Here is a 559,283-nt window from a genome sequence, read left to right as displayed (position 1 = left end):
GGCTTCGGAGGCGGCGCGCTGTCGCCCGGCGGCCAGCGGCGCGCGGCTCGTGCTGCCTGCCACAAGTCCAAGCGGCGCCAGGCAGCAGCGGCCGAGCCCCGAACTCCCGATCGCGGCCGCCGCGCTTCACGGCCTGCCCCGCCAGGGGGCGCTGTGCGCCGGGCCGGGCCGTGAGGGGGTGCGAGAGGCCCCGCCCTCCCGCGGCGCTCGGCGCCGTCCCTCCCGCCGTGCCTCACGGAGCCGCCACGGGTGCGTGTCCAGGGAGCGTTGTCGCCGGCCGGTGAGGCCACCGCTTGGCCTCCGCAGGCAGGGCCGAGGCGTGCGACCCGCCTCTTCCCCTCTGGCTGCCGGTGACGGCTCCTCCCGCCCTGCCCTCTCCAAAAAAGCCCCTCAGAAATGCCCGCGGCGCCTGGCGCGACCTGACCAGAGTTCCCCTACGAGGGACGTTCCGCGGGGCGTTAGGCGTTTCTCAACCTTTTCTCCACCTCAGCCTTGGCGCTGCGGCGCGCCGGCCGCCCTGGGGAAGCTGGCTGCTGGCTCTGAGGGGTCCCCGCCGGAGCCAGCCCGGGTCGGTGACCGGGTACCCGAAGGAGGCGCTTGGGCCTGGCAGCTGCCGTACAGCTCGCCCCTCACAGGCCCCGGCCCCGGGTCGTCCGTATCTCCCAGGAAAGCTCCGTATTTCAGGTTCAAGAGGCTGCAGTATCAATAGCTGGGTATATTACTTAAGTAGTGTACGTGTTTCCCCCCTCCTGCGTGAGCAGGAGAGGAAAGAGAAGCCTTTGCTGCTGTGTGCACAAACATGCGCAGGTGCAAACCACACAGCGGGATTTGCAGTTACACGTTCATTGCTCGTGCACGACTTGCAAGTCGTGTATGAAAAGGAGCGCCCCAGGCACCTTTGTATCTCTAGAAGCACTGATGAATGCAGTTTATACCCATGTAAAAGATATTTGCATATTTTTTTTTAGCTCATCCTGGTTCTGAAAATGCAATAAATTTCAGGGAATGAGCTATCTCTACACAGGTGCTTTCTCCAGGGTGCTGCAATTGATTCTGATGTTGATTTCAGTGCAAGTTTAATTAGCAGGTCTTGTGGAGATCTAGCACAGCTTGACTTCATTGCATCAAAGTTGTAATCCCACCTCAAAAGAGGAAAAAGATAATTTTAACACAGATCAGGACCCTAATCCTGCCTACAATGTGGCCCCACAAACTACCCTGCCAGCACAACAAGAAGGGAGGCACAGAGGCCCTCCAGTCAGCAGAGGAGTGGAGACCAAGAAAATGGTAAGCTACCAGGACCCCTGCACGCCCTGCCCTTGGCCTGTAGGGCATCCTGGGGTGTGTTTCTTCCCTTGCTCCACTCTGCATAAATAATTGATTGGGACACAGAGGGACAGAAAGATACCATTTTACAGCTCAATGGTTAGACCGCTCACCTGGAATGTGAAGAGGTATGTCAAAGCAGGAAAGAACTGTACTTCCATCAACTCTGCTTTCAGAAGAGCTGGATAAAAGCAAACTTCACCACTAACAGTAGATGCCATGTTTCCTCTTGGTTCTGCTATCATAGGCTTAACAAGAAGCCTACCGATTGTTATTACAAACCTGCTCTTTTGCCCTTCAAATTGCACTGTAATTGGAAGTAGGTAGTAATGAACTGGGCACCTAACAGGTTCTCTTACTGTTAAGCCCATCTATGATGGAAACAAAATCTACAAACACCTTTGGATATAGCTACAGAAAAAAATCTGGCTTAGTAAATTGGTGTATTCAGAATAGTAGCTGAGCAAAGGGTTTAAGTGTCTAAAGTCACCCAAGTGCTTCTGAGTGAGACCAGCATTTGTTTGACCTTCATTCTAATGTTCATTCTCCACATTCGTGTTGACTGTCTTTTTTACACAACAGGGTCTGACAGAAAATCAAAGTATTTGCTGTATCAAAAGCTAAACTATTATTATTGTTTAAATTAGTTCAGCCACACAATAAAATTGTTTCAGGACTATCAGTTTTTATGTTAGCTTTGGCTTTGATTCTGGTAGATATCACAATGGAGAGCTACCTACGGAATTACATTACATTCATTGCCCTTTTTTTAAAAGGAACAGTAATCTATCACTTAGCCAAACATTAGAATTTTCTGCTAATATACCTCTAGCATGTATTTGGACAGTAGTGCCTGCTTATCTTGAGAAGGAAGTTTCCCATAGTTACTACCTAACGTATCTATAGCAAATACTGCCTTTAAAACCCTTATACTTAATGTAATTGAAGTATGACTGCTTCTTTTTAAGGAATCACATATTATCAGGTTTTTAGTGTCCTTTTCCTTTAGCTTAGGGGTTGGTCCAGCTCTGTCTTAAATTGTCTTTATCTACTGTGGTATTGGAGTTTTGTGGTCATTAGTTTTAATTCTTTCATCTCTTATCAGTGCTACTTTTGTTTTGCATTCCCTTACGTTTCACAAGTCAAACAAGGTTTTGTCTCTGCTTATTCCACTCAAAGATTAGCTTCTTAAATACAATTCTTTTAGAAGCCTACCTGCAGTGTAATATCAGTCTAATACTTGCTAGGCTATGGATAAAAGAAGGAATGCTATATATTAAGAAAGTCTGCAGTTCTGACACTGTATCTTAGTAAATGTAGTTATCATTAGGTACTATTTATCCCTCAGCACAAACACTGTGTAAAAGGGGGGTTGAAATTAAAAGCAGATATCACTAATATAAGGGTAAACACATGAATAATTTAATTATCTCAAAAGCATACTTGTAAATCCCCTAGAAAATTCTGATCAATTCCAGTTACCCTTGAAATGCCTGCCAAAAGTCCACAGACCACTGTAACTCTGTTCTGTAAGCAAGCTGTGCAGTAATTATGGAATTGAACCTAAGAAAGGTTAGTAGTTTTGCCCTTCAATTAGATAAAATCGATTTAAAGTAAACTGTAGTATATTCTACCCTGATAACATCAACAAAATAATTAACATTTAAAGAACAGCAGTAGTTTGAGTCAACTGGTCTAGCACTAAGAATCACTTCTACAGCCAGGAGACATTTATAACAATCAAATAGTTGCAGCAAGTTATATATCAAAAAGAATGTAAATTCGCTGAATAATTTTAATGTTAAAGGTACGTCACTGAAAGTTTCCTGATCTGCTCATCTGACCTTATCTATGGTGTGGTAGAGCTGATGTGGTAGCTAATCACCAGCTAATTTCTTCACATATAATTTATGCACATAACTTCAGTTCTTTTAGACAAGGTATAGAGAATGTGAGGTGTGTTGTGCTGCTATTAAGTACATTTGAGTACAAACAATACTTCATAAATTTAAACCTACATACTTGAACTGATTACTGGAGTACCTGATAAATTATCTGAAAACTTATTTTGTGCTTAAAGAGTGGATTACCTTAAACATGAGGAGGACACATTTTCATACAAAACAAAGCAAAGTAATACCTAAATCAAAAGAAAAAAACTCAAAAACTTTGATCGACATCTCCATTGCTGTATATTTGGCATCTAGTGTCCATGCCAAGACTGGGAAAGTGTTGTATGAGATACTATACAAACCTAGCCTATGCAGAAAGAATTTACAATATAAACACATGTGTTTGCACGAGTGTCAGTTCACCTGGAAACTTCTGTAATTGCAGCTGCCCAGCTGTGCATGCCAGGCTGCAGTGTGTGCACATGTCAAGGCCATCTTCTGTGTAGTTAGCGCTGAAGCATCTTGAGTGGTTTGATTGCATGGGTGGTTGTACAGTCACAAGTGGGGACACCAAAGGGCAAAAGAGGAAAACAAAAAAGAGTATCTTGCTGTATCAAATTATGGGAGAAAACTGAGATGATAAAACAAGATTTTCATGTTCTGAAAAAGGAGCTATAATAGAATGTGCCTTTCTGAAGCAAGTTAGAGGAAGATATCCATCTGCGCTGATACTTAAAGGAACATATATTTTCAGTTGTCATTACAGAAAATTTCTGCTAACAAAACTGAGACTTTTTAGTTTTTTACAGTAGGGGACTCCTGCCTTGAAGTCCTAGAGAGTTCATAGTTAGCTCCATTTTACAGTCCATGCAGTAAGTCCAACAATTCACTCACTACTGTTTTAAGGGACGTTCACTCCTTATTGGTTTCTTCTTACACAAGACAACTTCCTGAATTCCTGACTTCTTCAGGCAAGCTTTTCTTTTTTACAGTGTTTATTGTGGTCTTATTCTCATACTTTGTATGTGTACACTTATGCTTAACTTTACGTTTTGGATTTTTGTTGAATTTTTTAAAATGAATAAAACACATTCCAAAAACGTTCAGCTTTCATAGCGTGGAAGAATGAAACCCTCTTTTTGTGCACACAGTGGGTATGATTTAGAAAACTGCTGTTTCAGAGTCCTAAACTTGTTGAAACTGTGCCTCGCCATTTGAAGAGTAGACAATTTGTGCAATTTAAGCTCCATTCTGGTTCCGTTGGATGTGCAGTCACTAGCAGGCTGCTCCTAAAGGCTAAAGACACAGGAAATGGAAGGGCCAGAACTAGATTGCTTCCCTTACAGGTCACAGTTGTTAACCACTGACCTGAAACACTTTTGTGTGTAAAAAGCCCTGGAAACAGAATTGTCATGGTTCCACTATTGATTGGATGATCCATCCCTGCCACTTAACTTTTAGGTGGTGGTGCACGAGGCGCAGTCTCACATAGGTCAATTACAGATCTTACGTAAATGTTCATATACAAAAGGCCTGTATGTTTAAGTTCTAGGTTGAGAATGGATTCAGCCATCATATCTGCCCTCTTTGTTCCTTTTGGGACTAATTTGGAATATCATTACTAGGAAAACTGTCATTATACCATATCATAATCTGTGATTTCATGGGCACTGCTCTGTGTGGCTCAGTTATTAATGAAGAACAATTCTCCATCAAGTGGATGCCGTTAGCAACAATACTTCAAAAGGCAATTATAGCAGCACTAGTGGCATATGTGTATGTAAATATTTAAACTGACCTGCTTCACGTGGGTGCTGCTTATTTGTTGTTTGTGGAGTGCCTGCCCAAGATGTATCTGATCTTGCCTAGCACCCCTCACAGCACTATCATAAAACTGGCAATGACTAAAATTCCTTGCTATGTGAATTTTTGTTTCAGAAAGTTTCATTCCTTTCAACAGATTTCACTGTGCTAGTTCTTCTGGAATGCAAACATGCCAAGGACAGGCAAAATGTGAGAAATTCATAAAGGGTTATCACTTTCATCTCCTCTGTGTAGCCAGCATGGAGGAAGAAAAGGAAACCTACCTTATTGTGTGGAGGAAAAGTCTGCTTTAAGTCATCCAGCAGCTGTTTCCATTGTACGAAGATGACCTTGCCTGGAGTTAGAAAACACATTCTCCACATACTATGAAAGCAGATGAAAAATATTTCCACAAAATTCTTGGCTTATGAAGAAGATTGAGACATCCTTTTCAGACAGGTCTCTTAACTGTTTTTGTGAAACTCTACCTGCAGTCTTATTTTGTATGAATAAACCAAAACATCACTTTTGATAAATTTATAATCTTTATATTAATTAGGTATTATTACTTTGCCTAGAATGCATCTACGTTGACATTCTTCATTCAGTGTAATACTCTGAGGCTCTTTGTTTAAGAAACATTTCTGTAAAGCAGTTCAGATTATTTCAAGATGATTAAGGGAAGCATAATGTTTTTAAAGACAGTATCATTATTGTTTCCCTCAGCAGACCAATCCGTTCTGGAGAGGAGTGCTTGATTGGAGGTAACCTTTGCAGCAGACAAATGCCATTTGTTGTCCCTATAAAAAAACAGTCCAAATCCAAGTTGAAAACCTCCAGCAAAAATAATTTTGAATTCACACTTAGTCAGTGGCAGGCACTTGATAGCATATGGCAGCTAAATATGCCAAGGATTCTTTAGAGCATACGCCATCACTTAGCAACTCCTAGTTGCCAAACTGCTTGTGCTTGTGACATCCCTCAGGGACCAAGTTCCTACCCATGCCCTCTGCAGACCCTAAGCTGATCCCTTCCTGCAATTTCTCATTTTCATAGACAAGGGACACCCTGACTATAAGAACTCAGTTTCTCTATGTCCTTTGTGATAAGACTGCATCTTCCCTTTTGTGGTCTGTGCCCTCATGTACGTTGCAAGGGATCCACCTTCACATTTGATGGGCTGTCTTGACTCAGACATTTCTAAACACTCCATAACTAGAGTTTTGCACATTCATTCTTCTAATTTTAATGTCACCTTACTTTTATGTGGTTTTCTAAATGTCATCTTAGGTTAAAAAATTATGTCTTGACATACATACTTGTGCTTTTCTCAATCCTCAGACTTTGGTGAAGAAATAACCAGTACTGTAGATGCTGAAATCTTGTGTGAGGCATGACTTGTACAAAAATATGATATTTTTATTATACTAACTGATATATTTGGGAAAAAAAACCCAAACCAAACTTTACAGCCATTTTTGAGCCCTTCTTCAGATCTGAAATAAAACCAGCAACCTTGAAAGACCTTCTAACTTCCATTAACTCAAGCTTATGTTTTATGCAAATTTGTAGAATATATTTTACCACTTTGCCATGACACTCTGTAACCTGTGTCCATATTAAATGCCAACAACACAAAAGAGTCTGTCACGGACTCTGGGTTTAGCAGGTTTTGATTTTAAGTGTTTACCGTTGGTTAAAGCACATACCATGTAAAATCACAGAATCATGGGTTGGGTTAGAAGGGACCTTAAAGATCATCTAGTTCCAAGCCCCCTGCCATAGGCAGGGGCACCTTCCACCAGACCAGGTTGCTCACAGCCCCATCCAGCCTGGCCTGGAACACTTCCAGGGATGGGGCATCCACAGCTTCTCTGGGCAGCCTGTGCCTGTGCCTCACCACCCTCACAGTGAAGAATTCCTTCCTAATAGCAAATATAAATCTACCCTCTTTCAGCTTAAAGCCATTCCCCTTTGTCCTATCACTACCTGCTTTTGTAAAAAGTCTCTCTCCAGCTTTCTTGTAGGCCCCCTTTAGGTACTGGGAGGCTGCTGTAAGGTCTTCCCAGAGCCTTCTCTTCTCCAGGCTGAACAACCCCAGCTCTCTCAGTCTTTCTCATAGGGGAGTTACTCCAGCCCTCTGATCACATCTGTGGCCCTCCTCTGGACTCTCTAACTGGTCCATGTCCTTATGTTGTCCCTGGGACTTCTTGTGTGGGCAAGTTACAGGTACTATCATTCATTCTTTCTGACAGAGAAATGATGGAGGGGAATGTCATGCCGTTAGTCCCGCACAGGAATCCCTATTGAAAGGCATGGAGGGTTTGCATAAAAAGTGCTGGCAGGAAATGGCCACCAGTGATTGCCATTCTTAACATCCCCCTGTGAAGCTATGCAACTCATAGGCAGCCGTGCTCCTTCCAAAACAGAGATCCTGGAATGTTTATTCAGCCTTTTTTTCTTTGTGCTCACATCTTCCCACTAGGTTTATGCACATACAGTCCTGCGACTCTTCATCAGTTCCACTTCCACCAGGTCTCCTAGAATCAATAAAAAACCTACAGGTCATAGTTTTGTGCAAAAGCAAAGGCATCAGACATGTCAGAATTTGTACAGAATAGGTTTTAACAGATCGTCTTTCATAGCTATCACTTGAAAATACCTAGCTGCTGAAAGCAGACATGTATCAGAAGTCAATGGATACATACTGTCATCTTGGTTAAGTCGTTGTTAATATCCCATAAATGAACTATTAATCCAGTAAGTTTCCCTTCATTAGTTTGAAAAGACCAAGGATATAAGTATTGCTCAAAAATGGAAAGAGCCAAGAATATTGCACCTTGCTGTGGCATTACCTTGTAACTACAGCTGTGAATTCTAACATCGGCTGAGTGACTTGTAATGTACAAAATAGGGAAGGATGCAAGATACGGCTCTTACTTAAAGGGATTCTCATACTGACTCTGCAGTACTCTAGAGCTCTAAACTTAAAACTGTAGGGTTTGCTCTGCATTTCTTTTGACCCTCCTTGAACAAAAAGCAGTTGCTTTTTGATGACATTTCTGAGGAACACAGATTTCTATATAAGGTCCTGAGCAGTATTATCTTAGTGACATTTAAACTCAGTGGAAAGAATGGATCAAAGACTGTTCCAGGGTGTGCTGAAATATACCACAGGTAGCTGTCAGTGTGCAGACAGGTTTACACTTTTGTCTGGGTACTTTGACTCTCTACTCTGGACACAAACCAGGTACCAAACACTAGATCAAGGTATGTTAAAATATTTGTTTTAAAGCACCATTGCTAATCCTGCTTACCCGCTCATTTTTGCTCAATTGATCATGATGGCATATGTCAGGCAGGATTTTTCTGCATAGCTTGTTGAACATGCCAATTTGACAGGCTGCTTTAGGGAACGGTTTCTGCTCTTGCTGTTTGGTTTAGCAGATGCTGAGTTGCAGTTCTTTACTCACAGTGTAGGGGATTAAGGAGACAGAAGCATCTCCAGGAGGCAATATGGCAATTGTCCAGTGTAAACCAGCTGCATCCATTAGGCAGTCCCATCAAGGACTGTCCCCAGTTCAGTTACCCATTTGTCAAATCGATTTGGCATCATCTTCTGCTTGGAAAAATAACTGGCCTAGTTCTGCATTCAAGGAATAGGATTAGCTACCACTGAAGATATGACAGAGAGGATTGAAAGAAGCAGGTAACAGTGCAAAGCAGATAAGTATGATAAGATACAAAGGTTCCAGAAGTACTTTGTACATTGTAATTTACTGAGTACAAAGGAAAAAACAACATACAGGAAGTTCCCAAAATAATCAGAAGCCAAGAGAAGCACTAATAAGTAGAAAGAAAACTCTGAAGAGAACCTTAGGTCCTCCATCTGTTACAGAGTAAATAGGTGTTACTGATCACCTACTACATGATTTACACTAAATGCTTTCAAGCATTTCACATCTGTAATTTTCAAATACAAGAATAACTAAACTTTGATTTACGGGAATTACACAAACACAGGCAACTTAGACTTCTGTTCATTCTTTAAACAATGTGCACCAACCAGCAGCACTCAGCTGTACCACAGATACTCAGAAAGTGAATAGAACGTTTTAACTTTAAAATAATAGCTGTCTGAGTTTGGGGGTTTTTTGGAGGGGCTGAATAATTCAAGAAGAAGAGTGAAAAAGCTTCACTGTTGGCTGTAGTTGTGGTTTTACTGTTTCAAATACTGGGTCACAGAAGATACAAAGGTTTTACAGCCTGGCTATAAAACAGCTCTTTATCTTTTCTCCACTAATTCTTTGGTGTCACATTTAACAAAACTAGGAAACTGGAGATAATATGGATGTTTGCAGATTAGATGTCAGGTAATAAATAACACTAATTTCACATACCTACAAATGTAAAGGCACCTTATCACTGTTTAATTTTCTCACTCTTTGTAATGCCTGCCAACATTTTAACCCAGGCAAATTACGGTATTGTTTTTACTGTTTTTTCTCTGGGATAAAACACACACTCATAATATCCTTTTATCAGATTTCATGGTATAAAAGGACTTTGGTGCTTAATTCAAGCTGTACGTTGTTGCCAAAACAATTTCAGAGCTCCTGTTTTGGAAGATGTATTTATCTTACCTTTTAGTCTTCTTTTCTTTCCACAGTGGTCTAAGTACCACTTGCCCAAGAAGATGCAGCTGTGACCCTGCCCAGTCAGTGCAATGTTACAGAGCTACAGAAATCCCCAGAGAGATTCCTTTTACCACCAGGAGACTCTACATCAGTCACAGCAAAATTAAACGACTCCAGGTAGGAAAATATCCAGTAAAAATACTTTCTGTAGTGTGCTCTAGCTGAAAGCTGGGCTTCCCAGAGGGTGGTGGCTTTCAGGTGAAGGGAGAATCTTATTCCACATTCTAAGAACTGTTGAAATGCTGCCAGATCTGCTTTTACTTTTACTTACTTTTTAATATGTAAATATATTTCTATAGTGTTTTCATTATCCTGCAGTCTCTGAACACTAGTCCACACTGCCACAATGATATTTTGTATGCAACTCAAAAAATAGTAATTTACAACTAGGAGCCTTGTTGATTTGTTTTTTATGTGGTCAAATAATCACTGACTTCCAAGTAATTTTTTAACTTGTTAAAAGCTTTTTGCTACAATATAATACTTGTAAATGGAAAGGTTTTATGTAGCTAGAATCATTTCCCTAATGAATGAAATTGCAGTTCTTTTCCCCCTCTGGAATTGCAAGTGTCAGTTACAACTGCTATTAGAAATGCCAGAGGAAATAAGCCAGAATCTAAGGCAGAGTGTGAAATGTCTCTAAAAGCAATGCTTGGCCTATCTAATAACCCATGTAAATGATAGCAGCTTCTAACTGAAGCTGCCAGCTATTTGTGTTTTTAAAAAAGTTTATTCTGGGTTTCTTGAGACATCACTGGATCCCATTATTAAAAGCATGATCAGTTTATGCTCATTTTTCACTGCACTGTTGAATGGTGCTTCTGTTTCCTACCCTGAAATATGTGTATTTAATAAATTCAACTGCTATAGATAGACAGAAGGGAAATACAACCACTTGTATTGTACATGCTTGCTGTATATCAGTTTACTACAAATAATAAGAAATGCTTGATTCAAAAGAGATACATTTTCTCTTAAGTATGCTTGTCCTTTTGCAAAGAATATAACTTGAACTGCTCTGAAATGCATCTTTGATTTTGCTCTCAGAGTTGAATGAAATAGGCTAGAAGGCAGCTTAGAGCTGGGATCTACCATCTAGGATACCTGTGACCTACTGAAAAATAGTAATTTTACAATTCAACTCTGAAGAGTTTAACTCTCTTTTAGCTGCTACTAATATCTCTGGGTTTTTTGGTTTAGCTCCCATACCTACAAGAGTCAAAGTTCACTGGTGTGATTTAGTTGTATTGATGTACTCTAGTTAAACAAAAGATCTGTCAGATGAATTCTTTATTAGGAAATACATTTTCTGTTAAAAATTAATTCTTTATTAGGAAATACATTTTCTGTTAAAAACAAAAACAAAAACCCCAAACACAACAAAAAAACCCACCACAATTATTTTCTTTCCAAGATAAGGAAGATGAACTATTTTTCCTTTCTTAGCGCTAGTTGCCCATACTTGTCAACAACTCTTCAGTTACTAACTAATAAAGAGGCCTTAGGTTCTGACTAGAGCAAAAGACAGGTATTATAAAGCATTTAAATGTTGGATATAAGTGAATGGAGTAGTAGAATAAATGTTTTATGACTTTCAGAACAAATGGTGTGTGAAACCATCTAAGGAGAGAGTTTTTTACTTTATACATTAATTCAGCTGAGCCATCAGTATGCCTTACTTCTACTACTGACTTTGCACTGAAAGGAAGTACTTTTATGCTATCTACCTGTAGTTATGTAGATTGTTTCCTTAACATTAGATTGTTGAATATATTTTTCACTTTTCTTTCCATGCAACAAGATATGCTTCTGAGGTCTTGACATCATAAATACATATGCTTAATTTTACACAGCTGAGCAATTCCATTGGTACATATCATAGCGCTTGTAGAAAAATGTTTTGATTTCTGCTGATAAAGTATGTCTGGAAGCGCTAAAAGAACTCTAGGGGATTTCGTTTTTTGGTTTTTGGTTTTTAAATTCCTTCATTTAGCTAATCTTAGAGAAAATAACGTATTTTCAAAAAGAAGTTGAATGGAAGCCTAGCCTTCCCACAGCTGACCTCCAAGAGACTTTTATACATAAGCATTCACATATACTATCATTTGGCAATCAGCTGCTTCAGAATAAGAAACAAATATTGCTTCAAACTGAACACCAATTACTTTTGGATATTATTGTGCATTAGTTATTACTAAAATTGTAAGGAAATTAAAAAGAAAATATATGTTTGTATGCTAGGTACAATATGTTTTGAGGAAAACCAAGAAAAAAGTACATCTCTTTTATGTAGATCAACTTTTTATTTGACAGGGTTGATCATCAATGAAAACACTAGCTGGGATTTTTGCTTTTGGTATTTTTACAAACTGGAGACTTCCTAATAAAAAACTGGATTCATTTTAGCATATTTTTTCAATAATTTCTGCCTCTTTCATTGGAAGATCAACTACAACCTGTTTACTCTCACTTTAAGATTTGGTTTATTTTAACTATATTAATACATGGGATTTTATCTGCTAAAATAAAATTGTTTATCTGGCCCCCACAATCAGGTTTAAACAGACTGGTTTAAACAGACTGGTTTAAGAAACTGCTTATAACAAAACCCAAAACAAAAATTCTAAAAGAAAAAAAAGCCATAACAAAAGAAAATATTATTAAAATATCAGTATCTTAGATCAATTTTCAGAAGATCTACTTTTTAAAAACTGTATTAGTATCACTTTACAGTCAGTTCAGTTAGAGAATAAAACGTCGCTTCATAGCAAAAAGAGAGCTGATAGGCTTTCAAATCTGTCTTGATCCACATTAAAAAGACTGGGTGGTTTGTAACAGCATGGATAAATGTTTAAGTCTCAAAACAGCATAGTGACAAAGCCTAGAAAAGCATACGAAATAGGTGGAAAATAGAGGCCTAACCATTACAGAATGAATGTCTGTACATTGACCTTCATGTAGCTCTCTGTCACTTAATAAAATGAAAACTAAGTCTCTTAGAGACATACAGCAATCAACTGAGGAAAAGCAGGAAATAGTGCTCTTGAACTTAGAAGAGAAAATGTGTTGAACTTATGAAGGTTCTCAGGAACATCTGAGCTGAGACAAAAGCAAATGTTTTAGAACAGTGTTGAGGTGAAGGAGAAGGTAGGTTTGTTCGCCTTTAGCAGAGCTGGACTTGATGATCTTTATGGATGCCTCCCAGCTTGAGATATTTTAAGATTCTAAGTTTCACATTTGTCTCAATTTCATTAAGACTGTTTTGTCATTTACATACGACTATGCTTTTCTGCTGTTGAGCAATGCAGTTCATTCTTTTGGGACTTCTCACAATAAAGATTTGCAAGATTAGACTCCTAATCATGACCAAAACTGGACATGCAATTCTTTAATTTTTACATAGCAATAGAGGTATATGTTACAAAATTGCATTTATAGAAAAAAAATAGAAAATGGACAACTTTGTTATTTACTGTTGAGAATGTAAGCTTTTTTATGGAAGTACATTCCCTCATTGAACTTAAGTGTAATTGTGGGAGAAACCTGCATCAGTAGAGGTTCCACACCTATACTTTCTCACTAACTGCATCAAATCTTGCAATGCTTGGAAATTACTTTACAAGACAGAATAAATATAATCAGAAGGTAGTAACAACTAAGGATACCAAAGCAAAATGAAATCTGACGACTCTTTCACAGCTGTGTGAGCTGTAATTGTAACAGAAGTTAAAATGCAGAGTTTGTAGCTAAGGTACAGAGATACAACCTAAAACTATGCAAGAGTTGGATAAATGAAGCTGGAAGGAATCTTTTGACAATCACCTTTATAAGCTGATTTCACCTACACAAGTATGACAGCCAAATGTATTCAATCAGGATCACAGAACAAAATTACTACCCAGTATCTGTGCTGCAAAAGAACTTGTACCACCTTTTGTGTAGACTCCTGACTGATGAGGGGTTATGCTGTAGAACATGCTTTATAGCTACTCTCAATGAGAGTAAAATGTGCTGGTAGCTACTAAGCCCTGGGGGAAACAGCATGAAGAGTACAGGGTTAATTTAACATCTCTTACTGAGATGGTACCCCTGAGACCACCCTGTAGTGAGATATTTATTGGACGTAGGAAGGGAAAATGGATGAGGACACTCCTTCCAATTTCTCCCATGCAGAACACCTGATCATCTTGCTCTAAGCTTTCTCAGATTCCCTTATAGATGAATTTTCAAAAATCAAGCACCTAGGTCAATGGGCAGCATCTCCAATAATTTCAGAAAACTACTGTTTAAGCAATTGGTGTGCTCAGAGAACTCCTGGGTTCACCCTCATTGCATGCTTCCAAATATCTCAGCGTGGAGGAATCTGCCAGATTCAATTAAGTTTGCTTCTTAACTTTGGACACAAGATGGCAAGCTTTGTAAACAAGCAGGTTCCAACAGAGCAGAAAAATAATTAAGCAATTAGTATGCCTCTGTATGTTATAGTCACAGTCAACATCCAAGTTCCATTTACCACTGCAAAACATGTTTTATTACCAACTAACAAAACCTAAGTTCCTGTAAAGCAATCTGTTCCACAGAAGTGATTTTCAGACCAAGCTGATCTGACACTATTGGTTTGGTCATCTTAATATGTGAGGTTTTTACTTTACAGAAAAGGAGAGATAGTGGGCGGAGAGAAGAAATACAAGCATTGGATTTTAGTTTCCTGCCAAAACTTTATAGTAGGGAGAGGTGATGATATCCGTGTGTACTTCCTCTGGGGAATATACGCTACAGTGACAATACTGCTGATATATGGAAATGACTGTATGGTGAACTCAAAACTGCTCCAGAAAGCTCCATTGAGTGCAGTGAACGTTAACAACCATATACTCTCTGCAAAGATTTCTGCCACTGGTGATATTAGCTCTCCATTTTATATAGGCTATCCACCAGGCAGAAATAAAAGGAATATTCCTTCTTCAAACATGTGTTTGCTCAAAACCAGACACAGTATGGACTTAAACAACAAAATTCTAGAAAAGTGAATACTGGCAACTCACAGGTACCTATAGTAACACCTCTATTGTTACCATTTCCCTTAGTTTCTAATTCTAAACATACAGTTTTTCAATACGTACTAGCATCCAGGAGTAGTAACCAGTGAGGAGATCCATAAATAGATGGTGTACTATCATATGATTTTTTTTTTTTCTCTTTAAGATTACTGACTTCAGGAGAATGTCAGCCCTCGAAGAACTGGTCCTGTCATGCAGTGGCACAGAATCAATAGAAAACAACACTTTCAAAACTCTGAGCATGTTGAAGTCCCTGGAACTCTACAAAAACCAGCTAAAGCAAATACCCACCTTCCTCCCATCTGGCCTTGAAATTTTAAAACTCGCTGATAACTCCATCAACACTCTGCATGCATCTGATTTTGAAGGTTTAATGAAACTAAGGGTGCTTGATATTCGGAACAACTTGATTGTGACTCTGCCTCCGAGTGCATTTTCCTCCCTTTGCAATTTACAAAGTCTGATTCTTGATGGTAACAACATGGAATCTGTGTCTGCACAATTTAAGCTTCCTAGGCTGAAGTATCTGAGCATGGCTGATAATAAACTGAACTCGTTTCCAACCAACTTCTTTGCATCTTTCCAAAATCTACAGTTTCTCAGTTTAAGGGGCAACTTTCTGACAAAAGTGCCTCTTGACCTACCTAAATCCCTGCTGTCACTAAAATTAGAGAAAAACCAACTTAAAACAATAAGACTTCGAGACATGAAACACCTAGAAAATCTGTCTGAGTTCTTCCTGTCAGAAAATCAGCTAATATCAATAGATGGTGCTCAGCTTCTTCCTAATTTAACAACACTGGAGCTCTCCAAGAACCAGCTCCATGCTATGCCACTCAGGCTGCCCAGCAGACTGCAGAAACTTGACTGCAGCAATAACCTGATTCAAAAGGTGACAGCGCAGGACTTCCAAGGACTACAAGACCTCAAGCACTTGTTTCTTGACAACAATGCTGTTAGAATGTTTGAGGCAGGAGCTCTTCAGCAGTGTGCGCAGCTTTCAAATCTGGCGCTGGAACAGAACCTCCTCATTTCTATTCCGCTGAGGCAAGTAAATCTGAAGAAGCTGGTTCTCAGGTGTCACCTCCCCTTCCTTACATTATGAGAATGAGGGCCAAACTGGGAAAAAACCCCACCTGTATTATGACCCAGTCATGGTAGAAGTCTATCCATACCATAAACCCATTGCCATAACTGATGCTAATTAGCACTCTTGTTAGCAGTCTCAGCATAGAAGTAGAGTTGTTTTCATTACATCTGTGGCTCCCAGTGATTCTACTCATTTCACATCTCTCCTTGCCAGTGAGACTTTCTTTAATTAGCACACGCATAAGAGGAACCTGCTAGGAGAATATAACAGAATTATTACAGAGAAGTTATACTGCTGCTTAGATTTATCTTCCCCCATAACACAAAATTAATAGAGCATTCAATAAAAAGGAAAGACAGCTATTTTAAAGCTGATGTTTCTACCAACCCACACTGAGTTTATTATTGTTAAAATATTAGGATTTCAGGAAATGAGTCTGGTCAAAAATAATATGCTTTTTTCAGTGGATATTAGTATTCCCAACTTCATTAAATTCACACATTACAAAGTATTTGGAATGCATATGAGCTCTCCAGCTTCAGGCTATAAGCAAAATTCCAGTCAAAGGAGCACAGAAGAAACATCCCATGGGCACACTAATGCCCTGCATACAGGTTCTCTTGCATTTATCTGAGTGTTGGTCCTGGCCATTATCAGAGATGGCATATTAAGCCAAATGAAGGCTGGTCTGATATAAAGTGGCAATTTTTTTATTTCAAAAAGCTGTGCAATAAGACGGCATAAAAATAGCAAAGTAATTCCATTAACATCAACTTCTTTAACACAACTGCACTATTAAATTTTATTTTTATGGCTTGTGGACAGGTTTAACTAGCCCAAATAAATAATGCAGTAAAATTTCAATTCATTTACTATCAGGTCCTTTAGCATTTGAATCTATTTGGCAGCAGCTTTATAATCAGAAAGTGATTTAGTGGTGTATAAATATTTGATTTAAGTCTAGCTTGACAGGAATGTTTAATGCTTTCTAGTTACTTTAGTATTGTCTAATCCATCTTATTTTACAACCTTCGCAGTCAAGAGAATTAACAGGAAGGTGCTCTCTATTAGCCTTTAAACAGTACAGCTTTTAAAGGAGATATTGGGGACTTTTATTTTCAACTCAACAATGAATACAGATTTCAAGGGGAGGCTCTAAACATAAAAGAGGGGGAAAATGACAAGGTGTAAAATTTATGTACCTAATTGTCTGATGATCACCAGGTACAGATGGATATACAGAAATAGAAGTGTTATTTCTGACAGTTATCCGAGAACTCGGCCACCAGTGTCAAAGGTTAAAAAATATAGTTAACATGCCACAGTTATTTGGCAGGAATGAGGAGAAAGAAAGCCTCTTTTGGTTTTGGGTTTGTTTGGGGCTTTTTTCTGAGAATAATCCACAAATCCAAGTATTTTCAGGACTTGTAAATAAGAGCCTATATACTCCATAAAATCTTGCAGGGAAGAGTCTGATGATACTCCCTGGAGTGGCAGCAGCACAGTATGGCTGCCATGGTCAGCTCCCATGTGAGCACGGCTTCTCTGCCAGCAGCAGGATCACTTACCACATACTCCAGTGCCATTATTTTCTCAAGATTAACACAGCCTGAAGTAAAAAAATACAGCCATAAAGCCTGAGACTAACATTAGTACAGTACGACTCTTCACAGGTTTAAGGACTTGCTTTTACAAGCCTTTAGACTGTAATCACTCTGGATAAACATCTCAGGTGATACCCTACTGCCTTTGACATTGGTGGCACTAGGGCTTTACCCCAGAGCACCCTTCTGACATTACAGTGTCATATTGGGCAAGTATAATCATCGCCCATGGTTAGGTTTCAAAACAGACTTATTGCAATCACAAGCATTTGATAAGATCAGATTTTGTGACGTGACTCTCCATATCAATGTGAATTTTTTATCTCCCCCAGGAAATACAGCACAATACAGAAGTGCCCTACTCTTGAAATAGTCCCACTAAGTTGTAAGATTTACATAAATATGGCAACCACATTTCAGCCTAGTAAGTCAAACTCAGTTTCATGAAAAAAGCTGGTGAGGGTCACAATGTACCGTTTTTGTAATTTTCAGAGGCATCATATATGATTACATTGAGATAAACTATCACATCAGTCTTTACCAGTTGTGGCATACTGCTGTTTTTTTAAAAATAGCTCTTGATAGTATTATTTATAGTTTCCCTGAGAGTTTCAGTAAAAAAGTTTCCTTTAAATCTCTTACCATAACTCTTTAATTTCATCACCTTGCATACTACTATAGTAAAATGATTTTTAAGGTACTTTCAAATTAATTTTATTAAAAATATTCCATGGCAATTAACTGGCTTTTCTGTTAAGCACTTGTCACTAACTATCACAGGAGGAAATTAGAAGATCATAAATGAGCAAGACTTTTGAAATAACTGTCTTATCATACAGATTTGTAAGATGAATGAAAATAAGAACGATACTGACCAGTCTAATATCATATCCAGAAGTTATCAGCTTTTTTTTTCTTTTAAATGTAACCAGTTCTAATTCTCTATAGTACTATTTAAAAAGATGATCAAAAAGCACTTCTATTTTCCCTGCTGCTTATTCTTAAACAGGGTATGACCAGACAGACTACTTCTGTGATGATTAATGTTTGAATCTGATGGGAGCAGGAAAACAAAACGGAAGAAAAATTCTAGTTTTTTATGAACTGAAAAACCTTTTTAAACAAATCACATATAGAAGTACTTGAAGGAGCAGTGTTTCCACGCTTTTCTAAACTTTTGATCTTTCATGGTGCTGTAATTTGGTCATTGGCATACTTATGGCACTGGAGAGTACAAAATGCATTTTTAAGCTTGACACTCAATTGAACATATAACTTTCTTCATAGTACAATACAGTCGGACTGCTGTTTAGTTCAGTCGCACAAACACAGTACGTGTCAGAACTGTAATTATTTGGGAAAACAGTTTTAAGGGTGCATAGACAGTATTCCTATAATTTAAAAAAAAAAAAATACATGGACACTTCAGAACCACATCTTTTTTGCAGAAGATTGCATTTTTTTGTAAGTGCTAGTTTTATTTTAATATGTCAGAAGTGCCTGGGCAAATACTTGCCATCAAATACCACTTACACAAACTGAATCAAGATGATGAACATAACACCTTGTGTGTATTTTTATTTTTATTCAGACTTCCAGATACCCTTGCTAGATTGGATCTAAAGGGAAATGACATAGAGGATGTTGGAGAACAAGAGCTGAAGGACTTGAAACAGCTTCAAGTTTTAAATTTACGGAATAACAAGATATCTGCCTTGGATCGCAAAGTCTTAGAGTATTTACCTCGTCTTCGTCATCTGTATTTAGATGGAAACCCTTGGAACTGCACCTGTGACCTTCTCAGAACGAGAAGAGCACTGGTGGCCAAAGGAACGGATGTCAGGGGAGGGCAGTGCGCAGCACCAGCAGAAAGCCGAGGAGAAAGTTGGATGTCTTCCAAAAAGATTCTGCAGCAATGTGAAGAGAATTTGTCTTCCATGGAACAAGGCAAAGAGGACAGAAAGAAAATGAAACCCAATGAGGCCTCCAGTGTTGCAGTAAACACAGATGATGATTACTATGATTATGAACTAGATTAACCCCATGGTTAATCTGTGGGGAACCTTAACATTGCTGCCCACTATCACCAGCATCTCTACTGACAACCAGCCTGCTGGTCTGGTATTAGCTTTTCCTTGTTAATTTGTACTATACGAGGTAATAGCTGGTAACAGAAGGGCTATAGTAAGGATACCATTGTAAACTGAAAACCGTAAAAAAAATAGTTTTTTAAAAATGCCATTAGCATTATGTAGTTTGAGGGATGTGAGAATACAAATACTACCTCTTAGAAAAGCAGTCTGTAACTCTGTATGGACCTTTTTATAGTAGAACATTCTTATAATCGCATTAAAAAACCCCATAAATAAAATCTTGCAATACTGCAAGACACTATTACTAGGAGTCTGGCATTCAACACATTTAAACTTACAGTTCTGGAGTTTGAGATGGAGAGTTACACTGATGTGGGCAATTTCTCAGGATTGCTCGGAAATTCTTGCTTTTGAGAACTGAATTTCAGTTTTCCTGAAATATTTGCCTAGACATTTGCTCCAGGCAAAACACAGAAGACTCATCTTCGTCACAGCAAATGCAACAAACAGAAGAATCAGTGTCATGGTTAATGAGATTTAATACTAGTTTCAAAGTTAAATAACAGTGAGGAATGAAAACATCGGGGGCAACTTGAGCCGATTCTGTTGTTGTAAAGAGAAGGGAGATTCTCAGGAAATAGATCTATGCCTCTGACAAATATTTGGATAAGATCAAGTGAGATGAAGTCTTTGGAAGAGTCTATTGGAAGAGCTGAATAGCTAATTGACTACAATATACCTCAAGATGCTGTGTGTATACTTTTGGATTAGGTGTACTTCCCATGGGAGTGCACACTGCAAATGCCTCCCTTCACTGGCAGGAACCTTCCAGACCTCTGCACGCAAAAAAAAAAAGGACTTTATGGTATATACATCAACTCTGATGTATGTACAAATTTTATCAAGCAGTTCCCAAAGTGCCTGAAAACTAAACAAAATTGCATTACTGAGACCACTAAACCCAGTGATCTACAAACAGTAATCTAAGGGGTTTCCTGGCAGTTCATAATCTCAGCTGATAACTGAGGAGTAACACCAGCAAATTGCTTTTCAAAGCAAACAGTTTCTATTATTCTTTATCTTCTGTTGGCATTCAGGAACCGAGTGATCACTCACCTTCGCAGAGGCTGTTCTGTCAGGTGTCAGAACGCAGCTATTTGGTTATGTTGCCTATGCAAATGCAATTGACGCTTGGGTTTCTTAGGCACCCAACACGTTAAGCTATACAACTGGACTAAAAGACCAAAGTTCATTTTTCTTCACAAATTAACTTTTCAGTGTATCACCAGCCACTCGGATATTGGTAGCTTAAGACTTAGGTGGCACAGCACAAGCCTTCCTCATGGTTTGTCTCTCGGTGTTTTTGCTGGCTAATGTTGGTCTGTATTACAAGTCTGGGAAGTAGTTGTTTTTATGAACAAGAAAAACAGAATTTTAAATATTGGCGGATTCTTTTAATGAGAGTGCTTTAAATACCTCCCTCCCTTTGTCTTTTCAGCCCACCCATCGGTCTGACGGCACAGGGCTGGCTTGTTAGCTCTATCTTGTGCCAGCAGTGGGGTTCGTCCCTTCGGATTCGGGGGCCGGTACACGCCGAGGCAGCACACCCTGCAGCTTCCGTGGGCACCGGGGAGATGGGGCGCGCGCCCCCGAGCCTCACCGGCCCGGCCGCCCGGGGCCCTCTCGCGGGCCGCGGGGCCTGCAGGGTGGCACGTGCCGGTTTCACTGACCGCCGTGAGGCCCGGCTGCCCTGCGGCGTTCCCCTTTCCCCCGCCCCGTCCCAAACGCCAGCGCGAACGAGGCCCCACGGCCGCCAAGAAGGCCCTCCGCGGGGAGGGTCCTAAGGCGAGCCCGAGGCCGAGCCCAAGCCGCGGCCCGGCCCCGCCGGGAAGCCCGCACGGAAGCGCTGGGAGGGCCGGCGCGCAGCAACGAGCACCCCCACCCCCGCGTCACGCCGATCCCGCGGCCCCGGTCACCCCCGCGCCTTCCCCGCCCCCGGGCACAGGTGGGGTCGGTGCCAGCGACGGCCGCCAGGGGGCGCGGCTCCGGCCCGAGACCCCGCCCACTCCTGAGGGGCGGGGCGGCCGCGCCCCGCCCCCGGGCCGTTCCCAGCCAGCCCTCCCTCCCCCGCCCCGCCCCGTCCCGTCCCTCAGGGCCACGTCATTCGCTCTCCGTGGCCGGAAGTGACGGCGGCTGCCTGGCGGCCAACCGGCGCCGTGCGTGTGGCGAGGTGAGAGGTGAAAGATCAGGCGGGGCGTAGGAAGATGGCCGCGCTGGCGGCGCTCGCCGGGCGGTGGGCGCGGACGCACTGAGAGGATGGCGGCGGCGCGGCGAGCGGCGCGCTGCGGCTGAGGCACCCCCCGCGGCTCCCCCGGCGGGCCCCGCGCCGCTGCCCCCTGCGCTCCTGTCGGTTGGCGGCGGCGCCGCCGCCCCGCGCCGCGCGCCCCCCATGAGCGGGGCGGGCGGGCTGGCGTGGCGCGCGCTGCACGCCCTGCTGCGCGCCCTGCTCTGCCTGCAGCGCGCGCTGCTGGCCTGCCTGCGCGGCCGCGCCGCCGCCGGGCCCCGCGCCTGGCTCTGGCGCCGCGCCGCCTCCGCCGCCGCCTCCTGCGCCCTCCTGGCGCCCGCCGCCGGGGCTTTCGCCTTCCGCAAGGCGGGCGCGGCGCGCCGGCGGCCCGGGGGCGCGGCGCAGCGGCGGCAGCGGTGGCGCTCGGACGGGCGAGCCCTGCAGAAGCTGCCGGTGCACATGGGGCTGGTGGTGACCGAGGAGGAGCCGAGCTACGCGGACATGGCCAGCCTGGTGGTGTGGTGCATGGCGGTGGGCATCTCCTATGTCAGCGTCTACGACCATAATGGTGAGCGGGAGTGCGGGGGAGGTCGTGCCGCGGAGGCGCCCCGGGGAAGCGCTGCCGGGGCCCGCGGCGCCGCCGGGCTGGGGCTGGGGCCGGGGGAGGGGCTCCCGCACCCGGGGTCTTCCCGAGCCGCGTGCCGGCCTCGCCGTCGGCAGCTCCTTTCCCGTCCCCTGGAGCCGCTTGGCCTCTGCGGAGCTCGTGGCCCTGGTAAGCCGGGGAATGCCCCGAGTGACCTCCTGCCCCAGCTCCTGGGTCAGGGTGACCTGATGCCGCCTGCTCACTGGAGGGGACAGGTGTGGTGGGGCCTTTCAGGAACCTTGTCCCTAGCCCTGGGCTGGCAGGAACCGCTGGCATCTGAAAGCTATGGCCGTGTAGGGTACAGGCTGTTAGTAGAGAAGTTAGAGCTTTAGCTTCAGAGCTTGTAAGAGCGGGTGTTGTGAGCCATGTCTGAATTTCCAGATGTAGATGAACGAGAGCAGTCATCTAATTTCATGTACTCCCTTTCATGTGAAGAGGCAGGATGGAAAGGTGGTTGGACATAAACATGTATGTCCTGTGTGCAGTCTGTATTGTAAAATTAAATTATCTGGCCTGCATGTGGCATAAGGACTACTGCTACTTGATGTTTGAATTAACCCCAAGCCAGTGCTTGTGAAAACTTTAGGTTTTTTTCATATCTACTATGTGACTCTATTCATTACTGGGTCTTGGGTGCAAGACTGAACTCTTGCTCTTGCAGGTAAGTTGATTCCACGTCACTGAGTATCTTAATGATAAGTTCAGGGTTTGGATTTAATGTTCTGTGGAATAATCATGGAACGGATCTGTCTTCCTCACAGCTGTCCTTTCCTGCTGAGGTGGTGAAGCCAGTCATATTCAAGATATTCTTAGGTGAAGCTTTCTGCCTAGCTGTTGAGATGTGATCTCTAACTGAGACTAGATAAGCTATCAGCTCAGAAGGGCTAATAATGCATGAGATGGACTGTGTCTTGAATCTGTCCTCTCTGGAGGAGAAAGCTTCATGCTGGAGATCCCTGTGCTGTTGCTGTCAGTGGTGACACTTGCTTTGAGCTGCTTCTGATGGCTGTCTAGAGATGTCATGCAAATTAGATCAACTCTGTGGATTTATGCCAGGTTAGAAGTACAGTCTATAATAGTTTTCTAGTACTTTTTCAGGAAAAACTCAGCAGTACCTCCCACGTAAGTAGCTGATTGTCATCAAGTGTGCAAAAGCATTTGAGATGTGCAGGCCTTTCCCTGAACATAGGCATTTGTGAATATTTTGTTTTTCTAAACCGCTGCCGTTAAGAGTTCTGTTTCATGTCTGGTCCTTTATATGTGATAAAGGACTTAAATAGCTTGACTTTCACTAAATTCTCTAAGATCTTTTTAAGAAACTGGGCTTAATGCCAGTCATGCAGTTTAAACTGGCCATCTGTTCTGGGCTGTTGTGGAACTTGGTTATGTTGTGTTTCAGTGGGAGAGTATTTCCTCATTTGAAACTCAAGGAATGGCGTAAAATATACGGATAACATCTCGAGGACAGAGAAAACAGTCAGCACCTTCTGAAAAGCCATTTACATGTTGATGTTTTCTTGTTGTCAACTTGGAAAGCATTCAACCATGTTAAATGCTGCAGAGCAAACATTAGTACCAAACGAGAGTGAGACTTTCCCTTGAAGCCTGAAGAGACACATTTTATTGTATGGGATCTCTAGATTTCTGTCAGACCTCAAATAAGTTATCTGCACTATTGCCTAATGTGTTCTGTATGTATGTTTAATTCCTTTTTAGATCCCTGCATTGTGCTGCATAAATGGTGTCAATGAGAACTGAATTGAGGGACAGATACAGCTGAGTGTCATGTTTATTGGTGGTCTTAGTTTTTGGCTTGCTGGCTGTGCAACTGTTCAACACTGGGGAGGGAGGAGGCATCAGCCAATGCTTTGGTAGCCGCTGTCACTGAGATCCTGTCTGACAAGCAGGAGCCAGTTCTGTTGTAGTGTCTTGACACCTTCATTAGGCAGAAGCCACTTCTGCTTTTTCAGCACACGTGTTGAGATCCAGTCAGATCTAAGACTGACTTAAAACCTGTAAATAGAATGACCAGAAATGACAAGGTTATGTCCTTTGAAGAGTAGGGTGGCTTAATAAGCTTGCAGAGCAATTGTCGTTGTTGGCAGCTCAGGAAAAAAAAGTATCTTTGAGATTATTTGCTGCTGTTTCCATACATTGTAGCATTCGTGCTAAAGTTGCATGTTAAGAGGTTTTGTTAACACCTTTGACAACTGAAAGTGTAGCCATGTTCTCATTGCTCTAATATCAAGACAGTGTTCTTCAGTAGTTCGTTCTTCTGTTAGTTCCTTGATACCAGAGTATGCCGGTTTAATTGCCAGCTTGAATTCCAGTCTGTTGGAACATAATTGAAGAATGCAAGATGATGCAGAACAATTAAAATGTTTTAAATGGGTGGCTTTTGCCAAACTTTCAGAGTTGATGAGGATAGGCTGCCATTACACATGGATGTTCTTCACAGGTTTTCTGGGGTAGTAGCCACAACTGCTTTTTGCACAGCGTCTTGTCAGCTGAGCCTTTTAAACTGGTTTCAGAGAGTGAGCAAGTAGTCATTCGTATGGCTTGAGTATGTGCTTCTGGTAACAGCAGATACATTGCCTTTCTTTCGGTGATAAGCTCCTTATGGTGTCTGGATTGAGCATGCAGCATTTCCAGATAGAGTTGTTAAGTAGGATGTTACAGTTGTTGCTAAATCTGGTTCTTGGTAATAGTGATGTCTGGAACCCTTGATGGTAACACCAGTGTAGTGAGGATGAATAAAATTGGGTACAGCTTGCTTTTATCAGTAAGCAAAAGGTGAACCTTAACTACGCTATACACTTGTTTTAAGCTTCTCAGGTAATGAGACTTACTTTTGGCCTGCTGATCTGCTTCAGAGAGGTTTTGTGTTAATACAGTTATACCAACTATTGACTTATCAAAAATAAGTTGTCCCCACTGATGCTGGCTGTGGTGAAGAAGGAAATGCAATGACAAGTGCTCTGAATCTGTGTTAGATGTACTGAGGTATACTTTAGTTTAGTTCCTTTTTTTTTTTCCACTGCATATTTGTGGTATAGAGATTCTTCTCATTGCAACAGGAAACTGATTACAAGAGTGGTCTTCCCTGGTTACGTTTTCTGGAAGAAATACTGTGTCGGTTTCCTGCAGAAGGCTTACATTAAAAATGTGTCCTTAATTGCCCCTTTTGTAGGAGGAGAGGGAAGCATGAAGTACTTTCTTTAAAGAAGTGACAGATAAGCTGTTTATTTGTTTATAATAGTGAATTTTTGTATTTTTAACAAAATTACTAAATAGTAGGTTGTATCTATATTCTTTGGTGTCAAGCTAAGTAGCTGCATCCCTGCTGATGCTAGTGTGTTATAGCAGCTGCACCAGTAACTGTAAAGGGCAACTTGGCTGGAGCCGATTCCTGTGGGCAGTTACAGAACCCAGTATGCTACAAATGTATTGGGTAATACTTGTGGGATGTGATTAGGTACTTGGCTGTCTTCTCTGAATCCATGAAGTATGCCAGAAGCCTGGGGTAAAAAGGTCTTTGCAGAATGCAAGAGGATCATAATGTAAGTAACTGTCTTGTACTGTAATAAATATATGGTGCTATGAGTTGCAGTGCTCAAAACCGATCTTCACCCCTGCCCTAGCAGGCTTGGCGGCCTAAGGTGGCATGCTTTTACTGCATCTGGTGTGTAGGGGCCTCTTTCATTCTCTCAATGTTTATTAATAAGCAGCAGAACAAAGCCAGAATAAACATAATGCTGCTGGCTGCACCTTGGTTATTAAATCCAGATTGACTAAAACGTAAGGGTTTTTATCAAGGATTTTATTTCTGTGGACTTCTGTATTGCCAGTCCTATTACTTGGTAGAAATCCAGCTATGCTGATCAAGACCTTATCTCTGAAGTAATAATGCAGCCTTCCCACAGTCAGAAGGCAGTGATTGTACAATTATATAGTAGCAGTTGGAAGTACCTTCTGGGGAGCAGAAGCCTTTGACCTGTGTCACATGCTTCAGCTTTCTTCTGTTAAAGTTACTTTGCCATTTGGGAGCTTGCTTGAGCATTACTTCTGTACGTCAGTGAAGCTCTCCTGAGATAGTTTGGGATGTGTCTAGAATGCCTTTTGGGAGCTTGCTGAATCTTGGCATTTGAGTAGATGCTTCAGGCTGAAGGTTTCTTAAAAGGCATAGTACGACTGTATTGAGAACTTGGGTTTCTTCATCCGGGGTTTAGCTGTCCAGTGAACTGCTTCTCACCAATTCTCCCTTAGAAATTCTTTGAAAGGATAGAGTATTGCAGTAATCAAAAGAAATTAAAAGCCTACATTCAGGGCTAACAAAATAGTCTCTTCCAAATTACTTGATAATTTTGAAGTTCTAGTCAATTCATGAAACTTTCTGGGCATTCAGTATGTTCGCTTCATTGGGGGAGATAATACAAAATCACAATTTTTGTATTTACCAGAACACTTTTGTGAAATATATGCCATGTGATACTGGTATAGGTCTTCACCCATGTTAAACTTTATTTTCAATGGTTTTATTTTGGTGTTTGGTTGGGAGGAGTCCGCAGACCACATTTATTAAAAGGACTAACGCTGATCTGCAGAAAGTAATCTACTTATAGGTATGGGTGGTATGAAAGCAGTATCCCTTCTCTTGATTGCTGATGAGCTCTTGTTCTCCTGGTACAGAACGTCCCTCCAAGAAGAAATGTGGGAGGAATGGTCACCCATGAGGTTTTAAGTTCTAACTTGTATTCTTAGTGCTAGCTTAAGTAGCTTCAATGGGGGCGAAGCTTAAGTGACCTCAGCCACTTTCAAAGTTGGATTGTATTTTTTCTAGGCTCTTGTATTCTAGCTTTCCATATCCTATAAGGTCCAGTGTAATGCCTGCTTTCCTCTGTTATCAGCCAGCATGATCCAACATGAGGATGTGGGCAGAAGTTGTTCGTGTGTTAAGTTTCTTGCCCATTTGAAGTGGGTTATGATTTGATGTTTCTCAAACTGTTGATACTTTGATGCTTTAAACAGACTTCTTACCTTACGACTATTCCCTTGTTGGCACTGGAGGGGAGCTGAGAAAATACTGAAATGCTGTGGAAATGTATTCTCTCCTATGCTTAACTTTGGTTAAGGTGTTTCCTCGTAAGGAAGAGCCAACTCTTATTCTGTGTTTTACTGGGTTGTGCTGCATTATAATGCAGGGCAAGTGAGAATGTTGAACCTTGAGATGCTACCGAGGCATGAACAGGTGGTGGCTGTGGTAGTCTAGCTGGACAAACAGATGGTTGATGCCAGCTGTGTCAGTTGTTCCCTTCCCAGTTTGCACTTCCTGTCACTTTTGAGCCTTGCTTCTGCTGACCTCGGGGCCTATTAATTACAGAGGGATTTGTCAGTCTCTAACCCTAAAATGCTGCAACACCACAGTTGTCTGCGAAGGGGCATGGCTTGTAACTACTGCAAAACTGAGCAAAAGGCACATGCCCTGGAAAAGACCTCTGTAAGGAGGACTGCTGCAGAAAACTAACCCGCTTCTGGTTTGCCTCTGCTGTAAGGGGAACTAATGATCAATAGCAGGTTTGCAGCTTGTGTTGTAAAAATGACAATCGCCCCTGGAAACAGCTCACAAGTTCTCAGTTTCTGCTGGTGAGTTGTTGGGTTTTTTTTTTTCAGAGCTACTGAAGTTTGTACTCTCTTGCTTTGGGAATTATAGTGCTTAAATATGCATAATTCTTAAAACACTTCATTTACTGGAATATACGCATTTTTACTAGCCTGTAAGGACTCCAGAGTCGTAACTGAACAAAACTGTTTCTGCTTTTCAAAAAAAATGTTTCTAATGAGAAATAATAGTGACAATTTCATGATTGTGTTCCATATTAGAAATAGTAGTTGGGCTGAAATTCTCCCCACTTAACAGCAAACAGCTGTTCTATTGCTAGAATTTATTAGACCTCTTGTCAGGCATTAACTTTCTATAATGTTAAAATCATGTTATGGACTTGCTTTCAACTTGTGTAAGACTGAACAAAATGGGAATGTAGGATTAAATCAAGATTTAAGTCTTGCTGCCTAGGAACACTTGAATTCTGTCAGTGAGTTGATCTGCTCGTGCACTCTTGATTACTCTATCATATATACATTAGCAAAAGCATCTTCCAGAACTAACTTGGATGTATTTTATAAATTTTACGAAATGAACCTTGTAGGCAAATTTGTTTTTGAGATACATAAGGGAGTCTGTGTCTGAGCCACAACTATGCAAAATAATTTTTAAAGTCAAGTGTAAATTTGGTCCATGTATGTTGCTTCTGGCTGGACTTGCCATTGTATGCATTTGTAAGAAAAACTCTTGTCCACTGAGTGAGAGATGAAATGCTGAAGGAGTAAAGTTCCCCAAAGTTATTGGTTTTAAATGAAGATTTCAGTTTGGATGTTTTCTACCTTCTGATGTGCTTCAGGATCATCTCTGCAGGAAAACTGTAGGTGTGTCAAGGTTAGTGGATCAGTTGGAATTTAGGTGTGGAGGTCTTTCCAGGAAAGACTTATTACAATTGTACAGTGATAATACCACAATACAGTGATAACTACAATAGCTTCCAGTTTATGTAAAACTGCTGTTCAAAGAGCAACACAGGACCCAGGTTTGAACGAAGGAGGTGGGTGAAACATGTGAGGAGAGTGAAAGGGAAATGCTGGTGATACTTGGATAAATCTCAAGAACAAATCTAGCATGTCTTCAGTATCCACTGTATGTATTAAAGGACTCGGTCCAGCAAAGGTCCTTATCTGATGCTCTTTCTTATAGAGCAGTAAGCACCTTAGTCTATTCTCCTGCCTGTTATCCTCAATGCCTTAATTTACTTCAGAGCTGGAGTGTGGATTCTTAAATCTGTTCTTCCGACCTTTGATGGGAATAGGTAACAACTTTTCAAGAGAAAAGAATTGATGTCATTTGTGTTGGGTGGGGAAGAAGAGAGCAGCTGTCTGTTTCCAGATTGGGAGACCCTCCTAACTATGCCAACTCATTTTCTGATTATTGAACATCAGGTGTGTTTTTTCTCATCTTGAAAAGTGGACTGAAGTCAAGTGACTCTTAGAGGTGAGGTACATGCAACCTCGTATAGATCTTACTTGAAGATGGTGTGGGATTAGCAATGGCAATAGCTGCACTGATCTTAGGTGTAAGGAAGACAGTGCTAACTCTAGCACAGAACAGACTTACCCGAGCAGAGTTGTATCAGACAGTAAAGCAGCAGTCTCAATTTCTAATACGTATGAATATACACTAATAAGCAGGAGCACAAAGTGTAACAATTTAACATTAGACTTAGTGAAAATCTAACACTTTTTTTCTATCAAGGTTGCTGCCTTACTGAGGTTTACTTGTCAACATGTGAAATCAGTTATAAGCATTGCAAACACTTGTGTAACGAAGCAAATTATTTTTTTGCAGGAAGTGTCCAGGATGGGAGGAAAATCAGATGCTTTACCACCTGTTAAAACATCTAATGAAACCTGTGTAAAAATACTAACTCACTAGGCCTAAAGGCTAGCATATTAAATGAGTTGTATCGCTTCATGTTGCAAACTAACTCCTGATATATTACGTACGGTCTTAACCCAATGCTTATACACTGACCACTGCTGATGTGGAAACTGCTGTTTGTAGCAGTTACTAATCTCAGAATTGCGTTGAGCTGTTGAATAGAGTTCAGTGTTTCTTGTTAGATTGTGTGGGCATTTTTGGACTGGTCAACAGAAGTGCTTGACATGGGATTTCTGAATGAAACCTGAGCTCTTAGTGCCAACCCCTGGATACAATGTGATAAAAGCATTATCAATTCCTAAGTAAATATGGCTAGCCACACTGTTGCATGGTAGATAATTAAGCTGAAACACTTAATTTTTACTGTGGCTTTTAATTATAAATAGTTGTGTCTCAAGAGCTAGGTTTTATTTTAGAATGGGATCCTAAGTATATTTAGTTAGCAGTTTTTTGTAATCTGCTGCACTCAAAATATGTCTGCCATAAACAGGTAAGCATAAAAAGGCCTTGGAGGCTGCATTAATTCCTTGAAATATACAGCTTGTGAAATCCTGTTTTTAGGAAATCTATGACGTTGGCCATAGCGTAAGAGTGCAGTTACTGTGCCTGATACACTGATTTAGTATTGACTTGCACTGTTAGCCTGGGGCTTCAGTAGTAAGACAGTAAGTGGTAGCAGACTTAATCTGCAAACCTACAGCAGCGTGGGCATTAAACAAACTTGATGGCCGTGTCCTGGTAGGGTATTGCTATCTCAAACTATTGCTAGCTTACTAAGGGCAGTAAGTCTTAAACTATCCCTCATGCAATTGCAGCTTGCTACTTAAACCAGCCTGGGTGAAAGAGGAACAAAAGCACATTAATTCTTTTTGCAAGGTCACTAAAGCTAGTCATATGCAGTAGCAGTTGTTTTGGATTCTTATCATACTTGTGAACTCCGGTTTGAAACCAGTACTGACTACCTGATTCTCTTTTCTTCTTGCCTAGTGTCAGATTTGTTTTGTACTACCCTTTGTAGGAGTTGGCTGACATGCACCCTTTTTTAAAGGTATTTTCAAGAGGAATAATTCAAGATTGATGGATGAAATTTTGAAACAGCAGCAAGAACTCTTAGGACTAGATTGCTCAAAGTACACAGTGGAATTTGCGAATCAAGACAAAGCTGATCAAGGTAAGATGAATTGCGCAGAGGGATTGGTATGACTAAATAGCTGTATATAAATCATAACTCTGCTTTTCCTTAAACACAATCCTGTGTACCTTTCCCTTCATTAAGCAACTGATTATCATGCAACCTTCCTGGGATATTAAACTTCCATTGTGCTGCTTTGTTCCTAACTGAAAATACAGTAATGCCCTCTTTCCCATAGTGATGATTACTGGGTAGTCTGATCTTTCCTTTACCCTGACTGTTGTACCATGACCCTTTTAATGCATCAGTGTAGCTCAACGCTATTGTTTCAGTGAAGTGAATTCTTTTGCTGAGAGAGTTGAAAAAGCACTGGAGTAAATGTAAGGGACCTGATGTCAAGTTAACACTTCTATCTTTCCAAACTTATACATCAGAGTGGGAAGGAAGAAGGGAAAGAGCAAAACTGCACATTGTCATGGCAATGTATAATGACACTGGGAAGGTAAAGGGTGTAAGTTAAAAAAAATAATACTCTGTGATAGTAGCTTTTGCATGTAGAAATGAGAAACAGGAATATGCTTCAAGGTTAATGTTCCTTATTCAATATTGTGTGCTGCAAGTATTCATTTATGTATGCTGAGTAACCAAATGCTAGAATTCTGTTCAAAATGTAGTAAGTCATAAGCATGTGCTTACTAAAGCAGGCCTTTGCCTTAGAGGGATAGATTGATACTTACAGCTCTCCTAACTGTGGCTTGTAATATTTAAATAGGTTTCATAATAAAACCCTTGTGTTTTAGGGCAATCATGCTACATAGTTTAAAGACTTAAATGCAGCTAAATGTACTACAGCTTGCGAAATGTAGTTTTTTCTTAAGAGGCTGCTGGCTGCGTTTTGCTTCCTGTAAAAGGGACGATGGGATGGCAAGATCACTTGCACCAGTTTTCCAGCACAGAGTTCTATGTGTTTCAACATAAACTTACCTTATAAGCAACTTAGGCTAAGGTGCTAGCGTTTACATGGAAGCATCCAAGTTTCATGTTATTTCTCTTTATTCCTGTGAAGGTTGAAATAACAAACAGAAAATGGGGTAGACAGGCTGCTAATGTCATTAACTAGCATACTTAGCTGCACTTACCTGAATCAGGATCTTTACATCCAGACTAAATGAACTACTCAAAGACTGCTCAAGACTTGCTGACTGAAAAGGTACATTTAAGTCTCGGGAGCCTTTTGTGAAGGAAACTATGAAAAGCAGAGGTGTTTTCTGCTCTTTTTAGAATTTTTCACTCTTTCTTAGAAGGCTCCACAGTCAGATCAGATGCTCCATACTTTGAACCGAGCAACCTGATATCTGTCCATTTTATAATATTAAACTGCAAGTTTTAACTTTTGAGAAGCAAAATGACATGTCTTCTATTTATGAATACTGTTAGAGAGAGATCCTTTAACATGGGACATGTGACAAATTAAACAATATCAAGGAACAATTATTTTCATTGTGGTAGTTTTGGATAGACTGAGGGTTTTTGAGGTGTTCTTACGAGTCTTCTGACTGTATTCCGTGGTTCTTTACAGTCAAGTTATGCACTTTTAAGAAACACTATTTTGAAGTATCTGATTATAACAACCATAAGTTCTATATAAGTCTCGTACGGCCCCACACTAGTATTTAACCTAGTTACTTCAAGCTGGGTTTAGGACACTCTTGGTAGCCTTCAGCTTTCTTAAGTTTACCTGAGTTACCTAAGGGGTACCTTATCAGAACTGATGATAAAGCAAGTCATGTAGTGTGAGGAGACTCTTGCCTCACCATAGTGTAGACAGTAAGATTGTTGTGAAATGTCGTCTTAAGTCAGCCATAGAGATTAATGGGTCAATTTCATTGCTATTACATCTGGTTCCTAGCTCTCTGTAGCAACCTTAAATCAATGTTGGAACTCTTGCATCAGTTTTGAAATGCTGCTGAAAGATTCTGGGATCATATTTGGGAAGAGCTCCAGCTTAATCAGTGTCACATGAGTGTCCACAGCAGCTGTTGAAACACCTTCCTCTTTTAGGGTAGGAATTAGATCTTTTTTCCCTTTGCAGAAAGATCTGCAGTTCAGGGAGTAACGACTCCCCAGTTTACTGTTTAGGCACTTTCCTCTCACTGCTTTGCCTGACAGTGTAAGAACAAATGCAAGTTTCCTGGAAGACTCCACATGTCAAGACTGACGTTAATTAAACCACTTTTCAGAAGACCTCTCAAAATAATTGCCTTAAATTTGTGTTTTAGTAATACAGCAAATCCAGAAGACTTGACTACTCCTGTAAGAGATGGATCAAGTGTATCCAGTTGTATAATACAGGAAGTAAACTACAAGTTCCTTTCAAATATATCCTGTGACTATCTAAAGCACATTCAAAACAACTATATTTCTGTTGCTTTTAAACTGTGTTTTGTACTTTCAGTTTTAAATTGCCAATCTACATTGAAGGTGCTGTCTCCAGAAGATGGAAAAGCAGACATAGTAAAAGCTGCTCAGAACTTTTGTCAGTTGGTAGCACAGCAGCAAAGAACATACACAGACCTGGATGTGAATGTGTTAGACAACTTATTAAGTAGTAAGTATGACATGGTCTGTGGGGAAGAGGGGAAAGAGTATCAGATTTGTAACAGTTTTGGTTTCTAGTATATTTATTGCTTAGAATGTATGCATCTTGATGCTTAGGCTATCGGGGTAAGTTATGACTTGCTTTCAGGCTTCTGCTAAGAATTTCTTACTGGTCTACTGTCTTTTGAACTTTTTTCTTTAAGCAGAAAAAGGAAACTTTAAGCTATATTGCAGAGTCTTAGCTTTTCAGAGTTTACAGCCTCTGTGGGATGTTGTGCAATGAGTTTTCTGAAAAAAAGTACTGCAGGGATCACTTGAAACTAGACTGTTATAACTTAGGTTAACTTGCAGGCTAGCATGCTGCAAACCCGGGTATGGGCAGAGTCTCTTCTGGATCTAGTTACAGCATTTAAAGCTGTTACTTCTGCCTAACTACTGCCCTGAGTGTAGATGGTAGTGTACTTTACGATCTTTTCCTGCTGTGTAACCCACACTAGCTTAGTTATCTTCATTACTGATTCATGCAGATTGCTAACTCTGCACTGAGGTGCATGGCTACGTGCAATAGCTATGAAAAGGGCAGGGCTGCCCTAATCTCACATCTGGGAGAAGTAGTTCAGAGCAAGCCTCCACTTCCCCAGTGGTGCTATAGAGCTGTAATAGTTGCTCAGCTTTCCTAGGTGGTTCATGCATGTTAATTGCAGCTTAATTAGCTTGGCAGGGTTCAGGTTTCAGATTGCAGACATCCAAGCTGAAGTGTGCAGGCACACTATCTTAAGTGTGGCTTCTGTTAATTGGACTTCAGAGTGATTATTTTTTTTCTTTTAAAATTGGTGGTCGACTGAATTGCTCTGCAGACTGACTGCTGTTGCAGTTTGGACACTTCAATCTCCACTTCAAACTGAATTCTATCCCTGTTGTCAGCATGCGGTTTGATAGCTTCTCACTAACAGAATTATTAAACATATTGAATAAGGTATCTGAACAAGTAACGTAAGACATCTGTCCTGTTATACTACAAAGGCAGTTTAAGGAAGTGAATAATTGCTTCTTTAAAACAGTCACTCATTAAATGAAAAACTGGTGAAAAATTATACCCATGTATGTATTTTGGCCAGTAATGTTTAACTGGAGTTTCTCAGACACTTATGATCTTCTGTCTGTGCATTTAAGTGTCTGGGTATGGTAAAAGTATTAGGTCCAGTCTTACATTGAATAGGATTCTTGTTCAAGTAATGCATGCTAGCTAAGCACAGAAAGAGAAATCTCCTAGACTTTGAAACTGTCAAAAGTGTAAACTTTGAAACAGGCTGCTTAATCTGTGTGGCTAATAACTAAGGATAGTATTTATAACTAGTCCTGCTTATTAATTGGCTTGGTTTTGATGTTTGGGCCAGTTGAAGATGATCTATTCTTTCATGGCTTATTTAGTAGCAGCTTATGAAACTACTTATTTTAGTTGTAAGCAAATTTAGTTTCTGTGCATCCTTAATGGAAAGATATTGAATGTAAACATCTGTGAGTTACTGATGTAAGATGAGAGTGAGTTCTGAAAAGCAGTACTTGAGTAGTTTTATTTTTAGGGTTTGCGTTCATGGTGACTGCCATAAGTTTCTCGTTCTTCATATTTTATTTAAATACCTGATAATGTAGGTTTTTAACTTTATGTTCATATTTAAGATGCAGTTATTGAAGTCTAATGTTGAAATAGTATGGTTCTAGCTTGTCATGTGGCGTTTCTGGTTCTTAATCCACTCATGCTCTAATTCTTACAGCTTGCATTTTCTTCAGTGTAAGAGTACTTTCTTATGAGCAATGCCTCAACTAACCAGCTTGTTTTCAGAAAAGTAGGATTAAAAAAAAGCTGCATTATAATATTGTCTCTACTTGCTGTCCACCTTCCCAGTAAAGAACATGACTATCAATTAAGGCTGTTGAAGTTGCCCTAAAAAAATCTATGTGGAGAAGGGTAGTGCTATCAGCTCTAGAAATTCCTTCATATTCCCCTCTCAGAACTCCTGACGTAGAAGGGATGTTGCCAGTTTCCTGTCCCTTGAGTGTCCAAGCCTTTTGGCTTTTTTTTGTTTTTTTGAGTCAATTCCCAAATCCTTCTATCGTGTGCTAAACTTGGAGAGTGCTGTAACTCTAGCAGCTCTGAGGGAGCTTCCATGTGTGAAGTATCTGTAGTGTTGATAAATTTAGGTAGAGAAATGAATGCAGAGTGGAAAGCTGTGTTTAGAGTAGGCTGTTCTGACAGTAATACTACAGTGTACATTTTCATTTTCCTTCAGATAGGAACCAGAAGGAAGTATTAGCATTAACTGGGCTCTGAAGGTCTTTCCCTGTTTGAAAAGCCATTGCAGTGTTGAAGATCCTGCCGCTGAACTGGCCAGCTGAGGAGTACTCAGCTACTGAATCAGCTGATGAGTAAAGCTGTCCACTTCCTCCAGAGTCCCCACTTCTAAGTATTCACTGCTTCCCTGCAAAGCTCTTTCATACTAACATGCAAGCTTCTGAACGCATAAGTGGCTTTTGCTTTATAATTTTTTCTTAACTTTGGGATGAGATTTGGATGATGGCACAAAGCAGTCATGTAAATACTTCATCCTTCCTCAGAAATACACATGCTTGGGAACATAGCTTCTTTACCTCTGGTAAAAAGATTACTGTTCCGATGATTCAGTGAGGAGGGAGGTTATGAACTTTCTGAAGTCTCCAGCTTCTGTTTCAAAACCTGGGCGGAGTGAAATCTGATAGAACTTTAGTTTCCTGTTCTGTTATTCCCAAAGTTTAACTTCCTCTACAATTAAACTTAGACTTGTAAAAGGCTCTTAACTGGTTTGGGTGTGTTGGTTTTTTTAAAAACAAGTGAGAACTGAGAAATAACATATGAAGTTAGAACAAATGAGCAGTATTAAACTTTTATCTGTTAAAGGTGGGCATTATGCAGTGTAAGCGCTCTTGCTGTTAACTCATAGAATGAGTGGATAATGGAAGGGGTGACAAGAAATAGCATGCAATAATTATGACTAATTGCAGCACTATAGCACAGTAGGGTTATGGCTGCTGGAATGCTTTTCAGATGAGGTAGGTAGGTGCATGAAGAACACCGTACCTTCTTGGGTCCCTTTGGGGTACTGTACTGGTTTTCACATGTTACCCCAATCAACTTGCTAGAATTAGCAGGGAAAGCTGGACTAATACTGTTCTAAGCGTATTGCCTGTCTGTCAATTTTAGCCTGGTCTAGCTCAGGCATGGCAGAAGTTTATGGAAGGGAGACTGTGGTTTGGTCACTGATTTGTCTTCAACATTAGAAGATCAATAGGATGCTCTCATCAGTGCAATGACAGTGACTGGGGTTTTAAGGTATGGGGAGTAGAAGTGTGGGCACCTAGTGAAGTCTCCTTCAGTGTTACCTAGCCCTGCCCTGGGATGGGTCATGCTGTCTGCTTAGTAATGGGAGGGGGGAAAAAAAAATGGCCCTGTCCTTCCTCACTCATCTAACTAGAAAGATTTCACCTGCAACAGCTTGTCTGAAACATTATAGTAAAAGTTGTTTTTAAAATTGTCTGTCTAGCTCCATACTGAGACAGGAGCAATTCATCTGACAGGATTTTTTTTTACAACTTGTTTTCCTAATGGTCTGCAATATCAAGTTCTTAAGTTGTTTGGATTTTTTTGGTGTTAATAGTCCTTTTACTCTACTTGACTACAACTCTGCGTAGTTAGGACTGCAGTAGGTAGGAGTCAGGGTACAGCATGTTCTATGCTACTAAAATAAAGTTTGCCAAGACAAAATTAGAACAAGTCAGGGTTAAGGTTTGCTGTTACTCAGAGCAATGTAAGTGTTCCTATCACTTCCTTACCAAGTCTTTGAAAGTAACCTGACATAAAAATAACAGCCCGGATGGGCCTGCAGTGGGTACCTTAGCTTTTGCTTAGTTTGTCCTGTTCGGGTGGTGCAAGACCAGTCTGTCCTCTTGGGCTTTTAATTGTTAACTTGTCCTTAGGAGGTTCACTTCATTTAAAAAAAAAACCAAAAACAAATGCATTTAAAGAAAAACAGATGCCTTATGGTTTAGAAATAAAACAAGTCTTCTGGTGAATTAAATAAAACCTAATTGAACTTGTTCTTACAGGTACAAATGGATTTCCTGATCCTGATTTAGTCTTGAAGTTTGGTCCTGTGGACAGCACATTAGGATTCCTTCCGTGGCACATCAGGCTGACAGAGATCATGTGAGTTGCGTATAAATACTGTGAAGTGGGTTGGAATAATGACTAACTGTTGTGGTTTAACCCCAGCTGGCAACTAAGTACCACACAGCTGCTTGATCACCCCTTTCCCCACCCACCCTGTTGTGGGGTGTGGAGGAGAATCAGGAAAAAAGTAAAACCTGTGAGTTAAGAACAGTTTAATTGAAATAAAATGTAATAACACTGTAATAATTGTAATGAAAAGGAAGACTACAAAAAGAGAGAGAAATAAAACCCAAGAAAGACAAGTGATGCACAATACAGTTGCTCATCACCTGCTTACCAATGCCCAGCCAGTCCCTGGCAGCGATGGGCCCCTCCTGGCCAATTCCCCTCAGTTTATATACTGAGCATGACATTCTGTGGTGTGGAATACCCTTTGGCTAGTTTGGGTCAGCTGTTCCCTCTCAGCTCCTTGTGCACTCCCTCAGTGGCAGAGCATGGGAAGCTGAAAAGGTCTTGAGTTAGAGTAAGCATTACTTAGCAGCAACTAAAACTTCTTTGTGTTAACATCATTCTCATACTAAATCAAAAAACACAGCACTGTACCAGCTACTAGTAAGAAAATCAATTCTATCCCAACCAAAACCAGGACAGTAGCTTAAGTCTTTGTGACTTTATGGAAAGAGGAGATCTGTCTAAACAAAGGTGCCTGGAGATCGATTTGAGAATATTTAAGAATTGTTAAATGAAACCTGTCAAGCATCCATTGTTGCAGCTTTAGCTATGGTTAGGCAACAGCAGGCTTTATTCTTCGGGCTTAAGGAACAACTTCTGTCACCATCTAGTCTCTGTGGTCCAATCCCAGTTCTGTCAGTGTTCCTTATGTGGGTTGAGTTGCTAACAGGTTTCTAACAGGGAAACTAAGAATATAAGGGAAATAAGATAATGCAAGATGATCATATCTCTGGATAACCTTCCAATTTTGAAAATAGCTGAACTGACTAGAGTTGCTGTATTTCTTAAATCTGAGAGCTTTTATAGGGCACTTAAATGTCTGGGCAAACTTGTGCTTCTGCAGCTCACTAATGTGAAGTGCCCGGTGTGCTCTAATGGATAGGCTTTGTTTTAGAGGGTAACACGGTGCTAACAGCTAGTTCAGTTACTAGAGTTGAGTGATAAGTGTTGTTCTCAGCTTCACAAGGTTACTTAGACAACAGCTTGCTTTAGTGATATCCCTGACTGCCCGTACAAATGGTGCAGTGTTTATAAAAGCTTATTTTGACTCTTCTAACTTGCTTTCTCAGTTCTTTGCCTTCCCACCTGAACATCAGCTATGAAGACTTCTTCTCTGCCCTCCATCACTATGCAGCCTGTGAGCAGCGATGGGGAAAGTGACTTTTGGCTAAGCATGGAGTCAGGCTCTCTGTGGGAAGGAATTGATGTCTGTTTACAAGCACCTGTGACCCATAAGTCTGGTTCATAGTCCTTTCTTAATTTATCAACAGATTCAATAAAGTGTCTTACCTTTCTAGAGAGTCTGTGTGAATGCGTGAGAATCTATGGGGAGGGGAAAATTCACAATTATCTTCATGAAAACAAAGTTACTGTAAGCAAAACTGTTCAGAGCTGAATTACTCTTTTTCATGTCCAAGTGACCAAAAGAACATGCATGTCCAAGTGACCAAAAGAACATGCAAGAATTAAGTCTTGTGAAATGTACAGGACAACATAAATAAGAGTTCTGTGCCCTGAAGGTCCTTAAATCCAAGGAAGAACTTTCATGTCAGTTTGTTTCTTTTTAATTCTATCTATATGGTCAGGTATTCTGGGGCAGATCATCTGGTTTATCTTCAAATATATTTACTATATAATATGTGAATTTCAGAGGGGACCATTTTGTTAACTGAGAATAGAGACTGCTACTTGGCTGTGATGACTAAGCCAGCAGTAGGTAGCAAGTTCTAGAAATACTGAGAAGATTCCATAAAAAGGAATGGCAGCTTCTATGGTAAGTGGATTAGGCATTCTGTGTAGCACTACCCATTTTCTCTCTCTCTTTCCCCCCCACCCCCCCTTGAAGAGGTCAAATCATAGTATTGCTACAGCCCTGAATGAATTTTTTTTTAGCATCAGGTTAGTTTTTCCATAGGGACTAAGCACAAACAGTACTATGTATTGTTTGTATACCTATCTTCCCCATAAAATTCTCACTTAATGTGACAAGCTGGCCGAGGCTCTGGCATCACTTGCTGAAAAACCTGAAAACTGACTGTCCACTTCCATGGCTAATGTGACTTGCTTGTTGTGCTCGTGTACCCAGCAGGGAGTCTGGTTAAGCCTTTTGTTAGGTTTGTTCTGAGCTGTGTGTTGGAAGTTTGAATGGGAGTCTGCAGCAGACAAGAAGATGAAGCTGCACTACAGTATCTCAAAACTGAGATAACTAAATAGATACATTAGCTGAATGGTCTTCATTGTGGAATGCCCCGTTTGAGTTACATTCCTGTTGTTGGAAGTAATTTGAAATTGGAAGTCTTTATAGCAGCATTTGGACAAAGCAATATCTTTAGAGCTGTATTACTGGAGATGAGAATTAATATTGCGGCCTTCCGCCCTACAGGCTGTAGAACTGTTGGACACTTCATTCTGGAAGTGTTTCCTTATATTTTTTTCTTTCCCCTCTTCAAAATGAGTGTTGCTTTATATCTCCTTTGGGATAGACATGTCACTAGGAGGGAAAACAACTGCTTTTAAAAGGGAATTGCCAGATTTTAAATGAATGCTGCTTTGTGAAACAGTATATTTCAACTGTTGTAGCTTCATGTAGTGTTATAAAGCTGATTGTGTAAACTCTTGAGTATGACAAAAACCTGCAGCTAAGATCAGATTGCAGTTACAGGAAAGAGCTGTGGTCTACTTCATCTCATAAAAGAGAAGGGGATGTTTAATCAATTAACTAAGTTTTTGACATCAAATAACATCCTATATGAGCTGGAATGTTCAGAGCACAGTTGGCTGCCTTTTGCAGACTGGTCTCTGATGTTTACCAGTTACTGTGTGGCAGAGAAGATGAACAGTCATGCAGTGTTTCCTGGGTTCTGTCATTGCCATAGGAAAGCTTTCTTGCTGAATGTTAATTGTGGGGAGCCTGTTGGAGGCTACCTGGAGTACTGAAGTTTATCTGTAATATTAATTTTGTTTCTTTAAAATGTAAGGTTGTGTTTAAGTTACCATGTGTAAGTGTTACTGTGTCACTGAAGCAGTTCTGGTGCTGGCAGTAAAGATATAAAATGGGAAAAGCCTAGTTTAGTCCTCAAAAGTAATCTATTTTTTATATGTGTATCAAACTGCCAAAGAATACTTCTAATACCTGAGCTCCCCTCAATCCTCAAACTTCTGCCTATCTCAACTAAAAAGACTTGTTTTCTACTGGAGATGGGTCTCAAGGTCTAATATTTGTCTATAGAGGGATGCTTAATGAAACTAAAATATGATTAGTTCAGCCGCATTTGATTCAACTTAATCAAATCTCTTCTGATGGCTAGTTTAATTGTGAATGAAGTGTTCCTCCTGGAATTAATGTAGTTGAACTAATCCATGTTATCACTTAGTTGGGGTTATTTTACTGTCCCTGTGTGGGCAATCTTCAGTGAGCTGTGCCAAATGCACTGTGCATATCCACAACTTGATCTCTGAATGTATGTCATTGCAGTTAGCACCTCTCCCTGCCTTGTTCTGTGTGAAGGTCTGTGGTATAGCTGTGACATGCTGTATGGCTGTAGTCTCTGGGTACCTGTACATAATGTGTAAAACAAGTTTTTATGATTAGGGAATCAATTTATTGAACTTTATTATTGAAAGTTAAATCTGAATCTGTAAACCAAGAAATCAATAAAAGACTATAATCTTTCTACAGGCTATGGTGATACATGAACGCTTTCGCAGGTTTGACTGAGATGTAATCTTACTCATATTGCTACATCACTCTGGGAAAGTAGAGAACTTAAATGGCGTGCTCTTAAATTGCTTTCTGTGTTGTAAGAACTGGACAGATTGTCTACTACTTCCAACTTCATAGAAGCTAATGTGTGAGCTTTTATGGTAAAGCATTTACTATAAAAATATGATAATAATAATAATAATAATAAAAAAAACCACCAAAAAAACACAAGAGAAAGAAAACCAAGCCCTTTTTGATTGCCCTGGGAACTTGCTAAACTTGTTCCTGGCTACTAAAAAGCTTGCTTCCTGGTGCTGAGTCAGTCCTGAACCTCGTGCTGGGCTTGGCTGGCTGCCAGCTCTCTCCTTTGGAGCATGGTGAAGCTGAGAAACATGGTGTAGAAGAAGCCTCCACAGCCTGCGGGGTGCCTGGGTGCTGAGCATGAACCCTTTTGAAACGGGAAGTTAGTGTTCAGGTAAGTTTTGAAAAAGTACTGAGGGTCATGGTGGGTACCAAGCTGAGCATGAGCCAGCCCACAGTGAAGGTCAGCGGCCTTCGGGGTTGTGTTAAGGTGAGCATTGCTAGCAGGTCAAGGGAGGTGACCCTTTCTACTCAGACCTGGTGAGGAATCTGGAGTGCTGGGTCCAGTTCTGGGGTTCCTTGGTCCAAGAGAGACGTGGGCTGCTGGACCTAGTCCAGCAAAAGGCCATGATTATGCTGGTTAAGGAGTGGCGCTTCAGTTGTACAAGCAGAGGCTGAGAGAGCCTCTTCTAAACTAAACAGCCTGGAGAAGGATCAGGAGGGATCTTGCCAACGTTTATAAATAAATGAGGGAGAGGGAGTAAAAACAGCCTCATTCTTCTTGATGGTGCTTACTGACAGGCTGGGCGGCAGTGGGTGCAAATTGAAATATAGGAGAATCCATGTAAACATCAGCAAAAACTTCCTCTGAGGCTGGTCAGAGAGTGGAGCAGGTTGCCCAGAGAGGTTGGGTGCTGGGCTAGATCATCTCTGGAGGTGTCTGCTAACCTCAGCTGTGCTGTGAAATGGAAAACTGGGGAGGCAAACAAGTTACTTTACAGAGAAGGGAGTTTTCAGCGAATAAATAGTCTGCTGTTGCCAGAATTCAGCATATGATGCTTCCATGCTGGCTTTTAACTGCATATGCTTCAATCTAGAGGAAAGCTCTAGGTGGTGGAGCACTATTGGCAGGCTGGCACACTCCATTCACAACAGTGAAAGAGCATGCTGGGCACGGGCAGTGGTGAGTTTTCAGTAGGCTTGCCAATGAAAAAATCCCAACTATTGACAGAAAAAAATATTCTTTGTTCAGGTATTTTGTGATAGAGGCTCTTCGTTGTCTCTTAGCACATTCTCCAGGTTTTTCTTCCTTCATTCCTTAGCAAGTGCTGCTGGCACTCTGTTTCCTTAGATATGCAAGTTCCTGGTAAGAAAACTCATGTTATTGAAGGTAAATCTTTGGTATGCCCTCGATGATGCCCAAAATTTGTTACCATGCAACTCAGTAGACAGTAAATGCAGAGGAACGAGCATGGCTTTTCACCAAATTGGCTTACACCTAGCTTCACGCTTGCCAGCATTAAGCTGACTCTTGAAAAACTCTTCGGTTGCCTCTGGTGCATGTGGAGTTATTACTTGCACGCATACAACCTGCCTGTAAAGGTTAATAGTAGCTTCCGAACTGGAGCTGGCTCTAGGGCAGTGTTAGGTATGGCGCTGCTGGGGCTCTCCTACCTCAGCTGGTTTTTAATAGAGTCAGCGATGGTGGCTCGCTGCAGTTAATTTGTAATTTCAATACCAAAGACTATTAGAGGTGTCTGGATGGTGGAAAATTCAACGTCACTTGCCCCAGTGTGAGAGCCCCCATTCATGGTAACTACTACTCTCTTAACAAATGATTCAAGTTTCTACATCTTTCCTCTTTTTTTTCCTTTCTGGTGGTGCACAGTAGTCTAGCAAAGGAACCAGATGAGGTTCTGAAATAGTTGCTTTGCAGTGGGGAATCTGGGGACATGGTCGATGCTACAGCTGTTACAGGAATAGGCCTACAAAGCAGCTCCTGAAATTAGAGTGATTTTTAGGACTTCTTTTTGTGAATATGCATTGAGGAACCATACAGCATAGCATGCTGCATTGAGCGAAGACTGGTAAGCAAGCAGAATGCAAAGTAAAGTTCATTCCTTTAAGAAGAAAGTATATTCTTACACACTTACATCTGTAAGTGCTTTCTAAAGTACTTCACAAAAATGACAAAAAAAGAATAACCTGCTGGTTGGATTTCCAGTATATTTCATGAATTCAGCTTGTGTGAAATCGTAACTGCCCTGAATAGTCTCAAGTTTGTTTTTTTTTTTTTAAAAAAAGGATGTTTTTAAGTATAAACATTGGTTGTTTTTCCACTTGAATTAATGTGATGTTAAATGTTTATTCATTGGCACTGAAAGGTAGGTATAACTATAAAAACCAAAGCGTATGTGCAGATAGTTTTAGCCTCTGTCTGCTGATCCCGATGTATCAGCTGCCTTGCAGGTGGGCTTTGCCCCACTTGCCAGCCAGGACTGTGCCGCCCAGGCAGCAGCTTTGGCAGGAGCAGTGCTGGGAACATGGGGACAGGCGCTCTGCTTCTGTGTGGTGCCTTCCATGCTGCCATTCTTTCCGGTGTCACAGCCGCCCAGTGCTCTGCTCACTGGGTGCTTTCTTGGAGGAGGTTCTCACTGCTGCTCCTGAGCACGCAATGCAACAGCAGGAGCCTCGGCTCAGGAGCGAGGAAGGAACTGGAGAATAAGGCTGAATTGCAGCCCATCCTATGCAAAATTTTGCAACTATTCTTGCTGTGAAGGTTACCATTTGTCCAATTTCGACCACACCGTGAATGACTGTAAACAACTTCTAGCTCTCTTCCAGGAGCTAAGCTACTTTTGATAAGTTTGAAATGCTAAAGCAAATGAATCAAAGGCCATGCTTTAAACCCCTACACAATTTCTTTTCCTCAGATTTGCCAAATTAAAAGGGAGACCTGCAAGCCCTTCCTCTGCTGTATGTTTGTCTGTGTTAAATGATGCAAGACCTCCCTGAATTCCACTGAATCACTGCTGAGAGCCATAGGATTATTCCTTAATTGCATCCAAAACAACTTTTTAAGATGATGAATAATATTATGTACTATACAGAAGCATGCCTCAACCTTAACTTTGAAGTGCTTCACAAATTAATATTTAATGAAACCGTTCGCCTTGAGGTTTTTGCTGTACTATCTAACTGGCTGAATATGAACACAAGCCAGGGCTCTTTCATCTCCCTGACAAGCCTTGCTGCTTTAATACAGCATATTTCCTCTGACCGTGTGCAGCCAGTTTGCAGTACTGTTGTTTTCTACACATGTATGCTTGACCTGCAAAAATACTGCCTCTCCTCTAAAAAAAAAACAAACACAACAACAAAACACCCCCCAGCAGAAGACCCTAATGGATTGGTCATATAGAAAACATATTTTAGGAAAATGTTTGATTGAGCTAAACATGACTAGTATACCAGTTTTGAAATATGGTTTACATTGTAAACATTAGAAGCCCGGTAGCTGATAAACTGAAACAACATTTGTCTACTCCTTGGCTGCAAGGATTTATTGTAATTTCAATGGAAAATTTCTCTCTGAGCCAGCTGTCAAAGCTAAAAGCTTCCCATTAGATTTTGTGCCATTTTGTTGGCAGGGTGCCTAATATTTTTTTTTTTTTTGCGAGCATAAAGGTGTCCGAGAATGTCATTTCAAAGGGGCCCTCTCTCTAAATCTGGCAGTGCAAAGATGGTTTTGTTAAACTGATGTCATGAGTCATTCTGCAATTTACAATATTTAAAGTTGAAATCCAAATAAAGTCTCCTTTCTGTCATGACAGAGCAGTCACACTGTTGGAATCAGAATTCCAGGACATACGGGTGTTATGGAAATAACAGTATCTCACACAGAATTAAGTATTGTACTGGCGTGGTGCTGAAAGAAAGCAGAGTAAGATGATGATGAGAATCACAGAATTGCAGGAAAATGTTGCTGGGGAGGAGGATGGCTGGAGATCACCCAGTCCGACCCAGGGTTTGGGTTTTCTCAGTCCCTGCCAAGTCTCGCTTGCAGAGCTGGGCCTGCTGTAACTCAGCACCCTGAACTGGCAACTGCCAAGCAAGAACTCGGGAAGGTTTTGGAGATGAGGCTGAGTGTTTTCTCATGGACACTGTGGGATCAAGACTGTCACACACGTCTGGGGCTGGAAAGGAGACGCCGAGGTCTTTGGGAGCTGCCGTGGGAGGGCCCTGGCAGACACCCCTCTTATCTGCACAGAAGCGGCTGCCGGTCCCGTTTCTTTTAGAGCAGAAGCCTGGATTTTCACAGACTCAACCTGCGGATTTTATGATTAGCTTACATATTTTCAAGTAGTTTGAACCGATCAAAACATCTGTAATTTCTCTTGTGTGTCAGTGCCAGCCCACAAAGCCTGCCTCAGGGGCTGTGGTGGATGCCGTGCGTGCTGCCCTGCGGCAGGGTGGGCTCAGCTCCTTGCCCCGCCGTGGCTTTGGCCATGCCCCAGGACGGCAGGGCTCCCCCCACGCTGTCTGGCAATACCGAGAACATTTCCTACCCCTTGGCTTCATTACTGAAGTCCTGTCCAGACTGCATGAGCCTCTCTGTGTAAGTATATTCTAGAGGCATAAAACAGCATGCCTGATGATGATCACTGCCTTGAAATTCTCTCCATGTAGCTGCTTCTGACCATGTTTTATTTAGCTGGCTGGCTATGGCAATCCCTGACCTGAAAGCCTGCAGGCTCCTCCACTCAAAGCAATTCCAGACACTCCTCTGAAGGTTATCTTGACTTAGTTCTCCAACCGCTTGTGCCCAGGAAGGAGCTGGGCATAGCCTGCCTGGTCCACCTTGGGGAAGGTTGAGGTGAGGGTAGTGCCTGCCAGCGCCGCATCAAGGAGCCCTTCATGGCTATGCCGTGTCTCCCAGCCACAGCTCCCCACCCCAAAACCTCCAGTCGCCTCATCCTCACCTCTGCAAAACCCTGCTCCTCCTGTGTGGGCAGGAAGCCTCTGCCTGGCCCTGCACATCCCTTCGGCTCCCGCATGACTCATGACTTGACAAGAGAATGTGCTGAGGACCAGCTTCTTCCCTTGGAGCTGCCCCTCATCCTGCAGGGTTCCCCCGCGCAGGCAGAGCCATGGGGGAACACTCCTCTCCATGCAGCAGGCTCCCAGCAGCAGCCTGTGGTAGCGCAGCTGCAGCCCTCGCTAGTAAGGCGTTCAAGTTCTTGATCTCCAAATCAAGAAGTCTATCCTCATGAAGGAACTTTTTTTCCCCCAAAATTAAAAGTTGGCTTACTCTGAACATGAGCGTGTGGTTTTATTCTTAGTGAATCTTTAAAATATACAAAATGTGTGGGAGGTGACAGCAATGCTGGAAAATGAGGTTTTAGGGGGACGTTTATTTTCAATGGAAAGGGGAAAGAAAATTAAATTTCTATTTATGCATCATCTCTAGTATGAATGTAAAAGCACATAGGAATGGGAGTAAAAAGCTAAAACTTATACCCACACCAGCTCAGCTGCATTGCACACATTGTATATGGCAAAAGATCTGATTAATACCACAACAGTTGTGCAATAGAATCAGTTTAGTACTGCTGAGATTTATTGCTTCGTGCTCTCCCTCATTTTACTGGTGGTGGCATTTAAATCCTAATACACTGAGTTTGTGTTTACCAAGTTTATCGTACATTTCTATTGAGACCAGGTCAAATAAATCCATCTTTCCTACAGCAAAGACCTGTGATTGTTACTGCAGGTAAGACTCTGCACAGTGGCTTGCCTTTGCAAGGCACATATAGAGATGGGGACAACTGTTGCAACTGTTTGCATTGCGTACAAGCTTGTGCAGCTTGTGGAGAAGGTTGGTGAGACCTGCAGACACAAGAGACAGCAGCTTTCTGCGCAAGACTTTGGCATGTGCATTCAGAGACCTTGACCTCACTTCTGTTTGCATTGTATTCGCAACTACAAATCTGAAACAACATTGCTCTTAATTTCTGCTCTTTTTAGTGCCTGTGAAAGTGCTGGTTTTCTAGGGGACTAGGGAGGTGGAAGTCACTTTGCACACCAAGCTCCTCGCAGTTGTTAGGTTTTCCTATGCATAGACTTAGAAGTAAATTAATTGTCTAGACAATCCGTGAAACAGCTGCTAAAGCCTTGCTAAAACTCTAAATAGCTGAGGCAGTGGACAGCAAAGTTGCAATCCAGTCATAACCCAGAACGCTGCTTTCAGCTATTAAGGTGCTCGACCCCACTTCCCAGCACTTGCTATGCTGTGCTGGAAGTCGAGAGGGCAGGGTAACGTATGAGGGCAGAGGAATATATAAGGATATCTTCACAAGAAAGGAACTATCAGCTCTGAAAAATAAGGCAAGCTTTTAGAAAGCTCCTTGTATGTGATGTTAGCAGCCCTCGGCAAGCCACCAATGCCTTACAGTAACAGCTGCGTCAGTCTATGGAATACTGTCGGGAAAAAGGGAGTGTCTAAGTCTGAGGATCACTTGCGTTTTATTCATAAAGTGAACTCTTTCTCATAGTGTATTAAGGAGGCAAAAGAGAAATAGGGGGCCCATGGGAGACCTGCCTTGGCTTCAGGACAGAGCTGTGCGCTGTGTCTCAGGTGCTGGCATTCAGAGGTGATGCTGAGCACAGCACAGACGAACACAACGCTGTAGCTGAGGGCAGAGCAGGGCTGTGTCCCCCCACCGCCTCCCTCAGCCCTCTGAAGCACAGACCAGCAGGAGCGATGGGAGTGTGCAGCCCCGTGCCTGCGACCCCTCGTCACCAGCTCCAGATGGCTCACCTGCAGCATCACCAGAGCATGCCTGTGGAGCTCTGCTCTCTGGCTGCCCTCCGGCAATGTGTGGCAGGTCAGGTTTAGCCCCCCAGGTGCAAAAGCCAAGCCTCTGCTAACAGAGGGCATGAAGCAGGCTGAGCACAGGTCATCCCCAAACACACAAGGCAGATAAATGATCGGTTCTGAGGATGTGCCACACTTCAAAATGTGCAGAGATCCCAAAAACCAGACAGGTGGTTTTTCTGTACTGATTTATCACAGGCCTTTCTTTGCATGATATCATGAGTTGCTTTTGTTAGAGCAACATGTAGTACAACCCCATGTTTTGGCTGTGCCAGGAGCTTTTTTTCCCTGCAGTATGCAGCCAAAACAGTTCTTACGAAAGTGTAAGTGCTATTTAGGCAAAGCTCACCCACCTCAAACACTCTGCCAGAATCCGTCTGAGCCATCTGTAGTGGGTTTACATGGCAACGTTTTGGTAGTAGGAGGTCTACAGGGGTGGCTTCTGTGAGAAGATGCCAGAAGCTTCCCACATCCAATAGAGCCAATGTCAGCTGCCTCTGACATGAACCCACCGCTGGCCAAGGCCAAGCTAATCAGTGACAGTGGTGGTGCCTCTGGGATAGTGTATTTAAGAAGAGGGTGTGTGGGGTGTAGGGGTGTGTGGGGGGTGTGTGGGGGGGTGGGGGGGTGTCTGTCTGTCTGTCTGTCTGTCTGTCTCTCTCTCTGTGTCTGTGTCTGTCTGTATGTATGTGTGTGTCTGTGTGTGAGAGAGAATCTGCTCAAAAAATGCAATGGAAGAGAGGAGTGAGAACACGTGAGAGCAACCACTCTGCAGACACGCAGGTCAGTGCAGAAGGAGGCAGGAGGTGCCCCAGGCACTGCAGCAGAGATTCCCCTGCAGCCCCTGGTGAAGCCCACGGTGAGGCAGGCTGTGCCTCTCAGCCCATGGAGGGTAACGCCGGAGCAGGTACCCACCTGCAGCCTGTGGAGGACCCCACGCCAAAGCAGGTGGATGCCCCAAGGAGGCTGTGACCCCGTGGGAAGCCCACACTGGAGCAGGCTCCTGGCAGGACCTGTGGCCCCATGGAGAGAGGAGCCCAGGCTGGAGCAGGTTTGCTGGCAGGACTTGCGACCCCAGAGGGGACCCACACTGGAGCAGCCTGTGCCTGAAGGACTGTGCCCTGTGGAAGGGACCCACGCTGGGACAGTACATGGAGAACTGTCTCCCAAGGGAGGAAGCCCACACTGGAACAGGGGAAGAGTGTGAGGAGGAAGGAGCAGCAGAAACAAGGTGTGATGAACTGATCACAACCCCCATCCCCTGTTCCCCTGTGCTGCTGGGGGCAGGAGGCAGAGAAACTGGGAATTAAGTTAAGCCTGGGAGGAAGGGAGGGGTGGGGGGAAGGTGTTTTTTTCTGATTTGAATGGTAATAAACTAATTTTCCCCAAGTCGAGTCTGTTTTGTTCATGACAGCAATTGCTGAGTGATCTCCCTGTCCTTATCTTGACTCACAAGCCTTTTGTTATTTTTTCTCTCCCCTGCCCAGCTGAGGAGGGGAGTGATGAAGCAGCTTTGGTGGGCACCTGGGATCCAGCCAGGGTCAAACCATGACACCGTCACAACCCCTGCTGCTCACTGTGTTGTTGTTTCTGGTTTGAGGGCCAGGCTTATCCACCTTTTCCAGTTTTTAGAAGCTTGCCAATGTAGCTGTGCTCATTCTAATCACAATTTCAAATCACCCTGGAGTTGGTTCCTATTGTTTTAACAACAGCCTCCTGCATCTTTGGGGACAGATCAGATGTGATCCTAAACCTTGGTACAATGAATAGAAATGGTTCTGCCTATAACAAAACTTGTCTTGTTGGCTGGTTGTGTTTTTCACAGTCTTAAGAACAGAGTCTTCCTGAGTATTAATCCCTGTAAGTGTATTAGATGTATTTTGTAGGAGAAATATTAAAAAAGAATTGTTTATTTTTTTTGCAGCTGGAGTTCCATTTCCTCATACCGCATCCACATACTAACAGGGCAGTATGAACTGATTGATTGATGGCCTCGGGCTGCCACCTCCTTACCTGGAATCTCTCAAAGCAAACTGAGTACCTGGGGGAGCAACCAGCCTGGTGTTCCCAGGAAGTGCTGGAGCTGTTGCCTGTGCTCTGTGGGCACAGTTTCTGCGTGGAACAGAAGTGCAACCCCGGCTGCAAGCCTGAGGCTTAATGCACCCTGCAGACACAGGCGCAGTGAATCTTTGCGATCTTCCACAGAAGCATCACACCTATTTCTATTGCCTAAAGACAGTGCCTGGTTTGAATTACTGTGTGGTAGCTCTAGGGAGGAGGTTGCTGGTGCAGAAAAAACAAACAGATGGTGGAAGCACCCAAATTCTACTTGGACAAAATATCCAGAAGAAAAAAGAGGGCTTATTTGGGAAACCTGCGTGAGTAGCCCCAGTGCTACTGTGTCCCAAAAGATCAGCTCTTGCTTTCACCTGAGAACATCACCTCTTCTAGTCCTTAGCATTTTGTTGATCAATGTGGAAGAATAATTCCACCTTTGATTACTATTTTGCAAACAACGCACAACTAGAAAATATAGGTCACTAGGTGTTTTACAGTAAGACATCCACCACCAGATAGCATCAGCTTTGACATTAAATGGGAGACATAACCTACACTTACTCATTTTTATTATGGTTGTAATAAAGATGGCTCAGGTAACTCAAATCCCCACAGCCAGAACATACCATCTGACAACAGGCCCACGAAGGACCTATCATAATATTATTCTGACCTTAAATTGTTTACAATCTTATTCTTCAGGGCATCATGTCAGCTTATCTTGATCATTACACCTCTTGAATTGGGAATCAATTAAATGTTACTTGATCTCTCTACTCCATCGTATGCAGTTTATTTTCGTGCAGGAAATGAAAGCTGCAGCATGATCGTATCATCCTGCACTTTTGATTTCCGCTGTATATAAATCTGAATAAATACTGCTGCTTTGACATGTTTAGAACAATACTTGCCAAAAATACACGGTTATCTTCAGTGGCCTAGCCTAGTTCTCCAGGTGAAAAAAAGCTTGCATTTTTATTGATGCAGAATTGCAATATTCCCAAACAGTGTGATAACATCCTCTTCTTTAATATGTTAGATTGTCAGTCTAAGAAGATTATGACTGAAAAGTCGAAGAGTAAGTTGTTGTGCAAAGAGGTTTGGATTCCTTTATTTTAGGAATTTACTTTGAATATTTGCTTTGCTATGTTAGAGTACATCATGTGTTGAACAAAACCCCAGCTTTCTAACAAAGACCATTTGTGAAGAAAGCGCAAATGCTGAAGGAGTTAATGTGAACATAGGGGGCACCAGCACCCCTCTGAAAAGAGGAAATTCTAGGAAGGCTGTTGGAAACGAATTGAGCAGTAGTACACTAAGAAAAAAGGAGCATTCAAAATTAAAATCTCCACTTTAAATCTGTGCCATTTTTTAATGCACAAGGTTCTGCAGATTCTGTGTTCAGCCAAAAAAAGCATAAACCAGAGGATACAAATGTTTAGGTGTGAAACTTCTGTTATCTGACCTTAGGGAAGAAGCAAACGGCTGCAGAGCATTCACTGCTACTCTGGAGGGAGCAGGATCTCTGCAGAGGTGACTCTGAAGGTTACGGTATTGTTGAACTGCAAGCAGCAAAGTGGAAAGCAAGAAAAGGAAGATTAACAGCATATTGATTGCAGATCATGTTTGGGTTTTTTTTATATATATCTTTTTAGCAGCAGACTGGTGATGAAAGTCCACCTGGGGCTGTCCTGTGGGAATAAGACATTACATGTGTGAGCTTAATTCAATCATCTCTAGGCTTTTGCAGTCAAACTCTACTGTTCTAGGGGATAGTGTCCAGTCCCCAGACTATTATAAAGTGAATCTGGTTTCCACTTCCTTTTATCTTTAAAGCCTCTTTCGTTGTTTGCAGGCTGATAGAAGAAAGTCGCTTGCAAAGGGATGGAGCAGGTTTTTTAACATCAGAAACAAGGACAACAGGAAGACATCCTATACTGCAGAACCTGCAAGCATGCAAAAAATGAAAGTTAGTGATATTAAAAAGAAAAACAGAAGGAGCAGGTTCAAAGCACATTGCTCCATAACATTTTTTTATCAACAAACAGTTGTGAGGGGGATGGGTATGGCACAGTGCTAAGTTTGGAGATAAGTCATAAATTCAAATAAAAAAAGAATGAAAATTTTCTGGCCACATAGAAGCTGCGTGTCTAGTACACTCCACCCCCACTCCACCTCCCATAAATAAAGTGGAAAAAAAACCTAAAAGGCAAGCTTTTTCCATGACTAGTCAGAATACTATTTTTTACTGTTCAGCACAATGCTGAGCTGGCATCCAAAAACCCCCTTAATTGCAAAAAATGAACTTCCAAGACCAACGCATGCTCTCAGAGACCCAGCTTGAAATAAATACAATTTTTTAAAAAGCACTGAGCATCTTCCAGAAGCTCAGGCTTTTTGGGACAGTTAACACTACTGACCACTTTTCAACATTTTGTGTAGAATCTTGTCTGCCCTTAACGCAGTACCTTTACACTGCCCAGACTGGCAGCAAACCCGAAACCACTGGCATCAGGGTGCTTTGGGCTGCACCTCTTCTCCAGGGAGCTGCCAGCTTTGGGTACTGCTACTACAGCTCCTGTGGTTTAGTGCTCAGCCAAGGGCACCGGGGCGCTTTCAGTCAATGAAGAGTTGCAACAGAACAATATAGGGGAAAAATAAAATATTCCATAACTGTAGCAGATTTCAAAGCGATGGAGAATGCATTGGGTCTATAAGGAAGCTTGGGAAATATCTGATCTTCCTGGTTTTTACACTACAATTTCTAACATTATAAATCAATCCTATGATAAAATCGAAGAGTTGCTGTGAGTGTAAAGGAGAATGGAGACTGTTGTTTTGGTGTATCCCTATTGCAAACGCCGAGTCAGAAATTCTGAACTACTCTTCCTACAGAAAAAGGGAGCTGCAGAAACTGGCCATGTGCTCCTACTTCATGCTGGAAAAATTCCTCCAAAGTGGCTTTCAGCTTTCAAAAGCATACTTTCAGAAAAAAACAACTATGGGCACTCAGATACCAAGAGAAGATACCCTTTGCTCTTACAGCCATGCCTTGCCCTAGGCATGTGTATTGTGGTTAGAGTACAAGTTCCACAGTCCAGTGTCATCTCTGAGTCACACAGAGAAGCAATTCTGTTGGCCTTGCTGTACTGGAGCTTGGCCACTCATGGACTTGGGCTTCCTCACCTGGCCTAAGGTCACTGTGAAATTTAAAACATGCCTTCATCTTCTGAACAAAAATACAAGTTATTCCTAGGATGTCTTTTCTAGTGTGTTTGTATTTGGTTGGTGGTGATTTTGTTACACTAGTGTGCTTTCCCGATGCTCAGAATCATCCTGCAGGTGACTGTTTGGAAACTGTTCCCACAAAAGCAGGCTGCCTTGTCTCTGTACCCTCTCAGAAAATGCTCACGCCAGCCCAGGCGGCACAGGCTGTGCATCGCAAACCTGTCACTGCAGCAGGTATGGCAGAGAGAGAACTGGCAGCGCCAAATGTCTGTGGGAGTTTAGAGAAGGAAAATCACAGGAAAAAAAATCCATTAAGAGCTGTTAGATGCAAAGAAAACACCTCTAACTCGGGCTGAATACAAGCAGAGGCTGGAAGGGTATCATATATTGTCACTCAGGTCTTAACGCTCTTCCCTAGTCACCTGCTGCAGGCTCCTGCCAGAGGCAACGTCCTGGACGGTCCTGGGTTTGGCCCAGTAGGGCCATTCTCAGGTTCTTGTTAGAGCAAGTGTAGAAACCTCCTTAAGCCTATTAAACATTTGTCTTGAAAGACCTGGCATATGGTGCTGACATACTCTGCCCCTCAAGAGCCAGAAAAGCATCTCCAGCTCCACAGCTTGCAGAGTCGGTATCATCCTGAAGGCTTTTGGAGTATTTTATTCAATTAGGACAATCCTATCCTCAGTGACTAAACATTTGGTTAATGCCTTCTTTTCAAAAACGTTGAGAGCACATTGCGTTTCCAACACGGGATGAAAGCTCATTAACCATTTGTTATTTTGACCATAAGGACTGAAGTTAAAAGTTTGTGTAAAAGGTGGATGTCAGCGGGATAACAGCTGGATCATTTGGGATGGAGCGGATACATACTGGCTCCTTCAACAACTGCTTCCCAGGTGCACATATGCTTTCTCGAATTTTGATAAGATGTGGAATTTTTCTTATAAAAAGTAATATTTGGTTTGGCTGTTATCTGGGCTCCAGTGGAAAAAAATTAACAATTTTAGCTCTATTATGTTCAGAAATTTATCAGCATCTTTTTCCACTTGAACCTCTTGAATTGAGGCCGTGGAGGAAGGAAACTTAAAAAAACACAGGAAGCCTTGAGCATTATTTAGCAAAGAGCAGCACACAAAATTAATATCCATGTACCTTAGACACTTCATTAGATTGCTTTTCTTATGCTGTATAATTTTGCCTCTAAGGTACCTTCCTCACCTTTCCTTCCATCTACATTAAGCAAAAACTTAGTAAAAATATTTCTAGGAGGTACATCTCTGACAGATGTTCAAGTGATAAATATTTGCAGTCAGGGTAATTAGCAAAACCAGTGTAATTTTGTTGATATAGGATCTTTCTGTATTTTGTATTTTTGTGCAAACACGTAACTCTGGAAAATAAATTTGTCTTAATCAAAGAAAAAGTAATTAAAAAGTTTGTAACTGAAACTGTTGGCATTGCTTCTGAATGTCACAAAAATGGGATCTCAAGCAAGGCATGATGCTTTTCAAATGTACTTAAGATATATAAAATTGATTGAAAATTTCTATGCTTGAAATGATGTATGTAATGGAAAGCATGCACACTGCTTTAATTCACTGCAAAAACTAGCAAAGCAGAAAGGAGAAGAATTATATAGCTAAATCAAACACAGAGAGACATTGAAAGAGATGAGAAGGCAAGACTGCCTTTTAGAAACAGTGCTCTAAACCCAGGAAGACTGAACAACAACTTGCACGTGGAGGAACTGCTGAAGGAAACACACACATCTATTAGGGGATGGGATCACTGCTGTCTCACACTTCTCAGGGCATTTCCAGGCTGGCCAAGCTGCAAATGATGTAAAAAGGAGGTTGCTTTTACATAGAAATTTTTTCATTTTTTTCTTAAACTTACTGTCAAAAAAATGGGGTGTGGGGAGAGAGAACAATATATGTTTGTGATCTTCCTTATAAGAAATAATTAATCCCTGCCTAGATTTTTTATTTTCACTCTTCCTGACCTTCCAGACTTCTGGCTCTAGATTAAGCAGGAGTGATTTACACCAGCTAAGATCTGGGTGGAGAACTTTTACCTGAACCATTGGCTGAAACCTGCAGTGGACCTTATTCGTCACTGATGAGGAGTATTTCCGTGCACTGGAACTGAAAAGACAAGGAGCCTTCCTTTCCAACATTTTGACTTTAAAAAATCTCTCTCCCTTTGGGTCTATTTTCTTCTGGAAAAGCAACCATTGATGGATTCATGCTGTGGGGAAAAGAAAATGTGTTCTTCACCTTTTCCTTGCCAAAGTGCTTGCGTTTAGAAGTGTGCAAGGCCACGCAGGCAGAAAACCTTCATGTCCACCAGGGAAGTGATCCTGCCTCTGCTGTGGGAAGGCTTTCCAGGTGATGGAAATTAATTAAAATCAAGGGGCTAGAAAACCCTGTATTCCTGGCTGCTTTACTACATTAAACAGCACATTTCCCACCTGGCACACCTGATAGGCTACGTGAAGTGTTGTGCGGATGGAAGCGCTGGGTGATGCTGCCCGAACCCTCAGCAGGTGTTTGCAGCAGGAGAGGCTTCGCGCAGGGAGAGCCGGCAGGGCCTGGATTGCTTTGCAGACTATGGATGGCAGGGGAAAGACAGCAAGGAGCTGTGAGAGCTCCTCCGGTTTGTTCCTTTGAGAAGGAAAAAGAAAACTTCCATTTTATAAGGGAGCCTGATCTTGTCTTAGTCTGATCTGGCTGTGCGGCCGCACGTAGGGCTGAGCACTGCACCTTCTGGTGGGTATCTTACGGGAAGGGGAAGAGTACTCGCGTCCCTTCCTTTGAGCAATGTTTTGTCCAGGCCTGCACCTATCCCATAGTCCTGAGGGTGTTGGGAAAATAACATTTTATTCATAACATCTATGTCACGGCTGTGCTTACAGGTCATACCTTATGCTGGGGTTACACACATATACTTAGCCAACGCTAAGAGTCCAAAGGACAAAACAGAGCAAAGCAGGACACGAGACCCATTGCTCTAGCAGGTCTGGAAAGGATGCACTGCTGCTTCTCCAGCACCAAGCTGTGCTGCCCTGCCTGGGCATGCTGAGCTTGCAGCTTGTCCTGTGGGAAGGGGAGGGAGCGTTAGAGGAATGCTTTGGGGGACTGAGACGAGTTGGCATGAATCTTGGTCGGTTTAGCTGGTCCTAATTTGGGGGAAAATTGTCAAAATTGGAAGGAAGGAAAATCTACTCCTTGCACTTTGTTAACCAAAAAGAGTGAATATCTTTTGTGTCTTAGTTCTCAGATGAATTTGTTTTTTTCTGTCTTGTTAGGGCCTAGAACTTTCAATAGCTTCCTGGCAATAACCTCAAAGTATGACGGTATTTGTAAAGACCCGCTTCCTTGTTGTCTTTTCCTTTCCTTCTTTTAGAGGAAAATCTTGTGGTATTTGCAATGAAGATATTATTTGTCCAAATGAGTTCAGTCTTTCGCAGGCACCCAGCACTTGTTCAGTACAGGATTTTTGCATGCATGCAATCAACGAACCCTTTTCAAAATAGCCTCCCTTCATTTCAGCCTTCAGACATAACTCCAGATATTTAATTTCCGTTTCTGCAAATAGTTGCCATAAGACAACCTGATCACATTAAATCAGAATAACATCCCCAGTGTAATTACAGTGGGCACCTGTTCTAAATGAAAAGTATTCCAACCAGGGGTCCCATTGGCACCCTGATTCCTCCTGTAAGTCATGTGTGCTCATGAAGGGTTCAAGTCATGGCAATGCAGGAGGATTTTCTAGTCCCAGATGAAGTGTCAGCACTCTGTATCAGAAGAGCTTTAGTCCCCCCAGGTTGGTGAGTGGAAGTGGAGTTATTTTCACAATAATATTGTAATGATGTTGTTGAGAGTGAAAGCGCTGAATTTATCTGAGGCTGATGGTAAGCTTAAATTTAATTGTTGTTGACATTCAGGCAGAGAAAGTACTGCTTTGGTTCTCTCCCCCGCCCCACCCCCCTGAATTAGAGAAAGAAAACAAAACATTTCAAGTTGATGGTGCAGCTGTTATCCTAGCTTTTCCACTCCTTTCCTCTGAATGAAGAGTGCTTTCTGAAATCAAGTAACCTAAATTTTTCTTGGATTCAATGGAATTTTGGATCCATATCTCTTTCAACAGCACTGAGTTTCCCTCTTGCTCCCACCCAGTCCCTACAAAAGCCAAATATGTTAAAAAAATTTGCTTCTTCTTAAATTGCCTCAAACAGCCCCGCTTAGCCTAGTAAGAATGTAACAACTCTCCATTTATGGGTGCCCATATTATATCTAGCCTTCCTCCTGTACTAAGATATTAAACTTTTCTTTTCTTGATGTGCCTGCTTCAGGTTTTGGTGCTTCTAAGCACTACTGTAGTTATGAAAATGCATTTCTCCATGCACGTCCCAAGGGGAGAATTGTACTGCTGTCTCCACCACAGGTTTTCTACAAATCTCCTAGTTCTTCTTGCTCCCCATCAGGCCCAGTGCTGCCCACGCTGCTGCTGCGTGCTCCTCTTCAGCACTTCAGCTGCAGCCCCATGAGTGCACATGGGGTGAGGAACCTGAAACACACAGTGCCACCAAGCAAAAATGCTCAGGTGCCTGAGAATCCCCGGGGGCTGACCCTGTACCTCAGTGTGTGCTGGCCCTTACGTATGTGAAGAGGACAGCCCTGCTTCAGCGTGCCTCTCTGGGATGCAATCAGCAAAACCTTTTTTAGGAACCAATTGGCATCAAAGCACCTTCAGGATTCCCCGGAGACCAGCTTCCCCCTCCTCTCCCGCTTAGGGCTGCTGGCACTGTGGTCCCTGAGGGACCAGGTGTGGCAACCAGGACTTGTGACGGTGGAGGCTGCAAAGCCAGTGCCAGCGTTTCAGCCCGCATTGCTCAGCTGTGTGGCATTTCAGGGCTGGGCTGGAGGGAGGCTGCATTCACTCTGGCCTGAGAGAAGTGGTCCAGAAGAAACAAAGGGAGGCTCTTACAATTGATGGTGCAGTTTTGAAATCAAAGAGCCGGGTTGCTGAGTACAGGAGATCAAGGTGAGAGTATAATCTGAAGCATTGCTTCAGCATCTCCTGTTAACAAAGAGAAACAGCCTGTCAGTGCTGGCCAGGCGTACGTAAATCACCTGCACCTCAATGAAGCCAAAGCAGAGAAGGCATCCCAACAGGCTGAAAACCACAATTAAAGGTATTTATGCACGCTCGCATTTGGCTTGGGGAAACCTGCTCGTGCCGACGTTCAGACCCAGAGCAATGGGTCTGCAGGGGCACGTCCACCGCCAGCGACACCGCCCTCGCTATCAAAATAATTGTAAGTGCTTTTTGCCCGAGCTATCTGTTGGGTGGTACCTGCCTTGGAGCTGTACCTGGGTTTTCCGAATGCCTCGCAGAAGCTTCGATTCTCCTTCGAGGAGGTGGGAAAAGAGGGTGCAGGGGGGTTTGCCTGGGGGGCAGCCCGGGCACACCTGCCCTGCCGTGCGCTGCCAGGCTGCGCTGGCCACTGCCCCACACCGCCCAGCCGGCCCCGGAGCCCGCTTGGGAAAGCGAGTTGGTCCCAGATTTTCCAGAAGATGGAGCTCAAGAGTCTCCCATGTGAAGAAGAAAAAGGATCTCGTCTGTACCTGGGGAATATGGGAGGTAGACGTTGCCCCTGGGGGGGCTACCTGAATCACAACCTTGTAACAAAAGGCTTAAAATATCTTCTAGGGAGAAAAGGAAGCGCTGCCCCCCGCAGTGTTACTAGGAATGATGCAGAAACAGTGAATTTTGTTCTGAAGTAATATAGAGTAATGACTAAAAATATAAATGGAGTAGAGTTTGCTTGAGAGAGGAACAGAATAAAGTGCAAACTGAGAAGATACCAACCGCTGAAGTAGGACTTGGAACATTAAATGGTATTTCCTGAAGTATTTTTGTGCCCTGCACACCCTCTTTATTTTTTTCACTAGCCAGAAAACTGCCTTCTGTGGGAAAACCACAGAGAAACAAGGAGGAGATTCTTATTTTCTTGGGCCTGAGCCCACCACCAAAAGTCTGTTTCCAGAGTGGATTAAAACGTCTTCCAATAGCTGCAAGAGGAATGGCAGAGGCTGCAGATTGAACCAACTCTTAAGGAGAGAACTGTGCATGTACACGAGGTCAGTAGGAATTTGCAGAGATTAACAACTAAAGCCATCTGCACTCTGAAAAAAATCAAACCCATGCCATATATTGTGTGGGAAATCCATGCAATAACACCAAAATCCCTGGGGGTCCTATTAGTCAGACCACAAGATAGCCATGAGAAAACAGATGAAATGAAAATTATTAGCAGCTTGCTCTCTTTAACAGTCATGTTCAGGTCCACCACAGAGTCTTTTAGTATAGTTTTTGAAATAAAAATATGAGGTATTTCTCTTGTTAAGCTCTTTTGGCATTGATAACAACTTCTCCTGTGCAGTCAGATTTTTATATCACATTTCAGCTGCACAGTTCCATACTTAATCATACACATCCCAACCTAACTGAGACGATGTTGGTGTAAAGCAGTAAATATTTATTTTCAAGGTACTGTTATGGCATCCCTATATTATGTATATTGGTAAAGAAAATGTCTTTAGCTTAATTTTTAAACAGATCAGAGTATAGCTGTGCTAATAAAAGCTGGGGTGAATTCTGCTGCCAGAGAACATCTGAAGGCCAGATACTAGGAGATTTTAAATCTCCTGGCATTCATTTTGATACACATATAGATAGGTAGATTTATAAACCACCATAATGTTGAATTCGCTGCTGTTACTGCCTCGGGGTAGGAAATTCCCAGACTTACTTCAATCCTATTTCCTTTCTGCTGCTAGACTGGGAGAACAGACGTCTCTGACAAGTCTGCCCTCAAGGATTCCTTTCCTCCAGCTTCTTCCACCTTTGGGTTTTCCCGTTATACAAGACCAGTGCAACTGCTTGTTTTCCTCCTTGGAGCCTTTTCAGACAGCACTTTTAGGGTACATAAGGGGATAGGCTGATGGCAAAGACATCTGAATGGTCTGCCACTGTGAACTGGCTCTTGTTGGGAAACCTTTGGGTGGTGGTCCGGGTTCATGAAGTTGAGGGCTTCTTTCCCACTTTTACTGGGACACTTCAAAGGTAGATGCCTAGAATTAAAGTCCAAGGTGAGACAAGCCATGCATATCTTTAAGGAATTAGATGAAGAAGAGGTGGCTTTAATGAATGGAGCGAGAGAGATGATTCTGACCATTTAGCATTGTTTGTGTAGAAACCACTCAAAATTGCACTTTTTGCTGGAGACCTTTTCCTCCTTCCCTCTCAGTTTAGATATGTGAATAATTCTTTGTTATACACTTTTGATTATGTACAAAATCGAGACATGTATGTATATTTGCTCATACTTTGAGCACTCACCAGACCCTCCATTCAGAAGCTGAATTAAATGAAAACAGGTTTCATGATAATTCTGGCAACTGAAACCTGCAGCCCCTCTCCCTGTGGGCCCATTTTTGGAAAGAGGTGTTGCATGTATTACACTAAGTCAAGCCCAAACCTTGCTATGAGGGAAAAACCCCAACATGCACAAAAAACCTGGGTATGTTTTGTTTGTTTGGAATCTGCCACTTCAAGAGGCCTTAGTTAGGTCACTGTCAAACAAAACAGGCAAAATTAATCAAAAAACTTAGGAATTATTTTTTCTGTATGAAACCAAACAGCTGCCTACCAGTATGAAGGGATAACCCAGACTGGCTCAGGCATGCCACAACCCTACTGTGTGATAGGCCTCTCTTTTCAGCAGTATTACCTCCATAAAATTTTTTACTGGAAATTCCTGCCAGATCAGCTTTGCAAGAATACCTTTGGGCTTTTAATATATATCTAGATACAGAAATAGCTAATGGGGTGAATGAAACAGATGTCAGTTATGTCATTGCACGGAGGAGTGCAGACACTGCTGCTACAGAACAAAAAAGTGCCTGAGACTAGGACAGTGAATAGCCCTCTGGAAGCGCTCTTTGCTCAGGGCTGCGTACAAAGAAAGTCCAAAGTATTGATGAGGCAGCCAGCCTTTAGATATTCACTGCTAGTGAACATAAGCCCTTCTTTCCTCATCAGAAATGTTCTTTTCAATGTTTCTAGTACTATTTTTATGATGCACTTTTATTATTGGACCTTTTCTAGGAACCTATTTGATGCAAAGTCAACAAAGACAAATCAGTTTACTTACTTTTGTAACAAATGGCTCATAGTTGACTTTGCCATTAACCTTCCTATTGCAAAATTAGTGTTCAGATGCAAGACTTTCACCAAACTCGTTGAATTGGCTGTTGGAGGCCAACTATTGTGAGTTTATGCAGAGATCAGTCTGCAGAAGCAGACTATTCCTGAGGTATTGAATAAGCAGTGCACTTTCAGGAACACTGGGGAAAGATAAACAAGGCTGAGAGCAAGGAGAAATCTGAGCAGGTTTTTCCCTGCTGAAAAGCAGCTGCTTTAGAGAGTGTGGAAGGGAAAAAAAGTAGAGCAAAAGCATAATAAAATGGGATTTAGTGAATTCCTCTTTTGTAACTTAATGATTAAGTGGATAATACATATAAATCTGTTATCACAGAAAAATTGAAGCATCAGACTAAAATGAGTCAGACACTGACAATGTGGAAAAGCAATTAAATGATGGAACCTTTGCTTTTGTCTACTGGAAAAGGATTTGTGTCATATATTAAAGCACAAGCTCAGCATCCTGCCCTCGTTGTATGGAAGCGAGCCTCCCCCCCACACCCTACACCTGCAGAGTTAAATATATCACTGAGGAGATTTGTAGGTGAAGGTAAAACCAAATTCTGCCATCTTGACCATCTTCACCTGGTGCTAATGGAGAGGTACACGCTGAATGTACTTTTCCCTGTAATCCACAGATTTTGGTTGTAGTCCAGTCACCGAAGTGTAAATTATCTGCCTGAAAAACTGGCTAATTAGACCTATTGGGGCAACTGTGTTTAACTGGGTAAAGATAAAACATGATTCATTACTCTGTGGTAGCTTGTACCTGCAGGAGCTTGCAGTTAACCCTGCCTTTCATGTATGTAATGACAGTAACTTCTGCTCTTTGAACACTTTTCTTTCATTTATTTTCTTTTTCTTCTTTTTTTTTTTCAGTAAAACTTGTGTGGTTTGGTTAATGGCATCCAGATCAATACTCTGCAATACAGACAGATAGATAATTAGATTCCTAACACAAAATATGACAAGCCTGGAGATGGACACATGTAGTAACCCTCCCTGCACAGTGGACATGACAAGCTGTTCATTCACGAGTTGTGCTCGGGGACGTGGAGGTCAGAAGAACAGTATCTTGGACTAACTGCCTCTGAAACTACTTCAGATTTCCTATTAGTGTGTTCAACATGATAGATAGCTCCTCTCCTTTTCAAAATGATGACCTATTTTTCTACTGTCACTGCAGAATACATTATCATAAACCATAGGTTTCACATTTATTGCTCTGGACCATAGTATCATTATTTATAAGAATTATAAGGTTGTCCACATATTTTATTCTCAGCATTAAACATGACTGAAGTTTAGAATGAGGTATTTTCCATTCTTACCTTATTTTATAGACCAGAATGGCCTGTGTGTCGGTGTCAATATACAAGAGGTTTCACAATATTCAAAGTTACAGCATTTTCCAAACTATTTCCGATTAGGCTTTGAAATAAGGGGAAATACCACTTCACATGTATTTACTCTTCTCCTTAAAAAAAAAAAAAAAAAAAAAAAAAGTATTTGCTTTCAGGATGAAATAACTTCAGGCTAGGTCTTTAGGTTGGAAAAGACCCGAATACTACAGCAAAACAGTAATTCTGTACTTTACAAAGTGTTTTGAAAACACTCTTTGAAAGAAGTGTGGCATTTAAACTACACATCTTCATATTCTTGAAGTATCCAAACAACCTTACCTCTGTATCTCTTGCAAGGCCAGGCTCTTTTTCTCCCCTTCAGATATGTTTGCCTGTCATTTGGATTCATGTTCTTCCCTTGCAGGGAAAAGAGCTTTCCCACTGGATGACCTCTAGAGGAGAGAAAACTTGGCTTGGAATTTGTCTTTATTTGCTGAGAACTAATACTAAAAGAAAACCTGAAGGAGGAGTCTTGTTCTTTTCTTGGAAGGAAGTTGAGAAGGAAATACCTAACTCATCCTGGGTAGAATTGTAAAAATACCAGCTGTACAAGTGCAGATCTTAATATTGCTAAAGGAATAAGATCTCTCCATCAGGGGTGTGAAAGGGCACTTGTGGTGTAGGTAGGGTTAGTAGCCTTGCTAAGCTTATCTGACATGTCCAATTAAGTAAAGGCAAGACTCTGAAGACAAACTTCTCACAGATAATCTCTGACTGCTAAGCTTGAGACCCTGGCACCTGACTGGAGAAGTGCTGAGAATTCATGGCTGTCAACAAGATGGAGATGAACTGTGCTCTGGGCACAGGAGAATGGTAAATATTGCTGAGGGCTCTGAAAAGGCACCTTTTAGACCTCTCAGACTGAGCACCCCAATAAATGTCTCTGTGCATCAGTCTTCCAACAGTAAAACCTGACTATCCAGCTTTTTTTCCTTGCACCTCAAGAGTGCTCTAGAAAGATAATTTGCAAAACCATTGAGATTAACCACAGTGAATAAATTAGTAATTCAGGACTAATATGAGCAAAGATTAATGTTTACTAACTAAAGATGAGGGTTTCAACTGCTATTCATGTGAATACTGCCCATCCTGTGTCCTGGGTCCTACATATAGCAAGGGGATCTACGGGAAAGAAGGTGCCCTGAGAGGTCCTGCTGTGGTAGGTTGGGTGAGGTTCATGGGTAACCTTCATGCCAGCCACTCTTCCTTTCTGTGTTCTTCCCCTCACACCCGTATTGCTCTTCTAAGGTTGCTCCTGTGCATCCCGCTCTCAGAGCTGTCACGGTTGTGCTTGGCTTTGCTTGTTGCCAGTGGTGCTCCTAGAAAAAAACAAACAACCAAACATCTCCTCTAGTTCAGTGAGTTCATTTTGAAGCAGTGAGTCAAAGCTGGCCAAGAGGCTTCCTCTGCAGCTGAAGAGAAGGTTTTGCATAGGTGAGACGTGGCATCTTTTGGAAATGCCTAAATATCCATACACGTGTTGGCTAGAGGGGGTGCCTACTAGCTACGAGTAGGTAGGTAAGACAGTGTCTCCTCTTTGCCTTCAAGGTAAGTGAGGCTGATCTGTAGAGTAATAAGTGGTTTTTTCCCCCTAAATGCTATTCCTGTGAGTGAATGAGTGAAGGAAACATTTCAAGATCAATTCTCTGGAGACAAAAGAAAGACAAGTTCAAACCAGTGCTTTGTGGTGGCTGACAGGTACTTTTGTTCTTGGTTGCTGACCAGCTAAATACTATGACCAAGTGAGACGGGCAACATGCCACCAATAGGCTTGGGCTATCGTTCACTTTCACTGAGCATCCCCATGGCTCTGTTTTCTGTACGTCTCGTCAGAAATCCAGGGCTACAGAAAAGTCCCAGACTTACTGTGGTTTTGTGAACCATGCCACTTTTAACTGTCTACATTTTTACACAGAGGCCACAAAGGTTTTTCACATGACATCTAACAAATACTTCTCTGAGTATTTGTAAAGTTTTAAAAAGTGTTTACAAACTATGGTTGAGTAAACCAAATGGTCCTTCAAATGGATCCTGCGTATTGCAGCATTCTATGTGTATCTTCATCCTGTTCATAGTCATGTCCTGCCATGGAAAAAAACATTTCTAATTGTTCCTCTGTGTGTGCCATACTTTGACAGCCTGTTTTTCTGATAGCAGACTTCTTTAGCTAAAGTTAGGTGTTGAAGAGTTGAAAAATATCTGGAGCTCACATACATGCTGTATTTATAAAAATTTAGTAACATTTCAGATTTGTCTCCATTGTACAAATGCTTGAGTAAATTTGATATATTTATGCTAAGAAGAGTTCATATACTCCAAAACACAATCTGACATTTACTCTCATTTATTTTGAAATGCAAATGCATCTAGTTTATTCAGGATTCTTTTGCAGCTTACCATCTTATTAGTGATCATGCTGATAACTTGAATTTCTAAAATGTTGTTGCTAAGCAATGCAACTTCAGGCATGTAATGAGGCTTTCCAGTGGCTACTTGAAGATGAAGAAAATTATCTCAGCTTCACAGGTTGTTTGATCATCAACCACATTATAACGGTTGGGTGATAAATAAGTTTTCAGCTTGCCCTCATTCTCCTGCAGATAATTTATTTTTGTATGGTAACTGAAGATCATACAGTATCAGGAAGAAAGTTGTATATTTTGGGATGCAAAGGCAGAACCAAAGAACTTGCGTAGCTCCTTTGTGTAACTTTCTATAAAAAGAAGATCCCTTCTTACAGCTCATTACTTCAGCGAAGAGTAGAGGAGAACTGGGATCCAAGGATGTCCCAGCAGGACCACCCCCCACACACAAGGTGATGCTGCCCCTTCACCCCTTGCGGTGCATATCTCTTGCTGGTGGGACCTGGTCGAGGAGACCCTCCAGCTGTGCCAGGAACAGGCAGCTGGGCTGGGCAGCATGGTAGGGGCAAGTCTTCTCACATAGGATTTGTTCTTGGGAAGCAAAACTCATGCACCACATTGGGACAGGTTTCTCACATTCCTGTGATGTGCCCCAGCCTGGCGCTCCCCGGCGTGTAACAGCAGCTGATGCCTGGCAGAGCTTTCATACAAGCTCTCCGTGGTGCAGCCGTGCCAGCTGGAGACTGTCTATTCTTGAGTCACCTTTCAATTATTTTTCTTGATTTCTGCAAAGTCCAGTCGCTTAAACCTACTGTCATGAATCTGACGTTCCCCTTTTTCTATAGGTTCATCCTGAGCTCTTTTTTTTCTTTTCCCCTCCATTATAGTTACGATAATACCTGCAGCTGAAGTAGATGGGAGCAATGTCCTGAACAGCTAACACTCTTGTGCATGCTGCTCACAGGAAAGCGGGTCCAGCTGCCTCAGTCAGGCACATACCACCCTGACCTTGATCTCTCAATGCCTCAATCCTCCATGCACCAGAGGAGACAGTATCTACAAGACAGTGCAAATAAACTGGTGTCTGAAGAAGTCAGAAGTAATAATGATGAAGGCTAAAGAAAAGGCCAGGGAAAAATAGACACATCTTTACTCAGAGCTGCTTTGAAAAAAGTCTGCAGTAGACAAGGCCTGGGGCTAAAAAATGGGGGGGAAAGGAAATAAAATAAAATATTGACTATCCGCTCAAAAAGTGCCTTACCTTCTCCCATGCACTTCACAGTGCAGATGACCAAGGGAGAAAGGCTGTGTAAGACTGTGCTGTGACACAGTCATCAAAGTGAATTAAAGTTGTCCAAACAACTGCCACACTACCTCTTCTTTTCAGTGCCTGGTTTTTGCAGCCTAATATTTTTAAAGTAGGTGGGGGTTTTGTGCATGTCTGTGTTATTGGTGTACAGGGCCTTCCTTGAGGATCAGGACTTTTTATGCCCCTCAGCCTGCTAGAATAAAGATGGCTCCTACTACTGAGAGCTGCTTTTGCAAAATTACAGAGCAGTCCTGCATTGAAAAATCAAAGTGTAATGTAAGATGACACAGCTCTTGCCCTGAAGGACTAATTTTTACATCTTTTTTTCTGGAGCAGGTCAATGTTCACAGTGAGGCAGCAGTTTCAGAGGAGTCACCCACCCAGCCAAGATACATTTTCCTGTGCGTGAAGGAGTGATATTTTTCTGCCCTCATTGAGACGAGGTGTTGCCTATTTAACAATTAGCAACTTAAGGATTTAGTCCTGGAAAAGAGAGAATATTTTAAAGGTTGTGGTTTTGAGCATCTTTGATTTTATTTCCTCCACTGTTTCATTCAAAAAGCCACTAAATCCGTACTTACAGTGTGTAGACATGAACCTAATCTAAACATCAGATTAGTTTCCTTATCTGTGGGCAAGCAAGCCTTAAAACACATGCAGCCAAACGTTTATGTAATACTCAGTGCGCTGTTCTCCTAACTGCTAAATGTTTGTGCTCCAGGAGAGATTTCTGTCCGTTTTGCTCCTGCATGTTCTCCAGATGCCACTGGCAATCAGCAGGTGCATTGTTTCCTATACCTTCTCATAGTCACACCCAGCTACCTACTGGCATGACAGAAGGATGGGGGAAGGCTGTGGGGAAAGGTGGGGTGTTGGGGTGTTTTTTACTTTTAAGGAAGGAGGGTAGATTGGATTTTTTTTTTTTTTAAAAAAAAGCTTGATTCAGAGCTGTTGTAAATTTGATACATTTCAACCCTCAGTATGTGCCTGGCTGGGACTCTTAAGCTTCAAGTCCGTATCATGTCCATTCAGATCCAGACCTCTAAAACTCTTCATAAAAAACAGCACCTCTTTTCTTGCTGCAGCAGCACACGGTATTCTTTTACATAAACCCAGCATGAAAGCATATATTTCTGCTTTCCTGTGCTGAGAAAGCCAGCTGAGGGCACAGGCTCTGAGCATGTCCGGAGAAAGTCACCCCCGGGTAGGCAGCGCACCTCGTATTTCATCCCTGCAGTATCAGCGCTGGCCAAGGAGCTCAGTGACTTTGATCCTTGTAATGATCGTTGTTTTATCGCTGCCATTTGCTGATGCAGGAGCAATCAGTTGTTATTGGTTTGTGCAGTTCCCGTCCTCAATGGCACACATGGTTTGTGGCTCTCTGGGAATGGGATTTATTTTCTGTATCTATGAAAAAATGTTTTCGGTTAGGTCATTAATCTTTTAGACTGACATTTAACCCTATACTGGTTCAGGACTTCAGCAGCTGGATTCCTCTGTGTAAAAAGGCTGGCTAATTAAAATCCTCCTTTTCCAGTCAACTAGGAGAAATATATTTTCTAACACAGATATAGCACTGTAAAAAAATAATACAACACCTAATATTCAATGAGAATGAACTGATAATGTAATCAAAGATATCCTCTAGCATGGCAGTTAAAATTAAGCATTGTGAACAGTGCATAACGTTTCCATGTTTTAACAAGTTCATAAGTATCTTAACCCTTAGCAGCCTGGTTAATTCCAGGATGCTAAGCTTGTTTGACATGGCCTAGTCACACACATACAATCAGGAAAAAACAATGCATTTTTTAAAACAAAAAATTTCCTTTCTGTACTGTTTTACACTTTCTGTTTGTTTTTTACTCCCACTACCAGCACCTCTGCATGCTGCTCTGCTCAGGCAGCCTGGGTTGGGGGAGCTCTGGCAGCTGGCAGTGAAGGAGATGGGGCAGGGAAGGTGATGATGGGTGGTAGGATGCTGTTGGTCCCTGCGCTGGAGGCTGTGCTGGGGATGTCTACAGCGTTAATAGGGAGCTGAATATGGGAGGAAATGTAGGAGAGAACCTTGAGAAAAGAAAAGGATCCATAGCAGCCGGAGCACCGAGCTTAGTGATCTGTGTCCTGATACTCCTGGGCCACACAAATGCTTCCTCTGTGCCATATGGGAGGGAGCTACTTAACTGGTTCAGGCAGGTCTTGCTGAGGGCTCCTCATTCATGAGGAAGCTGATCAAAGGAGTCTGGCAAACAGCTTCTAAACTTGGGGTGAACAAGAGGATTTGTATTGCCTGTGCCACCTTCAAGGTCACCGATTTCATTACGAGGTCAAGCTCATACAATAATCAGTCCTCACTGTGTGGATGACAAAGGCTGGGTGGAAGAAAGTTTAGTTTCTGGTCCCCTTGTGAATGGACAGAAATGCTTTTTTGCCATTGTAATTCAAGGATCCACAGTCAAGAAGGAGACGGTGCCTCTAGAAATAAGATTAACAGCTAGTGCACTTCACAAGAGGGCTTGAGTATTGATTAATACACTGCCACTGTAGAGAAGTGCTACATTTCAACTCACCCAGGGAATTGCCAGTGTTGCCTGAGACTAGGGCATGAGTCCATAAACCTCAGATACACGATCTTGCTTGAAGCATTACACGCTAGACCTTGTAACGGGGTGGATGCAGGCAAAGACGTATGTGGGGACAGTGACCCAAGTGAGGTGGGTATAGCCCCAAACATTTAAACACAGCAAGCCTTCAGCTAAGGAAAAGTAATGTGTGCATATGTGTGTATTTCCTTTTGCATAAGTAATTGATAGCTCATTAACAGCCCATTAGAGTGAAAGCTCCTGGGATGAAGAGCATGCTGTCTGTTTTTATTTGAAAACTTCAAACAAATAGAAGAAAAAACCCCAATATTAGAGTCTGCCATAGATGATTGCATCTTTTTCTGACTTCCAACTACTATGATCAGCTCACCTCAGGGAGACAGAGGGGTTTCCGTCCTGACCATAGGAGATCCAGCTCTACCAGGCCCATAACTTTTTTGCAGTGGGCTTTTTCACTGTTTTGCAGTATACTGTCCTTCCTGCACACCCATGGACCAAGGATCTGCTCTTCGTAATGGCATAAAATGGTCAAATTGTTTTCTTCTGGCTGAAAACCTAAGAACAGGTAGAAGGCAAACTATTTATTCTCTGTCAGTGAAATTCAATGTTTTCAAGTACAGACACAAAGGGGAATCACCAGCCCTGCGCTCCCTGTTGTACAGGGCTTGGAGAAGGTTAGGGACTAAGGAAGCAGCAGCCTGAATAGGGAGCACCTAGTGATAATACCATCAGCAAGAGGATGCTCAAGGCTGACAGAGAGAAAATGCTGACCACAAAGCTGTATCCAAAATCCTGCATCTCTCTGGCAGGTGCCTCTATCCACAGGTCGGTGCTGTGCCGTGTATGAATGCTTTACTGACATTTATCCAATGTCCCCGTCCTTCAATAGCACGGTTACTCCTCTCTTGCCAAGGGTTTGGCATAGTCACCAAGGAAATGGAAGATTTAGGTCCAGGTTACACCATGCCTTTACACGCACTAACCATTTTATTCAGTAACTACAACATAAGCTCTGAAATAACACAGGGTAAAGGAACCAAACTCAGCTTTCCCCTCTCCACCTTGCCAGCATCCAAAAGATGGACTGTCCCTATACCCACTCTTCTCCTCTTGCCCCAGCTCCAGGCATGAATGCAGAAAATGTGAGTGCCTTCACAAATACAGCTGTCTAAAGATATTGGGATAGATAAGATACGTTTTCCAAAAAAGGATTAATTCTATTCAGTTATACATCTGACCAGCCAAGGTACCTCATTTGAAAAACATTTGATAAGTAAAGTAGAAAATAATGCTGATCTAAGGTCAAAAGCACTTACTTTGCTCCTATGTTTATTTTGCAGCAGGTCAGGGAATTAGGAGAAGACAGATGGAAGACGAAACAAAAATGTGCACCTTGAAATATGTCAGACAGAAGCTTTGTTTCTAACAAGCCTTGCAATAAAAAAGATCACCATGTCTTCCACTTTTCTGGCATGTAAATCTTTTTCAAGAATTAGCATAAATAAATTTTGCATAAACAGATTTTTTTATTTGGCACTGAATATGTAAGACAAACAAGACATTTAACAATTGTCATAAAATTATTCATTTCCTCTGACAATTTCTAAAATCAAAGGCATGTGTTTTGGAATAATACATACTAACTAGGAAAGTAATTTTAAAAATGTCTTTCACAAATGTTACCAAATTAAATATAACCTTCAATGCTGTTTCTGAAACGTATATTTTCTTATCAGAGGCTCCCTGTGTTCAGTTTATTTTGTTGTGCTCCTTCTACATCACAGCAATGACAAAGAAACAGTCAAAGACTGGAAAATACACATTTATGCAGGAGAAGTAGGTGTATCAACACTTTCTTCCAAGTGTTTAAATGCTCTTTATCATTGTATTTAGCAGAGAAAAGCAACTTCTCATTCATAACTCAGGAAACTTAACAAAAGGCAAGCAGATATCATTGCTACTTGATCCTGCAAAATATTCAAATGGAAATAGTGAGTTGCAAGCAAAGTCAAGAAAATAATTTAATCTCACAAAGAAAGAGAGTATTATTTTTGACAACTGGACCAAACCCAGTAAAACAGGTATTTTGCGAGGAAATGTGACAGCAGAATGGAAAAGGTCAGTGCAAACCGTAGATTGCCTGGATCATTAAACCAGTAGCATTATCTGGGGAAGCCTTAGCTGAGTCCTGCACGACAGGCATATCGGAGCCCGAAGCAAGGCCATAGAGACAAGCCTACGGTGGGCACCTTCTGGCTCTGGAGCCTGACCAAGGATACACACGCAGGAGGAGCTCCAGCTGTACCATCCTGCAGCTGTGTCACAGGGCCAAGGGCAAGAAGTGCTCTTCCTCCCCACAGACAGTTACTTCTTTTGAACCTGTGAAAGATAAATAGAGAATTATTAATGATAAAGCCTTCAGACTACAGGAAAGTGTGAGGGCACATATCCTGGCAAGCTAAACAGCACTGGAGACTTCTAGTGAAATACACGTGGCTGCTTTGCAGCTGTGTACTAGTACTCAAGAGACAAGCAAGACAGACTGCATCTCACCTCTTTCCAGCCAAAGAGCTTTTCTTCTGAAGCCCTCCTGACATACTGAGTACTCTTCTCAGTTACAAGTTTCAGCACAGATTTTGTATTAAGCCTCATCTAATATCATCACCCGCAAAAGCATCTGCTGAGTGCCTGGAATTAGGATGAAATTTCCCTTTCATCGTAAGTAATTCCACATCCATCCATTATTCAACCATCATCTCAGATCAGTTTTGACCCCAGAGACAGATCACCACTCTGATCAAACATGGCAATTTTGATGGTCTTGCCAGTGATGTTAATAGTCTACAAATCACATAGACTTGTTTTTTAAAAGTATTTAGGCACCTAACTTGCACTGCAATAAATTTAAAGGTCTCTGAATAAATTCTTCTGTAAGAAACTCATATTAGGGAAAGAATGCTTGTCTTTCTCACTTAAAATGAAATAAAAGATCTAAAGCCTGCTAATGAGCAGTGATATTCTTGAGTGCCAATTTAAATGGAAAAAAATTGCTTTCATTATGCAGATTTTGATGCTGGCCATGTCATGACACTGCTTCCTCCAGAGGATTAATTTAAGTCCAGTAAAGCAGAAAAGAATCCCCTTGAAAGTGATGAGGTGAACAAGAAGTGAAATTGATTTATGCAAAGTAAGAAAGTCCTGAAAGTGTTGTAGATTATGCAAATGATTAAAAAAAAAACCCAAAAAACCAACAGGACCAAAGTACTTTGAAATTTTGAGGGGAAAAAATCAAATTATATTATAAAAGAAATACTTACTCTTCAATTAAAGGACTTATTATTTGATTTTGTGAATGGAATAAGATAATAATAACCTTAAAAGAAATTAAGAATGCAATGCATATTAAAATGGTGCCAGTCTTTCCCGGGACCAGACCTTTACCAACTTCTGTGGCAGAAATATTGAATAAGAACACCCATGTGTGGTTATTTTTAAATAACATCACTGCCAGCTGGCAGACTGAATTGCACTGCTTTAGAGAGTACAGAAAGAGGAATCTGATTAGTATCTAGTACAAGGTGCAAGTTCAGGCTCATTAGCCAGTGGTGATGAAAGCATTAACGCCCTTCAAGGAGTGCATTTACTCTGAACGCATTTGCTCATTAGGGGGATGAAGGTCTCTTTCTTCACAGTGCATCTGAGCCGTGAAAGAGTCTCAGGAAACTCTCTGCTTTATCAGGAGCTTTGTCTCCTCATGCTGACAACTGCAGGGGGGTACCAGGGCACTGTGGCCGGCGCTGGGACTGATTTCCCCTGGCAGTGTTTCCCACAGGGCAGCTGCCCCCCACCCAAGGTGCCAGCCAGGTTTTCGCTGTGGTATCTAGAAACTGGCACTTCCAGGGCAGGAGTTATTTGAGATGAACTCAGTAGAAATGCCCACTTTAGAAAGAGAAGACTCATTGCCATGGGCCAAAGGGGGGTTAGAGGACCAGTTTGCAGATAGTCATGCACATTACATTTGGGCAGATGAGTTGCAGCCCTTTCCCAGGCACAGAGCCACTGGTACTTTGGTACAGCCATTGGTGCAGCAGAAACTGTTTTACCATGGATCAAGCCAACATTTAAAGCCAACATGAATGGCTTAATTGCAGCTTCCTGCTGCATCCAGCCACAGAGGCAGAAGGAACGACAGAAATCATCAAACACTACTAGAGGCAGTCATGAGTTTCTTGAGAAAATGGCCCAGTCTGTTGCAACAGAAATGCTACTGGTGATAGCAGACATTTAGAAGCAACTTTTGCCCCAAGATGCTTGTTGTCTTTGAAGTAGGATCAAGTTGGACAGCAAAACAGGCAATGAATTGTTCATGGGACATGCTCTTGTTCCTGTCCTCACCCTCCTTCAAATATGGGGCTCTGCTTCCAGACCAAGCTTCGGCTGACTATTCTTTTCATCCTTGTCTTCCAGAAAAAGAATTCAAAAGTTATCAGCAGAACTGTGCTACAGAAAAAGCTCTTTCTTAAATCTTAGTATCACCATATTTAGCCAGAACTATTGTGTTGGTTTTCTGTCACATGGTGGAGTAGTTACACACGGGGAAGAGATACAAAACAAAGGAATTGTTGCATGTTCTTTCAAAGGTACTTAAAATCTCTTTCCCCTCTATAGGCCACTATTGTTCAGGGAAATGTGACATACTGGCACCCCTTGAGAGGAGCATGAATACTTGTGCACAGCTTTGTTAGCCTGCATACAAGCATTTCTACAAAAACCCTAACTGATGAAGAGGGTCAAGATACAGATATGTTTGCTCAGTGAAAGTTTAAAGAAAACCAGAGCAGACTGCAGTCCATGTGCCAAGAAGAAAGTGCTCTTTTTTCCTTAACCCTCTCTTTCACAGGCTTTCAATGTCTTTGATTATAAGATCTTCTCTTCAGACATGATGAACTGCCAGCCATTGTGTTAGTGTTGGGAAGGATTCTGTCTTTGGGTATGTGAGTGTTTCTCATTGTAAGTTCCATTATACATGGCAGAAAAACACATTGTGCAAAGAAAGATGCATATGTATGCAACATAAAATGCCTCCAGTGTACCACACCAAAAAAGGGGAATCCTGATAAGCAAGAAAATGATCCTATTTCCACTTGTACCTTTCATCCTTCTGATCTTCTATTAACTACGCATGGAATATATTAAGGCATTTTATTGTTTTGGGGAATATTAGTTTAATATAAAGTTACGTATTAATTCATCATCACCAGCTGTATATCTACAAAGATGGTCACTTCATGGAAATTGTCACAACAAGCGGTTGCTCCAGTAAGAGATTTCTAATGAAAGGGAATTATACTGATTATTAATGAGTTCCAAATGAATTCAAGTGCCATGGTAATGATAAGCTTAAAATAACACAAAGGCCAAAAATACTAGCTATGGAAAATGGCTGATCTGATCAGAGTTGTATTGAAATGTAGCTTCAAAAAAGTAATCAGCCAGAATTGAGCCAATTCGACTTGCAAAAGCAATTATTTTGCTTATGTCATATTCACTTCCCAAAACTGTTCAAAAAAGGACCTCATGCATCACAAATCCAGTGATTTTCCTACCTTCTCAAGAGGCAAATCAAAAAAAAAAGAAGGAAAAAAAAAGAAAAAAAGAGGCTTGCATATTCTGAAGTGAATTAAAAAGAAAGAGGAGTAAGAGACAACAAAGGGACACTGATCATTCCAAAACCATGTTAAAAGAGAAGAAAGAAAATGCAGCACAGAGGAGGCTGGACATCCCTCAAAGCACCCTAGTGAAGCCGAAGATAAATGCAATGTATTGCTGGCACAATGCTTTGTTCTAAGGGAACTGGTGCCTTTGTGAACCATACGGTGTTGTAGGCACTCGGAGAAGGCAAAGGCAATGGAAATGAAACTATTTCTATTATCTGGTGTTTTGAATAGAAGAAATACTAGTTTTCTATCCTGGGAGGCGACTTCTGGCATTCAAAGATATGCATCACTGGCAGTCCCAGGCACTACTGTTACTGCGAATCCTATGGTATGGAAGCGAGTCGACAAAACTATAGAAAAAATTTTGGCCAAAGTAAAGCTCAAGTTCCTGGTATCTGGAATTTCTTCTTCAGTGCAAAATGGATTTCTGCTGCCTCTGTTTCTGTGCTGCCATGTGAAAGGTATGCTGCCTTCACTGCTAAGCCCTCCCCTACACAGGATGCACCATTGCACTTCAAGTGCCAGGAGCCCTCCTCTCCCTGCAAACAGCTGCCAAGCGAGCTTTAATGACTTGCAAGCAAAGTCAGATAGAAGGAAGGAAAAGGAAGTTTGCTGGAGCATAAACAGGTCAAAAGCAGTCTCTGTAACATCTTCTCACCCGTGCCCATGCTCCATTGGGCCTTGCTAAGGTGGGCGAGGAGCAGGCTGCATCCCTGCCCATGGGTCTCATCCCTTGCAGACACCTGCTTTATGTACATACTTCTTGCAGTGGCAGTGTCACTTAAAGCAGCTTGTGCCCCTCTCCGAGACTCCCTCCCTGTCCCTTGCCCTGCCCCAGCTCAGCCCTTGCAGGTGGGCCAGCAGCAGGACGGGGGCTGGAGCACCTCCTGTCTGAGATTTATTTCTTCTAATGGGGATTAAAAAGTGGATTCTGGTATAGGGATGAATGAAGCCTCTGGATTTTATTTGCTGTTTCTTTGTGTGGCACTTGCAGAGGGAGTGGTTGTGCTGTTTTTCCGATAGTGGATGCTCTAGTCCCCTCTACGGAAAAAGGCAGCTTGAAGAAAACAACAGCCTAAACCAAGGGTGGTGAATTTGGTAGGGGAAGAGACATCTGCCAGCTTAATTACACTCTATGTACCACCTGGACTTCAAAGGGGTAAAGTCACACTGGGGACAGGACAGATTACTGTGGTGTTTAGCACCATGGATAAATTCATTCTTGGGCAGATCCCTTGAAAATTCACTTTCTCCTCTCTTTCCGCTCCTGAGTTACTCATCCAGTGAGCAGCCATGTGAGGCTGGCACACCTTCGGACATGCAGCCGCTGGGCAGATTATAGCAAAAAATGGTATCCAGTAAGTTAGGTTGTTAAAAACAGCATTAATCTCTGTGGGTGACTTAAGTATTCCTGAGTAAGGTGTTGTGTCAGTAAACTTAATCTGTAATTAACAGACTGCACATGCTTTGCTTCTGATGGCGTTCACAATTTGGATTCTAATGGCTTACGAAATACAGGTATGTCCCTTCCTTTTGTAGGAAAGGATATTTCCAGATTGTCATTCCTACTCAGTCTCTTTGAAGTTGTGGGATTTCAAAATCAATCAGATGACTGTCCTGCAAGAAAGCCCCATCTTCCCTTGGTTTCTTAATAAGTGCTAAGATTTTCTTTCATTTAATTGTGGTAGATCATCCCCTTAGTATTACATGACATGCCGAGGAGGAATACTTGTGACTGCTGAATAACACTGCAAATCCAGCTGTCCCATGGGGGATCAGATAGTTTTAACTGTTAGGAATGTGGGAAATGATGAGAACCTGAGCTTTCTGAAGCACACACGATATATGCCAGGACACTTAGCTAACCAATGTTGATGGGTGAATACAATAAATCCTCCAAGGAGTAATGTTGTGCTAAAGCATGTTTTCATTTGCAACCAGCAGCAGTGTCTTTTCTCACCCCCTGGCAGATAAACAAGACATCAGAGTTGCATTTCCTTGTGGTGGTGGCCGGCTTCTCCAGTATTTTGTGTAGTGCTTAACCGGCTGGCACAGCTCATGCTACTGCAGGAACAGTATGACCGTCTTCTTCGTCAGAGGGACACTGGGATGGGGCTAGGATCTGTTCCTGGCTGTGTGCAGTCTCCAGGACTGCCTTACTTATCTACACAATAATGTATCCATCTCCTTTTGTGCTTTATGGCACTACTGAAATAATTAGCCAATATGGAAAGTAAGCCGAGAGGCAAAAGTTTGCAAACTTCTTGGTCTTTACCAGTCTTTTGATATGGGGAGTTTTGTGTGGCTGCCAATGAGTTTTGCAATACCAAGACTAAGGGAGCAATTCAAGTGCCTGAACAGAGGGCAATCATGTCACTTCAGGCACACAAAACACCTGGGCAAGGCTGAAAGCCATGGCGCAAAACTTGCCACACAGTTTGGATCAGCAGCTGGAGACTGGTGTGATGCTCTTCAGCACCTCAGACAGCCCTGCATGGCTATGGTGGAGCCATGTGAATCGCAGCCTTGGAGGAAAACTTGAAAAGACAAGATTTTGCAAACATCAAGCTGAAGTTCTAATATTTCACTCATAATTGCTCTCCCTCTATGTTTTCCCACATTTCACCTCATAATTTGAATTTGTTCCTCTGGGTATTCCCTGACTCAATATCAGCAGGGAAAACTGTGGGCAGTCAAGACAAATTGAGTATCTGCTTTGTGCTTGATAAATTCTTTTTGAAGAAAAAAAATTAACTTACATAAGGAGAAGGAACAACTAGACTAAGAATATGATACTGCATAAGTCCGTTTCCCAGTTAGACTTAGTAGATACTTTACAGTTACCTGTTCTTATATATCTATATGTTTATATAAAAGATTAAATTTTTCCTGATTTTTTAAACTATACTTCTGTTAATAACTTTCTAAAAGCTAACTTATTTTTGTCTTATGCCAGTCTTCTATTACTGAATATGAAATACTAGTAATGGTATTCTTAGAAGTGATTTATTTTCTGTTGTCAGCATTTTATTTTTTTCTTTGGGAAATAAAGCTTTTTCATAGCTATTTCAGAAGCTTAAATTAACCAGGAGAAGACCAGTGATTTTGAGAAATAACAGAAGGAGTCAGAAGGAAATGAAAATTATGAAAGGAAGAGAGTAAGTAAGAAACAGAAAGGAGGATGAAGGAAAGGAGAGCAAGTTAGGGGTGCAGTTTAGCCAATATTTATAAAAATCTGTCTTCTTTCACAGTCTTGTTTCTGCCAAGTGTTATTTTGACAAATAATAAAATGTAAGAAGGGTATGGAGGTCTGGCTTCAGCTCCCCTGTTCATAAAGTATGCAACTGTTTTTTAAAGAAAAGATAGAAATGTCAGCATTTCTATACTTGGGAAGAATTAGAATTAACGAGGTGACTTGTCACAAGATCAGTCATCATTATGACTATCCTGTTTGTATTCTGCAAGCTGTTTCTGAGCTTTGTGTCCATTTTGTGATCAGCTCACACAGAGATACAAACAATTTACTTCATGTGCAGGTAACTCAAACCTTCACAGACTTGTCCCTGTCCCCTCAGCTTCCACCAAGTGATGCTTTATGTGGGAGCTACATCACGTCTTGTGACATACCTGCTCCATGGGTGGGCACTGCTGTTATTTTTGAGCATGCTTAGGAAAGATGGAGTCAGCTGGAGAGAGTTCAGAGGAGCGGGGGTGAATAGGCAGAGAACACGTGGACATCTCAGTGAGCCTGGCTGACCTGGGCTCACTTGGCAGCTGGGCTGTGCTAGCCAGAGGGCAACCACAGGCCAAAGGGGAGCAGTTTCTCCCCGTGGCTGGGCACTTGCAAGCCCACAGCTGGAGTGCTGGCTCTGATCCCCCCCTTAAAAGAGAGACATCAACAAACTGGAGAGGATCTTCTGGGATGGTCAGGGGAATGGAGCGTGTGCCAAATGAGGAAAGGCTTGTGAGGACTGGGTTTGTTAGCCTTTTATTTGCTGTAAGAACCAGGCATTATCATGAAACAAATAATTAGCAAACTATATAAGTAAAATTACAATTAGTTAAATGGGGGGTGTTTTAAAGACTTTTAGATGGCTTTGTAACAGGAACACCCTGAACTTTGAGGTCCATCCCTTCCCTCTTGCTCTGCTGCAAAGCCATCACATTCAATGTGCATGACCCAGGCTGTAGGAAGTATTTTCTGATCACTTAGCACAGAGCCAGTAATGGTGCTTACTGCTTGCACACAGAAATACTGCAACACGAAGCAGGTTCACTACTATCATTTTTCCCCACTTGTATTGTCAGAGCTGGTTTCCACTGCTTCTCAGTGAGGGACAGCTGTTCCCAAAGGGGGATGAGCTGGGACCTGAGGGTGACCCCAGGGCAAGCCATTCCCTCCCCAGCGGGTGCCATGGCACAGGATCTGACCACTGTGGGCAGAGATGACGGCTATAACAAGGTCCATCAGCAGCCTCTGAGATAAAGAGTGAAGAATGGGGGCCAGGGACCACCCAGGGGCTCCCATCAGGAGCTAAAGGAGAGGAGACTGGAGACAGGACCAGAGACAAGGGGTCGTGACTTACGACCAAGGGGTCCCAACATAGAACCAGCATTGCCATGGCATCACTGGGGCAGGGACTGATGGCCCCAGGCTGGGCTGAAATGGGGCTCCTGGCCTCAGGTGGCCCCAGCAGAGGCTGGGCAGGAGCAGCGAGGCCCATGGCAGCCCTCAGGCCCCTGACATCTACGTAGCTCACCCATTAGGAAGCAGGAGAAATTATGAAACCTGCTCAGTAGTTGCTCAGACTGCTGCATGGCTTCAGGCACAACTGGCAGGAAAGAAAAAGAGTAGGTCTTTTCTCTCTCTCAAAGTTTTCCAGTGGATGAAATATGCTGGAACTTATTTTTGGAGGCAATCAGATAATGAGAGTGGGGAACTCGTGTACTCTCTTGTGCTCACTGCATGGGAAACAAGAGAGCAAAAAACAGCCTTAGCTCACCAGATAGATAACCAAGAACATCCATATGTGCTTACCATTTTGTTCACATTTGACCTCAAAAAACTGAAATATCAAATGGGTTTTCTAGACACATCCCTAATGGCTGGGATTTATTTTTGTGAAATTAAAAAAATAAATCATAGTGTTTCCAAAAATGTAATGCCTTTATGTTCCATTTTGCTGCATGTGGCTGAGTGTTGCAGTTTTGAGTTACGGCAGCCAGACCAGGTCTGGCCAGACAGCGATGATGGCTGTGCTGGGGGAAGGCGCAGGAGCAGCACAGTGCCATGGGTGGCTCCCACCGCTGCTGCTGCTCAGCCTGGTGGTATTCTTGCTGGCGTTTATGTGCTCATTGAAGGTGTCTCCACCCGTAGAAGAAATGGGAGACCACAAGGATGTTGAGAAGTTTTTCAGGACACAGAATGATGTGTTAGTGCTGTATTCTAGATCTGCTGCTGCTGCAAGCTCGCTCAGGTTACTGTCCAGTGTGACCCAAGAGGTGAAAGGACGAGGTACTATAAGCTCATCAGAACCCCCCTCTGAAGAAAACAAAATCCCAGATGTCAAGAAAGCAAATGAGAAGAAAGGTGATCAGCCTCCAGAAACTAAAAAGCCCAAGATAAAAGTGAAGAAGGAATATGTATATGAATTCAGAGACAAATTGGCTGAACTGTATGAGAAGTCTGTTTGTGAAAAGGTTGTGATGATTGTTAAATACGTAAGGTATGAAATGTTAAGAAGGAAAAGAAAAAAGAAAAGAAAAAAAAGGGGAGGAATTGTAGGGAAATTATAGGGGAATTGTAGAGGAATGAAGGCAGGTTAACATTGGTAATACACAGCGGTGGGCTTGCTTCAGGGGCAGTGGGCTGGTTGATGTGGATAATGTGCAGCTTTGGCTGGTTCCTGCTAAGTAGTTAAATAGCTCTAAGGGGTATGGAAGAGAAGCACTGGATGAAGAGAGGCCTGGGAGAAGCAGAAGGAGGAGAGAGAGTATGCCCCAGATGTAGGAGAGACAAGGAGAGGCCCCGGGAGAAGCAGAGAGAGAATGAAGGTGACTGGGCTGAGGAGAGGTTGGCTGGAAGAGGAGCTCAGAGAAGGAAGCAATCCAGATGCAGCAGAGAGAAGAAGAAGGGTGGACTGACCTGAAGAGGATGGAGAAACAGCATGGACAGTAGATGAACTTTTGAAACCTTGTGGGGGATTGGTGGCTGTGCTGGGGCAAGGTGTGGGAGCTACTTATTGAAGTTAACCTGGTATGAGATGGTAAAAGCCTTGTTGTAGCTGGCTAGTTTTGATAGTGCTGTGACAGCTGAGGTGCTGGGCAGCTTCAGAGATGTCTGCCATTGACCAGAGCAAAGGAAAACATGCACTCTCCAATTATACCCTGCTACAAAAGTCCCCTGTGGCTGTTCAGCAGCTAGTGAGCCACACCACAGCCCATGCACCCTCATAGCTAGCAGCTGGCATCAAATACTGTGAGTCAGGCTACAGCCTGGCCTCAGACACAGAAGTTGTCTCCCATGTGGAGGTGCTGCAAAGCCCTTTGCAGGACAAGGCATGACTCCTTGTCACGGCATAGCCTGTGCTCCCACTACCCTGTGTTACTCTGCCATGGAAAGGCAGCAGTCTTGCCTAAGCTGGGATCTACAAGACAGTCTTTCCCTGGCAGTCTGCCTGGCAGTCTGCCTGTTTCTAGTTGTCAATAAAGTTACTCCAAACCACGGTTGCTTTCAACCTGAAGCAGACCTACACCCAGGAAAGGAAGGGGGGAAGGCACTGAAACTGGATAGGTGGGTGTCCCTGAACCTCACTCTTCCCCTTCAGATTTTAGGCAGGCCGCACTAAGCACCTTTGCACAGGTGGATGTGCAGAAGCAGTGGATGCTCCTGGTGGCTGCCAAAACCTCACCTCAAGCAGCTGCTGCCCTCTCTTCCCTCCCTTCATCAGCCTCTTCCAGCAGCACAGTGTGTGTCTGGATCTGAGATCTGCTTCTGGAAAAATAAACCTGCTGGCTTAGCTAGTGGGCAAGTAGGTACTCCCCAAAGAATTATGAATTCCCTGCCCTTCCCTGGGACAGAAACCATGTCCCGGCTGTGTCCACAGCCCTGTGCACAGTCGGGGCTTGGCAGGGGCTGCCTGGCACTGGGGCTCAGCCCAGCCTTGCTGAAGCAGCAGGCAGGGGGTGGCACAGCCAAGCTTGGGCTCCTCCTGCCTTTCCATCCTGCTGCACACCAGCCACAAGTTAGCCCTTTGATAGTTAAAATAAACAGAAACCCAGCAGTGACAGGTTGTTTGTTATAGGCTCTAGGCAAGAATCTCTGTTTTCAGGATCACGTGGAAGCCTATGGTAACAAAGTGGGGCAAACTGGGAAAACGCCTGCACAACCCTTTGATTAAAGCTATATAGCTCCTCCTCCCCCCTCCACACTTTTCCTATTGCTGCTTGCCTGAATTTGTAGAGTTAATTGAAAGCGAGCAATAAAGGGCTTGTTACAGATCTGAGCAAGGAAAAGTGAAATAATGACCTGGTTAAGCCAGGCTCAGGTACGTAGCTTCAAAGGAATGAGGATAACAATGTCTGCCTCTACCCAGCCAGGCTGGGAGACTCCTCTGGTAGCCAAGTCTGCTTTCAAAGGAGCCCCTAACACCTCCGAGATTCCAGGAAAGGGCAGGGGATTATGTGAGCTGGGGGAAGCTGACAGGCTGAAGAGATGTTTAAAAAAAAAATATAAAAAAAATTAATCAGGGGAACCAGGCTGCAAGTGTGATAGACAGCTTCCAGTCCTCCATATTGGGGGAAAAATACCTGGTCTGCCTAAGCTCCTGCAAGGAAAGTTAAGTATGAGTACAAATGTAATGTGTAAGGCACCTCTCTTAAATCCATTCTACTAAGAGCTGTGCAGCTTTTTGGCAAAATCAATCATATTTTTCTTTCGGTTAAGCTGCTGTTGCAGCCTGCCAGGAGACCTGCGTTCCAGTGCTGGCAGCCCTGGATCCCAAATTCTGGGATGAAAATTGCAGAATTTCATCCAGGAGGCATCCCAGGGACAGTGGAAGGGAGAGAGGCTGCTTAGAGAGGCCCGGAGCAGGGACAGTAGCCCAGCTAACCCAAAATCACTGCTGCACAGGATTTAAGGTGTCCTGGAGTGACATTGTACATGATCTGCCTAGGTCTTTCCTGTATGGTGCAAGAACTGTCCTTCTAATCCCACATTGTTGACTAAGTGATCATTTTTTCCTTATAAACCAGTCTGTAATTCCTCATAAATCCATCTTGCTGTCTCACAGAGATTGCATTGACTTTTCAGTTTTCACTCCCTGTGGCAGCCTTTGGTTAGAGAAAACACTGTGGTGAGCTGGTCATACTTCAATAGCTCACTCACAAATGGGCTCGTCAATAATTAAATTAATATATTTTCAGACAATGAAGAAAATGTTTTCAGCAGAGCTGTGAGCTAGCAGTGCTCTGCTTTCAGCATATTTTCGACCACAAAGGCCACTGCAAGATCTGAACCTAGTGCAGAAAAAAGAAACAAAAGCAACTGAATTTCCACAGTCTTCATTAATTTAATTTAGCTTGAATAATTCATGTAATGCCTCTCTGTAGTGTATTTTATCTGGAGACGCAAAGGCTCTTTAGAAAGTTGGGCAGCATAATTATCTTTTTACAGGTGAAGAAGCAGAGATAATCTCCATACTCGAACATCAGACAGCAGGCAGGGTTTGCCTGAAGTAGGCACAAAGCCTCTTTCTGCCGGCTGTCATTCTGCAAGAAGACAAATCTGGCCCCATGTGTTAGGGACATAACTCCAGAAATTTGGCTTCTAACCCTGAATGTGACACCAGTAGGAGCTACACTTCTGCAAATGAGGTCACCTCACCGACCTTAATAGTCAAGTATTTAATGTAGCGCCGCTCTGTGTCAACCAAATGAGTAGAAATCTGAAAAACACAAATGATGGGGGATGGCAGCAGGCTCTCTCTGTGCCTTCAGAGTCTGATGGCACCCAGCCCTTTGGCAGTCCTTTCCTCAGCCATGGTTTCATGACATGAAGTCTCCAACAGCAGCACTATTAGCAGCGCTAAGGGGCTGCTGCCCCACTTGCTGCTGCTTGCTCAGGTCCCCTCATGCACCAGACCTTCATGCAAACTGAGCAGACAACTGGCCCAGCTTATAAATGATGCACTAAAAACACCCTCAGAGAGGCTCTGTGGATTCCTTCATCGCATTCAGTGTTGTGGGAACAACCATGCCCGTGCACCTCAGGCAGCTATTTGTTTGAGTGGAGTGGTAGGAAGAGAGGAGATGGTGGGAAAGAGGTGGAGAGGCCATCAATGCCTTGGGCCAGTTCTGCCACTGAAGTCCTTGTGTTATAAAGCCACAAAATCAGGGTCCAATTTTTAACAGCTCCTCCCTCCTTTGGAAACAAAATTTTCAATTGAGCTTACTGGTACAGGATACCCAGATTTGGGGTTGAATTTACCAGTCTAAACTTTTGGGGTCCAGCTGGACTGCACAGTGCTCCAGCTGTATTTTCTTAGATATTGTCAACAGCCCTAATATTTGAGCCTGTGCTGCAGCTATCCACACTGTGCAAGAGATGGTGCCTTCTAAATTCAAACTCATTATTTCTTATGCCCAGCTGGGTACAAAAGAACGGATTCAAGTCTCAGTAACCTCCTTGCTATGAGGTCTGATGACCACTCGTGTTGCTTGCTGTTAGTCTTCTGTCAGCTCTAAAACCCCAACTCTTTGATGGACTACTACAGCTGAGCAGCAAATTACTAGAAGAGAGCTCTAAATACGTTTGAAGATTATTTCTTGGTAATGGCAAACGCTCAGTTTGCTTTTTGCTTTTTGCTTTTTTACCAATCAAAGCAAAATCTTGACAAAACTTTAAATGCATACCACATAAAACTCAAGCTGGCAGCAGTTACATGTGACTTTGCTATGACAGACAAAACCTGTATTTGGCACTGGTGAAGCCGCACCTCAAATATTGTGCTCAGCTTTGGGGCTCTCATTATAAAAAAGACATCGAGGTGCTGGAGCGTGTCCAGAGAAGGGCAACGAAGCTGGTGAAGGATCTGGAGCACAAGTCTTATAAGTAGCAACTGAGGGAACTGGGGTTGTTTAGCCTGGAGAGGAGGAGGCTCGGGGGGGACCTTACTTCTCTCTGCAGCTGCCTTAAAGGAGGTTGCAGGCAGGTGGGAGTCACTCTCTTCTGCCAGATAACAAGTGATGGGACAAGAAGAAATGGCCTCAAGTTGTGCCAGGGGAGGTTGAGATTGGGTATTAAGAAAAATTTCTTCACTGAAAGGGCTGTCAAGCATTGGAACAGGCTGCCCAGGGAGGTGGTGGAGTCACCGTCCCTCGAGGTATTTAAAAGATGTGTAGATGTGGTGCTTAGGGATGTGGTTTAGTGGTGAACTTGGCAGTCCTGGGTTAACAGTTAGACTGGATGATCTCAAAGGTCTTTTCCAACCTAAATGATTCTATGATTCTATGATCTTATCCTAAACTCCATTGCTAAGAAGGATAAAAGAAGCAAATAAGACAAAACAAGAATGCTTGCTAGAAGAGGATGGAGAAAAGTATCGTGCTACTGTTGCAATAGTAGTGGCCAGTAATTCAGCAGTCTAACAAAATGTACTTATTTGTGGGGTGCAGGATAGTGGGCAATCCTGAGGACGTGCTGTGACAGTTCTGTGATTAGGAGAAAAAATGGCTAAGCATGGTAGGAGGGATGTGATACAAATGCAACACTGATGATTTCCTAGTCCTGTCCTTTTCCTTTTATGCCTGTTTTACCAAACATTTGACTTTACTGTTGCTCAAAATCCCATCTTGTTTCTTTTGCTGTTGCTCATAGTCTCTGTGTAGCAATTAGCTAGACAAGACAGGAGTTATTTGCCATGATTTGCTCCTTAGACATCAGACAAGCTCTGGAGAAAAAAGCAGAGTCAGAAACCAGACAGGAATAAGTGGAACAAATAAAATCAGCCCCCCCCCGAGTTTCAGAGATCAGAAGAACAGAAGCAGCTGCATGAGAACATTTGTGTGCTAAAGGGAAATCTTACATGATCTCAGACAGGAAAAGCTGGATTTAAAATTTTGTAGGGCTTGTTATTACTGAGTTTGGAATAGGGTTTTTTTCTGGGAAATCAGAGACTTGTGAAAATTAATTCTCACCCAGAATGAGAAATTGCATGTATACAATCTTCAATAGTTTGTTTTAAAAAAAACATCAGTCACTGAGGTGCCCAACACACCACCACCACCACCACCCCCCCCCCCCCCCCATGGTTTTGGGGCAGGGAAGGAAGGAAAAACAAGCAACAGAGAGCCGCATCTATGTAACATACTCTGTCCTGGTCATACAAATGATCTGTACTCTGAAAGTGGACTGTGCACTAGAGAAGAATGAGACGTTCTTTTGGGGGTTGGGGAATAATAGAGCAAAGATGTTTTCATCATTATGTGGTCTGTACATGAAATCCCCAACCCTTCTGCAGGGGAAAATTCTAAGTTAGCAACATCAGCTCAGTGTCTGATGCGAGCCACAGAGTGGTCACACTGCAGACATATGAACTGCCAGCAATAACGACATGACAATAAGTCAGTGCAATGGAGGGGCTTGAAAATATTTCCTTGGAGGTCATCTGTGGAATACAAAGAGAGGATGATGAAGTGTTCTCATGTAAAGTCGCACTTTGACTTACTGTAACCAATGAGCTTTACAAAACTGCATTTGGTAAAAATGACACTGGTCCCAGTCATAAGCAGAATGTTCTCCATGGGAATGGGCAGGGCTTCACAGCCTACCATTTTCTCCTATAAACATATCAGCCAGAGATCTCTGGTGGACATTTTGGTGTGTCCCAAAATATTCCATGATACAGAAAGTTGTAAATGACAGTCTACTTGGAGGTATTGTAGATAGGCAGCAAAGTTTAGGGTGGCCTAGAGAGTTTAGAAGACTCTTTACAACTTCAGAAGTTCCCACTAATTATCTGAGCTGAGCTAACTGTCCAGGTGCCCAAACTGGTATAACTTTTTAAGTAAAACTCATACACTATATTATACCACCTTCCCCAGAGGCAAGACTTACCCTAAAAACAAGTGGTTTAAAAGGGAAAGTGTTTCACTTTGTGAAAGTGGCCAGCTAAGAATATGCAATGATCACTTCTGTTGTCTCTGACGACAGGCAAGGCTTTTTGCTTTCCTCAGAGGTGACCATCTGCCAGAGCCAAGGGTTACAGAGGTATCGATAATGCACAGGGTTAACAATCCAGGGTCATCATGCTTACTACACACCGCTGCACTGTAAGGGAGATTTCTTCATCCTGAGTAATTTTCTTTTATTAAGAGCACATCCAGCTGTCTTCATACGGCTCCTTCTCCGTGACGCTACCAGTCACTCATCATCTTGAACATGAATGTCACCAGCCACCCTTTTTTATTATTTTAATCCAGTCAATGGATTAAATTTGGCACACTGTAAAGCCTTGCCTCTACCAGAAACGTGAGTCAGTTTAAATTGATTTAAACTTACGTAAATTACTATGATAGATGTTTAACCTATGTTTGTATCGATTTATCTTACATCAGTTCTGCTCCTGCCATGAATGCCAATCATGATTATTTTTTAACCAGTGCACTCATCTAATACTGGCAAAGCACAAGGCAAGGGAAAAAAGTCAAAGCTTAGGTTTTCTTCCATTGCTGAAGCAAAATGGATCTTGATACCATGTTGTGTGCTGTAAAGAGCACATGAAATAGTGGAATGTGAAGGGAAAGAACATGGCACAAAAATAGCAGAAACAGGCAAAACACACACAGTTGGGCAGGGTTTGTTGTAGGAAAGTTTGAGAGCAGAGATGTAATCTCTGTAATCCTGTCTTTTCCATCTCATAAGCACTGCCTGTTTAGCTGTCATTTCTCATAATTAATTTTTACTGTACACAGACAATTCCCCGTGCTGGAGAAACCTTTTCATCTGCTGCAGAAGCAACCCCAAACACCATGAGAGACTCCCTGTGTCAGAAACGTCAGTGGTGATGACCTTCAGGCCTCTGAAAAAAATATGGTCGGGCTTCCAGACTATGCTCAGGGGGTCTCCGGGTTTCATGCCGAAAGCCTACGAAATTGTCACGCTGACATTTTCTGGGTCTGTTTTGCTGCTGTAATGTAGTTTTAAACTCTCCAGACCTTTCAGGAAGCTGCTGCAGCTGCTTACACTGAAGTGTGACATAACCTTACAGCTGGTAAGGGGCCGGCCAAGATTTCTGCCTGCTCTGTGCACAGATCGCTGCTGCGTTACCACTGAACACAGCTCCAGATCTCATGGCCCGCTACTCGGTGTAAACACTTCCTCTGAGTCCTGCAGCCTCGAAGTAGTCTATAAAACAAGAAGACAGTGTCTCACTCTGTCTGAAATCCAGGCCCTTGGGAAGGAGTGGCCCGTAGCTTTTATTTTACTTGCACACTGGTTTTAGTGTAAGTAAAATAACTGGAGTATGTGATCTCTTGTGCTCATTCCCTCATACAGGGATGAATGTCACCCACAGGGACTCCTAGTCCTGCAGTTGGTCCAGCAGGCAGAAATATCATAAGCAACTGTGATGGTATACCTCAAATTGTTTTCAGTACAGCTTTTGTACACTTTTTGCCATGAACTCGGCATGAACACACAAGCTGCTGTCTTGTCATGAGGCATGGTTTGGATATTCAGCTTTTTGAGATGCAGAACATCCTCATCTGGAGTAAATAAGTACCCTATGTGCAGCGATGGCATCGACCACGTATGGTATTTTGACAGGAGAAACAGCTCTATTTTAACCTGAAAATCACTAAACAGCTGACACTCATTGAATGGCAGATGCCATACTGCAGGGAACTCATGGTTTGTTTGCTCCTAGACCACAGTACTGAAGCTCTTTCTTTCATCAGCTCCTCTGCTCTTCCTTGTCATTTCAAAATCTTGTGAAAAATTTCAGAGGGTCTCAAGCACAATGTGGGCCCTGGTTTTGTATCACAGATCTCCCCTCTTTACTGGAAGTCTTTGACGTAAAATTTGAAATGTCTTTATGCATTTCGTAAGCTTTGAAAGGACACTGGCCCTGCAGTAACATTAGCTTTGCTGCCCATTTTTCTTTCTGATAAATTCTTTGGATATGAGGTGGAGGAAGTTGAATCTGAATCTGCAAATGCAGTCTGTGCTCGTCCAAGGAAAAGGAGGAATCAGCAAGCAGACAGACAGTCAGTATCTGGCAGGCTTTTCATACAACAGTAGGCAGCAGTTTACAGGGTTAGCTGTCAGGCAATACATCCTAATGGCTGCAAGTCAGCCTCCAAGTCCAGCTGTGAAATGCTTTGCATGTGTAGCACCCGTCTGGTACGTTGTCTCCAGTACTCCTGTGCTAGGTTACTGAGTCAGAGAAAGCTGAAATGCAGTCCCAGTCATCTCAACAGCATTTAAACTCTGTTACCCGGGCCCTGCTTCCTTGAGAAGGATTTCACACTATGTACAGGAGCACATTATGGTGGGATTTACTTGCTTTTACTTCAACACAGGCATTATATCTGTCTGCTAAGTAGTTCTTATCGCTGAGGATAGCTCTTTCTTCAGTTGGCATGGCAGTTAAATACTCTCCAGAACATGATAGGCATGTTCATTAATCCCAGTGTAGCAAGGAGCAAATCCTGGTTGCTTGTACATCAGGACATCCTTCATCCTGTTCCTCTGCTCTTCTTCCTAAATGCAGAGCAGGGCAGGGCTCCAGCTCTGCAATTAGGTACAAATGTGCACCGAAATAAGAAGAAAGCCTGCATTTCTCAGAGCAGTTTATGCACCTGCAGCAAGAGTCTGGAAACTGGTAACATTTTCACCCAAGTCCTGCATCTGTTGTTTAGCCTGGGAGCTAGTTGAATGTGTTGTGAGAACAAGTTAAAAGGAACAAATAAAAAGGAACTTGCACCCCAGTCAGCAAAAAAAGCTGAATTTGGTCCAATGCTTTTGCCCATAAACTCTGGTTTCCGTATCTCTTTTCAAAATTCAATGTTCGTTCAGAGAGCCTTTATTAACCATTAACATATTCTTACACTGTAAAACTTACTGTAGAGGGTACTGTGGGACATGACTTTTCTGATCATCAAATCTAACCTCTGGAATAAAACAGGATTAACCACTGAAATAATTCCACTTTCTATCTATCCATCTTTATCTTGAACTCCGCTAATGATACTGACCTAATGACCTCATTAGGTGATACCTTCCTAAGCATGAGGCATCCTGTTAATCATGCCTGCTGGTGCTATTTCAGTAATTCGGAACTAAAATAATAAATAACAATTGAATAAATCATAGAATCATAGAAAGGTTTAGGTTAGAAGGGACCTTAAAGATCACCTAGTTCCAAGCCCCCTGCCATGGGCAGGGTCACCTTCCATCAGACCAGGTTGCGCTGAGCCTCATCCAACCTGGCCCTGAACACTTCCAGGGATGGGGAACCCACAATTTCTCTGGGCAGCCTGTTCCAATAAAACCTTGAACCTGATGATATCTTCCATTAATCACCCAAACATTTGACCTATTTGCAAAGTGTGACTAGCAGGTGTGATTTTCTTGCCCCCAAAAGCTATGTATTTTGTCTTTATTAATTCCTTCAGAACACTAGCCTTTGGGCTTGGCTCAACAACAACCACCCCTCTCACCCACTTGCAGAATTACAGTTGTGTCTTGCCAATGAGGCTTGCAAAACAGGGACACATAGAAAAAGATAACATGGAAAGGCACTTTACCCTTTGACAAGTAGATCTTGCTAGTATCTGGAGATCACTATTTATTTTTTAAAAAATTAAGATATTTTGTAAAAATGTACCAGACCTAAAGAATAACTGGAAAACAATAATAAATATCCCCAAATAGAGTTGCTCCTGAAGGAAGTATTCTGAATTCTCTGTTTTTACTAGCTATTACCTCTATTGATGGATACCCTAAATGGCCAGTTGGTCATAGACATTTTGAATCTTGACTGAGGCAACAATCCCAAGAGATGCTCATCTCTCCAGTCCAGAAAGGAATAGGGCAAGAGAGCTGAATCTCTACTATTTCTATCAATGCATTCGAGTAATTAAGAATTTGCATTGGTCAGGTGCTTTGTTGTTGCTTTATTGACACTAATTTTATTTTCACTTTTGTATAATGTCATGTGGGAATAAGTTGCCTTATAGATACTCATCCTTTTGTGTTTTCCTGTAACTTTGTCCTAACAAAATTCAAAATAGTGAAAATGTTACTTCTTCCAGCTATTTCCCTTACTGGAGTTTTCTGACCCTGCAGTTGCACATGCACATACTGTTGAAATATAGCTCAGCACAGCTAAAATAATAATTTGTAGGATAACTCTCCTTGGAAGAGGACTCAGGAAGCTTCTGCTCCAACCTCCTACTTACAGCAAGGTGAGCCATGAGGTGAGACCACGTCCCTTAGGGCTTTTTCCAGCTGGGTCTTGAAAACCTTCAAGGACAAAAACTTTGCATCCTGGGCAATCTGTGCCACTGCTTGATGGAATTAATAAATCACCTGGCAGTTCTTGTTGTAGCCTGTACCCTAAAGATGCTGTGATTTGGTGTCTTTAGAGCATCATCATACTAGAAAAAGAGCATGTTTGTTCTTGTATATCACAGACCAGGGCAGCGTCAAGATGTAACCAAGATCCTGACAGTTCCATGTGGCCTCAGGAAGTTAGAAAGGATAGAAAGCCATTTTTGCTTCCAACAGCCTGCTCTGCCTTCAATATAGCTGATCCAAACACCGTACCAAAAAAAGCAGAAGGAAAGGCAGCACAAAGGTCAGTTGTCTTCACCTGCAGAGTTATCTAAAAGGTCGCTGTGTTGTCACAGATGTACGGATCAGCTCTCAGAAGGTGGCTCTGTGCAGCAGGAGCCATGGCTGGTGGGATTAGATGCACACAGGGCCAGAGAGTGAAGACATGAGAAGTCTGGATCGAGCACGAAGGGCAGGCAGTGCCTGTGAAGATGGAGATGTGGTCACAGCGGTGCCATTTCAAACGGCTGGACCGTGCAGCTGAAATGCAGAGAGAAAAGCTAAACTTGCCAGCACCGTCATGACTACTGCTTGAAAGCATGAGCCCTCTGCTCCTGCCTGCTGCAGCCTGTCCCCAGCCCTGGGGGAGGAGGGAGGGACACACACCGCTCGCCCTGGGCTGGCGCTGGGGTTGCAGTCCCTGGGGTCTTGCTCGCATCTCCAGAGGGTTTGATTTAGGTTTCAGCCCTGCCATTTTGTTTCCCCTGGGAGTTATGACAGTGGTAATTAGAAACCCAGAGGCCTCTGAAAGCAAAGTGTTATTAACTAGGACAAAAGTCTGTCAATGAAATGTATTATAATAACACTAAGGCATGCAATATGTATGGTTGTTTTTCTCTAAAGGTTAGCACATTTGCTGTTTGGGAAGCCCCTTTAATTCCTCCACGCTCTGTCTAATGGCTTTCCTCCCTCACAAAATGAACTCTCGTTCTTCTCCCGAAGTGCATTTCTTTAATGTTGAAAATCTTTTTCCAAATATAATTCTTGTCCAGCAAAACTGCTGGGCCACTTTGCCCTGGAGTCTGGCGGCCTGTCTCTGCCCTCTCACCTCAAGTGTTTGCTTGGATGCCACTAACTCAGAGAGTGCATGGCCAGGAGGACCTCAGGATCACCTTATATGACCTCTTACATATCACAGGCCTCCTCATTTCACTGAGTTATCTCTGTATGGAAATTGTGTGGTGCAGCTGGAGCAGTGAAATGGCCCCTTAGTCCAAGGGCAACCTCACTCTTGTAAACCCAGTCCTCTCCTTGTCAGATTGTTGATTATCTGGCTTGCAAATGGAATAGTAAACCACCTCTGCTGTGAAGTGGGTCTCCCTTCCCATTTTAGCAAGTCAGTCTCTAGTTATCCTCGGGGCAGCACTCCTAATTTGCAATAGGGGGCCTAGACATGTGGACAGCTCTGCATGCAGGAGGGACATGGGCAAGTTTCATACCTCAGGCAGGGAAACAGATGGTCCTGGACAAATAGAATAGCTACAGCTAGTGCATCGGTCCCATGAACATTTCCCAAGTTATGGGTCAAAGCGTGCCTCCCACCTGCTCCCTGAGTCCCCCAGGCAGAGAGCCCTCCTTTGCAGCCTGGCCTTTCCAAGGCATCAGCCAGAGGAGTGCCTTGATCACAGGGCAGGCAAAGGATCTCCCATGTGCCAGCATGAGAGCTAGGGGTGATGCATGAGTGAACAAAGTCTGCAAAACTGAGGGTTTTGTTTTTTTTTAAAAATACAGATAAGTAAAGAAAGCAAGCAATTGTCACATTCCTACTGAAAAGGACTGCTCAAGACTTGTTTCTTCAATCTTAAAAGGAATTGGTTTGGTTTTTCACATCTGTGTATCATGTTTTCTGACTGCTGAACAGTAGTAACAAGTTGAAAAGTGATATTGTTGCTTCATAGAAGAACAGGATTATTTTTAAAACTTGTTATCTCTGGACAAGTAGAGACACTTAAATCAGGGTGTACTGTAGGCTGACATTCAATTATGTAATGAGGAAGGAGAGGAAGCATGACATAAAACAAATAAAAGTAATTGCAATATAGTTTATTGAAAAGAACAAGTAGATTGAAAATGCTACTGGGCTACGTAAAAATACCATCACACGACTATTATAAGTTCATTTCTCTTCTGCTAGCAAATTAGGGACTTCTTCCCGCTTGCTTTATCGGTACTGAATATCAACGAGGGAAATAACAGTCTGCCTCCCTGCAGCTTTCTGAGCTGATGAGCTGTTGTTGCTTTCTTTTGAGTTTCAGCTTTCTTTCCAACGTGAGGGTTTGAGTCTGCGAGTGACCTATGCCACAAGCAAAGCACAAAATTTAATACACCTCTTAATTAACCTCTGTAGGATTATTTATTTTTATGCAAATTAAGAAAAGGACAAGTAGGTAAATATCTGCAGCTGTCTAACAGCTATTGGCGACTGCACGGCTACTACAAACTCTGCTGAAATGATAGCTGTGGCAGTGAAGCAAGTGAAATCTTGAAGAAGAGGCAATCATATGTGAGGCAGCAGCTCTCCCTTTCCTCCTCCAGAGAAACTCAGCTATCCCAGATGTTCCATTTCTGAACTGCTTGTGAATCTTATGCTATTGTAAGCTAAGGCATTTGCAGATTATTTATTGTACTTTTTATTGTGCCTTTGTTGCTCACCTAAGGCGATGGAAATGAATAAATTCTATCTAATTTTACCTTTTCTGTATTGTATAATCTATTTGTTTTATATGGAGTCAGACGCTTGGTCTCAGGCTCCAATGGCATCACAACATAATTCTCCCTGTCTCTCTGTGTGTGTGTGTAAATATTCCCCTAGAAGAGTGAAAACTATTAGTCAGTTGGTATATTCCCTCCTGCAACTAATGAGAAACATAAAATACGTTTATGGTTGATTTGAAAAATTGGCATTGTTACCCACAACCTTCCTCACCCCTTGTGTGATGCAGGTGGGGTGTCTCACCTTGCTCATGCTGCCAGGGACTGAGGAGTCAGTGGGAGGAGCACCTCTGTCTGCATGGCTCCATGCTCTCCTCCTCCTGTTTTGTTAGATGCAGAGCTGCTGTCTAGGAACTGTACATGGGCTGTGTGTTGAGATTCCCCACAGCTATGTTGCCTTTCCATAGCTGTTCATCCACTAGCGTGTATGAATAAACATTTTATGCTCAGATTCAGAACTGCTGACTTCTCATCTCCTAAGAAGTTGACTTGTGAGGCCCTGATTATCTGTAACAACCTGATGGATGGCAACGATGGTGCTGAAATGGGACACTGGCACGTGGAGACTGAGGAATAACATGAAGGTTGTGCCACTGTGCTCTACCCTTGCTTCTTTTTCTCACAGTCTGCCTCATGTGTTGGAAACTTGTGGCTTCTCTGAGTCTTTCTGAGTGTTGGGAGGCGGCTGGACTAGTTGGGCTCTTGTGAAAAAAATTGCCTGAGAAGAGGCTTGGAAAAATTTTGAGTAAAGGGCTTTTGTGAAAACCAACACCTTGTCTCTGTGGCTGTTGCTTGTCCCTCAAAAGCACTGTAACAAATGCTGTCACTGCTGTGCTATGCAGTGCTGCATGTAAAGACACCTGGGCTAGTTATTAACAAGCTAGGCAGCAGCACCACAGCTTCAGGATGGTACTGAGCTCAAACTTGCCAGACGTATGAAAACCTTCTCTCTGGAATGTCATGCAGAAACAACCGGCACGAATCTTGGCTCTGACCTGACATTGATCCATGTGGTGTTGCAGTAGAGCGTGCTAGCAAAAGTTCTCGATCCCTCCAGCTGCAACTACTTCATTCCAGGGATAAAGAAAAATAATATATAATATTTGATTTTTTAGTAATAATCAAGCAATGTTTAGACCAAATAAATGTTTTAATATAAATAAAATGTTATATCAAATGGTAAAACGTAAAAATCAGTAAATCAAAGTGTAATTTTGATATAGAGTAAACAGCAAATACTGAATAGTCATTTAGACAGATGCAGAAGTGATCATGACTCTTCCTCTTGGTAGCCCTGGTGTTTGTTTGAGAAAGGACAGGACATGTCCAGTCTTGGCCAAAGCTGCTTTAGTACCCTGAAAAAAATGTGATGGAAGAGGCTGATTGCCTGATTGCATCCCCAAGAGTAGCCAAATGGCCTTGGGAGTATAACACTGTTCCACATCTTAGGCCAGAGCTGTGACCACTGGAATTTGGGTTTTTTTTCCTGGAGCTGGGAAGCAAGGGATGCTGACAGTACTGCAGAAAAGCAATTTCAGCAATTCCAGGAGACTCATCTGGAATGGGAAAGACTTTTAAGTCTCCAAAATTTGGCTAATCTGAGGTGAGAGCCCAAGTTCCCACATCCAGGGAGAGCAGTCAACCTGCCTGGAGACGGATGTGCACATCTTTATAAAAATTCCTCATTTGTTGACACTATTCCCCTGCTTACAAGTTTTACTGCTGCTGTGTTGTCCCTCTAGTTACTGGTCAGCCTCTGGTGCTGCTGCAAGTCCTGTCAGGTCTTGAGAGGGGTCAGAGCACAGCTACAAACTCAGAACCCCAGGGGAGAACTTCCCCACTTAGCTTAAGAATTGTGCTTCAGGCACTAGCGTGTAGGCTTGAACCAGGTCCCTGGACAGTGTGTTAGCCAGTCAGTGTGGCTGCTGTTGCAACAGCTTTGTGCATCCCCCCGTAACCAAGGGGAAATGGTCAGTGACCTGCTGCACCACTTAGACACACACAAGTCTATGGGGCTGGATGGGATCCACCCAAGGGTCCTGATGGAGCTGGCGAAAGTGCTCCGTGAGCCACCTCCTACCATTTATCAGCAGTGTTGGCTAACTGGGGAGGTCCCAGTTGACTGGAAGTTAGTAAATGTGATGCCCTCTACAAGAAGTTCCAGAAGGAGGATCTGGGGAACTACAGGCCTGTCAGCCTCGGTGCTGGGGAAAGTTGTAGAGCTGATCATCCTGAGCACCATCACACGGCACGTGCAGGACAACTGGGGCACATGCCCAGCCAGTGTGGGTTTATGAAAGGCATGTCCTGCTTGACTAACCTGATCTCCTTCCATGACAGTGACCTGCTTAGTAGATGAGGGAAAGGCTGTAGATGCTGTCTACCTAGACTTTAGTAAAGCGTTTCCCACAGCATTCTCCTGGAGAAACTGGCTGCTCATGGCTTGGACATGTGTACTGTTTGCTGGGTAAAAAACTGGCTGGCTGGCCGAGCCCAGAGGGTGGTGATGAATGGAGTTGCATCCAGCTGGTGGCTGGACCCAAGTGGTGTTCCCCAGGGCTCAGTACTGGGGCCAGTCCTGTTTAATATCTTCACCGACGATCTGGATGAGGTGGTTGGGTGCACCCTCAGTAAGTTTGCAGATGACACCAAGTTAGGGGGGAGTGTGGGTCTGCTTGATCCTCTGCAGGAAGGCTCTGCAGAGGGACCTGGGCAGGCTGGACTGATGGGCCAAGGCCAGTTGCATGAGGTTCAACAAGTCTGAGTGCCACGTCTTGCACTTGGGTCACAACAATCCCATGTAACACTACAGGCTTGGGGCAGAGTGGCTGGAAAGCTGCCCAGAAGAAAAGGACCCGAGGGTGTTGGTCAACAGCTGGCTGAACATGAGCCAGGTGTCCAGGAAGGCCAACAGCATCCTGGCTTGTATCAGAGACAGCAGGGCCAGCAGGACTGGGGAAGTGATCATCCCTCTGTACTGGGCACTGGTGAGGCTGCACCTTGAAAACCGTGTTTGGTTTGGGGCTTCACACTGCAAGAAAGACACTGAGGTGCTGGAGCGTGTCCAGAGAAGGGCAACGAAGCTGTTGAAGGGTCTAGAGAGCAAGTCTTATGAGGAGTGGCTGAGGGAACTGGGGCTGTTTAGTTTGGAGAAGAGGAGAATCAGGGGAGACCTTGTTGCTCTCTACAACTATCTGAGGGGAGGGTATAGTGAGGTGAGTGTCAGTCTCTTCTCCCAGATAACAAATGTCAGGACAAGAGGAAACAGACTCAAGCTGCACCAGGGGAGGTTGAGATTGGATGTTGGGAAAAACTTCTTCACCAAAAGGGTGTTCAAGCTCTGGAACAGGTTGCTCAGGGACGTGGCTGAGTTGCCATCCCTGGAGGTATTTAAAAGATGTGTAGGTGTGGTGCTTAGGGACATGGTTTAGTGGTGAACTTGGCAGTACTAGGTTATTGGTTGGACTTGATGATCTTAAAGGTCTTTTCCAGCATAAATGATTCTGTGATTGTATCAACAGAAACTCAAAAGTAAAAAGGACTTAGTCCCCTGTGAACTCAGGTGGTCACAGAGAGGTGTTTTATTTATGGAAGTCTTTGGTGACCAAAAAGGCTGAGTCAGTTCAGTGCCTTCAAGAACCTGGGTTTAAACTTAAATGATGATTTTGAACCTTAGGCTTAAAACCAGACTTAATACTAGAAGGCAAAACAGTTCTGCAGTGTAAACCACAAGAAAGTGTCATCAGAGTAACTCTCTAGCACGTTCACTTGTTTGTTAATCAGGGGGATGATATGCTTAACAAAAAATAATATTCACAATTTTTAAAATTCTATTCTTATGTTTTGGTAAAATTAATCCAGTTGCAAGTTACATTAATGAAGATGCCAGACGTGACATAGTTGAATGTCAACACACTGAGAAACAGCTACGTTGGAGTCGAACATGCTCAGCACTATGTTTGAAATCAGGCCAAGAGTGCTGAGGCTGCGAGGGATACTAAGCCTCATGAACAGCATCTCGAGTAATTATTAAAATGTTAAAAAATGCTGCTCTCAATCAGTCACTACTGATTGTATGATGCAGTCAACTGCTGATATTACTAAACAGAAGACATCCAGTATAATTGCTCTTCCCAGTAATCATGTCTAATCATGGCAAAAAACCAGCACGGCTAAGCTGCAACATGAAAGGCACAAAGCCGTGGGATGGCGTCATGCTACACATGTGGTGTGAAAGTGACACAAAGTGAAAAGTAATTGGAAACAATTTTGTTGGACACAGCAAAATTTTGGCAACGTATTTATGATAGATCTCTGTGTGCAAGAAATCCATTTGTCACGATGGCAGCAGGGCTATCTGCACAGACTTACAGTTTCTTTCCACATCGGTGAAAAGGGGCTGCCAAACAAGGGGGCTGCCCTGAGGAGAGGGGCTTCCTACAGCCCCTCTGTTTATCAGCAGAGCCCAAATTGGACTTCAGGTATGCATTCATTTGGTTTAATCAGTAGGAATAAAGTTACACAAACACTGTTGTTCTGACCCGCTCAGCTGTCAGATCAGACTGAAATGGCCACTGAGCACCCAGAAGCAAACGTATCTCTTATCTAAATCTTCTCACACCAGCACGGAGAGTATTTGCAGAATATTGGCTGTTGCCATCCAGCCACAGTTTGGAGAAACAGAACGTTTAACAAAGGGCATGGAAATGTTAACAAATAGGTGCTGGAGGTACGTGGGACAGAGATGAGCAGGTGAGCTGGGGGTGCTGCGGCTGCACCCACGGGTGATGGCACACAGCGGCCAGCCCTGCAGCTAACCCTGCACCGCCTGCCACAGGCGCGGGGGCTTTGGAGCCTCTGTCCCTTCCACTTCCAAGAGCTGCCAGGGAGAATGAACCTCATCTTCTCTCCACTTATGGAAACATGTGGTTGCCATGGGGGGAATAGGAGAGAGGAGAATCTCTAGCATAATCCAATTCAACTGAGGTTCGGCTTGCGCTGAAAACAGCTGGCTTTTTGCCCAGAACGGAGAATGAACTTTAGAGGATTTCGAGTGAGCGAGCCCCATCTTCAAAAGCATTCCTCTGGTAGAGCAACATGCTCCACTGGATCTCATCTGAAGACCTGTTAGACTGAGGCTGCTGAGGTACTCAGAGTAAAGCAACATATTAAAAATTAATATTGCCAAAAGAAATAGTCTCAGTAAACAGATCTGACGAACCTGAAATCTAGTCATTAAAAAAAAAAAAAAAGCAAAAGTAATTTTGAGTATTACATCTATCTGATTTCCCTGGGGGACACTCCACAGCTTTATAACCACATTTCCCTGCTTTTTATGAATGTTCCTCTCACCTTCACAGCTTTCTGTAAGGTCCACACAAACAAGAATACAGGGAAAGAATCCTTGACAAAAATAAGAAGGGGGAACAATAGAATGGAAAAGGTGAAATCTCAAATTTATTTCACTCAGAGAACTTTGCAAAATTACCACATAAAACGTTTCAGAGAGACACGATCGATTTCAAAGGTATGTGTACGTTTTACCTCCTCTCAGCCTGATTAAATTTTAAAAGTGACATATCTTACTCTTTCGAAGGAGAAATATTAAACCTGCATTCCTTCCCTCCGTTTTCAGACACAGTCCCCGTATCCGAAGGAGACTAACGCCGGTCTAACCAGCCCTGCCCAGGCATGGAGCGCACCGGCCGTACGACACCCGCCTGGCGCGCCCAACTTCACGGCCACTGCCACTCGCCTCGGTAAGGGCACGGCTGTGCTCACAGGCATGTTTCACGGACACCTCTGCCAGCCCACTGGAGAGAGGCCACGCCGCGTTTCGAAGGACAAACGCACGGCAGCTCCCAGGTGCTCCAGCCCCCAGCTGGGGCAAGTCACCCGGCCAGCAAAAACTCGCCCCGAAGGAAAGCCGGTGGGTGTTTAACGGGGTGAAGCCCTGGGGGTAAGCGACCCCCCTGCTGGCCCGGGCCCCCTCGCGCCCGCCCCAGCGCGCAGCCCAGGCGGGACGGCGGCAGCAGCCTGCGAGAGGGACCCCCGGGACCGCCCCCGCCCCGCTCCGCCGCGCATCCCGCCCGGCTCCCGACGCCCCGCGGGGCGCCCGCGGCTGCGGCGGGGGGGGGGGGGAGCGGGGGCGCTGCCGCCGCCGGCGCCCCCTGGCGGCCCCCGCCGCGCTCGGCCGGCGGCATCGCGGCGCGCAGGGGCGGTCGCCGCCGCACACGGCTCCGAGGGGGCACCGCCGCCGCCGCCGCCGCCGCCGCGCCGTGACGGGCCGGGCCGGGCCGCGGCGGCAGCCGTGAGCTGGGGGTGCGCGGGGCGGCGACGAGCGGGGAACAAAGGGGATCGAGGCGGCGCAGCGGCGGCTCCGCCGGGGGGAGGCACCGGCTGGGCGCGGGGGGTGTGGGGAGGAGGAGGGTCGTCAAACTGCTGCCACTTCGTCGACCGTGAGCGCACTCGCTGGCGGCGGCGGCGGCAGCAGCCCGCCCCTCGCTGCATGGCAGCCCAGTGAGGGAGGAGCGGGCGAGGGTCTGGCGCTGCCCGGAAGCCGAGGGAGCCAGCGCCGGCGGCAGCAGCGCCCGCCGCCCTCCCGCCGGGATGCGCCCCGCTCTCCGCTGAGGCGCAGCCCCGCCGCGATGCTCTCCCCCGAGCGCCACCGCCACCACCGCCACCCCCCGCCGCCGCAGCCGCCGCCGCCGCCGCACCACCCGCCGCAGCCCAGCCATGTCGTGGCCACCATCGAGAACCTGCCGGCGGAGGGCGGCAGCGGCGGCGGCAGGAGCGGCATCTCCGCGCCCTCCTCCAGCGTGCGCCAGAGGATCAGGAAAGTGCTGAACAGGTGAGCCCGGGGGAGGGACCGGCGCTCCGGCGGCGCGGCAGGGCACGGCGCGGCTCGCCGCCTCGCCGCCGCTCGCCCTGGGGCGCGCAGGTCCCGGGGGCGGCCGTCGGGGGAGCCCCGGCCCGGCCCCTTCGGCGGCGTGGGGCGGGGAGGCACGGGGGCTCCGGCGGGGCGGCTGGCCCGGGCTGGCAGCGCCTTTCCCGGCGGAAGCCGCGGGCAGGGGGCGGCGGCGCGGAGTCTCCCCCGGCCCATTGTTGCCTCCGAGGCGCGGCGTGAGGCGCGGCCCCAGCCCGCTCCCTCCCCGCCGGCACCGGTGCCGATGCCGGTCGCACCTGCCCGGCCCGCAGGCACACCCCCCTCGGCGGGGGTCCCCGCTCCTCCCGCCAGCCGCGGCTCCCCGGCCCCCGTGGCGGACCCGCGGGGGGCGGCGGGCGGAGGCAGCCGACCTCCCGCTGCCGCAGCCCGGCCGGTGGCGGAGGCGCCGCCGGGGAAGTTGGAGCGCGGGCGCCGGCCGGGAGGGGCGGCGGGTAAGGGAGGGGGCGGCCCCCGGTCCCGGCGGGGGTCCGCCAGCCGCGGCCGGGCGGGGCCTGGTGCTCCGGGCGGCCGGGCGGCCCCGGGTGGGATTTTTGCCCCATCCCCGGCCAGCTGGCGTGGTCAGGGAGACGCAGGCTCCGGCTGCGGGAGCGGGATGCCGGCGAGGTGCTGGCTGCTCGGTCCGCCGGGGCGGGTGGCTCAGCACTGGCAGTGCGAGGGCAGGAGAACTGCAGGGTACCCGGGGTAAATTATTTCAGCGAACGCACAAGAAACCACTGGAACCGTCTGACTTAAATCCGTGGCGCTCTCATCTTTGCCAGTTGTTTCTTCTGCATTGCATTCGATTAGGGCTGAGGTTTTTGGTACAAAACAAGAGTCTATCCAGAGCCTAACTGGTTGCACTTCTCCAGGAGGGAAGGGGCCTCAGAGCTCCTGTCTGAAAAGCCAGCTGAAGCCATCACTTCTGCCTAGTGACTTTTACGTGCTAAATAGAGCGGTTGCAGCGTTATGAGCAGCAATGGGATGGTGTGCACCAGCACCGGCCTCATTGTCCCCGCTTTAGTTTCGGATACGTGTGGTGTGGATGAGCTACCAAGAGAAACAGCTCTTCTGCCTGGGTATGCTGCTTTTGAAGATGAAGGTCATTGAATCTTTCGAGCTTTTAAACATTAGGAAATCATCATTGTCACTGTCTTTGTTACAAATGCCTGAAGGTATTTGATTGCTCGTAGATCATTGCTATGATATGCAGTTAATTGTTACCATTCTAGGAGGATCCTCAAAAGCACTGGTAAGGGAGGAAATACTTACCCTTTGTTATTCAACCATGAGAAGGATTGAAAAGAAGTCGACACAAGTAAGAGCTGCTTCAGCTCAAACTGAGTTACACCTTTTCTTGTACATTCACATTTGCAACTCTCACTGTAGTAAATTTCACTCAATTTCTCAGCCCAACAGCCTGTGTCATCTTGGGTGTCCTGTGCTTGCAAAATCCTGCTCTCCTCCTGCTTGATCATCCTGATGTGTGTGTCAGTACTGAAATAAGAGACTAGAGAAGATTTCTCAGGGGCAGCAAGAGATGTATGAAGATGCGGTGAGCTGTTCAGATACAGAAGCAGTTGGTACTCCAGTTCAAGGGTGGGTAATAGTGACCTCTGGGGAGCCATCAAATTGGCCACAGTCATCTTGTCTAGGATGTGTTGGATTAATTAGTATAGTTGAAGCAGTTACCATGCTTATGCATATATATGACCCTCAGCCATAGATAAAGAGTCAAATCATTATTTATTGTTATATATTTATGAATGAAATGAGACTATCTTGATGCTCTGTTTTTTGAACGGGGAAAAGGATAGAAATTTACTCTGGTGACCAAAATTCAAATTTCGGTTCTGCTTCGTAAACTTGAATCTAGAAACAAGACCTCCCATTGCCTAGAGGAAAACCCTAACGAGCAGGAACCCAGTCATGGTTTTGTGGACATACCCTTTTCTCCTCCTCAAACAAGAAACAGGAGTAAAATTTTTCCAAATTTCTGTGATTTGTAGAGAGCAAGAAGACTTGTTACTGTGGTGTTTAAAGGCAGCCTTTTCTTTGTGTAAGAGAATCTTTAGCCCACTCCAAAGTCTGTATGGAGGGAAATTTTGCCGGAGTTAGGTTTCCTTTAACTTTACATGCGAACTAATGACTCAGCCCGTGTAATGTCATGGCTTTCATGCAATATTTCTGTTGATGCAGTGAAGTGAATCCTGACACAATGTTTATTTTTTCACCTTCTATAGAAATAATAGCATGTGATGAGTAAAGTAAAGGAAAAAATACGTATGCCAAATTCCTAAAGAAGCAGGAGTCCAGAACGTGCCAAACATTGGTTTCCTCAATGTTTTACTATTGGGAAAGGGTAGCACTTTCTCCATGCTGTGTATACTTTGTGTGCACCATTTGCTTGAGACTCATTTGTGAAAGATTCCTGATTGACTCATTGACTTGAGCTCATGTGATTCAGTTTTCTGCTAGACAGAGTGGGGGCTTTTCAGACAGAGGAACAAAATAAAGTTTGACAACAGCTGGGTTCGCCAGAAACCTGCTTGTAGCTGGTAGAATCATGGAATCATAGAATCATAGAATGATTTGGGTTGGAAGGTACCTTTGAATGTTATCTAGTCTACCTCCCTCTGCAATGAGCAGGGACATCTTCAGCTAGATCAGGCTGCTCAGAGACCCATCCAGCCTGACCTTGAGTGCTTCCAGGGATGAGGCATCTGTTACCTCTCTGGGAAACCTGTTCCAGTGTTTCACCACCCTCATCATAAAAAAATCTCTTAATTCTATCGAGTCTGAATCTACCCTGTTTTACTTTAAAACCATTCCCCCTTGTCCAGTTGCAACAGGCCCTACTAAAAAGTCTGTCCTCAAGGAGGGGACAGGCTCTGGTATGGTCAGGGAGGAGACAAGGCATCAGGACAGTGGGGATAGACACTGGCAGAAACTGAGCATCATTTCTCTTTCGTTTTATATGCAGTAGTTTGGTCACCCAGGCACTTGTTGATTCCAGAATTGCCTTTGAAGGCTTCTCTTTAAATTGCTTTACAAGCTATAGAAACTTACTTTAAGTTCACAACTCTCCTCCCTGTTCACTCAATAGATCCCAAGGTAACAGAGAAACACTGTAACACCAGCACACCTCCCCCCCGCCCCCGGGGTTTGAGAGAGGACATACTGAAAGCAGAACTGGTTGACTGTGAAAATCTATTTCAGTGATCACAGCAAACGCTCCACTCTGAAAAAGTTTCCCATAACAGAAAACCAAAGTAAAACACAAAACTGAAGGGTCAGAATCTCAGAGGACTGGAGATGCTCAATGAAATTGTAGGTTTTACTGGAATAGTTTGGATATAAATTCTGAGCTGCCAATGACAGTGAACAGGACCTGCTGCAACAGGAACAACCTTCCTGCTACCCTGGAAGTCTGGAGAGGGTGACTTGGCATTGCCATTGCATTAAGAGGAAATGTCATGGTGATTACATACTGCAGATATGTTCCTGGACCTGTGACTCACACCTGTGGTCCATGAATCCCATCTGCAGGGCCCTGCCTGGTACCTTCCTTGTGACATTTGCTGAGTAGGTGTCCCTGGCTGACCCTGCCCTGCTATATTTCAGGGGAGAAAAGGAATAATGGCTGCTTGCTTGCTTGCTTGCTTGCTTCCCCAAAGCCTCTGTGAAGCCAAAATTGGACTCCACCGACTCTGCTTGCAGAGGACCACTTAATAAGCAGTGACTCACCTGCTCTGCATTGCCTCCCACCTATAGCGGGAAGCAAGAAAAAAAGGAGAAAGTCATGTGGTTTGAAGTTCTGTGGTTCTCAATGCTTCCATCCCAGCACCTGCATATTTCAGAGATAGCTGTTGGTGAGTATGAACTCGCTCTGTCTGGCTGTATCCCAGCACAGAGGGGTGGCTTGTCTCCCTTCCCTGCATTCCCTGGATGACCTGAAGGGTGAAGAGCAGAGAATCACCTGCAAAATGTTGCCTGTGGCCCCTGAAGCCAGGTCGATCTCACGTTGGTAAAGTTGGTTGTCACCTCTTCAGAGGAACTGGGTGAAGAATAAACATTGCTGAAACACAGGGGGAGCACCTTGCCAAATGATCTCTTTGGGGGATTCTTGCAAGTTATTGATCTAAATGAGAACCAACGAATGATACGAGGACATTATCTCTGTAATCCTAGGCACCAGGACAAGGAGGGAAGATGAAGTTTCTGCAAGGAAAATGAGTTAATACCTTTATATGCTATAGCAAAGCTATTTTACCTAAATAAACATGGTTATTCTGTAAAACAAAAAACCCCATACTGTAGCTGTGTCAATGAACTCAGGCCTCCAAAGTAACATCTAAGGCCCTGCTGTTGTATTGCTTTCCTTGGTGTGGACTTTTTTAGAAAGCTGATGGCACATACATTTTTCTGGGTTTACCCACTTCTACCTTACAGTACTTTCTTAACGAATACTTGCTGTAAAATCTAGCCATGCCTTATCTTGCTGTTTCAAGGATGTCTTCATGAGCTTTTTCTTGCTCTTTGTTGCTAAATGGCGCTTCGTATTTTTCAGAAGATTCCTAAAAATCATGTCAGAATATTAGAGACATATTCAACTTGATATCAGAAAATGGAGTAAGAGTAATTTCAGGCACTCAGTCCCATGCCATCTTTCAAATAGCTTTGTAGTTATGTTCTCAGCTCCAGTGAATTGCAAAAGCTTTCTGTGGAGGAGTGTGAGTCTCTACTTCTTTGCTCACTTATTCACCTAATCAGATAAATTTTAGCCTTGGGCATAAAGCCAGTGTATGGTCTAATTACCACTACCTTTCTTAGGAAAAGGAAATAAAAATAATGTTGCTAATAAGAATAAATCATTAAGCTCGGCAGTGATTTACTGAGCAAAATTATACGAAGAAAAGCAATTTGGATTCTTGTCAGAAAGCCCAGCTGTTTGGGTACAGTCTGAGTAAAACATTTTCCTTTTCCTTTTTTGTATGTTACAGGCTCAATTCATCCCTGATAATGGAGTTGAGGAAGAATTTGGCTTGCTAGCTGGCTACCTTTGAACTTGAACTGTGTGTCAGGGCTGCTAATGCTTCAGAGATGAGAGCTGTTTAAATGACACTGCAGGTATCAAATGCTCTAACCCAAGGATTTTTTTTCCTAGTAACACGTATCCACATAGTAAATCAGGCAGAGGGAGTTTATGTGCCAAAAAGAACCTGAAATTGAATAATAATGGAATTGAGGCAACGTATTTCATTGCCCCAAAGCAATAACGCCTCTCAGTTGACTGAACAGAGAGGAAAACAAACCAAATAATTTATGGCATTTTTCCTTAATGAAAAGCAAGTCAAGGATCAAACGTGTAATTTTTGGAATCCAGAAAAAGAGTGAGTATTCATAACCTTCACTTGCTTTACTTTCTTCTTCAAAACAAAAGGATTGACTTCCTGTGGGATTTTTATCTTCTCAAAGTCCACCCAGAATAGCAGTGACTATAGAAGAATGAGTCTGAGCCCAATTCAGATAGCTGTAGCTTTCCTTTTAGGTAAAAAACTTTATACATTCTGAAGTAAATCAAAGAAAATTAGTTCAGAGCGTAGATAAAGCGATTAGGTTGGCTTTCTTGTACCTGTTAGTATTACTCTTTTTGGTCAGGGAAGTGGGAAGGTTGTATCTGCCCGTCGAAAAGCATCCTGGCAGAGGATATAGAAATCAACTGATGCAAAACTGTCCTCCGTTTTCTTTTCTCATTAGTTTACTTCTGATCGCCATTTTGAAAGCCAGTGACCTCTGTGAATCAGCTACATTCCCAATAATTTGGGTGCATAAGGGAAATACCTCTAAAATGGGAGAAAAAGATGCTTTTCCCCTTGCCCTCCAAACAACTTATTTCTGTGAATGCATATTTATTGGAATGCCATAGCACACTTAAAATGCTTTGATTTAGGAGTGAAGATGAGCTCAGGTACATAAAGCTTCCATGTTTCTGCCTTAGCAGGTATTGGAAGTCTGTCCAGGTATGGTTACCAAGTCTCCGAGTGTGGTTTCCTAACAGGATTTAGACTCAGTGTTGGAAAGCTTTGTCCCCCTTGCCTCACTTTTGCTCCTGAGAATTTGCACCGCAGGAGATACAAGTGATGCTGGCCCTATTCTGAAATAGGAATTGTTTGAAGTGATTTGATATGGTGAAAGTGCACTGTAATCTAAACCTGTCAGCCCACGTACTGATTGGGAAAAGACTTTCCGGGGGGGGTGTGTGGGCGATTTGGCAAGGGGAAATATGTGGGTGTCTTCTGTCTACCTATGACATTCAGAGGGCTGGTACTTACCGCGTGCCTGTCTGTAAGTGGGAATTTTTGACACTGGCTGTGCTGTGGGCTTTGGGAAGGGGTTACTGCCTCTTGAACTAGGGGGGTTTCAAAGGAGCAGCACTGTAAATGGCTCCATAGAGAAAGCTGGAGGAATGGACAGAGTGGCTCTTATGGGATGGACAGAGCAGCTTTAATGTGTTAATGAGGGGAAGGCCAGATGCCAGTAGCTATCAGAAGGGCTCTTTGTGGTTCTGTCGCTGGAGATGGCTGGAGCCTCTGTCCTTATCGTGGTTGTTTCTGCAGGCAGAGGGAAACACTGGGGCTATTAGTGAGGTGTTCCCTTCCTTTATGTCAGCAGATAGCCTTAAAGATCAGCACTTGAATACTGATTAGGGCTAATTACCAGGAAAGCTTAGGAAAAAGAACTTGCTGAAGAAGCTTGACTTTAAAAAACTACAAAAAATTGCTCCCCAAACCCAACAACAACAGAAAAGTCATGCTCAAAGGGTTGTGAGCTGAGCTCAAACTCACCTGTTGCAAGAACAGCTGTATGGGGACTCATAAATTGCTATGACTGTAAAGTATGTAAGTATTGGTGGTCGTGAAGTTCATGTTGTGAACTGCTGCATCTACCTGTCTCTGCTTATTTATGTCTGTCATCTGTCTCTCTTGGATTTTTACTGAAAACACACCAGTTTTGAAGCTTGCCTTTCAGCTTTTCTCTGACTTGCTTTCTCTTGTGATTTAAGAAAGCATTTCTTCAATACATGCTCACTGTCTGTCATTTTTCTCATAGACACCGCATGATTGAATTAGTGGGTTTGACTCCCATGCATCACGTTCTCCTCAGTACGGCTGGAACTAAAGAGCAAGAGACAGAGGAGGGACTGGCCCCACAGCCCGGCCACGCTCGGTGAGAGCACCTGTGCGCAATACTGCGTCGTACTTCTGCAGGGAGTGTGCCTGCTTTTTGGGATGTGCCACAGTGTGTGGCGCTAGCCAAATCATTTCCTAGGTGAGGTAGATGACCCTTGATCTCACCAGAAAGGTCTGTCCACAAATGATGCCCTGTAGGTGTCACTGTAAAAAATAGTGACACTTATTAAGCCAGCCTTCTGTTTGTAGCTGATACAGTCATTGCAGCCCTTAATTTTAGTTTCCCCTTAGTGTGGTGCTCAGTTGCTTCTTTATACTGCCTTTGCCTGCAGTGACGACGGAGTGGTGCTCCACCTTCAGATAAGTCTGAACTGTGGCGATGTGTAGGAACTTAGGAGCCGGATAGCAAATCTTCTCTTTTGCTTTAACAACTTTTCCTGTCAGCAAATGTAGATGAGTCAAAACCTTGGCAAGGAGGATTAGATTTTCTCAAGACTGCATGTTCGGCAGGGTTTCTTGTGTCCAGACTAGATATTTTTGGATGGAGAGTGAGTAAGACTTCATGGTAATCTGGCGATGGGAGTATTTATGTAGGAGACCAGGTTTAACTTTGCTTTGCTGCATCCCTGAGGGCTGCTGTGAACACATGAGATTCTCTTGGGATGAAGAACCTCAAAAGGTCATGGTTTTGTCCTAACGCAAAATGGGAGAGGTTTTGAGAATTAAAAGTTTGGAACCAGAAGGTGCTTTTTTGCCCAACTCATCTCCCAGGGCATTTCAGACTTCAAGATGTTCATTTACGAAAGCACACTATGCTTGGAACAGATTGCTGCATCTCTAATACAGATTAATGAGGTAATTTACATCCAGTAGCAAGACCATAACTATTACCTCCCAAGCCCTAGTGTTAATTGCAACCTGTAAGCCAGTATTAGCCGATGACAGAATGAAAACAAAATTTGAAACATTGATAGTGATGGTCATTAGTTTACTTACCCCTTTTTGGTGTTCATTTGTCAAAGGAGCTGTCACGCCTGTGCCCAGAAGCCTGCTTCACTGTCTTTTATTGGGCTGCATTGAATTTAAAATGGTGGGGTCTTCCATGCCACGTTGGTTCTCATTACTTTTCTTATCTGGCAAGTGTTTTGATGTGACCTAATGTTTTCTGGTTTCCATTTGGTAGAAATGGAGAATGACTTGGGAGGGAACTAAATGTTTCCCCTGTTTGGTGAAATGGAGAGGAAGCAACGTGGGAGGGAGATACCAGAGTCCATTCCTGCTCTGATACCTCTTCATCAACCTTATCGAAGAGGAACAGAGCTCCACTCCTGGATCTCTCCAGCCTAATAACTAAAATCCAGATCCTGAACGTAGCCTTGGGGCTGCCAGCTCAGACTCTTTCAGTGGAAGGGGGAGTTCGAAGGGTATGGACTGAACAAGAGTGGTGGCTACGAGGCAGAAGTGGGGGGACTTGTCTCTACCTTTTTTTTTGAAGAGAGGAGGTAGGTGTCTAACTCTTCAAGAGGAGCCCTGAAGTGAGTCACTGACAGAGGTCTGATGCTCCAAGGTGGGTAAGGCATAAGCTGTACCCTATCCTATGCTTTCTTTTTTTTACCAAGATTTGGATCTTTATCTGCCTCTGTGGCTATTCCAGGGTACATTGTTCTTCTGCGTGGATGTTTGCTTTTTTTCAATCCCTACGATGATTCAAATGCCAGAAAAAACGTAATAAAATTAGATTAATTGCCTTTTGATTATTCTAAGCCCAGATATTTTATTGAGTTTAAGTAGCTCTGTGTTTTCAGTGGCTTCTGCAGCCTGATTTGGGCCATTTACCTTCTGAAATCTCTTCTTACTAGAAGCTGAGTGCCATAATGAAACTGAGCTGGTGTTTCTTTCTTGTTGCTGCTTTCCTTTTCTCTCTCTGCTGGTGCTACAGATATGAAATGCTTTTGATTATGGTTTCTAAACTCCCTGCTGCCAGTATATTGAGGTCTGTAGGGACTGTCCTGGGTAGACTGAAAGTGAGGAAGGACAGCAAAGAGGAGGTAGGTTGGGAAGAGTTGAGCAGGGAGCTGGAAAATATTTTAATGGGTATGAGACTTGATACTCGAAGGAAATAAAACTTTAATATTGTAGATGTAGTTTTCACCACACTGGGTATGAGGATTAAGTACCACCAGGCAGAAAAAGTTTCTAAGCTTCATGTAACATGGTGGGGAAAAAGGCAGCACCCAAATACATGTGATGATCAGACTGAAGTGCCTCCTCTTTCTCTGTGACCTACCTGTCATGCACAGGTAACTTCCAGTCAGATTTCAGATACTAGACCCCTGCTGTTGGGTGCCTGCTGTGCTGAGGGGGATGCTTTGTAGAAAAACAACTGTTTTTCTGGAATTTAGATATCATAATTTGCAGAAGTGCAGTCCAGCTCATCCCAGAGTGGACAACACCTCTGCGTAGCCCTGGAGACCTTGTTCTGTTGCTTTCTCTAAATGTTCTTCTACCAAAGCTGTTCTGCTTTGATTTAGTGCTCACCAGCATTTTTTGACAGCATACTTCAGTACTTTTTTGGGTCCACTTTGTGGTGGGGGTGGGGGAATCATGTCTTTGAAGAGAATCGGTAAAGTCCAGGACATCTGGAGGACTTAAATCTAGAAGCACAGCGGCAGGGTGGTGTTACGGTTGTCATACGTGTGTGAAGGCACTGCTTACAGGCATTGACAAGGAAAATTCCAGATTTTGTCTTATTTAACCAAAAAGATGACATCTTATCAGAACAACTATTCATTAGGAGAAAGGCACTCAAGGAGTGAGGCAGAGTGAGATGCAGTGCCATGTGGTGGTTGGAGGGTTGCCAGAAGTGGAAGAGTTTCATTGCATCTATATTAACTAAGTGAAATCCCTGGGATTCAGAGTTTCTCCTGCTTTAAATAGGTTACTTGAGTTTAAGACACCAAATAATTCCCTAATAATTCACTTGAAAAAAGGACTCTGTCTGTGTGTGTGTTTAAGCATGCAATATCTTTTAGGATGAACTACAAGTTACCTGAATTTAACGTCCCATTATAAATAAATACATTCTAGCACATTCTAACTAGTAGAAGAATTTCTGTTAAATTTGATGCCTGAAATTGTTCATACTCATCAATTGGGTAGCTATTACCTTGTTAATGGAACTTATTATTACTCACCTAGATTAATTTATTAGATTTATTTCTGTACTTTTAGAACCTATAGTTGTATTGAGACATGAGCCCGCAGAATCAATACCAATTTCTTTTCTCATTTATGAATGCACTTACTAACATCCAAAATACTGTTACACTTGAGAGTGTTTAGCTGCAGTTTATTTTGAAGCATACGCTCCAACAATTTTAAATTTGTATTTCTTCTTTGTCCTTTAATGATTATTTTTTTTCCTGTATGTGGGCTCTGTTTGAGCAAAATGCCATGCATTAACCATCAAGCGAGTCATGACCATACTCCAGTCATTCGGACTAGCTGTGCAAGATTAGGGCTCTGAGACCAGACCTAATCTTTGAGATGTTTTTTTGTCTGCTGTTCTGTGTGGCAGGCCCAAAGCAGGAGAGGGAACAAAGGTATGAATGTAACTTACAAGTAAGTTGCCTGCCAAATGTAATATATTTGCATGTTTTTCTTTGAGCAGCGGCGATGCGTGCGTTTATCTTTCAGAAGCAGTGGTGTTTGACTGAGAAGCAGTAGCAAAGCCCAGCTGAAATGGATAACTGATGTGGGGCTTGTTCACTTGCTTTCAAGAGCATGAATGTCAGACAGGATCTGCTGAAGGCTGGCAGTGGGGGGGGAGGGGGGGGCAGTGCAGGTACAGAGGAAGAAAGCTATTTGGTCACCTCTGCCATGCCAGCTCAAGACTGGTAGACAGCTGATGGCAGGGAGAGATCAGTCTTCAGGCAGTCCTAACACTGGCATTTCTGTTCCCATTGTAGCATCAGTTGTGCTTGAAGAGAATCATCCATCCTTCCTTTGGATGGACCAGGAATGTTCTGTAGATCTTGGGAAGAGAATTGCAGGGGTGGGTTGATGTCAGCCCAGCCTTTAAATCCAATCCAGAGCAGCTCACCGTTTCTGTGGAGAAATCTCCACCAGCTGCAAGTGCAGAGATAATGTTTCATCCAGTGGTCTTGTAAGGTGGCGCTCAGTAAAGCTAACTCTTCTCCAGTCAGCCTTTCTTTGTGGTTTTCCAGTAAAAGTTGCCGTATCCACTCCGTGTGCTGCTCATCTCATCACTTTTTGGCCTGTACTTAACTGCTGCTGTAGCTGCTGCTTGTGCACCAGTGCAGTTGCTGGGTATTAAAATCTTAAGCCTGATAAACAAACACCAGCATGCACAAAAGGACCAGTCTGGTGATAAAGGGAAACTGAGGGGAAACAAAACACCCCCAAAACCATCATATATAAGTATGATGCAGAAGCAGACATCAGAGTTAGAAAGCTGGGGAGATGGCCTGTGAGTACTATTTGCCTGATTGAGTTGTGGGGTTTGGGACCAAAGCCAGTGTGATTTCTGTCATCTTGTCTGTGCTTGACTAAAAGTTACAGGAGAGCTGGTGGACAAAAAGCAGCCTGACCAACCCGTTGCAGTGATGGGCAGGGTGGGGTGGGCTTTTGCCTGGTTTTTTTTTAGGAGAAGCTTGTATTGCAGCAATGGATGGGGGGAAATACTGCGTTTTGGAAGACTTGGGAAGAAGTTACATACAGTAGCTCCTGATGTACAGGCCAGGATTGGAGACCAGTTAGTTTTTTGGCCTTGGGCAAATCTCTCAATCTCTCTGGGTCTGGTTCAGCACCTGTAAAATGCGGATAATTAAACTTAACTACCTGGAAGAGTTGTTGATTAGTTAATGCTTGTAAAATGCTATACAGTGCTATAAAATACAGTGTAGTATTCAGAAGCATCTGGTCTACAGTTACTGTAGTGCTTTTCTGAAACTTTATGGGCAAACGTTTGCCAAGAAACAAAATTACTAGTATGTGCAGTACATGTAGGCTTTGGGAGATGAAGGGGCAGCATGTTTTCAAAGGTGTCTAACTTTCCTAAGGTACCTCCTGTCGGAATGCAAGGGGAGGTTTCCCTAGGACACCCGTAGTGGTCTGGCATTGAAATGGGTGTTGGATGAGGTGGGGGCTACAGAGGGGGGGGGCTCTGGCAGGTGGCGGGAGAGCTCCTTGCTCCACTCCCAGCTGCTTGTTCTTATTCTTGTTCCTTTCCCCAGCCTCTTCTTTCTTTGTTGTCCTGGGGGAGCTGTTTGTGTGGTGGCATGGGGAACCAGGCTGGTGGCTTGATCCAGATGGGAAAAAAAATGGAAAAAAAAATTTCTGTAGTTGTTGGTTTGTATTTCCAGATAGCTGTTCTCTCCAGTGTAGTTTGTCATGTGGCTACAAACACATGGACCAGTACAATGCAAAGGCTGGTACAGGGGTAAGAAGAGTCTGGAGAGAAAGTAGGGGTGGGGCTGCTGAAGCTCTCCTGACACTAGAGATGATGCCAAACACAAAAGATGTTGCCATCCCAGAGGTTTGAAGGTGTGTTAGTGAGCTAACAGTCTCGTGTATGGTACAGCAGCATAAGAGAGGTCGTGTGGTGATGAGCTGGTCCTGGCTGAAGCTCACCGTGCTGTGTGAAACTCTTGCTAACAAGGGGGAAGGAGCTAAAGATGTGCCAGAGATGAGCCTGTAATAACTTCTGAGATTAGCACCTTGACACTATTATTTGGGACACTTGTGATGTGAATATATGGCACTGTGAACAATGCACACACACACATATTACTTTGGTTTAATAGGAGACTGTAAAAAAAAAAAAAAAAGTGGTGGTGCTAGGAAAACATTTCCTAATCGGCCAGTCCCGCATTAATACCTAGTTGTTAGGAGAAGGTGGTGATCTCAGACACTTCACAGAACTAGGGAAGGTAAATATGAGCTAAGGCTGAGGACTGAATTTGTTCTTAAGTCAGCTTCAGGGACTGCCAAAAGGAGGTCTCACTTCTGTCTCTTCTCTGCTCCTGGACAATTTAATCCTTCTGCTTTTGCTAGGCCATGTCTGGTTCCTTTCACATTTCACAGTCAACTCACTAAAACAGCAGTGAATTAACCTGCCTGAGAGAGGTGGTTGTTGCTGCTGCTGGGTCTTCAGCTAACTTTTGAGTAGAGTAGTGCCTGGACTGATGAAAGAACTGAGAGCTGGTGAGCAGGGAATGGGGAGAAGCAGGAGCCAAGGAGACAGAGAAGATGGGGACTGGAGGTAAGAGAAACTAGGAAGAAGGAAGGGAAAGTACCTCTTTCTGTGGCCACAAGGTTTTTATTTGGCTCACTATATTTCAATACTGTGTCTGAGCTAACTGCTTGTTGCTAGGGTCTATAGCTTCCTTCTGCCCATGCTGTCCTGTCTTCTCCCTTGTTATAAGCCCTCGTGCTGATGTTCCTGAGGAGAGTGGTGATGACCCCAGGTGAGAGAGACCTGGTGGGTATCAACAGTTGGTAAACAGTCAGCTGTAGCCAATTCCTCACTCAAATGGGGGGGAGGGGGAAATGATGTGATTATACCAGGAGAGGAAGAAGAAGGCAGCCTGACATTTGATTGTGTGAATCTGGATGGAGCTGGTGGAAAAATACAAACTGTTAAGTGCTTGCTGTGCTTTTGGAGGTGGTGGTGTGGTGCAGCTCTAAATGGACAGCAGTCTTCCTTGTTATACCTTCTTTTTATTTATTTTTAGGCAGGGCTGAATTCAGTGGGGATGGGTGTTTGTGCAAAACCTTAATATGAGCATGCTCTGTGTTTCCCTGGTGCTAGAAGATGGAGCAGGAGCCTTATCCCTGGTACAGCTTTTTTCACAGTAACTGAGAGGTGTGTGTTCATCAGGTCTAAAATCACTATATGTAGTGTGTGGCAGTGCCCCTGTGGTCTTTATGACTCACTTCTGCCGCTCTGGCAAGGTGTACAGTAACCTTGCTGCTGCTACTGATTAGGAAAATAGCAATTGATCGGCAGCCACTGAACTGGTTCATCCCGCTTTCCATGACAGCATGCACTGTATTACAGCCTTCTCCTATATGCTGTGCTGTGAATCCTGGTTTTATTTGGCTGATGTGACCTTGGAGGCCTATAGCCATTCCCTGGCCTCTCTTTTTCTCCTGTTTCTCCCTAGAGCCAGCAGCCACGTGATTGCTTTCCCAAAAGCTGTGCCTTTGAGGGAGCACTCTGATCAGCAATCCCATGGCTTCAGTTACTGGAAGAGTTTCTTAAAAGCAGAACGTCCACCAATTTGATCACCTCTGGAGTGGTCACACCAGGGTTCTTTCTGGGTAGGCAAATTGTACTGATATAGAAAGACAGTTTTCTGGGAGCATTTTTTTGTTAGCTCTGCTTCCCAAATCGATTCTGTATCCTCCTAGCATGCTGTTGCATTCTCCCTTGCTGGTGTGAAGAGGGGCTGCACAGTTCCAATGTATCTCTTCACACCTTCTCCTCTCCTGCAGCCTGTAAAGCTGTTGTATTTAGAGCACCAAAAGTGCAGAGGTATGGAGGAAAATGGGTGTTGTAGAAGACAATAAGCATGAAACAGTATGGCTGTATACTGTGCCTGGAGAGAAATAAGGAATTAACAAATCCAGACAGAGAACATCCCCCATTGTTCAGTTCTTCATTGTAATCCTGTTGAAAAAAGGTGGAAGTGATAATAGAAATTCCAGATCAGGGCCTAAAGCCTCTTTAGGTTGAGAATTTCTCCTGAATAAAAAAAAGAAATACATAAAATAGGGGCATTGTGGTTTATCCAGCTTGAGTTTCTTGGCAAGTTCTTTTTATGAGTGGTAGTAGATGAAGGCTTTCTAATATATTAAGTGGAATTTAGGAGGTTTCACTTTTGTGACTTGGGTCAGAAGGTTGTGGTTTTTTTCCGTATGAGGAGCTGAGTGTGTCATTGTTTACAGATCTGGGTGTTAACATTAGTATTTTTTTTGTGACAGTACTGAAAGCAAGTTTGGCCATGGGTCAGCCGTGATATTTTCTTTTATTTTTGGCCTGTGCTCTAATGCAGGAATTTCTCTGGGTTGTGGTTCCCCTGTATCCCCTGGGTTACTGTCCAGCACCAACTCAGATTGTTAGCTGCGGCTGGTCTTGTTTTGGGGAAGCTTAAACCATTAGTATTGCCACATTCCTGTTCTCAGTTAAAGCTTTAACAGCTTGTAAATAAATACAATCCAAGTTGATATCTAATTGATGGTGTGGGGGGGAAAACCTCACCAGTAAACCCACATGACCCATGGGTTGGTCAAGCCATATGTTAGACTGTGAAGGTCTTTATTAGTACAGACTCTGTTGACTTTTAAAGTAAAAAACCCCAAACCCCAACAGAGCTACAGGGCAATATACAGCAGTTCATGGTTTGATACCAAAATGAGTGAGTGGGAAGCCGGGAAGAATCTTCCACATAAATTCTGCTAGTGTTTGAATTCCAGTTGTTGGGAGTGGGGAGGTGCAACATAACAAGAATCTCCATCTCATTTTGTCTCTCTCTGTCTTCTGTGGAATAGGAATAAATTGTCACAGAGGGAGGAAGGACCTGTTTCTATGCCTTTTGGGTGTTCCTGATGATTGTCACTGCTCTGATTTGTGGTAGGCAGAGATTGCCAGGTGGCTTGCAATGAAGTAGCTTGCACATGTGGATACAGTATAAACACATCGGCTGTTTTTTGCCCCCAACCAATGCAGCCCATCGAGAACCCTGTTACCCTTTTGGATGTGTGTGTGGGTAAGAGGGCACGATGCAGTTCTGTATCTCAGCCCAAGTGCGGGTGGTGTGATGCCCTGGTTGCCATAGCAATTAATCGCTGCTTTTAAGGGCTGGTGCCTACTACAAATCCCTGTAAATTGCCCAGAACAGTAGTTAATGCTGCTCCTTAGGCATCTTTCTGGCGTGGGATGGAGAGGTTTTTTTTTTTCCTCTACTCACGAAGAAAGCCATAATAACTTGGTATATGCAGTTGGACTGGCTTTCACCTTCCTGGGCTTGTGGAGACATAGGGAACTTTTGTGAAGAACAAGTGCAAAATAGATGGGGATGTGGTGGCTTCCAGCTGCGTGTATGTAGGCTTCATGTGACCAGCAGAAAGCCCATGGCTGGGAAAGTAACAAGCATAGTCTTTGAGAGATGTGCATGGATTTTTTTTTTTTTTTTAGTTGTTATTGGAAGGTTTACACCAGACAGTTAATGTGTATGTCTTCGGCTTTTCTTTGTGCCTTACAAAGAACAGCTGTGAGTTACTGTGCTGTTTGTATGAATTTATGTAACCATGATGGAAATGAAAACCAGCTACAGCAAGACTGTAGTCTACGTTTGTCTGTTTGAATAGGTAATGGGAGAGAAATAGGGGATGTTTACTATGTCATTGTTCCAGAAACGTGAACGGCGGTGAACGCAGATATTCTTAAAAGTCTTCCTGTAAGTTACAGCCCTGTTCATTTGAAAGGCAGTCTTGATTTCCTCAGTACATTCTTAGAAAGGTTGGAAACACCTGTCCAGAAGTTTGAGAAGTTTTTTTTCTTCCTTGAAGGCATTAAAATCTGTTACCTTTAATACTGCTTCTCAGGAAAAAAAACCTACCAAAAACAAACCCTGTGAAGGGAAACAAGTTTAACGGGATAAGCTATTAAATGCACAGTATTCTCTCTTTGTCTTAAACAAAGTGATAGGTACAATTCAGAACAGCCTTTTTTTTTTTTTTTTTTAAGAAAAATGAATGTTACTATGATACATATACATTCATATACACAACATATGTACATGGAAACTTGCACTTACTTTTATCATGGGTAAGATGTTAGCTTTCTTTGGTATGCCAGATCAGAGTCAAACGTGACAAAATAGATGAGGAAACTTTGATTATCAGTAGGATTAATAGTTGTGCATGCTGAGAGCATGCTATATAACCTGGTTTTGGGTGATTAGTTTAGTCCCACTAGCCACAGATGGGGGAATATATGATTTAGAGAACTACAGGAACATAATATTGGTTTGCTCTATTTTTGATATTTCAGTATTTGAGAAGTATCGTGTACTAGTGTTGATAATTAAACTGTAGTTGAAGAAATAGTTGCACTTCATCTTATGTGTGGCAGATCACTGTGATCTTTCAGGACTGGTCAGACTGGAGCAGCTAGAGGCGAAGTAATCAGAATGGACCCAACCCACAGCATATGGCTTTGCAGCCATTACTCCTGCCCCTTATCAAAGAGCTTTAAGCTGAAAGTGTGCAAGATTGCTGTTCGAGGACTGCAGGCTAAGGTCTTCTTTTATTCAGTTTCCCAGGCAGATCCCCCATGATCAGATTTCCTGTCTGGAAGAATAAGAAGTGGTTAAATAAAGAGCATTCTCTTCTCTTCCTTCCTTCCTTCCTTTTCACGGAGCCTGTGGAAATCCCTTTCCCAGGCCTGCATTGTTCCTGGCCAGCAGTGGCTGGTGAAAGGCCCTGAGGCAGATGGTGTTCTTGGGGTAGTACCTGTCCTCCTTGCCAGCTGTCCTGGAGGTACTAGTCAGAGAAGGTAACATCCTCCAGCCTGGTCTTGCCTGTGACAGTCAGAGCCCCCTCTTGGCATCTGGATTGGGAGGGCTTGCAGGACATGGGGGACAGAGTGAGCTTCAGTCCCTGCCATAGTTGCAGCTCTTCATCCAGGGTGATTCTGATGATTCAGCAGAATGAGGATTTGAACCTGGGTATGCCCACATCCATGCTGTTGCCAGAGCTAGCGGACTGTAGCCTCTTGCCCCATTCTTCCCAAGAAACTTTGTTGAAGCCAGTATATTTTTTTCCAATGCAAGTTTTTCTTTTGTCTTTTTTTTTTTTTTTCCCTTCAATGCAATATAATACTACAATGGTATTTTTTCTTCACTGTAAATATTCCAAGCAGCCCTGCATGCATGAGCAGTGCTTGTCTTGAATATGTCAGTGTGTTTATATGGGTTCTGGTGTCATGCGGTGCATCGTATTCAGCAGTCATCCTGCAGAAGTCCCGAAAGCTTCCTTTCATCCTTCTCTATCTGCTGCAGTACCAGGACACCCCTCTGTGGAAACGGTGGGCCAGGTTCTCAGGGCTTTTCTTAGGTGAAACTCCCCCAGGTCCCAGTGGGACTGTGCAGAGTCTGGTAGGGGCTGGCAGGATATACCCTAATGTGATAGCTGAGACTGCTCTCCAGTTACAGTATCTTGAAGCCCAGCAGAATGGCGTACAACAACTTCTTGCAGTGCCGGCAGAGGCAAAGAGGAAACTTTCCTGTTTCAGAGTGGCAGATGCCATCCAGTCCTCTCCAACCTGTTAACTCCCGGCAGCTTTCGCAGCAGCGCAACCAGCAGGGCCCGCTGCCAGTGCACGGGCTCTTTCAAAACGATGTGTCGTTTGCATCTCTTCTCCAAGCAGGCTGCTTTTTGAGGGGCTTGCTTGTTGACTGTGGTAGAGCTGACAGATACCTGTTGTGTTTTTAGAGAGATGTATGACAGAGAGGGGAAGATCAATGGGTGTTATAAGATAAGGCAATACTCTGGTATGGTGTTGGTGAGCTGGCAGCCGCTCGCTCCTGCAGCCTCCCACCTGCTGAAGCTGAGCTGTGCCGGGGGTGGTGGAGAACGGTGCAGCTGGCAGGGTGGGAAAAGAGGCCTTGGTCTCGTGTGTCGAGTGGTCCATACCTGAGTCTTCCCCACTAAAAGCCCTGGGTCCTCACCACCTCTGGGCCACCAGACAGCTGGCAGGAGCCACCATGGCACGTGCAGGAGCTGCTGCTGCCACGGCCCTGCGCTGCTGCCATGGGATGGCTTCTGCAGCAAGCCCTGCAGCATCATGCCTGCTCTGCCCACCCTGAGCCAGTGCTAAGAAACAATTTTATTTTATTTTTGTCCTTTTACTGCTTTGTTTTTGTGAACTACTAGTCAGTTGTCCCTTTTCCTCTGATCCCTGTGTGGCTGTTGTTCCCTTCACGCCCTCACATGCAGCTTCCCCTTCTTCTCCCCAGCTTGGCCACCTCTTCTTCTTGCCCTTCCTACAGGTATTCTTAGGTGAGGGTCAGATGCTCAGGTCTCTTGGGGTAAGCAGTTGAGGGTTTTGAGACTGAAATAGCACAGCTGCTTTTTGGTGCCTGCTAGCCTGGTATCCTCTCCCCCAGCTTCTCTGGGCTCTCATGGAGGTATTTGGTTCCACTTAAAACATGTGCAGGCTTGAAGGGGCTTTGAGGAGCAGAAGTAAGCTGGGTCTGTTTTCCCATGGCTTTAATCTGTTTAGCATGTCTCATGAAAGCAACATGTCTGATTTCATGTAAGTTTGTATTTACTTTTAGATTTGATTTCTGTGATTGAGGCTGTTCAGTGTGACAATAACCATCTGATTGGAGATGATGTCTCTGTGACAGTAGCTTCACTGTCACCGCGGGCAGGGCTCTGAGGTGCTGGTAATGTGCTCTCAGGGCTGTGGAACTTCCAGCTCCCGAGAAAATCACGTGCAGCACAGCATCCCCTCTAGTGGAAGAGCAATTTTAACTGATTTCACCTATATCCTTGTTATGTTATTTTTAGCTGCTAAGATTAATGCTGTAGTGACATAATTACAATGTAGCGGTCTGAATATAGAACAAAGCTCTTTAGTTTTAACCTATGTTCTGATGTGCAGCCCCTCTCAAGCAAGGCGTTTCCCTGGTTTGCTTCTGGTTTTACCCCCCATGGATGCAGACAGCAGACTTGCATCGGGAGACTTGGGAGTGTTTAATGAAAAAAACAGGAAAGATATTTATAAATGCTTCTAATTTGTGTTGTAAATATAGGCTGGCAAGGGAGTGGAGCAGTCACAGTGAAGGAGAGTAAGAGGCTATAAAGGCTATGGCACAGATATGGAAGAGTCTCTTCCATCTCTCACTGCAGCTCAAGAAAACATAAAAGGGCAGTGTAATTGGGATGCTGTTGAATTATGTATAATATTGGCACTGAGTTCCCCGTTAGTTTCATTTTGGTGATGCTTGCTTTCTTGCCAACAGAATAGTCTCTGTAAATAAGCTGCCTCCTCATTTACTTGCATGGCCTGATTATATACAATTATCCCTTGACTGTTATGACTTCTGAAATTAATACTGAGCTCAGCCAGGTGGGTATTCTAGGACTGCATCTGAAATACTTCACTGCTTTAACTGACCATGTAAGCACACATGCTTCAGCTCCCAAAATGGGAAAAGCCACTCTGCTGACAGCTTCATTGCCTTTCTTTAGGTTTGTTATCATTGGAATCACTTGTCACAGTAAGAATGGCCTCTGACATTATTTTAAAGACTGTATCTTCTTAACAAAGGTAAAATTGAGAGTTAGTAAAGTATATTATGAACGTAGTACTCCTAGATCTCTTATGTCTTAAAGTTGACACGGGAACAGAACTAACAAACCTGGGCAGAAGGCTTTTGTCCAGCCTCAGATCCAAACATGTCTGCAAGTACACTGCCTACTTCACAGCTTGCATCCTTTGCAGCATAACTACATTCTCCTTAGCTTGTGGAAACTTTGGTTCCATTTCTGAGCTCTCTGTCTCTGAGGCATTGGTATCTTTACTGCTTAAGTGGTAGAACACAAATTTCTCTCCTGTCAGCAGCAGAATAGCCATCTAGAAATTCAGTGCCCTGGCCATATGATAGCCAAGTATGTGCATACATAAGCCCAGACAAGGAAAAAAGATTGAGATTTCAGGACACAGAAATCTACAGCAAACAGTGTTACTTGGACAAAGATAAAACTGTTGACAAACTGACATTAACTACAGTTAACAAACCTGAAATTTCAGTCTTAAGTATTTGAAAAAGATTGTCTTCAGCATATAGAAAATAAAAATCAGTGTGGAGTGTGTTAGAAAAACAGGTGTTTACTTGTAAAGGTTACAGAGTTTGGCCCTACAGAAGTAGGAAAAATGAACAATCGCATCTTGTGTGGTATCTGAAGAAGGCAAAGAAATCAGAAAGAATATAATTCTCAAGTGTTTTGGTATCTGTGTAGGGTGGCGTGGCATACTCATGAAAACTAGCTTCAACACAAAACCTGCCTGTTCATCCCGAGCTGTAGTATTAAGCTTAAAACAACCTTTCTTAACTTCCTAAATAAAATACTACTTCTCCATGTGTTGAGCTGAATTTTTCTGGCTGATTTTGGGTAAAAATTAGCCCAAAATACATTGAAGGGAATCTGTACCCTCCAGTATGCCAAAGATCCATTTAGCTCCCAAAAGCTCAAACTTTCTCCTTGCTGTCTTTGCTAGAAGTTTTTGTGTTACTGTCCTTTTCTGTCCTAGCTCTGTTCTAGCTCTGTGTGTTGTCTTGCAGTACGTTCTTAGAAAAGAGGTTATATTCATTTTGGGGTAGGAAGGCTGAAGGGTGTGAAAAAACATGTATAAACTAACCTGTATGTGCTACTCATTTTTATTTCTAAGGGACAAAATCTGAAAGTCTTGTCTTCTGCTACAGCACAGAAAATATTTGGGAACATCTCAGAAAAAACATAATTAGAGCTAATGGGATAGGTACAAAAGCTGGGTAATAGAGAAAAGGAGTTGATGGATATACCTATTTGAATCTGGACTAATCTTTAATGGAAAAAGAGATATCATCCAAACTAAATCACAGAAAGCCCTTCCAAACCTATGTGGAGGAAATCATCCTTTGCTGATGGAAGGATGGAGGCACATGATCTAAAACATCCTTTGTATCTCTGATTTCAGTGATTACTTTTTTTTCTTTTAGCTCTTTGTCAAAGCTGCAGTTTCAGAGTTATTAAAGAAAAGGATGATGGATTTACATTCAGACCTGAGGCTTGTTATATCACTATGATGTGCTACGGGTTATAATTTGTCATGGGCATCCTTCCTGTGCACGGGCAGGGAGGAGACCCTGAGTGGTGGGCTCTGTTTGTCTCCCTGCAGAGCCCCCCATGCCCTTCCCCTCCAAGCGGTGATGGGGATCAGATCAGAGTGGCATCCCAGACTGCAGCTGGTCTCCCCTGCAGGGGTTTCCCATGACGGGAGCAGAGCAGCACCATCCTTCTTGGCGGCTGCCTACGGGTGGGAGAGCATACATGAGACTGGGCACAGCAATAGCTCGCGCTTCTTTGATGTGCTGTTGGGCTGCTTTGTGCGCTGCAGTCTTCTGGTCCCCTCCTTTGTGGCCCCTAAACTGTGATTAAAGCCTCAATGAGTGTCCCTGCGCTAGGCAACGGGGGAGCAGCGCCTGGAATCCACTCAGTTCATTGATAAAACCCGAGCCTGAAAGAATGATGATGCCTTTGTGCGAGTGCATCCAGGCCTCTGCCACAGGCTGGCTGCCGCCGAATTCTGCAGCCCCAGCCCTCTGTCGCTTAATCTGAGCCACCAGGGAGTTGTCTCTTGGGACCCGCTCTGAGGTTTTAAATCTCTTGTGTTAAAATAATGTGTCGGTGCAGAACGTTGCATGAGCTTGGGGGCCCTGACGACTTCTCCGAAGAACTGTGAGCATTTGGAGGCAGAAATGTAGCAGAGACCTGTTGCACAAGGAAGTGAAATGGCATTTGGCAGTCTGCTTTGAAAGATAAAACCCCCAAACAAACAAAAAGAAGTGGTGTGGGTTCCTCCCCCCCAACACAAATGTGAAGCAGTGGCTACACAGTGGCTGTGCCCTGGTAGCCAAACAATAGATAAACTGAGCGTGAGGTACGTACCTCTGCCTGCTGGCCTGAGGGCAAATATTGCATCTAGAATAAATGGGTGAAATTCCATTGAGTTAGTGGAGTAGCACCGACCTGAGGTAGCACTCTCCCCACCCTAATTATTATTTCTTATGGAAGCCCCAGTCACGCTCTGAGGCTGTGAATGAGTGGCATTTTTCTTCTAAGGCAGATAATCCAACCGCTTCACTATGAATGGGGAATGGCATGTCTTTCAAATTACCACACAAACGATGAGAACATAATGATTTTCTGAGATTTACAAGTGGAACTGTTAAATTGGTTTGTGATTTAAAACGAATTTTAGATTTTGCTCCTTTGAGAATTTTCTAGCTGCTTCTTTTTTGTGGACTAAGCAGAAAAATAATGCAGAGCTTGCACTTTCTTTTTTTTTTCTTTTCTTTCTTTTTGTTTTTTTTTCTGCTGTAGTGCCTGAATGCATGATGCTTTGTTTGACCTTCAGCCTCCTGATGCTGATGGATAGAGGCTTGAGAACTCTTCCTTGTAGCTATTTTTTTGTTGCTGTAGATACAGAGCTGTTGTTTCGAGTAGACATCTTCATGCTGGAAAAGAGGAGGAAAACTTCAGTTCCCCAAAGATTAGCCAAACTAAAAAAAGGTCGAGAAGGAAAAAGAGGAGGGGAAACTTATGCTCACTTTTTGGCTATCTCAAGGTGCAGACTGCATCAATTGGCCATCCTTTCTTCTTGGTGCAAATGTTGTGTTTTTCACCTAAGCAGGCTCTGCTATCTGAAGCAAGCTTGTCACAACCAGGAGCCTGAGTTATTTCTGCAAGCTGGAAAGCGTTAAAACATGAATAATTTTCACTGATAAATTGCCAGGGTGATTTTTTGATTTATTTCTTTATTCTTTTAAGCTCTGAGTTTGCACACGTTTAATAAATATGTGTGCTTTTAAAAATTACAAAACTAAATCTTGCCAGTGGGAAAGTCACAGATCGTACTTCTGCACCTTTCTGCATTCTCTGTGTGAGAGCTTAAGTAGCTCTATGCCTTTGCAAAATGGGATTTAGACTCCTAAATGATTTGTGCTACTATTGCCATTTTTGCTCCTAGACTTCAATGATTATTAAGCGTTGCCAGGTTTCATGGACATAGGGTTAAATTGATAGTGAGCCCATGTATAAAGAATAGTTTGTTAATCATAATGTAGATTGGGGTTTGCTTTGCCTGATGTTGGCTGTCTCCGGACTGGGCCTTTGGTAATACATGTTTCCTCTCTGCTCAGTGGAGGGAGGGGGACCCTCCCACAGAATATCTTGGTCTATCTTAACATGGGTCCTTATCCTCTGTATGTGCCTTTCCCTCTTCTTCATGGCAGAGTGAGAAGTGATGACCTGACAGGTAGTTTTTGATGGCTTCAGTTAGGTGGGATGGATTCCACTCCTAAATTAATATTAATAGACTGCTTGCTTTGTCTTTTTGAGAAAATAAAAAATCCTTGACAAACACTACCTGACTGAGACTGTCTATGTCCTCCCCGACACATACACAAGGTAAAAATATGTTATGCAAGAGGGCACTGAAATTAAATGGAAGCACACACACCTATCCAGGAATGTTTGAACAGTGCCTAGAACAAGGTTTTGTTGTAACAGCTGGAATATGGTCTCTTCTGCGCTATTTGAGTCGGCGGAAAAACACCTTGTTTGCTTTAGTAGGAGTATGAAAGGGTAGAATAATGCTGGCAAGGGCATAGGAAATGAGAGAAGATGGGTGTTTTTATAAAACCTTTTAATTGATTTTAATGTGTTGCTTTTAATGGCAGCATTTAAAAGCCTTTTAGTAAATAATCTCTTTGGTACAGACATTTATTTGGAGAAGAGACACCTCCATGAGAGGATTTTAAATGACAGTTCTTCATGCTATAGGTAAATCAACTAAATGGTGTTTTAAATACACATCGATTTCCTTCTCCCAGCCTCTGTACTACTGCTATATTTCATGCTGCCTTGCCGTGTGATAATACTGGCCTGTTACACAGCTAATACAGTTTTACCACTATGAACAATTGCAAAAATAATCCCATGTTTTGCCTCATACTTAGACAATCAGATAATCTGGAGTTCTGCAGAATTATTGCTGATGAGTGAATAGTTGTGGAAAGCTGTCAAACCTAATCCTTGTTGCTAGTACATAATGTGTTCCTTCAGCTTTAATTTCTATCATTTGGGGGTAATTTTAGGTGAGTGTCTGTGTTATGGAGGAGCAGCATTGAATAGTACTTACATCGTTTAATAATTCTTGTAACTTTAATGAAGGCTTCGTACCAGCAGAGCCCTTTAGAGCTTTCAGTGAGACCTTGACGCTGAGCTGGTGTGGAGCCTGAGAGTGCTGGGTCTGGCTGAGCCCCACCACAGCCCTCACAGTGCTGTGCTTGTATTGGTAGCTAAAAAGGTGGTGGTAGCACACCAGGGTTTTGGCTCAGCTGGACCTAATACATGGAGGGACACCACCTACTTGTTTTATGAAAACTTGCTGTAATTTGGCTGTTACACTTCTAACCGCCACCCCCCCAGTCACATACAGATGTCCTGTCATACAGCTTGTGTTTGACAACATGCCAGACTTCAAGTTTTCCTCTAATAAGACAGAGATGTGTCTCCTACGTCAATAATGTACCTCTGCCATGGAGCCACTCAACAGCACACGAGGAGAATGTTGTCTTCCTCCTGCTTTTGCTTTCCACTGTTAATTGTTGCCATCGGGGAGGAGGTAGTGAGCATGGATAGCCCATCATAACCCACAGACGTCATGTCCCAAATAGTCTTAGTTTTCCATATGATCTTAATGCACCGTCACCATTTGATGCCGTCACATTGGTATCTATATGTTGTTTGATAGATGCCTGGCATCTAATGGTTGAGATACAGCCTTCTTTCTAGGAAATGTTTCTCATTCTCAAAAAACCCCACCCCATTTAGTTCAGGCAGAGCATAGGTCACTTTTAAGGATCAAGCATTTAAAATAATGTGTTTTCTGAGTGTCATCTGGAACCCTCAGAAATGTGTTCCCTACCAAGCATTTCAGAGCTCTGTAAATATGCTCCTGTCTTCAGGAACAAGACTTGAGTTTGGGAAATCTGACTTGGAATTGTGGTACCATAAATGTCAGCATGAGAGTCAGAAAAGAAAAATACATTCAGATTTCCCATGGACAAATAAAATGTGTGTGGTGGGTTTTTTTGTGGGTTTTTTTTTTGGGGGGGGGTTTTTTTGTTTTTTTTTAAATGATGAAGATAAAGTTTTCCATAGTGTGACAGTACCATCCACTGGCCTGCTAATGTCTAGTACTTTGCAAATAAGCAGCAAAGTTGCATAAAGAAGATGGCTGCTGTACAGAATGGCTAGATAAAACTAATACAGCTTCTAGAAGAATAAGGCGCATCTTTACCTCAGTGACTTTGCAGTAATTACCTTCAGCTACTGCCTGCTAAGTCTTGGTTAAATCTTAATTGACATACTCAATAATAAAACTATAAATTTGGGAAAGGAAGGACCTCCCTACCTCCCTTGTTTTTAGCTGCAATAACATAGCTAATTCTAATAAGGGTTTGTTATCTCCCGAAATACATTTAGCAAAAGATTTTTCTAATAGTTTAATAACCCTACAAGAAAAAAAAATATGCATAATCTCTGAAAACTATAAACCAAGCAATCAATAAGTCAAGTTAATCAAATTAATTCTGTCAGTCAGTGGGGTGGTGGAGTCTTCTGCTCTCTGGCACTGTACTGGCTGCAAATGTTGATAGCTAAAGAAAAAAGATTTTGCACAGAAGACTCAATGTATGTTGTGGGCTGGGAGCAATTCCCTTTTCGCTCCAGAGAAACCCTGAATTCTCTGGACTCTTTTTGTGCCCCAGTAAAAGTTTCCTCGTTTTACAAATGACATTTTCTTTAATCTTTGATGTAAACAAAACCAAAACCCAACCAACCACAAAACCAACAGTGCTAAAAGAAACCAAACAAACTTAGTGAACAAGTTTAAAGCCTCATTTAAAATTTTGCACAGTGGTCCTGTAAAATAGTTATCATGCCCACCAGAATATTTAAAGTGGCAGCTTCTATCTTTATCAAAATTCAAAACTATTTAGCCTCCAAAGAGGCTTGCTGATATCAACAGCTTTGGAACATTCCCTTGGTTTGGCTATGTGCGGTACTCCTTGCATGTTTTGAGGTGAGCAGCATAACAGACCCTTTCTATGCTATCTACGCATCCCAGGTAAAAAGTTGTGTTTTTCAACAAGGAGAGCTGTAACTTGACCCACTTGCTGGCTCCTGTCTACTGAATACAGATCATACAATGTAAAGTTTACTGTAGAGAAAGTTGTAGAGTGGAAAAACTTTTCTCTGAGGGGAGTAAATAGTGAACTATAGACACCTGGATGTACTCAGTAAATGACTAAACATATTTCTGTGTGCCTGCATACAAGTTTTGGATACTGTAAAGATCACAAAGTAAACCTAAAAAATCCGGTGTAACATTTCGGGGGATCAGCATTCCTCAGAGGAGTTTTTACAGGATGAAACTGGCTGCTGTTTCCGTCTGCACTCCACATGCACGTGCTCTGAGGTGTCTTCTCCAGGCATGTCTGTCCAAGTGGCAACCACGTGTGGCTTTGAACTTCCCTCCAGCTCTTTATGTCTTTTGGCTTTGGCACTTGCCAGTCAACAGGTGGGTCAAAATTTGGGAGTCATGTGCTGCCAGACTTCAGTGCTGGTGTATGGGGTCCAGTTCCTGCAAACAGAACATCACCTCCAGTGCTGTTCAGGAGAGCCGTTGGTGCCCAGTACCTATGGAGGGATGCTGTGATATGAGCAAGTGTGCGCTGGTACAGAGAGAGTAAACCAGTGGGTGAGCACCTGCAAAACCGTTGTGGGCAGCATCCCCAGTAAAAAGCAGTAAAATAACTGAGTGGCCATAGCCTCTGACACAGAGAGGCCATGGGTTATACTGGATTCTGAATCTGATTTATATATTTGCAATTTAAAATAACTTTGCTACAGCTGCTTTTTTTCTTCCTTTTTCTAAATCTCGAAAGGCTACATAGGAGAACAGAGATTCTTTTTACAGAAGTTGGCATCACCCTTTTTTTTACTGCTCTCTACGTGATTTTCCACAACAACCATAGTGGTAGTTTCCAGCTGACTTTCACGTGAACTGGACAGAAGCAGGAAGAAATTCTGTTACTGGCATTTATAGCTGATTTCTTGGCATGGGAAAATGAGACAGCGTGCAGACCATGAACACAGGCAGTATTTCTTGAGATGAGTTTGAACAGCAGCAGCATCTGATGAAGTGGAAAAATGAGCTTTTCTGTTCCAAAGGTTTCATATTTTCTAGGGCAAAGCAGGAAGTGTTCTCGTCCAGAGGCAAAGGAAATTGGAGGGAGGCTGATGAAGCAATATGCATGCTGACAGAGGAATAAAAGGCACATAGTGCTTCTAAGAAATACTATACACCCAAAAGTATATCTTTGTGGAATTTTTTAGTAGTAGAAGTGATTTGTCGTGTTTTTGATGCTATTAAAATGCAATAGATAGCCGTGTCAAAACCAGTTGTAATCTGAAAGGACAATTGTGTTTTCCCCTCATTGTTTATTCCCATATTTAATTTTGTGTTTTGTACCAGAGAAGATAACCTTTGAGCTTTTTAAGCAAGGACTATGTGCGCAGGAAGCGTTTGCTGTGCTGCAGTAGCTGTCAGTAATAAATACAGTATTGCTAGAAACCCTTATGAACTGGATGTTTCTTTTCCTATCCAGTATCCTCCCGCTAGCCTGTTGTCCTGTGAGTCCTGCGAAGCTGTCCTTTGCTCTGGCAGAAATAGTGCTGAATGTTGTTACTTAGCATTGAAGTTATCAGGCGCTGAGGTTGCTTGGTCTGTAGCTAATGCAGGTCTTCAGGCTGCTACAAATCTGAGGCATTGGGATAATCAGCCTGCACCAATGAGGGATGGTGGTTTATTCTAGTTGATAGCTTTTCTGAAGAGTTGGCCTTTCCATCAAAAATCTGTTTGCCTAGATATACAGCGGCATTGGCTCTCTGGATTAGTAGCTAATTATAAAATGCCCTGCAGTTCTCTTTCAAGACAGGATGAATTTAAAAGGGCATTTATATGTCTTATTTTTTGTGCAAGCTAAGAGTTCTCTCAGCTTTGGGACCTCCTGAAGAGGCTCGCAGAGGTGGCACAGCCAGTGCTGTGGGGCGGGCAGCTGGGAAGAGGTGCAGGTCCCATTGGTTGCGCTGGAGCCTGGGGCAGGGTCTGAGTTGGTAGCTTGTTTTTCTTTTGGTTTTCATATTTTGTTCATTGTGTCATAAAGCCACAGGGATCAGCTGCAGTCTTTTCCTTAGCTTCAGTGGGGTTTGGATCCGGTGCAGTGTGATTTGTTCTTCCGTCGGTGACTACAGCATAGGAAGAAGCTATTTGGCACCCAGGGTCCAACCAGGCTAAGTTGCAAGTGCTTGGATGTCCCTTTGTCAGGGTGATAATAAATAAGACTGGGTCAGTCACTTAGGTTCTTAATCTGTCAAAGAAATCTGCCTGCTGAGAGAGAAGCCTGTCCAGTGGCTGGTGAGGAGAACCTTCCCTGGGGGTCCTTCCTGCTCAGTGGTGGGGTGGAGACGATGTGGAGTATCATCTTCAGTCTCTGATTTTTCTTTTGAATGTTGTATCTTTTTGGCCGCCTTGTGGGCTCCCAGTCTTGATCAGTTTTCCATGTGCTCTTTTGCTAGCTTTGCACCCAGCTTCCCGCCTCTCCCTAGCTTGTCTGGTCCTTTCTTTCTAGCATGCTTCTTGACCGCCTCTTATCTTACTTTCACACTTTTCTTGTTTCAGTTACTGAATTTACCATAATCTTGTTACTGTCATACTCCTGCACATCTTCTTGTTTTACCAAAACCAAGCTGGTTTAAGAAGAATAATAATTTCTAAACGAAAAACAATGAACAGTCAGTCTCTTTTGCATCTTTCATGATGCAGATTTCCCATAACTGCAGTACATTTAAAATGCATACAGCGGTATTCTAAACTCCATGTTCTGCGTTTGAAGCATGTAGCTTATATCACTGCAGGTGAGAAAAATTATTTTTTTATTCATCTGGATGATAAATTTGATCCCTGTCCATCTGGGAGCATTCGGAGGCCACCAGCAGCAGCTAGAGCTGTCTCCCACTCTGTGCTCCTGTGTCTTATTAAGGAAGACTGATTATACTTTTAATCATTCATATCAAGTGGGGTTACTCAACATTTTATTGTTTGTAATTTATGGATTTGATGGAAAGGTCACCGGAGGGGCAGCCTCTCCATTTAAGTGTAGAACTTCACTGAGGTTCTCTTTTGAGAGTACTCACACACATGCACACACACGTGCATGCACACACAGAGTTCACACTATTTTTTCTATAACCGTAGGGAGGAAAATGAAAGCAAGTTAATATTGCTGAATGGAGCTTAAGGGCAACGGGATGCATTTCAAAGTAATTGCTGAAGCTGGATTTTGGCCAGGACTTCAAGCCAATAGATAACTGAAGCCCCAAATTACATGGTTTCTTTAATGATCATAAATAATTGGGAGATTCTGTATTTGCATTTTTATCTTGGAGGTGTGTGTTAGAGATTGATGTAGCCAGCTGTCACACAATCCAGCTTCGAAGAATGCTTGTATTTTCAGCCAGCAAGGCATCCATACAACTGGAGGTTTTTCCTATGCATTAAAAAAAATGAACCACCTATCAATAGCATATGACAAAACTTCAGTTTCTTTTAATCTTAGGACTGGCTTAAACTGTGCTTTAGGGAATGTGTGGTAAAAATAATTGGCACACTAAGGTGTTGCACAAACCACAGTGGAAAGCTGATTTACATTGATACAAGTTGCTTGTGAACCTCTCGTGGTATTTTAACCCAGAGGTGAAAATGGTACGTTAAGTATGTGTTCCCATAGTGTTTCCTTTGGCTTGACCTTTTCTTTTACTACCAAAATGTTTCATTGAAGCATATTTCAAATGCATGTCAACTTTCTGTCAAAGGTTGTGGTGAGAAAAGGAAGCAATATATTTTGCAGGAGTACGTGTTTATACATCTCACATCTTGCGGTTGTGGGAATTTGTTGTACATTCTATATTTTACTTGTATTTTATAGTGTTATTTGGATGAAAAGAGGTGGAGAAATGAAGAGCGTGTGTGTGTTTATGTATGGAGAGACATAAAAGTCAGTATTCAATGGAGACAAGATTTTAGCTCCTTCCCTCTGCAGTGGAGTCATCCTTTTACAGACCAACCTTTGCATTGCCTTGGCTTTAAAAACAGAACAGACCTACATTAGATCAAGCCTCATGTTTTCAAATAAACTGTTTCAAGTCATCAATATCTTTCTGTTTTTTCTTTTTTCTGTATGTAATAGAGTTACAGTTTATTCCTCAGAAAGCAGCTAGTTCTCAAACAGTCTGAAGACTTGTCTTTTTCTTTCATAAGGTCTTGCTGACTCGCAGTCTCAGAATGCTGATGTATTTGTAATCTTATTTTTGTCTGGAAGGTAAAATTCTTCCATAACATGTAACTACAAATTAACTTTTCTGTGATGTAAATTTGCCTTGTTATGTGGTTATCTCTGCAAATTTGAGGCCTGGCTATGACTAAATGAAACTGATACGGCAAAAGCTTTGATATGGTGGGCAATGGGATATTTCCCAGCTTCCTCATGTAACCTGAGAAGTGGCATTATTAACTGCTTCAAGAATAAATACTACAACAGCACGTATGTATTTTGATTTTGTCCGTGTTTCATTTTATTGCTTATTTTTATAAGTCACAGTACCAATGGCTAATTGCATAACTAATGAAAAAACAACAACAAAGGGATGAATTTGCTGTTCTGTGTTGTCAGAGTTTGAGGAGTACAGAACAACCCTGTTGTAATAAGGGACTGTCCATTTACTTCTGGAAATGCAGATAATTCTTTCATGTTGCCACCACATTTGCGTAAGAATCCCAGACCTTAAGGCTGCCCTTCAGCTCCCCACCACACTGTTCCAGTGAATGCCCATACTGTTTGAGCTCGGCTCTGCTCCTGCGCCTCGAGCTGTGTTTGCTGTAACTGACACAGAGTATGAAGAGGAAAAGATGAGAAGATAAAGGTTACTTATTAGCAGGTGGAGCTTCCACCAGGCTGGGGCTGTGTGATGGGTTGAGGCTGCAGGTACGCTGGAGTGACCAGAGGGGTGATGTTGCTGGGGGCTGACACCTCTGCCTGTGATGGGGACCTGGCACTGTCACCCTTTGACACGCTGTCTTCTGATGCTCGTTGCTGCCCTGGGGTGAGCCTGCCCTTCCCAGGGTGGCATATTTTTTGTGCCCCAACTCCCCTTTAGATTTGTTTAAAACCAGTTTTACCTCCAGAGTTTGAACTTAAAACCTGAACTGCAAGGGAAGAGGTGCGGTGGTTGTGCTGCCTGTTGAGCTCTCACACTGTAGAATTTGGTGTAATTACGTGGTGTTGAGAAACTGTGGTTAACATATTCTCAGCAGAGTCTTTTTGGGGTACGTTTATACTGGACGTGCTCCAGTCGTGGGCTGACCAGGAGTTACCCATTGGTTACAACCCTGGCTTACGTGAGCTCTCTTGGGGCTAGATTTATGCATCTGAATGGAGAACAGAGGACTCGTCTTCCTTCTGCAGCCTCCATTAGGACTCACCGTGGACCTGGGCTGTGTAGAGGGAGAGGCTGCCAGTTCAGATGTAGAGGCAACATGACCTAGAAGACCAGAAAAAACTGTTTTTTGGAGGATGAGAGAAAGACTGAAACAGACTGTGCTGCTTAAGGGTAATAATTTGTTGGGAAGATTGTATGAAAATGAGAAATCAGAGATGTGGGATGGAGTGGGAAAGGATGGCGACCCAACAGCAGGTTGGAGGAGATGGGGACTGGGCACAGGGCAAAGGTAAAAGTATAGAAGGAGTTATGCTGGCCAAGCGTGGACACAACACATTGCCATGGCAGTACTGTTGTCCAGGTCTGGAAAAAAGGACATGATTTTCCTGGGTCTCACTGCTACTGAGCTTCCAGGTAAGTTGAAATCTCATGGCAGAGAGGGCTTTCTCTTTCCAGTGCTGGTCCACCATGAGAATGACAACCAATGACTAATTCAGTTACTCCAGCAGATCAGTAAGTTCCTACTGTGACAGTGAACCTTGGCAGCATAGCAGGATGCCCAGTGAGGACATTTCTGGGTCCGCAGTTTTTAACTGGAAATCTAAATGATTAAATGGGAACGCTCACAGGGAGAGGGCACTGTTAGGGCTGCATGTGAAGCATATCTCAGTTGCCAGGATGAGAGACTTGCAAAGCCAACATTTGTGGCCTCTTTCTACTGCAGTAGAGCTTCTGATCATACAGAAGGACTTGCTCAGGACGGTGCTGGGGTACTGTATTATGGCTTTGCTGGCGCTGTTGCATCTCTGACCCAGTCCCAGTATCAGAAGCTGGAGAACATACAGCAAGTGAGGGAACTGCAGGATGGCAGAGGAGTATTTTGGCAGTTTGGGGTGTCAGAGGCTGCACTGAAGGATGAGTTGTACAGGATTCAAAGTGACAAGCATTCAAGTGCTTATGGATTTAGTGTTTTAGCTAGTAATACTAAATGCAGAGTTGGGGTGGACATCTGTTAGGCTATTAAAACTTGCTGCTTACAGGCTAAGCTGCTGCTTAAGAATCTGCCTGGAGTGAACATTAAAAAAACCAACCAACCAAACAAACAAAACCCCAAAACAAAACAAAACAAAACCAAAAAGGAAAAAAGAGAAAAGGGAATATATGCCTTCAAGCCACAGAAAGTTAGCTTAGGCAATCAGTAACAAAACATCTTTGAAGTTTCTAAAACCATGGAGGTTAATACTCTAATGGAAGGGAATTTCTGTGCCATTTGTGACATTATCTGGTATTGGAAGGGAAGATAATGAGAAAATTTTATTCTTTGATCAAATTTTATTAATACCATGATTTGAAGCCTGTCAGGACTCCGAGACGCTTCTGGGCAACCTACTGCAGTATTTGGCCACTCTTGCAGTAAAGTTGTCTTATCTTCAGATGTTTCATGTGTTTCAGTAGGTGTTCATTACCTCTAGTCCTGCCAGTGGGTACCAGTGAAAAGAACTGGTACCACCTGCTGGGCTGTAGCTGCTTGCTGATGGGGTTGTGTGACGCACCATTCAGGTTTCAGTGCACTGAATTAGATGATGTTGTTTTCCCTTTTAATGGCGATTAAAATTCAGTCTTAAACCCTCTCCGTCTCATGCATTGCCAGGGCATGCTTACACCATTTTGAAGATTTCTATATTGTCAAACAGGTTGCAAGATTTCAAGGGCAGGTGCAGAATATTTAGACTCTATGAAGAAGCACCTGTCTGATGCTAATTTCATCTTTTTTACTTAAAAGTCACTTAATTCCTTTGGAAAAAAAGTATAGCAATGCTAACTTTCAGAACAGTTATTTGAAATGAGTCCTGTCTCACGCACTGGTGGTGTTTTCTGTTGAAATGGTGGCTTTTCAAGTTGCTTTCTAGCTCGGAGTTGAAGATTGATAGATAGATGAAAGTAAAATACTTTGTACTGACACAGAGTAACATACCCCGTGTAAATAATCACTTGGGTTTTTTTGGGGGGTCTCCTTAGTTTTAAGCCAACTTAAAAAAAATAAATAATACATATATTTGCAGACAAAAAGATGTATCGTGCAGTGTATTGGGTTCATGATGTGGAGGCTGGTGGGCTCCAGCCTGTGAGGTGCTGGTGTTCTGGTCTCCCCTCTGCAGAGCCCTTTATTTTGTGCCAGGCTGGCTGTGCTTAATAAGTACCCCATACTGCCATGCTTTGCTAGAGAGGGGCTGGCACGCTCAGCACCCTGCAGTATCAAGCCCAAAGAAAGTGCTGCATATTAGAGGGGGAAAAAACCTGCATTGTACTCTAAAAATAACTACCTTTTTGCAGGTTGGATTTCCTCTCTCTCTCCCCTTTCGGGTCTCTCTAGTACCTGGTACTATTCAGCAGTGGTAGATAGAAAGGTCTGCTGGACAAGTGCAGTGCTTTTATAGAAAGAGACATTCTGCGATTTCAGATTGCTCAAAGCTTTTTCCCTTCGCTGCACTTATTTGGGGGGGTGGGTAGAATCTAAATGTATGAGGGCAGAAATAATTTCCCTTTTCTTTAACAATTGCACCCATGATGTCAGCTGCCACCAGTAATGTAGAGTGATAAATTGACATTGAACTTGAACAGAATTCATGGCGTGCTGGAGACAATAAGAACCTCTGAGGAAATAATTATTTTGCTGCCAGGAGCTCATGCATCTCAAATTGGTTGGTGCAGGGACTTTAGAGTAGCCTGCTTGCCTATTGACTGGAGTTGAGAGCTGGCGCTGCTGGCTCTGTGTTAGTGCAAGAACTTGGGCATTGTGGTTTGCTCATGGCATGTCAGAAAAAAGAAAAGAGAGTGACAAAGGTCTGATGTTGACCACTTTCGCTTGCTTGCAGAGAGAGAGAGCGAGTATTGAAAACCAAGCTCAGTAATATGCTTTTTCCTGTGAATATAGTGCTTCAGTGCTCTCACAGTGGTACTTACTGCAGACACTTGGGTGCAGCACAGTTTCTAGTGAGTGGGAGGTCACTCACATCGCAGCAGCTGGAATTTAATTTACTGTTCATGTGCTTGATTGGTTTGGGGAGGGCAGAGTTCCTCTGATCAGGTGACCATTGTTACTGATTGGGGTCACAATAATTAATTTTCCATGAAAGTAATTAGTCTGCATTGTACACAACACTTCTGCATTTTTGGTTTTTGTTTGTTTGTTTTGGGGATGGAAGTAACTTAAAAGTCTGATCAGGCTGTTCTCCTCCCTCCCTCCTTGAAGTCGGTTTGAAGGTTGTGGGTGGTCCGTGATGACCCATAATTAAGCTCTTGCTTTTCATTTGAATAAAATGTAAATAACAGTCTAGCACATCATTCCTGTTGACTTTCACTGAGGATTGGGCACCCTGATGCCTTTTCTGCCTTTGGAAATTTCATTCTGTATTCAAAGGTCATGTTCTTGAAGAGAAACAATCTTTCAGCATGTCTTTTTTCCTAGAAAATATTAGTACCTGCAAGGGAAAAGAAGAAAAGATAACCTCACAAAGTCTGTAGCTTTCTTACATCTCAAAGAGATTTCCCGGCTGAGTTTTGACATTTTAAGTTAGGAGATGTTCATTTGTGTGGGTCATAAAGTTTTGGAAGGTTGTAAATTACTGTATTTATTCCCTAGCTAAATAATAAGACTAACCATATATGAGTTTGTGTTTTCATAGAATTATAGAACGGTTTGGGTTCAAAGGGACCTTTAAAAGTCATCTAGTCCAACCCCTGTGCAATCAGCAGGGACATCTTCAACTGGCTCACTTTATTCTGAGCTGCTCTCGTACTTTGCATCACAGAGCATGGATCCCTGAATTCCTCTTCTTTCCCTCTGTATAGCTGTGCCTCTTAGCCCCTGTTTTGGGATTGGCCACGCCTAACAAACTTCAAAAATGTGGGACGTGCAAAATAAAATTTTCATACATGAAAATCAACGCACTGTGGCATCATGCTTTCAGTAATAATAACTTTTAGTTAACAGTAGTTTTACAGTTCTGTATCTTTCACATGTATAATTTTAAACAATGAAATTGTCAGACATCAAGTATGGCGTGAAACAGCAGCTTGGACAATAAAGCTGATGTCAGCTACTGAAATGAGGTGGAAAGCTATGTCTGAGCCACCAAAGGAAGGGTTATCTATTGCTTTGGTGTTCATAGTTTTTCAGTGATGCATCTCTGGTTATATACGCTTTATTTGATCTCATCTGTTACGCTGTTACACTGTTTAGGACTAATATTTTTTTTTTCTTATTTAGGCACGTAGCAGTATAAAATAAAGTTTAATCAGTATTTTCTGTGGTTATGCTCTTGTCACAACAGTTGAGGGCAGTCCCTGGAGTGCTGATGACAAAGAGCCTCCCAGTAAGGCTTGCATCAGGAGGGTGCTGTGTATTTTGTCTCTGACCTCTCTGAGGAGTTCCTTGCTTTGGTGCTTTCAGAGAAGAGTCCTGTGCTCAGTATCCTTCTTGCCTTCCTGCACGGTACTGAGGTGAGGTCTTTAAATACAGGGGAGGTGTTTCAAAGTTTGTTACCTATACCACAGTAAATAGTATAAGTAAATTAAGTAGGTATTTTTTTGTTTGTTTGTTTTTACATTTAACAGTACCTCACCTGCAGGGAATTGGTTTGGCCCGCTGCTGGTGAGGCAACATGAGCTGGCTTGTCTTGACTGATGTAGTGTAGAATCTGATGTTAAGACTTTGAGGCATGAATAAAAATACTTTCACCCAAGAGAAGTGGCCCTTAGTGCTCTTTTTAGGAGGGTTTTGGCCGACCACTGGGGAAGAAGGTTGTGATGCCACTTGTGCTGCAGGGCAGCACTTTTGTGGCTAGAAAGTTTCAGCATCCTGCTTGTCCTATCCATTCTTTCAGCTGAAGCTACAATTCACTTAAAAACTTTAATTGCTGAAAATCTAAATGAGTGCAATCAAAAAAAAAAAAATCTTTCCTGGGGAGCTCCAGTCATTGTTGTAGCAAAGGGGTTTGTCTTCAACCAGAAATTTACTGAAATAGTTATTTCAGAGTAAATAGTCTGGTATAATTATTCCAGAAAAAAACCACCACCCTTTGTAGAGTCTTTACTCTGTAATGAAAGCACAGTTAGAGTTGTGGATATTAATTAATAATAGGCAGATTGGTTTCAGAAAAACAACAATATTCCAAAATAATTATTTCAGATCAGATATTCTACTAAATTGGCAAGCAAATTGCCAAGTACTAAAGCTTTCCACTGCCATTACAAATAAAGTGATCTCTTAGTATTGCTTGAAAGTCTGTGCAATATGTAGTGCATATTTTTTTAAATTATTTTTCTATATAAAGCTCCGTGCAAACACCCTGGTTTGAATTCAACATAGGAGTTTTTAGTCACAATGGGATAATAAGCAGAGAGAAAAGAAGGGCTTGAGTATTATGTACATAACTTGGGTTGTTGCACTAGTTATAACCACTTCTCTTTTCCTTTTAGAAGTATCCTACGTAATGCCAAAGCCATAAAATGGGCCATAAAATGGAAAGGTGAAAGGGTTTCTTGTCCTATATAATTACTAGACCTTAGCTCCTGTTTGTTTGCTCCCATTGTAGGAATGCTTAGTCTCTGGTTCCCTGCACATATTTTTTAATGAATCGCTGGCATTTATACTGAAAACAAAAGAGAAGAGCACTGCTCTTTAAAACCCTTCTTCTATTTTCATTTAACTAGTGCTATTTACAGAAGTAAAAAAAAAAACAAACCCCAAATCTGTGAGGTTTTTTCCTTTTCTGCCCTGTAATAAATGTCTGGGATGCAAGGCACTAAGAGCATTGATGCTGATAGGAAATTGTTAGTTGACTGTTTCTGGTTCTCTGTTCTTTAGACTGCCTGAGATTAAATTTCTGTGGAGCCTCACCAGTGACAGCAGTGTAAAGAGTTTTTGCACACCCCATTGTGCTGACCCGTGGCTGCTGGGTGTCTTGAGTGCGGGAGCGAGCTGGCCGTGCTGAGTGCAGGATTTTTGTCGTTTCTGTAGGGGAGGGAGAACATGTGCTAATACTCAGTTACTTTTTCTGTGTCAGTAAACAACTATCAGTGATGCAGATAATTAAATAACTGAATGAAGAATGTGTCCGTAGCTAGTCTACAAGATATGGATATGAGGTGGAAACCCTGATGGGTTTTGTGTTGTGGCTGAATTCCAGTTGGTCAGAAATACTTTTTTTACAACAAGAATACCAAGTGCTGTGATCATTACACAGGTCACCCAGCTATCAGAGACATGCCTCTTCTTGACTTCTCCAGATCTCCTTCAGCAGTCTCTCCTTACCCACAGCAACCTGGCCTCACCCCTTCCCTGGTGGGAGTCAGCCTGACCTTCTCCCTGCATCCGCTCTTGCTTTATTAGGGACAGGTTTTGATCAGCTACTTGCAGAAAGAGCTTGTTGAAATCAGCTTCTGCTTTGGGAGATTGTTCGTGAGCAGCAGTTCGAAGTCTCTGCTTTGGGATTTAATTTCATCAGGCCTACGTGTGTAACTTCAGTGTGTTTTGGGAACACAGCGTGCATCGATGGTGCTGCTAGGTGGAACTACCCTTATTGCTTGTGTCACATAATGCCGTATTTGGATCTCTGGTGCCAGTTATCATTCAGCATAGTTCAGGTCCCTGAGGGGTCCTAACAACAAACAGAAGCAGTGTAACAACATTAAAATGGAGGATCTCAAATCATAACAGATACCAATGTTTACCTCTTTGACTTTATGGTGTTTGGTTTGCAAAGATATTTTCCTTTATAATGCAGAAAAACCATCTCCACCATAATGCCATTTGAGTGTTTTTTTCACAGAGGAATGAAGGTGAAATTTAACACTAAGGTGGTTCCATGTCCCAGCTAGGGATTTTGAAGTCCCCTTCATTTTTTTTATCTCCTCTGGACAGAAGTTTCAGTTTGAGTTACCAGTAGAGATTGCTAACCATCTGGGAAAGAGACAGCTAGCCGGAGACAAACCAAGTGTTGTGGAGCCGAAGGTTTGATATCTACCCTTGATGTCACAGTCTTCAGTGTTGAGACCTTCATAAAATGCAGGAAAAATAGCAACAGAAGGTAAGAGTAAGAAAAAAGAAGGTGGTCACTAAACTAACATGTATGGGAAAGGGCAGGATTAATGGTAGGCTGGAACTAGTTCAGGATGTTGAATGAGGAAGACTTAATAAAACCAAAAGTCAGTGTATTGTTTTGATCTTGGAAGATAAATCACTTAGCCAGCTGTGCATCACAACCAGGTAATGTGGGTCATTTTTACTCCTGGAGCTGTGGGCCTCCAATTTATGATTGACAAGCATTAATCATTACACTACTTTGCACAGGCTTTGTTATCCCTGAACTGCATCTGGCCAATAAAATTTTGCCTCAGTAACCCCTTTAAGAAATGAGTGCACTACACTTAGGTTTCATTAGGAGGATAGTGTTATAATAGCTGAAGTTTTCTGTGGTGTTGGACAAGATGGAGTGCTTACGGGGTAGTTGACTATGATTTATGACCTGGAAAAAGCAAGCTGCTTGTGCTGCCGATTCTGAAGGTGCTGCAAGTGAGTTTTTTGTAGCAGGAGCCTGATGCTGTGTTTTCATGTAACTTACATAGGTAACAATAGTATAAACTCATTGTTTTTTTATATATATTGGCATAGGGAGTTTTTATTCTTACCTTCCCTTAATATAATGTGACTCAAATTTAAAGCAGTGTTAAGCTATCAGACAGCATAGATAAACATTATCTCTGGGTCAGTGTTCAGGAAATAATGACAGTTTTACCTGTATTCAAGTTGGAGCAGACCAGCAGGTGGTATATCCATATCTGCTGCTTCACTGCCATGTTAGCAGTTAACAGCTGCTCTTGGTGGCTCAGACAGTGTATCATCTGTAGAATATTAAATGTTGTAGTTAATGCTGACAGTCAGGACTAAAGTAGACAGATGTCTTTGTGATTAAGTTGTCCACTGATTAAAACCACTTATAACAATATACATTAACGTAAGGGAGTAGAGTACCTAAGTCCTATTGAGATGTATGTAAATGATTGTCTGAAGCCCTTATGCTTTTTTGAATACCCTGTGATGTGCGTTTTGGCTGACATGCCAGGGAAGCATTTTTTTATTTTTTTATAGGAGGGCAATCAATGTACATGCAGCCAGTTTATGTCTCCAGCTTCACTACAACCAGTATTTCCTCTCAGGTTGGTATGTACCTGGAGCACAGCATAGTTTTCTACCTTTATGTCATTTTGTTAAGCAAAGTTTGTCTAGTGACATCAGTAGCAATATTTATTAGTTTTTCATGGTCTGAGGATATATTTACCTGGGGCTAATAATTTTCTGTGTTTTCATTCCATTTCCATGGCTTCTCTTCACTGCCTCTTCAGTCAAGCCTGAGATTGTATTTTTACTTAGCTTCCTCTTGCTGTATCGACATATTTTTAGTAGAGACCTGTTAATTGAATTTGGGTATCACACTAGCACATGCACACGTATACACTTATGCACAGAGTTTCTGTTAACATATGCTCCTGTAGACAGTGACATTTATTTAATTAGTCATCACAACCTGCAAAAATCTGGTTAGATTGTATTATGGCTACGTGCCATGTGAAAACAAGTGTGTTCACAATTTTGTGTCTTTTGGGTTATTGTAGTCTAGTTAAAAATTAATTTGAGAATATATGCCATGTAAAACACCAATTTTAAAGAAACAGGATGATTGTGTATGTTGCGTTTTATGTCTGTTTAGATATTCAGAGGTTTTAAAATTTTAGTAATATTTATGAACATGTTATCTGTATTCCTTTATTAAATGCAGAGTGTTACTAAACTTTAAATGCTTCAAGTCTATACAGAAGACTCAAGGTGCTAAAAGGATCCTATTAGCTGCTTGCAAACTTGGAACTGGAGTCATCTGGCGAAGTCATGCTGTTAGTTGGCATCCCAGCTTCAAGTAAAGCCATGCCATTCTGCTGTACAGCATCCTTACATTTTCTCCAACTTTTTTCTTGTGGTCATTCTCTTGCACAGTCCGTTTGATCATGGGATTGTGGTGTCCCAACAGTTAGCAAGGTACAAATCCGATATGATCTGGACTATCCGTCTTTTCCTTTCAGTGGAACGGCAATATGGAAGGCAAAAGCTTCATGCTACTGATTATTCTTCAGTTTTTCTTCCTTTTAGGTAGGGTAGACTTGCAAATCTTTAAATACCTCAGTATTGCTAAACCTAGAGTGAAAGTGTCTGGGCTGACAAGAACTTCAGCTGAGGCACAAGTGAAAACATAAAAATCTTGAAAAGGCACTGACTGCATGTAAAGAGCCAGTTCTGAGGTCTGGCTCCTGCTCACTTTTCCTTTACCCCATGCTTGCATAGGAAATGTCTCCAGTGTTGCAGTGTTGAGGCTTTTTTAATAAGAGCATAGGCTGGTTAAAAACTCAGCAGTGTCATCAGGATTTGAGAAATCTTCACTCAGAAGTTCTTTTTCTTTCTCCTGCCCTGTAGCCTGTAAAGGCAAACTGTGGGGTTGTTTTTTTTTTTTTTTTTTGGTTGATTTTGAAATTATCACTTTGAGTTTAAAATTAAGGCTTTTTTTGCAATGCAGAATGTCATAGACGTAGGCTTGTTAGGGCAGGCCCAAAATGAGAGACAAAATCCTAGGATCTGAGGGCTGGAACAGGCAATAACTGGGACAGGCAATAGCTTGAACTGCCTGCTACCCAGTTCTGTTAGCTCTCTTGATAACACTAGGGCAGGTGAAGACGTAACGTTTGTGAAACGTCACCTCCTTTGAATTGATACCTGTGTGACCCCACAGCACTAACTTGAAAGTTCACCAAGTTGTCGAGACGGACAAAAGTCTGAAATGTTTCATAATTGAACAAGCACTTTTAAGTACCGACCTTAGTTAAATTACAGAAATTTGCTGTAACTAATGCAGCTGTAATTAATACAGATGCACTAGTGCTGTAATTAGTATCTTTTTCAGCTATTACTTGTGCTGTGGAAACAAAATACTGTGTACTAGAATTTTGTTTACATTGGATGCTTTGATTTAGCAGTTGTTTGAGGGTGGTATTTTTAGCTGATGATAGGAAGCTCCAATAGGAAGGAATCCAAAAGCCCTTTAAGCATCTTCTTAATTTTAAACAATGTTATTTTATCTATTGCCTTAATTAGAACCACAGTTTTGGTGCTTTCCTAGGATAAGCATAGATTAGCTGGAGTATTTGGGTAGATAGGTAGTATACCTGTTGCATGCAATTGGGATGTAATCACTAAAGTGAACATCTACTGCAAATCTTTTACAATGCCAGTGTGACAAGACAGCCTAACTCGCTGTGTGCAGTGTACGAAGATCTGGGGACAAATGTGTTAGTTCTTTGCCGTGTTCTATAATTGAAGTATGTCCGCTTAACACCTGACCTTATCCTGTTTTGCAGTATTGCCATGTCTGCTTTTTGGTATAGACTCCTACAGTGAATCACATGCCAAAATAAGCAAACAAATAGAAGAATCTCAAACCAAAATGCCTTACTGCAAACTCTGAGTGTCTCAGGCTTGAACATCTGTAACACAGTATTTCTCTGTCATTGTTCTTTGTCTTTTGCTGAGGCACCTAAGTGGCAGATGTGGGATGCACACAACATGTTAACTCCATACCAGCTGTGATGCCGTGTTATATGGCATTGTACTCTCACCGATGTTAAAACCAAAACCAAAACAAACAAAAAAACCCCAAACATTTGTACTTTGTGTATGCTGTTAGAGTTTTCAGTCTTGCTAGGTTGAGTCTGATTGTTAGCAGAAAAAACATTTCCTTCTCACTGTCACCCTAGAAATGGTGTGTTTTAAGAGGCTGCACCTGGAGTGCTGTGTCCAGTGCTGGGCTGCCCAGTTCAAGAGAGGCAGGGAACTGCTGGAGAGGGTCCAGCGAAGGGCTATGAAGATGATGAGGGGACTCGAGCATCTTCCTTGTGAGGGCAGTCTGAGAGAGCTGGGGCTGTCTAGCCTGGAGAAGAGAAGACTGGGAAGGGATCTTATCAATGTCTACAAATGTCTTAAGGGCGAGTGTCAAGTGGACGGGGCCAGGCTCTTTTCAGTGGTTCCCAGCGACAGGACAAGGGGCAACAGGCACAAACTGTAGCACAGAAAGTTCCATCTGAATATGAGGAAAAACTCCATTACTATGAGGGTGGCAGAGCCCTGGGACAGGCTGCCCGGAGAGGCTGTGGGGTCTCCTTCTCTGGAGACATTCAAAACCCGCCTGGACATGATCCTGTGCAACCTGCTCTGGGAGAACCTGCTTTAGCAGGGGGTTGGACGAGATGATCTTCAGAGGTCCTTCCAACCCTGACCATTCTATAATACTGTGAGTATCATAGTATCTAGTATCATAGACTAATTGAGGAAAGCTTAAAATAGTAGCCCTGCCTGGGGGCTCCCACTCTTACTGCCCCCAGGGGAGACCCTGGCCCCTGCTGTGCCCTTCCAGTAAGGAGAAAGTGCTGCTATTTTCCCTGATGTATGTCCCTTCTGACAAAACACTTACTGATTAACCAAACTTTTAGGCCGTAAAGCATTTCCTTCATCAGCTACCTTGCCCTAGCACTACTTTTCCAATGTTTGAGGTATTTTTGGCTCCAGATAATGATTTTTCTGTTCAATCCATATCTGTTGTTGAAGAAATCAGAAAACTTACGGTTGTGGTGGTGGTCTGATTCCTTGATAAGTATATGGGGATGCTTCTGAGTTACGGTTTTATCTAGTTTATATGGATGTCAGTAGTATCTGAAAGAGGATTTTTGTGTTCTGCTGCCATAAGATTTGAAAATAAGGAACCCTTTGTCATATAACTCGACAAAAGTATTGAGATGCAATTTATAATTAGCTTTTGTTTTTCTGTAGCTGCCAGTGTAAGTACTCACATGAATCACTTTTTTAAATCCAAGGCATAAATGAAATTAGAAAATTGCCACAGATGCTCAGCTTCCTTGCTATAATGAAACAGTTTGTGTTCATTTTTTTTCTTCATCTTGGAGAAGATCTTGTCAGAGTACATTTAAAGAGATTTTCTGGATGTTGTAGTAAAACTGCCAAAGCAGATTAGAGGATATTATAGAAACAGCAGTATAATGAAAAAATCAGTTTCTTATTTTCTAATTAATTTTTCCTTATCAGAGGAGCCATCTAGCACTTCCAGGTATGTTCTTGCTCATTTTGCATGTATCTTTTAGAGTAACCTAAGGTTCTAACTAAAAAACACAGGTGCGTGTGTTTGGATTTCACTTTTTTTTTTTGACTGCATTAATCCATGCTTCATTTCTGGTCAAGTAACACAATAATGATGTGACTTGTTCTTCCGTAAAAACTTGTAGAAGCGCACCAAACATCTGCACATAATGAATCCATTCATGCAAAGAAAGCTAAGTGACTTATTTATCCCACTGGATTTGCAACAATTCCTCCTTTTCTGCTGGCAGTTTCAGAAGTTTGCTGCCATTGAGGGCAAAACCCCTCGTCCTGTTCATCTAACAAGCAAGGTACAGGATAGATGCTTAGATAATATCCATCTTGATTTTCAAATTAGCAGGTAAATGTTTACACAGTGAAGGTAAAAAGCGCAAATGTTCTTTGCTATTATTATTTACTGAATTCCTGTGATGGCCACAAAGGACCAAGCACTTCCTTGTGTTGAAGGAAGTTCAACACAACAAGTTCAACACAACGTTCCTCCAGGACGCGGCAGGTATGACTTCGGTTGAAGTAAAGACACCTACATTGACTGTTACATTGTGTACTGGGTGCCTAATGTCAACCCAAAAGGAACAGGAAGGAACGGCTTCCCGCTGCCACCGGTGACTTCTACCCCCTGCAGCATGCCACAGCTGGGAGCAGGCAGGCAGAGACTCTCCCTTTCTGCATCCCGCTCCCGTGGGAGTCTTATAACGTATTCCCACAGGAAAGCAAAAGGGTCAGTATGGTCAGTAAAGCCTAGAGAGCAGTGATTCAGCTGTTTACCGGTATGGGCTCCGTTCGGTTGCCTGAACATATATATAGTGGTATTTGAGACACACTACAGAATCTGGGACATCTTTGTGGGTTGGTAGGTGCCGTACAGGTTTGCAGGAGACCTGCTCCATGCCCTTTTGGACAGGCGTCTGGAAGCTAGGAAGGGTATTCTAGTGAACATAACACTAGACAGCAATGCCTAGTTACTTGTCTATGTCCTGTGTTTATGACAAATGGATTGTACCCTAGATGTTGACTTAAACATGAGTTGAATCACTTTCTAGGCTCCACTGATTGTATTGACTAGATCTGTGTCAGTTATGATGGTAGTGTAGGCAGCTGGTACCTCTGTGGGCACTTATGTGTAGATAACTAAAGGGAAATGTCTTACTCCCTGTACAACTTCCACTCTAGAGAAACATACAGAGTGGGAAGGGTCAGAAAAGATACATTTACATTGCCACATACCTAATATTTTGATTTATACATAATAAAAGTGGGTCTTAATAACAGATTTTAAGTTGAGAAGAGAGAGTAGTGGTCATTGAAATTAGTGAAAGAGGGACTCGATGGATAGAAATTAATCTTCCAGAGAGAAACAGAGCAATGTTTGGGTATGACCTCAATGTGGTGGACCCAACAGAGTGACAACATGGAGAAGGGAAACCTCTAGAGCATACTCGCTGAGGGTTGTTAAAAGTGACCAGAGTGCAGCTAACTGTTAACATGGTAACTTCTGGATAGGAACAGGTTAAAATACTAAGGACAAGAAAAGAAATACTGCTCACTCTCTCCTTGCAGGGTAGATCTTTTTCATTTTTGTGATTTCCTGGTTTGAATAGCTTGCACAGAGTGCCTTGCTGCTCTAGGGAAAACCTCTTGTCTTGACATGACCTCTGATGCTTACCCACCTTCCTCCTTCCTTCATATGTGTGTCTCTTAGATTTGCTTGTCCTGTGGTCTGGGAGGTTTTCCCCAGGTTAGCATGGCCCGTTGCTTTTGGGGAAGGAACAGCTTCCCACTGCCACCGGTGACTGCTACCCTTGCAGCATGCCACAGCTGGGAGCAGGTGGGCAGAGACCTTCCCTTTCTGCATCCCACTCACACAGAACAAAACAGCCTTATAACGTACTCCCACAGGGAACCAAAGTAAATAAACCAGATACCGTTCATCCCAGACTTAATGGGGATAAAGAAGGAAACAGAGGAAGCAGCGGAGAAGTCATGGTGCTTTACAGAGAACTGTAGCAAGAATCATTAGACAAGACTCTGGCACTGAAGTAGCAGGAGGAGAGTAGAAGGTGTGAGTCAGGATGCTGTGTTGATTGTGAACTGCTGAAAGTCATTAATGGGCCAAGGGGGCTGGAGACTTAAGTTGAAGCCTCAAATTTGAAGGAATTGCTGGAGACTTCAGTGAGAACAAAACCAGTAAAAGGGACAGCTGTGAAATTGGTAGGAACAGCAGATGAAGTGCAAGGAGTGAACTGTAGCTTTTCACTGTTGAATTTACCTTACAAATGATGGGAGGAGGGAGTACAAGAAGCAGCTAAGAAGGTAGATTTGGATCAAAGGTGGGATTTTGGTCTCAGCAGACTAGCATTTTAAATGCAGCTCCTCTTGATATATTGAATCTGTGCTAATGCCTTCGCTTGGTTGGCAGCAAAGTTACTAGATTTAGGGTTGTATTTCTCCACCACTTATTAACAAAAGCCTATTCCTGCTGAGTACCAATAGATGTTATTGAAGTCAGTGTCTCAGAGGACTAGGCCCAGAAAGAACAAGGGAAAAGCATCTTTCTGCTTTGACAGAGCTGCCCTCAAGGCAGGGATGGATAGTACAACCCTTGGCACTGTGATAAGAGGTAAAAATTATTTTCTTCTTACTATGTTGGTTGTTTTATCCTTAGTTGCACTAGGCTGTTAAATCTGGTGTGGAAGGGGAGAATTGCTCTATCATAAAGAGTTTTGTTATTGTAGGATTTTGAACACATGGGTAAGTAGCGCAGCACACAAACATAAATTAAATGGACAGTGGCTGCAACCTTTTTCAAACTCCATACATGGGTTTTGAGCAAACCGACAATGAGTGGTAGTGCTACGAGAGCAAGGTTTTGGTCAAAGGAAGCAGCAAGAGTTACTTTTTGGTTATAGTGGTCCCGTTAGCTGCACTGCAGTGCTGTAGCGAAGTGCACAAATAAAAATTAGAGTGCAAAGAGATGGGAATGAAATCAAGATATCTTTCAGTTTGATACGTTGAGGAACATTTGGTGTGCAAGTGCACCAGGAAGCTAATCTGGTTATAGCCTAGGATTTCAGAAAAGAGCAGTGATTTCAGATGCATGAGTTTTTACAGTTCATTAAAGTCGGTCCCTGTTCCCGTATCTCAAGATGGACACCCAGAGCCACCAGTCATTTGGGAGCATTTAGGCATTATCCCTTTATTCTGAGTTCAGTGTCATAAAGGTTGTCTGCAGCCTGGTAATTCACAACAGAAAAAGGAAAATGGGGTTAGGAAAAAGTTTAAGGGATTACTGTTTCATGAAATTGAGGCATTGGTGTTGTCAAACGATTTATGATTTGATGTTCTTTGTTTTCCTTCAGTGTGGCAGATGATTTGAAGAAAGAGCAATCAATTGCAAATTCAGGCAGCATGGGAATAAGTATCAGTAACTATGGAAAATTGTACTCTTCTACGCCAGCATGCTGTGAAATCAGCCAAAACTTCTCCGTGTTCCAGCCACCTTTAGAAGGTTTTATTTCATCACCTCTCTGAGCTGAGGAACACTTGTTATATTAGAAAAGCCGGATAGGAAGGGTAACACATGGTTTAAGACTAGCAGAAGTGTTGGGGAATTGTCAGCATGCAGGTAGACACCTACCTGTGCGATCAATGCATTTCATGCAAAATGAGGAAGAAAAGAAAAATGATTTAATGAATTGTTCCTGAAGAGTTCACTGAATTTAAAAGGTATCTTAAAATAGCTCATGTGTAGTTGTCTCTCCCTTGTCTGACATTTAGCAAGAAAACATTCCAGACTCTGGGAGCCCAAAAGAGCATCCAAGTACAATGTCTGGCTCTTAATTCTTGGCTACTTAAGAAACAGGGAGGGGAAGGCCTGAACTGCTCAACTCCATCGACTTGTTCTCTGTTAACAAGCATATGCACACACATGCTCTATATCTTGACTGCAGGAGAAGAGCACAAAAAGGTGAGATCATATACAACTCTGAACAGACTTACTACATATCAGAAATCTTGAAGCCTTCCAGAAGCTTTGCTGAAAACTGTTGGCTTCAGTGTAGCCGTAGTGGAACATTTGGAACATTATTTTAACTTTTGTTACAGTAGCATCTACAGCATTCAGGAAAATCAGGACTTCACAGCACAAACATGGACAAAATGAACCTATCTCAAAGAATTTACATTTTTTGTAATATATATACAAAATATTGTATATTGTATTATATATACAAATATAAAATATTGTAATATATATACAAATAAATATATTTGTAAAATATAAACGAAGTTTATATTATTCTCTGAAAGAATATAAACTTTAGGTAGTAGTCAGCCACAGAAAACTGCAGGGAAGATTAGGGGTATTACCAGTTAACTAGAGCTCTGCAATAAAAAGTAATTAGATTCAAAGGTCTGATTTTTAAGAATGGATCACTCCTTTTATTCTGGAGACAGACAAAAAGAAAACAAAGGGTCCTACTCGACCTAGTCTAAAGGATGCTTCATAGCACCAGGTTTTGGTGGGCATAGGTAAGATACAACACTAACGATTGAGAGGTCTGTCAGTATCTTTAAAAGCACTAGTGTAACCCATGTGACACATCACTGATGAGCCATGACTTAACCATGAGCATTTATAAGCCCGGAGTTTGGATCTAACTTAAGAGAACAACTTTTACTTGTTGTGTTTCAAGTATTTAAGAAAATACGGTTTGAGAATAATACAAGATGAATAATCTTCAGCTGAAGTCTCGTATAATTACTCATGTATAATGAATGTAAGGGGACTTACAACCTTTGTGCAATTTCTTTGTTATTTAGGGGTCAAAGCTAGGGAAAAGTACATCAGAAGTCACATGTAACTGAAATTATTTTCGGGACACTAGGCAGTATATAATGATGGGAGCCTTGAATGTCCCTATGCTTGATAAAGTTGCTCAAGGCAGTTATCAATAAATTGACTCATGCAGAGCCTTTTTTGTGAGAAATTATATGTATCTCAATATTGATGGAGGTATATACTTATGTTAGCTCACTGTCCTTCAGTTAAATACGCTATGCTTCTCTCAAACAATAAAGCTCAAAGAAAGAAATTCTGTTACATACTCATGAAGTTATGTGAGTAAAAAGCAAAATTTAATGCTTCTTTTTCTCATATAAGGTCTTTTTTTTTTTTTTTTTTTTTTTTTACCCACTGCCCCCTCCTCCCAGCAATGAAAGATTTTAAATGTAAATGGAGATGAAGGCAAATACATAAGTACTTGGTTAACTGTTTTAACACTGGCTGCTTTATCCACTAGTGACAAACACAAATTGGAGAATGTGTATCACTAGCAACAGCTTGATTTTGGAAGACCTTATAGGATGATTGAAATCTTCTGTTGCAAGGGATCTCTGACAGTGCCTAATCTGATGTCCTGCTCAGACTAACTTCAAAGCTGTATCAGGTGGCTCATGGCCTTGTGCAGTTCAAATAAAAAAAATTGACAGAGTGGAGAATCCATAGCCTCTTCAGACAACCTGTTCCAGGGCTTACCATCTACAGATCTCCACTGATTAACACAGAATTCTTCATTTTTGTTTGAAATTAACTGGTTAACATCAGGAGAGAAAGTTGCTAAGGGCTTGATTCCAAACCCTGTTCCTTCTTGGCCAGTAAATGACCCAAGGGGCATTTAAGTCACCATTGCAGAATAACCTATGATAAGTGTATTAATCCGCAGGCTGTGAATTAGCACAGGCCACTCTGCAAGGAAGTTGTGTCTGCTTTTTGAGCAAGTCGTCTTTTGTTTGGGATGCAGAAAGTATCAGCAATGGATGCAGGCTGGTGGCTGAAACATGTGACTAGAGGGAATTGTCTCTGAACTGTTTTAAAATTCTTCTATTTGACAAAGCTGTTCATAGAGGTTTGCTGATTTAATTCCTTGGCAAGAAGAGCCTAAGTGAGGAGAGCTGGGTTATATTTTCACAAACTGCTTTTTCTTTGCAAAGGACTGATTCAAAAGAACAATGGCACCTTGGGGAGCACACCAGTTTTAGCACTGCTTTCCCTAGGAAAGTCTTTTGAAGTGCCAGATAGACTATCTGGTCAAAAGAGAGTTGACCCTTGAGGAACCAGGATGTTCCTCTGAGTGGTGGGTACGGCTGTGCAAGACAAATGAGATGAATAACCCTCTGGAGGTGCCAGTTTTATCCATGAGCTATAGAGCAAGGCCAGATGCAAATCTTAGATGAGATGCTGAACTTCTGCAGAGCTGAAGTCAGAGAGGTGAAGTTCTTCTTTCTCGTATTTTAAAACAGTGCCTATTCCTTTAATGTTTTGTGGATGTAAATAGCTTTGGAAATCTGTGCCAGTTATAGGGAAAGGAAAGAAACTGATGTCATGAGCATCTTAAAGATCATGTGTTGTATAGAGTTCCCCACCCTAGGGAGGGCATAAGCTGACTTTGTTGCACTTTTGTGCCATTCACCAGGCAAAGGATCATTAAGGACCCTGCTGAGCAGATCTGATCACTGTCACCTACCGAGGTAGAACCACTTCTGCTGTTCTGAGCAAATCTTTCATGGAGCAGAGTGTCTTGGCTGTTGTGCTTCTGTGTTACTAAGTTCAGCCCAGTCAGTGGTTAGAGGCACAGAGGCCTCTTCTCCCTCAAGTTCAACTTGCAAACTTTCTAGTAATCTGTGAGTTTTTACATATGCGTGTTCTCACGTGAGACAGCGTCTTTTCCTATGGAAGACTGAGCTGGATTCCCACCTGGTATTGTTTAAATGCAGTTGACAGCATTAAGAGATTGAATATGATTTCTTAGGGATGAAGAACTGCATCACGTAACTACTGTCACGAATAAAGCAACTTTGATGGTTGTTTCATGTAAAACAAAGGTCTTGGAGACTGAATGAGCTCAAGTGCTATTTTAAATTCATTCATGGGCTTCCATGATCTTGCTGACCTTTTAGTCCTGACACCCCTGATGCCAAATAGGGTGAAAAGGCAGATTCTCAATGAAAATGAGATTTTTTCTCTATGATTTAAACTTCCCTTAGTGAAACAAACAGAGCACTGAAGACACTGCCTCCTGAGAAGGAAATGTTTTGCATTTGTATGGACTTCTTTTATTGTTCTCTACAGCCACAGTAGAGCTAGGTGTGTGGACAGTGTAAATTTTTATTATTTTTTTTCCCCCAGATCTTCACCCTTCCATCTTCTCCAAAACCTAAGATGCTGTGAGAACAGCTTCAAAGTCAAGAGGATTCAGAGCTAAACCACAGAATCAATATGAAAGTATTTGTTTGTGGATACGTACACAAACATTTATTTTGTTGTTCAGTACAGAATTAGAGCAACTAGTTCCTGGAGTCACATCTCTTACCTGACCCTGTCTGGTCTCTTGGGAGTGTCCATCTTTCTCCAAACTTTTGCAGTGCAGTTATGTCCTTTTAGAAACCTTTTGTTCATTATTGCAGCAGTAATCATGGAAATAGGACACAGCCTCTTTGGAGTTAAGCTGTTACGTCCCCACAGAGAATGGCACTTAAATATCAATAGTGTAACCGGGAAAACTCGGCAGTTATTTCCCTGTTTTCTGCAATTCAATGAGGAGTTGTTCGATGCAGACCCCATTGCACTCTAGATGAATGGCAGTGATTGTGAGAAAATGATCTCCTATTAATGCAAGATGTCACACTGAGAACAAAGACTAGTTCTTACCATGATGGGATGAGCTCACTCTAATCCCCGATTTGGGAGACTTTGGTGCTTGTCCAGGTGCCAGTTTTTCCATATGTGACGTACCAGAAAAAACTTTTAAAAAATGTTGAACAGGGTAGTGTTAAACTGGTGCATGGCTTCTGAATCTCAAGGTCATATTGGGTGAGAATATCATATAATTACCCTTTTGCCTACCATTTCCCAGGGAACCACCTCCCCTATCAACAGTTTGCATTTTCAGGGTGCTAAGAAACTAGTTAATATTAAATTTACTATCACAAGTAAAGAAGTGCAGACAAACTGTATCCAGTTTGTGCTTGCATAGATGTGTAAAATATGCCAGTTTAATTTAAAACAGCATTGTCTCCAGGTTTTCTGTACTGCAGAACTTTATGTCCCCATCCTGGGATTTTGGTGTGTGGTCCTAGGAGGACTCATTGTGCCCTCCTGATACGCCATTCCTCTGCTTGCATTGCCTACTCATCTGTCAGAATGGGAAGAACCAGAACATCGTGACTGCTTCAATGTGTTATTATGAATGCTGTGATAACTGGAGATTTTTGTATCATTTATTTGGTTAATTTACAGTTTATTTTAAAAATAAACAACCAGCAAAAAAAAGACACTGTCATTGTAGGTTGGAGGTTTAGAAATAGTGAGATGGCCAGTAGGATTTCAAAACCTGATAATCATGTAACTTACAGTTTTCTCTTTCTGGTTCAGTAGTATTTCATGTTGGCTTCCCTATTCCACTAAGAAGCCCATTCTCTTGGTTTGTTATCTCTTTAGCATATTAACTGTCTTTTGTCCGAGATCCTTAAGAAGGCATTTGGAAAGTCAGGCAGCAAGGTTTAATAAAAAAAGACGTGTATTGCTCTAGCAGCCCATCACCCCAGACCTTTTCTCTCATCATCTGATGTAGGTGGCAAGCAGAGGAAGGTCTTGTGAGTGCTGTCCCAGTGTCCTGCACAAGGTTGTCCTCCCTTTGCATCATGCAGAATCTTTTCTTTAGGGAAAGTGCAGAAATAATTCTTATGGTGTATATTCCACTAGGATAAAATGCAAACGGTGCATGAGCAATAGGACCAAAGATCATTAAAAACCTAAAAGAAATGGCATAAAATTAGAAGGTTATTAGGAAGACATTTTTGGGGGTGTGTGTACAGGGTCTCAAGAACAGAAAGTGAACTTCCTGAAGAAAAAAGAAATAAAATATTCAAAATAGTGCTGGAATTGCCAGATTCACATTCTTTAGGGAACAGACGTTTTTGTTCTGTATGCTGCTTTGTAGGGACTAAAATCTCCAAAATTTCTGATTTCAGTCATGAGTTTATTTTAGTGTATGTACGCTATTATGTAAATTAGAAGCAGATCAATTAGTGAAGTAAGGAACTAGGCTGACATGCCAGAAGAATGTAACCGTTAAGATAAAAAACAAAGTAACATTCCCTATACCAGTTAGAGTCCTGTAAAATTTCAGATGGGGCACATTTTGAATATGACAACATAGATTCAGAAGCAGAGAAATCACAGTAAAGACCTAAAAGAAATGTAGTATTTACTTCATTTTTAATTGCAGCTTTGAGTTATGATTTGTGTCTGTATTGACAACATAGATTCAGAAGCAGAGAAATCACAGTAAAGACCTAAAAGAAATGTAGTATTTACTTCATTTTTAATTGCAGCTTTGAGTTATGATTTGTGTCTGTATTATCAAAAGTGTGTGGTTAATGAAATGCTAAAATGAGTCTGGTTGCATCACTGATTTCTGGACTATGCTTTTTGCTTACCCTGGGGACTATTCGTTATTTTTCCTACCTTCCATTAACTCCGGATGCAGAATCTTTGTGAGTTATCATCAGGCTTTGTCTCGAACTTTTCTGAAGATTTTATAATTATCATCTTTAATTAATATTGTTGGAAGGATTGTCAGCATCATCACAATAACCAGGAACCCATGGAATTGTGCAGTTTTCCTGTTCATTGTATCTCTTCCAGGATGCACGCCTTTCTTCTCAGGTGACACGGAAGGAATTTAACACCTGCCATGGTACCAGCCCGTACTTGTGATGCCTGGCAATGTAGCAATACCTCTTGAACAGCCTTGTAAAATATGAGCAAAAATTGCAGTGCTCTTTTTAGAGCACTCCCCCACATCCCTCCCTTCCCATGCAAAGCTTCAGGTCACAAACATAGCTTGCTGGCTGCCGGGTCTCTTAGCAGCAGTAGGGCCTGGTGTGTTATCAGCTAATGAAATCCCTCTGATTTCATACAGTGCTTGGGAGCTCTTCTGGGGCACTCCTCTTTTGGTTACTACAGATTCTGAAATTCATAACATGTCAGAAGCCTAACTGCAAGTGTAGAGGGCCATTCTAAATAACAGCAATTTAAGCAACGCTGTGAAATCGTACTAATTACATTTCTATCATTCATCAACAGTAGGCTTTTTGTGTTAGTCTTAATGTGGAAGTGGTGTTATTTTAGCCCAGTGGTGTTATCTTAGTGCTCTTCTGTAGAAGGTGCTCATTGACTGAAGTGCTTGAAATCAACCCTTTTTTATGTTGCTTTGCTGAAGCTGTTGTAGTCCAAGAAGAAATGAGAGACGTGAGCCACAGCAAGGAACGAGTGGCTACTTGCACCATGAAACTGAAGGCCAAGCATAGTTTAAATGCAGTAGATAAGTTACTGTGTCAGATTCAGAGCTGATGTGTGAAGTGGCGTAAGTTACATGTAACTGAGTGGATGTAAGTGCATCTGACTGAGTCTGAAGGGGCAGAAATGATATCCTGAAAAAGTGCTAATTATAGTACTGTAAGTGATGATAGGACAGTTTTAAGCATTAATCCTGGAGAAGATTAGCTTAGACAACAATATGTAGAAGTTGCATTGAGTTGCTGGGAGAGGGCTGCTTAACGGACATATTAGTCGCTTTTATTGCTGAAACCCTCTTTCCTGGTGGTTTTTTTTTGTTTGTTTGTTTGTTTGTTTTGGTGGGGTTTTGGTTTTTTTTTTGGTTAAGTTTGCAATGCTGCATACAGGGTGCATAGAAGATGCCAAGTTCTGTGCCTTCGCTGTGCCTCGTGCCTCATTAGCCTTGTCTGATGACTAACTTTCCCCTCTGAATGCAGGGCATGTGCTTAATGAATGGGGAAGGCTGCTGCACTGCTTTCAGATGTTCCTGGGGCAGCAGAACAGCAGAATGTGCCCCTTCTTTCATGTGTTCTACTTACATCTCGTTAGCTGTCAACTTGACGTGCTGAGCCTTGCCATTTCTGTGTATGCACTACTGTTGCAGAACATCCCAGCTGAGGCAATCTATAAGACAGTAGATAGTATCTAGAATGTTTTTAGATACAAGCAAGTGTTTTTACACGCAAAATCTTACATACTAAAGAACCACTGGTAGAAAAGTGAACTTAGACTGTGGTTTCATTAAATGAGAGCCCAAAGAGCATAAAACTGCCAAGACCATGCTGTCAATAATTTTATATTGATTGTGTGACCTTAGTAGAAGTTTTCAAGGCTTTGTACATAAAAAAGCCTTTTGAGGCACTGGTTTTCTACCTCACTTAATGTAACAATAATAATAATAGTGTATGGGGATTGGTAAAGTGGTTCTCATCTTATATGCCAGGTCGGACAGCAACATTGTTGTTTCTGCCCCACTGCCCTTCATGTTCTAGTTTGTGCAGAATTATTTGAAAGTCATGTGTACATTAGTTGTTAATACAACTAATTTTCTCTACTTCATTGCTTGACTAAGTTCTACTCTATCATGGCACCAGCATTTGATTAAAATTAGATTTCTTCATGCTAGGGCAAGGAGCACTGAAGAGGTGGTTCTGTCCTAGAGAAACATGTGCTTGTCCATGGACCACTGATGCATTTCATTCATTTGGCAAACTTCGTGTTGGGTGAGTTTGGGGGATGGAGAAAGTTCTTTGACTGCTCTTCAGTTCTGACAGCAAAGACCCAATAACCTTGGCAACTATGGATGCTGAAATACCACTTAAGCCTTACCCATAAGGCAGTAGGGTTTTGCCTATGTAATAAATTATTAAGCCTCTTAGCAAGTGAGTGAAGAAACTATGAAACAAACAGGGTGCTGTGGTTCAGATAAAGTATTCATGCAGCAATTAACTGTGTGGCTAAGCAACTGAAATAAATTTGTTCCGGAATTTACCAGCAAGAGTTTCTTCTATCAGAAAAAATGCTGATTCACAGAAACCAAAACTGTGGGCGAAGATTTTTTTTTTTTTAAGTCTCCCATTTCAAAACAAAACAAGTAATTGTCCAAGTATTTTCTTAACGGAATTTTTTCTATTAGGTAAAATACTGTAAATCTAGCAATTGTGTATTAGAGTTTTTTGGAACAAGTGACTACCTGAGAGAGAACACTTACCTTCTTTCTTGGTGTGTTGTGTTCAGCAGGATGAGCCGGTGGGTCTGAGTTGTTTCACAGCAGCACGAGTGCCAGGTCCGGGGCAAGGGAGGAGGGTGAGAGGAAGGAGTGGAATATCCCCTGGCAACTGCAGCCTCTGCTTGGGCTGGACCGAGTAGAAGGTGCAATCATGCCTGAAGTTAAGGTTTTGCTCTGAATCACCCTTAGAAGACCCTTCCCTCCCACACCACCATTTATGAAATGGAACCTTGGGGAATTAGGTTTAGGAGGCTAAAGTCAGCATTTATGAACATCCTCCCAGGTTTGTTCCAAAGATTGTAGTCACTGTGAACCAATTTCTGTGAATGATCAATCTGGGTTTTAGGGTTTGGTTTGGATTTTTTGTTTGTGTTTCATTGTTTTGTGATTTTTTGTTGTTGTTGTTTTTGTTGGTGGTGTGGTGTGAGGTTTCTTGTTTGTTTAATTTATTTTGTTGGGTTTTAATTTCAACTTTTTGTCTCTGCAGCAGAAGCCCTTAAATCCTCCTGGGCTTGGAACTGTTTCCTGCCCATTCTACATTTATACCCAGAGTAAATAGGAAATATCTTTGATATTTCTAGCAGGGATTTTTTTGTTTATTATCCTGAGAGTCATTCAACATAGTCAAAAGGCAGTAAAGGTTTCTCTATAACCCGGACCTCTTTACAGGGCATGGAGTATAGCTGACTGAACAGCACCATGTGCATGCACAGCCTTTCTTTTACTGCCAGAGCTTCCTGGTAGGCAAGGTTGTGGTTGAAGTTAGGCTGCTGTGGAAGAAATTTTTACAGTATGGTGAAGACAATCTTTCTTTTTTCCTTAAACTACTCATAGATCTGGGGTGGCCAGCTGAATACGTATCAGCTGGTTTGGGAGGGAGGGAGAGGAAGAAATGGTGGTAGGGGCAGGGCCTGGGGCCAGGCCAGGAGGACAAGCTACCCTGGGTGAAGGTGGGGTGGGCAGGAGGTAAGCTGGTGTCTGCTGCCACCACCTCGGCTGTTAGCACTGCTTGCCAAGCCAAGCCTGGGCATGGTGAGCGGGGAGGTACAGGCGCAGCAAAAGTCGTGGGGAGCACAGGCGCAGCAAAAGTTGTGGGGAGCACAGCTTGCAGAGGACAATTTTTAATTGCCAGTTTTGGAGCGGCTAGTTGTAGTGAACCAAGCCCTGTTGTGTGTTGATTTGGCATATATGTATGTGGGGCTGATGCAGGCAGCTAGTTTTTGATAAAAGAAATAATAAATTTTGAAATAAATACTGATATGTTAAAAGGCTTGAGAAAAGTAATTTTTTTTAAGGCTGAGGAATGAGGGACTTTTTCTTCTACTTCATTTTCGCTTCCTTTTTTTCCCATATTGCTGCCTCATTCAGTGATTCCTTAGTTTCCCCTGGTTATTTTTGGTTTTGTTTTGTTTTTATGCTGCTTTCCTGCACAGCATTTGGAAATGTTTTCAGGTCATCTGTAAAGCCCCATTCCTTTGGTATTTCCTGTGTGTATATATACACATATATAAAAGAAAAGATAACATTACAGATCCTGTCGTGTCGTCTTGAAAGGTATTTTCAAGGCTGGAGAACAAGACATTTCATCTTTGTCATGTTGTACACTAGTCCTGCCTTGTGAAGCTAATCCATCTGTGCTATATGTTGTCATTTTATTCCACTTAGTTTTTCTCTTTTAACTATCTAATACGAATGCAGCTCAGCCAAGCAGAGCATATTTAACCTTGCAATGCTTTGCTGTATTAGTTTGGCAAGTTCAGAGAGGATATAAGCAGTCATACGAAAGATTTGCCTCCTGCAGGAAAATCCATCAAAACTTAGCCAAATGTTTTCAGAAGCCAGGGAAATAAAGCTGGGATCTTAAGAGTGGCTAATTGGATCTTGTACTATCCCTGTGGTTTTCCAACAATTGAAAAAAGCATCAGAAGCATTTTTGTATGTTTTGAGTTTCCATGTTGTGCCCCCCCAGATCACTTTCTTGGCATGAGTTTGTCTTAAGAAACAGGATCCAGATGCTTTAGGAAAGGCTAATAGTTCTGCCTAAGTCTGACTGTTTTTTCCATTTATTGTGGTTGAAGGCCTGTCAAGAAAGGATATATCACTTTAAAAGGCTATGCAAATGGAGATGAAGGAATAATTTCACTTTTGTAGATAATAAGTGTTAAAAATAATTTGTGGAGATCAGAAGGCAAAAGATGCTCAAGGATGATTGCGTTGTTATGACAGATTTTAAAAAAAAAAAAAAAAGAATAAGGCTGGAGACGTTCACTGAAATGGAAATCTTCAAAACCTGTTAAGTGAAACTTTCCAGTTGTGCCGTCCATAGCCTGCATGCCCTTTGCTCTCACTTCCAAGATGAGTTAGTGGTGGGAGGGGAGGATTGGAAGTGATCCTTCATGCTCTGCCCTCTGTCCAGGCAGAGGCTCCTTGTTCTTGGGCTGGTTTGGCTGATGCCCACACTGCTGCCTGCACACTGCTGGATGCCTGGAGTCTGCTGCTTAAGTTTTTAGGAGGGCCAGCCAAGGTCGCAGTAGTGCCTCCCTCACTCCTTTGAAGTTTCGGGGGCCAGGAAGGTTTGGTTTACTTTGCTGGCCCAGCCCCAGATTGGTGTGGTTGCTCTGTGTGTAGTTACTTTGCCTTCATACTGGTGTAACTGTCAGGTTTGCAGCTGTGCGAGTCCTGCCCTCACCATCCAAGGGGGTCTTTTCCTCCTCCCCAGTGTGTGTTCAGTGTCTGTTACACTTGTGTTTGCATGGAAAGCTCCAAAACTGTGAGCATTTTAGATTCCTGCTGAACTGAATCCTGCTCTGTTAAATCCTTACATGAGCCATAATGTTAGTTTGTGCAATTGGGATGAGTTAAACAAGTCGGAATCCTTAGGGTTGTCTACAGCAGCACTTCAGGCAAGATGCTGTAGCAGAGAGCACCTGGACTGTAGCATCCCTCATCCAAGTGTATAGTTACATTGGAGATGTTTGCATGTGCAGCGGGAACTGCAGCTTGAAAAGAGAAATTTAAGGAAAGGCAACTAATAAGAAAGCATAGGGTGGCACGGCACTGTTCTGGGGATGCCTTATTTAATGCAGGCAGTTTTGTACTTACTCTATATCTAAGGCTGCCTTTAAGACTGAGTCAGATTTGGTAGGCTTTAATGTAAGCACCGATGCTGGTCTGGGGCATGGTGGTTCATGGTTGCGCTCCTTTGAATGTGCAAGCAGCACTGGTTGGTGTTTGCCCTTTTCCAGCAGGCTTGGTTAGTGGAGAGGGACGGTGCATAATATGCTGAAACACCCCTGATAAACACCCCAGAGTTAAGAAGGAAGCCTGCCAGGCGCCATTTAAATATGGGCCTTTAGCATTCAGCTGTGTGTGCTTGAATAGTAGTACTTGTCCTCCTCCGCCTGGAGCGATGTATCAGTTTGGTGTGTATGATTGCTGTGGCAGTTAGCTTGATTGCAGATTTTTAATCTTATGCTGCAGATCTAAAACATTTTTCTCAAATTTTGCTTTTCTTATAGGAGGTTTGATTTTTTGTTTTGTTTTCTTCTTTGGTTGATTTTTTGGTGTTTGTGATTCTTTGGCTGTTAAAATCAACTCATTTCATCGTAGTATGCTAAGCTATGATTCGGAATTTTGTCATTTTTAACAGAGATTTATTTTGTTTTATTCCATTTTCTGCAGAAAGATGCCTATTTTGTCTCGAAATCAGGGGCTGAAATGAAAACTGGTGACTTCCACGGGCATAAACTAAAATTACAGTTTCCTTGATGGTTGCTTGGACTTCCAATTAATAGAACATTTAAAATGAGCATTGATGCCCATGAATAATAGAGTAAAACATGCTAGAATTAGGCAAAAGGAACATTTGTAGAATTTTAATGAGTTTTGAAGCAGCTTGTGGGTGTATGAAATTTCTGTCTAACTGCTTTCTTTAAATGAAAAGTGACGGGTAGTTATTGTGTCACATAGCAATGTCACTTTGTTCCTACCAGTCCTTCAGTAGGCAGCAATCCTATATTCAGCAAAACCAACCATCGAGGATACAGCCTTATTTTCCTGCACCTATTAGAAAGGCTTGTTGGCTTCCCTCAGCCAAGTAGGATGCGATGTGGAACAGCAGCTGCAGCAACTCAGACTCGACTGCAATGCATTCGGGTGTTAAGATAATGATCCAGAAAGCTCAGAGGGAGAAGCTTCTGGGTGGTTTTCAGCTTGAGGGAAACCAGATCTATTTCACTGGAGCATAGCCTGGCCACTGATAGTGCCTTACTAGAGCAGAGCCACCCAGCAGCCTGGAGGAGGGGCTGCTTCTCTGACTTAATGGTTAGGGATGTTTGTTGTGATGGAGGAGCCAAGATCCAGCTTCTGTTCTTGGTTCTGTCACTTAGCAAATGTCTCCTGCTTTAACTTACACCTATCATATGATCACACTATGCATGCTGATCCTAAAATACTTACATAAAAGTCAGCACTTTTTAAAGTACAAGTTAAACTTGATTGTCTGAATAGTTTTGTCTACTGGGATGCAATGAAAATGAAATATTTGCATTAGGATCTTTCTGTTCCGCATACAGACTGAAGTGTCCCGTTAATTTATTGTGAACTGAAGAAAAGAGGAATTATTGAAACTGGTACTGTCTTTTCTGCCTTCTGAGTATAACTTTGAAATTGCGGAGGTGACTCAGGAACCCAAATAAAACTGAGTATCAGTGAAATTCAGAAGGTCACTTCATAGCTGAACTCAAAAACATTGTGGAGACTCTTGTGTCTTTTTGCTTCCAAAACAAAGACATTAGGAGCAAATCAGTCTTTTAATATATGCTCCTTCTATTTCATTTTCATTGTTTAGTTCTAGAAATCACCAAATCTGAGATAAGAAAATGTAAAATCTTTTTTCTGCCAGTTTTGGAAGTATTTCTCTTACATGTGAGCTTTGCAGCCACTTTCTGCGCTACAGCCACTTGCAGCCAGCTTTCTCCCGCATGCCATGTAGCGTGCAAGGGTGGGAAGGTGACCCAGTACCTCAGAAGAAGTTGCTGTGTTGACACTGGGTAGACCCAGCAGTGCTCCCCAAATGCAGTGCCAGCTAGCTCAGCCCTCCTCCCTTTCCCAGTGTGTCTGCAAATTTCGAAGCCATCACTTACTCCTTCAGCACGAGGGAGGGACTTTGGTAAATACAAGGGTTTTCTTCAGATTGATTTTGGTGCGCATTTATAGACATTGCTTGTGAAATGCTCATGAAAATGAGAAATCTGGAAAGTGAGGGCCAGCATATGGAGCTAGCAAATGAAGATGGGAACAATGAAGTAAATGTCGCTTTGGGGAGGCATGATGTTCAGGATTTGGCTTTTCAGTTTTACAACCTAGACTGTTTAAAGCTAATTTATACTCTTTGACCCAATGATGCCTGTCTTCTGTCTGTTTATTGTAAAGATGAGCGGTTTATGTAGATGTTTTCATCTGGTTACTATGTTGGCAAAAAGGGGTAGTGGATCTCCCCAGAAAACCTGTTGGCTTGCAGTCACTTTCCACATTTTCCTAAGGATACATTAAGTGACTTCTCTGTTTTCAATATATTGGAGTATCTCACTTACATGCAAGATACCTGGAATCCATCATGAGGCCCTTAATACTCTTCATGATATGGACATTGTAAAGTGGTGAGCAAAGGAAAAAGAAAATAACTTTTTTCTTTCTCTTGTTCTAATGTTCAGGTCTTTTTTTCTCTACCGTTCCTCAAGTTTTCTCCAAGTATCAGTAACATTAATGCTGTTGTCTATTTTTTTTTTTAATGGAAGATTGATTTCTTGTACTTCCACTGAAGGAACAAACACTCCCCCTTTTTAATAAAGTGTTCTTCTGCCAAATATTTTGAGTACAGAAATACATAAATCTAACAACACACTTTTGTGGGCAAAATCAGAAAGCATCAGCAGTTGGAGGGGCGTGGGGTGCGTGTGCAGGTGTGGTGGTGGTTGTAACCAAGGAGAAGGAATTAAAGCAGCGGTTGATTGTGTTTTTTTTCAGAAATAAAAAAGAGGTCAAGTCTAAACAAACAAACAAATGAAAAATTGACTTGGTTTTCAAGCATTTTACTGTGCTACTGGTAAGATTGTTCAAATTAATACCACTGAAATACATGATACAACACTATTTCTGAATAGTCTTTCAAAATTACTAAAAGCCTACAATGTCAAGTACTTTTCAAATACTGGGAAGAATGAAAAGAGGACACAAGATTGTGCAGATTTTGAAAATAAAATAAATTTGTTTCCAGTAATAGAACTTAAAGCAACATGCAGGTTTCCAGAAGCTTTATTACGAAGTACTTTTATTGGCATAGTGAAGAAGAATGCATACATGAAGTGTAGGCTTACAAGTAGTTACCTGCCCTAATGTGTAGAGGATAATTGTCTCACACGAGGCTTGTATCTGTTACTGTCGGCTTCTTTGGGTTTCATTAATGATGATAATATCTTTGCAAGGTTTCAATGAGTCACAACATATGGATCTGATAATTGTAATTTAGAAGCTGATAACAATTTAAATCACAGGAGTTTGATTCCAGTCACCACGCCTGCTGAGAGCACTGAGCGCCCATGAAAGCAGCGCCTGGTGGGGCTGGCTGCTCTTCAGGAAGCGTTGTGGTGTGGCTGGCTGCAAGCCTGCCCATCTGAAACACTGCACATGAAATGAAAGAAAAGTCCTGTTTTAAACACTGTGACTTGAGTCTGTCCCCAGTTCTTGGGGATGGGTTATCTGCTTGAGGCCATAGGAAACTTTTCATGTTAAAAGAGAAGAGATTCAGTCACAGGTGAGAGTGGTTGCACTTTTTATAGCTATCTACAAGTTGTGTTGACATTTAGAGTTGGTTTTCATTAACTTCTGCTCAGTGCTGGTTGGTTTCTAGCCAGTGAAAATATTAAATATAGTTCCAGAAAAATCTGTTTTTTTTCTAGTAAAATACCTGAAGCTGCTGAAAGTAAAGTTGATAGGCTTGAGACAAACTCATAGAATCATAGAATGCTTTGGGTTGGAAGCGACCTTAAAGATCATCTAGTTCCACACCAGACCAGGTTGCTCACAGCCCCATCCAGCCTGGCCTGGAGCACTTCCAGGGATGGGGTATCCACAGCTTCTCTGGGCAACCTGTTCCAGTGCCTCACCACCCTCACAGTGAAGAATTTTGTTCTAGTATCTAATCTAAATGTACTCTCTTCTAGGTTTGCCCATGGGTATCGTGGCCAAAACTGATCTCCCCTGAAGGAGACTCTCCTTCTTAAAAAAATAAACAATTCAAATCTACTGGAAAAGGGCCCAGATTGTTTATTCTTGTCTGACTCCTTTCTACTGGATTTTTTTCCGCAAAGGGTTGGCTGCCGTTGTGGCAGTGGCAAGGCTTCTTTCTGCCAGACAGCCCATGTCAAATACTGAGCACTTTTCATGATGTTTTACACCTTTTTGGTCTTAATATTACTCTCCTCACTTCACTCTCAGGATACAGACTGTTCTTCTAGGATCTCTGTGGACAGGATCTAATAGATATTGAGGAGGACTTGCTCTTTTTGCACTCTCTAATGGGCAGCATTGCCAATTGTAAAGTTTTTTGCAGACTCTTCAATCTCTGTGATGTTTCTCTAGTTCTTTGCATTTTGGTGGCTGTTCCTCTTCCTCCCTGCTCCAAAATGGGAGTTATGTTACTTCCAAAATTGCTTCCAGGTATCAGGAAACCAAATATCCCCTTATCAAGCTATAACTATATGCCTGGGAGTGTAACTGTACCAGAGAGAAAGCCAAGCCATGCTACATACAGACCTTTCTCACCTTTACATTTAGTAACTGGTGTTTCAGGAATCTTGAATCAAAAGCTGGAAGGGCTGACATTGTCTGTGGTCAATTTTGGACCAGGCCCAGTAGGGCACAGTCACTGCTGTTAGCCGATCAATATTTTGCAAGAAGTAGTAACAGCAGCATCCGTAAAAGTTGTGAAACTGAGCACAGCCATCCATAAACCGCTGCAGCCTACTTGCAAAGATGTAATGGGCTGAGAATGGTTTGTGCCAATTCCATCTGTTTCTTCAATAGCTCAGGCTTTGAAATAAAATGACACATTTTTAGTAGGCTGGGCACCAGATGACAATAAAAATTGAATCCACTATCTGAAATAGGCTTGATTTTGGGGTTTTTTTGTTTTGTTTTGTTTTTTTTTTCTTAGCCACTTACATGCAGTAAATAGATTTGCTTTCTTTTTTCCTTGTGCAGTACCAGCAGTTTATATACTATATTTTCAATATAAATAATTTGCATTTCATGCTGTTCTAATACTATAGTATTCTCCTTTGCTTTATTCTTACTGTTCTTTTAAGATTCATGCATCTGCTTCATATAGCCCTCATTTAATGCCTGACTCTTTGCAAACTATTACTATGGCATATTTGCAAAGGATTAGTTTTTCACTGGATTCTTCATTCAATTTCATAAATATATTGGAAATAAAAGCAAATCATAGATAAATTGGTTCCCACATGACGCTGTTAAGGATTTTGATGAAAATGTGGCTTACTTTGTCATTCACTGGAAAAAAATCTTAGCAAAAATAATTAACGCTTGTGTCAGCTCTTGATTTTCCTCAAAACTGAGGTTACCTTCCCTTGATCTTGATCTTGTATATGCTTACCTATATAAGAATAGGGCCAGTGCAAGAGGAGGTACAGTTAAATTTAGATCCATAAATCTTCACACGATGCGGGCTGAAGCCCTGTTCTGCTGGTGGCTGAGCATTCCCTCCAAGGGCTCAGCAATGTGCAGCGTGAGTCAGTGGTCAGGAGTGGGGCTGTTTCTGCTGGAGCTGGACCTGCTCAGCCTTGAAGCAGGAGTGATACTAAACTGATAATGTAACACTGAGGTGGAAAGGCAGATCATGAAACATCAGAAAGTTAAAGTTCCAACGAGAATATTAATGTTGCCTCTCTGTATGTACTGCATATTTTACAGTATTTGTTAAATGGTGTAAAATGTAGTATGATAATAAGCTTTATAATTACTGAGAAAAGCAAGATGAAAAATATTAAATATACATAATAAGGCTGAATGAATATTGCTAGTAGAACAATTATTTAAAAGTTTACTTGTAATGAGATTTTGTTAACACTTCATTTTCTATTTAACTTCTAATCAGTAAAAAAACCCCCAACTGTTGTCAGTACTGTGTTTGATGAGTAGAATATTGGAAGAAAAAATAACATACAACCTTACCCCTTTTTAACCAATTTAGATGATTATCCCTCATGTGAGTTCTCAAACTACCGATTGATCTCAAATGATCCAAGCATTTAAAAGACGTGAAGCCCTTGCTGTGACTTAGCTCTTTAGGTCATCCTGAATAGTTAGGGCAGTAATCAGATGATTTCAGGTGGCCTGACTCTTTGAACTACTGTTTGGACTTGCTGGTCTTTGACATAGTCATTTGTCTTTCTGCAGGGTGGGTGCAGAGGATGGATCCATGACCCTGTGTTGTAGAGTGGTGCTGGCAATGGCATATAGGGGCCATGCAAGACTCAGGGTGTGGTGATGGGGGGATGGGCCTGGATGCTTCCTATTTCATGTTCAGTCACACAGGCCGGTAGCAAGATTAACAGGTTTGGCTTTGAGGAGAAAGCCTCAGCATGCCAAGCTTCAGAGGTCAGAAGATCTACAGCTTGAAAATATGGTTGTAGTGTGTTTAGCAAGTTTTAACGGCTTGGAAAAAACCCACCTCCTAACTGTACAGTCTCTCCCAATTTTCAAATAATGAATACAACTCTGAGCAGAAACCAACCGTGGAAACTTTAAATCTGAAACAGATTTCTTTTTGAAATTACCAATAGGAGCACCTAATGGAAATTGCTTTGTAAATGTTGTGTGCCTGCTGAAAGTAATAGCAAAAGTCCAGCTTGTGTTTTATTCCAGTTGTTCTGATGAAATTGAAAAAGACAAAGATTAGCGATAAACCCACTGGAACAGAAAACTTCCATTCTCATGGTACATCAGAAGAAATAATTTTGAATTCACACTTTTGTCTGGGTGGACAGAGATGGTGGGACTGTTACCTGTTAAGTTATAGGACACTTGCATTCCTCAAACTTTAAACTGGTAAACGTTCAGAAATTGCTTTACATAAAAATGTGTATAATACAGTTTCTGTCACATGCCTGGCATAATCAGCCAAGCTGCTGGAAAGTGCAGGAAAGCAGTGATGGAAATAGCGATTATCTGCTAAAACTGATGGATCACTTCATTGCAGTTCATCAACTTACAAGTGTGCTGTTAACTATTTGTATATAAGTTATTCTTTTTGTCTGTGAGATGGGGAAATTGGTGTAGTTATTTTTTATTAAAAAAAGCTGAAATCAAGGTTCTGATCCTGCTAGGACTTTCTCAAACACTTATTTTCATATAGTGTGTATACTTCTGTTGCTGTCTTAAGGGAACAAGAAAGGTCCAATGAAAATCTTTCCTATATCAAGAAAATGTCAAGCTTCCATGGGTAAGCACTTGGGATTAATCAACATCCACTTGTTAGGGTTTTCTAGGGTTGGTGCCGAACTCGTAATGTTGCTCCTTCCTACGTTTTGGATTTTTTTGGAGTAATATACCATCTTCATAATTGTTTCCTGTAGATTGAGCTAGAAATAGGTAAGCATGTAAAAGAATTGATTAATGTCTTTGCAATGTATTTTTTCTATTAGTGAACCTGATGCAGAATTATTTTTCCAGTTAGCAACAGTCCAAGACTAAATCAAATGATGCTGCACGTCCTTGTCGTGAGATGTGTCATTCTCACTCTTAGCAGCAGAGCAGTTCCCATTTTGGCCTCCTCCAGACAAAAAATTCCTCCTCCTGCCTTCTCATTCACAGGCCTGTACATTACCAAGTAATTTTTTCATACTTTGCATTCTAAGACAGGACCAATTTTTCTTTGAGTAAAAGCATATACTCCACTGGTGGCAGATAACTGCATGGCCTTATTAACTCCTGACTCCTGTTGGCTAGGCACTCAAAATTACTTTTTTGAAAAGCTACATGTTCCCATCTTCCTGAAGGCCACAAGTAGGACTTAACTGATTTTTTTTTTTTTGGTCTTGATTACTGTATTAGGACTCCTTACCTATTTATCAATTTTTTTTTGACTTATTACCTTCAGAGTAGCATCCATAAAATGTCAAGTGTGATGGAAGTTGGCAAAGACAACTGGCACTAATGTTGGAGACCATGCTGAGCTGTTCAACATGAGGTGTCACAGAAATGGATTAATGCAGCTCGTTTGTTGTGGGGGGGTTGGCCAAACAGGTGTGTGATAGGTGGATGGCTCCTCGGGAATCAGATTGCAGATACATACAGAGCCTTGCTACTGTTCTCGCCACCCATGTTGTCAACGGGATGAAAAAACATTTTGCTGTAGTGCTTTGGTAGAAAACATACACGGGGATCACTGTTCAGATTGCTACTCAGGAAGGTAGCCAGAAGTCAGGACAAATCTTCATGAAAGTAATATGTGGACGTTGAAGCAAGATTTTTCATGTGATGTGAGGATACTTGAAGACATGTTCTCTATAAGGTTTAAAATATTAATTTGTTTGTTTGCCTGCCTTCCTTTTTGGGTCACCTTCTTCCCTCACCCACTCCCCATTCTTCTTTGAATTTAAAACCAGTGGAGCTGTGATTTATGTTTCCATGATAATTTTGGATGATATATTCATGTCTCCACTGGAGTCCACCAGCAGACTCAGCTGTCTGCAGACTGCAGAAGTCCATGAGATCCCAGGATCTCAACACATCTGGCTTCTTTGACTGAGAATTCAGGTGTTTTTAAAAGTAAGTTTCAGAGACCGTCAGCAAAGTTTATTAGTAAACAAATTTTCTCAGGACTGGGAGAAATACTGTCTGTTAAGCTCTTCTTACCACAGCTGGTTGTCCACATCTTGCAAGACTCAAACCAATAACATCTTACTGACCCAAGGGTTCAAACTTCCTTGAGAGTGATAGGAAAGAAGATGGAAGATGGCATTAGTGAGCCTTGTAGGGGTACCTGCCCTGGGCATAGGATGATGAGGGTTTTCATTACAGTCTGCTAAAACGATGCACAAGAGAGTCAACAGATCCTGGTGAGTTTGCTGGTAAACTAGCCCTTTTTGCATACCAAACTTCCACTATTGGCATATGTTTTCTGTTTTTCTGTGCCATAAATGTCTGCTATGCAAGATGATGCCTTCTGGTGCTTTATGATGCTTTAGACTAGTTTTTCCTGAGTTCCTGGAGCTCTTACATTAAAATCTCAACGTGACCCATTAGCAAGTGTCCAGCTACCCCAACTGAAAGCCTGACAATTGATTTTGATATTTTTGAAGGTATGAACAAAAAGCTTTCAAATCCTTCTAAAATTTCTAAATGTTTGAAGCATTCTCAAGAGTGTTGTTTTGTATCTGAGTTAGTGTCTTGTCTGACATAATTAATTCAGCACAGCATCACCCTGTTGACCCAGGCTTTGCCTGTCTTTATTGAGCTGCAGAAGTGGGTCATGTTCCTGTATAGGTCAAAAGCAGATTTCTGGGTCCCTCTTGTGAAGAGCCATGATACTGGACAAGTTGAGTGCTTTCAGTTCACGATGTCCTTGAAAGCTCCAGTATTTGGTAGCTGAAAAATACCAAAACTGCAGTTTCATAGAGATGTTTATTCTACACTTGGTTTCTCTAGGCAGTAGCCTAATTCAGTATATCTTGTGTTTAGAAAGTGGGGCTGTAAAATACTGACCTAAGGTCTTGAATGCTGTATTTTTCTTTTTATTTTGTGTATTCCATGCTTTCATTTTAGAGTTTCTAAAGGCTGTTGCTCTTTGTCTTAGCTTAATGAAGCTCAGTTCTACAGCCAGATTTCGTACGCTGCAGAAGTGCAAGAGAAGCTGTGTGGTGGCGGTCTCTGGAAGCAGAGCCAGAAGCCTCCTCACCCACTGCCTCCATGGAAAAGCCAGACTCTGCATTTGCGTGGTGCTTTCTGTCGTCTTTCCCTTTTCTATTTCTGCTAGAAGGTGCTGTTAAGCAACTGCTTTGCTAAAGATTTGAATTACTGGTGAGGAAGAGTTGCACTTCAGTAGGTGCGGTAATGTTTTTTGATCTGTAGCAATAAACTTTTCCTGATAGCTTCTCTGATGCAGATGATTGCTTTTAAACTGGGTAATCTTTACTAAATCTACCCTTTACTATTTGCATTGCCTCATGTGCAGGACAGGGCCTGTGCTGCTTGTGTCTGGTGGGGATGCAGTAATTACAGACAGCAGAGGATGAAAAGGGTGCTTTATTGGCTAACCTGGCTGCCCTAAAAACTGTACCCAGCAGCATTTTATTGGTGGGATTAAATGTCAGGTGCCCAGCTTTAGAACTGACTCCTGCTGTGATTTGATGAATACTTGTACTTTCCCAGCACACAATAAAAAAGTGCCTGGAGTACACCAGTCCTTTGAAAACCAATACTTGAAACAGTCTGCAGTATAATGAAACTTTTGTCATATTTCCCATATAGCCCATCTCACCTGAAAGCGTTCCTGCCTTAGAGCAGATTCCTAACGTATGTAAGAAATTAGCTTGAGCTCCACAAAAACAAGCCATGTGTTCTCTGCACAGAGCAAGAACATTTAGGAGAATAAATAAATTCACCTATCTCTTGAACACGGTGACTTTGTAGTAATTGTCATACAAGCAGCGGCAAAGGAAGTTTTCAAAGTTCAGTCTTCTGAAATGTGAGCATAAGCCATAGGGGACAAATACAAGGTGCAGGATTGAGATTTTGATGGTCTCCCCCTCTCTCTCTCTCTCTCTCTCTCTCTCTCTCTCTCAAATGTTCCAGATAGTACTACTCAAAGTGGATCCATCAGGAAATTTGTTTCTCCACTTCCAGCAGAAGGGTTTTGATGATTGATGTGCATTCCACGCCAAAGATCCCTTGATTTCTCCACTTCTACCCCCTGACATGTATTCTCCAATGTAGAGACATAATGACATGCTTGCATTATTTGTGTCACTCAGACGAAGACATAAATCACAAGGTTCACTTCAGTTCCATGCTTGATGTGGTAAACATTTATCAGTCTGCAGTGCGGATACTGTAATTGCAAAGACATAAAATGACATCAGTTTCCAAGTGACTTCTTGGAAAAAATGTGCATCCTGAACTTGTTTGTACTGTATTTCTATTAGATTGATTAGAAGAGCCACAAGGTGAGGATATAATGCCCCAGTGACCTTTTCAGTCTTCTCACTGGTGCATCTTTTAGATAACTAGTATCAGTGACTGATCTTGCTCTGCTCTGTGCCTTGCTTTGTTGTGGATGTGTGGTGAGGTTTTAGGTCTCTTACAGCTGGACTCTACGGGAAGGAGGGTTTTTCCAAGGGTAGGCAGGCACCTAAACAGGCTTATAGGCATAATCTGTAACCCTGTTGCTGATACAGTTACTTTAAGCTTGATGTATAAATTGTAGGCTCAGATCAGCCCAGCTGAGCCTTTTGTCACTAGGTTGCTTTCAGGTATGTATAGCTGCTGTTGCACCAGTTTATGTGTGCAGTTTACTAATGGTCCAGAGTGGTGGGTGAAAAATTTGTGTCTATGAGAGAGACATGCTTTTCAAAAAGAGACTTCTCGATTGTCTTAAGAGACCAGTGAGGAAGATATTTGGTATGTTTTTCTAATGATATAAATGCATGTCACTTCATCACTTGAATTAAATAAAGCTGTGGTCAAATACATACTCTTAGACACACAAAGGTTCAGGTTTGTTGTTTTTCTTGTTTGCTAGGTTTTAAAGGAGTTAGAGTGCATTAATTTAAAATGCTATGAAGCAGCTAATTATTTTACAGACTCTTACCTAATGGATTAGAATGCCTATTTTTTCCTGTGATTGTATCATTACTGACTGCATACTATTAGCAAATTACGGAGTCCAGTTAACAACTGCATTTACATTAGACACCTGACCATGTAAACTTGCATTTGTTCATTATTTGATTTTACTGAGCTGTTGCATATCTAGATGTACACATCACATCTCTAAAATCAATCAGGCATTACACGCATCTAATGAAGAAGACTGCTACCAGCACTGTTATGACACATCTCTCAGAAGGGTCAGCGTCATCCTCTGGAGTCTTATAAAAGAACAAGTGAAGGAAGAAGAAGTTTGACCACCTTTAAAATATAAATATTAAATATGAGTATAAAACAAATGAGAAGTTAACTGTATTAATTTGTTCACTCTTCTTTGCGTAGCCTGTATAGCTTCCATCTATGAATGTACCCTGATAGAATAATGTTTGTCTGTTGGTTTAGATTCTTTGGGATTTTTGGAATCTTCATAACTTTTAGAAGAGTTGCTCAGTATGTGCTGTTATTACTTTCAAAAATATTTTTGCCATGCCCTTCTAATAATCTTTGGATGACTGTCTAGTATGCCAGTCTTTAATGGCTGCAGAAATACTGTGTGACAGGTTTGTCAGATGATAGGTATTTTATGGTTGCTCTATGCATTGGGGCAGTTTGCAGGCTTGTGTAATTCAGTACCACTCTACTAAAATCACTGCTATCATATGAGCTTTTGGGTTTTTTTTACATATCACTTGGCTCATGACAATTCTAGTTGATATTACCTAATGGTTTCAGTTTTAAGATCTTACTTTGAATTGTTTTTAACTACTAGGCTGTAGCTTTTGGGTGGGCTGAAGTGCTCCCATCTGACTGCCTCTGTGGGACTTAATTCTGGGGGTAAGAGGGACCTCTCAGGAGAGGAATACCTGCTTGCTTTACTTCTACAAAAGCCATTCAGTTATATCTTAGGATGGATTTAGAAAAGAAAAAATATTATTTTACAGTTATTAAAAATCCTTGTAATTCTAGGGTCTGGACTAGAAACTTGAAACGGCAAGGATATCACTCACACACACACGTACACCCCATTTTTAAAAGTAATACTTCATGAGTAATTTTGATTTTTGTGAGACAGCTTACCCAATTGGGGAAAAAAATACATTTCAGATCAGCTACAGTGTAATATTTTATTTCCTCACCAAACTGGAAGAGCAAATGGCTTTGGTAAATGTTTAGTTTGACATGTCATGCTTTACCTGTTGCTCCTTTAATGTTGAAAGGAACAGTAAGATTTATCTTTTTTTACAGATACCTTTTTCTTGACAAGCCCTTACAAACATAGCAAGTATTCTTGGCTCAGACACGTTTGCCGTGTTGCCTTTTGCTGAGCAGATGTCATGGTGTGATGTCTGGCAGGGTCACTTGTGAGTAACAGGCAGGCTTTTCTTTCTCTAGATCTGCAACTCTGGCTTACTTTTAGAAGCTTCTAAAAGTGACAAGCAGTATAGGCTATATTATGTATACGCTATATATATATTATATATATAGGATATATATTTATATTTCCTCCTACGCTCTCATAAGATGCTGATGTTTCCATGGTTCTGGTGGCAGAACCACTGTCCAAAGACTGCATCATTATGTGTGGCTCGTACTCCTGGCTCAGTTTTAAAAGAAAGTGCACTATGAAGCACAGTAACAATAACTTCTTTAATTCTCTGCATCTCTGGACCACGCAGAGCAACATCAGAAAGTGGTACCCTGCCTAATGCCCACGGGCTTGTGTACAGCACCATGTGGGCAGCCACAGGCAGGTGCTGGGCAGCACAGGGGCATTGGCAGCACTGCCTGCCCACGGCAGAGTCGTGCCCTGCTGCCAAGGCTCTAGTCTCTGTTTTGGGTGCTCTTTCGGGTCCAGCCTCAGCTTCTCTTTGCTGGCTTTATGCACCGTAGTGAAAGCTGTTGATGTACTGTTTGCTACGCACACATGGAGCAGTGGCAACCTCGCCTGTGCACTGGATTTGGAAAAATATACCTTGGGAATATTCCTGCTGACTAGTAAAACTGTGTTATTTCTGATTAAAACAACATGTATTGGAGCACTGGCGAAGAGCACGCTGGTGTTTGTATTCTTTATAAGTACTGAAGGTGATCCAGGGTATTACAAACTGGTATGCTGTATCTCAGTATCCAGCAAACTGATTAAACTGAAAAAGAAAAAATAAAAAAAACCCACAAAAAACCTGCTATCAAGCAGCTGGAAAATCATGATAAAATGAGGTCAAAATAACACGACTTCTGTAAAGGCAGCCTGTGCTTCACTAGTTAATCTTCTTGAATTGTTTTAATGTAGCAATAGAGGAGCAAATAAAGGGAAATGGTTGGTACAGTTTATGAAAATAAGGGAAGGTCAATGAAGCATAGAGCTATTATAGTAGAGAGCAGAACAAAAAGGAGTGAAGGCAATTACACCAGCAGTGATAAGACTGTAATGTCTTTGATACAGAACACCAACTACCTTGCCTGAAATCTTGTTAAGACTTCCAGATTCTTCCCTATCCATAGAAATTATTCCAATTATTATTACTGATGGTGGTATAAAAAACCCCTCTGTAAACTGTAAGAGGAAAGCTATTTAAAGAAAAATTCTGAACAATTTTGAATAAAAGTATGCAGATGTTCAGAGTGAAATTTGATTTAGTATTTTTAAAAAGTTACATGGAAATGTTTTCCATACTATCACTAGCTTTGATAATATATACCAATGAAAGAATAAAAAGGTACAGAATGTGTGAAGGATGCCTGTATTTGAGATAAATTTTGAATCTGTATTTTTGTGAAGGAGTGGGATTTAGATGCTGTTGGTCTGGTCATTATAGGGAATTTGTGTCATTAGTTGTTGTTCTTTCTCTTTCAACCCTAAAAGATGATGTAGCAGAGAGTTACTATAGCCACTGAAAACTGAAACGTTCACTTTAAAAGCTTTTGAAAAGTTACAGAGATACTTTGTTGTTTGGGTTTTCTTCATCTGATTAATCCATTGAACTGGATCTTACCTGTTCAGGAGAAGTGTGAGACCAAGGGAGTCCACTCCGCTGCCAGTGGCAGCACTGGTGGTGTTTGGGGAGGCACTGCCATGGTGTCTGCTTCTCAGATGAAGAGGTGCTCATCCCAGAAGAGCTGTAAGATGTAAACTCGTGCAATGGCAAACTATTACACTTTGCCAGGTCTTCTCTTTGTGATAGACCAAATTTTTGTCTAGAGTTGGGTGTACCTTCCAGAAGGATGCTCAGCTTTGGCTTGAAGACAGCACAGATGGAAAATGTGCTGCCTTCCTCAGCTGTCTGCTCTAACAGCAAGGTTTTGCACCTTTTTTCCACTCTTTATTTATCTGGCTTTTCTCTGCACTTTCTCAGCTTAATTAAAGAGTACTTTGCCAGACAATAGTTGCTCCTTATAAAAGTATTTATAGACTGTGATCAGGTTTTTTAAACTAAACCAATTACACTTTTGTGATGAGGTGTTTTCAAAGATCTGTAGCCTTTTTACTGACTTTTTTTTAATACAATCTTTTCCATGTTTTCTGTGCCTTTGGAGAAGATAACAATATCCTGGGCTGCATCAAAAGAAGCATGACTGACAAGTCAAGGGGGGCGATTCTCCCCTCTACTCTGCTCTCATGAGAGCCCACCTGGAGTGCTGCATTCAGTTCTGGGGAACACAGTACAGGAAAGACATGGACCTGTTGGAGTGGGTCCAGAGGAGGCCACACAAATGATCAGAGGGCTGCAGCACCTCTCCTATGTAGACAGGCTGAAGAGAAAGGGGGTTGTTCAGCCTGGAGGAGAGAAGGCTTCAGGGACATCTTATGGCAGCCTCCCAGTACCTAAAGGGGACCTACGGGAAAGCTGGAGAGGGACTTTGTACAAGAGCATGGAGTGATAGGGCAAGGGTGGGGGCAACGGCTTTGAAAGAGGGCAGATTTAGGTTAGATATAAGGAAGAAATTCTTCACTGCGAGGGTGGTGAGGCACAGGCTGCCCAGAGAAGCTGTGGATGCCCCATCCCTGGAAGTGTTCGAAGTCAGACTGGATGGGGCTTTGAGCAACTTGGTCTAGTGGTAGGTGTCCCTGCCCATGGCAGGGGGGCTTGGAACTACCCAAACCATTCTATGATGGTGGCAGGATCATTAACCCAACTGAAGTGCATCTACACTAGTGCATGCATGGGCAATAAACAGGAGGAACTGGAAGACATTGTGCAGCAGGAAAACGATGATACAGTTGCCATTACAGTAACATGGTGGGAGGACTTGCACAACTGGAGTGCTGCAATGGATGGCTATAAACTTTGGAAGGGATAGGCAGGGAAGCAGAGGCAGTGGGGTAGCTCTGTATGTTAGGGAGTGTTTCGATGTCTAGAGCTTAATGATGGTAACAGTAGGCTTGAGTGTTTATGGGTAAGAATGAGGCTAACAAGGCAGGTTTCATAATGGGAGTCTGGTATAGACCATCCAACCAGGATGAAGAGGCAGATGAAATATTCTATGAGCAGCTGGGCTAAGTCTCACAGTCACTAGCCCTTGTTCTCATGGAGGACTTTGACTTACCAGTTGTCTGTTGGGAATGCAATACAGCAGAGAGGAAAAAGTCTAGGAGGTTCCTGGAGTGTGTGGAAGATAACTGCCTGACGCAGATGGTGAGTGAGCCAGCTAGGGATGGCACCCCACAGGACCTGTTGTTTGTGAACCAGGAAGGACTTGTGGTGATGTGGTGGTTGGAGGCCATCTTGGGCACAGCGATCATGGAATGATAAGAGTTTTTGATTCTCAGAGAAGTAAGGAGGGGGCTCAGCAGAGCTGCTCCCTTGGACTTCCAGGGGGCTGACTTTGGCTGGTTTAGGAGCCTGGTTGACAGAGTCCCTTGGGAAGCAGTCCTGAAGGGCCAAGGAGTCCAGGAAGCCTGGACATTCTTCAGGAAGGAAATCTTGAAGGTGCAGGAGCAGGCCGTCCCCACGTGCTGAAAGAAAAGCTGGCAGGGGGGAAACCAGCCTAGCTGAACAGAGAGCTTTGGCTGGAACTTGTGAAGACAAAAAAGAGAGTTTATGTCCTTTGGAAGAAGTGGCAGGCAACTCAGGAGGACTACAAAGATGTCATGAGGTTATGCAGGGATAAAATTATAAGGGCCAAAGCCGAACTAGAACTTAATCTGGCTACTGTCGTAAAGGACAATAAAAAATGTTTCCATGAATACATTAGCAGCAAAAAGAGGGTCAAGGAGAATCTCCATCCTTGATTGGATGCAACTGGAAGCATAGTGACAGAGGATGAGGAAGCAGCTGAGGTACTTAATGCCGCCTTTGCCTCAGTATTTAATCATAAGACCAGTTGTTCTGCAGGTACCCAGCCCCCTGAGCTGGAAGGCAGAGATGGGGAGCAGAATGAAGCTCCCATAATCCAAGGGAAAATGGTTAGCAGCCCGCTATGCTACCTAGACACACACAAGTCTATGGGGCTGGATGGGATCCACCCAAGGGTCCTGATGGAGCTGGCGAAAGTGCTCCGTGAGCCACCTCCTGCCATTTATCAGCAGTGTTGGCTAACAGGGGAGGTCCCAGTTGACTGGAAGTTAGTAAATGTGATGCCCTCTACAAGAAGTTCCAGAAGGAGGATCTGGGGAACTACAGGCCTGTCAGCCTGACCTCGGTGCCAGGGAAGGATTTGGAGCAGGTCATCCTGAGTGCCATCATATGGCACATGCAGGACAACTGGGGCATCAGGCCCAGCCAGTGTGGGTTTATGAAAGGCATGTCCTGCTTGACTAACCTGATCTCCTTCCATGACAGTGACCTGCTTAGTAGATGAGGGAAAGGCTGTAGATGCTGTCTACCTAGACTTTAGTAAAGCGTTTGACACTATTTCCCACAGCATTCTCCTGGAGAAACTGGCTGCTCATGGCTTGGACATGTGTACTGTTTGCTGGGTAAAAAACTGGCTGGCTGGCCGAGCCCAGAGGGTGGTGATGAATGGAGTTGCATCCAGCTGGTGGCTGGACCCAAGTGGTGTTCCCCAGGGCTCAGTACTGGGGCCAGTCCAGTTTAATATCTTCACCGACGATCTGGATGAGGTGGTTGGGTGCACCCTCAGTAAGTTTGCAGATGACACCAAGTTAGGGGGGAGTGTGGATCTGCTTGACCCTCTGCAGGAAGGCTCTGCAGAGGGACCTGGGCAGGCTGGACTGATGGGCCAAGGCCAGTTGCATGAGGTTCAACAAGGCTGAGTGCTGGGCCCTGCATGTGAGTCACAATAACTCCATGCAGTGCTACAGGCTTGGGGAAGGGTGGCTGGAAAGCTGCCTGGGGGAAAAGGACCTGGAGCTGCTGGCTGACAGCCGGCTGAACATGAGCCAGCAGTGTGCCAAGGTGGCCAAGAAGGCCCACACCATCCTGGCTTGTATCAGTGTGGCCAGCAGGGCAAGGGAAGTTATTGTCCCCCTGTACTCAGCACTGGTGAGGCTTGAATACTATATTCAGTTTTGAGCCCTGCACTGCAAAAAAGACACTGAGGTGCTGGAGCGTGGGGCAACGAAGCTGTTGAAGGATCTAGAGCACAAGTCTTACAAGGAGTGGCTGAGGGAACTGGGGCTGTTTAGCCTGGAGGAGGCTCAGGGGAGACCATATTGCTCTCTGCAACTACCTGAAAGAAAGGTGTAGCGAGGTGGTGTTTTGCTGATTGACTGGATACCAAACAAGAATGAATTCCAAATCAAATATAGCAATAAATGCAGGGGTTTTATATTACAATACAATAAAATAGCATGCAATATCATAAAAAGAAACAGTACTAGTTATTATGCACAACATGGTAACAGAGCAATAGGAGTGAAGCAACAAATCATTACTGCAAAGCATTATAGAGACTAAGAAAGGATACATCGCCAGTCACCACCTTAACATCATTCAGGCCCACACATTGGCTGGGAAGCCCCGTTGCAGCCAGCACCAGGAGTATATCGGTAACTGGGAAAATTCCTAGGCGGTGCATCCACCCGTAGGTGAGGCTTCTGGCCCAGTCCCAGAGCTTGCCCACCTTTATACTCAGTGAAAAAAAATAATAGTTTACATACCCAGTGTATGTGAACTTTGAAGTTTAGGCTAAGTGCAGGCATATGCTATCTCGTGATTTGTAAGGTTCACACATGCCAGGAATGTTGGCCAGATGGCAACGAGTTACTGTCATGACATAGCTGCACACAGTGTTATCGTCTGAATGGTCCTGCTTGTTCAGGGGGCTCAAGACAAAAGCTACCTGCTCATTAAAGTTGTCCTTGAGCTCCCTGTCCAAGTTAAACAATTCCTAATTAAAGACAAAGACTTTTCCATAAGCAGTAATCAGTTTAATAAATTTTCACCACAGGTGAATGTCAGTCTCTTCTCCCAGATAACAAGTGATAGGACAAGAAGAAACAGCCTCAAGTTGTGCCAGCGGAGGTTTAGACTGGATATTAGGAAAAACTTTTTCACCGAAAGGGTGGTCAAGCACTGAAACAGGCTGCTCAGGGAGGTGGCTCAGTCACCATTCTTGGAGGAGTTTAAAAGATGTACAGATGTGGCACTCAGGGACAGGGTTTAGTGTTGGACTTGGCAGCCCTAGGTTAATGGTTGGACTCCGTGATCTGAAAGGTCTTTTCCAACCTAAACTATTCTGTGATTCTTGTGACATGTAGGAGAAGGATGCACAGCATTCCAGGCCTGGTCACAGCAGTGCCTCTCACAGAAACAAAATCCCCTTTTCCTTCCCGTGCTTAGCCCTGGTTCTGGCTTCTGTTTTATCTCCTCTTTTATTTGTTTTTTTCTTTAGCACTTGGGTGCGTACTATTTGTACGTTTATACCTACCCACAATTTTTTTTTTTCATCCCAGAGGGTCCGTTAATTAAAGATTATGATTACATTGTTGTAATTCTGGATTAGATTTGGAAAAGAAAGATTACTATTTTATGTAAGTGTAGGTTTGCAAGAGCACTGGATTACAAAATGCCTTATTAAATAGAATATACCTTTACAAAGGTTTCTAATATAGGTTTTTATATGTTGACTGTTATTTTAACATAGCAACATTTCTTAGGGTGAAAAGACCGTGCCATAGCCCTAAAGCTGCCATCTAAGCACTCTAAGATTTATATATGCCATGAGGTCTTATGCAGATTCTCTGCAGGAAGGAAGTTAAGGTTTGATGGATATATCATCTTCTTTCTACAGTTCAGCTAAATTACTAATTACAAAGTTAAACTGAAATCCAGAATCATATTTTGGTTTGTAAAATGAGAAGGAGGATTGTCCAGTGCAACTTTGCATCTGTGTGGTGTGTACCAAATGACCTATCATCCACCTGAAGGAACATGCATTGATCATTGTTATTGTTAGAAATTCAGAATTTTTCTACAGCCACAGAAAAGAATCTTCAAACACTCTGGCGTTCCCCTTCCCCTCATCCTTACTGTCAACTTGGGTATTTGTCAAATGCCTAGCATTTGGTAAATCTTACAATTTACTGGTTTGAATTACATCCTAGTACTGAGCCAGTTTTTTCCCTACAGTAACTTCAGCTGCAGCACCGTGATGCAAATAATGTCACAGTGTTGCTGCTGTGCAAAAGCAGCCTAGCATCTTGTTTGATCCCTTCAGGATGAAACAGATACCCTCCAGCTCCCTGGGACCCATGGATGAGGTTGAGTCACTTTCATCTCCAGCCAAGACTCTTTCCCCTCTTTCTCACTTGCTAGAACTGGCAGCTGTTGAAATGAAATTTTGGCTTTTACTCAGAAATGGTGTGGTACAAATGTGATATACAGGTGTTTTACGCTCTGTTTTGTCTTTTGGTTTGCCTGGCTGCCACCACTTGAGAATTTGTGTGCGCTCATTAGAGGCATAACAAGATGATGGAGTACTCCTCCCTGGTGAACAGAGCCCCTCCTGGTAAGGTTTCACTCTAAAGAAGATCTGAAAATGTGACAAATATACTTTGATGTCTTGTTATCTGAGATAGCTATTCCTTCAGAAGCAAGATCTTGCTGTACAAGTATAGACAACTTTCTATTGCTGCTACAGTCAAGTGTTACAATTTTAATTTTACAAATTTGAAAATTAACTTACTTGAATGCTTTCAGTTAAAACTCCATTTCTGATATCAAACCACTGTGTTCTGTCTGAGGACTGTATGTGAACACAGTAATATTTGGTTCATTATTCTCTGATCTGCAGCTTGTAAACTGGTTGTCTTCCTCTGACAGTGATGTACAGTCCGTGGTGTGTAACTGAAGTTAACATTTATATTAAGCTTAGTGATTTAAGTACAGTTAATCTCTTTATTAATGCTTATTAGTACTCTGCATGATCATGTTTTCATTTCTGGTTGACAGAGAAGGAGCATTTGGTTAATTACACGGTGAAAGTAAGAATGCGTCTTTTCACCCTAATTACAACTATTTGCAACAATGACTACTGTTTTTTATAATTCATAACGACAAGAAATGATGTAGAAAAGAGCTATATACACCATTTTAAACAATTAGCGTATATCTCAATATTACCTTAAAGCATGGAACTCTCTTCTGCAACTTCATGGGATATCACTGAAAAACAAGCCGTTGCCTTACTCTGCTCTGGACAATATTCCTGTATGTGAACAAAATAGCACCAGCCCTTCAAGTCTTTGCTCAGTCCTCAACTGATCGTGAGGACCTTGGGATTTCTCCTTGGCCTTTTCAGTGCAGACTGTACATTCAAAGTCTGCTGGGCATTACTGTTCCTGTTTGAAGCAGGTTCCCCTCCTCCATGTTAAGAAGTGGTGTGGAGTGTTTTGGCAAAGCTGCTGAGTCAGTTAAGAAATGCCTTCAATCTTGTCTTTCTTTTTGAAGAGGCAAATTGGTACTCCTAAAAATGGGAGCAAAACCAATATAACATGTTACTGAATGTTAAATTTTCTGTCTGAAGATTTATTAAGTGTGCAGAAGCGTTTTGCTTTGGTTCTGAATATTAAAGTGATAATTGTATTTCTGGAGTTATCTGCATTTGAGCTACAAATTACCAAGTGTTTTAATTCAAGCCAGGTAATTGTGTTGCTTTGATTGATTGCATATTTAAGGCAAAAGAGCAGTTTTTAATCCACGCTGAACATTTTAGTCAGTTCGCTTTTGATTAAAAGTGCCTTGTGGTGACATATTGTCAGAAATAGTTTTTTTCACAATCTTCTTGGCTAGTAAGATGCCACAAAGAAATAGCGCTCCAATGTTTTGCCTGCTTCTCTCCGCAGGAAATGTACCGTGAAAATTGCATGCCCTCCTAAAATGGCCAAAAGGGGAAGCTAGAAATGTCTCTGTATATGTTGCTTTTAGGGGGAGTGTGTTTGCATGTACTTTGAACAGAAATGTCCCTGCTAGCCCGTCACTTGCAGGCTAAAGCATAGCCACGCTGCCATGCAGCGACTGGTAAGAGTCCCAGGCTGTGCCCGTGGAGGGTGTCACTACTGCCAAATTCACCGAGTCTTGCTTTCACACAAGTTTTCTCCTTCTTGATGCAGTTAGTTCTCATTTTGTCTCCCGTGTTAATCTGGATGCATGCACTGTCTTCTCTGGCTGCCGTGTAATGTATGATTGTAATCAGGCGCTGGCTTTGGCTGAGGAAGTTGCATCATTAGCAGAAAGGAGCGGGAGGTTCCTAAGTTGCTTTCTTGAACTGATGGAGCCACAGCATCACAAATCCTGCTGTTGCTAATAGCTAACAGGAAGCACCAAGTGCTAATCTCATTTTTGCAGAGCTTGAGGCCTCGGTGTCTCACATCATGGGCAGTTTAACAGACGCGAGGCTTTAGTGGGTATATGAGATTATAGTGAAGGTGAGAGTTATTGCTGTGGATACAGGACAGACCAAATGAACGAGTAACTGCAAGCCCAGCTGGAGCCAGGCTCAGTGGTGGGTAGGAGAAGCTGAGAGGAGAACTGAATGAACAACCACTGTGTGAAAAACGCCCTATTTGGGAAAAGGGAGCAGTGTGAACAAATGCTGATATTAAAAATAAATAGTTAGAGCAGACACTTTTAGGGAGACATTGATGACCCCAGCAAAGATGGAGGGACTGAACTTCCCCCATGCAAATAATATGTTGTGCTGTGGTAACTGGTGTAGCCGATGTGCCAGGCTGCAAGGGGAAGGCGTTTTCTTTGGCAGAAGCCTGCTAGGGATGGAAATTGAGTGATAAATTTCAGTGGCCAGTCACCTAGTGTTTTCAAATTACAGTTTTTGGCTAATGATCTGTGCCTGACTCCTACTCCTGACTTGAACAGGGTCATCATCCAGAAGCATTTTCGTACCAATATAAATACGGAGTGGTGGCGGTGTTTCAGCCCCACTCTTGTAGTTCAAATGACAAGCCTGCTAGCATAGAAGAGACGAAAGCAACTGACGAGTGCAGGTGCCCAGTGATACAGAGGTTAGCTTTCAGGCTTCGAACACGGTGTTGATCAGCAGAAAGATAGCAGTGTTATGTGGGAGAAAGGTGTGAGAAGAGTAGGGCCTAAGATCGCAGGAGTTACAGTCTAGAGTCTGACAGCCTTTCTATCAATAGCTAGTGAGAAACGATTTCATGTCTCTGCCTCAGCTTCTCCAGACATAGAGTGGAGATGTGAAAAATATTTTCTGTGATGAGGCAGACCATGAGAAGTCTTCCTATGGAGAGGAGTTCTGTGCCGGTGTTTGTTCTTGGCATGGACCTTTTGAAATTTTGAGACAGTGACAGCAAGTGTTCAACTGGATACTTTTTCTGGGATATGGAGATCAACGGTAGACTTTTAATATATATATTAAATATTTTTGCTCAAAAACATTCTCCTTTTTTGCTGCGCGTCTTACCTGCTAACCAAGAGTTGAGTGTTCAGAGGAGATTAAATAGCAGTTCTTGTCATTATTCAAGAAGTTGGATATTTCATGTCTTCCCATTGCTAGAGTTCATTTTATTTCATACATATGGATTTAGCAATAATGTGGTAATTGCATTTTCTGGTGATTAACATTGCCCTGGTGTAAAATATAAGAGCCATAGCCTCCAAAAGCACTGTTTTCCAAAGTCATCCTATCACATGGCCCATTGGCAGAGGCAAATGAAGTTAAGTAATTTAATTAGCTACGATTAGCATTTAAAGCTGTCTACCCAGAAACCAATAAAGAGGTTCACAATTCATCCTGTATTATTTCACATAAAGCTTTAACAATATTAGGTGAAGGTAGCCTAGTTCAGGGAGATAATAATTCAATCATCTTCTCTGAATTCCTGGTTTAAACCAGTAATGAGCAAAGATAGTTGTTATTAGGCAGCAGTTAAACATCTGGTGGCAAGTGAGTAGGTGACAACAGCCCAGTTGCTCCAGTTGCAACTGTATAAATGACAAAAAGCATCATCACAGCTAGCGCTGGGCTGCCACCTGGGTTGGCAGGAGCAGCGTTTGCCCTGGCCGGCCGGGTGCCTCTGGCTGGCATCACATGGGCTGGGAGAAGGTGTGGGAAAGGCTGCTTGCCTCCCACTCCCCTTGTCTGGGCTGCAGTTAAACATGAGTCTGGTTCTCTGAATTGCAAATTTGGCTTCTTCAGAACCTCTTAATTCACTTAGGAAAGCAGACACCCCCCCATCCCACGCCCCGTTGCAACTTTAAAGGACGTGCCAGTTGGGCATGCAGCTAAAGCCATTTATAGTTGGAATAAAGCAGGACCTGGGGTGGCAGTGCCAGGCCCAGCTCCTTTTGAAACCCCAGGAAAGGCTGCCGCAGCGTGGGCGCCTGTCTGTACCCTTTTGTGCATTAACATACGTGCCAACTGGATGAGTGCAGGCAAAGGCAGAGTCTGGCTTAATGTCACACAAAGCAAATGTCAGCTAAATAGGTTTTCTTTATCTTAATAAGTGATGTGATGTTGGCTACGGTACAACCATGCTGGATGGTGTGCAGTGGTTTCCAGCTCTGCTCTCTGCCATCCCTCCTGGCTGGGTGCTGAGGCATCGCTGCCTGCCTGCCTGGGTGTCTCTAGCTGGGGGTGGATCGGTGGTGCCACCCACGCACCCTGTCAGAAACACCCTGGGCTCACTTGGCAAAATTGCCTCCTGGGAGCCTGTTTCACAATTTTCAATTGGGCCTATTACCTGACCCAAATGGCACCTTGATTTTCAAGTTCAAATGCACCAACAACCAGAAGAAAACAAGGTTAAACCATACTTTAACGCTGTTGGGATTTGTCACCCAAAGCAAACACCACGAGCGGAGTTGTCAGTCAAGGTGTTAAACAACTTTTTTAAAGCATTACTGGAAAATCTTATGTGTTTTTAAACACGATTTTTAACTCTCACAGCCCTTCAGAAAGCGGGGAAGTAAAGCAAGCTGCTTCTGCTTCTTACTTTTTTTGCCCCAAGAGAGGTTTCCAGCCCTTTTGGACCAGCTCTGGCTTTTGTTCACCTCCCACCCAGTACAGGGGGACTGGGGACGACGCGAGTGTAGCACAGATGGAGGCTTGGCATATGGGTCACGCCAGCGAGAATTAAGAGGGGGAGTGAAGCGTGAAGACATGTTGCCCCTGACACCTCAGTGAGAGCTGCCATTTGGGGTTGTTTCTCTCTCAGCCTGATTGGCAGCAGTGCAAGGTACAAAGCCTTTCTCTAATTTCCATTGCCTAGAGGAGAAGGGGTTTCCCCCTTAACAGCCTCAGTGCCTTTTTGTAATCCCACACACCTGCCTGAAAACACTTTTGCAGTATCTCAGTGCGTTGTTTTTGTAAGGTCTGTAAGTATCTTTAATAGCTGATGTGCAAAATGTGCTGTTTGTCTTTCTAATAATGCTTTCCTTTTTAAACATGTTCCTCCTTTGCTATTTTTCTGCCACCCCTTGGCAATGTTTCATTTTAGCTCAAAGTAAAAGAACAGCTTCTTAAAATAGATTGTAATCTTCAGCTCTCGTTTGATCAGTTTTAATTTAATTTCAGTGCAATGAAAATATAATGGGAGGCTGAACTCCAGAATGTACAATTCGAGGAAAATCATTGTCAACGTTACTGAATCTGTGACTGACCTTTCAAAACAGCAATGAGGGTCTAAGCCCGGCAGCCCTTTACAGCATGGTCTGCAGCTCTGCAATTACCTGCTCAGGTGTGAGGCATGTTTTTCAATTTTTTTCGAAGTAATCTCTAAATTTTGAGTAGATGCCTTTTGGGATGCTTATGTGAAATGCATTGCGTCTGTCTCTCTGATGGGCTGATTGCCTTTCATTTTCATTTAACAGCAGTGTTCTTTGTCCTCGAGCCTGTTTATCAGCAGGCTTTGAGGATTTCATCAAAAACTTGGCACTTGTCCGGTGTGCTTTGGGTGCAGGTATAACTCTGAGTTCTCTGATTATCAAGACTCCTTTGCTTCTTTCTTCTCTTTTTTTTTTTTAGCTCTGTGTAGGAGAGAAAAAAACGCCTCTCTCTCCCAGACTGCAGATACCCTACCTTGTCGAGGTCCTCTGATTTTCAATAGCGTAGCATTGTCGTGACTACTCTTGTCTTTGATCTACTTGTCCTCCAACTAGCTTTAGCCTGTCTGTTACCCTGTCGGGATTCAAATACCATTTCTTACTCCTCACAGGCATTATTTTTGGAACTTCTAAAATACTGCACCCATAACATGGCGTTCCTGTGCAGCTGCAGGGAGCTGCCTGTGTCAGGAGGATGACTTGGAGGAGGAAAAAGAGGCTACAACCTCCCCGACAAAGCTGATACAATGCTGCCTTTGTATCTGGCCCCTATTCATGCATGACTGCAGCATAAGAAAAAAGCAGCCCTAAACTAGTCCTGCTCTTGGGACAGGTCCAAGACCTGCCTGGAGGTGAGAGCGGGGTGGCCAGGGGGAAGGATTCTTCACCAGTAACCTGTACTCTACCCCCATTTTATGAGTGATTGAAAGTTTTTGCCAGAAGTTGCAAAGATAATGTTTGGAACTGATGATGCTAATTAGTTAAGCCTGATAATAGTCCTTGAGTAAGATGAATGATGGCAGAACACAGACTATTCCTATCTTTCTTTGCTTTCTTTGTTTGCTTTTTGTACAGCTTCATCCAGAGAAGCAAAGATTAGGTCAGATGCTCAGGAAAACTGTTCTTGTGAACCCACCTGTGGTCAGCATGGCAGCCAGGGAAAGTGTCCCTGTCCCTGATGGCCTCAAAGACCTACCATGCTTGGAAATTCTGGAGTAGCTTCTGCTGCCTTCAGTCTGCGTAACAGTGGGACATATCTTGGTGGTCACCAGGTAGACCTAGAAACACCCCTCCATTTTTTTCAGTTGGCCACAGTAGCAGGCTGGGTTCAAGGATGGCTTGTGCTGTTTCCTCGGTTCTTATCTTTGTTAAGCAGTCAGTTGCCTTGACCCCACAAATAGAAATTAATCACCTGTCTGTGAAAAAGACAGATACAGGAATAGCATTGATCTATTTGAGTGGTATCTTTTGGTTCTGGTATGATTTTCTTTTGGGTCATAGAATCATTGAATTGAGTTGGAAAGGACCTTAAAGGTCATCTAGTTCCAAGCCCCCTGCCATGGGTAGGGACACCTACCACTAGACCAGGTTGTTCAAAGCCCCATCCAGCCTGGCCTGGAACACTTCCAGGGATGGGGCATCCACAGCTTCTCTGGGCAGCCTGTGCCTGTGCCTCACCACCCTCACAGTGAAGAATTTCTTCCTTATATCTAACCTAAATCTGCCCTCTTTCAAAGCCGTTGCCCCCACCCTTGTCCTATCACTACATGCTCTTGTAAAAAATCCCTTTCCATCATTCTTGTAGATGCCCTTTAGGTGCTGGGAGGCTGCTATAAGATGTCGCTGAAGCCTTCTCTCCTCCAGGCTGAACAACCCCAACTCTCTCAGCCTGTCTACATAGGAGAGGTGCTGCAGCCCTCTGATCATTTGTGTGGCCTCCTCTGGACCCACTCCAACAGGTCCATGTCTTTCCTGTACTGTGTTCCTCAGAACTGAATGCAGCACTCCAGGTGGGCTCTCATGAGAGCAGAGTAGAGGGGAGAATCGCCTCCCTTGACTTGTCAGTCATGCTTCTTTTGATGCAGCCCAGGATATGGTTGGCTTTCTGGGCTGCAAGTGTACATTGCTGGGTCATGCTGAGCTCGTGCCCCAACACCTCAAGTCTTTCTCCTCAGGGCTGCTCTCAATCCATTCTCGGCCCAGCCTGTATTTGGGATGGCCCTGACCATCCTGATGTGCTTGGGATGGCTCCAACCATCCATGTGTACGACCTTGCACTTGGCCTTGTTGAACTTTATGAGGTTTGCATAGGCCCACCTATTGAGCCCGTCAAGGTCCCTCTGGATAGCATCCTTTCCTTCCAGTGTGTTGATTGCACCACACAGCTTGGTGTCGTTGGCAAACTTACTGAGCGTGCAGTCAGGTATATGTCCAAGTCACAAACAAAGATGTTAAATGGTGCCAGCCCCAATACCAGCCCCTGAGGAATGCCACTTGCCACTGGTCTTCAAAATACATATGTCTGTGTGTGTATATATATATATACACACATACACATACACATACGCAGGTCTTGTAGGATACTGTTCTTCTGAGCAAGATCATTGTTTCTGAGATGCTAAGGGTTTAGGGTGAAAGAGAATGGAAATGAGCTTTCTAAAGCAGAGGCCAGAAATGCTATGTGCTGTTGATGAGGTAGCAGTGATCAAAAACTAGTGTGAAAAAAAGGTAGATTGCAGAAAAATGATTGCAGTCATTTATGATTCCCTGGAAGGAGGCTGTTAGTACACAAGCTGTTGCAGTGTGTGGATCCAGGCACTCACAGGTCTTTTGACAGCAGAAGGTCCTAGAGCCCCGTCTGTAAAAGTCTGGTAATTCAGGGGGTGCAAGCTAAAGTGGGCTGTGTATGTAACCAAGCTGCAGTAACACTTTAACTTTTATTAATATATAGAAGGACCTGGAAGTAAAACGTACTGTAGGATGAGATTACTTCCATAAATTATGCTTGACTACAGCCAAAGAGTACATATGACAAAAAGATGTTTCTCAGCCTGTAAGAAATGTCATAACACTGGAAGAATTAAGATTATACAATTAAAGATTATGGTCCCAATTGCACTCCCTAGTCTAGGAAGGCTGCGTAAGTATTCACTTAACTTTAAGCTTGCACTTATATTTCACTTCAGAGGTATTTAAGCACGTGCTGGAATCATTTCCTGAATGATGTTGTCCAGATACACAAAGGATCAGAATCAAAATTTTAAGACGAACAGTTCTTCACTCTGTGTTCACTAGTGCTGGTTGATTCTCAATGAATTTTTTAACAGAAGATCTTTAATACTATTTCAGAGGTAATTTTATTGTCTGTACATGCAGTGTGTATTGTCTACAGACCCACCCCATACTTAGAAAATCAGGAAGAAGTGTTCTGTCATCTACTTACCAGATCAATTTGTTAACTGTCAACCAGCAGATGTTTGCTCAGTTGGCCAAGCATTGGTGAAGGATGTTTGCCTCTTAAAATTCAAAGAACACACAGAATTTATATGTATTTGCCACCAGTGTGGAGTTGGCCTAGCTTGTACAGGGGAAGGCTGATGTTATCATCGACCACTTTTTCCATTTCAAGGGGGAGTGTAAGAAAGTGTCTGGAATCCGCCTCTGCTCCAGACTGCCTGGAGGCTCCATCAATTGGAATTGCTAGTGTATAGCAATTAGATTTAATGAAGGGAAGCTGCTGATAGCTTCGAGGTGCTGACAGCCCTTCTTTTTATGTTTTTTTAAGGGAATGGATTGTGCAACCTGTTGGTATGTTTTGGTTGGAACTGTGTTTTTGTTTTCATGAATTGCTTTTTTAAAAAATGGGCTTATTTCTTTTGAGCCAAGAGCTCATGTACACAATATTTGTTACAGGTTTACTCAAGATATTTTGTGTTGTGTTTCCTCTTTCTGTGTCCACAAACATGGATTTGTTGGACCTGTTTTGGGAAACACGAGTTGCTCATCCACAACAACTGTCACGCATCCCGTTCCTGACAAAGCTGTTGTGCATCTGCTGGCTTCTCCATACCTTCCCAGCTGTGTGGCTCATCCATCCTTCCTGCTTGCTGTTTTTCCTCTGCTTTGTTGACTTATTCTGGGTGGATGTAGTTTCCTGGCTTGTGCGCTGGCTGTTGGGGTGACACCGGCCACTGGGAGTCAGTAGAACGGCCCGTCCTGAGATCATCTATGGGCTGTGGGTTGCTGCCAGGGGGGGTATGGTCTGGGGGAAGATCACTTGGGGGTTGCACAAAACTTTCTGTAGGATGTTTGGAGAAAGAGTACCAAAGGTGGGGAAAGGGAGGAGCTGGGAGAGGAACCAGCATGGAAAACTAAAGGAAAAGGATATAAAAGAGGCTGGTCACATGTGAACAAGTGGCTGGTAAGTGCTTGTGTCTGGCTAGGCTGTAAATGCTGTTTTGTCTTTGCATCAGTACTGTGTTTGCAATCTGAATTGATGTGTGTGACTGCACACGTGTGTCTGTGTAATGTGTCAATGTGCACCGTTGACCTACTGAGAACAGCTCAGCCTGGCTTCTGCCTGGGTGTGGGGACACATCTTTGGCAGCCTCCCCTCTAGTGGGTGCCAGATTCGGTAAGCCTTGACACCACTGGGACCCCCCCTGCTGCCCTTGGAGAGGCCAGGAACTGTGGCTGAGTTATGAGAATGGTATTCATGGCTGTCTAGTTAGATAAGACCTACCTGGGATTTGTGAATTTCTGCGTGGCAGAGGTTCCCTCTGCTTCAGGGAAAACATCAGGTTTTACTTGTACAGAAATCATAGGCAATTAATGTTTTTTAATTATCAGAAACAAATTAGTACTTCTGTATTTTTTTCTTCTGTCATTGCTTAACTTGGCCTGGTGAGGAAGAATCACTTCTTAAATGTGCCTTTTATATCTTACTTGTTTCATGGAGGCATTTAAAAAGCTGTTCCCCATCCTATTGTTTATTGCATTTGGATACTCAGTTCTTAGGGGCTGCACAAATTTCTCATATTAAGCAGTGCCACTTAACCTTGTACTTCATAGCCAGGAAAAAGATAATTACATTGGGCATCTCCAGATGTTCTCACTTAAAAAAAATGACACGTCTATATTTTCTTTACAACTCTTGACTGAGACTGCTGTGACCTTTCCAAATACTGGAATAGCTTAAAGCAAACTTCTTTGCCGTACATTCTGCCAGCTTTCCTTTCTGCAGAGCCAAAAAGCTTCATTAGCGTTAACAGTGTAAGGAGTAGTCACAGGACCCTCATGTGCTTTCAGGCTCCACAGCTCCTACGGTAGGTGTGACTACATGTTGGTAGAAGATCCTTCCACTGCTGTCATTTTCATCTGTAGTACCAATAACTTGATTATGAATTCCTGGATCTTGTCAACCTTTCAAAGAACATGTGGTTGTTATCCTGAAAACACCAGAGTATCATAGCAGTCTTCGTCGAAGGCACGGCCCCAAATCACCTAGCCTAAATCTGCTAGATTTTAGGATTAACTCCCCACCCTGTCCAACAGGTGTTAAACACCTTAGTCTGCCTGTTTCTTCCTGCCATCCATCTCTGAGGTTCTCTCCATGGGTCTCGTAAAGGTCATGCACAATACAGCAAGCAGTTATTTTGTCGTAAGTGGTGGATACTTATCATCGACCTTGGCATCCTATTTCTCCATCTATCTTTCAGTGTGTTAAAAGCACATTCCACCAGTGTTCTTCAGCTACTGGGGCTGTAACCCACCATCTTCTTGTTAAGAAATAAGAAGAAAACAGACGAGAAAACACAACTGTCAATACCACCGTGGAAATTTTCCATGGAAGAAAATAGTCCAGACATCGTAAAAACCTTGGCTTTATGGTTGTTTTCAGACTATCTCATACTAATATTGGTGAACCTTCCACACTGATCACCAGAGCCTTGCAGTTTGTCAAAATAACCATTTCAGTGCTGAACTCCAGGATATGTGTGTGTGCGAATGAGGAGTGAAGAGCAGATACATGGGTCTACCTGTGCAACCCCGTTAATAACCCTCTCTGTGTCCTCTGCTTTCTGATCTACAAGGACAGCCATTATGGGATAGCGATGCACATGTCTGCACCAAAAACCCTACAGCAACAAGTGGAATGCTGCACCAGGGCATATCTGAGCATATGCTTAGTGCTTGTTTCCAAAGATGTGCTGTGCTGTGGGGTTGGACAGGTGGAAGGCAAGAGGACCAGTATCACACAGCTGATGATGGGCCATCACACATTTTGCTGTAAATCGCTTACTGTGGAGCAGATCTGCAACATGTTTTGGCTGTAGATGTTTCCTTGTATTTGTTTAGTGGCTCAGTAAATAAAGTCAAGAATTAATTTTTAACTACTGACTTATTTCATTCCTGATCATAACAAAATTTCTAACGATAATCCTTAAACTTCTGCAAACAGTTGGTTTTTACAAAAGCAAATAGACCATGGGATTCTCCTCCTTGTTTGAGTTCCTGTATTATCTTTTAAAAAAATATTTATTTAGGAAATTTGAAATATTCAAATGATGTTTCTAATTATGAGAAGGAAAACTAACCATTCAAATGGAATCTTGGCTTTGTTTGTTTAGTGTATTAATGGACAATTTTTATCTGAGTTCCTGAAATTAGCAGAATAATAGCATGTTACAGGCATACCTGTTTTTACATCAGTTTTATTCAGAGATCCTGTTAAATTGAATGTAATAGTATGTATTTATCAATGTGGATATAACTGTCAGAAAGACACATTTGCTAGGTTTTCCTGGTCATGATGAAAGCCTGTGTATTTTAGATATCTCGCTAGAGGTTTATTCAAACATATCTCAATGTGGGAGATTTGCAAATATTGACAAAATCTTTATGATAAATTATGGAAGGCAAATTCTTTGAAGCTCTGCTAAATGTGAACAACGGTAAAACTCCATGACCAGAAAAGTTTTTATCTGAATTTTACCACTTGTTTAAGGAGGTATTATTAGGTTCCTTGGAAGGCACAAGTAGGTTCCTTGGAAGGGTTGTAAGTGTTGTTTAGTTACAGCAGGAACTTCTGTGGGCTGTAGCAGAAGCTGTTAACAATGTTTTCCCTGCAGCTGGACATAGCTTTACCTTTGCACTTCTTATGGACCCATATTATGGCAGAATTATGCTATAAAGGTTTTTATAAGCAATTAGTGAGATGATGCAGACTCTGCTCTCACTTTATACGCTGAGATACACCTAGTTCATTTATAGGGCTTTGCTACAGTCTGGAGCAAAGAAAGCTTTAGACAGAGCAGATTTGCAGGAACACATGAGAAAACAATTTCATGTGTTTATCCTTTTTTTATGGGACTCCAAGGCTTTGCTAACATCTAAAGAAAGCCTGAATTGTCAAAAAGTGAGAAGTTTGGTGTCAATCAGATGGGCTAGCAAGAACATATTCTGGACTCTGAAAAGTCATTTCTCCGAGACCTTGTTGGCTAAAATGGGCAACACATTTATAAGCTACATACAAATGCAGATCTTAAACAGCCCTGAAGAGCTGTATGATTTAACTGTCAGGTGACTACAGTAAATGAAATATAGGGGGAAATGTGCAATCTCTTGTTGGGAAGACTAATTGGGCTTGAAATGGATGTTTTACCGGTAGTTTGCATGCTTCAGACATACCCTTGGATCATTCAAGATAAAAGCTTATCAGTAATAGCATAAGGCTAGAATTCATGGGAAATTTAAAACCGAAACATTTGGGACAACGGAAGCTTAGATTATACCCATTAAGCAGGTTGGTATAATCATTCCAAGTATTATATGTTTCTATCACTGCACCAGCTCAAAGCAACAGTAGATTGACCCAAACACTGAATTAAATATAGCTGCATTTTGGTGAGCACTTTAGTGTAAAGCTAGAGATTTGTTTATTTCTACTTTGCCGGTCACTGCAAGTAATCTTCATTTAATCAAATCACACATCAGAGTATTGAGATTCAGGGAAACTATTATATGCAAAGCTGAGTAAATACCTCTTCTCTGAAAACCCTTTTCTACTTGGTTGTGATACATCTCATCAACTACTTTCTATGGATAAGGATATACATGCCAGTCTATATAGAGGGAAGACTTTAAGAGCAATCTTAAACTAGCTACTGAAGTTTTAAATTGCTACATTTAGATGTTATAAAGATAAGACAGTTCCCACCCAGTTAAAGACATCAGAGCTGGCTTTAACTGGCTATTCTTCTGTCCAGTTGCTGCATTCAAGAAGGCGGTTATGCTTCTTAACTTAAAAAATTATTATTTTATACATTAGCTATAGTTGAAGAGTTAGACTTTTGATTGATTAAAAAAGATAACAAAAAATCAGTATGAACACTTTCAGATTAGTTTCTTAAAAAAAGATCTGTTCGTGTCAGGATGGAGAAAGAATTTCTTGCAACTAATCTGTAACATGGTAAAAGTTAATTGCTGCAATATATGTGATGCCTCTCTCCAATCAAGTAAATACACATAGACTGAATGAGCATAAATGCTAATGAAGTTCTACTAAAAGAGGAGATTGCATATGTTCCTGCGTTAACATTATTAAACTGTAGAGAGTATTGGGATGGGGCTTCAAAATCAGTTTGGTTTCAGGGGTTTCATATAATGAAATACCACAAATTACAAAATACTTCTGTGGTCATTTGTATACATGATGTATTCCATTCCAGGAGTACTCCTAAAAATACTCCCTGCATTACTCAGGTGCACAGTATTATTTTTTTTATTTTAGTGTTTAAGATCCTCAGAATTATCTTTGGGTAGGTATGGGAACTCTTATAATAAATTCCAACACATTTTAAATGAAAAACTTATTTAGAGGAAGCTATGTAGGTGTAGGCCCAAGAGCTGGAAATTCAGAAGCTGTTACTGGTGTTTTTTAAAAAACCCACAGTATATAAAGCCAAAGGACAACCAAACTCGATGCTGAACTTCTCCACAAAGTGAACCCCTCCCTGTCAACCATGACTTAGTGCAATCTTAAAATGTATACTACAAACATTTCTAGTTTACTTTAGGGATCAGGTTAAGCGAGACTACAAATATTTGTAGCCCAATACAAATGGTTGTGAAGAGTTCTGATTTGCTTTTCAAAGATGCTAATAGCATCAGTTAATTGGCAGTCAATTAACTTGGGATTTTAAAATATCCCTAAAGAGTGAACAAGAATATCTCTACAGCAGAAGACCTCAGTATGAGGACAAGCACAAATAAAATTCCCAAAAATGTTATTTGCAAAAAAGGAGAACTTTAGAGAAGCTTCCCCAGGATTGTAAATCATGTTTGGTACCCAGTAAGTACTCTAGCTTTGCATGAGGATTTCCTTTGGCTTTATGAAAAGACATAAGAAAGGAACATATAGAAGGAAAGAAGAAGAAATCTATCTTGGAATCTTTCTCTTTTTAGTGTTTGGGGAAAAGCATTCAAACTAGTCCTGACTCCCCTAATGTCTGTGCATGGAGGAAGGGAGGGATTTGCTTAGTCCCTGTAGCCCCAGTCTCAGGTCCATGTTTGTGTCCCATTTTGAATTTAATAGAATCATAGCATGGTTTGGGTTGGAAGGGACCTTAAAGACCATCTAGTTCCAAGCGCCCTGCCATGGCCAGGGACACCTTCCACTAGACCAGGTTGCTCACAGCCCCATCCAGCCTGGCCTGGAACACTTCCAGGGATGGGGCATCCACAGCTTCTCTGGGCAGCCTGTGCCTGTGCCTCCCCACCCTCACAGTGAAGAATTTCTTCCCAATACCTGATCTAAATCTACCCCCTTTCAGCTTAAAGCAATTCCCCTTTGTCCTATCACTACATGCTCTTGTAAAAAATCCCTTTCCATCATTCTTGTAGACCCCCTTTAGGTGCTGGGAGGCTGCTATAAGATGTCGCTGAAACCTTCTCTTCGCCAGGCTGAACAAACCCAACTCTCTCAGCCTGTCTACATAGGAGAGGTGCTGCAGCCCTCTGATGATTTGTGTGGCCCTTCTCTGAACTTGCTCCGAGGGGTTCATGTCCTCCTTGTGTTGGGGGCCCCAGAGTTGCAGAGCTGCAATTTCTGCAATGCTAGGGACAAACTGAAAACAGCACAGTCAATAAGAAGTGTGTATGTCTGTAAGATGTGTGTAAGTGGTTACTAAGGCATATATTTTGTACAGTGATGGGATTAATTATAATGCATTTTTGCAAGAATGGCTTTGCATGGAACTGGTTACATCTTCCAGATGAGCCTTAAGTAATGTATTTACATTGCATGGGTAAGACCGATGTTGGGTGGTACCAAGGCTCATAGGCAAGAAAGCAAGTTCAAAAGGAATCATTTGCATCCAAAATAGTTTCCAAGTGGTTTTGTTTTGGTCAAGTCTGAGAACATCTCCCTGACATTCTGTCTGGCAGAGGATGATGGTATACACTCATATTGACGAGTGGAAAGTCAGAGATCCAGATATGCTTGAAAGGTTCCTCAGACTGAGCACTCACTGCAGAAAGTAGGATGTAACTGATAAATGAAGGCCACAGAAAGGGGTCAGCTCTCCAAGTTTACATCTGGAAAGACAGAGTATGTGCTGAAATTAGTTCACTAGAGAGACAAGCCCCAAGAAAGAAATCTGCCCAGCCACCACATTGCATTTGAGTTTCAGGTTGATCTCCATAATGGCTTTTGCTGATTTTCCTTTTTTGTAGCTGTTCTGCATTTTGGAGTCAAGTACAAGCTGTTACTCAGCTGTATTTGAGCTGGCCTGTCTTAAACGTCATCTCACAATAACTCCTCTGTAGGCAGGAGGCACTTGGGTAGCAGTGAATCCATGCAGAGGTACACCAAGTACTCTTAAAGCATCTCACCTAGAGTGTGACGAAGTTTAATGGTTTTCCTGTTGTTTGAGTATACCGCCAAGCTTTTAATATGCTTTAAAATGTAAGGTCAAAGCCTGTGTTCCCACCGCAAAGCTGTAGCTGTGCAGCCAGCGTGGTCTGCCTGTGGAGCTGCAGAGGAGGGCTGCTAGGAGCAATGGCCGGCCCCGCGTGTGCGGAGATGTGGCTGTGGAGGAGGAGGCAGCCGTTCCTGAGAAGTCAGCCAGTTGGCCTTGGGTCAGAGCCCAGAAGACCTTAGCCCTGGGAAGAGTTTTGGATTCATTTGACCCTCAGAAACAGGAAGATGAAGGATTAATTTTCTTCCAGGATGCTTTTCTGCAGCTCATTTTTCCTCCCACCTCTGAGCTATAGGAGGTTAGCCACATCCAGAAACAGTGTTTGCCCAGCTCTTCCCTTTCCCATCTTTCTAATAACTAGGGGAGAAAAGTTACTGTAGACAGTAATTTTGTTTGGAAGTATTTTTTTCAAGCTAATTATCTAGTTGTTTCCCCTATAGTTAATTGCTTGAGAGGCTTTGTCTAACCACGGAAATCGTTCTGGTTTTAAAAAAAGGTTGCAATTTATTCCTTTGTATTGTGATTACAAAATTAAGTTCAAGACAGTAATATATAGTATGGATATGATTAAATTTTTTGTTGCCTTTTAAGAGTTCAGCTACACCACTACAGAAGTGTTTTATATACTTCAGCATACAAAAAAAGGGATAACCTGTATTGGTGTGATTGTATCCACAGTATAGAAATTTTACAAATTGAACCCAGCACAAAGAATATAAGTAGACCACATTGCACTTGACCTTGAAATTTGAAGACATATTCTCATGTTATAAGAAATTAAGCTAGAGAAAAAAGTCTAAATGTCAGCTGGCAAAAGGACTTCAACAAATGAAGCCATACATAAAATTTGTTGCTGTGTTATTTCATGGTTGGGACATTGCTCTTTCTTCCTGCCTTGCTGTCAGCTAGCCTGATATATTTTTGTTCTGATTAATAGTGGTACCCTTGCTGATCAGCTAGTCATTGCTAGTGGAGGCTTGCTAGGATGTGTGGCAAAGAAAATTTGCAGAGCAGAGATTGTATGGTATAAGGTGGAGAAAAGGTCATTTCATCAGGGCTGCTGATGACTGATTTAGCAGAAAGTATTTTTTGGTCTGTCAGCTGACATGGCTGTGCTGACTTCCTGTTGCACTGAGGACTGGATGGGAAGTGTCTACAAGGAGAATGGGAAGTGCAAGAAATGTTTTGAATCATCTCCAATATCCTGAACATATAGAGAACTCTTGAAACTCTTGACTGAAAGTTGGGGTTTAGGGGGATTTTTTTTTTTTTTTCTAATTCAGAGTTGCTCAAATCTTTGTTTCATGCTGTCAGTAGACCCCCTTGAGGATCTTCTGGTTACTTCCCACTGAAGATGGTTTTGCTGTGGATAGAGTGGCATGGCTGGGGGGCTGCTCTGCCTCAACGGGAAAGAAGAGGTGCCATTTCTGTTTTCCATTCGTTTTTGGCTTTCTCATTGTGCTTGATTTACGGTGCATAGCTAGGCTGTTTCCAGCATCCATGGGCACAAATCTTTAAGAAGTCCAGAGCTGCCTTTTATTCCTTACACCCTCAGCACCTAAGTAGCATTACAGTAGGTAGTGTGGGAGCTTCAGCCACTGCAGAGTTTGTTCTTTCTCTTGTCTTCATTCTCAGTGGGAGAACTGTGTTGTGGTCCTTAACCATTCCCCAAAGTCTGACCCTTAGACCAGAGCTCAGACCAGGCTGGTGGTGTATATATCTGGTTTTACAGAGGAAATTCTCATCCTTATTCCTTATAGATACTGTAACTATCAACTTACACTCACTGTTTGTCGCATGGACCCCATAAGTTTGCAGGCAGTCTCACATGGCTTGTCAGCTTTCAAAAGTGTTCAGATGGGACTCAAGGGTCTTTGATTTTATTGTAGGAATGTGTGCTTGTGGCGAGTGGCAGAGGGACATTTGGGGAATGGGTTGCAACTTGACATCTACATCAGCAACTAAGCGGCCAGATAATTATCACTTGTTTTCTGCAATGATTTATGCTTCCTACAGCTCTTGTCACAGTACGAAGGCTAACTTAGGGTTTAGTCAAGAAGTATTAAAGGGGATCTGGGCTGCATGCTCCATGCCATGAAGAAGAATCCTACATAAAGCAAATGATGTGTTAGACAAAGGAGTAGCTCAGGGCATCCTTCACTTTACAGCATGGCTGAAGTATCCTGAATTGTCCACAAAGATCTTTTTATTTTCTTTTTATTACTTAATAAAAAAAAACTTACAATGGATAATTTCTCCGGTGCCTTGGGGGTTCTCTTAAATTCTGATATAAAAATGTTAATTCTTAAAAGTGAAAAATATCAAGCAAGACTACGACCCATCGTGTTGAACAGGGCTGTACACTCAGTACAACATCACTGCCCATTTTCCTCCTCGGGTTTGTAACTGTACGTGTCAGGTATGACAGACACCTTCTTCCTTCACTCTTCTCCAGCCTCTGGGGAGCTATGAAGTCCAGCCCAATACAATCAAGTCAGTGAAAAAAGTACGATTTAAATTGGAGGGAAAAGATTTTTTTGTATCTTAAGCCAGATTTCCCAGAACATGGTGATAGTGTGTGTCTCTTGTGCCAATTTAAGGGCACTGATGTTAATGCCAGCCCTCTGATCAAAAATCAGTATTTTATTCAATAAAAACTTTGTTTTGTTATTAATGACACAAGTACATAAACCCTTTAATGAATGGGTAATGTTAATGTGTACAGCCCTGCCCATTTGAAAAAGAATGAGCAATATAGGTAAAGGCTTTCTGTATTCTTGCAAGACTGCATCCCAGACAATGTTAGCTTAAGCCAAACTGTTGAAATAAATTATTGTGATTAAGTCAGCGATGAGAAAATTGTAAATATCAGTGTGGGGAAATGTGATACAGTAAAACAAGTCATATAAAAGCAAATATTTAACAAAAGAGTGGGAGGTGTCACTCTATTCAAGAGTATCTCTAAGTCATCATACACAGAAGGCAAATTTGGAGGAAATATTTGTCATGTTGTCATGAAAAACATTTGGGCTGTTTACAAATGTAAGTGAGGAATCACAGGCTTTGTATGTGGTAAACTAGGTGATAAATCTTTGCAAATTCATATGTAGAAGTAGCTTTTTTCTGCATTTTTTTCTACGAGGCCTTTGTAAATGTGTGTGCAAGCCAAGAAACCATTTCCCATAGTCTCTCTGTCCAGTTTTTTGCCTTTATGTTGTGGCTGATGGATTGTCATGTATTTACTGCCCTGAGCCAATATTTGAGCTTATCAGAATCCGGTTAAGTCTCAGTTTAGTTTTCCACATCCTTCTAAGTTTAATTTGTGAATACTTATATTTTAACAAGTATAAATTTGGATTTAAGTGACACTAACTAAAATATTGTCAATAAAGAAGTGACATCCCAGCTTAGATTTGCACTGTGCCATGGTCGGGGCCTGCTGTGCTGAATTGCTGTGCTCATTTTAGAAGAGGAAGGGGTCACTCTCAAATGAAAATTAGTTCAGCTTGAGATTTTTGGTGAGCTTCAGCAGCTGTAGTTATTTGAAACCAGCTGGTTTCACTAGCTCTGCTTCACAACCCTGGCCTCATGGACAAATGTCAGTATTACACAGTATCAGAAATTACATGGAAAACCAAGCTGGTGACTTAGGTGGCAGTTCCCTGTTCTGTTTGTTGGTTTGTTTTTTTTTTTTTACTGGCATGCAGCCAGTTTGAGAAACTCCAGTTGCCTGGCTTTCCCTTTTCTCTGAGGAGGATTGCTTGTTCCTCCACAACCCTGGCTGTGGGTGCCTGCCCCTTACCCTATGGTGGTTGTATAATTTCTTACCTCAAGCAGAACACTAACCCAAACTCAAACCCTGTTTGTTGTGCACTTGTGGATTAACCAAGGCAGGTACCATGGAGGCAAGGCAGTGGAGGAGGAGATACTGAAAAGTTTTTGTGCCAGAAGCTGTTTTCCCAGTTACTGAAAAGAAACTTTCTTTCTGAAGGATGTGTGTGCAATTGAGAGCTAGAGCAGGGTGATTGATATGCCAGTCCTCTAGGCTTTGAGGCCATTAGGGAAGGTGGAGGTTGGGCAGCTCTAGGAGAAAACAGATAGTGGCTTAGAGCGGCTCATGCAGCACCAGAGACACTGACTGCAGCGTGGGAAATGTGCAGAACAAAGACCTAAGACAGCATCCCTCTCTGGCTGGCAGGGAGCAAAAACACCTTGGTGCAAAAAGGAGTGTTCAGGAAATATATTTAATGTATATTTATTATGTACTTTAGGGAGAGTATTTTAAGATAAGGAGTGTGAGTGGTGAAGAAAGAGGACGTAATGTGAGCAAAGCAGAAGGCAAGTAAGATGTCTATGGAGAAGATCTATAAATACCATAGGCAAGATGTGCGAATTGGAAAGGCCGTAAGGTCAAGAAGTCACATTTGGAAAAGTCTAAACGGGAGCAGATGCTATGTGAGCAGTGAGTGTGGGGAAAGGGTAGATTTTAGACACACAGGAATAAGCAGTAAAAGAAGATAGGTAGGGATGTGTGGAGTAACTGGAATTGAGTGGCTAAGGAGGGTGGAACCTGCTTTCATGGTAGAGGATGAGGAGGTAAACAGGGAGTATCTGCATCCCTCCAGAGCAGAAGCATCCTGGTGTGACTGTGTGTGGAAGTTCGTGCACATGCTCTCCAAGCTGTGCCTTCTCTTGGGAGGTGCAAGACTTGTTTCCTCAGGCTGTTGGGCAAGCTTCCTTACACTTTGTAGAAGGGAACAGGAGGGAGGAGAAAGAAAGAAAAGAAAAGAGAAGTGTCCTCCCTTTATATAACAAATACTCACTATTGGATTATGCATGCTAGAATATAGGCAACATGGATATCTAAAATACCTTCGCGTTCATCAGATGAAACACAGAAGAAATGTAAAACATTCACCGTGTATATTTCAGAAGAAGTGAAAACGCTGTTTTCTTGCTTGGATCCTTCTGGCTTTTTTTGTATTGTGCTGAGACCAGATTGCTCTGCCCTTTGATAGGAAGGAGTGATGCAGTGAAGCTGGCCATGGTCCTCCGCAGCACACTGCTCTTGACTGCTTATGCAGTTGCACCAGGGTAAATGTGCTGGGGTTTTGATACCAGGTATGTTGACGCTGAAGCCCAGCACCAGTTAGAAAGCTTTCACCTTGTAGTGACTTGAAATTACAGATCATGGAAATATTCCCTTTGACACAGAAAAGTAACTGAAGTCTTATTTAATCCTTTTCTTTCAAACACCACCAGAAGAGATTTCATTACACTGGCTCAAACACAATCAGTCAGATTAGAACTGGTGCAGCATTCAGAAGATATTTACTCTCTAAGGATATTTATCATTAGTGCCAATAGTAATTTGGATTCTCCGTTGGATCATACAATGGACTACTGAATGTTAGTTTCAGCAATATAGTAATAATAGAGAAATAACTGCTTAAACCCCCATTAAGTGAAAATGTAATGCTCCCTTCATGAAAAATTTAGTCATTAATTTTATGTTGGTATCTTTTTAACATTATTAAACTGTACACCAGAGACAGTGGTCCCATAAACCACATTTTTCCAGTAGGAGCTATATGACTTAGATGACTGCGGCCCAGTATGCTTTAGAAAGAGTAATGAAAATGTTGGGATGACTAATGCCATAATTAGGTGTGCAAATAGCACCGACAGGAAAACACCAACTAATAGAGTACGTATGTTTGTGTGTGTATGTGTACGTACATTTATAATATACATTAATTTGTATATATGGTTAGCTCCATGAAGCCTCTAAAGTCTAATAGGAGATTTTCTAATGTAATATTGTAATTTAGGTAGGGACTTGAATATTGTGGTGAACTAAGGCCTATATACAGATATGCATTTCTTCTTTATACAGTGGCATGCTTAGCTGAAGGAAAGAAAATAGCAGCATTGCAGTTCACAGGGCAGAAGTGAAAATAGCTTTGTTCTACAATGTATATTGGTTTTGATGGAATTTTTTTTTTTTGTCTGACTGAATGTACTCTCATATGAGTCCTGGTAGATCATTTAAAAAGGTGGCTTCTAGTGCGGTTTTCACCCATGCAAATAAAACAGGCGGAGAAACACATCTGCATTGACCAGAGTTCAGAAGAGCACTGACAGATGATATCTGGGAATTTTAAAGCACTAGTTGGATCTCACTGCTGTCATCAGGCGTCAGGTTTTTAATTTGGTAGGTTTGTTTTTTAGGTTGTCAGTCTTTCCTTTGTTTTAAGTGAGATGGTTATGCCAAAACCCTCTTCAAGGTCAGCAGCCTAGAAGGCTTGTTCTTCAGGTACATTCACTTAGATAGTGATAAAAAAACCAACCAAACAAGAGACAACTATACGGATATTTAAAAAGAGAAGCCCATGTACAGCCAGTCCTAAGTCTAGGCAATAAATGGATTAATTGGTGAGCAACATTACAGCAAGTGCTAGAATTGTCAAAGCTGTTGTTGCAGTGGCTTGGAAGTCTTGTAGGAACCGTGGGCATTGCAGGTTGTAGCTTGGAAAACTGATCTCTCTCTCAAAAGTGTTTTCAGAAGGAAGAAATACGTTGCCCTGTGACCTGGCCACCATAGCTGTCTCACCTGAGAGGACTGTGCTTCTCTTCTGAGTCTTGCTCATGCTGGGTCTGTTATTTACATTGCAGAATCTATATGCAGATATTAGAAGGTGATACCAAACCTGCATATCCCTATTCATTCTGCACTGCAACCTCCATGCCTGTGCTGAGATACAAAATGTGAGGAAGCCAAAGTACAATAAACCAGATACCCACTGGAGGGAGCTATCAAAATTCATGCTGGTATTTTTTCTGATTGATTGATAATGGCTTTTCTGGTCCTAACTGACCTGTTAGAAGCCAAGTCAGGTTTGAAATACCATGGAAGTGCTTGCAGCATATGCTGGTGCTTGCTTTGTAGTTGAAATGGGGACGGAGAGGAAGGTGGGAGGCTCAGTTTGGCCTGGGCTCCTAATCATTTCCATGCCTAAAATACATTAAAGCCTGTAACCAAAGGTTTATACTAAGTCTACCACTCAGCCCTTGCAGTGTTCTTTTTGAATGGGACTGATGAGCTGTTGCCAGCACTTATGGGTATACATTGACTAAAAGCATTGCCATGCAGTAAAACAAAAAAAGAGAGTCAAACTTTGGTAAGAGCTGGTTACACTACAGACAGCACTCTGAATTGTGTCTGGGATATTCAGAGCAGCACTAGTGTACTGCCACTGGAAATTTTGGATTAAATCAATGTTGAGCTCTGGGAGTACAAGATGAGAGTGGTTTTTGTTTGGTAGTGTTTGCTTTCAAGCAGGCGGTTACAGCGTTTCTTAAAACCTTTGCTTGTGTGCATTTGTCTGAGGACACTCTATTATAGTCAGGAAACTTCAGTTTTGCATATGCTGGCATTGTGCTGCTCCTGGGACGTGTGAGCCAGCCTGGTGTGATCTGCACCTGCCTGCACACCAGCTTGCAGAGGGGTTTACCAACAGAAAATCCTTATTCAAGCCTACTAAAAAGTTTTGTAGAAGTATGTCAATGGTATTTAGATTTGTGGAAATAAATTACTTGAATCATTCCTTGAGATTCAGTCAGCACGCGTAAGCTGTAATGTTATGATAAATTATATTACAGTATTTTTTTGTAAAATAAATACTGAAACACATCCATATGAAACACTTCTGTGGGTTCAGAACTGAATATTTTGCAATTACTTGCTGTGTGAAAATTCTGAGTATTCAGTGTTTTTTCCAAAGATTCTAAATCTTGCCATTTTCTGAGGAATAAATATGTTTCCTGTTGGCCAACTATAGTTTCTCACTAACTGCGTTAGTCAGGTGCTGAAATGGGAGAGGTGGTAGAGAAGCTGGACTGCATGATCATAGAGAGTATCCCATCACCACCTTCAGTATTTTTTTCTATAATATATACATACTTTAATGATTTAACAGCTATATTGGTGTTGTGGTTTGCATGGACTACTCTTTTAAGTGTGCTAAGTATTAGCATTCTTGTTATGGATTAGTGTAAACTATTACACTTAGTCTGCTACATCTGTAAGCTGTTTATCTGATTAGCAAAAATTTTAGAACTTAGGAACAACTTTTCTGTTAGTTGGTTATTCTGAAGGATCCTCATTTAGTAGCTCCTTCCTGCTTAGCAGAACACTTAAACATGGACTTAACCTTAGTCATTCACTTGAATTTAATAACAGTAAATACTGGCTGATGTCGAAGGTACCTTCTTGAGGACCTATGATTGTATCATAGACCCAGCATGTATAGGTGACCTGATACACAACAATATCTGTTCTGTTACTAACCAATGAATGTTTTCTTATTCTTGAGAATTTGTAATAATCTTCTCTTAGTTATTTAAAGGAATAGTAATTGTGCCCGCACATGATATGAATACCTGAACGTTTGGTGTAGAAGCAAGAGTAAATTTTGGTTAAGTACAAATTTTGTAAAGAAAACTTCTTTATAAAAGAGAGGGTAGAAACAGAAAAGTGAACAGCATGTATTTGTGGGACATCTGCTGTGACAGACACTACCAAATCTCTTACATCTCTCTCCAACCTCTACCAGGATTTGTTTGAATTATCGGCAGATGTTAGTTACATATTTTTGGAGCATCGTAAATCAGATGAGTTAGTATGCTACTGCTTGCCTCATCTCTTGAGTCAATGTAATAAATTTACTTATTTTAGAGACTTGCGGTAACAGGCAGCTTTTCAATTTGTCCAACGGCATGAAAATAGAAAGTGTAATACCAGACAGGAAAGCAATCACTCCATACCCTTACATGTAAGTAGAACATGTTCTGCGGTTTATAGCTTTACATATTTTGAGAGAGGTATTTATGGTAAGCTTTTTGTAGGGAGGTGAGTTACACTCCCTATGTATTATTACTTCCATTTTTTCCTCGGTATAGTCAGCCATTTCTTCCTTTAATTTGTGTAGCTTCTTTTTAACAAGGTTGAAGAAATTGTAAACGAAAATTAACAGAGGACAAAAGGATCAATGTAGCATCTGAAATCATGTTTCACTCATACTTTGTGAGTGAGACAGTCTCTAATCGATCATGCCTTTTATTTGGTGTGTCAAGGAAGCAAAGGTAATTGCTGAGCTCTCACAGAGCAGAGTAACAGAGAAAATACCATTATATTGTTGAACTGACACCTTTTTCAAACTACTGGTGGAATATGTACATTCTTCTTTTTTTTTTAATAAACACCCTAACACTGTCTTATGGAAGAAAACCCTCCTAGCTGTGATTCCTTAAGATTTTAGTCCCTCTTATTTGGGTTAGTTTGCAGACATACGGACCCAAATGGGCTTAGCTGACATTCTGTTGAGACCCAGCGGTGTTGCATAGCATGCTCCAAAGCTGGCAGGTAAATTCTCTCACTGTCTGCAGCTCCCAGAAGTTCATCCAGATGAGTACCATCTCAACTACATTTCTGTCTGCCGTCCACCCTCCTTTTTTCTTTTAAAGCAACTGCCTCACAAATGGCTATGAAGGTCACTTAAGCTGTGTGTGGTGTTAATGTGAAGAACCTGAGGCCTGATGATGTTGAACAGTCAGTTCTGCTGGCAAAAAGAAAAATGGAAACCCCCTTGTGTTCCATGGTCTGCTTATGCTTGATATTTTATATTATATTTTATTTATAGATTTGTTACTGTTTATTGGGTAGGTTGGTGGGTTTTTTTAAAGCCTTAGCTCCTGGAATACTAGGAGTCAAAGAAGATCTTAGGTTTCATTTTAAAAAATGAAAATGTCTACATCCTTATTTTCAAGAAAACTTGGAAAACTAATCATGAACTGGGCAGATTTTAATTTTTATTTTTAAAAAGCAAATATAACATTCTGAGCTCTGGACTCATCCTTTTTTGTGTGGTTGGAATTTTTCACAAGAAGGCTCTAAGCAATGACCCACTAAACCTGTCATCCTGGTTTTGGGTGGTATAACTCATAATTTGGATGCTTGGTGTTTTAAAAAGACTGTAGAATAAGAAAAGCTGTATCATTCTAGTAGCTACTCTGTCTCTCTCGGTCTTTTATTGAAGAATATTTGCCTACAGGCATTCCCCGTTTCCTTTGCCTTCTTTCTTCTATAGATTTAAAAAATACTACATGTATTCCCGCGGCCGGCTTTGTATTTTTCCACAATCCCCTGTTCAGTGGCAAGGACTGTTTATGGCCTGAATGTCAGAGGGGTGTGCACACACGATTTACCTACTGAGCAAGAGCTAGCTTTCATGGAGTGGCACTTCTGTGTGTAGATTTACTTACACGGGAGACTTTATTCAAATCTCTTTTACAGAATGATTCAGCCAGCAGCAAGTGATAGCTGATAAACCTGCAACAGAAATACTTGACACCAGCTACTCAAAATACACTAATCCATAAAATAAACAAATAACTCTCACGTAAAAGCTTTAATAATCATCAGAAAAAAACCAAAACAATTACACGGTAGTTATTCCAGAGTGCAAATGTAAACTCTGTTGTGACAGCATGGAGGCTTTGGATATATACTGCTAAGGGAACTTGTTGCACTGCCCAGGCCAGTGGGGGCTGGAAGTGACAATCCAGTGCTGCCTGCAGCTTCGCCTGCCATGGCTCTCCTCCCTGTGGGGCTGGCCGAGCCTGTGCCCTGCCATAGCCAGCTTCTTGGCTCCAGCACGACTTCTGGCTCCAGTGGGCTCAGGAGGGAAGGGGGAAACTCAGGGTGTCCCCATGGGTGAACGCTACGTGCAGGCTCTGGGGGGAAGTGCAGCAGTGAGGGCAGTGCAGCAGCGGGGCAGCCACCGATTATACCAGATCGAAGAAGCACTATGGGCCACATGAGGAGGGGCTGGCTCCGATGAGCAGCGAGGCTTGTCACCCACTGGTGGCACAGCCCTGGGTTGTGTGGCTTTCCAGGTCAGGACTAACACGGACAGCTGTGTGATTCTGTGCCCTCAGCCTTGGCCATGCCTGGGACCAGCCTTCTTTCCACTATGGAGGCCTACCTAGTGGTTGCCCAAGTGAGGGTAAACTTCAGAATTCACAATTGCCAAAAAATCAGGACTTTTTAGCTGGCAAGCAGAAATAAAAAAAACCAAAACCACAACACCTGAAAATTACCGTGGCCACAGAAGTGCCTTTTAAAAACTGTTTGGGAAAGAAAGGGCTGACACAAGTATTTATCGTAGCTGAATCTTTTGTAACATAGCTTTAACTCTGACAGACCTTGTGGTTAATTGATATAGACCTCAAGGAAGACCTCAGTTTAGACTCTGCGGTTGTTTCCTATTTCATACAGCTTAGCCTAGAGATGAAACCTGCTTCTGTCAGAGAGTCCTTAATTTTATTTGCTTGGCTCCTGAAAGCCAGTAAAATCTGCTGTAGAAACAGAATTTGCGAATGAGCTCATTCGGCAGAGCGAACATAAAAAACCCGTGCAGGTGTGCAAATGCTCGCAGCTGATGCTGGGATGCTGCTGTATTTCTTGGCACTGAGTTAATGCACAGCCGTTTTTTCTGGCCTGTTCCCAAACCAAGAGCTTAGATTGTGCTGGGTGTTGGGAGGTAGAAGGCAGGGCTTAGTGTTTTTAAAGCTGCCCCCTTCAGCCAGGGCTCACGCAGTCTTGCTGCAGCAGATGGAGGGAATGGTACCAGCCCACGAAGTGGCACCCTGGCACTTGCAGCTGTAAATAGCTGTTTCCAGTGAGCTATGTCACAGATTATAAGTAAGATGTCTCATAACCTTTAGTTAGTGGTGAACATGCTCCACCACTGACTGTCATGCATAGGACAAGGAGATGCACAAGGCTTAGCGCATTTTTCCAGAGTAGTTTCATGTGAAGAAGTCCGGTTGCATAGACCAGAGAAGAGGGAGCGCTGGAAGGCATTTAGGATGGCTGCATGGCATCTGTGAGAAGCTGCTGTGTCAGGGTAAGACAGAGTGTCCTGTCAGGAAATCTGCAATGAGGAGGAGAAAATGATGCTCCTCCATGATCCATATATCCGCTTCCAGAATCAAAGGAAAGTAGGTCTGGAAGAGATTGTCTACTGCAGACGTTCCTGATGCCTCGCCTGCCTGGGGGAGCCACCAGCAGTAGAATCTCTTCCATATCCCAGGCCATACAGTTGCTTTGAAAGCAAAGTAAGTGTCACAATCTGGGGACATCTTTTGCTGTTTTTAATGTGCTCTTAAAAACCTCGAGTGATGAAAGTTCTCTAGCCATCCTAGGAAATCACTCCTGTTGCCTCTCCTTCTTTGTAGAGGAATGCAGGCAGTGAGGTTGATGGGCATTGATGGTATGCAGCTGTGGCCTTGCCACAGCGGCAGTGGGTTGATTCACATGGACGATGTGCAGGTGTAGCTCGTTCCTGCCAAGTGGTTAAATAGCCCTGAGGATGGTGGGAGAGAGGTTGGATGGAGGAGGAGCAGTGTGGTCTGACTTCTGGAGGAAGGAGATACAGCATGGGCAGTAGAATCTGACCAATGGTAAAGCCTTGTTGCAGCATTTTTTCATCGCCAGAAAGTTTTGCTGTTGAATGAATGTGGAGATGTGCCTAGAGGGTACCTGGCTGTGAGACCTGTGGAGGTGGTTCCTGAGGAGGTGCCTAGGACCTTGAACAAGCAATAGGAGGTTGAGAAACTGAGGTTGGCTATGGGAACCTCTATGCGGTATTGAGTTTATTTGCAATTAGCTGGTCAGGTTGCTGTTGTTGCCCCTACTGTGACTATTATTCCCCACCCTCGCTACTCTGCCCCCAGGTTGATCTCCTATCTGTATCTGGCTTCATCAGTGGCAGGGGGAGAGAGCAGGAACTCTGTGCACTGGGGCTTTTTAGTCTGGTAGTGAATGCAGGTGACTGCTGCCGAAGTCCATGTTCTGTCAGCCTTGCCATACCCAACTCACAGCAAGATCATGCTGTAGTCTCTCTACCCCTGTTTCCCCATCTGTAAAAAAGAGATTGTCCAGCCCTAACTGATGGGAGCTTTGCTAGGCTAAGCGTGTTTAACTTCCAAGCCAGTAATGAGGGACCTCTAACTGGTAGAGAGGGGCTGCCTGAGAAAAGGGAAAGGCTGTTTGGCCGCTAAAAAGAGTCTGCGTGGTGGCATCTAGTGCACAACGGGAAGAATTACAGATGTCCAGTGATCCTCCAGCTGAGCTGGGGTTACGGAGAAAGCTGCCTTGCAGGGAGGGGCTGGGAGCCTGTTTCTTCCTCTCCCTGGCTCTCCAGAGTGGAGCAGGGGACCACAAGTTTTAGGACAACTCAGAGCATCACAAGCTGCTACTGTGCTTTTGCCTGTGAGCACTCAGTCATCCAAACGCAGAGTTCTGACAGGAAAAAATAAAGGAAAATCTAGTTCAGGCGTTTATAGAGGAGAAGAGGGTGTTGTCAGTGTTCGTGATGGTGGGAGCTGCTGATGGGCCAGAGAGGTCATAGCTGTTTTGACTGACAGGGGTAAGTGTCCGGGCACTCCAGCAGCACGTGCTTGTCTCTGTCCCTCTTTGAACTGGAATGCACCGGGTGCCAAAACAAACACATCACAGCATCTGGCCTGAGTCTGGACTCAGAACTCCGTGCAATGTCACACTCTTTTTCGCACATATGAGTAACAAAATCAGCATGTAAAAATGGCAAAGGAGAGGAACTGAGGAAGCCTGGGTCAGCATTCTTGACCCAGGGAAGACCAAAAAGGATGGTGATGCAAATAAGAAATGTGAAGAATCACTGTTAGGTACAAATGGAAGTCTGATTCCATTTGATGTTTTGGTTCTTGCATGATAAAGTAATCCTGGTGAGTATCACAGTGTGATTATTAGTGTATGATCATTTTCAGCAGAAATTTGTGAAATATATGTGCACATGCATATATATATACATGTATGCTACATTGTAGTATTTTCATAGCAAACCAAGTAGAGCTCATGTTTTATTAATATCAAGACCTTATGAGGTTATTTTTGTTGGAACGTTTTTCATGTATGAGAGTATTTATTCATATATTCTAGATAAATACAGAAAACTGAGAGAAAAATTTACTGTATTTTGTTTATAATAACAGAAGACTTAATTCTACTTTTATTGAAGTTGATAATCCTTCCATTGTAGTGGTCTGAGCAGAATTGACCCCAGAAAGCTTCAGTTTCTAAATGATTTCATTAATGACAATAGGTCAAGCAAATCTTCTTATAGAAATACTGGAAACTCTTGGATTTTGCCCTAAAGAAGTGGAAGTCAAAGTTCCATCCTAGCAGCATGGATAATCAACCACATCCTTATTCCTTTTCCTTTCCTGTGTATTAGCACACATGCACAGCTTGTAGGTATTGGTTGAAGCCTTTAAATCCCATTGATTCTGGCTCTGGAGGCCCAAGATCCTTAAGCATGCAAATCAGAGCCACCTAACGCTGAAGAGGAAGGGAATAATAAGTTTGTCAGAAATTTAGTTTCAGTTGTCACAAAATGGTTCATTAATTTGGTTGGAATAATCCATTGGATAGTTTTATTTTAGAAATTTATTGTGCTGCAGTTTAGATTGTCAGAGATAGTATCTCCTCCCTTCTGTCTGCTTTTGGTAGGCAGGGAATGGCTGGTGGAGTAGTCAGGCTTCATTTGTTACCCTCCCTGACAAGACGTGACCAAATGTCTCTTAGCTTTCCAAATACCGCTTTATCTACCAAGCTACTAAACATCTCAGGCCCTTTCACACTGTTCCTACAAACACATTATTCGGCCGCCCTGATGTACGTGGCCTTCCTTCCTTTCTGACAGGAGTAAAAGAGTGGAGCCTATACTGAATATTGCTTTAAAACTGTTATTTCCTTGGGCTGCAATATCTAGTTGAAAATCCATTGTCTCAAGACAGAGAATGCTCTAAAGAAGATTGCCCACATCTGTTTCTCTTGTCTGTACACATCTCATTCATCTGATCTGGATGATCCATGGGAATATTTTTTCTAGATGAAAGGGGGATGCAGTGCTTTGGGGAAGTGTCTCTTCATCCAGGATGTACTCAAAGGTGTGCTTTGCTCCTGGAAGCAGAGGAGATTGGACCCAGTTTACTCTGTTTCTTTGTATTAAATGGTTATTAAAATAAAAAGGATTTTGTAGTAAACGATGTATTTCTTTTGAGGTCTTTATAATCCCCTTGGCTAGCATCAGATTGGGTTTTGCAATAGAAATGCTGTATTTATTTATTTATGAAATGGAAGGATGTTTGATGACACTAGCTGCACAGTTGAAATCAGTATCTGGTAGAAACAAATTCTAAAAAAATTTAAAAATTCACACTATGATTGTGAATTGAGGCTTGTTTTTTTTTAAAGCTTTGCTTGAGATCACAAGTAAAACCCTTTAATTTCTCAGGTAGAAAAAGAGCCACAGCTCTGGAAGAACTCAGTTAGCAGTAGCTCTTTGACAAATTGATTTCAGAGCCTGAACAACTCCACTTCGTAGTTACTGCTACTATTTGAAGCCTGTACTTGGAGCGTCTGCAGCTGCCTGTACATTGATTTTGACTGCAGTTAGCTAGGATGAGAAAATTAAGTGATGCTGGATGCTAAATTTGTTATGTGCAAGACTTCTCCTGCTGCCTCCTGGTGTAAGCACCAGTTACTTAACACATTCTGCACCTCCTTTCCAGTTCTTGTGTCTACCACAGGCATGTTCTCTGTTACAGAATAAGATTAATTTTTCATCATTAAAAAATAATGCACTGTTCTTAATACTAACACATTAATTGTTTCAACAAAGAAGCAGTCCAGTTGTGGTCATTCTTTATTCCATCCATCTCAGCCATTAGTAAATTTGAGAAGGGCAGATGTAAGGTAGGGCTAGAGTGTGCACTGCACCAGCAGGGTCAAGCCCAGGGCAGACGTGGAAGGTGCTTGCTGAGCTGTGGAAATGGTCCCTAACAGGAAAGGCCATCTGGCAGGGGAGTCTGAGAGGGGTGGGAAAAGACTTTCCCCTTGCTGGGTAGTAAAAATGCAAACATCTTACATTGTCTGCCCAAATGTGTATTGCCTAGTGATTTCTAGGTTTGCTTTACAATGCCTTCTACTTGGCTGTTTTAATCTTTCTCCTAGTCTTCCATCCTTTTGTAAAGGCATTGTGGATATCAGGGTAGATGAAATGGCTGTTTGAATAGCTCCTGAAAAAAAGAAGTGTGAGACAGAAGTGCTCAGAAAGAACATTTCTCTTATTCCTGTGAAATCGGTCATCTGTGTCTGGAAAATTAAGAGTTGAACTGTAAGGAGATTGCAGATTATAGAGCTGTCCATTTATACAATGCGAGTCCAAATCAAAGCCTTCTAAAATCAGGACAGATACTTGACTACAGTTATGAGAACATCATATGAAGAACCAAATTTTTTGTTAGCATAATCTGATCCTACTCCACTGTTGTTGGATGAGTAATGCCATTTATGCTCTGCATAATGTGGTCTGTAACTGTTTGTCCCCTGACTTTTGTTTATGAAAACTTGGAGGAAGTCTTTCAGCATCAATGAAGTTACAGCTATGTGAAAACAATTTAAAGGTGTGGAAAACCAGTGGTTTTGGACAGACCGTATTGATACTGATGGGGGCAAAGGCAGAAGTCAAGGAGCTGGCAGAGTATCAGTGGGCAGAGAGCTTGTCTGCTCCTAAGGAGAACTCTAACTGCGATGTGCAGCTGAGGTGGTTCCTGATCCCCATCAGAGCAACATAAAGGCACCAGAAATGAAGTAGTCTAATCACAAATTTGCTGCAGGTGTTGTGTGGATTGAGTTAGGAACGAGGCATCACCAGTGTGAATTTAGCTGACCCATGAAACATTGCTATCAGAGCAAACAGCACAGCAGCTTGACTTGTTGCTCTTTGGGTAGGATGATAGTGCAGAGCAGAAGCACAGTTCACACAGTTCTCCTGTGTTTGGGAAAGAAAGGGCTTCGTTAATGCAGCAGTGTGTGGTGTTCGCCATATGATGTCAAAAGCAAGGTTCAGCCGGTTTGTGTTACGGTGAAGAAGTGACAGTCCTAACATGTGGTGGTACAAGAGGAGTTCTGCTAGGGATGTGCCAGTGCCTATGGAAACCACCTGACAGCTGTGCTGCCACCTGTGGTTTCTTTGTCCCTGTTGTTGTTTACTTGACTGATGGCACCTGTCAAGGGCAATATGTGTACAAATATCATGGTTTTTAATGTGGTCACTGACAGTCGTCTGTGATTCTCAGGACCAATGTGCCCAGTCAGTTAAAATGAATGCTCTTTCAGAAACCCAGGGTGTTACCTTCCTAGTCCATCTTTACTTTGTCCTTTTGCTAGACATTGTGTCCCTGCTGTTTGCTGTCAGTCAGTGGCTACTGGATTTTCTACACTGTACGTGATACCCTCTCTTCTGCTGGGTACTGGTAGAGTGCAATCAATTGACTTGGGGTCCATAGCTCAGTGGCTGTTGTCTGTCAGTGGGGCTGTGCTACTGCCACAAGCAGAACTATTTGCATCCTTGCTAAAATAGTGGCTGGGCACCACAACACCTTTGTAAAGGCTTTTTCCTGTTTTTTCTGCTCCAATTTTAACTTTTTCTCTCCTGTTAACCCTGTTGATGATGATGGATGATTGGAAACAACTTCAGCTGCCTTTCTTCCTTCTTTGTTCTTTCTTTTCATTTAGTAGCTCTTTTTTGTGTACTGGGAGAAGCCCAAACTAGCAAATAAAAGAAGATCATGCATTGCATGTATTTTGGTATGTATCTACTGTCAATTCGTATGCAATATGGAAGGATGGGAAGTGGTTTTTCAGGATTCAGCTGGAAGAAACCTTAGTTTGCCTGCAGCTGCTGCTCAGGGTTTCCTTCAGTTTGTAGCTATTTGATTAGAGTGGTTTTAGTCCATGTGCTGCAAATAACCAGTCTGTGGTCCACATTCAAGTATATTTGGCCAACTGCTATTATATTTGAAAAAAACTAGTTTTGCTTTCTAAATACTCATGAACATATAATGTTTTTCCCATACTATGAAAACTATGCTTCTGATAATGTGGAGTGGTATTTGTTGTTGATTTACTTCATTAGAAGGCAGGGCCCTCCCCCATGCCTGCCTACGTGCCAGCTGACCAAAGCAGGCATTTCTGCAGTGTTGACTGCTATAGATTGCTTTGGCTGAGAGATCTTGAAACGGAACATCTCTTGGGTGAGTTGGTTTTGGTTTTGTGGGTTTTTTTTAATTCTATTCTACTGACTAGCCTGAATGCCTGAGTACAATCTGGCTCATCATCAGGATATTTTATCTTGGTGCTGACAAGTGCCATCTTCTGTGCTGTTGCAAGATTTTTCTTTGGGGAATGTGGTGAGAAAATCCAGCCATCTCGGTGAGTAGATGAGGCTGCCAAGTTGCAAATGCTAGAGCTGCTGTAGATGCAGTAGGAGACCGCCAGGCGGGGGAGGAAAGCGGGTCCCTTTTCGTTGCACACCTGTATAACACAATCATGGAAATGAATACAAAGGGCTGTTTTTTAAAGCTCTTTCTGAATAGTGGCAGTGTGTATTGGCCATGAATCTCAGGACCTCGGAGAGTTTGGGCTTTAGAAATTTAACAATAGATGTGTTTAAAAGGCAATAAAACCTGATGTAATGCTAAACTGGAAGTAGGGAGGAATCTGAAAAATAGCTGCTTTCAGGAGAAACCGAAGCAGTGGAGAGGAGCCAAGGTTTTGCATGAGAACAACCGTGATAAAATTTTGGTCTGGGAAGACTTAATGACTGTGCTTTCCTGTTGTTGCTATTTTTTAGTTAGTTAAAAAATACTTGGCCAATGACAAGTGCCTTCTCTCTGTGGTTACTTGTGCAGTGGTGTGTTTAGGGTTGCTCGATGATTATGCTTTGAAAATGAGAGCAACTATGGACTGAGACTGGTACCTTCTCTCCCACAAATAACAGAGATCAGGACATACACCCCAGACCCCTCCTGCCCACCCACCTCTTTCTTAAACCCACTCACAACCATGAATTGGCCAAAATGAAGTTTTCTCACCTGATTCCCTTTTCCTAAGGTTGTGTTATTGCCCAGAGACCCACCACAGGCAGGAATGTTCCTCTTCCTCCACACTCAAGCCTGCCTGCCTGTGGGGACCCCCAGCGCCCCAGGTCTGCAGCCAGACCCCTCCATCCCAGGGCAGAACTGCCACATATCAACAGCCCACAGAAATACATGCCTGGCAGTCCACAGGTGCGTGTGGAGCTCCTGTTTGGCACTGACATGCTTCCCACCATCTTTAGTTTGCTATTGCCCGAAGTGGATCAAAACCCAGCTACCCTTCTTTGCACAGTCAAAAATAATTCAGGGATGAGTAAACCGGTCTGTTGGCTGCGAGCCGGGTTGCTGTGCCCATAGAATCTGTAGTGTTGTCAAGTGCTGAAACTGCAACACCACTGTTCCAGGCAATGTGGGAAGACTGGGTTGAAACTGTAAGGAAAGATTAAGCACTGTGTCCTGTGAAGCTGTTTACTTAGCTGAAGAATCTGGTCGGAGTTTAAAACTTGATCATTGACAGTTGTGGATGCCTTCAGTCTCATCTGCTCAGTTTGAGACTTTCTAGTGGGTTGCTCGGAGAAGGTGCAAGCAGAGAATTTCTGCAGCGATTTCTGAAAGGCTGAGCTGGGCACAACTGAAAAGCAGGCTACCCATCAACTTTTCCAAAAGTGTTGACCCAGTCATTTCTACCCATTGCAAAGGTATACAATGCAAACCTTCCAGTCTTCCTAATTTTTTCAGTGTCTGGTAGATTACTCTTAATAATAGCACAGGAAATTTAAACAGTATTTCTGGACAATTGTAGCACTTCTTGGATGGTTAAAATTTAATATCCTGCCATTTGTGGTATGATACCAATACCCATGGGTATACTTCTGCCCTGTCTTATTGCTTAATTATATCAGTTATGAATCAACCAAAAGAAACAGCAGAATGGATGTGGAATTCTTGATTTAGGTAGATAAAGGGCTAAAGAAAAGAATAAGGCTGGTGCTTAGCTTCTAAAGAAACTGGCTGCTCACAGACAAAATAAAGGGTAGAGACTTCAAAATGACAATTAAACAGTGAGTTAAATGAGGCTACTATGCACAGCTGTCAGTATACTAGTCTTCTAAAGTTAAATCTAACTTCTTGCCTGTCAAGTGTACTTCAAACTGCAGGGTTTTTTTTGTGGTCTGCATGTACAAATAGGATTTCTTGTGTAATATACCAACTATACAAGACAAAATTTAAGATCTCTTGCTACTCAGTTCTTCTGTTATGATATTCTTCCATATCATTGCTTAAGTCTTCATTTCCAAGTTTCATTAACAGGAGAAAGGAGAAAACACATTGTTTTGGAGGCTGGGTAATAAAAAGGCAGTTCAATTTCCTGCAATATGTGTTAGTTAAAGATATGTATTTAGAAAGAAGAAAAAATTGTTTTTGCTGAGAACAGTGCAGTACATGCAATGCCACCTGCAGAGAGGAAGGTTTATAATGATCACATTAAAAGGAATCTCAAATATGGCTTAGAAATCCCACAGTCGTGCATACCCCTGAAATTTTAATGTATCCAAAGGAATACCCTAACCTCCTGTCACTCTGTAAGCTGTCTTATTGTAGTTTTCCCTTAATTGCTGCATCATGCCACAGCCTCAACATAGCATGGTAGAAGCCCATGCCCAGGAAAGAAGGTGCAGCAAAGCTGATAAGGGATCATACTCCAGTCTGTCACATCGTAGATGCATGCTCTAACCTTTAAGTTTTAAATTGCATGTGGGCAACTAAGAAATTAGGGTCTAGCTAAATACAGAACTCGGGTTGCCTAGAGAGCTTTGAAGACAAACAAGGAGGTGGGTGGCCAGCTACGTGAGCTGAGTGGGAAGTGGACTAGGACTTGAGTAGTTTGCATAAGAGCATTCAGTTTTGACTCATCCTGCTTATTAGACATACAAGTATAATTCCTTAGACCCGATCTGGAGGCCCTACAGCATCCTTACTGCATACGCTATCACCTTAAACTTTCTGACCCAAAGGATCTCTCCCCAGACTTTCAGCTGCCCTGACTGCCCTGCTGAGGGAATTACTCCTGCTTTGTTAGTGCCCAGGGCAGAGCTAATGAGCAGCGTCTGCTCCACTGTGACAAGAGAGCCTCTGTGGCTTAATGCAGAATTTCAACACTTGCTAATAGGACAGGTCACCAGGGAAATTGTGCTTCTTTCTTAGAGTTAAAAATCTCTGATTTTGTTCAAGCCTTTCTGTTTCAAACAGGAACAGATGACACCAAAGACCCAAAGATTGTCCTTCTTAACAATAGGGAATCTGACATGGACTTTATTTCTTTCAAATAACATGGCGACTGGAGGAAACATGCGCTTCCTGAGGTCCAGAGCCATCTGCAAATCCTTCAGAGTGCACACACATTTGCAGTGCCTGGAAGAATTATCATTACATTCATCTTTTCTGTGTCAGGATATAAATGATGCCTCTCAAGGAAAATTACTATGTCAACAAAAGTAAGAAAGTATAATTTTCAAGTTAGTTGAAATTGAAATAAGGTACCTAATGGAATGGATCACTTACACATGAAGCCTAACAATCTGGCCTACAGTGTTGTGGTTTATAAACTGGGGGAGGTGGGGTGGAAGCGGGGAGGAAGCCAGCTCTAGGAGCTCTGCCTGCCACCAACGTGAGTGCATCCTTACTGTCCATTGAAATCCATCCCTGAACTGCTCTGAGGGTACCCTAGAGAAAAGACATTTTTTCAGTGTGTGAACTATATATAATACGTATCACAACCATTTTCTCCAGAGCATGAAATTAATAAAAATTTCTACAAATAGTTCTAATTTTTAAAGTGAAATTTTAAAACCATTGTTTGGTCTATTGGCATATTTCAGCTAAGTTATTTTTTTCTTCTATATTTAGTTGTTTGGGTTTTCTTCTTTTTTGGTCCCAGTGTGAACAGAAGTTCATGTTGGTCCTTTTAGTAATGAGATTTGGACTGCAAAACATGGGAAAATTTGATTTATATATAGTGTACATATATAAATACACACATATATATTATATTTGATATCAAGCAGAGACATGACCAAACAAATCCAGAGATTATACAAGATTGGGACAGCCCCCCCGAACAATATTAGCAGGCACATTATATTAGCACAAGGGAGAGAATTTGATAAATAATGGTCAAATAAGCAGAATTTAATTTTATTGCTAGCACATACAAATATTTATTCCTGTCTTGAGGGCTTTGAGTACAGAACTTCAAAGCAGCCAAGGTGACAGTAACTGATAGTGGGGCAGGCAGGTAAGCTGAGGAGTAAAAAGTGGAAACAAATAGGGAACTAGTGGTGTTTTAGCTGACAAAACCCAGGGATATTTATGTGAGCTTCTCAAGCCAGTGTCCCTGTGCAACACATAGGAGATGGTTGTGTAAAGATGGGAGCGTTGACAGACAAATAAACTTTTGTGATTGCTCATTAAGTATGTGTGTTTTTTTGGAAACTGTTTCAAAGCATGCAGTCTGATGCTGGTAAATTATCAAAGGAGAGTTGCTGTATGCAGTAAGACTCAAAAGCAAATCTTCATCCTGCAGACTTCATTCCTCCCTCAGGGCAGAGCATGTAACAGGAGAAGCCTTTCAGGGACTGTGTGCATCTTTCTGTAGGAATAGTTTAACATGTTTCTTTCATCCTAAACTACCGAACAAATAAAAGTGCATGTAGGAAAACCAACCTCCCAGATAAATGCAATGAACCATGAAGAGGAATCCTATTCCCTCAAAGTTATTGAGGATCAAATGTAGATATCTTTATGTCAGATAATGCCTTTCCGTTCTCTCTGAGCAGTCGTGATAGAATAAATGTTTCCAAGTGGCAGTCGCAGTGCCAAGCATGGCAATGCTGTCAGTAACCTGATTGAATCCGGCTCTCATACATTTAGATATAATGTGGTTTGGAAGCACATACTTGATTTAAAATACAAAGCATTTCTATTGAAATAAATGGTGAAGTTAAGCTAACAATCAATGATAGAAAAGATTCCACAGGTTTTTGCATTTCCCTCCTTTTTGCTTTTTACATTATTCACGGTTTCCACATTTCTTTTCCATTTTCCAGTGCATGCATACATGTACAATGAATTACTGTATAGTGTTTTGCTGTATGTGTATTTTAAGATCTTAAAAAATAGATACGCTACTGTACCCTGCTACATTTTCTGAGCTGTCTGTAACACTTCTGGGAATTCATCTTGCCCTTCTGTAAAAGAGATTTACTGTTCCCACCAGGACCTCTGAGGAAAAGAGTGATCCCATTTTTAAAGCAGGTTCTTCACATAGAATAAAGCCCTAAGGAATTGCAGAGCCAATAAAAGAATCTTCTACTTCCCCGCTGCAATGCCAGGCAGTGATTTTTTTATTTGGTGTCACTTTCAAAGCAAAATTATGCTGCAACAGTGTATTATAATAAAATAATTGAGTTTGTCAAATTTGTATTGTAAGTGCAATTTTCCCCCAGTCCCCTCATTTGTTTTTCTCTCCTGTAGGCAGAAATTGCAGTACAACAATATTAGAACATAAACTGTTGTTTGGTGGATATTGAGAAAACTCACATGACAGCTTTGCTTCTGCACTCTGGTTATGGTATACAAGCTGGTATTAAAGATTCAATAAAGGGACAACAGCCATTAAAGATTCATGGGTATGCATAAGTAGGGATGCCTTGGTGCCACCTTTTGGGGAGTTACACCAACTCCTCTGTCGCTGAAGAAGACACAGGCCAAGGCAGGCAGGAGTATCCTGTCATGCATTGCAGCCTCGCTAGCTGAGTTCCCCTCCGGTTCCCGTTGTGCATGGCTGGACATTTTCTCTGCTGTCCAGTTTTCTAACTCTCTCTAGTGCTGTTCAATAGCTTTGAGGTTTCACATTAGAGATGGTTAATGTGAATGGATTCTAATAAAGTGAAGTGATTAAGACTTACATGTATGTCCATCAGCTGTTGCTGAAAGTGTTTTCTGTTTCTGGATTAAAAAATGTTATACTTGCAAACTGGGAAGTTATGTGGGCCTTAGCAATAGGGTGATCTGGCAGTAAAAAAAGAAGAGATGTGCATGCTGGTTGAATGCCATAGGGGAAGAGGAGACCTGGAGCTTCCCGGGGCATGTGGGATGTTGATGAAACAGGGATTTTGGAAAAGCCAGAGCAGCAGGCCTGGCTGTGAGTCCCAGAGCCACATCCACCCACTGGGAGCTGGGCCACAGCTCAGACAGGCTTTTGGTACAGCAAAGGTGACTCAGAAAAGACCCAAAAGAAAGACTGGAAAATATTAAAGGGAAAGATTTGATGAATTTGCTCTGTTCAGTTTAATTTTTGCCTAGACTCAACAAATGCAGAAATTCATAGTCTAAGTGTGGGAGGTACTAGTAAAATTCTGTGGGAGCTTGCAATACCCTTCAAAGGGAAAAAAAAGGGGGGAGGTTTTTTCTTAATTTGTTACCGTACCTGTATGCTGGAAGGGAGAAGCCACAGAAGAAAAGATGATAACTTACTTGGGGACTATCTGTAAGTAGATACCTAGACAGCAGGAAATAAATGGTGGGGAAGTCTTTGGTCTGGCAAGGGTGGGCAGGGTCCAAGAGCAAGTGAATCAAGGTAAATGCAAACTAGAGCTTGGACAAATCTTTCCAACAGTGAAAACAATCAGATACTGGTACAGTTTATGGTGGATGCAGATTACTATCACTGAAAATTTAAAAGTCAAGGCTGGATTATTTTTTTCCCATCAAAATTAAAACCTTTATGTTTGTAATATTGAATTTTTATACAGTATTATCTGCTTGGTACAGATATATCTATGCAGCTTTTGCTGAAACCTTTGTATTTCTTTTTAGGAACCTTGTATACTTCAGAAATGAGTCACTTTTTCTAATTACTTGTAATTAATACTTCTGGTAAATGAATGGCATGTCTGATTATTTTTTGTTTCTTTGCTTGCTGCTTTTTCCAGAAATGTTTAGGAGAGATCTAATGCATTCATTAGCAAGAAGTTAACATTCATTTAATGTAATTACCATACTTTTTCCTAAGTGGAAAGATTCCCTTTTCAGACCAGAAAGCTGTGCTTTGATGAGCGGATCACAACATGGGAAAACTGACTTTGGTGAGGCGAGAGAAGGATGCTGAGAATTGCCTGAGGAGGGGGACACTGGAGCTTAGCATCAACCAGGGAGAAAATGGAGGGTAACACTATATGCAAATACTTCCTTCTTTTAAATATTAAAATGTCAAAGGTGTATTCATCCAGTAAAATAATTACCTTTCACCAAAAGCAAAAGGAAAATTCATGGGTTTGCTCACTGAAATATTGCTGAGTTTCACAAAAAGAGCTGTTGTTGCTCCCCAAAGGAGAGGGCTTTATGGCTGCGTAGGATTCACATTATGCAGGGAGCATTTTAGTTTCATTTGCTAATTCTCACAACTGGCAATTTCCTCAAAAATCTTTTCACTTTTTCTAAGGTGGTCTAAAGCATCCATTTGAAAAGCTAAGCAAAGTCAGAAAGCCGAGGCACTATTCAAATCACACTTAAAAAGTCCATCTGGGTTATAGACTTTGTACACACGGGTCAGTTTCAGTCACTGCTGCTGCTAATTCGTCCAGGACATGGTTAATCAATTGTCCTTTCCACTATGCCTGGTAAGTCACTTCATGTTAGCTTTTAGAGATAGACCCAATGTCAAGAGGATAAAGAAAGGCAGGAATGCACGGCTTGTCTTTCGAAAACATGGGTCATGGCCCCTTTCACAATGATGCTCGTGAAGTGGAGGATAAAGTTCCTGAACTGAAAAAGGGGTTGGAGCAGATAACCCAACAGGACAGGAATATGCCCATTCAGGCTTTGTCCTCCCCTAGTGCTGGAGATTTTTACTGGAAGTGATGAGGCACAGATGACTAAGCTGAGGCCCCATTTCATCACAGCCATTTTAATACCCTTTCATAATATTTGTTGTCTTCATTTTCAACACCTTTCCCAGCATAAACAAAGATTTAACATTTGTCCTGTCAGCATATCTCTTTTTGTTGTCTTTGTTCAGCTCAGGGCTGACCGAGGAAGTATGCTTCTTAGAAATGGTGGACAAAATAGAGCAGGAGGGAATGGCTGAGGAAGGCCTGTCAACCCAGGCTGCTGTGACAAATTCTTTGTATGCATATGTAGCCTTTCAAAAAGCTGAGAGTGTTAAGAGGGGAAATTTGCTTCCCGGGACTGCTGAAATTAGGAATAGAACTAATTCTAATTTCATTCTAAATGATTGCATTATAAGACTTGCATGGATGCCCTTTTGCTCATTTCCTTGCTATTTTTTTTCACCATTTACTGCTAGCCTTGTATACCCTTGTAGCAGGCACAGTTCTCAAAAAGAAGGAAAGTGGGAATAAAGAAGCTCTTTTCTTTTCTCTTTCCATCAGCTAAACTTCCCATAGAAGCTGAACAACATCCTCTTTATCAAGATTATGGGTTTCCAGATCTTGGCATACTATTTCTTTCCTTTAGTGCATGCCAGCAAGCTGAACTAAGAGCTATAAAAGTAGAGAATAAGACATGTATCGGGGCGTGCTTACTCCCGTACATCAAGAGCATTTATGAGTAAGGCAAGTGGGATGTAAGTTGCATTTTGATCTATGAACAAAGCATACCTGTGTTTCAAAAGATGACACATCTGTAGCATTCTGCCTTGCACTTGAAGAAATTGATATTAATCGTAGAAGTCTGCCTGGAAGAAAACAGCTGTCAGTCTTTTGAGCCACTTTAGAACAAATACGGAGCCGAACTCTCCATCTTACCCGTAGCACAGCCCTGACTTGAATTGATTGGGGAATGTAGTGCTTAGACCTTGCTGTTGTGGAAATACGGACTGATAGGCCTTTGCATTATTTGTGCTAAATACATACTGCTGAATCATGAGGAGGCTTTTATGGAAAAAGCCACTAAGAAATGAAGCACTTCATGCTAACAGCCTGAGTGATTTTTAACTCCCATTGACTGATGTAGGAGGGTATGGCAAGCAGTGTCCCGTGACATCAGGCACTGTGTTTGGTTCTAGTACACTGAATGACTCAAACTTTAACGTGAAAAGCAGCGGTAGGACAAGTTGTGACTTGGCAGGTTTGGGCTGGACATTAGGGTGCACTTCTTCACCAGGAAGTGTATATATATATATACTGTAGTATAGGAACAGCTTATCCAGAGAAGATATGAGTTATCTACCCACAGAGGTTTTTAGGTCTAGGATGAGCAAAGCCAAGGCTGATATGATCTGCTGATAGTGATAGTCCTGTTGTGAGCAGGAGGCTGGACTAGAGGATCCCTTTGAATCAACATTTCTATGATTCTGTGGCTTAGTAAAAATATATGAACTATGCAGTCATTTTCAATACACACTCTTTTTCAAAGATCAAAGTATAAGCCATTATTTTTCAGGAAAAGTAAACCAGGATCAACACATATTTTTGTTTGATAAAGTGCCAGCCTTTTTAATAGTGAAAATAAGGTTTATTTCCTTGGATCACTGAAGAACAGTACAACAGATATTTCAGTGAAGCAATCGGGAGAATTATTTTAATTTGAATCCAGCTGTTGTTACAATGAAATTCAAAAGGCAATGTGGGCCATAATAAGGAGCTAAAAACCTGTGGTTCAATAGTCAGTATTGATTTCTCTCTTACTGATTTCAAGGAAACTAAGATTTCATTCTATGGCATGAAGAGCCTCACAAGGCCTTTCCAGCAAGTAATTTCCTTTTAAGTCCTTCTCTGATAGCTCAAACAATATTTTTAAATTAATTATGCTGGTTCTTTGTGCAAAGATGATTTTTTAAATTTGTAATAGATGTAAAGAAGTATAGACTTTTTGCATGTTCAGGTGCAAAACCTCTGGTTTGCCAAAAGAAAACGAGTCTTTTATTACCAGGACAGATCAATTAGAATTATGTAACTCTAATAAGCTTTCTCATGGTTATAAAATTCTTTACCTGCTTGGGGGATTATTAAAAAAGTGTTATTCTTCTCTATCTTGAAAACTAAGTCAGAGCCATAGAAGCCCAATCCCCACTGATCACCATAGCAAGGTATTCATTTGTATGAAAACTGTGTTTTAGAAAACAATATTTAATCCATACAGTGAAAGATCAGGACAGATGGATAACAGTGAAACTCAATTTGATTTGAACTACAGCGAGTTTTCTAGGGATGGAAAATTTCCTGGTATTTAGTGGAGATGAGAAATGCCACTGGTCTTGGCATTACTTGCATTTGAATGGATTTCTCTGATTGAGTGCAAATATTCTTTAGATATTTCTTTGGTCCTCTTTGGTATCTCTTTTTAGTTTATCTGAAAAGTATTTCATAGTGTTTCTTAAAAGAACTCCCACAATATTCTACCTTCCAGTCAGTTGTGCTTACACGACTACATTAAATAATCAACAAAAAAACTTGAAGTGTATAATAATGAAAGAAAAGGAGACCAGGTGGGAATTTATGTGCAGCAAAAGCTGAGGACTGTAGAAGGCATGTGAGAGTAGGAGAGGCAAAAAGCAGGAGGAGAACTGATTTTGCTTTGCTTGGGGGTTTGGTGGTGGTGGTGTCCTGCAGAGACAGGAGGGAGTTGCTTGTTCATTTTGCTTCAAGAGAGACATTGTAAAAGTAGAAGTATTCTGAAAAAAAACCAGGTGGTGTATTGTATGGCAACGATGAAATACTTTCTGTTACAGCAGTAATTAAGGAAGATATAAACTCGAACCTGGATACTTGTAAATGAACAAGCTAATGCAATCTGCATCCGGAGGAGCTCTCTGTGTTGCTAATGCTGGTTTGCAGTGGGGGCGTTCCAGAGAAGAGGAATGAACTAGTGTTGTACTGGTTTATTAAAGACTAAACAGGTGATCCAAATATTCATTCTTCTGTCACCTTGCCATTGATCAGAAATTGCAGCAGATGTGGAATCTGATTAATCAAATATTAAGGAAAGATCAAAATAATTAGCTCTAATCAATGTGCTTTTATGGTTGAATACCTTTTATCAAAATAGCTTTGTGTCTTCTTTGAGGCAGTTGCTAGTTTAGGGACAGTCTTGAAGTTGCATATTTCAACTCTTCTCAGACTTTTCAACTTTTTGATTAAGAAAGTAGAATGATCAAAAATCAATATCGTACACACGTAAATGGTTTTAAAACTGGCTTAATGAAAGTTTCTTGTGTTTCTTGAACAAGCAGGATGGTGAATGTCATGCTGTTTTACATTATTATCAGTGGACGTGGAAGAAATGAGAAAATTATTCCACATAACATTTGCAGATGATGCAAAGTTAACGGGGGTGATAACAGTTAACAGAAAAGTTGCTGTAAAGAGTGGTCTGCCCTGATTGCTGTGGACAAGATGCAAGACAGCATTAAGAGTTTGTATGAGGCCAGGTAAGAGGTTATATGTAGGAATAAATACTGTGGGCCATGCTGACATGATCGTTGGCTCTATCCTAGGAAGCACTAACAGAGAGAGCTGAGACATCACATGTGGAATTAACAGGGTATGACCTCCTACTATGATTGTGTGGTGCAAAAGTGATGATGAGATTTTTTGATATGTGAAGAAGGGAATATTGAGGAGGGAGACTACATTAGCACACATTTTTGTTGTGTGACTGGTATTGGGACACTGTGTCCCATTTTGTTGTTCAAGATTGAAGAATTAACTAGAGAAGCATAAGGGGAGAGCCACAAAAGCACTAAGAGGAAAAATGCTTTATAGTGAAAGCCTGAAGAAACTTGGCCTGTTTAATTAAACAAAAATATGACTAGAGGGTGAGTTGGTAGAGTTTTGTATATGTTAAGCGAAAATTAGTAATAGAACATCAGGAAGCAGTGGTAGACTGAAAGCTGATGCTAGACAAATTCCTCCTAGGAATAATAGACACTGATTTTTAATAGCTAGGCAATTAATCTCTGGAGCAATTTGTCAAGTCTTTCCATTGCTGGACATTTTTAGGACAATATTGGATGCCTTTATAAAATATGTACTTGATTCAAACAGGAATTAATTCCGAGAGGTATCATGGCCTGCATTATGCCAGAGGTCAAACTAAATGGTCATGTGGATCCCTGCTGACATTTTAGCTTATTATATCTATGGTCTTTTGTTGGAACTTACACACAGCTCAAACGAGTCAAATGCAAAAAAAAAAAAAAAAAGAAAAAAAAAAGAAAAAAAAAAGGTTAGAATCAGTACCTGCAGTAATTGTATTCATTTTCGTTTTCTTTTCATACATGTTAGCTGTAACTCTAACAGACAGCTTCACAGGAAAACTCTTTGTTTGCAAAAAAGCGATCTGTGGTAGCTTCCTGACAAGAGGCAGTTCAGCCAGGATGCCAGGTCACACCGAGCACAATTGGTTACACAGTCAGCCAGCTGCTGGTTCCTCATAAAGCTCTTCTGAGAAACTGATTTTCCTTCGGTGTATTTTGAGCTATATTTCCATTTTTTTAGCTAAACTTGAAGGTTATAGCTAGATTTTTTCCTTTTTCTTGTTTTAACTTCTTTTTGTATAATAGATGGCTGACAAAAAATGTAACACGACCTGGTGATAGAAAGTTGAAACTACAAAAATTCACACTTGAAATAAGGTTCAAGTAAGCATTTCTTCAAACAACTTAATTAGGAATTTGACAGGTTCCCATGCTCTGAAGTCAAACAAAACTGGATGTCTTTCTGAAAGAGGCTTTTGTGCAAGAAGTGCTGATTTCAGTCATGGAGTTGCTCTGTGGAGTGTTTTGGTGTTATACCCAGGATTAGATTGCATGAAAGGATTGTTTCCATTTTAATTTTAATATCATAGCATGAAAAGTATCAAGCTGTGTATTTTTCTAAATATCATGTATTGCTCAGATTAGCTATTTGATGTGGAGCTGTCTGAATGATAGAATTGGGGTCAAAAGAATTTTGTTGGAAAAAAATGAAGGAATTCAAACAGGCAAATACTGGACTTGTCAAGGAAGTGACAGATAGGAATTATGAAAAAAAAAATTTACAAATAATTCTGAGGTTGCATTCTGTCTTGTCTACATCTACTCTGTGATGGTTTACTCTTCTCAAAAGTGATTTAGGATTAAATATTGCATTGAACATTGAAAGTTCTGAGATAGTGGAGGAGGGGGGGGCGGAGTTTGAGAGGACTCACTAAGCTGATAGCCAGTGAAAACCTACTGAGATATGAAAATATGGAAACATTACTTCTTGATACTAGATGTGGAGTTAGCTGATGTGTAAAGAAGTTGCTGCTCTGGGAGTTTCTTCTCAAATTGTGAACCCTGTGTACTTCAGGTATGAAATTACACCTGATGGTTTTTTGGTTGATAATGAAACAAAAAAGTGCCGTGGCAATCTATGTTACCATTTTCTGCAGGGAATTCTCAATTACAGGAGAAATGTTTGGCTGCTGCAGCTTTCAAGCTTGACTCAGATTTCACTTTAAAGAATCTGGTTTTCTCTGTGTCCTTTTTCTCTGTGTCCTTTTTCATTTGATCGAAGTAAGAAATAGAGACATAGCATCTCACCTCTAGTGAGGCTGGATGTGCCATCACTGAATTTTGCCAATGTAAATTTATCCTATGAGTTACATTCTGACCTTAGAACCTGTATATTTGTAAGAAAATGTCATCTATGAAACCACGTGTGTGTAGATCATAACTGTATGTTATGTCATACATATGTAACTGTCATAATTGTATCATAGAGTAGAATCATAGAATAGTTTAGGTTGGAAGGGACCTTTAAAGGTCATCTAGTTCAACCCCCCTGAAACGAGCAGGGTAATCTTCAACTAGATCAGGTTGCTCAGAGCCCTGTCTAATGTGACCTTAACTATTTCCAGTGATGGGGCTTCTACCACCTCTCTGGGAAACCTGTTCCAGTGTTTCACCACCTTCATCATAAAAAAATTTCTTCCTTATGTCTAGTCCAAATCTACCCTCTTTTAGTTTAAAACCATTACCTCTTGTCCTACTGCAACAGGTCAGTTGTCTACGGAACAAGTTCACCAAGGTACAGGTTTGCTTTTAAAACACACATTCTGAATCGCATTCAATTCCTGTCCTGAAACACCAGGAGGAAAATGGAAGAGATGAAAAAAATGGACAAAAAGGAGGCTTGAACTGAATGGGCTTCCATTTTAAATGCTCGATGAGTTTTGAGTTTCTTTAGAACTGTTTCTTTGGTCAGAAGCAGGGGAAAATGGGATTGTGAGACTCAGCCTAAGCTGTGTCAACAAAACCTTAGGAGAGGGAAAGCACAAAGCTTCAGGAAACTGAAAATCTATATAAGCAGACAATGAAAGCATTTTTATTACAAAGAACCAAAAGCCATCATACAACACAAGGTTCACTGAAAATGGAGCCAAGGAAAGTTTAAGGCTTTGGCTTTTCCAAGAAAATTGTCAAAAATAAACCACAGTTACAAAGAGACAATGTAATATGCTTTTCTTTGTGGGGCAAGAAGGTCTTTTCCATAAGGAGTTAGGAGGAGTGGAACCACCAATACCACTGGGCATCTTCCACTGGGTTTCCTTGTGGAAACTCTGGTTTTGTTCTGCCTCTCAGTTCATATTCTGCTTCCTACATAGGGGAAGGCTTTCTGGTAGGTGGTGGTCTAATATATGAGAGAGTCCTTTCTCCAAGATTTTATGACCAGACAGACACAGCAGTCGTTACTGGAGAGTAAATTGAGGCAGGGAGAGCTGAAGATATCCTTGGTGGGTCTGTGGTAGAACTGGGAATAGACCTTGGTTAAAAAAAACCCTGCAGGTAAAGACCTCTGCCTTCTTTTCCTTATGCCCACTGCACGGCTAAGACCTTTGGACTAAGTATCATAATTTTCATCCCACAAGCCAGGATGGACTACTGGAGCGCTTCCTCTGTCTGGCTTTGCAAAAATAATCAGGCACAGTAGAAAACCTATCAGATGCTTGTCTCAGAGGATCAGAAGATGCAGGGTAGCATTTTTTTTTAACTGCTTGACACTACTATGACACAAGCTCAGCAGGCAATGTGGCCCGCAGCATGGTTGCTGCTACACCTTTCAATTCCCGGTGTTGGGCACAGGCAGAGGGAGGGCAGGAGTGTTTCAGAGTGAGACATCTTTGCTCCTGTGGTTGTGTGAGAGTTGCTAGTGCTCCCTCACATCCATCCACAACAAGACCTCCTCCACCTGTGGTGGGTTGACTTTGGCTGGCTGCCAGGTGTCCACCAAGCAGCTCTCTCACTCCCCCCTTTCAGCAGGACAGGTGGAGAAAGTAAGATGAAAAATTCATGGGTCAAGATAAAGGTAATTTATCCCAGCCAGCCCCAGTATGACCTCCAAGAACCTTGCAGACAGGTTGTTCTAGTCTTAGAAATTTCCTCCTTTTCTCACAGCAGTGCCAATTCCCTGCCATTCTCATTTCCAGACACTACTTCTGAAATATATCAGTGCACCATCCCAATGGAGCAGTCCAGCAGTGCCCTAAACATTCATTAGAATAACTCAAAGATTAAGCAAGCAATTTAGCAAAAATTAAACAAGCAATTACTTTGATGTTTCTCATTGATTTGATCTCTCCCTGTGCTCAGTCAGCAGCCCCTCTGCAGCCCAAACCATCCCATCTCCGTGTCTGGGCATGAGTTGTTTTGAGCAGGTTGTGCAGACAAATTTATAGGCTTATTATTGTGTACATTTCATGATCTTCATTTGCTCAGAATGTTGTACGTACAGAGCTGTGAAAACATTGACCTTTGTACAAGGTTTGTGTTGAAATGAGCATTAGTGTTATTATTTCTTCCTTCTCAAAGTCTTGTTTGAGGAAATAAATTAAGTTTAGGCTCCCATAAATAGTTTGTTCTACAGTGTAAATTGGATTTTTAATTCTGATCTCTCACTATGAAAAAACATTGTCCATTCTGCCGCTAGTGCTCTTTCTTGAACTGAAATACTCTTCTTGAAGGAGTGGTTTCTGAAGCCACAGCTCTTGAACTGTTTTAAACTAGAAGAGGATAAATTGATGATATAATGAGTCTTCCTAATCTCCAATTTCCATAGTTTGATGAATTTCAGTATAGCACATTTCATTAATATTACGTAAGAAAATGATTTGCAGGCAAATTAAGTGGTTGACACAGGTACTAAATAATAAAAGCATATAAATTAAATTCAAGAACACAATTAATTACAAGATTAATCTCTCTTATCTGGTCCCATGATATCTTTCAAGTATACCTGGATATACATAATCGTATTAGTTGAGCATGAAAATATTTATATGTACACCTTAATGTGATACTGATGATAATCTGTTCCTCACATGGTTGTACAGTACACACAGGTGAAGTGTGATACCTCCCGACAGCATAAACTAAAAATCAGCAAAAAATAGTATCTGGTTCTCAGATTGCTTTCATATTTGAAGGGCCATATACTACCTACATTGTAATGCATAGTAAGATGCATGCACTAAGGAAGCTGTAGCAGCAATGTGGCATGATTTGATGGCCACTGATACCAAAACTTTCTCATTGACTGCCTCTGTTTTCTTCAGATAATTTATCCTGTGAAGCCCTCTGATGTCTGTCCAGGCATTTGGCCTAGTAATCAGACTTAAGGAGCAATAAGAAAGTTGTCACAATGAAAAAAATAATCCTTATTAATTTCATGTGAAGCTGAATATTTGAAGGGCTGTTTTCATGCCAAATTTGGGTTTTGTGGGTAAAGATGCTTTTGCAGCTGCAAACAGTCTTCTGCGATGTCTTTTCCATCTTTTTGAGAAAATAAATCTTTGTAAAGAACAGAATGTGAAAAAGTGAAATGATGTCCTGTTGGGTAAATCGTATTCATTATATTTCACAAGTCTCAACAACTTTTCAGTCTTGTTCTGGATTTCCCTGCTCCTGATTGAGCAGGCCACCAGGATGTCTTGACCCACAGCCAAATTTCCCTGTAGGGAAGTGAGGGGTGAGCATAGTGGCCTTAGGAAGGCACTCTCCCAAGCCACAGGGAGCCCTGTCTTGGCCTCGGGTCACCGGCAGTGGAAGCTTCCAGAGCAGCTGGACCTGCTTAACTCACATACAAACATGGATCTGTGTGTTCAAACTCCGCTTCGTAAACAAAAGCATTTGACTTATAGAGTAATTTAATTGCAATCGAGTTAAATTTTAGTTTAATCCATAAGTAAACCAAGGAAGGAAATCAGAAGCTAATTTCTTTTTTTACATCTATGAAGTATTTAGGTGCTTTGCAACCCCATATAGTCCTTGTCAGGTAATACCTTCCACACATAAATTAACCAGTGCATGTTGCTCAAAAGCCATGTGTAAGGTACCTACGATCATGTCACAGTATGGCCTGCATGCATATAAACCCTTAACCCAGCGTGTGTACTGTATATGATGGGTATGTCAGTGGATTCACTCGGGTGGCTTGCAAGAACATTTCTGCCTTTTCTCTGTTTCTTTTAGTTCTTACTAGGAAAAAAAAAATCAATTGAAAATGAAATGTGTATTGTTACAGTGAAATCCCATTTAATGGCTAACTTCAGTTCCAAAAGGCAAGGAAACGGAGAGCTAAGGCTGGGATTTCATCCTTCAGTTATAATGACAGCCTTAGATGCCTTTCAGAGGGGTGATTTCTAGAGAGCAAATGCTACTGAATAACACAGAAATTCTTCCTCTTCTTTTTAATGCTAACAGTGGGTTTATGCATTTTTTTTCTAACAGTATCTGTGTAAAGCTTTAGAACAGAGCATCTTGAATGGCATGCATGTACAGAAAATTTAGTTCCTGATTTTTCTTCACACTTTTAATTTCAACTGTCAGACTGACCCCCTGCTCCCTTTGCTCCAAGCACAGAGCTAGGCTGTGCTGGGAGGGGATATAAAACACACTTGCCAGCTGAAGGTTGTGACCATGCTTGTAATGGCTGGGAGGTGATAGATCTCTGCTGAAGAAAAGCAGTTGGCCTGTGAGGAAGCCTCTTTGCACCACAGTGGGCTTTTTATTCCAGTTTTGAGAAACCATGATTTTGGAGAGATGCCTGGACTGGAATGGCATCTCCTTCGTGGCTGTTTTCATAGGAGACGAGCTTCTTCAGAGGGCAGTTTCAGCTTGTGCAGGCTGCTCTCTGATCTGTGCACATCAGGGTGAACCAATGTCAGTGCCACCAGTGAAGCACTACACACAGAGCAACCCTGGGGGATAATAGAGGAGTGCCGTTTTCCAGTGCTAGGGATGAGGAGGCTGACACATCTGAAGGATAAAGGGGAGAACAGAGCTATGCCTCCTCTGTACCTGCTGCTGTCAGGAAGTGGTGTGGTGCTGATCAACTTCCCAGCATAAACTGGGATAGCCTCACCTCATGAGGCTGATCTCATTTACTGAAGCTGGACTTCCATTCTGATCCATGTTTTCCTGGTTCAGGAGTGCGTGTCAGCCTGCCATCTCCATGTGTATGAGAAGGAGACAGCATATCAGCTCCACACACTGAGACCCTCAGCGGCCTGGTTACAGCCCGCTTGTCACCTTTGTGTGACTCCATAGTTCAGTGCTGGGAAGACAAAATTGTACCCAAATCCCACTAAGACAATAAGTTGTACATGATTAAGTTTTCTTTTCTTGCATATCCAAAATATAGATACTAATATTGTGGAGACATTGCAGGAAAGCAGCCTGGGAGGGAGGGAGCTTAGGCAGATCAATGCTTTGTCAAAATGTCAGAGACTGTTCCCTGCAAGAGGAGCTTATAGCTCCCTTTTCTTCACAGGTTTCATTTTACTTGAAAGTCATAATTCTTGTCCTTTAGGTCATCGGTGGCTTTGTTTGTACATTTGGCACCACAGCAGTATCCTCTAGGCCAGGAGTTTTTCTGTCCTGACCCTCTAAAAATCTGTGGCTGACCCCCTCCCAGATAACTTCCAATTTTTTCTTTCTTTTTTTTTTTTTTATTTCAAACACCTTGCAATTTTAAACTCTATTAAGACCAGCAAAAATGAGATCAGTGCCCTTATGTTTTTTCAGCTTAGCCTGTTCCATCATTGTGTGTCAGGTCTGCAGTATATTTACAGTGTTTACAGAGGCAGTCATGCTGTTCCACGGAACAGAAAGGAAGAGAGGAAGGGAGAGATTTATCTTGGAGCCAGTAAGCCAGAATCATCACACTCATACCTGAAGAAGAACTTTGTGTTAAAGATAGCTGGACTTTCCATTTAGCAGGAGGTGAATTCTTTCCAGTTGTAATTTCTGTTCAAAATACCTTTTTTTTTCTTTTTAATTTATGTGGAATAGAAATTCAAATGGAGGTGCAGAAGTTTGGACCTCCTGTGTAGATTTGGTGGGGTAATGGCTATCACTGCAGTGTAGTCAGCAAACAGCAAAAGCAAAGAGAAGTACCTGCACTCCACATCCCTTTGAGGAAGCTGGCTTTGCAGCGGCCCCTTTCACCAAGTGCTTTCTTTCCTGCAGACCTGTGGTGTTGCAGAAATAAGAAAGGCAGAGAGGAGCTGTGAAAGTACCTATGGGTTATCACTGCATCAGTTCTGGCCACCCAACTTGAAATGCCTTAGAGGGACCTTGGTTTTAGAAAGGACCAGTAGCACACATAAGAGAAAACTCAACACCTTTCAAGTCATGTAAGCAGGGCACTCAAAACTGGTCCAGCTGGGCCAGGAATAGTGTAGCCTACTGAAACCCCTCATTGCTGCAGCCCTGGGGTAGTTACCTACCTAAACCAGAAATTCGTTCTCCAGCTGTGACTCTGCAGTTCCTCTGGAGCTGGAGCAGAACCTTCTCTTCCAGAAGGTGGTACCCAGCTCTGTGAAACAGTTGATCCCCTAAATCGTTTGTGTAAGTGGCTTCAGTGCTCTCATTCCATGGACTCACACTTATATATTCTACCTCCTGTGGTGTCTTAACCACCAGATTAGTGATAGATCTGATGCGGATGTTTTCTGTTCCTCCTTAATGAAGTTGTTCCACCATAAAACTAGGTATGCAGGGTTCACAGGCAAGAAGAGGGTAGAGAAAGACAGTCACTTGAAAAGGGAAAATCCTGGCCTCTATGCATTAATGAACTGTTGGGGGGAAAAAAAATGCGTAAAATTTTAATGTCCTTGCATTTGTCATAATATCCATGAATAAGCAAATCTGAGCATTACTCCTGCTTCAGGGGCTGCTGAATGATGCAGCAGCAATACTAACCCACACGTGGGAAACAATGAGAGGTCAGGGCCCTGAAGAATTGGAAGTCAGAATGAGCCACAGGCACACGAGCATCTCTCCTTTGAAGTAACTGGAGATTTGGGAAAGTGCGCAGCAGATTAATGCCATCCTCAGTGAAATGCTAATGTGGGTATCCTTTGTCTTTCTGTACCAGGGCTGCAATTAAGAGGCCAATATTCAAGGGCCAATTTAAGGACATTTTTTGTAAGGTTCCTTTGATGTGTTTTAAGCATGTAGACAATAGCTGGAACTTACTGTAAAGAAGATTCAAATTTATGGGAACTATACATGCCTACCTGGGGAGAAAACGCAGCCCTCTGAAGCAGTGATTTTCCAATTCTTCCATGTTTCAATGTCATTGAAAACATCATTGATAATGTCTAGAGAGGTTTAAAAAAAAAAAAAAAAAGTTGTGTTCTGAAGCTTTATATATAGTTTTAGCCAAGCAGAAGATTTTGCAAAATCTAGGCATATCAATTTTATTTTTAAATTAAACTTTTATATTAGATATTAATTACCATCCAGAATGAAGTCATTGTTATGTAATGTCTGCATTTTGCAGATGTGCTGATATATATTAAAAAAAATATCTACATCGTGTAATAATTGAATTAGTAGTTTTAGTTCTCCGAAAGACAGCCATGATCTTCATAGATGTACCTTTGAACTTTCAATATTCATACCTGTCACATTTTAACCTCTAATTTTATTGGAGAAACAAATGAACTATAATTGCTTTAGGTGCATAATTGTGGATGCACAGCCAGTACTCAGAAGTGCATATGCTTAGAGTTACGCATTTTACAGGGACAGAAATACAGGAACAACTTTAGCAATTTTCAGGAGCATCAGGAAAAATCTGAAGTCATCCATCATACTGACTCACATACCATTTTCTAGAAACTACCTAATTTTCCAAGCCCATACTTCTTGTTTCTGACAACACTGAATTAAGTTACAGTAGCATCTATTACTTGAGGAATCTTGAGTCATTTAAACTTGTTTTCCATCAGAGCGTTCCGTCAAGATTGGCTTATCAGTGGCAAGGGTATAGCAGGAGCTATAATGTTTTTCACCTCCTTCTTTATCAACTGTCTCTCAATAGCTGTAAGACTTAGTCCATAAACCACCATCAGTTTAAACTATATTAGCACTGTACAATAATGGCAAGAGAGCAATAAGAAGTGATGTTGTACTTCTTAGCGCACCAGTGAGCTATTTTTCTTGATGCTGGGAATCATCCAGGTCTATTACTGTAGGCTCTCAGCTCCTCTGAGAAAACTGGGAGCTAATGATGATCTTAACAAAACTGAAACTTTTAAAACTGTTTCTCATATTTCTATCACTGTATTTATAATGTCCTGAACCTCAGGCGTAAAAACCACTGCAAGTGAGATGAACTAATAAAATGTGACAGAGAACTTCGTTTTCTCCGAGACGGAGAGCTGTCAGTCCTTCCACATCCCACATGCCTTCCAACAGCTGAAAGCTCAGACTGGTGTATTTGAAACAGAGTAAGAACAAATACCTGTCTTAGAAAAAGACATCTATTTGTGTGCTTTATTCCTGAATTGCAAAACTAATGGTGATCAGGAGCCCAATGGCTGCCTAGCTTTCATTGGCTAAAATGTAGTATTTTCAGCAGCTGTCATATTTCCTATGGAATTCCAGCCTGACAAATTACAGGTCACTCTTAATCCATACTTCAGGACCTTTTTCTGTTTCTAAGACTGGAAATCTCACTTACTGAATTAATTTTTGGAAAATTATAGAAGAAAAGTTACTTGTTTAAAAGTACCATATTCCTCAATTAGTGTTTGTAACTACTTTTGTAAGCTCTCATGTGGAAAGTTAATTCTGTCATTTATTATTCTAATCTACATCAGATCTTTAGATCTAGGAGTCTTAATTTCTCTGGTCGTACTTGGGTAGAAAGTGACATTTATAAAAAGTTATGGGCTGCAGCTAGCTTAAATCGGTTTATTTGGCCAAAATAACCTGAAATACAATTCCATTATTGGAAGTTCATCTAGAATTGTATTTTTGATTCCATCAGAAAGATTGGAATATTTTCAGTCTATCCAGTGCTCCCTAGACAAGGAAGTGGCCAAGAAGTGTAAATAGAGAGACCTTCATTCTTAAAGAGAAAAAGCCTGGGTGCTCCAAGTCCTGTGATTTGTAGCTGAGAAAGCAATAGGAAATTTCTGATTGGAAAGCAGATGGCTGTTTCAAAACTTCGGCGTGTTTTTAGGGTAAACTTGCGCTTTTTTTCTTTGTTGACTTACTGGTAGGATGAAGCTAACTATTGCATCAACACACACCCTGTGCCTCCAGTTTGCCCATAACGATTTACCACCGGACTCTGTCAAGATAATAGCATGGAAATTTTGTGACCACACTTTCCTTTGCTATTTTTTGATGTATTTCTTATTTAAAAATACAAGAGAAGTGCCTTCTTTGCACTTAACAGGTAGTGCAGCAGATTATGTCAGTAGCATCTTGCTAAATAGTAAGTGCAGGGGTAAGTTTTATCTGTGTAAGAATAGTCTTTTAAAAAAATCCAGTTCCTTTGTTATTAAAGAATTGTAAAAGACATATTTGCGAGCACGTGTGTGTGTGTGTGAAATTGGGTTAAAGCTTATTATAAATTAAACCCATTTTCAAGAATTTCTGCAACTGGCAATATGCAAGAGTTGGGAATTTTTTTAGGTAAGATGTCATCTTAAGAAGCTACTCCTGAGACTTGGTGAATATAATTCTGCTTTTTTTTTCATCTGAAGCCAGCAATCTGTGCTGGTCCCTCAAACTGTTACTTAAAAGCAGCAGAACCTGAGTCAGCCACAGCTTTGAGGCAGATGTGCCTAGACCTTGAATTCTAGTGAGCTCCCCAGAAGGCTTTTAAATTCAAGCCCAGTCGTATTTGAATAGAAATTAGAACGTTAACACTTTGAATAGAAAAAACTCAAAGCAATGAGGAAAGCCAAAAGGTGAAGGATAAGAAACATGTGCATCTCTCCCCTTGCCCAGCGTGGCCTTCCAGTCAAGGTGGTGACTGCTGGGATCCTCCAGCTCTCGGGAAGTACCAGCCATGTGGCCAGGTCTGTCTGTCCCTTCCCTTTCCTCAGGGCTGTCCCTGGGATGCTGGGTGAGCTGCAACCCTTGGCTTTGTGCGGTGGCTCTCCTCTGCCTGCCTGGGCCTTGCTATACCCACAGCCTTCTCCCTGTGTTCACCAAAGGGAAAAACAACCCCACTTCCCTCATTGGGGCCCCATCCAAGTCGGTGACTTGTTACAGAAACATCATAGATGATGGGGAACACATAGATACAGCTGATAACATGCAATACAGAGGAAAGTATCTATAAAGTTTGGTCTAGAGCCAGAGTGTGAGTGAATAAGGAGGTGGTGGGGAGCTGGGGAGGTGGCAAGAGAGGGTGATGAGAGCAAGAAGGTGCAGAGGTCCCCTCCGCTCCCCAGATTAAGGCATCAAGTCTTTTAACTGCAGTGAGAAGGAATTAATTTTGTACTCCTGGCCCTCCTGGAAGGGCTCAAAGGCTTGATTTTAGGAGGGTGTGTGGGTGTGTGTGGGTGTTCTTTTTCAGCTTACTTGGGACACAGAACAGAAACCAGATGAGGAACTCACGAGTAGTGTTTTACTCCCCTACTCGCTTTTCTTCACAAATTAGGCCCTAGGGTGTCAAGGCCTGGAGCTTTTCAGACCAGCCTGAAGGTTTGAAATGCATGAAGTCCATAGTACCATCCTAAAGACATTAAAGTGTTCACATTTGGAAAATAAAGAGCTATCAAGATACTGCAGAGAACCTGCATTTCTTTTGAGCATCACTGGGAGGTTGAGGTACCCTGCAACTCACCAGGTAGAAACTTCACGCTTTGTGCCGATACCCAGTACAAAGCCTATACATCATTTAAATGTGACTGAAGATTTCAAAATAATGACTCAGGGGGAATTAAGTGATGGATAGGGTTGGTGTTGCATGGGTTTCACTCTCTGATTTGAAGGTTAATATTAAGAGTTATTCATATTTTAATGCAGTATATGGGTTCAGCTGGGATTCAGGCTTTGGTATTTCACTGTTCAACAATGGCTTGATGCCTATATTCTGAAAATATTTTTTGTTGTTTTGTTCTGCCCTATTAGAAATATATAAAATATCCTTTGTTTAGACCTTCAAGACCATCGTATTTTCTTGAGGCATCACCTAGAATGATCATGGAGAATGTACACTATGGGAGCATTTGGCTAATAGAATAAATGTGGCACACGTGCCAATGATGTTATTATCAGTATATATGTAGGGGAACTTGGTTTCCCTTTACTGCTATGAACAGTTTATTATAGAATATTGTGACTACTTCTGTAAATTGCTCTAAATTTCATGCATTAATTGAACCTACTTGCTGCAATCCTTAACCCTATTGAGAGAAGCAGAGGACAGAAGGCTTGTGTGTGCCAACTTGTAGAATTTCTTTCCCGTGTAACAAGCATGTCAGAATAATGGGAAAATAAGAAAAGATAAGTTTCCATGCAAAATTAGTGTAGAATCTTATTCTCCAGATGCAATTGATTTCAGAGCAGTGCAGGACTAATAGGAAGCTTCATATGCTTAAGACCTATCATAAAATCTGCAGCTTTTGCTTTCAATGAGAGGTCAGTTGATTGCCCTGAAAAGAAGTTTTACCAAATCTTGTTAATTTATTCTTTCACAAGCTGCCTATGTGTGTGTTAAGTGTGAACAGCAAAATGTGGAAGTAATGTCCATGTCCTCATTAAGCAGCTATTCAAATGCAGGGTACTGTGGAAATTTAGGAACTTGGCCACAGTGGAAGCAGCCACATTGGGGCGGTGGTGGGAGATAGAGTTTGAGTTTTTGACATGTATGCTGTTCCTGTGGGAATGTGTGTCAACATTGCTATCGGTAGGTGTATATAATAAGATTCCACATCCACCTTTAAACATTTAAATGAATTCGACTGGATTCTTATAGGGGCATAATTTCAGCTCAGTTTGAATCAAAGTAAAGTTTATAAGACTTTGTTTTATTTTTTCTTGAGCTTTTACAGAAACATGCTAAAATGCACTGAAGTGAAGAAGCTTGGCAAAATCACAGTGTAGTGACAGACATCATCAACTTTGCTATGGCATAGCAGTAATCAGTCTCTAAATGAAGTGTATATGTTTTTTTCTTTTTTTAAATACATGCTTGGAACATTTGGAGCAGTAACTTTGTATAGCAGTCATTACCATCATGGAGAAAGCGTGGTCCTGCCTGCAGGCCCACTTTTAACAGTGCTATGCAGCAGCCTTTACAGATGTGTTCCTCTAGTGAAATCTCAGCTCAGGAAACAGACTGCTAATCTCTCATCTCCTGGAGCCTTTGGCACGCTGAAGGATTAACACACCTCATGCTGAAGATTAAAAGTAGCAGTAGCCTCTGTTCTTTACCCTCTGAGTTACCCTCTAACTGATGCAGTGGAGACCCATCGGTGGAAAGAGACCAAATAAACTACAAAAGAGAGGAGGGAAAGCAATTAAATTAAAATAAAATTGTCATGGAGAGTGCTTTAAAACAGGATTTAGTGTCAGAGTAAAACAGGCCCAAATGTTTAAATCACTTGGCCGCTCTCTGTATGTCGCTGTTTCTCCAGCATACAGCAGCTGTGACTGTGTGGTCCCTTCTGAATGTTGCCCTGCATTTATTTTGTGTTGTGAATGGTGTTTTAATGTTCTGGGGAGGACATGGAAATGAGCTAATAGTCAAAGCTAAATGTTTTAACTTTATGAAAAGTATTAACAGATGAACGTGAGAATAGCTGTTTACTACTTTGTACCACACTAGTGCGTATGTGCAAGCAACAAGCGCTAGCTTCAGACTTCTTTGATATGGGAATGTCTGCCTTCAGAAGTTCATGGTCTTATCATGGCTGATAAACAAGGAGAAACTCAAGTGGCAGAAATTTCTGTATGCCTGGAGGAGCAAGTAAAAATGATGCTCAGCAGCTACCAGCCCAGGCATTTAAACGGAATTAAATGGCTCCCAATGCGAAGATAATGCTTTGTCTTCTGGCTCCTCTTTTAAAGAGGTGATAAAGAATTATTGTTTGATTTCTGTTAGGGTATCATGAAAAACCCATGATAGATGCCTAGCAGTGTGACACCTGGAGATTCAGGACTGATTCTGACCTACTTCTTACTACAAAATACCCATCTGACTCAATAGGAAATGCTGGACAGATTAACTGGCAAGTGTAGCAACAGTGAAATGAATTTGATTGGTTCCAATGCAGGATTTTAATTCAAGCAAAAACATTACTAAAGCTGGCCGTAAATTGATGGTTTAAGGAGAAGAATGTCTTCTATTTGCTCTGTATTAGTGAATGACTATTGTTAAGATGAGAGGAAACAGCCTCAAGTTGCGCCAGGGAAGGTTGAGATTGGATATCAGGAAAAACTTCACGAAAAGGGAAGCCAGGCATTTGAACAGGCTGCTCAGGGACATGGTTGAGTCACAGTCCCTGGAGGTATTTAAAAGATGTGTAGATGTGGCACTTAGGGACATAGTTTAGTGGTAGACTGGGAAGTGCTAGGTTAATGGTTGGACTCAATGATCTTAAACATCTTTTCCAACCTAAATGATTCTGTGATTCCATTTGTTCATGAGATTAACGTTTAGAGACAAGCTGCAAATCTTCCCCTATTCTTACTTAGCTTGAGAAGATGCTGTTGATCTTAGGGAGGAAAAATGGGATTTCTGAAGAACTGCTTTATTTTGATTTAAGTAGAATACAAGTAGAGAAAAATAATAGCTCTCAACTAAAGAGAAATTGGACCCCGAAAATCAGAAACCTTCACTTTTATAAAGCTTTTTATACTGAGACTCTTTTTGGTGCTGTTTGAAGGCCCTGAAACCATATGCTTTTCTTCAAGGTATGAATGAATGTTGCTTCCTCAGTGAATGAATGTACTGCTGAAGCCAGCATGGTAGACCAAAGGCTTAGGGAAGAAACCATTCTTTGTGCTAGTCTGAGTAGTGGAGGGTATGAAAACCAACATGGAAGGTGTTGCAGATAAGATCCATGTTTCGTATTTCAACAGTATTACAGTATTTAGGAAATATACTGAGTGCCAGAGATGACAGCAACGAGTCACTTTTTGCTCTGTCTAAAGAATGAAGTAGGTCTTCCACAGCCACTGAAAGCTTCTTTTCAATGTTTGTTTGCTGCTGCTTCTTAAAAAAGAATATGTATATGATTATTCTTATCCAGGTATTAAAGGCTCAGGAGCTAAGACTCTTTTATTATTAGAAAATTGTTGGCAGGAAAAATGAAATACAGATAATGCTATCAGGCATTTTCTCTACAATTCAGGCATCTTACATTAGTTACTAGGGTTATCCAAACATTATATTATTCTTTGTTGCTTCTGATGTTGTCATTAATTCAAACAAATAATGTAAGATTTTTTTCTACTTTTCTGCTTGGAGAGAGATGAGTTGTTATCTTCCATTCATGCAAGGCAAAAATCAGCATTTTGTTGATCTTGTGCTTTTGTTTCTTTCATACATTCATTTCACCTGTTTTCCATGGTGGTTAGTGTTTGTTGCAACCTACGCTTATGAGATAAGGGAAGCATACCAAGTCTTCTGTGCTGCTATTTGTCATTCAAGTCTGTAATGGACACATTTTTAGGTATGGTAGGAGAGCTTAATGTGGGCATCAACCGTCTTAAGAATAGCTATACTGTGTAAAATGGATCATCTTTGCTTGAAGTCTGTGTACTTCATGGATGTTTGAATTAGTTCTGCTTAACCATCTAACTTATGCTACTCTTTGCACTGATGAGATAAGAATAAGAGATGTATCTTTCTATGTCATACATTGTCTATGAAATGTTTAACTAAGTTCTGACTGGAAGAGGAACACAACAGCTTGATTGTTCTTACATATGAGTTTTCTTACATAGTTAAAAATGCCAAATGTGTGCAAAAATCAGAGACGAGCAGTACTTATTCAGTATCACTTACACAGTCAGTGTTTTGAAAGCCAGTGATGGCTGTACTACTTACACTGGTCTTCCTCAAAGTAGTTTTCTGCATTTTTTTCATTGAGTTGATACCCAAAAGACAATTTTTACTTAAAGGCTGTTTCAAGCTACAAAGATAATACTCTGATCCACATCCAGCCTTTATCTATAGACTTGGAGGTGTTCAGGTTCACAGTCCAGATTCTTGTCCATGTCTACTTTTACTGAACTCCTAACTACCCTTCTTTAATGACTTTAAGTAATACAATATTGAATGGAATTTTTGATGCATTTTGTAATTGACAGAAGACATAGAAAGCTGTTTTAAATTACTTCTTAGGAAGAAGACCATAAAATCTGAATTACCTTGAGTTACCTTCTTGTTTGTATGTTCATGAAATATAAAATACAGAAGCTGAGGACAGGAGATTGTATATGTGTGTGTGTCTATATATATATGTATGTGTGTCTCTCTCTATATATATATGTCAGGCTGTAGATGGCTGCTTGAACTCTTCAGGAAAACTGCTGCTTGTAGATGTGGTTGAATGCCTTGCCAAAGAATTAATTATGAAAAAAGTACATCTGTTTTATAATTGCAAAATGGCAATGACAGAATCAAAATGTACTCCAGAGAGGGCTACAGTTATCGGATACAGCCTTGAGATATTACCTAGGGTTTTTCATTTTTTGTTGATTGGATTTTTAGTACAGACATCGGTACTGCCTGGTTAGGCTTGGTGACATACCTGAATATAGAAAGCTGAGATAAAAAAGTTATGTCTTTTATAAGACCTCATCAAACTTTCCACCAGTCTAAAAAAAATGTAATGATTAGTGATGTCCAACAGCTAACTGCCATATGGAGCAAGGAATATTTTAATGGGAAAATCCTTTAATGACTGAGGATATATTTAGCTTTCTGTAAATCTAAGCAGGATCGAAGAGGCTTCTTTCCAGAACAGATGTAGTCCTACAATGGACATAATACAACATTTACTCGTGGGCATAGCTGAGGTACAGAGAACACCTAATAAAAACCTGCACCTCCTTAAAGCAAGCAACACATTTAGAGATAGATATTTGCAAACATTTAACTTACAAACGAAATAAAACTACAAAAACTGCATTAGGCAAAAGGACAGCCTGCATGAAACTTCATTACACAAGAAGGACCTAGGAAACACTATCCAGCTAAATGAAGAACTGTCAACAAATTTACAAGATTAATATGTGGATTTAAATTGCAGTCACTGTTCAGGTTTCCTGCTTTAGGTCAACAGTATAGCAGGTAATGACAGGAATTGAGGATCCATGGATTTGGCAGTGTTCACATCATAGTCTCAGACATCATCTCTGTTGAGTGTGTTTGTTTCCCATGGTTACGTTTCACAGTAGAGTGAGTAATGTGAAAGTGGAGGCAGCAGTTGTGCAGTCTTAGTTGCTACTTATCCAGCAGTCTGCCGTCAAAACACGGGGTTTAGCACAATAAAGTTTGTACTCTTACTATTTGTGTCAGGCTGTTTGTCAGCGATGTATGTTAGCTGAATATAACTACCCAGACTGCTGTGGTTTCAGTGTCTGTTTGGTTGAATCATGCCACAGCTGACACCCAGACACATTAGTGGGAAGATTGTTTATGAGAAAAAGGGAAACAAATTTGCCATTTGATTTTACCCGGAAAGTTGTTATGGGAGCACAGATGCTTATGGCTGCTGAATATGCCCAGCCGAGGTCAGGGAAATCTGTCAGGGAAAGCAAAGCAGCCTTGAAGCAATTTTTTTTAACCATCTGGCAGAGGAGAACACACATGAAATACTGTTGCAGCTGAGCAGAGTGCTGCCCTCCTTTGTCTACTCCCTTAGGATTGACTAATCCCCTTTCCTCGTACCAGGCTCTGATGAGAAATTGTAGAGTGTGCTCCTCTCCCACCTTCCCCTCTCCTTCGTGGGCTCCCCCAGGGACCTACTACCCCTCTTTTCTGGTACTTGGTGACAGCTGCAGCCAGCAAGGCTTGAACTATCTGTCTGTACCCTTTGGATGTCCTTTTGCTGTCCCTTGCGGTCGTCGTGCTTGCTCCTCTTCCAGGTCAACACTTTTGCATTGCATGCTTCTGCATGGGAAGGTGTAACTGGGGAGCAGGCCTAGTCAGCGTGAAAATACCGACACATGGAGAACCTGGGAAACCTCTTAAGGACAATTAAAAATACACATATTCCTGCACTGTGAGGATAAGAGATAATAATTGGAAAAGGGCAATTGTTTGGACTGAATTGTGCAGCGCAGTTAGACAATAAATTCTGTGAGAAGAGTAAAAGAGATATAGTTGGAAGGGGAAAGGGCTTTCAGATATAGTGGTTTCTTGAAGAAAGATGAGAAAGCTATGGGAAGACAGAGGACATGCACAAAAGGAGCAACTGTCAGAGACCTGTGAGGAGAGAGAATGGGGAACATTGTAATAGGGGAATGCAGAGGAGACTGGAGATTAAAGTCAAGAAAAACAGATTAAAGCAAGAAGCCAAACCAGAAAATACATTTTTAAGAACCAGAAGAAGACAGGAAAGGAAAAAGGGGAACCTCCCACTCCTCCTGAGCAGAAGAGGAAGTAAACAGTGACGAAGATGAAAGAAAAAGTTCATATATTTGCACAGTAGATGGGAAGAATAGTTTGTACAGTGAAATGGAAATTAAGTGAGAGGAAGTAAGTTATATAGTAAATTCATGTTGATGGTGAAACACAATAAATTTTTTTCTCTGCTTTTTCTCTGTGGCTACTAAGTCCTTGAAGAGCTGTGATTCCCACTGTCTGAATGATACTACTAGGTCTTTCTGTTAGGGAAGATGCTCAAAGGAAGCAGTGCTGTATTTTGGTTGATTTAAACTATCATTTATCCTTTGTGAAATGTGAAACGTGAAATTAAATGATAGAGATGTACCATCTGCTGTTGTTTAATATCTGAATAAAAGCTAGTGTGTTTGGGCAATGTTTAAGCCTGTGGTAAAAGCAGAAATAATGGAAACGTTATGTCGGCTACACCCAGCAGATCCCTCATTAACTGAAGCATCGCGTTTCTTCCCATGTCTTAGTCTTCTCACTGTCGAACATGATTCCTGGAGGAGGATGAGCATTTCCTCCTTGACAAGGAGGCTGAGTGTTTTATATCTGTTTTTCTCATTCATTTTAGGGATCTCTTGCTGTCTGTGGCGCTCGGCCAGGTACTCTCCCTCCTTATCTGTGGCATCGGTCTCACAAGCAAGTATTTGTCAGAAGATTTCCATGCCAACACACCTGTTTTTCAGAGCTTCCTCAATTATATCCTTCTGTTCTTGGTCTACACAACAACACTAGCTGTCAGACAAGGTAAGTGCCTCTCTGAAAGTGTTTGATAGAAAACAGTGAGGGTAAAGGCTTTTGCAGAACAAGCAGCTATGTGATTTAGATACATATGCCATTAACATGTTACATATTTATATTACTAGTAATACATATTGGATGAACTGAAAGAACCCCAACAAATCTTCATTAGCAAAGAATGAATCAGTATATATTGGGGATAGTGGTGCTGCCTAAAAGCAGTACTTTTCACTTCCTAACTGTTCTTACAGGAATGCTCCTCTTACACCTGCCTCTCTGGCACCGTAACCACAAACTCAGGGTTCATTTTGGATTTGGCTGCATGCCTTCCTGGGAAATACTACTATGCTTTACATCTTGGATAGGCTAAGGGAGAGCTCAGCTGCAAGCAAAGAAGAGCTTGCTAGTTTGAGTTACTGATCACAGCAATTCAATAGTTCACCAGAAAAAAATGGCAGCCAATTTTTAGCCATTGGGAAGTAGAAGATGAAGAGAGGGAGTTCAGGATGCTGTCTCTGTGGGGTGCTGTGTGGGCAGAGCAGCTCTATGGCCCTGTCACTGTTTTGCAACAGGTCCTGTATAACCAATATGACCTCCAAAGTGAGAAATGCATTATAGTACACTTTGGTACTGTGTCAAATGATCCTCTCTTTCAGAGTCTATATATAATACAGGGAGTTTGTGCCTGGCCCGCCCATCCCTCCTTTCTTTGAGATTTCATGTCTAGAAGAGGTGTGGGAAGTAAATGCGTTTTAAGTACATTTCTCACCCACTCATTTTTTTGTAATCTTTTTTATTTATTCACCTTCACAGAACATGTGGATTAAAAGCAAAATAAAAGAGCAAAAATAACATGTGCTTTCCTGACTCTGCTCTCCTGACATAAGGAGAGAAGGGCTCTATGGATGAAAATAACTACAAAATGTATTAGGCTGTGGTACATTTATCAGCATACTGAGAGGTTCGTGTTTTCTTACAGGAACAAGTATTTTTGGATCGTTCTTTGATGGTACATCTTTTAATGATTTGGGAACAGGCCTGAAGCTTAAGTTCTTCACTCACAGTACAGTCTTGTGATATAATACTATAAAGTGTTCCAAAACAGCAAGGACTTCATTTCCATGCAAAAAAAACCCAGTCAGAAATATACTGCTGTACTGAAGCACAAAACATTTAAATGTGTTACAGCTTCAGTTTTATAAACCATGGTCTCCATTGACATTTTTCAGAAGCGACGAAGGCCAATCTGTAGAGGAAATGGAATCTAAGGAAATCTCTTAGATAGGGAGAGATTGCTCAGGCAGTGTTTCACTGTCTTGGTATTTCAGTTTGCGTAGGGAGAAACATCATCACAGGCTTTGCTCTCCAAAAGGTTTAATGCATGTAGCAGTACCATCTTTCTGGAGAACTGTGTTTAAAATTATTATTATTCTGAGTGCAGGATTGCCTAGATGTTCACTAGTTCTGTCCCAGAAACGTCCTTTTCAGGACTGATTTAGATACTGTGGAAGCCAAGTCCCTATGACTTTTAAATAGATTTTACTTTTTTGAAAATGCTCACTTGTGAGAGGGTATATGGGCCAGCATACTGCTGTGCATTACAGGGGTTTATTTAGAGTGAGGTTTGACATTTCAAACCTGGTACGTATTGACATTTCAAAAATGCTACCAAGCACTCTGTTTTACACATAAAAATGTATTAAAACTGTATTTTATAAATAATTTTATGTTTAAAAATATAGTGGTGGACTAAAGAGAAGTTTGTCAGAGCTATCTGTTGTGCAGGTAAGATAGACTTGGGAAGCGAATAGGGAAAGTGTTAGGGGTACATGAAAAATGGGTGAGGAGGATTGGGGAAGGTGTTTGAACGGGTCTGTGGTTGAATACGGATCACACGAACAACGAGAGCAGAACATTAAGCTTACCAGTGGAATAGTCTGGAAAAGGAGCTGTCAAAAGAAGAAAGATGGTTTGGTCCAAAAAAATCCAGAACAAAATTGGCTACAGACACAATGAAAGCATTGATGCAGGCACTCAGCATAACATTCCTGCTGGATGGTATAGCACTATGCAGCCAACTCATTTAATATTGTGAAGTGATTGAGCCTGACATTGTCTTTTTGCTTGTGTATTTATTAAAATTCATTATCTCTGTTCCACTGAGGTAGTTCTTCTAGCAGCTCCAATCATTCGGCTTCGTTAAGAGATGGAAATCACCTAATAATGATATTAATTTTATATGGGATGATTCTGTTCTGAGTGCTGAGAACGTCAGGAGGCTTTTTTTTTTCATGTGCAATTCTTCTACACAATATGCACGATTTAAGATTCTTCAAATTATCCTCTTTTTCCTTAGGAAATCAAGCCGTCATAAGTTGGCTGGTAGTCAGAAAAAACTGCATCCCTTTATCTTTTTCTTTGCTTGCTTTCTTAATCTCTGGGGTTTTTTTTTCAGAAATGTACTGGCTAAGGAAGTATCACTTGAAATAGCCAAAGCCCCCCTTAATTTGCTGTAGGACTGAAAACTATAATTTCCTGAGACATAAGGAACTCCTCTTTCTTTAGAGACTTCTTCCAAATTTTGATGTACTGTGGATCCTCTTTGACTTAGCCTTCCATCACTGTTTATCTCACCCCTATAAACTCCCTGAGTGATAATGAAAAACTAGAATTTGCACTGGTCTCTGAAAACCATCATTAGCAGATGATGAAAGCTCCTGATTCCTGAGTTCTTCTGGCTAAAGCCTTCTGCAGTGAATAGCCAGCTTCCAGCAGCTAATGTTAGTCCATGGGAACCAGCAGCTTCCACTATATTTTTATATTGTGGATCCAGAATTTATTTCCAAAATAATATCACAGCCCTTTAGTGAGTACAAAGATTAGGACCACCACCTTGCAATGAATCTACATGTCATCAGATAGTGTAGGAGATGCACAAGTCCTGCAGGTGCCAGAATCTCTTGAGTACTTTTGAGCTTCATTGCCACGTCACAAAAAAAAAAAAAGCGAGAGAGAAAAGTTTGTCCTGTAGCTCTAGATGGGGAGCCAGTTTCAAGGCAGTAAAAGTGCACAAGTCCATAGTGAAGTCCATATGAGTAAGCCTTTTCATCTTTAATGCAATTTTGTTCTCCTGACCAAAAATAAGAAGTGACAGAAGTATTAAAGGAGATCTGTACTTGTGAGGTTTTCCCATGAGACTTAAAACGTGGATACTACTCAGGCAGAAGTCACAAAAAGGAAAGAATTTGGCCAAACTGGGATTTTTCTGATGCAAAATCCAACCACCTTTTTCTAGCAGTTGAACTCTAAAGTTTCTGTTAGATTGTGAATCTGGTATCTAGAAAACTCTCTTTTATCCTGGATATTTTAATGCAAATTTTAATTTTTCTTGTTATGTGTAAATTTAAGTTGAACTTACTATTTCCCCAAAGAGGTGAGTACAGAAGGTTCTTCACAGTTAGAAATGCACTTACTCAGACATGCATAGATGGTAGTAGCCACTTAAAAATACATACCCACTAGAGCTTCCAGTCCAATGCTCATTAATGCACCAGTACTGAAGGTCTGAATGTAATTCTGTAGGAGTTTTCTTTGTATGAGGACAGTGCTATAAAATTATTATCACTAATGCGTCATTATAAGGCAATGAATGCCAGCATGTTTTATCTGGCTGAAATGCCAGAAATCTAATAGGTAATAAGGACTTCCTCAGTTCTTCCTCTTGAGGTAACTTCCTCTTGTGCCAGTTGTTTTCACAGCCAAACCCTGTATTCGCCCATGGTAACAGCTCTGAGTTGAGAAGAAGGTTTTAACACCTATTATCTCAGCTCAGTCCCCTCATCAGCAGAGGATTCCGCTTAACAAAATCTTGTTAGGGCACTTCCAGATACTCCTTTGGGTTGTGTGTTATTATTAATCGAGGAAAAGAAAAGCTTTGGCTGTCAGGAAAAGAGCCTTCTATCAGTGAAATGGAGCTATGGGACACAGAGCTGGTGGAGATTAGTTTTAACATCTTAAAAAGCAGTAAGTGGGAAATTGTCCGTAGTGGACCAGGTGTTAATTACTAAACAGTCAACGTGGGTGCAAGCATCAGCAGCTTGCCACCAAAAATAAATTATTTCTAAAAGCCACCTCACGTGTACTACAAATGAAAATATCACATCTACTAGACATCATTAAAAAAAGAAAACATGCTATTTTTTGTTTTTCTAGAAAACAAGAAATGAGGGAGCAGTAAAGATGTATTTTGAACAGAACGGTATCATTAAGCCTTAAGGGCCAGATTCTGTGGTAGTAGGGCTCCACATTGCAAGCTGTTCCTTTAATTTTAGTTCAACAAGTTACCGTGTATTTTCAGCCTGTCATTCATTACTGGGGGCTGGCATTAATTTTCTAGTTCAGAAAAGTTTTTATGAATCTGTGCATGTCTGTATGAGTTCTGCTTCTAGGCTAAGTGATGAGGTTATAGCATATGTCAATGGAAATATGTTTTTCCCAAGAATAACTGTAACGTCTTAGATTTGACATATAATCAAATGTGATCTGTCCCTCTGAGTCAGCTAGAGTCCTGTGAGACTATTAGGGATTGCAGTCCTGTTACTTGAATATCATATTTTAAGCATTTCTATCTAGGATTGGTTTATGACATTAGTATCTCAGTCATATGTAAATTCCTGATTTACCTGCTATTCACCTATGTATCTCCATTTAGATATATGATACCCCCCTGCCCCCACATCATTCCTAATTCCGCTAAACTCACTGAAACAGGCTACTTGAAGGGAAGTAGAGCACTATAGAGGAGTTGCTGTTTTACTGCAGTGCTTGTCAGCTATTTGTTGATTGAAAGGGTAAATGCCTCTTTTTACTCAGTTTCATTGCACTAGCAACGTTATATTAACACAAAGCTGTATTATGTGCTTCACTTAGGTAGACGTACCAGAATTTCTTTGACGTTAACACCTTTTTTGTCAACTGCCAATAAGAACATGCCTGGGAAACAAAGACGGTACATGACTTAAGCTGATCAAACCATATTAGGTATAAAGTAATGGGGAATATGTGTTGTACCATTAAGATGAGATGTCTTCTGGAAAGGCATCGATCCTGTCAGAATTTTCAGTGAGAAGCCTTCAGAAATATGGGACTTTCTCTTCACTGAGGATGACAGGGAGTGATTTTGATTGGAAAAGATGCATTTCACTGTCATTCAGTTTCCTTAAGTACGCTCACGCCTCTACTGTAGAACAAAGCTCAGTTATCCCTCAAATGTGAAACAAAACCTGCACAAGCTGCAGCCAAGCAGCTTCCAAGCAGCTTTATGGTACTCTCTGCCTGCAACAGAGAAGTGGTCCAGGTCCCTTAAGGCAATGGCCCAGCCCACATGCTGGCCTGCAAATGCATGGGAAACATCACAAAGAGCAGCAGCATTCCCCTTGAAGCACAGGGCAGGGGAAGGCAAGCTGGCCCAGCTCCTCCTGGCCCTCCTGCTGCAAGGGGCCAGGCTAACCCTGGGCTGTAAAAGTGAAACACTGCAGCAACTGTGGCTTGGGACCAGTGAAAAATAATGACCTTCTGGTCTTTGGTATTCTCATAGTAGCACTGCAGAGTCTCCCTGCTGCGTTGTGCTTTGCAGTCTGCAGTGCACGTTCTCCTAATTACTCTGGGCTTCTAATTAGGGATGCCAAACTGTGTGGGATATGTTTATTATGAAAATGGTCAGCCAAACAGTCCTTTTGTCTGGGCTTTGAAGAGCCCTTTTCATATTCAGAGGGAATTCTGTACTTTAGGAGAAATGAAACTAGAATGTTGCCTGTTTACAGGCACTTCAAATTGCAGGGATCTTTTTTGTAACGTGCAATTTTCTGTTTTGGACAGCATGCTCACAGGAGCAAGAATTACGATGTGTTATGTGTTCAGGATTTGCCTGTCACCTTTTGAGCGTACCAGCAAGCTATCTAGATAAAAACAGTATGACTAGAGCCAGATTCCTGTTCAGTCCCATTTGCATAATCATTGTCTTTGTGCTTGAATTTTCCCTCTACTTTCAATCGAGTTTTAAAAATGTCCTGCTGTAAAATGCTGAATGCTGCTGCTCTCTCTACTGCATGAATCTAATTTTACTCTGTAGATGGTTACAATTCAGTGAGTTGTCAAACTTTTCCTGTATGTATAGATTCCATAAAGGACCTTGTGATCCTATTCTTTATGCTAGTTTCCGAAAACCACAGGATTTCCTTTTCCAGTCCAATGAAGTCTTCTTGCATTCTTAGCCATAATACAGAAACAGATGCAGTTTCAGCAGAGTATGGTTTATTCCAAATAGCTGGTAAGAAGACAGGGTAAAAAACCATAGACCATATTGGTGATGCAAAGATAGGATTAAAACCAATAGACTTGACCTTTCTGTCTTTTGCTTTGCTTTCTTTTGCTATTCCTAGTGGAAAGGTTGGGTGGGGTTTTTTTTAATCCTCTGAGTTTTTCATTGTCAGCTCTCCCTTTTACACTAACCAGCAGACAAACACTTTCTGCTTTGGCCCTGCTGCTCCTTTCCACCCACACAAGGGACCAGGCATCTCAGGGCATCTCAGGACTTAATTAATTTTCATCAGGTGTGTTTTGCTTTACCAGCTGTTTAACAAGGTACAAATAAACACTACAGAGGGGAATTCTGGGACCAAACATAGTGAAAATATTTTGGCAGCTAAAGGCTCAAAAGAAACCTCAGCCCTTTCTTTCTGGTGTTTTTATTTCTCATTTCTGTGCTCCTGGTTGTTAGGTTAGACACCTGCTATCCAAACTCACAGCACGTGACCTGTGTTATGAAATATCTGTCTTTCTGGTAGTCCTGGCCGAAGCAGCATAGTCTATCCTTTGCATAGTATCGTTGGAATAAATCATGTATATCCCACAGCACATACAAACTGAAAAACGGAAAGCACTGTTCCTTTAGGATGCAGGTGGCAGCAGTTAAGCATGAACATTGTGTGCCATGGTTTAATGATGCAAACACTAATATGCTCATGATGACCCCAAAGCAATAAAGGCCAGGCCTAATCAAGCACCCATGCTGTTGCATTCTCTGTAGTAGTATCTCATGATCCCTGATGCGTTTCATTCAGTCCAGAGATGTCTTTTGTTTTACTAGGTTGCTTTCAAAATAGCTTCGCTGCTCAGAGAAGTATCCTTTGTGCCACCAGTAACACAAGCTGCAAGAGGGCACTGAGTGAAAGAACAGGAACACCTTATTTTTCCTGTGCCTGCTGACGCAGACAACAGCACACACAAAAAGAGGGGATTTCTCTTACCATCCTCTTGATCTAAATGAGGAAAGGGGAGGTCTTGTCCATGAAGAGAATTAAATTTGTTCTACGGTTGCATGTGAACTAGGGGTACCAGTCCTTCTAACAAAGTCCTTGGGGGATTCAAATCAGGCAGTTCAGTGGACAGATGCTCAGGTCACTCTCACTTCAGGAATTTCAGACTCAGCTGTATTTCTGGCTGCCAGGTTTATGCCCTTAACCAGTTTCTTCTAGAAACAGCATCCAGATTTGCACCATGGTTCAAAGACTGGTGCATATTTTATCAGAGCAAACCTTACAGACTTTACATGCAGTGAGCATAAAAGGGATGATAAGCTTTAGGCTGGCCAAAGTCCTGGGTGATGAACCATGTTTGCATCAAGACACTGCACCATCGCTGTAAGGCAATGTCTATACTGAATATACTACTTGACAGTAAGGCAGTTTTACCCTGGAGGTAAATGTACATACAGTTTAGGAACATTTAGCCAGATGTGCCCATTCCATGCCAGTAACTCCATAAATAGAAACCACAGATGCAATAAAATGGGAGGCGATGCAATTATTCAGCTCACAGCTGCAACATCACAGGTAGCTACTGGAATTTTGCAGAATCAAGAAATCATCACAGCGTGGCATTTTGTACTGTTTCTTCATGATTCCAGCATCTAAATCTGAAACTTGGGGCAAATCTGCAACATATATTTGCAAACATTTATGTTTGGATCAAGATTTAGATTTTGTTGCTGAGCCTGGGAAGCTCCCTCCTTGCACACTTTTCCAGCAGCCATGCCAGCCCTTCAAACATGGTGCTAATCTGAACACAAGTCTGTGAGTACCTGTTTAAGAAGATACACCTTGTCACGAGAAGGATGAGTGAGCAGGCTCAAGGAAGCTCTGAGGAAGTGCAGTTTGAACACTTGTGCATCTTGCTGCGTGATTTGGATCCCTATCTCTACAGCTGCCGTTACATGTATTTGTACTTGTACCACAGATTCAGATAGGGGCACAGATGTTGTACGTAAAAAAATCAAGGCTTTTAAGCATGTGGAAAGCCAGGCATTGCATGGTACAGTCCTGGACGTGCTTGGGTATCATGGCAGTGAGCACATACTGAGCTTTGAAATTTGGTCCACAGAATGAGAGTACTGCACAGGGGTGAATGTGGTTCTCAGTAATTTTATCTGAGGATAAAGCAGCTCCCTATCTAGCCCAGATTGCATTACAGTATGCCAAATATTGAATTGTTTCTTAAGGGTGCAGGCTGAATTACGAACAGTTAATTTTCTGTAGAGCTAAGGGATAACTGTCCTTTGTAGTGTTAGTATATGGGCCTGACTCTTCTTAATACATTAACATCTTAAGTGCTGTTTATGAAACTGACCATCCCTTCCCACCACAATGAGGAAAGTTTATGGGTCTGGTAAATTGCGTACCCTTGATCCTGCAACTGTGAGCAGAATGCGAGGGTTGTCTCTTCCACTTCATGCAGTATCAATATTTGCCTGTGATTTATTGAATATTTAAACATTCATCAATTCAAGCAGCTAGCCTGCGTAGCAGGATCCACATTCAGCACACGTAACTCCAGTGTTCATACGGGAGATTTGAAGTGTGGTTACAAGATGACAACTGTATTGCCTGAAGGAGATAAGTCCCGTTCTGCCAGAATGGTGCTTTGTATGTAATTAATGTAAAAATTGAGAGGAATAGAGTTTATCCTTGCGATTGCCTTTCTCATTAAAAAAGAATCATAATGAAAGAACAAAGCAGTCCCTGCAGTAAATGGGATTGCCTTCCTAAGTTTTCATTAAATCAAAGGCTCAGCAGCATCCTGTTTTGCAGAGCCCAGTTGTAAACTGTACACAAGACTTGCAGCAAAGTCCCTGTGACGATCACATCCTATCTGAAGGTTTGGAAGTGCAGTACATGGAAAATAGCCCACCTCTCCATTTTCTTTTTCTGATTTCATTAGCTTCTGTTAACAAGATGGTACCAGTAGAGAGGAAAAAGCAAAGAGTGTATGCAATGCTTCAGGTAACTCAAAGCCACAACTGTAAAACTTAATCTAAGTAAACTGCCTTTTCTAAAATAAGGACTATGAGACAACATGAATCAAGGGAATAAAAAGTTATGTTAGTAGGGAAAAGCTCTCTTTTCAACTTATTCTTCTGACTCACACTTAATACCAAGCTGTAGCAGAAGCAGTAATTTCCTCTTCCTTCATCTCCATTATTACCAGGGTAATCCATATAATTATTGTTACAACTAAATACATCTTCAGGCAGTTTTGGGTCCCTTGCTACAAGAAAGGCATTGAAGTGCTGGAGCATGTCCAAAGAAGGGCAACAAAGCTGGTGAAGGGTCCAGAGAGCAAGTCTTACAAGGAGCAGCTGAGGGAACTGGGACTGTTTAGCCTGGAGGAAAGGAGGCTCAGGGGAGACCTTGTCATTCTCTACAACTAGCTGGAAGGAGGCTGTAGCGAGGTGAGTGTTGGTCTCTTCTCCCAAGTAATAAGCAATAGGACAAGAGGAGATGGCCTCAAGTTGTGCCAGGAGAGGTTTAATTTGGATATTAGGGAAAATTTATTCACCAAAAGGGTGATCCAGCATTGGAACAGGCTGCCCAGGGAAGTGGTAGAGTCACTGGAGGTATTTAAAAGATGTGTAGATGTGGCACTCGGGGTTATGGTTTAGTGGTGAACTTGGCAGAGCTAGGTTAACAGTTAAACTCCATGATCTTAAAGGTCTTTTCCAACCTAAATGTTTCTATGATTCTATGACTCTAAATATCTTATAAGTTTTTCTACCATTTTGTAAGCATGTTTTTTCCTTTATATTTGGCTGAGCTTTAGCCATTGGCATATGTTTGCTTCAAACTCCTGTTGCATTTCTGGGTGATAGTGCTATAATAATTGCAGCTTCATCTGAAAAAATGTTTACAAATTCAGTACTCAGTATGCAAGCTGCAGTTCTGCTGAATGCTCTCCCGTCTGCTCATAAGCTGCCAAGCACAGGCGGGAGCACCAAGTCACTTCTGAAAGATGCTCAGAATTCAGGGACCTGGCGACTCACCTCTTGGCTTAGGTCTCCATTTGGCTGCAACGTTGCTTCAGGAACCCTGAGGATACTTTAGACCCAGGTCGCTACTGAATAGAGCAGCTCAGGGTCATTAACAACTGGCTCTGTTAGAAACCCTCCCTACATTATCTTTCCTGATTTAACATCAAAGAGAAAAGGAGAAGAATAATATATGCTATCTAGCAGCCTCCTCCATTTCTTGCACACGTTTACCTGATGGGAGGAGGAATCTTTGAGGGAAGGTGCGAGCTTTGCTGACAGAAGTAGTGAGCACTCCAAATACATGGGGAGGGAGAGACCATGTGCATATCTCAGAGGAGCACTTATTCTTTAGTTTTCAGTTATATGACAGCAACAGTCAATTCATAGAGATATTTTTATAAGTGTTACAGAGATATAGCAAATGAAGTTCCAAAGGAAAATTATGCATCTGTACCTTTTCTGAATTAAATATTCATGAACTCGCTTTTGTGCAGCTACTAGGATATTTACTCAATATAATTTGTTCATACTTCTCTGATTATCTGTCTGTGATCTGATACTTGGTTTTGTATAATTCTCAAAGAGGTTTTAATACCCCAGGGCAGAGGTGTACTGTCACTGCTTTGATAAAATGGATCTGCGCTGATTTGCGCCATTGATGATATAAGTGAAGGAGTTGCATGTTCAATGACCATAAATTATAATACATTGCTATTTGAAATCTTTTGTATTGAACGTGTTCTTGAGTGTCCTATTAAGATTTCAGCCACTTGGTGTACAAGGAGAACAACTAGTTAGTGCCTTTATTTCTTGCTGACTGTGTAAGAGGTTTGGCTCCATTTTAAAGGACCTGTAGTGGCTTGCCCTCATGGAGTGATCCTAAGAGTTTTTCCATGCACACACATATATATATACACGTATCCAAAAAAACCTAGGTATTATCAGTAGATTTATTTTTAGCATTATTTTATATTACTTATCATCTCAAGATCCCAGTGAACTTCAGGTGTTCCTAAGCTAGGCTTCATGCTTATTCAGATAGGTGTGTGATAAGAAACAGGCCATGGTATAACCAGGAACGTCTCATGTCCACTCACAGCTTTTATAACAGTTCAAAGAGATGAAATACCATAAAGGGGCAGAAGCTTGCCAGTAACCATACTTGCCATGTGAACCAAGTTGCCAGTGAGCTCTTCCCAAGCATGCCCCGAGGTGAATTCCTGAATGCATGGACACTGATGAAGAATCCTGTGGATTCTTTTGCAACAGCATGCTGAAACTGTGGGTTAAATTTTGTGTTAATACAAAAGATGTCTTATGTTAAGACTGTATTCTAAAGCTGAAGAAAGCAACAAAAACATTTGAAGGACTCCAGGGAATTACTGGAGCCAAACCTGATGTAAAAATGCTTGGTGGGAACTGGTCCCTGCTAAAGCTGGAGGTAGGAGGTCTGAGTGGACTTGGTCATTGAGCCAGGTAGTCAGAAGTCACTGGGTTGAAATTGTTGGGTTGAGTGCTTTCTAAAAAAAGCAGCTAGCAGAGGGGGTGGCAGGCTGGCAGGAACTGGAGTTACAGAAGCAGCTTTGCAGAAGTCTGAGGGAGAAACACCTTTTTAGGTGGAGGCTGGAATGGTCCTGCCGCAGTGCACTCCTGAATGCTGATATGTCAGGAACCACAGCATGTCAGGTGGGTAAGGTGGAGAAACCATGTCATGGGAAAGTGGATTTTACCGACAAGTGTATGCCCTGGTATTTTAGTTTAGATGATAATGTGCTTGGTATGTATTGCTATCATGTCCGAAGTGACATGTTCCTCTTCCCAGTGGTGTTTTCCTCATCCTACAGTAGACCACCTCTCTCTGTGGTGGAGTGCCCTATTGAGGATGTATAGGGAAATTAATAACCACTGGAAGTTACTAAGCAGAAGCAAGACTAAACCTTTCCTCAACTTCTCTCCCCACACAACAGCTATAACACTGAAATTGCATGGATAATATTACTTGTGAATGCTTGTTGATCTGCAGTGTGCGATGGTCTGAGATCTGCACACTCAAAACCACCTGCTTTTTCTCTGGTGAATGAAGTATTAGAAATGTGGGAATCCAGTCATTTTTAATTGAGTGAGGATTTTGAATGTTTGTTGCTTCTATTGTTATTTGCTTAGAAAATATAAAAGTCTTTCTGTATTAGAGGACTGTTTCTCTGAAGTATGGAGAGAAATAGAACTGATAAAAAAGAAAGTAGGGTTCTTTTTTCTTTAAAGGATATGGCACACTGCAGGAGAGAAATGTGGTGGTGTTTCAAGGTGAGAAAATTCAAGTCATATCTCAGAACAAGCTGCCTTTAAGAAGGCAAATGACTATGGTATTTATGATAGTATTTTTTCTGATAATATAATGACTGCTGAATAGGATCCTTTTTCACAATAAAGATCACACTCACCAAGAGCTTTTAATGCAATCCATTGAGATAAACTAAGTTACAAGGCAACACAGAAATTTGGAAATGTATACATAACTATTTGCTGTATGTGTGCATTTCCATTAACAGAAATGCATGATGGCAAGGAAGAGCTCCCACATTGTCCGTTAAAGAATTACCGTGCCTTGGTGATAGAAACATTCTAGAAGGGCTGACTCATTTCATGCATAGGTTGTATTTCAGCGACCCTGTCTGTAAGGATTGTATCCATGCCTAAAGACATGTCATCTTTACAGCTGATTAATTTTTCTTTAAAATCATCTGGATGTAAAAATAATCATGTTTTAAAAGCAAGGTGGCTGTTCCATTTGTCAAGCAGTGATAGCCCTCTCCATCGAAAAGGGAGGAGGGGATCTAAAATATAGAAGTGCTGTGTCAATGAACTTGTCTAGAAAAGCGCAGACAGCTTTGTATCAATGGTTATTTCTAAGCAAATGTATGCAACAAGTACTTAAATACATGTTTATAAGTATGTGCACCTGAAATTCCAAGTTAAAGCGTCTAATAAACACAAGCCAACTGACAAAAGAAAGAAAATCCCATCTTTCAAATTTAAGCAGGATGTTTCTTCCTAAAAGTTTCACAATTTCTTCAATTTCTGTTATATGTACCTAATAGTACAGCAGCAACTCATTCTTAATTGGGAGCTGCTTAGTGCAAATTGTCAGATTCTGTCAACTTCCCTTCTCAATTTTCACAAAAGACTTGGTTTTTTAGTCCTTGTTAATACTTTTCATATTTTGTCAGTAATGTGCCAAAATGTCATCTCCTTATTTCTTAATATTTTGAACAGTGGAATAAAAATGGAAATTCATTGTCAGCTGTCTCTGTCGTATTCATTGCAGAGGTATTTCTTTTCATGCCTTTGATAAGGCTTGTGTTTATTTCCATAGTTTTCACTAATCCTACATTGGTGAGGGAACAGTGTATCTTCTGTTAATGACAATATTAAGAGACAATCTGCATGAGTATGTTTATTAAAAAAAAAAAAATCTATCATAGTATTAGTATTTCCCACTGTTGCTATTATTTTGTACTTTCTTGAGCTCTGTTTAATATGTTTTATGGATTTAATCTGTTGTGTACTAGTAGTATTTAATGGACTTGACAGATTATTCGTTATAGATTTAAGCAACACTGAAATGAAGCAGAATTTTTATGAAAACCTGGGTTTTGTGAGAGGGATTATTGACAGGTCTAAAAAAGCTGTAGAATGAAAAAGTAGCAGGTGCCAGGATCAATAGCACTGTTTGTCATTGCCTTTTGCAGTCTCACAGACAAAGCTTTGTATTTGTGAAGTTGGAACTAATTAGTTGTAGAAGCCAAAGTTTGTATCTTTAGTGAAGAGCTTTGAGCAAACTATTGATAGTGATTTTCAACTGAAAATCATATCACTTATCAACAGTTTAGCTGCAAAGTGGCATTCAGGAATAAACCATTCCCTCTCAAGGAATTTAGTAAACTAATTCCTTCATTAAAAATTATTTGTATTACCTATTAACATTGGTAACTTCAAAGCAAGCACAGTAAGGGTTTTAATACATACATTGATAATAAGTATTTCAGAGCTTTAAATGATTGTGAGAAAGAGTTATTGTTTTACCTAGGGTTGTTATATTGCCTAGAGTTATTATATTGCCTAGTGATAATTACGTGATCATAAAAAATAAAAAGACCTCCTAAGTTAAACTTGCAGAAAACACTGTGCAACCCAGTTGAACCACTGCATCACCAATCACCAACTGGTTTTAAGAACAAGTATTAGAAAAATATTTTCTAGAGATAATATATAGATACAAGAAATCACCTTGCAAGGTGTTTGATTAGGTGATTTATATTTCTGTAAATCTTTGGACAAGCACAGAAAATGCTTCCTCTTAAAGAAGGGTACCATCTAGTACGTCAGGAAAATATGCACATAAAGGAGTTCTTGGGACAGTTGTCAGAAATCAGCAAAGTGGGAAAGCTCAGGAAATGCAAATATTTGCTCTGGAAACTGCCCTTGCACCTCAGGAGCATCCTTAAGAGGATGATTTTGTTGTATTGGGCCATTAGCTATGTCGTAAGCACCAGACTGATAGGTGTGTGGCAGACATCTGTGGCTGAGTTGTACAGTCACACAACAGATACCCCACAAATTGTGGTCAGCATTTTCTTCTGAGTAAGGAAAACATAGGAGTGAGTGTTTGCACCAGTACTGTCCAAGTCCCTCCCCAAGACCTGCCTAGGTCAATCTTCCCCTGTAGTGGTCAAGTGTTTCCCAGCTTGGGAAAGTGATAATTAACTGTGTCACTGTGAAAAGGATGTGAAATATCATTGCTGGAGCTTTGCTGTTGCTGGTTTGGTTGACAGAAGGGCTCTGTGAGGGACTGCTGTGGAAAGGGACTGCAGACAGGAGCATTTAAGTGGAATAGTTCCTCAAGGACATCTCCTGGAGAACTGATCTTAGCTTTTGCAACTCAGAATGGCACCAGAGTCACAAAGTGAGGGGCATTGCTCAGTGATCATCTCTTGTAAATGCTGTGAACTGCCACTTTTTCCAGTGGTGAAATGGCCAAGGGGAACAGAAAGGATTTTGGTTCCAGCATGTGGAAGTAGAAACTAATTCCATGATGTGTCTGTGATTTGCCTCTGTCAGACCCAACAACCAGGCACAGGCTGTGATACCTTATGCTCTGGATGTCTGACTTTGCTGATGGCACAGTCTCCAGATGGTTACATGGTGGCTGGCTGTTTGGACAGTCAGGTTTAGGTTTTATTTTGTTACGAAGTGGATCATCTCTGTCCAAACTGCAAATTTGTGGGGTGTTTTTAGCAGTAGCTCAGTTTAAGGACAAGAGTTGATGGCAGGCACCCCTTTCTAACTCCTTGACTCCCTCAGAGAACAACTGTACAGAGAAAAATTGTCTTTTGACCTTGTCCATTTCCAGTTGAAAAGCAAAAAATAAATTAAGGCTGAAATAGAAATGGCCATGAGTTTGAACATGGAAATTAGGTTTAGGATTTGGATGGACTGGGCAAAAGTCAAAGTGCAGCAGAAAGTGATTTATTATTTTAAGTTCAGAACATAAATACAATATGATCTTCTTGTAGCCTTCTAGGCAATTTTGGAGATCGCATACAAAGAAATCTGTGAAGGGCTTGCCTGAACATGCTAACAGACACGTAAATCAAGAAAACAAAGCTGTAATGAGCAGTGGGAGCTGAGACCAAAACACTGATGTAGGCTTGCAGAAAGCTGAGTGAGTCAGCATGCCTGGAGAACAGCACTTCCCATTCTCTGCTTAATTTGAAAGCCTTGCTTTGCATCCACGATCAGAGGAATTCCCTGCTGATTCCATTTTTCCCTGTCATACTGAAATTTTATGCTGCTTGCCCCTGTTGTCAGTGCCATCCAAAACTTTGTTTCTTTTCTTGTTTCGGACATTCTGATTTTCTTTTTTACTGAGTTCTTTTGGTAGTGTTAGGCTCCACTCCCTGCTTCTCTGCCTTATCCTATAAGTGTTTTTGTAATTTTTTCTAAATATTGCCTATAGAGGAAAACGCTTCTCAACTGATCACATCTTTGAAACTATCCTGAAATTATGCATTTGATTCTGAGTCAGGTGTTACCTTCTTTTCTACCTGCTCTATCTTTATATCATATAGATATCATATATCATATCTATATGTCTGGAACAATTTTTATACTCATATAGTTTCATCTAGATGCAACTTGTTTACTGTTTAGGAGGAGAAATGAGATGAACATCAGAGCAGTGGTAGTGGGTTTTACAAGGCATGCTGTTATCAAAAGAAGTGATACAATAAGACCAAATTCTAAGGTAATTTCTCAAGGCCTTTGTCTAAAAGAACATATAGTATAGAGGAGAGGTTTGTAGTATAGAGCAAGAGAAAAAGAAGCTGCATTTTAGAATGAGATGTTTTCTCTGTTACAGAGCTGCATTTTCACGATATCAATAATGGATTACATCCATATCTAAATTACAGACAGAAGTTGAATGAAATTTCATGAGAACTTGATTTATGTTTCAGCTGTAATGAGATTTTTTCATACAGATGAATTTTGAGAAAACAGACTATTTTGAAGTCAGGCATTTTATTAACACAGAAGATTCTCATCAGCTTTTGAATTATGTGCTCTAGTAACACAGAAAAATTTCCATCTCTATCTTTTTGAGTTATAGTAAATATAAAGAGTAACTTATAGAGTTTTGATGATTAAACATTTCCTCACAGATACTGGTGCAGTTAGTCTGAGTGGGATAACCTTTTCATAGCTGCTGCCATGGAAATAAACCCAATGAAGTTATGTTAGAAAGGTATGCCCCTTGTGGTTAGAGTTCAGTCAAGCACAGAGTCTTAAGGAATTTGCAGTTTCAGTGCTGTGTAGCACAGGTTCCTGAAAGGCAGTAAATCACATCAAAAGCATACAGATTATCCATCTGTCCGTCCATCCATCCATTACTGTGGTAGCTGAGTTCCTTTAACAGCTATTTTATTTTAGACCCCGTATTTTCAAATATATTACACAACACATTTAGCGTGTCAAAATTTCTATTTCTGGCTTTGATTCAGTGTATAACACTGAACAAGTTGTTCAAAGTATAATCTTAATCTTGTTTCTCTCCTGTGGACAGGAAAGAAAATCAGCAGAGGCAGTGAACTGGGCCGCCAAAGATTGTGCTTTGTACAGAATAGTGCCAATTTTTGTAGAACACTTCTGTAATTTAAAGGGATTTATGATAATAAATATATGTCTGGTTTTTTCTTAAAACCCTCATTTAGTTTTGTGAACTGAGAATTTCTGCTCTGAGTTTTGTAAGAAATATGTTTCTTACATGGTGGCAAAGAAAAGTGTTCAAACATAGAATCTCAATTTCTTTTTTTTAATCTCAAATTTACTATGTTCAGCATAATGTGATTCTCTAAGCTGTCTCTCAAATTTTGAATGAGATATCTCATTCAAAGAAATATTTAAATGTTTTTGGTTGGCTGTACTGAGAATGGTACATGCCTGAATGACAGGTTCAGTAGTTTGCCACTCTGAACATGAGACTACATTTGCCTGTGCTTTTCTTGGCCAGAGCAAAAGAAAATAGTGACAAACTAGAGAAAAGACTGAACAGTGCTGCTAATATGCCCAGTGCATAGCAGTTTGCCCACTGATCCAAGCTTTTAGAAATATAATTGTACAGCCTTTGCTGAGTGCAGAGGAGACCCATGCAACCAAAAGCACACAGCCTGCTTATGTATTGTTAAAATGGTTATCCTCTCCCTCCGCCTGAAAAAGGAAGAAAGTGCACTGGCATCGGGTACAGAATATGAAGAAGGACAAGATGTTATTTGCCACTTTTGAAGGTTATCTTGTAGAACAAACTCTTAGGAATGTACTGCAGCAGTCATGTTCTCCTGCATGACTACTGTGGGTCGCCTGGCTCTCCTGCTGGAATCTAGTATCGGAAGCCCCTACGGGCCTTGCAGCCTTAGTCTTGCAAAGGGTAATGGGGATGCAGCTATGAGCTGGATGACATGCATTCCCAATGCAATTTAAAAGATCCCTTTCAGTCTTTGGTGGCTCGATGCCCCATCAATGGCCCCAGTTGTTCATTTCTAAAATCAGCTGTAATTACTTTACCATCTCACCCTCCCACTCAGCAGCAGTATGTGGCGATGTATTCCTTCCAGTAACAGATGAATCCTCATTTCCTGATTCTGGATGATCACCATCAATATTTTTCTGTCTGGCCTTGGCAGACTGCCTTTCATCTTCTGGCTCCAGTAAGTGAGCAGCCCCTCCTTCCCTGCTGTTCCCAGTTGCCTTGTGAAATCCATCACATTAGAAAGCTCAGTTGTCGCAGGAACGTGGAAGAAAAGTCACCTGATCAAGAGGCACTCCTGTGTTTCCATTTTATGCTTTCCACTTGGTTCAAATGCCCCACAGGTAACTATAGCTAGCTTGCGGGAAGATTTCTTCCCCTACTGATGAAATAGCAACTATCCACTTTTTGCACGTCTGTTTTGATATGGAAGGTAGAACAGGGTTGAACAAATTCAGATCCTTCTTTCTTACACCATAGAGAAATTTTGGGATTCAGTTCCATGATATTTTGTCTTCACCTGCCTACTTTTACTCAAAGAGCTGAAATAATCTCTAGGAAGATTTATTGATTTGCTAAAACCAAATAGCATCATTCTGAGACTTCTGAATTTATCTGTAATATCACCTAGAGCTTGTGAACGGTTCTACAAAGCAATATCATTAAAGCTGGTGTGTATCCTGCCTAAATGGATCTTCTGCCATTTCTGAGTCTAGATAAAAGTAGGGTCATGTCTCTTTATTAATATGAACAAATTCAGAAAGTAGAAGATTAGAGAATTTTTAATTTTCCAATTAATATCTCAGATTGCTCTTGATGTCTGACAAGGTTGGGCATAGCTGAAGGAACACTTCTGGAATTTTAAATGACCATAGAAATAAGAAAAAAACCTTTTGATCTTTTCCATCTCTAAACAGAATCCAGAGTGATAATGCTTTTCTACTGTAACTGCAGGATTAGACATGACTTAAGTCAGCCCTACAGCCAGGTGGGAATGTTCCTATATCCTATTATCTTCACTAATTATTTATGAATTAGAGCAAAAATAAAACACATGGAGATTGGCTTTGTAACGCCTTTCTTTAGACAAAGCCAGTGTCATGGCATGGTAGTAATAATATTGAAATTTATACCACCCATAAACCTTTTATAGCAGTGTAATTAGTTGGGCTATTAATACCACCCAAGCTTAGCCTTATTTTATTGCTGTGAACACAGCTTGTAATCACATAAATGGTAATAAGTAATAATGCTTAAGGGCACTGTATAAACCTAAGCATTTTAGTCTCTCTAGTGAACAAAAGTAGGGTATCCTACAGATTTCCTCTCCTGTGGGTACTTCTTCCATGCTCTCCTTAGAGGGTTCTGTAATGGAAACTAAGGTCGTAAAATTCCCGTTCCTCTCTCACTTTCTCCAATCTGACTCCACTAACTTCTCTGCTAATACAGGTGTAAATTAGGCAATAAATACCAAGAAAGAACTGGATTCAAAGAGTTTGGGGACTATTTCTGCAAATCAATGTGCTGCTTCTTATAGTGTTACGGTGTTTTCAACAGCAGATTATTCAAATCAGCTTCTTATTGCCTTGTGTTTCATGCTGGTTTATGGAATTAATATTAGTCTATGAAGAGGACAATATTTTGGAGAAAAGAAGATGCAACTTGTTTGTAATTTACAGTACCTTCGTAAGCAGAAAGGAGAAATCTCCCACAGTTAAGGAAAGCATAGTCCACTTGGCTCTGCAGCATGTTTCTAGGTTGGTTTTGTGTCCTGTGGAGAGGAGTCTGGATGGCTACTCCCGTTGTGCATCACTCTGCATCTCTAGCATCCTTCCTAGTTGGGCTACACCATCATCTAATGATGTTTCATGCTGTTTCTGGATCTCTAGTGCAAGTCAGCTGGTCCAACATCAATTCTGTTGTTTAACTCTGGTGAGAACAGGGTGTTCACAAAACCAAAATGGGTTATTTCCTTGTAGTGTTAATAGCCAAAAGAAGATGCACTGTGCAAGTGAGCAGGTATTCGAAACAGGCCAGGAGCTATCTGCTAGCGAATTGGTCAATACTCCAACCTGAATAAAATTAGATTTAATTAAGTGGCTTGGAATGACTGTGTATCAGTCTTGGGCATTCTTTCCACATTAATAATCTAAATACTTTAGGGAGGAAGAAGACTTTACTACTGATTACTCAATTTGAAATGAAATTAAAGGCATGTTTTAACAAAGCTGGAAGGCAAGTGGCAGTAAATGACCCAGTCTGTTACACTGGATCTGATAGCACCCCCCGCTGCAGTTTGGGCAGTAGCAGGACCCCTTTTGCACAAGCCCTGTTAGGGCAGAGCCAAGCTGCAGTTTCAGATGCTGATTTCTGCATCCCTGCCCCAGGGGACAAGGGCTCCCTCACCCAAGGACAGGCCAAGGGAATGCAGCTCCACTGCTCCCTGGGAGCTGGCTGGCTGCTGGCTGTATCTACAGGCTGCTCCACTCCGAGGGCACCCTCAGTTGAGGGGTGGAAATAAAAGAGCTAAGGTAAGCTCCCTTGGAGCCTCCCTAAGCACCCAGGGTCTTTTCTGCTCTTGACCACAGCTCTCACAAGGTGAGATGGCCTTAAGCACAAAACTCGTGTTTAGGCAGTAAATTTCATTTACCCACATTGAGGAGACTGTCTCAATATCTGGACTATTTCTAATACTTTTTTTTGTTTAATCCTTTTGAGCTGAAGCCATGTTTGCCACTAACAGCCAAGTTCTTCTACCTAGTACACTGGAAATTTCAACAAGAACTTTCTTAAAACTTTTATTCCAAGAAAGTCAGGAAGCCAGGACTCTGAAGAAACAAGCAGCTGACTTTCATCTTTGGACATTTATTTAGCAGTTTCCAACATAGTTCCCTCAGGACTGCTTCTAAATCTCCCAGAAAAAAACTCAGATATGTGTGAGATTTCAATTTCTGTTATATTTAAGAGCACCGTCTTTACAGTATTTTGCACAAGGTTGTGATAAATATTAATAGCAAAGGTCATAGTCACTATTTTTCAGATATCTTACTTCTGAAGTTATTGCTTAGTTGCATAAATGCTTTCATGATACTCCTTGTGCCTGATATCTTCTATCCTTGAGGGCCTTTTAGAACCCACCAATCTGTTTAATTTTGTTTGGGTGTGTGAAACTGCTGGTACATGTTTCTTAAGAGCATCATCTCTTCAGCATGATTTGCTACTTGCATCAAAAAAATTAGAAAGCCAAATTCAAAACATAAATATTTTTTTCTACAGTGCTACTGGTCTTCTGAACATCATCATCTGTTATCACAGTAGCATTTGTAAAGAAAAGTTGAATTTTTACTTCAGTGCATTTGCTGGATGCTTGCAGTTAGCACCATTTCTGCCTCTACCATGATGTCTACTGTTCATGCTCTTTCGGTGCTTGTGGATTTAATGAGATTTTTTTTGACAGCTTGTCTAAAGATCAAATTTTGGCCTTCATCTCTATTACCTAGAGTTTCCTAGCTCTTATGGAGTATTGGTTTTGTGCTGGATGGAGGATTAAGTACCCTGCTGTTTTCAAGTTTAATAGTCCTGCTTTTTGGCTTTTACACGGGAACATTTAATTTTAAAGCAATTTTTAGCACTTCTCGAGAAACAAACCTATTCTTGAATGACAGAGTACTCTGCTGCTTGGAAAACATGAAGAAACTTTCTTATTTTGAGGCATGCTCCAAAAGCTTAAATATTTTTAAATTGTCCATTTTTCTGTACAATTTCTGGTTCATTACTACTTAAGCATCCAGAAATTGGTCTCATGCTAAGATATCTTGTAACTCCTCAGGGCCTGCTGATATAGCCAATACCCTAATTGTTTTTAGGCACTTGTGGAAGTTTCCTTGTGTGCTCCAATACAAAAGTCAACAAATTGTGGTTGAGAATGAGCCAGTCAGTTCTGTATGTGAGCTTGTAATGTGGTGCAGATACTCTAAGCTGAGAGATAAAAAGCAGTACAAAAGCAGAGCAAACCAAAGCGGCCCATTTAAGTTTTCCAAGACAAATGCTTATTAAAACTCTATGATGCTCAGACAGGTATTCTATGAAAGCAATTGCTGTAATTGCACCAGATGCGATACAGTTACAAAGAGGAAGTGACAGGCTCCAGGAGGCAGTTGCTCTTGACTTTCAGTTCATCTATATTTGCATTGCAAATAATATTCTGAAACTTTAGTAGGATTATTACTGTTTTGCCATTTGGCAGCTTCTTTTTGGAGTTTAGTTGTAGAATAGCTGCTTAATATACTATGAATTTTTATGAGCACAGAGAAAAAAGCATTTTCTGCTTGTCTGTGTAGTGGATCATTGGACATTCTTAGCTCAACTAGGCGTAAGTTTCTGTGGATAGGTTTCCATTCACAGCTGTCCCATCAATTAAGGCTCTCTGAGATGCAAGCAATAAACATTGCTATCCCCATCTAAAATTTAGATCATAGGCACCTAAGAAGTATTACCTATCAACAGATAAATACTAGAAGTTTAAAAAGTGCATTTGTTTTTGTAATAAAAGTCAAAAGTACTTCTGTGACGAAGAAACTGGAAGTACAGGCACAGTAGTGTTCAATAAAAGGGCTTTACTGCAGCACAGGTTTGAATCCAGAAGCTTTCACATTAAAAGAGTTTCCCAGAAGTTTGTAGCTACATCTGCTGCTTCCCAGCATTGGAAGACAGGAAGAAGATGCCTTCCTTGCAAGATAAGCATCCCATGTCAAATTCAGTATTGCTCTGTCTTTCGTGTTGCTTGCACTTTTCTTCGCTCCTGAAGTCTGGGATCAGCTAAGGTTATTCTTATCAGGAAGAAGTTTCGTCTTCTATATAGTATATGTGTGAGCGGGATCATGCAGTGTGTGGAAGCAGGGAAGAGTCCCAAGGCTGTGAGTAGGCTAGGTTTCATGCATCCTTTACCAGAATGCAGCCTTCACCTTCTAATGGCAGGTCCAATTATCACCTGTTCAGCAGAGAAAACTATCCTTTTTAGGTAACAAAAAAAAAAAAAAGCCTTCAATTTGTTTTTTTGCTAACATTTTCATTAAAAGCTGTGCTGATCATTTATTGATACTAGTTTTCTGTAGCTGCTCTGTTGACAGGGGTTACTCAGAGTTTGGGTTTAGTCACGTTCATTGTAGAAGTGTTACCCTATAAGGATTGTTTTTCCATCGGGTAACAAATAGTCTTGACCCTTGATTTAAAAATCACCTTCAGCCAACCCTTCAGTTTTTTTGCAGTTAACACTAATTACAAGAACAATTTGCACATACTGATTTTTGGAAGCTGAGTTACTTCAGTTCACCTGTTTAATTTACTTCTCTGTGCTTGAATACAATCAGCAGTGACTAGAAATAATTCAAATGAAAAATGCATTGAAGATATAAGCAGGTGTTGCCTTAAATAGCAGCTCCTTCATCTCCTTCTGGTGAAAGCCAAAATTGCTTTTGCAGCTGTATAGGAGAAGTAGTATTTTATAGATCTGCTTGGTTTGTATGGTTTATTAGATTACATTTCAAATTTTATTTATATACCTACAAATTGTTTTTCACTTCTCTCTATTTCACCATGTTCTTTAATTAAAACATGAATTGAAAAACAAACTCTGAACTTCAGGTTTATCTCAGTTGAAAGGTATTTGGGTTTGAATAGAGTTATTTCCCCTGAAAAAGTTCTTACTGGAAGAAAGTTTAATGATATGGTAGTGATCATCCCCAGTGTTCTCAAAGATCATGTTTTCTAGGAAGGCAATGCTTCTTTCTGTTTCTTTTACAAACTTCAGGGTATAATTCATTTATGCAGTAACTCTTATTTATAGCCTGGGGAAACAGGATTTATATTTCTATTGTCTCTATGGTACCAGATTTTTCAGCCTTAACTTCTCAAATACCATGCAACTGACCTTAAAAAAAATCAAACAAAAATACACGGGAGTTCTAACAATAATACATTTTGTATGTATTTTGGCTGAATGACAGGCTTTAACTTTTAGGATACGTGTAAGCCATATTGTCAGGTTTCACTGTATGAAGTGAGTGCTTGGGTTCGGGTTTTAATGGAGGTTCCAGTAGAAGCAAAATTTATTGATGCCGGAAACCATACGTTGGGGGAAATACCAAATGCTGTAAGTAGAACTAAGGGATCAGTTTGTACAAGCAGTGTTTTACAAAGAAAATACTGGCTGGCAGCAGTGGTGTTTTAGGGATTTGTCATTTTTCTCAAACATTTCTCAGGGTAATTCTTTACAAGTCCAAGAATACATTTTCAACATTTTTCAAAGTGAAATTCTTGTTTCTTAAATGTGGAAGCCTTTAATTTTTAAAAATACTTTGTGTTTTAAAATGCTTGCTCAAGTCAACAATCACAACACTTTAAATGTTTTCTTCAATCCCTAAATACCCTTAAAAATTTAGACATTTTATGTCTTCAATACAAAATCCTTTTTTGTTCTTGTCTAAGGTTGCTCGTGCTTTAAAAAAAAAAAATCTGTTCATTATTTAAAACATGAGATAGAACAAAATAGCACCTTGGAGTGCAATGTCTAAGAAAAATCATTGTTTTCTAAACTTTTTGAATTACAATATAACATTTTAACATAAATATTGATTGCTGGCAGGTTCTTTCAAGTCACATGCTATGCAGCCATGCATGATGTGACATTGCATGCCCTTGGGTTACATACTTAACAATGGACTAAAGCATGAATTATTTAATTTCTTATCACTCCCAAGGATTATTTACAGAACTCAGCACTAGCACATTTCTTTATTTGCCACAAAGCAGAGGAAATGCTATATGATTGCTGTGCCACACAGATTTCTAGGGCAGTGTAACAGTTAAAGCAGATGATGTACTGAATTCTCTATTAAAAGTTTACAGTAACTTTTAGCATTGGTAATGAACATTCCTATCTGTGAAGATTTTGTCTGTTACTTTTAATTTATCTTTCTTAGGGGTTTGGGATTGTTTTGGGGTTTTTTTCTTTTCTTTTTTCCAAACTCCCAAGTCTTTCAGAAGTGATGGCTAGCACTTCAGGCATCTAATCTAGACCTTGCAATGCTGACTCTGAGAGGACAAGTGTCTTGAGGTCACAGCTGCAGAACCAGATCCTCATTTCTTTCTGAGGCAAAGCTGTGCCAGTGACTTCTTTTTCACTGAACTGTTAGTAGAGCAAAGTTGGGTGGGGTTTTTTTGGTTGAGTTTTCCCCTTATATAACTAATTGTAGGACAGTAGCAGGTTTGCTGAAAGCTCACGAAAGATCTCAGCGCTGATCAATTCCTTACCTCCATTTCCTGACACAAGCCCTCTAGAAATACTCTTTTTTCCCTTCCTCTTTTCTTCCCTTTCTCCAACTGCCTGCTTCATTTGCTTTCTGTTACTGGGCAGTCAATTACTTTCATTTCTTTAGGACATGGGTCAGTTATTAGCAGTAACACTGACCAAAGATGATCTCTGATCCTTTATCCCTGCTGTGAGCTGTAATATTCTTGTGCTTGATTCTGTTAAACTACCTTCTCGTTACAAAAGCGCCAAGGTTTTTATTCATCAGTAATGACAAACAGGCTATAATGGAAACCTAGATATTTTATAATTTTTTTTAAGCTTCTGCAGAGGAAAATTTTATTACTATTCTGTCAGCTTATAGGAGAATTTGTGTTTAGGACTTCAGGACAGGTATGTATTAAATAGTATAAATCAACACTTAACCTAATTCAGCTATAATGGTTTGTATCAGCTGAGAACTGGGCATTTGCTGGTGTTTATAGGAGACCTGTTGCAACCAATCAGCATCACAGGCCCAAGAAGAGTGAAGTTGTTGCAGCTCTCTTTGTCAGTGGCACTGGTGATTACAGTCACTTGGAAGCATTATTCCAGCTGGAACACCCAAGGGATCAGTAGCCAACAGATAGTGTGGGCTTAGTAGTAGGAATACAAGGAAAAATTAAATTAATAGAAGAAATTCAGGATTTTTTCTGATAAAAGGGGGAAGAGGACGATATAAAGATGAATTAAGAATGATTTTAACTCTACAAGGAAGGTAGAGCATGAATCATGAACGTACAGTGACATTCCCAAATACTTCAATGAATTACCGATTTCTTAAAATTCTGTCTGTGGTTAATTTAAGTCTTATTTCTGTGTTGTAAGATCCTTGAAGCAAATCCTGTGTAAATGCACTTATCAGACAAGGGCACTGTCCATTTTCTTGTCAATCACTAAAAGAAAAGAAATCGCTAGCAGAAGGGAAAATAAGCCCCAGCAGACCTACCTCTGTATTCTGCAGTACTGTTTCTTCTGATATTTTAATCACTTTCATGTTTCATGTTTGAAAATTCTGATCTTAAAGTCTAAGTGATACGCCAGTCAATTTTTGTTAAAATTAAAAAGTCAGCCTTTAACTTTTCATGGATAAAGAACATGCTTTAACATAAGTGCTAAAAAGCAGAAAGCAACTAAAGAACATTGTGCTCAATAATTATGAACAAAAGTTAATTATGTTTAGTCTTATCCTTGCAAGGAGCCCCCACTGTGATTTTAAAGGAATGGTGATGGTGAATCCCCCTTCTTCATGTGTATAACCTACAGAAGTTCAGCAGTATTGGATCTACATAGCTCCAGTGGGAATAAAGCCTGTTCTTTAATCTGTGTTTACATCCAGTATGCTTCAGTTGTGCAAACTCTGACTGCCAAGTGCTAGAAAGCTAAATTCTAAAAAGTCATTTGGTAACATTAATTTTCTCTTCCCTTAAATCACCTCTACTCCATGCTTAGCACACTGATGTTATCTCCCAACTGTTGTAAGCAAATAAAAGCAGGTGCACATTATTTGAACATCAATGTCTCATCAGTTTTAACTATATGCTTTCTAAATTACTTGTGAGACTAAATACAAGGTCTGGATGCCAGACTCAGAAGTTGACCATCTGTGGGCTAACAGTTGCAAACCAGTGCATTCTTTCATAAGGAAAATGCTGGCCAAGCTATTGCTTCAGTCAGCCATGGCAGCAGAGCAAAAAAACAAGACAATTCTTAGTATTTATGCATATTCAGAGGAGGTCACCGTGTTCACTCTGTGTCGGCTGCACATGTGCTTTGGATGAGGCACAGAGAGGGGGAACAGCAAGCGGGGGAAGTGAATGATATTACTGAGAGGGATACTTTTATTCTCTGCCAGAGTCAGTCGAAAGTGCTGTCAATAACAAGCACCATAGGAGAGTAATGACTACAGAAGACCTCTCTCCCACAGTGAGATGCTGCAAAGTCTGAATGCTAATCAGACCCCTCCTCTTCTGGCTGTGCAGCAAAAAAATCCCTTTGTTTCATGCGTGTGTGGCTGATTGAAGCTATTGTAGTTTAGCCTGGCTCCCTTCTCTTTGTGGCTCACTCAGGGGAAAAGCAAGAGCTGAATTGGGGCTTTCTCTCCTCCAAGAACTTCTAGGAAGGAAGTCAGTCCCATTCCCAATTAAAGACTGCAGTCCCACAGGAGACCAGCTTGGCTAACACTTTTCATAGCGTTCAGGTTGGGAATAACAAGAACATGGTGGAGGGAAAAACTGCACAATATTTTCTAGGTTTCACCGCTTATGTTTAATGCAGGATATTTATAAGGTTTCTGTACTTCCAGAAGCTTACCACATTTTGGGTACCAGAACTGATGACATGCTGTCATTACGGGCTGGGGAACAGATGAAATGCTCACACAGAGTACAGAGATGCTCTGCTAGATGAAGTTTGGTCCGGGTAGCAGGTAGCTGGCAGGCACCATTAAAAAAAGTTGAAGAATTTAATACAGGTTAAGGAAACACAGCACAGAAGAGAACAACAGAACCTCTGGAGGAATTACATTAGTCCTTAGCTGCAAAACCAGTCTCTGGGTCTGTTGTTTGTCTTGATACAGAGCAGCAAAAAAGCTGATCTCCGCGTCAGGCTTGTTCCTGGACTTCAGCTACAGTATCTTATGGTGTCACTATTGTCAGGTGAGCAGATCGAAGATCATGGTTTTCTATAGAGGAAAGGAGGATTTTATTAGGTTGGAATAACCCTTTAGGTGTTAAAGCGCTGCCTGAAAGTCCAGACTGGCATTTCTAAATGTGTCTAAATAGATACAGCTACAGGTGGGGCCAAGACAAACAAAAAAAAGAAATACAGTAAATGGTAGAAATAAGACTGGTGCAGGGTTCCTCTTCACTGGTACCTGCATTGAATTCAATAAAATCCCTTTAAGCTGGTGCTTTCCCAATGCAGTGCTCCGAGGCCTCACCGTCGGGCAGCAAGTCTAGGCAGCAGTGCTGGGATCAGCCAAATGGGCAGTCAGACTGTACTGATGGAGCAACTGTGGGGAGGTCCCCTCACAAAGCCAGAGTGGAATCAGGCTGGCTGCTAGCTGATATCCTGATGTGAAGGTGTTTCAGCCAGTGTCCCCTGCTGTGTTCTCCTCTAGCTCTCTAGCCAATACCTCTCAAAAGAAAACAGATGTCTTCTCCTTTGCTTTGCTGCTGTTGTGTCCCAGAAGTGGTGAGGGTCTTGCCTCAGTCCCTGAGTGACAGCAGCGTGGAGGGCAATGCAAGTGGCCCTGTTTGGGCAGCACTAGGTTAAGGTGCTGTTTGTTGAAGGGTGATGTATCCTTATGGCATAGCCTTCGCACTGGGAGTCACCCTCCTATGAAGACTGTGTCATAGGTGTTTTCCCAGTTAGTGGTCCCCACCATGTGTTGGAATACCAGATCCGTAAGTTCACATCAATGTAGGCAATCACGGTCCTCATTCCTGCTGCCTTTCTCCAGGGTGAGAGATCAGTCCTACATCTCTCATGTGTCCTTTATAGAGGCCCCCCAAAGAAAGGAAGTTCATTCTCCCTCAGAGAGACTAGGAACACTGAGACTTCCCAGCTGAAGTTCAGATCCTGCACTCAGGCCTTTTTTTTTTTTTTTTTTTTCTCCAACTACTACTGGTGTCCAAAATTTTCTTTTACTGACCTGCAAGTATTCATGCTCTTATTTTTGAGTGCTTTAGGATGCCACATCAATAGCTGTTTCTGAAAGCTTTGTTCTTACCCATCCTGGCCTGCAGATGAGATGTAGTAACATGTGCAAAGCTTGCCGTATGTGTTTGTGGGAGTCTTGGCTGAAAGAAGTAACATTAATTTTGTGTGATGCCTATGGCACACATGTTAGAAAATAATTAGCCATTGAAATTATCATGTTAGGAGAGATGCAGTGAAAAATAATCTTTTTTTTATCATTTAGATCTCTTACATATAGATGTATGAAGTCTCAGTGGATGCCATGCTGGCAATTACTGTATTACAGACATCAGCTTGCTTGTTTCTGTTCAGCATTAAGTCTATTTTAATGGACAGGGTTGCCCATAACATAGAAAGTAACAGTAATGCACCAGCAGTGTCCCATTTCTCATGTTTTCTTTCTCTACAGCTTCTTAATAATTTATGGCTAAGAATGCACCCTGAGATCCCATAGGAAAGCATAGGCTCCTTTCCCAGAGAACTGCAATTATCACCATCAACAGGCATTATTGTAGAGTTACTGCTGTCCAAGCTTGACTCTGCTTGGTTCACCATGGGGTCAGTGTGAGCATACAACTTCTGCAGAAAGCTAATCCCCCTACTGCCTCATGACCTGTGTCAATCACTGTCTTCTTAAAAAAAAAAAAAAAAAATTAAACTATTTCCCAAGTAAAATATGGGGTAAAAAATTAGCATAAACTACCAAGAAGGAATAAGCCAGCCTTAAAAGGGGAATGAAGATCAAATAGAAAAATACAAAATGGCAATATGTTCAAAGAAACAAAAGAAATTGGATGGAACACAGATCACTTTTACCTGCTGTTGTGTTTAAAGGGAAGTTGATTTTTTGTATAGCAATAAGAGACTTTGCTCCCTACACAGAAACTTGTCAGCCTGGTTGCTCCATACACAGTACCTTCTATTTTGTGTTTCAAAGAAATAACAGTGCTAAAATCTGGCTTAATTAATAAAATCTGACTTCAGTATAGGTGAGAGACTTCAATCAATTATGAAACTCAACAGGCTCATATTCAGTATTAGCAATCTCCTGTTATTACCTAAACATTACTGAAATATTACTTAAAAATTACTAAAGAGCTACACAGTAAGCTCTTCAGAGATGCACAAGAATATCCACATCTGCCCTCCAAGAAAACAGGACTCTTAAGTCTGAGCATCACTGCTGTGGTACTGCTGAGCTGCCAGACAGCTCAGGACAGGACACCATGCTGCAATCAGTGCTGGGCACTGCCTCACCAGGTGGCCTTCTGTTGAGCCAGTGTCACTTCACCTGGCTTACCATCCGTCTGGGAAGAGTGATTTGAATTACTGGCACCTGAAAGATGGACATGCAGGGGCTTTTCTCTGAGTGAAAGGAAGTTGTCCCAGACCCTGAGCATGGTCATGACTCTTTATTTTTCTATTATCACAGAATTGTACTTAGGAAGACAAAAATGAACATGGTACAGGAATCTGTCAAGAGCATAAAGAACATGATTTCTCTGTGACTGCCTAGACTTAAAAGTTTCCCTGTCCTTCAGTTATTATATTCTGGGATCACATTTCATCAGTTGATCTCAATTCTGCAAGCCATTTAAGCATGTGCTTAACTTTAGTCAGGAGTTTAGGCTTCAGTAGTATTCTGGAGTGTTTAAAGTAGGTTTTATCACTCTGGTCGTCTATGTTCTTTCATATATACCTGTGCCCAGGTCAAAATATCACTCAAGCACAAGTTTAACAACCTCAGATGAGGCCCGTGCTCTTTCCCATTATTCCTGTTAAGTATTCCCGAGGTTTCTCCTTTCCCCATTTTTTTTTTCTCATGCTTGTTTTTAATATGAAATTGCTACCTCTCCTTTTTTATCCCTTTCCAAACTCTTTTCTGTTTACATGGAGGAAATGTTTACATGTACTTTCACTAATTTTGACCCACTGTCATTTCAAGTTGACTTCTCTAACAAGAGACAAAGCATCTGATGCGACGCAGCAGCAATAACTGTTCTCATCGTAGGTGTTCAGCATAGGTGTGCCAGTCCCTTTCAAGGTATTGAATTACCTGCCCGCTATCAACCATTTGGTTCAGTTAACTCTTAATGAGAATGACCGTATTCTGACAAAGGCTGGGTAGCACAGTCAGATTTATAATTGTAGGGTCTGTACTTGCCACTGTTGAGTTTCGTTATGCAATGGCCCAATCTTGCTTCAAGGTGCACTGCTCTGATTCAATACTGAGAGTAGTTTTACTACATTGTGTACCTATCTATTTGAAGGCCTGTATTCATCAAACAAATGAAGAAGCCAGGAAACACAAAGTGAGTGAAGCTGGGTGCATTGCACTGGGTGAGTGTAGCATGGGCTGTAGCCCCCTCCCCTTCTCCCTGGCTTCCCTGGGCCCCTTCCTGCAGCAGTGCCCAAAGCAGGTGCTGGAACAGACCAGAGGTGTCACAGTGACACTGCTAAGAGCCTCGATGAGATGTCTGTAAATGTGACACCTGGTGCCTCTCCTTTGCCTGTAACACTTCTTTCCCTGTGATAGAAATAAACTTGGTCTTACACAGTTTGTTTTTGACAAATCTGTGTCACTGTCACCAATCTTTGCATTGCATTCCCTCAAGCTTTATCAATCCTTGGAGAGAACTAATAACAATTTGATGGCTGTCCTAACAGCTTTTTCCAGCAGCCAAGGACAGTGCTTTTCAGAGTCAGCTGATTTTAAAACAAAAAAATTATCTAAAGCACTCCAATCTATCCTTTTGCTCTTCTAGCCCAAGCTGTTCCCCCTTGGCAACCAGCAAGGGCTGGTGAGACCCTAGAGTTTCAGTGCAAGCTGTGTGACCTTTGCATGCTATGTCTCTTCTTGTGGAACATTACAGTGGCTTTTAGAGGTGCCAGCCTCCAGGAGCTATACATATGTAATGTGAGAGGCAGCTGGGGACCCTGCCTAGAGAGATAAGCTTGCAAAAGGTGGACAGTTAGGAATGCTATAGAATCATAGAATGTTTTGGTTGGAAGGACCTTAAAGGTCATCTAGTTCCAAGCCCCCTGCCATGGGCAGGGACACCTACCACCAGACCAGGTTGCTCACAGCCCCATCCAGCCTGGCCTGGAACACTGCCAGGGATGGGGCATCCACAGCTTCTCTGGGCAGCCTGTGCCTCACCACCCTCACAGGAAATCTACTCTTCCTTATATCTAACCTAAATCTACCCTCTTTCAGCTTAAAGCCATTCCCCCTTGTCCTATCACTACATGTTCTTGTAAAAAGTCCCTCTTCAGCTTTCTTGTAGACCCCCTTTAGGTACTGGGAGGCTGCTGTAAGGTCTCCCCAGAGTCTTCTCTTCTCCAGGCTGATCAACCCCAGCTCTCTCAGCCTGTCCTCATAAGAGAGGTGCTCCAGCCCTCTTATCGTCAAATATTATTATCTGTTTTAAGATGTGAATTTGAGAGGAACTGGAGTGATTTGCATATGATTACACTGGTTGTGTCTGGCAGAGCCAGAAGAACACTCAATTTTTTATATCTGAGATTAATAATTAATAACATAACTAACAATATTGGTTTAATATAACCAACAGTCCTGGATACTCTTTACAGTGCTGGTGATTTTCCAGGATAAGCATTAACTTCTACAGACTGACACTCCCTCAGCTAATAATTCTGCCTAGGCTGCTGAAAATCTTGTAGCTATGAGTCTTTGCTTACCTAGGCTGCTGGTGGACTTCTGGCACTGGTGAGAGTACAATATTCCATTACCGATCTGCTGGGCACTCTAGTTCCTTCAGCCGTTCAGCTTTGATTAACAGGAGTAATTAATTGTACACTGATGAGGCTTGTGGTGACTAAGCCTGCTGCATTTACGGGAGCAGCATGTGGGTGCTGGGGTGCCAACTGTGAAGAAGGAAAGAGAACAAGAGAAAGAAGCCGTGTGGACTTCTGTTCCTTTGAAGTGACCTTTCAGTGCAGGTTCTTTACTTTTGCATTTCCTTAATTTTATTATTTTCCTTATTTGTTCTGAAAAGAGTCAAGCATTCCTTGAAAAGCAATTTATATATAAAAAGTTTTCACATTGCGATTCACCTGATAAGGTCTGCAGAGGGGACATATTTGCACTGACAGGTTGGCAGCCACACAACCTCTCCATTTTCTAAATGAAAGGAGAGTAGCAGCAGGAGATCTCCTACCCTCTGCCTTTCGGTGCTGGAAGAAACCCAAAATCTGGCCAACAGCCGTTCAGGGAAGCCAGCTATTTACAAGCTGCAGAAATGCACGGACACTGGGAACGTAACATACCGTGCCTTCTGTGAGAAGCAACACAGACAAGTGACATTTGGGTTGGTGATTTTCTGGGATGGGGGATGGGAAGCTTGACCTAGCAGATGCAATTTGCTTGCCTTTTTTCTTTTAGCATAACAGTTCCAAATGTGTAATAATCTAAACGTATTTTTAATTCTTGGTTGTAAAAGAAAAGGCAAGAATAAAGACTAGATAATTTTCTCCCCCATTCAGTTTTATAATCTAGCATGTAACCAGCTTGGGATCACTTTTCCATTTCCTTCAAACATACTGGCAGGGAAAGAGGATGAAGGTGCCTCGAAAGCCTACTACCCCCCTGCCATCTCTGTGGTATGAGTGTCATCTTAAGAACACTAAGGTGAGGAACCCTCAGTCCTATGTTAGGGGTATGATCACTCCCTCCATATTTATCCACATAGAACAACATACGTATGCTGTGCATTTTAACCTGGGACACATATGCAGCCATATCAAGGCAGCAGGAAAAGGTAATCTCTTGACTTCTGCCTTTGCTCTGAATTAGTCTGCCAGGCACCAGTAAAATTATTTCATAACCTACTACCGAAATGCAGCACAGTATATATCAGAGCATCTCATGGAAATGGGAACAGGATTTTTGTGAATGCAGTAACAAATAAATGGTAAATTATCACAACTTGCTGTTAATCCATATTTGCACAGTCCTGCACATAGCATACTGAAAAAGAGCATGCACCTTTAACTGTAATGGGCAACATCCCCTGTGTTGAATGCTTCAGCATATGGGTGTTTCTTAGCTGCCATAAATCTTGGTATTCCTCTTAGTGATGTTAAGGCCACTGTGAAATTACCCAGTTAAGAAATCCTTAGCTGCATTGCAAAATGTGCTTTAAGTGGAAAAACTTATAGTATAGAGATTATAATTGTCATGGTTGCTTATATATGTACCTAATTAAAACTTTATCTTCCAGTCATTCTTGGGTAAAATAGTGCTCATGATACTTGGAAATTTGTGGCTTCTTGTTAGCCACATACCTGACTTCATGGCCAAACACTCTGTTGAATCCCAGTCTCACGCCACTGCCTGCCTTCCCAGCAAGGATGCCTGGCAGCTCTGCTCCACTCCTTCCCAATGCAGCTGTTTGTGAGAATTCAAGTTCTTGAAGGATGGGGAGCAGACATTAGTGATGCTGCTGTCATCTTAAAAATCAGATAAATTAGTACCGTGTCCTGCAGAAGGCAGAAATCACTTCTTGGTCGCATAAATGTCACTGCGGACTAATAGCAGTAAAAATAATTAATAACCCTGCCCAGGCTCAGTGTTTCTGTATATATTTAGTCAGTACAAGCTAACACTTTAATTTTGCAGATTTAGCTAGATAAATGGCCTGTTCTCTTTCACTGAATCTTAGTTAAATGTACTGGTGTGCATTTTATGGAAGGGTTTTACAATAATTACAATAATGTTAAAATAAGTTTGTTTTCCGTAAAACACAAAGGGAAGCTGGTAACTGTCTTCTGCATAGTTATTAGGTTATTTATCTTGAGAAGTGAACGTCAGCCATATGCCTAAAATGTTGTTCTTTGCTACCGAATTAATTTACAGAGCCTAAACAACTGCCTTTAGTACCCGTGAACACTGGTGATGCCCACAGCATGGCTGACCCCACCTGCCTGATGCAGGCAGCCAGTAAACAACAGATCACAAACATTTTTAAGGATTCAGATGAACCTTCTTCAGAGGGGACCCATGTGTTACAAGCAAGTTCATGCTGCTAAATTGGACCGTACATGGGTGCGAATCCCAGTGGGAATACCTGACCTGGGATCTTCTCTGGTCCAACTGGCAGTTTTCTGACTTTGTTAGGTGATAATAGACCAAACACTAGAAATATGATTGATGTCTGTGATCCAGTAAGTGGTGCCTGTGTACGATAGCTTTCACACCACCTCTGAAGGAAACAGAAGGTCCTTTCATTAATTGGTCAAGGCTGGAACAGGAAGTCTAATAACTTAAAGATCAATGTTTCCAGAATTACGTTACATTGAAAAATCAGTGCTGCTGCAAACTACAAGAAAAAAGCCAATTGGTGGAGGACCACCGCACACCCCCCCCGAAAAAAAAATATCTTTAAAGAATAAAGCCTAGAGTGGATTTACCAGACCAAAACCTGAAGTATTGCTGGATAAACCCTTATTATCCAGTGTCAAGCCCAATAGCATGCATGTAAATGAGTGTAACAGAGATGATGAATGGCTCAGACTGGCTAACGCTCTTAGGAGTGATAGAGTTGATGAGAATTTGAAGTACAAAAGGTTTTTTAGAGCATTATCTCTGTGGTTTTTGAAAGATGTTATTAAGTTAACACACTCATCACAATCTTTTCCTTTCTTATGTATGACTCTTGTGGTTAGAGTTGACTGTGTCCCTCTGAAGAGAAGCTAAGCTATAGTGGCAGCTCATATTATAAATGACAACAGTTTATATTGCATCTTGATGCTCAGGCTGATGGTCAAGGAGGTACATTAAAGGTAAAACTTAAAGCAGGCATAGCAATATTTGGGAAGGCACTTGTTCCCTTTCTTAATCTCTGCCTTATGTTGGGGTGCAAGACATGGGAGGTGGAAAAGAAATGAGAGCTTATAGGATGCCTAACCCCTCAATCTGAAATATTTATCAGACAGATGACTTGAGAAATTCACCTGGCAGGAGGTTTCGTTACATGTATGTTCCCAATCAGGATTCTCAGACCCATATAACAAGCAATTTTAACTTTTTAGACCATAAGCCTAAGAATTGAGCCCCCACCCCTGCTCATTTTCCTCATGTCCAGATTGGCCTCAAGAAAAGCACGATTGCAGAACAGGAATAGTCTGCATTTCCAGATAGGAAAACTTCCATTCACCTAATATGAGGAGGTTATAGTGTGGTTCAGCTGAAGGTAGTGGTATTAATATGCTGCAGTGCTGAAAAAATGTAGTTGCAGTTCTCTCTGTATGATTACCACTCCGGACACCTTTCAGATCACAGGCACTATCCTTCGCCTCCTTTCACTCCAATCAAAATAAAGTTTGTGTGTGAAACCCCAAGTTTCCAGGTTTTCGTGCTACAGCATGAAACAGCAATTAAGGGAAAAGGAAAACCCACTACCTTTTACTGAAGTAGAAATGTAAAGAATAAAAATCCTGAAGGCGTGCTGGGTTAGTGTTTGGGTACTGCCGTGGTTATGCAGGAGCTTTCTCCCTGCTTGATGCTCCTGTCTCGGGTCCCAGCTAAAACTTCTTAGTCTTGCAGTTTCTTTTTCAGCTTACATTTCCTCATCTACAGACAAGGGAGAGCAGGCTTGCGATGGAAGGGATATTGTCCAACTTGTTATCTTGCTCTTTAAGCAGCTACTGGTATTTCGCAGTGGGATGAGTATAAACACATATATCTGTGAAGCAGCTCTTAAAATGACATACTAAAATCCTAATTTTTATGTTGAGTTTTTTGCTTGGACTGAGAGTATCTTTCTCTGCCTTTCAAGAGCAGCAGCATTGGTGAGCAAGATGGGGTGACAGAATTAGCCAGAGCCTTTGTGTCGCTCTGGGTGCTAAGGATATTTTGAGTAGCTGAGTCATTTGACCCCTACTGTCTGAAAAACTTTTTTTTTTTTAATTGATTGTTTGAAAGGGCCCTGGCTTGTTATCAAATGTCAAAGAAGAGAGGATCAGCTGCATGGCAGTGAGGGGAGGAAGAAGGGATACAAGAGGGAGCAGCAGCTGGGAGAGCCCCAGAGGAGTAAAGGGTATGAAGTATGGGCTGTTGCTGTACTCTGTTGCTTCTGGGCTGCACTGACATGTGTTATAGGAATGAGTGTTGTTGCAGAAGGACAGAAAAGAATCAAATGTGAAGACGCCCTCAGCATTATGTGTGTGAAGAGCTCCTTCACCAGAAGTACACTTATGCTAATCCATACATATGTGCACGCAGAGGTACATACACGCTTGCTCCTCCCTGTCTCCCAACTGCAGCTACTTCAGATGAGCACTGGCCAAGAGAAGAGACGGCTCCATGACAGGTAGTTTTGTGAGGAAAAGACAATAGTATAAACCAAACTATTCAAATCCAATAGCCGAGAGTTAGAATTACAGAAGTACTGAAAGTGAAGCAGCTTGTGCTTGTTTTCTTTGGGTGAGTAATTGTGCCCATAGTGCTCTTCTTTGTGTGTGTATATGTATAGCGTGTAGGGGATCAAATGTGTAATCACATCATGTGGGGAGTAATCCATAGTTACTGTGCTCAGCATAATTCCTACTATTGGAATGTTGGAGGACAACGTAATCTCATCTAAAATGATTTTAGAGGGGACTAGGAAGAAAGTAAATACTTGCATGAAACCGTGTGCATATACGGTGTGCACCAGGCCAGGAGGTGTTCATTGCGTTTAGTCCTTTGAACCAGAAGCTCAGTGGCTGCTTTCCCTCTGCTTTTGTAGAAGCTGGACCCAGCTGGCTCTGTCTTTTCAGTTGGAGACAGGTAAATCTGCTGGGTTTGTGTGTATGACCATAAAGCCATATGCCAGCTCCTGACACAGAAAATAAAATGTCTGGCTTAAGGCTGTTGCTGCTTCGTGCTGGAGACAGTCAAATGACGGTGTGGTGGAAGGTGCTAGCCTGAATTGCCTCAGGCTGACCACAAGGGCAGGCATGTGAATATAGGATACATTTGATTTGAATCTAGCAAAACAGGTTGCAAAACCAAAGGCAAAGCTGCAGTGGACATGAAGGGAAAAAAGTACAAAGGGGGAGAGAGTACAGGAGGTGAACAGGAAGAAGAGGGAGAGAGCATAATTATTTGGGGGGGTATTTTGCATTTGAATGCTGGAGTTTTCCAGAATGCAAATCAAACTGACACTTGGAAACATCTGCATGTGTGTTTCTAGCTCACAGGATGCTGTGACTGCAAGAGCTGTTAAAGGCCTGTTGGTATCAAACCCTCTATCAGAAGTGGGTCCTTTCCAATATTTAGTCCCAATTCTTCACGTTATACTTGCAATAGGTAAAGATATATATGATATCACAAAGTAAGATAACAAGAAATGATGTTGTGAATTATACCCTTCCTGCCTGGGTGAAGCTTCCACCTTAGCCCTTCCCTCTGACAGAGGGCTGCACGCTGTAAGCAGAAGGTTTGAAGCAAGAGCTGAGAATGTAAAAGCTACATCTCAGAATATACTCCCTACATCATGACTAATAATATGATTATTATTATTATTAGAATATTATTTTATTTCATTTTAGTTTATTTTGATACCATTTAAGGGAAGCTTATCTTCTTTTTGGAATCAAAGTGTCTCTTTATGATTTATTTAAAAATATCATGCAATAAAAATATGAAGTATTTCAACTACTCTGTTGTTAGGTTATGTATCACAAATATCAGACCATGAGTCCATCAGTTCACTTCGCTTCTCCTGAATTTCTATGAAATTATTTAGAAGTATATAAATAATGAAAACTTGAAAAATTAATTGACTAAAAATCAAAATGAAATCTCAAACTTGTAAAACAGATCTATGAGAATTCCAGTGCAAACTTTTTTACATCTCACTGGAGATAATATTCAATTTTCGTTTAAAAATGTTCATTTTGTCTAAGCAAATTTTATTGCTTTTTGTCTGGTGAAATTGATGCAGAAATCTGAATCCCAGGAAGATTTTTTTCAGCCTTCCCTATTTGCAAATTATGTAAACTGGTAAGCAATTATAAATGCAATCATTTATTTTGAAGCAGGAATTTTTTAGAGGAAGTGTGTAAGATCACAGAAGATCTGAATAGTTATTATGGATCTTACACATTTAAGAAACTCAGAATTTGGCAGTAGATGAGTATGTAGTTTAATATCTTGACTAAACTAGTGTACAAGAGAATATCTGCATACGGTATTGTTTGTGTGGCATGTAAGTTCCAGGGAATAAATCTGAATAGGTGTGGTTGTGACATACATGTTTATGTACAACTTGCTCAATTCTTAGGGTATGCTTTCCTGGACCAACATATTGGATGGTTTTGTTTGTTTGTTTTTTTAAAGCTGTTTTTCCAGGATAATGTCTGTAATGGGTGTGTTGGATACAAATGTAAAGGTGAGATATGTAATCAGGTAATACCGTAGCCCTGATGTTGATGAACTATACTGATGTATTCTGTCCAAAGTAACATCATCTCCTAAAGGAGAATTTGTGTATTTTTATGCCCAAATATTATGCATTCCTCTCCAGCAACATTAAATAGAGCAAGGCATAAGGAGAGACCAAAAAATAAAAAGAGAGAGTGTCAGGAGAGCTTTGCAGCCTTTTGCCAACACAACACAAGAGCACACTGATGGTTTCCATTTTTTAAACAAAAATTGGCTTATTATGTACTCTTATCTAGAAAACAAAGCTCAATCTGTATGTCTAAAAGCTAATCAGCTTGTTATTAACCTCATAAACAGGCCTAAATCATCATCCCTTTGGAGTTGTCTTCTAGCTCACTTAGGAGTAGCAAAGATCTTTTATGCAAATGCTGATTATTGACAGGCTGAAATTACCGAAGGTATGTGTGTGTTATTTCATACACATGGAGATGGTAAGGAGCATAATGACAAATTGAACCACCCCATAAGACCATGGAAAGGCTGCCTGTGGCTTTCCATGAAAATCTTGAGAGCAAGAAAGAGGAATGGGGTGCAGGAAAACAAAAAGAAGGGCTTTTTGAGCTTCTACTAGTGCACTTGTGGCTATAGTTGGCTACAATACTTACTTGGAGATTGATGATCTTATGGTCAGCCTATAAATCACAGTGGCTCACAGATCTTTATAGGGTATTTCAACTTCTTGTGTAAGCCTAACATCATGGCTAGCAAAGTAGATAAGCCCCCTTCCTGTGCAGGTACTGCATGTGTGGTTTTAACAGGTGAATGCATATGGCCAAGCATCATGGTTATGTCCAAGTGCTACCTTCATTCTCTTCCTTTGCCATCTGTCTGGCATGGTGAATTTTATGCCATCAAATACTAATTGCCCCTTGGGAGTTTCTCACTAGAAGAGCTCATCCTGGTGCTTGCAACTAGAAACCCACAACTGTGTGAGCATCCCAAAGAATCTGGTTCACCTGGGCTGTCCTGCATAAATTTCACTTGAAACCTGTGCTCATGTTACATAGCTAGTCTCAGTTGTAAAGTTGCTGGGAGGGCTGAGCCTTCACAGCAGAAATACATTTAACAATTTATAGATCTGCTATGGAGGAGGTAAGTTGAGACACCTACTGCTGCTTCCACATTGCAGAGAGCTCTGATTCTTTGCTGTTATGCACTTCACAGATCCATTAGCGCACTGGACAAAGAAGGTGTAACTCATCTTCACCCAGGCTTCGCTCACTGGGGACAAGGCTGCAGAAGATCAAGGTCATACTTTTTAAAAATTGTGAATGTGTATCAAAGAACGGGACCAGTTATGGGATGTTCAGTGGTGCCTTCATTCTTTTTTGAGTCTCAGCTTTCCCTTCTGTGATTCAGGGATCAGCAGCAGCTGCTACTTTTCCCATCAAGTTCATGTGCAGATTTGTCACCTGTGAATTGTCTTCCACTGAAAAAATTCCATCCAGCTTTTCTTTACAAGAAGGTTTTCTTGATGCTAGATGGCACCTGGCATTTTATGGGAATTACTATATTAACTGCATTTCCCAAAAGCTTATTATTCTACTTCTCTCACAGTCTGGGGCTGCTTTACTGTTGCTGGCAAACAAGGTTTCATACTTACCCATCATGACCTTTGTGATGTTTGAGTCTTCCACACCGAAACTGAGGTAACGTCTCTTCTCTGAGAGGGTCAGACAGCCTACTCAGGCTTTCTGACTGCTTGATCCTGTGTGATAGAATCTTCATTCTGCTTGTGCTCATGAGTTTTCTGAGAGATGGGATTGGTAAGGTGACCTCTACTTTTGGGATGGTTTCTTGAAGCATTGTGCTGATGCATTGCTCGGTATTGGATGCATCAGTACAACACTTATATATAACATATCAAAAATGTGCTCTCTCTGTGCTCTGCAGCCCTCAGTGCTCTGTCAGTTTTGACAGCATCTTGTGCTAAGAAGGTGCACTGACTCCCTTTCATGTGCTGAACAGTTGTTGCATGACTGTACTGCTCCTGGGTTTCAGCTTTGGGATGGGGGAAAGGGAGAAAAACCATAACTCTTTCACAACCAGATTGATGAAATTGTCAAAGAATATCAGTAGTATCTGAGTCGGGTATGCGTGCTTGTAAGCACGGGAAACTATGCTCCTGAATAAAATGATAGATGGCAAGATGGTGAAGGTTTTGTTGATGTAACTAACCAGCTGGATGTGTAAGGGGGCATCCTGTAGCTGTGATAGATGGTCATAATTCACACATTAATGGTTGGGTACTTCATCAGTTGATGGAATTTCTGCTTGGATATTAATTGCACATGGTGTAAGTTCCTCTGACCCTGCAGTTTCACATTATAGAACTTCATGTTGCAGTTATCAGCCAGAATATCTTCCTAACACATTAGTATTTATTTTCCTAAAAAAGGACTGGGGCATATTTCTAATTAGGTGTTATTTCTCAGTGTTGTGGAAAGGCTACTGTGGCAATTACTGTTAAAGCACAGGCAACATGGTAAGATAATGCCAGTGAGGTATCTATCAGCAATTTGCTTATAAATCAGGATTCGTGTAAAGGAAATGCTTTCCTATAATAAGGTTGCTCATTGCAAGTATCACTGCTTTTTTATTGATGGAGATTTTTTTGAGCAGTGTGGCAATCAGCTGGGATCAAGAGAGGAGCAGTTGCTTCTCACAGCTGTTTTGTCAGGATTGCCTACCTTTCATTGGTGTTTTCAGATACATATTCTCTTGAATTCTTGGTGAGGATGAGTGTAAGATTTTTAACTTTGAGTGCACCCTGCTGAGCACCGTATGATTCAGTACCACACCATGCAGGAGAGTTTACAGAAAGTGATGCAGAAATGGCAAGCACTGAGCACTGATTATCTCAAGAGGCATCTTAATACACTGTAGCAATATACTTGCATTTATCCTGAAGCCAAAACAGGGGTATTGGCTGCCTCCCCCACTGATCTCTTCTTGCTCTGCCAGGACTCCCAGCTCTATTGAGACTGGACCCCAATGGGCACCAAACCACTGTTGTGGAAAGCACCTGCTTATGTGCTGACTCCAGATTCTGCCCTTAGCACTAGCTCTTCCTAAAACCACACTTGGCTTTTCCAAGATGCACAGTCAGTTTCATACTGGGTGAATTACTGGAGTTTTTCTTACTAGGGCACTATAGCAAGTAGCAAGTGTAATACTAGTTTGTCATTGATTAAGCAGCAGCACAGTGGCATTAGCTCTCCTGCTACATGGTAACTGAGGATCTAAACTACATCACTTTATTGTATGTATTTGATGAGATCCTGGATTTCTCTATCATACTTTTGTTGGCTATCACCTTCTACCATGGAAATATAAAACATGTTATCTTCAGTTAATTACTTTTTCAATACCTGACAGATGTGCACAATCTCCAATCATCAGCAGTACTAGATACATGATTCCAGTTGGAATAGCACTGACTGAATACCTCTCAGTTTATACATCTATACATCCCACTGCAGGTAATTTTTGCCAGACTTTTGGAGGACTGCAGACCTTCAGCTTGCTAGCATAGCATCTAGCTGCTTATCAGTCCCACTCTCAATCTCTTCATTATTCCAGATGCACAGCTACAGTAATTAGAATCTGTGTTTTTCAGACTTCATGGACTGGCTTAAGACTAGACTGCCATTTAAGACTAGCTTAGGCTTCCACTAGGAAGGGACACAAAATTTCCTTTGTCTGTAGATCTCAGTTATCGCTTTGTATGTCAGTCATTATTTTGCTCAAAAAGAAGACCAGGTGAGGTTCAGTGCCTGCTACAAAGCTGCTTTAACTAATTTATTGAGGCTAAGCTGGTACATACTGAACATTTAATTAACGTTCCTCTGTAGAGCAAAACAATGTCTGAACTATATTGCATCAGCTTGCACAGCTCTCCACCTTTCTGGGTATGACTGCACTTATGTGCTAGTCCTGACAACTGTGCTTCTGAAACCTGGCAAAAAATACACAAAACTACACTACTCTGACTATACATGTGCTAGAGGTGCTTCATAAATCTGTGAGTTGTCTTGTTACAGAGTTTGAATCGTGGAAAATCTGCACTGCACTTGTCAGAAATACTACAGACCTGACTGCATTGCGAAGTTTTTCTAGCCCAGTTCTGTCAGCTCAGGAGGAGAGAAGTGCATGCTCAGTGACTACCCAGGATAGAGGGCTGCTCTCCATCGTTCTGTTGTCTCCCAGATTGCTTGCTCCTTTATGTAGATATATGGTTACATAGTGCTCATCCATTTATCTGATACTAATATTGCTAAATTTCCAAAGGTCGTATTGAGACTCTGTTGTTTTAGGTACACAACAGGTATGCAACAAAATATCACCTGCTCCAAACAACTCATCATCTAAAAAACGTCTGGCCTGATTTCTAATCTTAATGGTCATTCTGGGTAACTCACTCAGGATTATGTGACAACAAACAGCCAGTTTCTTCAGCAGAATTGCCTATAAATGTCTAGTTGATGTGGTAGCTATGTGATTAGGCCAATTAATTAGAACGGTTCAGTGATGTTTTATGCTTTTAGTAACACACATCAGTAGTCATGTTGCAAAGGATATAAACAGGTGGGGTTTTAAGTACTTTTGATCATTATAGATGCAACATTGAGATTTTTATCTGTATGACTCCTGAAAGTATCATGAAATAGGCAAATTATTGAATTTGTCAGCTCTGGGTATTATTTGAAGCCGTGTGTTTCGCATATTTCTGTGTGCTCATGCCTGCATTTTCTCTATTCTTAACTGGGTTTACTCACGACTTTTGGAATTACTGCCATGCATAAAACAAGGTGCTCATGCTGTGGCCAACAATGAAGGACCCACAATGGGTTGGTGTGTCTTGCAGGCTTCTCTTGAGCCTGTGCTGCTGGTCACCATGGAGACAAGAAGTGTCCTGGACCGGCCCCATAGCTGCTTTAGCCACTTAGCAGCCTTCTACATTTTCTGCTTCGTGTGTAATTAGTGGCATTTCCATATAATCTGTGATTGTTCTGGTGTAAGACTTTTACTGTAACCCATTCCCAAAGCTTCTGTATTCCTCCAGGGATAATATTTAATATTTAATTTGGAAGTTTAGCAAACCTTCTTGCAGTTCACCAACAGTGGTGTGAGGAAAGTCCCAGAAGGGGAATAACTCTGCTAGCTTTTCCCACGGCTGCTACCGCAAATAGATACTCCAAGAGGACTGAGTGCATGTTTGCAGCATCTTAACACAGAAGAATACTGAAATACCTCTAGAGATCATGGAGCATTTGTAAAGCCATATTTATCCTGAGCCAGCCAGCCCTAACGTGTTCTGAATTCTTCAGCCCTCCCCTTGACCCTGGACAATGGCATGAAATAGCGCTGGGGGTTAGGATTGTATGTATTTGCAGTTAACAGTATTATTTCCAGGTTAAGTTTTAATTCTATCAGCAGTGCTTCTTTAGCATTGGCTTCCCATCTTATTCTCTTTAAAATGTTAGTTTAGTTGTTGCTAAACAAAAAAAAATTCACAGTATTGGAGTGTGCGTGCCCTTTGTGTTCAAACCATGAAAGACAACACTCCTGTTTTCAGTTATACACCAATAGCCTTTTTCCTCCTAGTAGTACTGTCTTCTTAGTAGTCACCTGTAGAGGACTGAAGGCAGTGGGTTGATTTGCATTAATAACATGCAGCTGTGGCCTTGCCTCCAAGGCAGTGGGTTGATTGACATGGATGATGTGCAGCTGTAGCTTGTTCCACTAAGTAGTTAAATAGCCCTGAGGATGGTGGGAGAGGGGTTGGATGGAGGAGGAGCAGTGTGGTCTGACCTCTGGAGGAAGGAGAAACAGCATGGACAGTAGAATCTGCTCGATGGTAAAAGCCTTGTTGCAGCAGTCACCAGCAGACAGATTTCTTTCTTAATGGATATCTTTAGGTTTCATAGTCTGTAAAAAGTAGGTTCTCCTTCATGTTTACCACGTTATATACAGTCTTTGCTCATATTTCATGCCAGTATCTGCTGTTACGTAGTAGTTTGATGAACCCCAGAACTGGCATCGCCTAATCTCTTAGGGATTGATGTCTCGTATTGTATGAGCTGGTGCCTAAGGAGATGTAGAGTCCAGACTCTGGTGTCTAATAAGTAGCAGGTTTACCTCCAAGCCTATACATAGTGGTGGCAATGTTAGATTTTCTCTCTTCTACTCAGTTACCTACTCACAATAAACCTGTAGAAGCTAATATCTTTGCACTCTGTGTCAGATTAGATTTAAATTGGTTCAGGGTGTTCAAATGTTACTGATGGGGAACAGACAAAGATACGCACTCCTTGACTTCCTTGTTTTCTTCTTATTGTCTTCCAAAGACAAAGCTAGAAATTCAGCTGCAGTGGGATCTGCTTGATCTATGGGTGGGTGGTTAGTAGTAACAACAATTTACATTGTGTCTTTTTGTCCCTTTTTTTTTTTTTTACTATCTCAGGCAAATCTCATGCTTTGGGGAATAAACTTTATAGGAATCATGAATAATTAGATAATTCATTATTCATATCTATCTGCTGGAGGAAAAAATGTCACAGAGTGAGTAGGTGGCTGGACCAACCTTTTGTAATGCATTGATGAAAGGAGAAGGGAAGGAAAAAACAAAAGGGAAGCTCACATACCCTGACTGATTCATCTGCCTTAAACAATGAACATTATTTCTTCTAAGATTATTTGACTTTAAGTAAGTCTTGTGAATAGGATTAACATGCCCAAGATTATCCAGTAGGATAAATTATTCACACAAATTACACATTTATAAATGACATAATGGAGATATATACAGATTTCTTTAATTTCACTAACACTCTGGTAAATTCAAAAATGAGATTTTTTTTTTTCTTATGAAAACCTTTCTTTGCAGTGCTGTAAGTAGCTTCATACTAGATAAAATAGGATAAACAATGAAAAAAGGGCCTGACTGGAGAGCTTACAGTGTAAAGGAATAGTACCGTTTTAGAATAGAATAGACTACTTCAGTTGGAAGGGACCTACAATGATCATCTCATCCAGCTGCCTGTTTCATGTGAGACTTAGCCAGGTTTAACTCCAAAAGTTGGAAGACTACAGCGTTAGCTCAGAGATAACTTACGTCTGAGAGTACTGTAGATCAGAAATCAATTTTGAACTTTTCGTGCATGAAGATATGAGGACATAATAAAATCTCAAGTTTGAGGGAAAGCTTCGCCTTCTCGGTGTGCTCATGTCCCTCCACATTACAGAGGTACAGGTGCTTCTCCCAGGACACAATCTGCCATTTCAGGAAAGGTGCTTACCTACGTTTAGCCTGGTAGATAAAGCAACTTAAATGAAAAATTTGTGTGCTGGAAACATCACAGTGTTTTTTACCTTGACATTTTAAAGTGCTTGGAGTTTGGAGATCTAGTTTTTGAAACAGTGCACTGTTCAGAGCTTTCTTCAGGTCTTACACGTGGTCTGTTTCTTGCAGTAACATGCAGCACTGTGTCAGCCACCAAGGGAAAAACTGTATGTAACACGGTGGGAGGGCAGGTAGAGAGAAACTGAGGCATCAGCAAAATTGCCAACTACTTTATTGTTGCAGTTTTAGTTGTAAGTTACTCATAAAAGGAAGTTGTATGACCAGTAATCTAATGAAATAAGAAGACAGCTGAAGATTATCAGATCTAACCACAGAGCTTAGGGTAGATCAAAAAAAAGGCACTAGAAAATAATCTTTTCATGTTTTATGAAAATGCATGTTCAGATTCCTAGATCTGACTTCAGCTATTATGATTTACAGCCAGGGTTGAACCAGACTGATCTGCAAAATCTCTTAAAGGAAATAACAAGTCTAAATACTTCAGGTGAGCCTGTAATATAGTAACTTGAAAGCTACGTTATGACATGTTAATAGACTAAGCATATTATGGAAAAGAGGAGGCTCAAAATGATGAAAGTAGCAGCCAGAAAAGGTACAAACCTTACCTTCAGTTTGTGTTCCTCCTAAAATAATCTGGTGATCAAGGGTTATATAAAGTACCTTTTCAAAAACTGCCAGACAAATAAATGTTAGTATGATAGGTAGATATTTGAACATTAGGGAGTTGAAACAGACAACAAAAAGAAATAGAACCCCTTCAAAACTGAAAAATCCTGTTGATTGTGACTGGCAAATAAGATTTACTTCCTGAGTAGGTGAAAATGCATTGCCATGACACAGCTGACCCCCAGCAAGGCACATATGCCAGCTGGTGCCCTCTGACTGTGTTCCACCTCAGCAGCAGGACCCATTGCAGGTTTGCTCCAACACGCACAGCAGGAAGACCTGCAGCCTCATTGTACACTGCGTATCTACAGCAAGGGTGGTGGTGATGGCTGCTGGGTTGCCCTGCGATGGATAGGATGCATGCATGGTTCAGCCTGTGTTGGAGAGGCAGATAGTTGTCTCTTGCCTGGGTCCAGTTACTTGGTTCTCACCTCCCACAGGACTAACATTAAATTGGGAACACACTGCTCAGGACACAGTCTGAAAATTGATCTGAAAACCCAAAATCTTTGTTTCCAGGTAGTTCCTTGCCCTGGCTCACCGTGGGGCCCTACAAGCACCAGTGCTGGCACCAGGCAGGCGGCAGGAACACACGGCCCACAGCTGGAGCACATGAGCTGCTTGCAGCAGTGATTCGGTGCTGTTACACCGGCAGCATGTCTGTGGGTTATGCAGTTTTCCTACTGTGGGAGAGGGAGCAGAAAGGAGCTCTGGATAAGATCAGATGTTCTGGGGAGGCAAAAGAAGCTGAGATTATCTAGCATCCCAAAAGGCTTACTGAAAACATGGTATAGGACAAAAGCAGTGCAGCCTATAAGCAGTCATCCATAAGGTGAACAGAGTATATCCAGGTGTTTTGTGAAGCCAGACTGGAGGAATGTTCCTGTAAGAACGTTTTCTCTATTGCTTAAATAATTAAGAAGTGGTGGTGTCTTGCCTTTAGGCAACAGTATTACCATAAAGTAGTCATCAGTAATACAAGTAGATATGAGAAAATAAGAAATGATTTTGGGTCAGAGGATTTGCAGTTACATAGGAGAGGGACAGTTCTGAGATTTGTGGAGAGCTGAAAGCTTTTTACAACAGGCTTTAAGTCCCCTGAATTAGCAACTTGGCCAAGGAGGAGACCAGCAAAGTTCTATTGTTCAGACGTGGGAGCCTCTTGGCATAGTAATACACAGAGGATGTGTGTTATGCCTACACGCTGTTACCCCATTTGACTGCCTCCTTCCCCTGGTCCTGCAGCAGTGCTGGATGATTACAAAGTCTGTAGAGAAGCAATGAAGTTCTGTATCTGCAAGAATTGCTATAATGGATGAAAACAGAAAAGAAGCAATTATCCTGTAACTGTGCTTTGTAACTGAGATTCTTTTTTGAAGAAGGTGATAGAAAGTAAATTTTGGTGTAATCTTCCTCCTCTGTGAGATTTTTAGTTCTTTACTGTGTACCACTTGACTGGCATTCCTGTTAGAGGCAGGGAAGGACCAGTGTGCCCAGCAGCCCCCCAGGCTCTTCATGCTTCCTTCCCCCTTGCAAATCTCCTGCATACATTTAGATCTCTTCTGCTGAGCTCTGTGAAGCAGGAGAGCACAGCTCCTTTGATGATCTTGATCTAAATAGCAAATTGTCATCTGAATTAAAAGAGAGCAACTGCAGCAGATGAAAGAGAAGCAATATGCTTATTTTCTGGTCTAGCAGTGCTGTTATTCTACCTGTGTCCCAAGCCCATACACAAATAATTGGGAATTTGCTGTCTTAATGGCTGTTGGGGTTTTATTATTGCACCTCTGAGGCTGTGTGGGTGAGTGTGAAAAGGGTTTTGCACATATATATATATATATGTATTTTTGGTAGACACTGCACAGCTAAAGCCTCTTTTAATTTTCTCTCTAATTTATTTTTAATTTGTAAACCCCCAGGGGTAATTCCTTATTATATGATGTAAAATCATCTCTTGTAAGAACAGCTTGTTTGTTGTTTTTTAATTTGAGCCGGCAGAGGCAAAGATGTAACTTTTTTCCAAACAGCGAGGGCTCCTCTGTATATACTTTCCAGCATGTGTCTCATTGCAAAATTAGTAAAAAATGTAAAGCCTAAACTTATCCTTCTAGAAAGGGCAAAGAGGGGTGTGTTTGTATATGTGTGTGTGTGTGTATTTATCAGTGTTAACAGTATGTTAGACTTCTGAATCTTGAAACATTCTTAGTATCCAAGTTGCTTTTAAATCTGTTACATTTGAATTAGACTGAATACATTTTCAAACGCTTGAGTACTGCTGACAAGAAGGTAGGGGTTTGTTTTTTGAAAGGGGGTCTCCATCAAAAGATGGCAGTGCCTAAAGATGACATTACTCTGTGCACTCACATAAATGCAAGTTCACCAGTGTCAATATGTGCTTTAGCTCACTGGAAATGTTTCCTTTAAGCTAACCTGCACACTTTAAGGTTTCCAGCCAGTCATATAAAAAAATATTAAACCATAGTCACAGTCCTATTGAGATAATAACAAAAACACATGATCTGGCATAATCTCTCTTCCCTTTACATTCAGTGGGAGAGATGTTTATTTTCAAAATATTGGTTATCTCATCCTAAGCAATTCAGCTGGAATATGTTAGGTGAAAAAAAAAAAAAAAGCTTTAAAAACACCTTACCAGCTAGTTCAGGTGTAGGCATGTATGTTTGGTCCTTCTGGCCTACAATGCTTCCAATTCAAAAGACTTCAATAATTCATTTGCTTTGAGTTGTCATCAAGCTAAATAAAAAAAAAAAATAAAATTCTGGTTTAGGTTTTGGTTGGTTGGGGTTTTTTAATCTGTGGTATTTACACACACACACACACCAGTTTTTATGCAAAGGTGGTGTTTGTTTCTATTCAGGATGTAGACTTTTGAATGAAGAAGGAAGCTCTTGATTCCCTCTGCTTCTCATTTTGGTCTTCCCAAGTTAAGTCAAGGCTTCCCACTTACCTCCCTAACTCCTGTTTCCCTTCTCCTTGTCATCTGAATTCACTGAGCATGCCACCTGTGACTGCTGTCCAAAGGTCCTGTCCTGCTGGCAGCCCAAGCCTTCTTCAGGCTGTCTTCCACTGTTGCCTTCTACTGGGTCACTCTTGCAAAAGTGTGACATTTGAATATGGTGGCTTTCTTTCAGCCCCATGTCAAAACCAGGAATCCACCTGCCTCTTTGATTTGTGCACAGCACTGGGTGGCACTTATTGCAGATGGTCATCTTTTTCTCCTGTTTTTCTGCCCAGAAAGTCTCCCACTTTAGGAACAATTAATTCATGTCTATGAATTTGATGACAATGCCAAAGAAATAGAGAGCAGCAAACAAATAACAGTCCCCCAGCTAACAATGTTAAATGAACACTGCTTTTTCATAGAATCATAGAATCATTTATGTTGGAAAAGACCTTTAAGATCATGGAGTCCAACAGTTAATCTAGCAACGCCAAGTTCACCACTTAAACTATGTCCCTGAGTGCCACATCTACACATCTTTTAAATACCTCCAGGGATGGTGACTCTACCACTTCCCTGGGCAGCCTGTTCCAATGCTGGATCACCCTTTTGGTGAATAAATTTTCCCTAATATCCAAACTAAACCTCTCCTGGCACAACTTGAGGCCATCTCCTCTTGTCCTATTGCTTATTACTTGGGAGAAGAGACCAACACTCACCTCACTACAGCCTCCTTCCAGCTAGTTGTAGAGAATGACAAGGTCTCCCCTGAGCCTCCTTTTCTCCAGGCTAAACAGTCCCAGTTCCCTCAGCTGCTCCTTGTAAGACTTGCTCTCTGGACCCTTCACCAGCTTTGTTGCCCTTCTCTGGACACGCTCCAGCACCTTAGTGTCTTTCTTGCAGTGAGGGGCCCAAAACTGCACACAGTATTTGAGATGCAGCCTCACCAGTGCCCAGTACAGGGGGACAGTCACTTCCCTAGTCCTGCTGGCCACACTAATACAAGCCATGATGCTGTTGGTCTTCATGGCCACCTGGGCACACTGCTGGCTCGCGTTAAGCCGGCTGTCAACCAACACCCCCAGGTCCTTTTCTTCTGGGCAGCCTTCCAGCCATTCTGCCTCAAGCCTGTAGTATCGCATGGGGTTGTTGTGACCCAGCTGCAGGGCCCAGCACTCAGCCCTGTTGAACCTCATACAACTGGCCTCGGCCCATCGGTCCAGCCTGTCCAGATCCCTCTGCAGAGCCTTCCTGCCCTCAAGCAGATCAACACTCCCTTCCAACTTGGTGTCATCTGCAAACTTACTGGGGATGCACCTGATCACCTCATCCAGATCATTGATAAAGATATTAAAAGAACTGGCCACAGTCCCAAGCCCTGGGCAACACCGCTTGTGACCAGCTCAGATATACCCTCAAATGGGGTCCATCAGTTTTGCTGACGCTTGTAGATCTGCACAACTGCTAAGTTATTGATAAACTATAATAATGATGTGGGCAGAGGTTATCCTGGTCAGAAGCCAGACTTTTACACACTAAGTAACAGGAGATGCAGCAAGTGAGTGGAAGTGAACACTTAAGTAAGTATGTTCCACAGAGAAAGATGCAACTCCTGCACAAGAGTTTTTTTCCAGGAACAAATTCTGTGTTTTATTTCTGTTATGCTGAACGCCTCTACATTTCTCTGCTTTTCACTGGGCAAGACAAAGACACTTGCTGTGAAGCTAAACCCATGTTCATCAGAGCTGTACAGTGCCTGCATAAATTCATTTTGGCATTGCTTTTTGCTCTACCCAGCCTTCTCAGCTGAAACTGAACTTTTGCAGTTTGGAATATTTCAGAGCTGTTTATCAAAGATAAAATACCATTGCCAAATATTTTTCTTATTTCTGTCATTAGCAAATGAAGTATTGAGAAAGCAAAAGAGTGAACTGTATGTGTCAGGTAAAATTGTAGAAGGTTTGATTTCCATCTCGGGAAAATCTGACTTCACCCATTAGCCAGAAGTCAAGGCTATACATTCATTTTTAAAGGTAACTTATTTGGCCACATCTGAGCAGTACAGCGATCTGTGGTTGGAATTGAAGCTGGAGAAAGAAAAGCATTGGCAAACTAAAGGTACAAAAAGAGTCCTTGAGGTGTGTCTATAGTCCTTGCTCAGACAATCTCATGCTAGTGCAGTTCTTGAGCGTGCTCCTTTTTTCTGCTTTGTAGGTACCACCAAGGTCCTACTGTAAAAAAAAAACAGATTCAGGTGGGATTTTCACTTTTGGAGTAGAGACTACACTGTGATGTCTTTGATTTTTAAATTTTCTCTTTACAATTAAAATGAAAAATCACTCTGAAATTTTAAGTATGCCATTCTGTTGCATTGATTTTTTCCAGTTGGTGTTTTAATGGTATTATCTTGGCAGCATAAAAATTTCAGATACAGTTTCAGTATCAGGAAAGGATCTATCTGTGTATTTTACACTGATATGAGTAGGAATTAGGACATCTAATCTCACATGCTTCTTTGAAAATGCCCCCCTAAATGCATTAAAAGATAAAATCTAAAATATTCCTCTTTCTGCATGCTCAAATAATCACAACAAATACGTAAATGTAGTCATAATTCATGTCTGAAGGGTGGGATTTTATTCTTCATGAGTTCTTCTGTGAGTTGGTGGTCAACAGGAAGGTGTGGGTGTGGTTGAATGTACTGACTCCTTATTTAGGGTCTTAAATAATTAGCCTACTCCCCACCTTGTTTCTGCTGTTTCTCTGCTGCTTAGCAAGAGAAAGAGAAAGAAAGAGAAAAAGAGAAGGGAGGGAAGAAAGGAAAGGAAGGAAAGCTTTTTAGCTTTTACAGTTTTATACTCGGTGTCCTTATCACTGTAACAAATAATTAGGTTATTGCCTAATAGTATCCCACTGGAAGTGTGTATGTTTGAGCATCTGTTAATGAACAAGCATCAAGTGCTTCAGATGCTTTGTTCAGGTAAATACCCACTCAGGTCACCTAGTGTCTAAGATTTCTGAATCAGCTTCTGAAGTAGTTATCCCTTTTTCTGTGATTGCATCTTATAGGATCTGAGATACTCCGGTGCTGTAGAGAGCCTGCCATTTTTGATAGTATGGCAGCACATATGTCAGTGGGTCTATTTGAACCAGAGAGCGAACGCACCTGTAGTGAAGGAAAATGATGGGGGAGAAATGAGAAGCCTGAGCAAGTCTTGGTGGCAACTGACAATGAAGTTCCTTTTCTTCTGTATTTTCCACCACTCATCTTGATGATCACACGCACTTAGAAAGGCTGCAGCAACATGAGTAAATCTCAGAATAGTGGTGTTTTTTAAAAAACTTTAAAGTCTTTAAAGTTCAAATTCTATTTATGGTACTTTGGCAGTACAGGTCAAGCCTTATTAGATCCCTGTTTAGGCTACAGACTCTTAAAGACCTCACAGTCATTGTCAGTATGTCCGGCCCCTTTTGCAGTGGGGTCCCATCATGTCTGGAGCTTACTGTAATGCAAATAGATAACCGGTTTGCCCACCCTCACTAATGAGCTGGCTTCTTTTGAACGGAGAACAATAATAATCTCTAGCCTAGCATGAGGAATGCTTTGACTTTTTAAAAGTTGTGGGTCTGATCTGCAGGCGTATTGTGCTGTCAGTCTTCACGTGGTGGAAATTAAGTACTAGGTGATTGACAGGGCTCCCATAGAAGGAAGTAAACCTGCCTACTTCAGAAATCAATCCTGGGAGCAGGGCAACCTGTCAGGCAAAATCTGTTTGTCTCAGTGCAGCTTTTCTCTAAACAAGTCTCATATTTTGAACCTCTAGGATTGTAATAATCGTCCTTGGAACAGGATCTGTAATCTGCCCAAAGGTGATGCTGTTACTCTCCTGCTCTAATATTCCATCATATTTGCAAATACTGGTAATCTCCCACTGGTGAAACCCTCTTGTGTTATGTGTGATACAACATTTATCAGTATGTATGGAAAGTATAAATGTTTGTAATAAACTGCTCTATTCTTTAGCATTTTATAGGTGTATATATAGAAGTAAAACTAAGAACACATTTACAGGCTGCCTAAGCGGCACTTGTTTTTCCCAGCATTGTTTACACCTTAAGTGACGTGACGAGCTGACCCTCACATATTGCTTCGCCAAGCTGGCTGGTTTAATATCTACAAGGCAAATAGGGTGCATTAGTTTTTACCTCCTTGCAGTACCTCTTTTTATATGGTACTTTTCAACTGCATATTGTAAGTACGAGAGATAGTCTAGGTAATTTCTCTTGACAGGCAAGTATTTTGTGCATGTAAACCTAACTCTTACATAATTCTTCTTCTTTATTGCCACAGGAGAAGAAAACTTGCTGGCAATTTTGAAAAGGAGATGGTGGAAGTACATGATCCTGGGGATAATAGATATAGAAGCCAATTACCTGGTAGTGAAAGCTTATCAATACACCACTCTTACTAGTGTACAGGTAAGGACCCAAAGGATTTTCCCTTTTGAGGTAAGATAGTAGGCCCAACGGGGTCAGTGGTGCAGTGTCCATTGGCTTCAGTGCACTAATATTTGCTGCCTGTGTCTTCTAGGTACCTTTTAATGCTGTCTCATAAGACGTGTTTTTTTCATATTGGACTATTTTTATTACTCAGTATTTTCCAAACTGTACAAAAACGTATTTACTTTCATTTTATTTTCCTGTGCTAAACCATTCATAATCATATTTTTAGTATTACCTACTTACTTTGGTCCTTTTAAGGAAATATTTGCAGCTGGGCTGAAATGTTTTTCTCACTTTATATTGTATTTGGAAAAAATACAAGCACTTCTTTTAGGATTCCATAACTCGATCTGACTGCGAAAGTTGTATGGTGGGTTGACCCTGGCTGGATGCCATGTGCCCACCGAAGTCACTCTATCACTCCCTTCCTCAGCTGGACAGGGGAGAGAAAGTATAACAAAAGGCTCCTGGGTAAGTTAAGGACAGGGAGAGATCACTTACCAGTTACTGTTGTGGGCAAAACAGACTTGACTTGGGGAAATAAATTAATCTATTACCAATCAAATCAGAGTAGGGTAATGAGAAATAAAACCAAATCTTAAAACACTTTCCCCCTCCCCCACCCCATCCTAGCCTTAATTTCACTCTTGATTTATCTACCTCCTCCCCTCCCTTGGAGCACAGGGATGAGGAACGGGGGCTGTGGTCAGTTCATCATATGCTGTTCCTGCTGCTCCTTCCTCCTCACACCATTTCCCCGCTCCAGCGCAGGCTCCATCCCACAGGAGACAGTTCTCCATGAACTTCTCCAGTGTGAGTCCTTCCCGTGGGCTGCAGTTCTTCACACACTGCTCCAGTGTGGGTCCCTTCCATGGGGTGCCATCCTTCAGGCACAGACTGCTCCAGTGTGGGTCCCCTCTGGGGTCACAAGTCCTGCCAGCAAACCTGCTCCAGCCTGGGCTTCTCTCTCCACGGGGCCACAGGTCCTGCCAGGAGCCTGCTCCAGTGTGGGCTTCCCACGGGGTCACAGCCTCCTTGGGGCATCCACCTGCTCTGGCGTGGGGTCCTCCACAGGCTGCAGGTGGGTACCTGCTCCAGTGTTACCCTCCATGGGCTGAGGGGCGCAGCCTGCCTCACCATGGGCTTCACCAGGGGCTGCAGGGGAATCTCTGCTCCAGTGCCTGGGGCACCTCCTGCCTCCTTCTGCACTGACCTGGGTGTCTTGTGGAGTGGTTGCTCTCACATATTCGCACACCTCTCTCTGGCTGCAGTTGCTCTTGCGCAGGTCCCATCATTGTGTGTGTGCCCTCCAGCCACCTTTTAAAATACGCTATCCCAGAGGTGCTACCACCATCACTGATGGGCTCAGCCTTGGCCAGTGGTGGGTCTGTCTTGGAGCCGGCTGGCATTGGCTCCATGGGGCACAGGGGAGGCTTCTAGCAGCTTCTCACAGAAGCCACCCCTGTAGCCCCCCACTACAAAACCTTGCCACACAATCACAATATAGGATTTTTAGCATTCCATAATTAGATCTGAGTGCAAAGGTTGTCATTAATTAAAATGAGTCTAATTATGATGAAGAAGTCTTACTCAGTGCAAGCAGTTAAGATGTGTTATGTTATACAACTGCTTCACCACAGCTATCAAAAAGTGTACTCCTCCTTAAAAAATTATACACGCAGTAAACAAAAGCTATGGTAGCAATTTCTCCAAAGATCCAACCTGTGTATTTTAAATACAAAGAAAAAAAAAAAATCAGGCTCCTTCCCATGTAAGTGGAAAAGTGAATAACACAAACATTTTTAAGAGACTGGAAATTGTCTGTCTTGGGAAATCATTGCATACTTCATTGCTACTTGTTCTAACACAAACCTACACCATTTTTACATTATCTCTAAACAACTGGGCAACACTAGGTAGTGTTCAGTGTATTTTACACCTTATTTGCCTGAAGCTTGTTGTTAAAGCTGGTAAAATAGAGGAGCATCAGAGGATTCTGCAAAATCAAAGCTAATTAGGAATATATCTCTTCCATAGTTGAAAAGTGATACTGGAAAATACTGAGCTTGTTTAGCGGAGTAAGAAGCAAAACCAGAAGAGAACTATGAATTCAAGGAATCTGAATATGAGGTTTATGCTAAATATTCACAGGTGCCTCTGCCATCAGAGTCTTGGTTAGACAATTCTTTGAAATGTGCCTAGACAATGTAGCATTGATTTTAACACTTTTCCAAATCAGATTACTCACTATAGTGTAAAGCATAAATCCACGTAAACTTTATACTGTCATCAAACATAGTGTTTCATTTAAAGATGAAACAGAAGCAGCTCAGGGAATTATTCAGCCTGAAACAGCATTGGTCAAAGTGTGTAATGGTGTGAAATGAAAACTGAAGAAATGGAAAGTAAAAGATGAAAAAAAGCAAGCTTTCCTGGAGTTTGAATTCTGAAGAGGCAAACAGGACCACTCTCTCAAGAGCATCTTCCGAGAGGCCTGGTCCTGCAAGAGCACTACCTGTGAGGCCGTAAATGCTGGCTGGCACGGAGCAAGAAATGTTCAAATCCTTTCAGAACTGAGACCTGAGAAACCATTGCTACCTATCGCAAATCAGTATGGCTTCAACTGAATGCTGTGAGAGCTATGCCAATGTACACATTGACACATAATTGAACCCCTCAAGTAATTTCTGGGGGATTTTATTCTCAACGGGCTTTACTCCAAGGCTTTTTTAATAGCAAGAATGTAAGAGTTTTTGAAATTGTCTCAGTAAATAAGAAATCTTGCACTATTTTTGTAGTGGTGGTACATGGACCAATTCAGTAGGAAATCAGTTTTACAGCATATACTTTTTTTCCACATGATGTCTCTGCTCTGTCATGCAAAACTAACGTGAGTGTGCTGGGCTTGTGGTGCTTTTAGGCAAAAAAACATTAAGCTGCCTCTAGCAAAAAGCCAAAGTTTAACTGTAAAAATATGCCTTTATTGCAATTGATTTGCAGTTCTGCTTTCACCAAAAAACTGCAAGCACTCAACAGCTTACTTAGTTTGCCAAGTAGCTTTAAACTCTTAGGACTGACAAAGTTTGTAGTTTAAAATCCCTTCTTTTTTTGTAATTAACATTATCTTATCATGGTTCCAGGAAACGACTGAAAATGGTGCCCTATTTTTCCCCTCTTTTTCTCACCCAAGTTTTTCCTGTATTTCCTTTAAAATTCTCCTTTGGTTTTGGTCTGGGAAAACAGAATTTTCTAATAAACCTTCCTATACATCTTTCACCAGATGCCTTCAGAACTACAGCGAGCAAGGACACACAGGCATAAATCAGAGGTTAATATGGTGCCTAAAATTTACTTTTGGACAGGCTTCTGGTTATTTCAGATCCTCATGTTCTCTATAATTACTGTCTGAGAATGTGGCACTCAGTTCCCTTATAAGATGAAAACAAAGTCTGTGAAGCTTAACACCACATAATTTTCCCTTAAAAAAACCCACCAAAACCACAACCCAAACCATCAAACAAACAAAAAGATCTCCCTTATAAACTGACATAAAAAAAATCAGATTGAAAGCCAATGCACTGTTTATATTTCAGACATCAAGGTGTAGGTCATTTGCTAAGGATAAAATCCAAGGGGCTCTTTAGAGGCATGCAATGCAATCCAGGGGCAACTAGACTTACTAGAACAATCCAATAATAATTGTCTACATATCTAAAATGTCATAGGCATCTAACAGCCCCTGGTTGGTGTGTACTAATGCAGCTCAGAACACAGCCTTGGGACATGAAAATGTGTGTTTGAACCTCTCATGTTTCTCCTCCTTTGGTATTTTTAAGTTCTGGTTCTTTGCATGCCTAGAGTGCTTCTATATTGATGGAGACAGATACCTAAATACCTGCCAACACTGCAAAATTCAAAAGCTAAGTATTCCTACATCAAAGTACCCCAAGGAGCTCAATATGTTAAATATGATCTTAGCATACCTCAGGTGCTTACAGAAAGCCTGGAGTGCTTTCCAAATCACAAGGGTAGAGCCACCTTTTACATAAAGTCATAGCTGTTAAAACAGTAGCCCGCAGAAAGGGTTTGAGTTACCTCTATCTTAGCTGTGGGGGTTGAAACTCAATTTGTCCACAGCCATAAAAATGCTCAGGCTAGTATGTATAGACTGTGCTCTAGAGGGTACATTTAAAAATTGAGTATACATCAGGTAAAAGGCACAGTAGTTTATCAATGGATCGATTTGATATCCAAAACCACATATTACAAGAAATGCCAGAAGTGCCAGAGATCAGTCACTCTTAATGCTCTCAGACACTTGTGTCCTGATTCGTGATGGCCAAAAACTTGCAAAATGTTCTTTAGTTTCTCTTAGATGCATTGATCTAACTTGCACTAGATTTTGCAGCCTTCTTGCATGCCAGCTGTAGCAGGTGGAGAAAGTGCATTAAGCCCTCTCGTGTACACTAGCACCCGATCCCATGGGATTTTTTTAAAAACTATACACTTACTTTCAGTACTGCCTGTGGCAATCCTTTCCATATTTGTCCTAATGGTTTTTAAAACAATCGTGGTGTAGGCCTGTGGGAAGTTTAGTAACTCTTCAAGAAGGGTGTTTTAACTGCTGTTACAGATACCTCTTACACAGCAGATAACATTAGCTCCCTCAGAGGGAATTAGAAGATTCTGAAGTTCTTGCAGTTATTTATACCTAGATATCTAATTTATTTAAAACTACATTTTGACTTGTCAGTGTTAGGTTTACGGTTGGACTCAATGATCTTAAAGGTCTTTTCCAACCTACATGATTCTGTGAATTTATGATTCTATGATTTCAGCTTCCCTGTATTGCATTTACAGTGCTCCATACGCATACGTGCCACCAAGCCCATAAAGTCTTCCACTAAGGCTGCTATATTAACATCTGTAATCTTTGCTGCCATGTGTTTCTCATTATACCAAGCTGTATTATGAGGCAGACTGCCCTCTCCCTTCTCCCCCATTGTCCCCACATTATCTCTCCTTTCTGCAATACACTGTTCTATCCACCTGCATATACGTTGTTGTGTTGCACTCTCTAGTTGTAATGTTATCCTTTTTCTGTGTTATGACATCACATAGAAATCTGGACTATTTCTGCAACACCTTGCATAGTGATACTGTAGAATATGCATACAATGTCAGAAGAAGTAAGGTACTGTCAAAGAGAGCTATGTTTCCAAGTAGTGATTTATCTGGTAATTTATTCCTTGAGCAATCAAGCCTTTGATTGGCATGATGAAAACCAAGGTTAGTAAAAGCTGGGATTTATAGACACCAGGAGACAGACAATAAAACTACGATGCTGATGTTCTCAGCTACTCTTAGATCACTGTGAGGCTCAGCAGTACATCATACTTCCAATTACCTCTGGCAGTTTTCATACCTCAACCACTGCCACCAGAAAAGGAAAGGAGTCAGCAGTAAGTGCTTATTATATGAGTACTGGATGGCAATAGACTTTGCTTTGTTCTTGGTCCCTATGGACTCAATGTACGTTGAGGCAGAAGGTCGAGATAATTTTGAAGAAAATTTGGGAGGTGAGGAGCAGGGGATGTGCAATATTGAAGTTGTTGATCCACCTTGTTCAGTGCCTGCTAATGTGAAATATGTCAAAAACAGGGAGAAATTCCACTCCTTCCCTTCGTCCTCCCCTCCTATGCATGTAAGATGGCCATACTTTCCTGTTTTGCTTCAGGGCAGTGAGGAAATAGTGCAATGTTAATAAGGTTTGCAAATCAGCATCGTGCAGAAGTGCTGCATACCATACATTTCTACTGTGAGAGTCTGTGGGATGTAGCTTGCATCTGGTTTATTATCACACTTTGAGTTGCTGTTATGTCTTTTCACTGTTACATACCTGTGGTTCTCAAACCAGCCCCTACAGCACCCTCAGTCTCTGTACACATTTTTCAAGTCAATTGAGCTCTCCATATCCAGAGCTCCTGCCTCTAATGGCAAAATTCACCCTGAGCCAAACTTTTTACTAACATAAATATGCAAAATCTCATTAAAGTCAGTGGAGCTGTGCCCATTACAATGGCAGAGATTTTGGCATCCTGTGCCCATTTTGCATATTCTTGCAGGTGAAATGCAAAAGCAGAGGTTTTTCTGCAGGAGACATCCATGATTTTTCCTAGGCCAGGATCTAATCCCCTGCATAGCTTATAGGCTGGTGATATGGAGAAGTTTCTAATACGTAACCTTGAGAAAATGGTCTTCAAAGCCCATATCCAGTCATCTTATTTAGAGAGAAGCAAACCAGAAAATAGTTTTTTTCTACAGACAGGCATGACTGCTGGTAGAGCTGTCTGCTGTCTTAGAATGATCTTTATCTGACAGTGGTGTGTAAAATCAGAGGAGAAAGGCAATTAAAGGAAAGGCCATTACAGTGGTGAGTTTATTGGTAACTCTTCCTGGTATTTGGGGAGATCTTGCACAAGCACAGCTGGAGTGCATGTAACGAGAGGAGAGGATGAAGAGGTGTGTCCTAAGGTGTTTTTTTTTTAAAAGTCAAGATGTGGTTACTCATGTTGGTAATAAAGCATGTCCATGTGTAGAGAGTTGAGAACAGAAGTACGGGTTGGATGTGACCACCACCTTTCATTTAACGTAACTTCAAGAAGTCACTGAATTCCTTCTGTGTACACAGAAAGCTGGAGCTGTGATAATCCTCATCTTGAGTGTTGGTGCATGGAAGTCAGAGGTAGGTGAAGGTCTTTCACTAATGAAAGTTTTGAGTGAGTTTCTGTGTCTGCAGGAAAAAAGAGAAAATCCTGAGAACAGAGTAAAGGAACTGATGGGAACAGTTAGAGAAGCATTGGTCATGTGGCCCCAAGGAAAAAATTAGAGATCTTGTGGGCAAAATAATGATTTAAAGAGGCTTCAGACTAGGAGCAGTCTTCTGGCTTTCGTTTCTTCCATGCCATGGTAATTAAACATTTTTACAGTTTTTTTTTTAAACAAATGACATCACTAACCAATTCTTTCACCAATCTCCCTATCCAGAGTACCCTACATTTTGGCTGGATGAAAAAATGAATAGTTTTGAAATTATTTCCATGCATGTATAAAAACCGTACAAGAAAGTGATTAAGTTGTGCTGAGATAGCAAATAGAAATACAAACAGTAAAAACAATGCTCCCTTTTTTATTTGAATTGCTTGAAATATCTCTGTCAGAAATGCTGCCAGCATCCACGCCTTCTCTGCACAGAAGGTTTCGCTTGCAGGGTAGCGCAATGGCCACGCAGTTCCCCTGGCGGCTGGCAGCCAGCTCTGTGGTGTTGTGAAGGTAGCGTGAAAACTGGAACAGAAAGAGCCATCAAATGGGCAGCAAACCCTGTCTTCCTTTGGAAGACAAAGCAAATGTCATGAGGTGTGTCTCTTACTGGATGTAGCACTCGCTGTTGTGTTAAACCTACCAGCTTGCATGCTGAAATTCAGTACCTGACCACACAACGCTGGACAGATACAATGCTGATTTTACTGATCCCTCTGCTCTGGAGAGTAAGCTGAGTAGAGGGTGCAGCTGATTCTCTGCATGATTTGCTGGAGGGCAGTGCTAATGAGAAGCCCCTAATGTGGAAAAAAAGGGCTTATAACGGCGGGGTGGGGGTGGGTGGAAATCCAATGAATGTTTAAAAAGGGAGATTCAGCTCAGCTTCTCCATAGGGAGTTTGCTGACCAGCTTGCTTCTTTTTGATACCGCTGCAGATCAGCAGTTCATCTTCTGTATTACAGACCTTCCAAAGCTTGCTAGCTCTCCCTTCCAGTGACTAACAGTACATTCTTGCTATAGATGTGCAAACACATGCCGAGTTTATGAGATCAGAGACTGGATACTTACTGTTACCAAGAGAGTATTTATCTATGATTTACAAGTATAATAAAGTAACATAATCTAACAAACAATTGGAGGAAATACATTTCAACATTGTGTGTCGTCAACAGATTTAGATGCAGTGTGATATCTTTTAGAGTCAAAAAATAATCTTCAATCTCTACAACTCAGCTTTTTTATAATAGAAAGGAGCTTCTGTAGGACAGTATATCAATAGATTATATATTTTTGTATCCTGCTTTCTAAAGCAGCCCAATTCAGAGCTGTGACTGAGGAAAACCGCAGGCAAACACAGCATCATCAAAGAACGTGGTCTGTACCTCACACTCCTATCAGATTTATTATCTTCCCATGGCAAAATAAGAAATATGTTTTCTTTTAGTTTAGTGAGTTCTGATAACTTCTGTGATTAACAGGAACATTGATTAAAATCAGGTCGCTCATTAATTTAACATAATGACAGGGTATAGGCAGTGCCTTTTGAATAAGCAATTAAAAGGAAGAAAAATATCAAAAATGAACCTTAGGGAAATACTGGTGAACAGCTGACCTTTATGTACTATAAATGAGATTCAAGCTAAGCATAATTTATCTTTGTTATTTTAATAGACAGAAAAATTACAATTAGGTATAATGGTTTTTTCTTAATAGCTGGCATAACTAATAACAAACAAAAGAAAGAAAAGTAAGGGGGGAAAATAAACAAGAAAACCATGTTGCAGATCAGGCAATCCACAATAACACATCTTTTGTCTGTAGAATATATATACATTTTTTCTTCTACTAGACAGGTTTATCTGAGGAAGAAAGAAAGGCGGAGCAAATTTAGTCCTAAGGAAATGAAAAGTAAAGCAATACCTGAAAAACAGTTAAGCAGTATGTACTAGGTTATCTTATGCTTGTATTGCGTTAACCTAATTTATTTTTACCTACCCCATTGTTTAATTATAGATATAAACTAAGCACAAATCAAGAACTATATAATGTCAGTGAACATTGCCTACGTTTAACGTTTATATCTGTTGATGCTGCAGTATTCCGAATAGCAATTTGTGGATTAGGCCTCGGACTGTCAGCCCCAGAGGGGCATTTTCCAGCTGCTGCCAGCATTGTTTGTTTGTGACAGGTTCTGTTTATGCATCCCTTCATGTTAGTGCTTAAAAACCACATCATCACATATTTGAAAGCATAGGTATGTTTAAATATTTATGGAATTAGAAGAATTTTTAAAATCTTCTTCTAAAAGACTTAGTGGGAATTTGCGTGTTGAAGTACACATGCTGCAGATACAAACAATTTTTTAAACTGGCTATTAAAATCACACTAGCACTGTAATATATCTCATATTCACAAGAAAATGTTCTTTTTGTGTGCTTAGCCTGGAATAAGTGAAGCAGCCCTCATCAGAGCTCCTGTCCACAATGAACGTGCAGTGTCCTGTCCTGTGTATAAAGGTGGCCAACAGGTTCCAGATGTTAGGGGTTAAAAATATCCATTGAGTCACTCTGTGTCTCTTGAGCAGTAGTTAGCGGCTGAAGGGTGACATCTTCGTATTCTTAAATCTGTTCTTAGACTCTGTGTGAGTGACTAGAGCTCCTGATTTTGTGAAGTGGAATAGTTGGTCTAGTACTGGTTGAGGTTCAATTTGTCACCTTTGCATGGAAAAGAACTGGAAAGATGCTTGCAGACGCTTGCTGTTGCATTAAATAAGTGGTTTCTTAAAACACCTCTATGCTTAATGGTTGCATAAGGCTTTCTACTCTGTTTTGGGCACAGTCCTCTAAGGTGGTATGTGTATGTGTGGGAAGAGGGTGCTCAAATCTTAGGTGCTTGCCTGAGGAGGGCAATGGCAGACTGCAGTATCTCTGGCTAGTCCTATTTTACTCATGTCCAGATCTAAATAAAGTGTAAGGGTGCCTCTTCCCTTCTCCAGTGCAAAGTTAATTGAGTTGGTATAACCTACCGGACACTGGTGACCCCAGGGGGACAGTGTGGAAGGAAAGCGATGTGCACTGAGCCAGGTAACGGTGGCTGTTACTGGTGACACAGTTTGGTTGCTTTCTCCAAGGTGACATAGGTGCCTGCCCATGTAAGCTTCTCCTCCACCTTGTTTTGATGCTAACTACCAGTGAAGTTAGACTCACAAAATAGCCCAGCTTGGAAAGGACCTCCAAAAATCATCTGGCCAACCTTTTGTGGAAAAGGGAGTCTAGATTAGATTATTTATCACCCTGTCCAATCACATCTTGATAAACCTCCAGTGGTTAGGATAGGATAAACCTACCATGTCCCTGGGGAAGTTGTTCCAGTGATTGATAGTTCCCAGTGTAAAAAATTTCTTTCTTATGTTGAGGAGAAACCTCTCCCAGTGCAACTTGTACCCATTGCCTCTTGTGTTCTCCCTGTGGCTTCTGGTGAAGAGCCTCCATCTTTACAGCCACACTTTAATGTGAAGAGGTCAGAAAACTGTGAGTTAAGTTTGTATGTTCAGTGCTGCACTGGGAGGGAATGGGATAGAGCAGTGTAAGAAGTAAACTACCTTCCTGCTGTTTGGTACCACCTTTCTCTGTCTTCAGCAGAGATGATGGGCACACTGTGTATCAGCGCAGCTAATGAAGAAAACATGTCCTGTGTGTGCAGGCATGATGACATGAGGATTGAGAAGGGAGGTGTTGAGCTGTGTCTACATCCCATAGGTGATACTGAAGAGTGAGCTTCTCACAGATGTCTCACCTGTTGCTGGTAGTGCTAGGGCTGCATTGGTGAAGTGCAGAAATCCACAGTGCATGAAAAATGTGCAGTGGATGTTATCTATGCAGCAGTGACCATTTGAGCTGGCTAGGTGGACCCCATCCCTCCTTCCAGTGACAGGAGAAGGCCATGTGCCACCTTGCCCACACCATGTGCCAGCATTTAATGCATACACCTGGTAGTCCTGCCACCACCCCTCCCTGCCCCAGGAGCTGGCTGCTCCCAGCAGTGCGACTCCTGAAATTGTTCTTGTGTGGGTGGTGTCTTGTATATGCATGTTTTTGCAGAGAATTGTTACTGAGTGTTAGCTGTGTTATACATGTGTATATATATCCACACACATATATACATGTCAGAGGCAGAGCAGATGCCCTATGCAGACGAAGGAGCTTGTTGCAGTTCTTTCAGACCTTGTCCCTTTTTGTGGTTGGTCTGTGAAGGATGGCATTTTGACGACTGCTGAAGGAAGTTTTCACTGTAAAGAGGCCAGACCATGCCTTTTAGATTATTAGGTCTCATATTAAATGCAGAACCTGCTTTTAGCATGGACCTTTCCCATTTGTAATTTCCCTCATCTGTTCTGCAGTTCTTTGGGACTGGTCAAGCCTCCCGAGAGCAGCATGGTCCCGCTGCTGAACCAGTTCTCTTCTGAAGGCTTTTGTTACTCACTGTCTGGAGAATCTTTGAAATGGATGGGTTTCTATGCACACTCCTGTTTTTAAACAAAGTTTCAGGGCAATTATCCTTAGTCCAAAAATTGGGATTTATATTTTTGCTGATCCCCCAAATTTAATATTTATTACATAGGTATCTCACATGTAAATAACAATTTTCTAAGCATTGAAATTCTTGAAATCATCCAAAAATCTTTTTCTCTTCACATAGTGCATGGACACACAAAGAAGTTAAAAGGGATGTGATCATTATTTTATAATACTTGGTGTGCTTAGTGGTAAATCACACAGAAAGAACAAGTACTGAGTAACAGGCCCAAAGGGAAGAAACCCCAAATTGCATCATCTAAAATCAAGGTAACATCTGGAGTAGTTTTTCAGAACTGTGGACACAGTCTCCTCTATTGGTTGCTCCAGAATATTTTCATTAGGAAGAAGATGCAGTCATACAGCTCTGGTTCATGCTGTATCAATTGGCGTTGAGCAGTAGCGTATGCTGCACAATTTGTTAAATCCCATTGTTAGTCCATAGAATCACGACTCTTATTTATCTGTATCCTTTTTGGAGGTGGGATTAAAGTCAAGTTTCTTTGGGTGTTTCTTACCCACGATTTTTGTTTCTTGGTGACATACTGGTATTTTCTAAAATATATTTTAATTTGAAAATCTCAGGGTCCTCTCACAAACATGTGGTGTGTTTCTTTTTTTTATTGCGGCTTCTGTGGATTTACTCCTGGGTGTCTCTGAAAAAAACAATTAAAGATTGTGCTTCGTAACACTTCTTTGAGAAAGCTTTTACTCAGATTCTGTTGGCAAGAAGCCTGAGTTTCTTGCATTGCAGGCAACATGGGGTTTTGTGGGGTTTTCTCCTTCAGAGGCATATGGGACTGTATTTTCAAGGAGTTAACAGTCCCCACAAGGAACAGATTTTTCGTAAGTATTCTGCATGCAGAAACCCCTTGATTTATATGGCCAGTTTTAATAAATCTGGTCAACTTGTGTATTATGAATATTTCTGCTAATTGAACCAGAAATGACTGAATTAAAGCATATGTCTAGACTGCAGGAGAACTGCCCTCAGTCTCTGTCTGTTAATCACGGGAGGTGAGGACCAGATGGAGTGGTGTGGCTCTCTTTTGGCCCTGGTTTCCTTCCCATCGATTTGAAATATGCATCTGAATCCAAGAGCAAGGCAGTGCTGTTGGGTGTTAGAGCAGAGCGACACCTCTCCAGAATTTGTGGAATAGACTTGAACAGCATAGACTTATCCCCTGTCTGATGGATGACATAACCACTGGAAATACACTTTCTATCCGGTAGAAAGTGCCATAACTAACTAAATAACCCTGTTCCTCCCCTCTGTTGGAACCTATCCCCATATTTTAAGGCAAGGTTGATTTGTTGATTTTTCCTCTCTTTCTTGACAGCTCCTAGACTGTTTTGTCATCCCAGTGGTGATACTGCTCTCCTGGTTCTTCTTACTGGTACGATACAAGGCAGTGCATTTCATTGGGATTGTGGTCTGCATTCTGGGCATGGGCTGCATGGCAGGAGCAGATGTCCTTGTTGGGAGACAGCAAGGAGCAGGTGAGTAAGGATGGATGGGCTGTATTCCCAAGTTTTGTTCAGAGAAACCATTGACAAGAACATGTCAGACTGGGACCAAATTAAAGGGGAAATTGGCAAGAAACCCTGTGTCTCCATGGATCCAAAGCACTGCACCATTCAAAATTGCTTCTTTGTCAGAAGGAACAGAGAACAAAAATGAATCAACACTTAAAAGTCAGCATTGCTGCAAATGGACTTCATGGGCCCTGTGTCTGCAACACACGTCACCCTCTGTGCACACTGCGGGAACAAGCTAAAGACTTGTAGTATCATTGTTTGGGCTTACTTGTTTGACTGCAAACCTCAGTTGCTTCCTTTCCAAATGGGCTACATCTTCGAGTAATAAGCACCTCTCATGTCCCCTGTGTACTATTACTTCTCAACTTTACTCCTTTTTCATACTGAGGTGGGGTTGCTGTGTAGGTGTAGAAGATGCCAAACCTACATACTAACTTCACCAGTTGGGTTTTGCACACAGTCTCAGAGTAAAGGTTTGGGATTTGCCTGTGTCACTGCTGGAGAGAACCTTGTGTGTACAATGTTCTGTTTTACGTGCCGCATCATATGAATAATGTGTGTGTAGCTAAGCTACTAATGCAGACTAGACAGAGTTAGATTTCATCGATCAACTTCCTCTGTCACATTGATTTCTCTTGTGCCAACCCAAATGATGTGGGAAGGCTGGAAATTCTTTTCAAAGATTGTCAATTAGGCACAGTTTTCATTCTTAATTAAAAGCGCTGAATTGTGAGCTGAGCATAATACACTGGGATTTAAAATACTTGACTCAGCTTTCTGAATACAAATGCAAGTGCTCTGAGGACTACATTTGCCAGGATGCTACTACATAAAACAAGGGATTTTGTGACAGTTCTTACCATATCTCCCTGCCCTCTTTTATCCCTGTTCTTTATCCTAAAAGGAGACTTTTAGTTCATTGGTCTCCTCCAGAAATAGTCCTGCCTCAGCTAAAAAGGAAAGAATAGACTCTGTACTATGAAATCAGCCAGCCAAAGCTGCATTGAGAATGACTGATTTCAGAGGGATTGGGATTTCAACACTGGGTTCTGGAGGAAACATCCTGCGTCCCAGTAATCTAGAGAGTAACATGCTGGGGTGGGTGAGTTGTGGATCAGCAGGAGTGTGTAGGGCAATGGACCTCAGTGGACAAGGAACAGATTGAAGAACAGGGACACTTTGCCATCCAACTGCAAGAATTAGGTATTATCTGCCATATTCACTACTAAAGCACAAGTATAGCTGTTAGGTGAATTTGTCCAGAAAAATCTGTTAACATTGCATTATTGCCTTTTAATTTGGAACTACACGTGAAAAACTCTGTCCATGCTTACTGCTACACAGCTAGACTGCAGCTTTTTTCTTTAAGTGGCAAAATTATGTTATTAATTTTATTGTCTTTAACAGAGTAAAATAGATCAGATGGTTTAATTTATCTGAAGAAGTAAACCAATACATTACAAATCTACAAATAAAAAGAAGTATCGGTAGCAAAAGAAAAAAAAGTCTTGAAACTCTTCATTAAATGGTTCCACAGCATCTGTAGGATATTTCCTAGGTCTGGGCAAACGAAAGAAAAGAATACACCAAAAGCATGATGCTGTATTAGTCCTCAGTAAACTCTGTTTATCCTATACTTTAGGGGACAAGATCTGTTGACACCTGTTGACTGTATTATTTACTACATTGAAGTGCCATAAGGCTCTGCTAGGCACTTACTGCATACAGCAATCTAGCCTGCCAGCTCTTACAGTAAGGGAAAATGAACTAAAATGTATCACTGAGAGATTAACAGGTATTTTCCATACTATCTGCAGGAATTAAGTATAATGTGTAGGCATGCTCCCAGCTTTCAGTAAATAAATATACGGTAGTTTTCCTCTTTTTTTTGTATCCCGGCTGATGTTTTACACATTACTCAATGGGAGAAGCAATTACTATCAAGTACTTTGTACGCTAGCACCTTACATGCCAAGTATAACTTAAAATAACACTTTCCTGAAGTAATACCCCTAAGGTCCCTTGGTACTTGTGCTCCTGTAATACACAGGGGTCTAAGACACAGAGGTCTAAGTGTTTCATCCAGATTTTTCAAAGCATTTCACAGCTTTAGCTTACCACAGTCTCTGAAAACCAGTCACTTCAGTCCTGGTAATAAGTATATGAGAGTATGTTTAGTCTAAGATGGGACACATTGAGACTGATTTTTAGATATTATGATCATCATTAATTACAACCAAAAGCAAAGAGAACCATCTCTTAATGCTGGGAGGTAAGGTAAAAATGTGGCAAAGTGGCCTAGCGAGAGTGTGAAAAACAGTTGTGTCAGACCATAGTTCATATTCAAATTATTTTTATTACACTATAGTGCTATAACTGGTCCCCAGAACATTAAGTTCTCCCTGGACTGTATGACTTCTGCTTCCAGAGAACATTAAATATGCCAATGATTAATGCAGAGCGTGTTGTGCCAGGCTGTGCCTTGTGTTTCTTTACAGGAATGACCTACCCCATTAAATTGGTCAAGTACAACTGTATTAACCTACAAGTCTTTACAATGCCTCTAGTCAGTTGATACATATTTCCTTAGCAATGAAACCAGTAGATGCGTGTGGATTTTACATGCATGAAAATATGTATATTGGGATATGTCAGTCTTGGGAGAAAGTTCCAAAGTCAGCCTCTTGAGGAAGCAAAGAAAAGGCATTTGACAACCAGGATGCTAGGAATTATTAGGAAAGAAACCAAAAGCATAGGATAATATATTTTAATGCCAGTATATGTTTTGAGGCATAAACTTCTTGAGTACCATTACTTTAGTCACTGCATCTCAAAAAGAAATGACCAGAAAATAAGCCTATAGAAACAATGGAGAAAGGTGAGAAAGCTGTTCACAGGCAGAAAATGGTTTCAGGATGAGGAGACTGTAGACAGAATGGGACTTTTCGTCTCTTGGAAAAGGCAAGAAAGATAATATGGTAAACGTACATGAAGTCTTGGGTGGTATGGAGAAGGTCAATAGAGAGTGATCCTTAAATATTTCTCACAATCAGAAAATTATGGGATGCCCAATATAATTTTGAGGTACCAGGATTAAAAGCTAAAAACATGAAGTACTTTTTAATAGTTGGCCAAAATTATATGAACTTTACTCAAATTGATGAAGAATCCCTCAAGATCTATTAAGTTTGATGGTCTAATGCAACTTTCATCTCAGAAAATCCCTAATCTACTGAGAACTGGCTGATAAAAATCCCTCTGTGCTTTCCTATTTCTTTATGCTTTCCTCAGCCACCCTGTGCTGCCCAGTGCCAGAGGAGGGTCCTAGGCTGCGTGGATCCATGCTCTGACCAGCTCTTGGCGTCCTTTTCTGGGAAGGCCCCAAGGGTTGAAGCTCTCGCTCTCTGAGCTTCAGTGCACTTTGGGGAGAGCCATCACAGTGTGGTGCCTGGGGCCATCCCATCTGTATGCAAACGTTCAGCGTCTGAGACGTCCTTGTTTCACAGCTGCGAAAGGATGATATTTTTGTCTCAGCAGTTCAACACAGTCAAGCTCTAAGGTCAAAAGCCTTTCAGCAGTACTTCCCCGAAGTGTCAGTGAGTAGCTGTAATAAATACCAAATGAGTGAGCTCAGTGAGGAATGATTGGAGCAACTGTGGAACATCAAATGCATCAGGAGTATGAAGAGGTTTTGTTAAGTGCCGGTGCTTATTTTAAATTAAGGGCATCTTAATCTTACATGTTGAAAAGATCATTTTGAACCAGTGAGAATGTTTGGCTTCCATTTTTAGTTACTGCAGTGTATTTTACAAATCAATAACAAAAAACTTAAAAAGGCAGGAACTTAAAAAATAAATTGAGGTATTTTAAAAGAAAACAAAGTGGGTTTTTTTCAAAAAAAATCCAGTCTAGTACTTCAGCATTTCTGCTGAATCTTTTCAAAGGGAATTCCATTATATATAGCCTTTTGGAATGTGATTCTACAGCAGTGTCTGACAGCTTTGTGAAGCTCTTGCAGAAATCATTTAACAAGCCATAATGTGCAAAGGGAATCACATCAGTTTACAAAGCCAGGGCCTCGGTTTTCAAGCTGGAACTTGATCTTGATCAAATCTCCCTGCAACCCTCCCCACCATCCAATAATAAAAGTCTCCAAGACTTAAAAAGATTTCAAACAGTCTTGCATAATGCAATGTTTTAGCAATTATATATGCCTGGAAGTACTGAAAATATATCTTGGTGTTCATTGCATGCCTTAGGTACTGCTATGTTAATTGAACCTCTTTTAAAAATCTGTCGTTATCATCACCCTCTGTCTACACCCCATCCTTCCTCCTCTCTTTCTTGTCAAACAGCTTCATGTGAGAATGAGGTCGGTATTGGGGTTGTAATGATTTCTTCACTTATTTCACAGGTACATGGAATTTTTCAGTTGGTTTCGCATCTAAATACTGGACATGTTTTAGACTGGTTGGGTTTCAAGATGAGATGAAAACTGCTCTGTGTAGCCCAGTCACATTCTATCTGAAAAAAAAAAAGTAATAATAAAATAAAAAGTATTAATTGCTTTATTGTTTTTACAGTATTTCAGATTCTTTCAGATTCCCTTATCTACAGCAAGGATGATGCTGTCCCTTTACCTCTGCTAGATTTTGCTGGGATATTTATTGAATGAAAACTGTTAAAATGACAGAATATTTTTGTTCTGCTTATTAACGGCTTATTATTATACGGGCTACTTAGTGACTGAGGGTTGAAATCTGTAGGGAAGAACTTGCAATGGTTCTAGGCCAAAGATGGTTGTTCTGAGATATTCTGATTTTTCCCGTCTTTATTCCTAGGTGAAAATAAACTGATAGGGGATCTCTTAGTACTGGGTGGAGCAACGCTATACGGCATCTCGAATGTTTGTGAGGAGTATATCGTCCGAAATCTGAGTCGAGTGGAATTCCTGGGCATGATCGGACTCTTTGGCTCCTTCTTCAGTGGAATTCAGCTGTAAGTGAGCAGATTTGAGCCCCAAGGTCATTCAAATAAGTGCAGCTGTGGCCTTCATTGAGGTAGTGTAACCCTCTCTTTGAAGGTAGCCGTTTCCTGTGGAGAGTAGGTGTCCTCTGATTCTGGAATTTGCGTTGGTTTTCCTATTTCACATTTGTGGATTTGAATAGTAACACAAATTTGTACCGCAGTGCTCTCCTTCAAGGCATGGTGTCCTTGAGTAGTCACATGGGGAGGGAGGAGTAGAAGACACATTTGACCATCTTGTTGCTGGAAGGCAAGTGGATACTTCATGTTGGTCTGATCTGTGAATAACAAAATCTACAGCTCCCGCTGTTCTGTTTCATAGTTTTAAAAAGTCACTTAGCTTTCTAAACAGGTAGAAAACATGTCCAGTTATAAGTTATTTTACAGATAGGCTCGTTCTGTGTAACTAAAATATGATATGGCAGAAATAATGGGAAAGCCTTTAAGAAACTGGCCTTTTCACTTCAAAATATTTAGTACTCAGGTGATTGTCTCATGCATTTCAGGAACTACCGTGGCCTGTCTATATCCACAGGTACCTAATGAGCATCTCACCTGCAAGCCTAAGAGTTGGAAAGTAGCTTCCAGTGTTGTAATACTGTGACTGATGAAAGTGTAGTAAAAGTCACCATGGAAGGTTGCAGATTCGTCACTGGTGCTTGTCACACAGTATAATTCTGGATCATTAGTCGAAATCAGGTTGGTTCCCCGCACATCTGAGCTACTCAGCTTCTAAGAACAGAGACTGATCAAAACAATGACCCATCAATTCCCCCTTAATTAGTTCTATTTCTTTAGCCAGAAAGCTTATTATGTTTATGTGGGATCTGAACATGTGACTTAAAATGTTTTATATTAACTGGCTGGCACACGAGTAGTTCCTTTTATAAAATATAGAATTCAGGAGCACGTAAATGTGCCTACTATCTTTGGCTAAAGCATTTTTGTTACCTATGGTGTTCACAGTAGATAGGTACAAACTGATTCTGAGGGCATCAAAGCAGTGCCTTTGTCTTGCTCCGCATGTGTAAACTGTCATGTACATGTCTCGTACTCCTGAATTTAATTATAGTGCCATTACCCTCTCTTGACCCAAGCAGTTAGGCACAATTCAGGGTCTGTGAGTAGTTGTTTTGCTGGGGAGAAGAAGGTGTTGCTGGAGCAAGGCATCTTTGTATACAGGGGACACAACTGGAAGGGCTAATAATGTTTCTGCTACTTGATTCCATGAAGCAATTCAGCATTTTCTTACCTTTTCCTGTAATGAAGAGCAGACATCACATAGTTATGTGTTCACAGAAGTTTAATCTAACTAAATATACCAATTGTTTCAAAGAGAAGCCAGCTCCCCATATTAAAATTAAAGACTCTTTCTTTGAAACACTATTGGCCACTTCCATGCAATATAGCACCTTTAGGTCCTGTACACTAATGTAGCCTGAAGAAGGAATTTTTCAGCAGTAGGGCCATTTCCCAGCATTCTGGACACAGCACTGGTCAAAGTTTGGTTGGCATCCACAAAGTGATTGAAGATGGGGAACACATGTGCTAATACCACTGGAGGTGTAAGTCTCATATTCATAGGATTTACAGGGAGCAGTACAATTCTGAAGAAGGGAAAACACTGGTGTGTAGGACTATGCTGAACATACAGAACAGTACCCACAAGTGAATGTGCCCCTTATTGACATGCACTGATCTCAAAATAATATAGTAGCAAAAAGCTGTGGTAATTGCCTTTTATTTTATGTGTAATTGCCAATATATAAATATGTGTTGATGATTCATGTTAGTTCATGCTTCAGCTCTAGTACAGGGCTTTATCTCCAAGAGGATGTTCAAGAAGTAGGCTGTTGTTTTCTAGAACAGTTTAGCAAGAGTGCTTAATATTAGACTGTAACATAAAATAAACCCAGATAATGCCTGTTGGACAGCAAATGAAGGGCTAAGGTGTCAGGGCAAACAGTGAAGTAAAGAGTTGGCTAAGTATCCGGCCATGGTGGAAAGAGAAGTTTAGTGGGTTGGATGGGATTAAAGCAGAGAGGAATTGTATATCAAAACAAGAGAAGAAATTAGTTGACAAGAGTTGGGGAAATAGCTACTACCCAGCAAATGAAGATAATGCTGTCTGGTGGAATCATATAACCATGGAATAACCTTCTTTGTAATGGAACCCTGGAGGTCGTCTGGTTCAAGCTCCTACTCAAAGCTAACTTCAAAGTTATGTCAGGTTGCTCAGGAACTTGTACAGTTGACTTATTATCTCCAAGAATTGAAACGCTAGTCCTGCTGGGCAACCTATTCCAGTGTTTGACCAATATTTTTTTCTTTATATCTAATCAGTTTCCCATTGCAACTTGTGTCCATTGTTACTCATCCTTTTGTTGTGCACCTCCATGAAAAGTCTGACTTTTTTCTGTAACTACCCATTAGGTAAAGCAGCAAATTTATTGTCCCATCCTCCTCCCCAGCTTAGCCTTCTCTTCCTCACACTGAACAAGCGCTGGTGTTTCAGCACCTCCTCTTACATCAGGTGCCCCAGCTGCCTGACCGTTGTGACAGAGCTCAGTTGTACTCCAGTTTGTCGATGTGTCTTATTCTGGCCAGGCCAAAATTGGATACAGTACTCCAGCTGCTGTCTCACAAATCGTGTCCTTCAACTTGGTGGCCAGACTCTTACTAACAGAGCCCAGGATGCTGTTGGCCGTCTCTGCTGAAGGACATATTGCTGACTTACATTCAGGATTTTGTCCAGCAGGACTCCAAGGTTTAATTCTAAAAAGCAGCTTTCTGTCCAGTCAGCTCCCAGCCCATACTGTTGCATGTGGTTATTCCACCCCAGGTGCAGGAATTCAGATTTACTTTTCTTGAACTTCACGAGGTTTCTCTTGGCCCTTTTCTTCAGACTACCTTGTGTTGGAAACTTTGCTAAAGTCAAGGTATGTTACACCTCATCCTTTCATCCATTCCCTCTCCTTTATTTACTGAGCCAGTCATCTCATCATAGAAGGCAGTCAGTTTGGTCAGATATGGTTTGCTCTTGAGAAGTCTATGCTGGCTTTTTCCAATCATGTCCTCATTTCCTGCAAATGGCTTCTAGAAGATTTGCTTCATAATCTTCCCAAAGGTTAGCATAAGGCTGTCGGCTATAGTTTTTGCTCTTTTTGAAACTGGATGTTGCATTTGTCTCTTTTCAGTCATCAGTGACCTCCTCCAGTCACCACAGCCTTTCAAAGATCATTGTGGTTCCTATTCTTCAGTGACTCTGGCATCACTAAATGGCAACTTCTGACAAAGTTGGTTTTGCCCCCCTTTGTTTCGCAGGTCATAATGAATCACAGACCACAGCATATTGTTTTATGCTTATTTTGTATCAGATAGGCAATACTATGAAAGCAATGTTCCTGCATTACATTTATATCAAAATTCATTTGCCAGAACAAGAGACATTGCAGTTTGTTTTCATGATATTCTTCAGGAATTACTGATAAAAGAGACATATGCCTTATGCATGCAAAGACACTTATAATTTAGTTATTTTGCAGACAAAATAATCTTATTATTCTGTACACAGTATTAAATTTGCCACACATCAGCAGCAAGAAAATTAGAATTTCCAGGATGCAACTTTCTAGACCAGATTAATGTGGAAGTCATTCAGTTCCTGCAGTTTTACTATTATGCTTGCTCTTCCACATGCCACCTTTTGTACTAGGTACTTTGTTTTTCAATCTGTGTAATGTCGTGTTATATACTTGTTTAAAATATTGTCCAGACTAGCATGCAGAGTTCTGCACAGCAGGAGTTATATGGAAATCACAGATCAGAGGGTGATTAGCTAAGTGAAGACCTAGCTGGTGAGATACCTAATCTCCAAGGGTATGTTTGCCTGGAATGGGAAGAGCTGACTTGTTGACACCTTAAAATTTTCAGGACCTGGAATTTTGATGCTAATGTACAATGCAATACTTATTCAATGTTGAAAGTGGACTTTTGCAGCTTGTCCCATCCTTTGTTTTGTGACTTTCATTGCTGTGACTATTTGATCTCTCACCGTGTAACTAATCACAGTATTCTTTCTCCCCAAAGCCAGACTGTAACACCTATTTATTTGACACTGCAGAGCTGCTCTGAAGGGTCAATAACTCAGATACCTCATTAATCATTAAAATTCAAAAGCTTTCAGAATATTAAGTCAGAAGAGTACAAGAGGATTGAACATATAGGGGGTGAGCACTTTGGTATATGGAGAGCTGGAAATAAACCAGCGGAAATTGTACCCTATCATGTCTGATTACTGCCCTGAAGATCGTTCAGATTCACAGGCACAGGGATGATGCCAGAGTGGATTAGCAAAGTCTGATTGCATTTGGTTCCTACAGAGATTTTTTGTTATAAGGTTATTCATGTTGTTGTGTCCAGCATTTGAATTGAATGGGTAGCGGTGATTTAACTTCTGTTCTCTTCCATGAAATTTTGCCTTCTCTTCTCTTATAGGGCAATCATGGAACACAAAGAGCTGTTGAAAGTTCCCTGGGATTGGCAAATAGGTAAGAAAAGACTTTACCTCATTGAAGATAGTTGCTGAAGGAAGCGTGGAGACAAGCAATGTTTGGGGAGGCAGGCACAAATTTTCACAGGAGCCAATGTTTGTGACTTTGCCGCCAGTTACTGCCAAAGGTTGAACTCCATACCTCGACCTTTCTTAAATGATCTGTCCTTCCATTGCCATATTATGCTTTCCTTGCGCCATTAGGTTAAGCATATGAATGCCATAAGATAATTATTCAGACAGCCGTGAAGTAAAACAATAATGGGGTTCCAGTTCTAAGATTCAATGCAACACTGGGACAAATTAATGAGGTAGTCATTAAGAGCCAAACCTTTTCAATGAATGCCAAAGAAAGAAAATGGAACCTAACATAAAAAAACACAACCAAACCCAAAAACGTACTTGCAGTGCATATTATAGCCTCATAAACTCATTTCCAAGGGGAGCATTTCTGTATACAAATGGTTAATTGCTTTCCAAGTAGTCTTGGTGGAGCATAGCAGATGTGTCTTTTAGACAAGTTTAGGTAGCATTGTGCACAATGAAGCTTTTATGGTGTTTTGCGATGCAGTGGATTGCATTTTCCCATTTCAATTTGGAAGCTGAGTTTATGATCTAAGACTCCCTTCTAATTAGTCCGACAAATTATTTGCCTTAAAAGCAAAACAACATTTTGCAGAGCCCCTGTAATCACTCTTTTACTATTTATGACAATAGAAGAAATAAAAGAATACTAATAGTGTAGAGCTGATGTACTTAGCAGGGGATTCAAGCTTTGGCAAACCATTGACAATAGCTTGTTGCTTAGTTTCAGAATGAGCATCAAAATGATAGCTCAGAGGTGTGCAAAGGCAACTGGTTATGTAGGGAATCCCGGAGGACAGGTGATAGAAGTTCTGGAATACACTGTGTTTTCCTTAATTCAGAATTTCTTCTCATCATTATAAACCTTAATAAAGGCAGCGCGTCTTTCGCAAAACACTGCATGCACTTAAAAGTCTTGGACATTTGACGGTTGAGCTGTAAAGCTAAATGACAAGTCAATTTAAAGTATCCATGGAGAAACATACTCAACTGCGTACTATAAGTGTATTTGCCTTCTTTAATCTGAGATAATTAGCATAATTGCATCAGTATTTGTTTATACTTCATAATAAGGAGCTCAGGGACATAATTAATCTGGTACTGATGGAACTAGCAGTGGTCATAGTGAATTATCTACTACCCATGTAAATGTCATACATGCTACCATGGGAGTTCTGTTGTAACTCAGTATTGGTGAAACGCGCTATTAAAATAAAGTCTTACTTGGTCTGTCATGCCATTAAAATGTCATTGAAAGTTAGTCGCTAATTCTGAAGAGTCCCTATATGAGTCTCCTCATAAAGAGGAGATCATCTCATCTTAGCAAGAGCATCATAGATATGTACTTGTTGTGTTAGAGCAATCATTGGAAATGCAGTGTAGTTGAACACGGATCAAATGGTGACAGTTATGTGTAGTTCTGTGTTCTTCCCTGGCTTACACTGCACTCGGTGTGCTTTCAATTGCATTGGCAGTGATACAAGGTTGTCAAGTAGTGATTGACAAATCTATGCCAGGGTGTTCACAGCCTTGTCCTGAATAGTTATCCGCTGTGACAGACTCAAACCTACAGTCCAGCAGAGTTAAATCATCAGCCCTCTGAATGGTAGTGATAAAGTCACAGCAGGCAACCTAATAAATATCTCAGGGTGGCCTGTTGCCATCTGCCATAATTGTGCTATTAAGAATGGATTAGCTACCTTTCAACTGATGTAAAATGCAAGTGATTTTTTAATATAAAGATCTAAAGCCAATCTGTTATGTCTATCATGTTTAAAACAGGCTGTGGCCCTCCTGGTTCTAATTTTGGAAATTCCCCCGATACATAGCATCATCTTAGTACAAATCAGTGTAGCTCTGTTTGAATCCTTGAAGGTTTAAGTATTAATACTTACAGGCAACCTGACTGAAAGGAGAATCATTATACTGTTCTGAGTGAATGGTTTCATATGAGACTGTGACAGGTTTTGTAGAGTGATAGATTAAATAACAACAAACAAACTAACATCAGTTTTATTTAAGCGAAAAGCCATTTGAATCTCCAAGGAAGTGTCCTTTGTTACAGAGGGTTTGAATATTTCTGAATGGTCTTTATTCCAAGAAGACAGTATTAAAATCATAACAAATTCAGTTTCATCCCAATGGAATGATAGCTGTTGGAGTAAAAACACAAAGGCTAAAACATGCAACATTCAACCAGCATGCTCAGGAGCTAAAGGCAGAAGTTCCAAAGGCATGTTAGTCCTAGTGGTACTGGGGCTACTTTAGAGCAGTCCCTGGGGGCAGATCCTGCCCATCTGTATGAAGATGCCTAGTCTTAAGAGAAGTGGGGAAATACTGAAGGACTGGGACTTGTTCAGCCTGTAGAAGAGAATCACAGAATGGTCAGGGTTGGAAGTGACCTCTGGAGATCATCAAGTCCAACCCCCTGCTAAAGCAGGTTCTCCTAGAGCAGGTTGCATAGAATTACGTCTAGGTGGGTTTTGAATGTTTCCAGAGGAAACTCCAAAACCTCTCTGGGCAGCCTGTTCGAAGGCTCTGTCACCCTTGAAGTAAAGTTCTTCCTCATATTCAGATGGAACTTCCTGTGCTGTAGTTTGTGTCTGTTGCCCCTTGTCCTGTTGCTGGGCACCACTGAAAAGAGCCTGGCCCCGTCCTCTTGGCAGTTGCCCTTAAGATATTTGTTGACATTGGTAAGATCCTCTCTGAGTCTTCTCCAGGATGAACAGCCCCAGCTCTCTCAGCCTTTCCTCACAGGGGTGATGCTCCAGTCCTCTAATCATCTTCATAGCCCTCCACTAGACCCTCTCCAGTAGTTCTGTGTCTTTCTTAAGAGAGAGGCGGCTTTGAGGAGTTACCTACAGGGAGGTTATCAAAAGGACAGAGCCAAGGTCTTCACAACAGAGCATGGCAGGGGAGTGAGAGGCGACAGGCAGAAGCTGAAATGAGAGTGAATTCAGACTGGATAAAAGGAAAATCTTCACACTGAGGACAGGCAGGCAGTGGAGTAGGTTTCCCAAAGAGGTTGTGTAGTTCTCATCCTCAGAGGGTTCAAGACCAGGCTGGGAAAAGTCCTGAGCAACTTGGTCTGGTTTTGAGCAAGGTTTGAACTAGAGACCTGTGAGTTCCTTTCCAGCTTGAATCACCCCACAATCCTATGAGCCTAAGTGCCCAGTTCAGACACTTATGAGGCATTCACACCTAACCAGGCAGAACTGGTGACCTTACCCATCAGGGTGTACACTGACAGACAAGATGGGATTCCTTCCACCAGCTTTACATACCTGGGATGTGGACATCTGATTTATATAAATAGACTCTCTTTATCATCAGCATCAATAAACAGGCATGGCACAAATCCTACTATACTAAAGGTGGTGTCTTAAAGAGGCTGATCTTAAAAGATTGTCATATGCACCCTTACATTTCCCAGTCTCTTCATTGACCACCAACCCTCAGTATGTGTCCAGAGTTAGGTGGAATGAATCCCACCCACGGCTGCCTTCATGCATGTTAAGCCTTCAGTTAGGACAATGCCAGCACATGTGAAAGCAAACAGTTAGGATGATGAACTTCTCAGGGTTTAACACAGACCAGCTGATCAGCAAGTTGTTACAAAAGCACCTCCTGACTTGCCAGGTTGCTTCCTTCCAGTACCTGCTACAGGCAGTTGGTGCTGGTGACCCAGTGCCTGGTTAGATGTGGATCCCAGCACCTGCGACTGCAGCACTAGTGGCGATTCCCAAGGCTGCCATTTGCACTGCAGGGGTACCCAAAGAAACTGAGGCCCAAGCCTTTGACTTAAAACATATTTTTAATCAGAAGACTGGCCCTCTAAGAGGCAATATCTGAAAATCATATGATGTTATTTCCAGTTTGTTTTTTGTCACCACTAAATGCCATCCAGCTGGTGAGTATTACATGTATTTTAAGGTGTAAATGAAATGCTACTTTACAATCACCTCTGATAGGACAGCTACAGTTTAAGCAATTTTCCACTGTAACTGGAATGCCCTTTGGAAAAGCAGCCTGTGAAAGGTATGAAGTTGGCTGCCGAAGAATGTGAACACCAAGGCAATACCATAAAATTGTGCTGTCAATTGAGAGCAGAACCCAGCAAAGCACCCGGATATGTGTGGTAAATCCAAACTCAGAGGGCCTCAGTGGACCAGCTGGTGATTTGCAGACTGTACTTTGAGAATGCTGACTTTGGGTCCAGAATGACTTTTGCGCCTGACTTGTTCTTGATTGAAACCTGGAAGAAAAGCTGTTGTAATGCTCATGTATGCAAACAGTTTCTCATTGACAAAAACTACACTGCATTTGATGCAATCATTTACCTACTACGTAAGAGTTGCAGTTTGCATAAAGTGATTCTTTCAGGTGCTGCCTAAGACTGATTCTGTTGTTACCCATATGCAATGCATATACCCATATACAATACCTTAAAAATCTGTTACGGGTTAGTAAAAGCAGTTCTTCTCATTATCCATATTCTGAATATAAATTCCAATTCATTATCATGCCATAACAATTGATATACGGACACTGACTTATTGTGACTGCTGTGTTTGTTTCGGATTGATGTACCCTTCCATTCAGATGCTTCCAAGGGACTCAAACTGTCACAGCTGATCTTGTCCTTTAGATAGCTTTCCTAAAGAGTTAACTAAGTGGATTCACAAACAGATACAAAACATACAGGCTCCTCCCACCTTCTAATTCTTTTCAGGACTCGGGCAATCAGATTTTCTGCAAGTTTTAGTCAACAACAACATGCTCTGAAGAGCTGGTGTGAATCTAAATTTAGGCTCGTGCGCATATCAGCTGGGAATTCTGCAGCATACCGCAGCCTAAGAAGTATCATTTACATGAGAGCAGATGAGTGAAGTGTTTGCTGGTTTTTTAACTTCATATTGATTAATTTGCCTTGGGATTTATCAAGTAATAATTGAAGCAATGAATTTTTTCCTAGTAAGTTATTTAGGTTTTTAAATTAAATTAGATTTTTACTGTAATGTATTTTTATTATATTAGCATCTAACAATCCAATTTGTGTAAGGCACTCTGTAAACATGTAGCAAGAAAGAGTCTCAACTCCAGAAAGCTTTATTAAAGAAGGCAGACAAAAAGGGGCAGAAGAAGAGAGGTGCAAAACTGTGAAGCAATTTGTCAGGTTTGTTGGTAAAATAGGACTAGGACCTCTATCACCTGAGTGCTGTCCTCATGCGTTCATCCATTGGCTCATTAACTCCTCTGCAAATAGTGTTGCGTTCATTTTGTGGGTCCATTCCCAGGAAGCTATTGTGTGCTCTATCCCATTCAGATGACCTCAGGTGGTGTTGGAGACATTCGGCTCCTTAAGAGACTAGATTTGAGGTATCTGAATGCATCATTTAATCCAAATTTATGTTGGACTTGAGGTATGCACTTATAAGACACCGATTTAAAACAGTGCTGATATTATGGGGACCACAGAGGAAAGACCTCCTGCTCACTGCTGATATGATTTTCACTGGTTTTCTTATATATTTAGAATTATGGTTTTAGTCTCTCTCTCTATATATGTGTGTACCTTAATAATTTGATCCCATGTTTCTTTGAAAAAGCATTATTCTTTTCTAAAAACACAGCCTTTTTCCTCCCAATGCGAGCCATTTCTGCAGGCTATGAAAGGTCACTTTGCTTCTTGTTTCTCTTCTGCAGGTTTGTTGTATGTTGGCTTTAGTGCCTGTATGTTTGGCCTCTACAGCTTTATGCCAGTGGTCATAAAGAAAACCAGTGCTACAGCCGTCAACCTCTCCCTCCTCACGGCTGACCTCTACAGCCTTTTCTGTGGATTATTCCTCTTCCACTACAAGGTATGTGGAAATGAGAGATGTGTTTGGGTAGCAGCAGTATGCCTGAAGAAACATCAATGCAGAACAATGAAACAAAACAACCCTCCAAACTTTGTTAGATCTACACCGTAAAAGAGCAGATTTTTTTATTTTTAATACTTCAGGCTTCCCACACCAAAACCAATTCTATTTTATGATTTGTAGTTTTTAAAGAGAGCTCATTTTGGTCTTGTTGTTACTAGTTTTAAGATTTGAGTACCTGTTGGTCAGAAACTGTTTCACTAATTTAATTTTATTTATCAGAGATAACTTTCAACAGCTGTAACCAGACCCAGGGTGGCAGCATAAAGGGAAAGGCTTTTCCAAAAATCCCATAGACTTTTTTGCCCGGGAACAAGGTGTTTCATTCATACTGATTCTGAATTTATAGTTTGTCCATGAATTAAACCTTTCTTGTTAGCTAAACCAATGGCTTGCCTGGTAGTGTAAATGCCAAAATATACAGCAGATTTGTGTTGACGTTAAACTTTTACCTCTCAGGTCCTCTAATATTTAAAACATTGTGTTGTACAGGCACACATTTGCTCTCCAGTTACAAGGAATGGCACTTCATTATTCACAAGTATCCCCCACAGTGTCCATCATATGAAAGTAGCATCAAGGTGCTGGAGGTGATTGCTTTGTACCATCATTTATTCATAAAAGAAGGTTACTTGATAGCTAAAATAGTGGCCCAAAGGAGTGTTAGATAAATGAAAGCATTACAATTCTGAATAGCTAACCAACTCAAATCAGACTTTGTGATACTAATGGTACCTGAATTAATCTGAACAAGACAGTGAAAATTCAAAGCTTCAGTCTAACACAAAATTGTTCCTTGCTATTGCATTTTGGTTTGGTTTTATGGCTTTAAGAATTTTGCAGACAGAAGAAAAGCAAGTATAGCAACAAAAATTTGACTGAGAACACAATGTAGAGGTCGCATAATTTTCAACCTCATTGATGCCCTCTTTTTCTACAGTAAGTGCATGTCAGCCCTCAACCCCGGTGGCACCCTGGCCTCCCCTTAAGACCTGTTCTGAAAAAATGCTCAGGAAGGGAAGGCTCAGAACTGGAAGGTTTCTTGGTTGAAAGCAAGGCCTCATCATCTGTGCTGATACACTGGTTGAGTTCCACCTCTGATGTAGCTGGTGGTCCCTTCTGCCCCTTACTCATCTGATTAGAAAACTGAAAATCTCATTCTCCTATGGTTAACTGTATCATGCAGTATTCTTCATAAACTCTTACCGAACTCTTACTTCAGCCTGTTTAGGTTTTTTACCTCCACTGCTTTGCTTGGGAGACTGTTACTCTAACAATTACAAACCTTCTTATTTCTAGCATAAATTTACTTGTGGCTGGTTTTGTCCCACTCATTTTTCTGCCAAGAGTATCACTTAGTATGAAGAATGCCCCTGTCTCCGTAGCATTTTACTCCATTAGTACATTAACAGACAACAGTCATATCCTCTCTCAGCCCCTAGTTTACTAATCAGAGCAAGCCCTTCTCTGCACCTCATCTGGTTGGATTTCATCCTTCATGAGATTGTCCCTTCAACCTGAGAAGTAGGAAAGGTCCCTCCAGCACCTGGTGCAATGCTCTTGTCTCTCCATTTCTCCAGAAAGCCTGTTACCCCATAGATGGTAAAACTGTATTTACATTTTTCATCACTGCTTTTCCTTTGTGGTTTGTACTCAGCCTGCAATCTGTATAACTCATGTGTGTCTCTCCTTTGTTCTTCCCAGCTGAAGTGCTGATGAGGAGATGACCTTTGTCAGGGATTTCTGGAAGGGCCTTTACTTGAAATGTAGCATCAGTTTCCCAAGCTGTCAGTGTCTCCTTTCATACCCTTCAAACTTAGGTTGCAGAACAAATTTGAAAAGAGAGACTATATTCAGAGATCATCTAGATTTAAAAACCCACTTAGTTATCTGCTTATTTCTTTAGTTATCGTGGTTTTATCCTTAGTCAGATCACCTCCTCCTTTTCTTTGTGGTTTACTATCTGCTATCATTTTATATGAGGAATTAGAACTGTGAAATGTGCGACTTGCACTCAATAATGAAGTCTAATATGTTAACATTAAATGATCTAAATTAATTCCCCTCCTAAGACTGTGTACACTTGCTTGTTTTCCAGCTTCTAAAAAGCTGTTTCATTCCCAGCCCAGCTGTATGTCTCCATCAGATATGCAGCTCCTTCTGCTTCTGGCTGCACTGGCCAATGGGCACAGCCCCACTTCTCTGGGAAGCAAATGGTTTTATGCTGAATTAGGATCAACTGAGTGGTTTAATGCCCCTTGCAGAATATAATTTTATGAGGCTTTCAAGAAACAGTTATGATTTTTGCCCTGTGCTGCTACTTTTATCACCAGACAGGTTTATTGCACCTATAGGAGTAAATCTATGAAAATCCATGGAAACTGCAGGAAATGAGTTTAACTGTGCTTTAGAGCCTCTGAGACCAAACTAAGAAGAAGATTGTGTTTGAAGTATTTTGATTCGTTAGCATTTCATTTTTTTACAATACAGACTTGCAACATCATGATATGCAGGACAGTGAGTTTATAAACAGCTGCACTTATATTCTTACCCCGTATGCAGGTATCTTTGTAGTGCATTGAACGGTTCCCAGGCCCATAGAAGCTACAAAGAAATACAGTATGTTTGACACAGCTCTGGTGATATACTTGCAGTTAAATATGTTAATTGTTCAAGGTGTTATTGTATTAAAATGTAATGATTTATGACTTTCATTTTTTTCATATAGTCATAGATTGATGACTAGACTGTAGTGCGTCATTCTTAAAATTATCTGTACCCTTCAAATAAAAGTTCTCCTTTTAGTTCTTCTGTAATCAGTAATTGATTCCAAATATTCCAGTGGATGGGGAACTGTGTCTGGCCTCTTTGGTGGCTGAATGTTGGCCACTGTCATAGCATTTAAGTATACAACTCTGTATCTTCAATCCTTTTTTAAAAATTTCACCATATTGATACATTTTATAAAATTTTTATATTTTAAATTTTCCTAGCTATCTTTTCTCATTTCACCTTCTTCTTAAGCACTATTATGTCCTGCTTTGAAAAACAAAGGCCATCAGTCCTAAAACTTAACTAATTATTATCATCATCATCATCATCATCGTTGTTGTTGTTGTTACGTTATCCTCTACTATCATATTCATCTTAACCTCTTGTCTTTCAAACTCATCTTTTGATTTGAACTTTGCCTTGATTTCTTTGTTCCATGAACCTCAGTGGTCCAGGAGTACAAAAGCCAGCCTGCATAAAGCTCTGTCCCACCCCACACAGTCAGGAGCCCCCAGTGCCCTGGCCCCAGCGCAGGGAATGAGCCTGTGCAGCAGAGCCAAGGGGCTCCTGCTCCTGCGCTGGCTGGTTTCACCCATGCTTTCTGTAGATAGGCATGACGGTAAACAGCTTTGGAACCAGACAGTAGGATATGTTACAAGTGCGAGATGTGCTTTGTAGAGGGATGTCTAGGCATAGCATGGAGGAAGTTTAATGTTCTGAGTAACAGGACTGTCCTTGCCCTGTCAGAGCCCGTGATAGCCATTCTTTGTCATGGATACACTGACACCAGTAGTGCTGGGAAATAAAGGGCCAGCTCTCTGGGTGTATAGGGTTGGAACTTTTGTATAACTTCAGCTGGGTTTTGCTTAGGAGGTATTCTTTTTTACATTTTATTCTCAGCCTTAGCTTTATTTTTATGTGATTTTTTTAAACTTCATACTTTTCATTTGAAAGCCGTATGTTGTGCTTTAGTCATTCAAGCAAATTGAGTTCTCACTAAATAATCTAAGCAGTTTATTTTATGTTTTCCACCAGCTAGAGCATGCATACTGATTGTGTTCTGCACCAGCAGGTCGAGTCACACCATATTATATCATTACCTAGCAAGCCAAGTACAATCAATTATATTCTGCCTTGGAAAATTCATTCATTATTTTATCCAAGATGCAGCTATAAAAATGCAGACTTTCTAGATAGAGTAGCAATTTCCAAATGAAGAAAATGCATATATTTCATAATAAATTAAGGAAGTCATATATCATGATTCAGAATGGTGGACAGTGTCTGTGACAAAGGACTTGGATACACAGATAAACATGATCCTCAAAACCTTTTAGCACCAAAAGTGTGAAATAATGCTAGCTGAAACCTCACTTGCTGACACTTACTGATGTTTCTAAAAATGACTTTTCCTTGCTAATTCTAACAGCAGAGTCCCACCAATGGAAGGGTGCAGATAACCGTCTTCCCATTACATCAAAAAAAAGAGTCACGTAGGAGTCTAGGTGTGTCTTTGGTCACACTTGAATATATATTCCTGTGACAGAAAAGGCCACATCTGCTCACCCTTTGTCTGAGGGTGCAGGATGCTGTACACTAAAAGTGCTGTGAAGTAAAAATACAAAAAAGTATAGAAGCTGGAAAATTAAATGACTCTTACAAGATGTTGCACAGTCTGACAGTAGATTTTTAACAACACAGCACAGATATGGCAGCTTTGTGAAAATACTGCATTGTTAAAAGGATATCTCTTCCTTTCACAGTGTTATCTTGCAATAGTTTCATTAGTTACAAAGCATGAATAGTGAAACATGGATACTCACTGTTTTGGAGATGTCAAAAAGAGCATAAAAGATGCGGCATTTGTATTGCAGAAGTTACAATGAAAGCTTCAATATCAATTAGATTTCTTCAGACACTAGCTTATCATAAATTTCAAGTCTTGTAGATTGTTTTCAAAGCTTTTAGCTTGGGATTTTTTTTTTTATTTTTTTTGGGGGGGGGGTTGTCACATGTTAGAAGACTGCTCACAACACAACTGGTTAGGAGTTTTGTATCAAAATACGTTTTTGTTGGAAATGCCTAGTTATCAAAACAACAATGCAAAGTGAAAACCTCCTGTTTTCAGTATGCTCCCAAGGAAACACAAGCCGGCAATTCTCAGTCCCCGACTGTTGTTTTGCCCATTCATCTATGAGGTTGCAGCAGCACACATTTTCCAATGTTTTCAGATCTCAGTTGGAAGATCTCGGGCACAAGAAAACATGAGTTACACAGCTCATGGATTCTGTAAGCCAGAGAACAAATCTCAGTTCTGCATTAGGCAGCCCAGAACCCCAAGAAGGAGCTTTTAAGGCTTCCAGACATCTGCCATGGAGATAATCCTGACAGCTGCAGTAGCAGTTGCCAGAATTTCCGGCAAGCATACTTTATTTTAGGAACAACAGGTATAGGTGTTTTATAATAGAAGCAAATGCAGGATTTCTGTTCTTGAAAGAGCTTCAGTTTCTATTTTGCATCTCAGTTTAGAATTTTTTTCTTTTCTTTAATTATGGAACAATAATTTGGTTTCCTAACCAGAAACTAGTTCATAATTACAGCAAGAGAACAGCCAGGAGCTGATCTACCTACCTATGCATGGGTTTATATTCCCTTAAATATGTAATTTAGATTTCTTAATATTCTTAGTGAATGCCTGCTTGACAGGGTTTACTGACAACAGCACTGTTCTGTGCCTTGCTACTCCACACCTGGTTGTCACCTCATAGTATGTTTTTTGGGGTTTTTTATCAATGATCATCTGGTCATAATATTTCTTTTCTTTCTCCACTTCTCCCTCCCTATCGTGTGTAACTTTTTAATCAAAAAGGGGTTTTTTTATTAAAAGAGACATGTCATGGTATCACGTCTTCCTGCATAGCTTAAGTGTTAAAATGTTAAAAATTTTGTTTGCAATTTCAAAAGAGCTTTTTGGTTTGACATGGTTATACTCTTTTTAAATATGTGCATAAGGTAGGTAGGCAGGTAAAGTTTCGTTTGTATAAAAGGTGTTTGAAGCCAGTTGAAACTCATGTAATCACTAAACAGAACCAATTTCAGACTGAAGTAAGGAGTAGTTTGTACTGACAGACCGACCAGTCAGGGGGAGAAAAGCACCACTGTGTGACTGAGTTCTGCCTTTGGTCATATTGAACAGCAAATTGCCTAATTGATATTGGCTCCCCAAAAGAAAACATGAAATGAAAAAAGAATGTAAATGTTAATTGTAGTAAATAAATGCGTAAACTCAGCCTGTTCACAGACAGTCCCCGGAGAAAGAAAAGAGACAGTATACCTGCCTGTGTAATCTACTTAATTGGATGGTCAGACTTGCTTGCAATGAACCACTTAAGTGCTCTGACCTACAAGGCACTGGGAAAGTGGTTTACTTACCTTATAGTGAGAAGTTGTTATTTTTCAAACAAAATCATGAACAAAGGTTTTAAGTCCTCACATGGAACTTATTAGATTCTTCTGTTGTTTTGGTTTTTTTTATAAAACCCAAAAAGGAACCACAGGACTGTAAGTTCCCATTTCTCTGTATGGATGATGTTATGCTGAGGGTCAGTATTGCTTTCAGTTATTATGAAATACTCCTTCTTCAGTGTCTTCAACAAAGAATCATCTTTGGAGAATGAGTTGAACATAGATATATGAACAGGAATATATTTTGACTTCTTGAAGAAGTTAATTCACTTCACTGTCATGGGACCTGAATTTTCACCACCTTGCAGAATATAGAGTCCATCATCCCTCAGTCTTCACTGCTTTCTTAGCAGGGGTAGATAAGGGGGAGCAGTGTTTAGGGAGCTAGTGTGCAATGGTTAGGGAATTGCGGGGCGGGTCTGTAATTCAGGATGCTGCTTCATTTTGTATGTAATTTGAAGTCACTGCTGACCACAGTCAGAAAGGCTATAACACTAGTCTCTTGTGTACCCACCTCTGCCCCTGTACTCAACAATGCTCCAGACACAAGCACTACAGCAGCCAAATGAGGCAGCAACATCGTACTGGTGGAAAATGCAACGATATCCTTATGTTTAGCATAAGGCTCCCAGCCATCAGTCATTTTCATTTGAAGTTAATATTTGGATATTCGTTCTTTCTTATATTGTGTTTCAATATAAGGAAAATGTTGTTCAAAGATCTCTTAAATATACCACAGAGTACATTATGAAGTTTAATTCTTGCATTCTGAAGGAAATAAACAGTGTTGTGAAAAAAGGAGTGAAAAGTCATGTGGAAGGTAAAGGTGAAGTGCTTTAAAATTCTTACCAAATATGAAAGTGCAGTCATATTAGCAGAAATCTTCCTGTTATTGGAAATAATTAACTCCAGAATGATAAATCTTCAACAAAAGTGTATGGGTTGTAAAGGTGCTCGTGAGCATGGGCTGAAAAAGGAAATTTGGGGAGTTGAGCAATACAAATAAACAACAGAGAACAAGCAAGTTTTTGGATGAACTGCAGAAAGCAAAAAATACTGTAATAAACGCTGCCTTTTTCTTTATTACAAGAAAAAGAGAAGACAAGAAAACATAACAAAGACATTCTCCTATTGAAAGAGCTGGATCTTACCAACAACATAATTTTTCTAAATGATACTCAGTGAATACGAAAACAAAGACTAAGAGGCCAAGTTTCATAACTACTGCGGGGGGGGGGGTTGGGATAGTCAATGAGAACCTCAGCATTTCCCAAGTCAAGCATACTTTTGAAGACAAGGGAGTACGATGAATGTGTCATGCTACATACTTTGGCAATAATTTGCAACCCAAGGGAGATAACAAACAAACAAAAAAAAGTCATGAATTAGCAAAGCAGCAGCTGCATTCAAAAGCTTAAATGTTACTGAAAATGTTCGATTTTCAAATTGCGATTCTTCAAATTAAATGCTATTTCCACCTTAGCATATGGAAACAGAGGCTAGAAGTCCCCTAGAGATGTAGACAGAATAGTCTTTGAAAGCAAACGGTAAGGGTTAAATGCAATAGCTGCATTATAAAATTGGAGATTTCTTATGGAATTGAGTAAGTCCTTGTTTCCTGAAGTTACCAGAAAAGAAGGTAGAGTATTTAGGATGTGTGTTAAGAGTTATGCCTGGCCATCCACATAGTCCATGAGCAACTGGGAAGAAACATAGGTAAAATTGGAAATTAATTAATTTTTCTGTTTTGATTAACTAAGTAGATTGAAGTGCTTACTCCAGTTATGCCTCCTACCAGCCAAATCAATGATATACAGGGTTAAAGCATCCGAATTACATTCTATTTCCTACCAAAATGAAGGAATGGGTCAACAGGCAGACATAACGTCACTCAGAGGACATCACTTCTACATGCTTTCAATCTAAGCAGTAAGGTATTTTATTAACTGCTAAGAAGTCTTCAAAAAGCCTCTTCTTTTTGCCTAAACTCCCCCTCCCCACTAAACTGGAAGCTTTCAGACCCATGATACAGGATAGATGCTTGTCATTGGCACTGCTGCCAAGCAACTTATCTGAATTAACTGGAGTAAACTTCTGGAGTTATCCCCACCACTTACATGTGTTAAGTTTAGAAGAAACAGTATCTGTTCTTTCAGGTGTTTAAAAGATTCATAATCAGTCTGAAGGAGATTTGAAATAGCTTTGACTTAAAATAATCTAGATTTTATATCTTAAGTACAAGAGGAGAATGTGTAGGGGAGAGGTCCAGATGCAACTGGACAAACCATCCTTTTTAAAAAAGTGTTAGAACTGAAGAGAGAAAACGAGGAATAAAGAATAATCACAAAAGCAAACTGATACTGTGCAGGTGAAAAAGAAAAGGGGTTAAGTCTAGCTGCTGTAAATGATAAACCAAGCTTGGCAATGAAGAAGAAAGTGAATCAAACAGCAAAAAGTTCTTGTATAGGAAGAGAAGAAATAGTTTTGGTGTGCAAAGACAGCAGAGGCCAATATTGAACAACCTTTAGTTTGGCACCAAAATGAATCCGGACCTTCTGTCACATTCAGTAAGGATGAGAGTTAAATATGAAGACAATGCACAATAGTTAATAGAAAAGGTAATTACTAAATCAGAAGTAGAAACAGAACACAATAATCTGAATACTTTCAAGTTTGGGAACATAGACAGTTGAAAGAATTGTATGGGAAGTAGGCAATAAACTAAAATGAGAAGCAGACACCAGGGAGCAGTGATTAGGGGACATGGAGATAAATGGAAAATTGGGTAAAATGAAGCCTAGTTCACAAAAGGTAAATCATCCAATCTAGATGTAGTGTCTGTCTGATAAATTAACAGATTTTTGTAGACAAAAGTCCAACGGTAGGTCTAATCTGTAAGGCTTTTGTATGGTGCAGTGTAGGAAATTATCAATTAAGCTGAGGAACAGGATTAGCACCATAAAGACTGGAAGCTAGGTAAGAAACTGGCTAATGAGGATAAAGGACAAGGCAATATGCTGAGAGAAACAGCTTGCTATAAGGAGCTCGCTGATGGAGGTCCCAAAAGTTTGGTCTGAAGACTGGTCTTGTGTAGAAACCATAGTAATAGCTTTGGCACCCTCAGTAGGAAGAAGGATTAAAATAATCAGGCAACAAGAACTGGATGACATTGAGAAATGCTGTGAAGCACAAAATGCAAGATAATTTCTGTGGCGACAGATGGGAGGAATTTGTGCATGGTTGTGTCAAAGCTGTTTCCGGATTGGGTCAGTCGAAGTATTTCTAGTATTGATGGAGAAGTGCTAGTACCATCGGACATGAGAACTTACTGTCTCAGGACAGCACTTTTCTAGCTATAGCTACAGAGTTTTTTGTTCAGCTCAAGGGGCCAAACAGAGCTTTTTCTCTTATGTGCTCCAAAGCCTTGACAGAGTAAGCGTGTGTCCACTAACAATGTGCTGAATGTGCAAAGCCTAACCACGGAGACCCCCTGATGCAAACCAGACATATTGCGCTCCCTCCAGACAGCGAACACAGTCACTCGCGGCAAGGGTAACTGCAGCTGCATGTTCATTGCTTCCCAGGGTAGGAGTTCTACCCATTTGTATGGCTGAGAGAAAAGAACGCCATTCTGGGAGGCGTTCACTGCAGGAATATATTGTTGGATTTAGCAGAAAAATAGAAACAAAGGATCCAAGATGAATTAATTATTGTAACCTTGGTTTTGAATGCACTGAACACAATTAGCCTCATATACTGTAACAATCAAGTACAACAGACAGCTGCTACTATATTAAAATACACACAAAATCAGAAAGACACATGGCAGCTGACAGCTGATAGAGCAAACCAGCAAAGAATATTGAAAGGTAAAAGTGGGGAGATTTTTATAAGCATTTCTGTCGTGCTCCTCCTTCTTGTATTAAGAACATTTAAAAGGATAACTGCTTTACCACTGTCTTGTCAAGTGATTGACATAAAATAACCAGAAACGAAGCCCCCCTCATCTCACAGTAAGGATGCTCACAGGAATTTAGAGCAGTGTATTATAAGTGTTTTAACTTCACATAAAAATCTCTCTGATGTAGATAAGATTAAAACAGATTGAAGGACTCATTCTACCTTGCACTTTTTAATTAAACAAACTGCTGGTACCGCAGGGGTACTGAACACAGGCTCATTTTTTCTCCACATCTGATGGCAAGAGGCAACAAAGGGAAACAGAAGAGAAAGCAGCATTCCCTTCTCTCCCAACACCCAGGAAAGGAAGATCAGCCATTTCAAGCAAACATTTTGCCCTAATAGGCATGTATTTAGAAAAGACAGCCTGTTATGAAATTTTTCTAATGATACCATTTGAGAAGCATGAAATCATGCAGATTTGTTCAAAACCAGTATTTGCCTTACAGCTGCCTACATCAGACTCAGAGATATTTCTCCAAATGCTATCAGTTTTCTCTGTAAGTTTGTTTTATTCCACCAATGAATTCCAGGAAAACGATGACGTTTCCCAGATTTTAACAGAATTTCTGGTGACAGGTTTCCAATAACCCCCTCCTGACTTTTCTCCTATGTAGATAACCTCAACATCTAAGAGCTTAGGACTTTCCTGTTCACCACTGTCTTACCAGTTAAACTGCCCACCAGCAAATGCCATGCAAGGACTGAAACAGAGGGTGCTGCTATATGACAGAAGTCATGGACCACTATGTTTTACCTAAGTAAAACATGCAAACACTAGAACAGGATCTTTGAGAATCAACTGGAAAATAGAGAAAATGTGTCATACGATCACTTCACATTACAATTTCTATGCAACATTTGCTCTTCAGCATGAGCTGTAGTAATGGACAGCATTTCATCGGAGTTAGAGCACATTGAGGATGCAAGCAGGCAGCAGGAATTGAAGAGTATGGTCTTTCTTTCATGTGTGAAATGACAGAGGCAAAACTTCCTTTGGCTCCTTTGTTTTCACCAAATGGCAATGAAACCAATGTCAGGTTTTCACTGGTTTTGAAGCAAGCCAGATGCTTCTTGCTGTGGCTTCTGGCCAGCATGAGCAACAGTGATGTGTTGAGACATGCCTGCAGCTGAAACGTCCTTCATCCAGTGAAAAGCTTCTTATGTGACTGCCAATGGACAGTAAAAAAAAGAAAAAAGATGTGGAAGAACTAGCTACAAATTTCACTTACCATCCCAACAGAGTTCGGAGGGCAAGATAAGACCTTAAGTCATCACTTAAGACTATATCCTTACAGTTTTCCTTGGAAATAGCCAGGGGTCATTAAAATGTGAAGACAATGTAATCCTGCTGGTAGTGGACAGACCTGCTGCCCAGAAGTTGTCATAGTTACTGAAGCTGCCCAGCACCCCTTGGTACCCTTCTCGGCAAAAGAACCAACACTTCTGCTCAGGCGTTCAAGCTCCTGCAACTGGAGAGCTGAGAAGGCATGCTAAACCATATCCCAGTGGTTTGGGTCCCTTTAGGGATCTCTAGATTAAAGATCTGAGACATCTGTCAGGACATATAAAGGTTCAGGTAGATGAGTTTTATCTGTTTGAATGCAGTCTGGAAAACTTACTGCAGCCCTTCTGGTGTTTGGTACCATTTGGGTTTTACAAAATACTGTTTCAGTGTTGGTGGCTGCCCCAATTTCTGTTGATGACAAAGATGTATCATCACCTGCCTAGAGCTTAGTTCTGTAGTACATTTAGAAGGGTATCTATATATTCCTAGGAAATATTTTGCCCATAACTGCCACCTGGGATCAGCGATCAGCTAAAGGTCGGGTCTTTATCTCTCACCCCCGAAGGCAGACAGCAGTAATTGAGGCTGAGCCAGCAGATTGTTTTCGCCATAGAGCAGCGCAGATCCTGAAGCCCAAAGGGACATCTTCCTGGCAGACTGGGACAAAAATAGTCAGCAACAGACTGACTGAGTCACAGTCCCAACCTAAGACAAATTTGGCCTGCTCCTTGTGAGTCTGGGCCAAGGGAGTCACCAGAGAGCACTGTGAGCTATGACTAGGATGCTGGCTCCCATTCCTATTAATAAAGTAATATGTCTATAATATCTAGCTACCCGAGTGGAAGCACTCTGCACATTCAGAGCTCTCAGAGCCCTCACCCTTCCTGGTACTGCTGGTACTGCTGCTGGCCGGAGAGTGTGTGCATCCCATAGCACAGCTTCTGCACTTGGTGATGGTGAACTTCATTTGCTATATTGGAGGCAAAAATAGAAAACTGTGTGAAAAGAAGCTCAGTCCCTCGATCAATTCATCAAACTGAGTGGAAATGTCTGTTTGCTATATAAAAGATAATGAGAGAAATTTGGTTTAAACTCCCTTCACTCATCCTGCTCAGGTACTCATGTGTGAAATTACCCAGGGGGAAAAGACATAAGTCGGTGCAGGAACCCCTGTCGGCATTAGCTTTGATGGGCTCTGCGGCGTATGCTACAAACTGAATTAGTTCAGAAAACAGAGAGGTTCATCAGACTGCACAGACCCACTGATTGGAATAAGACAGCGGTGGGAACTGCCTGTCTGGAGAGCACACAGGGTGTCAACACAAATGCGGGGCTAAATGAATTCCACCTGATAAATATATTTTTGTCTCTCCTCGTCAGTGCAATTCTGAGGAGATCGCATCTCTCTAAGGTTTAAAATCTGAATTAATAGAGCTGATCTCTTTATTCATTTTTGTGAAAATGTGCAGAATTTCTAGATGAGGCAGGGGAAAAGGTAGTTATTCCGTTTCATACTTTATCACTCAATATGTGAAACATGACAATTCTAATTTCTCAGTTAGTCCTATAACAAAAAGTTCCTTTTAAGGACTTACAGAGCACGGTTGGGTTGCCATAGGCTAGGAGCTGGGCTTCACGTTTCCTACCAAGAGATTCAGTCTATGGCTGCTGTTGTGATATACAAATGGAACTGGACTGCTGCAGCTCCAATAGTCTGCTCCAGCAAAAACCAGCTCCAATAGTCTGCTCCTGCAGACTATTTCCAGTTCAATGGACCGAGTAAAAGGGAATTTGCATTTTCATAACCATTGTAATAGCCGTCATGATCATTATCATGATAGCTGAGTGAAAAACCAAAATTAGCAAATCATTGTGTCTCTTTGTGTAGGCTTTCTGCAGACTCACATCTGTCTCGTTTTGTCACTTTGGATATTGTTTCACACTAGTGTCAGTGGTAACATGGATGTGGACATCTGTGACAGTCAGAACTACTTGTCTGCAAATTCCCTCTGCAGCAGTCAGTCAGTGCAGCGTTCCGTAGCTGGGTGTGCAGTGATTCTGCTATGCCCTTTCTTCCTGCTTTCCCTTCTAAATTCATGATCTGTGTACTGAAGAATGACTTGCTCTCTCCAGACCCAGCCACGAATTTACTGCCTTCTGAACAGTTTTTCTTTCAATTTTTCTTCTGCTGTTACTGTCTTATCACTATTCAAGATAACAAAATCAGATGCGCTGTTTGTTCCCCATCAAGAAGTTTCTTTTGCACCTGCCTTTTCAAGTGGATTACTTTAAAGCATAGGAATCTCAAGTGGAAATATAGAAGGGTTTTAACAATAATGGTTTAAGGATATATGAAAGACAAGTTTTGCACAGAGACATAATAAGTAGAGAATAAGAACTAGTGGGGAGTAAAATTTGAAAGGTTTAATAGTTCATTCTGGATTTTTAAAAATCCTAAGTTTTGAGGAGCCTATATATTCATCTTCTTAACTTTAGAAATCTTGTGATGCTTGACTTACTCCCAAAATGCACAGCTTTGATTCACTTGGAACAAAAATACTGTGTATAAACTAAATTTCAAATGGGTTTGTAAACTTCATCTGCAATTGTGTGTAGCACTGTTATATTTTATTAAAAAAAAAATAATCAACAACAGCCACAAAAAAACACTGCAGATGTGTTTGGGTTTTGTTCTTTTTTAATGTAAAGGACTTTGTGTGTGGATAACAGTCAGACTGATTCTACCCTATATTTTTTGTGGCCAGCTACACTGGGCTGCCACGGTGGTTTTCTGGTGGGGTTCTGCAGTGGCACATAGCGGAGCGAGGAGCAAGACTCCTGCAGCTAAGCCATCAGATGCCATTAGCTCTTCTGCTAAGCCTGACTGGGTGAATGCATTCCAGTACTGGGTCCCTAAGGAGCATCTCTTAGATACATACCACAAACATCCACTCACCTAGAATCATTGCAGGTTTTGGTAGACTGAGCAAATCTTTTTACACATGTTATCTTGTTACATTTTTCTAGGGTTTGCTTTGTATGTTAATCTTCAAATCGACAGGCACCTAAAATTTGCATTTTATATGCTGAAAATTAATGGTAGTGTAGTGTAAGCCATTTTCACCACAGGTACTAAATAACATCTAGAGAAGATATATTTTTTATGTCTTCGTAATTTTTTAATGTTTGTAAATAACATTGTGTGTTCCATATTGAGTATTTTCAGTTGAGAAAGCATTTATAGACACCCAGATGTCAGGTCAGACCAGCCATGGTGAAATCTATAGGGCTGGTTTAACCGTTTGATTTGACTACTGAGTAAGTATTGGCAGATGCTTTTCATGTCAGCGATGAAATTGGAAATGTTGTTGAAACTAAGGCACCTAGTTTCGCTCTGCAAAGGATCCTCCTCAGAGGATGATATCCCTATTTTTTATGTAAACCCATCTTTATTCTGTAACCAAGTGTTACTGTCCCTTTTAAATGGGTGAAAAACTGAGGGTCATCTACAATCATTTTGGTTCACAAAAGAAATTTATAGGCTGAAAATCAGTCCCAGGACTTGAGAGTGTTAGATCATTGATTTAATCACAAAGTCATCTGGTCTTTCAATAAACTACCTGATAAGCAAGCTTATATACATGTGTACCTGTAAGTGTAGATACAAAATCTATAGTGAAATCATTTAATGATATAGAAACATGAATTTTTTTTTGGTTGCTTACTTTAGCGTGTGTGACAGCCATTAGCTAATCTGAGCTAAACAATTTCTGACTGTGTTACTCTTTGAACAGCTTATAGTTATCCTGCTTAACATCGAGGAAAGTGGCATTTGGAGTACAAATACTATTTTTAAAAGTATTTTTTCTTGGAGGAAATATGTTTCTGTAGAAAATTAGAGATAAGTCAGAAAAATGAAGAACAATATCATTCTGAAGTAGCTTTTTAGCCAAAGAGAGGAACTGCACACTTCCTGAGAGCCTGCACTTTGGTACTGCAGTTGTGTCAAGGGTAGCAATGAAAAATGATCTTCCCTCACTTCATTTCTTACAAATAGCCCTTTCTGCTGGTTTTGAGTCTCTCTTGATGTCTATTAATAGTGAGTCTCAGCAGATGAGGTTTGCAGGTCAAGGTGAAAAAAACTCCAAAACCTATATGTAGACACAGCAGTAGAGTGTGCCTGGAAATCCTGTCTTCAATAAAATAAAAAGATTTCAGCTAGAGTCTGAGGAACACAGTACAGTGAACAACACATTTTGTATTTGATTAACTAAGTCTTCATTCTCCCTTCACGCTGCTGAATTCACTGCCATTTTAATAGGAGTAAAATACCTGTTAATTTCAAGGGCCTTTGGGCCAATCTGACAGAGTATTGACAAAACTCAGAGATTTCTCATATACCTACCGCATAAATTCCTATATTAAACTTACTAACAGCCCTTCTACTTCAGTGCTGCAGAAAACAATTCAGCCTGCACCTTAACTTGTTTCTAAGGAAGATAAAGACGGAATTGTTACAGGGCTGTTAGGATCCAGGTCTCTTTGCCCTAGCTGTGCATAGATTACAAAGACAAATGATTCACAGGCCTTTCTTTAGATTTCCCCCAGCTTCGTCCAAACCTTTTCTCCCAGGCTGGAGGGCTGCCACTGGGCGGGGGGACATCGCCATGGAGGGAATATTATCGGGTGAAAGAGCCCACTGGCAGGAAGCCCCTGAGAGAGGAATGGGAGGTATGGCCAGGAGGAAAAGGCTATGATAGAGCTGGAGCCATGAAGTAAAGCAACAGTGAATTGGTTTTGGCTGGGCAGCGCCTAGAGCAAGAAAAAGAGCACATTTAACTGATGGAAGCCCCACTGAATCCTCACAGCAGGACACAAGGGAATCCCAAATCTGGCTGGCACTCTCCTTATACAGGGGAGCAAGCCAACTGGCTGTCCAGTGTGAGAAATTCAGGCATAAGGTGGGAAGGAAAGACAGTAAGAAACTAGGAAACTAGTTCCTGGCTTGGGAAACTAGATTTATTTGACTCCTGAGTTTTGCTTCAGCTTAGTCAAGTTCACTGCTGCCAAGGGTACCCAAGTTCGCGTGCAAAGAGGAATGGGGAGGGGAAAGTGCTGAGGGCAAAATTAAACCGAAAATGGGGAAAAAAAATCAATTGGAAAATGCTTTGAAATTATTGACTTGGGTTTGATTGCCACATGGGGGAGATCTAAGCCTAAACAGTCCTCTCAGAGCTGTGTCACATGGGAGGAATCCTTCAGCAGATGCATGGTGAGGCTCAACACTCTCTTTGTGGCTGGTGGGACAGAGGGATGATTACATCAGATCATACTGCCAGATGACACATGAAGACCTGGTGACATTCCTGGAAAAAAGCAGTTAACAGCTGGTAAAGAGCAGAACTCTTCCTACCCTGTAATCCATCTGACACACTTTAAACTTTCCTCATAACAATCCTTTCCTTCTAAAACGTGCATACTAGTTGTGGGAAATGCATACTAGCTGTGTGAAATAAGAACACATACAGATATATCACCACAGGGTATATGTCCAAAGCTTTCAAAGATACTGTGGATTCTTAAAAAAGCCAGATGTTTCCTTCGGTGGGAAGCTGGACGCAGGTTTCGTAGGTTTATTAAATGGCAATGAATTAACATCACTCCAAAATTATCTTAAGTAAAATTTTTGTTCTCCACAATGATTATTTCTTTAACTATAAAAAGCAGAATTGCTAAAAAGCAGTCCAGTCTATCCAATTTTTGCCATGCTAAAGTGATCCAGAGGAAACAAACTGGTCATCCATCAAAGCATAGTCTGTTGGCTTGCAGACACCTTCATGTAAAATAGTGAAGTACCTCACAAAGCAGCTAATAGCAGGTTGCATCTAGTTGTTGGTGCTGAAGTACGGATCCCTGACAGTTGCAGAATACCGGCATTTTGCGTACAAATCAGTTCCATATCCCCACCTACAAGGTGGCTGTGCAATCTGTCCTTCGTGGCTTCTCACATACAACAGGCAAGAAGAAAGAACTTGTAGTCTAAGATCAGGGAACCAGTCATATGGGCTTACAGACATTTGTGTCTCCTCCATAGCAGGCACCCAGTAGCTACAGCTGATATCAAATGGTCTGTGCTTTTGAAACCCTGCCTTTGCCTTTACCTTTATCTGCAGGGACTAACATATTGCCAAAAAAGTTGTGTTGTATTTTTAGTCTGGGCACATTGAGTCTGGATATGTTAGAAAATTCAGGCTGACCTCTGATCTAGTGAAGCTGTGTGCCAAAATATGTGTACTTGAGCTTTCAGTTAACTGCCCTCCATCCATACTTTCAAACCTCTTGAAGTCAATCAACCCAGAGCGTGTTTCGCAGCTGAAGTTCATCCTGTCCAAACTCACATCAAATCTTCCAGCATCTGCTTTCTGTTTACAAGCCAGAGAAGCTGCAGGCAGGGTTTTTAAGTGCCTTTATTACTATACATATTTTTAAAGTGTATACATTTAAAATGCTTGTTTAAATGTTTATTTACTGATATTTTTTATATTACCAACAGCATGTTATACTTCATAGACGTGTGGTTTAGCTGTAATTAACTTCAGATTTGTCCACTACTTGTCAGACAACCGCAGATGATAGTATCCCGCACTGGAGCTAGAGAAACTTGGACTCGGAGAAGTAGCTGGCTTGTCTAAAAGCATGACAAAATCAGCTTTGGGTCTGTGACCAGAATTCAGCTTTCCCAAGTCCACCTTGTCAATACTTAATATGCCCAGGCCATGGGAAGGCACCAGTTAGTTGTTGGTTATGGCATACAGGATGGGAGCAAATCAACTTTCAAAGAGACATTGCCATAAAAATTCAACATCCCAGTGACAGGGGCTTTGGTCTGTGCAGTGCATGCCAAAACAGGGATCTGTGCCTGCCCTTGGCTGTGAGTCTTCACGAACTCAGGATAACTGGTGCTGTGTCTAATGACTCTACTCTTATTTCTGCTTAGTTTTCAGGACTTTACTTGTTGTCATTCTTCACTATCCTTGTTGGGCTGGTGCTCTACTCCTCCACGTCCACCTATGTAGCCCAAGATCCTCGGGTGTACAAGCAGTTTCGAAACCCTTCAGGACCTGTTGTAGACGTGCCAGCCACCGGCCAGCTGGAGCCTTCAGTAACATACACCAGCCTGGGGCAGGAGACAGAAGAGGAGCCTCACGTTAGAGTTGCTTAAACCCAGGGCTGTTCATCACCTACTGATGATTCAGTGGAGCTCGTATATCCATTATCTCTGTATTGTACATAGAGAAAGGTATTTACCAGGTGCAGTTACACTGGTGAGCTGCAAGGTAGCAAATAAGGAAAGCTCGTAAAAATACAAATAATTGTTCCAGGGTGTTCATTGCAAGGAGATGCCAGTCCCTCGTTTACGATAAGAGCAGCATGTTTGCGATACAAACTGCTGCATATGATTCAGTTAATGTCAAACTGCCTGAGAAAGGTACTCAATATATAAGCTGAAATTAAAAGGAATTCATAGAAGGGTGGTTTTGCACCCACTGAGCGATATTATGCTTAAGCCACACCAGTTGTGGAAAAGCCGCCTTTTTATAGCAAATACACTTGTGCAGTCACTGTTAATTTCTCTCTAAGATTTGTTTGTTTGCCCAAAATAGATGAGTGAGTTGTGGTAGCAACACCCTGATGCATTTTTGCCAGCACCTTGGATTTGGTGAGAGAAAGACAATGAATTCATCTGTGCTCACTGTCTCGTTGCCCTTTCTAGGTAATCTGTTCCATGAATCCAGAGAAGGGACAACTTAGAATATCCGTCTCTATTCTAGGAATAGGTATAAGGCAAGCATTTTAGCCTTTCTATATTTGCAGAAGTGAAGTACTCAAGCATTGACCTCTCTACGATCCATGGCAGATTTCCTAGCGGCTGAGGTCCTGCATCAGCTGACAGGGATTTAGCTTCTCTGTAGTCATGACTTAACACAGATTTCTTACTTTTTAAATTTTAATCTATAAAAAGAAAACCACATTTTCTAGTTTCCTATGTATTGTACCTCTGCATGGTAAGATGACACATCATGTGGATCCAGGCACTTATTTTAGATACTCAGTGCATCGAGGGCGCCTTCTGCTGTTCCCATTTGCTTAGTCTCCTGTGGTTCATTATTCTAACAATAGCTATTTAGAAATGTGTCAGTTTTTCACCAAAACCCACAAACTGTAAAAATCAGGAAGATTAAGCAAGGAATTCATGAGCAGAAAGACTGGACCATCTGCTGGTGTTGCTGCAGTAGCGCAAAGGTGTTTCTACTGGCAGGGTGCAGCCAATTATTTTTCATTAACTACAAAACTAGCAGAAGAATTCAGGAGTTTTCTTACATTCCTGGGGACATGTGAAAACAGTAAGGGTGTGCTCCACAATTGTACTTCTGCTCCAGGAGCCTTATCAGAATGGGGAAAAAAATCCATCTCTGCCTGTATGTTTGCTCTTCTGAGAGCCCAGTAAAAGGAGATCAGTATTTCAACATCCATCGTCTATTTTTAATTTAAAATTAAGGAAGGAGAGAGGATCTTACATCGAACAGATAGGAGAGGGATCCAGGAGAGCTTGGTTTAATTCACAGGTCTGCCACGTCTCTGAGTGATCCTTGGGCATGACTTACCTTCTGTGTGGTGAGTTTTCCAATCTGTATATACGGGCATAATGGGATTTTACCTACCTCACAGGGGTGCTATGGGACCAAGTTATTTTAAAATGCTTCAGGATCTTCAGAAGGAAGGAGTTTAAGAAGTACACAATAGTGCTGTAAAAGTGTGTATACATTCATTGTATTTGAAAATGGAGTTTATGGCAGGGCTGATGAATATTTTGCTTGTGGGCATAGAAGATTAATTTGATTTAAATGTTACTTTGCTGAAGAAGTCTGTCTCAAGTGAAAATGTAGGGCTTCATGTTTGAAAAATACAACTTACCTATTTCTATTTAAAAAAGAGAAAAAAAATCAATCTGTACTCCGGAGATTAGAAAGGCCACACAGTTCAACCAAGCAGGATAAATTTCTGCTCAGGTAGCATTCATCTTTTATAGTCCTGTTCTGCTTTAATATAGAAGGGACTTCCCTGAAGCAGACTGGGAGAAGTATGTATGCATAATGTACATGAAGTGGCAAATAGGAAAATGCTGTTGAACAGCAGAAGTATGTTGTACGTTATTCTTGCAGTGGAGGAGAAGAGGCGATTTCTGTACCACTGTGTTTAGGTTGTCTGTCATGATCCTGCTGCAGCTGAGGGAAGGGTCTGCGCTATTGCCAAACCATGCCCAGAACTGGGCCAAAAGCTTCGGTTAAGATGGTTTGGTTTTAAACCCATAACAAATGTAGGACTTTTTTCCCTGCCTTCTGTCTATTTAATCTTTGTAGCACTCATATTTCCAAGCTTTTTTCTCTTAAACTGTTGAAGATTTTTAAAAAAAAAAATCACACAGAGAAACAGAGTTCGTATTCTGAGGATATTGAGGAAAGTCTAAATCCTACAGGATTAAAAAATTTAAAACCACCCAAGAAAGATCACCTGATGCTTCAGGGTAAGGTCTGTGGGGTAGAAGTCCAGGTGGGAAGTGCATGGTCAGGTGAAGCCCTCATGCACAGGGGCCAGCAAGCATCCTCATGTCAAGCCTTGGCAGAGCTTTGACTTGAGGTGGGTTTCCTACATTCCCCGGGAGCAGCGGCTCTGGTTACAGCCACCGCAGCTCCCTCAGGTACCCGGAGGCGCACTGGCGGGCACCTGTCATCTCAGTCTTTTTTGCTACCTTTTATACCAATTAAATACCTTTCTCTGAACATTAGTCCCTGTGTTGGTCTGAGAACCTTGAGGATTGCGTGCGTGTGTGTTTGTTTCATGTTTGCAATTCCTTCCTTTTGCATAATTGTTTTGATTAATTTCATTATTAGTATTTATTTTTAAGCCAAATGTTTGTAGTCCTTCCGCCTCCCCCTCCTCATTTTTCTGACACTAACTTGTAGATGTTTGAGTCTTCTCAGAAACAGCTGGGCAGGCGGCATCTCCCAGCTGGGTAACTGGGCTGGGAGTTTCTACTTAACAAGGGTTTGCGATCCACAGGTGACAGAGAGGGGCCATCTGAAGCAATTTTTATAAGCTATTTTAAAAGGCTCTGTTGTACGGAAATAAGCTATGAATGTTTTGGTGTGCACTCTGCGCCCAGCCGCCATCCCCTGTGTTACTCACACAGGAGGAGTTTGATGTGCAAAGTGAGGCTGCTTCGCTGTCTGCGTCTCCCGTTAAACAAGGTGGATGCTTGGATTAGCACCAATGTGCCAGTGCTGGATGGACCTCAAAAGAAAACAGTAGTATAGCTTTACAAGTAACTGTCTTGACTGAAAAACTGAGGTCTAGTAAAGGAAAACATTACTTCTGCCTGCTTGTTTTCTGCAGTTCGAGACCTCAGTATGCACCAGCAAAGGTTCAGCTTTCTAACCGGCAGCTACTCTGGATTGCATAGGACGGCTCTAGCTCTGTACAGCTCCTTGCCTGAACAAACTGAAACTCTGATACGCTGCTGGCCCTGAGCAGCCCTTAGCAAGACTGATGTAGTTTTCTGCGACTGGATGAAAACCTTCACTGGGAGACAGACCTTGTCTTTGTTCCAGCTGTAAAGTTTCAAAACACACAATGATAGACCAAGCAATTGAAAAATTTTGCACCACTGTGTCATAAGAAGTTTCAATGTATAGTGTAGAGATTGCTAACTTGTGCTATTAACATTTTGACAAGCGTGTAGTATCGTTTTCTTTCCTTTTTTAAAAAACCATTTAGTATTCCTGAGCTAGCTACAAATATAAATTTTACCCCATGGGTAGGATTTTATTGTTAAATGCCATAATAAAGCACACCAATCTTGACACCGCAGATGGAAATACAAACCAAAACCAAAACCAAGCAAATAAGGCCCCAACCCCAAATCCTGCATCAAAAAGCTGAACAAACCTTTCTCCATTTTGATATTTGCATGCACCTATATGGACTGGCTGTGGCAATGTAATGCCTGTATAATGTTTTCAAATAAAAAAAAAAAAATAAATGCTTTATGAAAGCGGGGTCACTAGTTTCCTTGCCTGTTTCCTTTTGTTTTCTTCACCTGAAATTATTTTCCTGAAGTGTAAATCTTGACTGCAGGGCATAAATTTTCACTGTGCTGAGGACTCCTTTCCCTTGTGATGGTTAACCTACAACATCTTCCAAGTGGCTAAGCAGAAATGCCATTAATCCCCCTCAGGTATCTTACCTGTCCCCCAGGTGCTGCTTCAGAATGATAAGGGGTCTCCTGTGCACGCTCTGTCTTATCCTGCCATTCCCCTATGGCTAGCTCAGGTATCCTGATATTCACTGCCATCATTTGGACACAAAAACACTCCCCCAGCTGCCTTCCAGAAACAATCAATCAACCTAGAATTAATCTGGGGCAACACACGTGTATGATGTTGAAGGGCTTATTTGGCAGAGGTTACTGAGTGCAGCTGCCTTGCCCAGCCCTCCCTCCCAGCTGCTCTGCCCGGCGCTGCAGCACTATTCCCAGTAGAATCCTGAAACAGGAAAAGAAAGGGTGGAAAAAAAATTAGACACATGGGGGAAAGGTAGTGTCAGGAGGAGCAGAACTGGGGAAAGAAGGAAGATGAGACTGTGGCTCATTTAAAGTCCACATGGGAAGAAAGGAAAGGAAGTTCCTGAGTCTGTGAGAGCAAGAGATTTTACGAACGTGAATTCACCTCTAAGATTGTTTGGCAGCATATGCATCTGTCCATCTCTCTGCCTGATGTCACCACAGGAAACTTCGCATCAGTATTTCTCACATACTTCACTGCTGAGAGTAAAAAGGGAATGGAGACTGGTGAGGTCATTTCCAGCCTCTCCCTGCACCGTAGCAGCGTGGAGCCCCAGACATGACAAAGCCAGTGGTGCTGCACCAATGTGCTGGTGTTTGTCTGATTTTCCAGGTTTCCTAAATTATCAAGTTATCAAGAGCTCCAGAAACTGAGTTAGTGTATGTGGCTTTATCATGCTAACAGTTGATTTGTATTTTCCTCTAAATCTGCTCAAGAGTCTCTCTGGCATTATAAAAATCTCCTTTTATTGCTTGGCTAGAATTCAGCCTGAGTGCTTGAGTCATATGAATAGTAATTGCTTGGAATTACTCTAAAAATAGATCATAAATAGGCATTAATGGATCTTTCTGTGCTTAAATCAAACATGTTTCAACACTAAAGGACACTCAATCAGCTTAAACCTACCAGTCTCCCTTTGTTTTTGTTTATTTAGAACTAGTTCTCCAAAATATTACAAATCCAAAGCTGAATGCTTGACAGCATTATGCTATGGCATACAAACAAGGAAGCAATGCTTTTTACAGTTATAAAAGTTGTTTTGTTAAGTCTGCTGCACAATTTAAGACAAAAAATATGCCGAAACTTTGCAAAAGGGGACACCTCTGCTCATGCAGCCGTAGACCAGTTCCCACAGCAGCTGCGAAATGGGTACCGAACACCAACAACGCAGTCACGATGATGGCATTGGAGTAAGGGCATTGCCCGTGTCATCCTCCTCCAATCTGAGGTGCAGGGCCATGCAGTGCAAGACTTAATAATAAAAATACCTGCTATGTGGAGGATATTAATTCTGCAGGGCTGGGACCACAGATGAGTGATTAGTCGCAGACTGGCTGTGAGCCAACAACAGGAGACAAAACCCCACAAACTGACCACAAAAAGCCAGTTGTAACCCTCTGACATTGTAACTTGCAGTTGGTATTTCAGTTTCAGCGAAAGGCCCACAGCGTTTCTTCAGGCCCCATCGCTGGCTGGGTGGCACGGACCAGCCTACACAGCCTTGAAAAGCACCACAGGTGTCGGGTGATCCCATGAGGTCACTTCACTGTGTGCAGGGAGGAACTGCTGTGCTGCCTCTCACCGGCGTTTCCCCCGGCAAGGAGGAGCCCCTGCTACCACCGCTACTGTACAGCTAACAGTACAGCTAACAGGTGGAGGAAAAAGACTTGCTCAAAGTAAATCATGAGGCTCAAAGGGAAAAGTCAGCATTCTGTGAAGTCCTCTCTGTTGTAACAGCATGCATTTGCTACTACCTGGGGGCATTTTTTTTTCTTATCCTAGAAGTTCTGTTTTTCATTGAAAGTGGTGTACTGAGTTCCTCTGGTATTCACGAGATCAGAATTTGCCCCTTTATGGATAGTCTAATGTTGCAGAATCTCCTTAAGAATACAGATACTGTCAGTCCTGTATACTGTACAAATACTTGTAAATCGAGACTAGGTGCAGCTGATTTTATTTGATTTATAAATTTTATTCTACTTAGATTCTGATTTATAAACTTGAGCTGTAGTTGGCTTTTTTGTAACTCCTTATTATGTACAATGCCCTCAGGCAATTGCCTAGTTGCTACCCTGATCTTAATAATGCATTAATTCCTTACTGCCAAATACATTATTTATACTGTTGTATTTTATTCCCTATGTCTTGATAGCAGTGGACTCATCCAATTTTTACATAACTGCAAAGTTGTCAGTATGAAATCTTCCCCTCCTCCCCATGTGAAATACATACATGCTTGCCAAGAGCAAAGTATTGGACTTACCACGGATAAACAAAGGACTTTTTTTATTCAAGACCTTACCAAAGCAGAAATAATGAACATGTGCTGAGTTTACACGATCACTGAAACTCCAAGTGATTTGACTACAATGCTAGAGACATTTTGCATACAGAGTAGTGTCTCTGATAATTGGTAGGCTTGGATTTTTACAAGGTGCAGAATGCCTGCGAGCCCACGAATCAATGTTACATGAGGTCATCCATATTTAACTTCACACTGCCTACAGTAGCCAGTGTCATGGAAGCCTGACTTTTTGCCAGATCCTTAGCAAACTAGCAATTGGTGTTTGCATATCCTTAAAATGACTACTTGCCTAAATGAACTTCCTAAGTGAGAAGGGGGAAAGGAATGAACTAATCAGGACAATAATCTGAAGAGTCTCATTACATGACTCCCTGTGAGCTTTGGCTTGAATTATCTGGTGTAGTTCTTGGCATTAAACAGATTTGTGGTTGCTAAATAAATCACACATGTATGCAACCGCTAAAGTGGATTTTGTAAAGTCTTTATGACCCCAGAGTCCTCTGTGAAGCTACATTTTAATTAAAGAGAAAACAGAGTACCCGCAAAACAGGATGACAACTTTAGCATTTAAAACTGTTGCAGTTCACATCTTCCACATTTCAGCCTCCATTCAGCAAGGTTCATTTAATAACCAAGCTGATGAGGAACACCAGCATTGCAGGACCTGCACTGGCATTGCACCCTCGGAGCACACGGCCTCCTGTTGCAGGGCGTACTGCTGCAGTGCAGTTGGGCCACACCAGCCAGCAAAGCACTTGAAAACCCCCAAATCTTAGTCTTTATTTTGGTCTTGAGCTTTAATACAACATACAACAAAAGGAAATGGGGTTTTAAAGTGAAGCAGGTATGTATTGAAAGAAGAGGATAGCACCTAGCTCCTTCGTACCTGCGCTCTCTTCTGCAGTTTGACAATCTTTTCCACCATTCACCAATCCACCAGTCTCCATGTGGTCAACTGCTAAGCTCATCTTCTCTGCCCTGTTGCTCTAAGGTAGTTTCTGAATCGCTGACTTAAATGAATTCATTCACATCTTCCAGACTTTTTGCTGCCCTGCCTCCCGCTCCCCGCCTGCCCCTGCAGTGCAGCTCTCTGCATGCCCATGGACCGCTCACACACACGTCTCGCTGCTTTGTTGCTTGTGTAGTCCAGACAAACAGGCTTCTGGCCTCGACACAGGGGCATCTGGTCACAGAATATTTGAACAGGACCTTCTTTCAGTATCTGTATGCATGTCAGATCCCAGCCTTGCTCCATTGCAGCTGGAGATACTAAAAAAAAAAAAAATAAAAAAAAAATATAATGCCTTCCTCTGCTCCCAATTCTACTATATGATATTCAGCCAATGGTATACCAATATGGTATGCAACCAGTCCTAAGAGATTAAAAAAAGCCAATGTGTTTTTGCCTGCCTTTTCACTTACAGGTGAAAACTTGCTTGCTAAAGCTGTCCCTGAAATTAAGAGGGATGGCTGGTGAAGGATGAGCTACAGATATCCTTGAAGTCATTGGCTCTAAAAAGTCAGTAACTAGTCATATTATTTCAGGCTGTGAAGTGGCGTTTGGACTGAGAGACAGTAACCTACCTCATCCCTTCCTGATGGAAAAGGCAAACATAAAAAGCAAAATGCCTCTCCAGCATGTAATTATTCAATTTACAGAGGTGGCATTGACAATCCATTCACATACATATAGATTGTCTTCCTCTTCCCAGGTCTTCTCACCTGCAGCTCATGTTTTCCTCTCCATCCTCTCTGCAGCTGGTCACACCAAGGAAAGGCTTAATTCCATTTAAAAAAAAAAAATCTGAAAAGAGAAATAAAAAAAAAAAAGAGTTTATCCAAGGTATAACTATCATAGCTCACAGCTTCTCTTTCTCCTTGCTCAAAGGACTCCTTTGAGCTACATTTGGTGCAAACACGAACTTTGACTGAGCTGGCATTTGTCATCACAGGCTGGGAGCAGGACTGTGAATACTCAGCCCCCAAACCTAAATCTTCACTTTTACCACAGACTTAAATTCATGAGAGAGGCTGGAGAGACAAACCCAACTGAGCTCTTTTTATTTCCTCTGGGTGTGGGAGGGAAGGGTGTATGCTCAAGACAGCATGAGGAAGCTTGTGCTGCTACAGCTACCTGAGCTGAAATTTTGTGGCTAGGTACAGGGCCGTACTCAGCAGAGCCAGCAGTCTGGCACTTTCCACAGGTTTACTTTAATTGGAATTACTGTTGTAAGCTGCTGAGCTAAAGTAATTGCAGCAGCTGCACTAGCAGAGGCTTGTCTCCCACTGCTGTGGAAGAAGAACCACCACTGCCAGCTACAGCACAGGTATTTTATTATGACAAGAGAATACTGATGGACTTTGCTCTGAGTGTGCCTTGTGAAATACCAGAGAGAGGCTACGTGTTCGTTAAAAAAATACTGTAGCACTCTTAATTTGTGCATTTTCCTTGTGTTTGCCATGCTTTTTGCCCGCACATAGCACCAAGAAAACTTTTCACATCAGCATTAGAGACTTAGAGCAAAATGCAGATAGAAAAAGGAGAGGAAAAGAAAAAAAAAAAGGCTTTGGTGGCCCAAGAGACTTTCAGTCACATGAAATTCAGCTCTGCACCTTGCTCACACGGTAAGCACCCCAGGCAAGGTGTCTGCAGGGCCAGGTCCAGGCTCCTGCAGCCCCCTGTGGTGGTGAGGGAGAAGGCTTACAGTCGTGAAAGGTAAAGACACAGCAGTGGGGAAGAGAGGACTGTGGCGATTATGGACAGAAAAAGAGGGTCTCTCAGCATAGAAAAGGGTTGGATAAGGAATGTGAATTGTGAAGGAAAGAAAGGCTGGGGGCAGAGGGGCCGTGGCTTTGTGGGCTATTTAGGAGGCAGGAGAGGGGTGGGAGAGAGATTCACCCTGCCTGCTACCCAAATGCTGAAAAATCCGGGGTTCTAGCTCTGCCCTCGACCAGCACTGGCTATGGGGGAAACATGCTCTGCCCTCACCCCCGCCGGAGGAGCATCTGCCCTTTGCTGCAGGCAGCCATCTGTGACTTCTTTTGATTTTATAAAGGAACAGGTCTTTTTCTGTTGACTTCTAACGCTGGAAAGTAGGGACTTCTACTCTTAGCTGTTCCCACAGGCAATTAATAGTGCTCTGGCAGTGCCTGCCTTCCCACACAGCAGCACTTTGCCTGGGGGCTCCCATTTCCATACCTCCCTCTGAAATCACTGTGGAAATAGAAAGAAGCAGCTTTTGTAGGTGGCTCCTCCTTAGAACTGTGTCCCGTGGTGCTTGTGTTGGATGTGTGTGTACCTAAAACAAGACACTGCCAAAGCCAATGAACAACCTTTCCCAGATATTCAAGCTAGAAGAAAAATTCCTCAGACAAGAACAACAGTGTGGAAAGGGACTTTATTCTTGTTGTCAGACAATGTGTTCTTGTTGCCTTGGTTTTTGTTGGGTTTTTTTTCTACCAATGGCCCCCACCCCAAACTGACTTTTAAAACCATATATATTTATTAGTGTACATGGGAACATTGTTGCTGCGTTGGAAGTCTGTGTTCTGGGGCGATATCATCTCTGTGAACACGGGAGGTGGTCGGTGTGTCTGAGCAGAGGGAAAATAACCCACCCTAGTTTCATTTCCTATTTTTCACAATGTTGATACTGGCTGCCTTCTGAGTGTTCTTTGCACAAGCTAAGTGGCAATCAGTCAGTGCATCTGAGGCACTGCAAGAGGAGCGCCTGGAGTTTGCCACTGACACTTTAATCTAACTCTAATTCTCTAATGAGAAGTGCCAGGCACTTCCTGTTGGTTATTTCAAAATATTTTGTTTGGAAGAATTTTAAGACTTAGTCTTCTTATATCAACATTTCTGGACAAAACAACTCCCATATCATGAGATTCAATGCTTCTCCTGCTTCCCCTGTGCTTGGCTTGCGACAGAGCTAGGAAGCACCGGTGTCACTACTCTCACCACTCGTTCTGCAAGGAATGAGAACAGATGAGGGGAGAGACATGAAGGGAGAAAAACTGTGGGGTTCTGTGGGCCTCTTGTGTGACAGTTTCATCTCTGTAACTGTGGGTTCACAAAGCAGTATAACCACAATTGCTCTGGGGTCTTCCTCTCCTGCGGCCTAGTGATGTCAGAGTCTTTAACAGCAGAGCCTAAGGGGTCCATTTTGATCCATGGATTTGATAAAGAGAATAAAGAAAAAAGAGTGAAGCAGTACATATGAGAGCACATTGAACAGAAGCTTGCAACCACTAGCCAAGAACTGTTTCAATCTGTAATTGTCACTAATGCATTTTGAAAAAATAACATGCCAAAATGCATTCTGATTTCCATGAAATGAAAGGTGGTGCACAGAAAATGAAACAGACTGTCACACCATCCCTTGAAGAGTTCAGAAGGAGCAATCCCCAAATGGAAGCTGACTATGCAGAACTGTCCCCAGATTGCAATAGCACCTGCTGGCAATGACAGTACATCTTCCATGGGAGCTGCTAAGCCTCTGAGGCAATGGTATTCATCCACGGCCCCACAGACAAATCTTTCTGAAGCAGCCTTTGTGTTACAGCCAGTGACCTAAGCCTGGCTTTTACATATGTAAAGGTGATTTTCAGTTTAGCAATTGAACATACAACTGTTTGTATTTGGATTTCCTAGATACAAGCAAAAACAGTTTTCAGCCTGCTCATTTGCATACTGCAGGTATTTGTACTATCCAGTAGTGCTTCAAAAGAAAGAATATTTTCTTTGTGTTGTATAAAGTCTAAGATTCGAATTGTCACATGGAGAAACATGATACTTTTAACTAGATCTGAATGCTTCTAGTATGCCTGCAGAGCTTTACATAAGAGCTTGTATACAGCAGAGCTGTATATACAGTGCTGGTACATGTATCCTGTAGGTGACACCCGCACCGTGCCCCTTTGGCCTTCGTACTTTCTTCTTACTGAGGCAAGTGACCAGTGCTAATTCTAAGTGATGACAGAGCCAAATCTTGTTTCTGGGTCTTGCCACTGTGATGATTTAGTAATTTAACCTGCCATGATTTATTATCCATTTTTTTCTGTATATTTGCATTTCTGCTTGGAATACACTTGTGACATAAAAGTCCTACACTTTTAAAAGCCTTTAAAGGACATAACTGAAAATGGTAAAGCCTTTAACATGCATTTGTTCTTTTCCCAATTTTATATGGCATAGCTCTTAAAATTTAAACTTGCTGTTGTATTTAAAACTAATGCCGTAAAAGCTGAATTGCTCTTACCAAGGTTTCCACATTTATACTCGTTCCTCCAATTGATGTGTGGTGTTCTATGTATTGTATTTAAAAATAGGAGCAACCTAATAGATTTTACATTTAAGCAGAAAACAGAACTGCTGCAAATATGCACAGGCAGATTATTCTTGACATGTATTCCTCCCTTGAGCTGTCAACTGATATTTCTCTTTAAATGGGCTTTATCGTTTAGGGTGCCACCCTCCCATCTCCATCCCCTGATGATGCCTTCAGGCATTCGTATACATGGAACAACTTCTACAGAAAGCTGTTTGATAACAGACAGCTGCAAATTTTGACCTTTTTGAGGTGTGTTGTGCAAATGTTGGCTGGGCTGTAGCTAATCCCCTTGCCTTCTGCTCAGCTGCCAGATGTTCCCGAAGCTTCAGGATGGCTCCTGCCCAGCCCTTGGGAAGATCTTTGTGAACATACCTCGGATGCTGCACTTTCTCTCCCCATTTAGCCTTGACATCATCCAGCAAGTCTGTCAAATTTCTAGATCTCAGGGGAGCATGCAATTACCGTTCTGGTTTGTCTCTTCTCAGCTTTACAACTTATCCTCTGCATGCTCTTAACTGTGCCCCTTCCAGCTCTCCTCTAAATCTTGGAGAATTTAATTCCTTGATTGCTTTCCGTCTTCTTTCTGCATCTTATCCATGGGTAAATTTGTTCAAATATCATCTGCCAGATGAATGCTAATGACTCCCAAATCTTCCTCTCAAGTTCAGATCACCTTCTCTGTCCAGACTAAACTGTCTGCTGGTGTCTCTGACATCATTTTGTGGGTGACAGCATGACTTAAGCCTTGCTCAGTCTCTTCCTATCAGAGCTGTTCATCTCTGTTCTTAGTTACTGTGAACTCTGCAGTCCTGAGCTTGCTGCTCTTTTCGATGGGTGTGCGGTTTTGTCCTGAAAAAATGCTGCTGCTCCTCTTGGTTTAATTAAAGTAGTTTCCCCTTAAAGGTTGTTCTTTGGGCACAGATTAAGGGATCAATTCTACTTCCTCCTGCTTCTGCTGCAGTTGAGGGTGGAAAGTAATTAGCACAAGTATCTCTAGCATCAGAGGCTGCTCCCTGAAGTGCTGCGTATTCAGGTGGCATCAGGCAAGTGAATGGGGGTTTTTGGCATTCTTTTTAAAGTTCTCCTTAGTATAAGGAAGCTAGTCACTTCTTTAATTTCAAATAGAACAGTCCTCTAGTACCTGAAATCTTGTAGTAAATTAATGTAAGAGAAATCTGTGTAAGACTTTACAGAAAGGGAAGGAGATACCTTAAACAACTGCCAGCAGTCACACTCACTGCCTCATGGGTTGCACTCATTCACACACAGGTACTCACATCCATCCAAGATCAGTAGTGAGCAACACCAAAAACCAGGATTTCAGCTTCCAATTCCTCAACACATCTCTTGGGAGAGAAAACTCATTTCTGGGTAGACTTGATATGCCTCTAAGGACTCAACAGTTACCATGGGATGAGCTCTTGCCTCTGAACCTTGCTTATCTTGACTTCTGTTAATTGTAGGCACAGTTGCTGCCCATTACCTTTATTTCCTTGTTTTGGTTATCTTTCTGGCTGTAACTTGACTTCTGGTTGGGTGGCAGAGGTGGGAATGGCACATGTGATACAGCCTTGTTGCCATCATCTTGTTTACATCTAGATGAGAGGACCTGCATCCTGACAGCAACACATTTCTCTGTGTAAGAGCCTGATTCCTGTCTCCCCATGTACTCAGGTATGTAGTGCTATATGCTGTTGGTTTAACCCTTTGTTTTCTTCTGGTGCCATCACATGCGGGCAGACACATTCAGACAAATATTGGCATTTCTGCTACAAATATTTCTGTACCTACTGTCTGAATGGCAAAGTAGAGCTAAAATTTGCAATCATGATGGTTTATTTTGGTCATTTGGCCTTTTGCTGGTGTATGAATATTTAATACCATGCAACATAAACCAGATGTACAGGCTTTCAGTTCTGTTTCAGTTTTTACCTGGCTGGCTTATACTTCTTCTCCTGTAGGGGCCTATAAAAAAACTTTAAAATGGCAACACAAACATAAAACAAGTCACCATGGCTAAGAAACTTAAAATGCTGGAAGCTAATTCTTGAGTATAAATAATTCTAGCATCTGTTTCATAATCTTCCAGTGCAACTACTTTTTTTCCTGAAGTATAAAAGCAGAGACACTTGTGGTTTTATGCAGATCGCTAATTTTGAAAATGAAGTGATAGTATTCCTTGGCAGCAGGTCAGTTGTGATTGTGTGTGTGAAGTAGTTGCTCAACACTGACTGAGTCCCTGGGAATCTGCCTGGGGAAAAGGACCATAATCTTAGTGTTGAGCAGAGAGTGGATGCCCTGTAAGCAACCTTTCTGGCTTCTTCAAAGCTGATATTGCTTCAAAACGGTGAAGCAATTGCCACCAAAAAGCAGTATGTATACCATAGGCATTCATGTGTGGAGGAAGAGGGGGATGTTCGTTATCCAGTATCCTGTCCTGTGAAGCATTACTTTCCCATTCCCTCCAATGAAATAAGGCTGGTTCTGACCTTACTTTCCACAACAACCAAATAATTTGAACACTGTTTTTGGTAGAGAAGATGTATACTGGTTCTCTCCCCAACCCAACTTTCTCAAGCTGTCCTTTTGCAATACAATCTTTCCCTCAACCTACTTTTATTATTGTTCTGCAGACATGAAGAGCAGTGATCATTTCAAACCCTCATTCCTGCATGTCTTAGTTCTAAACCTGCGATGATCTGTAGACATTATTTTTATTGACTTTTAAATTTTTTTATCCTTATCATGTACTAAAATGCAAATCCAAAGTTCCAGCTATTAACACAAACCCAAAATTTCAGCGAAACATTAAAAGCATAAGCAGTTCTCCTCCAACACAAGTTCTTTCCACCATTGCTTCATTCCATCAGTTTAGAGCATTCTCTTCTCCTACTAGACTGGGGTTTTGCCTACAAATGAAAAAATATTTTGCAATTAGCTTTGCTGGTTTTGGAGTTCTTGTATGTAAGAATTAGACTCCAATCCCAACAGCAATAAAACACCTTTATTTTAGACTCCAATCCTTTAAATCAAAAGTTATCAGTCCAAGTAATCTCTCCATGTTTACCTGTCTCCTCAGAGCTCACTATTTCTGCTTTGTCTATCTGTGGGGCAGGGAGAGGGGGGCAGAAATCGCCATGATTTGTTCTTCTGCTATAGTCCACGTTTTTTCTATTTTCTACAACAGAATTTGAAATTATAAATCTCTGCAGTTACTCCATCCAGAACACTTTTCCTGCTACAAAAAAGGAACTGGCAAGAGCTTTCAGTTCCCTTACTTTATTATCTATTCATCTTCTTACTCACGTTGGGAGAATGTGTTGTTTGAGGACTCTGTTGTGGGTTGATGAAAGCATTCTTAAACTTTTGTCCATCAGCTGTTCAGCCTGAGACATTTTCAAATTACCTGTGGATTAAAGGTAGGCAAGTGAGGGTTAAATCTGAGTTTGTATTTACTTCTGATGATTATCACACAGTGGCTGTGATGGTACCATTCTTCACTATGGGATCAAATGGTGTCTTTTCAGCTGTTTTCTTTTTGTTGTTGTTGGATATTTTTGTTTTGAGATCAAAATTATATGGCTTGAAAACACTATTAATTCTGTCAAAATAGTTAACATAGGGTTACAATGGAGGATTACAAATTTCAACAAGGCATGCTTAATAGTAAGAGAGAAATGGCTGTGCTGAATCTGAGGTTTCTCCATGGAGATTACATTGCAATGTAGATTTTCAGTTTTTCTAATGTTTAGGTTATAGCACATTGTGGCCTGCAGTGAAAACTCAGACTGGAATTGAATTTCAGGATTTAACTTTTCATTTGCAATTATTCAAACAAAGGATTTTTTCCTTAAGAAGTTCGTGAATGAGTGCCTTACTGCTCGATAGATACAACTGGTTTTAATAGAAAGGTAATAGAAAACTGAAATACTTAGGTGCAGAATCTCTTCTTAGTGAAATAAGTATCTAGAACCTTTCTGACAACTGACATTTAGGTATCAGTCAACAACAATGATTTTTCTAATGGATTTTAAATGTTAAATATGTAAGAAAACATCAGGCATACACAGCCACTCTTGAAAATATGATCTCTTTCATTTATATGTGATGCAACATCTAGCATCTGACTTTTATCTTGGCTGTCATGGGATAAGGTGAGGACTATATTCTTTATACAAGAAGGTGTGTGTGTATGTATCTCCCCTCTTTCTCTTCTCACTACATGGATGCATGCTCAACATGTACGGTTTAAACACCACATAACTGTTCATGAAGGGGCAGAGACACCAACAGGAGGACAGAGGTGAGAATAAAAAAGCATGCTATGAAATAAGAGACGGAAGAGAAGAAGTAGTGGAAGGTAGAAGGAGGCTGCACCTGACCTGAGGGTCAGAAGTGTGTGGTTGCAGATGTGCCCTGCCCACACATCAGTTCCACACTGATGTAAGGTCTGGGATGCTGTAGTTTTCACATACTGTACTCCAACGGGTCCCCAGTCATGAGGAATGGGGTCCCCAAAACACAGCACAATGAGCCTTTGCAAGCAACAGAAAGAGCTGGACATAACGTACAAGGCAGAAGTTGTAGCTACACGCATGCCGCTGTTAGGAAGAGGGCTCTGATGTGTGCTCTGTGAATGGTGGCAGTAGCTAGGACATCACATCTGTTACCTGAACTGGTCACAGTAATTCTTGCTAAACGGTTGTGCTATCTTTCTTTTAATTAACGATGCTTGTGGCTTGCTGAAAAGCTCAATGACTGATGCATAGGAATGAGGTGTTACTGGAGCTGTCTGCTTGACTTTATTAAATAAAGATTAATTTATCCTATGTGTATAGAGTACACTGCAGGGTTATGTAAGGCTTTGGTCCCGAGTTAAGAGTTTTTGACAGTCTCCCTAGATGACAATTTGTCATAGCCATTAGTGTCACTTTTTACAGTGCCTATTCAGGACAATTGATCAACTGTCTTTTGCTGGGGCTCTCGCAGGACCTCTTCAGCTGAGGGCTGAACTGCTACCTGCAATCTTATATTACATGCATAATGAGGCATATAAGACCACTGGAAACATTTTGTACATTCCTCATGTTTGTCTTTTATCTTCTTTTCCAGTACACACCCTTCAGTTCTGAGGTTTATTTAATTTCACTCCACAGTATCAACTACATCTTTCAGAGAGTAATAATTTGCTGTTTTGTTTTAGATTGTGAAAAAAAACTGGGGAGGGGGAAAAAAGAATTCTTCTCACAGAGAAGAACACTTTAATAATAATAATAGTAATAAAATCTCCGAAAGATTACTAGCTTCCTCAGATGTGTGCTGCATTGTGTGATTAAGCAAAGTTCAGCCAGGGCTTATGTACAGCTGCACCAAGACTGGGCTCTGATCTTTGACTGCCAGAGAATTGGCTCTGGCAAATCTGAGCAATTCCATGAAGGGTAAGAAGCCTTGAGGGACTGTGAGGAGTGTCTGAAATGTGGAAAGATTAGTTTGGGGCCAAAAAAAAAAAAAGGCTTTATACAAGTAGGTAACACTGTCCATAGCTGTGAGTTTTCGTGAGTTCTGAAGGGCTTGATTCCCAAAGGAGGGAGATAGTCTGAAATCAATGGCATTAAACTAATTAATAAAAAAGTTAGCCTGCAGGTAAATTTGTAATTATTACCTGTCAAATTAGAATGGTTTCCGAAAACATGATGAAGAAGCCACATTACCTAGGGTGTTTAAAGCAACATAAGAAAAAATATCAAAAATAAAAACTGAAATAAAAGAAAGGAAGAGAAAGTCTTTTTGATTAGACCACAGTGTCAATAAGCTACCAGGTACTTGTTGTCTCTGATTTGAGAGTGGTGTTTGGCAATAACAATGTCTTTGTTACTTCAGGAGTCAGTTCTTCCTATGCTAACTAATGCAGTATAAAAACATCAGAGGCTTTGGAAAATTCTTTGCTATTCTGCTGACAAAAGTGCACTTTACAATTTACAGTTAAATTGATATGAGGTGTTCAGATTGGCTTATTGGAAGTGGTATTTCTTGGGGCTCTACTGAGCCAGTCTCAAGACCCTCAGACGGTTTCCACAATGGAGATGAGTACTATCTGTTTAACTTTTCTCTGGGGCTGGCTGGCTGAAAATTTCATAGTTACTAATTTTCTGGTTTAGATTTGAGTTAGGGTTATTGCATTCACGTCAAATGGAAATTACAGCTGCTAATCACATTATGTTCAGTGTTGTTTATCCCAAGATTATGACTGTCAAAATATGTATTACAATATTAGATTTTGAAGAAGCTGTCTCTAACAGTTGTAGTATGTATTAGGAAATGATAAGTAGCTCAGATTTTTACTCCCTTGTTGGGGAAGCCTCTTCTGGCACAATTGCAAAACCTCATTAGAAGTCAGCTCCAAGCTGTGATTTTTGGATTACGTGCATGATGTTCACCATATTTCATATCCTAATACAATATTTGCCTTCTCTTATTAGCAATGCCACATCACTCTTGTCTGAATTTTACCAAGTTGGGAAACTCCCACAGTTTGTTGAGGTTAATTATTGCCAAAAAGAAAAAAAGGCTTGGACCCTAGTGAGCATCTGTTCAACATATAGACCTGCTTCTGGAGCTACACACCTGAGTCCCTTCATTCTGGACACTTCGGACCGTGTCTTATTAGAAATAAGCCAATGGCTGATCTAGTTGGACTAAAAACCTAAGCATCCTACTCATCCTGGCAAGACGTCTTTTAGGGTAAAATATTTACAGTGCAAGCAAACCAAATTGATCTTTAGTACATAAAGTACTTCTTTTGCCTTCTCAACTGTACAGTCGGTGTTCAAATGAGAGTATGCCATTTATGATCGTAATGAATATGTACCTCAGTTTCTCGGAAACAGCTTTGAGATGGAAAGAGCTCACTATGTCTGCTTACAGTCTGTAATCATTACCAATGTGGTATCATTCTATCATAGCCTTTTCAAAGGCTGCATAAGGAATATTTGGAAAGGGGAAGGCAGGGAAAAAAAAGGCAAAACAAACAAAAAGCTGTAGATGACCCCATTTGAGGCAGCATAGCTTATCTTCCTATGAGCTCTATCACTGTTGAGAAGGTGCAACTTCTCGACCTCCCTTTAAGCAGTTGTAGACTCAGTCTCTCACCCAATATGTATTATTCTGGAGGACTTCCATAAAATCCACCTTGCCAAAATGTCAAAGGAACCAATGAAAGGTGAGCAGTGACTCCACATGGTCCAAAGAGACTCATCTGCTGCGTAACTCACCAACAAGCAGCACTGATTGTGCTCAGCTGCCCATATTGTGCGGATGTCAGAAAAGATAGTGAGCAAACCAGTCACGGAGAAATTTCTGTTGCTCATCCTAGAGGTGGGAGAGTTGTTTGCTTTTAATCTATGAATGGATAGATATTTTTGTGACAGTGCTATTCACCTTTTAGGGACCTGCCTTGGATGTTGAGAAAGGTGTTGGCTTTTTTTAAGATTACTGGGAATTTAGAAATCAAAGAAGCCCTTTACATTTAAGGAATGGTATCATCAAGCAACATTTTTTAGTGGAGTGTTGGTATTTTCAAAAACTTCTAACATATTTCCAGTATGTAGTAATCACCAGAGAATTTTTAAGTAGGGAAGAGAAGTAGTACCAAGTACATTATTTTTTGTAAATATTGCTGGGGACAAAAGTATCCTCTTTATTTTCTGATCCACTGTGAGACACCAGCAGAAAGCTACTGTAACATGCAAAATCTGTTGAGGCTGTGCAGCTCTCAAAATTCAAGCTGGTGTTGTGCTCTCCTTGATAATAAAGCTGCAATTGTATGCAGCAGCAGCACGGGCCGTTGGGATTCCTAAAGCTGTTCCCATACTGTTTGTTTAATTTTTCATAATCACATGCTGGGCATCTGCAGGCAATTTACCCTTGATAAATAATGGTCAGTAAGCAGAGAGTTTTCTGCAAAGAAACTAAAATGTGATGTTCAGTATTTGTAACTAAAATAACAAGCGAAGTCAATTGCTAAAAGGGATGAAAACCAAAAGGATAGGGAGCTTAGCAAGTGAGATTACGTGCGGAACATGATGGCCAGTTTGTGGTGGATCACAGAGCAGAGGGCTTTGTGTTTTATGACCTGCATATGCTGTCTCTGGATGCCAGCATCTCTGTTTTTTTCCTCTGTGGACCAAGTGCCTAGACTGTGAAAGATGTTAGGTGAACTGTCTGTTGTGAGTGGGGATTGGTAGATGATTTCAGATTCAGGTAGGATGAAAGATGAAAAGTTGTAACTAAAGCAGCAAGTAAAGCAGAAGTTTCAACACTGAGAAATATTCATTCCTGTCCTGGGGACCCCAAGCAAAGTGTTTTAGAAACGTAACTTCGAAAGGCTGACAAATATGTACTGGGCTCCTTTCCTCAAGGAGGGAAGAGTCCCTCTAAATGCCATGATCTCTTGCCAGCACTCACACTGCCTTGTAGCTGGGCCTGGAGAGAAAAGCACTATTAGAAACAAGAAACTTCTGATAACCTAACGGTAACTGTAATGTCATGTAGCATTGGCCTAAGGGACTTCCCCTTGCAGGACACAAGTAGGAGTGCCACAGACAAAACTTGGACACTTGTCTTTATGGCACACTTCCACTTCCAGCCAAGGCAAATGTTGGTTCAGCGCTCTTAGTCTCTAATCTGCCTTCTCAGAAACACGACTTGGCAGTCCTGGGTTAACAGTCGGACTTGAACTTAAATGTCTTTTCCAACCTAAATGATTCTATGCCTCTGTCACTGTGTCTTTTTCTTCTGTCAGTGATTTGCTTGGAAACAAAACAAGCTTTGGCACTGGCCAGGTCTCGGGGTATAGGACATCTCTAGCACAGGAACTATTCTGCACAGGCTCTGTATCATGAGATTTTGACAGGGATGGGTGGCTTCTGGGGCTTTTTTTGGTTTACCATAGGGGACTTTGTAATTATCAGCTCTATGAGCTTATATAAACCCTTCCGTTGTTCCACTTGGATTAAATACAAATGCAAACCACCTGCTGTTCTGCAGCCTGAAGTGTGAAGATCGCTCTGGCTTTTGTCATCCAGTGTTCAAAGCGAGAGAGGGTGTCACTGTGACTTCTGAAGGACTTGCAGCCAGACATGGTGACAGTGGCACCCTCTGAGTCATTCCTCTATTTGAAACAAGCTATGTTGCGGCTTATTTTGGAAAAATGTGGAGTTGTTTGTCCTCAGAGACTGTGATTCAGGCCTGTCAGACAGAAAAGTTCTTCTCCATGTGTAAATTTATCTAATATTGAATCTCCTCTGCTTATCATCTCTATTTTCTTAGAGCATAATTTTTAGAGGCTGTAGTCCATCAGCTGAATATCTGCTAACAAGAAACATGGATTCAGATCTTTATTTCTGCCTGAGGTTGAGTAAGTTGAGTGAGGCATCTCTAATTACTGGCTACTGTTTGAAATACAGTCTTTCACTATTGCTTGCTGATAAAAGCCAGATGCAGTTTCATCTGGAGCACTTCTATATTACCAGCTTTCATGTGAGGGAATCTACTCAGCTGAAGAGTCCTACAGAGCTTCCTTTTTGGCATGGTCACAGGGGGGCTCATGCCCACATTTTAGAGTTGGCTACCCAGTGAGCAACAAAAGCTGTAATGTAAAGATCACAAGTTTGGATGATGACATGTACAGGCAGCTTCTCTCTCAAACTGTGCACATCAAAGCAGTTGTTATTTGGTGAGAAAAGTTGTGTTTTGCTTTTATCTATTAGTCTCCCAAGAAAGCTATCTGTTAACAGAGCTAAATTCAGAAGAGTTCACAGCTGTGCTCTTCTTAACATTCCCTTTTTACAGATCACCAACCAATAGGAAATAAGGGGGGGTGGGGCGGGGGGGGGAAGACAGCAGAGATTTCACAAGCAAACTCTTCCTGGAGCCTGTGAATTAATCAGTAAAAGGATGATTTTGTTCTAAGCATTGATAAGTTGTCATTATAATTCTAAGAGCATTTCAACAGCCTTTCGCCAGTTATATCTCTGAGAGTCTTGTGACTTGTTCATTGGAAAAACTGTACCACGTGTGCAGCTGTTCTGCTTTTACAAGATAACGAGGCATCAAAAGATGCCAGGCATCATGCCAGATAACGGAGCCATTAGAGCAAGACTACCACAGCACTTCAGCCTAAACGCCTCTGCTTGTTCTAAAATCATCAAATGGTCACAGCAGTGAGCAGATCTGCCTCCTGCGAGGGATACCTCTGCCAAAAGCGTGATCTTGAACTGTGCTGAGATGCGTGACCCTGGAGTTAGAGGGAGCCATTAACTAACTCTCCTGGTGAAAGAAGGACATAAAAGAATTTTGGGTCAGGCTCAAGTGGTCTAACATAGGTGACAAAATAGGTATTCATATTATTAATGATATGACTACAAACAGAAGGTTATAAGAGGGTACTTCCTACTACTTCAGTGATATGTCAGACCTTGCTTATTCACATTTTGCTAGTTTTTAGAATAAATGTAGATACATCAGCCTGCTGCCAGCAGAGCATTAACTGCTGGCTTCTGCAGTCAGCTCTCTTTATTCTGAAAATGTTTTTTTCTTCCTTATTCTCGTCCCCTCCAATGCAAAGTAAATATTAGATGAGTGACTTTACATGCCATAATTCCATATTGGGAATAATTAATTACATCTGTTAACTCAGAGGACAATGTAGTTCATCTGTATTTTTCCTTTTTTTTTTGTTTTTAGATTTGCAAAGTGTATTCCAAGTCCAGCTTATTTTGGGGCACTTTTAAAAGACCAGGTCGACCTAAACCTTTGTGACATGGGAGAAGGAGAACTGGGGATGCAAATACCAGTTTGCTTGCATGGGTGACAGGGGAATGAGGAATAAGGCCTATAGTCAATCTCCTTGAAACAGCAATGGTGAAAACCCTCAAAGTTTCACTGAGGCAGGAAAGCTCACAGGAAAGAAATGGGGCTCCCTTTCCAGAGCAAGACACTGTAATGGATCTTAAAGATCTCCTTGTCTTTGCTTTTTTCCTGCTTTGCATTACTTTGTTTCAGTCCTGCTCAGTGTTACATAGCTGCACAGAAGTACTGTACATCTATAAAAAATGAATTTATTAAGTCAGTGGTTTCATCTTACTTATCTCTGTAAAATGTGTGTACAGCTGTCTCTGTACACAGTGATATATTCATAGAGTATAAGAATAAAGTTACACTTGAAAGAAAAAATTGATTTCAAGTTCAGTAGCTGGTGCTGGCACCTGGCCTCCTGCCTGAGAGGGTTTGCTGCTGTGCTTGCAGGGTGTTAGTGTAGGTGATATTACTGACACAGAGCGGGGCTACTCGGATTATCTGTGTGGAAATTTCAAATTGCTATAACTGAGAAACATAATGCAGTAGACGATGGCTTTTGCATTTATTTTAAAGCTTTAATTTTAGGTTTATGAGCTCTTCACAGAGTTGAGCATTTTTTTAGGATCAATTTTCTGTTTGCAGTTTTGAACTCTGCTTTAAATTCCACTTCTGAGTGAAATGAATTGCATGGTCCCTGCTTAGCCCAAGCACACCAAACCTGTTCGGCTACTTAATGAATGGGTAGGTGTTGCCTTGAGTATAGATGATAGGACCCTTCGTACCTCTGCAGGCATCACCACTTCTATTTAAAGAAAGAATGCTCTGTGGCCGCAGCAATTTCTTAACTTTTACAAGATGTGGTTTGTCAAACATGTAAGCCCTCATGTGCCTTTTCAGGTGGCAGAAAGGAGGAACGGCCTTGCCCAGATGTGCTGGCCGCCCTTGGGGAGTGTGGGGTGAGGGGCCCTTTCTGCACCCTGGGAAGCCTTGTGGTCCTGGGCGCTCCCCTGCCAGCCTCTGTGCCGGTGGGCTTGTCTTCTCCCTGCCTCAGCCAGCCAAAGGTGTGCTATGGCCCCCATCTTGGTGGCATGAGGGGCTATAAAAACCTTGCCCTATGCCAGTCCCTTCCCCCCAGCATTCCCTGAAGGAATAAAACCCCAAAAGTTGTGTGCCACATTTGCTTATCTGCAGAGCACTTTGCCTGTGTCTCATAGCTGGTGAAGATTACGCAGACGGACAATAGAGATCAAAGAAATCAGAATGATGACTTGGCATGATCACTCACCAACGACTCTGACACTGCCAGCAGTGGTATGCAAGCTGAAAGAGAACACAATAAACTTTTTTCAGCTTCTGCCTCCCTAGAAAGCAATGTTCGCTGCACTCAAAAGCCTGCTGGTGGCCCTCCTTTAGGAGCCAATGTGCTCCAGAAGGAACTGCAAGGACATCAGTGGAAAGCCAACAACCCAAATGATTGCAGTAAGTCCATTGTTTTAATACATGTATCCTGGCTTTGAAATATGAGGTAGCTGAAAACTCAAGTTGATTGTCGTATTTCTTGCACATGCTAATGCTGGTTTATGTGTTAGTTTTTTTGTTCACAAAAGTGCTCAGGTTTTGAGCCTCCTGGGAAGACTGTGCTCTCCTTGGTGTGCTTCAGGAGCAGGTAGCCAGCTCACATTCCTGGGCAATGCATCTCGCAAAGGTTACCCATGCTGGTTCAAAGGGGTTTGGCTGGAATAGTAACAAGATCACAACACCTTGCTTACTTTCAGCTCTATTGAAAATTCAAGGAGTAACCCCCCCAACTATCCCAAGAAGTGGGGAAGATCAGACTGGTGCTAAGGAGGGACTGGCAATAAAGAGAATAAACATTAAAGACTTGGTGTTTTTTCAAAGAATAATAATGAATCTAACCACGCTCTTTATACTGAGTAGATTGTGCGCATCTCTAAAATTAGAGTTTCTGTATGTATGTGTTTCAAAATACAGCTATATTAAAAATAAGTGTAGAAGAATGTAAACACTACATAAACCTTAAATAATAGCCAGCACCAGAGCAGCAGAATGAGAGACGATGAGACACCACCACTTCTGTTCACAGTGACTCTTCCCTGAAATACCAAGTAAAAAAAAAAAAACAAAAACCCACCCAACCAAAACAGAAAACCCCAAGCTTGTTTGTATATGAAAAAGGATGAAACCGTAACTGTGTGTTTTGGTGTTGTGCGAATTTTACAATAGTTTAATTTAATTTAATTTGTCTTTCTTTGGAAGCAGAGGATACGTACCACTGATAAACTAATGAACTTTGGACGAGGCAGGGATGTGGTGCAGCAATAGCTATAGCTGTTCCCAAGGCAAGCCAGGATCCAGTTCAGTTTGAACTGAAGTGTGGCAGGACCAAGAAGCCAACCAGGAGCTTGTGGCTAACCTCTTGCATTGGAAGATGCAGATGCCAGGCTTGGGGCATAACTACATAATTGGAGGCAGGATGAGGGAGCAGCTCTGTGAATAGCTGGTGCTGGGGAGAGGGGGAGCTTAACTGCATTGCTTATGTACATAGAGGACGAGGTGATTTCTAATTGTGAAAGTCCCATGGAAGTCATGTTCTTGTATTGCTGAGCAGTGTCTCATAACATTGTGTGTGCGCAGGGAAGTTCACGGACAAAGGATACATATCCACTATTGCAGCTTGACCGGTTTATAATATTACTTAAATGCCAGTACTTGCTGTGCTTTCTAAATGTTGATCCAATTTATGAGAGCTTTAAAGAAAGTGTATGGGTGGCTGATCAGCATGATTTTTTGTTGTTGTTGTTTTATATGAAATGACGTTGTCATTTACCAAATAAAAAGGAATGATCCCGCATATTTCTACTTTGTTCAAAAAATGAAACCAGACACACGTGTAAGTTGAGATGGCTAAGTCTATAGGTTGTCTAGTATATTCCTAGTTACTGTGATTTATCTCAAACCATCCTACATTCATGCTAACAGAACATTGTTAAAATCTAGGTTTCTTCATTGACTTACGCATAAAATAAACTAAGGGTTCTGACTAGTTTTTAGTAGATGGAATTCTGTACCACAATACATTGTAAATACCAGGATGTTCCAAGCATCTTGGAATGGCTGATGATACAGGCTTTCGTGCAATCAGGTACTTAATTACATATTTCAGGTTAAGGTTGTGAGTTATCCAGCCTCTTAAATTAGCAAGTCCTTCAGCATCTGAATAGTCACAGACTCTTGATTAACCTTCTTTGCCATTTTCCATGATAGTAGCTTTTAATCGGTTATGGTGCTGTTCAGAATTCTTTTTCCTCCCTGAACTTTGAGAGAAGATACCTACCTGCCCATGAGGAACTCCTGACTTAAGGACAAAGGATTGGCATTGGAAGCAATTGGTGGTGATTTGTCAGAGCCACATCTCATCACAGATGTGGCCGATGTTCTTCACCAGTGAAATACAGATCCTTCTAGTATTACCCTCAAGTCTGCTATTTCTAATCCCTAATACAATGTCTCAGCTAAGGAATTAAATTGCCCAGCCACAACCAGGAGGGGAAGCTCACCCAGCCTCATACCCACTGTATTTTGGGTAGGAAATATCTCTGCATTGTCTAAGAGCTCCAGGAGAGCAACACAGATAAAAGAGGCAAGTCTGAAACATGAACATCGAGAAACCAGGCTGACAGAGAAAAATACCACAGCCTTTGCTGTGTCTGCCAGGCTGCTGTACTTGTGTTACAGGAAAGTGATGACAAACCTTTTTGAGGCTTGATGCTAAATCAATGTAAAAGATCTTGTGACTTAGAGTCAGCTCGAATCTCTCTCCCTGGCACCAGCAGCAAATTTGGCAGTGGATCACCATCACCACACTAGTGTAGCTTCTGAACCAGCACTTCTGGTTTGTTCCCTGTAGTGAAACATGCAGAGAAGAAATTGAGAGGTCAGCTTTAATGTAACCTCCTCAAGAAGGAGGGTGCTGAGTAAAATTGAAGGCACACTTATTTATTTACATTTTGCATCTCATTTTTAAGTAATCAGTATTGTGGGTACACCGGATACAGAAACTCCACAACTGTAGCTCCTTAGAATATAAGAAATCCGAACCAGCAAGTACTGTATGATGGAATCTGATAAAAAAGCAATATGTAATGTCATATTTTCTACCAATATAGAAAACAGCACAGATTAGAAGATAAAAGCAGATGTAAAGAACTAGTAATTTTCTCCTAACTATGTCTTATTTTTAATTGCAATGTATATGACAACCTGTGAATACTGCTAAGCCCAAGTTGAAAATATGTAAGATTAAATTATCAGCTTGGGAAGTAAAATGTGACTTTTAACTACATGTAGTTGACAGTGGCTCAGGTTTCTCACTGTTGCATTTGGAAGCATTTTTTCAAAAAAAATGTGTCTTAGGGTGGTAAATGCTCTTCTTGGGGTCTACCAGCAAGCCCACCTGTGATGTCTACACAGATTAAGATCTGGGTTTACTTGCAAAATAACAAAAAAGGAAAAAGTGAATTTCAGCATCTCCTGACTTGTTTTCATTTCTCTGTAAGTATCTTTGCTCACAGAAGTATATATGAAAGCTTACTGAATTTGAAAATTGCAAAGATCTCATCAGCTACCTGATAACCATGTTGGTTCTGGTTGGTCCCAACATCTTACATCTTACTTCCTAACTGTACTGGTTGTCCAGGTCTGTGTGCAGCCAGGTTGGTTTTGCACAAACAGCAGCAAATTAATGAGAATTGTGGTTATTACCAAGCTTCCTCTTTTAAGCTATGACAAAGAGCAAGAAATGGTTTTATGGAATAGAGGAGGATTTCTGTCATAAAAAAGCCTGTGCATTTCCAATGATTTATTGCCTGGTAGATCTGTAAACAGAGCTTCCCAGAGCCTGAAATTCCGATTTTGTTCTACTCAGTAAGGCTGGATGCCTGTTTACATTGCATGTTTTTCCAAATTATGTCTAATCAGGCATTAGACTTTGATGTAAACTTTCCCTTATGCAAAGCTATGTGTCTTCTTAATGTGTGACCAAGATAAGAATCTTTGTCCATAACTTGACCTGATATCCAGTCCTAGCTTACACTAAAACAACAACCTACTCCTTCCACCTCTGTTTATTCTCACCCAGAAAAACAGAAAGCAAACCCTTGTCATTGAAAGAGGCAAATCAAAAGATCTTTCTGGAAAGGACTCTCTGAACCAGGCAGGTCCTCACCACAAGACTGAAGAAATACATTTATAGCACAGCTGACTTCTGCAGGATTGCTTTTAACCCCCTGACCCTCTCTCCTTGTTGAATTGCTTCCTTGGCAGGGAGAACTCGGGACTGTGTGGTGTCTAAGGTGCTGGATTTCATCTGTTAGTCATGACTTGGGATCCAACATGCTAGTAAAGTAGAATAGCCTTTTTCTTACGACTTTAAGCATGTGTGTAAAGGTAAACCTTTTTTCTGTTGCTGTGTTTTTAAAATTTCAGAGATTGCTAAGGAAACTGCTTCCCTTTATCTGAAACAAAACAGTGCTTTGATTGTTCAGACACAAGCAACAAGGCTAGGTTCCATGCATTGATTTTTTTTTTTTTTCTTTTTAAGGATGCAATTTGAACTTCTGCAGCCAAGAAGCATGCTATTAATTTTTTGAAACCCAAATAAATTCTACTTTTAAAGGAGTTCTTATTTCACCTCATTACTGACTAAATTGGTTTTTATGAATTTCTATAAACTGCGAAACTTCTTTGTTTAGTGGGTGCTAGATGTCCAGACTTTAAAGTAATAATAATTTTTACAGAAGACTTGCTTATTGCATTGGGTAGATTGAAAATCTCATTATGGAAGTAGGCTGTTCCTATAATATATATAGAAGCATATAACAAAATCTGTCTAGACTACAGCTAGCTCAGGACACTTGTACTTCATTCTGAAATACCTTCAGATTTCAAGGTAACAGAAGATTTTTTCTTTCTAGGCTAGACCTAGTCTCATTCCTTTGTTTCGATTAATACAGAATCACAACGGACAGACTCTCCATCAGCCTAAGGTTCCTAGATATTAGGCTAAACCTGCAAACTGACATTATTAGAATGTGATTTCTCATATTATGCAACTGTTATGCACAATCTCCTAGGAGCACCTCTTACAACACCCTTTCGCATAACAGTGCAAATACCACTGGAGAAAATACTATTTTTAACTTTTATGTTCAAACCAGTGTAAATTGTTAGGGTAATCATGTGTACAAACAAGGTCTGAAAAAAGGGCTATTGAGTTTAAAAGCTCTGTGATTCACACTGTTATTGCTCCTAGAACACCTCCATCAGGGAGGTCTGCGGAAAGTGGTACTCGGATAGTGATACACCCTAACAGACTGTCAGTCCTAAAGCATCTGTGGATTTTGCCATTACCAGGTAGATTTGTTCTGTTTTCTTCTTAGAGAAGGATAAACATGATGACATGGAGCTTATCTCCTGGTGCCAGAGAGGGTCAAGAGAACCCTTAACCCAAAGCTCAAGACTCGGAGGAATTCCTGCTGGCCGTTGTCCTGGTCTGTGTGCTTTATGTTGAACTTCTTCCCGCAATAGCATCTCTTCTTAGCCCCAGTGTGTTAGTCAACATGAGCCATGCTGGCTCATACCTGTGCTCAGCTGTCACAAAGAAGTTGAAATGATATTTACGTGTCAGAGACTGGCTGCTGGTTGCTGATCTGCTTGAGGTTGCAGCAGTGGCAACATTTCTGCCATGCTAGACTGAACCGTCAGAAGCACCGAGAGACTTTGTTCCAGGCACTGATACCACCTTAACTAACCACCTGGTTTCTGTTTGCTTGGATTTGGCTATCACACAACAGGGCACGAAGGTGTTCTTTCACCATCCTTCTTGATTTTTCAGCTGTTCTTATACAGGCCTGAAGTCCTTCCATTTATGTTCCTTGTTCTAAGGACTCTCAGCACTGCTTGTGTTTTGGTGACATCTTCTGGATAAGACTGCTACTGGAAGGAATAATTAATACACCTCAGCTTCTAGCCGCCTTTGTGCTTGTTTCTGATCTATTTTGGGAAAAACGAAGTACATGTACCTGCTTCTAGTGATTAGCATCCTATCTGAAATTTAGTAATGGGTGTAAGACTCCAAAGTGAAAGATGAAAATGGATCTGATTAAAAATGCAAACAGAAACTTCTTACATGGGTTTTCATACATGGATGCAATGAGATCTTTTGTCTTGCACTTGAATAAAAGATTTCTTCAGTTGCACTTACACATTTCTCTATTTTTCCTCTTAGGACAGGTCTGTGCTGTGTTTCCTATTGGCTAGAGAAAAAAATCTTTTGAGGCCCAGGAAGCTTTTTAGCATCCATAATGTCATTCAACAAGGAGATTATCATCTTCTCCCCATGTTGTGTGGGCAGCAACCTCTTAATTTTGTTTTGGTTTTGAACTTGACACTCACTAGTGTCATTTGATACCCCATCTACTTGTGTTGGAAAGTATGAGAAATATCCCTGCTTGTCTATGACACTTGCAATTTTATAGACAATGCTGTTTTGTGGGGTTTGGGTGTATCTTTTTGTTAGCCTGAGTCTTAGTGACTTTAGTTACTGAAAGCTGCTCCCAACATCTGACTGTCCTTCTAAGGAACTTACCAATTTTTCCTTTACTGTTTTTGAGACGAGGGGACTTTCTACAGCACTCAGGGTACATAAGTACCCAGGGTCCCAGCTGTATGTTTGGGTTAGTATCTTGTTCCAAATGGCCCTTCTCACTTCTCCTCTTCTCACTTCTCCTCTTCTCACTTCTCCTCTTCTCACTTCTCCTCTTCTCACTTCTCCTCTTCTCACTTCTCCTCTTCTCACTTCTCCTCTTCTCACTTCTCCTCTTCTCACTTCTCCTCTTCTCACTTCTCCTCTTCTCACTTCTCCTCTTCTCACTTCTCCTCTTCTCACTTCTCCTCTTCTTCTTCTCCTCTTCTTCTTCTCCTCTTCTTCTTCTCCTCTTCTTCTTCTCCTCTTCTTCTTCTCCTCTTCTTCTCTTCTTTTTTTTTTTTTGTGTCACTACTACTACTGAGCTGACATTTTAGTGGGAAGCTGCATTTCATCTAGTTTCACAGTACAACCATTGAGTATCACAAAGTCCTCTCTATCTTGTCCAAATTCCTTTAATGCCTTGATTAAATTAGTCCTGGAAGAAAACCTTTTCAACTTTTTTTGCCTCAGACCATGTGTGGATATGTTGCGTAGCATCAGCTTGAGCACCGATTTGTGTGAGATCTCACTCTACTCTGCAAATGACCTGTGCAGTTCTGCCCTGTTTCTGATCCTCTAACAAGCTGTTGATCGGTGTGAAGCCCTTTCCATTCGCTGGGGCACCAGAGCCTCTTAACAAGCTCTGGAGGCTTTGAGAGAGCCTGTTGGAAAACCAGGGAGCTGGCACAAGATCATGGACAAGGAGGTCTGGGCCGTTACTGTGTTTAAAGGGTGACAACAGATGAGCATGGCTTCCCTTTGCGAAGCCCAGGCTGAGCCTCCTCCAGCCTGCTGCAGTGACCCATGTGCTCAGCTGTGCCCTTCTTCACAGCACTGAACGTTTTTCCTGTCGGTTGGGTCTGCAGTGGCCCGACCTCCCTGGCACCTCTTGGGGCTATTGTCATCACATTTCCATCTTCCCCTTCCCTCTGACGCTAGGTGAGAGGGTGGGTGCTGCTGGCAGCAGTTCAGCTGCTTTATCTCTGAGTTTCTTGAGAACTCCAGAGCAAATGCAGTCAGGTCCCGGCCATTCACCACCGCTCGTTCTGTCCATTTGCCACTTGTTCACCTCCTCTTTACTTTGCCCGTTATTTCATAGCTCTTCTGACAGTTTTGCATCTGGAAAGTGAGCCTCTGTGTCTTCGACTAAAAAAAAAAGCGGGAGTGGACACTCTAGATAGAGAGGGCCTACTTCAAGCTACTTAATGATAATTGCAGATGTGAAGAGAGTCACTTGGGTGTTTGACCATGGTTTATTTTCTGTAGGAAATCCCATGACATGTGGATCATCTGTATGTCCTCTAACCTTAATGAGTTCAAAAAAGTTTTGGTTTTGTAAAAATATGCTTTACAAGTTGTTCCTTGCATATTTTTGGCCTGCGTACTAGCAGAGTTTGCAATCATCATTAGAGGGACACCATGACTGTTTGTAAGAATATTGTCTTGCTTTTAGTAACATCTTTTACCTGGGTGCACAGCCGTGCTGATTTCCTTTCGATGTCCCCAATTTTCTTCTATTATTTTGTGATTTTAAAAAAAAAAATTTCTGTACTCCTGAAGAGGCAAATCTAAATTGTCTCAATACCCCTCTAAAAGATTTAACTTTTGCAGTTACCCTGTCTACCTTATTTTCTTAACAAGATTTCCTCTTTTGGTGAGTGTCTGCATTCTAATCCTTTAAATTAAGCAAAATAAGATAGAATTGTATTGCTTTTTTTTCTGTGGTTTTGATTTTAACTCTTCCACTGATCTCCTTGCCACCTTGGAAAGTTGCATATGTCTCCAGATATAAATTTATCCCTGCTTTTATGTGCTTTGTAACTTTTTGAGGCCATGCAGTAATACTGCTTCAGTGTATGGGACATTGGTGCTGGGCTGTTTCAAGAGGAACCAAGCACTGACCTCAGACTTCTGTCATGGTTCATGAGAAAGCTCTCACTGTTATGAGGGCCAACACTGGACCAACTTCGAAGCACTTTTTGAAAACCTCTAGTCCAAATATTGATCTTACTGTTTGTCAGTCCCTAAATATATTTTGAAAACTTATTCACCCAAACTTTGCTGAAGGAGGGTCTCCCCTTCTTCTGCCATCTCCCCAGCATTCCCATCTGCCCATTGCATGCTTTTTCTCAGACAACCCATTCTTCAGTGGGGCCTTCTGGGCCAGTTGTGCCTCCAAAATGTTTCGTTACTGGCAAACCAGTGCCTGGAGAAGAAGCACCAAAGCTTCTGTTGACCAGCATTCAGTAAGGTTAAAGTAACATTCAGAAAAGAAAAATATATCTCTTTTCGCTCACAAGCAAGTTGTGAGGAAGCTTAGACAGGAATCCACAGCCCATGAAGCTGCTCTGCAACACATGCTTCAGCTTCATGGGAAAGGCAAGGTGGTCACTGTTACGTACTCGCTTATTCTGCACTGCAAGTGAGACTGGACTCTTACATAGTGCAAATCCAGAATGCCATCACCCGGGAGAAATGTTTTTACACCAAAGTGCCTCTGATCTTCAGTGGGAGGGAAACGTAACTGTCTGCTGACAGAAGAAAGGCAATTAATTTTAATTTTGGAAGAGGAACTGCTGAAACCAAGTTTCCAATACTGCCTGGTCAGAAAAGCTTAGGGTGGCTAGTTGTTTAATAGGGCTGTAAAGGTAGGAGTTTTATCAGATTTTTAAAGATTTATCACTGGTTTCATTTTCTGTTAAAGTAGCACATGTTTGCTGGCAAGGCTAGGAGTATAGAGAGACAGCCATTATTAGGTCTTAGTATTCTCCTTGCCCCAATAACGACTCATTTACAATGCAAAGAAGGTTGTTCCAGTCCAGCTCATGCTGAACAACTGTCTAAATAAAATCAAAGCTGTATTTCCTTCCCACCTATGCCCCTGATGAACACCACTGAGGTGTCAAGAGCCACCTGGCTGAGACTGGACAAAGGTTGACATGAGGGCAGAAGATGTTCAACCCGTAAGAACCTCTGCACATTTTTTAACACCTGGAGCGTTGCTGAACATCTGTCTTCCAACATCTGGAGCTGTGTTACAGATTTGTCAACCAACTGCAGCACTGAAGAGAGAAATTACTGCGTTCCTTCAGAGGCTGTTATAGGTACCATACAGCTGCTACAGCTTGTTGGACACAAGGTTCAACTGTCTTATCCCTGCCATAATGAAATTTGGCAACTTCCGCCACTCTCAGGGAGACAAAGTACAACACCTAGGAGGTTACTCTTTTTAAAAAAGTCCTGTAACTTGATAAGCTTCTGGTTGAAGAATTTAATGATTTTCTTTCAGGAAGATGGATGGCTGCTCTCCAGGTGGCTTAACATCATTTCTTTCCATGGGCCATATGTGCCTACCAGAGCTCTCACTTTTCTGAAGCCTGATAGTGACATTTCAAATTTAATCATCATTTAAAATCCCAGTGGGAACGAATTTCATATCTAATCTAAATCGAGCGAAATAAATAGGCTTACACCACAGGTGAACTTGCCCTGGTCTATTCCTGCCTTTCAGATGTCAAAAAAAGTCCCAGAAGTTTTGAAGCAGAACTTGAAGAATACACCATAATTCTGCTGTGAGATGTGAATACCTCCTTAGTCAGAGACTGACAGCTGCCCTGTTTCTCTCTGAACACAGGTGGTAGCTGGCAAGTCTACGGCAGCATTTCCATTGGCCTTGTTCAGTGTCTCCTTGGCACTGCAACAGTTACACCCACGCACAAACTCTGTGGCTGCAGCAGGTTGTTTCCTGGAGGTCGGGATTGCTGTTGCCTGTTTGCTCCATCTCCGCCTTCACAAAAAGTGACTGTAGAGCATTAGGTCAAGTAGGCAACCGATTTGTAGGACATATTTGCAGTGTTTTCTAACACTTTAATAGCTTATTGAAAATTGATAGCCTATTATTGAACAATGTAGTTCCTAGCAGTTGATGATTTCTGCATCACTTAACAGTTGGGTTTTCCTCTTCTTCTGATTCCATCCTGTTTCAAAGTCCTTCTTACGGACACCAGTCAATATTCTAAATCTCAGCACGGGTTGTGCCTTTTCACCTACATCTCTAATGCTGTGTGACAGCAAATTATTTCCCATTTGGGCAGTACTCTTCATGAAATGTCCTGAATGACAGTCAGTGCAAATACTCTTTTCAATACAAGTACTCTTTTCAGCTAGGCAGGGGAGATGGTTTCACGGTGGTTAACACATAGGTGTGTGCTGAGCAACAGCTAAGGAATCCAGCATCTGTCTTTACTGTATATGGTGAATACACCTATCACCATCCCATCTATTTACTGTCTTGTCTCCTTGGTTTATTAGCTCTTCACCCTGTGGGCTTCCTGACTAGGTTTGCACAGTAACTTCCAAGGGCAGCTGCCGTCTTACCTGGGCACTCCAAGGTCTGCAGTGATATAAACCACACTGGGTTAGGGACTTTGCTGTCAGTTTCTCTATCAGTGTGGTTCAGTTCTTTATAAGATAAGGCGCAAAGTACTTGCACTGAAGAAACTCAAGAGCTTCAGATGATGCCCTTAAAACAAGAAAAAGACCACTAGATATAACCAGACAGATAATACAGAATGATCCAACATCCAAATGGGCTATGGCTTTTGTACAGCTACTCAAATATCTTTGTATTTTTTGCCAAGTATCTCTCAATCATCTAACAAGTTTTTTGTTTGTTTTGTGGGTTTTTCTAATTAGACATTATTGTGCATAAATAATTACCACTAGATATGTGTACAAATACATGTATTTACATTACATATTTATACATAATACATTACACTTGTAAATATGTTACGTATGCCAGATTTTTTATTCTTATTTGCAGTGAACTCTTTGAAATGCTGATATTTAGTGATTCAGACACTTCATTTTTTGGTGTTACGAGTTCAAAAACAAAACAATTTGCTGTTTCTGGTTCTGTTTAGACTGGAAAGTTCGTTTAGAATTGCTCCATCTTACCAAGTCTCTGATGTCCCAAACATTGTTTCAGCCCCAGTGTGATTTTTCTGAGGCTCTTGCAGATGTTTGAGGTCTTAAAGGTGTTGCTACAATTGTCCCCCATGTAAAAGTCCATTAAATGAACAATTCATGTTATTCTGAAAGATGTACAATTTAAATTGAGTACATCAGACAAGTCCTGCTGTTAGTAACAATTAATTTCTCATTTGATGTGGCAATTTTATCGTGCATAAGCGTAAGTGCTGGTAGATTCTGAGGTCTCCAGAGCCTGTGTGCTTTGTGTCAAACAAATTGGTTTGTAAGAATGGCATCACTGCATGATTGAAAGAGAAACTCATTAGTTTAGCCAAGATGTTTTGCTAAGATTTGCATTTCAATTACACTGAGGCAAGCAGATTTTAAATTAATGGATTTCAGATGCTTTTTTTGACCATGGGTGTGGGGTCCAGAGGGACTGGACTTAGACTTACCGAGATACGCTTGCCAGTTCAAAGCTCTTCTCTCCACCGATTTGAAAATTTGGATGCAGCTCAGGTAATGTGTTTAATCTGAGGAAATATCTAAGAGCTCCTGGAGCTATGAGAAGTGATGGAAAGACTCATGTTAGGGGCATAATTCTCTCCACTGGCCATAGATGGAGTGAGAGCCATGAACCACCTTAATCTGAAGCCATGATTTCTCAGGTGCCTCTGCTACCCTCATCTCAGGCATGAAAGTAGATCCAACTAGTTGCCTGATTGAAGGACTCACAACAGGTACCTCTTTTAATCTTATACCGTCTTCAGAGTAGCTCCTTAGCAAGGAGGCAAGGGCTTGGCTTTACGCATTTTGCTCTGGTTCCTCCTCCCTCATAACAACTTGCAAGCACATGCCAGGGCACTTGCCCAGGACTTGGAAAACTTGAGTTCTAGCTTCTCTGGGTCAAAGTGGGTTTGACTCCATCATTACTTTGGTTCCCTGAGTGAGTTTTCAAATCAGTGATTAGATGAGCAGTGAGTGTTGTCCAGGAGAAAAAAAAGTTTGCCAGGTTCAGAAGGGGCACCAGCATCAGGGCGGCTGCCTCTTTTCACTCAGCTGTGACAGGTGGGCAACCACAGACCCCGTCCCTACCTCCAGGACTATTCAAGTGCTAGCTGAAAAATTAGGTACTTTGTGTGAAGTAGTTTGTAAACATTTGTAAAAGTTTGATATTGCTTTTTTTTCCTTTTAGCATCTTCTGCACGGGCAAGAAAAAATATTGTTTACATAATATATAAATGCCAATGCTATCATAATAATTGCTACGGTTATGTAGGAATTGCTCTTTGTAGTGACAACCATCCTTAGTGTGTGAAATATTTTATGAATACCTTGAATGAAACAGTCTGAGTGTCTGTCAGGATGTAGACATCACCATTGCTCTGAATTTAAGTGATATATCAGGGGAAAGAAAAAGATTAAAGCTTCATGCATATTTTAAAAGAGAAATTTGGGTCACCCTGCACAAATTTTTTTTTTTCTGACAGAGCTAAGCACTGTGTTCATCCCTGTGGGAGGAACACCTTTCTGCTCTTCACATCCTTCTTTATCTCCTGCCTCATCAGAGGGGTCAAAAATTCAGTGAGGGAGAAGCAGTGCTCGCTATACAAATGTGTATGTGCTATGCATACTCCTGACAAGATGCTTCTGTTCTCATCTCCCCACGTTCTCTTGGTAAAAAAAAAAAAAGGCAGTAAAAGAAAAAAAAAAGGCAGTATTTTCTCTGAGGCAGGTAGGGTCTCTCCCAGAGAGCAGCAGTGGTAAAGTCAGGGCTGAGGGGATGGGGGCTCTGCCCTTCAGCCCAGGGGTGGGCAGGATGGCCAGTACAGGGTAGCGGGGAGTAGGGCAACATAAGGAGAAGCTGTGCAAGCTCTAGGTGGGATGCCCAGCTCCTGCCCTCCCCAGAATCCCCCAAAGCCTGTGTGGCTTTCTTTCCAAATCTTTGTTTTCAGAAGTTTAATGGAAGTGAGATCAAATTCTCCTAGGCATGAGCAGTGGCCCTTTTCATTTGCTTCCCTGCACATGTCTCTTTGGAAGAGCAGGTTTATAAATAGCCTACTGCAATTAAATGTTGCTTTTTTTTTTCCAGTACTGCTAAATAATAGGGGTCCCTGAACTTCCCTGCAAAAAAAGAGCTGTGGGGTGGGATGAATGGTGGTCGTTGCCAAACATCTCTAGAAGGTACTGTGCTTCCTTACAGAGAACTGTGATGTGACCATCTCCTTTACGTGATATCCTAAATTTTGGTAAAATGTGTAAACTTCTCATGTCTCCCACCTCCAGCCAAAAGAAATTCCCAGCAGGAATGGGGCAGTTTCCCTTAAGTGCTGATTTGGTGTTATTGTGAAGAAGCTTTATTTGTGTATCTCACCTCTCCACTGTCTGGTGCCCAGCTGCCTGGCCTGGCCAGCTGCACCAGTGTTTGCTGTAAGAATAAACAGGTTTGCAGCTGTTGTTATGGAGATAAATCAGAACCAAAGGCTGGCTTTAAACACTTTTTCCCTTGTCTTTGCAAGAGAAACAGAACAGCTATTCCTTACCAGAACCGACTTCCTTATCACATTAATAATGGTGGCTGATGTGCCCATTGCTAGGGTAAATGTTGTTGGTGATTAAATACTGACTGGTGATAAATCACTAGTAAAGATAAATATTCATCCAAGACAAATGGAAATCCAAGCCTTCTTTTTCTTATGGTAGAGTCCAGGCATTCAAACAGTTTTGCTGAGTACTCTAAGAAAATCGCAGAGCTGAAATGAAGCTTGAAGGCTGCAGAAAGAATCTTTTTCCTTACTATTATTATTCCTAAAGGTGTCTTTACAGCCATGTCTGTGCTGCCAATTAAGAGGACAGCAGGAATCCATCTCTGTTCCCGAGGGCTGTGCACACCCGCCCTGCCCGGGGATCGCCCCTGCTGACGGTATGAAGTGGAGCCTGGGAATGAAGCCAGCAGCTGAGCTGGGGGGCTGAGCCTGGCCCCCCTTCCCCACAGCAGCACCCTCGCTGCTGCCGGCCTTCAGAATAACTGCCGAGAGCCGCGGCAGGGAACACAGCGCACAAACAGTGAATTTTCTTTAAGGAAAGCAAAGGCACCTCCCCGTGGGTTAAGAGAGCACCCCAGGCTGCGATGGGCTTGCAGGGGCTGGGGCTCCTCATGGCTCCCCCAGGCCTTCCAAGCAGCTTTCTGTCTCAGGAAACAGTGTGGTGGGGACCACACTAGCCTGGGTTTGTCATGTTGTAAGCAGGATAGTTTGGCAACCACTCTGAGCGTTTCCGCTTCCCTGCATGGGGCCTTGCTCGGATGAGGATGGGAAACACGGTGGGAGGGTGACAGCTTGGATGGACGGCACAGATCTGCACCACTGGCAAGGGAGAGATGGAAAACTGCCAGCCAAGGGAGCTCTTTGCCCCATCACCGCTGCTCTTAAACATGTCCTGGTGTGAAAGTCCCTTTTAAGAAAGCTCCTTGCCATTCTCTTTGGTGCTCTTTGTAGCTATCTTTCATAGGAGGCACCACAACGAGCAGAGAAAGGCCACCTTAGAAAGGGACATTCCCATTCAGGCCAGTCTGAAGGAGCCAGCCTGATGGCTGATGGCTGCGGTGGGAGTTACCGCATTCCAGCTGCCAGAGCTGTGGTCTCTCCCCTGGGTGATGGTGCCCCAAGGTTCACTGTGCTTCTGCTCTGAAGTTCAACCTTCATGACACACCACTGAGCAGTGGAATAGGGTCTTACTCCAAAGACTCATGGCCGCCTCCAGCCAGCTCAATATTCAAAGATGTTTTCTGTTCGGTCAGAGGAGGGCCGTGTGTTCAAAAAGCTCTGCTTGTGGGAATCCCCACATTCACACAGTCAGCCTTAGTCTGGGGGTTTCACACCACCAGACATAACATCCATGATCTGGGGTTTAAATGTCAAGGTTTTTCTTGGAGTTCAGTGTTCTGGGTTCCCCCCCACCCCCCACCCCTTTGCTTTATCTCCCTTTCTCTCCCACAATGTGCTCATTTACAGGTGATGACTCCCTGAATGACAGGAGGCATCTCAGGAAGGTGCCCTTAAGCTTTGAAGCTCTCCCTGAGCCGTAGTGAGGCACTCAGCCATGAGCAATCCTGACATGTACTGAACAGGTTACCTCTGTTTTAGTGATGCTTTTGATGAAACCTCTCTAGCCTTTTTCCCTTTCTCCCTTTGGATAAAGAGAAGGATCTGCTTGTTAGAAAGCAAACTGATGGCATATGCTGCCTGCGCTTTGAATGAGGGAGCTGTATTGCACAGGATTTTCTTGGCACGAGTGGATAGTCTTTATTCGTCAGGTGAATTGACTTTATTTCCTCTCTAATTTAAAACAGGATTTTATTAGCTGTGCATGGTGTGGGTGGTTTTCTCCAATCTAATTTTTGTTTGTTTTGCTTTAAGGAAACTGCTTGCAATACTGATCCAAAGCGTGGTACCAACAGTTTGCTGTTTCATTCTCCCCTTCATAATGATCTTGGTAGTTACAGGTGCTTACATACTAACAAATTAACATGAGTCTGAAAGACTTCATAGTAGTCTCCAGCTTTCTTTTGCAATAACTTGCTATTTCATTTGCAGAGTACATTTTCTTCTTCCTGGTCGATATTCACATGTTTTTACCATTCCAACAAGCAATGGTACAAGTATAGTGCCTGGTGAGGGCAGACTCCTCACTGGGCAGCACAGTGATGAGTGCCATTGCTGAATGCTGAACCAAAAGTGTTCAAAAATAGAAATTTCCGTTCTGAAGATCCAGTCCAGTCTAGATTAACCAATAAGCCTTTCTGTAGTTGTGCTTCTCAAGGCTGCCACTCTGCAAAGGAGAATCCATTACTTGAATGGAGCCTATGTTGCTTTCAGCCAGAGACGCTTTGATGTTTCTAAAAGGGATTGTGACACTGTCACCTTTTGCCTCTGCATGCTGTAGTTAGAAAGGTTGTTGTGCTGTTGAATCTGCCTTAGGAGAAGGACAGACACATTATTCATTAGCTAGCAAAATGTCAGGTGGGTGGAAGAGCAACTGATGAGACAAGAAGGTGGTGCATGAGAGTAGCATGCACAGAGAATTAAGTCAAGATTGGCTTCAGCCCTTGCTTTTGGTTTGTCTGTGCCAGGTATGGACAAGAAGAGCTCACCCAGCTCCTTTCCAGTCTTTGGTTCAAGCCAAATCCAGTCAAGTACCCCTTCACCTCTCCCCTTATCTCCTGCAATGCGGTAGAGGCGATGACTGCTGACGTGCACACCAAGTGCCTGGTGTGCAGGCATGGTGTATAACCAAGGAGGATCCATGGGAGGCAAGACACTGGATGTGCACGCAGGCTTTGCCATGCTCCCTCCTACTGCAAGGGTGATGAGTGAAAGGAGGGTTGTTAATACTTAGCAAAAGCATTACTAAGTGGTAATGAAAAGCTCTGAATTGTGGCTGAAGAATATTTTTACTAGAGCTGTTGAGCTAAGATGAACAGTGATGCCTGTCCATGCCTGGGGACAAACCCCTGCCGAGCATGCTGCTTCTGCGCAGCAAGGGCTTGCTGGCACGTGGGAGCATTTGCTGCTTCAGGTGCATCAGCAGTCATTTACATGGGGAGTGCAGGGAATGTAGCTTATAGCAGGGAGAGAGTTCTTCATCTGCCACAGCTAAAGGCTGGTCCCTAAAATGGAGCAAAATATGCAGGTAGAAGGACATCCTGACAGGCCTTCCGCTCCCAAGGGAGTGGGGTTAAGATCCCGTGGAGCGGGGCGAAGATCCCACACTGCTGGTGCTCAGATGTGAAGCAAGGGGACAAAGCCAACTGCTTTTATGTTTTTAATCTGAAGAAAATTCAGAGCACTGCAAATACATCGCTTGTGATCATCACGATCCTGAGATCTATCCACTTAAACTAATCCTGTACATTGTATTCTGTACATTTTGTCCTCATCAGTGCTGCAAATCTTTGTTTGCTTGGGCAGGACTCTTCCTTGTGAAACTACTTTCTGTAATCCTAATGTTCCTTCTCCTAGTTGGAAATGGGAGAGCATAATCTGTCTGCTGTTTGACAAAGGATCAAACAGCTGTGCCTGAGCTTTTGAAGTTTTTCGTAATATTTTCTAGCTCATTTTCCATTTAGCGTTGCACATACACAGCCTGAAGCACTGACAGACTGCTGAATATATGAGCAGGGCTTTCAATTAGGAGATGTAAATCACGAAGTAATGCCGGCATGGAACAGCAGCCACTGCCAGTCGTGCTCACTGCCTACGTCGAGTGGCAGCAGGAGGTGCTGGGGCAGGGGGGTACTGGCACTGCAGGGTGGGGAGGCAAAGCATTGAGGTCCAGCCAGGAAGGGGTGCTGGCAGCTGCTGCTCTGTAAATTCAGGGCCAGATGGATGGAAATGGAGAGCAGCAAAGGCAGCATCTGCTGCCTGCAGCAGGCAGGAGGAAAACCTCCACTCCATGCAGCTCCACAATGTTGAATGATGCTCTCCTGTGGCACTCAGTTCCCAAGGGACTGCTTCCCAAAAGAGCCAGATGCCTGAGCAATGTGCTAGCTTTTTCCGCTCTCTTGGTTGTTCCTCTGCCAGCACATGAGGCAGCAACACTCCACTGCAATGCACTACCACAGGGTGACCATCTCCAAAACATGGCTGAGCAGACACTAATGCAGGGAATTCAGCAAACCCGGAGAAGTCAATATGGTACTTGATGAAGGAAAACTTGCCTTCAGTGCCATCTCCAGAAGGAGAGAAAATTAGTTCAAGTCTTCCTGCAGTAGTACCTTTTCAGAAGTACAGAAATCATGCTGTATGTAAATGAGATTATAACTTTTTGGCTGTAATTGGTCCTTTGGGTATCAGTTAGGAAACTTTTGTAAGTTGGTCCCCCGTGTCCCATGTCCTCCCCAAAGAACAGATTTTTATTCAGCTCAACTAATCTCAATTCTGGGAGTAGGACAGTTTTTCCTGGACTACTGACTGCCATGGGGTGGTAGTGGATTCAAGACAGGAGATGTAGTATCCCCGTTTTGTGGGTAGATTGTACACCCACTAATTTTTTAGCATCTAATTTCACATACATAGTCTTGTGTGCAAATGCTGATGCGTGGAGATCCTGTTTGGTTCTCATGGAAACTTTCATCCAGAGGCGTCAAGATGTTTTCCAGAGAAGCCTGTGTAATCTCTGCTTAACATACACATACACATGGCACTGAGACAGAGCACCTTGCCCAGAGCTGCCCAGCTCACCCCAAACAGAGCAGGCAGCACCGCATTTGGGCATTTTATGCCTATTTTCCAGGACATGATGCCTCTGAAATATGTTTCAGGCTTCCACAGATGCAAGGTTGGCCTCTTCTTGGTTAGTTTGTGTCAAGAAGAAACAAATTCTTCCCTCTGTACACTGAAACAATTCAAAGCATTCAAAAGTCAGATTTAGAATGTGCAAGTGCAGGGCTAATTCATTTCTTTTTATTAGAAGGTCAGTTTATGTAATAGATCTTTTTGGTTTAATTAAACAGTGTTGTGTTTTGTATTAATGTGCATATAAATAACAGTACTATGGTGCTGTGATATTTTTAGAAATTCTTTCTGGACCTGTGTGAAGCCCTAAACCTCAGACACAGAAAATGTCACTACTGCTGCTTCAGACCGCCTCCCCGTGAAACCTCTTTTTGTCCTTGTTTCAACCAGGTGAGACTGCATTGCCTTGTCTCCAGATGCCCAAGGCAGAGCTAAGCTTTGACTGCTTACCATGCTCCTCTGGCGCGACCCATCTATCGCCTCTCCCTGTCCCTTTTCTCCTGCCGTGGAGACTGTACGAACCTTGCCAGCTCCTCTGTGCTCCCCTGGCTCTGTGTTTTGGCATCCATCCGGACTTCCCATTCCTTGCCACACAGCGTGAGGGACTTCTCTCAGGCTACTGAGGTGATCATGGAGAAATGTTAGGCTAAGCACTACCAAAGTGCAAATAATGCAAGTCCTATAGGGAGCCAATTGCAAACTGGGCTCGGTGTACATGTATGTGCGTGTGATTTCTCACCATCATATGATGTTTCAAAACCTACGCAACAAGGTCATTACAAGCAATCAAATGTGTTCTTGCGTCTGAAACCTGGGAGGATAGATTTCAGGCAAACACAAGCTTTGTTACCTGCTGCCTCTGACCCGGTGTGAATTTGACCCGCTTGCCCACATGTTAATAACCAGCAATTGAGTCATAACCGTGAGAATTACAGGCATAAAGGACTCTTCCTCTCCCAGTGGAATAAAGCCCTGATGATGAGCTCTGTAACGCAACTCTTTACCAAGAGCCCACAAGTGCTCAGTGATGAGACGGCTTGGCAGGAAGCGCTTGATTTACTGCTGCCTGAATCACTCCACCACAGGCTAAGGGGCAGAAGCAACAATTCACCTTATTCCTTCCTATTCAACCTAGCAGGCTGGGATGGTGCTGAGCACCACACAGCGCCAGCCCTGTGTCAGCAAGGTTCAATTGGTGCTTTGCCATGGACAATGATGCTGCGGTTTGTTTTTCTCGTTGCGTTGCCTTCTGCATGCTAAGCACAACTCCCGTCTCTGAAAAGAAAGAAAGAAAAAAAAAAAAGGTTTCTTGCAGCAACTACATTTCTCCAAATTATTTCAGGAGGGCCCCACAACATGGTGTGTCTCCTGCAAAGGTACAGAAAGACTTTGCTCCAGCACCGAGCAGCTCACAGAAGAGCTAACAGACATCTGGCAAAACAAGGAGGGAAAGGCCTAGGTAGTAACTGCAGAGGTGACACATGCAGCCTCCACAGCTCTCTGAAGTCAGTGGATTTTTTTACTTGACACACACAAGTTCTGAGTAACAGCGAACTTTCAGAATGCTTTACTTCACTTTTTGGGGTCAACTTGTTGGAAAAAAATCATGTTAGCATTATCACCTGCAAAATGCATTGATGTTTTAACTTATTTAAATGTGAGCTAAATTATTGAAGCAGTGTCTGGCACCCCCAGAGCTTTGGGGAAAGAGTGTTACCTGTGAGTGGAAGGTGTACACAAACAAGTGAACAGCAGCACTAAATGCAGTTGTAGCTGTCAGAGGTTAGATCATCTTCCAGGTCTGGGAATACAAAGCAACGTAATATGGAGCAATAAAAACTACCCGCGATGGAGGAGGCTTAGGCTGGGCTTTTTAACAAGCTGGGCACGCACAAACCCTTGGGCCCTACGGAATGTGCTCATGAGCGTTGAGGGAGCTGCCTGATGTCACTGCGAGGCCACTCTCAATAACCTTTAGACAGTCACAGCAGAGGGTCCAGAGGACTGGAAGAAAGCAAATGTCATTGGCATCTTCAAGAAGGGCAAGAAGGAGGGATGCAGGGAACTACCGGCTGGTCAGTCTCACCATGATCCCTAGGAAAGTGATGGAGCAAGTTAAGCTGAAAACTGTTTCTGGACATGTTAAACATATCATAGTGATTGGGAGTCATCAACGTGGATTTATGGAGGGGAAATTGTGCGTGACCAACCTGATAAAACTTCTGCAACAAAATGATTGGCTCAGTGGACAAGGGGAAAGCATGGGTGATAACACCTTGACTTTAGGAATGCTTTCAGCACTGTCTCCTATAACGTCCTCATAGACAAAATGATGGGTCTTGTTGCAATTGTCTGTAAGCCTGTAAGAGTGGGGCTCTTTGCTTATTTAGAAAAAAGACCTGAATTTCTTTCCTGAACTGGATGTTCTTTATGTGATCAAGGTCTTTGCCTTACTCCTTTGCTTTGTAAAGTCACTGTTTGCAATGTACGTTACAAACAATCTGAGTTTGCTTCATTTGTGGAAATAGCGGAGGGTTTTGTTACCAATCCTGTGTTATACAAATAAATCTACTGGAGCTTTAGTAAACTGTACATAAAATTGCAATATCCAAACAAGCTGTTAATTCCCAGCCCCAGACAGCTTTGACTCTTCCATTACCCAGCAAGTGGTCTCAGTCATACAGTTATGTCCACACTGAGTGCAGCAACGTGTAACTGCCTTGCTTTGGGCATGGGAATTTGCAAAGCCACCTCGGATGCCTACCGGAAGGGTTTGTGCCTCCTACTATATGGAGCAAAAAGATGCCTAAGCTGATCCACAGGAAACACTAAGATGTCTGGGTGCCTCCTGCCTCCACCCCACACCAACCTGCTCCCAGACAGCCTCCTGGGTAACAAAAGGATTTGCAGCAGAAGTACTGGCCTGCACTCCTACAGTCAAACATCCCTTTAGACACAGCCAGCTGACTTGCTCAAATTTCTCCAAAACTTCTGAAGGTCATGGGCAGGATGCCTCCTTTGAAATTCATTCTTCTTCTGTAGCGATGTGGCGGCCTCTGACCTTCAGCAAGATGCTTTGTCCCCATTTTACCATGGTTTATAATCTCATCATGAAGGTGTGCTCCTGGGAAGTATCTGCTATGGATTTGTACCCCCTCAAGCCTCAAGAATTGAACCCAGGTTCCCCAGTGACGAGGGAAGGGCTCATTTCTCAGGCAGAAGGTTAGCACTGCTCCCTGGGGTCCCCCTCACTCACCTTAACCCAGCACAGCACAGTGACCCCCACACAGGGGGTCTAGCGACTTCTTCCTGCAGCCTGAAAGGTAGAGAGAAACTGCTTTACTGTTGAATATTTACCCCCTCAGCATCAAAGCTACTTAAGATGAAGGTTCCCCACCAGCTTCAAACATCCTGAAAGAGAAAACGAAACCTGATGGGGCAGATAACCTTCTCAAATGCATTGGTGCTATACCCCAATGCCAGCTCATGGGTCTGTAAATGGCACCAAGGGCACAAGGCTGCTTTCGGTAGGACAGCAATGGTTTCCTTCTGCTGAACTCACGAGGAGCTGCTTTCCAGCCCTGCTGATGGATGCACCATGCCGTGTGCACTTCCCAGGGGGAAGTAAACCAGTAGCAACCTTTTATTTTGGTCAAGAAAAGCTCTCTCAGTTAAAATTGCTGATTTCTCTTTGGCGGAGGCAGTATTTCTGCTTCAGACTCCAGAGCTGCTGGAAAGACTTTAATTCCCAAATGAGGTGTTTTAAGGCCAAAGTCTCATTTTGTTTACACAGGCTGGGATCAGTGATGAGCCTTGAGAAGGTCAAGGCAAAGTTTAGCCAATGACTTGGGGTTAATTCTTTTTAAAAAAGAGGATCAGTTTTGTATTTATTCTTACATCCTCAATGTATTTTGGAGTCAGGCTGCACATACTTAGTTTTAAGCTGCCTGGGATCCCCACGTTAGCTGCTCTCTCAGCCATTTGGGGTAGTTTGTGTGCTGACCTTCACAGCCAGCATGGCAGCACTTTGGGGAAGGTTTGGGACTTTCTGAAAATGCCAGCACTCTGAGAAAACAATTTTCAAATCGGTGACAATCTAGGTGTTTTCAGCTCCTCTCACCCCCAAGACACAAACAGGTGCCTGAGATACCTGGGTCTGAGCAGACCATTGCTTTTAATTCGCCATGACTTGCAACACACCCCATGCTGGCCATACCCAGCTCCGAGAAGGCTGTTAACCTGTCCTGAGCCACTAGTTTCACCTGTGCACACAATCTGGGCTGGCTCTGTGCAGCAAACAGTCCAGGCAGCAGCAAACCCAGGCTCTGAAGCTACCACTGGGCAGGAGCAGCGTATACTCACTCACTGGCTCTTCATGGTGGTAATTAATTTTTATGAATGAGGGCGAGGGAAAGGGTGTTAGAAACAGATTGATTATAATCCGCTTTCAATTAAAATGTTTGAACCATAATTTAAACTAAAAATATCCTATTACTTATCTTTCCCATTTCATGGGCACTAAGGCAGCAGATGATAATGTAACTAATGATCTGATTGTCACCAGCTTTTACAATGAAGTGCAGCTGGGCGCTGATCAGATTATGCCATCAATCAAAGCCCCCTGCAGTGCTCCCTCGTCAGCAGAGCTCTGCGCAGGGTGCTGTGCACCTGCACCAGCTCCCTCCCAGCTATAACTTTCATTTTCTCTCCCCAACATAACGAGATCCCATGAGGGCAGCAAAAGTTAGGCTGCAGATGGGTGCAGTTTGATGATCTACTGGTCATTGTTATAATATTTCAGGGATGATTTTGCTGGGAGGTGGCTATTTTGTGGCTTTAACCTGCCAGTAAATCGTATTTCTCATAACAGAGTTACTGACCAAAGAAGGGTCCTGAAACCGGGTCCTACCACGCTGGCTCTGACATGAAGAGGACAATAAGGTGGTGTCTGGATTAACAGGAGGCTGAGGGCCATCAACACACTGTGGTGAAACTGAGCTTGCAGACCTTTCAGGCTGAACTGATAGACGACTTGGGTGCCTGTGCTCAAGGCGTGATGGCCACCAGGGTGCCTGAGTCAGGCTCTCAAGGACTGGAGCAGGGTGCGTCAGACTTGAGAGAGCCTGTCTCACTGCTGGGATTTGTTTGCAGTGGAACAGAGGGTCTTCATCAGCCCATCCTGTCCCCTCCATGGCTGCCCCACAGCTCCGGATTTGCCCCAGGCACCGGCATTGTTTTCTGGCCACCTTAAAACACTGGGCTCAAATGCACCAACACAGGACCAGCTTCCTGAACAGCTCAAGCGTCCATGCACTGGGGGAAGACAGATCATCTGAAAAAGCTTGTGTCATCACCCACTCTGCCCAGAGCTCCCTCCCTCCCTGTGGCTGCACTCTCCCCCAGAGTTAACTGACAGTAAATTAGGCATTGTCCGATTTAACCATTACGATCAAAACCAGCAGAAGGTTAGAAAATGCAGCAGTCCGTTAAGTCCTGTTGACCAAATTACCTTTAGAAGGCCATGCTGCCTTGCTCTTGTGAACAGCCACGTCTCAGCAGACAGGTAGGTGTTTCTTCCCCGTCCTCCCCCAGCCCCAAGCCCAGATGTAACACATCTGATCCCTATGGTTAGAAACACAAAACCAAACTTTAAAAGAAGCCCGAAAGTGATTGCAGAGTCCTGCAAAACAATTCGGTAAATTAAAGCAGTTATAATTACAGAGTGTAATGAGTCCTTGCTCCAATTACTGCATTAGCTTCTGGATCTCAGCCAAATCGGTTGCTTTAATATTCCGGCTCCACAACACAGGCATCATAAATACCAGCCATGAAAATAAGAATGGCAATTAATTTGCCATCAAAGAATCAATAGCAAAAAAAAAAAAAATTTAAACCAAATTACTGATTACAGTCTTTCCTTTCCTAACAGTAAATCATTAGAGTTGGTAAGTATAAGGAACTGTTGTCTCATCAGAGAAAGTGCTCAGTCACAGATGCAGACATTCTGAACTGCTTTTCTTCACTGGCTCAGTATGACAGTCCCGGGAACTAGGCTAATTTGGCTCCACACTCTGCCCCTCCTCTGGGCTAACATAGGGAGGAGAAGCTTCACATTTTCTGTGATCGAAGCAACAGGCTGCAGTGCCTGTGCCATAGCGAGCTGAAATCCTTCACCAGCTGGACCTTGCTAGTACCGAAAAGGGCAAGTCGGCTTCTTGAGAAGCCAGGAAAATCCAGCTCCTGGCTCAGCCCACACAGGAGCCCTGGGGCTGGTTTTGCGGCCGCAGGGCCAGGACCAGCGCCCGATGCCCCCGGCCCCGAGAAGAGCCCAGCCCTGGCAGCCGGGAGCGGGCCCTGCGCTGGGCCTGGGTACGTCTGGGCCCTTGCCCCAGCACAGCCCAAGGGCAGCAGGGTGCAAAACACCCCCCAGCTTGCCACCTGGGGCCACCGCAAAGCTCCAAACAACCCGTTTGGTCTGGGGGAGCGCACTGGTCTGCCTGAGCGCCCCCAGGGCTGTGCTCGTATTGGCAGCTGGAAAGGTGGTGATAACACACCAGGGTCTTGGCTCCTGCGTTCACAGCATCACGGCTGTCTGTAAACCCTTCCCCCTCACCAGCAGCCTGGGGGTGGGCAAGATCTCGGGAGGGGACACAGCCGGGACAGCTGACCCAAACTCACCACATACCACATGGCATCTGCTCAGACCTAAAAGCTACGAGAAAGGAGGAGGAAGGGGGGACATTTGTTATTTACAACGTTGGCCTTCTGGAGCAACCACTACATGTACTGAAGCCCTGCTTCCTGGGAAGTGGCTGAACATCGCCCGATGATGGGAAGTAGAGAATAACGTCTTTTGTTTTCCTTTGCTCCCACACACATGACCTTTGCTATTGCTTTATTAAACTGCCTTTATCTTGACCCACAACTTTTTTACATATTATTTTCTTACCCCCTGTTCTGTTGAGGAGGGGAGTGATAAGAGCAGCTTGGTGGGCACCTGCCACCCAGCCTAGGTCAACCCACCTAGTTTTTGGCATCTCCCTGGCAGACAGGGACTACCCATGTTCTCAGCTTTTAATGTTGCAGAGACGAGCTTTTTTGATACTAAATTCTATTCAGATACCCCTCGAGGAGGAGTTTTCAGTCAGAGAAGTCTCTTACCACAACTTCCACTGTTACAATTCACTCTCTCAGTAGCAGACACAATTTTTCTCAACCAAACTTGACAACAGTTTCCTTTTGCCTTTCTCCAGGCAAATGTTTTCCCAGGTACACAGACCAGTAAATCAGTTTTCTGGTCTATTAATACCTAGGGGCTGCATTCTTCTGGGGAGCTGCCAAACCACTCATGAAAGAGCCCTGAAGCATTAGCTGAACCTATCAGGTTCCCCACAAGCTGAGCAGGCTTCAACTCCATGACTTGAAGCATGCCTTTACTTCCATGAAATTCAGACCTGTGACATCAGGAAAAGGAGGGGGAAAAGCAGCAGCTGCCCCTAAAGAGGGAGTAACTCAAAGTAGGAAGAGAAATATGCACATACTAAAATGTAATTAAATATCGTTGTTCATAGTGTACGCTTTCCCTTACCGCTTGGAAAACCTCCAAGTATACTGAACCCATTCATTTACAAAACAAACAACCCAGCCTTGTTAGCACATCCTGCAGAATTACTTAATTTACATAACGTAGGCCATCTACTGCAGATTTAGCTATTGCAAGTTGTCCTCATTCAAGATGCTGCAGCGTTATGTGCATCATTTTTATCCACATTTGGAATTGTATTTTGTTTGTGGCATAAAGGCAACAGAACATTTTCTACCACTACTATTGTTAGCAGTGCTTTAATCATGATACTTTGAAACCTAAACCTGACTTGGAGCAGTTCACAAAAGGTCACTCTCAGAAAACTTATGGAAAGTTGGCATCTGTGCAGCCCTTTACATACATCGACACACGGCACAGAATGTTTTTTAATTGAGTTAGAAGCCCATCATTCAACGTTCAGTCACAAGGCTGGTGAAAAGCAAGTGACCTCTACCATATATAATGCATTAGCTAATTAAACTGAATTTCCCAGAGTCTTTGAAAAGAGGCGGCAGTGTCAACTTCTGTGCTCTGCACAAGACAAAGAGGGAAGAGGGGAACACCACTCTAAACACAAAGCTCATTCAGCGTTCAGTGCTCCAAACAGGCTTTACGATTTCTTACAGGGAGCTGTCAGAGAAGAAAACATTTTTGGGAGACTCCACTTCCTTCAGCACACCGAGTAAAATCCTTAACCTTTGACTTTTCCTCAGACCGCACTAACTTGACACGGAAGGGAAGACAACATCGCTTGGTTGAATTGGTCTGGACTGACCTGCAGTATTTCATGCAGCTGCAATTTCTGACTGCCTTAACTACTGCTCAGTCTGACCAGCCATCCATTTTCTAACTGAAAAATAACAACTAAAACCACATGTCCTTTCTGATCACCAGTTTTCTTCTTGGTACCAGACTCACCGCTGGTTTTGTCTCACCATCCCATTTTCTTTTTTGCCCTGTGTGACTGGCTTCGGGGCAACCACATGTTGCACAGCTGATGAACCTTTCAGCAACTTCGAAACTAGCTATCGTAACACTACCGCCTACTATTTTATGCCAACTTACTCTTTGAAAAAGTCCTACCTGTGATCTCTCCCATCAGTATCCAAGACGGCTAACAGGAACACCTGCTTAAAAAAGCATCAGGGACTTTGCAAGCAACTCTGCTCTAAACCCCTTTCACTGTACTGAAATAATATTTTTGCTACTAAGGGTCTGTTCTCTTAAAAAAAAAAATCGATGCCAGGAAGAGAGCTAAGTCAGCTGGTATTCAGGCAGAACTACAGGAGCACTGAAGGGAAACTGGGGTGGGTATTGGGAAGATCTTTCACTACTCCTTTGTCTCCTGCCCCTAGTCCAGCTTTGGTCACTTATGTCACGTGCCAGATATTGGACAAACAAGAACCATGAAGAAATCACTTTTGTAACAAAATTTATTTTTGCTCTGTGGATACAAATCCCAAACATCAACAAAGAAATTCCAGTGGAAAAATACCAGTCATTAACAATGAAAACTTTTATTATTATTTAATAAATAGAACTTTGGCATTCAAAATTCTAGCTGTAAACCCTACTTTAAAAAAAATTACAAAAAGAGGCAAGAACAACAAGCCTAAAGCTGAGCCAGCCAGTGGCTCTTTTACTTTTTACAATGAACAAACACATTGTGATTAAGTCATGACAACTCTATTTACATATGAGGTATTCTGAGCGGTTCAAAAATTGAACCCAATTTACAAAACTACCAGTCTTCAGGGACTGATCCAGTACATATGTCAGCTGTGCTTTTAAAAGATAGCTCCAGACACTCCTCCCCACTGAACTAATGATATACTGTAATTAATATACACATTGTGATGAGATTCCAGCTCACGCTTCATATGGAAAAAAGCTGCATACTATGACCAGCCTAACATTCCAAGTGTGCACCTAGTACCTAGTTTAAGTAATTCTGTTTCTAGATGACATGCAAGAGTCCTTACTACAAAAGCTTATTAACAAAATATCAGCAGGTAAGAAGAAAACAAGGTGCAGTCATCAGCATCCTAACAACTTACAGGGGAATATACACTTAGGTCAGGCAAAAAAGGCACAAAGGTATGCAGCTGTGGAATTAATATTGCTAATGAGCTACCAGAATAAAACATTCCTTTAGATAACCACCATTGATTTGTTTGCAGTCTAAGAATGCAGATTATTCAGAAGATCTTTTCCCTGCTCATGACAGAACTAGTCACATCAATGAAAAGAGCCCAATTATACCTCCAACTCCACCTGTGTAACATCATTGATGAGGACAAGGGAAATTGGAGCAAATTATGCCCATGCAGTGTGCTGTTGCTGCCCATGCTAGGGCAGCAGGTTGCAGAGTAAGGGTTCTTTTCCTTGTGCTCTTACCCTGAAAGAAAAACATCCAAAAAACCGTCTGACACAAGAGGCGGGCAGTGAGGGCAAAGGAAGGAAGGAAACCTTTTGAAGTTAAAAGGAAGACATTTCAGCTCCTGTAATGACCTCAGGGTCACCAGCAGTTTCAATTGCTGGAGCCCGAGTGGGTGGTTACAGCAATCTCCACAATTTCACACAACCATCACACTACGAAGCTGCACAGTGGAGGCTAGCAACCTAAATCACATTTACACAAGTGAGCTGTGTTATTTCTATATAGTAAACACATAGCATCATCTATAGCTTGTCTGAAGACAGTTACTTTCCAAGTCTTTTTCAAAATACATTCTTGAATACAGTAGTTACTGTAAATATTTTCTGAAGGACTGTATAAATTCAATCTGAAACTATACAAAAAGTTGCGGTACAAATTTGCTGACAGCCAGAACGGTAGAGTCCCCATTCATTAGCGTTGTTTTCCAGCCCTTGAGATTGTCTAATAGCTACAGCAAAAAGTTGTCATGACTGAATCTAAGCAATTCCAATGTTAACATTCATTAATCAACTCTGTATTAAATATGCTGAATGAGACCACACACACTACATTTTAACCAATTAAACAGTCATGCATATCTTAGACAAAGCTTATTCCATTTAGAGGCATCCAGAAACTGATGCAAATATGTTAATTGCTATTACTACAACAGGCCAAATTTTAAGAAATCAAAGCAAAATACTGTATCACTGTAGATAGTCAACTGGTAGTCCGCATCTTTGGCTCATACATCCATCATCTACCTCCCTACTTTAATTTGACTGAGGCAGATAAACTCAGTTGTTGTTTTTTTAAAATCAAGTGCTTTAAAGTCAACATAAATATTACAGGTTCTGTAATAAAAATATTACAGCGCAAGATTACCACATGGTAATCAAAGTACTACAAGTAAAATGGGACGACCTTCCTGAGGGCCTTTCAGCTAACACTTGAAGAGCTTAAAAGCTCCTGAAGTGCTTTGCAAATATAAATTACTGATCTCAACTCTGCAATACAGTATCGCTATTTAACGGGAGGGACGGTGGAGGCACTCCAGCCACATGACCAGCTTAATAGTTCAAAGTGATCCAAAAAATCTCTTGCTCCTCTCTAATTGCTCTATTAAACTCCTTGTTATTTCTACCAAATTTAGAAAAATGTGTTACTTGGTAATTTTTTTTGTAGGTACAACATTTCCATCTAAGGAATTAATAACATGCAACGTAGGTGTTTCCTCCCTCCCTAATACTTCTAGTTTATCATCTGAAATCCTATTGTTGAATTCTGATACAAGACAGATGCCATAAACTGTAGATTTCACTGCGGGGCCAAACCCAAGGAACTACACACCAAAGGAACGAGCTGAGGCCCTAGTCACAAAAGCCAATACTGTTAGAGGTACAGGAAACTGCCAGCCCATTCCTGAAAAGATCCTTGCTTTCACTTTTGCACTAGTATAAAAGTACACTTCCAAACCTACAAAAAGAGATGAGAAATTTAAAATTAAATAGCCTCATTTTTTGCTGTGAAGTAGAGACACTAGGCAATTTCACTCAAGATTTCACCTAGACACTATTTCAGTGCTCACAGGAGCTGAACCAATCAGATTAACATATCTGAAACCACTATGTAGCAATAATATAAATAGCAACACTATTTTTCACAAATTAGTCCATGTGTAGGTTCAGGATAGAGAAAACTGTCAAATAAATAAGTCCATATAGCTAAAAAAAAAATAGTTCACTAAATTATAAAAACAACATTAATGGTAACTGTAACAATGAACAGAAAGCAAAAGATCACCAAGTTAAAACTGGTAACCAGTCTACCTTGCTATACCATTTTTTTTCTATTAACACAAATATAATCAGAAAACTGAAGACACTAACACTTTTGCCATAAAAATGTTACCCTAGAATTTACTTGGTTCTAACTGCTAAGCTTTTTAAGAGATCCCTGCTGTTATCCACACTACAGGTCAGTTGACTGACTTGCACCTTAGTCTTTTGAAACTTTATTACCATATATAGAAGCATTTAGATTGGAAGAGATCTTTAAGTAACTGATGCTCATATATTTTAACAGTGTGATCTGAGAGTGGTTTTGCTCTTTGCAAGTTTTTGTTTCCTTCAGTTAATTACTGTTTTACACCATGCATAACTGTGCACTGACTTGCAGTGATGTTCCAGGAAATCAGAAGTATTAATGTCATCCGTCCCATGGGGTTGAAACAGCACTGCCAAGTGAAACTCACTGAATAAACTATGGAACACAACCTTATTTTTTTTTTAAATGTAATCGCTTCCCACATCAACAGAAAGATCAAGAATCCCAGACAACGTGGAAAATTTTGCAGTCCTCAGATAACTGAGTACTTAATACTTCTAAGTGGAAACATTCTGTTCTGAGCCCTGATTTTGCCAAGTGCCAAACACCCGTTTTGTAGCTATGGTAACCATTTTGGTTGAAGTGGTTCACACCCTCATCAGAGGCCTTCATGGACTGAATGGAGACCAGCCACATTTTAAAATGGAGATGACCTAAGGGAAAAATAAGTATGGTACAAACACCAAAATACAGCCTCTGACAGCCACGTACTATGCTGCAGTCTCATGCTTTCCAGCTTCTCTGGGTTTGTCACAGACTTCATACTATTGAAACTTCTTACGGCAATGTGAGAGTGCTTAAAACAATTTGATAGTGCTATATTTTATGGACTTCATTTGCATAAAAGAGTTAAAACTTGGGTTTCTTCTGCTATTGGGCAAACAACATAGACATCCATTACTAAAACCAACATTCTTCCTCTATCAAATTATTTAGGCAACTTGAAGAGCCACTGCTTTTTGTAGTGCTCCAAGATTGTTCCCATTGCAATTTCCAGAGTGAAGTGCAGCTGCAGAAGCCTCTGGCTTGACCACAAACAGTACAGGTCCTTTGACGCTCTGCTCTCATTTCAGAGCACAGATAATGCCATACAAACCTCTGATGAAGGAAGGGACTGAAGAGTAGTAGCAGCACGGCTGTTTTGATGCTCTGATTCCAGAAACGAGGTGAAGTAATAAAATGAGCCCTAATGAAGGAACAGAGTATCCAATTGAATCATTCTTCACAGTTTGTTCCTACATTCAGTAGTTTGGAGAAAAGATTTCTTATAGTTTGTACCACTCTTTAAACGATGGCTCTCCCCCCACCCCCAGACTCCCGAGATTAAATGCAGTCTCAGAGAGATGCATGAGTGGTGCTATTTGCAGTCTTCCGATATGGCTCCTTAATAGAAATGCAAAGACCTGTGACACAGCAGCATTTAGTAAGTCATTTGCTACTAGATGAAATGTTGTCATTGAGTAATGCAATTGTCCCCCATGTCCTGAGCATAACGGTCTGACATTATAGTCCTTAATTCATCAATATCCTTTCGTAACTGACGAACGTCCAACAGCTTCTTTGAAAGGGTTTCTGTGCTGTGGTAATTTTCATTCTCTTCAGCTGAACAGCTCAGCGCTACAGAAAACAACAACCAAGGTTAAAGCTCTAGCAACTGTGTTCTGTGAATACTTCAACTAGTCAGTCCCCTTTGAAATAAGGGGTAGGTCACTTTAATTACAGCGAGACAAATCATGCTTTAGTATGATGACAAGCCAACAAAATGCTGTACTGTGAACAACTTACTGTGTTGTAACTGAACTGTGTTGTAAGTGAACTTAAAATCAATTCAGAGCACATCAGTGCTTCTCTGAAAGACAGGCTTTTCTGTTTACACCAAGACCTGGCCTTGCTAAAGTCTGATGGATCTCAACAGATGGGTAGAATAGCCATTTCCTAGCAATTTTGGAGGTTTCCGTAGCCACTCAGAAAAAGAGGATAGAAAGCCTGGGGAAACGAGGCCATGTAAGATGATGAGATAGCACTAACACTACAGATATGCTGCACTATTCATCCTGCTGGCTGATGACGGTCTCATGGACTTTGAGGCTGGCATACGCTGTGCTCTCCAGTATATCAAGGGGTTACGGTGCAGATGAATCTATGTGGCTCCTGATGAAAAGGACTCTATACTTCTACCTTTCTACCTTGCTGATGGTCCAGATCAGCAACCAGTCTGATTAATTCTAATTAACGTTCAGAAAACAATACAATATGATACAGTCAGGTAAAAAAAAAAAAAAAAAAAAGCAACTGTTTATTAAGTTTTTTAAAAGAAAAGATCTAACACAAACTCACTATGCTAAAGCTTTAACTGATTTGCTTTAGGGTGTGCTTCTCATTTCCTGGTTAATTTTAACAGCTTAGTAAGCGCTGCAGACTAGATGTGCCATTAACAGTACTGGAGGTGAAGCTGACTGGCACTAGGCTTATCTAATAGACAGACACCCCCAACCCAGACAGGTACATGTTCAAACAGTGCATGCGTATTCCTACCACTTGACCCTAGGGCTTTGAAACAAAACCACATCATGTAGCCACACCAGGCCTGCTTATGCCTCACCTCTCTTGAAATGAGTTCATACGGTGGAACAGGTTTGCCAGAAAAGCAGACTGCAGCATCCCTCAGGAGGGACAGACACCCGGCTACACACCTTTCTTTTCTAGTGGGGTGAACAAACCTGTGATTCAGTCCAAATGACAAGGACCTGTTGTAGTCATATGCATTTAGTGGCCCAGGCGCGCTAAAAGCCCAACTTTTCCAGAGAGCTCCAGGAGTAGAGTTCACAAACAACTGCTTCAGTTGCACAGCAAGCGGGGACGCTGGCCTGTCCAGCTGGCAAGTTCTAGCACCACTTAACTAAACCGTTACACCCCTATGTCAAAACATTATTAAGCACTGGAATGACAACATCACTTACATCTGATTCCCAGCAGTAAGGAAAGGTTAGGTTCCTTGCCCTGAGCTCTCTGAGTAAGAATACTGCACAGTGCTTTCAAGTCAAACAAGCAATGGGACATTTCCTTGAATAACTGGTCTGCTATAGGCATCTTCTCAGATACTGGCTGCCTGGACTGCTCCACCTGCCGCATCTGCTCCTTCAGGCAGGCATTCTCTTCCATCAGTCTTTGGTTCTTTGTGAAAAGTAAATGGGAAAAAAGGGGAAAGTTAGTCTGAAGTGTGCACTGTAGCAGAAAATTTCCTGTTTCAAACCACAAACAATATAATTAAAAATAATTCATTTCCATACATACCATAAATATTTCTGTACCCCTCCAAAGAATAGCAGATAGCCATGTAAAAGCTTTCTGTTTCATGCTACCACAGCTTTGTGGCCTTTACCCTTGAAGTTCTCACTTCTTGAGGTAGGGATGGTATGTCTGCACAGCAGCCAGCGCAGTCAAGTATGTAATATAGCGCATAAAGCCCTAGCAGGGGACCTTATAATCATTCTATAAGCTTCTTCCCAGATCGTGTTATTAGGTTAGTGGAGTTTGTACTTACTTCAGTGACAGTTTTATTTAACTGCTCTATATTCTTTTCTTTTTCTTCAAGCTCACTTGTCATCTTCTGAACTATCAGCTTTTCTTGCACAAGCTTCTCTTGCATAGACTAAAGTGAAGGAAAACACAGGTAATGATTTTAAATTTTCAAACTTTATATTAGCACTGACCAAAAAAAAAAAAAAAAAAGTATCCTCTGTAGATTTCTACGTTTCAGTTATTTACTGCTTTTGTATTAATTCTTCATTTTTTGTTTTCTACCATGTTCCACCTGGTAATATTCAGCTGGGCCCCAACAACTCTCTGTACACTAACACAACTATTCTAAGTTATCAGTGAACCCTTTGAATAAGCAGTACCTGTTCAGAAGCAAGAAGACTGTATGTATGCAAAACCTTACTCATATACGGAATGCATGAAGCCTAAAATAACCATGCAATATTGTTTAACCAAACAATTCCACTTGAAATAGCAGCAGATTAATGACAACTAAGCTTCATTTGTGCAATTCCAAGTTGTAACTGAAGAATTTTTTGGCCTCTACTTTCCACAAAGACTATGGCAGGACTTCCTACAACCTTTTGTAACACAGAATTCATCACACTTCTATACAGCTGAGAAGAAAGCCTTTGGTAATCGATACATAGCAGCAACCTCTTAAAAACCATTCACACACAAGGTAAAACAGACTGTCTATACAACTCTACTGAAAAAAAACAACTACTGCAGGAAAAAACCCCAAACGAAAAAACCCTTATTTGTAGTTTATAGCACCATTTTTAACAGATACATTAATTACTCTTTTCAGTAACATAAACAAAAAATTCCTAGGATGCTGTTGTACTTAAATATTGGAGCTTTCCATGACTGACTTCCAGATCAGTCACAACCAGCAACAAACAAACAACTGCTGGAATGTGGAACCAACTGCTGTCAATTCCTCAGTCTTCATTGACAGAATTGAAACTGAGAAATCATGAAATAATTCCAAAGTAGATTTTTTGGGGTTAATTCAGCCTGTCTTTTTGTTAAAAGCACTCATATTTATTCCACTATTTGGTGTTTAGATCTGTAGATGTGTCTTTCAAGGTCATCTGGCAGAATTCAGAAAGAGGAATATTCAAACCGCGATATCTGAATACTAATAACAACAAATAGTGATTACATAAACCCCTGATGCTTTCATGAAGAAAAAAATAATCCTGTTTTGTCATTAATGGTATTATTCACAAATCCAATGCTGTGCTAGCACAGTGCATATCAAGTGTCCTCTCCATCCCTAGCTCAGCATGTTGATACATAAAACCTGTTACCCAATTTCAATTATAAGATGCAAATCCGATCCCACCATGCTCAAAATACAGCTGGAGCACTGGTAACAACAGTGCATGTCTTGGCAGAGTTTTGACTATAACCTTTCACAAAGTGGGAACAGACCATGATGGGCAGAAGCAGCATTTCACACACCAATGGCTCTCAATTTATGGAATGACACTGTCCCCAAGAAGAATGTTTTTATTTGGCTGTCTGCAGGAACAGTCCTAAAGATTTTTTCTTCCAAAGGAGAGAACTCCCTCACAGAGAATTCTATATGGTAGCTTAAATGAAATGCTATAGGAAGATCATAAGTCTCTCTTTAGTAAAAGATACGTTTAAATTGCTGCACTATGACTCTGCAGCCTTAACCAAAGACACAAAAAAACCCAAGCTCCCCACTTAACAGAACCACAGTAAATTGTGTCAAGGTATGTTGGTCTGGAGGTCTTAGGAAAACAATTTAGGTTTGGAAAAGAAGCCAAATTTACTCTTGTAAGAGCTGCTCCTAAGATGTACGAAGAGTAGAACTTTCAGGGTACCAGTACTTTGGAATTGTAGCACATAGGAGACCTACTATTTACCATGTACATCACCTACAGAGTGGACGAGAAGCCATTTAATTGATTTACCAGGTATAAGAATTTTTAGTGCTGACGAGAAGGCAGGGAGTAACGAGAAGCAAGGCAGGGCTGAGACTGAGCAGAGTTTTTAATGGCCTGGCCACTCACTGGAGGTGTGCAGCCTTGACAAAATTTCCCAACACATTCAGCTCAATGCTGCACAAACGGTGAGAAAAGTCAGTACTTTGTCATACCCTTTGCAAACCTGGAAAACAACGGTGCTAAAATTTACACACTTAATATGGACTAAAAAACCCCAGACTTTCATTAAGTAATAAGAATCAGCAGACAGAACCCAGAAACGACTACTTGTTTTTAAAACCATTTTCAAACACTTGACTCGTTTCTCAGTTCACCCATATCGTGCCCCTCAAAAGGAAGTGCTGAAATAACTCGCGTCCTGAAGATAAGCCATGTGAGAAAGCACAGCTTCACACTCCAGTGGGAGGAAAGGGAGGAAGAAAGAGGGCCCTGCCTCATGTAAAAGGAAACACCCTGGGCCAGGAGAGGGCAGGAAATGGCCCTGCTTCAGGCATTTCCTTTGGCATGCTTGCAGACGAGCAGAACCTGCAGTAGTGTTGAACAGTTTTACTCTTGTTTCTTAAAAACAGCATCTACTGAGGAAAATGGACATACTGGGTTATACTGAAGGTCCCTCTAGCTCTGTCTGTGGCAGCAGCCAAACAGAAGATGCTTAGGAAGGAGGAGGAGAACAGGGCGATGTAGGTACCCAAAAAACCCTCCCAGCTCCCAAGTATCTCCAAATCTTAGTAGTCTTCTATGATGAGCAAGCTCAGGGACAGCCACAGCCCCAGTTACCACACATACATTAGTACTAGTATTAATTTCATATCCCACGTCAATGGCAGACATTAAAGGTTTGACAGTGCAACCTTCCTGAGGGTGGGGAACACAGGTTCAGAAATACTCCCTTCTGCAGTGCATTTTCAGAACTACACCTCCCATTAGATTTACATTTACTCCAAATGCAACTTCTAGAATATTCAAATGATGTGCATGTGTTCGATTCATGATTTGCACCATTTAACAGGACCTACTAGAAATGAAAATCAGTATTTCTAAAAGATACGCCTAACATCTATCATTGCCTGCTACCCTAATCTTAAAGCTCAGAAAAAGCATGTGTGCTTACCAGCTTGGCTGAGCTATGATTTCCCAGTTGCTCACAGTGATACGAGTCCTCCGTACTTTACCCTTAATTTTTCCATATGCTTTCCAAAGTTACAATTTGGTGGCATTACTCCCAGCCTGGCACAGTTTGCGTTTATTGTGACTGACAAGATTGAGAGACGTACTATGGGTAACACAAGCATTGCACAATCTAACTTAACTTCTACTGTCTTTTTTTGTACCAAAAAAATATTAATTTTGTGATATCTAAATTAATCACGTAAATACAGATTTTTTTGAAATACCATTCCCATCTATGATTTTCCTCTTTCTGAAGATGTACTATATATGCAGCATGACATCTCATCAAGACCAACCAGACTTTTAATCCCTCATATTCGGAATAAACCAACCAAGCAAAACCATACAAGGACGATCTAAATCATTCCACCACAATAATGAGCAAATAGAAACTAGTGCTGCTTCATACACTGCTGTCTGAAACAGAATTTGTTTTCAGCTTGCAAGTTAAAAACAATGAACTGAAATAAATTCTCAAGCATAAGTTTATAACGTGGCAGAAGACGGGGACTAAAATGAGATTTTCTGCATTGAAGATAAATTATATCTCACTGCTGATAACGGATTTCCATTTCTAATGAACTGTTTTTCAGTGTTTCCCAAGGAACAAATGTTGAAGGTCAGGGTGATCAAGGATACAAAGAAGCTTCTGTAGTCTGCAAGTAATTGGAGAGCTAATACCATTTTTGAATCTGACTTTCTGTCCTTATATAAAATACCTCGAAAGAGGAAAAGTAAGAGAAAGCCCTGGAGAACAGAACACTACTCTGTTCACTTACTGTCACAACTACTCAGCCTATCCCAGTCTCAGCTCCCTAAAGTCACTTCAGACTAAGCACACAAAACAGCCATCTGTATAAATGTGCACAAAGTCTCAAGATAAAGGTGATGGTGAGAAAAAGATCAGGAAGTTTAGGAAATATGAAAAGATTTAGGTTGGTGATGATACGTTTAGGTAAGTTCTGTCTATTTCTTATAAGCACAACATCAATGTAGTACGTATGTAAATAATCTTAACTAAACTGAGGGACAGAGACCCTCAGAAAGGTTATGGAGTTCAATTTGAACTTTTTTGTTTTTCATTACTAAATACCCGAAACAACATTTGCCTGTGGTGTCACCATTTTTGCATATATAACAGACTGCTCCATAAAACCATTTCCATTTGAAGAATTTTGTCTTCTTCAAACCTAGAGAAGTTTAAATGATTTTGGTTTTCATTTAACAGATGTATGTTACGTTGCAACTTAAATTCCTCTACTGATGTATTTAATACACTGTAATTTAATCAAGAAAAAATATGGTTGTTGACAGGAATCAGGTCTGCTATCTACCTGCATGGTAGAGAAAGGAAGCATTTTAACGGTGGAGGACAACTTACTTTCAAGAGCAAATAAGCAAACTTGGCTCTACTGTGCAAAGGAGAAATAAGAAAGCACATTCTCTTAGCAAGGTTTATGCAAACAGTTTTGCATCTCTTCACTATTTGGATTCTAGCTCCATAGAGTGCTCCCTTTCACTTCGGAAGACGCAGGCATTCAGCCAATTATTTACTACCATTCTGTTGCTCTTCCAAACCTAACATACACAGAGCTACAGCACGAGCACCCTCCTCACTCTCAAGGGACAACCCTGTAACTTCAGTCTTTCTGGAGGACAAGGAAGCAAAAAATGTGGAGACAAATGCCAATCTAGAAGAAGAATGCAGAAACTGGAATTTATTGAATTTGGCTTCATTATTTGGTGAAAACAGACGTTTGTTTTTTTAACTTCTCATCTTTTTCTAAAGCAGGTCACACCTTCTTCCCTGTAACCTGTGTAATGTTTTCTCCACAACAAACACTGGTCACTAAGTAACTTTCAAGTCTCAGGAGCCTGTGTGTTAATCTCATGAGCTGCAACTGACGCCTAGCTGACAACATCTGCTTTCTTGAAAAAGCCTTGGCCTCAAGCTAAATGCCCAAGACCTGCCGAGAGAGTTAAGATATCTGAGTAAGTGATGTGTCAGAAACCAGCTGAACAACCACCTGCTTAAGCGGTGCAAAATGCTATGGTTTAGAAAGGCACCTGTCACTACTAAGGATCTGAGCATGAAACTCCTCATCTGTATCACTTTCTGTACTCTGATCATCTGAACCCCAAAGTTGGATGGGAGGCTTTACCGTTACAGAGGCAGAGCTCACACTTGGAACAGGTAGTTCTGATAGGAAATCCACTAGACCAGCACAATAATGATGCCAGATGGCAACAGATTTCCACTTTATGATGAGCACCAGCAAACTGCTAAACCATACAAACATCCATAATGACAGGTCAGCTGCAGGATATAAGTTCTTGGCATTTCTATCATAGCCTCCAATATGGGAAGACAAAAGGACAAAATTCAACTTCAGTAATGTTACCTTTACGAACCAGAAGTGTATGGAGTAAATAACAGAACATACAACTCTTCCTTACCTGTACGTCTAAAATCAGTCCAGCAATCTGATTTTGTTGATTGTCTATGACCTAGAATATAAAATTGAGTAATTTAAAATGCTTGAATCTCTTCAGATCCTTTTTTAAAAATCAGCTTACATCTGTGTCATCACAGATTCTAAATGGAATCTTTGAAAACATAAAAGACAAGACAGAGAGTTTAACTCTGATAAAACAGGAAATTTATGCAAAATAAATGTACTGAACAGAAACGGACAGGTATTGAAAAATCTGAATTAGCAACAAATGTGTAATTCTTTAGTGAGATTCTTTATTTTACTTTAGATGTAAGCAATGCAGGACTCAAGGTTGAAGATGCTACCAACAGATCATTTGCAGACTAACCTTACTGGCTTTCTCATTCTTCTCTTTGAGACATTCATTCTCACTCTGAAGCTGTTTTGTGTCCAACATGGGAAGGCGAATACCATCTTCCAGGCATTTTTCAACTTTCTGTTGTAAACTGCCATTCAACATGAAAGAAGAATTAAGTGTGCTGACAGAAACAGAAAGGCTGTGTGTTCTAGTGAAAAATTAGAAAGCTGCACCATCTTCCAACCAGAACTGTAAAACCACACCTAGCAGAATCCAGCCTTATGAATGAGCAAACTGACAGTGGATGAATAGTCCAAAAATCCAAACTACGGTAGCTACCGTGGCACTGACAAGAACAGATTCACGCAGGAATGGATTTATGGGCCACATTCTGTGCTGCATCTCCCAAAAAGGCACAGCTCCAGCAGTACAGTGTAGGGGGAAGGGGCAGAGAGGAGCAAAGAAAAGCTTTGTGGTGTTCAGTGCTGCTCTGTGCTACTGTGGGAGGCAAAGCCAGCACCAGCATAGATCAGGAGTCTTCAAACATCTCAAAATTACAGGAGCTTTAAAATCAGACTCTCTCACTAGGGTACATATAACTCAAAGTACAGTCTGGAACTGGAGGCTGCAGCCAGTACTGGTGGCCTATCCTTCACACCCTATGTGACTTATAAGGGTGAGCACAAAGCCGCTCCTGCCAGCTGCTCCCACACAAGGGCATGACCTTCAGACCCTCTGTAGCTCAACTCAAGCTCCTAGGTGTAGCTAGAGCCTTTGCCTGCTCACCTTCTCTCAGAAAGGAAATACATTTTATCAGTGTTAGCCTTGCTGTCTGATTTAGAAACCAGAGGCCACCTCAACTATTTGTAGGCTTTCAGAAAAGACAAATGATCTGCCTCTAGATTATGAGCGCATGAAGAAAAAAAGGCTTTCATTGCTAAGATGGAAACAATGCGTCAACAATTTGTCTGGCAAGGTGTCCCAACCAGCTTGCCTTTCGTCATGGAAACACTTTCAGACTCCTGTGGCATGCACCTTTACGCAATGGAGGGACAGTGAACTGTAGTAACATCCACATAAATTATTAAAAGTGATTCCCCCCTGCTTCCCCCTTCCCCTGTTTAAGTAGATCCCCTAATCTAAGGTACCATAGTAACAATGCCTCCAAGTCTCATCTGGAACCTTCTCATGGATATCTGTCCAATTTGTTTTTTCATAGTTATGCAAGTACAATGACAACAGATTAACTACAGCTAAATCTCCCTGTAAATACCCCCCGCTCTCAGGGAAAAGGTAAGAAACAGCTACAATTTATTTAAATCTTTGACCCTTTCCTAATATAACCATCAGCCAATATGCAGGGAGCTTTTCCACAGCTTGTGACAGGATTAGTTATCAAATAGGAGCGCTGGCAGCTTCTATACAATGCCCCTTTCCTGCACATTTTTATTCTACCCTCTACTCAGTAGCAGGCTATGATGCCATTGCAGTGGTGTCCCACATCTTTAAAGAAAGATAGTGAAGAATGTCCTAGGCAGACTCTTCCCTGTGGTATTACTTGTAACTTGATACAAAACAAAATCTTGTTGGATTTTCTATTGCATTACTTTGTCACTCTGCATAGCAATATATTTATGCCATGAAAATCTATTACAATGCTAATGATTTAAGAGTTCAAATAGCATTAGGTCTTGACATCAGGTGGCAAAAGACACCCATTTCAGGACACAGCCCAAGCAGCTGTTCATACCTCTGTACTGTTGTGACCAGATCTTTTTCTTTTTTCTTCTGACACACCAGCTGCAATTCTCTCTCTCTGCATTGCGATTGGGCCTCTCCGAGCTTCTTATCTAACTCAGTCATAGTTTCTTGAAGTTGCTTGTTCTTCTCTTCTAGAATTTGCAGCTAACACAAGTTACATTAGTCAGACACAATGTCACGTTAGCAGAAGGCCTTGTGGCAGGCCACAGCCTTGCAGTTACCTTCTGTATAATCTTAGACCCATCTCACTTACTGAGTATGGGAATCCCTAATAGCAACAGTACTTTCTAAAACACGGAAATACTCATCTTCCTAAACAGATGGGAAAAAAAAAAGTATGTTGAAACAGTAAAAGATTTGACAACAGCTATTGGGGAGCTTACTTGTATTGTTAAAGTGTAAACAAACTCCCTTTACTTTACCTGTTTGGTCTGCCTTTCTATATCATCCAGTGTTGGTAGGTCAGATAGGTATTTTTCTAAGGTTTCAATCCGTCTTTGTTTTTCTTTGTTTTGCTCAGACTCCTTCTGGCATTTCTTCTTCAGGCTATTAATATATCGGTCTCTAGTTTTAAGCTAGAAGGAAGTAAGAGTACACGTTTTATGATTACAGTGAAAAAATAAACCTGCTTGGAAGCAACGGCTGGTCACTCTTTGGTAATTGTACTCTCTACTGCATGAAAGGGTTGGTTATTGCAGAAAACAAACCCAAAGAATGATTAACCCCAGCAGCTCCAAGTCACAGACCCACACATGACCTCAAACCACAGTTGCTTCACCTCTGCCCAGAACACTCCATGTGCCTTGCGAACCGAAAACACAAACAGTTCAACAGCTAAAATATTCTTAGTTTTTTCACCAATGCTGATATTCATATGCAAAAAATGGTCAGGAAATATTTCAGTCCATCCTCTTCCTCTGGCCTAGGAAAACAACTTAAAACACAGGGACCAAGAACTTAATGCAGCAAGAACTGGTAACCCTGACTGATGCAGTCTGACAATTACATCAGAACAGAATAGTGATTTTCTTAAATGCCTTTCTACAGGCATCTTAATTGTCATCGGCCTGCAAAAGGTTTTTTATATTGTGTTATCTTTGCTTGCATTCCTGTACTTGCTTTGCTTTATTATCTAGGTCAAAAAAGCAGGAAGGAAAGTGGGGTGGGGGGGAGGGGGGAAGAGTATTTTCCAGTCATAGTCCAGTTTAATAAAAACAGCATCTCTATTGCTTGAAGCAAGGTGTACTAATTCACAGATAACAAACACTTGTCACAAGAGTAAATGCTAAATGTTCTTTTATTACAGTGCTACAGACATCCACCTCACAGAGAAATAAATGTGTAACACTGTCAATGTCAGAGTTCAGTAACAGCCTGCCGAAAAGTTTAAGTAAATAACACCTGGAAAGTTTTTCCAGAGAAAGCTTTCTATGTGAGCCACAAAACTAAGGACTGCCAAAAGGCCAGAAATCTTCGTATCTTTTATTTTATCGAGACCTCAAAACTGAACAAAGCTTTCAGGCTGCTTTAAAATCTTTCTGATTAGACAAAGCCCAAGTAAACTCCACGTTCAGTAAGGCAGAACTGCAACTCAGCCATGGTCTTTTGCCACAATGTGCTTCAGAACCACATACTCGCCCCACCACCCCAACCCTTAAGGCAGTGATACAAATACACACATGTAAGCCAGTGCTGCACAGTAACAATTCCCAGGAGTCTGACCATTAATTAAATGCATCCCTCCTCTCTGTTTCTCACATACCACTAAGGATGACAAGCTGACCAGTCAGAATACTCCCATACTTGTGCAATAAAGATTACATGGTTTCCAAATCTTCTTGTCCTGCATATATACCATAGGGGATTTCCCCTCCTGCAAACTCTCCTTCGAATAGCTACTGTGTTTGCCTTGGGATTCCTCCTGCCCTCTCTAAATCTCTTAAATCCCCAGCAACCCTTCAAGGACTCTTTCCACTTTCTGTCACCCGAGATGGGAAGAAAAAAAAAAAAAAAAAAAAAGTGTTTTGGTTTATTTTCCATTCACACTTGCTGACTCTGCAGAAGGGAAAACAAGCTTCTAATCTGTTTTGTTTTGTGGTTTGGTTTTTGTTGGGTTTTTTTGTTGGTTTTTTTTTTTTTTTTTTTTAGATTTCCTCCTTCATACACACACTGCTGATGGCTTTGCTGGGGCAGGAAAAAAATGGAAAGCACTCAAAAGCACTCACCTCTTAGCAACTAAATGTTAAAAGTAAGGCCACAGAAAAGAACACTACTACAAGCTGTCAGCAGTATCTTACAGGAATCCTTCGCAATTACCCAGAGCAGAGGGAGAAGGAGCAGCCAGCAGGGTAAGTATGGGTGTCTGAACTGAAGCATTTCCAGCCCAGCAGCCCAATTTCCAGATGAATGTCTTGGAATTGAAGTGAGGGCTACAAAATCTGCAGCCAAGAGGCACATTCATGTCTGGCATAAAGAAAAGGAAGAACCTAAGCATTCATGGCATGGACGCTGGTGGAGAGTAATGCAGTATCTACCTTAGCAGGCTCCCTCAGCTAGGAAGCTGTGAGGAGCTACCACAATTACTGGCCAGCCATAACAGGGAAGCTTTTTCAGGCTTTTGAAATTTTAGTGCCAGTTACAGAGCTCTCAATCACCTCAGTCCTACACCGACTACACGTGGAACCTAGGGAAAAAAACCCTCTTCAGGCACCAGAATTATTCACACAGCACAGCTCCTTCCTCCCTCTACAGTCATTCCTCAAACTGCAACACACTAATTTTATTACAGAAACACATGCTCTCCTTCTTTGACCTTTCTCTCTTTGAGCGCCTTTTGTTCAGTACACAGAATGGATGGGTGTTAAGGGGTGAATCAGGATTGTGCAGCGATTCAGGCTTCTAGCTACAAACCATCTCACTGACACAAGCACTGCTGCACGGGTCCTCACCACTGCCACCACCTATAGCAGCAGTTCCCACACAGTGAGGAACAGCAGCAGTAAGAGCTGAGACAGGAGGAAGCATCATCATCCAATTTCTGCCCTTTCTGAAAAGCATACTGCAGGGTTCACGGGAAATGGTAAGGCAGAACTGGAGATGAACTACGCTTCTTTCTTCTTTGTCTCCCTACCTGCCACTTCACTGTGTCATACTGCTCCCACCCCTTGAATCCACATTAAGATAAATCTAAGCCCAGCAGTAAGGCCTAGTGATCAAAGAAGAGAAGGTAACAGTGACAACACATCCCTAAAACATTAATTCGGAATGACTTCGTCAACAGCACATTCCTGCTTGCAATAAAGGAAGGCTGTCAGGACATTCAAAACTACCCCTGGGTACTGCTTCAGCCTCCAAAGAAAACCCTTGTCGAGACAGTTCCAAGAACACAGGCATCTAAGCCCCTCCCTTGTCTCAGGCTGAAGTCTGGTCTGCACATCCTACAAAAGCCACCAGAGAATCATTCCTGCTAAGTGGGCACATACAGTCTGGCAAGTGCACCTCAAAGCACGAGGGCCGCACTTACAAACGATGCTAAAAAAATAGACAATTTTCACAATCTTTCTGTTTTCAAATGATACTTTATTTACTGTAATAATCACTTCAAGCTATATGAATTCTTAGAGCTGAGCAGCTTTTTTTCAAAGCAAGTGATACCTGGTTAAAAACATCATCATGATTGCCATTTTATCTAGTACCGCTTTTTAGGATGTATTCAGTACAAGTTTAGATTTATCCATTGCCAACACCTACAGACACTTAACTACCAGTTTCTCCATCACATAGAGTTTAGCTAACTTTTGAAAATAGCTCAGCCACCCACACACTAAGCTGCTTTCTAGCAAACAGAACATATGCTTCTTTAACAGTGTCAAAAGGAAACCTGGAACATGAAAGACACTTACTTTCTCTTCCATCTTCTTTTTCTCCTCACTGGCTTTGTTTGAAATTTGTTTTACAAATTCACTGAGTTGTAATTCCTTATTCTCAGCTGCTGCAATCTTTCGCTCAAGCTCCTCAAGGTGGGATGTTGATCTTTCTGAAACGTGAGGTTGCACTGGTGTGCTCTCATACTGTGGTTGCTTACAAAAAGAAATAAAATAATCATACAAATGAACACACACATTCTACCATATACTTGAGCAGCACAGCAGAAAACAGTCCTGCATTTTTTTCCTACTGTCAGGAAGGGTGGGGTTTGATTTTGCAAACATTAAAATACGTGGTAACTGCATATACTTTGGCATCTGGGGGGAAAAAAAAAAAAAAAGTTAGACACTTTTACATTCACAACACATGCAGATGAACACTGTGGAGCCACACTTCCCCTCAGATTTATGGAAGAGGTGTGACTTCTCTTCAGAAGAAATCCCTGAAAATCCAAACAAGACATGTTTTCAAAACATATCACTGCCACTGCATTATCACACCATCCCCTTAGGATGAAAAACACTCTACAACATGCCTATGAAAGTATTAGAGATGCTCCAATCTCAAGATGCTCCTAAATCAGAACATAAATATTAGTCAAACCTTAGAGCTATCACACCTGAGGTGCAGAATGGTGCAGGGACAAGCCTGAGACAACAGCTAAAACCAGAAGGCAGGCCTCTCACTTTCTGCCCTGTATACCAAAACCCTCTCTCCCTTCCCATTTCATGCAGTTCAGTGTTGTTGTTCTACTTCCACTGCCCACACACAGATAAGCACAAAATGGACATCAACCGCATGTGGGATGAAAAACGAGACACACCCCATTAGGCTTTCAGTTTCCAGATTCTTTTAATAACATAAATTGGTGTCTTTAAAGAAATTACACAGTGTTGTTAACCAGTAACATCCCTTCAGCAAAGCATTAGAAGATATTAAAACCTCCATTAAAGAAGATTTGCATTTGTAAGTTAATCTTATAGAAGGCACACAAATCAAGCAGAAATCCTAATACATTATAAACTTTTAAAACTCTTTAAATTATGAAAGATGAATGCATCTGGTGCTTTATTTGAAGAGTATTATGGTATACTAAAATTTCAGTTTCTGCAGTAATTCTCCCGCTCCCCTGCAAATCTTAATCTAGACAGAACATTAAGTATTCTATAAACAAACTTCTGGAAGCACCAAAAGCCACATTCCTAGATGTCTGAAAGTTTCTGAATACTCATTTCACACTGAGGCTCCCCTTGAATTTCTCTCCTGTCTTAATAAACCAGGTTCTCACCTGATGCACAGCTGTATTCTTCCAAGGATATAATTAACGTCATGTCATGCTAGCTGACATCCTGGTGCATTTTGTAACAGAAAGAGGTAAGGTAACGGAAGTGGAACAACCCCCCCCTATTTCTCTGTACATCTGCCTTTAACATTCTCTTCCTGCACTGCCTTTCAGATATGCTGAGTTCTGGAGATGGAACTGGTATGTTACAACAGGGCAGCAGCCACAGTCCTCAAACTGATCTGCATTTTGTGGTTAGTCTATGCTACCTCAGCCTCACACTTTCTGGTATTTGTGCTAATTAGATAAAAATTAGGACAGGTATGCCCAGAACACCACCACACATTCCCTTTCAGACTAGGTGTCCCCTAAGAATACTAATCCATATCCTTTTCAGGTATGTGATGCGCAGGTATTCCACCAGTCTGCCTGCCTTCCCACACCTCCCATCTAGTCTATCGGTAACAATCTAACCACTCCTTCGAGTAGTGCCTCCTTTTCCTCTTTCAGAAAACCTCCCATTAGTTCTTTTCAGATGTTCTCCTATCAAACTACTTTATCTCCTAGCATGCCCCTGTATAACTGTGCTACATGCATGCTGTTAACCCCTTATTCTTACAATGTCACAATCTCTTATTCTTACCCCATTTTTATCAGGTCTCAGAACAAGTATGTACATAATGTTAACATAACCTAGATTTCTGCAAATGTAAACTACTACATTTGGAAGGTATTTTCCTCTATACAATTTACGGCTATACGTTACACAACCATCAATAATCACAAAAGCTCTACATTTTGGCCTGCAGTAAATAGTGACCATGCTTTCAGATGTCAGTTACTGGGCAATGGAAAGCTTTGCTGAAAGAAAAATATCCATCCTACCTGTAAATTAGTCATGTAAGGTTCTTCACAGTTCACAAGATGACTCAGTCTTGCATGCTGAGCTCGTAATTCATTCTCCCTTATCTTCTGATGCAAATTGTTAATTTGCTGCTTTTGCCTATAATACACAGATTTTATTTGAAAAGAGAAGGCATGGAAACGAGATTAAAAATCACAGATCTTAAGACTTATACTGAAGAATACCGTAACAATAATATTCAACTACCCTAGAACTACATTAACTGTGGGCTTTTTCCTACCACAGCCAGACTGCAACTAGTATAGTTTACCACTAGAACTGGAATCTTATCAGGATATGAGCTATTAACTATAGTCACCACGTAACTTTCACTTAAGCATACCCCAAAGGGTTTGTGTTCAATAGGCAATAATAAGCAAGTCCTGTAGAAATACGATTCGAAAACTCAGTTTTATTTTGTGGGGGCTGAGGCAGGCTTCTGTTGTCATTTGCTCCTAGGGCCACGCACATAAGCAGGAAAAAGTATACAGAGAGCAGAATGAAAAGAAACAAAATCTGCACCTTCATTTTACTTGGACTTCTCTTGCTTGGTCCCTCTCTCTTTGCTAGAGCTGACTTTTGACATAGGTTGATGAGATTTACAAACCAAAGGGAGCAGAAAGAACTTAAGAGTAAAAAGTCATTATGTAAGACTGTCAGCATGGCTTTCCTGCAAGGTCTTTCTCTTTGCTTTGCTTAGGACTTTCTCAGTCAATTGTTTTACTGGAGATGTACCCCGCCTCTAGGGTAAAACACCACACTGCATACCAAACCAGAATTAACCTCTTGCACCAATGGCTTGGCCAGTGTACAGCAGAAACAGTATCACTGTTATATCACTAACTATATCACTGTTTAAATCATGCCTGCATTTGAACCAGCATGACTGCAGGGCAAATACAAGCCAGGTGTCAGCCCCAGCCCCCATTAGACAGCCCTGTGAAGTGTGCTGTATTCTCTGTGGAGCAATGGGCACCTCAATAACTGGCTCCAGAATGGAGTTGTCAGCACCCTCCAGAACCACACACAGCAACCTTCTTAAACTGAAAACCAGTTTTGTGTTCTCTTTTAACTTCCCCTTTTTCCTTCTTTTTTATACTAGGGCATTTGCATGCAAGCATGAAATTGTTTCTCAAAGCTTTGCCTCTAAGCATGCAGTATGATTGGCTTTTCTGGAAATGACAATGCCAAACCCAGCTGACTAAATCCAATCCTAAGAGCAGATAAATGGCAAATACAGGTTAACTTCAAGGGTGAAGACCTGCCTGCGCACACACCAGAAAAGCAAATCCTCTAAAAGTACAAAAAAAAAAAAAAAAAAAAAAATATCAAAGTTAGTTTGCTTTTTTAAAATTTGGGAAGAGTTGTGTTTAGGAAAAGCATCTTGGAAATATCATGAGTATACAAAATATATTATACATCTAGAAACTAAAACAAAATGTGTATTAGTTGAAAAGATGCAAACTGCAAATTTAAAGAGGAAAAATAAGTTGCAAAAACTCAATTAAAGTTGTTTTTTATTATATATATGAAATTAAACAATTTGAGCCACGTATATTCTCCTAGCCGGTCATTAGCCAACTGTATGACAATTACTCGTTTTACAAGAGGAGTTTAATATTTCAAAAGTAGTGAATATATTACAAGTTAAACTTTAAAGATATACATGTTACAGAAGACGTGCTGCATGCCTACAGAACATCTTTTTTTTCCCCTATTTTTATATCTATAAAGAACCGCAATGAATGGAAAAACAGTATAATCGAGTTGCAATTTGGTAGTACCTTCGACCAATTAATTCAACACAATTTATAAAACCAAAGCAACTAGATTTATTTATGTGACTCCATTGCAAGTCTTAAAATATTCTGTATCACTACAGGCAGTCTGGGGACTTCTGTCTTTCATTCCACCATCTAGATGGACCAACTTGTACAAATACAGTATGTAACACTAAAAGACTATGTACAGTTCTGGTTGGCATCTGTATGATGGCACTACAAACAAAAATCTTCAAACTTATTTTGGAAGAAGCAGATTTGAAGATTAGGTAAAAGAATATGCTCTTAAGTTGTAAAAGACGTTATATGAGCCCAAGGATTTGTATAATCATATGAGAAAATATAAAGCTTTGATGACTTCTATACATGCTTGGTCACAGATACCAGAATTATTTAGTATGAGTTGTCCTAACCTAGGAACTGAAGTAATTTTTCATTTTTTATCACCTTACCACTTATTAAACAGATCTATTAAAATATTTTTGCTTCATGTGTTTTAAAATTACTTACCCATTTGTCATTTATCTCTTCAAGGAACTACGTGATTTTATGTTTGTGGATGATTGTAACTTAGCAGTGCCTTCCTTCACAGGCAGGATTTCAATAGCCTGAACTAAACAGTACAGCCCGGAGTAAATGTTTTAAAATATTTTTGAACTTCCAGTGTAGTCTGAACTACACTACCATTATTTCCTCTTTCATAATCCTTTCCCTACTCTACCAAATCCCTGCAGGAAAAAAGGTGAGACAAATTAATCCGTGACAAAACAGAGCTGTGCTCGCACAGAATGTAACTAGCTTGCTTCTTTCCACTCTGCAAAGCATGAAACGCTCCACTGTTACAAAACCTTGCTAACAAAACAGGCTGTAGAAATGTTTTAAGGGTGTGGAGATTCTGCACAACTTCTTTGCATAACTGCCTCTGAAAATGTCATTAACCTCATGGCACCCAGAAACAAAAATTCTGGAAACAGCCCAGCAGTCACAAGCAGAATAGAAGATAAATGCTGTAGAAACGTACTTACTATTTACATACAAACCTATAAGTCTTTCGAGACTCCATACCAGATGCATTTTATCACTGATGTTCTCATATGCTAAGACAGTTTTAATCCTCTCATAGCCCACTGCTGTTACTATTAATCTGCTGCATAACCACAGGCTGTGAGCTTTATTTAAACAGAGTGTAGAAAGTTCAAATAGTTTCACAAGCACAGCTTGTGTATTACAGTGGGAATGCTGTCCCTAGAAGCCTCCCTATTACCAACCAATCACCCCAGCACTTTAAAAAAAAACAAACAAAACCCCAAATGCAGTGACTTTAAGGCATTTTTCCGCAGAAGCAAGCTGCTTGTATTTTCATCATCATCAGTATTATTATTATTAAGATTTCACTGATACCCTGAACTATGCATTTTCATCCCATTTTTTGAACCTCCAGTCATGATTTCTGAATATCCTGAGATCAAACCCTCTCTGTGCTACTCCCAGGTACATTCTTTCTTAGGGAACTCACCTGAAGTGACAGGTAATCAATCATACATGACTGAAGTGGTGGCTACATGGTTTATGGTCCCCTGTAACAGCCCTTTTGTCCCAATTTCCACACATCAGTTATTTACACGCCAGCTAGATTATTTATGGAAAACCCTTCTATTTTTACAAAGTAATGACTTTGGCATACTTTCAGGTCTTGTAAAATGCACACATTTTGTTCCCTTTTCTTTATTTCCTCGAGCCCAACAATTTAAATCAAATCAAAGCATGTCAATCATCAGGAAGCTACAAGCCCACACTCAAAGGACTGACACCGATGAAGTGACATATGCCACCATGGCTCTGACAGGTCTCTGCCAGTGTCCTTTGCTGTAAAAGAAAGCAAAAGCACTTGATCCAGAATGCGACTATGTTTGGGGAGAAAGTTAATTCTGAGCATCAAGCGTATGAGAAGGGTGGGTCACTAGATCCAGCTCAATGTTTCTGATGCTAAGGTGACGAAGGACAACAGTAAATCCCAGAATACTTTCAACCAATTACAGACCTAAGGAAAAACACACTCCTTTTATGCCCTTGCAAACAGCAAAACAACCCACCAGCTATCCTCTTCTCTTGCAGTGACCTTTAGTGTGCCCTACCACCAAGTAACTCCTAGTTTGCCTAAATCCAGGTTTGTAAATAAGTAGCTCACTTTCAGTTGGTATATTCAGACGACAAGAAGAAAACGGACTAACACTGTGCTGCCCCATCTGTTTGGGGTGAGGCTGTCCGTGCCCCTCCTGTGCCCTGGACATCAGCTCTCAGCACCTCACTGGATCACAGGCCCCTGCCCACCCCCTCATGCTCCCCAGGAGCCCCTGGCCCTCATGGGGATGGAAGGAGAGAACAGAGTGAGAAGTTTCTGGGGTTGAAGGAGCTGTGGGTTAAAAACCAGAGACAGTCTAGTAGTAATATGAACAGTGCTGACCCTGAGCAAAACCGTGGAGCTGGTCCCTGGAGCTAGGGCCCTCGGATGACAGTGAAGTCGAGCGACTGACTAGGAAGGGCTGGTGACGAAGAGTCAGGAAATCAGACAACACTGCTGCAGCTCTGCTTCCCGTCCATGGCATGCCATGGGTACCACTCAGCCACGCTGCCACAGCTGGAACAGGGACCTTTGCTGTGGCCCTCCCCAGAGTTGCTGCGCAATCAAGACAGCTAACACTCTTCTGCTCATCAATGAAGGGAGAAAGACAGGCCAAAGAAGATCATCCCCTCACTAGGGCATTTGCATTTAAAGGTGAGACTCAGAAAATACTTCAAAGGCAGGCTAGGGAATGAGCAAAAAAAAAGGCTTCACATGCACGTTTCAATTGTGCGTCTGCTATATTCACAGTCTTTCTGCCCACGGACAGTAAGTGGCTGCTTCTGGTGATGCATATTCCCTGTGTTGCTATTGTCTGCAGACAAACATGGGGAAGGCAACATGCTACACCCCATGAAATGGCAGCCAAGCTCCCCCCCATCCTGGATGACTGGGACTCTTCTTAAGAAACTGGCTAAAATCCAGAGAAAAACTACTGGCACCACTTGACGGTAACTGGATCCATTTAAATGCGCAAAAAGAAAGTTAACAGTGATAAGAGTGAAGTATCAATTGGGGGGGGCATATCTCAGTTTTGATTCATTTGTAGTTCTGTCCTTTAGCTCAAACAATCCCCTTTGAAAGCTCAAGCCAGTACAAAGAACATGGGATAGCAGAGAACAGCACTCAGTTCAACATGCATAAGCTTGGACTGTCCTCAGAGACCAGCATCAAACTGCTTAATATACAAATCGCTTCTCTGTATGTCTCAAAAACATTAGTATGACAGAACAGACATTCACATTATTTTCTCATATTCACACAGGATGAGCAAATTGTGGACACGTGCTTACACAGACATTCATACATGCGTTCATCTGGAAATAAACCATATTCGCTTCAATCTGGGACCAATTCATCTGTTCTCCATAAATCCATCTTGTCCCCTACTTCCTCTAACATGAAAGAGCCTTTAGAAACCCACATCTGCCAGAGAAGCGCCTCCTCCCTTCAACCTTTAAGAGATCAGCATAAATCTAAGTCCCATCTAAGTCACACTACAAGTCAAGATACAGGTCCGGTATCTCAAACACTTCACGGACTTCAGAACAGAGCTTCCTCCACCACAGAAGGGACACTAGTAACTTCGTAATAAACCAAATGACAATTGAAGTTTACCTTCAAGAAGTCATGAGTTAATGAGAAGGAGTTGCTTTAGGTGAAAATGCCTAAGCAGATTTCCTCAGAGTCAGGATGCAAAGTAAAACATGATACAGATCCTTCTGTATTACAAATATAATTTATTCCACACTGTAGTTGGGAGGTATGCTGCTTTGTTTTGTGGCTTAAGAAGTTGGATACTAATTTTTATATCCCTTTGTTTTAAAGGCACGATCTTTTGGACCACAAGTGCAAATGTGCAGAGTGCTGATAGGGAAAAAGATCAGTAGTAAACGAAGTCCTAAACCCAATGTGAATACATTTTCCATAATTTGAAAACTCATGCCAAAGTACTCCAAAATCAGTAAAGCTCATGAGAAGTGTGACCTCAAATTTCCTATGCAATAGAGTCTGTTTTTTTGGTGAAATTAAGAGCCTGCGTTTCAAAGTGAACTACCCTTCCACCTGTCACAGGAGAACTTATCTTGAAGAGAAGATAGGAACACTACCTCTGGGAGTCAAGAAGTAATCTCTGCTCTGGATGGATTGTTATTTTTTAAATGACTTTTCTGAATTGCGTAGAAGTTTGAAATGCCAGCCTGACCCACAGGAGGTAAGCTAGTGCTGAAGGATGGCAGGCAAAAGCACAGCCAGCAACTGTACCCTCTCAGATGCTCTGGGCTACTTAGTCCAGGGGGGGCGAGGCATGAGCAGGACAAGGACACAACCGTTCAAAGGACTGCACCCTCCCCCCCATGGTGGGAAGTTTTTGACTTCTGCAGTCTCCCGACAGGTCAAATACAGAGCAAACCTTCCACCTCCCCTGCTGTTGTCAGCTCTGCCAGCTGTAAGAACTCCCACAGAAAAGGGTGTGGGGTCGCAGCTGACCAAAACTACACAGCATTGTACTACAAAAAGCAAACACAACATAAGGCAACAGTCTGTGAGAGATGGGTGCTCAGGCAGAGGGAGACCTGGGCTGGCCAGTTTGGACACTTCAGGGATGATGTACTGATCAGCTGGAGAGATCTCAAGGAATAACGAAAGCTACAAGAGCTCTAGAAAACATGACCTAGAAGGAAAGACTGAGTCATGCTAGGAAAAGTCTTCTGTTTCAGCTAATTAATGACCAAACTCTCCAACCCAGAAAGGTCGTGGAACATCTGCTATTGCAAGTAGCAACAGCATAGGAACCTACCAGGAGTGACACTACTACAACTTGTCCTTCCTAGGGCTGAGCATATAGGTTAGACAGGTCCTTTTTAGCCCTACATCCTCTTGTTATTGCCAAGATGTAGGTTATTATATGAAAACTAATGCTATCAATTTCCATTTCATAGATTACTAGTATTCACCTCTGAAAAGGTGAACTTTAATAACTGCTAAAATAATTACTCTAACAAAATCTTCCTGAAAGTTTACCAGCCCACGATACAAAAGTCTCAATCACAAGTTACCTGGGTGATTGGTGATATTAGAAAAACATAAATGCATCTTTTTCAAGATATGACTGCAAGTGAAGAATATTTTACAAAGCAAGACACTCTGAGGAGGTTCTTCACAGCCCTACTACCTGCACAGGACTCCCAGATATACAAGCATGCGCTCAGAGCCTGGGTGGTATAAAGTTTCAAAGCCTCCTCAGAAATTATACCAAATTAGCACTCAAATGGATATGCTAATTCTGCAGGTCTTAACAGACTATCCCAACTTAGCAGAATTACAGCTTGACACTAGCAGTAACATGAGCACTATCAGAGCACGTAGTTTGATGTCAACTACTGAACTCAGGACAATCTGACACAAGCCAAAGAAAATCTAATTCTCTTGTCCCAGTGAAAACATCTAAGCATAATTCAGATATGGATGGAAAGCTAATGATTTAGCAACTGTTTTAAGAATGTAAATGTTATTATGCCCTGAGTAATGACAGCTATTCACTAAAATTGTACTTCTGTATCTACCTTCCCTTAAAAAGCTGTTAGCTGTTCAAATGCCCTTAAGCCATCTGGAAGAGAACACTACACGCAGTCTTATTCTCAGCAGCTTATGTCATATGTTCAAATATTTGGCATTATTCATGTAGCCCCTATATACAGTCCCTGCCAAACAAACAGTGCCACGACCACACTAGAGACACCTACTGAAGCCAGCCAGTCTCAAGAGACATTCACAATTGTACAAAACACTAATTTCAGTGTTGTGAATGTACTGAACATAGGAGGAACTCAAAGAATTAAAACATGATGCCGTCATTTTCTAAACCAGTTGGCTCCCTCTGGTGCTAAATATTACATACTGTTACATAGTAAACCACAAGAGAAATAAGGCAGTGATATAATCCAATTATTTTGTACAGTAGGTGACAGACATTCTAGTAATAAGTGTTACAGCAGCAGGTTTCCTCCTACAGACAATATTCTTAAATCCTTGTTCACAGCCTGTACCAACAGCTCTTATGTGCAGAAAACATGACACACATCTTTAAGAAGTGCCATTGTGATCCCATGCACCCCCGCGCCCCCGCCACCCAGACTTCCTTCCTTAGCTACGTTTTTGCTTCCTAAACGCATGGTCTCCATCTCATTTAAAAGCAGACTTAAAAACCATTCTCAGGCTTTAATTCATTAGATTGGCAGAAATTCCTAGAGTGGTTTTAAAAAGCAAACCAAACCCACTTTTAAACCCACCCATTTATGCTGTGTACATTCATACTTTAAAATATGCATTTGTTACGCTGAACAGACTACACAAATCAATTTTAACTAATCTATTAGTAAATCTGCTGTTCAGTGCAGTGTAGAGAATACAAATCAAGCCACTTGTTCTATTCACAGATGCAAGTGGCTGTTTCGGTTTTTAAAAATGCTATTCACGTCTTTGAATTTCCAGTGATACACCAAAGTATCCATGTATGATGATATATATACATTGTAAGCATTATTCCTTGAATCGTTTTTAATGACTGAAAACTTGCTTGCAGCTACTCCAAAGTCAGATTTCCAATGCAAAACAAGGAAGTTTAACAATCTAACCCGGAAAGGCTGGATTTTTGTTCCCTTATCATCATTGTGTGGAAAGAAGGGAATCAGGCAGCAGGTTTTTCTTTACTTTTCCTGCCCCTCATCCCTTTTTATAACATGGAAAAGGTAGAACAGCTTAAGCATACTGCCTCATACAGAGCCTGCATCCTACTTACCAATAGATTTAAGCACCACTGTGTGTGGTGTGATGTCATGTTATTCTCTTCCACCTCCTGAATTAGCAGGGCCCCTCTGCAATTCCCAACAGAAGAGGGTTTAACATTAAAAAAATGGGTAATGACCCTGTGGGTGAATGGAAGACTAGTGAAAACGGCAAGAGAAGGGTGTTCCCAGTGTGCTGCTTTTCATCTAGCTGTTCTCTGTACCTGTCAGCAGTAAGCAGCTGGCTCTGGAACGCCATGCCAGCTGCTACCCCACTCCTCTGGCTTCCACACAGCAGGAGTTTAACCCAACTCTCCCAGGATTCTGTCCCCCCCAAATTAAACAAGTCTTGCTAGCACCCTCCAACCACCAGTTTGTAAATTCAGCATGAAACATGAATTAAGGAGACTACACCTTTTAAAACTCTTGTGAGAGCAGGTACAAGAGGCCTTCTCAGCAAACACCTACCACCAAACCTCAGTCAACAAAGTAATTCCTCCTCTAGTTCCTGAAGGCATACATTCTGTAATTTAATTACCACCATCCTGAATCCTAATTAACCACACTTTAGCAAACTTTAAACTTTTATTTTAGGTCACTGTACCCAAATGAATTCAAATTCTGAAAAGAAGTTTAAAGTAAGCTCAGGAAGCCCAGCAGCTGGAAGACTTCTGTTTACTCCCAAACATCACCTTGACTCTCAGTGCAAGGCCTTGTGTCCCCATGTGTTAAATATGGACAATATCAAGTTTTCTCATAGTGATGCTTAGTGCCTTGAAGAAAGTTAATATTCACACTTAAGTCTTATTTATAACCATCTGATAAGAAATGTTACACTTGTGCTTTATAATGGACTTCTATTTCTAGGCTTTTGGACAGCAGCTATGTACCATTTTCTCCATGAGTGAAACCAAAAATATTTTGTCATAGAAAACACTACCTCTTCTTTAAAAAAATAAAATTAAAAAAATATTTGTAAAATCTTTCCAAATATGCAACACCACTTCATTTTAATTTTAAATAACACAAATCCTCTATTTCAAACAATTTTATTTTATTTTAAAATAATAACTTTTAAAGCAAGTATTTTGCCCAAATGGAGGCTAAGTATTCCAGAGCAAGCCTTCTCTGTGGAGTATTATTTTACTGCATTATTATAATTTATAACATGCTTAACTGTGACACCAAGTGTCTACTTAAAGGAAATGACTGTAACATCACCAAGTAGTCTTTTGTTTTGCTTCAGTAGCTTCCAGAGTGTATTTTACATTTTCAGCTGAATGAAAAGGAATCATCGCAACCAACTTCTGTCAGAAATCCAGAGAGAACTCTTGCCACCTTCATTAAGTCACATGAAAATATGATTTGCACAAAAAAGAACCAGCACTGCCACTAGAAATGAAGAAATAGTTTTTCTTCCTCAGCACGGACAGTATCAAGTAACATTAGCGGGCAACTGGGTTACAAACTGTCACTTGAGAAACTTCACCCTTGACTGTAAACATATTTCCAGTGTGAGAACAACATGAACTGCCTTTTCAGTTGCCATTGTATAATAAGTCTTCATGTGCAGAGGGTGATATCCTCAGCAAAGGCACCAAAGACTGGCCCTAGCCATCATGGGCAACGCACTTACCAATGCTGCTGGCAGCTTGGGCCCTTAGAGGGGGGCTGCAGGTTATATGTACAGCATTACTACTGAAATAGCTAGCCTGAAAAAAACACTGTCATTTAGACAGCCTTTAAGAACTGACCAAAAGGCTCTGACAGAGGAGATCTAACCAACAGTTAAACATGTTTCCATTTTAACTGCGATCCCCTTGGGAGATCACCACCTCTGTAGGACAGCTGGCAGAGTGGGATGGTGTGCCCATGCCTCAGCCCCTGCAGTTCCTAACTTTGCATAACATCTTCAGCTGCAGGGGCAGGTAATATCCCATTATCCCAAGCAGGCACACTAATATCCCATATCAAACTGGGGAAGCTGATGCCAACCTTCATCACAACGCCAGCAGAGGTACTGGCCAGACTGCTAGGGGACAGAAGCACTTTAAACTGCTGCAATTCCTTGTTCTTTTGCAACAGAAGAAGAAACAGACCTTGCACAAGCATAATTCTCCTGATCCCAAAGTAAATTACGCCCAAGCTGCCTATCTCCACCCATTAAAAGAGAGAAAGCTGCTAGATGAATATAAAAACATTCATAACGGATGCCTGACATCCCTGTGATCGACACACACCTGCTTTATAGAGTTCTCATGCTGTGGAGCAAACTATCATACAAGAGGGCACAACTATTTCAAGATCAGAACAACCACTCCTCTTTCAGCCACAAAGCCAAGAGTTTATTATTAAAACACAGACTGAGCCAAACGATAATTATGTCAAATATAAAAACGCCCTTCTTAAATGCCCTACATCCAAACTGTGCAGCTCCTGATGACATCTGCTAATTTACTGTAAGCTTCATTAAACTCAAGCCCTTTATTAAAAGCATATTTTCCTCATTAAGGCTTCATTTTATCCAAGTTTCAAAAACTCCAGAATTTACTTCAGATATAATAGAAACTTCACAGCAGTAAGTTGCTGCCAAGGTCCATTTCAGATTGATAGCCATTTTAATAAGAAGCTATGTATTTACTGTATATAGATCCTGGGTGTAATATTTTATTATCTGAATAAATGTGTACGAACATCTGAATAGCATTTTACCACTGAATGTTACTGCAAAGGTGAATTTCTCAAAGCTTTATTAACTGGCTTCAAATATATTAAATTTCTATACTTGTCACGGAAAAGACTATCAGTGCAATGCAGTTTACTGGTTTTCATCTTGCAAGTAATTTCCAAGACCTGCACAAGCAGAAAGATGTCTGATACAAACCCCCAGGCTGGTAAGAAACTAAGATGGGGAAGCTGACAGTAGAAATGGCTGTTGGTCTCTCCCTTTTCCATAGCAGAGGCATTAAACCTTACCTAAGTAAATTTCCAACTCTGTAAAAGACTATTAACCTCTGTAAAAGACTATTAACCAGCAGCCAGTCTTCTCTCCTAGCAAGGACTAGCTCCCACATATTTGTGCATAAATATTTGCTGGACTGGAACCTAACTACTGAGTAGGGCAGCTCTCCTTAAAGTCAGTTTCTACATTGTAGCTTTTACATCATCTAATCTAATCAATTCAGCAGGAGCAGGTTACTCACCGATCAATCACAATCTCTTTCTGCCTTAGCAGCCCCTCTTTAATTTTCATTAGAGATTCCCAGTTGCTGAAGTCCTGATAGCTGGTAGCTGGGTAACTCTGACGAGATGTGCCAGCTGGAATCTGCATAAAATAATGGTAGAATTAGCCTCCAAAACAGTAAAGGTAAATAATATCCTACATATTAGCACGTTTACAAAGCAGTCTGTTGTTTCAGAAACCTGGCAGTTGTTTTCCAGTTTAATTCATATTTACTTTATATAAAACAATCAGATCTATAAACAGTTTTCTGGAAACAAACTTCAGCACAGTGTCACTGATTTAAAAATTATTTTATTATTTCTCTTCTAAAGAGTTCATAGCTCTGAAAGCAGTTTGAGATAAAAAGCTCATTTAGAATTTAAGCACGTAAGACAAACACCACAAAATTTTCATATCCTGCTGCAATTCTTCTAGCACTACAAATGAGATTGCCTGATAGCTTTAGATCTGCTGGTGACAGCAACTGTTACCATTCACTTGCTCAACTTTAACTCACCTGTAACTTTAGCACATAGAGAAAATTCCCCTAGATGTGTATGCATTTAAAATACAGAAAATATCATTCTAGTTAAATTCTAACTACTTCCAAGAAGAAAAGTTTCACAAGTAACAGGTTTCAGGCTTTCCATTCATCTTTACAAAAACCAGGCTACGTGTCTCACAACAAACTGAAGATGATAGTTGAACTGAATATATGAACCAACAACATTATGGTTTGGAAGGAAAGTAAACAATTAACTGGGATGTTTAATCAAAATTTTTATACTCAGAATACATAAAATGTATTACGAACATTTGTATCAGGAATTCACATAAAGGAAGGTTTAAGTTAGAACTTCTGTGATCAGACTAAGGGATCCCAGCATCAGATGCCATAAGGTATTATCTTATCTTCCACCAGTTTACTAATCACAGAAAAAAAGATTTCTCTCTTTATTATCTGGGAGGCATCCTGGACTATGGTGCCTATTTATGCTTTTGGAAGAGAACAGAAGGAAAAAATGTGACAACATGGATATTCGTTTTTTAACGTTTAAATTGATTTTGGGATATTTTTACTTGTATTGCTCTAAAATGTTTTAAGTTTCATTTGGAATTACAATAAAACTGTATTAAGACCAAGACTTCCATCAACAATAAACATTAGGCAAACAAGTGTCAACCAGTCCATGCTTCAGGTCAAAGCTTTACTGCAAGTTACAGCATGAATGGAGAGAATTCATTGCCTAAACCCTCATACCATGAAGTGCTGAAGTCAGGAACCAACTTGTGACAGCTATGGTCTCTTCTATAAACTGAAAAAGTGTTCTTTTCCCCATTCAATCTGGTTCAGTTTAATCCCTAGCTTGCCCATTGATAAAATGGACAGAAACACATTTTATCTCTTCTTATATCTGATTTAAACTTATAAATTAGATGACAAGACTTACTATTTCTAAAAATCTTCGGAGACTATCCCTCACACATACACCACCACCATCTATCAAGTCCAATTCATCTGCTTCAGGGAATATTTCCTTTGCTTAATAAACTGGATAGCTTCAATAGTAAAAATAGGTATGAATGATTAAAAAAAAATCATCATCAACGATTCTATACATTAAACACTTCATGCAAATTCCTGTCCAAAGACACACTGAAAATATGTTCCTTGCCAGACAATATCAAGTATTGTATCTTTATTGAAAGGGCCACATTGGCTGGACAAACAGTGATTTTTGAAGAAAAGTAAAATGTGAAATAATATTAAAATCAAGTTTTATCTTAAAATGGTTCATTGAGTTATGACTATGGTTAACATTTGATGTTCCATGCTCATTCACGATTACATTCTACAAGCAATAAAACCACAGAAAACATTTGAAAATTCTCCCAATTGTGCCTCAAAAAAGTGCCTTATACACCTGCCTAGTGAGGCCTATTCTAAGTTTGAAAGTTTTGTGGGAATAAAATTTGTCATATCTGCAATTTCTAGGAAATCAGTTGATTAAACATATGCTTATTCAAGGAAGTTACGTTAAACACGGCACTACACTCTACTGGGAGGCATGGAATGGCAAACTTAACTGCTGCTTGGATTAAGATCTACCACTCACTTGTTGACATTTGTGATAGATTTAACAGTTGTCTTGCTTCATTTGTCATGCACAAAGATCAATATTAGCATTTTAAAAAATCCTAAGTTGGTGATATCACCTTAGGTTTTTTTTTGGTTTGAGCAGTTGTCTAATAAAACCTAGGGAAGAAGCCACGTCAGGATTCTTCCTGTAAGTAATATACACGCAGAGTCTTTAAGGATCAACAAATCTGAAATAAATTTTGCCTAGGTCACTTAATCCAGACCAGATAACTTCAAAGTCATCTTTGGTGCTTAAAGAATACTTTAGGATTGTCACATATTGTTCTGTATTACAGTTATCCACATGACTGGATGAATTAACAGGCACCAGCACAAAACTATTTCAGTGAAAGTCTTAGTCACACATACCATGTCATGCAATATAAAGTGACAACATCCGGAACTATCACCGTACTTAGTGTCACTAAATTTTTTCTTTTGTTTCTCCCATTTAAGTACTGAGGAATGCTTTTCTATATCCACATCAATACCATTATGCTACAGTCAAAAAAAGAGAAAGAAGCATTCCTTAATGCAGCTAGGATTAGAAAATTACTTTTCAGAGCCTGAAATTTCATCTCTATCAACAATTTTTTTTAAAAAAAACAACAAAAAACCCACACCAAAAACCCACAAGGGTTTAACAGAATAATCTGGAAAGATCAGGCTTTATAAAGCCAAATCAACCCATATTGATCAAGGTGAATTCTGTCTTTAAGACTGAACTATAAAAATCAAGAGATTGAAGACAACTCTTTAAATACAAACCCATCTTAACTGAAAACATTCTAAAAGCCACCTGTGGTTTCTCTATCAAAATTCTTCAAAGCAAGCCCCTTACTTCAATCTAACACCTTTTCAAACTTCAATAGTTTGCACTAAAATCCTTCAACTTTGGTATAATAAGTGACTATACAAGAAGCCAAATATTAAGGCTGCTGAAAAGCAAGGCAGTGAATTTTGCAAAGTTAAGAACAGTAGTATTTTGTCAATTAGATACTAACAGTAGTGTCATTTAAAAAAAATAAAAAGTCTAATATGTAAGGTCTCCTTAGCTGACTGACAAAAATGCTTTTGGCTTTGGAATATATCTACTCTTACAGAGTATATATACGCTGTATATACATACTTAACAATAAATAAAGTATTTTGTATTATAAGTGTGCGCTTCAAGTTGTCACTGTCAACGGATGAAAACAACAACAAAAAATATTTGCTTCTGATACCATATTTCAGCCATATTTTTTAAAAAAGGATATGCTAAAAATACTTCTTCGCATTTCCCAAAATAAGAAGATACTTCACTCATCTAGGAGCACATAGCGTTGGCTACTCCAAACAGCCTTCTAGCTGCTTTGAATGCTGTGGTAACACACAGGTGGTCCACTTACATTCAAGTACTTTGCCTCCTAAGGACATCAAACCAAATCCTGACAGAAACTTTTAGAACTCATACAGAAAGCCAGCCACAACTCCAATCCCCAACTTGAATCCTCCACAACTACAAAATAAAATGCCAGCTTGAAACACACAACATTCTCTTCCATCTGCCCTAGAAAATACAACTATTTTTGTCACCTGGCAACTCTTCCAAGAGTATCAGCCTTGGACTGAGAACATCTGTTCAGTTAAAACAGTATCCTTTGCACAGTGCCATCCAAAGGTCCTCACTAGCTTGTTTTTTGACAAGGGCTTGGCCTTGACTTTCACAGCCTGGCAAGCCTTCAAGTCTGCTTGAAGCAGCTTCACTGCTGAGGCACAGCTAGCTATTGAGAAAAATAAAAAAATAAAAAATATTTGCTGTACTAGCCTATTTGAAAACATTTTTGCTGGAACACACATTGCCGACTGATTCCATCGTATTTCTGAAGTGGGAAAATAGTTTTGCTCTGGACTAGAGGGTAACAACATTTGCATAACTTAGGCCAATAATATCTGGGTATAAAATTGTCATAATTAGGATTATCTTCTCCAGACATGCCCATGGTTTCTGCCTGAAGCAGTTCAGTGTCTCAGCACACGGAGTAGCACAGCATTCCACAGACCACGCTGTATCACAAAGGTGGAATCCGAAAATATCAAAATCATAGCCAATATCAAAAAACCCAATGGATTTTAAAGGGTTTTTTTCCCCCCTGAAAGTTGCAGTTTAAATAATTTGGCACTGTCCGTACTAGAATGTAAATTTTCACAGCCCGTTGCTAACAGCTAGCAGAATTCCAAAAGTTATGCTAAACAAATTTGGCTTGCAGTGCCCTGTGCTACCATAAACCCCCTTCCTGTAGGTAATATTATTCTCTCACTGCATTTTACAGGCATTTGTTATTCAGGAGAAAGATAATTTCTTGCATCCACAGCTAATCCAAAGCAAAGAATCAGCACAACTGATGTCAGCAGAGCACAAATGGTTCCTTTTGTTTGACTGACAGTGGAGGAAACAAATAGGAGTGTCTCCATGGGCTGTGCCTCAGGGACATGACGCTTGCCCTACTACCTCACCGGGCGATGAGGGAGAAATTAGAGGTGGACGTAGCAGCAGGAAGCCCAAATGCACTATTATCACAGAAACGCCTCTTGCTCTTTGCTCCCATGATAGGAAAAGGATTAGGTCTGTGAACGGAGAGCAGCAGTCACTGATGAACTCTGCAATTGCTCCCTGCCCTGGGTATGGAAAGAAAGATTTACCCATCCCTTCCTACCAACCGAGATTTCTTCCTAATAATCAGGCTGAGTGTTCAGGTCCCAACCGCTCCCTTAATTCAGACAAGCCCAGAAGATCATCCACCATCTTACAGCAAAACATGCGAGGGCTAGTGGCTCTCATGCAAGAAAAGCAAGCGGAGGCTGCAACCATGGAATCAGACCCTAATTTTATGTCACTTTAAAACCAAGGCAAGGCATCATTTCTATAGAAAAAGGCTGCGCCTTGCTGAAACGCACTAGAAAGAACAGCCACAAAGAAACATTATCACAGATTCCCAGATGGGTGAAAACAAGGCTACAGACAGATTCAAGAAATCCTGGCATGTGGGTGTCTGTATTTCACCACCACCTACCTCCGCACCACTCTGCTCCATCTTTGCCATTTAGGGAAGACAGTGTTTCTGCTCAGCAGGATATAATCACTACAATCCTTGGCAGCAACACCTAGGCTGTATTGCTTTTTGCTATACTTTCACAAATCTCTGGCAGTTGTGGGGAGAGAAGTGATCATGCCCTTGCACCCTTATTCCAGCCCTGGTACACGTGGTGTTCTTTGGGGACTTTTTAATGAGGAGACGACATAATTTAAAATCAAAATTGAAACATCATCAGACTGTGAGGTACTGAGAAATATAGACATATCGTAGAGAGGTCAGCATTGTCAACAGCAAGTGGTGACATTCAGCAGGGGGCGGGGAGCAAGAATCAATAAGGCTTGGAAAAAAATCCCAAACATACTTTATACATGCAACCTGCAAATTAATTAACATATGAGGAACCACAACTAACAGGGAGAACAAACTGGACAGAAGCTCACAATTTAACCTGCAGGAAAATCAGCTTAACGCAGGTCTGGATTGCCTGTATATAGTATGTCAGGTCACAGAGAAAGGGGGTGAGGGCAGGAATAACACAGTGGCTTTAAATAATGCTGGCATAAACCCAGCTGGAAGAGCATGTTTGGTTCTGGGCATCATACTACCAGAAAGTCACTAAAATAGTTGAGTATGTTCAAAGAAGAGCAACTCTAATGACTAAAAAGCTTAGAAAGAGCGGTTCATGAGTAAAGAGCTGAACAGCACAAATGCTGAAGAGACCTGACATCAGCCAGCAAACACTTTGTTTCCTAGGCTGAGTCCATACAAACCAAGGTTAACAGAAAACTGACAAGACAATTTGGAAGAAGAGGGACCACCACAAACCAAAACCAAACTAACTAAAAAGGAGAAAAGCAGCAAAAGCATCTCAAAACAATTGAAGGAAGATGCAGATTTTAAGATTTTAGGATCTACACTGAATAAAGTTTAGGAACTAAAGGGCAAGCCAGTCTTTACTTGATGACACATCAGGACTTCTCAGCGTTAGGGTTAAATTATGCTGGGACGCAGTACATGTGACCAGGGACAGAAATGACTACACTATGCCAAGAAGAGAATCACAGTTAGGCTCCAGTCTCAGAAACTGAAAAACAAGATCAAAACTCTAAGGCTCACCTTAAAAATATATAGGCACAGTTGAACTACATGAATGCTACATGAAGATTTTCTACAGAATAAGCAGGCAGCATGACATGCACTAATTGCTATCCCAGTTTGCAGCAGTCTAAGTTAGTGTTGGTAATTTAGAGTGTCAAAAATTGGCTAAACAATACAACAACAAAAAAAAAAGGACATTCCTCCCCGCCAATTTTCATGTGGGTTTTTTGCCATCATAGAATCAGATCCGTTCAGTTTGGCACTGCAGTATGATACAGTGCCTTGCAAAGCAAGCACTTTACAAAGCAAGTACACTAACCCGCTCCTTCTCTTTGCAGCAAGATTAATTAAAATTGCGATAATGAGTTGTTCTGTTCTGCAAAGGGGGAGGGAAGGACGTCAACATGCCTCTCTTCAGTTAGATGGAACCGCATTATTGCTTCTGTTGTATGACTTTTTAAAGCTCTTCCAATAAAAAATTAAAATGCTAATGCTGACTACAGGCAACACCACTATCACTGTACCTTTTAGAAAGTGGAAAGCTTTCAAAAGGGAAACAAATAAACAGCAACAGCATTAAAATGCCTCCTAAAAGCAGCACTCCCTCCAGCCATTACATTTTTACAAGAATGCTGAAGCTTCCTTCCCAAATGGAACCCCCATTGCACACAAGGCATTACATGCTTTATTAGAGACCTCACAGACTTGACCCACATAAGCCAGGGAAGAATTTGACCGTCCTACAAATTACTGTTCCCCAGCATTGTTTAAACTGCAGCTGAGGCTTCTGAACTTTATCAAGGTCAGGTCTGATAACCACAGCATGAGAGGAAGACATGATCCCTTAGCACAATAGCTTACAAATGAATTAAGAGCACAGCATAGCAAGCACATGGTTGCTGGGATACTAAGACAGCTGGGAGAAAACAAATGCTAAGGTCAGGTATGGTATTCACCACGGAGGGGAAAAAAATGAAGGAAGAGATTTGCTACTGATAGCATAGTTACACACAGGATTTTAAGTGACCATGCAGTTGCTATCAAACGTGGCACAGATTTACATTGCTATCAAAAGGGAGCGGGGCCTGCTCTCCTGCCCCTTCTCACCACTTCAAACATTCATATCTTTCAGCTCCCTTCTGACAGCCCTAGTCCTACACCCCCCCTCCATCCCATACACACGAAGGTTATTTGTATCTAGGTCAGGCTCCTATCAGATCCGTTGTACAAGGCCATGTGAAGTGTAGCACTGGCACACACCGTTAAGTGGCAGAGCAGCGTACAAGACAACACGTTTTGCAGTGGCACAGCTTTGTGCTGGATTAGTATGAACACACAACCACAAGTTGAATTATCTCAACTATGGACAGTGCCAAACACTCCACAACTATCAGTTTGCAGACTGAGTATTTTCTATGCTTCTGAAAAAAATACTATTAGGCAGTTGCTGTGACACTGTCAAGTTACTGGCCAAGACCTCATGTTTCAATATGCAATCACTTCAAGAAAAGGAACTTCCACGTGAAGGTGGTGTGTGAGAATAAAACAAATAGCCTCCTGCACTTTCATCTTTCAAAATAGTCCTGCCTGTGGTCACTACCCGACTTCCAAGAGCTCACACAGGACCAGCAGCGCAGTCCTAGCCTACAGTCAGAGACTGTAGGTGTCAAAGATCTGTACGTGCTCAGCATCTGCATCCAGCAGGGGTTCCTGAATGTAACAGCAGATTAGTAAGGGAAGTGAACTGGAATGATGGCCACCGCTTACCTGACGAAGTTTTGGTATTGTGCAAAAGCCTCAAACAACAAAGTAGGAAGTCAATACAGTAACTCTAAAAAGACTCTGCAAGACCCCTAGGCATGCACATTATTACTGTACGAGTCAAGGGCAGTCTCATTAGAAGAGGCTACAGCCACTCAGCAGTTCTCCATGACTTTCTCATCTCTGCCACCTCAAGCTACTATGTTCTTAAAGGGTGAAACCAGCACTCCCAGAGCTGCAGGCTAAATTATACACCTTCTTCTGCTTATCTTCCTATGAACAATCATACTTCTCTTGCTTTTATGTGTTGTTATAACATTCCTTTATACTCCATGCAACACCAGTATTATTTTTGCCAGAAATCCTTTCCATTTATATTCTGGCAAACGTTACAAACACAAAACACTTCTAGGTGCCACTTAGTATGACATTAAAAGCAACAGTGCCTGGAATTTTCCACTGATAACAATTGGGTCTTTCCTAAGTATAGAAGCACTTGTTTTATTAAGCGTTCATTTTATCTTCCCATTACATTTAAATTCAAATGTTCTTTACTAAAAAACAAAGTTAAATCTGGAGGTGAAAGGGAGCTTCCACAAGAACAACATTAACCTTGGTTTTTCGGTCGAGTGGGTTTTTTGTTTTTGTTGAGGGTTTTTTTGTTTTGTTTTGTTTTGTTTTTAAGCTCTTAGGGTAACCTTCACTGTTAAATTGATTATTTTTCTTTTTGTTTCCCATTCTGTCCTGCAAAGCAGTATGACCAAAAAGTGACTACAGATACGCTAAGGCCACAAAAAGACCATTATTTTAAGTGCTGCACAGATGTAGAACATACATTATTCCCTACAAAATTTTATGAACTGTACAAGTAAGACAGAAATAGATTAGAAAAAAGGAATAGTTGGGAAGGTAAGGTAAGGTGCAAATCAATCATGAATGGAAACACCCCTAGAAGCATGACACTCAGTCACTTGCACTCAGGCATCCTCCACCAAGTTCTGATTGCTCATAAAAACCTTTACATTAAGTGTACATTGCTAATATCTACAGCCACCAGTTCACTAAGAGCCAGCGTTGATTGCACATTCATTACTTACTACTCCTGCTCATGGCCAAAAGAGAACGCATGCAAAAAGTGACCTAGAAAGCAAGCAAAAAGGCATCTGTTTTTTTGCTAGCCTGCACAAACTCTGCAAGGATGAGCAGAGCTGGCCATCAGTCTTGCTCAGGATTTGACAGGAGCCCTTCTGTAAAAGAGGTAATGAAAACAGAGTGCAATGTGTGAGTATTAGAACGTGGGGTGGGGAGGGAAGAAGAATAATTGAATACTTGCTGTGCAGTAATTGGAAACAAAAGTTTAAAAGCACTAAAGCACAGACCACCAGATTCTTTTAACAAAACATGCAATAGTGAAAGAGAGAGGTAAGCCACTCTGAAAATGTGAAGCAGGAGAATACATTTGGAGAAAACTGATGCTCTGCAGCTTCTTTATCATGGGTCCCAAATTTTCAAACGGAAGACCTTTCGATTCTATGAAGAGTATTGACCTCTGAACCAGAAAATTGAGCCTCTCTTCTTCTGCCTTCAAGACTTCAAAAGAAATATGAGTTACAAGTGCAATATTCACCACATTTAACTGCAGTTAGAAAGAAACAAAAACTCCCACAAAAATAAAGCAGAAGCGTTCAAAACATTTATATGACAATTAACCCAAGTATTCACACAAACTCAGAAAAGCACGCTTCATTAAAAAATGGCAATCCAGAACTGGTCTCCATGGGCACTTGCAGAAAGAATGGAGTCTAGCCAAATTACTGGAACCCACGCATTTAAAGTTTTGCAGATGGAACTTTTGTACATATCATAACTGAGAGCACACATGGAAGAACTATTAGGTAACATACTGTTTTCCACTCCCTTTTAGGCTGATAAACCAAAGAACCCCCCTCCCCACCCCCCACCCCCTCCCACTTTAATCTGTGTTCATAATAATGAGAGCTGGAGAAGAGCAAAAAAAGACAAGGAAAAAAGACAAGCATATTCTATAAACGGCAGCAAGTGGGGGATTTAGTAAAGCCACTTTGCTGGGGATTGGAAAACAAAAACAAGTTCTCTGTAAACACAGGCTCATGCAGAGTTAATAAGGTCTATGGATGTCAGAGCTCTGCACAACATTGAGTACAGTACTCAATTACATTTGTTGATGACTACCTTGAAAAACTTCAGCAGATGGAAAAATTAGAGGCATGCTTGTTTTCCACCCCCACTGCAAGAATTCTCCCTTAGAGGAACTAGCTGTGTTTCAGCCAGCAAACAAAGCAGGACAGCACATGGACCTCCTGTGAACAGATCTGCATTGCTTTGGGCAGGGATTCTACCACCACCCCTGTACAGCATCACATACATCACATATTATCATGTGAACAACAATTACTCGGTCACTTCCGCAAATGTGAAAAAGAAAAAAAGAATTGTTTTTTTTTTTAAACTCACATGGAGCCACCATGTACCTGGTGTGACTTTCTAAATTTCAGAGGGAATTAGCTCTGACAAATCAGGTCCTGGAATCTCAAAAGTCAGACATTTGAAAATTCTGGTCTGAGACACCTGCATCACTGACATACAGAAGAAATGCAGCCAGTTTAACGCTGTACTGTCTGTGAAGCTGGGAACCACACAAGCATGGGAGGTAGTCACACAATTTGTGTGTTGAGTAAGTGACAGATATTTAAACTGTTTGGCTTCAATCCAGATTATGAACCTTTCCCACTTGAGTTTGAGGGGTACTTGAAACGCACTTGTCCCTAACAAAAGTAGCAGTATGATGTAAGGGTACATTTGAACATCCGTGTCAGTGTGTGAAGGTGTTTCCTTCCTTAGGAGATAAACTGGAGGGGGTGGGAGCCCCAACACCTTCTTAATACAAGCAGAACGAGTAGAAAAAGTTCACACTAAAAAATAAATATCACTTCCATCACCAGCAATTGGTACTTGTCACTTTTAGGTCTCTAAGTATCTTAAATACATTAGAATGCCTTCTAATTCGCATTCTACAGAAAGGAAATTGAGACGGAAGCAAAGACAGTTTGTCTGAGGCTCTCCAAAGAGCACCAAAACACAGCAGATTCTCTAGTGTGGAAACCATTTTGTCAGCAGAATACTGGTTTAATTTAAGAGATACAAATGAGACTATCCCTGCCTAAAGAAAAATAAACATGTTGAATGAGGTTTCTGATTTAATTATAAAGGAAAACAAGGTCTTATCCATCCAGAACATCCTTAGAGCCAAAACCGAGATGAAGCCGCATATTCTGTTTGAGATCCAATTCTCTTCTTCATCATGCTAGAAGAATGTCACACATGTAAGCTGGTCTCCTGATGCTCCAGCTAGAGACTCCCTTTTGTGTCCAATAATGAGAGAACGAGAGGGAAAAATGATTCCCAGTGTAACGATAAGCCACTCTGCTAGAAGTGGGGCACCTGCAGGACACCCTTCCTAGTATACTGCCAAATACTGCACCAATAATGCCAAACATTTGGAAAGAACTAAAAGCTGGTTCAGTAACAATTCGTTCAAAGCTGTACATACACCCCTTTACCTAGTTTCTCTGTGATTGAAGCCCAAAATAACTTTCTCATAGTCTGAAAAAAAATAATCAAAGGAAATTTACAAATCTGGTAATGTTGATGAAATTCACAGTCATCATTCCCCACGTTCCAGTCCACTGTTACTTCCATTAAGCTATACTCTATCCACTAGCCGAATTCTCAATTCACCTTTCTGCACTGTCATTACTAAGGTGTTTTAGATTAATGGAAATCTGCAAAATCCTCCATAGGTGGAAAGAAGCACCAGGAAGCTCAGGCGGTCTGTAAGGAACTTGGGAGATCTTCCATACTTTTGCCTTTGTACATGCTGAATGTCCTACATGCTGAAAGTGTCATACTGATATTCAAGCAGGTGTGTTTTCCAGTTATATAACCCTGTAAGCATATTTGATGACCCTTTTGACACTGAAACATCCCCCTTCTTCCTTTCTCTTACCCTCATCAAATACACTCATACTCGGTTCAGTGACAACTAATATATTAAACTAATCCAGTAAACCAGTATATCCTTAATCTGTATATTTAATCTACACAAGAGTTACCGCAGTCTGAAGGGTTTTAAATTTCATGTAAATGCTGTAATTTATTGCAAGAAGAAACCAAAGTATAAAATACACATTTAATCTCTTATAACTAATGCTAGAGTAATCCAATACAATGTGAATTAGGCAACTGTATTTTAACACAGAAGATGGAGGTTCATCTAGAGGGTGGCAAAATTCATGTTTCAGAATGAATTCCCTTTGTTTTCATTTTCTAATTCACAGAGATGTCAATACTATTTTTATACCAAATACTTATATAACCAACTGATACAAAGGACTGTATTTCAAAACCACAGGACCAATTTGTTTTCAATAGAGTCCACAAAAAGAACGCAAATACCGTCTTCTGTTAGAAGAAAGTCATAAAAGAAGGAAGAAAAGCTCTCCTTCACATCATCTCAGTGGCCAGGTAGCTAAAGCCAAAAGGACTTAGAGATGACATACGACAAAGTTTCTACGTTCCAGTTAGTGACAACAGAACTTCCATGAGGAAGCAGCTGCTTGTAACAAAACACAAAGTCATAAAATATTTACAAGACTGGGAAATCTTTTATTGCTACTCAGAGATGGTCTGAGCCAGAATAGTAAAGCAACATTTTTATTTTGGCACATTCTACAACAGAATAAAAAAAAATACAAAGTTTTGTACCTCTAATTCTCAAGTAATAAGAGTATGGGACCTTAATTTTCTCAGGTGCTAGGAGCAAACCAAAATTTTTAAAATAAAGGATTTTTTCCTGCATACATAATTGTGAAACAACACTTCCGTTCTCAAGAGGGAAAAGACATTCTACTATTTGAATAAGCTTCAGTGATTTCTGATGGAGTAAAAAAATTTTTTACATAGTGTTTTAGCTATGAATTGCACGTAACAAAGAAAGGAAGTGATAGATAGCTGACATTCAGCATGGCAATTGTGCTAGTCTAATATAGTACTAATACAGGTACTGCATGGGGGGTAGCGGGGGGAAGGCAGGGCAATGGGCAAAAGAAAGATGTGAAGAAAAAGTCTGTAACACCCACCATGAGAAAGAAAGGTGTTTCTGGTTCATTTCCCATATACACATCTCAAAGTAGGAGCATCTAAAAATTAGCCTGAAAACCTTTCAAATGTCTGATCTACATGATCTCCATGTTGATCTGAATGAAGATCCCAGCGAGGCAAGACGCTGAGGCCACTGGTCTACAAGCACCCCCTCCACGCTACAGAAGGATCACAGCAATACCCTGCACGAGAGAATCCTTCAGCTTCTAAATGCTAACACATTCATTATTTGGGCAATATTATGCATTTCTGTTAGGACAACTTTCAGCTGAAGATAGGCAGCAGCTAAATCTAAACCCTAATTGTTTCTCCTCCATTCTGCAGTTACTGTTTAAGTGGAGATAATGCCATACCACCACTTGGCAACTGGAACATGGTCTTCCAGCTTTATCTCTCCTTCATATGCCTTTGTCCTGCCGTTCATCCATCACTCATAACATGTCAAATAACACAACTAATCTCTGTGCTTCCTAGAACAGTTTATCTCAAAGACACTCAACACAGTTTCTTAGGTATAAGGATCTCTGCACACTACCTCAAGCACATTGTTCAGCTTAACCAGTTGAGGCTACAAGTAAGCGCCAAAATACAGATCTCCCATGCAGTTCATAGAAACAAATAACCAACCAAAAAAGCAACCAAAAAACTCCCCCACATTCCACTGTAATGAAGATCACAGATTTCCTATTCTGTATCATGTTGCTATTTTGAAAACACATTGTATGACTGCAATAAACTGCTACTATTCAATTATTTGGCCTTCATTAATCTAGTAAAAAAGCACACTTCGTTGATATGAGAGCAACCAGGTATTTGAAAAAGCACGGGGTTTTGTGCTGTCAGTATTTTCTTGCAAAATACAAAAGCTACATGGGTCAAACCTGTGCTGCCTGTATTGCCTTCAAGTGAAGTAAGCGCTCTCTATGGGGGTATGGGAAGAGGAAGGACACTGTGCATTTTCAGAGCAAGAGCCAGGCAAAATTTCTTGTTCCCCTACTCTCCTAACAACAGGTCAAAGCCCCGCAGACCATAAGCAGGCGTTACAGGCTTCTGACCCCTGCGATCTACTTTAATCGTTAGAAGTTCATGCCAGTAACAGTGACTTAAGTGAAAACATTCCAGATGACCTTTCTGAAAACGTCTTTGGTTAGTAACAAATCAGATGACTAGTCCTGCCAGAGCCTTCAGCATTCCCAAAACGAGAAATATTTCAGCCCAAGTTGTATAGTTTTCTATTAATTTATTTTGTACAGGTTTTTAAAATCAGTTCGTAACGGTATGCTTCACAAGTTGTGGCTTCAAAAAGTTAAATTTACCTCGTTTAATAACGAAAAATAAAATGTGAAGATCAAACTAATTTAATGACTGTCCAATGCTTAGGAAAAGTAAATACTTCTTGTCCCAGAGGAGACTAACTCAATGCAAAGCCTAGATTTCTCAGCAGAGACTGCAAGTATCACTATACAAGCAGGAAAATCTGCAGCCTCACAAAGGCAACTTCATCCACATACATCCAAAAAAACCCTGAGATTCCAGATGTGAGTGAGAATCACTGAAATCAGGTAAGCATTAAAGGAGGCATCAGGTAAAACAAACAAACATGTGGGTCACAAATCTTTCAAATTCAAGCAAAAAACCTCAAAGGCATAAAAAAAAGTTATTATGTCTGAATTGATTAGGCTATTTCCTTGCCTGGTGTAAATCTGGAACGCTGTTACACCAGCTGAAAATATTGCTTTTCCTGTCATTTTAGAAGGAAGTGAAACTCCCATCTGCCTTTAGGTTTATTAGACCTGCAGTATAAATATAACTGAAGGATGCATTAGCTGGGTCCTTTCCCTTAGCACAGATAAGCAAAAAGTGTCTGGTAAGCCACATTTGCTGATACCTGGATGGCTACAAGCAATTACACATGCTGCAGGAAGCACCTCAGATTCAGGGCAGAAAAATACAGGTTAGAAAAAGGAAAGAACTCATTTTAGTGTTCAGCTTCAATACCAACATCTGCTATTCTGTCCCACCTACACAAACTAATGCACACCTGTAGGTGCATCTGCTTCTCCCTTCTCTTTGTTCTTAATCACTTCTAAATGAAGATGTGCAACATAAGAACCTTAGCAGTGCGAAGTCAATAGAGGCACATCTGCAGTATGAGAGAAAACTGCAGCAGCACCATGAAATAATGTTCTGGGTACTCGAGACTACTGAATTTCTTTACTTGTGTATTTAAATAATTGGCCTTGGGTTACAATTGCAGAGTTGTAGATTATCAACAGACCAGATACTGACATCTCAAACTCTTTACAGAGATTATACAGGTGGCCAGTGTCTACAGCTGGTATTTTAAAAACTAGCACACAAAACTAAAGAATACTCCAGGAAATTATCACCAATGTGACTAAAAATATTATTATTATTATTAAAATAAAGGAGCTGGTATGCTTAAATATAACAAATCTCTTTTTGGACACTATCCCAAACATCAACCGGATTTCTAAATAAATTTATGAGAAGAAACATGCGCTGGTGGCAATTTCTAATCCCACTGGAGAAAGCCCAGATCATCTCCATTTAAGGTCAAGCAAGCAACAGCTGCACATTTTTGTTCCCCAGAACAAAATAAACTAGACCAGAACCTCCAACACAGATTCCTTTTCTCAAGCTTTTCCTTTCCGATATCCATGGGTGTCTGGAGCCACTCACTCAGGGGTGAACAAACAGTACAGCTATGTGTTCATATATCCTGTCTGTACCTGTCAGACTGACGTGTCCCATAAGCAGCACTTGGTCATCTGTCTCAGAACCCCACCAAAATCCTTGAGTTACACAAGGGAGTGACACTGAACTGAAGCAGAAAAAACGTTCAGTACCCAAGCTTGTTGTCAGAGAAACAACATCAATACAAGATCTACAACATCCATGTGGTCAGAACTTGTGCATGTTATCGTTATTTAACAAATATGTTCTCTATCTTAAAATTTCTTATCCAAGTTAGACATTTACAGAAGGCACGCATTATATTTCTGATGAGATACTAGTATTTTTATTAATGCCTTAGCTTGCAGATTTATGTATCATTCTCTAAGACAACCACCAAGCTATTACTGTGTCAGCAACTCACAAACAAAATCAGCATTCTTTTAAGGCATCCCACTTCTAATGAACTTCAAAATGATGGTTAGATCCAACTCACTAACAAAAGAACTGCTGAGACACTGGGCAGAGTAACTAAATAACATGATCATTTCACAGTGACTTGGTAAAAGGCAGGAACTGGCATCGCAGCTACTTCAGTGCTGGGTGTTCAACTTTAATAACAAAGTACAGAGGTGAATTTCAATAGTACAAGTTTCATATTACATGTTACAAAAAGCAAACAATGCAATGATAGCAGTACTTTTGCTGGATGAAAGCATGCAATAAAAACATGAAACTTCCCTCATTAAAAGGCCAAATACAGTCTGCTTGACTGTGAGAGATTTATAATGTTAATAATGCCATTACAAGTAAATTATGAAATGCTTCGCACTGGTAAAGAACTATTACTCCTCACTGTGGAGATAGTCAATTAACTTTCAACTGAAACATGTGACCCTAAATTTCCTGGTTTGGATATCAAAGGATAACAGAAAGCAGGCAGATGTACTATATTAAAACTGAATTGCTAACTTCAACTATGTTATAACCAATTTTGCAGAAGAGCTAAACCTTGTTTACAAAAATAAAAAGAGCTCAGTTTGAAACAAGGTGGCACATCCATCTCCAAGGTCTTATTGTCTCTGTCATCATTTATCACAGCAGGGCTTACAGAGGATGAAAAAAACAAACTAACCAAAAATCCCCCACCACGTGAGGTTTCCTGCTCAAAGCCAAGCACTAACCTATGCTAAATAATTACTGTCAAAACTGTATCTGTAAGTTCTCAGAGTTAGGCTGAGCTTCTATATTTTTGATTGCAATTTCCAAATCGGGAAAAAACATGCTGTCAGTTGCATCCACATACAAAGTCTGAAGCGGGACACTTGCACGCTGAATAGTGCAGTCCTTTCACATCCAGTAAATCCTCCGCTTCCCAGATGCACAAAACCTACCCTGCATGTGCACTGTGGTCTTATTTGTCATTTCCCAACACATGATAGTATATATAAGATAACCTACAAGCCAGCATTCAGCTCCTACTCCTATCCAAACAAACAGAACAAGTTCTCAAAAATCACTTGGATGGTTTCCAGCCATTAAAAGAGGGGGAGAAAAAGGGTGGGTGGGTGTCTTAAAGGAAAGGTAAATCACATTACATAGGAATGACAAGTCTGGAGATTAACATATATGATGAATTTTATTTGGAGGGGAAAAAATACTCTTCTAATCCACAAATTAACTTAAAAGGTTGGAAGAGACCTGAGATACTGAAAAATTACTTCAGTTCAAGCATTGTAAGAAAAAAGATATCAGGAAACACGTATCATACACTGTAAACTGAATGCCAGCTGTGTAACAGAATCATCAAAACTATATATACAGAAAGCGTAGTTTAAGAAATCCCTTGTAAAAAAGAAAATCATTGGAAGTCAAAAACCCATATGAAATGTGATTCCCCATATTAGAGATTTAGGGGGGTTATGATGAAGAAACACCGCTGTAGCAAAAGGACCACATCCAAACCGGCTCCCTGAACAAATTCCCATTTAAGTTCTCGTTTAAGAAAGGCAAGGAGTAAGCAAGCAGCTTCCGTTGCTGCCCCACTGAAACATGCATTTCCCAGATTCCTTCATCCTGTGGCTGAGCAGGTGGTGTCCCTGGCACACAGCTGCCTTCACGAGAGGAAAGATGTTGCCCATTTTTAATACATTACTGCTGCGAGCAAGTTTAGAGGAGCAACTGACTGTGTCAGAAGGCTGAAATGGGACCAATCACATCTTCTGAGCTGCTGAATGACACCACGAGTCCTGCCTCTGAAACTTTTTGTTATTTTCTCCCCTCAACCTACTTCAATTGTTCCCACAACTTGGTCACAGACTCGGATAAGTTGCCAGAGATCTACAGACACTTCCCACAGCCTGGAGCAGGTTCCTCTGTGCTTCACTAACAGTCACACCATAGGTAAGGAACCTCTCTTTAATGCTTTTAATTGTTATAGCAAGGCACTGTAGCTGCTGTTTTCTACAAAAACTCCTCTACTCAAATTAACAGCTGCTTATAACTGTTTATCAAAAATATGGATACTGTAGACATTACAGCTCTGAGTCAAACATATAGCACTGTGGGGGACATGTTTTAGCAACAATAAAGGCAAGATTTTTACACATGCTCATGGGACACCAGCTGTCCTTGAGTATATGATTTATAGAGGTAGGTAAGACACTTTCACACAGTCTTCCTCAGACCTTCGTCTCTCCTTTTAAATTTAATGTATTTTGTTTGGATTTTTTGTTTTTGTTTGATTTTTAATACAAAATCCACAAAGAGTAATTCACTTGAGGTTTTGTAGAGACACTTTTGTTTCCCCAAAACTGCCTATCTACAGCCCAGTAAAGGTCTTTCTTTACCTTTTACCTCTTTCACCATTTAACTCAGAAAAGTATTTTTCTGATCCAACACATTGAGAGCACAAACTTTTTTTTTGTGTGTGTGTAGGATAAAAAATAGCCTTAATTAAAAAACTTAAGGGATTTATAGCAGTACCAGAACTAAAATTATATCACATTACTCAAATTGCAGTTCAAGCTGCAGAATTCGTATCGCCTTTTTGCTGTGAATTCCTTTAAAGGTTTACGTTCTCCCACTGATTGTTATAACTGCCAAACTTGTTCTAGAATGCTTCTAATAACAGATAAAAATCTAGCCAGGATTTGTAACATCATGAACTGAATTTCAATGCATGAAGTAATCCATTTATTTTCCAACTAAAGGAAACACATATACACTGTACAACAAAATACAACCCCAGCTTTAAAAATCACTGCAAATAAAAAAAGTGCATCTCAAGCTGAAACATATCACAAAGAACATTTGAATATTTAAATATACAAATATTTTAAAAGGAATGCAATTCATTAATATGTAGGTCTCTAAGGAATTTCTTCTCCTCACAATCATGCTCCCTCTTCCATCAGTTCACACCTTGCTACTGATAACTACTTGAGATTCTAGTTTTAGAAAACACAGACTTGGTACAGAGCTTAATTTTGTCTGGCGTGTTTTCCCTGTTACCAAATAGACACACCTAATCCCTTTTCCTATTACTGACTGGTAGGCACCAGGTAAAAAAAAATACATGCAGGTGCTTGGTTTTGTGGTCAGCAGCCTTGTGCCAGTTTTGAATAGACAAGTACTGGAAGTGTTTGGACATCCCATTAATCCTAAGGCAAACAATGTCTTGCAAAGTTCTCTAGAAGCTGTTTCCAGTAGGCAGAAGCAACACTTCAGAGCTCCTAGTGCTTTCTAACCAATGCCTCTGACAAGCAAGAAGGTTGCAAAAGACAGACAAACAGATTTTTTTCGAGGCTAAAGTTAGGTTAAATGTATTTTCAAGTGAAGACAGGAGTCTGGGTTTGATCTGCCACACAGACAATCCTTCTCTCCTAACATAAACATTGCATACGTGCACCTTTAAAAATACAGAGTTTATGCATACACAAAGTGAACATACACACAGAAACTGCTGTAGATAGCTCTTTACTGCAATGCATCCACAGCTACTGCAGCTTAGACGACCATTCATCTGAATTCTCTCTGTCACAGGGTTAAGTAATTTAAAGTAGGTAACAGTATGGCTCAGCTGTTAATTTAAATCTAAAAATTTCACGCTGATAACATCCCATATTACAGACATCAGAACCATGATTAACAGCCAACAGTCATGACAGAAGCATGTGCTACATAACAGGTGTCAATGTTACAAATCAGATGTGAAATACTACATTTAATTTACAGCAAGTAACAATTTTCTGCTTTTTCTTTTTGCCACTCATTTGTCGAGAAAACAATGTTATTAGTATTTACAGAGATTCAGATTTATGTATACACCATGTCTGTTTTTAAAAGTTGCCTTTATTTCTTGTTCTCTGAAGATGTTAGGAATATAGCGCCTTCATTGTACAGTATGAAACTCACTAAAATCAGTTTGCAATCAGACAGCATAAAGGTGATTGTCACAGATTTTTTTTTCTGACTAGCAGCAAACAAAAATATATGGGATACAGCTGCACAGCTACAACAACATCTTTTTATTTGCATTAAGAATAACTGGATTTAGGCATAGAAAAGTGCCCCAACAGGAGAAACAAAAAAGCCCCACAAGAAATTAATGTCATGTTCCCTAAACTACAAGATACTTTAGATCTGGAAGACTGCTTTTGCTTTCCAGAGATTGGTACATGGCTTAACAGGACTTTCCTGTTATCAAGTTACTTCTCAGAAGCTGAATTTGCCTACTACATTGTTCTTTCAATCAATGCCATGTCATTGTCTCCCAAGCTGCTAAAAAGGTTAAAACCACAACTTGCAGCATCTCCTTCCACTTCAACCTTTTATACATGCTACGTGTGTTACAATTTTCACTTCAGTTCCAATTGTACATACCCCATTTCCTATTAATAAGTAATGACATATGAACTACGAGAACCTAAAACCCAACTTGAAACAAGGTGTTCGGTACTCGGTGAGTGCAGTGGAGAAAAGAGTTTGCCTCCTAAAAGTAAGTTACTATGTAAAAGGCAAATCATACAAACAGATGGGAAAAAGCATGTGGTTATTATATGTCTTATTTTGGTTAAGGGAACTGATGAGTATGAAGTATGAGCATGAAGTATGAGCATGAAGGCACCTGCCCAAGATCCCACTACATGGTCCTGCACCACTTGCAGGGAATTTAACCCAGTTAAAAACTAGCCCAAAGAATTAGCTCCGAGGCTACTCTAATGGACCAGCACACAGATAAGTCCCAGTTATCCACAAAGTATGTGGATAACATCCAAAAACCAAAACGCCAAGCCTGGTGCGTTCAAATATTCATTAGTGTAATTTCCTGGTATCCACACCTTTCTCAGTCTCATGGACTTACAATACAGATAAAGGCTCTTAGTGTTCTAGAAGCAAGGTCACCACTGAAAACAAAGCTAGTCAAAAGGAAGATTGTAAGAAGAATAAATTAGTAAGAGGGAGAGGGGAAAAAATCTAAAGTGTGAGTTTTTCCCTATCCTTCCCCCAAACACATGAAAAATACTGACACCAGTACAAAACAGACTTTAGAACAAAAGGTAAAAAGAAGGATAAAATGAGCATGCTTTTCCTGTTACCAGCACTTCCCAAACTCTTGAGCTGAATTGTGGCTTCTTCCCCCATTCCAAGGAAATGTTTTTTGCATGTGATTGAAAAAATGGCATTAAATGTCACAAGATAGTGTCTAGCTCTCTTCAGTGACAATGCGCTCCAGTTGCAGTTTTCTCTTTCCCCTTGGACAATTCCTTGCTCTTTTTCCATACGCCCACTCTCTTCCTCTGCTCATTTTCTTCTTGTACTTTCCTTCCTCAATCCATCCTCTCCAGCACTAGTAGTGCAACTCTCAAGCCTAAAATCAGAATAAGCAACAGAATTCTGCACCTCTAGCATAGGTAAATACAAAATCCAGCTGCTGGGGTAAATCCTAGCAAGTCACCTCCATGCTATTTGTTTTTCTGCTAAAAGAACATGATTTAAAAATTATGACATACCTTTATAAATCACTTCGGTACTTGAAAATCTGTAAGCAACTTCTGGTTTATTGTCTGAAACTTTTTACTTACTGAACTAAAGTGATAGCAGTGAGACCCTCTAGAGGTCTTTAGAGTTGAATCAGATTGCTTCCTTCACTCCCTTTTCACCCCTCATCTTCCTCACACAAAAAAGGAGGTTTTTTAGACTCCAAGGTCTCACCTGCAGTTATTCCACACTGCCAGGGAGGAGGTATTTTACAGCAAGCTTCAAAACAAAGCAATGCAACTTGAGTAAGATATATACATTAACACAGGACAGCCAGCAAAGATGAAAAGCATGCTTACACATCAACTGCAGCTGCTGTGCACAGGCAGAATTTTAAAACTCTGCAGTGTCTTCTCCAGGGGTCGCACAATTCACAGACAGTGGTGACAGGGGTCCAGGGTCAATTCAACTCACAGCACTTAGTCCCGCATGCAGGGTTCTTTGCTTTGGCATGCTTTAAACTTACCTCCTCTGAACGTGCAGAGAATGTGTCTTCGTGCCTACGAGTATCATATTGTCCACACCAACAGCTACAGGAATTTCTTGGGCCAGGTAATTTTTAGTAACAGTTCTAAACACATATTACACCAAGGTTTACATAACTTGATGGTACTTTTTGCATCACTATGTTTATGGTTATTAAGACATTTATTTTCAGTGGATGAAACTGCATTACTGGGTTTTGGGGACATCTCATTGTAAAGATCTATGCAATAGACTGTTAAGCAATATCACTTTTTAAACAATGCCCCTTTAGGGCTTCACATGCTCATATGGGACAGCAACAAATCAAGTATTTCAAACCTCTTCTATTCCACTGATATCACTGCTGCATTTAGTAAACATATGACAGGAAACAGGCTGTGTCCAAAATTGCAGTGGCATTTCCAAAGGAGCCAAATTTATCCCATGTGACTCCAATGGAGTCAATGCAGTTGCACTAGCAACAAGTATAACCCACAGTTTTCACTTTGGTCACATACCTCCTGTCATTGTGAAGGACACCAAGGAACAAAGACAAAAATAACCTAATACAAATCAGGGAAACAGTCACATGACAGTGAAGAAGGACGCAATAATTGTGATTGGTGACTCATTCTAGGGCACCAGGTGTAGGGGATCCCCTACATAGTAAAATATGGGTTCAGCCACATGACCTGTTCCTGCAGATTTCCACTGTGCATAAGACAAGCCTTTCACATCCATTAACAACACTGGATTAAACAAAATAGCATAGCAGTGCAGCCAACAGTTTCTTTTGTGCAATACCCGAGTCTTGTCACACAAGAGTAACACCTTCTGAATTAAAAATAAAAGTCAAATATATGTTTGCCCTTTTGCTTCACTTTCAAGGTGTGTGCATGCATACTGTTCTTAACATTGACCTAAAACACAATCAAGGGACTAAACACCAGAGAACAGCTACTATCTGTGGCAATAATCAGCCTTCATTTCAGTATAATTATTTCTCAGGCTGTCCATTTTTACCTTGATAGCCACCCATGTGCAGCTACATTACTGAATCTGTCTCTTTATGCACACTTTAGGTGGGTGACAGCACCATGGAGGATTAAACAAGCAAGGTATGTGTTTATTAGTTGAAGCCACGAACTTGTAAAGACAAACCTTGTTAAAATACCGACACAGAACGTGCTTCTTTTGCCTACAAGAAAGCTTCTCCCACAGACAGGCTTAGTAGGTAAAACAACATGTAGATGTTTCAGAAATTTCCAAAAGTCATTTGAGCTTTGAGCTTTTAAACTAAGAAAACCAAGTTACTCTATTTTGACCTTTCCTCATCCCTTCTCTACACCATTTTATAGATGTAAAAGGTATACTTTTTAACTTCTACTACCTTCCTTTTTCTTTTTTTTAAAAAAAGATTCTTTTGTAATACTTCCATTCCAAAGGGAAGAGTACTTTTTTTTGCTTTTCCAGAGAGATCTCATCATCTTTCCTCACCTGTGTTGGCCTCATACCTGAAATGCCCAACCGGCTGGTACTGCTTTTTACGAAAGCACTTAAAGGGGCAAGGACCTGGGGCTTTAAGTCCTGCAAGTGAAACATACGCAGCAACACCGCGGTGCAGGTGCTAGCATGTGTGCAGTTACAGCTAACAGAGTACACCGAAACAGACTTCTTGTGCATACGTGCTGGTAAAAGCTCATGATCCAATCCTTCTGAGGGCACCAAGAAAAAACCGCACACAGAAAGAAGATAGGTATGTTGCCACAGCGGGTCACAGTCAGTGCAAAGACCACAGGTTGCACACATTCTGCATTAAAAAAATTAAAAAAAGTTGTGATGAAGTTATCCGCAGGAAATAACTGTTTTCTGTGCAGTCTCTGTCACATGAACAGGTTACACAAACTTTCCTGTACTAGCGTAAATCCATTAGTGGTTCATCTACCATGCCTTGTCTAGAAGAGAACAAACTGGCTAACGCACCCCAGCCTGTACCAGGCTGGGAGAATAAATGTGCCTTCAGCCAAGTCACTTGAGAATTCCTGTGAACGCCTTGCTTTCACTGCACTTAGAGCAGACAATGACCAGCAAAGAACTAAGCAGAATATACTTGGCAAGCTGCTTAAATAAATGAGAACAGGCACAGCATAAAGTCAAACAAAGCTGAAAAATTACAGTTACTATGAAAGTAAGTTCCTGGTGTATGTTTTGTTTGCAATAAAGTTAAGATCAATTATAGCTCAAAACATCATAACAATCTGAAGTTCAGTTTTAGGAGGAGATGTCATTACATGGAAACCTCCAAAAGTATTAGAATATCCATGTGTAATGTGCTTTGTTTTGAAAGCCTTTTTAAATACCAACACTGCCACTAGCACTGGAAATGCACATAATTCTGCTCACACAACACCATTTGACTCTACAGCCTGACACGGAGGAACTTAAAAAAAAAAGGGGGGGGGAGGTGTGTGTCTGAAAGACACCTCTGTTTCATTTTAAGTTTTTTCCATTTTACCCACATCTAAAGACAAATTTGTGGACAACAAAGCATCTCCAATTCAGTCAGGATCATCATGCTATTTGGGCATGAGATACCTAAGCAATGGTTTTCCTTTATGTGGCATATATGAGTCGATAGAAGTTTCTTTTGTTGTGCCTGCCCCTCACCCCCCCCCCCCCCCCAAAAAAAAAAAAAAAAAAAAAAAAGATTACAAGAGGCCTTCCATGAAAGATATGATCACAATATAAATTCATAAAACATTTAGGGGCACATGTAGCTTTAGGAACAAAGTTTGAGAGCTGCATACATCACCACCATGACCTTGAAAACCAAGTTTTTACATTGCAATAGCACCTACAGAACCCACTTCATTAAGAGGAATAAGCAAGCAAATATCAAAGGCCGCCTCTTGCCATGGAAAGTTTGTACAGCTGGGTTTTGCACTGCAACTACTTATTGGGAGTTTTAAGACAACTGACACCCTGTGCTTTCATCTGCCATTTAAAAGCGGGAAAACACACTTGAAATAAAACACTCACTTAAGAGACAGTTCTATACATGCTTCATTTTGTCCTTCACAGCAGTCCTCTGCCTTTACACCTACATTTAGTAACATGCTGTAATATATGTATTGAATATATATTTAGTCCTTACTCTGTTTTTTTCTGTTGAGAAATACACTACTGAATTTCCCTATAGCAGTGATGCATTAGAATTCTTATGGTGGTAATTAAAAGCTAACTTGGAATGGAAATGCTTCAGGAAAATTTCTTTTCCTCCCTTCCAGAATAAGGTACTGGTAAGTCAGATTATCTGTCCAGGTCAGTAATAGCCAGCAGTAATATCCAGATGACCTGGCTTAAAGGCTGTGACTCTAATCATATCATCAAGCTTTCACGTGTGCTTGAACAAATAAATGTGGGTGGGGTGTGTGTGGAAATCAGCCATGGCCTTTTCACAGACTGCAAAGGATAGAGAGATTAGGATCTGAAGCAATGATCTGGGTAAACCCCACATATCCACAATTTCCACTTCACAATTCCTCACCTCTGCTAAGAAGCAGGTGCTTGGTAGCCTTCAGGAGGAGAAGCACAACACAGCCCAAAGCTAAACTTGAAAAAAAAAAAAAATTTAAATCCTGTTTAAAACTAAAATCACTGTCAAGGCAATCTATTTCAGGCTTTTTAGAACTTCAAAACAATCTCCATTTGCACCCATCAAAACACTTCACTTCTGCATTTCTAACTCTTCACTTTCCTGCTTTCCCAGCTCCACAAAGGCTGTCTAAAACAAAAAGAGAAGATAATAGGCACTTTGCGCTGTTCCTGACAACTTCTCTTCTTTCCTGCACTCCTAAAACCTCTGACTTGTGCCCTCTGCTTTCTTGCTGCCATGGAGAAGGTCCAACACATAACCCGCTCTGCTCTAAGAAGAGCCTCAACTATTGAGGTCAACCCACAAGCACGCCAAAGGCTCCAAGAGCTCTTTGTGAATTTCTGCCTGATTTTAATTTGTCTCTTGCTGATCTGTATCATTGTGATGCTCCTCTGAAGTTCCAGCACTTCTCTGCACTGTCCTCTAGGAAAGTCACTCCAGAGGGAAGAGAGACCTACACCCGCAACTCCTAATGCAAGGATCATCTCGCGAGAGGGGGTAGCACTTGGACTAGAACCATATGCCAACCATCGCACTACTCTCTTACTACCTGCTACATGTATTAAACACACACTTTATGCAGAACAGCCTTTAGAGCCTGTTGTTACAAAGCTGTGCATGACCTAATTTGTCTGTCTCAATCAAGAGATGGCTTTTCCAAATGGGGTGAAGTATGGGCTCTTCACGGAGTTAGTAAGTTCGCCAATGTTTTAGCTAGATCACACAAACAGCAACTTCACTTTTGGGGAGGCCTGAGTGTTCTGAGTTTTCTCCGAAAATCCTTAAGCCCTTGGAGGGTTTCCAAACTTGGCCCACATCTGCCCAAAGAAGAGCTACAGGCACAAAGCCCTCAACGTATCCTAGAAGGAAGCAGAGCAGCAATTTTCCTAGGTGCTGCACCTCTGCATTATCAGCTGAAGGCATTCAAATTGTTTTAGTGGGGTTTTTTAGGGAATATGAGAATAAACAAAAAATCTCTTCTAACTCGGAAAAAAACCCCTTATTTCATATGTTCTTCTCCCTATTTAAGGGATCTTTGTTTTATATATATATATATATATACACACACAACTTTGATCTGAGAAAGAAAAAAAAAAGTCACTTCATTTACAGTAATTTTCACTAGATACATCCTTAGAGAATTAGGTTATACCTGGAAAGTTTTCTCCACTGTGTTTTGCAGAAAGAATTGGCACTACCACACTGGTATCAAAAATTTAATTTTCTATAGTTATTTAATTGACATGACAATTGGAACAACTCAGCAATAATATTTTGCTTCAGACTTTATTATAGCCTGCTGTAATTTATATAATAATTTCAGTAGTTTAGAACTACAGAAAACTTGGTACTTCCCCATATCACACAAGGTAGCTTGTAGCTGATGTGCTAAAGAGAAAGGTCTAGGTCACCTTTACTGCTGTGATTAAAGAGTATCATACAAATACAAGTAACACCACCACCTTCAACTGCAAATACCTGTTAAGAGAACAAGCAAGGATCTTCTAAAATAAATGATGCATACTAAAATAAAATAAATTATAAATGATTATGCACAGGAGGGAAAGCATTGCAGAAATACCCTTTCAACATGTAAACCACGGTGTATACACATAAAAGATGAAGCATTTGTCAGTAACTAGACTGAGCAGTAGATTTCAAACCCTCCTACATGTTGCTGGTATTAATCTCAGTTCCTAGAAACATTATACAGTTTTCAAATTTAAAGACAGAGGTCAAACAGACATCCATTTTTTAACAGGCATCTTTCTATACCACTCTACGTAAACAGTCCCATTGATGACTACAGAAAATCAAAACAAGTTTAAGATAAACTTGTATTCTCCCTTTAAGACTTACTATTCCATGAGTAGAGGTTGACAATGAACAACTGCGAAGAAAGCTAAGAAATCTTTGGAAAAAAAACTCTATTTTATGGAATACAGGCAAGTCCAGTGGTGACATACTTGCTATCTGGCAAACAGATACGCTGAGATCAGACCTCTGAAATAAGGTTAATCACTACAGGAAATTAGCTAGCTACTGTATGAGTACTGGAGCAAGCACTGATGAGACTGGCAACACCCCTACGCCCCCACTCCTTTCAAGTTAGTGTATGAATATTACTGATTTTAAACTGTTGGTGTAAATCTCAATTTTCATTTCATGCATTCTGACAACTCTCACAAATGCATGAGATTCTAGTAAGTGCACTTTCCCTATTAATCCGTCTTCTTAAGGAAAGCCATGAACTCAGTGCAGTTCCGGGTGGGGTGGGTAGAATCTAAAGGTACTTTCTTCTCTTTTTAAAATCTGTATTTTTGTGATGGACAGGGTTTCCAGTTTTAGTTTGCTTTGGAGGTGTTTCAAGAGACTTCAATTGGAAATACACAATAGTTTTACAGTACTGAAAAAAACCTGCCTGTAGAAAAAAAATACGTTAAAATATCAGCACATACATTCTGAGGATATTGGAATTACAGGTTTCACAAGTCAGTAATATATAGAAGTCAAAATAAAGCACTGCTAAAAAAATAACCCCCCCACCCCCCTCATAAAAACAAACCCACCACCTTCCTCCTATGTACCTCCCATTATTTATTAAAAACAAACAAACAAGAACAAAACCGAAGTATAAATAAACTGGAAGCTCTACTGCTATTTTACAGCAATGTAGACAAATTGTATTTACTGTATAGTTTATTTCTGTCTTAGGATTCTGCTGATCAGAAAGTAAGTGATAAAGAAGATGGTGGTATAATGTCAACTGAACACGGAGATTAAAAAAACCTCCAAAAAACAACACTTTTGTACATAGTACAATCTCCTTTGTATACTTATATGGGCTTTAAAATTAGCATCTATTGTATTGTTATTTATTAAAACAACTGCTTGAATATATGTGTTAAATATATACTAAAAAAAGTATCAAGAAGTTCAGTCCTTTTATGAGCAGTAATAAAAATTCCAAACACAGCATGTAGCTTGGATTAAGTTTTCATTTCTCTGTTCCACTCCACCCAAGGCTACATCTTTTTGCTCAATTCATCTTACACACTGATAGTGAATAAAGACAGCTAAACAGGCAAAAATCTGGTATTACTTTTCCTCCAAAAAACAAGTGACAAACTTCTATGGCAATTTTACACTAGGAAAGAGCTGAATGAAGCAGCAGCATATGCTGATTTTAAAGATGTGCCTCCTCAGCCAGCTCTTCAGTAAAAACTGATGTATGTACCTATTTTTCTCTCGATGAAGACATGACTGGTTTCAGAATTGAAATTTTGCTCTGATCAAGACTAGTCAGTAAGGCATTTTAGAGGGCAGCAAGTACTTGCATGCCTTTATTAACTTTTCTGCATCAATTTAGCAACAACTGCCCTTCCTAGCAGAATTGAACTACTCTGTGGAAAGACAAGTGAAAAATAGGCCTAAACAATTTTTTTCACAAAACATGTACAAAATATTTGGTGTCCCCCCGCCCAAGGATTTATCTGTAAGTTTTACTACAACTACACACAAAACAATAATGTCAAACACACACTTATGCCAAAATGTGCCTTTACCTGTATCCTCTCTGCCAAAATCAGAGCAATGAACACATTCGTTGAGAGAGTATTCTTTTTCATATCTGAGAGCATATTAATATACTATAGATTACAGTCCAGATACCTGTATTTTTACAGCTATTAATAGATAGCAACTGACAGAACACAATTAGAAAATATTTGTGAAGTCCTACAAGATCCATAGGTATCTTATTTAACAAATGTAGTCCTTTTCGCTTTGACCTAGATGTTAAAAACTGGATGGAGGGTGGGGAAATCTGTTTTGGTTGTGGAAGGAGACCAGCAAACACCTGTTGTTCATTGCAAGGCTTAAAACCGCCACATTTATATGGATACCTTTAAAAACTGATGCTCATCACAGTAAAAACCCTGGTAATTTCAATCAGTTAAAACAGACCCTTAGATTTCTTGTAGTATCTAACAGTTCAGTCAAACCGATTGCTTCATAAGCCCGTTTTGTTGGTTTGGGGTTTTTTTGGGGGGTGTTGTTTGGTTTTTTGTTTTTATTTTGATGGGTTTTTTAAGATAAAAAAATGCCAAAATTTCCATTTTTATATAAAACTATAAAACACTGCCCTCTTGTGATCTTCCATGAAAACTTAACTGGTTATTAAAAGGAAGTTTTGGCAACATTTCACTGTTAGGGCATTTATGTATTTTTTTAATAGATATAAAACACAATTGGTAAGTTATTAATACTACCTTAAAATAAGGTATTGCATATGTGCTATTAAAAGCACTAAGGATACATCCTCTGCCAGCCCAATCTTGATTCTTAATAAGGCATTTGCAAAGCAGCAATGAGTCCTACACAGCACACTGCTGGCAAAATGCTACCTACCGCACTGCACCATGCCAAACCCTAGAAGGGTAGAAAATACTACATTCTGCCCAGACGTCAGTTTTCTCTTTTTTTGCACCTACTTCAAGAGTAAATTTTCAACAGTCTATTGCTGAAACAGACTAAGTCTTGAGAATAGCCATTCTTTTGAAAAATCAAACAAAGCCAGAAAGGTACCATACCAATTTTAAAAAGTAAATAAACAAAAGAGCCAAACTATAAAATTCAAGTCCCTTTTCCATTATTCAGTTCTTCAGTTGTGAAATGAGAGCTATCATTAATTATTTAAAAGGTACTTGGAAAAATAAGACTTGTAGGAGCATTCAGATTCCTTTTCTGGGGGGGGGGGTGGTACAGGGAACAAGTAGTTACTGTAAACTTTTTTTCTTAAGCAGCAGAAACTAAAAACAGGTGAACAGCTGAGGACACAAGGAAGTTCATGTGAATCTACACTGCTTGCTACTGAAGGAGCACCCCAGAGCTACAATAAACAGTGTGCTGTGAGCACAAGAGGGCAGACTCATGCACGCTATGGATCTTGCTAACAACAGAGGTCTCAACCTGCTACTCAATTTTCTGCTTATTGTCTTGGTTCTGGTGCTTGCATTTATCCTTGTGAAGCTGATGTGAACCTCTGTGAGGCTCTGCTTCCTTCTCAAATCTTGTTTTGAGGGTTTTGTAATTATCATGTAGACACTTCAAACAATATGAATACACAAAGGCTGCAGAGACTAAAATATCTGCAAAGTGTTCATATACCTTTATTATCAGAAAGCAATACTTAAAAGCTGTGCACAATTATCAATTTGCCACTGAGTAAAGAAAGTATTTAGAGCCTTGCTGAGTACCTGAAGAAATCCAGGTATGCGTCAGAAGTTACTGTAGTTTTCTCACTGTTACAGCTGACTTGTGTTTAAAAATCTACAAAAGATTTGCAACATTCACGGAACGTAATTTCTACAAAAGGGAACAGCAGAAATCAAAATTTTAAAATGGGATTTCTCTAGGACATGTACTTCATGGGAAATGACATGGACACAGCAAGAAAGTAGAACAAAACTCGGTTGACAGCACGCATCAAATTACCTGTGGAGAGCAAAAGCACAGATGCTGTAGAGGTGGAAACAAGGATAGCCATGAAAAGCAGCCTGCAGCAGCTGAAATGGGGATAGGTTTATATATGAAAACATAACCATTAGTTATACCTTTTTTGACCATCTACAGTTTACAGCAACATCTTAAAAGCCAGAAGCCATTAGTGTTATCCAGCAGTATCAAAAGAAGCAGCTGTCAAAACTGAAAACCCAACCACCATTAGCCAGGGTTACTGCAATTTTACCTAGGAAGCCCTGAACACTGACACATACACCAGCAGCAGGTGCATCTGCACAACCGCAAGAAGCGTGCTACAGCCTCAGTAAGCTGGATTTACCACTTACGCACAGGTCAAGTGTGCAGCACGGGAGCCCTCAAGCTGTATTTGCCATACCACTTGCTACTCGCCACTGCAATCATGCAGTCCATAGTCTGTCCTCACTTTAAGCATGCAACCTGAGCTTCTTACAGGACCTTCTTCGACGGCCTTTTACAGGATGATATACTTTCCCCACAGGTCCCTGGGAAGAACAGTAACCAAGAAGAGCTCGCTTCTGCTAGAAGTTTTTGCCCAGAAGGTAGCTCTACGTACCTGAGAGATGCTGGGAAAGAAGGCGGCCAGAAGTAGATTTCATACATTACACTGGGGCCAAACAGCCTACTCCTAGCATCTCTCTTTCCCCAAGTACAACGTGGGAACAAAGTGCACCAACATATATGCATTGTACAGTAAACTTAATGCTATACATACACCTACTAATAGTCTTTAGCACACATGCAAAAGAGGCAGATGTTGCTTATGGGGTGGGGGAAGTGCCAGCTTCCAGCTTTGTCTTGCCAACAGTACATCCCTCCTTCAGCACATATACTGTGATCCAGCACTTCCTACATGCGTTGAGTATATTACAGAGTGACCTACTCATGTTCACACTCAGGATTTCCAGATGATTACTGTTGTCTGGAAGATACTGATCTAAACTGGATCTACAAAAAGACTTTCCACAGGAAAAGGCAGTACGTCTAGGAAAACAAAGTTTATGCGAGTCCTGCCATTAACAGGCATCAGCCTTCCACTCTGTGCTACCTGCCCCAAAGCCCAGGCAGAGTTAGTGTGCTGGTTTTGGCTGGGAAAGAGGCAATTTTCTTCAGCTACTATGAAGAAAATTAACTCCATCCCAGCCAAAGCCAGCACAATTAGCTAGGGCAGCACAGATAGTTAAAATGAAAGCTTTTCTCTCATCTGCTTTAAAATATGTGCAATAAACATCTAAAATAGCTTCTGCAAACTACATATCTCTAACTTTATGTTGATATAGTCATATCAATTCCTGTCTGCATTTAAAGCAGAAAACGTTGCACAGCCACATTACTGTATCTTAAAAAAATAATCTGTAAATGTATATACAAGGGACATACGCTGTAACAGCTATGTAGTTGTATATTAATTAGGAGGATTTCTGCTGAGTGTTCACAAAGATGGCCCGAAGCATATCAAAACCACAGAAACTAACTAATATGAAGGCCACTCTAGTCTAAAGAAGAGTAAAAATGTCTTTCCCAACCAAATGACTATTCACCAATACACCGCTCGGGACTGTACAAAGCTTATGGTCTGTATGCTCTTCTGTATATTCTAAACTTTCCCTATCTTAGGGAAACCACTGTGACAGTTTAATAGCTAGAATTAGATAAATGAGTTAGCCCCGACCAAAAATAAAAATTACAAATTCCTTTTGAATAAAATGAGAACAATTATTCTACTGCCACCAATCACATATCTCCAGACTCAAAATCATGTAAAAAAGCAGCCTCTAAGAAACTCTGCCATTGGCATGTAGAAACAAACTCGAGAAACAACCCCAGCAGCCTCCTCTCAGCCAGCAATGAAAATTACAGAATCTTCAACAAATGTTGAAATACGCTGCTGAAATGGAAACATGCATTTTCCTGAGATGACATACAAAATTGGCAAGTTTACCAGTTAACCAAAGCCAAGACTCTTTTTGCAGTCAAGCATGGTCCAAGTTTGGTTTCCCATCATCTGCTAGCACTTACTCCAGACTGAGCCCACATATGCACTAGTAACAAACACAATACCAGTTGTTGGACTACTAACTTCACAGCAAAAGGAACAGAACATAAAAGCTTAAGTGTGACTCACAGTGAAAGAGCTCACTCTACTAACTAAAGGTAGTAATTCTTCATGTTAAAAAATTGTATCTTGTGAAAAGTATGGTTTCATCAAAGCATGACACAGGAAAAATGTTAGTATCAATAATTTTGGGTCCTGGAAGACCAGATAACTAAAAGAAAAACTAGCTTTGCATTGATGTTCAAGAATAAAGTTTTCTGTGATGACAATACTGTTTGAAGAATGTTATAAATTTTTCTTTCGATTGAAGTTTTACAACTTTTGTTTACCAATGTTTAGGTATGTATGCAGTTTAATTCCTTCCTTCTGTGTTTGGAAATTAAGATTGTTCTAATATCTCTAAATTTCTCAATGCATTAAAAATTAACTTTTATATATACGGTATGATCAATGCAGTTTTCCTCATTTAAAAAAACAAAAGACAAAGAACAGTAAACCAGATACATTAAAGGAAAAAGATGCACTTCAGCGGTGCCCATCTATTATCTCTGCTATATTCTGATACAAGTTCATGATGAAATCATGCAGGTGTCACATACACTGGAAAAAACAGAGATTCATCCTGTGATGCTTACAACATTGTACACAGCTAATAAGCAGATATGCGATCTTCTGAAACCTTCCTTCTTATTCCACCACCCACAATTTTAAAGGCATGCTTTCATTTTAAACCTGATCTCTAGACTAGCACACAGTATGTACCTAGATGCATTCAGATAATAGGATCAGGCTTTAAGAAATGCCTTTACATGAAAACATAGCCTTTTATTGCAGACTTGTATGGCCAGATTTGTATGGCCTCCCAGTTCAGCAAGCAGAAACTGCTGCTGTGTATTGTAAGCACTTTTCCCCTTCACACAGACCTGATCGCAGACTTCCTTACTTTAAGGGTTTTAAAAAGAAAAAAAGAAAAAAAAATAATAAAGACTATTACAATGATAATGTCTGCTGAAAGATCAGCTGTACATTGGAAACAATTAAGTGATGGTGCAATATAAATTCTGCATGGAGATTATTTTCATTGAAGCACTGTTAAAAATCTGTTCACTGGAAATGCATAGACTGTTTGTCTTCAAAAAGCATACGTGTTAAACAGTACACATTAGCTAGAGAAGAGAATTGTCATATACAACTCCATGATATTACACAATAATCATAGACCGGATCCACCTTGGAGATTTATTTCCATAACGTACAAACATCACACCCACTGCTAAACCTTCTCTGCACCTTCTCTGAAGAGGTGTTCTGTTGATCCACAGTATCTTTTCTGCAGTTGCAAATCTGACCATGTCCTGAAAGAGAATCTCAACTTAGCTGTAGGTTTTCTACTCTGAGCTTCCCTTACAACGTACCATAAATATTTCGTTTTAAAAACTACAGTTTACAGTTATAGGATTTTTAATTCAGGAAGCAAAGTGTAACAAAAGAACAACACGTAGATGCCGAGTTCAGTCAAATTCAGACTATTAAGAAAGCAGAGAATCTTAATTTCAAGAGTAATTAACCTCAGAACAGTTTTTAAGGGCTGCAATACACTCTCTTTTACAGTAAACTTAAATTCAAAGCTTATCTGATTTTATAAAAATAAACTCTTAATTCAGATTTTTGTGGGGGTAAGCTGTCTATATCAGTCTACATCAGGGCATAAGAATTTATCTGTAGACTGTATTAAGTCCAACAGCTATTCCTGAACCATCAGTCCTCAAAATCAACTCAGAAAATTGTCAGAGTTTATTCATACTTCATTCGTGATGGCTGCCCTCTATAGTGTCTCCTCCTACCAGCCTACCTTAAAGGTACACAAAGCCAACCTAGATTGTCAGTTAGAAGCAAAGTTCATTTTGTTTTCTGTTCATGGCAATGGTAGCTTTCAAGTGAAGTGATGACAAACTGTACATTTTTCAGTCCTGTAAAAACCACTGCATTCCCATCAGCATACATACATATTAAAAGCAAAAAGGTAAAAATAATCCCCACTAAGAGGAAAAGAAAAGTTTTAAAAGTTTCTATAAAGGTGTGGCATTTTCCACTTTTATAAATCAACTTCTTCTAGCAAAATCTTATGCATTCTGCTCTCTTTCTTTCCTATGTATATATATTCCACTCAGGATTGTAGTTTTCTTGGTTTCTCAGAAATAATAGTGTATCAGTTCCCAGGTGCATAGATGGTGATCTTTGGGGGAAAAAAACCCTCAAAACCCATAGCACAAGTTTGCTGAGGTTTCTTGAAGAAACAAGTGTCAAGACAGGAAGAATCATTCTCCTTTCTTCACCTCTTCTGGCATCCCTCCTCCTTACAACTGTAACCTCTGGCAAAAAGATAGGGCTGGCAGGCAGGGCCAGCAGAGCCCGAAGTAAGAGCCCGAAGGCTCACTGCACCTGCATGTGCTTTAACTTTCTCTTTCTCCAGGTCCTATTTCACAATCACATCTTCTTACTTGTGGCAATGTAAGAGATCACATTTCAAGGTCCATCAGCACAACTCCGAATCATACCAATGGAAGTGCTTGGTAAGGTTACCAGGCACCTCCTCCACACCCCTTTGTGCCCCCAGTTACTGTCAGGCTCCCTGCGGCCCCCCAGGGCAAGCAGAGCAAAGGCCACAGCTTCAAGGACTTCCCCTGTTTGCCAGGACTGACCACACAGATGACGGAATGAATCACAGCTTCCCAAGCCAGGGGCTACATGGATCCTGTAACATATATATTTTTACATCTGTATCAGTATTGATAACAAGAGCAAGAAAACAAAGTTTTAGGCAAAACTTTATCCTATAATCTTACAACCTCAAAAGCCTGAGAAGGTGCAGCACCATTTCACGATTTCAGCCAAAAAGATAAACAATGCCCGTGCTCCGCCTGTTGGCTCTCCTCAAAACACAGCTCGCATCCCTGCCGGCAGGAACGGAAGCGTTTGGATAACCACATAACGCATGTAAGGTTTAATCTGTTTCAAACGTGAAACTTAATCTTCGTACAAAAAGGAGACACTGTATTTCATCACAATCCGAGTCAGAAAGCATCTGTGAGGTGTGCAAAAAGCTGGGAGTTGTTTTGACCTAAACTGAGAGTTTCTAAAACACCCAACCTAAACAAAGTGTTGTGAAAGGTATTTAAAAGATGAAGAGACATACACCTAAATGAAGAAGAATAAAGCTTGCTCTCAATATATATTTGTATCCAAGAAAAGAACCACCAGGCACAGTAACCTGCACACAAACCTCAGAGACAGCACTGCTGACAGCTGCAGCCAGCTACACATCTCAGGTGTTTGGGAAGACATGAATGAATGGATGGAGTGAGCATCTCCACATTTCCTTGCTGTCGCTTCCCAAACCCCTCATGTGCTCCTTGACACCACTAGTAACTGCCGGCTGCCAAAAGCCCTGCTGGCAGTGCCCCCAACCCAGCCTCAGTAGCAAGCCAGTTGCTGTCACTTTGACTCCAAGAGGACCCTATCAGTCCCTGCTCTCTACCTGGGTAATTTCTCGAATTCAAAAATCTTCAGAGCACTTAGAGAAAGATGAAGGTTTCTGTAGTAATAAGGATAGTAAAGGGTGGCTACCTGGAACAACATCAGGTTCTTAAAGACACCCTTAAGGGTTACTGTTACTTTGGCCATATTAATTGGCTTAAATTTTTTTAAGTTAAAAAATCCAGATCACCATTAATAGCAAAACTAGGATCTTGAGAACATCTAAACTTTTCAGTCTTTCCTTCAATATAGAATGGAAGGAAAAATAAAAATTAAGTAACTTAAAATGAGTTGTGCTAAAATATATCTTCAGGCTGGAGAAAATGGGTAATTTTCACGTACAAATATCTCTGCTCAGGTAATAGCCTAGCCTAACCTTAAGACGCCTTTCAAGGTAGGGGAAAACTTAAATATTGTGATCTGTTTGGCATTTTTTGGCAAGCCAAGTTTACCTACACAGGTAACCCTGGACGTCTAGATTTAAAACACTGCCTTCCTTCACAAGCTATCTCTTCCCATTAGGGGAAGAGCTGGAAAAAAATATTATGAATCATCATGTCCGAAAGGGTTATCTGTCTCTTAAAACTACATGCTTGATGTTCTGTATATGAAAACACTTGCAGAATGACACATTAAAACTACATATTATGTTATTTAAATAAACCAGATTCATTGACTACTATAAGTTGGTTCTCATTAGTTAAAAAATAAGCAGGAATAAAAACTAAATTCAGTTTGATAAGTGCTAGGCATGGAAATATTAAACACTCATCCTTGCAGTATGCAAAACTCATTCTCATTTTGCTGAATGCATAAATGCAGACTCTTTGTAAACCCATTCAGATCAAAATATATTCAAAGTTCCCCCACTATGCTGTGACCAACAACTCTCTTCAGAACTACTGCAAATGTTATTTGACGAACGTCTCACTGCGTCTTCAGAAGAAGAGATGCTAGTCTCATCCAGCCACGGCACAATGAATCAGAGGAAACTATAAGCAGACGCCATAAAAAAAAACAAAGCAAAACTGTTTGTCGCTCAGGTAATATTGAGAAACAAGCAGCAGCATCCCTAATCAAAGTTTAAAAACACCACCTGGTCAAGAGGACCGGTTCCCTTTCCTGTTTTATTCAAGGCTGCCTGATGCCTCAGGTGTAACACATGATGCCACATGATGGCAGCAAACACCAAGCTTCAGCCTTACCTGTACAGGCTGTTCACCTCCTGTTCTAAAATCTTCAAGCTGCTGCACATGCCATGCAGCAACGCTGTAGGGCTCCTCAGCAGTCCTGCAGTCCTGCGGATTTGCACGTAACTGTTCTTTAAGCCACATTTGAGTTCTCACTGCTGGCTGTATGGGAGCTCCACTCACAGCCTGTTGTCCCAGATTTGCATATCTCTGTCCAAAAGCTTCACAACTGGCAGCTGTAGGTTTGCTTTCAGGTAAGGCACTGTAGGTCAAGTCTAAGGCATGTCTCCTATGTGAGGAATCTGAAACAAAGTCGTCTTTGCTGCACGTTTCAAATTTGTATTTGCAGTCCCGTAGAGAAGATAGTTTTTTCCCCATTTCTTTGTCCTCAATTTTTAGCAACTCCATGCTATCATGCAGACAACTTGGCCCATTTGTCCTTAGTTGTGGTGACACAGCTTTGTCCGTACTAGTCCTGGAGTCTACGGAATGACTGCTACCATCTTGGCTAAAGGTATTTGGTGAGCTGAGTTTAGACAAGGAGGACCATTTTCTTACAGGTCTTGCATCCTTCATGTCAAGAGAGTTGTCCAGGGCACCCTGATTTCTGCCTCCTCCTGACCGTACAAAGCTTGTGTTCCATTTTGAGCCATCAGACTTGAAAGCTTCCCTGTGTTTGGAAAGTGAAGTGCTGGCATTAGACGGCATCACATGGGCAGTGGGAATAGAAACCAGTGATCGGCTAGGCTTAAACGATGATGTACCACTTGAAGTTGAATGATCTGGGAAGAGAGATTTATCACATATATAAGTACAATACAGAACTCGTATCATCAGTCCCCAGAGGACAAAACATCAAATTCAAGATGAAATGCAAAAATAGAAGGAAACTAGTTTCTTAACAAAACAATTCACATCTAAACCCATTCAAGATTATGAGAATGGAAACCTATTAAAGCAGGAGATACTCAATTTTATTTTGCTCAGGTGCCACATTTACAAGAAAAAGAGAACTGTACTAAGTAGTAGCGACAGCATCTCCAGATACAGTTCTCAGGCTGCAAGCAGAAGGCAGCGATCATTCCACAGCTTTAAGGTGGCTGGCTAGATTTCTCTCCCACGCCATGTCATATTAAGTAGCTTCTATATCACAAACCACAGAGATATCACAATTCAGGAGCCCCAGGACTGGTTCCTTTTCCATCACCCCTCTTCTCATTTTTTAAAGGCAAAACAGTTCACTAAATGCACTTTGTAAAATGGCAGTGCTGGAGATAAGCCAGTTTAATTACAACCTCTTAGGCGGAGCTATTCATCCCTTTTGGATCTCACTGATTTCAAACTACGCTTCCTGTTTTGGCTGGGGTAGAGCTCATTTTTTTCACTGTAGCTAGTACAGGGCTATGTTTTGCATTTGTGCTGAAAACAGTGTTGATAATCCAGGGATGTCTTCTGTTACTGCTGAGCAGTGCTTAGACAGCATCGAGGCCTTTTTCTGCTTCCCACATCACCCCACCAGTGAGTAGGCTGGGGGTGCACAAAAAGTTTGGAAGGGACACTGCCAGGACAGCTGACCCCAACTAACCAAAAGGGATACTCCACACCATATGACATCATGCTCAGCAATAAAGCTAGGCAGAAGGTTGGCAGGGGACCGCTGAATAGGGACTGGCTGGGCACTGGTCAGCTGGCGGAGAGCTACTGTCTCCATTTGCACCACTTGCCTTTCTTGGGTTTAATTCTCTGTTACTTTCCTTTTCCTTACATTTTTTTTTTCCAATTATTAAACTGTTTTTATATGTCAACCCAGGAGTTTTCTCACTTTTTACACTTCCAGTTCTCTCCCTCATTCCAGCAAGGCGAGAGGGAGAGTGTGGGCAGCTGTGTGGTGCTTAGTTGCCAGCTGGAGTTTAACCAGAACACATCCCCAGGCGATTTGCTAAAAAACAAGATTTTGAAAAATGTCATGTTCCATTTAGGTTTTATGTTATTTACAGACCCAAACACAATACCACACAGAAACTGTGTGTGTAGCATAGCTTCTGAAATCTATTCCAAATTGAAATATCAAGAACAGAGAAGTCGGTGAGGCAATACTTAGGAGGGGATGGAAAAGCAAAGATGAGAAAGGTAAAGGAGAGGTTACTAGGGTCTGGCTGAGAGCACTCACGCCCAGCGACATGTGCTTAGCATTACAGGTTGTGGACAACCAGAAATAAACACCTAATCCTCTCATTAGAGGATCAGCTCCCACCAGTCACATGCCTGCATCTTAGCAAGCTCATACTGCTCATTAGATTCATGGCAGATAGACAAAATGAAATTGCTCTAATTAAAAGATTCTTTTGGGGTCCTTGTTGCCAAAAGCAAGACAGATACACTTCTTATTTATCTCATCCTCAAGTAGAGGGAACATATTTCTTTGGGATTTTTCTGCTGGTACAAGAGTTCATAGTGGAACAAGAAAAAAAAAGAAAAACTGCTCTAGAAGTACAACTGGCATACCCAGTTTGATGGCTACACTAGATCAATGTGACTTGGTGAAAGCCAGAACATGTTATTGATCGGACACACCTTCAAAAGATATCTTTGACTCAATATATGCCACAGACAAGAAAGACAGCTTCTAATGGTGCAACAACTTCTAAAAATAGAAGCACTTTTTTTTCTACACATCCAAATAAAAATATCCTTAACTCCCAACTTAAATACTCCTCCCTATTTGGGACCCGACTTCCTCACTCCTTGTACTTGCAGCACAACACAAAATATAGCTCTACAGCCACACTCCTCATGAGAAAAATGCATTATAGTCCACAAAATAAACAGTTCCTTGATTGATATCTGTTTATTACATACTTGTCTTCCAACTCCTGAAGGAGCCTGGGCTCCTAAGAAGGCAAAAATTCATGCTAAAGCCTTCCTGCCTCCTAATTAGCCACTGTCCCACTGTGTACCCTCCTGTTTCAAAAGTGTAAGCTTACACCACGTTGTCTTTTGCCTCTGCCCAGCCACCTACTTTCACAACAGTTACAGAACATAGATATCTTTTAAGACTTGACAAAACTGTCACATCTGGTTAAAATGGACCAACAGATTAAGAGTTATGGCCATCATCAGCATCCTATGAATAAAATACACACAGGATGCTCACACTAGAAAAAGTGGAATTGAGAGTAGAATACCACCAGCCTGTTAAGATATGGATCATGTTGCTAATAGATGTGAGGTATCTTTTTTGTTTTATATGCAAGATGAAAGACCTTCGTCCTCCCTACACTTCTTCCTGAAAATTCTATATTGCAGAACGAAACATTTTTCTTGGCTGTTTTTTCTGTCTTGATATTGCACAAGAGGTGGCATGTTAAAGAGAAAGACAGAAGGCCACACAACTAATTTCAAGTGGAAGGAATCATGGTCTTCTGACCAAAGACATTTGTGCCCACAGCTACTGTAGCATGAGACAGTGCTATGCAACGCTACAAGTTCCCAAAAACGTGATATGCCCACCGCATGTAACCAATCTGCCTGTGCCAGGTACAGTATCAGCTTCTGTCAGCTCTGTTTTCCCATCTTCTCTGGTGGCACAGTAGACACTTGCACAGATAGCCACTACCTATCAGGTACACCTTGCTACTGTGTAGCAGGGGCCGCCAGCTTCCAGCCCTGCTCTGCAATAGAAATAAAGGTACTCAATCATCTCTTAGTAAGGACATCAAAGCAGTGACAAGAAGGTGAAAGAGGTATATGACATGACGGAGCTGGAGTCTCAAACATACACACTATGAGACGGAAAGCACAGTTAAGAGTCCTGCTTTCTAGGAGCATGCAGCAGAAGAGCAGGGGGACTCTTGCTCTCCTCCTACTCTCCTAGACAGAGCAGGGAAAAAAACACCCAGTAGAAAAATGCACCTCTTCTTGTACAGGTACTCCTCAGCTAAAGGCTGCTGCCTTTGTAACACCCAAGCAAACTACCTTTGTACTGTACTTTACTCAGAAGCTGCATCTGAAACAGCACAAAGTCAGTCCTGTGAAGGAAGCAGACACAGGGGTTTTTATATCCAAAGAAAATAATCAAAAGGAACTAAGTGTGGGGACCTATGTTTCAGGCTATGCAGATTTCTATGAACAGAAATGTCACATCTGCAAGAAAAAGGTAAGAGAAGAAACCCTACCTGTATTCATGTACCTGTAAAAGACACATTTCCATAACAAAAAAAATATTATGGTTTTTAATATAGCATTTTCAGTTTGAAATACTGACTTAATGTTACCTACATGCAGTCTTCAAACTAGAATTAAAACCAATAACAATTAAAAGTATACAGTCTCCTTTACCTGCTTTTATTAGAGCACAGTTATTCATATGTGGCAGATTTTCATTTTTTCCTTGTTCTACTCTAAGTTTAAGCTGAGTTAGATTTAAACTTCTTTTCCTCACTTCTGGTTCTAAACTCTTCAAGCAGATTTAAACTTGGAATACCACATACATCCAATTAAGCTGATGGATGTCTCTGATAAATTTGTCTCAAACACAGCAATTTTGGCTTCAACTTGTCCTAATTAGTCTTCTAATTAATGCTTACTGAAACATATGAGAAAATTCACACTTCTTCTTGGAGCATATTGCTTCAGTCTGCCTTGACTGCAGGCTCAGCTGGAAGAAGAGCAGCCTGCATTTTGAAACATCTCAAAACACAAAAAACATGAAATTCTGAAATGTCATTGAAAATGGAGGAGAATCCAGAAAGCACCATGGAACTTAAAAGACATTACTTTTTCTGTAGTCACGGAAATAAACTCCATCTGGCCAAATCCTGCCAAAAAATCTATTTTATCTAAGCAGCAGATTCTTCCCTTCCATACAGTCAGGGGTAAGCAAAGGGTTCAGAATAAGAAGTGCTCTCCTCTCAGCATTACTCAGTTTTCCCTTAATTGAGCTAGAATTTATTTGAAGATTACAAACACTCTTAAACATGGTTGGTGTGCCTCCAGAGTCTTTCAATGCTTAAGACTGCGCTCATTAATGAAAACTTAGAGGCAAGACAGGGAAAAAAAAAAAAATATATAAACATATATAGCAGTTGCCACTGGTTTTCCTTCAAACAGCATCAAGATTATACGTTAAATTTTGCTTTTTGATTACCCTGTTAGCTTTTTTTAGGGCCCACCACAAAGCTCCCTAGAGCACTTTTCTAATAGGCATGATATTTTAATACCTGATCCAATACTTTCCAAACCACACAAATAAAGAGAATAAAAAAAAAAAACTTGTTTAACACACACTACAAGATTTCTACTACATAATAGCAGCAGACTGAATGAATAAAGTATAAAAAAAAAGTTCATTTCATATGGCTTTCTTCCTATCCTGTGTTACAGTTCTGAACAATTGCATTACTGTGTATCTGGCATAAAAAAAATTGCAACAAATATCAATCTTGGTCTTAATAAAAACCTAATCACAGGGAGAGAGCATAACAGACACTTTCTTAAAGAGGTAGAAGAAAACAACCCTCTAACATAAAGTTAATGAACGCCTCCTACTCATTTACATTTTCTCGTGCTATGCTTCTTAAACCACTATTGCCAACCAGGTTTATCGTAACTAGAAGAAAATCTCTGAAGTCATTTCTCACCACCATTCAGCTACTTAAAATCATTATGACTGACTGCTGGCCAACAGAAAGCACACAAGACACAAAGAAGGTTCATTGTAACCCTCAACATCATCTTTAGCTGCCAAGTGAAACTAGTGCTGTAAGAAGCCCCATCTCCAACATACACTTCTATGTGACAATTTCGTCGCAGCTCCCCGTAAGGTATTACCAAACAATAGCAGAGCAACCAGCTAATACAGTTTCTCAACACTAATCAAGCATATGCATTTTGGTTTTATGGGATGCATGTGTATCTAGTGTCACTGAAAACAGAGAACCTTCCTTGTGTGAAGGACTTTGAAATTTGATATTTTATCTAGGGTATAATTAGAAAGCCCTGACCATGGGGAAAAACACCAGTATTAAAAACAGCTGACCATCTCTTCCTGCCCTCCCCTCCCACCCCCCAAAACACTGACATAGATTACCCAATCCAGGAAAATAAACTGAATTATTCTTAGTAACTAAGCAGAAGATCAACAGGGGACATCAAGCCTCTATCATACAAATTAGAGGTCTTAAATCTGGCCACAGTTCAGTGTACAAGAGCTCTTAAATTAGTTATAGGATGTCAGTTCTTCTGAATGCTTCTCTGAACTGCTCTATAACTCTTAACTGCATGGACCTCAGAAACAAGTCACAAGCTATTCCAGCGTCCAACATACGACTTACTGAAGAGGCCATCTCACTCTACCATGCAAGCATGTGGCTGCCTTCCAGAAATCTCCAAAACAGCTGCCTTCATCAATAGAAGCATCTAACTCTCCTGGGAGTTGGTCAGAAAACCAAAGGCCATGGGATGATGCGCCATGGCAGCAGTATCAGTGCTATACATGTGTTCCCCCCTACCTACCTACCAAGTGGACTAGTCCTAATGCCACATAGATATTCAGATGAACCAAGACATTTCAAAAAGGACAGGCAGGAGGCCAACCCTAGCAAAAAGTCCTGAAGAAATTGACTCATCACCCTCTGGAATCAAAAAGCATGCCTTTACAGGGTGCAGCCACCATCACAGGAACAGTTTGGGTTTGGCTGGTTTGTTTTGGTTGGTTGGGGGGGGGGGGGGGTGGGGGGGTGTTTGGGGTTTTTGTTTGTTTCTTTGTTTGGTGGTGGGGGGTTGTTTTGTTGTTGTTACTGTCCAGAAATTGTCACAATTTTTTTTTTACTAGCCCTGTTCATATTACTTCAAGTTTACTATGTCAAATATAAGATGAACGGAGGAAATCTGCAAATTTATCTCTTCCAAAGAATAAATAAATACAAGAATGTGTCATAGAAAGTTGTAGCAGAAAAGGAAGTGCTACAGACACAGGAGAGAACTGTTCAAACATTTAACAAGTTCTGTATAAGAAAGTAGGCCCAAAATCCTCAAACAATTCCTAAGTATTATTTATCAAGTGCTGTATTTCACAGCAAGGAACTAAAACAATAGAGTAACTAACAAAAATTATATTTTGCCTCTATTAGGTTTTATTACATAAGACAATATTAAATACTGAAATACCTACTGCCAGTAAACTGAGTTGCCTGTGTAGCATCTATGCCTTCAAAGCAAAAAACAGTCACATGGTGTTCAGAAACAAGTTTGATTAATGGTACTTGGAAAAAAGAAGTGAGTTCACCGGCTTCCACCATTAGCAGTTACCATGCTGGCAGTGTCCATCAGAGCTGTTTTAAGAAGTGGATAGCAAACCCCAAGTCAGTTCCAGTTTATTTCAAACTAATTCCCATAGAATTTTCTGTAATCTACTGTATTGCATAACAAAAGAATCCAAGTTGTACCTAAAATCTCGTTAGTTTTATAAGTTGAAGTAATTTAAAATCTAAATGATTCACAGAGTGCCAACAGTACTATCCTGAATAATACAAATGCAAATTTAAGAGGTTGCAGCTAAGACAGAATTTTCAAAAACTGAAGCAATTTTGTTGCTTTTATTATCTCCCTTCAAATGGCATCATCGCAGAATAAGATGTGATAAAATAAAGGTAAAGCTACCACCCCTGAGCAATATTACCATAGTGAAACAGAAGAACTAAGTGGTAGGTCAGCCTCACAGGCCCCCTACACAAATCAAAAAACACTACAAGATGAGTTTAAAGGATTTTTTTAGTAAACAGAGCAGAAAGAGTGCTGGAAAGAGTAAAAGCTGTACACAGAAGTACTAGGGTAGCACACACACTTAGCCAAGGAAGGAAATGCTGTGGTAACACTAAGTTCCAGCAAATGGTAAACAGATTCTCAGATATCCTTACAACAGAAGGAATACAATATACATATGAAAATACTTCAACAGAAACTTGCCTAACATACCCCATCTAACTTCTTATGAACTGGCGATTTAGTATCACGTTTATTATCCTTCTCTACAGTTAACTTTCCTTTTTTCTATTTGTAACATCTCACTCATTTCCATAATTCAAGTTCACCTTCTCCCATGTTTGCCAGAGAGGGGACAAGATAGCAACAATCCTACTTAGTATAAGAAGTGAGGATAACACTCTCAGCTTTCAAATAATATGAGAAAAGGGGGAGTGGGAAACAAGTATGTTCTCGAGTTTGGTTAACAAAGCCTAACACAGAAACTGATTGTCACTGAAGAAGAGAAAATCATGCCCTTCCATTGAGCAAGAGTACTCATAATGAAAATTACTTAGTATTCGAAGTCCTGTTTCTAGCTTACCACATAAAAGGTTGCCTTGCTTCACTCAGATTTACCTATTCCCCCGGAACACAGTATTGGCAAGGAACATGCCCCGTGAAATTTATTACTTTGACTGTATTCAGTTATAGCAGTTAGGGTACTGAAATACTTCCAGAAGTCTGCTCTTTGATCAACTCTCATGAGAACACAGCAGACACTCTCCAGCTTTGATTTATCTAAAACCTGCTGCCCCATACCTCAGAAGCCAGCATTGTACACCAACATCAGGTTTCAAACATAACTTCCAACAAGACAGTCACTTAGCAAAAGCCTCATTAGTGAAGTTATTAAGAGTCCAGCAACAAGGACAACCCATTAAATAATACAGTGGACCACATGGAAGGACAGCATCTTCATATGATCTCACCTTAGCACTGCAAAGCAATCTCTGCATTCCAGTGGCCATTTTGAGTCAAAATTCCTAATTCCATCAATTCAGTTAGGTAACAAGAGGCAATCTGAGTATCTTCCCGTAGATCTATGCACCAGTGATCAAACCAGAACCAGTGCCAAAATGAAGAATGCAATGGAGATTATACATTTGGTTTTTTGAAGATTATACATTATCAGTTTAGAAACCACTATGCAGGAAAGAGACAAGCTCAGCAGAAAATGTTAGCTTTCTCCTATGTTCCACTGCAGTCAGGTTTCACATTAAAGTTCCCATTATTAACTGAAGACATTTGGTAGACCTATCATCCAAACCACCCTCATAAAAAATTAATATACATTTCCCTGATTATTTTTTTGTGAAAGATGGTATCAGGTAAAGTTATCCACATTCTGCTAAAAAAAAAAAAAAAAAAGGGGGGGGGGGGCGGTGGCAAAACCCCCTGAAACACCAAAAACCCCATACCGCCACCCCAAACATAAACGCAAACCCCAACCTGTTCCTGTAAACTAGCTGTTTGGCAATATCAACTATTACAAGTCTCAAAATGTAAATACTTTATAATAACAAATAAAGCTTAACAACATCTAACAGCACTTTCTGCTTTACATTTTACTTCAGGGAGACTGTACCAAGCCAGTTCAATAGTTTCTGATAGGGGAAAACAAATACAAATTCCACAAACAAAGGTAAACACCTGTGAGGGTACAGTAAAACTGTGATTTGCTCTGATTAAACTGAGTTTTTAACAGGCACAAGGTATATACATGGAGAGAGTAAAAAGAATAAAACCCCCAAGTCCCCAACATATCACATACAGACCAAGTACAGCCACCCTGCTTAAGGGATCTTAACAGGTATTTTAAGATTTAACACAAAACAGCACTGTCTATTAATACTTCTGTGAAGTGACAATTTGCCTAGCAATATCTAGGCTAATAACACTCAGATGGGGAATCTACAACTCCAGAAGAGAAACATCTTCAAACAAATTTAGTAACTTTCTACTCTTGAGCCAAATCTGGGTCAAGTTAGCTTGCTCACATGAGGCTCACATTGAGAAGATGATTTAACAGGGAACTGTAAAGAACAGTAGCACTGCGTAGAGGTGAGATGCTGCCACTCCAAAATGAAGTCAGCTATCAGTCCCATGCAACAAGTAGCACACAGTTCAAAGAGCAGCAGATGAGATGTTTAACAGGAAAAGATTATACAGCACAAAAAAATAATTACCGCAGACCCACAACCAGTGCAAGATTCTATTTTGTTTTTCTTACTGTACTCAGTTATTCCAGATGCCAATGTTAGAGAAATGTGAAAGTATAGCTTCATCAAAAGCACATGAAGCAAATACAAAACTATGGGGTATTTAACTGAAGCAGAAAGTATCTCATAGACTGTATCTGATCAGCAAGTCTAAAGTAAACAGCAGGTAAGCCCAAGAGCAAATTTTTACTCTGTATCGGTCACTAGAAGAGAAAATTTATTTATAACTGTTATTGGTTCAAGCTTGCAATAGCCATCTGCTAAAAAAATCTACAAAGACAAAGTCTAACCTAACTCACATAAAATCTCTTTAGAGAAGAAAAATGAGTTAAGATAAAAGTATGTCTATAAAGAATGAACTCATTTTACCAGAATACAACAAACCTTCTGATTTAACTGGTTTGATTTTAAACCTTCCGAGGCATTTTGCCTCATTAACCTAAGGATATCACACATACGTATTCAAATATAATTTTGATTTCTAGAAACTCCACTTAATAAAGGATGCTCTGAACAAACACTTTCAAAGAAACTTTCACAGCAGTAACTGACTCACACACAGAGAAATAACCCATCCTCACTGCTTTCTCTTTGCATGCCTCTCTGCCTAGCAGCTCTCCAGCATTCAGCTTTGCTGCTATTACTGCCATAAATACACAGTATCTGACAGAACTGTGCTACAGAACCTGCTGTATGAGTACACGTGAGTAACTTCCAACTGGCCACAACAAAGCAGTAAAAACACATTATGTATAAAATGTGGATGCTCTATGTAACAGAGCAGAAACTGAACAAAAGAGAAATTTTGTACCCTGTAGTACCCATCTTTCTTTCCAGGATTCTGGAGCTATTTTTAAGAAGTTACATAACTTAAGTAGAATGATTTTTAGATTAACAGGTTCTATTCCCCCACACGCACATAAGAGGATAAAGCAATATTCCAGAACAGCAGTCACGTAATCAGGCAACTTCGTTTTGCTGAAATAAAAGTATGAGTGAAAACTTACACCGCCACAAGGATATTTTTTTTCCTTTGCAGTTGGTTATTTCTTTTTATTTGAAAGGCTAGATCTTAACTTGCATTTGCCTTTTTATGAAGGCCATCTACAGCTTTCAATTCCATTTTCTAACACTGAGCACTTAACAGTAAAGACATACAGAAAGCAAATATCCCCCTAGGACCTTCATTAAAAGCAATGGCTAAAAGGAAGGAAAAAAAAATACTGCAGATGTCACAATGTATCTCTCCTCTTTCCTTTCTGAATCCGCAAAATACCTATGCCCTAAATACCATCTACTTCAATAGCCATCAGATACTCCCTCTTGATAGCATTACTTCTTCATCCCTAGCTCGGGATGACTCCAAAAACATGGGCACAACTTGACCAATCAGAACAGAAATCCACCCCTGCCCTCCAGAGGGGGAAAATCCTAGGTTTTTGTCCTCTGTAAGAGAAGATCCCATAGCAGGAACATACCTGCCCTCCACTTTCCTATACCAAGACAGACAGAAGTACTTTCTCAGGCTGCAAAGGAAATTTACTTGTATTATCCCAACTCTCTAACTTACTCCAGTTGCCATCTCCAACAACAGCATTCCTAGATTAGCTAGGCTGGTGCCTTTCAGCAGTGAAACCACCTCACCTAAGATACAAAGGGTAAACGAGGTGCATGTGAGGAGAGACTCACATGAGGGGAGTCTCCCTCTAACCCAAGGGACCACAGCAAAACTGGTGTGCTCCCACAGAACGTTATCATTCCATGCAGTTAAAACTTTGTTGTTGACCAGCATGTATGAATCCCTTACATTTTACTCATAAGTACAGGCAGAAACCGAGCCTACAATTTATGTCAAGTAACTTTGGAAGGTTAAATCTCACTTTCAACTTCCAAGGAGACTGGAGCTCCTGGCTACGCTTTTGAGATCACCATGCATTAAGGGAAGTTTAATCCCTGCTCCTACTAAAATAGTCTTTAGCTTAAAAATATCATATTCAGATTCATCTGGTACCCGTTCTGCTGACCATTAAGCAGGTAAGAACCTTGGTTTGCAGCCCACCAAGAACAGCTCTTTCTACCAGGAGCAGCAGCTTTCAACTTTACGCCAGGCTATGCAAGTGAGGAAGAGAGGACGTACCTTCATCCTCATTTTCTCTCCCAACCTCATACTCCAACCCCTCTATTGATTTCCCCTAGTTGAGCCCTACACATAGTAGTCATCCTCCCAGTTTACCTCTATATTCTCACTTTGAGAGACACTGCCCAAACTCAACTATAAATTAGAATGATTTAAGGTGGAAAAGACCCTGAAGATCATGGAGCCCAACTGTTAAGCTAGCACTGCCAAGTCTACCACTAAATTATGTCCCTAAGCTGGTACCATGTCTACAAATCTCAGTACCTCCAGGGATGGTGACTCTACCACTTCCCTGGGCAGTCTGTTCCAGTGCTTGAGAACCCTTTAATGGGTGACCCTTCAAGTATCACACAGGCTTATGTACAGTAAGAGCACAAGTGTATGAGCTTTTACCCAGATGGAAAAAGAAATCCTTTCACAGGCAGAAATAGGTGTAAGCAGCCACAGCAGTGAGGCTGCCACCAGTCCAGCAAAGCAGGAGGATACTGCTTGGCAGCTTTCACACTGCTTCATAGCAAGACTGTCTCTAGCTCCTTCCTTCTGCTGCAGACAAAGGTCAGGCCAGGTCACCAAACACAGACAGCTTGCCACAGCACTGTCACTGCTACGTACCACTTGGAAGCAGTCAATGTATCACAGGCAATTTACTTAATACACTTTGGGAACGCCTGCATCGAGCAGTAAACCCTACAAAGGGTCAGAAATCATCTCCAGGAACCCCAAAAATTCGACTGCTGCCTCAAGAACAATTAGTTCACTGGGGCAGTCTCTCCCCTTCAGATGCTGATCCCCAAATGGAGAAGAACATGTTAACAGTAGCTTATATTCAACTGGAATAGGTCTGCTGAGGACCTAGCAGTCTTGGTTAACGTAATTACCTACCAAGACTTGGGAAAACGCAAGATATTTAAAAGAAAAATACCACATCCACACACTTAACCCCTCCCCCCAAAAAAAACCCAAAAAACCACACCCCACCAAAACCAGAAAACCCCAAACATAAAAACGATAAAATACATACACAAAAGAACAAAATGCAATATTGCATGCAGTAGTGCAGAAGTAGATCCAGCTCTCTATTTTTTAACTTTTACATTCTTAGCTTTGTTACTTTACCTTTCTTTTACTATGTAAAGATTCTCTCCTTCCATTAAGGTTTCTTGGACAGGAAGTCTTTGATGAAAAAAAAAAAAAACAAACCAGCCTACTCTACCATCTGGAACCAGCTCAGGCATGGAAGGATTAACCTTAAACTGGATTTGACCATACCTCTATACCCTACAAATGAAGTTAGTTTTTATACTTCAAAAATTAAGCATCATTATCCTTATTTCCCAAATGGTCAAAAGGCAAAGTGTTACAACAACTAGCCTGATGTCACTTAGTAAGCTTTACCTGCTTCCTCCCACTGCGCTCTACACTAAGCAATACTGGCGACCCTGGTATAACGTATGTATTTTAAACTTCACAAAATCAAGCAAAACAAAAAGAAGGACTAAACTGAGGGGAAAGGAAGGTAACACCCATCTAGAATCCTCAGCATTTTCCTATAGCAACCAAAAACTTGATACTTGCCAAAGGAATCTGACATTGTTATTACTAACTGTAACACTTCTGAAAGGAACAGCAGCAAGAAGAAGAAGATATGGAAAAGTTACTGAATTCCATCATACAAAACTGATTACAATATAATAAACAGATGAAAAACCTCGATTTTCCTGCATCATCTGGCTTTCAGCATTTTGACTCCAGCTTCTAATGTTTTCTGAGAAACACCTGTGAAGCCATGATACTATGACTGATAACAACTGGGTGTTGTTCCATTTCCAATACAGAATTTCTCTACAGCATAAAACAAAGGAGAGGGATTCACATTTCTGTAACACCCATAAAAAACCCTCCCTCCAAGACCTCCACCTTCCTCACACATACTCCAAGGACTTTTGCTCTTTTTGGAGGACAGTCGACAGTTTAAGCACATGTGAATAATACACTGGTAAAATTAGCAGTGTTAATTCAGAGGCTATATTTAGAACTAAATCTTATATGCTTAGGAGGATTTCTGTACCATAAAAAAACAAGCCTCCCTTCCACAAGGGAGCTATACTGCCTTATATGTTCATCAAAGAAGTCACAAAAAATAATTTTAAAGGCTGGAAATAAAACCCCAAACCTATGTATGTTGCCATCTGAATAATATTACTCTGAAGTTTTCCTGGCATATAGATGCAGATCTTAATGCTTATCAGTGTTTCTTCACCTGCAGTCTGTCTGTAAAGTAATGAGAGTTACACACTATTCATCTGAACCTGTATGTCACCTTTTTTTAGAGATATTCTGAAAATTGAAGGCTATTTGTGTCCTTTGAAAAGGCTGGCTGAAAGTGCTGATACTAACTGTAACCCACACTTAAACAGATAGCAAATTAGGAGAGAAATTCATAACACCCGGTACATTCTTTTTCCAAGCTTTTCCTAATGAAAATACTTAGCTTTGGAAATAAAATTCTTAAAAAAAAAAAAACAAACCAAAAAAAACCCCAAAAACAGTAGTTTATTACTTCTCCACCCAATCACTGGCAAATAATTTCTTAAAAAGTTACTGTTTCTCCTTCCACTGCCTATGCCAGAGATTCAGTGCCCTAACGTTACCATGATTTAGAATATTTTATGAATTAGTACACTAATTAAATGAAAGTAACAAATCCAACTAAATCGCAAGAGCAAGAAAATTCAAGTCATTAATTATGATAAATGCTTTAAAAGAATGTTTCTCATCCTGAAACACTAAGGGTTCCTTTGCCAACTTATATATATGTCAGGTACCATCTGGTCCACCAAATCCATCCTCCCTGGTATGAAGCACAATGCTTGCTACAAATTATATAAACAGTCTCAGATTAAAAGACTTGATCCACTGTAGAGAACATAACTGTAATTAAACTTCATCTTGCATATTTGAGATTATTTCTGTAGTCAAGATGAAACATGCTAAAGCATTCAAAACACAAGGAAGACACACACACAGAGAAAAAAAACAAATCCGTTCTTGGTAAAATTTTGGGGTTTAATCATGGTAATTGTAAAAATTAGTTTAGTATCTTAATTCCCAACAGTGTGGCTTACCTAGCACCTAGACGGGATGCTGGCTCAATGCCAACACATCTCCCCAAGTACCCACTCAATGTCCAGCAGTAGCAAGCACAGACTTCATGTTTAAACAAAAGGATACGCTACGATGGAAGAATTGCAGTGTCATTTTAAGTGCTGCTACCTGTAATACTACCCAGTCTTCTGAGCACCAACTCCTAGACAATATCAAAACAGAAGAGGGGTTCACCATTTACAAACAACTAGCAAATCTGAACACATTCAATCAAAATTACATTCTTCTTCAAAAAGTTTGGTGACCACCTATCTCTGTATCTCACGAAAATTAGCACAGTTGGAATGTCTGTTTAGTTTTTGTGATATGCGCAGTTATGAGTACAGAGCCAGAGGTGGGACAGCAGAGAATGTTTCAACTGCTGTCTTTGATAGTGGAAAGAACTTAGTGTTTATAAACTCATTTCCAGTTGTTGGGTCATATATTGAATATTTATAGTACTCATCACTATGGTATCCAAGCCCATTAGCAGTGCTTTGACCCATGCAGAACAATACAAAACTGTTTTTCCTCCATTCTCCAACCCATTAAGAAACACCTCGGTGTGGTATTACTAGCACAGCATGTTCCAGAACTTAAAAATAGAACTCTTAATGAGCTAGACTCAATTTCAGATCTAACTTTTTGATCAAAACAAGCAGGGAACAAGGTATAAATATCATAAAAGCTGGTGCGGGCCAAAACAGCTTACCAGGGCCTGCCCTCTGACTCTGAAATAGCTCTGTAACTACTAGCTCTGAGAGTCTGAATTGTCTACTTACAGCAAGTATTTAAATAAAAAATTTCAACTGGTCTAATGATTTTAATAATTGAAGTCATCTTTCACCCCAGAGAAACACAAGGGAGCCATTTTGCGCAATGCAGTACCTCATGCATTCTCCAGTGTTACCTAATAGTACCAGTAAATCCCTACGTAGCAAATCGTAATGGCATTTAGCCTACATCCAAGCTACCAGGATGAAATCTGAAACTCCGCAAAGGGTAGCAATTTTAGAAGCTACATACAGATCTTCACATCACCACTCAAGTGGTAGAAGGCTAATGATGCACTTCAGCTTTAGCAGAGAAGTTGACACAAATGATTTTTGCTAAATCAAAACTACCAAGCTTCACATTCCATACAATAGTTTTATCATCAGCTACTACTCAATTCCCTTTCACATCTTTGGGCTAGCATTTGTAGGCAGATTAGGCACAATTACAATATTGAAATGATGGAACAGTGGGAACAGAACTGTACTAACATAATTACAAACACTGAATGCAAGATCAGCTTCTTAACAGAAACCCCTAAGTATTTTTTTAATCCTGTCTTTCTGTACTGCACTTTATTTTTAGATTTTAAATTCTCACTTATTACAGGCCAAAAAAGTTAATGATGTTAGAAAAACAAACATGGTAGCTGTGTTGTACACATACACGTGCAAACTCTCATATAATGCATATTCATTAAATAGTCTATGTAAGCACATATAAAAGATAAATTAAGTGATTTAACCAGCCTCACAAATACGTAAGTTGGGGGGGATATCCATGCTTCTCTGATACATGACTTCTGAAACACTGAACTTCACCATCCCTGTCACACCCACCATCAAGTCTCACACCTACCTCCCAACAGCTGAAATAACACCCACTCACGTAAGCAAGTCTCATGGTCTTCAACTTTTACAGTAAATTAAGGGTATACTACTCCCATGGGAGTATAGTACTCCCAGAGTCATATAAACATGAACTCTTGGCAGTAAGTCACATGTTTTATTAATTTTACTAGACTATGCTACCTGCCAGGACTAACTGAAGCAAATATTCATATATATATATATTCATAATATTCCTTGCCACTAATTCCTGTTTCATTCCAAAACTTCAGAAGTGCTTAAGAGCTGCTAAATTCTTCACATTTCTCATGTCCTTCAAAATATTCCACCCCAATTTCCATGAAGGATTAAATGAACTGTAATTTGTATTAAAAAAATTAAACTAAACTCATGGGTAAACACAAACCCTGCAATTTTTGCTGTTCACTCATGCCTACATATATATCGCATCTTCATATTCTACAAGAATTTGATTGTATCACTTACCCATACTAGTCTTAAAATTTAGAACAATGCAACTCTCCCAGGCCACATCTTACACAGAAAAACAGGAAAAAGAAAAAAAAAAAAAAAAAAAAATCAGCAAGAAAAGGACAAAACTATTACCGCACCATCTCATAAAGATATTCTAAAACCAAAAATTCCTCCAGTATAAATCAAGGTCTGTTTCTTCTTTTATTTACATCACATATTATTCTTTTTAAGCCAAAGATGATTCTCAAGACCCAAGTTTTATAAGAATTTAACCATTAGTAACATCAGAAGTTACGACGAAGGACCGTAAAACAAGAAGTCTGGCCAGAAGCAACCCTTCAACACTTTCCTTTCTTTAAGGAACTGACACTGAAATAATAGAAAAGTAACAAACTGGAGCAGTTGTGCATGTAAAGCTAATCCAGCTGAGCGTCCTGTACTCAAGTTCTCTGCCACATCCCCTCCACATCAAGGGCTAAGATCATTTGAATATCTGGTGAAGGCGAGAAGTTTCATGGAAAGATCTGAATATAGAAAGCACACCTACCTCAAATGATATTCTCCACACACACCCCCATTCTCCCTCAACCCCATTAGGGAAGAGAAGGTGGGGCTGTAACCTGGACCTGACCTGGAATACTGAAGTTGGTGACACTGATGGGATTTCAAAGGAAAGAGAGAGTAATGTAAGATCAAGTTCAGACCACACATCACAAAGACAGCACATTTCCAGTTCTACAAAAGCCACAAATCACTTCACTCAGGATTTTTTAGAAGCTATGTTAGACAACAGATGTCCAAACAACCTCCACAGAAAGTCCTATTGCTTTCTTCACAAGGGATATTTTTCATCATGAGTAATTTTCCTCCTAATCTATACAGGGCAAAAGAGTTCCTCCACAAGCAGTACAAACTTATAGAAAAGCCATGATTTCCAAGACCCTATGTCCATGAAACCTGCAAATAGCCCGGCCTTTCATTCAGTTTCAATCTAGAACAATCCTTCACAGATCTATGACATTAGATTCACATGAGCATGAAAGCAACCAGGTTTTCGGGATGTATCTTTATACTTTGAAGATCACGGGTTTTTTTCTTAGTTCTCCTCCCAGATGGAAAATATTTATACCCTGTACCAACAGGACCTGCGCATGCATAAAAGCCGAAAGTCATATAGAGTTTAAATATCCTAATTCACAGCTTACTACCTATTCAAATTAATCTTAGATTGTGAAACTTAGTCTACGCAAACTAGTGTGCATTACACACACATTTGGCACAGTAATAAATAAAGGCCAATTTTAAAATCACTGCTTTTAAGAATCACATTAAAACACAAAGTTAAATAAAGAGATCATTATGCTATATCATTATATCATCGTACTAGACAATCTACATGATCCCTTTACTAAATATCTGCACCATGAACTGCCAGTTCTTAGTTTACTACTGCCAAAAGTAAAAAAAAAAAAACAAAAAACCACCACACCACACCAAAAACCAACAAAAAAAACCCACCAAAACCCACCACTACAACTCAGTACATCTCTTTTGAATTCTAAATAGTCTCTAAAATTTTTCAGCTAGACTTCTTCTGGCTGTGAAGATTTCTCTGACACGTGACAAGAACCACAACTGATGATTATGGGTGCCCCCATATCTCCCCTTCTAACTCCCCTTCCATCCACTCTGAATGTATTTTTAATTTACCTTTCAAGCTGAGCTAATTAGAATCAAAACACTGCCATCACCCTCAACAGCAAAGTAGGACTGCATACAGACAGCTGGTGCAGTGAGAAAGAAAAAGAGTACTTCTTCTAACCATATCGCTTCTCAAAGGAAAAGTTTACTGCAAAAACATCTCTCACCCAGTTAAAATGTTAAGTGTCTGTTTCTTTATAAATTTATGTAACATAGAACAATAAACTATAAACCTGTGCTCCTATGGTAAAACTTGTAAGTATGAAAACTGGAAACCTCCTGCCACTTCACTGAAAGAAAAATGCCACTGCTTACATCAGCCTAGAAAGACTGTTCTATTTTTGAAAATACAAGCCTTTGACAGTGACAGGCTAACCCCTGATGGAAAAGGATGTGCCGTTAGGAGTTTATCATAGTTCATACAATTTAAGAAACACACACAGGATGTTCAGATTCACAGACTGACATCAAGAATAAAATCATCCTGTGTATTTAAGAATAGCTGCCCAAACAGGGAGGCATGTGTTGTTCTTCAAAGCAAGATACATCAAAAGTATTTGTATATTTTTAAACTCTGGTCTATAATATCTAGACCTGCTAAAAACTACAGTAGGTAATGCTGAGTCAGTACACAGTTTTGGTCAGAAAAAAACCCATAACCCACAACTCACGCACCCCCCCAAAAAACCCTAAGTCACAGACAGTTAAGTTTATTGGCCACACTTTTCCTGGTAGTGGTAGACAAAATACAGGCCAATAACCAATAACTGGCTCAGTAGGTTCATGCTGGACATCAGAGATAAATTCTTCACAAGAGCATCCTATAGCACTGGAATGGGTTACCCAAGGAGACTAAAGAACAAGCCAAGGTTTTCAAGAATCAGCCAGACAAACTCATGGCTGACCTAGTCTGTGTTGGTAATAGTCCTGCTCTGAGCACAGGGATGGAAACAGAAAGACAGTTTGGAAAAGACTGCTGGAGGTCACTATGATTCTACAGCATGAAAATATCCATTGGAAATTCTTTTGCAAGGAGAACAAAATCCTTCTTAATTTTTCATTAAAAAAAAAAAAAAAAAAAAGAGACTGAACTATTTGCTTCTTATTTTCAGATAATTTAGACTGTGGCATTTAAATTAATAAGCATCAGGTGAGTTGCAAGGAGCCAACCTATACCCAGGTAGAATTTATCACAGGCATTTAGTGCCAGGTGTGCCATACATTTAAGAGACAATCATCATATCACAGCTACATTATTATCTAGCAAGATTAAAACTGAATTTTTTCCACTTCCATTCCTTTTTCAGAGCCATACTGTCAAGGAAAGTATGTTGTGATCTCAGAACGGGAATGTGATTTCTTCCAGGACAGTAAGCTCATGGGAAAGAAAATGTCTCCTGCAATCCATTGCATTTGTTAGCAACATCCTTACAAACTTTCTGTTCCAATACCACAAGAGTAAAAAAATAAAACAAATAATCATCCAGTCATCTCAAAGTAGTATATTTTAATGTATGGGCAATTAACAAGGAGGGAGATGTTAATTTATGTAATCCATATGTGTAACACATTCCTAACACCTGCCAAGTATAGTTCATTGTTACCACTTTTCCTATTCCAAGGATTAAGTGTCCGGAGGAAGAGCCACACAGAGAACACTGCACAGAAGATGATGTAATTCTTGAACACCACAGAAACACCAGACATTCACTGAACAAGAAGAAACTGACCTAAAATTTTAGAAAATTTACTCCTGTTCTTTTACAAGAACCCTGGAGTTCCTGCTAATCCAACAGAATCAGACCACTAACACAATCTTTGGTCTAGTCCTTCACCACCACAACACTGTCATCTAGGTTTACAAAACTAAATTAATTTATCTTAGAACTATATTGATTCTGCAAGGAATTTCTTTTAAAAAAAGCAAAAACATTCTAAAATGCTCTTTACCTAGCCATGTACTAAAATAACATCTCTATGAAAAATACCATTCTGGTTTCCATTGTTATTAGGAGAAACTTAGAAAAAGCTGCACAGACAAATGCTGAAAGTTTTTGCATTAGAGGGAATAAAACATTGCATTTTTTCTTGCCAGTTACCTTTCCCTTGCTAAGAACATAGATAATTTTTCTTACATATACACCCAAAATGCCTTTTGATTTTTTTTTTCCTGATCTTGCTAGTTAATGGACATTTTTAATGCAACACACACACAGAAGATACTCTTTAGAGCTATGCAACTAACATTTCCTACCAAGGTTGCCTCAAAGTGTTTTTCTACAGAAAAAGCTTAAATTTTCATTAAAAAGCTATTCACTACATAAGTTTATTTGTTTTCATAAGCCAAATGAGGCATAAACTTTTCAACCAATTACACAGGGTAAATACAGTACAAGAACATAAAATTGCAGTGGAAAAGTCATCTTCAATAGAAATGTTTTCCCTCCAACAATTTCAAAGTAGTCAAGAGGCAAGAACATACTTCAAGAGGTTTGCTATCAATAGAGGGTACTAAAATAAACCTGCAGACCTTCAAAAAGGCTCCATGTGGTCACTTCATGAGAGGATTTTCTATCACTATGGGAGTGGGAAACATCGAAGGATTTCACAGTAAAGAGCTGTGGGTTTTGCTTGGGGGTTGTAAAAAAAAAAAAACAAAAAAAAAACAAAACAAAACCCAAAAAACAAACCCAAACCACTAACTGGGGGAAGGGGAAGGCAGAAACCCAAGCCAAATCAAGACATAGGTTTCCTCTCACAGGGGCCAATATTCTGCCATCCACAGGATGCAGCTTAACTTCTGCCCTTAAGTAAATGTCATTCTGCACAAAAGCAAGTCCAGGATCTATATACAGACAAAATGGATCTAACTGTAAGCCAAATTTTAAGGGAAATAAAAAGAGCATCACAGGCGGAAAACTGAAGAGTTCTAAGAGCAGCACTAGACAAACAAAAATGTATTTTAAATGCCCATCTTTTAAAACTTACTCTTCCAAAGTTTGAACATTCTCTTTTTAGTCATCATGACAAACCAAAAAATGGTACTTTGAGACATATTGTAAGGCTTTCTTAGCAGCTGGCTTAAACCTGCAGCATATTCAGCTGTTCTATCGATAACAATAAAAGAGCAAAAGCATCAAGTTAAGTTACAGAGGTGAAAAGCATTTCTCTCAAATGAAACAGGGAGAAATGGACAAGGGTCCCAACTCTCACCTGGACATCAAAAGACTATTTACTGCTACATTTCAATGACCATCCTGCAGCCAGAAGAGAACAAAGGGCCTCCAATTTTAAAGGTTTGATTATTTTTTTTTTCCCAGCAGTACCAACACTATTGATAGTTGTCTGGATCTTAACAGCAGACCCACAGGAAAACAAAACTTGAGCAACAAGTTCATTTCAGCCCAGTTCCAAATCAGCAACAGCTCTCAACGCCAATACCAACTGCTCATCCTCACAAAAGGTCACCTTGTGCTACCTGGCACATTCAAATGAATTCAGTAAATAGTTCATATGGTGGTGGCAAAAACTGGACAAGACAGACTTGTCTCTGCTTTGTATAATCAAGACTATTCTTCACACTACATATAGACTTCTTCCGGATTATTTTAAAATAGCATCTACAATATTATCTTTTGTACACAGCTATAAAGCTAAATTTCAAATGGAGGAACACCTACTCAGACGATCTTACCACCACTCTCCTGAGATATTTCATACCAACTCCTCTTAAACACAAGTAGATTTTGAATTAAGAGCCGCCTTCTTTCACCACATTCCTAAAGCCTCGCTACTGGCAAGAACAAAGAATAGTAAAATTATGAGCTATCAGAGAAGTTAAATTTGCTTATACACTTCTGCATTGGAAAAATAAATGTCTTTTTTCTTCCATTAAGACCCAACATTAACAATTACTTCACTTTAGCACCTGGTCATTGCTCAATTTTCTTCAAATACTTGTATTTGCAATCAATTAATGACATGCTACTTTTACACTAGTATTTTCACCTGAAAACACGAAAGAACTGTTAACCTAGATAAATCAGCTATTACAAGTATGTAAGTATACCTAAACTAAGACACAAATCCTCAAGTCTCCAAAATTTATGGGGCTGTGAAAGAGGGTCTAGGTACTGCAGCGATAAACGAGAAGCAACCTTTACAAGCAATATGAGAATATGTAGCGATAGTGTGAGAATATAACCATCAGCTCCAAGAGCTTGAAAGTGTCTAAGAACAACAAAAACAGAGCAAAGAAGATACTTAGTACCACAGCATATATGTGACTGGGGTTTCATCTGCAATTTCCTCTTCAACACTACAGGAAGATTATTTTTTGATTATTTTTCTTCCTGGCAGTACCAACACTATTGATAGTTGTCTGGATCTTGACAGCAAACCCACAAGAAAACAAAACTTGCGCAACAAGTTCATTTCAGCCCAGTTCCAAATCAACAAAAAGATGATTACTGCACACTTTCCAAGGACCACAATACTCACAAAACCTAACATGTGCATTTAAAGAAAAAAATATTTGTGAGAACTTCTAATTACTGTAATATTACCTAAAACTGGTATCACCTCATTACAAAGAATAAACCAAGATCATGCTTATAGATTATCAAACCCTTTTAAGCTAGACAGCCCTTGTTTATCTAGGTTTATTCCAAGCTCTGCTCATCTCAAATTACATGTACGAGTTATCCCTTCAATCTGACTGAATGAAAAAATGCATGCACCTAACTTTTTAATGCAATTCCTAAAAAAGTCAAAGGACCAATAAGAAAACATAAAACCTCTGTAACTAACTGAAAGACTGCTGATAGCTGTTGATAGCTCAATGTAACATAAAAAATACAGATCAACTCCACTGTCATCTCAATTCATAGTTTCCATATGTTCAAATTTGCACATTTAAGAGACACATTCTAAAATGAGGGGTTGTTCCCTTCCAATGGCAAAGAAGTGACCTCTGTGTAGCTGACTATACTCCTACAGAGCAGACTTCCACGACCACAGCTGACACACATGCAGTCATACTCATAGCAGAATCTTTTCTTCCTTTTTAAAGGGCTGACAGATAAGAAAAACCTCAAGGATTTCTTTTACCATTTTTGCATTGGGAAAAACGCACACCAATCTTCCTTCCAAATCTGACTGGGTAAGAAGCATGTAAAATGGTAAAAAGAAAAAAACACAGTAACAATAATGATTGCTTAAAAGAACAGTAACAGTTCCCCAAGGAATTTAGCATATCAAAATAACAAACTTGCACCTATTCTGCCTGAAAATTAACAGGTCAGCTGTTACTGGCTGTTAAATCACTCGGGCAGGTTACTGCCAAGAAACTCCTCCATGAGCAGACAGGCAAGCTTTCTTACAGGCTTTTTTCCTCCCCTTTTCCCTTACCAGTCCCTGCCACTCAAACTGTTTCATTCCACCCAAAGGCTGGGATAGCTAGCCTGACTTGTAATTTACTGTGTATTTCTCACTCTCATACAGACACTCAGTTCCCCTAAACTGTAGAAAGTAATGATGAAGGAAGCAAGATGAAGTAACTGATTCATGTAAGAATGATCTCTGCACATTGTTCTTTCTCACTGCTGCCTTTATACTGCCAAAGCTGATGCAAAAAGCCCATCTGACTTACCACAGGAGCTCACAGGAACACAAATGAGGCCCTGATAAAGGTTCTCTTTAACAAGGAGCTTGGTTTGTTACAAAATTCCTTATCATCAGTACACTGAAATCACAGCTAAAATAAAGGATGACATTAAACACACTGACTGGACTTAACATCAAAAATAAGGAAAAAAAATGTTTTATTTGTGCATATATTAAGGTGGAAACAGGTCTGTTGAATAAGACCAAGAGCAAAGCGTAGGCCCTCCAGAAACAGGTAGCGTTGTAAAACCATTAAAACCCAGGAATTCACAAACCTTTCTATGGGGAACAGAACCAGTCTTCTCAGTCAAGTCCACGCATTGGCAACGGGTCTTCTCTTGCCTAGCAGCAGGCTAATAAGCAACTCCCTGCCTACACGGGCTGACAACCATACTAAACGAGTACAGTCTACCACTAACTGCGCTACTTTGTCTATAATGGAAAGGATTATAAAAAGGAGTCCTGAGATTTTTTCAGGTAAGGCTGCAAATGCTACTGGAATGTGTACATTACATATTCAGTAGCTACAGAATGTTCCCGGTGTTCACGCAAAGGTAGTTTAAGGTTCGAACTGTTCCTCTCTTGCTGTTCTGAAATCAAGCTCAGTCCTTTTGTTTCCTGAGACCCTGCGTTACAGGGCTGCTCAATGCAGGTCAAGGAGTGTTGTCTGACAGAACACAAGCAAGGGAAGTTGCAAAGTCTCTCCACAAAGATGTACAATGCTTGGCATGCCCAGGTCTCATGATACTAACCTAAATACAGACAATATGGCTGTATGATGCTCTTTGTTTTCCCATCACAATGTCAGATATCCGCCACACTCAAAAAAATACCAATTAGAGGACATATTAAGAACTCCCTGAGATTTCACCTGAGCATAATACATATTATATGGAATAAGGGGCAGAGATCGTACTGGGTTCGGTTGGGACACAGTTAATTTTCTTCACAGAAGTCCCGATGGTGCTGTGTTTTACACTGGTGACCAAAGCAGAGCTGAAACATCTTAGCTATTGCTGAAGAGTACTTACACAGCATGAAGGCCTCTGCCACCCCAGCAAAGAGGTGCACAAGAGGTTGAGAAAGGACACAGCTGGGACAGCTGACCTGAAATACCAAAGAGATTCCATACTATATAACGTCATGCTCAGCAATAAGACTGGGAGGCAGTTTTTTTCCCAAAGTATTTGTTGCTCAGAGACTAGCTGGACATCAGTCTGCTGGTGGTGCTTTCGTACCACTTGATTTTTGTTTGTTTTTCCCTTCACTTATTGAACTGTCTTTACCTCAACCCACAAGTTTGTGTCTTTCCTTGCTTTTGCTCTTCTCATCCTCTCCGCCATCCGACCGCGGGAGCGTGACAGAATGCATGGGGGCTTACCTGCCGGCAGGGGACAACCCCCCCACCATCTTAAACACATTAATTCTGACATAGCTCAGTGACATAGCTTCCAAAATATGTATGATAGAAATAACTTTTTGCACAGCGTCAAAGTGCATGCTGCCAAATTCTAAGTAAGCACAATTTATTTTCACTTAATTATTTCTGATTGGAATAAACAGAAGTCATCTTTCTGAAAACCAAGTACTGATGTTAGCTGAAGGCAAAATTCAGCAAGTTCACTGGGCAGACCACTCCCACTACTCGGAGGAAAATCCAGCTATGCGAGGCAAACTGAGTGTGTGCATACTGTGAGCTTGTTTCCATGGAGAAACTATCACAAAAGAAGACAAAAGTACAAAGTTAAAGCAGCATCTATTTCTCCTTGCAGAACACTCACATGTGGAACTAGTGAGTGCCTTTAGTTTAGCTGAAGTCACTTTCAAAGTCAGAGTACACAGGTTCACACAGGGAGTACACTACTGTCATTTGAAGCAACTTCTCCATGTCTTATTTTAGTGGAAATTTATTAGCATAATTTTTTCCTACCCATTACATCCTGGAAATAGATTACTAGAATTCTGAAATAACCTGTGTTTGAATTTTCTTCAAAACCTACCACAAAAACCCTCAGGAAATAAACAGCAAGCTCTGAACATGAAGATTTATATTCTCCTCAAATACATAGACATTTCATTCTAGCAAGGGACAACAGTACCTCTTCTGCAAAAACGAGAGTCTAATACAGGCTGAAGTGCACATTTCTGATTGTCAGGATAGATAATATCCAAGTAACACAATAAAGCTGACTCACAGAGGCTGGACAGTGCTTCACAACGTGAGACTTGGCAAGCAGGGAGGAAGGATGCCTCAAACATCATTATTTTCTATCTCCCAAATAATCACGCTACTTCACCAAACTTATGCCAGTACTTGCCAGGATCCAAAGGTGTGAAGATTAACTTTACTCAGTTAAGTTCAGGGACTTCCCTGAAAATCCATCATTTTCCAGAATTACAAAGCACAGCAGAACAAAGTACACTGCCCGCTCTCAAGATCCAGGATCACTGCGCTACTGCACCTTCCTGACATCAAAACAGCACAAATTAGTATTTGATCTGTACATATTCCCAAACCCATTACCTTTAGCAGCATGTTTAAACAAAAGAACCCTGCCAAGATATTCATAACTAGATTTTGTCTCCTGAAAGTCAATTCTGCCTTTCACTATATTCAATAGCTGTATTTATTAACTTTTCCTTTTTTCCTTCAGCAAAAAGAAAACAATGAATGTTAGAATATCGTGCTTGGGACCTGATGAAAGAGCGCCTGAAATAGCAAAACCAAATAACTTTAGAGCTGACTGTACCATGTTCCCTAGTGTATCAAGAAAAAGCTATAATTAAACTGAACTAATTAGATTTTTTTAATCTGTTAAGAAGGTAACATACTCAGTTCAAAATGAGAGACAAGAGACCTCTCTGGGTCTCATAACTTTAAAACAAGTTCCTATTCTACCAGTTAAGCATTCCAGGGAAGTATATCTACACAAAATGCAATGACAACATATCAAGCATGTTGCATCTAGTCCATGATACTCCCTGAACCACCACTTGTGAAACTCCTCTCCCAAAAGCAACCTCTACGTATATTGCTATGAGCAATGTTTTAAATTGTGAACAGGCCATGCTTATTCAGATTTCTATATGAAAAGACACACGGTTACCCACTCATCTTAAACCAGTATTTTTTTCTTAAACTAAAAATAAGAACTAACTCTGATCCTCTGCATCAAAACTCTCTCTTCCAGGAAAGCAAGATTCTATGAATTTTCATGCTGATTAATTTGCAACCAGATATGGTAAATCAATAATTTTATTTAATAGTAAGGGAGAAAGATCTGCTTTATAAGGCACTTTCCATTGCACAGCAAGCTTATCTGATGGAGGAAACTGTTTTGGCCTGCAAGAGCCACAGGCTCTGTATCTTCTCACATCAATATCTAGTTCTTACCTCTCCCGTCCAAAAGGCAAAACTCAAGAATATGCACAGGGCAAAGAGCTCTGCTGGGGTTTACAGCCCATTTAATATCTTGTAAGATGCTGTTTCTCAATTAGGTAACACAAAAACGAGTCTGAAAAATGCTTAAAATATAGACTTCATATTTCTTATGTAAACAGTACTGAAAGAATGGTTATACAGGGGCCAATGGATGACTGGCACACATGTCATAATGCTTACTAAAAACTCTAAGTATAAATGCTATTATTGCCGACGGAGAACAGGAAATACCGTGCTTCACGAATGCACTGCACGTTTCCATACAGTATCCCACGCCTTTTTCCTAATGGGCATTGTAAATTTTAAGAGAAGCACTTCTAATCTAGACCACGCATTTAACGTAGACAGAGAATTAGAAGAGTCAGAATTTATAAGTTTACCACTATCTGCCTCCATTTGAAAGACTTCTGAGTTGCAGAAAGATAAAAGATTCTGTAACTGAAAGTTTTTAGAACTTCATACCAGCACATTAGGGAGGTTTTTCTCTGCCACCCACCACCCCTTAAACTTGTTTCCTCTTTTAGCTTCACTTTGAAATAGTAACAACAGTCTTTTGGTCAAAGTGTGAAGTTTAAGAGACAACCTAAATCTGAAGGCCTACACATAACACAGCTGTTAGCTGTTTGATGTTGGGAGCTATAAGCATAAGCCACAAACGTTATGCCCGCCTGTTTCAGAGCTGCCAGTAAGAAAAAAACAAGAACAAGGCCATTCAGATAGTCTTTGCTGATAGTTGATCAGCTGTTGGCCACCAATTAAAGCCTTTTCTTCCACACAATTCATCCTGAACACAACCCCCTCCTACCCCAGAAATGCAGGAACTTTTAAACAGTTTTAGGGCTCTACATTTCACTCCCACCGTATTTCTTAACAGAGGATGAGATTTTTCTGAAGACTTAGCTACAATCAATGCCCAAGAGTAAACTATTCAGTTAGACTTGTACATGGTAAGTTGAAAACAGTAATGAGTTGACTTACAAGTGGAGGTAATTTTAAAAAAACAAAACCTGAAGAGATTATAAAAATCTTTTCCTCCTGCTCCATACAGAACACAGTAAATATTTTTATTTCACTTGCAGGCTGCCCTGAACCCAGAACAACTTACTGATAGGAAACAAACAAAATCCCCAACTATATTAACTGTAGTTTACGCAGAGATAAAATGCCTTTTTATCTTTAAATTAAGAGCACTCTGAATTAAAAGATTTAGATCTAATCTGCCCAAACCAAAGTCCCCACATTTAGGGTCTAAATTTCATTCCTCAGCTTCCTCTCGTGCACATCAACATTGCTCAACTTCAACAATGAAACATCACTAGTTATTTCATTTCCTAATTTTCCTACTTCTGCACAATATAATATACAAGTAACTGAATATATTTTAAAATAAAAGATTTCTCTTCCTCTTGCCTTTGTCAAAATGCATCTCCCCTCCAAGCCATATAGGTTTGAGCCAAACACAAGAGATACTTGGCACAGTTCTTTAAATCCTACACTTGCAAAAAGAACGAGTGCTCCTGAAATGAAGTATGAGTAAGAAGATGAATTTGAAGGCACATTTAAGATGCAAGAAAAAACAGTACAAACAGATTTTAAATGCATCTGAGCTCCATTCCCTGCACCAGTGTATTTATTAGTAACTCCACATCTGCACAAATTAATTCACCTGTGATTTCCAGATTTAACACAGATGTTAATTCTGAAAATAAGTTTTTCATTTTTAGTAGGCATAATAGAAAGGAAACAGCAAGGCCACATTTCATTCTCTGAGCACTGCAGTGATCTGCTGACTTGTGAAAAAAACTCCCCTATGAAAAATCCCCAAGGGCTTCTTCCCAAGCACCACACTGAGAGCAGATGGCCACCATAGTCTGCAACTGCCAGTCTGACCTAGCAAGCCCACACCACAATTACACCCTTTTCTTTTCATGGATGTGGGGAGGAAGCAGCTTGGGACATGCAGACAACTAGGTATCATAGGCAACAGCACTCTCCGCTAAAAGTGTACGTATACATTCAATTTCCAACCTGTCATATGCTCCTTCCATTAACTTCCATTTTACATTTAGGTTTCCCTCATGTTTTCTTTAACATTCTCTTTTCTGCTACTGACAGTTTTTCAAACAAGATGGCAGGAAGTCAGTAACATTAAGGATACAGTAGAACTGACCATTGTCAAGCATTGCCAGTCACAAACTTCATTAACTCTGTTGTTGCAACTTTTCCCCCCTTTATTTTACTTTAAGCCCCAAAAGCAGCTTAGTAGTTAACCGGTAATAAACGCCTACCAAAACTGTGATTGTATCAGTGTGCCATCCCTCCCTCCTGCCCCCAAGAACAGTTGTTCTGTTCTCCTCTTAGCCAGGAGGACATCTGACGAGAAGGTGCTGTTTCATTTCCTCTCCTTCGCCCCTTCAAATGGGGAAGCCCTCAAAGGGAGGGGAGGGGAAAGCACGCTTTTAATTCAAATACTGCATCTTAAAATACTATCGTGCAACACTTGGGTGAGTCTGATTGTAAAAATACATATATACACACACACACACCCCCCCATAAGAGGTCTATTCTCCCCACATCTTCTAAAAAAAAAAAATAAAGGCAGTAAGGCTTCTGCATTAATAACTATTTAGTGTTTCAATTTTACATCCAAGAATTTGAGTAAAACCTTTATTTTGCCAAAGCAAATGAGTGTTTAGAAATTAAAGTAAGGATGAAGAAAGCTATAAGGACTCCCCTATGGAGTTCCTTTCCAACAGGCAGATGCAACAGGAAGAAATGGAAAGGATTCTGAGGCATTCGGACCTCTCCTCAGGAATGCCCAGCCCCCCTATACAGACTTCCATCTCTCACACTGGTTCAGCATTCCTTACTTCATTTCTACTAATTCCTCCTGTTCTTCCACATTTCAGCTACCGCTTTTGAAAATTTTACCAGGCATAGAAAGGCACTGGAGAAAATTATATCACAGTTCCGCTGTTGTTACCTTCGTCTTGAAAATCTTACGGGGAAATAAGGCTGTGCAAGAAGAAAACATCAAGCCTTACTACTGCCTAGTCTCTCTCTCATTCAGGATTATTGCCAGTGACACATGCCATAAGGAGGATGCCAGTGTTATGTAGATGCTGCTACTTTAGAGGCTGAACCCCTCCCTGATAAAAATCAACTTTGAGTAGTCATCATTTAGTCCAAAGTAAGTTTTAACTATCTGTAGATACTGTTGATTCTCCTTAAAGATCTTTGACTATGTGTCAAATATAAAGCAATAAAATGTACATATATATCCCATCAGAACAAAGAAATGAGAAGAAAACATGCCCCATTTTCCCCTCAGCCCAAAGAGCAAGCTTTCTTTGCTGACACACACAATAAACACCAGAAAGCATTGCCCTTTCACCAACTCCCTCAAAAGTTTTTCTGCTTCTACCACTTGTTAATCAAGTGCTGTAGTATGGGATATCCCTTCTCTGTATAAATCTGGCACTTGCAACCGCAGTTATCAGAAGATCTAATTAAGTACCGGCTTTGTGGTAGAGATTCAAGTTAATGCACACAACTCATGCAGAAGGAAATTAATTAAACCTCACCAAAACAATAACTTGATCCAGCCAGGAAAACAAAGAACTGCATGCGCCCAACAGTTTTGTAGAAGTACCATTATTTTGGGAAACATACCTTTAAAACATTTTGGATTGTTTCTCCCTCAGAAACATCCAACATTTGAGAGTGTCAACTCACCTTCCACACTATCAGAACAGGAGGTACCAATCCCAGTGTCCCCGCTGTCGGAAGCTATACTGTGTCTTCTGACAGGATTGCTTTGACTGCTTGATGAAATGGTTGTGGACTGCCACAGGGATTCAGTACCAGGTAACCATCCCACTGAGGAATAATCTGAGCCTATAAAGAAGGAAGCCAGAAGTCTGTCATTACAGATACAGTACAGAAGTCAACAACAAAATACCGGTCAAGATGAAAACTGAATCCTATGTTTCATAGTTCAGGTTTGAGCCAGACTCTGCCATTTGGGTTTATTGGGTTTGGGGGGGGGTTGGTTTGATTTTTTTTTTTTTCTTCTTTTTTTTTGGGGGGGGGGGGGGGGGGTAATGAAAATCCTTGTCCTAGGTGGAAGCTTCCCAAGAAGTTCCAGTAAATATATTTTCACTATTTAAAAAAATGACCTAACATACATACAAGAACTAACATACAGTTAGTTCTTGCACTAACTGTAACAGGACCTTTATCATACGATTCTTATCTTAGAACTGTTTCTCAACTCAGAGCAGAATTTTGCACTACAAGTTTTTAAACATAATGAGACAGATTAACAAATTTTAGGACAGAAAACACGTGAAGGTTTGGCCAGTGAAACACAGTCATTTCCAACTGTGCACGAACCACATGACCAAGGTGATAACAATTCCATTGTAGCTTTATTTTAACCCTGTATCTAAAGTAATACATTATGGTTCACTGTTATCAGTAGTTTTCAGTTATCAAAAGATAGACTACCAGCTTAAGCCGGTACACAGTAACTGCACACAAGCTGTCTTTGAGACATCTATCCATCTAGTGCTTTGTTTAATTTTGGTTATTTTTATTTAAGTAATCACTAAAATATTAAATTTTAAAGCACAATTCAGAGCAACAAATAGCTCCTCTGTTCAAGGAATTTTTGAGAACGCGTGGCCTACTTCATAGTCAGTCTCAAGGGAAAATACACCGGAGTACAACCCCATAGGACCATCACCATTCCCAAGAGCCAACATCTAAATCTGAGCATTGTTTACATGCACAATACTGATCATCATGTTTGCACTCCAAACCAGCAGAGCTACATAAAGAACCTTGGAAAAAGCACAGCCTGCTCTTGATTTATATATATAATCACATACATACAACCCCCCTCTAGCAGTCAGCTTTGCATAACACTTTCAGAAGGAAATGACTCATGAAGAACTATCAGTTCACATACAATGTCTCTTATGCTACATGTGGTTATTTTTAGGTCATTTAAACATTTTCAGCAGTGCCCATTCAAAGCTGTAACAGCAATTTGCCTCTGCAATGACATCTGCAGATCATTGCTATTTCCAGCTGTACTGTTCCCCAGTAAATTCAATAGTTCAGAAAGGATGTAAAAATGAATACATATGTGTGTATATATATAACCCCACACACATATATCTACATGGTCCCCAAATCGCTAGACCTAATAGCCAGAGTAGTTACAGCTGCTTGCCACTTGTAAATTGAGGAGATAGATGTCAAGTTACAGTTAAATAGTGCATACAGTAAAGAAGCATGTACTAAGACAGTCCACCTCCTCTAAGGTTTTTGGAGGTCTTAGATATGCCTGTCCATCTCATTTGTCTTAACTTCATTCTCCTTTGAGGTTACTGCCTCTTCCTCCCTTTAACACATTTTCCTATCTTTTCTCAATCTTCAGGAACACTCGATTCTCCTTCCTCTTCATTCTGCTTTAGCCATACATTGTGCAATGTATTTCCTTCTCTTCCTTAAACTTTTTGCTTTTCCTCCCAAAAAGTCTCTTAACTATTCCATTGAGCAGCTTTCAAGTCCAAGGGTAAGGCAGCAGAAGAGAAGACCAGAGGAGCCAGACAAATGCAACTGCTCATAGCTCATCCATCACACCCTGTAAGGTGGTCCCTGCCAAGATCCTAAGCAAATACCACTCCACGTGTCATTCTCCATACCATCCTTCATCACCATCTAACATACTGTGATGTGATAGTTTTGCATACAGCTAGTGGGAAATGGGACATTTCTTCCTCTCCCACCATCCAGCACATTTTTCACTAAGCACTCTGGCTGCTTTGGGAAAAATAATTTTTCCATCCCTCCTCCTAAATAGGTCTACTTCCCACAAGAGCTCCACTTCATACTTCTAAAGCTGCATCTAGCTATTCCAGCAAGAGTAAAAGTTGACTTATGGGAGCCCAAGCTAATTAAGTCAGAGACAGTTCTGATTCAGGAGACATTTAAAATACATTTACAGGAAGAGAAATTTAGTCTCATTTACCCTTTATTATGCTGTTCTCCACAATACAACTCTTCGGTGACATTTTAGCATTTATGGCATTAAAAAAATATTAAAAGAAATGCAGCAGATAATGCTACTGCTACTACACATTAAATCAACACAGCATTAAGCATCAAACTCTTTAGATCTCTTTGTTAGACAGATGTTCAGTATGTGAACCTATAACCATCCACACAAAGCTCCCTAAAAGGGAGATATACTTGACATTTTGGTGGAACTTTGAGGAGAAATACCACAGAATGAGAGTAACTTAGATAGGAAAGGATGTTTGGAGGTCATCTACACTAACCCTCAGCTGAAAGCAAAGCTAATTAGATCAGACTGCTCACAGCCCCATCCAGCTGATCCTTGAACAGCTCCAGGGACACAGATTCCACCATCTCTCTGGGCAGCCTGTTCCAACATTTAACTTTCCTCCCTGCAAAGAGGATTCTCCTAATATCTCACCAGAGTCTCTCATGTTCCAAACATGTTGTTGCAATATATCCCAAAAGATGCAACAATACAGTGCAACCAGACTCAGCAAAAAGGGTTAGCATACTAGAAAGAGCAGACAGTCATGCCCATCAGGATCTCTATGGATACTGTAAGTTGAGTAAGTAAAAAGCATCACAAAACACCCTACTATAATCTATTCTCTATTTTACACCTACACGCAGATGGCTTGGGAACACACACCAAGCGTCAAGTGTCGTGCTGAGGCACAGGTCCAGGGGGACTTGCTGGCAGAACACAGAATTAATTTAACATTTTCTGGAACACCTTTGCATCCAGGGGCAGTCGAGCATTTCTAAGTTAACTCATGAAGCCGATTCTTCAGCTGGTAGGCTTGAAGAGCTAAGTGCTGCAACACATCCACAGCTACACAGAGATCAGCATGAGGCCAACAAAAGTTCATTAGCTTTGACTCGGCACAGGCCTGCCAGATCCCATCTGTCTCTCCAGGGAAATACTCAAGTCTCTCTGCACCGTGCTCTGGGCCCCAGAAGGGTCTCTTTCCTCAGGCACTCCTCTCGCTTCCCCTTCTAATGCACAGCTGGCTGTGCACAGCAGGAGCACACCCACAGTGCTGTCACTGCCTTCCCTTACAGCCATCCTGTACGCAGGGGCACGGACAGGAGCTGGGAAGGGGTGCAATAGTCTCATTGTCTCGCTCACTGGGCTTCTACTGTTCAGGAGCTGCCTCTGCATTTAGAAGGCATACATCTGAAGAAAGAGAATTGGTTTAGAGTTTGAAGTTAAAAAGCGCACACTGTTTAACTATTCAGACACGCCAACAGAACACAGTTGCATGTGATCACTTGAAGGAACACTTTCTCTTTGCCTCCCACAAGAGTCCTGACATAAAACATGCTGTATCTTTTAAAAGATAGCTAGTAACATATTCCAGGAGTGTCATGGCACATCCACATACTTGTTTTACCTTGCTGGCTCAACAGTGATTCTGCACAGTAGAAGGCCATTACAAAAATAAGCTGTCTACATGCAAAAGCACTTTGAAAAAAGCTCGTTGAACCCACTCCCATAAATGGCCAAATAAAAGCAACAAGAGAATAGAAACAAACTCAATAATTAAGTCTCAACAGTAAGTCATGTGTACCCAATTCAAAGTGCCAGACAGCAGACCCCCTCCCCATCACTGAGGGAAGGCAATTACATAAGTTGCAATAAGGAAGCTTAACCCATAAAATAAGACCTTCTAGACCCCATTAGTCCAAATCACCACTTAAAAATTCATTTATTAGTTTCATCACCTTCCCAGTGCAGTCCTGAAAAAATCACCAATCACTATACACTTTGTTCTATGTTCCCCATCTCCTTCTCAACAGCTCTTCACGCAGCAAACAATCTACACTAAAAGAACCCAGCATAACAGGGGGAGACACACAGGAGTCCCCATACTGCTCAGCTAACACACCTGCTTTACCCTGCTGCTCTAATCTCAAATCTGCCCATCAACAGCTAGTGTCCATTTGCCCACCATACAAGGTAGGGCAAAAAAAAAAAGCAAGCAAAAACCTCTAATAGATATTTGTGCTGCTAAATTGTGTATTACCATCTGACTATGATCATTCCTTACTGGGTCAGGAAAAACCTACATTTTACAGCATTTAACAGAAGAGAAAGAAAGGTGTCATCCTACCTGGCTATAATTTCCAACACCAAACTTAACAAATAAAATACATCTAAGATCCCAAACAAACCTCAGCAAAAGCCTTGTTTATGCAGTTGACTGCATCTTGAATTTGGCCAGTTAAATATACCAACATAGTATTGTGTCTCCAGCCTAAGCATTTAAAACAGATCAAGTAACAACCAAGTATATATAAAGTACAAGAAGTAGATTATTTATTAAAAGAGAACAGTTGTTGAAATTTCACTCCACAAAAACATGTTATCTTTTTCTGTGTATTACAGAATGCTGTCAGCTAACTGCTGGCAGGAAGGCACCTAGTTAATTCTGGATCATTACCACTAATTTCAGTGGCATGCACAGATCCCACATGATATACATACACAAAGTAATAACACCACCATCTTTATATTTGGTTCCTAAAATATCCCTGACATGCCTAAATGTAAAACATTATTTTAAGTGACAGCTTTGTTGCTGTTATTTTACCCAGACGCTGAATGGAAAGCAACAACAGAAGATGTAACCGGGTTTTCACAGCAGATATGTCCTAAATTAAGGATACCATTTTTTCTATTCCACACCATGACTTTGACATAGATTGTGACCAGAAGCAAACAACTCATGACAGCCAGTGTAGATCTCTGCAGTCAAAGGATTCTGAAGTGGGCACCTTACAATAGTATCAAAACTGACAGCTATGCAAAGCTCATTACAGCCTGGTCACATCCATGATGACTAGAAAGTAACACTTCACACCACAATGGTACTGAAGACTGCCTGAAGCTCCTCCAAGGAAAAAAGTCAGCCCAAATACACTGCCAAACTTACTTGGTTCACCCTCACCATCAACAACTTTACCCAAAACCCTACTAATTATGCTAGATCATACATATTTTGAAAGACAACCCTCCTTCAATCCAGCTCTCCCACACCTACTCATATAGTCCCCAACGTTGCAGAACTTATCCCAGTTGCAACTGCCCCCCCAACAAATCCTTCAAGGTTTCACAGCCTCTCTTTTGCACTCTCTCCCTGTCCCACAGGGCTAAGTAACCACATATCTCTTCAACAGGAAAAGTCTACAAACAAACCCACAAATGGTCACTCAGTGAACTGTTTGCTGTACTGTAGGAATAAACTTACTTCAGTTGGAAAACATTTATGTTTACTCATCATAGATGGATGACCATTACTGCTAAAAGATTAAAGAAAACCTCAGTTCGGTGTATGTTTCACATTCAGAAATTCTTTGCCAATCAATACCCTAATTTTTTCAACTGCTGGAAAGACAGCACAAATAGTGAGAAGCGGAAATAAAGGCAGGAGAACTTAAAATGAAAAAAACCCACCCAACTATCTAAAAGTAGGCAGATGTCATACTTCAATATAGATTAGGTAACACCTTTAATATTGGTGTTTGGGTGGTTCTTTTTTAAAAAAAGCTGACAGCTGATAGAATGTGCAACATTAGCCTCTTTCAATCAAAGATGAAACAAAAGATAAGCTGGACTCATCCAATCTGATATATTGACACAAAAAAATAACCAGGTATGTAAGTGTTCCCCGAGACGCAGGCAAAAAGAAAACCTATATGGCCAACTAAATACTCTTGAAAATAATGTTAAAAAAATGGCATCTCAACCCAGAGACAAATATTTGCTAGATGCACTTGATATCTATGATCCTTCTGCAAAACAAACTGCAGCATTTATTAATAAAAATGTCCAAAACAAGTTCCAGGTCTACAATCTTAACTTGTCTTCTGAGATGAGCAGTCCACTGCTGAGAGGGTTTCTAATGCTTTGTCCAGATTTCAGGACCCTTTTCACAAACACTCTGGAGGTGGTGGAACTCAAGGCTCTGCCAGCTGGCCATGACCTGAGGTCCTAGTCCATTCTCTCACAAGAATACAGCTGAGAGTAGGTGGATAATACGGCTTAATCTACGTGCAAAAAAAGGAGCAGGGTGAATTGGGATGAAATGACAGCCCTAACTAATGAATTTTTACATTTCAGTTTCTCAAAAGCAGTTTACAATGTCAGATAGCTAAAGTATGATTCAACCTGAGGACTCATATCCTTCATTAGTGGGCTCTCTTGAAAGAGCCTGCAAATATTTAACTAAGTTCTCCTAGTTTTTCACTTGGAAATGGATTAGAGCAGGGGTCCTCAAGCTTTTTAACCAGGGGGCCAGCGCGCGGATGCAGTGGCAGGCAGCCATCTGCGGCTGCTTGGTTTCCCCCCCAACCCCTGGCGGGGGGGTCTGTAAATACCAGGGGCCAGATTGAGGACCCTGGGGGGCCGTAGTTTGAGGACCCCTGCTTTAGAGCAATCCTAGGTAAGAAGATAAAAATGTACAGAGATAGAAGGAAGTGGGCAAAGAAAAAAAAGAAGTGCAAGAGTTTAAGCAGAAGACTATCTAGAGAGAGAGAGACCTTTTTAACAGCATTTTTACTTGTACAGCCTGGTAACATACTGCCTGGCATACGAAGGCCCATGCCTGTCCTCCGTGCAAAAGAATTCAAGAAAGACAGACAGACATACATCGTAAAATAGTAGAGGAGAAAAATGAAAGCAGAAGAGAGAAACACAAAGAAGAAAATTCTCAAAGTAAACATAAGCCTGACTGGCAGTATCAATTAGAAGAACCTGACTACAGTCATATTTAAAGGAATATAAACTTTCTTGAGAGCGAAATTTTAAGTAGACTGTGTCACCAAACCTCCGGCTTCTATTTCCTCTGGAATTCCTCAATAAAAGTTAAACCATTTTGGTGTGTCTGTCCCCACCCCACCCTCCAGAAGTGGCTTAATATACAATCTCTCACCATAGATAATTATAGCTATAAAATTGTTGTCTTTATACAAAAGAGTGTTTCAGTGTGAAGTGTCACAAATTAGGTTTTTTTTAATGACTTGACAAATGTGTATGGCACTGTACAACAAGTTATAAGTTTTCTCATGCAGGGCAATATGCAATCCGGAAGAAAGAATGAGAACTAGTGAAGAATAAATATGTCAGTTTGACAGACAAGCTTTAGAGAATCTTGCCAACGGCAGTTAAAGACATCATCAGGTAGCTCACTCTCTATCAACCCCCCACACCAGAGCCCACAGAAAGTAAGAGGTGCCCAGCTCTGTCTTTCCGTACGAGTCCAGCTGGCTAGCTTACGCCGCTGGCTAAAATGGGTTTGAGCTGAGAACGCCATTTGACGTTAGAGCTAATTGGATCCAGTGGTCAGCTGCTATGCAAAGGCTGGTCACCTCTCCCAGACACATACTCACTTTTGCTTTCCCAGCATAAGCCCGGCCACTCCAGACTCCACAGAAAGTGGTGCAGGGACAAACTGTCCCTGCTTACAAAAAAAGGTTATCTGCTAATTTGATTTCCTAAGCTGGCTCAGCAAGGGGTCAGACTAGAAGCAGTGCCAAGGAGGGAGTGGGAACATCCAGGCACACTTCTGATGCCTAGCAGCAGCTAGCTAGCAACCAGGCTTATCCCTACTGCCAAACTGCACATTAAGGCAGATTCTAAACTGGAGCAAGATAGGCATAAATCTCTGCTGGCTTCACTGTGGAGGCCAAAATCTGTTCAACTAGCAGAAAGCTGTGTTCAGTGCAGCATACTGCTAGCTAGAAGGGTAAAAAATCCTTAGACTGACACAGTATGTAATAATGGTCTAGGCTTTCCTGGTTTCTGTTCTAGAAAGTATGTAAAACAAGAATTCAAATTCATAAGACACTTTATAATTTTTATACAGACAGGATTTAGCTGTAGTTATTTAATATCAACCCAATGACGCAATTCTTACCCTTGTCAGGAAAGAAAGAGGTTTCCTTTCATTTCATCACTAACAGGAGCAAGACCAGGAATTCAGTCCAATTGTTGATGGCACTCCTGTGAGTTTTCCACTTCCAGATAGACCATTTGCATAAAACAGAACTTCAAAACACAAACTGCAGATGTTTCTTATTTCACATTTGGCACACAGACTACATGTATTACCTCATGCCTGCTATGCTGGCTTGCCTCTTTGTCTTTGCAGTCAATGCACTATTCACCCCATAGAAACATAAAATGGTATCCTTAGTTTCCATTCTCTTCCATATAGTAAATGCAGAGGAGAAGACTACCTTTTGAACTTGAAACTTAAAATATGAAGAGGGGAACATCCAGGAAAATAAACACATTAAGTTATGCTTAAACAAACTTTGAACAGCGAGCCCTCAGGACATGCAGTCAGTTCCTAGAGTGTGTTAAAAAGCTGTACACTTGTAGGTGACCAGCTGAATACTCTTCCTGTCAAAAAAAAAAAAAAAACCCAAAGAAAAAGACAATCACAGATTACCATCTATGATTCAGCCCTTCTTGCAGCTTAACTTTAATGGCATTCAAAACCACAATCAGGTAAGTTTTTCTCCAAATTGTTTGCCATTCCAAGATTTTTCTTGCAGAATCACCTTTGCACTCCCTCTTTCTGTTTAAAGAGTTAATTCGTTCTCCTCTGTGCATAGGCAAAAGTGAAGTAAGTATAGCTGCTAGAATGAGTCAAAATATACTAAATGGTTTTAAGCAGCTCCCACACTTACCAGAGTGGATCAAATACAGGAGTCTAGCATTCTTACTTTTTTTGAAAAAGAGCGTAATTTCCCTCCTCCTTGTAATCAGATCTAAAGATATCCTTGATGCTAAAATACATGAAGACAGAGATTAAAAAAAAAAAAAAAAATTAAATACTTCACTCACATAACACTACAACTTTCTCCATCATTTTTTAAAGAGGTCTAATGTGTATTATACACACAACAGGATCTACTTTAATATGGACATATCAGAGAATGAGCCTCCAGACTACAGTTTCAGTGCATGCCAAGAGAAGGTATGCGCATCAGGTAAGGGACTTCCCACATTGCGACATTTGTGTTAAAAGGATGAAACTCTGACTTCACTTAAGTCATTAGGAGATTTTTCTTACAAATTTCCAAAGCTCATGCCATAGGGCACTTTTCCCCAAGCTCAGCTTCTCTGCTTCCACTCACACCTATTCAGTATAAGCAAGGATGATACTCTGGAATTTAAAACAAAAGAACAGTAGTTTTCGAAAAAAAATAACAATCCTTCACACTGTACACCAACCCTACCTAGAACACTTCTAGTCAAAACCAGTACTTCTTGTCTTGTCATCTTCACAACTATAATCACTTCCGATTTAAAACTTTTCAATAATTCTACCGACCACACTAAAGCCCTTGTTCAGTTTGGATTTTCACATAATTAAGTGAATAGAAAGAGGTTAAGATCACAACTGTTAGCTTTCTTTTCCATAAAGTCTCTAGCAAAAGCAGTGAAGTTTTAAGAAATGGCATTTTCAATGCCTTTTAGTGCTTCTAGCTGGGTCACTATACTCCCACTGTTTTCTTACTACCCACATAACTGTCAGGCCTTTGATCAGTGCTAGTCACTGTACTTTTATATAAAGCATTAATTCTTAACTATAAGAACATCTCCTAAGGTTCAAAAATGCCAAAATGTATAAATAGCTTTGTCATAGAGTAGGCATTCAGGAGAAAAGATACCATCTTCTAAAGAGGGGGGGGGGGGGGGGGGGGGAAGGCTTATTTATTCTGAAACATTTGTAAAAGCTGCAACTTTCCACACCATCTGGAAACTATGCTACAAAAGGAGTAAAGCAGACATTAAAAACATAATGATACCTTATAAGGAATCTCAGATCTGCCTCCAGGACGACTCAAGAATGTTTCTTGTCTGAATACTACACCACCGGTCTCTTTACATATTAGGAAGTTGAAAGTTTTAAAAGCATCGTTTGCTTTTCTACTTGCATCTGTTAAGTCTCATTCAGGTATTTTCATCGATAAAGAGGCAGCACAACTTTTCCTTGACACTACCTGCACTGCCCTTCCTCAGCAAAATGAGATGGTCTCCTACTACCTCTCTAGTCATTACCCATTCTTCTCAACTCATTTCAACCCATATGCAAGTCTACTAATAGGTGGAAGCTACACTGTCCAATGGAATTAATGTCACTTTTTCCTGATCCTCTCTCTTAATCTTCCTTGGCCTTCACAGTAAATCTGAGGATTAACTATATACTTCCTGATGTTATCAGCAGTGGCGATGCAAGATGGTGCTAGGTTTTTCCATTATCCATCAGCTGACCCAAGAGCCAGCCCATGTGACTTCAGGTATTCTGTACCCACCTGACATAGATGCTTCCTGCTGCAATGTCTCATACTGGGGTCAGGCAACTGGAAATCCCCCCTTTGGTATTTGTTTAACTTTATTATCCTCCTGGTCCAGCTTCCCAAACTAGCTTGCCATAAGGCTGAACAAGTGCTAGAGCGGGTGGAAGTACCCAGAAGGGTGGAAGCTACTACCCACCAGATAATTTCAGCTGTGAAATGAAATTGTACCCTGCAATCCACCCATATACACCCCTTCAGACAAAAGAAGGGGTTCACCTGTCACATCTTTCCACATTTCAGGGAACACCCTACCTCGAAAAGAAAGAATTCTCAATGCTTGCCCTTCCTTTATCTGTGTTAATGCCTCCTTTTACAGAGTGGTCATTCAATTATCAAAAAACAGCAAAGATCCCTGGGGAATGAGGACAAGAAAGATGCAGTGCCACTTACAGCATGGCTGGCTGCAGAGAAATAGGTCACTTGAGCGTAGCTGTGCAATCAATACGATGTTCAAGCCCAGGCAACCAAGCCAGATGCTGCAGAGAATGTTGCCTGGAGAAAACTAGTGTCTTCAGGGGCGATTCCACAGGGATCAGCAGTTCCGAGGGATGTGAGGGATGATGGGTCAGGACTAACACAAACCTAAGCACACTTGTGAGGGTATTTACACAAGTCATTCCCTACTGCATGTTATCTTCTCCAGCCACCCACCTCCGGGCCTCTGCAGCCGATTTGCAGTCTCCCATGTGGCACATTTATAACCACCTCAGCTTGCCCTAGACAACAAGAAACTTCCATGCAGAAGCCTAAGACAGAAATCAGAACCTGATACCTCCGTACACCTTTTCACATCTCCCCCCAGCGCTGGCAGGGATAAACTTCAGGGCTATACATAGTATTATTCCAGGCACCAAAAAAAAAAAAAATACTCAAAATGTAATGGCTTCCTTCTACAGAAGCCGTACCAGACGCAGGTGCCCAGGTGCTGATGGGGGGCTGCAGGGCAGCCTCTGTGAGGGGCGGCTGGGGCTGCCCGTGGCAGGCACGGCCAGTTCCAACAGCCCCACCGCAGGGCACAGCCGGGCCCTTGGCAAAGCATATGCAAGGGCAGGCAAAACACTGTGGGAGCAACGAGTGAGGGGGTGGAAAACAGTGTGAGGAACAGCCCTGCGAACCCAGACATGAGAGCAGAAGGGGAAGAGAAGGAGCAAGAACTCTGGGCACCTGAGCAGAGAGTCCCCATCAGGTCCCACAGACGCCAGGTTGGAGTAGGGGAACAGTACGAGGAAGGAGGAGTACGGAGAGGAGCTGTCACGGACTGACCTCAAGGTCCAATCTCTTTTGCCAGGGACGGTATCTGGTGAGCAACCCCCGTCTTCATCTCAGCTTAGGAGCTTTTCCATCTCCCATCCCACTGAGGAGGGGGGAGCAAGTGAGCGGATGGGCAGGCATCTGACAGCCAGCCAAGGTTAACCCACCACAGAAGTCATTAAGAAAGCCACTTTTTTAATCACGTAACAAATATACTGAACGCATTTTAAAGCTGATCACAACCACAATGACGCTGTTTTATTGTCAGTGTGCATTTCAAGAGACATTTGGGCATCTGAGAGACTACTGACAACTACAACCAAGTCAGCACTTTTTCAGCCAAAAGAAACCAGCATGGAAATAGACAATTAGTTTAACTCTCCAACTACCAAACCACAGGCAAGTTACATGATAAAAAAAAGCATCCAAACAGTACAAGGCAGAGCAGTTGATACTGAACCGTGTAGTACTATCCTCTTTTCCCTAACTAACCTGTCTACAGGTTTTGCTTCCCACAGTGGCAGGTGATCACCTCTGGCTATAACCTCAAGTCATGCCAGAGCTGTTTGATTTCAGAGGCTTTCAGATACTCTTACCAACGTGCATCATTACTGTATTTAGCAACTTCATATTTTGAAATGCATGGGTTCCTTAACAGGTATTAAATGCCTGACTAAAACCTTAGAATAAATATTTTGGAACCATAACAAGCAATATTTGGTGGACATAAATCCTAGGCATTCTTTGGAAAAACTACATATGCTCTTATCCTAACTAGAACTTCCTTTACCACCATCCCCTAGAGCAGACATGATGGCTCAGGCTGCTTTTTACTATAAACTCATTCTGTACAACTGTTTAACGCATCCTTCTCAAAATCATTAAACAAATGACTACTTCCTCTAATTAAAGTTTTAAATGCACAGAATTACTGAGCTAGAGGTCTACATTCAGTCAGTAAATATTTAACATACAGTTAGCATACAAGAGATTACAGCAATTGCTAACCCCTACGAACAACAATATAATACACCCTTACATTTACCCCTCTTTTCTTCCTAGTCAAGACATTTGTGTTTTGTACGCATTAAAAGAGTGGATACTATGTCCATAAAAGTGAATTGCTGGGGGGGGGGGGGGGGGGGCATTGTTTCTGAAGGAAGTAACTCACAGTTCCACCACCAAACATAGAATGTCATTTCACATCATTGCAACTTCTGAAAGATGGCAGAGGCCATTCTAGCAGTCAGTCCTGCAGCTGCAACATTACTTTTTTAAGCTTGGGTAATCAATCTTTACAACGCACCATATACATATGTGTATATATATATACACACACACATAACTGGTAAACAATTTGAAGTCTACCCTTGGTAACACTAGCTCACCATTTATTGCCTTGCCTAACCTGCAAAGATAAACCTGCCTTCTCAAGAAATCCCAAGAGCTGTCACATTCCCGGCTGCAGACCTCCAATAGCAGACCAATAAAACTTGTTACAGAAACAAAACTACTGGATTTCGGTCCCTGGCTCCACCACAAAGGATGAAAGAGAGTAACATCAGTCCCATCCCCCCCAGCCTGGCTATGTAGTGAAATCCATGGATATCCCAAGAAGGCTGCGCCCCACTGGCCTCACAATGTGTTGTGACCTTATTGCTGCTGACACTTTGATTGTGACATCCTTAAATAATCTTTCAGACTTGTATGTGTCATGCTCACTGACAACAAGGGTTAAGTACAAGAACGCACGTGATTTTTGGAATACGCCTTATGAACAAACCACATTGCCAGGCCTCTAGAAGCAGAGGGATGCAGGCTCCTATTTTTAGGGAGTGTCAATCACATCCTTTTGCGCACCTCACTTCTTGTTTTCACCACTTATTTTGTCACCCAAACAATTATTACCAGCCAAATTTCAGTAGTGGTCAGCTCTTGGTAAAATTGGACAGTGGAGAGAGATTTGACTAGAGGTGGTACAGTTTACCTGAAGTAATAAATATTTCTTGTTTCATTGTAACCTATATTTGTTTCACTTGCTGCAGCCATCTGTTGGACACAGGTAGCCTAACTGAATGCCTGCATGCCCCAGAGAAACAACACATCTAGATGAACACTTCCATAGGCTTTAAAGAGTTATTAACCAACTGTACATTTCAAAGGACAACAGTCTAGATGAATAAGCAAAGGGCTTGAAACACTGCATGCCCTTCACCACAGTTATTTAAATTTCTGCAGCACAGTGGATAACTGCTGCCTTTATAGAGGTATAAACTATGCTGCAAGGTTTTCAAAAACAGTTAAACGTGTACAAGAAGACTGAGAGGCTGTCAAGTCACATACATTCCAAAAATAGCAATTTAATTTTTCAGGACAGGTACTGAGACTGTAAGAAGCTGGATTTATTTTACATGGGTAAACTCTGTCATTACATCCACTGGATAAACAAGAAGCACCTAGCATAAAAAAAAAAAATAAAAATCTCAGCAGCATGCAAACAACTGAGCACGTTTTTTTCAGAGAATGCACTGCTCTTGAACTGAAAAGCAAGAACAATTTGGAAATGACAAGAGAATAAAACTGAAGGCCACAAATTAAATACTCCAAGAAGTGTCCTTGCCTGTTACATTTTAAGAAAATCAGAATTAATTTGCATCTATTACTGAAAATCTGATAATTCCCCTGTGCAAATAGTTACAGAATTCTTTAGTAGGCATCCAGCTTTGTAAGGGAATTGCATTATTTTCAGCAAAAATAGGATTTCTAAATACCCATATCCACAAGCAAAACAGAACGCTTTTCAGTAATAAACACAGCTTAACAAGAATTAAAAAGTCATTAACTGTGATGCTCCCACACCAATATTTAAAAAACAAGCGAATCCATAGCAATTAATGCTACTAAAGAATTAAGTTTATTTTGACAAAAGAAAAATTCCTTCAGCTTGAAAAATAAGTACTTAAAACTTCTGCTTCTTAGTAGGACACTACTGTTCTGTGCTAGAATACTTTTCCCTTCCTTTTCAAAACAAAAATCTAACCTGGCAATAATATAATAGCACAGAATCTTAGTAGCCATTATCCCTTCATTAAAATACGTGCATGGAACTAATTAACTTCCTCTTCTTTAGAGGGATTACAAACATCGAGACACAGCTTCTTGACTCTTTCAATGTAAAAAGGGACTACTACGTTGGAAATGATAATGCACAGATCATATCTCAAGGTTAAACCTTTATCTACTTGCCTTCTAATTAACCACCAACTCTGTTAGTCTATCTTATCTCAAATTAGAGATTTTTCTGCAAGTTTTGCTACCTCACACTTCTACTGCTTATAGATAAAAGTACATTTTGAACTTCATATTAACCTTGAGTATTTAAAGGAAAGAGAGTATGGGGGAGGAAAGAAAAGCAATACACAAAATTAGTTCTCAAAGGCGATTGTGACAAATAAGAAAAAGTAAAGCATTCACCCAACAACTGACTGATCAGAATTGCTTACAAATTCAATAAAGTACTAAAACACTTTATTTGACCCCAAACATAATGGGAAGACACTGTAACAACTGGCACAATTCAAAGTTTTCTGAAGCAAATGAAAAATTAACACCAACAATCTGTGTAACTGTCTGAAGTTGGTGCCAGTGTGTGCTCGTGATACAACCTTCTGATATTCTTTACCCAAAGACAAATAACCAAGACCTGAAACACCCCAAATTCCTGCAATTTCCATCAACTTAACTGAAATCTCTGCGCCTAGCGCTCAGAATACCCAATACCTTTGCAAGCTGTAGCATAAAGATAATGTAACTCCATTCGTTTGCGGAAAGCTTTAAAAAAAACAAACAACAAAAAAAAAGACAAACCAAAAAAACATAACACTTCAGTCTTCAACAAGGCAAACATTTTATACATAGAAATTAATAACTTAATAATAGTACAGAAAAAAGGAACAATGTCTTCTTTCACATTATCGGGACTGAACATTAGATTACTTGTAGAGATCCAGGCAGCTGCTGAGAACATCTTAGCAGCTCTTGTATTTGCAAGAAAAACCCTGTCAGTCGAAAGCAAAACAATCCTGTCATTTAAATAATATGCCAACTAACTGTATATACATTACACAGCCACATTTTCCAATCCCAAAATTAAAACTCGAATCCAGATTTCTGAAGAAAAAAAAAAAAATATTCCAGCAGTACTACTTTGCATTTGTAACAGCAGAGCCAAACCACAGACCTTCACAGTGATCAATTACTTCAGTAAGTCAAAATATCACAAAATCTTTGCAGGAACTCTGCCAGAGTGAAGCAGGTGACAGAGTTGGCAATATTTCCAAATCCTGAGAAGGGTATCCAAAACAGTCGGTACATCGTCTTACCTGCCCAAAGGTAATGCTCATAGGGCTCTGCAAACAGATCATCAGTTTTCCTCTGCCAGTTCTGACAGCCTTTTTACAGCTGAAAGTTAGCCCACCTCCTACAGCCAGGATGTCCCCCCAGTGACAAGCTAAGTCCAGGCGTAACATTTCAGCGTATCCCAGCCAACCTGCAGAACTAGGCTCTAATTAACCCAGAGACAGAAGGCCGGGGGGGGACACACAACAACAACAACAACAACAACAAACCCAAAAACCAGAGAAACAAAAAAAAAGACTCGACCGATTTGATACAGGCTAAATTTTAAACGGAAAGCACTGAGACGCGCGCTTCCAGCCTCCGCCTAGACAGACTAACAAACGGGGCGGGGGTGGAGGGGAGCGGGAAGAGAAGGCCAAAACAAGGAAACGGATTATATAGGTTAAGCTCAGCTTTTACCATCCGCTGCAAGGTCCAACGAAGTAAACACCGAGCCCTCCGCCCGGCCGCCCGCCGCCTCGGGCCGGTCCCCGCGCCCGCTCCGGGAGGCCCCGCCGCCACGTCCACCCTCACGGAGCCGGGTGGGGAGGCAGCCAGCCGCTTCCTCGGACGTTTCTGTCCCTAAGAGCGAGCCGGGCCGGGGAAGGGGAAGGGGAAGCGGCGCGACGCTGTCCGCCGCCCCACCGCGGCGGGCCCGTGTGCCTCCCCCAGCCCCATCCCTTCCCGCCCCGCCGGGACGCGCCGGGGCCGCGGGGTCCTTACCCGCCTTGCAGCCGCGCAAGCCGAGCTGGGGGTGCAGCCCGCTCCACATGGTGCCGCGCCGCGCCGGGCCGGGCCGGGCCGGGCCGGGCCGGCCGCCGCTCTCCGGCCGCGGCGAGGCGGCGCTGCACGCTCTCCGGCGGCCCCGGCGGGCGGCCGCGGCCCGGATGGCCGGCGGCGGCGGCCGCTCCGAGTGCCGAGGGAGGTTAGCGGCGGGCTGTCGCCGCGGCGGGGGCTGCTGCCTGCCCCAGGGGCGCCGCAGCCATGGTGCCGGGCCGCGACCGCTGAGGGCGGCGGGACCTCGTCACCCCCGCGCAGCAGACAAAACTTGCTTTATTGCGCTACCGCCGCTGCCTCTCCGGCCCTGGGAGCGGGGCGGAGACAGGGGCGGGAGCCCCGCCGATGCTGCGCTGCTCGGGGACGAGGCGCTTACATAACCCAGCCCCCACGGCGGGGAAGCGGGGCGGGCGGCCGCGGGGCGCCGGGGCGGGGGGCGAGGCGGCGCTGGCTGCAGCGGCGGGTCCGACTGGCCCGGCCCGGCCCGCAGGCCGCCCCCGCAGTGCAGCCGCACAGGCCCCGCCGGGTTCGCAGAGGTGGTTTGGGCGCTGCCGCTGGGCTCGGGGCCGCTCGTTGGCTCGTCCGGCTGCCCCCGAGCCTGCCCGGGCGGGTCCGAGCCCCCGGCGGGAGTCGCGCCCCGCGCTGCGGCCCGCTGCGCCTCGCCTCGGGCCGGCCCGCAACGGCGGGAGCCGGCGTGGGGCAGGCACTTAACTGACAGCGCTCAACCCGGTATACAGATCATTGGTTAAAAACAAAGGACATGCCTTATTCCAGAGTAACTTAACTTAGTAGACTTTACAATAAAATCACAGTTTTTCAGTGTTTGTTTTTAGTAAGAAAACTAAGTGGAAAGCAAGAAGAATTGTAACATTCATTTGAATGAACAGTTCCACCAAAAGACCCTCGGTATCACCATAAAGTTTAAGGCACAGGGCTGGAAACAAAATGCTCCTGTCAGCAACAATTCAAATCCAGCAAGAGGCTTCCCTCCTGCCCAAGCTGCTTTGGGTCTGCTCCAAATATTTCAAGAGAATTCCACAACAGCAGCCTTTGTGGTAACTGTTGCTTGTAACTGCAGCCCAGTGGTCCCCATGGTAAGCTACCTTCTGATCAAGTGTACCCTGACTCAATCAGCACTCCGGATTATCAGACAAAGACATAAAAAGGAGGAGAAGATACTTGGACACCTTGTAATTTCAGCATAACCATCCCAAAATTCCAAAACCTACCACCACCAGGGTAAGAAGAGCAATGCTTTAGACAGCTTGTAGAGTTTGACAGACATGACAGCTTGGGGAGGGGAGGTAAAACAGGAGCAGTTCTGTGCTGGTGCCGAGACATTCACAATCGATAAATAAAATCTGTGTTCAAACGCTTCCTGCTGACCTGATGCATTTTTAATTAGTAGCTGATGATCACTGAATAGCTTTTATCTCTTTGGAAAGTTGTATGTTACAGTTTAGCACAAGTCATATTTTATTAATGCCTAGCCAGGTATTCATAATGTACTCAGTAGAAGAGAGGCCTCAGAAATACTGGCATGAGCATGTAGAAATGCTGTTTACTGTCATTTTGCCCTCTTTATTAACCTGTATAAAGCCCTTATATACTCACTAAAGACCTGCCATGATGTGCATTCCTCACCAGCTTGTTTTAACTATGGAGCATAAGTATGGAGCATACTGTCACTAAGTATTTTGTCAGTACAGTTGTAGAAACACAAGCTTTAAAAAGTCAGTAAATACTGACTAAAACCCTCAAATACTTAAACTCCAGGAGATCCCATCAAAACCTTCAGACTGCTGCTAGAGGTCCTCTGAATGATAAATGGTCAGAAGTCTTTTCAAGAAGGCACAAATACTGGCTTACAGTGGAAGACTAATGCAGGAAACTAAATTATTGTTGGTAACACCTCAATGAAATTATGCAGCCTTTCAACCCTGAAGCCAGCTTCAGTACTAAAGAACGTTTGTGAGAGAAAGCATGACTGGTAAGCATGAATAGAAGGAAGAATAAAAGCTAAAGTGTCTTGCAAAAGACTCAAGACCAAGAAACATGCAAACAGCTTAGCTCAAGACCTCTTTAAAGAACTTATCTGCATATAATACTTGTTGCACACTATTTTGTTGGATAAGCATGCGTACGGAGCATATTTACAGGACAATGCAGAGAGCTGTGAGGAAGCTGAATATCAAGAAGGGGAAGGCATCTAACAGCAGGCAATGAGAAAGATTACCTCATCACTGCTGAGCTCTGGAGTTTGTGATGCTGTTTTGTCATGCAGCTGCAAGAATCAGAGGCATGTCACAACCCCAGAAAACTGCATGCCTGGAAAAGGTATGGTAAGAGTTCTTCCAACTCCTAATAAATGTCACTGCAGTGTTTTTATGTACCTTGGTATTGCCATTTATGGAAGCTTTACGGTTTCCCATGTATCTCCTGTCTACTTGTGAACGATACCACAGAAGAAAAAAAATAGGTAAAAGGGCCAAGGTGAAGGTGGCAGAACAGAACCTGGTAGTCTGGCTGAATCAGCTCCAACAGCAACGCCATATCTTCCACAGTGTCCCTGCTGGGGCATCTGTGTTTTGACAGTGCTACTGCTCAGAGCAGAAAGGCAAAAAACCCATGCTTACATTTCAGCAGCCAGATAACAGAACCTGAGACGCATTCATTCTTTCAGTTGGGTTTTAAGTTATTAATATAGAAACTGGACGCAATTAGTAAAGCTTTTTCACTACGAATAATCTCAGTGTATCTGTCTGGAAACCAGGCCAAATTGAAGTCAGTAGTTTTACTCTATAAATAAATTTAGCTGGTTAATGCTTTATTCACCATCCAGCAATGTTTTACATGTGCAGTCTGCTTATGTACACAGCTGTAGACTGGGAGCAGTATTTGCTTTAGATTTCCCAACCCTCTTGAAAAAGTGTGCTAAGTGGCTTGGACCTCCTGCAGAGATGAGTTTGTGCTCGGTAATGCTGCTGAAGCAAGCCTCTGTTTTCACATGGATCTCAACCTGGCAATGCAGCGGGCCCTGAGGACATCCCAAGCCCCTCTTTTTAACAAGTCTCTGTTGTCCCATCTAGAAGGCCCAACCAGGCAGAGGTGGTGGGTAGTACTGGCTCCAGTCCATTCTACGTGCATTTGTCCCTCTGCACTTCATGGAGCCTACCTACACTAAGGTGACTTTTATTAGCTTGTCAACTCTTATATCTCTTGGGTCTATAACAATTAGAAGCATGGCAATCTGCGTTCCAGTATTGCCCCATTCAAGAGGGGTAAAAAGGTCTCAATGCACATAGAAAATGGCGGCATGGTATGAAGGAAAACTCATGTAAGCTTATATGTGAATCAACAGTAAGTGGAAATAGCCTGCATCCCCAGATAATTATTGTGAAATGTGATGCTCCAGACAATGAATGGGCTCAAGTTCTTATTGTCTGAAAAGCCTTCTCCCCACCTCCTTCTGACACAAACTCCACCCTCTTGGCAGAATCAACAAAGAAAAATAACAATAGAAAGTAACAGCTTAAACATTGGTACTAGGCAGATGCTGTCTCATTAAGGTCAATCGCAGCACATCTCACCCAAGAGTTTGTGATCTATTTCCAGGTTCAGAAATCACATATCTTCCCCCCCCCCCGCCCCCCCGAGTAAAAACATAATGCTTTAAATGGCATTAAGCTGAAGCATAACCTCTGAGAGCAGCATTTTTCTTTGATTAAAGCCAGAAATGCATTCAATATTTATCCTACACACTTGCTTTTGTATTTAATAGAATTAAAAGATTATTTAAAAACCAGACACTAAATAACTAAATATCGTTCTAAGAGAATGCAATTTCCTCTATCTAATTAAGACATAAAGCATGTGTGCATTCTATCAAAAAGCAACAGCAGCATTTCTGCAAGCACATCTATATCGTAAATTGCTTTGAAATTAAAATCACAAAATTTCGGTTATTGAGTTGCTTCAGTAAGTACAGAAATCTTTTTCTTCCACCCACAGCTTTTTCAGCTGAACACTGTGTCCTGGAAAAGTCTAAGCAGCCTTTAGAAGCCTTAGAGCAATTCCTCCTGCTTTGCAAAAAAAATGTTACAAAGCAAGATGTTAAACTGTATTGTGTGGCACTACAGTTAAGAACAGTTAGCTTACTTAATAAACTGTACTCCTGCTGCTAGGGGTAGGTTGGCCTACGAAAGACTGAAACGTTCCACTAAAAGTACATTACCTGCATTGCGCAGCATTAACAATAAACTGTGTCACCTAGTATCTGCAAAGCAGGCATCATGAAATAACACAGTGTACACAATGTTTTTGGTTTTGTCTTTTCTGCAAGCAAACGAAGATTGCATGTCTTTCACAAAGGAACAGAAATTGATACCAATTTGAATATGCTTTGCGCTGTGCTTTCAGTAACAGCTTATTCCATGGGAAAGAATAAAACCAAGCAGCTTGTTGTTACCATAGCTATGGTTTATTACCAGCCTCCTGAAATTTTTTAGATTCTTCTTAATGTTCCAGGTTTCAGAGTCAAATTTTCACCTGACAAATTAGTTACATCATTTCTAGAACACCCTTGGGAGTCGGGGATTTTATGTGATTCATTACTGGTGGGTGGCTCAAACACTTTTTTTGGGTGTGCCATATGATTTTACAATAAGTCTAAGAGATTCAAATCAACCCTGTGTCATCAACTCTGATACCACAGGAAGAAGAACACATGCAGGGGGTGGAATCCAGTGATATTTAACCAGTAACTTCTGAACGTAATTGGGAATTTCCCAGGTGTGTTTTTCTTATGGGGAAAATTTTGAATTCTGTTCTACCTTCTCATTTCTCCATCCCCTCCTCTCCCAAAGGCAGTGGGAAAGAAGAGGCAATACAGATTACTTGGGAGGAGATGGAAAGAATATGTAAAAACCTACAGGCCAGAAGCAGGTCTGCTCCTTCTCCCAGGCTTCAAGGGTTGACTCCTGAAAAGTTTTAAGTGCCTCTACCAAAGCAGCAAGCCTCTTTCCCTAGTCCCAGTGGGACTACCATATCCATCTTCCTTGCAAGACATTATGCTTCCACAAAAAATATTTTTTTTTAAATTGCTTCTCCTACTCACATTGCATGACTTTTTTTACAGTCTTTCGAGTTTTCTTGTTCTTGAGTCTGGTTGAGTCACCTCCACTTTCTAAGAACATATTATCTGATTTTAGGAGCACCCATCCTTTTTTTCAGTAGGTCTAAGACAAAAAGAGATAGCAAGCTGTAAATCCTCTTGAGAGGACTGAGACCTTTCGGTGATATTCTATAGATATTTTATACGTATGATGATGCTGAAACATCTAATGAAAGCCATATTTGGGACCTGTCTGAAGTCTTCTTTGTAATAATTAATAAAAAAATATAATTTGGTGCTTGATAGTATTTATTGGTATTCTTCTGAGAGAAAGGCCAACAAAGTGAAGAAAATGAAGGCATGAGATAACTGTGCTACCGGTCATCAGACAGGCAGGCACAATTCAGTTTCAAAATGGCTATGACAAGATCCTTTCGATTTGGAATTTTCAAAATACTGAACTTCTTGTATTTACTTTTCTGTGCTAAAATTTATGCTAAAGCCTAAGAAGCCTCAGCAGTGCTGCAGTTCAGTTTTTCAATCTGACTGCCACTGGCAATGCTTGAGTTTTTAAGTTGACCTTTTATTTCAAGGCAGTCTTGTTTGACTGCATGTTATACACAGCCAAATGAATGCAAAAGGATAAAGTACTGGTTGATATCGTTGCACAGTAACTTGAAGATTTTCTAAGCTTCTTTTTGTATGTTAAACTCTATCTCAAATGTGAAGTCACTGACATATTAGAAACACAAAACAGCATTTAGCCTGACCTGTTTAAAACCTACCTGCTTTAAAGGTTAATCAAAAAGCATCTCCCGTGTATGCAGTCACTGAAAACAAAGGATCAGACCATGCAGTGAGGTTCCTTTCTTTATCTCCACCTCAGTGCAGAAAGGAATAAATGCTGTTTTTCTTTTGCAAGAAACATCCCCACTAAATTATATAACTTTTGAGAAATGCAGAATTCAGAACTACAAGTGGCTGTATACAGGAAGGCCAAACACACTACTGCACAACCAGCCAGTGAAGCAGCGTTGTATGAATACTTGGAAATGTCTTCCAAGTGGCCACCATTATCTGCTAATAGCCTGAAATATATAGTTTGTTTACTCCAAGTCAGAAATACAACCTATGAACATTACCAGTCAGAAAATTATCTAGTCACTTCTGTTTGAGCCAAACCCAGTATTGCTGCAAAGGGATGAAATTTCAGTAAAGTCGATGGAGTTATGCCAGCGCTCAGTTTAGTCAGCTCAATGCTGTCGTATGCCTATATGTAAAAGTCAGATGGAAAAAATTATTTCATGCTTTAACTATAAATACAATTACCTTCATGAAGCTCCCTGCCCCATTTTTTCTCCATTGACTTTTATTCTACAAAAATACTGATTCTACAGTAATTCACTACTATCTACTACAGTAATGTATCACTATCATAATACTTTGTTTTCCCTCAGCAGTGAGAGGTCCATGACTAAAATGACAGGGTAGTCTATGCTAGTAAAATAAAATCCAGTTTAAAAGGACACTTTCAGACCCACCTGGCACACCCCCTGCACGTGTGCAGGAACCAGCCTGCTCCCTGCGCAATGCACGAGGGCCTGCAGCCATAGTGGGTTGTGGCACTGCTGGGAGCTTCCCAGTGTGCAGGACAGGCAGCCTTCGAAAACGCTCTGGTTTTGTTACGCCTGAGACTGCAAAGCACAATTTGTCTGTATCTTGTGCTTTATATCCTTTAGTTTTTTTAATAGAACCCACATCAAACTAATAAACATATATATTACCACACACTTTTTTAGGCAAACCCAGTTCACCCAAGAAGGTAGAAAATTACTGAAATGCAAAAAGTGGACTGTACTAGTTTGTACTGACCACAGGGCCCATCCCATTCATGCCATGGGACCTCAGGGTTAGTATGTGACATACGTATGAATCCACCACAGTATCCCTAGACTGTTTTGCTTTTGACTTAAAATTATCACAGACGAGAGTGTTTATTAGAAGTCCCTTTGCAACTCTGGCTTGGCTGTAAGATGGTTCTCTAGTATTCTACTTTTAACACATTGCCTGAGTGACCAAATTGATCTGGGAGGCATTTTAGTAAACATGCAACCTGATCTTTGGTCACAGAGAAAACAAGACAACATTGAACTTATAAGCATGTAACTCTAAATGTACATAAGTAAGCATGTAATTCTAAATGTACATAAATAGAAGAAGCATAAAAGTTTAAGTGTTGCTGCTTAAATTGTTGGGGACTGTCCCACTAATTTAGGAATCCCGTGATTTAAGAATTGCACATCAAGTAGTGTACCAGTCCAATACTCTAGTAAGAATATCTGGTTAAAGCCATTAAAATTAAATTTTAGAATCATAATTCCAATTTTCTGATTAATGCAGGACAGTATGATACAAATATGCTCTATACTTTGACCATTTAATTCTCAGCATTACAATCTTCTAAGCCAAGTATCAGAAGGTCAATTCAGAACATGGGAATGTCCCCCTAACTCCTGAAGGAAGACTGGTTGCTGTCTATTCACAAGGTAAGTAGCTTGAACCATCCAAACAAAATGCATTAATGGGAAGAAATTAATAGCCTATGTAAAAGTTTGGAACTGGCCGCATCCTTAAAAAACAACATTAAGTATGTGCTCCCAGTGTGAAAATTACAAAGAAAAGAAAAAAAAAAAAAGAAACAGGACATGACAAGCAGTGCAGGCAGCTAAAATGGATAGCAACAAATACACATTAAGAAAATACAAGAGGCAGTCATACACGACTCCCATCTGCAAAGTACTTCAGTGAACGCTCCATGAAGCTGGTTCAGTTGTGGAAGCCCTTGCTTGAAGACACCACTGAGCTTATATTACATGAGCCTTCCATGATGTTGGCCCTGCTGGAACGCATCCCCAGCAGTCACCATGACAAGCTCTTTACTGCACAGCCACTGCAGTTAAAAGATAGAACAGAAAAATGAGAAAGAAATGAAATGGAAGCAAACAGCTGTAATCAGGTATCTTTAAATACATGTAAATATTATTTTTCTTTCACTTCTATGTTTGGAGGTAATTGCTGCAAGGATACGTTCACAAAATTTGGATTAAAACCACAAGAAAACCATGTATTTTGCATTGTATTAAGGGCTGAACTCAAGAACTAATTTTAAACATGATAAATTGAATCACATATTTCTAAAAGCACATTTGCGGCATTTATGTTACTGCTTTCAGATGTTACTGATATGCAAGAACACAGAAGTTTAAAGCGTAAAAATGTGACCTCTGAAAGCTGACTCTAATGGACCTCTAAAGTAATCTGAAAGATCTAAAACCCTAGATGTATGTACCAAATTCTAAAAGCAGAACATAATGAAAAAATAATATCTACTTGGTGTTTTATGTCCTTGAGCTTATATATTTCAATGTAAGTAAACCGGTCTCCCTTGCACAGAGATGAGAAAACTGAGCTGTGTAAAACGAAAACTACCAACCATTTCAGTTAAGACTATATTTAGCATTTGCTGTGTCATGCTTTAATTGCTGAAACTGCCTCTACAGAAGCACTAAAAAATTGCTGGAAAAAATGTTTTTTTTTTCATCATGCCGTCATGAGGCACATTGAATGTTCAGAACAAAGCTTCACCTTGCAAGACTTACACATCATTTCTGCACCACAAAAAAGTTCTAAAATTCAGATGAATTATCAACATTTTGTTACCCTCAGGTAACCCTCTTGAAGCTCAGCATCACAAACAAAACACAACCTATTGCAAATTCAAATTTGGATGAACACAGATGAAAAGAAAATGCTGGCAGGTTAGTTCATTTAAAAGATGCAGATAAATTAGGAAATACAGAAACTTCCATTGAGCTAGCAAGTCAAGTTGTGAGACAACTTGGGTAAAACAGATCCAACTATCTAGTTTGAGAGACTGTGAACTGTGTTTCCTTATCTAATGAAGTCCCTAATTTTCCCTCCCTGGGTTTTTTACCATAATCTCTCGTATGATTTTCAAATACAATTTTGCATGAGGTATATATAGGTACTCAAACTGGACCATATGGTAAAAGACTACTTTGCTAAAGACTCATTCATTTAAAATATAAGTGAGCAGTCACTGAAATGGACTTTCTTGCAGAGTCCTGATCAACCATAACTACTACTGCAAGGATTTCCCACAGAAATCCCTTTTACTATCCCAAGTAATGACTGCAATATAAGGTTTTACTGCCCCTGTACCTCAGCCACTTCAAGAATTTCTACAGCATACAGCGTGGGATGCATACAGCAGATCCTCCCTGCCCAATGACAATTCCATACAGAGCAGCACAATATGGACTTGTAAGCTCCCTGATGCACTGTGGTTGGATTTACCAAAAAAACCGGCAGAGACGGGTTATTAGTTCAGTGCAGAAAAGGACAAGGGCTCAGGGTCCCTGAGGTTCTGGTCTGTATGGAAGCTCTGCTTGATGCACCTGCAGGGTCCCCAAAACTACTTGCAAAGGCTTGAAAAGTAATTTGACTGACTGGACCTCAGTACTGACTCTAATCATTGTATGCAGGACAAATAAGCATATTAGGACAGTATAATAAATTACCCAATTAGTTGTGCAACTTTGTCACACAGTTTACCATCCCAGAAGACCACAGTTTCAAAGGAACTTGGGGTGACACCTTCCAAAGTCCTTATTCCCCATACGGTGAGCTCTTTGCAAAGTCTGCCTGAGAAAGAATGGGTCTGTTTGGCAAAGAATAAAAAGCCGTATTTCTGAACGTGCTCTTCCACCACCCATCCTTATCAGCTCTATTTTTGAATACAAAGCTAGCTGCATAGAATTTCCTGAGATTTGACAGTTGGTCACACTGTTACAGATTTAACAGAAGAGTGGCAGACTTGGCTGGGCCTACTGCTCGGCACAGAAAAGAGAGAGACCTGCCCCTGTAAATGTGTCATGGTGTCAGGAAGTAGCATTTGCTGGATGAGAAATGAGCGTGATGCAGGTCTGCCCCCATTCAGTACACATGACACAAATCCTTTCATCATATTTCAGCTTTGATGCAGGCACTGCCAACAGCTTTAGTCCTGTTCAACTACTGCAAATGAGTAGGCAGCTCATTCAGTGGGTTGCTAGTCTCTGCAGAAGTAACTAGCAAATGCATCATAAGAGTTATTTGTGATAATGTGTGTGTCTGTGTATACATGTGTTTGTTGAGGCTTTCAAAGAGCTAGTGTAAAATCTGTGTCCCTCCAGGCCTTCATGTAGCTCCTCCTCAAAAATCTTTCACCTTTATTCTGCCTTGCACTTTCAGACATCACTCCCAAATCAGTGGGAGTGAGTCCCATTGTGGTCATGTCAAAGATGATGAAGACCGGGTGCGCAACAGCCCGCTATGGAGCTGTGAAGGGAGTTCAGGGCTGCCCATTTGTAATGCTTCCCTGTTAGACAATGCTAAATGTACTTACTACCCACAGAATTGTTTATTCATAGCTTAGTAAGCTGAGGTTTTGCTAAAAATTGATTTTGTTATAACAGTGATGTCATTATTTCTAACCAGTTTCAAGTCTATCATTTAAATTAAATTCCTTTAAAAATATACAGGGAGAATTAATACAGCCCAATTACTTCTGTGCTGTGCATAGCTACTAGATAAAATGAGAAAGAATATTTTAAATTAAAAATGAATGCACTATTTAGAGAATTACTGTTTTCATAATACTACTAAATACTATTTTCTGAAAACTTTAATGCTATGTATCTGGCTAATAGAGAAAGAACAGCTATACTAGAAAAGAGGTTTTTATTAAAGACAGCTTTAATTTTTCAACCACCACAGGTTTTTCTGGCTGGCAGAGTATCAGCTTGCCCAGTGAAACTCTTTTCCCTTGGAAAGAAGAAACGGGTATAGGACGTACTCAAGAAAAGACAACTCGTCTTGGCTGACCTAAACAGAAGTACTGGCTTATGTGTCTGAAAGGAGTTCTTTATTACAGCAGGGTAAGTTGCTCAGTAGCTACACAGATGGGTTGTTTTCTGTTATGGGTTGTTTTGTTGTTTGGTTTTGGGTTTGTTTTTTTTTTTCCAAAAAAAAGGAAAGGAAGTTGAAATTAGCAGTGAGCTTATAACAGATTTTGTAACCTTAGCAGATGGTAATGAAGAGAGCCATGGGTGATGTAGTAAAGAGGGAGAGTTTCCACATCTGCCAAATGGCAATGATGGAATCAAGAAGACAATTCTGAAATAACATTAACTTCCAGACCACAATTAAAGCATAGTTAGCTTTTCAGAAATAAGAAACAGGCTCCTGGCAGGAGGCCCTGAATTTTCAAATGCCTCTCAAGCAGCATGAAGTGCGCTGTCTGGTCTAACTAAACAGCAACAGTCAAATAAAATTTTCTGGATGCTACAAAGAAATATCTATCTATACTATGAAGTAATGCCTTTTCAGAAATGTGTCAGTATCAGCTTCTAGAGGTTTCACGTTCTCCTCAAAAACTCTTCTGTTCAGAAACTGTTCAAGCTGTCTTTGACGTAAAAGTTTTAGGCAGACAAATAAGTACATTGCTGAGTCTTTTCTTGCTTGCTTTTGATGCAGTCCGGGCAGTCAGTACAGAAATCCATTTGGGGGGGGCAATCCTGTTCCAAATCAAGCTGATGACTGCTTTGCTAAACCCACATAGGGTCAAAAGAACCATCAGCAAGATATAAATTTCCATCATGAGCTCTTTTCATACAAAGTGTTTCAGAAAATATTAAATAAAACATAAAGGTTATTTATCCCCCCCACGAGAATGTAGTGAGTTTCAGAAAGAGAATAACGAACATAATGGAGAAAGAGAAAGAAAGCAGACCGAACAAGAGGAGGGGGAGAGAACAAGAAGGCAGGCAAAAAATGAAACAGAAAGAATCAGAGACTTAAAAAGTGAAAAAAAGAAGGAAAGAAGGAACGAAAAGGAAAAAGAAAGAAGGAAAGAAAGGGAAAGGGAAGGAAGGAAGCAAGAAAAAAAAGAGAAAGAACAAAAGGGTGAGAAGAAAGCTCTGATAACGTGGTTTTAGAGAGACAACTTCTTCATCTTGGAGAGGGGGAGAGGGAAGTTTGGACAGTAGCAGTATACTGATTCCTCTTTGGAATAATTTATAAAATTAGATACGCAGATAATTCACATACATATAACTGTAAGCAAAATCGGCCTGGAGACCACACTAATCAGCAAACTGTAGAGCTTCCAGAAGCCTCAGCTGTTCCTATCCTTCAAAGTACATCCTTGCTCAATGATTTGCAGTTTGCTTACAAGCCGAGGTCTTTTCTGTCACAGTAAACAGACAAAGAGAAATTCAAACCAAGAAGCCAGCCCTGCTCACTGGCTATACATAGGGGTTTCTAAGAGAGAGGGAAAACAATCCCAGCTAGTCTGAAAGCAAAAGGACATCGCTTAAGGACAATTGTTTTCCCCCTCCAATGTGCATTGTCCTTATACTTCCTTGTGTATGGATCATCGTGAAATGAGAGAAAGATACGATAGAAAGCCACGAAAAAAATTAATGGACATATTCCCTTCGGGGCATTAATATAATCAATCAAGCAGCTACTTCAGTTACTTTGTTCGTGATCTGTCCTTGTTCCCATTAGTAAAATTTGTGATTCCACTTACAGATTCCCCCTCCATAGTGAAAGCAGTGGTCAAGCATAATTATGTATTTCCAAGTGGCACGATAGTACCACTTGTTAACTTTTTCCTTCTCAAGACCTAGGCACTACAAGTGAAAATCATGCCTTGGCTCTCTGCATGCATCTGTCTGGCTTAATTAACTGAGCACAGCAATCACCTCAGCTAAAACAATTCTCAGTAAAAGGGTAGGAGGGAGCTTGTTTAGCAGAATTGGGTGAAGCTTTTCACTTAGCTACTACCCAAGCAAGATCCAGGAAGAAAGGATCAGAGACTTTGGCTCAGCAGCTTCCTAAGCTAGACAGGATTTGAATTTTTGCAGACTGAAAGCAGGATTCTGAATAAAGCTTGATACTTCCTAATGCTGTTCCAACTGCATCTAGAAAAGTTCAGACATTGTTTTTGGGGGGTTGTTCAGGTCACTGTAGAGAAAGAGGACCACTGTAAAACTGACAGCAGAATGTACATTCAAATTCAAACCTTTCTCACAATCTCCTAAAGTACCTTGGATTTAGAATCACTTTGTAACAAGCCAACATTACCTTGAAGAGGAAGAATCAGTAACATTTGCCCTGTGTCTTAGCTTTGTTGTTTTTCCAATGACTGAATATCAGTCCAGTCATAACAGAAGATTTTCCCCTACTTATACTTGATGGTGGCATTACACAGCTCAGTATCCCCATCTCTCTGGTATATTTACCAGTAAACAGAATTCATGTTTCTGTGCTCTGAAAGCTGAAGGGCTGTACAAATCAAAGTTTTCCATGGTAATCCTGTCAAAATTACATGCCCCCATTTCTTAGTGTAATGATGCAACACTGAAAGTACTGAAGAGCAGTAAAATGCTTAATAGCATTTATGGTTTAAACACATTTAAAACAAAGATACTAAACCATTTTACAAGAATAAACTATGCTTCGCAACCATCTCACTGCTATTTTACAGTGTCCATCACAAAGATTTTCCAGCTACGGATTATTTTTAGTTCAAGTTTCCATAGGCAAACTAAGGCATATAGGCTGAGAGCATATCCAATGAGCATAGTCAATTAGCTTCAATTCTGTTTGACTTTTTCACAATTTAAGACATGATGTATGCCTAGATTTCCAGTAAAGGTATGATGGTTTATTCACATCATCCTATAGATGAAGAGAGTCCCACTTATTTATTCATTGCAGGGCTGGCTTACTTCAGTAGACCAACACATATTAGCAAGCTGAAAAGGAATGCAGCAGCCCATCTCCTAATAAACACCACTCGGCTATATAAGCGTACACTGCATTAGAAATAGACTTATATCTTACAAACAACACCAAATGTCATAGCATAACATTTATTCATTACACACTGTATTATTTTCAAATCAGATTTTATGTGTCCCTTACTATATAAAGCTGGAGAAATATTCTCATACACATGAAACGCTTCATCACTAAGGAATTACACCACTTCTAAATCAATTTACAGACTATGCAGTGAAGGTCAAACTACAAGGCAGGAGATTCAGGTTTTGGTTTGGGTCTTTCTCTTGGGTCAGTGACTGACCTCAAACATGTTCCCTAGCATTTGTTTTTGATGCTGCCTTGCACTGGGACATTGCTGGCTCTGCTTTCCTCTGTCGTATACCATCTCCTGTTGCTGCCCCTCGCATATCTTGCTTGCTTAAACACGACCTCTGGAATATTGTCTGCTCCAAGCTGGATAAGGACAAACAGCCCAGGTATCTCCTAATGCTCAAGCAAGCCCTGTTCATCCAGGTGAAGACCGTGTGTAGTCAGGTCTGTAGTCTGCAAACCTTCCTTAAAATGCTGCCTTCTTTTGACCAAGGAAGAACCTTAATCAGTTTTAGTGCCTATACATGCAAAGACGGTTCAAGTAAAAAAGAAATAACATTTAATGCAGGCAGACAATGAAGCCTTAGGATTCAACCCTGCCTAATCAATCTATTTTGAATTGCCAGTATGAGACATATTTTGGACTGTACAGTTTTGCACACAGAAGATGTGCTCTGATCTTTTATGCCTCCTCCTCTAGTTAAGCTAGGTTTTCACACCGACAGCAGAGCTATTGTGTGCATGACATTTACTGCTGGAAATGGATGCTGTGTCTTGGCAATGAATGGAAAATCTGAGCTCTAGCAATGAAAAGATATCTTCACAGTGTTCCTTGGTCTCTTGTTAGTCATTCAACGTAGAGGAATTCAGCACAGAGGGAAGACACTGGCTTCCCAGCTCTGGCTGAAGCAAGAAAAAACCCTGCTACAAAACAGAGTATGGGCACTGAGTGTGATAAGCTCCAGAGTTTCAGCGCACACCAATGAAAACCTTCCTGACAGCAAAGTGCCAGCAACCCAGCTGGGTTTTTTTAGGAAACATACAGTATTCCACATAAGAGAGTAAGCTGGGATGCTTCTTGTGTGGAAAAACCTAATTGCTCTGAGGGATTTGTATTTATATGCAGCATTGCATCCTGCAGAAAGAAGACATAATCAAAAGGCTAGAAAGCAGCGTGTCATCCAGACCAGAAGCTCCCCAGCTTTTTACAACCTCACTTGAGAACGATGTCCACAGTCTACATCTGACTGAATCTCCAGGAGCCAACACAGGCTCTTTGAGCAGGCACAGCTCTAAGGCATTGCATTCGCTTACTATTTCACTATTTTTATATTACAGACTTTAGCAGAAAATGTTTTTCTGTCTGTCTTGATCAGCGTCCTCTGTAGAGAGACAGAGAGGCCCTTTCCCAGCTGAAGCATGATGCAACCTTTTAAAGGTAATTCACAGACCATCTCACATCCCAAATGCTGTGTGTGTGCCCAGCCACTGTGTGTGCAGCTTGGCACCCCGAGGGGACAAGAACCAACTCCAAACTCTGCCTGCTGCAGACTCCTTCACTATCTGACAAGTGCAGAGGAGCCCACATCTCTTTTCCTTGCAGTTGCTTTGCAGGTAACCATCTGAGGACGCACAGAACATGAATAAACCATAGAACACAAGCCATTTAAAACTAACCTGGATTACTCACAAAAGCATGTAATATACTGAATTTCTAATCTAGAGTTCATACCTCTTTCAATCCAGAGGCCAAATAAAAAGGAAGAGCTTGCCAAGGCAGAAGATGGTTGTTGTCATCTCCCTGCCCTTAGTTTTGCAGTGAGGATGATACTCTTCTGACTCCTGTGTTGTGTAATGATCTTTTGCATATCATTCTTCCTGCAATTAGATTGAAAGCTGCTGCCTAAAAGTCATGCTGAGGATTTATGCCTGCATTTTCTTATTTTCTTCATATTGAAAAATAGAAAATATAACCAGCCAGTTAAGGTGACACTTAAGTTTTTAAGTTTTGCTCTTTTTGCAGTACCATCCGTTATAAATGCTATATACAGCATCTGTATTTAACTTTATCATTGCTGGCAATGTAGATTAAAAAAGAATTCACATTTCAGCCATTCATAGGTTCTAAAAAAAAATTAATAATTATTTAGCTATAGAAACATGATCTGACAACATATCTAAAAACTGTTTCCTGCATGGTTTCAAGAAATCAGAGAAGGAGAGGGAGGATTTTAGTGATTTTTTTTTTTTTGCAGCTCTTAAAGAAGACTAAACTTAAGCAGAGTCTGTCAAGGCTTTGACTTCCCAAAATTGTCACTGTATTTCTTTTAGGAAAGAGGAAAAGATTATTCTTTCTTTAATGTCATTATTACAGTTTCTCGTTACATATGAGCTTTTTGTCGAACAAAATTTCTCTGGTAAATCACAATGAGGTATGTCTTTGGCTCTTAAATGAAATATAATTATTTAATATTGAATTTTTTTCATCACAGTTTTACTGAAGAGATGCTAGCAGTCACTGAACAGTGTGTTTACTACACAATGCAATTTTAAAATGTGCACAAAATCACTTCTGCACATGTATGTTTCTGTGGGAGTTAAAGCTGTAGTAATTTGGCACCAGAGCAACAGTGTGAGGCACTTGGCAAGTTTTAATATTGCACAAGCAAGGAAATGTGGTTATCTGGAAGAAGTAATTTGGGATAGATAAAATATTTACACAAGCCTAAATCTAATCAAGGTGCTTGCTTCATGAAGCACATTTACAGCACACTAGTATAATAAAAACTACAAAGGATACACATGAACATAAAACCAGACAAATGCATTTACAAATCTGGTTCCAGGTCACTGAACAAAAGATGTTGCCATTGACATATAGTCACTGGTCTATAGAGATGTATATAATCTTAGTCTGATTTCCTGCAGACAGATGGCATTATTTTGCAAAACCCATTCTATCACAAGACTTTACACCAACATTGCCACGTCTGTAAGGTAACTTAATAGGTAAAAGATTCCAGACTTGTTGGTTTTTTACCCCTAGAACTCAAAAGGACACATAGGGATATTAATGGGAAGCTGGCACTGCTGCCTTTTTGGATGGCACACTTCCATTCACTTAGCTATTTGTCAAGTGTAGCATGAATAGGCAACTGCCATGCAGCTCCCCAGGACACTACAGAGAGGAAGAAAGATCCATCAGAGAAAATTATGTCAGCTCATCTGCAGAGCATAAACAATAGAGCCAGCAGAGCCTAGCTTACCTTCCTTTATACTATCATGATGCCGTTTGATGGAAACCAGCTGCTCTGATCATGTGCTTCACACTATACCCAGCCCTGCCACCAGAACATGTGGACAAGATCAAAGTGTCTGATGGTCTTATGATTTATTTTGTTTTCAGTAAATTTCATATAGTATGTAGATTGATATTCTTGTAATTAAAACAAAGAATCACTATCAATGAATCTCTCACTCAGACATTTACATGAAACATAAACTGATTTCTGCCAGCTACATCTGCACTGCCAGTACTAGTGAGCCTAGTAAAATATTTTTTAAATGGATCTGCCCATTTCACAGTCTGAATATTTCTTTAATGAAACTCCATTTCTATTTATTCAGAAACTTCTTGTCAAATATAAATTCTCTTGGCTTGCTTTACCAAAGGAATCACTGCATACATCCCAAATCAACAATCACTGCGTATTTCATAATGATGGCATATCAAGCAACTGAGAGAAAGCATTGCATGCATAGGACTAGACTAAGCTTAGAGAAGAGAGGTATGAGTATTCCACCCCACACTTTAGTTTGGCATTATTAGTGCCCTTATTATATTTAGATTGGCATTATTAGTGCCCTTAGTGATGCCTAGCATCGGTGGGATAACAATTTTCTTTTCCCCAGGGGGAAATAAATCAACATCAGTTTAGATGTGGCCTTTTTCTCAGTTGAGATGGGCAGATCCCAGGGTCTCCAAACAGATAACCTGTTCCCTGAGCTGCCCAGGGTCCCAGGAAGTCTGGTTCCACAGGGGCTTGCCTGGCAAAGTCACTGGGCCCAAAGCTTCCCTGCAGCTGCCATCCCAGGCTCATCACCCAGGGGGAACAGTTGCCCCCTGTCCTGCCTGGAGCTGGGATGACCTGGCAGCACACCAAGCAACCAGGCAGCGAGCCACATCATGTGTGAAGTCACCTCTGAGCCAGGCTGCCTACCCACTTGCTTCCTTGCTGAACTTGAAAGCAAAATGGTCATCTTGCTGCAGAAAGCCTCTATTCCAGTGCATCAGCAGTCTTCTGCTGAAGAGGCCTGCCAGACTGCACACAAGCACTGCTCCTGCCACCTGGCAGAGAGCCACTGTGACATAGCAAGGTGTCCAGCCAAAAGAAGTACAAGCTTTACCCTCAGAGCAGCAGGCTTTTTGATAGGAGCCATAGTCCTCCCGAGCCAGGAAATACCCAGGAATACTGTCCTTTCCTCCTGAGACGGAGCAGCTGCACCTTGTATTCTGAACCGGTCTGGCTCGAAAAGTGATTATCACGCTAAATTTTCCCAGGAGGAATGGCATTTTTTTATTTCTAATGAGATAGCAAAACACACAAAGAGAAGAGATTTTATAGAAACACATTTATGATTATTTCTCTAGAGCACTCACAAAAGCTGTGGTATTTTGCAATGAATTTAAGTCACCTGTGTTTTTCAACTCTTTACCTTTAAATAACACTCATAAATTAATTAGCTGTATCATTTTATCTGTCTGCTCCTTGATGCTTCTGCAGGAAAAATGACCACAGGTACGTGCACCTCCGGTATTTACACACTGTAAAAATCATCATTATAAAAGAAACAGGAAAACCAACCCCTTTGACTTCTGCACAGCCTAATCCATCTCCCAAAATCAGAGCACCGAACAAAACCTTCCTGTCATTTTATCTTTTACTTCCAGAGCCAGGTTCAGAGCACTTTTTGTAGACAAATCTGTGATTAGAGTCCTGGTTGCAGAAGGTCACTGGCTCTGGCAGCAGGCAGTAGCTGCAGTCTGCTCAGTAGTGGTAATTCTCCATATGTCCCAACTAGGAAAAGCCACACAGGAATCCCAGGAAAGATGCATTGGTTTAGATGGGCTACATCTACCTTCCACCAGTAGCTTTCTGGTTTCTCTCCCCTCTTCTCTATTCTACATCATTCCTCCTAGTACTGAAATAACTTCAGGCTTAGGATCTACATCCAGGGACATCTGTGAAAGTTTTGACCCAGACCTGCATATAAACTTTGTGAATCCAAATGTGATTTCTATTCTATTGCTTCTGATTTTTATTCTCTGTTCAAGTCTCACCTTTTACTGTATGCTTCATAAGCAATTATACAGAAGTGCAGGATTTGTTTTATAGGTTCGAATCAAATTTCACTCTTGGCTACTTCAGAAAATAGACAGACCACTCATGCTGAAAGTCTTGTCCTCCTGCTGCCTTTGCTTCCCCAGCATCCCCAATAGCACATTCATATTCAGAAGCAAAGGGCCCTCCTGATCCCACTATGTGATCTGAGATGGTGAAAGTACTCTCTGTTATTTAAGCCCCCAAACCCAGGGATCTACACTAGCTCAAAAGAAAGTTCAAAATTTAATAAACCAGGGTCCTCTGGAGAGCTACTGCTTCTCCAAAGGATTTATGGCTTTGCCTACAGGTCACAAAAATATATAATGGATCAAGAAGATAAACACAAGTATAAAGACAGCAAAGCTGTACTTTTCAATCCTATTCTAAGTTGTCCTACAGGCAAAACTAGTCACTGTAATGCCTATATAAAGTATTCACTAGTTTTATAGACTGTTGTAGAAAACATTTTCTATATTAAACAATGTTGAAGTTTTCACCTTTTGTCCTATAGCTATTATTTTATGGTTTTGCATATCGAGTCTTTTCTTTAAAATTATTCTGTGCAAGTTGCAGACAAAAGTACAGTATCTGCACAGTGGAAATAAAGCACAGTTAAAATCATGGAGCCATATTCTGCACACACTTACTCTAATGTGAATTCCAAGTAACTCTGCTGACCTCACTGGAATTAAACAGGATTTATAATGAAATACAGAAATTGTCCTGTACTTCAACTGATTAAGCTTCAAAGTAATTTACTTACGACCTTTTCTGAGCACAAAGACATTTTAGATAGTGTTATGTAAGTGTCTTGCTAGCTACAGTATGTGTCATCAGCTGAAAACCAGTGATGGCAACAATTACACTTGCTCCTTCAATCTTCCTTAATATTGCTTTAACCAAGAAAGATACTTCCTATTTTGAAAGCTCTACAATATTATCTTGGTTTCTGATCCTGTTCTCTACTCAAAGGATATCAAAAGGGATGTCTAGAAGAAACTTACTTGGTGACAGTTTGTCCCCCTGCAAAATATCATGATTTTTCTTTATTCAACATTATTTTCTCCAGCATCCTCTCAAATGTCCCAAACAATACAGCTTCTAGCATTTCTCAAGAAACTAGTCTATATTCTTGCCACAATCTCAGGCAGAGTGAGTATGCTGACCTTGGGACCGCAAAATAACAGCATAGTCCAGGGTAGTATCTGATGTACTTAGAAAAAAATAGGAATGGAATAAAACCCCCGCCAAACTCTAAATCAAGACCAAGGCCTTGATGTGTACCTAAGATAGTACTACCAAACGCCTCCAGAATTTTATCACTTTGTGCTACCCCAAATTTTTTTCCTTCTGGAAATGAACTTCCATAGCCTCTGTCATGGAGCAATGCATCCCTCTTACAGCATCACTTGGTGATATCAGAGCCCAACACAGCATTCCTAACATGAAAGACAGCTCCCGAAACCTGGCTTATTTTTGACACCGTGTCTGCACAACTCAAGCATGACTGGGAGCAGTTCTGATGTGGAGGTTTGCAGTATTGGTGTAATTGCACTGGTGTGGCGCATTCAAACAGAAGTTGCCTAGCACAAGGTTTGTAACACAGATACAAACAGTGGAGACGAGAAAGATCATTAATTCCTAAACGTAAATACATACTGCATATTCTGATCCTCTCATTTTCTTTCTGGTCAGCTATTGGTAGCACTTTTCCAATCTGCATGGAATATATTTTGAATTTAGGAAGTCCTTTTGGCTACATGGAAAAAGAATTACTACCTGCGTTTACACTTCCATTCATTCTACTGATCAAGCTTGACTCACCAAAGTAACAGCAAAAGAGCTCTTCCATCAAAAGATAGTTTATTTTTATTAAATACAAAATTAACTGTATTTATTAACTGTAAAAATCTAGATATTTTTGCAGGACCGCTATACTTCTCCATCTTACAAAAATAATTATGTTTTATGGCACTGGCTCACAATCTGCTACACTTGTATAGGTGTTTACTGTATTAATCCTTATTTTATTTTCACATTTTGAAAATTTAATATTTAAAAATGTGAATTCCACATATTCACATTCACATTTTGCACATACTTTGGCTGGATATAAATGATGATGGAGTGTGATATCTGTTGTTATTTACTGTAGCATCTACAAAACCATTGCTTTCTAACAAGGTGCTACTTTCATTGCCTCCCCATAAAATTTTGCAAGATTTGTACAATTGTATTAAAGTCTTACACAGCTCTAAAAATAGTACCTATAAGTGCTTTTAATTTGAAACCACATAAACCATGTCTCCGTTCTGTGAAGTCACTTGCTCAAGCTCACAGCAAACTGAGCAGACCATTGAAAAGGACTAGGTCAAATAGAGATGCATTTTCAAAATTCATAAAAATTGGGATGGGCAACCAATAAAGCAAATCTGCATCTGCAGCAGGAGGAGAGACCTTGGCAGATACACTGTGAGGGGCAGCGGTTAGCAGCAGGTCTCTTCTCCCCAACAGTTGCCCATATAGACAAAGTGTTAGGAGAGAGTGATAGATCAGGTAAGGTAACATTCCTTAAGTGCTACAGCATCTTTATTTTTCTAGATAACCTAATGTTTTAACCAAAGAGAAAAGCATCATTCAGAATACAGACAGTTTATAGTGGCACAGAAAGCAACCCACTGACAGCTTCACCAGCAACTACCGTGTAAAAAACCTCATCTTCATTTACACTGAGGTCATTCAGAAGAAGGAAGAAGACTTTGCATATATGAGGACTTCCCCCAGAGCACTCAGTTATGCTCTAGAAATTATTTGGTTATTTGCTGTGAACATGAACTCGTTGCCTTCACCTTGGCGTAAATTTTCCCATAAATGTTGGAATATTTATGTATCAGCAGGACCATTACCCTGTGAAAAGACCCATTTCTCTGATATGAAATCATGATGACTGCAATGATACCAGAGCATCATCTTGTCTGTTGAGCTGCTAGGTAGCTGGCATTATTTATAAGCAATATTCTTTTAAAGCTAGATGTTTTTTAAATAAAAAAGGATATTTTTATGATTGTAAGTCTATAAAGAAATAAATGGCCTTTTATAAAAGAACTCAAAATGTGGCACTTAATTAATGATAAAATGGTCAAGTGTCATTTACCAGCCTTGGATAATAATATTCAAGCCCTTTCAGTATTTTTCTATGACAAAATAGATTCATGCTACTACAAGCCCATGTGTGTTACATACTGTGTACTTTTACCCTTTCACCTCAGCATTTGCTTTTACCACACTATTAATTTGGTATTCACATTTATACACTGGAGGAAACTATTAACCTGTGGAACATCCCTTTTCACAGATATGATCTCCTAATTAAACACACACTTAATTATCTCTGCTTTTATAACCTTGATTGATTCCAACAATTTCACCTTTATGGCCCTTCAGTGTCCAATACAGGGAACTGTTTGGGGTGTTCATTTATCCCATTAAAACCGCTCCCTCTAAACAATGCCTCCAACAGGCTGTCATGGCTTGAGGAAAGAGGGACTGGCTGTCTCCACAGCAGCCACCTTGGCTCTTGCAAACATCTCTGCAAGTCCTCCAAGTACAGAAGCTTGGGCCAAACAGGGAATAGACCTGCCCTGGCTTCAGCTGGGACAGGGTTAATTTTCTTCTCAGTAGCTGGTGCAGTGCTGTGCTCTGGCTTTGGTGTGAGAGCAATGTTGACAGCACACTGAGGTTTTTAGTTGTTGCTGGGTGATGTTTATACTAAATCAAGGACTTTTCTGTTTCTCAGGCCCTGCCAGTGAGAGGGCTGGAGGGGCACGGGAAACTGGGAGGGGACAGAGCCAGCACAGCTGACCTGAACTAGCCAAAGGGGTATTCCATACCCTATGGCATCATGCTGAGTGTATGAGCTGGGGGAAGAAGAGGGAAGGGGAGACATTCAGAGTGATGACGTTTGTCTTCCCAAGTAACTGTTATGTGTGATGGAGCCCTGCTTTCCTGGAGGTGGCTGAACCTGCCTGCCCATGGGGAGTGGTGAATGGATTCCGTGGTTTGCTTTACTTGCACGGACAGCTTTTGCTTTAACTGTTAAACTGTCTTTATCTCAACCTGTGAGTTTTCTTAGATTTACTCTTCTGATCCTCTCCCCCATCCCCCTGTGCGGGGAGTCAGCGGGTGGCTGCATGGTGCTTAGTTGCCTGCCAGGGTTAAACCACAAGGCTGAAGAAAGATGCCTCCCATCTCATCACTTGGCTTCACAGTTACTTCCTCAAGTCCCAGCGGTGTGAGCCAAAAGCTCCCTGACATGCAACACACAAACAGGGCTTAGGAAACATGCATGGCAGATTCCTCCAGCCAAAACAGAAAATACTGCTTGAATACTGGTGGAAGAACTGTACCTCACCTGTGACAGGCTGGAAGTAAAAGAAATACCCACAATCATTATCCAGCATATGAGTTAAAAAATTAAAGACTGGAATTGGGCCTTTTAACATTTAATAGCTTACAAATGAAGGGATTTCTTTGCCTCATTTGACAGCCTGCTTACAACAACACAACCAATTTAGAATCATACAATCATTCAGGTTGGAAAAGATCTTTCAGATCATCGAGTACAACCCTAAATCTAACACTGCCAAGTCCACTAACAGAAATGTATTGCTTTTCAATTAGTTATTATTATTATTCTGCTTCTATTACAAAACCACTTAGAGGCTCCAGCTATAGCTGATGCCTGATCGTATAGGAACTACAAGCACAAGCAAACCTCATCTACAAAGAGAAGTGATGCTGCTTTAAGTTGAGGATTGTCTAGAGTAAGTGTGCAGTAGCTACAGTGTGAGTTTACAGCCCACAAGCTAGTCTGTACTAGGCTTTTACATGGTCCCTGTGAAAGCAGAGTAAGTTACTGTAGCGTTCGTTGTATACCAAGGACACCCATAAAGAATATAGTATGAAGTAGCTAAGGAACTATATATTTGCATCTTGGCTAAGTATCCACTAATTTCTTCTATGCATCAATGTACAACCTAAACTAGAAGCCATATGTGTTGATGCAACCCATGTTTCCTTTTGTGCTTCCGCAAAATTAAAACCAGAAGCACTAACAGGTTAAGGTAAGGAACAGGAGAGGAGGGACCTTTACCCCAGCAATCCGTGTGAGGATCAGCACCCAGCTCTTCTCCAACCCAGCTTCTCAATCCTACTCTCCTCTGCACCAGATCTCAGTCCCCTACCCCACAGCTTAGGTGTCCAGCCCTGCTTCCTGGTTTGGCCACCCACTTTCCTACTTCTTCAGGGCTTACTGCAGCCTGGTGATGGCCCCAGCCCAGCAGGGCAGCCTATTTCCTGTGTGTCTCCTGACTTTCCCTTGAACTGCCCCATGATCATCACAGTTAGACAAATAAAGGAATTTCCAGTTTAGAGGACTAAATTGATTTAAGGCTTGTCAAACACTTTCCTCCTGATGTAACTAATGGGAAATTCCAGGAAATCATCAGTTAAACCTGCAGAAGGCCTGAGTGGACATTTGACCTGGCTGGAGACACAGATAGAGACACCAACCAGGACAGTCCTGGAAAACATTGCCACGATTGAACATGCTGCTCAAAGTTTTCAGAACTTTGCTCTTTTCTCCTAGATTTTAATTTATGTGCAATATTCCCCATCTCTCCAAGCCACAGCCATGAGACCTCACTGGTTCCTGGCCCTGTGGGAGGAGGGCGAGATGGGTGCCCCGGGCTAAGCTGCAGACCCCCATGCAGGTGTTACACACCACTTGGCCTCCAGCCCAGGGTGTGTGCCCCTCCTGATGCCAGTGCCAGGCTGTGGGTCCTGATGCAGTAAGCATGGCCCTCATGACATCCACTTTGCTTCCCAGGCTTAAAAGCAGAGAATAAAAGGAGAATAAAAGCCCTGTGAGTTTTCCAAAGCAGAATCTTTCTCTCACTCCACGTCTGCATAACCTCAGTGTCTTGGCTGGGGCCTGTGGAGTAGCATCAGCAGGAATACCAGTGCAGCGTTACTCATCCTCACCATCTCTAGCTATACCGCTCACCAGAGATGTATTTCTTTCCTATGTGTAAAAAAGGTTTCCAAAATAAAGGATCCAAATACATATTACTATTCTTATTTGGATACTGTCCAGAAGAACTGAACAAAAGCTTTTTAAATAGTAAGATAATATAGTAAAATCATACTACCGTGTTTTAGCAATATCTCTTCAATACTGTAAGAAATAAATGCTAGAAATATCTGGACATATACCAGCAGTTCTGTCATTTGGACACATATTTTTTAGGGTTTTTTGAGACTCACTCTTTGCTCATCTTTTTTTTTTTTTCTGCTTGGTTTCTCTCATGAGCCTGGCTGTTATTCCCCACTGCCCTGCCCCTCTCCTGTCAATCACATCCTCTTCTCAGCTTCCTCCTTGCTGTACTCATATGTCCTCTTCTGGGGCCATGCCTTCACCTTCTCACTATGTCTTGCTTGGGCATTTGCTCAGAGGAGAAGCAATGTTATGTTAGATGGAAAGATGGGCTTTTACAGGCATCAAAGCCAATGCATGAGTAAAGCCACCTCTCAACCTGGAAGCAAAGCTCTTTTTGGAGAGTTTTGGTGCCTAACTGCTTATAATGCTCTCTAGTAAATCAAAGTAAACTCGCATTCTATTCCGTGAAACTGTAACACCCTCCTCATCACACCGGCTTTGAATTACTTGCTGAAAGGTCCAGTTGCAACCACTTGCGTGATAGGATAGGACTGGCTACAAAGTCAGATGGTAGCAGTACAAGGACTATTTTGGTTCCTGGAAGCAGCTAAGTCACGTTAGTGGAGGGTTTGTCCGAGCTTCCTGGCTTTGCTGCTCAGCAGAGTGCAGTCAGCGAGGAAGAGCTCTGCCCCACACCAGGGCTCCCACTGCAGATCCAGCCAGAGGGGCTTCCAGGGCTTCTCTGCTGTGTGGTGTTCCTTGGAGGAGCTCCCAGAGCTCCCACAGCCCTCCTGCCCACCTACCATGCATTTCCCTAGCAACCTACTGCAGCACTGTAAAAAAAATGTTAGGAGAGAAAAGTGTCTTCAAATAATGCAATTGCTCACACCCACACCCAAAAAAGGGAAATATTTATAAACAATTCTGCTTTTATTTATATAGTTTCCATGGCTCTGCTCTGTCAGACTCCATCTGTGCTTTCCCTGAGACTGTCCTCCTTACACTGCACTTACTATCTGCCTGTAATTTTTCAGAGATCAAGACTCATTCATAGGCTGAACAAAACAGCAAGCATGAAGAAATATCAGTCATTGAAAGTGACACATTTAACATATTTATTATAACATCCAACACCAGAGAGGGATAAAAAATGCAGGAAAAAGTCACCGGTGACAGAAAAGACCCTATGTCTATGCCATAATGCCTTGAGGTGTTGCTGTGTCAGGTAATGTTTCCTGCTGGAACTTGGTTGTAGGTGATGAGGCTACTGTGTAAAGGCAGGTCAGAAGAGGTCAACGTATTTCCCTGAATGTTCAAGCAGAAGGACAATGTTGTGTCCCACAGGAATCAGTCTGGGCTGGGCTGCAGGAGGCTTCAGTTTCCTGCCCTTATTCTTGCACATGACATGCATTTTATGTACAGGCTAGCACTTCTGTCCACTCTTCAAACACCATTTCTACTGATTTGCACTGCTTTTACATATGAAACAGTGAATATGGTGCAGAATGTTTCCTGCAGATTAATGGCTAGATGGCAACAAATGGTGGCCCATACATAAGGTGAAGGATATTAACTGCAAACAGTCAATAACTCTTTAGGAAATGCCCTGACTTCTGTTGGTTATTGCTGTTAAAAATGGAAAAAAAATCCCATGCATTTTTTCTGTATGACATAGCCACCACTGGTATGTGTAGAGTATATATTAGCAAATCTTTTGGCTCTCTTTCTGTACTGTAGTGATCATAATTTGCTATTTTGAGGGAAAGATGTGCCTGTGTGTTGGGAGGAGCGGGCGAAGGAAAACATTATTGCTTTGAAAGCCACAGTCAGAAATTTTTCATTTTCAGAAATGTCTTTACTTCCCTATAGCATCAATTTCTTAATTCTTACTGTTGTTTAAAACTTTAGGCTCTGATCTTCTGACCATTTACTTAATTCTTTCCCTTGGTGTTTGTGTGTGCAGATGAGGAAATGAAAACAGAAATGCATCGTCAGCAACTGAAAAGGATGGTACAGTACTAATAAACAGCAAGCAGATCTGAATGTAATAGACAAAGTGGGCAAAACCACACCTTTGCTAGAAGAGGAGGTTATAAATGTGAAGAGCTTAAAAGGAAGGTAGCTATGTCTGCTTAGCACTTTTACTAAGATCTTTGCCATACAAACTTTTCTCCCCTGTGCATTTCATTACAGTGTATGGTCCTCCTATCAATCAGCTTTATGGACATTTTACTGGCATGCTTTTAAGAATCTCTCAGAAAGGACATAGGCTTATGTGAGAGCTAATAAGATTTCAATACCCTGTGTCCTTGTCCCTCACAAATGCTATACTGCCACACAACTCACCAGTATTTTAAAGATAATGCTGTTGTAGTTCCATCAGAGTCAGCAGCAGATGCAATAATCTTTTGATAAGATCTTCTGCCTCCTGACGGACTATTGAGAAGGAGATGGAGGCATGACCAACGCCTGAAGAGACTTGGAGGATAATGAAGGCACCGTGTAGTCCAGCCCCAATTTAGGTACCAATGATGCACATTGGAAAATACCTTCTCATTAAAAGCTTTGGTAGCAACATTTTAGAATCAAGGCAAATTCTAGGTCTATATTATTACCACAACTTTAGTTACAGGGCCAGGGAAAACTGTGATATTTAACAGATCTGGTCTAGTCATTTATAGGTGGAACTAAATTGCAACACATGCCACTCTTTCTGTCCTTTTCGCTAATGATCTCTGCTCCCTCAACACTTCACAAATGCTGAGTTCACTGACAGCAAATCTTGCTCTTTTGCATGGTGTTTCATGGACTTAGTCCATACATTCCCAGGGACTTGGAAACCACAGGTTGAAAATTATTAATCTCTCCCTGTGTAGAGACCTTGCATAAGCCAAGACTGCCTCTGCTGTGTGATCCCTGTAGGTTTCCTTAAACAATTGCTATCCTCTGTGATCAAGCTGCCTTTGCACAGAAGATGATACACATCAGCCTTGCCATTGCCTTGTTAATATCCATGTAATTCTCATCCTCTCCATTGCAGAAGGCCACTGTTTTTGACATGCTTTCTACACACTGACCAGCGGTTAAGTAATTCACCAGTCTGAGGAAGCTGCTGACTTTACTTTTCAAACCGAGATTCTTTGTGTTTGCAGAACAAATCTCCTTGTTGGCACCCTTTCTGTCATTATAACTCCATTAATGAGTTTCTCCAGGAAGGCTAGAAAAGCACTGGGAGCTAAAAGATATCCTATCTACTACCAGTCATCACCTTGAACCAGTTTCTTAGCTTGTGCTGTTTGTCAAGACCACTGATCTTACCACGGTGGGGATATTTTGGGGAGCCAATCTTACCTACCTCCAGTGATTCCTGAGTGGCGCTTTGTGAACTGCAAAGTGCTTTACTAAAGCAGACCAAACAGCTTACAGCTATCAAGTCTTATGGGTTTCAGACACTGAGCGGTGGCCTGTTCATCAGTCATTCCTCTGTACTCTGAATCTTTTGAGAAGGACTTAATTTCACTGATCAGCCATCTGTGGTGACTTCTGCAGCTTAGCAGCTCACCTTTCTTAGACACTATCAGCAGAATTGACTTTCCTCATTCTTTATTTAAGAATCTTTTTTTTTTTTCTTTCTGCGTATTATATAGCCTTTGCGACTTCCTGAACAGACCAGCTCCTCCTCTGGATCATCTTGCTCAGAGCCTCTTTGGATCTCTTTTTCCAGTGATGTCTAGATTACGCTTTTAATTTTCTCTGGTACAATGCAATCCTCATAATCATCCTGCTTGTAAATATCTATGTTTTGAATATTGTATTGTCTTTAAGGTGCCTTTTCCTGAGATTATCAAATGTTCAGCATTGGTCATCTGGAGTCTGCCCTGTAGTACTTCCTCCTTAGTCCTTACCATCTTTCAGCTTGAAAAATCTGAAGATAATTCTGCAATTTAAAAGTTCCTGGCAAACTGGTTTATTTCTGCCTTAGCTATTTGCTTGCATTTTCTGCAGAGTTTTGGGGATTTTCCCATTCATAGTGTGTATGCCCCTTCGTGGTGTCCCACTGTCTCTGCCTTTTCACAGGCCAGAATATCTTCTAATATCAAGGGTACCTCAGCCAGTTCTGCAGCATATTCAAGGCAGACCTTTTCAGGGCTAATTTAATTGCCTGTAGATATTCCTTTGGACTTTGTTCTGGGCAGGTGCCAAAAAGCTTGTGGCTCACCATTTTCTACCAGTTTGGTTTTGTCCTAGGTCTTTCTGGAATCTTCTATCAGTATCTTGATTTGCCTTCACTGCTCATGCTGCTATGAAGCAACAGATTTGCTGGAAACTGTCACTGAGATAAACAAGGGGCAAGTGAGTTTTCAGGGAAGAATCACTCATGATACTGTCAATACCAGGTGGAATATCTTGGGCCAATTTTCTATTTCACTTGAACATTATAATGCACGTGTAGATACTGTGTTAGAAGCTTTTGAAGAGAAACAATCATTCACTTAGTGGTTTTTGGCTACACGTCTGTGCTTACTGCTGCAAGCTATGAGCACCAGTCAGCACTCAATACACAAACATCTCTCAAACTGCTCTTTAGACCATTGCCCTCGTAACAGAACCATTGGATCTTCTGAAGCATGCGCATAATATGAATGCATTTCATATAGGTGAAGTGCACAACAGACACAGAATAGCTAGCCTCTGAGCTCCTCTAGAACTTTTGGAAGGTCTTTAAAATCAGAATCTGTATGTGACAGAGTCATGGAGATTAGGAGAACGCTCTGCTTATTAACTCCAAACTTCACTAACACATAACAAGAACATAAATTTTAAAAAATGCAACTAAAACTTCAGAGAGACATTATAAAATAAATATTTTCGCTCTGTATAATACTGGTCTGTATATAAACTCTTTGCAGAAGCATCTAGTTCAGAATAGGCATGAGTTTTATGAAAGGTACAACAAAAGTCTGATCTTAACTTATATACCCTGTGATCAAAAACATGTGAGTTAGAGAAGCACTGGGCAGAGAGACAAGCACAGAATCATATGGCAAACCAAATGCATTATTTATTATTTAGCAGAGCTTCTGTAATACAATGCTGTGCATCGAATTATTTATTAAATGCAGTAGGAAAGAAATTGAATTTGTATGTGAAGAAAATGAAGTTTTATGTTCAGCTAATACGCTATCTAAAATTGAAACTAAAAAACTTGAGCTGAAAAGATGCCATAATGTTCTTAGCCACTACTTGGGAAACATTAACTGAAATACATCAAAGCAAACGAAGGAAGGTGCGTATGGCAACTGTGAAAGATGACACCCAGCTTCTGGCTTCTCAGGCCACCAAAGAACTTGTGTGTTATAGGCAGCAGGAATGAGAGCTCCCCTTTGCATGAAACATCCTCCTCCTGAGCATTCATCACAAACCATTCACACCATTGCCAGGCTTGGCATTGACAGAGATGGGTTGGCACCACCAGCAGTAAGCTACAATAATCCTTTAAAAGAAAATTTGCCACCAGACAGCAGGAAGGTGACTCAGAATGCAAGATCCTGTTCTCCACACTTGTCTGGCTGTGAGACCCTGCTGGCACTGTCAGTGGTGATGCCTATGATAACCACATCTAATGGTAGTTTCTCTAACACAAAGTCTTTTGTGGACTCACAGAAGACAATGGAGACAAGATAAATATCGACATTGAAAAATATCCTCAACTCTTCTTTAAATCAGTCGGTGTCAGTACAGTATCTGTGACTCTCCCAGAGAGCAGCTTTCTGGCTTCCTTCTGTCTGGCATTGCATTTCCAGTTGTGCAGCTGAAGTACCTAAGATTGCCTTGCACAGCTCACTGAAACAGAGTGTAATGCCCAGTGTCTGTACATTTCTCTCTACTTTATCTCAGAAATGGAAATTGGTCCCTTCTACTAAGGCTACCGTCATAAGTCTCTGGATCTTGGAATTCTTCATGCAGACTACAGGGATCTTTTTGGGCCTTCACATGTCACTTTGTATCCAGTTAATGATGTTTTAGGTTAGTGCTAAGTGTATAGGGGAGTATTCTAGTTTGCTTAGCCTTAAGCAGAATGAATCTTTAAAGTGACGATGCAAAGAAACCCATAGTGTCAAGATAAGCATACAGCTAAAGAATTCATTTTCCCTATTACTCATTTCACACAGTAAACCATAATACTTTTTTCGCTCATTTTTTAGCGTTTGATACCAGTCTCACTTTTTGTAGAAGTGACAACGGAAGTTTTGCTCAAGCAAACTGGAACTTAAAAACTGATCAGAGATGTGTTAAAGAAATGAGAACTTTTTGTGTGAGTGGAGAGGAGTGTCGCAGGTGGTTTATCAGCTTTAAAGAGTGGTGGTACGTGGCATCAATGGTTTCCAAATGTTCACAGCAGAAAACTCAGAGTGCAAAGAACGCACTGAGGCTCTTCTGTGGCCTGAAAAGAACAGCCTCTACGGCTTGCTCTGCATTGGCTTTGTTCCCGCATTACCAGCAAAACAACTGCCTAGCAACTCAGCTTTTCCCACAACATTTCCTTGCACATGTTGTGTGCCTAGAAAAAAGTATAGTATCTAATATTCTCTCTGGATAATCCCTTATTTGAGAGTTATACTCAGCCCTCTGTGCACTTCAAAGCTGTACTTATCAAGGCAGTTGCTGTCATGACAGACAGTGCAGGCAAAGTCTAACCAGTCCTATCTGTGCTGCAAGCTGTGCAGTAACACTGTGCGCCCTGAACAGGTTATCTGTGCATCAGGCAGACAGCAAACTTGCTGCTTCCCTCCACCATATTTCCCCTAACAAAGGCAGGAAGCCATGGCCGTTAGCAAAAAGGTACACATATCCTTCCTATTGAAAAAAACGTTCTGTGAACAGTGAGGGTGCTCTCTAGCACACACTTCACAACCATCAGGAGAGTCCATCTGAAGGCATAAATAATTCAGTACTTAAAAACACACGCTGGCTTGAACACATGAAATTGCTTTTTCAGTTACTGCCTTTAAGGAACATTTACAGGAGGTAGGTTTACTTATAGTTAGATTTTCTTATCTACATCCCAGCTGCAGCAGCATCTTGCAACTGAATATTTAAGCTACTTCCCTCACAGTTTCAACACCAGTGAAAGAAAGAGTTGCCTTGAATCTTCTGCAGCTGTTTCTGAGCAACATGAGGACTGCAGAATACCTGAATTTGCTCGCACGTTATCTGGAAGCACAAGCCTTCTCATCCCTCCAAAAGATAGCACCATTTGAGAAGCTCTAAATTCTCAAGCACTGTAAATAAGCTCTAACCAGCATAATTAAGACAGCACTCTTAATCAAACATTTAGAAATTAAGGCAGCAACTTACTTGCCCTCTTCATAACTTCCTCAGGAACGCTGTCTTTTCAAATGACTGTAACAGGAAATTGTGGTAATTACGGGTGAGCTCCCCATCTACAGCTCAAACCACCCACTGCAAAGTGCAAAGGCAGTCCGCACCGCATTGGTGACAACTGACAGCTGCCTCCCCTGCTTCTTGTACTTCGCATGTGAGGCTTAAACAGGCGCCATGTGGAGAGAAGTGACTTTAACAAAGATCCACGTGAAGATCCATGTCTGCAAAGTCTTTATTACTCATGATAGCTCCATGCTCAGAATAGTAATACTTACCTCTGTGAAGCGCTCTGAGACCTACAAGTGAAAAGTATCTTAGATGTGCTATTATTTACTACTATCTGAGCCGTGAGGCCCTGCTATCTGGACAAGTGAGTTCACTGCCTTTATTAAAGGCAATACTGACCTTTTACTTTCTCTTTGTCACATAGGGATGAACTTGGACCTCTCTTGCCCTGTCTTTTGCTGCAGTGTGGTAGAGGGTACTGAGAAGAGACGTGCATGCTCCTGGGCCAAGTAGGTCCAAAGACAACCGCACATGCCCTTGCATTCTTGGCTGAGGCACAGCTTTGTAGTGAATCAGGACCCTGCTCCTACTTTTCTTCTTCCAACAGGGTTTCGTATTGGGGCAGACAGCTAGCTGAAACTGTGCCAGTGTCCGATAGACTTCAAGACAGAAACTACAATCTCTTTTTTGTTTCTGAATAAGCATCTGACAGACACAGAGAGCTGCCATTAAATCCAGCTCACAGAAATATGTATGTAAGGCTCTGAACTCATGGAAAAGCTCTCATAACATCAGATACTGCAGCAGAGCAAAGAAATATTCATGCAAGTAGATGAAATGCTGTTAACTAAGTTATACCTACAAGAACAACTTCTAACTGCTATGACACCTGAACAATCTTGCAGGGATGGTGTGGATAGGAAAGACAGCAGAATTACAGAAAAAGCAGTTGTACAGGATTGCTGAAGGACAGATCTAGCCTACAGAACCTGTGGCTCTAGGCATGAGACAAGAAACCTGCAGAATGCTTCTAGGATGCAGTCTGACTCTGCAGGGTTAGTAATTAGGGAAAAGTGTTTGTAAGCTGAGTCAGCTCCATGACATGCACTCCAGAAGGTTCTGTTTATGAAGCTACATATCAGACTAAAAAATCACTGGAGATGCACATGTGAAAGGAAACATTTGTGCCAGCAGCTAAAGCAAGTTAGCAATGCTTTCTTACATAACACAAGTAAAAGGACATAGAGACTCCCTGAAGGAAAAGTTTTACCTAGCTTTCGTGAAATGCATCTGGTTTCTTTGCATTTTTCCCATTGAAACATATCCAGTCTTTCCTCACTGCATTTGCAGATAGCCCGAGCCTGGAAAAACATAGTTTGAACTTCCGTAGAATACCTGCCTGCACCAAATGCACCTGCCATGTGGGTTATTTGATACCCTAAGTAACTTTGCCACTTTTTGAAGAATCTGCAAACACAGACAAAAAGTAGCATCTTCCCCTCTCTGCCCCACTATTTCCGCTACCATCTTATCAGCAGACAACTACACCAGATGATAAGACAAGAATGGTGGATGTTATTAACTGACTGAAGTGAAAAGGCCATCCCCTGACAAGACATCTCTGCAACTGATCCAGAACTAAAGGCCCCTTTACCCTTGAGTTTCACCTGCTGTTTCCTCTCTGGGTTTCTCTGTTGTCTTAACCCTCATACTGTCCCTCTCAAGTGACTCTTCACTTTCTAGCTTCCTAACCTCTCACTGACTCTTAGAATCATAGAAACATTTGGGTTGCAAGGGACCTTTAAAGGTCATCTAGTCCAAAACCCCTGCAATGAGCCAGGACATCTTCAACTAGATCAGGTTGCTTAGAGCCCTGTCCAGCCTGACCTTGAATGTTTCCAGGGATGGGGCACCCACCTTCACCCTCTCTCAGCAACTTGTTCCAGTGTTTCACCATCCTCATCATAAAAAATTTCTTTCTTTTATCTAGTTTAAATCCGCCCTCTTTCAGTTTGGAAATCTCACCCCTTGTCCTATTGCAACAGGCTCTACTAAAATGTTCATCCTCATGCCCTTCTCTTACTAAAAAGATCTCTAATAAGTAATAAAATAAATGAAAACAAAATTAAAGGCCTTTTTATGTCTTACTGTTTGCTTTTCCCATCCTCCTCTTAATTTCAGTCTGGAATGTATAATGCAACCCTTTGGGATTGCTGTCTCTCCCTTCTCCCCTTGCCCCCCACCCCCCAGCTTTTTTGTATAGCCATCATTTCTCTTTCTTCAGTTTAACATTGCTAACACCCCTGTGGAAGTTCATCCAGCTGTCCTGCCACCTCTCTTAGCCCATCACTGGCCAAGGGCCACCAATTATTTTGAGCCGTACTGGATGCATATGACTAACAGCAGTATGAGAGGGGGAAGAGGACCCAGCTGCTACATGCTAGAGACCAGCTTCACAAAAGAATGTGCAAGTTGCAACACCTGTCTCTTTCTTAAGTGACTGGCTTTCTGTTTAACTTCAGAGCCCTAATTCTTGCATGAAACCCACAACAGCTAAAGGAGAGATGCACCTGAACTGCTACTAGCAAGAAATGCTTTCAGCTGAAGCTCTGTGAGGGTCCTAAACGCAGATTCTGGTGGTTGGCTGTCTGACTAGCTGCCAGTAAGTTCCCTTTCAGATGCTGGGTGTTACACACCTGGTTCTTTACTGCAGGCAGGCAATTCCATCTTCTCTGTACTCACAGACATGAATATCCTGAAACAAGGCATCCATGCCAGTGCTTCTTCACATACATTGTTCCAGGTGCTACCACCAGAAGACCTTCAATTCTTAATAATCCACTGCTCAGACCAGTATATGGAATGTCCAGATTCCACTTTTACCTCCTTAGAGTGCATTGCAAACCTACATTTTCCTATCTAGGTGCTCTAACTGTCAGATTATGGAAAAAAATATTGCTGGTCTTAAATGCATATTTATCATATTTACCATCCTGACTGAGAGCAAGTCACATACGAAGAACTTCCCTGGAAGCAGTTCCATTCACAGGGAATAGATGCCGACACAGCTGCAGAGGAGCTACCAACTTTAGCCTCAGCATGGGATGGGGTTCTCTTGTTTCCTCCTGTTGAAAGTATTGCTCTTTGCATTGAACATTTACACATATACATTGAGCCTCTCCTTGGCCTTGACATTTAAGCATTCACCTAGCTTTGGGGAAACCCGTCTATTGGTAGGATACTTAATGTTAAGTATTCACAAGAATGGATGGAAGAACCTGTCTTCTTTCCCTGCCCCCATCTAGACAAGTGGTCTAGTCATGAAGTTATTGTCTTTCTCTAATTGTAAAACTGTTCCATTTTGCAATAGGAAAGATT

General features: G+C 41.3%; 5 protein-coding genes across 16 annotated transcripts; 4 read left to right on the top strand and 1 right to left on the bottom strand.

Moving 5' to 3' along the window:
• Positions 1–9,649: 9,649 nt before the first annotated feature.
• LOC102047989 (nephrocan-like) lies at positions 9,650–19,925 on the top strand. The gene is made up of 3 exons (XM_027814604.2): positions 9,650–9,835; positions 14,924–15,825; positions 19,064–19,925. The coding sequence occupies exons 1-3, from the start codon at positions 9,650–9,652 to the stop codon at positions 19,509–19,511; spliced, it is 1,536 nt and encodes a 511-aa protein (XP_027670405.1). The 3' UTR covers positions 19,512–19,925.
• A 1,857-nt stretch (positions 19,926–21,782) lies between these two features.
• On the top strand, positions 21,783–39,504 carry NUS1 (NUS1 dehydrodolichyl diphosphate synthase subunit). Of its 3 annotated transcripts, none has more exons than XR_008732787.1 (5): positions 21,785–22,417; positions 31,087–31,209; positions 33,626–33,778; positions 36,060–36,233; positions 37,909–38,008. XR_008732787.1 is itself a non-coding variant. In XM_055713793.1 (5 exons), exons 1-5 carry the CDS (start codon positions 22,015–22,017, stop codon positions 39,362–39,364), a joined length of 870 nt encoding a protein of 289 aa, XP_055569768.1. In that variant the 5' UTR covers positions 21,790–22,014; the 3' UTR covers positions 39,365–39,504. The 3 variants fall into 3 exon arrangements, 2 of the variants coding, with proteins under 2 accessions (XP_055569769.1, XP_055569768.1); XM_055713793.1 differs by lacking the exon at positions 36,060–36,233 and adding an exon at positions 39,274–39,504 and having other exon boundaries at positions 21,790–22,417; XM_055713794.1 differs by lacking the exons at positions 33,626–33,778; positions 36,060–36,233 and adding an exon at positions 39,274–39,504 and having other exon boundaries at positions 21,783–22,417.
• Positions 39,505–101,355: 61,851 nt separating this feature from the next.
• SLC35F1 (solute carrier family 35 member F1) lies at positions 101,356–355,264 on the top strand. Its single transcript, XM_055714762.1, has 8 exons — positions 101,356–101,996; positions 248,538–248,713; positions 303,996–304,123; positions 316,881–317,040; positions 321,921–322,077; positions 326,602–326,654; positions 332,447–332,601; positions 351,144–355,264. Exons 1-8 carry the CDS (start codon positions 101,794–101,796, stop codon positions 351,366–351,368), a joined length of 1,257 nt encoding a protein of 418 aa, XP_055570737.1. The 5' UTR covers positions 101,356–101,793; the 3' UTR covers positions 351,369–355,264.
• A 47,816-nt stretch (positions 355,265–403,080) lies between these two features.
• On the bottom strand, positions 403,081–555,968 carry CEP85L (centrosomal protein 85 like). Of its 5 annotated transcripts, XM_055713251.1 has the most exons (14): positions 541,320–541,511; positions 530,710–530,859; positions 505,643–505,804; positions 473,717–474,483; positions 435,221–435,342; positions 423,312–423,429; positions 421,120–421,296; positions 417,640–417,792; positions 417,207–417,361; positions 415,487–415,604; positions 415,121–415,171; positions 409,516–409,623; positions 408,932–409,145; positions 403,081–407,588 (listed from the first exon to the last, which is right to left on the bottom strand). In XM_055713251.1, the coding sequence occupies exons 4-14, from the start codon at positions 474,407–474,409 to the stop codon at positions 407,425–407,427; spliced, it is 2,073 nt and encodes a 690-aa protein (XP_055569226.1). In that variant the 5' UTR covers positions 474,410–474,483; positions 505,643–505,804; positions 530,710–530,859; positions 541,320–541,511; the 3' UTR covers positions 403,081–407,424. The 5 variants fall into 5 exon arrangements, with proteins under 5 accessions (XP_055569226.1, XP_055569225.1, XP_055569223.1 ...); XM_055713250.1 differs by lacking the exons at positions 530,710–530,859; positions 541,320–541,511 and adding an exon at positions 555,873–555,968; XM_055713248.1 differs by lacking the exon at positions 530,710–530,859 and having other exon boundaries at positions 541,320–541,512.
• Positions 452,929–469,411, top strand: PLN (phospholamban). Of its 6 annotated transcripts, none has more exons than XM_027814606.2 (3): positions 452,929–453,618; positions 458,805–458,840; positions 461,492–461,798. In XM_027814606.2, the coding sequence occupies exon 3, from the start codon at positions 461,615–461,617 to the stop codon at positions 461,771–461,773; it is 159 nt and encodes a 52-aa protein (XP_027670407.1). In that variant the 5' UTR covers positions 452,929–453,618; positions 458,805–458,840; positions 461,492–461,614; the 3' UTR covers positions 461,774–461,798. The 6 variants fall into 6 exon arrangements, 1 of the variants encoding a protein (XP_027670407.1); XR_003562856.2 differs by lacking the exon at positions 461,492–461,798 and adding an exon at positions 459,196–460,393 and having other exon boundaries at positions 452,941–453,618; XR_003562852.2 differs by lacking the exon at positions 461,492–461,798 and adding an exon at positions 461,805–462,235 and having other exon boundaries at positions 452,942–453,618.
• Positions 555,969–559,283: the final 3,315 nt, after the last annotated feature.

The sequence above is a fragment of the Falco cherrug genome, chromosome 6 (assembly GCF_023634085.1).
Source record: "Falco cherrug isolate bFalChe1 chromosome 6, bFalChe1.pri, whole genome shotgun sequence".
NCBI lineage: Eukaryota > Metazoa > Chordata > Aves > Falconiformes > Falconidae > Falco > Falco cherrug.
This window is presented reverse-complemented; position numbering and strand designations above follow the sequence as displayed.

What these genes read in the sequence shown, in the direction of transcription:
- LOC102047989 (XM_027814604.2), top strand. Translation starts at nt 9,650, where the DNA reads ATGTATTTATCTTACCTTTTAGTCTTCTTTTCTTTCCACAGTGGTCTA. An exon ending in GCAAAATTAAACGACTCCAG is followed by an intron (nt 9,836 to 14,923) that starts GTAGGAAAATAT and finishes TTTCTCTTTAAG; the next exon opens with ATTACTGACTTCAGGAGAAT. An exon ending in CTCATTTCTATTCCGCTGAG is followed by an intron (nt 15,826 to 19,063) that starts GCAAGTAAATCT and finishes ATTTTTATTCAG; the next exon opens with ACTTCCAGATACCCTTGCTA.
- NUS1 (XM_055713793.1), top strand. Translation starts at nt 22,015, where the DNA reads ATGAGCGGGGCGGGCGGGCTGGCGTGGCGCGCGCTGCACGCCCTGCTG. An exon ending in CAGCGTCTACGACCATAATG is followed by an intron (nt 22,418 to 31,086) that starts GTGAGCGGGAGT and finishes CCTTTTTTAAAG; the next exon opens with GTATTTTCAAGAGGAATAAT. An exon ending in TCAAGACAAAGCTGATCAAG is followed by an intron (nt 31,210 to 33,625) that starts GTAAGATGAATT and finishes TTGTACTTTCAG; the next exon opens with TTTTAAATTGCCAATCTACA.
- SLC35F1 (XM_055714762.1), top strand. Translation starts at nt 101,794, where the DNA reads ATGCTCTCCCCCGAGCGCCACCGCCACCACCGCCACCCCCCGCCGCCG. An exon ending in AACACTAGCTGTCAGACAAG is followed by an intron (nt 248,714 to 303,995) that starts GTAAGTGCCTCT and finishes TTATTGCCACAG; the next exon opens with GAGAAGAAAACTTGCTGGCA. An exon ending in TATTCCTCTTCCACTACAAG is followed by an intron (nt 332,602 to 351,143) that starts GTATGTGGAAAT and finishes ATTTCTGCTTAG; the next exon opens with TTTTCAGGACTTTACTTGTT.
- PLN (XM_027814606.2), top strand. Translation starts at nt 461,615, where the DNA reads ATGGAGAAGGTCCAACACATAACCCGCTCTGCTCTAAGAAGAGCCTCA.
- CEP85L (XM_055713248.1), bottom strand. Translation starts at nt 541,485, where the DNA reads ATGCCATTCCTCCTGGGAAAATTTAGCGTGATAATCACTTTTCGAGCC. An exon ending in AGAATGAGAAAGCCAGTAAG is followed by an intron (nt 415,172 to 415,486) that starts GTTAGTCTGCAA and finishes TTTATATTCTAG; the next exon opens with GTCATAGACAATCAACAAAA. An exon ending in TAAATAAAACTGTCACTGAA is followed by an intron (nt 409,146 to 409,515) that starts GTAAGTACAAAC and finishes CTTTTCACAAAG; the next exon opens with AACCAAAGACTGATGGAAGA.